The following is a 576,716-nucleotide window of genomic DNA, read 5'->3' as shown; positions in this document are numbered from 1 at the left end:
TTTTTCTTTTTAGAAATGCAGATGTAACCATTGTTTTAAAAGACTCCAAGCGGGTCAGCCTGATTTATCCTTTTAGGACGGTTCCATTATAAAATGAATCAGTTACTTCCTGGAATGGGTCCAATGCAAAGAACAACCCTAAACCCTAATTCATTGCAAACATTTCCCTGAATGCATGGCATTCACTGCTATTTGTTTAAACAAGGGCACCGCAGTTATACCCAGGAAGAGAACTAGTAATCAGGATGTGCAATGTCAACGCATCTTTCAAAAGGAGACCTGATAGATAATACATGATCCATAGTAATTAAATTTGAACTACACTACATTTCATTTTAGCTATTTATAAGGTGATACATCCATATTACGCAATTTTAAAGACTGTGTTTTGGGGCCTCATTTCTGGACGTAGCAGCCTCCATTCCCTCAGGACACCAGCTAAGCACAGTAGTAGCTATGCAGTGTGGGTCTGTGCAGGTGGGCTGTTGACATTATGAAGTTCTGTTCTTCTCCTTAGCTTTATTTCTAGGTTGAACACCACTAATCAGCTATCCACCCACACTGTTAAGTGGGTTGATGCAGCTGGGCTTAGTTGAGGGTATGTACTGGAATGACACCCAGCATCATCATTCACCAGGGAAATGTTCCTCAGTGAGGAAAGTGTATTTTGGGAACCGAACCTTCCTCATATAGAAACTTAGGCACCTAAAAGAATGTCTGTGAACCTCAGCTTCCTGATCTGTAAAATGGGAATGATAACACCTGTTTTCCAAGGCTGCTGTTGGGATTAAAAGAGATAACTATGTGAAGTGCTGGGGGATGATTCAAATCCAATAGATTACATTTGTTATTATTACTGCCTCAAATTATTCTTCTTTCAATTCTTGGTAATTTAAAATTGTTATCTTTTGTTTTTCTTTTCTAACCTCTTAACGTTAGTTTCTTCTCTGGATGCTACTCATTTACTACTCTAGAACTCTCCCCATCTCTGTCCACCCTTGACATATTGAAACTCTCTGTGCTTACTTTGTCTCCTTCCCTGTAAGTCTCATAAACCACTTATACCACTTCTCCAACAAGGAAACAGTAACACACTCCAGGAAATTCAGTTTCCATTTTGAATATATACCTGCTTTGCATTCTACCTGCAATAGCTAGAACCCATCCAGTAAGGTGTTTATCACTTTAACTTAATTTTGTTGGTACCTTGAAACAGAAGGATTCCTTTTCCCTCCCTCCCTTCCTCCCTCCCTTTTCTCTTCCTCCCTCTCCCTCCCTCTTCCCCTCTCTCTCTTCCTCCCTCCCTCCCTTCTTTCCTTCCTTCCTTCCTTCTTTACTTCCTTCCTTCCTTCCTTCCTTCCCTCCTTACTTCCTTCCCTCTTTCCCAATCTCTCTCTTTCTTTCCCTCTCTCACTCTTTCTTCTTCTCTCTTTCTGGCACTCTTTTTTTAAAACAAGCTTGTACACATAACGTTTCATATACTATTTCACAGTTGGAAAATGATAGAATAATTTTTAGGGAATGAGAGTTGCAGCAAACAAGTAATAACTAAGGAACTCTTGAACTTTTGTCATCTTTTTAAGCAAGGAATTTTTTTAAAAAAATTGATTGGACTCTAAGAATAGATAAACTTTTCTGTGAAAATATCCTAAATTCTGTAATTTAGAAAAGCAACCCCATTTGTTTTTTTCACTTCTATAAATTTTTTTTTTTTTCACTTCTAAAATTATGTGGAAGAAGACTGCCATCTTGAAATAGTAGTTTGGTTTTGGAACTATGCAATTGCAGCAGGCCAAGGAAAAAAGAGGAGGAACTGGATAAAATGTATGTCACATCTGGTTTTCTTATTAAAAATGCACCATTCACCATCAGCACTCTTATAAGCCTATACAAGTTAAATTATGCTTTTTGATTGCTTCTGGGTTTCTTTTATTAGTGTGTTGGCTGGTTCTTTGGATTTTTTTCTGTTTTCAGTTAATCAGTTTCTTATTTTTATCTTTTCAGAGAAATCAGTTTCTCAATATGGAAGACTTTTTTTTTTTTTTTTTTTTTTTCAATTGTAAAGGACTGTCATGGTCTAAATTGCACAATTCTATGCTCGGTTCTGTTTTCTCCATAAATGAAAATTCCCATAACCACTGGCCATCTGATTAGTATATCGAGTTCCAAGAAACAAGGATCTCATTTCTCGTCATGTCTGTTTTGAAAACTTTGCAACTGTATAAGCATGAAATAAATATTTCAAGGGTTCTGTATTGGTTGAGTTGAGAACATTGATTTAAAAGGAATCCAAAATGAGTCTAGATATAAGTTTCAGAATTAATAATTTTAACATATAAAAGTCATCTTCTTCTGTAGTCATACATTTTATATATATTAAATATATTACAATTTATTGGATTAAGAAAGATTGCTCTACCCATAGTGCTACTTAAGGAGGAGAAAAAGAAGAGAGAAAGAGGGACATTATTTTTACAGAAGAATACCAGCTTGTGAGTGTAGGAGGAATGACAATTGCAAAATGACCAAATTAATATAATAATTACCTGAGAGAAAGATCATCAATGGATGGTAAAACCACTGAGCACATTGTTGTTAAAGAACAATATTCATATGGTCTCATAGTATCACTCCACAGATTACTTACTAATTACAAAGAAAAAAATGCATCTTGTACAATGAAAAGATCTGCCAGACATTCATTGCCTCAACCAAGTGACTCAAATGAGCATCATCAGTAATAGCAAAACTGGTGTAGCATGTGCTTCCTATGACAACAAAATGAGAAGTACACAATGTTGCTTATGTTGTATCCATGGAAGAATATTAAACCTAGTACCAAGGAAACAAATGGACAAACACAGATTATAGATTGCTTTACCTGAAAGTTTGCTAAGATTCCTGAAAATGTTCCGTGTCATGAAACATAAGAGAAGATAAGTCAATTAAATGCAATTCATAATTCTTGAATGGATCCCAAATCAGAAAAAATGTGAGACGAGTTGGGGAAATCTGAATGTGGAATCCCTATGTTAAGTAATATTATTATGTCTATGTACAATTTTGGGGTAATAGGGTTATTTAGAAGAATGTTCTTTGATAATATATGAGAGAGATGTTTTTGGGTGAAGTTCATATTTGTAACTTGTACAAATAAATAAAAAATGTGGGCACATACATAGATTTACCATTGTTGGTGGTAAACCTACGTTATAGGTATATAGGTGCTCATAGGTATTGCTTTTTCTACTTTTCTGCAACTGGAATCAGCTAAAGGGACCGATTTTTTTTTTTTTTTTTTGATTGGGAAGATGATGCAAGAAATCTGTATTTCTGGCAAGAGGAAAGTCTCTGCACCTCCCTGGCCTCTTCTGTAAGGTGCGTGCAATGCTAATAACAGCAGCTCACATTCAGAATACTCATAGTAACCTCAGGTCTACACACAAGTGATCAGACTGCCAGTATTTCCTGCCCATTTCTCTTCTCCAGAGGTACTTGGAGAGGTCAGAAAGACAAAGGAATGAAGAAAATGTAGGTGGGGAGATAGAATTTTCTCCTACTTATTCCGTGAAGACCAGACAGGGAGAGCTTTAACTTACCTTCCTCCAATAGCTCATAAGCTACGACATAAAGGTTAGAGACACTCACTTTTGCTCCAACTTTCCATCTCAGAATCTTCAGGGCTTTTACAAACTGAAGGGCAAATTTAATTTGGTTTCAAATTGTGTACAATACTTTTTTTTTTGGGGGGGGGGGGAATTGCATAGCACCAGCAAAGGATTAAATAAGGCCGTTGATAGCATCTGTGCGTGTCCTATTAAGCATGCTGAGAAAACAGAGTCAGAGCAAATAACCTGGAGCAGGACTTTAAGGGCAAGCAGGAAGGCTGCAGAATTGTTGAGAATGCTATAATGTGAATTAGAGAAATAAGTCAGCAGGTGCTTTGGCCCCAAGTAAGTATTTAACCAGGGAGCCAAATAGGAAAGAAGTTTTCAAAGGCTTTGTTAGAAAAAGGTAGTAAACAGCATAGACTCCTCTTTCATCCCTTAGCTTCCTGGTTCAGCTCAAGCCGAAACTGAAGAGAAATCTCAGTTTTAACTCTTGCTTTCAAAGAAGAAAAGAGATTAGAAGTATTAATAGATAAATTCCAAATTGGGAGGCTGGTGCTAAAATTATTACATTTTCCACACGATTCGGTTCTACATAACAAGATTTTCATGTAACCCATAGTTGTATTGAGAAGGTTATAAACTCTCACCCTGAATTCCTCTAGCCTCTATAACTATGCTGACCGTGCTAATCTTTATGGTTGTCTCCCTGTTTGATAAACCTTTCATATGGTAAAGATAAGTCTTTTAACTAAGAAATCGTTGTGATTTAGAGATGAATGGGGAAATGTGGAAAAGAGTATGTGAAACCTAGTTTAATAAAGGAGCATGCCGTTTCTGTGTATTCTTACTTCGATAGAAGGGGAATATTTTCTCCAGCAGCTGCATGGGAATTTCCAAGAATATTTGTAAGAAGTTGTTTTACTCAGTGAATACAAAAAAGAAAACCATCATCCAAACCTCAAGTCTTCACAATATTTATAAAACAAGTTGCCTCTTACACTTTCCTGGGGTTAATAGTTTTAAAGCGGCTCATTTTTATCCTGATTTGAGATTTTGGTGGGATTCATTTATTCAGGGTAGTCTATAATAAATATTAAACACACCACGAAAGAATTTATTATAAGCCCAGAAAATAATTTATTTTATAGTTTTTATATTAGAAGGAATAGCAGCCATGGCAAAATATTAGACAGTAAAATAATCCTGATTTGGGTTTTTGGCTTTATTTTTTTAATATAAAATCTAACATTTTATCTACCTTGTTTCTTTTAGTATCCATTTCTGAATTCAAGCAGTTTTTAATTTTTTAAAAAAGGATATTTAATTCTCCCACACAATATTTCTTATATTTGAATTGTCCTCTTAGGGCTCATATATTGCTATTGGAATGCTGTTTTTCCATTTCCTTTCATGAGACTTTTTTCAAAAAAGCTAGGTTCAAATATTCTAGAAGAATCTAAGAGCAGTTTTATTCTTATTTATAAAATGGTTTCAGAGGAGGACATTTATATAAGACAGAGTGGAGGAGAACACATTTCAGTCACTTCACAGATGTCTGATCCTGTGTTTCTGTATTTCTTACTATAGGGAGGAGCCATCTTCACTTTGCACATTTTTCCAGTCAATATTTCAGCGACACCTTCAGCAGGGAGATCAACTGCCTGAATGAGGCAGAGATGGATTGTTAAACACGGAAATATCCTTCTGTCAGAATAACTTGTCACTCAGGGAGTATATTCTACATTTCTGCTCCTTTGATTGACTTTCATAACAAACAGTCATTACATTGTTAGACTGTTTTGTATCAATATTGATTGCTAGGAAATTGAAGTACACTAAAGTTCATTGCCACAAAGCAGTCACATGTGGAGTGATGAGAGGAAGCTATGAGCAGAGGACTCCTGTCATGTGTAATTGATATGGACCACTCCAGGTGTTTTGAACAACTTTTTTCATTCAGAGAGAGTGAGTTTTATTCATCAACAGGCTGGTTCCAGGCAACAGGGCTGAAGGATCTAGAGAACACGTTAAGAGACCAATGGTAGCTATTTCCCCAAAGCACAGGTCCAGTGAGTGGTCAATACATTTAATTAAATTAATGTTATGTGGTGCCCACAGGAGAGCTCTGGGGTTCAACAAGTTTAACATTCAGATCAAGAAATTTCAAATTATGCTGGGTGTGGTGGCTCATACATGCAATTCCAACAATTTGGGAAGCCAAGGTAGGGAGTGACTTGAGTCCAGGAGTTTGAGACCAGCCAGTGCAACATAGCAACACCCTCGGCTCTACAAAAAATTTTTAAAAATTAGCTGGGTGTGGTGGCATGTGCCTGTGGTCCCAGCTACTCTGGAGGCTGTGGCATGAAGATACCTTGAGCCCAGGAGGTCGGGGCTGCAGTGAGCCATGATCTTACTACTATACTTCAGCAATAAGCAAGGTCCCATCTCATCAAAAAGTTACAAATTCAATTTTTTTATATAGCCACTCAGGTTTTTTTTTTCAAAAAAGTACAGCAAATGTCTGATAATAATGATTGATAATAGAAATATTTCATATTTATTGAGTACTTACTATGTCTTAGGAGCATCTAAAATATTTTCATTTATTTACAAGAGTGAATATCTGGAATAAAACACAAATTATTGGAGGAAAGCAGGCCTTACTTTCATTCTTAGTTTTTAAAAATATACTTATATATGCATCCTCATATTCATCAAAATTTCAATACAGAATTACAAAGTAGTAGCCCATGTTATTTAATTAAATCATAGAGTCAGCCTCTTTTTCCCAGTTCATAAGAATTTGACAATGTCACAGAAGCCTACTGCTGTTATTGTCTTCACATTCCAACAAACTGGAAATGTCTTCAGTGCTAAGTGAATTAAAGTAAATCCTGAATTTTTCAATTATTTAAATATGTTCATGCTGCCAGAAAAAAATGCACTATAAATCAATAGAACACAATAATGCAGCATCTGTCCAGATTTTTCCTGCTCATCAGAAATGGAGCATTCTTAAGGGAGCAAACTAAAACTTTCAAACCATTGGCTCATCATTGGAATGAATTTGCATTAAATGTTATAATACAGGTAGGCTATTTCAACATGGCTCCCCCAAAAGACAAAATTTTAAAATCATGTGTTTATGGTTATTTAAATGCCAAGATGTTCAGTGTTTACTTAAATACAATTTTACTTACAACATCTTTTTGTTGTTGTTGTTGTTACTGCATTGTGAATTGAGGATTCAACTACCCTACAGCAGAAAGTTTTGGTTTTTTCCCCCCTCATCTTTTGGCTTGGAATATTCCTTGGATGATCGTTGCCTGGGTGTGCTATATGAACACTATGCCAGTGGTTTTTGAAAGTGTGCATGTTCCTTGGAAGTCTAGTTGTTGGAATGTTACTAGTTATTTGACAAAAAAGTAGACTCCTTGTCAATTGAGTTCAAGAAATAGCACTTGAACATAATTAAATACAATACTTTCATCTGAATGTCGTATTAGGTTATTATCTTTGTTTACTGCAGGACTTCTCTCAGGAGATATCCACGTAAATTCGACTGATTTACTAATTTAATTAAAACCTCCATTTTGATCAGTAAAAAAGGTCCCTGCCTCAGATGGTTGGAAATGTTTCATTAAAAAATGGAAAGGGCTTCTCCAAAGTCAATGACACTATAATCTGGAGCAGAGTTAGTGATTAGATCATAGATTATGGTGCTGTATCTGCATGTGTATTGCCTGCAGCCAAACTGAGCAAAAAATGTTTAGTTCTGATGAGATGGTATGATAACAAACAATTATATCTTCTGTACCATTGTGCACTGAGAGGCAAAGGACATCTTATGAGCCTCCAATTTCTAGCCATATTTAAATAGCAGTTTGGGAAATACTTAAATTCAGACATTTAGGAGCAAAAAATACAATGATATATTTTCCCAACAATCTGACAATTCACAAAATGTTCCAATGGCAACTTCATAATTGATTAATATGAAGAGAATTTTTTTAAGATAAAATTTGACTCCCACTTCCTTTCTGATAAAAGCTATACCTGTTAATAAATATTGACATTCATTGCTACCAAAATTTGTGTACATTTATTGGATGTAATTGGAGAGATCCCACCTATAGTAATGTAATAGAACAGAGTTTTTCCAACTTGTACCTATATAGGAGTTAAGAAACAACACCAAGGGCCAGGTGTGGTGGCTCAAGTCTGTAATCCCAGCACTTTGGGAGACTAAGGTGGGCAGATCACCTGAGGTCAGGAGTTAAAGACCAACCTATACAAACGGCGAAAACCTGTCTCTACAAAAGATATAAAAATTAGCCACGTATGGTGGCACGCACCTGCAATCCCAGTTACTCAGGAGACTGAGGTGGAAGAATCACTTGAATCTGAATGACAGAGGGTTCAATGAGCTGAGATCAAGCCACAGCATTCCAGTCTGGGTGATAGAGTGAGACTTTATCTCAAAAAAAAAAAAAAAAAAAAAAAAAAGAAAAGGAAAAAAAAAGAAAAAGAAACAACAAGAAGTACTTTTAAATATACTGTGAAAAATGACTATCCCCAAATTGTCTCCAAAATTGCCTACATTTTAGAGTAACTCTCCTCTGATCAGTTGTGGTGACAGTCAACGACTTTAACATTTAAATCAAAGATAGCGAAAGTCAAAACTAAAACACATGATTCCTTGGAGTTAATATGCAAATACTGGAACTTTCTTATAAGATGAAAAAGTATTTACTTATTTTCAAAGGTCATAATTGGTATCAACCAATCAACCCTGAGAGATTTGAGCACAGAATAGGTTTGGTTTGGATGAAATTAAGTTGAGCTAATCTCTAAAAAAGTGAACTCAGGTTTTAGTGACAGATGTGGGTACCAGATAGCACTAAAACACAAAAATGAAAGAGCATGGACCTGAACAGGCAAAAAGTAGGAAAAATTTGAATTTTGTATGTAGAACAACTAGTTACCTTCACTAATTATGCAGCAAGTGTTGTGATGTAACAAACTCTTACAACTATTAGTTTCACCAGTCAGTTCCCTCTCCATCTCTCAAGTTTCTGTGATTTTACATCAAAACACACAATTTTTTTTCCCATACCATCTTTAAACTTTATGATCAGAGATAATGTTGACCCTCTCAGTTTCTCGGTGGTATTATTTTTCTATAAATTGTGAAACATAGGCTTCCAAATGGAACAGGTGAGCATGAAAGGAGTGCAGATATTATACTATTGGTAGATTTTCTTCAATCACAAGGACCATCAAAAAAATGTATATATATAGTGTGTATATATATATATATATATGTATATAATTACACATATGTATAGATTTGTGTATATATACATATTTATGAGTATATATAATTACACATATGTAGATGTGTGTACACATGTGTAATTATGCACAGGTATATACACTACATCTACACATATGTGGTTGTGTATATGTATAGATATATATACACATGTATGTATGTATACACATATATATGCACACACAAACATCTACACATATGTATAACTTGATACATACATATTCATATGTGTGCATATATCTCCATAAATACATATATACATTATATATATAATTTTATATATGTTTATACATAATTTTGAAGTAGAGAGAAAAGACCAGACAGCAGCAAATATCAATCACCCTTAAAAAAAAATTGCTGCTTCTGTGAGGGGCATTGGGAAGTAAAATGACTCTATGTGATTCACCACAGCAGCTCATTCTTACTTGAATTGTTTTTATAAGATGAAGCTTCCAATCCTGCTAAGTTATCATAATTGTGCATAAGGAATGAAGTAAGATAAGAGCTTAAATCAACGGCTTTTAAACATATTTAGGAAAGGGATCTTTTTCCAAAGCAAAAATTTTATGGCCAAACTGCAATGTATAAAATCATGTTTTCTATCATGGAAGTTCATATTGATAACAATCAGGTATCACAAAGTCATTTAAAATAGTAAGTAAAATTTTGAAAATAAATGTCACAGATGACAAGCTTCAGCATTTAATGTATTTATACATTTTGTTTCTAAACAATTGAGAAAATTCTAATTGTAAGTTTTATTGTAAATGGCAAAAAGCTTTTAAACAGCTTGCAGTCTAGCAAAAGAAACATTCCTCTGAGGTTTTCACAAAGTTATCTGGCTGCACCAACCATTGGTGTGGCAGTACATATCATAAACATATTATTAAAATATGTATTTTGTTTTTAATGTATGTCTTAAGACAGTTAAAATATTCTTAATGAAGTTCAAACTAATGTATTTGGAACACTCCACAATACCTCTTGAGAGTCAATCATGAGGGTACAGTTAAAAAGGTAGTGGCTCGGAGGATCCAAAAAAGGTTATTCAGAAATGTTTCATTGAATGAAAGAAACAACAGAAGGGTATGATAGTCACTTATTGTAGAGTTTCCTTAAATATTTCTCTTTGCAACATTATCAATTTTCTCCTCAAATAATTCAGGCACAACCCAACCATTTCAATTGAGGCTTACGACCAATGGATACTAAAAAAAAAAAAAAACTCTGAAAATTATGAATATCATGGTGTCTTACAATACTTGTTGTTTATAGCCAAATAAAAATGGTGGATTTGCCTAAGAGAAAGTACAATTCTACGGGGATAAAGAGGAGAGAAGAGGAAGTACATTCAAAAAGAGAGGATGAGGTCATAGATATGATGATATAAGGAAAATAGGGATGGAGGCTCTGAACTAAGTCCTAATCTTCCTTTCGTGAGTCAGTTTATATCTTACTACCTACCTTTAAGAAGCCTGTGTCAATCCTCTACTATTAGGTTGATAATAGTAGAGTGAATGGAGGTTAATTGTAGAGTATTACATATTTTTTTTCAAATATCCTCTTTCTCAGGTCCATGTGTACATATTCTAGGACAGTTCCTGCCTCTTTTTTTTTTTCTCTCATATCTGCCTACACCTGACGCTGTGATATTTGTGAGGACAGAAATCATGTCCATCGTGTGCACCATTGTATTACCCAGCACCTAACTCAGTGCTAACTACATAGTTCTGGTGCCTAGCTAATGTCTGTGGGATGAATGAACAAATAAGGAAATGAGAGTAATTCATTACTACATAGAAAGAAAGAGGAGACATGAAAAAAACTAGGGTGAGCTACTTCGGATAGAGAAAAATGGAAAATAAAGCATGCAAATCTGCATTAGTCAAAGTTAATTTTTCTGTGTATCTTAATTTTATTTTCTCCCCTGAAGACAAATGCTGTGACAAGTTCAGATTTCCTCAGCCTAGCAAGGGTTGAGGCTAGATCCTTTCTAGGGTGATTCATCATCAGATATAGCTCTCAGTGGAGGAAGTGGTGATGTTGATGATTAAGCAGAAGGCATTTCCCCCCAAGGAGAGATGTTAGAAGGAGGGCCTTGTGTCCTGGAAGTGCTGTTTTTCATTGAGATGCAAAGTTGAGATCTTAATCTCTTGGAACATTGCTGGTTCCCTGGACTGCTCAGTAAGAGACAAGCAATATAAATAATAATATATGGTATCTTACTTTGTACAGCTTTTCTCAGCTCTTAGAGCACTGTAATATTCATCACCTTATGAGACTAGTTGTCCCAGTGCACTTATAAGGGAGACAGAATAGGGGATTTGACAACAGAAGCACTAAGGCTCAGAGATGAAATCCAAACTCATGTGGCCAAAAACTGGAACATTTGGGATGGGAACCTGGGGCTTTCTATCACAGGTTCTGTGTGACCGGAGTTTTTAAAATTCAGTGCTAAAATAATTGCTTGTGCACAAAATTCCCCAATATACCCTTCTGGATTTGTGCAGAGGAGAAAAATAAACAGTCTAACTATGGGGAGGAAATCTAGCCAAAGCAAAAACCAATCTTTCCGTTAAAACTATTCATATGTTCCTAAAGATGCATCAGGGGAAATGCATCATTCATTGTCTTAGTTAAGCTAGCATGGTCCTGAATGGGCAATTGTAGGGTTACATTCTTTTTTAAGTTGCAAGGTTGCATTTTAATGCCTGATGAAGTGTGTATATTGTGTTCAGCACCTTTACTCCAAAGCACTTAATAAATGGTTTCTCATTCGTTTATTCCCTTACCCTTGAGAAAAAAGAAGAAATATTTTTCTTAAATTCCTGTTTGCATAATGATAGATCTGGATTTCCTGAACTATCACCAGATATTTAAATGTTCTTTTAAAGGCTCAGAACTAGAAAGACACATCTGTCCACCATCAACCCTTATAATCAAAAAATCTTTCTAAATGACCTAAAATAGAAGTTGTGTGTTTCCAAGTTCCAGGCCTCATCCTCTTCTGTCAGTATCTCTGGCACTCTATTTTACCTCTCAGGGTATGCTGAAAATATGATCTTTTTTGATATGGGCACATTAAAGAATCAGATGTTTTCCCCCTGTGTTTTTGATGGAAGGAAGAAAGCAGGATTGGCCAGGATGCATTCTGCATCCAAGAACATGACAGAAATGAGACACAGAAAATCTGGAGTGATGGCAGCTGTTGTGAGAGGTGGCAATAAAATGGATTTCTCAGACACAGAGATGTGGTCTCCCACCAGGAGAGACATTTCTAACTCCTGCAGATGGGCCAAACAATGAAAACTTCTAGTCTGGGGTCCTGCAGGGGTAATCTGTGAATCTCAAAAAGGAGAACTTTGAATTCCTATTTCCATTTAGACTGTAAACTAAATAAGAACTTTTTTGTTGTTGTTGCATATTTTAATGTACTCCTTTTTTGACCCTCAAAGGCGTGAAGATACTTTTGGAATCAATGCAAAATAAATTAACCAAACAGAAAACTCATATTAGGTTTTAGTGATTATCAAATCTCTCAATTAATGATTGTAAAGAGTATTACTATTTTCATATGGAAGAATAATAATTTTTTTAGCTATTATCCCTTTATCCAGAAAGCTTGTGGACTATTGATGGAGGGAAAAACAGGGTCCATCAACTCACATGGCAAGTATAGAATAAATAGGAAAAGGACTCAAATCTCCTTATGAACAGTATTAGATTCCCTCGATGCCATCAGTGGTACTGAGTTGCTAAACTGCAGGAGTCATGAGAAAAGTCCAGTTTGCACATATCTATTGTAATATGTATTTAAACTTAATTTATACTTATTTTAAAGCTAAGAAAAAATGACTTACATTCTTAAAAGGTAGACTCAGCCATGATTTTCATACGATTTTTCAAACTGTGCTGGGAGCAGAGATAAAAAAGGAAAATAGGTATGATAAAATGAAGAAAAGAGAAACACTTGTCCTACCCCTCTTCTGCAATTAGAGCTGCTATGTTTTAATGAGGTAATCGATGGTAGGTTTACACCACAGTCCCCTTCCCCATATGGTCTTGACATGCAGTTGGCTAAAAGTGGAGCTTCTGAGATGTTTGGAAGTGATGCAGAAGTCCTTACTCTCGGAAGGTTGCGGGGTCAGATCTGGTGATGAGCAAATAGAGAGGGGCTTTTACAGGTTCCAACTTGTCCTCCCTGCCTTGCCTTGATCTAGCTCATTTTCCTGGCTGATGATTCTGCTGACACATAGTGCCTCAGTTGATGTCATTAGATAAGACCCCGGAAGCCTGGGGTTGTGTAGCAAGAACTGCTTCTCCAGAGACTGCAGTTTCCATAGTTCTTGCTATTTTCCTCTTCGTGCAGGTCCCATTCCTATGTATGGTTTCTTGGATTTCCCTGCCAGCTCCAAGCAGTGCTTCTAGTAAAGTGGTTAGTGGGTATTTCTCTGTTCTCTAATGCCTCCAACTGTGATTTAAATGTTTGTCCCCTAGCAAACCCATGTTAAAGTTTACTTTCCATTGTAACAGTGCTAAGAGGTAGACTCTTTAAGAGGTGATGGGACTATGAGAACTCGGCCTCATAATAAACTACATAATAAATTAATGCCATTATTTGGGATCCACTCTATCCCAAATAATGGCATTAATTTATTATGTAGTTTATGATTGTGGGATGGAGAGGATTCTCTTTCTCTCCCTTCTGTTTGTCTTTCCACCATGGAATGACACAGCAAGATGGCCCTCACAGATTGCCGGCCCTCAGTTTTAAACTTCCCAGCCTCCAGAGCTGTGGGCCAATACATTTCTGCTTATTATAAATTATCCAGATGGGCCAAATAATGAAAACTTCTAGTCTGGGGTCCCCCATAGGCGATCTATGAATCTTAAAAAGGAGAACTTTGTTTGTGTTATTCTGTTAACATTACACAAAAGAGAATAAGACACCTCAATTTCTGGCCTTTATAGAGGCTTTGTTTGCATAACTAAATACTAATAAGGTCCCTAAAACAAGATAAAAAACTAAACAGAAAATGAGTAAGATTAACAGCCTGCAAAAGTGATTCGCTGTGAGACGTGATTGTTAATGTGTTACCCAATGGGACCAAGTTAGCTCATTATCTACTTTCTATAGGGAGTTTATTTCTTGAACTCACAGCAAAAATAACATTGACTCCAGATACTTCATTTTATTGTGCATATCTTTATTACGGTTTGCAGATATTGAGTTTTTTACTGACTGCAGGTTTGTAACAACCCTATGTCAAACAAGTCTATTGGCACCATTTTCCAACAGCATGCACTCACTTTGTATCTCTGTGTCACATTTTGGTAATGCCCATAAAATGTTAACTTTTTCACCACTAGTATGTCTGTTATGGTGATTTGTAACCAGTGACCTTTAATGTACTATTGCAATTGTTTTGGGGTGCCACAACCACACAAATAAAAGATGGTGAACGTAATCAATAAATATTGTGTGTATTCTGACCACTCCAATGACCAGCTATTCCTCCATCTCTCTCCTTCTCAGGCACTTCTATTCTCTGAGACACAAACATACTGAAATTAGGTCAAATAACCTGTGAGTGTTCAAGTGAAAGGAAGAGTCACATGTCTCTCACTTTAAATCAAAGGCTAGAAATGATTAAGCTTAATGAGGAGGGCATGTTGAAAGCTAAGACAGGCTGAATGTTAAGCCTCTTGCACTAAATGGTTAGCCAGGTTATGAATGCAAAGGGAAACTTCTTCAGGAAAATTAAATTTACTACTCCAGAAACACACAAATGATAAGAAAGTGAAACAGCCTTATTGTTGATATGGAGAAACTTTTAGGGATAGAAGATCAAACTGACTGTATTCCCTTAAACCAAAACCCAGTCCAGAACCAGGCCATAACTCTTCAATTCTGTGAAGGCTGAGAGAAGTGAGGAAACTGCAGGAGAAAAGTTTTAAGCTAGTAGAGGTTGGTTAATTAACAAGGGAAGCCATCTCCATAACATAATTATGCAAGGTGAAGTAGCAAATTTTGATGGAGAAGCTGCAGCAAGTGATTTAGAAGATCTAGCTACGGTCATTGATTAGGGTGGCTACACTAAACAATACAGTCTGAATGCAGATGAAGCAGCCTCATATAAGAAGATGCTATTTGGAATTTCCCACGTAGGCAGAAGTTCATGCTTGGCTTTAGAGCTTCAAAGGATAGGCTGACACTTTTGCTAGGGGCTAATGCACCTGATGATTTTAAGTGGAAACCAATCAATGTTCATTTACCATTATGAAATTCTTAGATACCTTAAAAATTATTTTAAATCTACTCTGCCTGTGCTTTATAAATAGAACAAAAAGCCTGAATGATAACACATCTGTTTACACCATGGTTTAGTGAATAATTTAAGCCCACTGTTGAGACCTACTGCCAGAAAAAAATTCCTTTCAAAGTATTACTGCTGCTCCTTGACAATGCACCTAGTCACCTAAGAGCTCAGTTGGAGTGTACAAGGAGACTAATGTTGTGTTCATGTGCCTGCTAACACAACATCCATTCCGCATGAGTCGAGGAGTAATTTTGACTCTCAAATCTTATTATTTAAGATAAACATTTTGTAAGGCTATAGCTGTGATTTCCTCTATCAGATCTGAGTAAGGTAAATCAAAAACGTTTTGGAAAGGATTCACCATTTTAGATGCCATTGTGAATATTTGTTATTGGGAGGAGGTCAAAATAGAAACATTTTTAGGAATTTTGAAAAAGTTGATTCCGACTTTCATGGATGACTTTGAAGGGTTTAAGACTATAGCCAAATAACTGCAGATGTGAAAGAAATAGCAAGAGAACTAGAATTAGAAGTGGAGCCTTTTCAAGATTCAACTAAATTGCTGTAATCTCATGATTAAACTTGGATGAATGAGGAGTCTTCTTATGTATAAGCAAAGAAAATGGTTTCCTGGTTTCTTGAGATGGAATCTACTCCTGGTGAAGATGCTGTCAATATTGTTGAAATGAAAGGACTATTATATCAACTTGGTTGATAATGCAGTGGCAGGGTTTGAGGGTACTGATTCCAATTTTGAAAGAAGTTCTGCTGTGGGTAAAATGCTATCAAATAGCATCATAGGCTACAGAGATCCCTTTCATGAAAGGAAAAATCAATCCATGTGGCAAAACTCCATGGCTGTTTTAAGAAATTTCTACAACACTCCAATTTTCAGCAACCACCACCTTGATTAGTCATCAGCTATCAACATCAGAGGCAAAACCCTCTGTCAACAAAAACATTACCACTCACTGAAGGCCCATCTTATCATTAGCACTTTTTAGCAATAAAATATTTTTAATTAAGGTATATACATTGTTTTTTCAAACATAATGCTATTGCATTATGTTTGACTACAGTGTAGTATAAACATAACTTTCATATGGCCAGGGAAACCAAAATATTCATGTAATTTGCTTTATTGCAATATTCACTTTATTGTGGTGGCCTGGAACCAAACCCACAATATCTCCAAGGTGTTCCTATATTTAGTGCATATTTATTATAACTCAGGCATTGTGCATCACTTCTTTCTAATTATTTTAATAACCCCTCAGTGGAAGTACCACCAATTTACAGATGATAAATCTGAGGCTACAGGTTATTAAGGAACTGGCTTAAGAGTCAAACAGCTAGGGAGTGCTGGAGTAAGGATTCTACCTGAATCCATTTTTTCTTCCGTTCTACCGCACTGACATTGTAATGGTTAACATGTAGTACCAACAACTCAGCGTAGTGTGACTGGCTAAGGATGATGGCTTGAAAAGAACCTAAGTTCTTTTTGATTTTGGGAAGCCCTAGATTGCATTTCACTTATAACTGTCCTATTTAATGCCTTCCAGTTATCTGCAGTATTATGTTCTTATTGTTCAACACTGAGTATTTTTAGTTACTTCCAATCAGAGGCATATGAACCAATACTTCATGCAATAGATATTAAATCTGGAAAATATTGTAATTAGTAAAGATTCTCAACAGAGTAAATTAATTGGCCTTTTTCTTTTCTTGCGTTACAGATTGCTTAAGCCTAGCCAATTCCCTTTGATTTGATGGTTTCCAAACGAATTTCACTTTGATAATTTATTTTCTCAGCTACTTTGATAATGGGAGTCAATTGTCCTTTATATCAGTTTTATATAATCACTAATTCACAGGAATAATCCAAGTTACTTGAAATAAATCTTGATTCACAAATCCATAAATGACTTGAGATAACTACTTTTTCTTTCTTATGAAACATACAGCTATGAGTTGTACATTTGGTTGTGATCTGAAGAACCTATTCCTCCTAGAGTTATTTACATTGTACTAAGGGACCCTGAAAGATGAGAACAGATTTATACCTCAAAATGGGATTTTCCAATATAAGTATGAGTTTAAGTATTATCATGAGTAGTTGAAAATATATTTTCAATAATAATTTTGAAGACTTTGTCTTTTATTAATCACATCTACTGGTCATTGAGTAAAAACAGAGCCATGAAATAACAGGATCTATTAACCTGGAAATGCAGTATCAGTGACGACTTATACTCCTGGCCATGCTGACTCATAAAAATCTACAAGTCTTATAGAGCAGGTGTGTTTGTTTATTTTACTTTCGGATGTCACTCAAGAGCCCAGGACAGTTCTTGGAACACAGCAAGCACTTAGTAAGTGTTTGATAAATGAATAGATGGTTTTATGTATGTATTTATTTATTTATTGTGCATAAAGCCACAGACCAAGGAAAAGAGGCCTTTGAACTTCAAAACATTCTCTCTCTCTCTCTCTTTAAGATTTATGAAGTGATAGGAAATGTATGTTGACTCATGGAGTAACAATGAGGAAACAGGCATTGGCATTAGGACTCTGTTGACATCAGGACTTCAAGTAAATGAATAGGACCATAGATGCTTGATCTCTTACCCCATTTTTGCATTCTATTGTTAGCCCTGCAGCCAAGATCCATATCTCTTCCCACAATAACCCTAATTATGTTGATGATATTGGAAAGCTTTAGTTCTGATTGGTTAACATATTCCAGGGAATTTAGGTGGGTTGAACTGTATGATAAAGTCATAACCCTTTAATTTATCTGATCACTTAAACATACTATTGATAAGGTGTAAACTATGGACCTGTCATGAAAGTCATAAATGGAAACTGTAGCATTTTTACATGTGACACTATATACTACATTTGTCTTGAACTAATAAGAGCAAGGCATTCACCATTAAAGAAACCATAGACACCGATACACTGTAATGAGTGCTTATGTTTAGGAAAATAAATACAGATATTTTTTATTTTTCTGAGGAAAGGAAGGAAAGAAAGGAGGGGAGAAGGAAATAGCAAGGAGAAAAATGAGTGGAATAGAGACACGCTTATATAATTGTTCTCAAGGTCTAAAAGAATTTGCTCTAGAAGAATTATTATAATATGGAGCTTATGCTTTTCCTGCATTTCATATATCAGGGGCAGGCACTATTTCTAGGCCAAGGTGTCTTCCTCTTTTAAACTCCCAATGTCTGCATTTTTTAACAACTCTTGACCGTGTGTGTGAGTGTGTGTGTGTGTGTGTGTGTGTGTGTGTGTGTGTGGTTTTCCCTGAGTACTGGATGAAGTGCTCATTTATTTGCTATAGTATATTGTCCTAGATCTTAATCCAATAAACCTGCCAAATACATGGTCAAGAGTACTGTGGCCCCCTAACAAATGATAAAATGACTTTAGCCATACTGGACCTGGCAGCTGGTCAACATCAGTGACTCACAAATACAAATCAGTTGCTGTAAGACAGAGGCAGACAGTTACTAAGTCAGGCTTTTCAAGGAGACTGCTGAGGCCAGGTAGATAAGAGTAGTCAATGACAAATCAAACTCAGTGTTGAGAAATGACCACAGTTCCCTAAGCATACTACTTATCACCCTCATGGACTCCCTTCCTATAAGATTAACAAATATGCAAGAGACAAATAGTAATCTAAAGGGATTATTCTATCCAGAAGACAAATATGCTTTATAATGAGTGCCCAAAGGAATGGCTGCAATCATTCTAGTACCTTTGCATACACTGGGCATTGCATGTATAAATAAGTCATTATTTGCATAAAATATATTAGGAAGCCAAAGGAGACATGTGGAAGGAAAAGCAGAAGCTGTCCACAGAAAAAGCCACAACTACATTAAAAAAAAAATTCATTTATAAGGGATCCAATTTATTCAATCAACAAATATTTATTCATTCAACAAATGTTTGAGCTCCTACTATATTGCAAGGATGGAGTTATTGTTGAAGAAAATAGTGAACATGACAGTTGCTAATCTTAATGAGCATATAGTCTAGGGCACATTCATGATGAAAAGGCATTTGAGTTATTTACATCTAGGGTTTTGAGGGTAGTTGTACTTATTTACATATTTTTAATGTGAAAGATCAGGTTGCCTTAAAATGAAGGAAATATTGGAGGGTGTCCTAAAGATAATTTTTCACTGACAGCAGAACCGTGGCCTTGAGGACACATTGACATCAGTAGCAACTGTGAGGCTTGGGTATCTCATGAGGCCTTTTTCATTCAAATATTCAGTTTTTTAAAAAAGCTATTGTATTTCACAACATGAATTTCATACTCTTGAAATTCACCTCTACTATTTGGGGCAGCCTATCCCAGACTCTTGGGAATATATTATTCTGACAGATGATTTCATGCAGATTATAGATACTTTGTTAATGCCTTCTGTATAGCTTAACTGGTTATTAAATGTCTCTAAAAAGACACCCACCCATTTTTTTAGGACATGGTTCTATATTACTATTTACAACCCAGCCTGTAGGATTTGAATTGTATCACCCAAAGTCTAATATTACCCCAAAGGCCATGAGCTTTTATTAATCTATGTGTGTACCAACTTGCATGTTCTCAGAAATTATCCCCTCAAAATTCCTCTGTGCCCACAAAGAAGTTCCTCCTTTCACTCCATAGAACAACTCTGAACAAATATATTCTGTTAATCGTAAAATAGCCCTATTGTCTCTTCATCCAGTCATCAAGGCTTCATAACTATTGAAGTCCACTCTCAGAGGGTCATGGTTCATATAGACAATTTAAAAATATCAACACTATTTTCATTTTTTTAAAAATCTTTTTACCAGATAGAAATATAAATACCAGATCATCTGTTTAAAAAAAAAATGGGTGACTGACAACTTTAGTGCTCTATCATGGAATAACAAGTCCGTTTCAGCTTATGTGACACCTCACTCCATTGGTACTGGCTACTTGGAGTGCTGTGCTGAGAAGGCTGCTAAGTGCAGGTAAAAGTATGTTACTCCTGACGAGCGGAGTTTGTTGTGGACCCTGACAGTAAGAAGTAGCTGCAGTCCTGCCAATATTTACTGATCCAGAGCCCAGCTCTGACATTTGCTGTGTGAATTTAGGTAATTCACCTAACTTCTGAAAATATACTTTCTCATCTCTATAATGAGAGGGCCGACTAAATCGGTGTTTTCCAAATTATGGCCCTATGGATGGGAGGCAACAGATTTACAAATGGGCCAGGTTTGAAAAAAGATTCCTGTGGCTTCTCCTGAATTTCTTAATCATCATCTCTTCACAGCCTGAAAATCCTAATTTTTAAATAAAGACATTTGCAAGACATTCATGATCAACCATATTTGACAACCACTGGGTTAATTGAGCTCCGAAGTCTTTGTCAGCTATAGAATTATTTCCCAATTAGATTCTAGGAAATACAGCCAAAGCATCACGGAGTTGAGTAAGTACCCATTTGAAAGCTCACTGGTGGGAGAGATTCCTATGGAATTCTAAATGACTCAGCAAGAGTTAAACAAATCAGCACTAAGTCTCAGGAGATTCCCTTAACCTGGTCTTTGCAATGGCAGCACTAAATCTCAGCAGATTCCCTTAACTTGGTTTTTGCAGTGGCGGGAAAGCCTTCCAGGACTTTCTGCCAGCCCCACATTGCCTCTTCGGCAAGTCTCTTCCCCTCATGGAGTCAGAATATACCAATGATTTGCTGATGATCATTTAACCCATCTCATCTTTTATTTTTGAAGTTTAAGGGTGAACAAAGAACTGAAAACTATTATCCTTTGAATCCCTTTTATCCAGAAGAAATAACACAAGAAAGGGACATCTGGTAAAATGCCAGGGTAGTAACTTCTTTTAAAGAATTAGCAATGAGAATAAAAATAAAAATAAAAAAATTTGTAAGATTTAGTAGATGAGACTAATGAGTGTATAAAAAATGCTGAATCGAGCAGTTCCTATCCCATTTCATAATGGCAGTAGGATTCTGACAGAATCTCCATTAGCAATTCCTTTCTAAGGTAACTTAATTTCCTGATTAAACATGCATTTCTAAATCATATTGACATTTTAAGAGAGAAACAAATAGTGGTGCCAATTCTCTTGGGCACAGGGGAAAGAAAACCTCCTTCTTCTTTTCGCCCACAGTTGCACAGCCTATTTCAGTTCTTCCTATCTTAACCCAGAAAGAACCACATAGTTCAAAAACTGCCTGAATCTAGACATTGCAGTTTGACCAGCTTGGAGTGGAAACTAATTTTAGATAGCAAAAAAATTTCTGTGTTGACTAGCTCAGCTCACGTCTGCACGAATTTGAATATGTGTGTTTTCCCTAAGTATGTTTATATTTGTGTGGATGCTTGGGCAGAACATGATTTTCTTGAACTAAACTAGGGGTTGGTAAACTATGCCTCCAAATATGGCCTGACATTTGTTTTTTGTAAATAAAGTTTTATTGGAACACAGGCATGCTTCTTCATTTACATGGTATCTATGGCTGCTTCCACAGAGTTGGATAGTTGTGACAGAAACTATATGGCCTGCAAAGACAAAGTATTTACTATTTGGTCCTTTACAAAAGCAATGTGCCAACAATTGGGTTATAGATTTGATGATCTAGTCAGTACCCTCTGCAAAAAAGAAGAGGTCATTGATTGCAGCTGCCTGTGGACCAATGAATTGCTCTCCAAGCAAGGCTGGCTGGCAAAAGATTTCCACAGAGGTTGTACACAGATGTTTTGTGCATAGGTGAGTTCCATCAAAACCCTGGCTTCACTAAGAGCACTGAAGATCCTTCTCTGCTCAGAAAAACTTCTCTGGGGAAAGACCAGTTCCTCTACTTTTTTTTTTTTTTTTTTTTTTTTAAAGAGAAGCTTTAATTTTTTTGTAGCTTCAGTTGGCATTATGTTCTCTTCCTCCTCAGTAAATTTGCTATATAGGAAGGGATCATATACTAAAATCTTGAGAGATTAGCAGCCATTAGCAGGTTGGGACTTTGCTTTTCACTTCCCAAATCATCGCCTTTTATACATAATACCATAGGAATGCATCTGGGATATTTTCAATTAGAAAATTAAGAAAATTCATTTCAGAGGAAGGTTTGAAATCAAAAACATATTTCTTTTCTTTTAAAAATTGATTTGTATTCTAATTTTTCCTGTTTGCCTCAATTAAAATTATATTTTTCATTTATTAAAGCATGGCATTTAAAATCAGGACTTACATAGAATGAAATTACTGTTATGATTTAAAAAAAAGAAATAAAAAACAAAAAATAAAGGCACATACTATACTAAAGGATGGAACTGTGCTTTAAAGTCCAGCCATGTGGCTTCTTATGGAAATATAATGAGTTAAAGATGAAATTCCGTTTCTAGTTTGCATACATCTTGCAAAGATTTTGCTCAGTAAAATGGTAATTGGAGTCTTTTTTTACAATAAATATTGTACTTTTTAATCCTAATATTGTAAGCTATAAAATGTCTTCCATTTCCCTCACATATGCTTTTTGTCCTGTTTCTCAGTCCAAGAGACAGAAATAAAATAAACATCTTAATGAACACAATACCGTACCTTTTGAGACTGTGTCTATCTTATGGACATAACATTGACCAGGGATTTTGAAGATTCTCCCTAGAGAGCAAAAACTTGCCTCATTTCTCGACCCAATGTAGTCTGCAGAAGTATTCAGTCTGGTTTGTTGCTAAATTGCTGTAGCGTTCTAGTAAGTTGCGATTTGCAATTGTAAGTGAATTTGTGAAGTGTAAATGGGTTAATTTTCCCCTTTGGAACTGATAGTAAAGCACTCCAAGATGGCAGGGAAGTTAGGGTGGAGTCATTTCAGACACTGGGAAGTTGATCATGAAAATATGGCTTTCTGTTGGTCTTTTTGTTAATTGCAAAAACATGGAAGAACTCCTGTTGAGAAATCATACTAAAAACAAAATGTTTTGAATACTTCTCCCTAGTGATTACAGTCACATGATGAGAGGAAATGAGACTTTGAGGGAAAGGATTTTTAGGCACTGGATGCTCAAGTGCTTACTTGTCTCAACTTGACTAGTCAGTGTGGACTTATTCAATAACCACTTAGTTCTTTTATCAGTGCAAACATCCTGACTGTCATGCATTCCAGTGAGGGGGAAGTTCTGCAGAGATGTGCCTAAACTTATCACAGCGGCTCTACCGTCTGACAACCTGATGGTCATGGGGGACCTCAATGCACGTGTTGGCGGTGATGCCAAAATGTGGAAGAAAATTACTGGACCACAGAGGATTAGTCTCTTCCTGCATGGTGAACAGATCGAGCAAAAATCTGTAATCACAGACAATAGCGTCAATCACATAAGTTCGAAGAAAAATATCGTAGATATGCCACAGATCCAAAACAGTGACATCTCACCCATTCTGTCATTGTTTCACAGCAGAAAGCCAACAGGCTGACAATCTGAATGGGTCTGAGATCATTATCCAATATGCTTCAAATCAGAAGAGCATAAGGATGGGTGTTGTGCAGTATCTCTAAGAATGATATTTTAATAAATTCAAATCACAGCAAATAATCATACCAATAAATAAGTTTTCAAGGATAATAGAGGAACCATTATCATTTATATTACGATATAAATATCATTTATATTATTTGCCTATAAACACATCAAATTGCCAACAATATTGTGGTATTTTTCATTATACAATATTTCTTTTCATGGTTTTCCAACTCTGCAATATTGTAATTCTGGTTGCTCCATGACATTTCCACCTCCTTATCCACACTACATGCATCTGTTGAAATCTCGACCACTTTAAAAGCTCAGCCCAAGTTTCACTTTTTCTTTAAACTTACCCTTCCCATGCTAGATTGAAGTTATCTTTTTCTCCTCAGAAGACTGTAACGTATCTTTGGTAAATGCTAGGGACTTACGAATGTGTACTTTTATTACTGTTATGTATAGGTCTTAATTGACCTACAAAATGTTTTGCCTTCTTCAGTGCAGAAAACTTCATATGCCAAGTTTTGTTTTCCAAGAACAAATGTCTTTTACACAGAAAGTAATCATGTTAATTATTATAGTGTTTAATCAAAGCTCTGCTAGTTTGGGTCTGACACTGATTTGAGCACCGTATTTTGATTTCCAGTTTCCTCAAGGACTCTGTTTCCTGACCTCAGTTTGATTACATCCTTCAAATTGGTATTTAGAATGATGGCTTCTATTTTTCTTCTATAAATGTCTTAAGACCATACGGAGTATCTGGTCCTAGCAGAGTTTAAGGACAGTGATTTCACCTCTTATTTGTCAAAGAAAAAATTGGCCATATGCAATCTCCATGGTAAAAGCTAGCGGTAAGTTCACTTCATGCCTCCTTGCAAACTAGCTTTCTAAAATACCATGGATAAACCTTTACAATATCCATAAAGAAACAATTATTTTCAATGATGTGAAATTAATGTTTAACAGTATCTTTTTCCTGATTAGCCTGTTCTATTGTCCACTTTTCTCAATAGTGCTTTTTTCTTAGAGAAGGTTGTATCCACCATTTGAATTAAAATTCAAGTGTTTAATACTTTAAAATGATATGAGTGAAGTGTGGTAAGAAATTCATGATGGGTGAAATCGAAGTCTAAGTTTCTGAGAACACTAGTAAATGTAAGAAAAATAGCCTTGTATGAAATGAAGTGACTTCTGTGACATCACAACATGAGTTCTAGCCTGAGCTTAGTGTGTGAAAGTTTAAGAAACCCTTCTCCCTATTTCTTTCTCTCTGACAATACCCCGCCTCCCATGAAAGGTTCTGCATGAGTTCATATATAAAGGCCATGTTCCCAGAGATTACAATAAAATAAAATATTTTTAAAAGGCCATGTAAAGTGTTTTGATCTAACTAGCAATGTATTTTACATAAAAATATGGCTACTTTGAAAAACTGTCTGAACCAAGCTATCACTGGGACAGGATAACGTCAAGAGCTGAAAAAAATAAAACTTACTTTTATTAAGATCATTAAAATATGCTCCCCCCATTTGTTTTCTTTTTCTTCTTAGTACATTCGGGACAATAAGAGATTCATTTGCTTTTTAATATTCCATATGAGATTTAAGGGAACATAGTTTCCTCTCTCCCAAAGGTAGGCATGGCTTGGATCATTGCTAAAATAAGCAGTGCACAATATATGGCAAGATTGTGGCAATGTCTTTTTTCTAGGTGCCGAGATTTCAAAGGATAACATTGCTTTTGCTCCTAATGACTCTGGGATCTTACACTGTACAACCCTGAATATCAGATTTTGCTCTGTGAGGTCAGCACTATTAATGATCAGGCTAGGAATAAAAGGGCATGGCCACCTTTGGAAAATTCCAAAGTAACAAGACAATTTTTTCATCAGAGTATTAAAGTTTTTCCTTCTCCAGTGAAAGGTGGAAAGAATTGGAGAGTGGGTGTCATTCTGCAGAAAGAAAAGGGCAGCCCTTCTCCTGAGGCTCCATCCTCAAGCACAGCATCCCCATGCCACATCTTGCTCCCATTACTGCTCTTTTCAACTTTTGCTGACAGCTAAAGTTCAGAGGTTGCCTTGTTGCCCGTGTAGTTGATGTTAGTTCAACATGAGACTCTAAAGGTAGAGCAAGCGGAGGAAGTAGTGCAAAGGGATAGGAGAAGAACTTTGGCAGCCAAAAATAACATATGTTTTACACTTGGGGCAAGCGTATACATTGAAAATGGAAAAAGTGGACAAAAGTGAAATAATTGGTTAATATAAATACCTGTCAGATCTGACTTTTTCGCTGAGATTCTGAGTGGAGAAACAAATACGATTTCTCACCGCCACTCTCAAAATCTATTCTCTATGTCTTTAAGAAAACCTCAGGGTCCTTCTACCAGTTTTGGATCAAGGAATCTGACATGTTAGTGGGAAGGAGTTAAGAAACAATGTTTCCTTAGCTATTTTATGCCAAAAATGTGTGTCTAGGAAGAAATGAAAAATACATATCTCTACTGATTTGAAAATAACTGCAGGCAATTGATGAAAGTCTCAAAATTACCAATACATTTTTTTTTTTCCATTTTTTGAGGGCCGACAACTGAATCTGCTCCCTGGGCTTAATGGGTCAGTTTGAGTCTAAAACAGTAAATAATGATAAGGTTATAATTAGTTGAGGAGTTTAAGTTCATGTTATGAGTGATACTTAAGAATGAAACTGAAATAATTGAATGTGTCAAGCAGAGGTTTGATAAATCACAGTCTACTTTTATATTCAGGTGTTGAAAATGGGTCAAAAGGTTATATCAGGTTTTATCTCTCATCAGCATGTTTCTAAAGCTTTTTGTTCTAAATTTTTAAGTGTTAGCCTACTTGAACTGTACTTCATCTAGGTTATGTAATATACTCGAGATTAAGAGCTAAAATGCTTTTTTAATTAATCTTAGATTATAATCATAGAAAGTATATATTAGGGCTAAGAAAATTATTTCCTTTATAAATAGGCAAGAAACTGTCTTCTTTTCTTTGGAAATTTTTGTACTAGGTTATGTGAGTGGGAATACCCAAAGCGTTTTACATAAAAAGAGAAACTAAATTTAAGGGTGAAGGTAAACAGATTAAGTAGAAACAGATTAAATGCTACAGAGGGAAAAAGATGAACCCATTGAATGTGGTAACAATGGGCTCTGCAGAGACAGAGAGAGAGAGAGACAGAGAGAGACAGAGAGAGACAGAGAGAGAGAGAGACCAGTGTGTTCCCGGAAGGAATGGCCAAAACCCATTTAACAGAGATGCAACGTGTAACATTTTAACCTATTATAACAACTGGGACACATGCATGCCCCTACCAGAAATCCCTTATGTGAATGCAGAACTGATTAAAACATTTCAGTAGCAAAAGTTGAGATAAGCCTGAGACAAAGAGGCACAGGAAATACCACAGGTATAGGAAATAGGAACAGTGGCTCATATTAGTTCCCAGGGTTTAAAAGAATCCTTGGGAACATCATTGTATATTCCTATGAGGTATGAAATAGTAGTTTTAAATGAATTTTATATAAAGCTAAGATACTGGAGTGACTTCAGCTGATACTTAGGTTGTTTGATGTAGGATGCTTCTGTTTACCAATTAATCTTCTGAAAATTTGTAATTAACCACAGCTTGGCGTTAAGATAATTTTAACTTTAGATATTTTTTATATAATACACCATATCCCCCAAAACATGGATTCCTAAATGTTTTAATATTTTAAGCTAATCTTAAATGTCCTAAGAAATATTGTGCCATTAAAAAATAAATACATAAAATAAAATGGCAAAGTAAAGAGTGTGAGAAATTTTAGCAAACACTCAGGAATGTCTTTTTCTCCCCGGGGTGAAAAGATCTAAAACAATATGCCTGTGTATCCACCATGTAACTTCATAAGGATAGTTCCAAGATGAGACTACCTAGAAATACCTGGCTTTCTTCATGTTCCCTCTTTAGAAGTCTTTTCAAAGGAGTTCTAGGAAATATCTAATCCTAACAATGTGGTTGTTAGTAGCCCCAGTGACTCAAAGTGTCCCTTACAAGAAACTTGGCAAAAATTTGATCTGACTTAAACCAGCCAAAGAACAATATAAAACAGTCTGAAAATTAAGTCACATTCAGAGAATTGAAAAGTAACTGAGACATTTCTCAAAATTAATTCCTAATTTATTTTTCTCCCTATTTCCTCCAAATTAGCTTACATTCAATAACCACAACTGAGGGAAAGAATATTTTTAACCTAATGCAAACTAGCATATTTTACAATATTATGATTACACAGGTGAGATTATTTTCTTACAATGTGTGTGTATATAACTTTGAGCCAGAATTATAGAACTATGTGGAATATCATATTCTATTCTATTTTGGAATAGACCTTGTCTAAGAAATTATAATTACTACTACAAAAACTTTTTGAGGGAAAAATTCATGAAAATGATTTCACTTTTTATTTATCCAGAAAATGCAGTTTTTTTTTTTCCTATGTTTCAACTACTTGAAACTTTCACTGGTAGAGAAAGGTCTAATTTTTAGGAAATCTTATTGAGAAAGTGGCTGATTTCAAATATAGCTATATCTGTTTTGTTCTTAAGTTAGATTTAACCCTTAATTTTTATTTAAGGCAAAAGTTATTTGGAACAATACATAAGTAAAATTTGAAATATTCAATTAATTAGAAAGTCAGGAACATCTACATGTGAAAATCCCTAATAATTTGTCTTAATTATAGCAAAATGCTAAATTACTCTAAATTGATTCTCTTTAAATTCTTTCTAAAACAATGTAATCTGGCAATAAATAAATAAATCTCCTAATTGAATAAAAACAATTCTACCTTTAGATTTGTTTTTATCACATTAATTGTATTATTTAATAGAACAACACATACTCTGTGGGCGATGGCATGCATCAAAAACAAAAGTGTCTCATGGGCATTTAATTCTAAAATAATCTTGAATTATTTGAAGTCCAGATTAGGTTGAAATTTTGCTTGGAATTGGGGGATGATCTAAAGTTTTACTTGCCATGACCTTATGTGTTTATTATTCATTAATCACTCTCAAGGCACAATTTTTTTCATAACAATTATCACAATGACAATTAAATTTTTATATGGAATGTTTGCATAAATGATTGTCCTTATATTTTTAAGTTCTTAAAGAAAGAGATCAAACCCTTCAGTTTATTAGACATTGTTAGAAGATAGAACTTACATCATGAAGAAAGTAATTCAAATTCTAAAGATGAAGTTAAATTCAGTTTTTATTTAACTGCTTTATTCAAAATTCAAAAAGTTTTTGCTGGTTTATTTGATTTTTTTTACTGATCAAAGATAAAAAATACTTTCAGATCATTTGACTCCTTCGCCATTTGTGTTTTCTTGAATATTCCTGATCCCACACTGTTTTGAGCCTTTAGCTTTCAGTAACTAACATTATACATGAAATGGTTCTCACTTATTCCTATCAAATTACTTTAAAGTATTTTCCTTGCCATGGAAAGAAATCTTAGTGTGTATATTATGAAGTACTTTTCTTGTAAAACATGTAATTAATAATTAATTCCTATGAATTACTAATTATAAAGCAATTTCTTTACATGGTATTTGTTTTGCTAAATACAGCAATGACTTAGCATTCAACCACTGTATTTTACTATCAAATATTAAGCACTTTCGCAACTTGTGAAGGTACCACTTTTTTTGCAGCTGAAAAAAATAATTAGTAATATAAAAATATATTTTCTTTTACTTTTTTGAGTTTAAATTTCAGATGAAGCTAGTTTTAGGAGATATAGTTTATAGTTATAAAAATTTGAAGTATTGCAATTATTTTTTGAAGATTATCTTTGATCATGTATTTCTACTTTTTTCTAGAACATGCTAGCAAATTTTCCAGCACTTTGTTTTTGCTACAGAGACAAAATAAATTTTTATTAAAGATTTAATTTAATTTAAGATTTTTTAAATAAAGATTTTATTTTAAAATCTCTGTACATAGATTTTATAAATATGGCATTTAAAAAAAAAACTCATTATCTGGACATTTTCACATTCAATACTTTATCTGAGATGCAAATTGCGGAAATACTAAAGCCATTTTTTATTTTACCTTACTAAATATTACACAAGAACAACAAAATTAAAACTTTTGGAAGAAACTGTATGTGTGTGTGTGTGTGTGTGTGTGTGTGTGTGTGTGTGTACTTAACCTCAGTTTCATGACAGCTTATAGCAGATTTTATTTTTAAAATAATTACTTTAAAATTTATGTTTACATTGCTGTGATCAATTGTCTACTAAAATCAGTTGCAATAAAAAGTCAATACAGAATAACATTCTTTAAAACAAATTAGAACCTGTAATCACAAGAAAAACTTTTAAAAGTACATTTAAAATTAAAAGTGCACCAATAAAATACTTTAAAAATTAGATTAAACATTTCTCTAGGGAAATCAGAATAGGAATCTGAGTTCAAAGAGAATTAATAATAATGTAAAACTTTTGCTTAAAAAGAGCTCTTAAACGTGGCTTTTAAAAAAGCGTATCACATGGCTATGGTATTTGGATTCTTTCGGACACCTTTGAAAACATAATGTAGCAGTTTTATTGAAGGATACTAAGATTTTGAAATGCTGCAAACTGCAACTTTTGCAGCTATTTAAACTGAAGATGAATAATATCAGATGTCAATTTTAAATCATGTAAGTAGATTGTCGTCTAATCTATATAAATACTCCCCCATAGTAGGAGGAGCGAAATTCCCTCTGCCCCATAGAAAGTGAGAGGCACTCAGTACTTGTTTCAAAATAATAAAATAATAATTATGAAAAGGGAGAAATAACAATTATTCAGTGGAGAAACTTGTAATCACTATCCTAATCAAGCAAAGAAGGTTAACATTACCAGTGGTGTCATAGAGACCATGAACCTTTTGACTTGATATGATGATAAGGGCTTTTTTATCCTATCTTTGTGATATTCTTTCCTAAAACCCATACACCCAAACAAATCATGAGAAAAACATTAGACAAATCATACTGTTTTATAAGCACATCTAGCCAATATATCTCAATACCATGGAGGTGATGAAAAATAGAAAGACTGAGAAAATGTCACAGACCAGAAGAAGACAAGGAGACGTGACAACTAAAGACAATGTGGAAACCCGACACAAAAGGGGACATCAATGGAAAAATAGGTGAAATCCAAATAAATTCTAGAGTATAGTTTTAGAAAGTATGTAAGAGATTCAAAGGGATTAAAAATTCCTAGGGAGTCACAAAGGCAAAAAGTTTGAAGACAATAGATTTGATGAAAAATCTTACAGGTGCACAAATAGATATAAGCTCTTAATTAGAATGCGGCTTCAAGACACTTGGAAATAGTCAAAATGCCTACAAATGTTATAACGGATAAGTAAATGATGATATAATTGGCTGATAAGTGCTACACATCAGTTAACAAGTATGTACTGGAATTGAATCATCGACAGAGTTAAATACAAAATAATAATGTTTAGTAAATAAAGCAAGTTGTCAAATGATATGTTCAACGTAATTCTATTTATTTAAAGTGAAAACATCCTCAAAATAAGTACATGAGTTTTCTTATGAATACAACATATTTAGAAAAAAGTATACAAGGAAATGTTATGCATCTACTTCAACTTAGTGGTTCATTTTCAGTAGGTAAGGAAGATAAATTAGGAAAGAGTTCCAATTTATAACATTTTATTTATTTAAAAATAATCTTAATCAAATGTAAAATATTTAAAACACATTATGATTACATTATCACTTATTCTAATTATAGTTTTTCCTTTTTTTTTTTTTTTTTTCTTTTTTTGCGATGGAGTCTCACTCTGTGGCCCAGGCTGAAGTACATGAAGTAGCATGATCTTGGCTCACGACAACCTCAGCCTCCCGGGTTCAATCCCTTAGCCTCCTGAGTAGCTAGGATTACAGTTGCATGCCACCACGCCCAGCTAATTTTTGTATTTTTAGTGGAGACAGTGTTTCACCATGTTGATCAGGATGGTCTTGAATGCCTCACCTCGTGATGCACCTACCTCTGCCTCCCAAAGTGCTGGGATTACAGGTATGAGCCACCATGCCCAGTAGAGTTATAGTTTTAGTAATTAAAAATAACATAAATGAGATGAGAATTTAGGTATGCTGCCAAGATAGGAGTCTAACAGGAAGTGACCAATAGGAGGAAACAAGAAGCCCTCAGAAATAGATGGTGCTTGAAAGTCCAAGTGATGGGCTAAGATAACCAAACCAGTTTTCCATCAGGAACCTGGATTTCCACTGAGTCTAGAGTTCAGCAGTAGATACCAGTTTTTTGGATGAATCTGGTGGAAAGGCCCCAGGAGCAAACAGCATACTACAGATTTATACATAAGGACACAAACCTAAAGTCTAACTGTTAGAACTAAGGTTCAAGGTCAGGACAAGGTGGAAAGCAGAGATTAATATGGAGATCCATTAGGTTTGAGAAAATACCTTGACAGTGTTTGACAAAGTACTTCAACAGACATCACTGCTAGCAGGGCCACTGTGGTCTAGTTAATTACTCTTTCAGTGCCTTCGTTCACCCTTTATAAAATGGAGATGAAAACAAGACCTGCTTCATAGGATGATCATGAGTATTGAATGAATTGCTATGTGTAACATGGTTAGAACAATGTCTGGCACCTAAGTAAGAGTAATGTGAATACTTATAAAACAAAAACAAATAGCCCCATGTCTAGTAGAAGTACTTTTCTTTAGCCATGTTGATGCATTTTCCCTCAAATAAATTAATGGTTTTGTTTGGCAGGAGCAACATGGTCATCTGCCAAAGGATGAATTGACTACATGGCGTTTTCTCTAAAAACTCCAGAATATATCTCATTTGTGTATGTTGACAAGCATTGAAAAGTGAAAAGCTTTTCTTTTTCTTGTCTTTCATAGCAACACTCATTGACTTACATATTCTGGGTAAGATACAGAGAAAGGAACTGCAACAGAGAATGGTTAAAGTTTCAGACAGAGGCAAGTGTAAGTCATATAATATTTACCAAGGTACAAGATATCAAGATATTTGTTGAGTTTTAATGTAAAAACCTCAGTTTATGCATAAAACAAGGCCTTGGTTTGATATAATAAAGCATCTCATTTAAATATATATATATATATATATATATATATATATATATATATATATAATTTCACTAGTCACAGTTTGAAACAACTCATATTTAAAAAAATATTATGAATGCTAGGTGACATATGATCTGGTTAAAATACAAATGCTATTTCTTTTTGAAATTTAGAACTTTATTAGTTTCACTACTAGCATTATTGCCTAACATTTTATTAAAAGTATTATTTCTCTCCCCCATGTCAAACAGAAGTCTATATGAGCTCAGAAAATGTTATGGCTTATTAGGTAATGTATTGTTTCATAATTGAAGATTTATACATACCTTTATATATTAACATGCCTCTAGCCTTTAATGTACATAGCATGTCACTCAAAAGATATGTGAAACCTATCTCCTGAGAAATGTGTGGAATATTCAGTCAGCTTCATATGCTGTTGAGTAGTGGTAGGGGGCTTGAATTTACTAACATTATTGAAGGAAACTTAATGAAATAATGTATTATTTAAAATATATTATTGTTTTGTCTCTTTTTAAATCTCAATATCATGCAATGTGGGTGCATATGCCACTTGTCAGTTGCAACATTCACATCTGGCACAAAACTCATAGCTGAGAGCATTGGGGATGGGAATATTTGTTGCTGCCAAGTTATACTCAAAAAGCCTACCTTGGATGAGAGTAAATAGATGATATGTTACAGAAGTTACAGAAAACAGATCCGTCTAAAGTTTCAGAAAATCACTTGCTTTGCTTAATATAGTTGAACGTAACATAGAGTTGTTTAATTTTTATTATTGTAATAAAGTGCTGATTGATAAATTAAATTATTAAATGATTACACTCATCTTGCTCTTAGGGGAGAGACAGAAAGAACCCCCTGGTGCTAAATCCTATTTTGATTGTCTCCAACTGTCAAATAACAACAGTTCTTATTGAGCAGGTTTTTCTATTGCTCCTCATTTAATCTTCTCTAATCACTGAATTGATTAACAAGTGACTCATCATCAAACCAACAGTCACTTAAATCTGATTAATTTATTCCTTCCACAAAAAACTGTAGGAATTTAATGAATATAACCTATGGAGCATATAAAAATTATACCTATATATCTAAGTATATGGTAAATATATAAAGGCTGAACCATGTAAGACAAACACAGTCAAATGTCTGCAACTTCAGTTGCCTTAATTTAATATTTACAAATGTTAAGTAGAAATTACCAGTTTTGCCTTCCAAATATTTTAAAATATGTAGTCACATACTTGAAATTAAAAATTTAAGTTTTTATGAATAAAATAGAATTATTTATCAATAGCATAAGATAAAAGCACTATCTGACATTATCTCTCTAAACGAAAACCTAAAACCCAAATGGAAGGGAAGGCATATGGTACATCAAAACACTAACTTGTTCTCTTTTATTAAAAGTGACCTATCTTTGATTAAAAATTCATGTTCAATATATGATGCTATGAAGTAACAGAAAAACTAGACGAGGTTCCAAAAAATAAGAAAAATAAATTAAGAATATGCAAAATAGGACTACATTTTTGTTCCTTATGGTAACATTTAGTTCTTGTTTTAGAAATGGAAGTCTGTTTTTATTATAACATATATTCTGTATACTTCAGGTGACTTTAACACTACAGATTGTCCATTCCCTGCTGGGGAATGGCACCTAGGGCTGACCGACTGGAGTTCTCCAATTGCCTGACTGGTAGGTTAGGATTAGAGATAGACATGTTATAGGCATTGGGTTATTTGATATATAGACTCTTCTGAAGACAGTATCTCCTTTCTTCAGGGATAGTAGCTGCAGATATATTAGTCTGAAGCTTCTGGTGGTAAAATTTTCCACTTTAGAAACCCCTTGCCTAAGAGTACAGCCAACATGCAAAAGAGAGCTCAGAAAGTCACTGGTGTTGGAATGAGTTGAGGATAACATAACAGAGTACGTTCCTAAGAGTAAAGTTTCACACATGATGTATCAGGCGGAAGGAGAGCAAAGAGGAGGCTGTCTCAAGTGTCTTAAGCATTAAGCATCAGTCCTTGGGGTAGGAAGGAAGGAAATAGAACCTGAAATGGACCATGGACAATGGTGCTGAGAAAAAGGCTGGGTGGTGATCAAAGTTGAAGTTGACCTACTTCATAATTTTTCTCAAGCCAGCCCTGCTTATGCAGCTGACAGGTATTTAACTGAAAAAATATTTATAATCTGAGTTGGTGTGGTTTAGGCATGCCTCACAGGGAAGTAAATGAAGTAGACAGAACAACCTGGGTGTAGCTATAAGGAATGGACGGGTTATTCTTAACCGAAGGCTTTGTGTCTAAGGTTTCTGTGTCCTTGCAATTGAACTGTCAATGACATATCTATCTTCTCAGTATCTAGCTGACTTACATTTCAAATATGTAATGATGGTAGGATCAAAACTGTTAATTCAATGATAATGTCGTCGACAGGATTTGACATGACAATGGAAAAAAAATGAACTTTGTAAAAACCAAATGGAATTACAAATTGAACTTAAGTGTGGACACTGGAGACAAAAGATTATCAATTATAAAACACTTTTTCAAGACTACCTTTCAAAATTAGACCATGACAGGTTTCAATATGGAAGTCAATGTCCCAGTGACGGTACATGCTTAGTAGTTAAAAGTCTAATTTTGGGATCAGTCTGACTTGAAGGGAAACATTATTTCAAGTTTTGCCTTTTCCAGAAAAAAAAAGCTAGTTATCTTCTATATGACATATTTCTATATTGTTACATTTGCTCTCCTTTTTTTCTCTAGGTTAAGCATTTTGATTTTTTAAGAAAAATTTGATTAGTATGGATATGTAATAGTAATATGTATTTATGGAGTGCAAATGATGTTTTGATACAAGATACAATGTGTGATGATAAAATCAGGGTAATTGGGATATTCATCACCTCAAGCATTTATCATTTTTTTGTGTTAGCACTTCAATCCCTTTTTAGTTATTTTTAAATTTATAATAAATTATTGTTAACTATAGTTGCTGTATTGAGCACCTTTTTTTAAATGTCCTTGTAGCTGAAATTTCTTTTTGTTCTGTCATTGTTATTACACATCCTGTGCTCATGAATCAAATTATGATAATGTTTTTCTGTCCACCAATTCCCTGGACAGTTTGTCCACCACTTACTGGAGTTTAATAAAGTTGGGGAAATACATTCTAAAGGCATCTATAATGGTTTTGTTATTTCAATACAGTAGAAGTAGTAAATATGTACATTTACCCCCATTTTTCTTTTCTGTTCAGAGGAAGCAGCCTTCACTGTATCAGACTGATGAATCCAGCTCCAATCAATAATTGACTTTTGCACTGGAAGAAAGAATGTTTGGAAATTAAAGAAAATAAGCAGAGGGTATAGGATGGGGAAAACAGACGTTAAGATTAATTAAAAAAGAAATCTTTAAGCTTTCTCCAAAGGAACCACAATATCATAATCCTCAATTAAAAATTAAGCTAAGTAAACCCCTCATATTACCAATTCCTGATTCAGCATCACTGAAAAACTTATTGATGGCTGTTCTTGGCTTTGGTCCTTTTTTTCCTGCTATGGAGAGCCTATTAATGGAAATTGCACATAAGTTTTCTCGACTTTATTTCTACACATTTATTCCTATGTCAGCAGATAAGAATGGCAACTTTTTTTGAATCAAAAACTGTATTAAGAAAGTATCGTTTCCTGTTCCATAGAGTCTACCAGAATTAGTGTATTACTGCTTTGAAAACCAATGCCTAAGAAGTGTTGCAGTAATTTTTCTCTGCTGGGCTGTTAAGAATCATGATCCAGTCGTTTTATCTGTTACTACTGGCTAAACTTGACGGAAGGATGTATGTCTGGACATAAAAGTTTTCTTGGAAACTGTGGAGGAATGGTATACGATTCCTCTCTCTTTTGCCCTTCTGCTGATGGTAGCTAGGAGCACATCGAGCTGAATAATAGGAAAGAAACTATTTTCAGGCAGTGTTGGCAAAACCTGTCTTTAGCTCGTTGTTACCATAATTTTTCCATTTCAGAATCCTACAAGTACAGAGTAAATCCAATTTCGTCAACCCTAAGATATTCTCCTTCTATTCTAGGCCTAATCTCTTCAGTTCTCAAGATCTTGCTTAACAAGACCACATTAATTACAGCAGAATGAGACAGGCACAGAAAAGGAGGGACTTGGAACCTTACCTAAGTACAGAAGTGTCAAGCCTAGAAGGAAGTAAAATTTTGAGGAAAGTACATAGCATATATAAAAACAAAAAACAAAAAACAAAAAAACCAAAACCAACCCAACAACAGCTGACATCATGGAGTACTTAAATAAAAATAAAATTTAAGATTCATTTATAGCATGGTCTGTAAAGTAAAATAACTATCATTTACTGAATACATATTGGATAATATATGTATTTTGCATATATTAACGCAACAGCTTTATTAGATGGGCACATTTATTTTCACCTTCATTTTTAGACAAAGGCACTGAGTCAAAGAAAGGAAACTAACTTGCCCATATCACCTGCTTGAAAATGGTGGAGCTACAAGATCAGAGAAAGTAAATTTAAAACATATACTGTTACTCACAGACACTTGTGCAATGAGGGCAATAAGATAAGTACTGTCTGGAGGTTGGCAGAGGCATCCACAAGTGACTAGGTATATATCACTGGTCAGGCAGGTGCAGGCTCATAGTGCCTAATGGTATTTAAGAGCATAACTCTAGTATCAGAAAATTTAAAGGAATTCTTAGTTTTATAGATCTTCAGAAATTGGAAAGGTTACACAAGGTAAGACTCAGGCATAGAAAATACAGAGACTTAATCAACTGAATTGGGTGGCAATGTAGAAAGTGAAACTCAGAAACAAAGGAAAAACCTCTATCTCAAGGTCAAGGCTAAACTGGCGGTAAGAGAGACTTGATGCTAAGTCTGACCTGCCTAGGATGAAAATTAGCCCTAGGCACGGGCAGAGTGAGAGGTCTATTTAAGCCTGAAGATGGTGGTCAAACCACTCAATATCCAGGGTGAGTTTGTCAGTGCTTGGCAGTCCTGTCCTCAGCATTTCTGGAGAGGCAGATTATCATAGACAAGCCAGAATCTAAGCCAGGCTTAGAGTAAAGCCAAACCTAGATCTCAGGCTGCTTTGAGGTTTATTATCACATTTTCCACATCCAGCAATCAAAGTCTCACTGGGATGGCCCAGACCTGCTTATGAATCACTGAGATAAAATGACTCAGGATACTGTCTTTGACATTGATGGCTGGTTCAAAGCATACACCCACGTGTGAGAGCTTGGGTTCTTTAACCCTTGCATTTGATCTGGGGGCAGCTGTCATATTGGGGCTGTGTTTGATTTCCCAGATTTTATTTGCCTTCCTGATTGATTCCATCTATCTTCATTTCTACCATTTTATTCTTTGGCCTTTTTTAGAGCGCAGGTCACCATAGTCATTGATGGATTATAGTGCTTGGTAAATGATAAATATCTTCCAAACATTGAGGGATGCCCTTCCTGTAAATCAGTATGTCTTTCATCTTTCTTAGGCAAAGAGTTAGAAAAATAACTTGGTAATTTTTTTTGCATTTCTTCTTGCATTTGTGTTTGATGAGCAGAGTTATCAGTAAGAACGTATCAGGATTGTATCTCAAAAACATCTGATGCTATAAAAAAATGAGTCTACTTATCTGGACATTGCAGATTCAGTGGTGAGGCAAACAAAATTTTCTCATCCTTAACCAATGCTATAGTATGAGATCATAAATATCATTTATACTAAAACCAGTTCAGAACCAAGTGTATTACTGAAGTAGAAGAGATAATACTATCTTTCAGCTGTGCTGTGAAAAATGGTATTATGAACAGTACAAGGATAATAAATATTCATTATTCTTACAACCACTCTTCAGGAAAAGTAGTTTCTTCAGTAATTGGGGAAAACTTGGGAAACTTTGGGGAAAAGTTGCTGTGGTTATAAGAGATGTACAAAGAGAAGTATACTTTAAAGTTTCAGCATGACCTTCTGACACTGAAGGCTGGTGTGTGAAAATTGGAATTATCAAAGGAGGTTGTGAAACATTTTTTTCTTGCATAGTGTAAAGACTAGATTAGTTTTTCATGGATGTGGCATTTCAGGGGTCTCTCCTGCTTTACTAGTGTTATGTAATGGATAAGGGGGAACTGGCACCAGTTAGATTTTCATTGAAGTTTTTTTATGTTCTCTGGAACTTATCTTTTATCTCCTCCAAACGTCATGTGAAAAAAAAAATAGTGTAATTGAGTAATACTCTTTTATCTGAGAAACTGATACATTGAAAACTGATAAAAGGGACATGTAAGATTAACATGTCCCTTAACATGTAAAATTAAGAAATAATATGTGAAAAATTTTTGGTAGAATATCTGATACAATGTCTATGATTGGTAAATGGATCTGTTTATGTTTATGTCTTTGTGTGTGTTACGGCAATTTAGTACTATGTTCAAGAGAATGAAATTTGGAATCAGTCATGCTTTGACTCTATTTCTTGCCCCAACCCTTATCATTTACTTCTGAGCAAGCTACACAATGTCCTTTCTTTTTCTTTTTACCTTTTTCTTTCTTTTTGCTCTTTCTTCCCTTTTTCCTTCTTTCTTTTTCCATTTTTCTCTCTTTCTTCCTCCCTCTTTTCTCTTCTTTCTTTTTTTCTTTTTTTTTCTTTTTGCATGTGTGACAGGGTCTTGCTCTGTCACCCATGCTGAAGCACAGTGGCACAATCACCTCTCAGTGCACCCTTGACCTTCTGGGGCTCACAGGATCCTCCCACTTTAGCCTCCCAGTTATCTGGGACTGTAGGCTTGTGCCACCATGCCTGGCTAATTTTTGTGTCTTTTATAGAAATGCAGCCTCACTCTGTTGTCCAGACTGGTATCGAACTCCTAAGCTCAAGCGATCCTCCTCCATCTTGCCTCCCAACGTTCTGGGATAAGACACCTCACCTGGCCAATTATACAATTTCTTTAAGCCCAAATCACCACATATTCGAAATAGGAATAATAATTCTGGCCTGAAAAAATTGTGAGAAGATTCAATGAGAACATTTCTGTAAAGCACCTAGCCCACAACCTAACATGGTAAATACTCATTACATGGCGCCTACCCTATTGTTATCCTTTTCTTTTAAGATTTTTTTTTTTAGGATTATAAATGAGTTCTATTGATAGATTGCTGTGAGGGCACACTTATGCGGTTATTTTTGTAAGTTAGACAACAACAAGGATTAGTAGAGACAAATTCAGGTATTTGTGTTCTGTATCTTCAAAGCCACTTAAAAGATTATCCCCAAACAAGAAATATTCATGAGAGCATAGCATAAACATTAAATCACAAGTTAGAAAGTCCATGGTTTGCTTTCCAAACTTAGTTTATAGCTTCTCAGCCATGTGATTTGAGGCAAATTTCTCAGTCTTTAAGTACCTTATATTCCTCATAGGTAAAATGAGATAATAGTAGTAACGTCATAGGTTAATTGAAGGGATTACATGAGATTACCTTGGAAAGAGCTCAGCACAGACTCTGACACAGGTTGTGTCGGCTGTTCTAATTCTTGACTAACATGACTCCATTTTTGGAAGCTGCTATCCTGGAGACACTTTCGAAAAATGTAATTGTTAGAGTTTAAAAAAAGATGGTTAAAAATAGAGCATAGTTTTCTCCCAAACTGCTCTGTCATAAAGTACGTTCCATGTTTTTTTAGATTGTCACATTTTTAACTTTTATTTCGGTATCCTTTCTTCTTTTGCATGTCACTTTACAGTTGACTCTCAGCAACTTAAAACTGAAACTCAGTATCCATGTGAAGTTGATCCTACAATGAAAGTGCCAGTTTTCTTCAAAAAAATCCTTTGTGCCTGAGGTTTAGAATCACAAAAGACTGGAACCCATTCCACCTTTTAAGGCAGAAAGGGAGCATGCTACACAGAATATCCTTGAAAAGACAATATTGAGATTTACATTATCAAAGATCCAAAGATGTTCTTTTCAAAAGCTGAAACCACCAAGGCCCCAGGCAGATCTAGACTGAGTAACATGCAGCCAGCCAAACTGGCCAGTAGTGTTACTGTGGATGAGTTAAAGGAGGAATTGCCCCCAAGCCATGGTAGCTCTCAGTAGGGGGCCTGCCCTTCACAATTTAAGCTCTTTGAAGTCACATTTCCTTCAAGCAATGAGAAGTCTTTGTGGTGATGGGAAACATACATTTTTAATTATAGAAGAACATAGTGTACACTAGACATGGTAGGAAAGAATGCATGGATCTGAAGGGAAGTCCTAATATACACCCAGTCCTGCTCACACAGCCTCTCTCCCGAAATATTGGATATTTCAGTTTTACCTAATTGAAACGCCCAGGAGGCAACATTTTTCTCTTTTCAGCACCCCATTAGACACTGAACCAACCACGCCAGCCTAGTACCATGAGGTGCTCTCTGAAAATCCAGCTGTTGAAATTTGATGTATGAAAGTCATGAAATGATTTCAAAATGAAATGAAGAGATTCACATGAAGGGCATCAGGGAAAGTGGGTAAAGTGGAATTGAATGGTATCGAAAATATTTTTATCTCCTTTGAGCAAAGCTTGAGTTGATTAACCTATCCTACCTGATTCATTACATTTTTAGTATACAGGTGGAAACAATATCTCTTAATCATACATTCAGACATCCTAAGATTTGGAATAAGAGATATTCATGTTTGATGGATGAGAGAATAAATAAAGATTAGCAAGGGTATCAGAAGAAATGATACTAGTACATTATTAAAACTTCCAATTAGGTCCATATTTTTATAGTCATTTAGTAATGACTATAAAAATTTTATATTGTAATTTAAAGTCTCAATGGAGAATATACAAAATGAGAATCTAAATAATAAAATATGTAGGTAAAGCTTCCACAATGGTCTGTAAGCATAAAATAAATGGAAAATAATGAAATTTCCTTTTCGCCCAAAAGTGGGAAGGCTGAAGGTTAAAAAAAAAAAAGCTTCAAAAAATTCTCAGAGATTATTGTATTGAATGTCACATTGTAGATACACTACTAGAAATATAATGTAAATCATTTCTGAAGCCTTAGATTTTAATCTAATAGTCAATCCCAGCCTGTTGAATAACAACAACAAACTCCACCATTTTATCTCTGAATGGTTGCTAGTCAGTCATCATACAATATGGTATAAATGGGAAACCATAGATTTGGGGGCACAGTTAGACCTGAGGTTTGCATTCTGGATTATTATTCACTAGCTGCATGAATTTTAGCCACCATGTAGCCTTCCAAGCCTTGTAAGTTCCTATGTATAATTAACATAATAGCCACCACAAAGTTTGTTGAGAGACTGAAATACAATCATCCATGTAACAGGCTGGAAGCGATGGCTCATGCTTGTAATCCCAGCACTTTGGGAAGCTGAGGTGGACAGATCACGAGGTCAGGAGATCGAGGCCAACCTGGCCAACATGGTGAACCAACATCTCTACTAAAAATACAAAAATTAGCTGGGCATGGTGGTCTGCATCTGTGGTCCCAGCTATTGTGGAGGCTGAGGCAGGAGAATCGCTTGAACCTGAGAGACCGAGGTTGCAGTGAGCTGAGATCATGCCACTGCACTACGTCTTGGGTGACACAGCAAGACTCCATCTGTCTCTCTCTCTCTCTCTCTCTCTCTCTCTCTCTCTCTCTCTATATATATATATATATATATATATATATGCATATATATAAAACAAGCCTAGTTGAAGTACTATAGTTAGTACTTAATAAACTGCTTTTTTACTCTCCCAAGATATTTTTTCTTTTGGAATTTGAATATGCTCTGGAGAGAAAGAAGATTCTTTTTACCATAAAAAACAATTTGGGTCCTTTGAATGGCAGTGTTTTTTGCCATCTGCTCTTCTTCAACTTTATCTTCCATGTGTGCATGTACCTTTGTGCATGTGTGCACATGTGTGCATATATACAGCCACCTGTTTCTGTACGTGTCCTTGCTGGTCATGAGTAAAGTAAGTTTGAGATAAAACAGAGTCTAATTTATACATAAGTTATTCTAAAGTTCAGGGGGTGACTCATTATTTAGTCATGGCTTAATAGCCTACATAGGTCACGGGAGGTAGAATCACATAATGAAGCAAGTGATTCATTGAATTGACAACATTATTATATTCAGATATTTCAATTTCATTATGATGAAGTAGATGGCACATTTGACTAGAAATCTTCACTAGATTCTCTCCCTGACACCACTACTGATTTAGTATATGACTATAACTATGATGTGTTAATTTCTTATCTTCAAAATAGAAATCACAGAATAGTTGCCCTCTTCCCAGAAGCAATTTTTTTGTGTATAAATTTTATTATAATGTTAGTAATTTGGAGACTCTGCTATCAATTCAAAATAACATTCTGAGCATTTCAGATTTACCAGAAAAATCTCCAGTCTCTTGATTTGTATCTGCAGTGCCTTCTTTTAATATGTTATTTTGGGAATATGGTGAATATATCTCTTTTTGAAAAAATAATTTTAAAAAATGTGATGATATATAGCCAGGAACTTCTGGTGGGGTTGGGGGCATCTAAAAAAAAATAAGCGTTTTTGGAGTGGTAAGCTTTGATGTAGTCACTAGTGAGCTTGGTAGCAGAAACTACTGAAACTAAGTGGCAGTGTCACATGGCGTTTGGAAGAGTTGACAGCAAAAGTTGATATCACAATCTGCATTACAAAAGAGCCACGTCATTTTTTAGGTTATTAGGAAGTCTGCTGATGGATAATACAGACCAGATACAAGAAGCTCCCAATGGAAATTTAATGGTTCCATTTTATTTAACATTTGACAACATAAATACAGCCAGTGCCCAAATACCTATACATGACAAACATGTATTCTTTGGGAAATAAATAATTTTAAAGTAGTTATAGGAATCATGGAAGAGACCTCCCTGGAAATGAGTATCAGTCATAATGAAGGACCAAGAAAAGAGACTTAGTTGGAAGCTCCATGAGGACAGAAGATCATGCTTCTTTATATCATGGTGCTTGGCACAATGCCTTACCTGTAATAGGGAAGCAATGAATATTTGTTGAATGAATAAGCAACATTAAACAGGAGGTAAGGCTCAGACTCTTGATGTGAAGAAGCTGGTGTTCCCATATAAATTACTATATACAGAAATTAAAGAACATTAACTTGTAAGGCTCTGCTTCAGCACAGTCACCCCTAACTCATACAAGCAGAAGAGATAGCACTCAAGGTATAATTAATCAAGTTCAAGCACCTCCTTCCTCTCTGGCCCATCACCTTCTGGACACCACCCCATGGCAGTCTCGTCTTAGTTGATTTCAGCTGTGGCATGCTCACCAGAGCACTTACTTCAATTTACAACTACTTCTCTCTCTAGTCAAAGGGCAAGGACAAGGGCTTAAAGTATATCTCTACATTGCTTCACTAAAGAGATTAAAACTGACTTGGGGAAGCTTGCTCTTGTATACCTCTCTCAGAGAGGTTAATCAATAAAAACATCTAAGAAGCTACCATTTATTTAGCATTTATCACATGCCCCACACTCTCCTGAGGTTTGGGTCATTTTTAATCCTCAAAGTAACCCTACATGTTGGGTAGTACATTTGTCTCATTTTTAAAATGAGAAAATGGAAAGACAGAGGATGAGTAACTTGCCCAAAGTTGGTCAATTGTTAAAAGACAGAACCAGGATTTGAACAAAAGTCTGTCTGATACTAGATCGATTGCTCAATCTATTGTCAAATCGTTTGTCTTTTTTTTAAATACAAATCTGTGACAGGGACATTTCTAGTGACATCTGAAGTTCTCTTTATGTCAACAAATCACCGCTTATCTCTTACATCTAGTATTCTCTTGAACTGTCTCTGAATTCTTATTTTGCTCAGCACTGTTTCATGATAAAGAGAGCAGCCTTATTAAACTAATCATATTTTTAAAAAAGATTAATTTTTAAATGCCCCAAACTCTTTGCTTAGTCTCATTTTGAATTATTGCTGGCTCCCTCATGAGTGTCCCGTAACTCTCAATAGTCAAGTGTGGTATGGTTAGGATTCTACTCTCTGCCGCAGGCACTGTTAGAAGCAAGATCATAAATAGGAGCAAGACTCTTTCCACTTTTCTTTTCTGTGGATAGTTGAATCCATTCAGAGACTGGCTCCCTCTCTATTTCAAGAAACAAAGTACTGCAAGGGGGAGGCCTCCCTTCCTTTAGGCTCATCTGACAAGCATGGTGGAACCCTACCCATCTCTGCTCAGCCCTACATCTGGACCCATCACCTGTGTTCAGGGTAGCAGCTCTCATTAAAGCCACATGGAGCATACAGAAACAATACTTTAAGAAAAGGAGGAGGCTAAGTAAACAATAGATTTTCCTTACAGTCTTTTTAGGAAGTATTCTTAAGTCATACAATTTTTAGATACTTCTAAAAAGAAAAGAAAAAGGAAAGGGCTAAAAAACATTTTATTATAAAGTTAAACAAAAATACAGAATAAATCTGATATTGTTACCTGTAGTTCCCCTTTTACAGGGGAAAAAATAGATAGCTGGTGACATACTTCTTGGGATCAAAGAAGAGGTGTTATGATGCTCTCTTAAACTGCCTAGCAGAATGCTACATGTTCAGCCCTTACTATGTAAGGAAAATAAGAAAAAGGAAGAAAGAAAAAAAAGTTATAAAATAGAAGAAAAGACGAGAGAGAGGTAGAGTAAGAAAAGATAATTTAAAAAATTAGGAAGAAAATCCTATTGTTTTGTAATTCTAGTGAAATTTGACAGGAAGTCAAATTTCACTAGAATTATAAATAACAATTAAGTGATGTATAATGGATGGAAATTTTTAACTTATACCTGCCATTGTTGGTTAGATTTTATGTAGTCATACGTTTATTTTCTTAAGATTAAATTTCATGTCTTTTGATAGCATGTTGGGCTCTTCCAGAGTCAATAATGACTGTTAAATTGGATTACTCACATATATACCTTGCATTCTCTCTTTGTTCTAGCTCATTGCTGTCAAGCAATTGCAAAAGCTCAGCCAGGAACCCAGGATCTTAACAGGACTTGTCCTTATTTATACTCTATATTTACCCTGCTTATTCTTAACAGTACAAAGCAAGAAGTGTCACTTTGCAAAAATGATGTTTTCTAGAACTCCAAAGTTATCTGAACCTATACAATCCTAAAAAAAGTCTTGGGTTGGGCTTATGGTTTGAGGTTTGGATTAAAGCTTAGGTTATTCTTATTTTATCTGCACTAGTCTTCCATCAGTAATTATACTCTTTCTAGATCTCTGTCTTTCAAAAGAGGACATTATCCTGGGTTTGGATACAGTAAGAATAAACTAACCAAGTTTTCTGCCCATCTTTCAAAATGAACCTGGGCTAAACATGCCTAAGTTTCAAATCCTTGGTTCTCTTCGCTTGGTTTCCATTTCACAGCTTTTAGCAGGCTATATTTACATACCAGAAAAATATAAGATACCAGGATCTTTCAAATCCCAGTATTACACAAATAGCTAATTATAGGATAAGGCCACTGATACATTTACTTTAAGAGAAACTTCTGGATTCTTCCTAAGTCCATATGTCTGTTATAGCTCCTTCTATGTGAGATGTATCTGCCTGTAGTTTCTGCTAATGAAAAAAATTGACCATATTTTGCATTAGTAATTACATCAGTTCTACCTCTCTCATAGCATTAGGACAAGGCTAATACCTATGAAGCAGGTGTCCCCAAACTACGGCACGCTGGCTGCGTGCAGCCCCCTGAGGCCATTTATCCGGCCCCCCCACCGCACTTCAGGGAGGGGCACCTCTTTCATTGGTGGTCAGTGAGAGGAGCACAGTATGTGGCGGCCCTCCAACGGTCTGAGGGACAGTGAACTGGCCCCCTGTGTAAAAAGTTTGGGGATGCCTGCTATTCTGCTATGAAAGGTGATATAGTCAATAGATTACTTTTTTGAAAACTTCAGTTGGAAAATATGGAAATGATAAAGAAGTTAGTATGGAAGCCCAAGCTTCCAGGTAATGTTGTAAGTCAAGTCAGGACCATGATAATCCTTAGAAATAGTAATAAAATAATGGTCAACTGTATTGATAACTTGTAACATGGGAGGTATTTTACTAAGACTATCTCATTAAAATAAATTAGTTACTTTTATTTATCCGATATATCATAAAACTGAATATTTAATGAGATAAAGTATATTATCTATGCCTGACCAGTTAACTGTTTGTAAAGTTTGAATTGAAACTTAGATCTATGTCACTTCAAACAATGATAATTTTCACCATACTATATTGTAAACCAGAATTACAAGGAAGCAGAAACAATGAAGAAGAAGTTAAATAAAGCAAAGACACACAGCAGAGAAAATTTAAAAAAACTATGCCTATTGGTGTTGAAAGGAAAATGAAGCTACAGGGTAAAAAGTTATGTTAATTTAGTGGAGTTTAAAAGTTTTGATTTTAGTGCTTCTGTGATTCCTAAAATTAAAATCTATAGCCTATGTTTCTGAGGAAGCCTCCTTCTGTGGCTTCTATTTGGGGATGATGGTAAGATTCCTAACTCGCAGTTTTTCCTCTGAAGTATTTCTAAGACAAACTCTTCATTTTGAGCTACCTTGAATGACTGTCCAATTCTCCCAACTAAAAGAAGAAGTTAATTCAAACCAGGCACTGAACCTCAGTAAGTTCTACTTATCCATTTATTCATGAATAAGTTTGCTTATCCATGAGCAAACTGGTAACTGAGCATAGCACTTTCTAGTTATAATTATTTCTCTCTTGAAAAAATAGAGGTAAGATATTCTTCTTTTATGTAGAAAGAATTTGGAGATGCTCCAGTCTGTGCAATTTACTCTTTCAGTTGGAACTGCTTTGCTGTTTAGACATACAATGGAGGGTAATAGACTAACATCACTGAAGGGAATGTCTCTAAGCATATAAGGACATTTCAACATATATTTCAAAGTATATTAAATAGAAAACAATATGAAATTCACAAAGTAACTGCAAATATTATGTCATCATATAATGCAGAAGAGGAATTCTCTTATATCAGTACATGGATTGTACTAATTTATGAAAGAATAATAGAATGTGAAAAGTAAAGACAATGTAGTAGCAAGCTTTCCATAAAAGGTAGACTATTTATTTTTGGTATAAAAGTTTCTTTGTTTTATGAAAAAAAGTCATGACACTTGTTGTAGTTGTTTTCATAATACAAGATTTGGCAGAATGAAAGATTACCAATTGTATGTTGGTCTTCAATTTACATTTATTTGCTTACTAAAGTATTTTCTTATAAGTAGAATTCTAAATCACTGGTGTTGATGATGATCATTACAGCAAAGCTAATGGGAAGTTTTGGTGATTAGAAAGGAAATATGGGCCGGACACGGTGGCTCACACCTGTAATCCCAACACTTTGGGAGGCTAAGGCGGGTGGATCATCTGAGATCAGAAGTTCCAGACCAGCCTGGGCAACATGGTGAAACACCATCTCTCCTAAAAATACAAAAAATTAGCCAGGTGTGGTGGCAGTCACCTGTAATCTCAGCTACTCAATAGGCTGAGGCAGGAGAATCGCTTGAACCCAGGAGGTGGAGGTTGCAGTGAACCGAGGTTGCACCACTACACTCCAGCCTAGGCAACAAGAGTGAAACTCCATTTCAAAAAAAAAAAAAAAAAAAAAAAAAAAGATTTATTCTTTGGCAATAATTTTTTTTTAAGTTAAGAAGGAGAAGGGAGACCTTTGAAACATTAGAGGGTTTAAGAACATTGACATCCAAAAGCTAGTCTCTTTTTTAGTAGATACAAACATTGGGCTATGTATTTAAGAGTTGTGAGTTTTTTTGAGGTTTTCTTATGGTTGATTGTATTTATATTTATTTATTTTCCATGTGAAATAATAACTGAGTGATTGATAAGACAGTACTCATAAAGTAAACTTCTAGAGTCATTTTCATTAAAAAGGCAGAACTAATCTTACCACAGAATCTCATTGGCAGAATAGGAAACTATTTCAACTCACCACAATAAAGTAAATATTTCAACAAGATGAATATCCATTTAAAAATGAAAACTGCTGAACCGTGGCAAGTGGAAGCCACTAAACATTTTGCTCCATGTTTCCGTCAGGTTCTAGCCAAACCACGGAATCGTCCTGTCAAGTTATGGGCATTACATAGGAACTCAGAGAGGAAGAGAGACAGATCCTCCTAGAAGACAGGAGAGAATAGGAACAGGTTTAGATTTCAGATGTAGCACTCTAAGCTTTGTGATCATTTCCTGATGCAAAGGACACTTTTTTCCCAGTGCGAAAAGACATTTTCCCACCTGTTATAAGAGCTATTGGGTTTCAATTATTTTCAGGTAGCTTACTTTTATTTTGCTGTTTGCATGTTCTTGTTTTCTTGCCAGTTTTGAGTGGCATCCTTTGTCATGCCAGGTGCTTTCCCTCAGTTGTCTTTCCTCTGAAGTTTCCGTTCACACTTTCTATAACAGACAATAAAAGAAATGTCTCAATTACAATGAATCTCAAGAACATTATCATTATTGAGATACAAGGAATTATATATAGGAAAATGACAGAAGTGCATTGTAAAGGCTGACAATTGTAGTCGTGGAAATGGATACTTAATGTATAAAATTCAAATGACTTTTTCTCGATGCAGCTGAATAATTCAGACAGAACTAAATTTGAAATGGAAATAATTCAATCAGACTAGAACCAAGATTTATTGCCTACTATGCTTAAAGCAGGAGAATTCTACACAAGTGACAGTGAATCTGATTAAGAAGAAAAGAAGCAGAGAAATTATGTTTAATCTTCAGAGAGAACAAGTGTAAAAAACTAAAATTGTTTGTATACAAGTGAATGCCATTACCTCTTCTTTCAAGCAAATGGGAAAGACATCTTGTTTATTCATTATTTATGATGACCTGACCTCAATAAAATTGAATTTTATTTAAATATTCTCTAATTTTTAGGATAGTAAATAATTATCTAATTGGTACGTTAACATTCTCTTCAATAGTACCTAATCATGATGTTTTACTGGAGAAAACGGGACCCTTGTCCACCATTTAGTGGGAATGTAAATTAGTACAACCACTATGGAGAATAGTTTGGAGGTTTCTCAAAAAACTAAAAATTGAGCTACCGTGATCTAGCAGTCTCACTACTGGGTATATATCCAAAAGAAAGGAAATCTGTATGTTGAAAAGATATAGCAAAGCATTTAATTATCTTCTTCTTCTTTTTTTTTTTTTTTTTTTTTTTTGAGTCAGAGTCTCACTCTGTTGCCCAAGCTAGAGTGCAACGGTGCCATCTGAGCTTACTGCTACCTCCGCCTCTCAGGTTTACATGATTCTCCTGCCTCAGCCTCCCAAGTTGCTGGGATTACAGATGAGTGCCACCACACCCGGCTAATTTGTATGTATTTTTAGTAGAGATGGGGTTTCACTATGTTGGCCAGGCTGGTCTGGAACTCCTGACCTCATGATCCACCCACCTCAGCCTCCCAGAGTGCTGGAATTATGGGCGTGAGCCATTGAGCCTGGCAGCATTTAATTATCAATAATAATAATAATAATAATAATGGAATTGGTGTTGCTGTAGCGCACCATACATACAATGCTCATTTATGGAACTTTACATATTAAATGTTTAAAATAGATTTTTAAAATATCTATACATGTCTTTTAAAAACTTAACATCTTGCTTAAGTAATTTTACAACATGCCTGATCTTAACAAGGCTAGAGCATGAAGGTACAAGTTCTAGGTGAAGTAGTGTTCTTTCTTATTCTAAAGGTTGCATGTAAGAACTTCTCCTGTCCCTTTCTGACCTTAACGTCTTTTCGTTACAAAATTTTGGGGTCGTGGCTATTTGATCAATGTATTTTAAAAAAGTAGAGACGAAGTCACCTTACATGTAACAGGAAAGCTGAGAGGAGGTAGGCCAATTTACTGTTCTTCTGTTCATTTTATGGCTAGATTAATAAAGGGAGAAAACCCCTCTTTTGTGTCTCTGTCTCCCAAGGGAAAGGCAGAACATTTATTAAAATTCTTTAAAACAGATTTTTCAAAAAAGTTATGTGACTTAACTTTCAGCAGAGATATGCTAAGGTGAAAAGAACATTTTGTAAATCGGAAATGGCTAGCTTACAGGAAGACACTGAAAATCAGGTCTGGAGTTGGTGGACAGTTTGCTAAGGAAGGCATATTATAAAATTGGATGTTTTCTTTTTATTATAATGTCTGGAAAAATAGCCTGGGTAATGAGGGTCATAGTAAAAGGATTTTCATATTGGTCACTGAGACAGCATTTGAGCCTGGTCACTGTCTTTTCATGACTAAAAGAGAAGTCATAGCTCTGATCTGCCTCCTGATTGGATATAAGCACCATTGGAAAAAGGACCAGATGGTCTATAGTTGTGAATATTGCATTTGATCCTGCACTCAAGTTTCCTTTAGGAAACAATTTGTTTTTAGTCAGTTTAACAGTACATGAAACTAGTCAAGGGATGGTCTGGTGGAAAGTTAAGTATTACGAAGGCGTGTCATTGTCTTTCAAAAATAAGAGCTGAAAGAGGGAATACCAAAGAGAAAGTTGGCTTTGCAGGTGTTTAGGACAGGTAAATATGTTACCAGGAATATGTGAAGGTAAGTTTGTCTTACTATCAAATGTCACAAGAAGAATTATAAAATAGCAAAGAGATGAAAAAAATTATATGTATCTAATTTAGGTGGTTTATATGTATAAGTTTATCTATGTATCTATTCATAAGTCTCATGTAAATTTTAGCTCATGTAACAATTTGGCTGTGTACTCCACTTGGAGAATGAATGGAGACTTCATTGTTGTTGCTTTGGAAAGGAAACGAACGGTGAGTGAGTTTATGGAAAAGAACCAGGAGGGGATACCAGAAGATCGGTTCTCAGCTGCTTCTTATTCTAGCTAACTATACACCATGTTGTTTGCCCCACCTCCCAAGCATCCAATGGCATAGCGTTTCTCTGGAAAGTAGTTGCCTAGCAGGGTCTACATTTCTAACCTCCATTAATGAGGCCATGTGGATGAGAATAGAGTGAGGCAGCCTCTCAATTTCACTGGGTGGGCCTTCCTCACTCTCTCCTCTGCCTCTGGCCTGATGCCTGATGCAGAGGAATATGACAATCTTAGAAGCCTTCTATGGAAGATGGATGAGCCAAGTCAGAAAGGGCTTGGAGGAGAGCAACCTGCTGATTAGAAAAAGTAATTTGGACTATATATAAGCAATAAACTAACTTCGGTAATATTGTTTTCCTTGGAAGAGTAGCTTGCTCTACCCCAATCAATATCTGAAGCAGTTTTCATTTGAAATCAGATATTGCCTGGTTCTGGATTGAAAGGGAACATTCAAAATAAATTTTCTCTAAAATCAAAGAGTATTTTGCCACTGAAATCTTTGCAACAGTGACATTTCTTGCCATGTGTGGTCCTCATTTCCATTTCACTGAAGTTAACACCACTTAACAGGATAGTCTGTGTTCCACCCAACAAAACAAAAAGAGTTTTGTGCTGGTGACATGTCAAAAAATTGTTTACATTTTTACCAATATTATTGTCTCATGAGCAAAGAAAGCTGATGTTCATAGGGCCTTGTTAACACTTCCTTTTTATCTTTGAAGCTTTAACTTTTTTGTTTTCTGCACCTTTACTATGTCATTGGGTTCTCTTGCTCTTGTGACTCTATACCATTGTGAAAACCAAAACAAAAAAAAAAAAAAAAAAAAGAAAGAAAGAAAACTACTATACGCTAATAGTGCATGGCATCAGTTATGTCAAAATATCAGCACATTAATGATATAAAAGTTTATAGTTAAGCAGATAGTTTTCTGAATTGTACTTTTCATCAGCATGTTGTTTTATTTCCACAAAGACTATGATGATAATAACCTGGATGTAGCTAGCGAAGTAATACCCATCTTGTGACATGAGTACTGCCTATTAGCCTACATGATCATATAAATTCCTGGATTTAGTGATGACTATTGGATATATCATGCATTTTTAATTTAAACCAAAAGGTCTCACTCTTGAATGAAGTATCAAAGAAGATGAAATCAATTCAATTTGACAGTAACCCAATCCCCAATCACCTCTCCTTCCTTCCTGGCAATATGTCCTGTTTACCCTCAGTGTTATCAATTCCCTTACTCCTCATCTCTGATGAAGCAAATCCCAAATACAGCAATAGTCCATGGCTGTCATTCTATATCCCATGTTTATAATCACCACACATTACCTTTTCCCTCTTCTGAAACTCCTCTGCATAAAAACTTGTATTATCTCAAAGCCAGATATTACAAAGAAATTATATAATAAAAAAAATAATTAGAAAGGTGCTGTGTTTCAAAATCTGGGATGAGAACACAGATTTCCTCTATTAGCTGGCTGATATTTGGGTCTGTCACTGAGCCTCAATTTAATCATTCATAAAATGTGGATGTAACATCTAAATCACAGGGAAGTTGCATATAGTGACTCTCAATAAATGGTAGCTATTGTTATCATTTTCAGTAAGCCGTGTGATGTACGAGACCCTTTTCAAAGCCCAAATGAAACTCTACTTGGTTAATTTTGTGGGAAGGAAAGCAGTACGATAAAGAAGTAAATACTCTTAATTACAATTGGACAGATTTTACTGGGCAAGGGAATGGAAAGAGGGGAAATAGGTCACATAAATGATAACAAATCACGTGTTTAAAATCTGCCTTTTAAACACATGTTGCTGGAGGAGAAACTTCCTGGTGATCGGGTAAGTGTTTTATATTACTGCGTCTCCGTTGTCATCACTACATAATTGAGGAAACTGGTCAATCTGCCTGAGACACTCCCTGACCCTCCATGAGCAAGTTAATATCTATTCACACCTCAGCATTTAGCTTAAAGCCATTTCCTTCAACAGATCTCTTAAAACTAGGTTAGGTACTCCTCCTAAGTCCTGCCCTAGCATCCTTTTTTAATGCAACTGTGGCACAAATAATACTCTCTTGTCATTATTTTTACTGTTTCCCCAGACTGAATAGTATGATTTTGAGAACAGAAGACTTGCTTTGTTCCACATTGTATTCTTCATGCTTAGTGTAGTCCTTGGGTCACAGGTGACATTTAAAATATTGCTGAATGAGTGAATAAATAAATTAAAATCTTCCAAGTGAGAGAATGGAAAAGACAGACCACTTGGGGGATAAGTGTAAAGGAAAATAGGTTAAAATAAAAAGTAAAAGTAAATTTAAAATATATTTCCTCAGCGATGTGAACACTATGAAGGAACATCCTCTCTGTCTTTAAATTGTGGAAGTCTGCAAATTAATTGACTTATATTTAGTCAGTTATTAAATGAAAGCCAACTGCTTCTGAGGATACAAGAGTAGAGAAAGGTTTCTGACCTCCCGTAGCACAAAACATAGTGGAGGAAATCCAGATGTTAACAAACAGTAAAAATATGATCTGTCTGTTGCCACACGGTGCAGAGGATGTTCACCTAACTCAAGGTAAATAGATTCCAGAAAGTCTTTCCACACAGCGTAACGCTTGAGTTAAATCTGAAAGGTACACATGAAGGGAAGTAAAGAACTAGACAGAGATGCTCCCTGGTAATCATGCTCCAGTTTTATCATGGGTCTGTGAGCGTGACATAAATTGTCTGCATAGTGAACAGGAATGTATCGACTCACAGAATTGAGGCCTTCAGGAATGATTAAGTGAGGAGCACAAAAGTTGTCTTCAGACTCTCTCTCTCTTCCCTCTCTCTGTCTCTCTCTCTGTCTCTCTCTTTCTCTCTCTCTCTCTCTCTCTCTCTCTCTCTCTCTCTCTTTCCTTTTTTTCTCTCCTCTCTCTCAATCTCAATCTCCTGGCTTTGATTTTCACTTTGTTAACTCCTTGTTTTTAGATTTTTACTCATGGAGGCTAGACACCCACTAGTAGCTACAGATTACCTTTTCCAGATTACCAGATTACCATCTCACAAATTCTAGTAGAATGAGAATGATCTTCCTTACGAGTAGCTCCAGTAAAGCCAAATAATCAAGTCACATTAATCTGGCTTATTATATAATTGTCTATTTCTTAACAAGTCAACGTGGCCAGAGAGACACACTGCTCTGCCAGGATGTCTCATATCCTTTGTCTACCTCTAGAATCTAGGGTGAAGTCCAACCCAGAAATTCACATGCCCTGAAAATAAGAGAGTTATGTCAAAATTAGGGGAGGGGCTGATATCAAAAAAAAAAGGCAGCGGTGGACATCAGACAGCCGTAAGCTATAAGCATCACACACACACACACACACACACACACACACACACATACACACACACACACACGGAACTTAGATATGTCCTCTGCATGTCTCCTATAACCAGCTTATTATTAAATATTTCATTATTACTCTTGTATGCATATCCTTGTAGAATACCACACACTTAAACACACAAACACACATATATGCAGCAAATCACAAGTAAGAAAGCATAATAGAAAATTAACACTAACCGAAGTTATTTAAAGATGTATAATGTCATAAGTATGATTATACTTTTTGGTAGAATCTGTACTAGCTGAAGTTCTGCATGCTTGGATTATTCATTGCTTGCATTAGTGCAGGCTCCTTCACACATAGCCTACAATAATCATTAACAAGTATGATACTCTGCAAGACTGTGACCATTCATTAGATAGGGATCACTGTAGTTTTTTAAACTAGAAGAGGTCTTGAAGACCCTACTATTTACCCTCATATTTGATAAATAAGAAATTAGGTCCAGAGAGGTTCAATACCTTGCAGAATTTTCAGATCTGACAATGGTTTGCATAAAACACTGCAGAAAACTTCTTTAATAGAAATATAGTTTTGCACCAAGCCATTTCCTCTACCACTTTCTGCATATAAAAACCAGAGAAAGAAAAGAAGAACCAGGTGCCCTCCTTTCTGCCAGAATAAAAACTCTCCATGATAAAACACCTAAAAATGCTGTATAACAAGTGAAAAACTAGTTTCCGTTACCTTAAAGTAAGGGGATGCTTTATTTTCTAATTACATTATAAGTTAGAAAAGGTTGTGGTCATTCTGGGGAATCTAATGGAGAACTATTGTGGGGAAATTTGACCAAGCTGGGAAAACAGGGACCAGTGCCTAATCTTTCCCCTGCAAATACCTGAAGGAATGTGACAAGGTTTTTATATGACATATTTCTACCCCTGCCTTAAATACCAGAATAAAATGGGTGAATAGTTCAGAGGCAACACTGAGCTTCTGTACTCAGAAATCTAATCAGAATATTTCATATGCCCTACTCAGAAGAGGCTCTTCATAAAACTATTGCTATCCATGTTTTCTGCAATATGACAACAAATTGACATTTGTTCTAACATAAAGAGGAAAAATAAAGGGGAAAAAAGTGAAAATTATTGCCATATTATATAAAGGGAAACTAAGAATAGGGATATCAGTAAAAGAAATCAAAATAATAAGCCAAATATATGTTTTATTGCTTTGTCAATTTGTTATTTAACATGTATTATACTACCAATAATATTTACTATTAAAACATTTAATAATGTATATTATTTTTCTCCTTGATGTATTTTTGAGATCCAGAAACTATCAGCAAAAAAAATACGAGATAGACATCACCTACAGAAAATAATTCTAAAAATCAAAGGAATCTTAGATCTATTTTATTTCTCGTGAGAGCCTCAAATTCCTGAATCCTTAGATTATGGCCCATCCTGTGAATAGTCCTCCCTCTTTCTAGAAGTTGTTTTGATGTTCATGATTGACATGGATGATAGATGTAACTTGACATGTGGTAAATAATCTTATATTTTGATTTTGAGGATTACTTCACCCTTGTTCAGGAAGGCTCTGCTATATGGCTTTAAGAGATCTTACTCCTTCAGTTTTTTTTTTACTTGAGTTTACCTACAATATCAAAAGAAAAAAAAAAACCCTGTAGGCATTCACAGTTATATTTTACTCTAATTACAGAATTCTTCAGCAATAGACTCTGAAAGTTTAACTTTCTGAAATGGATGTTTTTGGGGTAGATTAAGGTGACAGCTATAACACTGGGTAGGACTTTGAAGTGTTTAAAAATTCCTCCCCACAAGATAAGCCTGAAGCTGAATTTCAGCCAAGAGTCTGTAATTGCCTCAAAGTGTGATGTTTTCCATTTGTTTCTTCAAAGTTTCTTCCATTTTATCCACAGAGGCAGCATTTTCCTATTCTGAGCCTCATTTTTTCCACAACATTTCCCTACCATTGGAGGTTTTAGAGGGCTTATCTCAGAGAAGGTTGATATGTTATGACTGGTAATCACCAGCCAATCAGTATTTAATTACCTTTTAGATGTATTTACAGTGCTTTTACAGAAATACGATTGTTCAGGTTGGCCATCCCTAAACAACATAAACCCCCATGAAATTACCAGGCAACAATATATTGTGTGCTTAAAAGCCAAACTGAAAGAAATGAAACAAAGAACCAAAATTGCAATAATGTCGAAAAGGTGGGGTGAGGGTCAGCTGTAGTTTAGAATAATGATTTTCAAAATAGTTCTATTGAGGTATATTTTACATATCATAAATATCACCTGTTTCAAGTGTGTCATTTTCGTAAGTTTACTGAGTGGTGCAGCCATTACCACGAATCAGTCTTAGATGGTTTCATCTCCCTCAAAGAAAATCTCTCAAACTTGTTTACAGTTAATCCCTATTCTCACCTGCTGGCAGCCGTTGACCTACTCTCTGTAGCTATAAACTTTTTTTCTGGACATGTCACATATAAGGAATCATATAATATGTGTTCTCTTGCGTCTGGCTTTTTTTACTGAGTAATGTTTTTGAGGTTCATTCATGATGCAGCAGGTGTCATTATTAGTTTTTCTTTATTACTCAATGGCATTCCATTATATGGGATGATTTTAAATGGCAGTATTGTAAAACTGTATTTTTCATGGTGCCATTGCAAGCTATAAATGTTGTTGAGTTAAATCCTGGTTCCACAATAATCAGTCAACACAAGGGGTCCTGTGACTAGAAAGAGCTTGCAAACCATTGACCTATGGAACACTGCACAGTTCATTCATGCAATAATTCAACAAATATTTATTGAGCCCCTACCATGAGCCAGGTACTAGGCTGTTCACTAAGAAGATAGAAGGCATAAAGGAGATGTAGTTTCCGTGCCTACCACCCATCCCCTCCCCCCTCCACCATTATGGTCCTTTATAAGAGATGGCATTTAAACAAATAATTAAACTGAAAATGTTTGGTTAAAATTAAGATGAGTGCTACTACAAAAAATGTACACTGTAAAAATGAGTAAGAGAGACTTCCAGCCTAGGCTGAAGCTCAAGAAAGATTTCCCTGCGGGAGTTATATTTAAGCTGAGATATGAAGGACAAAATATTTGGACAGGTTTACTAAAAATAAGGAAGAGAATGTTCTGCTGAAAGAACAGACTTGAGAAGGACTGATGCATCCAGGGAGCTGGGAGGACAGCAGAGCTGCAGAAGCACTGTGTTGGAGGGAATCAGGGATGAGCATGGTGTGGAAACGGGGCTGGGAAGTGGAAGAGGCTGGGTTGCTCAGGGCCGTGTGGCCATTGTAAGGATCTGAGATTTTTATCTTGAGGGCAAAGGATGCCATTAAAGTGTGTGAAGCAAGAAAGTGCTATGATTGCCTTAATTTTCTGAAAAAAAGAAAAATAAATAAAAGATTACTCTGGCTGTTGTATCCAGAATGAATATTTGAACAACCTCAATATTATAACAAATTGGTGGAATGAAATCGCATCTAAGGGAGTTATCATGTAATTTGTTCCCTGATAACTAATGTTTCCCTATTCTCTAGAACTGTTCCTATTATGCCACATAATAGGGTCTTTTCTGGGTATTTATCCGAAAGAATAGAAATCAGGAACTTGAAAAGATATTAACATTTCAATGTTCATTGCAGCAATATTTACAGTAGCCAAGATGTGAAAACAATCAAAATGTCCATCGATGGATGCATGGATGAAGAATGTGTGGTATATAAATACAATGTAATATTCTTCAAACATAAAAGAAGAAGAAAATTCTGCAATATATAACAACATGGATGAACCTTGAGGGTAATATCATTCCCAGTGAAATAAGCCAGTCACAGAAGAATAAAAACTGCATGATTCCACTTATACAAGGTATCTAAAATAATAAAACTCATAGGAACTGAGAGTAGAATGTAGCTGCCAGGGGGTGAAAGTTTGGGAAAATAGGGAGCTGCTATTCAATGGATATAAACTTTCAATTATGCAAGATGAATACATTCCAATAGTCAGCTCTATACCACTGTGCTTATAGTTAACAATACTGCACTGTACACAAAAAGTTGTTTAAAGGATGTATCTCATGTTAAATGTTCTTATCACAATAAAAAATAGTTGTTGGACAAATGAACAAATAATAAAGGCAACATTTCTGAATTTAACAATAGCAAACTTTTCTTATAAATTAGGAAAGTCTCTTCATTATTGCATAGTGAAGTGATTCCTGATCATTTGCTTGTTAATCTGTTTATTGGGTAGGAAAAAATGGGGTAAATGAGAGCTAGCATGCCAAAAATAATGAATAATTCTGAGTCTGGGCAGGAAATGCTTCCATCCTTCTTCCATCACAGCAAGCAAAATGCGGAGGAATCTGGGGTAACTCACTAGATTTACCTGACATAGGATAATGCTAACTTCTCTTCAACTAGAAATGCAAGCCTATTTTAACCACAAAACAAAACAACAAACCATTGATTATTTGAGGGAGAGTTACATAGAATCAAATAGACATTTCCCTGCATTAAAATGATTTTGGGCTTCTGAGTCTTGCTACTGGTAAAACTGTATGGGGAATATGATTACGTCACAGCTGCTCACCACTTGCTGAGTGATGTCTTTCTTCAGCAACCTTGAGATGGGTTCTTTCATCTCTAAACTCTGCAAAATATAAAAACGTTTCCCTCTCTTTTGCACTATTTGGTTGTTAGGAACAGATTCCAAATCCTCTGCTGACATGTTTACCAGGAACACTAGTTCTGCTCACTTCTTCCATGAAAAGTACCATCCCCCTTCTCAAAGCAAAGAACTAACATCTTGGGACAGCAAACCTGAAATGACCTTTACTGTTAGTGCCAGTATTTTTATTTTAATCTTTTAGAAGTCTCTACTTTTGAAATATCCATGGCTATTTTAGAATTTCTTCTGTGAAAAATCTTGGCTAACTACTTGCCTCCATTTGTCAAAATATTGGAATGGGTTTATACTAGGCATGAAATGTCCTTTTGTATTTTTACTAATGGATTAATGGTGCTAATAAACATTCAGGGCAAACGAAGAAAGCATGGTGAATGTTTATTATACTCACTTCTAAGAACCTGTTAAGAATAAATGGAATCATTTAATGATTAAATGTGCTTGTTTACATTTCAAAGCTGATTAACTTAAATTTAATCTTCGTTTTCTTTCATTAGATGCTGTGGAAGTTCTCTGTCATTACTTTAATTAGATGCATTAATAAGGTTTTAAGACATCTCTGCACAGAACTATGTGTAAATTCAAGAGGATGAACCCAAATCTGGTGATGTAAAAGTCTTATTTTCTATGTGTTAACTGAAAGCTGCTTACTCTTTTTAGTCTTTTAAAATTATTTATTTTAATGTATGTACATGAGTATTTATAGAATCAGTAAGAAATCATAATTCATTTTAGTTTCCATTTGGATCACTAGAATGTACTAAAGCTCTTAGGAGGAACTTGAGATTCTTGTCTGCCTTTCATATAATGAACCTAAATACTGTGGTGCTGAGGATAAGACAAAAAAATCAAGCATGGATTGGCTCCTACAGGAGAGAAAGAAGGCTACATACATACCCACAACATGAATTCCATTTCAAGTATATGTTCTTTTCTTATTTATGTCAAGGAACATAAAAGAGAACTTGAAGTCCATTTTGGAATTGGCTGTCTCTCTGGTACAGATGAGTATTAGGAGCTCTGGGATTATAAACCCTTATAAATCAGAAACCAAAGAATCCACCACCCTTCCAAATCTTAAGTGGGCTAACCCATTTAAGGTTGCGAATCTATAAATGTGGTTAACGCTTTTCAGATCTGGAAGCGTGGTGGATTCTTTGGTTTATAATCAAAGATAGGTGTGAAAACTTGGCACAGCTAGATTTGATGTCTCAGTTACGTTATATTTGACCAATCATTAATGGAGGCATTCATGTGTTTACATGTAGACATAATAGAGATATGTAGAAAGCATTTCAGTATTCAATGTTTTACAGTTTGCCTTAAGGCTTAGTTTCTAACTTTCTTGTTAGTGACAATTTTTGGTTTTCTTTTCTAATATCCTGTGATCAGTTGACAACTGTGACAATTTTATATGTATTGATGTCATTTTCTTTCATTTGGGAATTCTCTTTCTCTTACCTACATGCAGAACTTGAACACATAGGCTAAGATTTATAAATATGCAATTGGTAGCCTAGACCAGCATGAACTATAAGATTCTTTCTTAAGAAGCATTCGGTAATAAATGACTCCTATTAAAATGGTCTAATTAGTTTTAAGTATTTAACTAGAATTAACAGAGATTCAAAACCCAGCCTACCTAGACTGCATATTAGCTTATAATGGCTTAGGAGTAATCAGATTTCCCAGATGGCTTCACAAGGAAGAGAGAAAATAAAAATAAAACAGTTTTAAAACCAGGTAACTAATTATACACAGATTATTTGTAAACAGCTTCTCTCCTTTGAACAAAAGAAATAAGCTTAGCTGAACTGAACTGAAGCTCTCATTGCCAAACCCACAACAGAATCATTTTCCTAGAAGAATAGTCCTATATTACGAATGTATGAGTAATATCAAACTGGGCAGTGATCAAAAGTGAACTGATATTTGCTCTAGCTAATTTGAATGGTTGGTCTTTGGGGGCAGCTGAGTTGAAGTTTGTATCTTTTTCTTTTTCTTTCCTTCTTTCTTTCTTTCTTTCTTTCTTTCTTTCTTTCTTTCTTTTTTTTTTTTTTAACTTTCTTTAAACAGAGGCCTTTGTCTTAATTCTGAGTGAGATGCTGGATTGCAAATGACTGTATTCTTTGCCACCTCTTTTCTAGTAGCTACAGCTTTCCAAGGAGGTCTTTGCCTCTGTCTTTTCTACTTGGAAACAATGGATTCTTGGAACTCATAGGGGTTCTTGGAATCCATAGTAGATCAAATTGGAGACATTGGAAATTTTATTTCATGTTTCATGGCTTCCTTGGCAATAGTCTCAAGGTTTCAAACTTATTTTTAAGTAAATCAGATCTGTGTTTACTTTGAAACAAATGGTTATTCTCTGAGTACGTTTTGTTTCTCATTATCATTATATTAATTGAAGTTCAGTTGTAATAGTCAGCAGTGGCTTTTGTTTTTCAGGTACTGAGCTAGGGCTTGACCCTGGCTCTCATGTATTCATTGCAATACCCTATTATCCACATTTTAGAGATAAGAAGAATCAGAGTTACAGAGGTTAAGCACTTATCCAAGTTACATAGCCAGTGATTCAGAAGGCAGGAATGGATTCACCTCTGCCTCACTTCTGTTTTGCGCTCTTAATCATTATACGAGAGAAGAGAAAGTTTTTTCACAAGCCTCACTTCTTACACAAATGAAAAATTGGTTGCCCCAGATAACAAGGTTTCTAAATACTATGAGGAATAGTTTTATAAAGTCTAAATGCAGAAAGCTATAGCAAGGAGTTAAAATTGTTCTCCATCCACGTGTTGAGAATCTGCTCCATAATCAACAAGCATGTTTGTCTTTCTCAACAACGTTCATGTGGTTGCTTTGCAAAGATTATGGATTTGCTTATCCATATTCTGGGTCATAAGTAATGTGAATTTACTCTAAATTCCTTCACAAGGAAAACTTTTGAAATATTTACCCAGAGGTCATTTTTCATATAAAAAGTGAAGTATGGCAGAGTACGTTATAATGATCTAGAAAAATGGAAGACTTTTAGAACATACCCAATTTTACATTCCAGCTTGGCTATACTATTTCTATAACACTAGACAACACATTGAACTAGGAACCAGTTTATTCAGTATGGAAAAGTCTTTAGGAAAATTAAATGAGATAATGTAACATCATCAGGCATAGGGATATTTGTTTACTTACATCAACTTCATTTTTCTCTTTTGTTTTTTCCCCACACAATTTTTGCTTTTAATTTTTTCTTTCTTTCTTATATCTTCCATTCACATTTTTAATTTTACTTCTCATTTTTGATTTGTTTTGGAAGAAGGTAGATAAGGTGGTCTCTGAATTCTCTAGAAGTCATTCTGTTTTGCTACTATTCACTTACTGACTTAGGATGGTCTCATCACAAAACTGTTCTTAAAATTTTCATCTCCACAATTTTTGAAGATAATAGATATATGAACAGTAGCCACTAAGTCTGTTAAAAATGGATCCTGCTTTTCAGGGTAAATCTTGAGTTTTGTTGCTTACTTTGTCATTTTTTTCCAATAAAATTGCTTGATTTCAATTTTCACTTCATATGTGACTTTTATAGAATGATCCTTATAGAAAAATGAGGATTAATTTTGCTAAAATCTATGTCTTCAATAATTTTCCCAAGGCATTCATTAATTTCTTGTTGTATACGTTGTATTCTTTTAAACGACCTGGATTGTGACTATCCTTTTTTATTTTCTCTTTCTCAGTTGATAACTCGTAAGGATAGATCAAAGTTTGTGAGAGCCTCTATGTAGAAGCATGTAATATTATGGAGAAAATGGTTAAAGAACAAATAGTTATTTAGAATGAGCAAAGGAAGCAAAATAAAGTATAAAAATCTGACAAATATCTCAATTATAAAATCCAGAAAAATCACAAAATATTTGTGTGACTGGCTGCATATGTACATCCATGATAATTTTTACTACTTTGTTCAGCAGCATATGCTTTGATTGCCTCTTTATTTGATAATGATTTTATATATATTTTTTGTGAATACAAGTATATTTTAGATTTTACTCTAGCACAAATAATCAATTTTTTTCTATTACTAATAGTTTAGAAGATTTTATTACAGCTCTACTAGATACTGCCAATGTCATGTACCTTTTAACATATGTGTCAAATTTTGGAAAAACCTCTAATATCAGGGGTTTTTAGAGGTCCAAAAACCTATAAAATTGACATGTATATATATATTTTGGAAAAACCTCTAACAAGCTTATATATATATATATATATATATATATATATATATATACACACACACACACACACACATATATATGCAGTAAGTTTATATATATATGCATTAAGTTTACATATATATAGGAGATACATATATAAGAAGTTTGCATATATATACATATATATATGTATATATATATATATATATATATACACACACACAGAAACACACACATATATATGTATATATGCATGTGCAGTAATATTTGGAAGAATTTTTCATAGAATACTAGCTTCTGGCTCTAGCCAATTGTTTTGATTTGGGACTGCTTGCCCTGTGTTGGCAAATATTTTAAGAGAACCCTGAAATGCACATTTTGTATGAATTGTCTATATGATTTCTGACTTTTAAATGTTGATATTATTCAAGTTTTTAAGAAACACTGTGAATAAACAAAATTTGTTGTTCTACACAAAAGTAAATTAAGATACTACATTTTTATTATGTATTCATTTTATTCTTACTATTTAGGGTTTATATTAATGTTTCCTCATACCTTGATTTGACCATTTTTTATAAATGATACTGCTTTGAACCAATCTACAGTTTGCAATGCTAACATCATCATTTTATACATTTATAATGTTCCTATTTGGATGCCAAAATGCAAAAGGAGTGGGAATATAAAGAGGTAAAACATGAAGTTGGAATATGGCCGATGTATTCACCCACAGAATAGGGCACAACTGCAGAAGGCCAGAGTAAGCCCTGATACCTAGGGCATGAACTAGAGTCCTGTTTGCCTGTGTCAAAGAACAATGCTTGAATTCTATTTAGGAAAAAAAAAAAAAAATCTTAGCAAAGAAAGAATAAAATGAATTTCCTTAATGTGATGAAGAGTATCTAACAAAAACTCAAAACCAAATGTCATAATGGAAAATAAACTACTGAAAGCCTCTCCCTCAGATGAGGGAGCAGGTAAGTCTATTTAACAAAAATAGACTTTTCACCTTTTCTAAAATCAACATTATCGAATGGAATTTTAAGTGGGAGGCCCAATCAGTCCGATTTTCCTCATTCTTGCCCAGTTTCTCTTCTGTTTAATTCTTATTCTGAGGCTCCTCAAAAGATGTATAGGCTAACTCTGTAGCTCAGGAGCCCATAAAAGTGTTCATTAAAAAAAAAAGTCTTCGCCAACTCAAAACACAAAAATCGAAACATAAAAATTCTTAAAATGAGTGCTCCGTTATAATGCATGCCTTTTCCTTTGGGACTAATTTCAACAGCGGATTTAGTTCTTTTTGTCTGTCTTCTCCTCTTTTTCCACATTCTTCTTAAATTTTAGTAATTAACTGCTCCACTAAGATTCTAAATAATCCTGTAAGCAAACAAAACTCAAAATCTATTTTATTGCATTTTTAAACTACCTTTAAAATAATAATGTGTACTTTCTTATCTTATAGCTCACTGAAGTTTCCATCTATTTTGCAGGGGGCAGGGGTGTTAATAAACAATGGAGAATATATAAATGATAAATGACTTCAGTCCCTGCAGTACTTGTTATCTACTGCTGCATAATGAATAATCAAAAACAAGTGTCTAAAAACAACAAACAGTTATTAGCTCAGAGTTTCTATGGGTCAGGAATTCAGAAGCAGCTTAGTTGGATAACACTTGTGAGTTGGAGTCAGGGTGTTGTCCTGAACTGCAGTCCTCTGGAACTTGTGTCCACCCTCACTCATGTGGATGTTGGCAAGAGGTCTCAGTTGCTCATGGTTGTCAGTTGGAGGCCTTTCTTCAAGACATGGCAACTGACAGTCCCTAGAGCAAGTGATGAAAGAAAGAGAGCAAAAGAGAAAGCAAGCAGGAAGCTTTAGTCCCTTTTATGACCTAGTCTTAGAAGGGATATGCCATCATTGCTGCTGTCTTTATGTATGTATGTATGTATGTATGTATGTATGTATGTATGTATGTATTTGAGACAGAGTTTTGCTCTTGTTGCTCAGGCTGGAGTGCAATGGCGCAATCTTGGCTCACTGCAACCTCTGCTTTCCGGGTTCAAGCAATTCTCTTGCCTCAGCGTCCTGAGTAGCTGAGATTACAGGTGTCCACCACCAGCCCTGGCTAATTTCTTTGTGTTTTTAGTAGAGATGGGGTTTCACCTTGTTGGTCAGGCTTGTCTTGAGCTCCTGACCTCAGGTCCACCCGCCTCAACCTCCCAAAGTGCTGGGGTTACAGGTGTGAGCCACCAGGCCCAGTGGATGCTATCGTCTATCAGTCACATAGGCCAACTCTGGAAGGATGTGGCAGAGGACTACACAATAAAATGCATGCCCCAAGAACCATCCCAAAGACTGGCTACCGTCTATGACAAAGGGAATTTCCTTCATATTTCATCTTCAATGCTCATTTCATCTTGGAAATGGCTGGAGAAATTAGCTAAAATAGTGGAACCAAAAAAATCTGTTACAATTCATGTCATGGTCAGCTAGCCATTTTCATAAATTTTTAACAGTGATTTTCCAATTGGCAAAATAGGGCAATGCTTTAATTTAATTCAAATATATGTCTCAGTGTATCTAGCCAAATTTTCAAAGTCATTTTTAACATGGAGGGATTGGATATTAGATTCCAAGTAATATTTTACATTGAAGTTGGAAAAGAAATGGTTGAAAGTTTTACATTCTTTCAGAATAAGTGAAATCCATAGTGGATGCCGTGCAAAATTTTGTCTCTTTGCAATTGAAATGAAACAAACAAAACCCAGACTTACTTTGAATGAATTAACTCAATCTCAGCCTATGGCCCAGCTACTGACTTGGCCATAATTAAGTGCTAATCGCATGGGTGTGCTGTTTTGAGAGGCAGTAAACCAGTTTCCTGAGTGTATAAACAAGGAGGTTGAAAGCTGAGGATCTTAAGCTATCAAGAAACTGCAATTTTATTGTGGAAAATAAAGCAGGCCTACCTGTTTTTGCGATTAGAATGAGTGAAAATTCCAAATAAGTGAAAGAAAGGGTCATTTTAAAATTGGCTAAGGGCAGTGCTGAAGTAGAAAAGTGTTTCATATGCTCACAGTCTCTATGTTGAGTATCTCCTGTAGAATTCAACAATATGTTTGTTGCTCTCTATCTGTAAAACATCATTCTCTAGGGCGTTTAAACCCAGGAGGGTTAGAGCAGAAATGAGCTACAGATTTCATCTCATCTATCACCAGTTTTCCTTCCCACTTACATGAAACATTCATAGATTAGAAAAAGGGGATTCTAAACGATTAGGTAATTTGTCCAAAGCCACCTGTCTAATACAGAAAAGTTGTTAAAATACAGATTCATAATGCCAACTGGCTTTCAATTAAACCCCAGTTATGCGCAAACTACTTGACACTAGGAGATGAAGCTTTGCATGGTTCAATTTGTTCATCAGTAAATTGAGGAACCAGTCCTTACCACATTCATAAATTCTACAGATATGAGGCAGGCAATAGGGCTATACTGCCCTCAGAAAGCTCCTAGTCTATGAAGGAGATAAAGGAAAGCAAAATGTACTTTGACAACATGGACATTGCTATGGTCTGAAAGTTCATATCCCTTTGAAATTCATATGTTGACATCCTAAACTCAAGGTGATGACATTTAAGATGGGGCCTTTAGAGGGGAATGATTAGGTTATGGGGACAGAGCCGTCATGAATGGGATTAGTGTTCTTACAAAGGGGGCCTACGGGAGCTTGTTTGTCCCTTTACACCACCTGAGGACACAGCAAGAAGATGCTATCTGTGAGAAATCAGCTCTCACCAGACACCAAATCGACCAGTGCTTCCAGGTTGGACTTTCAGCCTCCAGAACTGTGAGAAATAAATTTCTGTTGTTTATAAGCTACCCAGTCTCAGGTATGTTTGTTATAGTAGCCCAGAGGGACTAAGGTTGACTCCAAATCCAGTTTCTCATAGGTGGTCACATATGAGCTTTGCATAGCAGTGGGAGGGCGAAGAGGGAGACAGTGGTCTTGGGGAGAACGCAGCATGTGCACAGGCCTGGAGACCATAGCTGGCATGGCATCGCAAGGAAAGCCACACTGAGGGTGGCTGGATAGAGATGACAAGCTAGGATGTTGAAAGGACTCAATGAGGACATGAACGAAAAGAGGTTAGCACATTTGGTAAATGATAGTTGCTGTAGTTAATTTTGTTATTGCTATTACTAAGCATTAAATCTTCAACTGGGAATCTAAATTCCTATTCGAACTTATTTCTGATTTCCAGTGTCTTTTTTTTTTTTTTTTTTATCTTTAATGTATCAGGGTGATGTACCGTAAAAGCTTACCAGCAACAAATATTTATTGCTTGGTTGCTCTTTTCCAAGCATTGCTCGATTCCAAACATAGGTAATTCAGCAAAAACAAACAGAAAGAAAGAAAAAGAAAGAGAGAGAGAGAGAGAGAGAGAGAGAGAGAAAGAGAAATCAGACAAAGCCCTGTTCTTTCCAGGAGAAATGGATTAAAAAAAAAAAAAAACTGGGAGACAAATACATAAATAAAATAATTTCAGTGGAAAAGTGCTCTGAAGAGAATAAGACTAAAGGAAATGAGAGTGGAACATAACAAAGTGCCGGAGAAATACGGGGAGACAATCATTGTTCCTCCAGCTCCTGGTAGTCAGGCAGATCTTCCGGAGTCCGTGGTCATGGAGGAGAAACCTGAAGGATGTGATGATGCCAGCCAGGCAAACAGCTAGGGGACGAGCACTCCAGGCAGAGGGCCTGGTGAAGACTCAGACAGACTTGAGAAAAGACTTTTTTGCTTAAAGTGAGGGAAGAGACTGGAGGGAGTTAAGAGTCAGGGAGACTGAGAGGGAAAGAGAGTAAATTCAGAGGACAGGGAGGGGTCATAGATGGTGAGGTGATTGGGTTTTATTTTACATGTATTAGAGAGATTCAACCTGAGGCCTGATGTGGCATGACGTGTACTTTCAGACCCTTGCTCAATGGTGGCACTCTTCACAGGTGGAATGAGGTATCTTTTTGTTATGGGGGCTGTCACATGGCAGTGTAGGATGTTTTATGGCATCCCTGGCCTCTTCCCACTAGATGCTGGTAGCAGCCTCCTAGTTATGACAATCCACAGCATCTCCAGACATTGTTAAGTATTGCAAGACCAGTTGAGAACCACTACTGTAAAAGTATATTTTTGGTTGCTATATAGAAAACTGGCTGGAGGGTTGGGGAAGTGGGGAGGGCCAGGGTGGAAGCTAAGAGGCTTCTGTGAGGCTATTGTAGCAATCCAGGGGGAAAAGTAACTTGATGGTGGAACAGCACACACTGTCAAAAGGGTTGGGAGGCAGGGTACCTTTTGGATATATTTTGAACACGTAGAAAGTGTTTTGGAAGTTAAAATGACACGACTTAAGTGACCTGTCAACCATATATGTCAGTTTATTTGACAAACAGCTAGTTTGCTCCTATTTTCACAGTATAATTATTTAGAGTGCCCCTTTCCATTTCAAAGGATTCCTCTTTGGACAATAAATTACAAAATTACATGCTTGCACTAGGGATAGCTGAGTGGCAGGGCCAGGGTGTCCAGTTTATTTCCCATATTACCTTTCTCTTTTAAGGGCCTCTCATTTTCAGTCTTTCTTATCAGATGAAAGAAAGAGAGCACAGCAGATATTTAGATAGAGTAAGAACTAGAGTAATTCAGAGGGGGATAGAAGCAAAATATTACATACACTAGACTACTCATTTGTAGTGTATTAAATATAGCTGTATAGTTTAAATTACCACTTATTTCTGGGCTTTTTATAGATGGCATCTGGGTGAAAGCGTGGTACGTATAATAGCAATGTACATATTTGTTCATTCCATTTAGCATATCTGAAAAGGATATCCTTGCCTCGGTTCCACAGGTCATGTAAATTACACATATAGTTAGACATTTTAACAAAGTGTACATTTGCAAACATTTTTAAACAAACTGTCAATTAAAATCATGCAATTTTCATATGTTTTCTGTACATGACTCATTAGTTGTTGGAGACCACCCTTTTAGTAAGGTTGAGCAGGGGTTAGTCCCCATGTGGACTGGGAAGGACACTTTGCCAGCAGTATTTTTTAAAATAACGTATTCTTTTTGTCACAAAAAAAAAAAAGAGAGACGAAGAGCAAGGAAGGTGAGGAGAAAGAAAATTAATATCTCAGCACAAATCCATCTCTATTGCTGGAGATAAATGAACAAATATACCAAAAAAACAGTTTGTGGGGATATGTTATATTTAAAACAGAATGGTACACCAATGTTCAGAGTCTCCTCAAGTCATTTGCTTTCTATGATTGTGGGATAAACTACTACATTTGAGAAAAGTTATCTAATTTAATCAACACTTTAGCCCTGTGAAGTTGTTACTATTGAAACAGGCGAGTACCCTGACCCCTTCTCGGGATATGTGATGGAGTGTGGCTCGTTTCTTTGCCTGCTGTATGTTCAAATCTTTTACAAGAGGGGAAGCACACAGATGGGCAGTTGAAGGGGCCACAGCAAGTGCCTTTGGGCTCCAACCCCATGGAAGCATCTAGGGGTGTATTACAATTAATGCCCTTTTGGCAGTTGCTGTCTCTGGGTGGCTAAGTGTTCAACAAGCTCAGTAGAGAGTTAGGGTGACAGCCTTTAATACCCTGCCTTCTTGGTACCTGGCTCCTTGTCCAGTATCCAGGAAGAATCAGGTCACTCAGAATTAAAGGATGGTGAAGGCAGGGATTTTATTGAGTGATGGAGGTGGCTTTCAGTGGGATGGATGGAGAACTGAAAGAATAGAGTGGGAAGATGATCTTCCCCTGGAGTTCAGCTATCCTGTGGCCAGTCTCCTCTCTTACCATCTCCAGATGAGCTCTTAACATTCAGGTACTCCTTTTCTCTCCTTCTCTGCCTCTCCACTGTGGTGCTCTGCTGCTCTGCCACTCTGCTGTTCCTCTGCTCATAGAGCCTGAAGTTTGGGGTTTGTATGGGTAGAAGATAGGGCTGCATGATGGGCTAAAAGGCAACATTTGGGCATAAAATCAAGAATGCCTGTTCCCATTTAGGGCTGCGAGTTTTCAGGCGTGAGGGTGGGTCCTTTGCGAGGACACCGCTCTCTTCTGCCCGGTATTTTCCTACTTACTGTCCGTATCACTATTATTATCACCATTACTCAAAGAACATGAAATTCAGAAACGTTTGAGTAACTTGTACAAGGTCACATGACTCCTCACAAAATTCCCATCTAGGCTCTTCTAGATCCAAAGTCCTTCTTTTTTTCTCTATTTTATCTCTTTAACATTGTAACATTAGTGAGAAAAGTCTTGTTCTGTAGTTGGGAAACTGATGTTTAGAGTAATGAGAAATTTGCTTGAGGTCCAGCTCACAATATGTAAAGAAAGGCCTTGAGTAGAAGTACCCTAATTCTTAGTCCAGTAGATATCATATATTTGAATGGTTGGAGTGTTCAAATCCAGTGAGTTACTCTAGCATTTTCACCAGATTCATTTTCTCAAATAGTCTCAGGAAATTAAAAAAAAAAAAAAGTATTTTCACATAGACCAAAGGAAGAGGAATAATATAAATAAGTCCATCAAAGAGACATCGAGTTTTAAATGTGACAGTGACAGTGTATATTCTGTGCCTTGAAGCACAAATTGAATGTGTCTTTACTATGCCATCTATAAATGGTGATCTAGAAGAGTACTTATAATTACATAGTGATTAGTGGAGTTTGAACAGTCTGAGACTAAATCCTAGTTTGCCTCTTAGAATTTTCTAAGTCTATAATGGTATCTCAGTAGGCTTATGTATAAAATGTGTATAAAACAGCATTTATCTCAAAGGATTGTATTCGACTAACTAAGATGTTCTACAAACTTTATTCAAATAGGGAATACTCACTAGATATTAGTAAATATTATTTATGGATGTTCCTACAAAAATTTGACTACTTGTCCTCTTTGTGGCTTTTAATAATAAAAAGTCTTTTTTGAAGATATCTTGACAATTTATAGCTGGATCTTCCCTTTTGTGCATATGTGAAACAATGACTTTGGATTCTTTTCCAATAATCAATGCACATAACTGTCCTCCTTCCTTTAGATTCATAGATATTTGTGAATCACTGAAAAACTTAAGAATAATCTGTTATCCTCTTATTTCTAGACATGTAGCCTATAGATTTCAAAGTCAGAAGTCAGACAGCTGTGAGAGCAGAGCTATGACAGGAATCTGGTTCTTAGCTCTTTGTTCTTCATTCTCTTGCCACAATACCATTTTATCTCTACATAATGTGTCCAGCTTATTTATTTCTGCAATCCACTTTTTTGTGTGTCAACAAAATGCAATAGAGCAGTAACATCTCTTTTTATTGCTGTAGTAGATGGAGTTCAAAGGGAACTCAAATTTTAAAATTATCTTTTTTTTTTTTTGGCTAGCCAGCCTTTCCCAGGTTAACTTTAAAGGTGTCTGGAAGCTAAATATGTATCAATAGTAGGTTTGCCTGGGGGAGATCTAGTTCAATCTAATTGACCAAACACTTTCAATTCATTTCTACTGAACAGGCCTTTGATATGAAGAGATTTATTGCTCCTCTTTTTTTTTTTTTCCATCTAGAAGATAAATACAGCCTAAGATCAGAAGAGACTTCTTGTAAACCCAAGAAGGTTTTCAGATTGATGGGCTTTTATTTGTTCTAACTTGTACTGGGTTTTAGCTCTGACTCATTTGGTGTTTTCAAATAAATTTTATTTTACTTTACTTTCACATCATTCTTCGATCACCTGGCCTATGTCTCTGCCTATTTACTAATTTGTGTTAACTGCATATTGTTTAAACCAATGGATTAAGCAGGGAGTCTGTATTGCTTAATAAATTTGCCAGAAACTGGGTAAGTCACTTTGCCATAGTTCAGGGAAAACATGAGTGTTTTACAGTTCATTCTGGGAAAACTTATGAACCCATATAAAAGAACAACTTGCTGTCTTGGACTCTGAACACCACAAAGAACTATTCAATTAGAGCGTCCATTCAGTCATAACTGAAAACAGTGTTGGGTGAGAATATGCTCACTTGCAAATGAGTAGTTGAGTAATTGTCTCTTGATAATTCCTTCTTGATCAGTTTTGTATGTGCCCATATTTTAATTTCTTTCTTTAGTATTTCATCTTATTCACAATGTCTAATTATAATTTAGTCCCAGGCTAACAGAGTTCTTTTGAAGACTCTTCTCCCCAAGGGTCTTGACTAACTGGCCTTCCATTGTCTTCCATACCCGTTTCATATCCAGTATTGCATCTCCACAGCTGTTTCTTCCCTACCTCTCCCATCTTCCGTTAAAATGATATGTCCCAGAAAGGACTCCAGATAAGAAATGTTATTCAAGTTTCCAGACCCCAAATATAATGAATGTGAATTAATATGAAATGACTTACATGAATTAATGTGCAGATAAACACAACCACCTACCCTCATCTCCACACCTCCACATCTACCCAGTATATATCAGGGTATTCTCTAACTGGGCCTAAGAAAAGTCTCGATAAAGGTGTCATCATCTATTTTAAAAACCAACCATTTGCATTGTACATAGCACCCTGGATGCAAAAATTAACGAAATGTGATCCACCTACTGAAGGGGACATGTAGCTTGCTAAGCATAGAGGTAGAGCTAGAGGAATTTGGAAGAACCACAGATAAACCTGAAATATAAAGTTGACTTGCATGTACCATGTACTTCTGTGCTAAATGTCATTTGTAGTCCCTTTTGAGTCTCTTCTGAGTGAAATGTAGAATGTTATCCCTGTTGTGGGGTGCTATTCCTTTTGTGATCTGACCAAAATTCCAACACATACCAGTTTGCTAAAGATTTCTACACTTGCCCTGGGCAAATCATATCATTAGAAATGTTTCTAAATTTGCCAACCATTTTGTAATGACCTTCTCTTTCTTTGTATGACATAGGCTCTGATCAATATAAAAACAGAGGCATGCATAAAGAACTATTAAAACATTAATGTGTAATCCCAGAACTTTAGGAGGCCAAGGCAAGGATTTTGCTTGAGCCCAGGAGTTCAAGAGCAGCCTGGGCAATATACTGAGACTTCATTTCTACCAAAAATAGAAAAATTAGCCAGGCGTGGTGGTGTGTGCCTGTAGTCTCAGCTACTTGGGAGGCTGAGATGGGAGGATTGCTGGAGCTTGGGAGGTGAAGGCTGCAGTGAGTGCAACTCTGCATTCCAGCCTGAGTGACAAACAAACTAACTAACTAACTAACTAGCTAACTAATGGATGAGCACTGAGCCTTCCATTTGGTGAGAACTATGAAATTGTGACCATGAGAAATGTAATGTATTCTTCTTCTTCTTTTTTTTTTTTTTTTTTTTTTTTTTTTTTTTTTTTCTTAGTTTCTTAACTAATATGAGTTTGCGTATACCAGGTAGGGCTGGAGAATCTGAGGTAGGGCTTTTTCAGCTGTTCCTGGAGGCTGCATAGGGCTTAATGGTTGACTAACAAATGAGCAAAGTTAACTGAATCTGTCTAGTTTTTTTTTTTTTTCACATTTTAAGTTTTACATAAGAATATGAATTATTATTTCTGAACTCAATTTCTTATTCTATTTATGGTTTATATTATTACTTCAACAAGTAAGAATGTACTTTTGCAAGTGAAATCCACAATCATGCTAGAAAATGAACAGTACAAATGCTGTTACTTTTAGACATAAATTGAATTAAATCTGAATAGCTAAGGTGATTTTTAAAGAGTGAACAATGTAGCTATCAACTTTCAATCTTTCATCCCTGCTCTTTTCTTTCCTAGTATTTACTATTTTAAAATTTTTAATTTACCATACATTTCAGATCCCAATTTGAGTATTTTAGCAAATTTAGACTTATTAAAGATTAGGTTGAGATAGAGATAATTTTTTTTTAACAGACTCTGTCTGACAAAGTTTTTCTCTCATTTTATTTCATCTAAACTGGTTCTCACCCAAAGAAAAATGACCATCTTTTTAAAATACAGGGTTTGGTTGATGAAGCAATCGGCTCTCTTTAGCTTTCTATAGCCCTTTTTCTGTACAAATGGTCTAGTCAGATGCTTCAACTTGTCAGAGGTCCAGTGACCACCAAAAGATCTGTCATATCACATTTTATATCAGTAATATTTATTTAAACAATGTATATCTTCACTGTCTTTCAGCATAGTAGTTTCTTAAAAGATGGTGTGGCTGGGCATGGTGTCTCATGTCTGGAATCCCAACACTTTGGGAGGCCAAGTTGGGAGTATTGCTTGACCCCAGGAGTTCAAGACAAACCTTGATGACATAGGGAGATCTCATCTCTACAAAAAACTTGTAAAAAAATTATCTGGGTGTGGTGGTGTGCACCTGTAGCCCCAGCTAGTCAGGAGGCTGAGTTGGGAGGATCACTTGAGCCCAATTAGCTGAGGCTGCAGTGAGTCATGACAGCACAACTGCACTCTGGCCTGGGTGACACAGTTGAACCCTGTCTCAAAACATTAAAAAGATGGCATGGCTTACTAGGGCTTATAAGAAAGAGAAAAATGAAACATGAATTAAGTCTTTTAAGTTACTTTCTGAGTTTATTTTTAATATGAAAAGGAAAACAGCAAATGACTTCTAAACTTTTTTGAATTCCTTAAACGTTGATGAGCAGTTTGGACTAATATAGTTGCACATTTTACCAAGCATGAATAAAAGTTTGAAAATTAATTTTAGTTTTGCTAATAAAATGACTGCAAAAACTGCTTTCTCAATGTGCTGGTAATGAGAACATTTATTCTTGACTGTCATTAGCAAAGGCTGGTAACCCAGCTTGAACGACCTTAGGCATATAAACTTATTGGCTTATCTGATCAGAAGATAAGTAGGCCCTATATTGGTGTTAGGAACAACTGGGTGCATGAGCAAAAATTGTCTCCAATTTTAGACTATTTCTTTCAGAAAGCAGGGCAGAAAATATTTAGCTTCCTTATAGCAGTGATGATTTTCCAGATGAATAGATATGTCAGAACAAATCATACACTTTATGTGCAATTATACTTCAATATATAGTTTCAAAAAGAAAAAATGAAAGAGAAAGGAAGGACAGGAAAGAAGGGAGAGGAAAGGAAAGATAAAGGAAAAGGGGAAGGGAAGGGAAGGGGAAAGTACGTAAGGAAAGAGAGAGATGGAAGAAAAGAAAGGAAAGAAGAAAAAAAGCGGGTGGAAAAGAGAGAAAGAGAGAAATAGGAAACTTCCCAACTGACGTTTCCCAAGTTTGCCTTAAAGGGACTGAGTCCTGCATGCTTTTGCCAAAATCCCAGGAGCTCTAACTGTTCTGGCTCTGGTCAAAAGCCATTCCTGGGTCATCACTACGGCCAGGGAGGTGGAGTCTCTGAGAAGATGGCCATTCCTGTCCTAGCCACATGGTTAGAAAAGCATTTCTCATGCTGACAAAAAAGGAAGGTGCTGCTATGATCAGATAAAAGAATATATGTGCCCTATGTTTGGATCTCTGAGATTCATGGGCAAAATATGCAAGTGAATCTTTTGTTAATAGCATTAAAGAAAAGTAGTGGTTAAAGAAAGACTAGTAAAAGTTAATCCAATCATTGTTCGTGTGTGTGTGTGTGTGTGTGTGTGTGTGTGTGTGTGTGTGTATGCGTGTGTGTTTAATATATAGGGATTAAAAACCCGTGGTCAGAATTGTTAAATATTAGGGAAGTTTCTTGAAAAATTGCCATCTATTTTCCCAGGGCAAAGCACCTTGTGAAGAGAAGTTGATTGGAATGAAAGGGAAGGCTGACATTAATTATGCAATTATATTCTTGTTCAGATTCAGATTTAAAGATTAACTAATGATTACTTCTTAAGGCCCTCAGTGACATTCACCAAATATTGTTATTTAAGAAATAGACAAGCTTTACTGCAAAATTGAGGGAAGCAATGTGATAGAACACATACACATATAGTATTTCTGTCTTTTCCTAATTTGAGAAATAGTGGTAAAATACAAAGAATGCTGTAATTTAGTGGGGGCAAGGGAATATCAATTTAATTAGTATAATACTTTCTGGTTTCTTTCCATTTTCTTTTTCTTGGGACAGCTCTGAATTATTAGCTGGTAAATGTAAAAGGAGAAAGGAAAAAATAAAAGAGAATAACTAATGTTTAATTTTTTAACTCTATTATGAGACAGACACTTGAAGACTATATGTTGTCATCTTTAATATGAACAACCTTCTTTTTTATCCTTATTTTTAAAATAGAAACTGAGGCTTAAGAGAAAATCCAATTACTTACATTTAATCGACATAGTAAATGCTAAATCTCTCAAACTCCAAAATTCATCATGTTCTTTATCTTACACTAGACTGTTTACCATTTACACTCTGGCTGAGTAAGGAAAAGAAAGAGCAGCATTGAGGATACTTATTTAATTCTACAACGTAGTATGGGTAAACCAATTCCAGAAGTCCTGTTCTCCTGCACTTTAGTCTAACCTGTCCCTTCTTCCCTCATTTCCTTTTTTCTTTCACATTTTCAGATAACCAGGAACTTTGGTGGGTAATTCATCTGTACCACCTATGACATAACTCCTATTTCATGTCAAAGACATTATTCTCATTTTATGTAAGAGAGATAAGTCCTCGATAATTTACATGCTCATTAATGGACAGATTCAAATTCAGATCTAACACCAAAGCTCAGATTCATTCTATCTGAAAAATTATTATTCTCTAATAATTATGTGTTCAATTTATGAAAGATTGTATTCTAAGAGGGTTTGATGTGTAACCTACTCTAAAAGACACAGTTTAACAAATATAGTTAAGTCTGTAACACAGACTTAACAAATATGCAGTTAGGTCTTAATTTATGCCTATCATTAAGTTACATTCTTGGATAAAAAGAGTACTAAGACATTCTTCATCCTTAAGGAATTCATAATCTTTCATAGGGGACAGAGCTCTCTTATATAAGAGAAGTACAAACAATACCTACATGTCTAATTTTGAGAAATTCTTTTCTTACTGTAAAATATACACACATACAAATACATACACATTCTACTTCTGTTTTAATTTTTAATCTCTTAATAAAAAGCCTACTTTCTTAATGATGAGGTCTCAGGTTTAGCAATTATGTTTGTAGAATTTGTCTCAAGATTGAAGAATTTCCTCATAACACTCATAAAATATTTTTAAATTTTTCTGATTCATTTTTTCCTAAAAATGTGCATCGTTTTCAAAGGCAACCTTGATTCTAAAGCACTAATCTTTCTTTAGTACCAATATAAAGTGACATATTCTTCTATAATTTTAAACAAAAGCTAAGTGTTCAATGAAAGAAAAAAAAAGTATAGATTTCAAACAATCTAACCAGAAAAGTTTCCTCTATTAGACTTGTAACAAATCTGGTTAAAATCTTATAAGAACTTTATAATTATTTTCAGAATGGAAACAACTTTCATTAACATAAACTGGCAAAAATATTTTTATGATATCCCTCTGTGCCAGCCTGAAAATTAACTTTAGGTGAGGCCAAGCTGGCTTTCCATGGTTCCCATGTAGTTTAGGTTTCCTTGACACTCAAAATATCTCCTTGGTAGTTTAATTTCACAATTAGATATTTAGCCCTATGGCCTAAGAGTTGTTAATACTTCTTAAAAATGTAAATAAGCCAGAGAAAATAACATATTAAACTTTGCCAGTCCAGTATCTATTAAACCTAAGCATACATCTATCCTTTGATACTATAATGGCTCAATTTGATGTGTAACCAGGAGAAATATATACATATGTTCACAGAACTATAACGTTTTGACAACACTCTTTTATACTAAATGAATTACCAATTTAGCACCACATGAAAAGTATTTAAATCATTATCAATAGAAGACTTGATACATAAACTGTGGTTTATTCCACAATAATAAAATATAGTAATGAGAATAAATGAACTGTAACTATTACAACAATTTATGTGAATCTTAACAAACATAATATTCAGTGAAAAAATTCATACACAAGAAAATAACATAGTCTATAGCTTCATAAACACAAAGTTAAAAAAAAAAAACCCTCAAAAGTAATCTGATGTTATAACTCTGCAAAGTAATTCCCTGAATCGGGGTGAGATAGTGACTGAAAGTGAGCAAAACAGGGTGTTTTGAGGGGGCTGGTAATGTTCTATGTTTTGACCTGAGTTCTCATTATACATACCTGTTCAAGTTGAGAAAAAACATTGATCTGTCCTTTTTGATTTGTGCATTTTGTGTATGTATGCTGTACCTCAATAAAAATATTTTAAAAAGGAACAACAGAAACAAGAAAACCCCAAAGCTTTGTCAGTCATTACAGTCATTATAATTCATATCAATGAGATGAATGTGTTTTGTTGTTGTTGTTGTTGTTGTTTTTACTAAGGTATGTCCCAGAATACTCAAATACAAGGTCAGAATCAGCACAAAACACAAGTGAACCAGAAAGAAAAGGTTATCGTATGTTGGCTGTATACACAGTTATACAGTTGAAAAGAGAAATGGGATCAGTGATTTGCCAAGAGTTCATATCATTTCACTCTAACTGGGCTTTGATCTCCAAGAGAAAGACAATTTATTTCCAAGTGAGCACTCTCATTAACACTCCAACATCCTTTATTCTCTCTCTCTGTCAATCTAGGTGGAAAGTTCTTTGCTTCCAAGTCATTGCATAGCAACCTCATATTCTTTAGGTACACAATGAATTAAGATTATCATTTGGCTGCTTCTTGGTGCAGGTCTGTCTTTCCAAACACAACTTTGTCAAGTATCATAAATGACATCTTGAGTTCCAACTTTTTACAAATCAGAAAGTACCTTTAAATAATTCTCATGTGATACACACACACACACACACAAGCTATGCAATCTCCATGCCATGGTGCTTCTGGTCTACTTTTAGTTCTTATTTTATTAGTTATCTATTTCCTTCTATGTGTTTATGTATGTAACATTTGTCCCAGTAGTAACTGATTCAGCTAGTTTGTAGGCAGGGGACATTTGGTAGCAGCAAGATGCCACGCTTAGCCATAGAATAATAAATACAGCTCTTTGATCTCCTAATAAAGATTTTTACTGCCTTTACCCAACACAGCTCTAGCTGAAGGAGAGCAAAGATCTAGCTGTTTGTTCACTTTATTGTTTTCCATGTCACTACATAGTAATGGAACAATGTATAATGGGAAAATTTTATTTCAAATTCCAGGTTTGCCTACTTCACTTGGTTGAACCTCTACTATTGAATATTGAAGCTGTTTTCATTTTTGTTTCTACAAAAAAAATCTACATAGGTATATTTTGCACACATTCAGTTATTACCTTTGGGAAAATTTTAGAAGGAGAGTTACTGAATTAAAAATTATGCATATTTTAAGGCGTTAAATTGATAGAATCATTTTCATCTTTCTTAAGTTTTCCAAGGGGATTAATTTGGCTTTAAAATAACATCATCAGTCATAACTGAATTCTCAAGTGCTTCTCTATATTGAATAGAAATAAGTTAGCACAAACTATTTTTTAAAGATTATAGACTGTGAGATGGAAACTTTTTAAAGTAAGAATTCTTAAAGACAAAATAGATAATCTTTCACCTGGGTGGATTCATAAATGATCGAACCACTTCATTCAATTTGTGCTGCTTAATAACAGTCACTACCAAACTGTAAGGTGGTCAATAGTGCTGTATGGGAGGCTATATTCATTCTGTCTTGTCCAATACTTTTATTAATCATTTTAATCAGAGCATTGACTTGGATTCTTGCATACTGATTATAGGTTTATTTGACATTGTTTAGGGAGAAAAATCTGAGCTTTTAGAAGATAGAATTCTAAACTAGACTATACAAACTGAAATGGTACATAAAATTTAATATGAGAAGAGTCAAGTATGATAAATCTGCTAATTATGAGGAAGAACAGAAATCAACAAGCATGAAAATAAGAAGTTTTATTTTACCAAAGTTGCATAAGAGGTTGATTGTGTTTTAGATAATAAAGTTATTATAATTTGAGATTTTATCACTAGATATATAGTCTTTGGAATGAGGGAGGTGATATCACAAATCTACTTTATGAATCTGATGCCAAGAACATTGACAGACTGGAAGTTATTCAGGGAAAAATAATTATCTTAGTGTGATTCCCTATCAAAGATGTTAATGTTACATTGAGCAATATAAGGCCTGTGCAACAAAAGTTATGAAAAATGGGAAGTGAGGAAGCGGAAAATGGAAAGGAAATATAAGGTGGTATATCACAGAGTAGTTCAGAGCCTCATTAAAAAAATGCCAATTGCTTAGTCTTTTGGGAGGTCTCCAGAGAGATACATAGAACAATCTGTAAGTGAAGATGAAGAGGGACTTACTTATGTGCTCTTTCCTGTATCTTGTCCCTACTGGGTTGAAAGTTGTCCTAAAAACTATTACATGTTCTCTATTTCCAGCCTGAATTTGCCAAGCCTTCTGGGTCGCCACTGGAGAGGCCAGAAACTTCATGGATCTGGTTGCTTTGGCATTGAGCCCTGGAGCTTTGTAGTAGCTTTGAGGAAAACCTCATTGAAGCCCATATATTTGACGAAAGGTGAGACAGTTGGAGATCCTATGAGACAAGGCAACAGAAAATGTGAGCAGGGCTCTCCTGAGAACAGATTACACCATGTGAAATTTAAAGACTCTACAAGAGATTACACCAAGTGAAACTTGAAAGGCCCATAAATTGCATCCAATATCGTCTACTACTTGAGCCCCTCAAATGTATTTTCACTCTTTACCATATCCATATTCCATGTAAGAGCTAGACAGTCTCACTCCAAGGTGAAAAGTGCAAGAACATTCCAGGAATATGGTGACAAGGCAGCCTCCTAAAAAGATTTAAAGAAGATTAGCCAGCCAAGCCACAGTCCCTCACTGAGGTAGCTGGACCTGGAACTCTAATGTATATCATCACCCTCCTTTACTGCTCTTCCTAGATTTCCTCAACTTTGGCCAATATTTTGGCTGGTCTGTGTTGCTTGATGGATGGAGTGGTACAACATCCATTTTTCAAGGGTCTTCGTTTGCCTGTTCACCATTATTCTTATCCCTGGAAACAGAGTTTCCCTAATGAATATTTTGAGTTCCAGACAAAATTTGCCTCTAATGTATAGTGGCAAATCTGTTTCTTGATGATAATCAGAGCCGATCATCCCAGTCATTACAGAATCTTCCTTCTTTGTCTACTGGCTCACTGGTATGAGGTGTAAAAAAAATGACAGGTAGATTTAACTTCTGCATCAGTAGAACTTTTTCTGTGTCCCCTTGTGGAAGTATGCTCCCTGGGAACTGGACTCCTAACTGTAGGGATGATAGGCACCAATTTTACAAGGGGATCTCTTAGAACGATAACAGGGGTAATGATCTTTTTTTTTTTTCCTAGAGCCATCTGCTTTGTTCATTTGGGACACAGCACCACAAAAAACATTGTCGGTTACTAGACGTTTAGGACATCCTGAGGGCAAGAGAGGCAGGAGGCCCTTTCTTCCCATTCTTGCCTTTTGTTTGTAAGCTTACCTCATCCCATCTTAAATCCTAGCACTTCTGGGTTCTATTATCAGGCCCTCTGGGAAGCCTGGGGAAACCAGAGCCTCTATAGGTCCAATAGGATTGGACCTGAGCACTGGAACTGTTATGAGGAAGGCTGAGAAAGCTGGTGCTATTAGGAGAACTAGTATATGTCATACGAGAACCTTTGGGAAGTATCAAGTTTATTAGACTCAAGGGACAGGATACTTAACTACCTTCATATCTCTTCAGTCAGAAACTTGACAACCACTTATCGAAGAATCTGATGAAAGAATTTGAATACTACCTTGATTCAAGCTCTGTCGATGAACTTTATCATTCTGTCCAAACTTGTGAGGCTGTGAGTCTTAGGACAGTAAAGCTTCACTTCCTAGTTAAATTTTTGAGTTTCAACCAACCTAGAAAACCTAAACAATGCACAGAAAACCTTTGGAAATCTCTGGTGTAGTAAAGTCCCAATTAAAACTTATTTCTGTTTAATGAGATTGTGTATCTGAGTTTTTCTTCCTGGGACATAAAAGAGACCAGATTATAAGCGGGAGCCTGACTGCAGCCACAGGTTGAAAGTGATAAGTTATGCTAGGTGACTTCAGCCTTAGCGGATGCTGATTTGCATTAGCTGATGTCCACCAGCAAGCTGGTGACACTCAATATGAAAGTATCCAGCCCCCATAAGCTGAAAAATATGATCCAAAAGAACCATTAAAAAAAACTACACTTACGGTTGGGTTTACTCTGCTTCCATGTGATAATGAATATTACAATATATCTTAGAAAAGTCTTTTTATCATATCTAGTTAAAGTAAAATTATTTTGTTGACAAGACTTCATTGTTTGTAGAACACTTACATAAGTGAGTCCTTGTTTTCATATACAGAATAGGAGATAGATAGAAAGATGCCTCAAGAGTACAATAAATATTTATTGATTGATCATGGATGCATTTAGTACAGGATCTACCCAATGGCAATATTTTTTTTTAAGTAAAGACTAACTTACCAGGCAAGAATAAATATTTCTGCCTTATGTGATTCTAAAAGTACTCCAAAGTTATAAGATATAATTTTAAAGGTATCATGCCCAAAATCACAGAATAACTTAGTGATTTAAAAGAACAACACTTATACTACTACCTCCTATTTTTTTTTTTATGGCTCCCAAATTTGGGCAGAGTGGTCCACTGGGCAGTTCTTGCTCAAGGCCTCTGACATGGTTGCAGTTGGATAGGAACGGCATAGACCTGGAGTATCTTGGGTTTGTCCTCTCATGTCTCTCTCTTCAAGCAACTTCAGGGTCTTTCCATGTGGTTCCTTTGCATGTGCTAGGTTGGGCTCCCTTACAGCATAGAGGCCTCAGAGTAAACGAATTGCTTATATTGCAGCTGAGGGCTTCCCTAATGAATTCATCTCAGAAGTCCTTGTTCAAAATGGCCACAGAACCCCACTGGTTTCAATAACAGAAAGCGTTGATCCCACCTCTTGAGGGGAAGAGTGTCAAAGTCACCTTGCAAAAACTGAATATCAGATGGGAGATATTGTTGCAGCCATATTTAGAAAATCCAGTCTACTACAACCATGTTCAAAATGTGAAAACTAAAATTTACTTGCTGCCATAGTGATAATAATGTATCCATAAGAGTGGGTTTATGCTGTTGTGTTCCATCGAAAGACACTAATATATTTTTTAAAACATTTAAACAGTGCCTTTAAACAATGTTCAGTGTAATCTGTATATTCTTTAGGTTTATATAACTCCACATGTTGGGGATCAAAAAGGCAAGGAGTAACTAAGACCAGATACCCTTTTGCTTCTGCTTTTCTGTTTTTGAGTAGAGAATAAAATAGAATTCTTTTGGAGGAAATGAAACTTAATTAATATTTTGCTCTTGATGAGTGAATCTGGAAATCAGTGAAGAACTCTTGGCAACTTCTCATACTGTGTAGTCTGAGTGATGACAAGTACCTCCAGAGTGGATGACCTAGTATATTATAAAATACGTTGTTCAGAAATGAAGAGTCTGCACAATGATGTATCCAAAGAGTCTATGGGATCCTCATAGATGCTGGATTACAAGTGTGCAAAAGTAGTCTCAGATTCTTCTGTGGACACTTATAAGAAAGAGAAGAAGAAGAAGGAGAGGGAAGGGGAAGGAGAGGGGGAAGGGAAGGAGAAAGAATGCAAATTTCCAGCTATTGGGAAGAAGAATATTTTGGCTTTATCTTTGCACACAGTTAACAGATCAAATCAATATCTTGTTTTTTATATGCTTATATTTCACTGTAACATGTTCAGATCTTAAGAAGTACCTTCTGTTTTCCTAAATTTGACCAACATTTAGATGTTTAGCTATTGTGGATTTTTATTGTTAGATAAGTAAAAATGAAAAAAATAGTTTTTCTTTCATTAAATTCTTTTTATGTATGTGTGTTTATAAGTTAACAGCTTTTTAGTGACTGAAAATGGGTTTTATTTTCTTTTTCACATGTAAATGAAGATTGTGGTCTTCACTTTGAGATCCTACCAAATTTTGTACTTTGGATCAAAATGGATTTAAAAAGCCATATTACTTGTTTTAAGGAAAGAGATATACATAACATAAAGCACAAAAAAATGGTATAAGATGGCATATTCATTTTAGACTGCTTATTTCTATAAGATAATGTTGACTATATGAAAATTTTTTCTGAAGGATGTTTTTAAAAGCATAAGCTGTTATTTGGGGTTCTCTCTACCTGTGATGTGGAATTTAGAGCACAGTTATTTTGAAAACTTGATTTTTGTTCCACTTCGGTAAGGAAATTTCAGCCTTAGTACAGACCAGTAAGTAAAAAGTAAATTCCTAATGCAGATTCCTTTTGAAAAGCCACTGAAAATCCAAGTGTCAGAGTGAGAGAATTATGACTTTGTAATGTAGCCATAGCATTAAGAAATGATTCCTAAGGCATTTTCAATCTGCAACACCTTTTTAAAAAATTAGTAAGGAAAATGACCTGGCTTCTAATTCGTTTTCCCCACACTGATGTATTCGAGTTAGCAGTGTCTGGATCTAAATTAAGATTAGTCTCTAAAGTACCTTTTGGTGAAGGAAAACTATAATGATTTTATTACTCTTTTACATGAACCAGGAAAGGAAATTTTACAAGCATGAAGATTTTCTTAAATAGAGTGGGTAATGGAGGAAAAAGAAAGAACAAAAAGAAAAAGTAAAATCAAAGTCTTTTTTCCATTGCATTGTTTAGATTCCCACATCACAGAAAGAAGTAAGGCTGTTTGCTCACTTAGTTAATCTCATTTTTCCATTATCAATCCACAGGGTGCGTTTCAACCAGTTTTAGTTGGAGCTGTAAAATGGACTCTAGAGTAAAGTGAGTGAGAACAAACAAAAGGGGCTATTCTCTTATCCCTGCCCGTGTGTCATTCCCATTAATGTCAGCAAGGATTATGTACTCACATGTAGGAAAATGTCTGTTTACAAATGGAATGGATGCATTACTCTCCCAGTTACCACCATTTTTTATTCATTGAAATTGGAATGGATTTGTATGGGGTGTCTTTGTGTTTACTTCAAAAAGGCATTCTTTTAGAATGAGCCGCTAATGTTGCAAACCTAATTATTTTCTTTTTTTTTTCTTATATACTAAAGTAACATAGCTGACTTTACTTATTCATTCTTCTCTTTTTGTGGCCTACAACCTAAACCTGAAAAAAGAAATACAGGCAAAGCAACTGTTCAACTTCTAGCTCATTTACATTATTTTTTTAAGGCGAGGAATATAGTTGAGTAACGTTAAACTCAACAGATTGTAAAGGGAACCCAAAGTACCTTGTTAAGACAAGATGTGTTTGCTGTCCACTTAAGCACTTCTTGTTGCTGGTAATTTTCCCAAAATATCTGGGTGTAAGTAATGTAGCTGGTGGTACTTACGCCATGGAAAGAGCTGTGACCTATATTTTCATGCTTTGAATTAATCCTTATTCTGCTTTGGGTACTGATATTCTCCACTTACTCTTGTCGGTACTCTCAGTATTTTAAAAGCACACACATGCTCTCTGCTAATACAGGAGCTGCAGATTTGTAAGCCTGCTGCAAAGAACTCTGACTTGTCTTTGAACAAAACACACTGGTGTGATTAACATAATGCTGTGTGTTAGACCTCTTGCTTTAGCTTCTATCAGTCAATAAGGCTAAAATTATACAGTCGGGGGTTGTTTACTTTAAAGCTGCTTGCAAAATATCAGGAGACTTTTCAAAGCATTAGCAACCAATTTAAGAGAAAATGAGTGGTAGAGAGGTCAGGGGGAAATATTTACTTTGGAAGGTCAATTGAATATTTGAAGAGAGTAACAGGTTTGGCTTCTAGGGTCATGTTAATGTATCTAGTTGTCTATTTGATCCTAAATAATTAAGCTGTAGAAGCAGGAGGTTGCAGAGTTTGAGATTTGGTCCCCAGCAGGGATCATGTTCAACGTGGTTTGAAAATAGAAAGGCTGTGTCTTCTATGTAAAGTATGGTTTGTTGCTAGGGCAGGTCATAGCCTGCTGTCCTGAATGCTTAGTCTAGACTCCTATACGGGAAATCAAGGCAGTCACGTCTTCCTCCTTAAAGCTATGTGGTCAACATTTGTCCTTTGATTTTAATTTTGTCTGTTACTGTCACAAATGCTACTGACTCTACCGATGACTGCTCAGGAAAAATGTATAACCTGGTGGCTTCTTGGAAGCAAAGTATCTCCAGTCTTTGAGTCTAACGCACATTCCAACACAGTTGGCTTTCTCGAAATTGAAACTTCAATTTCAATGGTTAATATGTTAATTGCAATTACTGCACTTGAATTATATCTATGGCAAACGAGCACTGGCATCTATCAAATTAACTTTTTTTAGTGGAAGAACTTGTGTCTTTTAAAGTGACTGTATTATCTGCAAGAACATTTATGCTATAAAAATAAAGGGGCGGGAAGTGGGAAAGGATTGGCCTTTTCCAGTAGTAATTGTACTGTGCTTGTGGCTGACATAATTCTCACAGATGGATGGCTGAGCTTTTCTTTTCACACATCACATTCATGAGTTAAGTGGTCACAAACTTAATAATGATGAAAATAAACAAAATGTTGTGTTTTCTATTTTAATATTAATTTAATTATGTTTTTAAATGTACCAGATCAAAAATCCTCTTTTCTTGCATTATTTAATTTAAATGTAAACTGTTTAATTGGAAATTGAATACTTTTTGAACCTCTATCCTCTGATTTAAGGAAACTAAAACCAAAGAATCAAATCAATTTTATTATTAAAAATTATATTTGCTCGGGGACATTTTCATTGTTATTTCTATGGCCTGTACTTTTACTGGTTCTGTTGGAAAAGTTCAGGAAGAAATCTAAGATTGTTTTCATATATAAATCTTGCTTGCACTCACCACGAATCTTGAAAAAAAAAAAGGATATTTTTTTTGCACGCTGATATTTATGCCTGAACTATATTATATATTATAGAATTTTAAATGAGGGCTGAATTAACTCACCAGGTTTTGAATACTTTTTGTTTAATAAAATCAAACTAAATGAAATTCAAATTTACATTAATGTGTATATCATGGTTAGATTAGGGTATTTTATGTAAAACAGAAAACAAAAACTCTATTGATCTCAATCGAATTCAGGTGAACAAAAGAAATTGTGTAGGGCTGAATGGAATGATTTTTACAAATTTCATTTTACCCCCTGGGGATTATTCTCAAAGGTGTTTCCGAGATGTTAATACTTCAGGTATCATCTGCCCTCAAAAATATTTTAGAATTTGTAATAGCAGTCATTGTCATCACATAATGCAGAAAAGAAGAAACATCAGCCAGCCTGGCTCTGGTATAATCATAATATAAAATATATTTTACATTTAATAAAAGTAAATTATGTGTTGAAAGGTAAAGCAACCTATAATTAATAGCAACTTGGCTTGCGATAGCAAAACACATCAAAGCAGTCTGTTTCTTATTGACTAATGTATGTGCTCTGGGCAATCGCTCCCCCTACCAGCACCCCCCCCCCCACCATAAGGTGGAATCTTTTAAGTTTAATGATATAAGATGTCAATTGAAAGGATTATTTTTAAAATACAATATCAGCTTGTTGTTATTTTCTGGGTGATGTAATTTCCTGGGTGATAAATGATTATTCTAATGGACTTTTAAATATTATGAGAGAGGCAGACAAAAGTGTACATGTGTGTGTTTGTGACACAGTTGCATATCCTTCACTTGCAAGATGAACAGGGCACACACAGATACCTTTTGTGATTAGAAATTGAGGAAGCACATATTTCTTCTTAAAGGAAAACTTGGTGTTTGTAAATGAAAATGATCCCCATGCACTCTGCATTTGACACTCCTCATGCCAAATAAAGAAAAAAAATAGATATATTAGAGAGAAATTAACATTTATGACTCCTGAGCATTCTTTCCTGTCAAATTGTCAAGATACATTTCCACTGTAGCCTAGATTATTTCTGTTTGTTTTTAAGGAACCTTAAGAAGGTTTGCGAAAGACATGGTATTGAAAACCTCAGACACTAAAAAAAAAAAAAAAAAAAAAAAAAAAAAAAAAAAAAAAAAAAAAAAAATCATTGTATCCCCCTTATAGGAAGTAATAAAAATCAAACAAAATTGTTTTAAAATGCTTTCTAAAAGAGATTGGAAAACTGGAATAGAATGTCTTACAACTGTATTTTTAGAAATTGAAGCTAAGCTGAAACTGCCCATTTTATTGTTTTTCTGGTTATAGCTGCTCCCATTGTTGTTTTGATCAAGTTGAATTTTTCTGTAACTGGGCCAGCCCATAGTCCATAGGAGAACTGCATTTGCTAAGTATCCTTGTCACCTTTCAAAGGCAATGATCTGATCCTGAGTTATGCTGCAAGCAGGAGTTTGGGAGGAGTTTCTCAGCTCTCATATATTCCTATTTTTAGCAACTCTGTGACTAAGGGTTTGCATAATTAAGAGTTATACCAGAAGTGTACACAGACCCCAGATTTTCCCTGCTTTCCTAAATGCCATTTGCTTCATATCTTCCCAAGTAGTTTATCTATTACAATTGTTCTTACTAAAATAAAAAAAAAAAAAACCTACACGTTTTCCCTAATTTCTCTGTGTCAGTCTCTCATAGATGCTGTTCCATCTCTTTTTTACTCTTATTTGGTGTAATGTCTTTCTTCAAAAACTTTGTTTTAAGTAACATTCAATAGAGATAGAATGAAGGTAATGTGTGTTGTATGTATTAAGATCATCTCTATAATCTTCAATAGAGTCGTGTTTGGTTACAGCCCTGTCTTATTTTATTTTTTTCTCAAATGCTCCTTTTTTTATTTTTTATTTTTTTTATTTTTTAACAGATGATAGCCTTTACTCATATCTGAAAAAAAGGCTTGCTGTTTATTGAAGAACTTCAAAAAGTACTGAGAGCAAGGCTTCATTTTCTATGCAGCATCACGGGGTAAGGGATTATTGTAATCCTCATTTTATAGACAAACCATTTGAGGTTTAAGTAACTTGGCCAATGCCTGTAAGTAGGTTAGACATGAAACCAGAGTAATATTTGAAGTCTATGATTTTGATCTCAAGCAAACTTCTCTGTCTTTCAGCAAATGAGCTTGTTTTCCAATTTTCTAACCTGCAAGACCAAGGTTATTTGGTGTGACTATCAGTAAAAATCAGAACTGAACTCATAATATTAGATCATGTCCTGACCCACTTTTCACTCTCTTATAGTCACTAAAATAGTTAAAAGCTTCTCTTTCCGTTTGCACTTTAGTTTTCTTATTAATCAGAAAAACAGCTTTTGTTAGACTTTTGCAAGGGCCAAATATACCATTGCCAGAAGTTCTATCAGTGAAAGAAGCGCTGAGTAAATTGTTTTTTTTTTTCTTGTTGTTGAATTAAATGCATGGATAATAATGTCTACATTACCATCCTCCCTTTAAGGTAGTATGTATAGTTTAGAATGCACTTAAGATTTTTCCTAAGTGATGACTTCAGGATTTCTAGAGTATATAAGGATTGCTAAGCTAAAATCTCACTCCATCATACTAGAAATATTTATTTTTAGAAACCAGCTTTGCTTGTTATATTGCAATACTGATAGCAGTTATAAGACTGTGAGACAAAATGTGATTTTCTTTATCATGAGAAAAAAAGTCCATGTAATTGAAAAAGTTGAGTTTGTTTAAGCTTTTCATTAAAAAAAAAAAAAAAAAAAAAAAAAGCTCTGAAATTTTATAGCCAATAGTCTGGGATTTCTGATGTCAGTTACAACAGTTTCCAGATCATAAAATGGTTTCTTAATCAAAAGACAAATAATTTTATAAAGTAAAATTAAGCTAGTTCTAGAAAAAAATAAAGCAGCTTTATTTTAACCTGCCTTGAGCATTCCAATTACAATGTAAAATATTAATAAAAGCCTTTTCTTCCATTTGAGACGTGGGATGTTTCATAGTTGACTTAAAGATTTTCATTTATAACTTTAATTGCTTGCAACATTCTGAATCATTTTCCTTTCAGTCTAAAAGTTTCCATAGTTAATCTCAGGCAATAGTAACTTTTTGTATTTTAAAAATATTTAAAGAAGAAATTAATAGAACTATTTTGGTGATTCTTATGTCCTTTTGCACTTAAAATATTACCCAAATAATTCAAAAATACACTCTAAAAATGTCAAACTTTCCTAAGGTCTTTAATTCAATACAGAATTACTGTTCTTTGAAACTTTAAACATATAACAGCAGTACATTTAGGTGTTAGAAATACTTTTAATAAATGAGTTATATAGCATTTCTACAAATCTCTAATGCATTGATTTTAGAAACATACATTCCATAATTTTATAGCACGGTAACAGAAAATGTTGCAAATCTAGAAGACGGCATTGCCTAAAGGTAGCATAATTGAAGAAATTTTAATTATATTTCACCAACTTGACTTTCTCTGATTAAAAAAAACTTTAAAGTTGAAATAGTAAATGTTAAAGGCAATTTTACATTGCTAGTTTCAAGTGAATAATACGTAAATCAAAGCTGAAAAAAATCGAGTAATTCAGGCACATGTAATATTCTTCTTAATATTATTGTAAGACAGCTAAATGAAAGACAGAAGGTAATAGTTGCTAATGTATTTGAGACTCAAATAAGTCACCTAGTTGTGGTATTCATATTCACATTTTATGCAAAACTAGTTTGAAACAATGCATACGTCTTACTTAAATAAAGCTCAGTCAAGCACCTTGATCACTACACAGAAATAAAGCTGAAAAAATAATTAGTAATTAAAATGCAAGTTTCCAAGGGGGAATACCTTTCAGAAGAAAGCCACAGAAACACCTGATTCTAAAAATGTCAGGCAGTTTTCATAACTGTGAGTACCATTTGTTAGCAGGTGGAGGTACAATTTTATAATAGCACTTGCCTGTCAATAACTTTATTACAAAGCTGGTAATTTAATGAAAGATTTAAAAGAAACCTATTAAAATAATCTCTTGCTCACCCTGTTAGCCACCATTTTAATCATTGAAGACAATATCCTTATTTAATGATTTCTGCTCTCTCAGTTCTTCAGTGTTTTTAAAAATTCGTGACTTCTAATTTGTTTCTGTGAAATACTGAAACTCATACTCAGATAGAAGTTATATATACTTTTTTACAATATAAACAAATACTTTACGTGAATGTGTATTACAGAGCAATATAACAGCATTTATAACAACAGTAATATAACCAAATAGTTCAGTTCTTACCAGAGCTACTATTTTCATCTAACCGCTTTATCTGGCAAACATTTAAGATCGCCATGTGAAGGTATTAAAAAGACAGAGAATAAATCCTTTTAATGTCATTTTAAACCATTAAAAACCTGAAATAAAAGGCTGATTTATTTCATTAGCATTTATCTGAAATATTTTCTAAACCAAAAGATAGTTTAAAATATATTTTTCTGTACCTGAAAATTCCTTTTATATTTCATCTTACTTCTGTAGGCTAATGATTTTATTATTGGTAATAGTCAATTCCATGTTAGTTTCTCTGAACCCAAAAGTAAATCTTGAGCTATGTCTGTTATCTTTCACAGCCCCTTGATTTGCTCTAGGAATCTTTGACTCAGACTTACCTAAGCAACTTTCCCAAAGCCTTCACTTTTCTCATGCACAAACAGGTATTTTTTAACTCTTCTATCTTAATCTTTCTAGTTCTCTTCATTTTTGCATTTTGGGAACTTCTATAAAATCTCATTAAGTACCAAATATAATTAGTGGTTGCCTAGTGTTGAAGGGTACCAAATGTGAATTTCTTCCCTCAAATTCTTTATTGAATTTTTACTATAAGTATTTAATGTATAAACTACTTTGCAATTTACATTCGTGATCCTGAATGGAACCTTATTATTGTATAGATCGAACTCATGGCTATTTTGGGGTGAAGAGGTAAGATGTACACATTGAAATGTATATAAGAATTTCCCTTTTTAGCATTCACCCTGTTCTAGGCATTATGTTTGATACTTTGTATGTGGGATCTCACATACTTCTCATGATAAGCAAAGACTTTGCAATATTCCTTGAACCCCCCTTTTTTTCCCATCTCCTTTCCAATCTTTCAGCAAATCCTTTGTTCTACTTTTAAAATGTGTCCAGAATGTGATTGTTTCTTACCACCTCCACTTCTATCAGCTTGGCCCAAATTTCCATAGTTTCTCACCTGGAATATGGTGACAGCTTTCCATGGGGTCTCCCTGCTTATAATCTCTACAACACAGTCTATTCTAAACACAGCAGCCAGCGTCATCTTTTCCAAACAAACCAGATATTAGTGATATAATCAACCAAGTCTGATTATATCACTAATTTGCTTACTGCCCTCCTTTGGCTGTCCATTTCACTCAGAAAACAAACAAACAAACAAAAACACAACTATTTCTTTGACTTCTTAAATCCTGTGTCTTACCTCTGACTCCGTCTCCAAATAGGCTCCTTCACTCATTCTACTCATACAACAGGCCTGCTCTCAACTCAGTCTGCCTCGAATCTTTTTGTTTGTTTGTTTCTTTTCCTTTTTCTTTCAGATCTTTTCTCTGATCTTCCCTCATCAGTGAAACCTATCCTGGACCCCACCCATCTAAAATGAAGCTATTTTCTCTATCCTGATTCTTCTCGCCACCCTTAATGTTTTAGTTTTTTTCTCCATTGCACTTAACACTATCTAAAATACTATATGTTTTACTTTTAACCTGTATTAATTTTAACATGTATTAATTTTTAACATGTATTAATTTTAACATGTATTAATCTTGTCTGAGCTCTGTCCGTCCAAATAAAACGTAAGCAACATGAAGGCAGACATTTTTGGCTGGGTGTGGTGGCTCATACCTGTAATCCTAGCCGTTTGGGAGGCTGTGATGGGTGGAATGCCTAAGCTCAGAAGTTCAAGACCAGCCTGGGCAACAAGGTGAAACCCCATCTCTACTAAAATACAAAAAATTAGCCAGGTATGCTGGCACACACTTGTAATCCCAATACTCAGGAAGCCGAGCCAGGAGAATCACTTGAACCAGAGGTGGAGGTTGCAGTGAGCTGAGCTTGTGCCACTGCACTCCAACCTAGGCAACAGAGCAAGACTCTGTCTCCCCTTTAAAAGTATTTTCATTTGTTTTCAGTTCCATTTTATAAACAAGAAAGGTACCTGGTACATGGGAAACAATTAACATTTGTTGAATCAATGAATGAGCATCAGAACTATGGTCGGTCTTAGACTGATCTGTCAAACGGAAATACTAATTCTTGAGTCTGATGCTTTTCCCTCTTCACCATGCAATCTCCTATGTACCACATCCTAAAAGACATGAAGCCTTGTAAACAAAAAGAATAGACAGCATTTCTAGCTGTGCAAGATACAATGGCTGACGTAGAGATGGCAGGAAGCACCTATTGGAGGACATGAGATAATCGAAGGATTGAAAATTTCCACATGAGTGTTAGCAATTTATTTGCAACTTAAGAGTTATCATGCTTGTCAGCCAATGTCTCCTTCTTACTAGCTGGTTGACTTTGGTGAAGTTTCTTTACTTCTATGTACTTGACTTTCCCATTTATAAAATGGAAATAGTGATAGGAAATAGATGAAGTTATCTGTGTTGCTTGAAGCATTGCCTAACACATAGTAAGCACCCAAAGTGTTCCCTTCCCTCTTCTTCTTATCTAATTGTGGTGTTACTATTATTTTAGGTTGACTATAATAAAAACTCCCTCCCGTGGCCTATCGCTCTACATGATCTGACTTTGCCAAACTGCAACTTCATTTTCTTCTCTTCTCTCCCCACGTGCTCACCTCCAACCACTAGGCCTCTCTCTTGCTTGAGCATGTCTTTTCCAGCTCAAAGCCTATAAACTGGCAGTTCCTCCAAGAAAGAAAATCACCATTGCCACCTTTTCACTTCTGAGTCTCTGCAAAGTATCTCCTGCTTCTGCGCGCGTGTGTGTGTCTGTGTGTGTGTGTGTGGCCACCTTTTTACTCCTGTGTCTCAGCAAAACATCCCCTGCTTCTGTATGTGTGACTTCTGTGCATGACCCAAGCTAAAGAAGCTCATGCCTCCTGTAACAGCCACTCTCTTCCAGTTTCCTTTTGTGATTTTTTTTTTTCCTTCTCTATTTGGAGTTATTTAGTTCTGTTTTTTTTCAGTTGTCTTCCCACCCTAAGGAATATAAAATACAAGAGGATGATGACCTTCCCTTATTCTTACCAAAGCTCTTCAGTGCCAAAATATTTTTTTGTAAGTGCTCAGTAGATACTGTGGAATGAATGAATGAGTGATTCTGCTGTCTGGTTCTGGTTAGGATGTTCAGGTGTAGTAGCAAATAAAAACACCTCAGATGAATAGTAGGATGAGAGTGGTACCTCTGATGACGTCTCTAAGATGGGGACAACACACAGACAAAGATTCACATTTTGTTACATTTCAGGTACAAATACTGTATACGTGCTTCAGATAACGGCCTTTACATATCTACATAGCATTCAAGTGTGGCTTTCAAAAATGGTACAATTTGGAGCATTCTGAGGGTTGGTTCCCATCTGTCTTGAAGGGTATGATTTTGGCACATGGCCCAATTTCACTGGGCTCTTTTCTCTAATGTACTCAGCATATCATTTGACCCCCTAATTACTGAAGAGAACCGGAAAGCCAGTGCTTTTGAAGTGCCTACAGGTAATGTGAATCATTAGAAGCATATGTCATAAAAACTGAAGACATTTTTCAAATCACTTAAATTATAATAATTAATTTAATACGCTTCATATGTTTAAACTATATTTACTTTCAAGCCATATGCTTTCCTACATGAAATGGAGTTCCAGATTTTTCTACTGCTTTTAAAATATGGTACTCAAACTGGAATTTGTCCAGCACACCAAGAGTTAACATGCCTACACTAGAGAAACATGGCTTTGTGTCTGTAATAAGTATTAAGAATTTTTTTAAATGACCTACTTTTGAGTAATGCCATATCCTAAGTCAGTTACTTCTGCATTGGTTAATGCTTACTGTATCCAAGTCAGAGCTTTCTGCTCGAAGACCTGAGCAGCCAACTCTGCTAAGAATACTGATGTCACAGCCTAAGATATGTTACTGTCACAGGTTCTTAGCTCTACTCTAAAGACGTTTTTATTCCTCCAAAGGATCCGATTTTTAAAAACTATTTTAGGAATTAAGCTCTATGCTTTGTCTTTAGATCTTTCTAGTTTCCATTCTTTCAGAGATGAGCTAGTTGTTTTAAAGTTTATCACAGTCTTGGATTTTTGTGTTTACCTTCATTAGTTTTTGTTGTTGAAAGTGAAAATTACGTATATTTAAGGTGCACAGAGTGATGTTTCGATCATTGCCTTTGTTAAATGTTTTTCTTAGTTTACTTTTCAACTCTTAGTATCACAAAGTCATGTAATAGCTAAATCATGCTATTGTGGTTTTAAAGATGAATCAAATAGGAGGGAAAGATTGCTGACAATTTACACAGTGCCAAATAAAAGATTTTATGAAATAAATATATCTTAAAGTAGAAATATTTATTAACCAGCACTGATTTCTCTTCTGAGACTTGAAATCATTTCTTTAAGAGGAGATTTAATTTGTGGCTTATCTGGCAAATGCTAAGAAGTAGGAGCACTTTAATTTGCTCTCTCTACTGCTTTCAACAATTGTTGGGTAGCTGAGCTGATGATAGCGTGAAATGAAGAAAGACTGCTGCCTATGACATAAGTCAAGACTGCAGGTATACTCATTGTTTGAACTCTACTGTGCCAGTGAATTTCATGGACTTATATGTATATAAATGATGATATCGTTTTAGGAAGCAATTCTTGATAGAAACGGAGGGACTTTTTTCCATTTTGACTCAGGATTTCCAATGATTCTCTAGTTTATTTAAGGAAAAAATAAAAGCCCTTGTTTTAATTTGCATACTTCGGGTTACTTCACTGATATATTAACACTCTGTCCCACTGTCTATTGTCAATTGTGAAGAATATTACCTTGATATCAATCTAAGGAGATTCTGGCAACCAGAATTTACCACCACCTACACAGCTAAATTTTGAAAGGTTCTTATTCCCAATACACGTTTATACTTGTTTTTGTTTTTTAAATGCAGACAAGTAGTTTTGCCCCATGTGTAAATCTTCAGGAATCTAGTTGACAGAACATGATATTCCCTATCCAATGTTTTAAAACTCAAATTAGCTACAGAAAAAGTGATTTCCAGGCCAGTGTGTAATGCTGCTAATGGGCTGCATGGACAGGACTGGCTATCTGCTTCTGGACTTGCTTTAGCTGATGTCCACTGGAACATGAGAAGAAACATAAATAATTTTTCTTTTTGCAAAGACAACTTCATTGTAGGCCAGATGTAACCTTAATGATCAACAGCTGTAAGTACCATCAGCCAAAAGCAGAGAAGAATTAAAGCATAATAGAGATTTAGAAAATAGATGCACTGAAAGGTGTTGATGTACTGATGCTTAAAGTGGTAGGTGATTTAAGGTAGAGTATTCTGGTAAAATGTTTATAGGAATACTGTTTCTACTATTAAAAAAATACTAGCAACTAATTTTTCAGCATTAAGAATTGATCCTTGGTCTTAGTGTTTATTCACACTTCTACCCTCATGCAGTATTTTTCACAAGTGCTATGCCAATTCAGTTGGAGGCCAACAGTGCACGAGCATAGATTTTTATTTTGTCATATGTACATTTTGGAAAAAAAAAAAGTGCACTTCTTATTACCTTGAATTGTCAAATATTTTTTGAAAAATAATTTTGACATATATTGTTAACATTTTATTTACCAATTATACATATTTTTGCTCAGAAAATCAAATTTAAATTAGAGCTGTAGCTTAAAAAGGTTGGATTTTTCTCAAATAAAAGCCAAATTAATAATTTGATGGTATCCCTCAGGATATTTAAAAGATCTGTTTCAGTAAATTTTGAATATGACTGAACACATTTAAAACTTTGCTGGACATTTTTTCTACTGTTGAATTATTTATTTAAAAGAATTGGGTCTAGAATATCAAGTAATAAAAACATTGTTTCCAATAATTAATTTCAATTATACAAATGATTCTTTCTGACTTTAAAAATGTCATCTACCCACAGGTTCTCTAATTCATTGGATCTTAAAAATGTAATTGTTTATGTGAACTTACAATATGCAAAGTTGTGCCCTCTCTGTATTGTTGCTAGTCATTAAGTATCACTGGGGAATTATTCAAATTTGCATAATAAACAAGTTGTGTAGTAAAATTTCAAATAGCTGTTTGAAACAGTTATTTAGGCAACCAATTTGAGTATAAAGGATTAACATTTGTGGACTATCAGGAGAGAGGATGGAGGGTAGCAGGGAAAGAGTTCCTTGCTGATCAACTCTTTGTTCATTTGTATTCTTGGAGCTGACAGGTGATGATTTATATTTATATCTTTTTGTATACCACAGTTTGCTGCCTTCCCTCAGAGTTGTAGCTCAGAAATTTAAGTTTCATTAAAATGTCAGCACCCTTTTGAACTTCCCTGTGTTCTTTGCTGGCCTTGTTCTCTTAATCTCTTTCTGCAGATGCCTTCTGGCACTCGGTGATGCTGTGCTACCATTTTACAGTGCGTTGTAAACACGGTGAACATACCAACCTCAAAATAAGCAATGTAAGGAGACTGCAGAAGTGCCTCTCTTTCCACTGGTGATGTCAGTTACAGCGTTCTGCAGAACTGCCCCCTCCAAAAAACATCATTCAAGTAGCACTCTTCTCCTCCTCATCAGAATGGTGTACCTCTTGTGTTGAAAACCTTTTCTCTTTCCGTATTTTTGCTAACCAATTTTTATAAGAAGATAAATGAAAGGAGACACACTGGATACAAATGAACATACATTCAAACATATCCATCTGCCTCTCTTCTCTTCCTTGTCTATATAACAAGGTTCATAATGTCCTACTTGTTCTTGCTATTAACGAAAAGTTTAAAATTTATACTGCGAAGTATCCTGGTAAAGCCACTGGCAAAAGCATACAGTAAATCAGCCCTGGCCTTGCCAAAGTTTTAATTTGCATGCCAGCGTCCCTGGAAACATTCTGGGGTCTTCTAAGAAAGCGTTCCAGTGTCTGCCTCTGTAAGAGCCCATATGGCAAATGCCTCTGAGATCACAGAACTTTTCTTATTTAAGGCCAAACATATCCTTTTATGTTTGGGGTTCTCAGTAGGAGCCTAACAGAGGTTCTGGAAATTATGGAGTGAATAAAGGCAAAGTGGAGTCAAGAGGATGAAGGGAAGTACACTGGAGGACAAAACCTGTACGTGCTGATCAGGCAGCACTCACATAATGCACCTCTTGGAACAAGGCACACTGCTCGTTCTTTGCTTCAGGAAATGAGAATGGAAATGACATGTATCAGTTGACGAAGTTGATTAGGTTAGCAGCTCAATTAAAAATTTTAAATGTCCTCTCTGATACATACTGGTTTTTCATTCATTTTACTCCGGGGATACCAACCATGAGTGTTATTTAAAATGAAAGAGGTAGGAATTTTAAGAGCATTCTATTTTTTTGAATGAGGCACTTTTAAATTTCACGAGTGCACAGACAGAACTTTCAAGTGTGTACTCACCCAGTCCATCCCTAAATGTAAAAGGCAGGCAGGCCTCTGGAAAGAAAAAAAAATCACTACATCAGTTCTGTCTACGAAACCCAAAATTATAACTTTGAAATTGCATTCAGGACCTTGTGCAAATGATAAAAGGGACATAAAGAGAATAATGAAAAGGAAAATATTTGTGAGTGAGTCTTTTCCCCAAAAGACTTTGGTGGTAACAGTTCATTTCTTAAGTATTCATTGAGAGCTTTCTCTGTGCTTGTGCAGTGAGGAAAAAGACAATTACACCATAGTTCATCTTTTTGAGAAACCCGCAGTCTAGTAAGGGAGACAGATGTGTAACCGTTTATTGCAAAACCACACAGGGAACACGTGACAGAGATAGCTATGGAGTTAAATTCCTCTCCCTACCACCACCTCTCACCTGATGGGGCTAAGGGCTTTGTAAAAAGTAATCACAGAACTGAATCAAGGATAGAGGCTAGCCAAATAAATCGGTCTTGGATTGGGATGGCTAAGAAAAGTGAGTATGAGCATGGATTGAGAGAAGTAAGAAAGAGCTACATTGCATGGATAAGCTTTAAAAGGTGAAGAATGAAGTGAAGGAGGGTGATGTTTCAGATGTGAGCAGGCGTAAACTAGGCAATGGAGGCTCTTTAATGCTTATAAAGATCTTCAATTTATTTATTGTAAAGTTAAGATTTCTCAGACTTCACTATTTTTGACATGGCTCTATATCTCATTAAATGTGTTCTTTACATTTACCTAATTTTTTGCTTCAATACATTTGTTTTAAAAACAAACTTGATATATGAATCTCAGGATCACTTAAAGGAAAGTATTTGGAAGTTTGTCAATGACAAGCAATGAGGAAGCAGGGAGATGGGATATAGCTGGATGATGAGCATCATGGGGAGGTGAATAAACTCTGGAGGTAGTGATAGGGACTCAGGAAAATGCTAAACTACACATCCTGGTTATGACGTCTGGTAGAAGGAGGAGTCTCAACTACATCAGCCACAGGAAAAATATGTCCAAGGGAGAGCTAGGTTCCAGTTCAGCCAAAGGAAAAAGACCCCTTCACTAACACTGGGAGGATATTTAGTAGAAAGAAAGAAATTAACTTCCAGTGACAAAGTACGAGTGAGTGTGGTCTATGGTGAGGGATTATAAGTAAGAACATGTATGTTAAGAACAGTATGAGGGTACCAGAGAGGCTGGGAGTCTTTCTGGGCAGTGAAGAAGTGACAGTGGGGAGGTTCATGTAGGTTCTGAGACTTGGACAGCGACTACACTCAAATGGTTTGATTTTTTGTCCAGTTGTTTCAGTGCCAGAACTGGTTAAGCCAGACTGGTATCAGAAGAGATGTGTGATGGTCATTTAATACTGAGCTTTATCAACTCTCATCCAGAGTCCAAGCTAGAAGGCAACTTAATTCTGTACGTTGGACTAATGTATTGAGTTGGCCTCTTACTCATTGTTTGACCTTGTGCTTCAGTTTCCTCTTCATAAAAATAGGTATAATCGTATCCACTTCATAAAGTCAATGCAATTGTTAAATGACACAATGTGTAGAAAGTGTTTATCAGAGAAAGTGCTTGAAAACTCTAGCTAGTGTTGTCGTTATACTGAATTTGAGTCACCTGGAATGTTTAAGCCTATTTTTAACGTTGCTTAACAAAGTTTCAGTGGAATATCTTTAAGGAGAAATACTTAAGACAAATGTTATTCTTGAGTCCTTTACAGAAAGCTCAAAACATTCTTGTAACACTCTTTTTCTTTGTTTCTAAGAGCTTAAAATTTCCTTTTTCAATGAAAGGTTAAAATCATTGGTACAGGCCATCTTTGTTGCAAGTATTCTAACCTGAAACACAAAGCCACAAGATAGGGCATATTATGGCTAATCTCAAACTCTTGACCTCAAGTGATCCACCGGCCTTGGCCTCCCAAAGTGCTGGGATTACAGGTGTGAGCCACCACTCCTGGCTACTTACGGCTAATCTATATACCCATGTGGGCTTGGCAAGAGTTCCTACTTGGTAGTCATATCCTTTTGCTACCACTACCATTTTACCTTTGGGGAAATATTTTTTTTTTTCCCTTCTTCTTGTGTGGCTTCTTATACCAAGTCTCACCCAAGATCAGTTCTCACATTTCTTACATATATGAAAAGAATGTTTTCTGTCACTGAGAAATACAGTAAAGCCTCAAATATTTTTCCATGAGCCAGCCTCTGAAGTCTTCTTAATGGGAACAGTCTATTGGGGAAAATGGATATTATGGATGTGCAGGCAAAATGAAACTAATGATGGCTGAGCCAAAGGATATTATTAGGGGAGTTATGGGACCAAAAACAGAAGGATAGATGCTCCAAGTTTCCCTGCCCTCACACCCTACACTTCGTTTCTTCTGTCTGTAAGTTTCTCTGTTATCATCATTCCCGTGATAAAATTATCTGGCCAAAGGTGGGTGGATGAATAAGATAGAAGCTATATTCTCAGAACCTAAGGAAGCAATGCCATTGGCTCCATGAACTGATCACCTTACTCTTGGCTACTGTCCTATGGATCAAGTCAAAGGAAAGTTACAGGAACTAGTGAACAGTGCACTCAAATCATCTGTATTTCAGCAGATGCTTCTAAGTAACCTAGATTTCCAGAAATTATTACTTCTATGTAGATTCTTGCTTTTCTCTGAACTGGCCCCTTAAAAAATGGTAGAAGTTACTGTCTTCATTTCCACCTTTTTCTTTTTAAACCTCTAATGTCAAATACTTTAAAGCCAATACATCTCAGGATTATTTTTTGCCAAAAAGAAAAGTGATCTGATCAATCAATTTACATTAAAATGATTATGATTAAAATGAGCTTGTTCTCTCTAAGGTGTATTTAGGGTGTTGTCTGAAGCAAAAAACAAATGAATCATAAATAATACACTTTTAGAGAAATTTTATTGAAATAAAAATTTTAGACACCTTTACATAGTCCTTCACTAATATGTAGATAATCCTACAGGCAATGTTTGGTTTATTTTTTCTCCTTGTGTACTACTTGATTTATTTAAAGATTGTACTTAGAAACATTTTGCCCTATAGTTATATCATGATAGTAGTTATGCCAGGCTGTGGGCAGAGTGTAATTATTCACTTCACCCTGATTCATCTTCATTTTTTCTTTCTCTTAAATGCATTTTCTCCAGTTTCCTCTTTGAAGTCTGACTACATTTCATCTTCCTAGGCAATGAAAGAAAAATAATAAAGAGAAAAAAGAGAATGGAAAATTTTATCTGGACTGACTTGTATCTAAAAAGTTAAATCACAAAGATGATTTCCCTTAATCTCAATATAAAAATGTGGATATTTGTTCATCATTTTAGAATTACTTGTTAATACTGCATATGGAAGTCATATCATGGAAAATGGTAGATTGGACTCTTCATGAAAAAAGAAAATGAATCATGGAATGGTTTCTTATTCATTCAGGTAGAGAATAACATTTCAGATTGGAAGATAGATGTGTCCATAATCTCTTGTTTGCTAAATGGTAGCTCCTATGCTTAAAACAAAACAAAACAAAACAAAAAAACTCTTGGCTTAAGCATCAGTTATGTGCCTTTTAGCTAAATTCCAGGGAATGTATAAATGCAATCTGAACAACAACAACAACAACAAAAAAAAAAAAACTAACAGAAAACAAAAACAAAAACTTCTGTCAAAGATTCACAGTGATATTAAAGAGGCATTTGGTGGGTCTCTACTTCCTCTAGTGATGACTGCACCGCTTGCATCACCAGCATTCGGTGTTCAGTTACAAATTTAATGTTAAACAAGTCACCAAACAAATGTATTGCACAGCTTTCAGAGGACTCAGGGCAAATATATGATGGGAAATGAGCTGGGCACAAGAATCAGAATTCTCATGGGAGAAAAAAAATGTAGATTTATCTGTACCATAATTGTTCTGCCAAATCATAATTTCTGTGAGTGGGTGTCTAGAACCTACATTGTAATAAGTATCCCTGGGTGGGTTATTTGCCTTTATCTTACTCCGGTATCAATCTAGAATCTACTGCTTCTCACAGTTTATGCCTTTTACTGGTGGACAGTGCTCTTTCTCTACCCGATGATCACAATGGTTTTTTGACTTGTGCTCTTGGCCTTTTTATTCTTAAAACAGCAGTCAGGTGACCCTGACGCAATGCAAACTAGAGCACATTACCCTCATTATCCTTCCACTCAATACATTTCAAAGACTTCCCATCTTGCTCAGAATACTATCTCAAAGTCCAGGAAGGGCTTGCAAGAGGTTCTACATACTCTGGCCCCTGATTGACTTTCTGTCTCCTATTTCTCTCTCCTACTTGCACTCAGCTACAGTCATACTGACTTCCATGTTGCTGCTTCTGCTGCCCTCCGTTTCAGAACCTGTGTATTGGCCATTTCTTCTGTTGGGAGCAGCACTGTCCATTACAACTTTTTGCAATGATGGAAAATTTTCACACCTGTGATGTGCAATGTGGTGTTTACATGAGAGTTGTGCCTAGTCTAGTGGACAACACTTGTCTGGAGTGATTGCCCTTTAGATAGCTATATCATTCATTCCCTTCCTTCTTCAGTTCTTTGCTCCAATTTCAGTATTCGTAAAATATTAGTACCTCCTTCTCAGCATTCTTAATCCCCTTCCCTGATTCACTTTTTTTCTTGATATTTCTATTATGCTATATATGTATTAATTATCTGATTATTGCCTGTTGCCCCACCAGCATGTAAGCTCCAATAAGGCAGGGAATTTTTATTTTGTTTTGTTTTCACTTAGTGAAGCACCCTCAAGAACCTAGAATAGTGCCTGGCACAGAATCAGTTACTCAAAAATATTTGCTAAATAAATAAGTAAATGACAATTAATAGTGTATAAAATAGCTATCACAGCATTTGTGTTGGTAACAAAACTTGATGGGGATTTTGGAAAGGAATAAAATATTTCAATGCCTATAAAAATTCCACATTTGCCAAAGTTCTGAAATACTCAAGCCCCAAAAAGGAACTACTGTAATTTCAAGTACTAACTATTCCTGATGCTGTAAGTTACTGCATTGATCTGTGTAATTCTTGTGTATAAATGTTGCTCTTCTTTTTTTTTTTCTGCAACCATTTATCAGTAAAAGACCAATTTTTAAGTTAGGTCAGAAAGAAATTTCCCAATACTAAAAACAAAGAGGTATTCAAACAAAATTATTTCACAATTGTTTACTGTCTTAAAATATCAAACCTACTGCTTTAGCTGCAGCCACCTGGACATTTGTTATCTAACAGTATCCTGCTCCCTTATGTTAAGCTACAAAAGAAGATAGAAATCTAATTATCAAAAGCATACTTCTCTTTAAGAAGTGCATATAATTTAGCTATATCCAATAATAGCTCCGAATAACTTCCAAAAAGACTGAAATAACATATACATAAAAATTTTCAAATAAATCCTTTGGCATTAACAGTTGTAGTGCTCAGATGGTGATTCTAAGACACATGGAAGAACACCAGTAACAAACTGCAAATTTCATCTGATGCTAGAAGTATCTTGCTAAAGAAATATTAGAGAACGAAGCTTAAATTTGATTTTATTTAACTGAATACTGAATGGCACCTTTCTTCTGGCTGATCTTGGGAGAAGGTGCTCAAAAGGTAATGAATAGACTGAGGATTCCAGCAGGATGAGTGAGCAATCATAAGTCTGCATTTTTAACCACTCCCATCCCAACCTGCCCCTACCCAGGAAAAATGAAAAGCCTGACAGATACACATCATTAAGCTATTTTACCGTGATTACCTGCAGGTTAAACACTAGTCTCTGAAGCAGATGGTCAATTGCCAGTCTAATAGAAGGAATTGCTATCCTTCTTCCCATTCACTGAATATGCTTTTGATACTCTTCATGCCAGCAAATTGCTACAGGTTCAAATAGTGCCCTGTGCATCATAGAGACACAGAATAATTGAAGCAGTCAGGCAGCCTCTCCTTTCCCATCCTTTTCCTTTGTATGGGAAAATTATTCTACTTTCATATAATTAACATTCAAGAACACAGCACAAGGGAATATCATGATGAGATCTTATGACCCCATTGAAATGAAAATAATAACAATATGTAAGATAAGTAAGTTTATCTTACATATTATTACATGTAAGCAAAACATTTACAGGTCTCAGTAAATAATATATATTTTCACCACTGGGGCATACACCGGCAAGAACCACAATCCTTATTATTAGCCAGAAAAAAAAAAGCTAAACTGAACTTAGATTTTTAATTGAAACTCCATCACAAATGTGTACCATCCACCACAGTTTCATCATAGTGCTATTCTGTGTGAAACTCTATTTTTTGGATATTTGTACCTACTCAGAGTGGAAAATTCTTATAGCTACAATGTCATTTATTTATGTTATTGAAGCTTAAATATTCTGAGATTAGATAGACAGGCATAGTGATATGAAATGAGTGTAGCAAAGCAAAATTGAGTTCAAGTTTAGCTACCACACTTATTATGCCCGCTTTGGCAAGTTTGAATCTCACTTTCTTTACCTTACTATTTTATGCAGTTAATTTATTGATTAAATGTAAAATAGGTAGCATATCTGGTACATTATAGGTACTGAATAAATTATAACTATTATTATTATCACTAATAAATTATGCAATCAGTAAAATTACAACTAAAATACCTTAAAGAATGAATCATTGTGCAAAAAGAATTGGAGGATATACATTAAAATGTTAACAGCAGTTATATGTATATGGTAGAGAAGACTTTTAAATTTTTTTCATGTTTTTATGAATTTTCTTTAATACACTTAATTTCTTTTTAATGAAAACATTTGTTTCAGTTTTCATACTAAAAATTCCTCCAATTCTTATCTATATGTTCTCCTATTAAAAAATAGTTCAAATAATACATTAGCTTATATAAACTACAGAAGTACTTTAAAAACATTTTATATTAGAGAAAAGTCCAAATTGGTTTGCTAATTAATTTCTCCCTTAATTAAATCCTTGGGAATCTCAAGGAAAACTTGTTACAACTTATCAAATAATTGTTATAAGAATTATTTTATAAAGAAATATTCTGAGATTTCAGTAAACACTTTTTTCTCTGAAATGAGAAGTTCCTATTTACCAAGACTGAACTACCTTCTATCCTAAAAACGACACAAGATTTGAATAGAAACTCTGGACAACCATTTTTTAGTTCTGTTTTCTACCCCAAATCATAGGAACTTTACCTTTCACAAATGACAACTGCTTCTTTATTGAAGCAGTGTAGACTCACACACGTGTAGGAATTTCAGCCCGAGTTTAAAATCACTTCATTTTTCTGCATTTAAGAACCAGAGTAATCTTTTTTTTTTTTTTTTTCTTAAACTTCCCATAGTGTATACATGTATTCCTAACTGCATACTCTCTCCTAACAATCATCCCAGGGAAATAACCTCACCAGATTTCTGTTGGTTTTTCCTGGTATATTTTTTTTCCTATTAATTTCTCAACCTAAACCTTTTCTCTGTAACCTGATTTACTTTTTGTTTTTCCTTTTGTAAGTTGTTAAAGAGTGTCTTTAAGTTTAAAGAAACCAAGTAAAAAAGAAGATAGGAAGAATAGAAGGAAGAAAAAAAGGAAAGAAAAAAAAAAAGAGAAAAAAGAAAAGGGAAGAAAGCAAACTAGGATGAAGTCTTCGTAATTCTTAATACCGATGATGAGCTCAGCCTCGATGGCTGGCCAGCAGTCACCTTCATACCAGGAAAACCTCAGCACAAAGATTAAACGAAAATCTGCCAGGACATGAGGAAAAATGATTAATTTTTTCTATCCACACTGTAAAAATGACAAGCAGGCCTTCTTCAAATGTAAATCTCCCCAATTCTACCATGACTATGAGGTAGCAGTTTTCTTTTAAAAGATGCTTTTCCTGTTCCAAGCATCATTCCTCTCTGTGGCTTTCAGCAAATGATGAAGGCTTGTTTTGCCAATTTTTCAACCTGTGCATCAAGCTAAGACACCACGTCAGCATTCTTATCCCATTTCCCTGAAGGTGGCAGGTCACTCATTAAGCTCACAGAGGGGGGTGTATTTTTCCTTTGCTGCTCTATTTATCATAGCTTTCCTTAGGAGGGAAATCTAAATGTCCCCGGTCACCTTGAGTCTTCTACAAAATGGAAGGAGCTTTGCTAATATCCTCCCCAGAACCCTCTGATTTCATTCACAACGTGACATAAGAGCCCAGAGTTGTACTTTATCTGTCATTAATCCTACCGCAACATGCTGCAGTCATTAAGGTGGTTACTTACCAGCTCTCTCACTGATGAATATACAGAAAGGAGTAGAGAGGAAAGTTGGCAGGGTCCCTGACAAACGATAGCAGAAACAGCAAATGAAGGCCCGGCTATGCCGACTATTGGGGAGCCATTTTTCCTGTGTCAACACACAGCCCACAGGGCAAGGTCGTTTTGCCATTTTATATCTACTGTACTCGGCATTTGTTCTGGCACTGGGGCCTGTGTCTATTTCGGGGATTCGCTGTATATTCCCAGATTGCCATTTTCCTCTGCCTTTCTCTCTGTTAAATATTCTACAGTATATTATCACTTCATTTTACTTCAGTTATTTCCTCTGACAGTGGTGCGGGGCAGTCTGGACTTAGAGTCACTTCCTCTCTCAAACTCAATCTGTCTAAATGTCAAAAAAAAAAAAAAAAAAAAAAAGTCGGGCTCTAAAATCCCAGCAATCTGGCATTTCTGAGGAACTATTTGATAGGTGTTGCGTTTCTGAAGCTCTGCTTGCTGGAGGAAGGGGGATAAGAGGGACACTTGGGTTGGAAAATACCGTTACATTCATGTCTAGCTTTTTCTAAAAAGTGATACTGTGTTCTTAAAAGCCCCAGTCCCAAAAGTAGAAGCCGTGTTGATCTGTTTGTTCGTTGAAATATACACATCTACTCTGTACCCACAAAATTAAAATTAAAACAGTTAATTTTTTTTTTTAAAGAGGCAGTGTGTTTATTAGGGATGATTCTCTCAACCTGTACTCACAGATTTCAGGTATCTAGTAACGAATTTGAGTAATGACCTGGTTAACAATTTGATGAAACTCGCAAAGCTGAGAGATTGTTATTTCTGCCTCTTGTCCTCCCTTCTCCTTCCTTCCTCTCCCAGGTTTTCTCCTAATCTACCCCCCCCCCCCCAATTCTCTCTCCATGCTGAAAGATTGTCAAATCCAGTGACATAAAAGAACAAATCTCAGAAAAGACCTTATTGAAGGTTTTGCTGCTTGCCTTCTGAGGCAAATGCTGGCACTGAATATTTTCAGGCTATTTCAGACCATCCTAATTATAGACTTTCAGGAATAAAATTAGAGATGGCTTAACTAGGTCAACAGAATTCAGTGATAACACTATGCTGTGGTGGAGTATCTGGAATTAATGAAGTGTTTTACTAAAAGCACTTCTATTGAATCACATTCAGAAATGCTCCTGTGCCTGGAAGCAGCAATGTGTCTACTAATAATACTGAATAACTCATGCTGCACAGAAACAGGATGTGTCTGTTGCACCACACATTTCATAACTTTTAGAAGTCAGGGAAACCTTTTTTATTCCTGTACTTGTTTCAGGGGGAAGGAGTAGGTCAGTAAGTTTGAAAGGAAGCGTGTGAAGAAGAAAAGTCAGGCATACAATCAGATGTTTAATATAATAAGTCATTTAATTGCCAGGACATCTCTATAATGGGGTCCCCCTCCCCTCCACTGCCATCATTTAAAACATTGAGGAATGGAGGCAAAGCCAAAAACAATTTTCTCAAAACCAGTAAATAGCAGAGTCAGGTTTATTTTTTTTTCTTTAAGTGTTTCTTTATTATTGAAGTCCATGTAATTTCCATAACCGTAAGCTGGTATCTCAAATCTTTTCTTCTTTCTCTGGGGACTTGCCTGCTTTCTAAGACTTGGAGCAGATTGTCAGCCTTCAAAATAATTGCCCACTCATCTGGCTAGAATGCATGCAAAACAAAAGGAAAATTTATTCTGGATTAGAAAAAAAAATCACTAATTTTATTTTCTAAATCCCACATACAAAAGTGTATTGGCAAAATAAAATGGGAAATCTGATAAATATTGTTAATTCATTTATAATATGGAAAAAGTATTTTGAAATTTTTCAAAATTTAATTATTTTGCATTTAGGGACATTATGATCACTAAAGTTGTTTATTTCTAAGCACTGAGGAAAAAAAGATATATGAAAAGATTAGCCAAATTTGGTATTAGGTTTTAGAACACTACAACCTTAGCTCTAAAACATAAAACATTTTAGAAAAAAAGATTTTAAAAATCCATTGCAATGAAATTACATAGGATCACCTTTGTTCAATTCACGACAAGTATGAACCTTGTTTTTAATGTCATCTTCATATATATTTTTAAATCAATAAAATTTCCAAAGCAGTGTTTCTTTTTTCCCAAGTTTGGCAGAGCTTTTATGAAAAATTCAGGGTCCCTTTTTATCCTTCCAAAGTGGGGTTATTTTCCAGAAGAACTGCCAATAATTCAGTTATCTTCTTGGAAGAAGCAGAGTTGTTAGAGGCACTGCTATTCTCCTGCTTCCTTATGAGTTACTCCTTAACTCGACAGGAATCGCCCTTCCCTGATACCTACATAGCAGAGGTTGTATATCTGAGCCTCTTCTTTGGCCCGTTCGCCCACGTTCTTTCTTTCTGACATTTCTGTACTCTTGATGGTTTCCCTCATTGCAGAGACATTCCCTGTCTACACATTCATGAGTCTATATCATAGCTGAGGAATGGTGGAGGCAAATGATCATGGGATACTGCTTGATCCTTCACAACTATACATACACCTTGTGACTAACAGAATCTCTGATAATAGAAACATGTGGTCTGGTCTGGCTCCAACTTGAGGGATGGGACAAGAGCAAATTACTCCATTTTATTTTTTCCTTTCACTTTGATTAAAGGTGCTCTCTAAAGACTCCGGAGGGGTAACAACTAACATAATGTCAAAACTTTTTCTTCTCTTTTTGGATTAACAGAAAGAAAATTCATGAAGAAACAAAAACTCTAGGACTTCTGACAAAAATTTTGAAAGGTAAATGACAGCTATAGACCCCAATCAGTTGCCTATAGAAACACTAAACAGAAAAAAAAAAAAAAAGGCAAAAAATCATGGAATGTTGAATTTGGCCTGACAGCATGTTGAAATCTTTACGAATAATCTTGGCAGCAGGTTTGGGTTATAGTCATGGAAACTCATACTAACATACACATTCATGCATATTGCTTTAGTCATTGCAAACACATACATGTACAGATAGTATATATGTGTGTATATATATTTTATCTATACAGTACACAACTGCTAGGTTGATTCTCTTTAGAAACAGTGTAGTGAGTTTATTTAGGAAATATATGTACTCTGAAGACACGTGGCTCTGTGTCAAATGTTAAGTAGGGATTGTGTTTTCCTTAAGTGAATGTTAAGAAAAATAAAATTGCTTTATCAAACCAGCATCAAACAAGGAAGCTGCCACCTTCATCTCTTTGTTACACAGACAACAAATTGGTACAGAATTTTCTGTTTCTAGTTGCATCTTAGGAGTTTGCAAGCAAAATAGAGGGTCAGGGCTACACCAACATTTCCATTTCCAACTTTTATTTTTTAATTTGCATGTTGAAATGAGAGAGTTGTATGAACAGAAATGTTTGTTCTTGATAAAAGTATGATTGATACCATTCCAGTGGTATTATATTTTATTTTCACCAATAGCTTAGAATTCACTTGTAAAGCTGCACTAAATTCATTAAATAGGGTCTAGCAAAAAGAAGAAAAAGGCCATGTTTTTCTATCAGATTCATAGAAGAGGGTTCCTTTCAGGAAAAAATGAACCCCAATGTATTTGCCAAGAATGTGAAACGTCTGGAGTATCTTGAGTTCAACTGTCCTCTTGGTGATTTTTGTGTTGAGGAATAATTTGAAGTAAAGAATAAAATATTTTTTTTAAATAATGTATATTCAAGGGGAACTGGGTGGAAAACCTGAACAGCTACAGTGATCTATGGAAAACAGTGCTGATGTGGAGATTGTAACTGACTTTAGGTGTTCCTCAAACCTTCATTAAACTGTTTGCAGTTGAAATCAAATTGAGTTCCTTCCACCTCATTAATTCACCAGTATCTGCTAGCTGCCTCAAATTGTGCTGCATGCTAAAGATACAAGAACACAATCCCTGCTTTTACAAAACTCATATTCTAGTAGATGGAAAAGAAATTGATTAGAAGAAAGAATATGAGAGGGTTTCTGCAAGAGCACTGAATCCAGTGAGGCTTGAGGAGAATAGCCAGAGAATGTTTTCTGCAAGGTGAATCAACACTGGTAAATGTCCAGGATTGAAATTCCAAGGGGAAGGGTATTCTAAGCCTGTCCAAGAGAAAAGGCCTGGAAACCACAAGTTTCCAGCATTGGAATATGGGGTCCATCCTGAGGGAAAAGTAAGAGTTGATTTTATACAGTAGAAGGGGCTTCCATCTAGTCCTTACATACTCCAGTGGTTGGAATTTATCCTCAAAGCTGTGGACCTTCTGAAGGATTTTAAGTAAGGACTTGGTATGGTCAGATTTCTTTTCTGCCTCCTATAACTGAAGCAGGGTGGTGTGATGATAGGAGATAACAGTTTGTAAGATGGCTCTAGTTCTTTATATGGGGCACATATTTATCTTCATATTGATTGTTCAGAGCAGAGTCACCAAAAACGTGGACATCCATACATGGAGATCCATGCCAGGAGCATTCGTGATCAGACAGGAAAAGACCCATATTGCCCAAGAATCATACATGCACGGCTGATGGGAATTCATTTTGATTCCAAACTCTTTCAACTTAGATTGCTGCTCAGCCTCATTGATTATATATCTTTGACTTTGTATACACAACAAACACCAGTTCCCTTGCATCTTGTATAACTTAGAACAAATATTTCATCTCTTATGTTATTATCTAGGTAAGTCCAAAAGTCAAAATGACTTTACACTAAAAGTAAACTTTTAATTTAAACTTCATTTCTAGTGAAATTTATTATTTTGTTAAGTGTGCTTGATGACTCATCTTTATCTTATTTTTTCCTGTTTTGGAAAGTGGAAGTGGGACATATCTTACTTAAAACAGCTTCAGGCAAAGATATTTTCACTTTTGGCAGTTGGTCTGCTATTCCTTCATTAGGGCACACCAATATTTCTTTATGTAACCACTGGCATTCCAGGCAAGCATTGGCGGCTAATATAAATTAATTAATATTTAAAGGTTTTTCATGTATAATTACTCTTCTAAATCTGTATAGTGTGCTGCACTGTTTCTTAGATGGAATCCTCAATAAAATCATCTGCCAAAATAAACCAATGTTCTTGTAGTTCACCAGAAAACTTAGCATCTTTTTAATTCTTTACATTAATCCATGAGGTTGGATTAAAGTGCTGACTTTTCACAGTGTCCCTTTACTTAGAGTAGCATTTCTTTGGTTATATTTACTGTTTTTCTAGAAAATATATTTTCTTTATTTTTAAGAAAACTCCGTAATATTTTGCTAATCAAGCCAGAACCTTCTGAAGGAATAATTATGAAAGTAATTGATGTTTAAAGGTAAAGATAGATCTTCCAAAATATTGGATATTCTCAGCAACCATTATTTTCATTAGTTTTGCAAACCATTATCATATACATTAGAATAAAAAATTTGGTTGTATGTTTGCTTCTTTTTCTAAGAACAGTTTTTTCTAAGTCTTGTTTTCTTTTTTCCTTAGACTGTGTTGGACATCCATGCTACCTCCATCTTATTTCAGGCCACTCTCTCCTTATTGCTTATCTCTTTCCCTTTTCAACCAGTTTGTAATATCATTGTCCAGGAAGAAAAAGTGAGTAGTATGTATAAAGCAATACAATACCAGATCCCTTGCTGGGAACTTGGTGCATATTATTTCAGTCAATGCTCTCAATAACCCTCCAAAGTGAATATTATATCCTGCTTTATTACGAAAAAAGCGTAGCTTAGAAATGTTCAGTAATTTGCCCATGGTCATACAATTTACAGGTTCATCGGAATCCAAAGACAATGGGCTCTCTGTTCTAGCAATCAGTCTTCCAAAGCATGATCATTTATTTATACCATAACATTTTCCTGATCAAGAAATCTCCATTAATTTATCACATCCTGTCTGAATATCTCTGCTTGACTTTGAAAAAAAAAAAATCTTTTCTAATCTGCTTCGGTTAAACTCAATAAATAGTTATTGAGTGTAGGTCATGTACCAAGCATGCAAAGAAGGATAATGTGTTTTAGCCTACACATGCAAGTTCATTTGCTATTAGTCCCGGTCTCTTCACCTCTATTTTTGTCAAATCAATATCCTTGTTCTTCCTTCATGCCGTGATCTCTCCTATTCTCATCATTCCCCCCCGCCCATATCCAGTCATGAGTTTTCTTTTTTGTTTTCAAATTATATTGTTCATTCAAGGCCTAATTTAAATTTCACCTTTTTATTGAGACTTCCCAGTCTTTGGTGAAATAGTTAGTGCTTCATGGCTTAACTTCTTAGTATCTTCTTGTTTTCTATCTGTTCTTTTGATCTTGCCAGCAAGATTGTAAAATATGTTGAACACAGAAACTAGAGGCACTCCCTTTTCACATAACACAAAGCCCACAGTAAGTGTGGAGTTAATCATTCTGTCTACCCATTCACAGTAGGGAGAGAAAGCATTAGGGTGGAATCTGACTCTGCCTAGAATTCCGGGAACTTTCGCTCTGCATTGCTGAAGACAGATCCTTGTCCAATATCATGAATCATGGAGCATCATCAAATAATTTCTTCCCTAATATGAGAAAATACAACTTTTAAAAATATTATAAATCATAAGAGTAGACACCATGAATTGTGGGCCTTGTTTCTAGCTGTAACATTTTCAGACATTGTATGTATCAGTTAACGCATCTTTACCTATAGAATAAAAAATAGTTATATATAGGTGGGGTGACAGTAGTGACTCACACCTGTCATCTCAGCACTTTGGGAGGCTAAGGCAAAAGGACTGCTTGAGCCCAAGAGTTTGAGACCAGCCCAGGCAACATGGTAAGACCTGGTCTCTGCTTAAAACAAACAAACAAAAAGTTATGTATAACTATTTAAGTTGATACATGCAAGGCAAGAATTAAAGTTCCTAAGTTACTTTATTTAAAGAAAACACTCTTAACCTCATTATAACACTGTTTCGAATCAGGCAGCTTTCTCTGAGAAACTCACTAAGAAGATGGCTTCTGAGATTAATAAAGAACTTTACAAGATTGCAGTTCAATAAGCAATGAATGAGTGTTCACTGTAGCAAAGGCACATGCAGGGTTTGTTAGGGGTGTCTGGGAATTGATAAAGCTAAACAAGACAGGTCTCGCAGCCTTACAGGAGTTATAGCTTCTAGGCCTCCACCTGACATTAGATATCTTGTTATGAGTTGCATATAGGTAAAAAGCATTGTGGCACTTTGGACAATTGCCTAGGGAGAGGAGTCTCCACATTTATTCCCATAAAGCAGAACTGAAATAGAGGAGTTGAGAAAAGTTTAGGAGTATTAAAATTTTATGAAACAGCTAACATAAAATTTTGAGATGGACAGCTTTGACATAGATACAATTATTTTTTTTCTTTTACTCTCTCTTTAAACTTATTGAAATTCTGGTGCTTTTAAAAAGTGAAAGAGGATGGGGGCAGTGGCTCAAGCCTGTAATCCCAGCACTTTGGAAGGCCGAGATGGGTAGATCACGAGGCCAAGAGATCAAGACCATCCTGGCCAACACAGTTAAACCTCATCTCTACTAAAATACTAAAAAAGAAAAAAAAAATAGCTGGGCATGGTGGCGCATCCTTGTAGTCCCATACTCGGGAGGCTGAGGCAGGAGAATTGCTTGAACCCCGGAGGTGGAGGTTGCAGTGAGCTGATATCATGCCACTGCACTCCAGCCTGGTGCCTGGTGACAGAGTGAGATTCTCAAAAAAAAAAAAAAAAAAGAAAGAAAAGAAAAGATTACTCCTAGATGTATTCCCTGGTTGGCAAAAGACCAAAATTTCCAGGTAGGTCAGGGAATATGGTTTTCAGATTTTCTGATAAAGCTATCAACTAAAATCATGGTTCTGAGTACAGAGTCAAACATCATTCCAATATGCTGCTATGGTTATCTTTCATAGAACAAGAGAGACAACAATCACATCAGTAAGCCTCAGGTTAGAGCTAGATCATTTTCACCTCCTGGAATTTCTGTGTAGGATATGAGAAGACTGTCAAGATGAGCCTTCCCTCTTTTGGAAAGAGAGTTCCTGATGTGCCTGTGAGGTTTCCCATGTCAAACGACCAATACTTTCCATTTTCCTTTCACTGCCACTAAAGACGCTCAAGACGTCTATTCCTTGATTCTTTGCACAGAACATTAAACACAGGAGATTTTCTTCTGGTTCTAGATAGTCAGGAGAAAGGAATTTAATTGATTCTAAAAGGGCCCAGAAATAAGCCTTTCTGTGATGGAGATTATATCTTTTATTGTGGCTGCAAAGTAGATTATGATGTTTGAAAAGTTTCAGTCATTTCAAAACTTGTCTTTTCTTTTCCAGTGACCCTTCTGCACTCTCCTGTTAAGATTCTGAAATAAGGAAGTTAACAGGCTCAGAGATCCCACTGTTTCCTATTTCTATTTCCAGTAACAACTCTCAGGACTACTTTGTCACCAAGATCCATAGAATTGAATGTGATTAAGCAAAAGGTACTATGAGTAGAAAATAAATTCCTTATGTTGAAAAGAGAAAAATGTGTGGGTGCTTCAGGAATAAGACTCTAGACAATGGTGTGCTTTTTTTCAACAACATATTACAAAGAGATGGCCAAAATGACAGATGATGAGATGATTGACATCATTTTTGAAAATAACAAAGCTGAATTTCTGATTTATTACGGCTTTCATGCATTTTCCTTTTAAACGTTATAACTGTCTGTTGGTTATAACGTTTACCAAAAATGTATATGCGCAATCTATTCCGATATGTTTTGTCAGCAAAAATTCATGAAGCAATATGAACTTATATAAAGTCTACTTACCTTGTAATTTTCTTCTAGGAAATAAAAGTATGGCTCAAGTCTTGGTCAATTATTGCTACATGGAAAAAAAAGACACTCCATTATTCATGGATCCTCAATCAAAATGGAAATGGAGGCATCATTTCAGATTTGGATGCTTAGTGATCTAATGAATTTAGAGAAGGCCTTTGGGAATTTAAACAATTACCTACTATAGTGTACACTATATTTTAGTTCTTAACATGCTCGCGCATGCACACGCGTGTGTGCATGAACACACACAAACACACACACACACACACACACACACACACACACACACACACAGTACTCTGTTTCACCTTTCTTCCATTTCTAATCTTTTCAAAATTTGAGGAGGAAAATTCAGTGGAGTTGCATCCTAAACAATGGTTAAGTTAAAAACTGAGCTTGTAAATTAATAATTACACATAGAAAATTGCATACACAAAATTACCATTTAAAACCTCTTAGTTACCCATGAAGTAAAATAAAGTACATATTGTTTATATGAACAACTTTATGTATGTACATATGAATGTATACCATAAAGCAAAGTATAATCATGAATGCACTTTTAAATTGTGGTAAAACATATATAACATAAAATTTACCATTTTAAGCATTTTCAGCATACAGTTTGGTGGCATCAAAACATTCACATTGTTGTAAAACTATCATTTCCACTCATTTCAGAAATTTTTTCTCATCTTCCTGAACCAATCCATTAAAAAATAACTCTTCCCCCATGCCCTCAACCCACTAGTCCCTGTCAACCATCATTCTACTTTCTGTCTCTATGAGATGACCTAAGTACCTCATAGTAGTGGAATCGTATCATATTTGTCCTTTTGTGACTGGTTTATTTTACCTAGCACAGTGCCTTGAAAATTTATTCACATTTTGAATTCCCTTCCTTTTCAAAACTGAATAATATCTGTTATATGAATTTTCCAAATTTGTTTTTTCATTCATCCACAGGTGTACACTTGGGTTGCCTCCACCTTTTGCCTATTGTAAATCATGCTGCAGTAAACTTGGTGTATTAGTCCGTTTTCACACTGCTGGTAAAGACACACTGGAGACTGGGTAATTTATAAAAGAAAGAGGTTTAACTGACTCACAGTCCCACACGCCTGGGGAGGTCTCACAATCATGGTGGAAATAATTGAAGGAAGAACAAAGGGATGTCTTACAAGGTGGCTGGCAAAGAGAGAGCTTGTGCAGGAGAACTCCCATTTATAAAACCATCAGATCTCATGAGACTTATTCACTACCACAATTCAGTATGGGGAAAGTCATTCCCATGATTCAATTATCTCTCACCAGGTCCCTCCTACAACACATAGGAATTATGAGAGCTAAAATTTAAGATGAAATTTGGGCGAGGACACAGCCGAACTATAACTCTTGGGTATACAAATATCTCAATCCCTGTTTTTAGTTCTTTTGGTTGTATGCTACTAGAGGTGAAATTGTTGGATCATATGGTAATCCTACTTCTAATTTTTTGAAAAACTGCCATTCCATTTTGCATAGTAGTTGCACCATTTTACATTGGCAACAGAAATGCACAAAGGTTGTAGTTTCTCAACATTCATGTCAACACTTGTTATTTTCTATTTGTTTGAGGATTTTTTTATAGTTGCCATCTTAATGGTAGTGAAGTATTTCGATGTGACTTTGATTTACATTTCCCTAATGATTGGTGATGTTGGACATCTTTTCAGGTGCTTATTATTTATTAGTATATCTTATTTAGAGACATGTCAGTTCATCCTTTGCCAATTTTTTAAAAATTAAATTGTTTTTGTGTCATTAAACTGTAGAAAAAAGGATGCATTTTTAATTACATCATATACATTTGAATAAGTTGAATGCAGGATGTAATTTCACCATAATGTATTCTGGGGAAATTCTGATTTGAGATGTAATGATTTATTATGAAACGGCCAATGTTTTGACAACATACTGGGTGCTATCAACAGTAGAGAACATATGATGGGGAAGAAGATATTTAATTAGAAGAAGAGGTAGGCAGAACCACTGGATTGCTCATTCAAGTAAATTTTGCCAATCATTGTGTTAGTTTTAATGGTTAAGATGTAAATTTAGGAAGTGAGTGACTCATTTTTCCATTCCTAATTGTTGTATTACAAAAGGTATTGCGTGCACTCACTTATGTATCAGCAGTGAGCACCCAAACATAATAGGTCAGTGTGGTGAGTGTGTTTCTAAGCAGTCAAGCAGGGCTGACTTCTCAGTTGCTAGGCTGTACAGAAACAGTCTTAGATATTCTTCACAGAGCAGGTCACTGTGACCTTAAGTGTTTTGGCTCCACCTCTAAAATCCCTCCTCTAGCTATGAAAGTTCTGCCAAACCCTCTTGACAGTAAAACTACAACAGATTCATCTACTACTTTTGCTGCTGCTGCTGCTGCTGCTGCTGCTGCTGCTGCTGCTACTACTGCTCCTACTTCTGGTCCTGCTGAGGTTTCCCAGTTGTGTCCTCCTTGCCTTTGTCCGGCTCCAACGTGTCCATTATCTGCCCACCCTGCTTTTCCCTTCCTCACTTCAGCACCCCCTAGAGTTGTGCTTTCACATCCCGCCAACATCCATCCTGGGCATGTGTCCAAAGTCATGGGGACTTGTTGCAGCAGGCATGGCTGAGGTCTTGGCTGAGGGCTTGGCTGTGTTCCAGTTACTGGTTGTAAGGGCTCCTTCCTACTGCTTAAGATTAAATGAGGCTCAGGGATGATGCTGATGAAATTGTTTAGAAAGCTGGATGTGGTGCCTCTTAGCAGGTCTGGGTCCTACCATCATTACAAAGATTAGAGTGACTTGCCTTTCAAGTTTGGGTGGATGCAAATTTTCAGGGTTGCCCTAAGGACTTTCTACTTAAAACATACGCAGGGCAAATCCCGTTTTGAAAACTCCAAGGGTTTGTTTATTTTGCCAACACTACGAAGGTTCTTTCCTGATGCACAGACAGATTTTTTTTTTAACCACATTGAGGTCATATAAGTTTTTTCATACTTCTACATATTCTTGAAGCACTCTCTATCACGCACTCCTTTCTTCAGTCAACATATAGTTCTTGAGTGCTTAGCAGGTTACCAAGCACTTCACTAGGGAATAGGATGCAGAGTATCCTGGTGGATAAAATTATGTTCTTTTGAGTCATGCACACTTATATTGCATACTTATATTGCATACTACTCACTGATCAAATCAAGGGCAAATGTCTTGGCCTCATTAATACTCACCTCAATTGTAAAATGGTGAAACTGATAGTACCCTTTATAATGTAGCATAACACAGCAAGGATTATGTGATGTAGATGTATGTATATTGTCTAGCACAATGTCTCACACAGGCTACAAATTTGATGTATGTTTGAAGTTATACTGTAGCTGATATTCTTGAATTGGAATGTAAGATGTAAGATTTTTAGCCACAAGTAATGCATCAGCTGATATGAAGACAAGCCTGTAATCAATCACAAGACAATCTAGTATTATAAGGAAGTTAGTGAGATAAAAGTCCTAAGGGGGAGCTAATTAATTCTCCCTGGGAGGTAGAGTATCAAAGTTTGTGCAGATACCACCTCTAAAGACATTTTTCTTATATTGAAACTTGACAAACAAAAATGATTTAGATACATGGTTTAATGCTACAAAATTTTGTTGTGTTTAATGTGCTTCTCAAAATGTCCCTTCAGTCTACATTATCCTTTGCCCTTTCCATTTAAGTCCAAAATTTACCAGACCTGTAATCCTTCCAGGCTCTGCTATCAAATGTCTAATATTCTTTGATTCCTTCCCTAATGAGTGAAAAATTAAAATGTTACTTGAAAGTATATTTATATGGTGAGGCCTGAAAATAATTTTCCTTATGCAGAAATTTATTTTGGCATGAGAAGTGCTGTAATAGAATATAACCTGTATTAACATGAGTGCCGTCAATCATTCTCAGAGATGAGTATGATAAACATTTCCATTTTTGATCCAATTAAAGCTAGTGGAGCTAGAAAAACCCATATGGGCTCTTTTCTTTTTTTATTTCATGGGATAACTACCCAACTGATTAAGACAATAATATGCCAGTAGAGTTTGGATATAATCTGCTGATATAACATAAAGGTCTTAGAACAATAAACAAGGCCCATCATACAGGGAACTGATGGCATCAGGATAATTAGTTCCATCAGTACACTTAGTAAAAACCAAATGAAAGAAAACCACAACCTAGCAAGCTGGAGGCACACTGCCTGTCTCCTTTTGCTAAATAGCTCCAACTAGATAAAATTCAGTGATAATGAAAATAATCAGTAAAATTTACTGCATAAATAACCAAGGCAAATTATACCTATAATAATTCCAGAATTACAAAACCCAGGAGGCAGTACACGACATGCAGCCAAATTTCTGTCTTTCATAAAGTATTGCCCAAATCCTAGTACTGAGAATCTAAATATTGGTGAGAGCAGAGACAGGGCCATCCTTCAGATATAAAATGGTAAATATATACCAAAAGGGTTCTAGCAAAATGCTAGAGAGAACCCAGCACTGGAGAATCTGCAGTATCTAATGTCCAACAGCAAATAGGGAGGTGTGAAAGGGGAGTGGAGAATGAGTCGTGCATGTTCAAGTAGACCTGAAAATGAAAATATTCATTTTTGCACTGAAAATTAGTAATAAGTGGGTTGAAATAGGTTGAATTTTATAGAAACCACAAACATATTATCTACTTTGTAAATGTGATCAATTGCTATGTCTTGTTTGTTGTTTTTGTTTTTTGTTTTTTTTGCCACCCATCCAGTGTTTACAGTAATTTTCTTCTTCAGAGACAGGGTCTTGCCCTGTCACATTGGGAATGGCGAGATTTTAACTCACTGCAGCCTCAAACTCCAGGGCTCAAGTGATCCTCCTACCTTAGTCTCCTGAGGAGCTAGGACTACAGGTGTGCACCACCTCATCTGGCTAATAAGATTATTTTTAAATTAGTTATAAGATTTCCTATGAAAATCCAGATTTCCCTCTTTGTTTCAAAATTAGAACCCTGGGGGTACTCCATGTGCAGCTATGTGTAACCTTATGTCCCTCACTTCCAAATCTTCATGCAGTGATCATCACATTTGTGATCTTCTCCTTATTACTCATCCAAATATTGCACCCAACATGCTCCTATCACCCTTCTCTGCCTTGATTTTCTTTTCAGCACTTATGGCCTTTAGTGTGGTACTTAATTTAGTTATTTTTGGAAGCACCAGATGGGCCTGAATTTTTGTTGATGTTATTCGTTGTCTACTTATTTTTCTCCATTTTGTTCAGTGTCTAAATATGTGACTATATTACACACTCAATAACTCTTTTTTTTTTTTTTTTGAGATGGAGTTTCACTCTTGTTGCCCAGGCTGGAGTGCAGTGGCGCGATCTGGGTTCACTGCGATCTCTGCCTTCCTGGTTCAAGCGATTCTCTGCCTCAGCCTCCTGAATAGCCGAGATTACAAGTGCCCACCACCATGGCAGGCTAATTTTTGTATTTTCAGTAGAGATGGGGTTTCGCCAGGTTGGCCAGGCTGGTCTCGAACTCCTGACCTCAGGTGATCCATCTGCCTTGGCCTCCCAAAGTGCGGGATTACAGCTGTGAGCCACTGTGCTCGGTCAGTAACTATTAAATAAATCAAACAACATTGGGTCTACATCTCTGCATGTAACAATTACTGCAAGCTCAAGAGAAGCTGTCTTTATTGGTCCCACAGTTTCCAACAAACCATTAATCCCCCTAATCTTCCCACCTTTGCCCTCTCTTCCTCAGTACACAGTTTTAAAACATGAACCTCATTCTAACCACCCAGAAATCCTACCAGAATAAATGGATATGCAAAATAATTTTTAAATTATAATTTGCAAGACCTTGTGTAAATGCTTTTAGAGACATCGATATCTATTTTACAGAAAAGAAATCTGAGATTCTGAAAGGTAAAGTTTGTAGCCTAAGCAAGGAGACTGAATTTAAACCCTGATTTATTTAAACTAAAACTGTGCTCTTAACCCTACGAGACCTTAAACTTAGTAAGACACAACATAAATATCATTATCTATGACAAAAGATACATAAAAATTCATTTATAAAACCAAGAGTATTTCAATAGATTACTCAAATATCCATTATTACAATAAGAAATAATATTTGAGCTGAAGGATAAAAGAAAGATCCTGAACTTCATCTTCGGGGGAATATGTAATCAGTAGAACAACTGCAGATTCTTCTGGTAAATAGTAAATCTTCTGACCAGTCCAAGTTCCATGCAGGGCAATTGCAGAGATCTGGTAGAATCAGTGTTTATAAACCCTTCCATGGAAAGAGATGAGAGCCATGTGATTTGACTGCCAGTCTTGATCTTACAGGTGCTCTCACCAGATAGATAAACAGAGAATACGGCACATTTTGCAACTCTATTTACTCTTCATGAGTTATGTGACTTCAGACACATCTCACTTTTTATTTCTTTTTGACATAAGCTCAGCTATGGGGAAATTGCGTTTCCCTCTGTACCTCATCAGTGGTGAAGAAAGACAGCAGCAATAACACTTCCAACAGTCTTCAACTATAAATCTACAGAGGACATCCCCCCTCACTCCACAAACCATAATAATACTTTCATCATCTGTTCATACTTGCTTTCCAAAACCCAACCCCAGGTAACATAGCTCTAATCGTCGAAAGGGAAATGTTGATCTGTCACTGCTTTCAATCAAGAATGGGCTTAAAGAGTATAGACCCAAAAAACAAAATAAGACCATGTATCCTAACATCATTTCGTTGTATTTATGCCATCTTTATAAAGCGTATGTTAATTGCAGCACTATTCGCAATAGCAAAGACATGGAATCAACCTAAATACCTGTCAATGGTAGACTGAATAAAGAAAATGTGGCACATATACGCTATCGCTTTATTTTTATTTTATTTTATTTATTTCGAGACAAGGTCTCACTTTGTCACCCAGGGTGGACTGCAGTGGCATAATCTCTGCTCACTGGAACCTCTGCCTCCTGGGTTCAAGCAATTCCTGACTCAGCCTCCCAAGTAGTTGGGATCACAGCTGTGTGCCAATACACCCCACCAATTTATATATTTTTAGTAGAGATGGGGTTTCGTCATGTTGGCCAGGCTGGTCTCAAACTCCTGATCTCAGGTGATCCACCTGTCTTGGTCTCCCAAAGTGCTGGGATCACAGGCGTGAGCCACTGTGTCTGGCCTAAACCATGGCATACTATGCAATGATTAAAAAAAAATAAGCCATGTTCTTGGCAGGAACATGGATGGAGCTGGAGGCCATCATCTCTAACAAACTAACACAAGAACAGAAAACCAGATACCACATGTTCTCACTTACAAGTGGGAGCTTAAAGGTGAGAATACATGAACACATAGAGGGGAACAATACACACTGATCTTCCATCCTACCAGAGGGATGTAAGGTAAGAAGAGGGAGAAGATCAGGAAAAATAACTAATAGGTAATAGCTTTAATACCTGGGTGACAAAATTATACAACAAACCCCCATGGCAGGAGTTTACCTACATAACAAGCCTGCACCTGTGCCCCTGAAGTTAAAATGAAAGTTAAAATAATAATAATAATAATAGATAATAAAAAATGAAGCTGGACTCAACTGCTTTCAAATATATTAAGTTGACACTCCAGGAAGGTGACCATCCTCAGGCTCCCCAGTTTTCTTCCTCTCTATTTTCTTCCTCAATGTGCACCAAGGTTAGAGCTGGTTTCTCTCTGTTGCCTGAGTTCCAGACCTCAAAATGATGTCTGTGTCATATTCCCCTCTTATATGATGGAAATATTCACATGTCTTTATCTCCTCTTACATGATTAATGTCTATGTAGAAAGAAAGAAAGAACTAGCCTCACTGGTTACCTCTATTCCTGTTTTTATTGGTTGGTTAATTGGCTGGAAGAAGCATTATGGGTTTTTTTTTTAATTTCTGTTTCTGATTTTTTGTTTGTTTGTTTGTTTTGCCTAATGTCTTTTAGATACCATGATGGAGTATGTTGGCGGTTTAGAGAGTTATACGAGTCTGGTGAGATACACAGATTTGGAGATGGTACCTTTGTTATTCGGCAGGTCCTGGCAGGAAACGTCCAGGGTCTCGACCAGAGGAAGCATGGCAGGACAGAACGTGTAAGTCTTGACAGTGCATATAGAAAGGATGTGCACAATATGATGCTTTGTGCAAACAAGTGGCACACTGTGATGGTATAAGAACACCAAGACACTTTAAAATGGCATTTTGGAACATTTGTACTTCTTTTTGTGACCACTCAAGTTTATAAATAACCCATTAAGTCCCAAGTAGCTTGATTTTAACATGAAAAATAAAAAAGCAGGGAAGGTGGTAGTTTTCTGTGATCTCTTGATCAGAAAGATCAGCTGTTTGGTTGGATCAAACAAAAGCTTGTCAAATTTAGGTCACATGCAAAATGCGGTAATCTTCCAAGAACACTAAACTGTGATACAAGTGATCCAGAGGCTAAATGAGACAAAATCACAAGTTGCTATCATAGCATTAATATAAGACATATTTAAAGTTGTTCTTCACTATTGATGGTATAGAAGCTTCATTATTTCATTAATTGATGGAGAGGATTGATTTTGACATGTATTTTTCTCACAATAAATTTTTAAAAAGATGGCTTTTCCAACAGAAATATTTTTATATGCAGTCTAAGTAGGTCTCCTCCTGAAAATTTTCCTACATTCTGAGGTCTCTATGTGCTTACTGTGTTTGAAGATGGCTGCCGAGCTCAGAATTTGTTTTTTGCCCCCTTCTCAGCTGCCCTGCATACTGAGATCATGAGGTGCACTCATTGGGAAGGAAAAGTAAATATTGGGTTGCACTAACTGAGGTCATAGTTTCTCCATGTCTAGACACTGCTAGTAACCGGTGCCTTCTGTACCTGCTGTGCTTTCCATGGATTCCTAAGTGTGTGAATTGCTTTGTATTAGAGTGCATAAAATGTACTGCACTTTCAGACAGGTTTTTACATTGTATTTTAGATCTTTCTGATAAGACTCTGCTCAAGCTATTTTTTTCTCCACCTAGAACAAATGACTCTGCATAATGAATTGGTAGACAATACAATGGCTATTTTCCATATTTTCAAATTCAACAGGCAAATGTTTTTAATGTTTTGTAAACTAGCTATATTTTTACTCCTGTGGTGGTGTGTCTTTCAACCACTCCAAGTTTCAATAAAAGAGAAGAAAAAGAAGTAGAAACTAAAAATAACATGAAAAAAACAATTGGTTTTTCTAGAACAAAATGAATAGCAATTATTTTTTCTTTTTACACTATTTTTCCTGCTTGCATGTGTATTTGCTTTGGTTGTTTTATTGCCTTACTATGTCACAATATATAAGAAAAGTGAAGTATGACAAAAGGCACATTCAAACACATATGTTTTTAAAGATAGTCCAGGGAAATAAGTCTTTATGAATAGGACTGGATGATGCTATAAATTACATGACTTTCAAATTTTTATATAGTTACCTTCTGAAATTCACCAAATAATCATGAATGGAGGTCTATATATGCACTTCTGAAAACAATAAATAATATATTACTTGTTATGCCAATGCCTAAATAACATTTGGGGTGTATGTGTGTGTGTGTGTGTGTGTGTGTGTGTGTGATAAAAATGTATAATACCAATAAATATCTTGAGGGCCTTGGTAAATATTTCAGATATAATGATTTTCTTTTATTTTTTATTCTAAGAATATTTAATAAATTCTGAGTTTTCCATGGATTCATATTATGTTATTTTAAGAAACACATTATAATGTATTTTTTGACCATGACTTCTAGTGATGTTTCAGTTATTTGCTTTTAAATTGAAGACAAGATACTAGAAGCCTATAACAAAACCTGAAAGTGAAATGAGAACTCTCTTTACAGTTGTTCTCAAAACTTTCAAAGTTGCACTGACTTGCTGTAAGCTAGCTGTTCTCTGTAGAAAGGTCTTACCAGTGATTCTGCTTTGTCAGTTTCACTTTGGAGAAAGGGAAAAGCTGTCTTCATGGCTACAGCATCATAATAATAGTAGTAGTAATAATAATAGTCATAGCAAACTTTAGTATTATTTTATTAACCAAACATTAATTCAGGAGATTACTACCCTTGCCTACGTTTCAGGAGAGCAAAACCCTAACAGTAAAAGTACTGCAATCTGGCTTTCTTCTAGATTTATACAGTGATTTTTGCTGCCTTGAAAGAGTGGAGAGATGTTGAAAATCCATGGGTTGTTTCTTTCACTCATTTCAAATGCTTTCCCTTCTTGCTAGAAGTCTATGCCTGCTTTCTCTCCTAGGCCTTTCTGTTTGTCTCCTTATGAAGCCTCCCATATCCAATTTCTGTTAAATAATCTCAGCGTTTCCTATAATATTTTGCACTTGTCTCTGTTGTATTACTGGTCACGTTTAATTACACTGAGTTACATCTATGTCTCTTTCCTTTTCTGTGAGTTTCCTAAAAGCAGAGACCTCCAGGGCCTTGTCCAAATAGTCAATAAACATGAATTAATTAACCAATTAATATTTATTTAATAAATGTTTGTTAAACTTGTTTGTATTTTGAAAGACAATTAACTTAGCTTCATAGTTTTACCAAAAAAAAAAAAAAAAAAAAGATTAAAGTTAAAGTAAAATGTGGAATTTTAACCATAATACTGGAATGAAAATATCAGTGTAAGAATTGGGGAAAAATTGTATCTGTCTCAGCAATTGATTTGTTCCTAAGAAGTGACCAGTTTTTGTTGGGCTAATACGATGATTAGCCGCATAAGGTAAGAGAATGAAATCTCAAAGAGCAAGCTTGAGCGATAGGAGAGCCATTTATTGAGGTTTAAATCATGAAGCTCAATTAAGTGCAGAGCTTTTTTGTCCTAACTTAGGTTAGGCATGCATACTTAGAGCGAGCACTGAGTTGTTTCAGGACAGAGGATTTCAGAGACTGTAAATTAAAACAAATGTGGAAAGACGATGGAAAAAGAAAATAAGACTTTGAGATAAAAAAGGGACTTTGAGGAGAACAGGGATGCTTACTGAAAATTCAGTAGTCATTAAGTATTCAGTATTTATTATTGCCAGGCAATGTGTCTTATAATCTACCTTTTCTTTTCCGTGAAGTCTTTGGCAAAATCTATATGACACATGAGTGTATCTTGAAGAATGCTATGAAATAATAAAGTTTCAAGATTGGTATCAGACAAAAATATATCATATCTGAGTTGATGCTGGTCAAATTAAGAAGCATGTTTAGGGATAACGTGACAGTACAGTGATGCTTTAAATCCTAACAAATAGGAAAAATAACAAAGAGTAACATTGGTAGGTTTAATTGTAACAAATTTTAATTTTTATACGACAGAGAAACATATAAAATAAAATCACAAAGAACATATCTGTAGAAAGGGTTAAGTCATGTGTAAGAGCTCATAAAAATTCATAAGAAAACATCAAGACACTAATATGGTGAAAAGATGAAGAGACAGTTGATAATTAGTAAATAAACATATGGGAAAATGCTTACACTCACTGGTTATTAAAAAAAAGGTAAATTTAAAAATGTTACCCTTGTATGTTATTAAATTAGTAAAGTTTTAAAGTAAAGTTATAACCCCATGTGAAAGTCGTTTTTGCAAAGTAGTATAAATTTATTCTTTGCTGTTGGCAGTTAAAATTGAATAAGTCTTTCAGGGAAAAAAAAATGTTACTTTATGTTTTAAAAGCCATAACTGTGTCCATATCCTTTAAGCTAGTATTTCTGGAATTTATGCCAAGGAAATAATCCAAACGGCAGAAAATATCATATCAATGAAGTTCATCAACAGGGTTTTTAAAACAAGACCCTTTATTTTTCTTCTATCAGAAAATAATCAAGCCATCATTTCTTTGTATTGTGCATAATTTTTCTAAAAAATAGAGCGAACAATTACTGTACTATTGCAAGGTAGTTTGTAACACTGCTTTGACTTCAGAGTTGTCAGAATGTTGAAAAATACGCTAATTGCTATTTCTTGAGCTTAATTTATATGTAGCATTATTTAACTTTTAAACCGAAACAAGATTGGATTTTTGGTATAATATTGGGGCTTATTTTGGATTTCTAAATAAAAGTTAGAAGAGACTTGTTTTTTAATAATCTCTTTTTTATTACCCAAGGATAGTATGTATTCATCGTAGTAAATTGAGAAAATAGAGAAGTGCATGAAGAAAAAAGTAAAATCTTGTTTCTTATCACCCAAAGATACCACTGTTAATATTTGACCTGTATTTATGTTGTTTTCATAAACAAAAATGGAACAATAATGTGCATACTGTTTTGTAAACCTCTTTTGCCTTTATATAGTATGATGCATTGTTGCATTTCATTAAATATTTTATCTCATCATAATTTGTAATCCTGTGTTGTATTTAAACCTGTCTTAATTAATAGATTGTTAAATCAGATTTGTTTCTCTAAAAAGAATGCCAAAAAAGAAAAGTCATACAAATACCTCATAAAGAAAGAGAAATAATAATACCAAAATGTTTTGAGAAATAATATTTCTTTCCACTGAATTTCCTGTCTGCTTTATAACAAATGTCAAATGTTTTTGTTTTATTTTTATTTTTAATGTAGTTCAAAAGTTAATATTCTGCCATCAAGAGTGGGCTTACATGTGAAGAATAAGCAAGGAACTTAACTAGGAAGCACTGAGCTTAGGGAATTGAATTTGCATCTAATTCACTAAGCATACATGTTTACATGACCTTTTGAAAAAAGAATTAAACCAGTTTTTCACTAGCTCTGGGCAATCCATGTTAAAGAGGTGATTGAATCAAGAATTTAAAATATATTTACAAGATAGCAGGGCTAACAGAAAACTACATTAATGCAAATAAATTTCACTATTAAATTCGTAGTAATGTTAGCCTGGGCATATTGACCCTAGTAAGAAACTAGCGGTGTGAATTTTAATTCTACCTGAGTTGTTACATGATCCATAGACTACTAAACACCAAAACAATTCTACCTTTCCCTGAAAATTCAAATGCAATATTTTACAGTTTTATTTCAGCACATGCAAAATTTCTTTTGGCAAAATCTGAAAAAAATTCAGATCTATGATTAATGATAATATCTATTACAAAATCGTTGCAAAGTCAGTAAGCAAGAGCTAGTGGCCAGCTCCATTATTAAATGTCTGCGATGATAAGCAAGTAACTTAAGCTTTCTAGGACATACTTTTATGGCCAGTAACTAAAATGATATTGCATTATGTCATCTCTGTGATCCCACGTGTCTCTAATGCCTTGGAATACTAGTCCCTATCACTCATCTTTTCTGGAAAAAAAAAAAATCAAAATATTACCAGTACCTTGCAAAGGGCCTGCTGTACATTGTGGCCACAGTAGTGGAATCTATTTTGTTCTCAGGCTTCTATATTCACCCTGAGGATCATATTGCTAAATATTTAGTGAATGAAATGAATAAATACTTTAGAAGACTGCTATCATCTCTACCTATCTATCTATCTATCTAGCAAGGAGAGGTTTGAATTATTTTGCCAATACAGTGTCATCTATTGCCAATTGTTAACCACAAGCTTGAATATACAAAAGATTCTAACTTTAAAGCAAAGGCAGCAAGAAAAGGAAAACTTGAAGACCAAACAGATTAGAAGGGAGTGAAATACACCAGTTGTTAAAAATTATTCGAAGATTTGTCTCTTTAAAAATTCTACCTTAATTTCCTAAGCATTTCTTTTCCTTGAGAACAGTAGGAAGAGTTAGGAGATACAATCGGTGGGAAGAGAAGAATCATGAATTTGGAAAAATTTCAGAGAAAAAAAAAGCAATTAACAAGCTCCAGGGATTTCAGAAAAATGATTAAAAGAATTTTATGTAGCCTAACTGAGCAGACACTGAAGAGCATAGCGGTACCCATCAAGCAGTATCTGAAGATTTAACGATGTTTTTGTTATATAAAGGTTCAATTCAGCACATTTAAGTAACAATCAGTGCTAGCCAGGGCTGAGCAAAAAGAGTGGAATAACTTATGGAAAACAAATTAAATATAAATAATAATTTCATGATTAAGAGTTAATTTATATGCTTACGGAAAAAAGTAAACTGAGAAAGAATAGGCTCTTTTTTGGACCCAAGGAAATACTTACATGAATGTTGAAGAAATTGAATAGAATATTCTTTCAGTTAACATTTCTTTGGAAGCAAGTTAGAGAAGCCAATTCTGACTAGATTTTTAATAAATGTTTCCAAACTATTTATTTACTACCAAATGCATGCAAGTATTACTCCAAAATTTGGGACTACAAAAGTAAATAAAGCTGAGTCTTGCTCTCACAGAGATTACACTCTAAGAGGGAGAGGGGAAGAGAGAGACAATAAGCCATAGTTTCCCCATATGTCAGAGGATGATCAGTGGATGAAGTTAAGCAGGGTAGGGAAGAGAGTGGCTGGAGTAGAGATTATTTTATGTAGAAGTTCAGGAAAATTATTTTTAATAAGATGACATTTCAAAAATTTTGATAAGAACATTTGAGCAGAGACCTAAATGAAATGAGTAAGCAAAATATAATGGATCTCTGTGGGAAGAGCATCCCAAGAAGAGAAAAAAGCAAGTGCAAAGATCTTGGGGTAGGAATATTTTGGACATATTCAAGGATGAACAAGATCAGTGCGGAAGCTGTAGAATGTGCCAGGGAGATCAAAGTAGAAGAGAAGTTCAGAAAGATAGCAGAAGGTAGATCATATCTGTCATGTAGGTCAAGATAAGACTTACGGATTTTGCTCTGAGCAAAGTGAAAAACTATTGAAGACTTTAAACAGAAAAGTAACATTTGTATCATATTTGAAAGGAATCTTTTTGATTGCTGTAGAGAGATGAAATTACAGAAGAGCAAGGGCCAAAGTAAGGAAATCAGCAGATTACTGAGTAGTGCACCCGGGAGACGATGGTAGCTTAAAGTACAATGGTAAGAATGGGGTAAAAGGAAGTGGTTTAAATATATGTAATGCTTGAAAGGAAATGCCAAAATGATTTGTTGATAGGTTTGGATGTGGATGTGGAGGCAAAAGGGAAGATAAATGTAACGCCTATGATAACTGCTAAAATGTAAGTACTGCAAAGGAAAACATTTTCATCTATCTTTAAGTGTTCCAAGCACCTAGAACAGTGCCTGAAACATAGCAAGCATTCAATACATATGTGTCAGATGGATAATTTTTGGTCTGAGATATTTGGAAAAATGAATTTGTCATTTACTGAAATGAAGAACGCTGTGGTAGGAGCAGGTTGGAGATGGGAATCAGGGCTTCAGTTTTGCATATATTAGTGATATTAATTAAACATCCAAATAAAAATATAGAATAGACAGTTGGATATATAAGTCAGGAATTCAGAGGACAGGCATGGCTAGAGAAATTAATTTTAATGTGTGAACATTTGAATCCAGAGAAATGAATAGGATGACCTGGTAACTGATGGTAGCTGGAGGAGAAGATAGACCTAAGAACTGAGTACTGAGCTATTCCAACATTTTGAGTTTGAAGACATAAAAATGATCCAGCCAATGGTCCAGGAAACAAAGGCCATGAAACAGAGAATGATGAAATCTGAAAATGCTAGAAGCCAAGTGAAAAAAATGTTTCAAGAAGGAAGAATTAACTAGCACTGTGGACTGTTGAAGATAGATACTTTTAGATAAAAACTGAGAACCATTGGGTTTATCATTATGAGCCTGAGAATTATTTGCACTGAGACAAAAGTCGGAGTAGATTCAATAAACCATGAAAAAAAAAAAAAAAAGCTTGTGAAGTGAAAGTGAGCTTAGTTAACCCTTTCAAGTAGTTTTACTTCTAAAATGGGCTAGACAAATACAGAGAGATGAAGAGTTAAGGGAGGTTTTTACAAGATGGGAAATATTGTAACATGTTTATATGTATATTGGTAACCTAGCAGAGAAGGAAAAAACAAGGCATTACATATAGGAAAATTGCAGGAACAGAATCTTTCAGAAGTCCCAAATTGATGAGATTCAAGGAATAAAGGGTGGGATTGGCACAGAGAGTTGAAAAGGGTGGCGTAAGTTACAGACATGGATGCAGACGTGGATGCAGATGTGGATGCAGACATATTTGGATTTTTTTCCTTAGAGAATCACATGGATGTTTTGAATAATTCCTTGTGAAATAAGAATTCATCAGCCTATTTATTAGCCAGTAATGGAAAGTCCCTCAGCTAATAATGAAAAGTAGAGAGAAGTTACTGTGAGTTGGAAGAAAGAGGAGTGAAATAGCCTTCTGTATGAATAAAAGAGTGATTGGCTTAGAGAAATGTAGACTAGAATTACAGGTAACACTGGGAAACAATATAGCAAGGCTCAAGAATTCTACAAGCTATGGTCATAACTTTAACGAGACAATTATAAGTGTAATTGTCTTGTTTTCCCAGCCAAGTTCTGCAGCTTGGGTTCAAGAAACAGGTAGGAGAATAGTTACCTTTAATCAGGGTTGGGAGATTTTCCTAGAAATTTTGACAGAGGGAAAAAAGGTCAAGTAGTTGAAGTTATGACAGCAGAGCCATTATAGTACTGAACCAGAAGATCTCAGACATGTAAGAAGGAATGTGAGATCATGGGGGAGGAATGAAAGACAATGAAAAAGTCTTAGAATCAATGGATCAGAAAGTTCCTGTGGAGTTGTGGGAATTAAAGTACAAGTGGGGTACACTAAATTTAAAAACGATGGTAGTTAGAGAATGGGATGCTTAGACTTGAGATGACAGGGTTCAGCTGCTCTAATCACCATGCAATTGGGCAGTTGACTTAGGATGGAGAAGAACGTTATATGATTCAAAAGGTCTGGTTGTCAAAGGATACCCAGATTGATTCTGAAATAACAATAACTATGACAGAAATAATACTGCACAGAGATTAAGATAGTAAAATATTCAAGGCATGAGGAAAATTAAAAGAGATTTAATGAAAGAACAATGTAGCTCATCCATTTAAGGAAGAGTTAAATAGCCAAGACCCGAGAAGGGCATTTTGAGAGCTTCTGGAATAACATCGCAAGACAAACATCTAATCATACTGTCAACTGCAGCCTTGCCACGGAAGACTGGTACTATTACTCTTGGAATATTTGAAAGGTTTCTTATGCATTTTATTTTTGAGACCATTGCATTCATTTGTCTGCAGCATTTATCTATAGAAGAAAAATTTTTAAAACCAAACAAATCAAATAAAGAAAATGACACTTGGAATTTTGAAAAACAAACAAATAAAAAACACACATTTATTGTTCTCCCTTTATGTTACTATTTAGGGGGAAGCCAGTTAGCTATTATCTCACCCCTCAAATGACCTTGGAGAACATGAAGGGCAACAACGGGTTCTGGCAGAAAATATACATATGAATACACTTATTGTGAACAAAACAAACACACACATTTATGGAATAAAAAGTAAAAAAAAAATTATTCATACCTCCAGATATTTAACATTTGAACCTTTTCATCACTTCCACTCTGCCAAATCCTTCATTCCTGTTATTTTATGCAATTCAAAAATGTTAGCCATTCAAATGTATCCTTTTTTTCCCCTGAAGCAGGACTATCTCACCTCAAGAATATAAAAATATCCTTTAATATATTCTTCTAAGCTTTCAGTTTTGTTTCATTATTATTATTATTTGTTTGGCTATTTAATTTATTGTTGTATATACTAAATAAGTATATAGTATATAAGTTGTATATACTATATACAAACTTATACAATATAAGTTTTTAGCTTTAACTCACTGTAAGCTAAAATAAAACTTAGCTTTAACTCACTGTGTAGCATATACAACAATAAATTAAATAGACAAACTGTTACAATAAATTAAATAGCCAAACTTAACTTTCTGTTTCTGAAAAAAAATCCAAATGTCCCAACAAAAGTTCCATCTTTTCTCCACTAACTTAAAATAGGGTCTTTAACATATATTAGACAACTGCTCTTATATCTGGCTAGCATCATATCAGCTATCTTCTACTAAATGTAGTTCCAACTTCTTTGAAAGGGAATTATGAATCCTTCCTTCCATGTATTTCTCATAGGACTGTCAATAAAATAGTCTGATCCACTGGGGAATGAGGAATGATCGAATCATCCAAGCAAGGTCAGTCTGATTATGTCTGTCTGAAATTTGAATCATAAGAACTGATACACCAAGACAAAGGAAAGTTAGAATTGAATCTCTCATTGGTAGCATCTAGAGTTAATCTATGAGCTGTTTTGTTTCTTTTTTTAGATACTGAAAACTCCAGAACTTCTCTAATTCTGGCCTTTATTGGGACCTATTTGTTTAGAACAGCCTCCATTTTGTGAGTTGCTCAGAAAATTTCTGAATTAATCAATGTTCATTGCTGTTGCTTACAGCCAGGAGCTCTAACTTACACAGTCATATGCTAATCTCTACCTACATGAGTCATATTTTGTATTCTTCAGTCTGTTCCTTGCATTCATTCATCCACTCCAAAATGGATTTTATGAAATGGTATTACTGTAGTAACAGCGAGTTTTCATAAAAGGAAAAGCAAATTCCCCTTTTCTTTTTTTATTTTCTTACAAAATTTTCTTTGCTCTTTTTGCCTTATCTTCTAGATAAAATTCTTTAAAAAATACAATGGGGAATTTCGTTATGATTTCAAATAATTTATAATTTTGGAAGAACCTATATATTTACACAATTAAGCCCCAACATTTATAAAAATGGATTGTTTGCCTTTTGATGTATTTAGATCTTTTATCATATTCTTTATTAACGTTTCTTTTTTTTTTCAGGTTGGACTTCCATCTTCCTTCTTAAGTTTAGTCCCTAATATTTTGAAGTTCTTGTTGCTATTGTAAATAGGATATTCTTCACTAGTTGGCACACAATCAGCATTGTGTGAAAAGTAGAGGAAAGCTGGCTGAGTCTCTGGAGACTCTTGGAAAGAAAAGAAAGTAAGCATGAAGAGGAGAACTGTCTTGGACGTGAGAAAGAGACCGAAAGCTGAATGGAGGAAGGATCTCATGAAGCTCTTGCCAGCATTTATTGTATTGCATAGTTTGTATTCTCTTCCTGTTGCCCATAAAATGAGTTATTAGGACCAAAAGTCCAAACTTCTAGATACATATATTGTCATATATTAAATGCTGAAATCTATAATAAAAATTTAGTGAAGACAAATTGTGCTGCCATTCGTGAATGTATTGCGATCCCGTTGCTATAATTTTGCTGATTTACTACTCAAAGGATGACTGAAGATGTTATCTTTGAGTAATGAAGTGTTATGTGACTTGGGTGTTTTTAGAAATGGTTTTTCTCCCACCCAGTTAGGTCATTTGGAGTATTCTAGCTAATGGCTGCCAAAATGGGGTCATGTGAGACCATAGTCATTAAACTTTACATCAGAGGCTTCCATCTATGGCTATGTTTCCAAATAATGCTTTTCTCTTCAAAATTGCCTTTTATCTTGGTGCAAAAGTTTTAAACTGTGTTGCTTTCAATATTAATCTCCTGGGCCCTCTTGTCCTTATTTTACTGAAAAGTTTCCCACCTTTTGCTTCTAAACCTGAATTGAAGTTTTACATAATGCCCAAGGCATCTCTCTTTGTGGTAGCCTTTCACCTGACCATCCGGTCTTTAAGGGTAGAGGCATCTTTTATAGCCCCACTGCCTAGCACAGTACCTGATGCTCAGAAGGCACACAGGGAGTATTTGTTGGAGTATTAGATGTATGCTTTAAAATTGAGTTTTTAGTAAGTTGTATTTTTTTTCAGGTATTCAGCAAACATTTTTTGATGACTCACCACACTTGAACACCATATTAGGTGCTACAAACAGCATAGTGAGCAAGACACACAAAGTCCTCCCTCCAACAAGTTACAACCTAGTGAAAGTAAGCAATAAGGCCATCAACGATTACACAAGATAATTTCATAAAGAGGAAATAAAGCAGGGATGAGGGCCAGGTTCAGAGCCCCAGGTAAAAGACAGAGAAATGTAAGAGGATGGGACTGAGAACAGAAGACTGAGAAAGGCTCCTAGCAAGGCAGGTAGCGATCTTCATGAATGCAGCACTATGAAACACTGCAGGAAAGGGCTGAGGTGAGAGTGTCAGCCACATCACATGCTACAGAGAGAAGCAAGAGAAGGAGAGGAATGGGCAGTGACTGGCAAAATGTGGGTCACCGGTGACCTTCACAAGGTCAGTGAAACAGTGAGGAAATACAAAACAAAACAGAAAACCTTCCACGTTGGTATTGGTTAAAGAGAAAACGGAAAGGGAAACAAAGAGAGCTAACAAATATACATCACTGTCTGCAGGAGTCCTGTTGTGAAGAGTTACAGAAAAAATGGGTACAGGCCAAAAGACACTTTAGATGAAGGGAAAGTTTGAGTTGTTTTTCTTCTTACGCTGTATAATCTAAAGACATGTTTGCAAGCTAATTAGAATGAGCCAGCTCAGAGAAAGAAATGAATAATGCAGGATAAAATGTGTGTTATTCCAGGAATTTCCCCCAAATTCTTTAGGAAAACATGATAGAAAATGAGATTTTTAATAAGAGAAGGGAAATTTATTTTAATAAGATTTATGCAGAAAATGGAAACTGGACTCCTTTTCTGCACCTTATACAAAGATTAACTCAAGATGTATTGAAGATTTAAATGTAAAACCCAAATCTATTAAAAAAAAAAAGAAAAGAAAAAAGAAAGAAAGAAAGAAACCCTAGAAGAAAATCTAGGCAATGCCATTCAGGACATAGGCACAGGCAAAGATTTCATGACAAAAATGTCAAAAACAATTGCAACAAAAGCAAAAATTGACAAATTGGATCTAATTAAACCAAAGAAGAGTGAACAGACATCCTACAGGATGGGAGAAAATTTTTGCAGTCTATTCATCTGACCAAGGTCTAATTTCCAGAGTCTACAAGGAAGTTAATTTACGCACACCAAAAAAACCCAAATGACTCTATTAAAAAAAGTGGGCAAAGGATAAGAACAGACACTTCTCAAAAAAAGACATACATATGGCCGATAAACATATGAAAAAAAGTTCAACATAACTGATCATTACAGAAATGCAAATCAAAACCACAATGAGATAGCATTTCACATCTGTCAGAATGGTTACTATTAAAGAGTCAAAAACAACAGGTGCAAGTGAAGTTGCAGAGAAAATGGAATGCTTATAAACTGTTGGTAGGAGTGTAAATTAGTTCAACCATGTGGAGGACAGTGTGGCAATTACTCCAAGACCTAGAGGCAAAAATACTATTTGATCCAGCAATCCCATTTCTGTTATATACCCAAAGGAATATAAATCATTCTATTATAAAGATACATAAATGTGTGTGCTCATTGTAGCACTATTCTCAATAGCAAACACATGAAATCAACCTAAATGCCCATAAATAGTAGACTGGATATAGAGAATATGGTACATATACACCATGGAATACTATGCAGCCATAAAATGGAACAAGAGCATGTCCTTGGCAGAGACCTGGATGAAGTTGGAAGCCATTATCTTCAGCAAACTAATGTAGGCCGGGCACGGTGGCTCACGCCTGTAATCCCAGCACTTTGGGAGGCCGAGGCGGGTGGATCACGAGGTCAAGAGATCGAGACCATCCTGGTCAACATGGTGAAACCCCGTCTCTACTAAAAATACTAAAAATTAGCTGGGCATGGTGGCGCGTGCCTGTAATCCCAGCTACTCGGGAGGCTGAGGCAGGAGAATTGCCTGAACCCAGGAGGTGGATGTTGCGGCGAGCTGAGATCGCGCCATTGCACTCCAGCTTGGGCAACAAGAGCGAAACGCCGTCTCAAAAAAAAAAAAAAGAAAACCAAACACTACCTGTTTTCATTTATAAGTGGTAACTGAATGATGAGAATACAAGGACACCTAGAGGGGAACAACACCCACTGGGGCCTGTCAGAGGGGTTGGCTGCGGGAGGGAGAGCATCAGGACGAATAGCTAATGGATACTGGGCTTAATACCTACGTGATGGGTTGATGTGTGCAGCAAACCACACTGGTACATGTTTGCCTGTGTAACAATCTTGTTCAACCTGCATATGTACCCCTGAACTTAAAGTTGAAGAAAAATAGAAGTAAATAAAGTATGTGGGTTCAGATGCAAAAAGAATGGTGGACACTGTAGTGGGAAGATAAGGTAGCTCCTGTCTGATTTCATCTATTCTCTTCTGTGAAATATACAATAAAGCCATTACTTAAGAGTGAATCAGAAATGGGGAATTGGGGATGTTGACAAAAAAGAGGAAGGACAAAATAGTCGCTTCAGATTGGAAATTTGAAACCAAGTAAAGGGAAGTGATGCAATAAGATCTCTGAACAGTAACATTATGTATGAGGTAAGCCCAGTCAGTACAGATACGCAATTTTTTCCCCTCAACATTTAGCTTCCCTGGTGAAGAAATGAGAACATGGCTAGTAAGATTTAGCCAGTTAGAATTGAAATTATTTTTCAGACAAGAGGAGAGTTTAAAAATCAAGCTTATTTGCAGTGAAATGCGATGTGCTGAATCACAGAATTTAGTCTGGGTAAAGAGGGGATTGAGGACTTCAGGAAAATGATGCAGAGTGAAAAAAAAAAATAGTACAGTCCATGCATTGGGAGTATCAGTGAGGTTCAAGACTTTCTGGAGGAGGAGGACTGGGACTAGGAGTGAGATGGAAATCATAGCGAAGGTCAGCAGTAAGATGCTTGACCTGGAGATTTTAGATTTGCTAACATTATTAATGTCATTAGGAAAAGGGTAGAGCAACTTGAGTGGGTGGCTGAGATCACTGGAACTAAAAGGTCGCCAACTAAGTAAAGAGGTCATAGAGATGAGTGGGTTAGAGTGTGTGAATGTTGATGTCACTAATTGTGGTTCCGGTGGCAGTAGTGCTGAGAGAATCAGTGAGCTAGATTCTGATGAAACTAATCAATGAATGAAGATGATACAGGAGGGGGAAAAGGTGACACATGCTTCAAAGAGGTCCTGAGAAAAGAGGAAGGAAGAAGAATATGGGGGCAGCAATATGGTGAATGAAGGACACGCAGGCACATTAGGCACTGAGGGATATAAGGTATGGGAGAAAAATCAAATCCTACTTAAAAGGCAGATGGGGAGAACAGCATCTTCAATGTACAGTGATGTTTAGTTAATGCAAATAGATGCAGGGAGTGTTTATAAAATAAATAATTAAAGCAGTTTGTTGATGATGGACCATGCATTCTGGAGAGGCAAGAGCAAGAGTTCTGGGAAGGGGAGAGAGATGCCAATTAGTGGCTATACAGAGAATTATAAAATGAGATATTTTCCTTTCATTTGCCTTTCAATTTTCACTAGAAATTAAGTTGAGGATCTTTAAATTCATATTGAGTGAATATACTATAAATAGCATCTATTAATGTACATTGAATTATCATTTTTTAGTTTTAAAATATTAATGCTTAAAAATTAAAATAGGATGAAAGATTATAAGTTAAAATGCAAGAACTCACCCACAAATATACTCTGTTGAAGAAACAATTGTTGACAATTTTTATGTATCATTCCAGAAAAATTAAGTCCAGAACCACAAACATGGTAATATGCACACTGTCCTATATGTACTTGCCTTTGTTTATTTTATTTAATGAGATTCTGGATAATTGATGTGGTTTGGTTGTGTCACCACCCAAATCTCACCTTGAATTGCAACTCCCACAATACCCACATGTCATAGGAAGAACCCAGTGGGAGGTAATGGAATCATGAGGGCAGGTCTTTCCTGTGCTGTTCTCTTGATAGTGAATAAGTCTCACAAAATCTGATGGTTTTAAAAACGGAAGTTTGCCTGCACAAGCTCTCTCTTTTTGTTTGCTGCCATCCACATAAGATGTGACTTCCTCCTTGCCTTCCTCCATGATTGTGAGGCCTCCCAGTTGCGTGAAACTCTAAGTCCAATAAACATTTTTTTTTTTTTTGTAAATTGTCTAGTCCCAGGTATATCTTTATCAGCAGTGCAAAAACAGACTAATGCAATAACTTTCTCTAAAATATGCACACATAAGAATAACTCATTCTTGTAAAGGTGCATAGTTTTCCTTTATGAGACATACCCTACAAAAGGATATATTTAATCTTATCATACTATCATTATTCTTGAAGAGTAAGAAACATCAGGGCTAATCCTGATTATGCATATCAATCAAGTATGCTAGTAAAGACTAATAAAGAACCAGCCCAGATAAAATAAATGGCCAGACTGAAGTATTGCCTTTCAGCAAGCATCTAACCTGTGTCAGTAATTTGCCAAGTTTCCCAGCTAAAGTCATATATTGAACAAGCAGAGAGTCAAGTCTTGACCAAGGCCAGTGGTGCTGCCATTCTGAAGAAAGTGGTTCACTTGCACTGATGTTAATGAAACGATTTTTTTTTTTTTTTTTTTTTTTTTTTTTTACTGAATTAACTGAGAATGGGAATGATGATTCATCTGAGAACTGTGATCCTTCACTGGTCTCATCATGCCCTAGGAAATGGAATGTTATTATCCTCTCTTTAGGGATAATTTCTATGTGTCTTATTTGGCTAAAATTATTTACATATTTAAGTATTCATTGCAGTGATAAGCAATAATAAAAATAAAAACAAACATTTCACAGTGAAAGGCTCAGCATCTGGCACGTTCTAGAACCAACATTTCTACAAACGAGTTTTTATAGAGGTACTGTTTAATAGATAGAAGAAATGAGTTCCTGAGAAACTGATATTAAGGTGAAATCTCTTTTCCCGCTGAATTTATCACAAAATGGAAAATATGTTACCTCATAAACACATCCACTAACTTTTTTTTAGTCTTAAAAGCAAACAACTAATTTTTTGGTAATGGTGCGAATTCTTTTGCTAACACTTAGCTGATCAGCTATTTCCCAGCTCTAGAGTGTCTGTCCTGTTACTCTTTGAGTTCTCTGGTCTTTTTATCATTTCTTAGGGAAATCTTCAAACTCCACATTTAGATTCTAGGGCTTGACTTTCCTACATCTTACAGCAGATTATCTTTATCATTCTCATTCATTTGTATAACAGAACATTTTCTTTTTCCATGTCAGAATATATATATATATGTTTTTTTTTTTTTTGCCTGCCTAGCATTCAGGTTTTGTTTTGTTTTGTTTTTATAAGATTCTTCAAAATCATCTTTGAACCCTGCACAAAATTTTAGTTCATGAGTTTGGGTAGGTCTCTCGTGCTGCTCTCAGTGGTGGAACATGAGAATCTGCTCTGGCCAATCAATGTTCCAATGTGCCCTAATGATATTGCCTGTGATGTGGGCAATTAAATGATTGGGTCAGTAATGAGTTCATCTTAGAAGCTGCATGAAATCTCTTGAGAAGAGACCTTTCTTTTTCTTTAGGCTTGTACTGTGAGGATACCAGTGTGAAACTGCTGGTGCCATTTGGCCACCACATGGAATCTGATAAGGGGGCCAACATGAAGTAAGAGAGATGCAAGAGGTAGAGAGTGACCAGGCTAGGACAACATTACTTGAATCCCTGAACTGCATCTTTCATGAAGACTGCATCAGTACTATTACTGTTATTATGCCATTATTGCTATTATGGTTTGTTTTAAGCCACTTTGAGGATTGTCTTCATCTCTTGTGACTGAAGTATTTATACCTAATGAAGGGACATGGGAAAATTCCATCTTTCTTAGCACACACCTCTAGCACCCAGTAGTGAAGGAAACATGGAGGAGACTGAAGCCAAGCTCATAGGGCCTCACAAGCCATACTAAGTATTTGGGGTTGATGCTGTGTGAATTTGCTAAGAGTTGGGAATTGGGAAATGATGTAATTGACACTGAAGGGAGAAGAGAGATGGATGTAGGGATGAGGTAGGAGACTCTAAATAATCCACTTGACAGATGGCAAAGTCTTGAACCAAGCTGTGGCAGTGAAGATGGGAAGAAATATGTGGATTTGAAATATTTTGTAGAAAGTTTCATACACCATCAATCATTGGCTTCTCCAGCTCTAACATTGTACCAATTACTTGACCTAGCAGCACAATTGTTAGAATGAATTCATTATGCTTTCTTGATCTCCTGTAGCTTTTCCCCTATTCACTTTTATGAGGCTCTGGATGTGTTCCTTGAATATCATGGATTAATGTCTTTTTCCATTCCAGGATCATTCCCTTGCTTTTTCCTCGTCCTTTCGTTTGCCAAAGGAATGGGACAGCAAATATAATGGATGGAATTTGAGCTTACTTTCCTAACAGCCAGTGTCTTGTCTTTTCTTTCTTCCTTCTTTTCTTTTCCTTTTTCCTTCCTTTCTTTTCTTTCTCTTTCTCTTTCTTTTTCTTTCCGTTTCTTCTTCCTTCCTTTTTCCCTCCCTCCCTCCTTCTTCTTCCTTCCTTCCTTTCTCTTTCTTTCTTTCTTTCTTTCTTTCTTTCTTTCTTTCTTTCTTCCCTCCCTCCCTCCCTCCCTTTCTTCATTGCTTCCTTCCCTCCTTCCTTCCCACTTTCTCTCTTTGTCTTTCTTTCTGTCTTTCCAGGATTTTGCTTTGTGACCCAGGCACAGAGGGTGCAGTGGCACTATCATACAATCATAGTTCACTGCAGCCTACAACTCTTGACCCTAAGTCATTCTCTTCTCTCAGCTTCCCAAGTCCCTGGGACTACAGGCATGCCCCACCTTGCCTGGCTAATTTTTATTTTTTGTAGAGACAGGATCTCTCTATGTTGCCCAGGCTGGTCTCGAATTCCTGACCTCAGGCAGTTCCCCTGCCTTGCATATCATTTCTTAATTGCTGCAATGGATCTTTTATTCAACACTGTGATTAGAGAGATAAGTTAATCCAGCTACCTGGATGACATGAAAAGAGACATAAAAGTTGTTGCTTTGGGTACTGCTTCAGGCAGCACTCTTTCATTTTTCCTTGCTGTCTCCCTATCTGTCAGAAAGAGAAAAAATATCTTTGCTGTTAGCTGATCTCTGACACCATCATACACAACTAACCAAGAAATTGTATTTCTCTAGGTAATGTACTTTCATGTTTGATTTGATGGGATGTCATGAAGGTTTGACATGGTTTGAAGTTCTCTTTAAAGATCTGGTGGCTTTTGCATTTACTGAAGTCTGCAAGTCTGCCTTACAAAAACGTATTCTTTCAATCCTCTGAGAAAATCTGCAACAGCATTTATCATTTTACTCCTTCTAAACCTAAATCGACCAACAGAGTAAACATGAGCAGCTTGATAAGTAGTAGTGTGGGAAGCTACAGCTTCACCTTGCTTTACAGAAGGATACATTCCTAAAAAGCTAATCGATTTTTAAATACATCCAATTATATTTTTAAAACTCTGGAAGGCAGACTATTTAAAGCAACTAATCTTGTCTTATGCGAAAATGTACCTTTTGTAATGCAAATATTCATGATTGAATTTATCTGATTTGTTATCTAAGAGATTTGTATTTGGTTTTTATGAATGGCACATTTATATTATTACTTTTTGATGACCAGTAATTATAATGACAAGACTCTCTTTTGCAGTAAGACACACAAACAGTACTAAAAGATAATACGTAGTTCCCCAAAATAGAACATTTCATATGCATTTCTATTGTTTCTGAAAAGAACATCTCTACATTAAATTGTCCAAGGTAGCTAAAAAGTTAATAATATTAACATTTATAAAAATAAACAGGTAATTGGCATCTTATTTACATGACTATTGCCAAGTATAATTTTTTTTACTCTTGTGTCTTGTGTTTTCTTCATTAAGCCACTACCATTACTTCTAAACAAATAAAATAATTATTTTAATTTAAAGGATTTTTAAATATTGTTTTTTAATTGCGCATGTCCTATATTTGAGAACAGGAATTAGACTCTTGACAACATATCCTTGTATGTAAACTCATAATCAAAGTATTCTGTCATTATTTAGATAACAAATGTCTAGAAAAGAAAGAAAACAGACTTAAGGAAAAAAATATCTTGTGCAGTTACATGTTACAGAAAATATGTTTGTCATATCAAGGGTTTTGAGGATCTCATATTGAACAGGTACCATGGGAGGGCTGCCTTTGGTTCACAGAAGCTCAAGAGAGAGCTTCTGTTTCACCTCGCACAAGAAGCTCCTTTACAACAAAGGATGAAGAAAATTCTTGATAGACCAGGGGAATGAAGACATGTGAGCAAAGGAACAATGATATAAGCACATAAATTTATAATTGCTTAGATAAAGAACAATGTACTAGCCGGGCGCGGTGGCTCACGCCTGTAATCCCAGCACTTTGGGAGGCTGAGGCGGGTGGATCACGAGGTTAAGAGATCGAGACCATCCTGGTCAACATGGTGAAACCCCGTCTCTACTAAAAATACAAAACATTAGCTGGGCATGGTGGCGCGTGCCTGTAATCCCAGCTCCTCAGGAGGCTGAGGCAGGAGAATTGCCTGAACCCAGGAGGCGGAGGTTGCGGTGAGCCGAGATCGCGCCATTGCACTCCAGCCTGGGTAACAAGAGCGAAACCCCATCTCAAAAAAAAAAAAAAAAAAAAAAAAAAAAGAAGAATGTACTGTGTAACATGGGTCAAAATAAGAGTAAGTGAAGGCCTAGAGAAGAACCAGATGAGCATGTTGCTCGTGCTATGATATGAGAGTGGAATGGGGTCCTAAATGGCTGAAACAAAACTTTGGAGCATTAAAGGGTTAATTTCTTAACACAATCCCTCTGCTATTTTTTAAGATAATATTTTCTTTCAGGAGGGAAGTTTTAGGGTCTTAGTCTAGAACTAAAATACTAAAAAGAAATTTAAGAGGTAATAAAATCATTCTAGTAGTTCTTATCTAGTGGTCTACAAATACTGGGTCTGATACTCAGCCATCATAAAATCATCACGTTTTCTTAACATAAACAATAAGAGTTTTCTTTCTAACAGTACTCCCACTCTGAATCTCCTCTATCTTCTGATACATAGGCGTCCTTTGCTTTGGTACAGTTGTCCCAGGAAAGAATTCCGTTCCCTCCACTAAACCCTGTAGCTCTTAGTTGGCTCCACCTCACTGAGTCTATGCAAGGCTTATGAAAAGTTCACATTTCCTAAATTGCGATTTAAAACAGGAATGTGTACTTGTTTAAAAAGTCATCTTTGATATATTTGCAATGCATTGTCCTGGTAAACTTAATGAATCCATTCCAACAATGCCAGATATCTATAAGGTAAATACCATGACCAAAATCTTTGCATCATGTAAGTCAGCATTTCAGAATTTCTCATATTTTTTAAGAGCTTAAATAGTCATTCAAAATCTGTTTCATCGGCAGATACTGCTAATATAGTTAGTAGGGACTGAGGTTCAAAGAGTATTCCAACATTGATCTTGCTCCAAGGAGCTATGGCTTAGAATAAAAATAAATAAGGGAAAATAAGCAAACAGCAACAATATAAACAATACAATGATGAAAATGCTATGATGGTTGTAAGTTGAGGCACAACTGGCCCTCACAAGGGGCTGTTCCTAGCTCTTTTTTTGTGGAAACTACTTTCAGACTTGAGAAAATTATTGTGTTCTTCTTTCCATGTTAAGTGTCAATGGTGTTCAACTTTAATTGGGTTTTTCATTTTTGTTTGTGGCAAAGAAAACTAAAACTGAAAAGAAAGGGGATGGTTAAATTTGGCAGGTAAACCTATTAGAAAATTTTGCCTTCATTAGTCTTTTTCTTGCCAGTTTCTTTAACACACAAGTAGAATTATTTGCAGAGATTTTGACACTCAATGACTTATAAAATGTAGTAAGTAAAATCTGGTATTGTTTCTAAAGAGATAACAGTGAGATAAGAAAACAAGTAATAAACTTGAATAGAAACAAAGGTCTTAACTTTCATATTTTATGAGAGAGAAAAGTTATAATGTTAACTAGTTGTAATGGAAACTAGGTATTATAGTTATTGCAAAAGTAATACTTAGTATACTCATTTTCTTACTTTTATGTATTTATACTATGGTTCCTTTTACAAATACTTCTGATAACTCTTGGAATTTCGTAAGCAGAGTGAAGAGTATTGCCAACATGATAAAATGTGGATGTGGTTTTAGATTAGATACATTTAAATAAATTCAATGTTTGTTCACGATAGGGAAAGTACCGATTATGAAATTATAGTAGACATAGAGCCAATCTTAATTATGCACATAGATTAATATAAGAATATTGGTTTAGTTGGTTTATACACATACAACAAACAACAGGAGATTATTTTCATATTACTGGTTGCTGTGACCTAAAATTCCAGGAAATTAAATTCAGTTAAGTATAGACTATGTATAAAATATTCACCCTGGGAGAAAAAAAAAAAAAAAAGGTTTTTTGTTCTTAACTAGTAATATAAACTTTAGTGATATTGAGAAACTTCATATTAGGAAAACACCAGGAACACTTTTTTTTTTTTTTTTTTTTTTTTTGAGACAGAGTTTTGCTCTTGTTACCCAGGCTGGAGTGCAATGGCGCGATCTTGGCTCACCGCAACCTCCGCCTCCTGGGTTCAGGCAATTCTCCTGCCTCAGCCTCCTGAGTAGCTGGGATTACAGGCACGTGCCACCATGCCCAGCTAATTTTTTGTATTTTAGTAGAGACGGGGTTTCACTATGTTGACCGGGATGGTCTCGATCTCTTGACCTCGTGATCCACCCGCCTCGGCCTCCCAAAGTGCTGGGATTACAGGCTTGAGCCACCGCGCCCGGCCACTTTTTAAAATAATTCTAGGAAAATAAAATGCTCGTAAACCAGATCATTATTTCTTTTTGCCGTTCCCTTTACTCTATCACAAGTTCCGCTGTGATAGAACATGTTTTGTTCATTGTTTTACTTCTACCTTTATCTTTACTACATACATTTTCTGGAATATTTAATATTTCTTCACGAGTGTGAACTGCCTTTTATGACAGCAAAATGAGCTGGTAAGTCCTTTGCACGCAGTTTAACTTGTTCCAGAATAATCCACTTACTTGGTTTGTTAAAGCCGTGGTACTACCATCCTTCCAGACTCAATTCTCAGATTTACCAGCCATATAAAAGCAATGCTGTTCCTTCAGTGGAAAGGTTACCCTAAAGGATGTCTGCAGCTTGGCACCCCTTCCCAAGGAATGCTGTAATGTTAACTCACACTTCCCTCAGAGGGAAAGCAATTCAAAAGTAAACAATCAGCTACCTCTCCCAGACATCTGACACATTATGTACAAAGTACCCTCAGTCCTGGAGGCTATTTTGTCAGCCTCGATCTTTAAAGTATATAGCATAACGATTTAAAAGAGCCACCCGACAGGGGCATGGACATGCCCCAACCTTCACTTGGCTGCATTTCAAAGAAACTGCACTGGCCATCTGAGCAGCTCTGCTTTATATTTTACAGAAAAGACAAACTTTCTCAACAAGAAAAAAGATCTACCAGACTAGAAAACGTTATGGCCAGCATGGTTGTGTAAAACAGCACACCCAAGCTATAATAAGCCTCATTCACACAATATGTAAGTTTTGTTTACTTGGTTGATTGCTTGCTTGATTTTTACCAGTTCTTTCCATCTATAGCAGTCTGGTTATGAATCTACTACTTGGAAGCCTATGACAATACACCATTAAGAAGTTTACTCTTTTGGACAGTTTTATGAAGACCTGGCCTTAATAGGCTGATATATCATCTTATTTTCTTACTTGGCAATACATGGTTTTGTATCTTAAAATCATCCTCGTTTGTGGCAATTGCATCACGAGTGTTTCAGTTTGTGCCAATTTGCATGATTCCAGAGAAACTGGCTAAAGATCTAAAAGCTGGTTTCTACAGGACTTTAAAAAAATTCTGAGGTGTCAATAGCATTTGCAGTTATGCCCATTATGTAATTACGAACAAATACTATGAGTTTTACTAAATTGAGTCAATTTTTTCACCCTGCAGTTTTTATTTCCATAGGCATTTGTGATTGCTCCTACAGGTTTTCGTCTATGAAGAAACGTTTTGGAATAAATTATGTTTGAAGAGGCACATTCAATGACACAAGAGTATGGTGTTCATCACTAGTTTTTCAACAGGTCTCTGACATTTACCCAGAATGACCAAGCATGTTTTGACTCCATGAGGGTCCTCCTCTACGTGACCTGTTTAGTTCCTGTTCCATGATGCTTAGTCTGTTATAATGACTGCTCTTGCTTCAAGGCCTTACATGAAAATTTCAGTTTTAACAATGAACTTGCTTGAAAAAAAAAAAAAAAAAGTAAATATGAAGTCTATACAAATTGATGTCAATGGAAAACTTAGCCATCATCAGAAATTTGTGAAGCATTTTGAAAGCAAATCATTGGATGAGTGTTTGCCTAACGTTCTTCTCTGCGGACTCAGAGATCCCCTCTTCCAGTCTCTATGCAACAATCCTCTGCAGAGTTGGCAATAGAACAGGAGCTTTAAAATTCTTTGCCCTAACATTTATTTCTTATTTAAAGTCTATGTTGAAAAGAACCTTTTTCCCTGCTATAGGCCCAACCCTCCACTCCAAGCCCACAAAATTAGAAGAAAAAACATCATTAAAACAATCAATAACACAACTTCTTCATGGGATACAAAGAGATACAGATGCTGGTGTTTGATGGCTTAATGACTTGTTCCAAATAGCAGTTCCTCATGATCTGTGGTATCTTTGACAATGCAGGGCTTTACATCTGGGATCCTATTTAATAATGATTATGAGATATAATGCATACCAAAGCAGTAACACATTAAATGTTATAATTCTGAAATATGTGGTATTTGCGGTAGTGACAATTATTGGAGAAGTGGCAATATGCAAACAAAATCTAACTACCCCAAAATGTAAAAGAAAGTGGAAATTCTGCTTAGGTTTGCTGCATAGCTAAGTTGGCTCACAGGAAAGCACGTGTCCTAGACAAGGGCTGTCACTCACTCAGAAGTGCTGGTCCTCAAATTCATAGCTTGGGCTGGGAGTCGCCATGATGCTTGATATGCAAGATTCCCTTCAGACATTGTGGTTCAGATGACACCTCCCATTGTTCTGCTTCCATTTATAATTGGGTAGGGTCTGGGGCTATAGGTTTAGAAAAACAACCAGAGAAACAGGTATACTTTATCTTTTATGCACCTCACACAACCACCCTTTTCCTTTGCCCATGCCCCTTGTCATATACCTCCACCCTTTTTATTGCATCTCCCTTTCTCATCTTTCCTCTTCAAGTACAGTTTTCTTTAGTTTCTTCATGTATCACTTATCATTTAAAAAATGCAAATGGAGAAGTATCAGTTGTAGTGTGTTAGTTCTTCCTCTCATTCCCAGCTCCCCCGCTGTTTCCTAGGACCATCCTTTCGTCCCGATTTTTTCTCCACTTTCAATTCCACTCGAAAACTTTTGTTGGGCAGGTTTATATGTCAGTTGCTAAAGCATATAAACCAAAATCAGACCAAATACAGTACCAGATTATTGAAATCCATTTATTTATTGATGTTATATTTCTTAATTTACAAATCGTGGTTTGAATCACTGTAGGTGTCCATTTTTCATTTTACCATTGATAAGCAAAATAAGCTCGTTTTTATCACGAATTTACAGTATAGTGTGTGAGGTAGAACATTAAGAAATTACGTAAATAATTATACAATGGCAAACTCTGATTAAGTGATTTAAAGAAGTAACAAATGTGATTAGAGAGATTGACAAGAAAAGAAAAGCTAGTTTTGCATATCTTGTGGTCTGTAAGGAATACCTTCAGGCAAATGTTCAATTACATTGAGAAAATAAGAGCCATGATGGGTAAATAGAATATGCTATAGGAGCATAAAAGCAGAGTTTCCATCCCAGATGGATTGGGGTCAGAAAAGACTTCCCAGAGAAAGTGAGATCTAAATTAAATGAAGAGTAGAAAACCTATGCAGGCATTATCTCATTTAATACCCACAAAATCTCTATATATTCTATTATAATACTTATTTTATAAGTAGGAAATTGAGGATCAAATATTTCATGAGTAAAGAGAATATTTTTGATACTTCTAGTACACAGTAGGCACTGAGTAAATACATGCAAAATGAACATGTATTTCATCTTCACAGTAGGCACAAACATGAAAGTCTGTGCAACTCATCACGAAATTACTTTGTCCCGAAGAGACATGATTAATTCGAATGGAGAGTTTGGGAACATTTCTTTTTAAAGTACTACTCCAACAATTTTTTAGTAAAAAGCTTTTGCTTCTTCCTCCAGCCCAAGGTATTTTCTTCTTCCTCCATTCAGAATCCCAAATTGTACAATATGAAATGAAGGAAGATGGCAAATTTGGAAAATGAAACTCTTTGGAAAAAGCAACTTTAAATGTACATCTTCCATTGGTTCTGTCGTTTTATTACGAATCCTGTGGGCAGCAGTCCTAGTTTCATTTATTCTGTGTGTACCTCTGTATTTGTGTTTCCTAGAAAAGTGCCTTTGATTTTTAAAATTATTCTTTTTGAAAAGGTTTCTATAGCCCAGGTACCTAGACATGTTTCTGTAAGAGTATCTTCATTAGTCTGAGAAAATATCATCTTTGCTTAAAATCTTTCAGAGGTTTTATATGTATTCACTTTTCTTAGATTTATGAAATTTTGAAAACTGTAAGATAAAAAAAAAAAGACAAATAATTATCCAAATCAGGGAAGGCTTCCTGAGAGAGGTGATGCTTGAGTGAAATTTTGAAGCATAAGTGAAGGTAAGCAACACAAAGAAGATGGGAAAAAGGAATACCAGGAAGTAAGAAAACCACAGCAAAAGCATAGAAGCATAAAAGAGCAAAATGTATTTGAGCAAATACAAGTAGTTCCAGATATCTAGAAGGAAAAATTCATGTTGGTAAATGGCAGGAGATTAGAACGGAGAATAAAACATTTGGTATATGTTTGCTGTACAGCAAATGTCAAAAGCCCAGATAGAGCAATTGATATGTATAAGAGACAAGGCATTCTAATTCATTTATAGATATTTCCCCCAAATTCTACCTCCCTCATTATGTTACATCATTGGAAAGCATATATCTAAACTAGCGTTGTCAACCCTGAACATGCATCAGAACTATTGGGAAAACTTTTTTAAAATATGAATTTCCTGAAGCTTGACTCTGTCTAAATGAAACAAAATGCTTTCTGATGAAGACATGTCTTAGACATTTCTCTATTATGAACATGTAAGTATAGCTATGTATTATCCTTTTATTCTGTCTATGTCTTTTATTGAATATTCACCATTCTACGTACAATTCCATTATAACACAGGCTTTTATGCCTTCCAAGGTGTGACAGATAATCTGATAAACAAATTTGTTCTACTATGCTAGAGATAGAAAGCAGTGTTGAATATACATTTGATTTACGAAAGCATTCTGAAAACAATGTCTCCACCTTTGTTGCCTAACTGGAAAAAGTGACTAATGTTGTAAATTTGGGTGAAATACAAAGGTTGATGTTATGACACTTCCTAGAGTAGATATCTGGGAACAGGTGGAGACCTTGAGTCACCTCTCAAGTCATTCCATGCAAGACGCTGCCTACTGTACTTTTTCACAAGGCAAGTTCTCTTTCAAATTTAGAACTTTCCCTAAAGGCAGTATGTCACCAAATGGGGCAACAGGTGGAGAAATCAGTAGTGCTGGAGACAAGTGCATGAAATGCCTTCCTCAACCCATTCTATACTGGATTACCCAGAATACCTCTCCACGTGGCTTAAGAATTTGTCTTCAACCACTCATTGAACATTCTCTTTAGAGGCTTTGTCTTAACTGTTATGGGCTCTCAGAAAATTCATGTTGGTAAATGCATGACAAAAATGCAAGAAATGTCCAAAGCCAGAATTAAGTTAGATTCCCCTTCAGCTGGACTATTTATATCAATATTTTATACCATTTTGTTTTAACAAGGATGGGGTTATGTTGTACTCAATTTCATATCTTTAAGGCCTATAACAGCACTCAATTTTGAAGGTATTCAATAGTTGTGAGTTCAATGACTTTTAATTATTATAGAAATTCAGAAAAAGGCTACACAAAAGTAAAAGGCAAAGGACTGTTCACATATGGGAAATGTTGTTCAACCTGATTTTCAAAGAGAGGGGATAATAGGATTATAGGAATACGTAATGTCTTTTTGCTTTTCCTCTTACACCGTGTAATGCAGTTTTATATCTAGTACTCTTTTTGTTCCTCAACAGGAAAACATGAGGAAACCTGTATAGGGCACAAATCTACTAGGTGGGGAAACTAAAATTGAGTGTAGGACTCAAGATTCTGACTGCAGTAAATTACAAAACACAAACTTTGCTGTTCCTCCCATTGAAAGGTAGAGTTTATTTCTTCTAGTGTGAGCTGGATTTGTGATTTATTTTGGCCAACATAATTCAATAGAAGTAAAGCTACATAATTTCCAAGGCTAGGATTAAAGTGGCCTTTGATTTTTCCATTTGGTCTCTTGAAATGGTTGTTCTTGGGACCCTGTCCTTGAACCTAGGTGTGATGCTATAAGAAGCTCAACACACTTTGGCAGCCCCAATTGAGTCATCATTGATCACAGCCAGCATTAATGTTCAGCCATGTGAAAAGCCATCAGGGACATGCAGATCCAACCTTCAGATGACTGGAGCTCTAGCCAAAATCTAATGACAAACACATAAAAGACCCTGGGAGAGTCATCCTTCTGTCCCCAGTTGACTCTTAGAATCATGGTGAGTAATATTAAGTTGCTGCTTTAAGCTAACAAGTTTGGGGTGGTAGGTTATGAAAAATAGGTAACATGAATGAAATTTGTTACCAGAAGAGAGGAGTTATTATAACAGTAGCATAAAACAGTTGGGACTGGCTTTGGGACCATGCAACATGAGACACCAGATAGTGCTGATCCAGTTGATATTGTGTGATAGGCTTGGAGGTTGGAGTTGGAAGAATACGAAATAAATTAGTAATGGGATCTGGTGAAAGGATAAACTTTGTTATGTAGTGGAAGAAAGTTTAGTGAAAGTGTAGCTAGCAGCAATGTGAAAAATAGAAAATGAACCTAATGAACTAAGAAACTCACTAAGGAGATTTTCAGGCAAAATATTGAGTGTACCAACTGATTTCCTTTAAGAATACATAATAAAGGATGAATAGGGAAAAATTTGTTAAAAGGAACAACAGTTTTCAGGCAGAATTTTGACGGAATATAAAGGCTATAGGACATCTTGTATTCAAAAATAAAACTGTTCCTAATCACCAGCCTCTCCAGATTGCAAAGCCTCTCGAAGTAAACAAAGAGACTCAAAGGAAAGATTATCTTAAAGATGAGAAGGTAAAACTCTTGGGTAAAAACTTCAGAGAAATTTAAGGGTATACTGGTAAAGCCTCTCAAGTTGACAAGATGTCTCCTAATAGTCTTGAGACTATAATTATATAGCACTCCCACTCCTAGCCGTAATTTTAAAAAAGAGGCTTGTCTTGAAGAAATATATAAATGTATTTTATGTCCAATGGAATGAATCTCAATAAATCTCATAAGAAACCCACAAAGTTTGAAAAGAATTAAATTGGCAAAAGCAAAATCGGCTTGGAAATTTTTTTAAAGGGAAAAGAGACAGTTAAAAATGAAGAGTCTTTAGGCATTTAAAAATATCTATAGGAAACAGACTGAAAGGTGTTCCATTGCAAATGTAGTTCCTTTTCCCTTTTCTACCAAAAAGGAAAGATGACAGAGTATAAGGTTGGATGTCCAGGGAGCTGAGTAAAAAGCCCAGTGGTGGAGCCAAGTGCCACAGAAAACAACTCTCAGGAGGCAAAACTGAGCATTTATGAAGGAACAGGTGACTTATGCAGAGTTGAATTTCAAAAATGCTTTAGATCAGTGACTGTCACATGATATCTGCTCCTTACCTCCCATATTAAGTGGTAGCATTAATGGCCATTAATGAACGTTTAGAGAGCAGATTACTTGTCTGTTTAGACCAAGATATTCAGATCAAGAGACACCACACTACATATGCTTCATGCAAGAAGTTTTATGCACAGTTGAATTTAAATTAGATGAAAAAATCCTGGGCTTGGTGCCTGAAACTAAACCTTTGTTATAATGCATACAAGTTTTAGGGCCTTTTGAAGGGTGACTGTACACAATTTGTAATCCCATGGCAGCTGCAATCGCAAATTCTTTGCTACTTTTCCAGTTGTGAAGTGAAATCTAATTTTTTCCTCTTCAATCTAAGCTGACCCTATGAATTGTTTTTGACCCAAAGAATGCAGTGAAAGTGATTTGAGGCTCACAGTCCTAAATATTTTCCCAAATATTTACTAGTGTCAATGAAGTTACTTAAAGAAAATGTTTCCATAATCAAAAGGTTTGGAAAATGCTACGAATTGCATGGTCATTTAGGAAATCTATGATGTACAGCAACTTTCAGAAAAGTCCTGCATCTATAACTCTCTTTAGCTTTATGTCATGTATTATTTCCCAAACATTTTTGGCCCCAGGACATTTTTCTTTATCCTGATTTCTATAGACCTTCCACACAATGTACTTTGAGAAAAGTGATCTAGGGAAGCTTTATGACATTCTGTAGTTCTTCATTAATGCATTCATCTTTTAAAGAAAGGCTTATTGAGTATAACTGAACATAATACTAGGCCTCAGGCTACAAAAGCTAAAAAAAATTAAAAAAAAACTTGCCTTTAATACTATCAGTAATTAGTAGAAGAGAAAAACATCCACTTAAACATATAAGTTAAATATTGTAAAAAAGTGTTATGATAAAGTGTCTAGGTAAGAAGCACATTAATATCAAGGAAAGGAAATTACACATTATTCTTCTCAGTAGAGTAAATCAACAAAGATATTTGACTAGGACAAGAATTTGACATGCATGTAAAAGAAGAAAGTGAACATGGAAAAACGTATTTCTTGAAGTCAGAGATGAAAAACTCAGAGACGAAAATAGCATGGCATAATTAAAAAGCACTTTAGATACTTTGGAAAATAAAATATTTAATGTAGAAAATGTGATGCTTATAAAAGTCTCAGTAAGGATGGAGGAAAAACAGACAGGAGAGGCTACCAGTTTTCAGGCATGTTACTGTAATAAACTGCTGATGATGACTGCTGCTATTTTGATTGATTCATTCCAAAGCACACAGAATCTACTGAAGAAATGTTACATCTACCAAAGTCCACACATGGGCCTCCATGGCATATCATAATCAACTTGCTGAAAAAAGAGATAAAGTGAAAAACCTTAAAGTAGCCAAACTAAAGGAGGCAAAGTTTAAGAATTAAAGCACTCATTTCATGAGAAACAATGTAAGCCGGTGAACAATGGGGGATTCATTACGTACTGATAAAAACAAAAAACATGTCAATGAAAAAGTCTGAACATTGAAGAAACACCTTTCAAAAACCACAGGTAAAATAAAGACATTTTCAGATATGAGAATTCAAAGGTAGCTCATTGTTAGCACATCAGCACTACAAGAAATATAAAAGGAAAATGTGAGAGGAAAATTTTTGTATACCAAAAATAGTCCCCTCTGATATGGCAAACAAGCACAAGACTAGAAAAATATTCATATAAAATATGTTTTTCTTGTGTTTTAGATTACTTTGTGATAATTTACTGTCTAAAAAAATTATACTAATATCTTACAGAGTTTATGACAAATACATGATATATGACAAGAATAGTACAAAGACCAACATTAAAAAAAACAACAACAACAATGAAATGCATTGTTGAGTGTTTCTCTTTTTTTTCTTTTGAGATGGAGTTTTGCTCCTGTTGCCCAGCCTGGAGTACAGTGGAATGATCTTGGCTCATTGCAACCTGACTACAGGTGTGCAGTACCACACCCAGCTAATTTTTTTTATTTTTAATAGAGACTTTAGTAGAGAGGGAGTTTCACCATATTGATCAGTCTGGTCTTGAACTTCTGACCTCAGTGATGAAGGCCCTGCCTCGACCTCCTAAAGCACCAGGATTACAGGCAAGAGCCATTACACTTGGCCAATTGAATGTTTCTTACACTGTATATTAAGTGGTATAATATCATTTGAAGGTAGACTTTAAACACATCATATAGGTAAGAAAAATAAACCAAAAAAAAAATAAAGTTATGGAAAAGTAATCCAAACTGCAGAAAAATTATAAGCCTAGGAAGAAAAATAGGAAAGATGTGTAGGCAAGATAAAAATAAAACAAATAAGCCAGATGTGGTGGCTCACGTCTGTAATCCCAGCACTTTGGGAGGTTGAAGAGGATGGATTACTTGAGGCAAGGAGTTCAAGACTAGCCTAGCCAACATGGTGAAACCCCATCTCTACTAAAGACACTAAAATTAACCAGGCATGATGGCACATACCTGTAATCCCAGCTACTTTGGAGGCTGAGGCATGAGAATCACTTAAACCAGGGAGGCAGAGATTGCACTGAGCTGAGTTCACATTGAAATGAGTTCACACCACTGCACTAAAGCCTGGGTGACAGAGCAAGACTTTGTTTCAAAAATAAATACAATGAAATATGTATGAAAATGTGGAATATAGATTCAGACTAATGAATAATTACAATAGATGTAAAGGATCTTAAAAGTCAATTCTGAAATTCAGAGACTGCAAGATTAGATGGAAAAGATTCAACTAAATGATACATAATTTTATAAAACCATATTAAAGAAGTAATAAGTAGAAAGTGAAAAACTGAAAAAGATGTATAATCTAACACTAAACAAAAAATAGTTTGAGTGGCTATCTTAACATCTGAAACAGTAAATTTCAGATGAAGAAGTATTACCATGAGAAAAGTTGATCATCAAGTGGACATAACCATACAAACTGTTTATATACCTATAAAAGATGTTCCAGTTAAATGAATCAAAACTGAAAAAATCATATATAAAATGAAGTAAAATCACTATTATAAGGAGAGATTTCAAAACTAATCTCTCAATAATTGACAGAAAATATAGACTGAAAATCATTTGAGATTATTGAAGACCTGAATAACACTACCAAACAAGTTAACATAATTGACAGTTATATAGCATTTCACCTGAATCCAAAGAATAAATATTCTTTTCAAGATCACAAAAACACATACACAAACATGTGCATGTGCATGAGCACACATACACACACATTTGCCAAGACAGGCCAAAATCTTTCCTTAATTTAAAATGATTTGAATAAATAAATATATGTTTTTAGATATATTGAAATTAAACCAGAAATGAATGATATAACTATAAAATCTCAAAATATTTAAAAATTAAAAGCTATAAACAGAAATAACCCATAGTACAAGAAAAACTAGGGCAAGGGAAGTCAGAAAATATCTTGAACTGAATGAAAATTGGAAATGGAAAACATAGCAATTTCTGAAGAATGCAATTAGTTAAAAAAGTGCTTCCATAAAAGTTACCCTTAAGGCCTACATTTAAAACAGTAAAAGTTTAAAACAATAAAGTAAATTTCTATTTGGAAATTCAAGTATAAGAGCAAATTAAAATTAAAAAGGAAAAAAAAAAAGAACAAAGACAGGAAATAAATGCAATAAAAACCAGAAACATAATGTAAAAAAATTAATGAAATATAAAGCTGAATCTTTAAAAACAATGCATGTCTAGCCAGACTCATTAAGATAGAAAGAGGCCGAGTGTGGTGGCTCATGCCTGTACTCCCAGCACCTTGGGTGGCTGAGGCTGGCAGATTACTTGAGCCTAGGAATCTGAGACCAGCCTGCACAATATGACAAAACTCCATCTCCCTAAAAACAAAACAAAAAAAAACCCAAAAACATAGCCAGACATGGTGGCATGTACCTGTAGTCCTAGCTACTCAGGAGGCTGAGGTATTGAGCAAGATTGCATAGAGCAAGATTGTACCACCGACCTGCAGCCTGGGTGACAGAGATCTTATCTCAAAAACTGAAACAAAACAAAACAAAACAGAGATTATATAAGTTACCAATATCAAGCATCAGAGATATAAAAGCATTAGAGATTGTACTGGAATTAAAATCATGTAAAATATTAATAACTATATGGCAATAAATTTAAAAAAACTTAAAGATAAAAACCCAATAATATTAAAGTTGACATTTCACCAGAAACAATAGAGGCCAAAAGGCAGTGAAATGTCATAGGCAAAGTACTGAAAGAAAGAAAAAAAAGCTGCTAACCAAGAATCTTATATCTAGAAAACCATCTTTCAAAAAATAAAATTGAAAAACAGACATTTGCAGATAAACAGAAACTGAGAAAATTTGTTCCTAGACAACCAACTGTGTAAGAAATACTACAGAAACTTCTTTAGGTGAAAGTAACTAAACACAGTAATTCAAATAGACAGACAGACAGATACACACACACACACACACACACATACACACACACGTGGCAAGGAGGGGAAGTAGTAAAGGTAATTATGTAGTTATAAAAGGCTATCAATGCATATTTCTTCTCCTTACTTGTATTAACTGATTTTAAAGGCTGTTTTTATAAAATAATACTTTTATATTTGAATTGTGGTTCCATAGCATATACAAGTGTAACATATTTGATAATAATAGAATGAAAGAAATGAAGAGAATTATATTGAAGAAAGTTATTAATAGCAAATGGTAACTTAAATCCAGAGGAACAAATGAAGAGAACTAAATTATAAATGAGTGCTCCCTATAACAAATTCTATGAATACGTATGCTTCCTCCTTTCTTCTCTCAGCTTTTTGAACAGACATACAATTATATGAAGTAATAATTACAACTTATAATTGGTTTTATGAATAACAATAGCACAAAAAGGCAGAAGAGAAAATTAGAGTAACATTTCTATATTTCTGGAATTAAGGTAGTATAAATCTGAAATAGATTCTCATAGGTTAAGACGTATGTGGAAAGCCCTAGAGCAATCACTGAGAAAATAACTTGAAAACGTGAAAATTATTAAGTAATTAAAATATAAAGTGTAAAATATTGAGTTAATGTAAAATAACTTGTTGTAGTCTACCTTTAAGTAATACTACACCATTTCATCAAAACTTTACTACAATATACTTACATTTCCCCATTGCGTCCATTGTGTTATTGTAGATTTTATATTTAAGTTATAAACCTCACAATGTACTCATATTATTTTGCTTTAAATAATCCACTACTTTTAAAATAAATTAGAAATTAAAATGAGGAAAGTATTTATATATTTACTATGTTTATTATTTTCACTCTCTGTTCCTTTTCATACTTTCAACTTATTATTTGATATTATTTTCCTTGAGATATTATTTTTCTTTAACTCTCTTTGTAATCCAGATCTATCAGTATTGAATCATATCAGTTCTTAAATCTGAAAAGTCTTTAATTCCCTTTTTTGATATGTTGTGCTTTTATTATCATTCAATCTGAATTTTTTTTTTCTTTGAGACTGAGTTTTACTCTTGTCACCCAGGCTGGAGTGCAATGACACTATCTCCACTCACTGCAACCTCTGCCTCATGGGTTCAAGGAATTCTCCTACCTCAGTCTCCCAAGAAGCTGGAATTACAGGCCCCCACCAACACACCCAGCTATTTTTTAGATTTTTACTAGAGACAAGGTTTCATTGTGTTGGCCAGGCTGGTCTCAAACTCCTGACCTTATGCTATCCAATCACCTCAGCCTCCCAAAATGCTGGGACTACAGTTGTGAGCCACCATGTCTGGCCCAATGTCAAATATTTTATAAATTAATGTCTTCTTTGACCCATGGGTCTTTTAGAAGTGTTATTTAATTTACAAATAAATGAAATATTTTAGGTATTTTTCCAGATTATTTTTTGGCTTTGATTTCTGAATTAATTCTCTTGTGATTAGAGAATATACTACATGTGCTATTATTCATCTTTAACTTACTGAGGTTACAGATTTCTGGTTTGATAGTACTTTTTCTTTCAACATTTAAAAAATGCTCATCCAGTGTCTTCTAGTTTAAGTAGTTTCAAAGGAGAGGTACTTCATCATTTGCCTGGTGTAATGTGGCTCACGCTTGTAATTCCAGCACTTTGGGAGCCTGAGGCAGGTAGATAATTTGAGGTCAGGAGTTTGAGACCAGCCTGGCCAACATGGTGAAAACCTGTCTCTACTAAAAACACAAAAATTAGCTGGGTGTGGTGGTACACACCTGTAATCCTAGCTACTCAAGAGGCTGAGACAGGAGGATTGTTTGGGCTTGGAAGATGGAGGTTGCAGTGAGCTGAGATCACGCCACTGCACTCCAGCCTGATTAACAGCCGAGACTCTGTCTCAAAAAAAAAAAAAAAAAAAAAAAAAAAGAAGTACTCAGTCATTTGAATCATGGTTCTTCTGTATGTATGCATGGTTTTTCCTGGATACTTTCAAGAATTTCTTTTTATTTTTAATTTTGATCAACTTAAGTGCAATGTGCTTAAATATGATTGCTTCCTATGAATCCTGTATGGGGTATGTTGAGTTTTTTGATACTGCAAACTTATTTCTGCCACCAGATGTGGGGAGCTTTTGACTAGTATATATTTAATTATTTTTTTTTACTGCTCACTACTTGCTCTTCTCTTTCTAGGACTCCAATTTTACTTGTTATAATGTTTGACATTTTTCTATTGTTCTATTGGTACTTGAAACTCTTTATATTTTTCAATATTTTTCTTCCTTTTACTTCAAATTATATACTTCTATTGATCGCTCATCAAGGTCATTGATTCTTTCCTTTGTCATTTCCACAATATTATTGAGGCCATCCTATAAATTTCTATTTAATATGGAATACATTTTATTTCTAAAATTTTCATTTGGTTCTTTTTCATGTTCTGTTTCTCTGCAGAAAGTTCCTAATTTTTCATTTGTTACCAACATATTTTCCTCTTCTAACTGACCATATTAACTGCTTTAAAGTTCTCATCTGATTATTCTAATACCTGATTCATCTTGCTTTCGGCTTCCATTGATTCTGCTTTAATTTCAGTATGCTTCACATTTCTTTCTCTTTTTTGCTTTTTTTTTGTATGTGGAATAATTTGACTGTTTCTGAAACGTTCTGAATATTATATGGTGGAGACTCAAAATTTGTATTTTGTTATATTACTCTGAACAGGTTTTTAGTTTTAGCAAACCATTTACTTGTTTACACTTAAACCGCAAACTGTCACTCTTGCCACCAATAAGACAACTCATATCGCAGTTACGTATTTTGTCCCACCTTGAGGTGTTTGAAGTCTGCGTTGCACATGTGTGGTTCAGGTTATAGGCAGAGACATGACTAGAGCTGACACACATTTTCTAGACTACCCTTTTAGGGATTTCTGTCTTCTAGAATTCTACCTCCGTGTTGTCTGATACTGTGACGGAATTGGGATTCTGTTTTCTGGTTTCTCATGAGTGGTACAGAGGATTTTCTATTGAATATTCAAACACACCTCACACACTGAGACTGCAGCTACCCTCAGACCAAAGCTGTCAATTTGTTGAATTCTCCCTGTGCCAGTCCTTTCTTGTAAGTTTTCAGTTCCCCTCCGAAACAGTGTGTTTTTTCTTCCTCTGACTGTTTTTTTGTTTTTTTTTTTTTGAAATGCAGTCTCACTACATTGACCAGGCCTAGTGCTGTGATGTGACCTTGGCTCACTGCAACCTCTGCCTCCTGGGTTCAAGGGATTCTCCTGCCTCAGCCTCCCGAGTAGCTGAGATTACAAGCACACGCCACAACACCTGGCTAATACTTGCATTTTTTGTAGAGATGGAGTTTCACTATGTTGGTCAGGCTAGTCTTGAACTCCTGATCTTGTGATCCACTGGCGTCGACCTCCCAAAGTGCTGGGTTACAGGCGTGAGCCACCATGCCTGGCCTTCCTCTGACTTCTTATACAGTTTCTCTTTATCACTGGTTTTCAGAAATTTGGTTATAATTTTGTTGGTGTTGTTTTCTTTATAGTTACGTGGTTCCGATTACTGAATTTATTGAATTTATGTGTTTACATTTTAATCAAATCTTGAATATATTTAGCCACTAATTTTTCAAATGTTTTTATTCCCTTCTTTTTTATGAGACTCTAATTATACATATGTTAGCCACTTTTATGTCATTGCCCAGCTAATATACTCAGTTGTGTTTTTTTTTCCAATCATTTTGTTTCTCTCTCCAATTCATTGTGGGTAGTTTTCATTCTTATGTAGTTAAGTTCATAAATCATTTCTTCTGCAGTGTCTGATCTACTCTTAAGCCTAATTAGTAAATCTCTCATTTGAGGTATTGTGATTTTCGTTCTTAAAATATTTGTTTATTTTTTTATCTTCCATCTCTCTATTCATTGTTTTCCTCTAAATAGCACAATATGATAATAGCTTCCTAATGCCTTTGTCTACTAATTCTTTCTCTTCTATTACTTTTATCTGTTTTTAATGACTTTCTTTCTTTCTTTTTTTTTTTTTTTACCTAGTTATGTGTCACATTTTTCTGCTTTTTAAAATTACTGATAATCTCGCATTGGATGTTGGGCATTGTGAATTTTTAATACTATCTTTCTAGATTCTGTTGTCTTCCTTCAATGGTTGTTGGCTTTGTTCTGGTAAACAGTTAAGCTCTCACAGTTTGGTTTCATCTTTTGAGGCTTATTTTCAATCTTTCTTTGTGTGTGTCTGAAGTGGTTTTTAACTTTTGGAATATTTTAGTCCCACTATGAGATCCGCCCCTGCTGTAGTTTTTTTGCAAATTGTCTAGGTGGTCATCAAGAAGTGCCCTTTCTGACTAGTGGGAAGTAAAAGTAATTCTCATTCCTGTGTGGGCTCTGAGAACAATTCATCTCACAGATTTCTAAATATTATGCTGCACAGTCTTAGAGATTTCTGCCCTACATGTATGCATCTTTGCAATTAAACACTTTGTAGAAGTTCTTAATCATTCTCTCCTAAACAAAAGAGTGCTGCACAAAATTCCACTCGTTCAGACTTGCTGACTTCCAACTTCAGAACTTCTCAACTCAGCAAGACCTCTACTTTCTACTTAGGATTCCCTGCTCGACAGCCTAGAGTGTGTCTCTAGGCAGAAGTCCAAAATGATCATAGATTTCATTTTGTCTGTTCTCTTCCTCTCAGGGGCCAAAGTTCTGCACAGTCTGCGTTTCAAAGTGTGAAAATAGTTATTTTGTATATCTTGTTCAAATTTCTAGTTATTCAAGATATAAGGTTAAATATGGTCTCTGTTACTTCATTGTCTCTCCAGTGTTTTTGCTATTATTTGTTGCAGAGAAAAAGAAAGATAACAAATATAATGACATACAAAGAAGAAATAATGTTGATTCTGCCATGCTAAATGTGTGCCAAACCCCACATTTTGTCATTAACATTCTATCACATTCAAATTGCAAAGCAGAAAGATAATAGATCAAATACAGTTTTCACTAACTTATTGGTTTTGCAACTTACAATATCATTAATAAAGTGAACAAACTCCAAGGGCCTTCAGTTTTCCTGTAAGATCAGTTTTACATCCATAAGATACTGGAAGAAGAAACCAAGAGATTAATTATTATATCTAATAAATAAGATAGATAACATTTAATAAGTATCCTTGATTGCCTGACAATGCCTAAGCTAAATAAACAATTTTACTTTTTTACTCTCTGCTTAGTAGCATATTGAAGCTACAGATATTAGACAATTTAATCAAGAATAAAAGATCAAATTTCTTTTTTTCTTTTTTCTTTTTCTTTTCCTTCTTTCTTTTTGTTTTGTTTTGTTTTGTTTTTGTTTTTTGGTTTTTTTTGTTTGTTGTTTTTTGTTTTTTGTTTTTTTTGTGTTTTTTTTTTGTTGTTGTTGTTGTTTTTTGAGACGGAGACTCATTCTGTCACCAGGCTGGAGTGCAGTTATGCAATTTTGACTCACTACAACCTCCGCCTCCCATATTCAAGCAGTTCTCCTGCCTCAGCCTCCTGAGAAGCTGGGACAACAGGTGCATGCCACCATACCCGGCTATTTTTTTTTTTTTTTTAATTTTAGTAGAGATGGAGTTTCATCGTGATGGCCAGGATGGTCTCAATCTCCTGACCTTGTGATCCACCAGCCTCGACCTCCCAAAGTGCTGGGATTACAGGTGTGGGCCATTGCACCTGGCCAAAAGACCAAACTTTTATCTGATATCCAGATAGAAGACCCCAGCTCCATCTGGATCCCACAGAAAATTTTCTTTTGATCTTTTTCAAGAGCCTTAACAAGTTTTGTAAGATGAATCTCTATAAATTTAAATAGCTTCAGTCACCTATACAATATAAAGGTAACACTAGCTAACATATTATGTGCTTTTACTTATTGTAAAAGATCATATCATAAATTTATTGTGGTTATTTGGTATGTGGTAACCATATACCAAAAAGAATTTACAACACATGACTTTAGAGTGTTATTAATATATTTTGATATTTTTATTTTTAATAAACTTTGGGATTATTGCTAAATATTTTTATTTTTCAAGATACATCTATATCAGGGGTTGGCAAACTATGGCTTAAGAGCCAAATATGTATTATTCCCTGTCTTTGTAAATAAAGTCTCACTGGAACATAGTCACTCATAATTTATGTGTGTCTTTTGATGCTTTTATGCTGCAACTGTTGAGCTGAGTAGTTGTGGCATACAAAATCTAAACTATCTACTATCTGTCTCTTAACAGAAAAATAATTAAATTGCCCAGCCCTGACTTACATGTGTGGTGGTAGAAGAAAGAGATTAGGAAATGAGAAGGAAATGATGAGGAATGAGCAGTTTAAGTGATCATTTTGGTCCCCATTGAAAGAAATAGAGGAGAAAGTATGGGGAGATTTGTGTCCACATGGTTCCCATACATATTATCCTTTGATCCAGTGCATCCCTTAAAATTACAGATTTAAGGATAATTTTTAGCATCTGGAAGAGAATCTAGAGATCATTTAGACTTTGAATAAATCCTTCAAATTTTATTAAGTTCTTATTTCACTCATGCTAAATAGATTTTTTGTTTTGTTTTGTTTTTGCTTTTTTACCAAATAAGGCCAAGATGAAACAAATAATGCATGTGAAAATGTTTTTTAAACCCCAGCAACTACCACTAGTAGGCTCTCAATATAAATTTGTTGCATGCATGTTAGTTGTCTAGACCACCTCATTTTACAGATAATGAAAGCAAGGTAAAGAAATTAGATAAATTATGTGACACCTCTCTAATTATTTGGTGGTGTACATATGAATTGATTCGCATTTTATATTTCCTCTTCAACACAATTTATACTGGAGTCTCTAGATCTTCTTCAAGTTCCCTTTTCCCATTGCTTAGCTTAGGACTGAAGATTTTATCAACCATAATCAACCTCCCATCCAAATTATAAGAATAAATGTATCATCATAGGCATTTGGCTTGAAACATGTTCATTTTTTTCTTTTTTCTTTTTTTAAAAATATTTTCTTTCTTACAGTTTTTTAAATCAGGTTTGGGGATGGTTCCTATTATTGTGTTTGATTTTGCTGCTTTAGATACTATGAAATGAAATGAGCTAGAATAGCACATCCTGTATTACCCATATATTATATAATAAGGTATTATAATTCAGTTGTAATTTATACAAAATTACAGCTTATTATAGCTGAAATATATATCTATATTATATATATGCTTCTATATGATATGTGTGTGTATGTATACATATATGTAATTGTGTGTATATATACATATATATACATAGGTAAACATATATATATGTTGAAAATAGATGTTTGAATTCTGTTTCACCAGCCCTTGGAGTGAGTATAGATGGACATTGCCCAAAAGTCAGTATCAAATCTAAATATAGCTTGTCTTGGCCTATAAAAGAAATACATAAGTACATTTTCTGTTAAACTGTAGAACGTATTTTCAGGTATACTTTTAACCCCTAGAACCATACAGGAAAGAGCAACTGAAATATAGGATAATCCCATTTCCATCCATACCAAGGGCACTTGAAATATTTCTTCTGGGAAAAATTATGATTTAGTCATATCTTCTAAATCTGTAATGCCTGTAGTGCCTTTGGATCATTGTGCACATTCATTTGTTTGTTGAATGGATGATATTTTTCTTCCTTGAATGCTTCCTTCACTTCAATCTCCTATGGAAAAATATATGAGTGAACAAAGGACTAAACATTACATTTCTCAAACAAACTCTTTAAAATCTTTTTGGAAGTTCAAAAACATTTTAAAGCATTTTAATTTGTTTTGTTCTTTCTGTAGTTTATGCCAAAGACATGATGTTGCCTGCCTCTGCTTGCTTACAGGGAGAAGTAACCTGAATCCCTCTAACGGAGGGTGCCAGGAGAGGTGAAAGCAAGCATGAGATGGAGATGTCATTTCCCGAACCAGATTACACTTCTTGTCCACAGTCCTCTTTAAGAATAGCATGGCAGTTTAGCTCCAACTTTCTACTTGCTACAGTAGCAATAATAAAAGAGAAGAATGCCCTGACAGTTTGTGGGTGGATGGACTCTGCCAGACCTGAAGAACCCACAGTGTTCTCTTCCACCTGAGCTCACTTGTGTTTGAACCACTTTTGTTCTCAAGAGCAGCTGTCTTTCTATTGGTAAAAGATACTCAACATATCAATACTTATTAAACCACAGAGGCTTGACAGTGACTTGGAAATCATTTGGATTCCTATTATTGGCACTAGTTGATAAGTATTTACCTATGCAAAATAGTCATCAGTGAACTATAAGCTATCCAGGGATTTGCATATATAGAACACTGATGAAAAGAAAATCTGCATGAAAGAAAATTCCATTATTTGGCAGGGTTATACATGACTTTATTCTTAAATGTTTTCATCCTCTGAAACTTAGGTCAAAAATAAAAGGCACAGTTAGAGTAGCAGCATGTGAGTAAGCCTTAAGAAATTTTAAAATGTAAATAAGAACAAAGGTAATACTGCGCTCATAAAATGGAATTTGTAGGCAAGAGCTATCTTTTCTTCAACAAAGTGAGTTTGTTCATTTCTCCTAACTTGAAAGTATTTCCTAAAGTTCATATAATAATTTAGTATTCAATTAATAATATACCCATTATATTTTAATCTTATTTACAAATAACATATGTTAAGAAATTTGGATTTGAAATATCAAGCACCAGCCATAATCTACCAACCAAATTTTATTTTTGCATATCACTTTATAGTCGTCGTCTACAAGTGCACATTTTCTTCTTAGCGACAGTTATTAAATGTATATGTACAGCTTAAATCTTCTGAAATTAATTCAGTTTGAATTTAACTGTGGAGTATTTTAATGAAAATAAACTTTTTGCATGACACTTTTTTAGGGTATTGAAATGTTGGTTGTATTTTTCAAAATTTCATTGACAATGGAGACTCCCTACCTTTTTACTAACATCAGAATGACACCAGACAGTCATCATTCATTTTGACTTATCAAATATCAGAGGAAAAATAAGTAAGTGTATTTCTTTAGGCCATCTCTTAGGTAGGTGTGGCTGCCATTCTCTGGCATGGCTTTTCTACTAGATGGCATGCCAAGATCTTAAGGCTAAAAGTAATTATGCCCAATGTAAGTTAGTTATTCTTTGCCAGTTAAAATTGTCTTTTCAAAGAAGGATTTGAATCTACATACGTATCAACTGCTTCAAGAACAGAGGTACAAGAAGTACAAGTTAAATAATTTATTCAACTTTCCAACACAAAGTGAAAGTAAGAAAATAATGAATGAGAGTAAGAGAAAAATACACTGGAGTTTTCATGGCGTTTCTAGGTAAGGACATTTACTTTGTTTACGTTGAAAGTAAATGTGCAAAGGATTAGTTACAGAGCGTTACATTTTCCTCTATTATTTTGCCCTCTTTCTCTATTGCATTCATTATATCCTAAGAAAAAACTGTTATTGAATTGTGATTGTGTGTTGCATTATATCTTTTGTATGAAATAATTTAGCTAAGTGGTGATGTTTTGTAAAATGGAACAAAACCTTTCTCAAATTTTGATGGTCAGGTTAGAACACCCCTTCAGTAGTACAATATTATGTGTTTGCAATTCAAGTATATGAAGTTGGGTAATATGAAAATATATTACTATATAGTAAGACACAAAAGTCTATTTATTTCAAATTAATATTACTTTAACAACACTAAGTTTCTTTGTAAGGATATCATGACTTTCTCAGGGGTTTTGGTTTACCAACTAAGATTTAATGACAACTCTGAGCTTTTATTTTTATTCATCTGCATTCCAAGTATTTTGTTTTAAATATATTGGTAAAATTCCTTAAATAGAAACAACTATAATGCAATTTCCGAAGTGTGCTACCTAGTAATAGTTCCTTCTCTGGGCCCTTATAATTTCTGTAAGTTACATTTATTATACCATTAATATGACACAATTATCACTTTAATTAGAGGCAGATGTGACTGACAATTATGTATGTAGTTTTTCTTTCTTTCATATCTAGTTTTAACTTGTCCCCAAATAATATGCACCTCCCTCTAAAAAAAATCTGTACTCTTTTTGGTTGAGAAATTCCTATCAAAATGATATAATCGCGTGTAAGATTCCCAGTGGCAATGGAATTAAAACAAATAATCGAGGCCAGCTGGACTCATGGATCTGGGTCTTCTCTTTGAGGCCACCAAATACCCCTCCCTTCTTTGTGTTCACACCCTTGGAAGATTTGCAGGCAGTTATCATGTTCCCACTTAGTCATTGCTTAGCCAAGCTATACATACTCTTTTAATCTTTTTATTTCATAAAGAAAGTCAAACCCTTCTTTCTGATTTTCTATGAACTCTCTCCAACACTTCTATATATTTTTAAAATAGCATTCTCCTGTTGACAATATGTCCTTTGTTTTCTATTTGAGAAAGCTTTTAATGGAGCCAGAGTCATGTACTGGGTTTTTTAGATGGAGTTTATTCTAGAAAGGATATGTGAATAATAGGATAATTATTACAAATTACCACTTGCCCAAATGACAATAGAGAAATGTAGGGAATTTTGATTTCACATATTTTTCTACCTTGTTTTTACATGGGTGGGTGATTTAGAAAGTCACATTTGTTCCTTAAATTCTTTTTTTTTCCTTCAAATGTATGTGAGGATAGGTTCTACAATATTTAATAATGCCTTCCAAATGTTCCTGAGCTACATTTGTTTTACCTCCAATTTTATAGATGAAAGTCTAGTTTCTAAATTGTATTCTCATATGCATGTATTTTACACAAACTTAATAATGTTGTGGTTTTATAATAAAAGGAAATCAACAAACTATACGTTTACCAATCAAGAGAATTTGAATTCCTTTATCTTGCCTTGTAGAGGAAAAGGGGATTTTAGTTTTACTGTACTTCACATTCTAAAAATGGGAAACACAAGTTTCTCTACTTTCTGCCTCCTTTCTTCCCCCAAAGAATACGAGTTTTGCCAGTAGTGAACACGCAACATACCATCTCTAGTACCATTTCAAAGTATGGAATACCGAGCTGTTGATCCAGTTTTCATTGAGTTTGTTAATCATCCTCAGTAATTTAGTGTGAAGAGAGATGAGTAGAATAACGCGGAAGCAGGAGTGGAATCTCTCATGTACCTATAATTTAGCGAGTGGGAGGCTGGAACTTTCCTCTTCCTATAGGGACTAATTTCATGGATATAAAAGACAGTGGCTCCGCGAGCACTCTGCCTGGAGATGTAGAATTATTTTTATCATCATTGCTATATTTGCTCAGAAAGAAGGCTGAACCAAAGAGATGAAATGACTTGACAAAATCTGTGTTGATGAAAACAGTTGCCACATGTCTCTGAAATAGGCGCAAACACATTAGAGACCTCATCTTACTCACTGTTGCTCAAACTGTTTAATACCATCAGAATAATATAACAGCTGCATCACTCATCAAAGAATTAAAATGGAAGAAAAGATAAATAAGCAAAATAGGATTAAATAGTGAAAAAAGAGCAAATAGAAATATGTAATTGGAAACACTGAGAAGGGAGTGTATAGCTGTTGTGTCTTTGTGTATGTGTTGGTGTGGTTGGAGGAGTTATTTAATGACAGTTTTTAGCAAATTCCTATAGGCAGATTTTGACACAAGAAAATTGGACATTCAATTTACTTAGAATCAGAAACATCCAGTTTTTATTAAAAGGTTTTGATTATATAGACATAGCCACAATCTTAATATTTTTCCATTATGAATATATTTTTAAAACCTCTAAAAATATTTTACAGAGGCCGGGCACAGTGGCTCATGCCTGTAATCCCAGCACTTTGGGAGGCCAAGGCAGGCAGATCACTTGGTCAGGAGTTCAAGACCAGTCTGACCAACATGGTGAAACCCTGTCTCTAATATATATATATATATATGTGTGTGTGTGTGTGTGTGTGTGTGTGTGTGTGTGTGTGTGTGTGTATAATAGAGCAAAAGCCCATTCCTTCAGTGAGTAAATGAACACAATTTATTAAAATGTCAGGGTAATTACCTGGGGTATCCTTTCACTAGTCAACTTAAAATCATATGAACACTTAGAAATTTGATTATGGAGTTACAAACATTTCCTTTGATTTTCTATTTTTTAAAAAAAATTTTGATAAGCAGAGTATTTGAGATAAGAGCTCATACTTTTTTTTTAGGGAGAAGTATTCTTGATACAATTATTTTCTTTCTCTGTCTTCTTTTTCTTCTCTTCCCCCTCTCTCCCTTCCTTCTTATTTTCCTTTCTTCCTTGCTTTCTCCCTCCCTCTTTCTCTTTCTTTCTTTCTTTCCTTCTCTCATTCTTCACTCCTTTTCTTTCTCTCATTCTTTCCCCTTCTTTCTTCCTCCTTCCCACTCTCCTTCCCTTCCTTCCTTCTCTCCCTTCTTCCTTCCTTCCTTCTCTTTCTGTATTTAAGATAGAAAAGCATAATTTTCTAAACCATTACAAACTTCAAGATATTTGATGCGTGATGTACCAAAACGTGATGAGAGTACAAAAGTTCCAAGTGTGGGATAAAAGTTGGGGTGGGAAGTTCTGACAAAATTGTCTCTCATCCTGCTGGGTTGGCTTTTGATGGACTACTTTTCCATAAAAACAAAACAAAACAAAACAAAACCATCAGAGCACTGTTCATGGCCAATTACAACCCAATTTGCCACTGTAACTGCATGTTAAAAAGTAAATTCAGTAGAGGTATGAAGGGTGGTTAGTTTTCAAACAAAACAAATAAATACAAGGAAATGTGAATGTTCACGTAACAGAGTGTAACTTTTTAAACCTACATGAACTAAACCATAATCTGACTTTGGCAAGAGTGGAAAAGATTGTTCTCAAAAGTAACCAATAATCCAACAATCATGTCTTTTCCTTACTGTGGATTAATATTTTTCTCCCTGAAAATAGACTTCTTGGTGTCATTTGTCTACAAAAGCTAAAGCATTTCTATTGAAATGGAAATAAACTTCAACCATGTTTTTGAACTGGGATGACATTTATACTTTGTGGGGGAGAAAATCGATGAGGGGGATGGATGCAGCAAACCACCATGGCACGTGTATACTTATGTAACAATCCTGCACGATCTGCACATGTGCCCCAGAACTTAAAGTAGAATAAAAAAATCATATTTTAAAAAAAGAAAATCTTCAGTAGCTTTGATTTTCTGCTTGCCTATTTCAGTGTGAACTTCTCTGTCCAATTCTTTTCTTCTTTACTCCAGCCCTGACTGGAGGAGAGTAGATGTCCTTCTGAGCCATGGAACAGAGAAGTGTTACCCTATACCAGCTCCTAGGCTCTCTAGAGTTCCCCAGGCAATGCCCCCTGAGAACTCTGTTGCTATTTCCCCTGAGATTGAGAGAACTCTTCCATGCCCTGGAGATGAGGAATGGGAAAGAATCTCAACATTTCAGGGAAGGTGGGCAGCTGAGTGAAAGGACTATCAAAGACAGACATTTTCAGTTTTTCTTATTGATCTTTCTCTCTAATAGTCACCAGTAATAAGAGTGAAAAACATTCTTTGAGCTTATAGTGGGGCTCAGAACTTGCCCTCACACACGTTTTACCTAGTGTATTAGCAGAAGGGGAGATTTGCGAAAAATTTTTTCCTTAAACGTTCCATCTTCAGAATTTCTTTTTATACTCTCACACTCACAGGAACAAATTAAAATCAATAATCTTTAATTTATAAAAATATTAGCATTGCATATGCTTGCCAACTACTTTAATAAATTGATTACTAGTTGTAAAAAAAATTAGAGAGCAATATATTAACTCTTGTCAAATGCAGCAAGCATCAACTATTTTTAAGAAGTCCTCTTTACTCAGGTTTGTAAAAAACCAAAGTATGTAAATCACTTTTGAGAGAACAATTTCTCTACTACCCAAGGAATCACGTCATATTAACATTGATTTTCATTCTGCTACTGCCTGATAATATATGTTAAATGGTTTTCAGGTTATTAGTTGAAAATATTTGAAGCCTCTTCTCCTCTTAATTCTCCATGCAGTATTTGACCTGTAAATCCACAATGAAAATGTTGCTTTCATTTGGTTTTCCTCCTGCAAAGGAAACTAACTTTAACACAGATTTTTTTTTTTTAACTCAAAGATTCACCAATGTAAACCATACTTACTAAATGTAAAATGTTACTGATTATAAAATGGTACATGTATCACAAAATGACAAAGTAGGGCTTTCTGATTTAAACGTGTGTATGTTCTTAGCTGTAGTGATTGCTCTTGGGGAGCTTGTCAGTTTTAGGAAAATCAATTTCATAGAATCATATGCTGGTAAATTACCTTTTAGTTCATGTCTATTTCTCAAAAAGATGCCTGTCTAATATATATGTAACAATTGGCAGAGTTTGGATTTCACACCCTTTCTTAGAAAGATAATTCATAAGCCTCTAATCAGCAACTTTTCTTAAGAGGCTTACCTAAAGTGAACACACTTAAACAATCACAGTCGATTTTTATTTGGATGTTTTGAGTAGAAACAATAAAATTGCTTAGCTTTGTTTCAATTAAGTATTTGAATGCTGTTAAATTTCAGCTACCAGTCTTTTTCAACATTCTTTATTTTGCTCACCTTTTCATTTGCACTTACTGAGACAATACAGAAAATATTAAAACATCCTTATAATGTAATACTGAATTTGAAAAGCAAAAATGCATTATGGAATTATATATTAGTGGAAATCTGACTGTTGCTGGGTGTATAGGATTTACTCATTTAGAAAACATGTACCAAGTGCATACTATGTACCAGGCACCTTGCAAGTGCCTAGGTATTCAAAGCCATAGACCATAGCTCTGTTATATGTACAGCTAATAATTACACCAGAATCTGATCAACACTTTAATAAGTGTGTATAATATGCTTATTACAAGAACATAAGGAGAGACTTGGTCCAGGAGAGTTGGGAATACTTTCACAAAATAAGTAACATTTGAAATTTAGTGGTTGATCTCTACCTAAAGAAATGAGCTTCATATGCAAAGGCATAGAGTTCTGAAATAGCAGTTAATGAGAGGTGGTCAATTACACTGAAATGTAAGGCATGTGTGTAGAAGTTTTGTGAGTTAAGACTAAGAGATTATAGGCTGGAGTTCAAGATTATATGCCTTGAAAAACATTTTAGCATTGTCTTGTTGGTTCAATAATATAGATATTCATTCCAAAAACATCTTTTAAAAGTATGTCTTGAGTACCTACTATGTTCCCAATAATATGCTAGACATCAGCGTCACAGCAATAAAGAAGACAAAAGTCTCTGGTCAAAGTATTTGCATATGGGGTTGGGTTAGGGGATAGAGTAACAAATCAAATAAACAATACAACAACAATAATGATAAATCATTTATAATATATAGTATGATTTTAGGTATTATAAATGTTATAAAGAAAACTAAAATACTGTAAGGGGTAAACAAGTAATGTGGGAAGGGAGACGGTTACACGAGTTTTTCAAAGATCATGTCTGAAAGAGAGATCCATTATCAATCTGGATGGTGGAAATGAGGCTTTTAAAACACCCAAGAAAAGATTATCCTGAGAAGAGGGAATAGAAAGCTCAGAGACTTTGAGGAATGAATTCCTTAGGTCTTAAGAAACCATCATTTAAATTTAAATAGGATGAGCCAGGAAAGATAGGCACTATTTTCACATCTTCAGAAAACCCTATCATTAATAAGAAGATAAATATATTATTCTTTACTTGGAAAAATAATCTTTACATAACAGAATTAGAGCCTTTTAAAATGTTAACTCTAGATTTCTTTTTTATTATTATTGTACCCCACCTAGAATGAAGACTCAGGAACCTGAGTGTTTTTGAAAAGACTACTTTAAATATTGAACATTTGTCTTCATGTTTAGATAAGTTTGCATTGGGAACTACTGAAATATCATCTTCTGTATGGTCATTTAAGTGCTAGTGAATGATAATATGAATAAATGCTACTAATTTTGACTTGGAAAAATCAGGCTTTCCTTGAAATGATTACTGAAAACAGCTGCAGCAAGAACTTTGATAGGATAAATAATGACAATTCAGAGTTTAACAGGTTTCTGGGTTTCACTGTCTCTTGTTTTTCTTATGAAAAAATGCTGCTGCTCTTACTGTTGTTCTAAGTATTTATCACTAAGTCTAGCTGCTAAAATATAAAATATTATTAGAAGATATGGGGGTTTGAAGGTTAATTTCTAGCAGCAGCTTAAAGCTCTCAGTTGCTGTTGTGCTTTCAAGTGGATTCAGCATCAATTTACGCTCATGCCCATGCATCTATGGAGACATGACAAAGACAAATAAATTGATTCACCGGGCATCAGGGGCCAAGATGAGTTACCAAAGGAAGCATCTTTTAATTCTCAGGCTCACCATAGATTTTCAATGCCAGAAGAGAGTTTTATTTGCCACCTTTTCAGAACTTTATTTCACAAGGACACTTCACTTTCTCCATCCTGAGAGATTCTTTGTTGCTTTGAAATTCATCTGGTGAGGACAATATTTACCATGTTAAACATCCTCAAATTTGCACTGCATTTGATTTTATGACTAACCTCTTCTGTCACATGACATTTACCCTTGAATCTCTAATCATAACTTAGGCTTTAGACAGAGACTTGACAGATTCTCCCCACAGCAGCACCCTATCCTAAATAAAACAAGTGATGTTTTCCCATATGTTTTACGAAGCAGCACACAAGCTGTCTAATTACAATATGTCTCAGTAGGAGAATTTCAAACTTAAAATACAGAACAAAATGCCCCCTTTTCTAGAATAGAGCAATTCCTCAGAATTTCTATGATCTCCTCATTCACTCAAAGTGGGCAAAGACATATTCCTGCTTCCCAGTAATATTCCAGAGAAGATAAAGCAAAGGAGTAGAGCTGATGTGTTAGAAACCAGTTCCTAATGAGTGAATAAAGCAGGAGCAGTGGCATGTCAACTCTTGTATGTCAATGTTTCATGTAAATTTATTTTGAGTTCAGCCAATTTTTTTTTTCCTCTGCTCTCACTCCAAGGGCAAGCTATAAATCTACTCTCAGCATCATAATTCTAGAAAATGCTGCAAGCACTTTATCAATAGGATGTAGACAAATCTATATTTGTGTTTTATGAGTTGGTTGGGTTTATGTTGTCATAAGAGAGTTATAGCAACTGGTAGTTTGAAATACTTGCTTTGGAAATTGCAGAGTTTGAAAAATTCCAGTATCACTGACACAGAGCGGAAGAGAACAAATAGTGTATGAGTCAAAGAGAGAAGGTTTCCTTAGCTCCACACTTGTCGCTAGTCTTTTACTTCCCATGGTCCCTTAGCCTGAAAGTCATATGTCTGACTGTTAGAGAGCTAGAACCTATGATTTAAGATAGAAAGTACCTCAGGAGCCACTTTGACACTCAGGGCCTAACTTAATTAGTCTTTAATGAATTTTTAATATATAAAGAAAGAAACCAACTTTCCCTTTCTTTGCCCAGCAAATAGCTTACTCAAAGGAAATAAATGTAGACCTCAGGTACCCGAACAGAAATTAATTTTTATATATTTTGCTATCAGTAAGAGGGACAATGATATTTAGAGTTGCATTACCAACACGGAAGGTCCTGGCCACATGTGGATACTATACATTTGAAATGTGGTTAGACTGAATTGAGATTTGCCATAAGTATAAAATACACACTGGATAAAAACACTTTATTATGTAAATATGGTTTGTATTTGTGTTTTGATTACATAGTATTGTACTGCATTGGTTTGCCAAGTTAGCTTGCCGAGTTCATACAACTTAAGAGAGGTAATCAGAACATTAATAATAAAAGTTAACATTCATGAAACACTTACCAAGGATCAAGCACTCTATCCTGTGCTTTAATCCTTTCAAAAACCCTATGAATAATGTATCATTATCTCCATTTTTCAGATGAAGAAACTGAGGCTAGAGGAGTTTTAAGTAAATTTACACAAGGTAACCAAAAGAAAGTTAACTATGTAACTTTCCTATTAACATTTTGCTAAAAATTCAGTTACATTGATTTTGTGTGTGTGTATAAACATGTATATTTTGTTTGGTTGTGTGTATCTTTAGTAATTTAATTTTAGTTTACAGTAAAATTTACTCTTTTTGGTGTACAATTAATGCATATAACCATATTCACAAACAAATGTCATCCTGCCAAATTCCCTTAAACTATTTCCTCACAGTTGACCTTTCCATTGACTCTTAACCCTAGCACCTGCTGATCTATTCTCTGACCCACAGTTTTGCCTTTTGCAGAATGTCGTATAAATGAAATCATATAGGATGGATCCTTTTGAGACTGGCTTATTTTAATTAGGCTTTTTTATTGGTGACTGATATTTCATCATAAAGATTAGCAAAATGTACTTTTCTGTTCATAACTTAAATGGCATTAGGGTCATTTTCAGGTTTTGATGATTATGAAAAAAAGCTGCTATAAATACTTGTGTACAAGTTCAGCATGCACACACATTTTCATTTACTTTTTTAAATGTATGTTTATTTTATTTATAAATACCTTGGAGATTAATTGCCAGGACTCATGGTAAGTTTAATTTTAACTATGTCAAAGAAACTGCCACGTGGTTCTCCTAAGGGGCTGGGCAATTTTGAATTCCCACCAGAAATGCGTGTGAGTTCTAGTTGCTTTGCACTTGGTATCTTGAAGCACTTTGTTGTCCTCGCTGCTTTGCTTTGGTTGGTTTGTTTACATGGATATCTCATTGTGGTTTAATTTACAAACCCCTAATAACTATAAATGTTGAGCATTATTTCTTATGCTGACTTGGTACTCATATATGTTCTTTGACGAACTTTCTGTCCAAATGTTTAGCACATTTTTCAAAGATTGTTGGCTTTTATTATTATTTTTTATTTCTTTTTATATATTCTTCATACAAGCTTCTTTTCCGATACATGATTTGCAAATATTTTCTCCTAGTCTGTGACTGGTCATTTCACTGCCTTTACTGTGTCCTTTTCTAAGCAAAAAAGAAAAAAAAATTAACTTTTATGTAGTTCAATTTATCAGTCTTTACCCTAGTATGTCATAATTTGGGTGTTCTAAGAATCATTTGCCAAAACCAAAGCCACAAACTGTAGCCTTTTTTCCTAAAAGTTTTATAGTTTCACTTTTTACCTTAAAATCTTCTCTCTTTTTATTTTGCATCTGAATGTTCAATTGATCTAATAACATTTGTTGAAAGACTATTTTTTTTTCTTTTTTGCACTATTGTGAAAAAAACACAATTGACGTTATTTCTGTGGGGCTGTTACTATGCCCTTCGTTCTATTCCATTGATCTGTGCATCCATCCTTTGCGAATACCACTCTGTCTTGGTTACTGTGACTTCACAGTAAATCTTGATATCAGGTAGTGTGAAACTTCCAGCTGATTTTCCACCAAAATTATTTTGACTATTATAGTTTTGTTGCTTTTCCATATACTTTTCAAAAAAATAATCTTCCCAGTACCAACAAAAAGCCCACTTAAGATACAGATCTGCGGATGCATTTGAGAAGGATTGATACTTAAAAACAATGATCCATTCAACCCACAAAAGCAGTATCTTTATATCTCTATGTAATTATAGGTCTTTTAAAATTTCTTTTCTCATAATTTTTAATATATAGATCTTACACATATTTTGTTATATTTATATGTAAATATTTTACTTTTTGATACTTTTGTAAACAACATTGTTTTAAATTTTTGTTTTCCAGCTTTTGATTGCTAGTATGTAGAAATATAGTTTTTGTGTATTTACCTTATATTCTGTGAATTCCTCATTTATTAGTTCTAAAACATTTTAGAATTTCTCTGAGACTTTCTACATGCACAATCCCGTTATGCCTAATTATCTCCTTTCAATTACACTTTATTTTTCTCTTTGTTGTCTTTTTTGACTAAATAGGCCTTCCAGTATTGTTGAGAATAGGAATGAATACCCTGCTATTGATTCTGATCCTAGGAAAGCATTCACTCTTTTATCATTAAGTATGGTTTTAGATGGAGGGTTTTTTGTAGATGCCCTTTGTAAGTTTAAGGAAGTTCCTTTATATTTTTAGTGTGCTGAAAATGTTTTTATCAAGAATAATAAATAAATTTTCAAATGGTCTTTCTGTACCTGCTGATATGATTGTGTATGATTTTTTTCTTTATTCAGTTTATGTAGCAAATTAATGATTAATTTCAAAATATTGAACTAGCCTTGAATACCTGGGATAAATTCCACTTGGCCATGATTTATTATCTTTTTTATATAACCCTGGTTTCAATTTGCTAATATTTTGTTGTGCATTTCTGTAGTGAGGTTTATGAGGGGCTATTTTTTCTTGTAATATCTTTGGTTTTGGTATCAAAGTGATGCAGGTCAAATATAATTTGAGAAATGTTCTCTCCTTTTCCATTTTCTGAAAGAGATTTTGAATGTGGTATTATGTCTTCTTTCAATGTCTGTTAGCATTTTTTTGTATTCAATCTGACAGTCTCCATTAACTGGAATGTTTGGATCATTTACATTTATTATATTTAGTATGATTGAACTAAGGTCTACAAATTTGCCTATTTGTCTTCTGTTTTTTCTCTCTAATTTTTGTTTTTCTGTCTCTCCTGACTTTACATCTACTTGATTTTATATGTAGGCTTTTAAACTATATTTCTTTCTTATTTTTCTAGTAGTTCAAATAATTAAAATATACATACCAAAAATATTCACAATTTACTTTAATATTTTACTTTAAGTAAAATGTAGAAAGCTTACAACCATGTGAGTCACTTAATCTTTGCCCTTTTATTTTAAAGTCATATTTTATCTGAACACAAGGAAACACTACCAGATGACGTCATAAATATTTTTTCAAAAGTAATATATTTTTTAGAATTAAGAGGATAAAGGTAGTCGATCACTGTTACTCAGATATTTATTATTCTACTGGCTTTTCTTTTCCCCCACAAAGTTTTGAGTTTTCCATGGGTGCCATTTGCTTTTAGCCTGACAAACTTACATAAATTTCTTTTAGAACAGATTTGCTCATGATGTATTTTTAGTTTCCCTTAAACTAAGAATGTCTTTATATCAACTTTATTTTTTGAAGACATTTTCATTGGATAGATGTGATTTGACAGGCTTTTTCTTTCAGCTATTAAAAGATGTTATCCCACTGTCCTCTGGCCTCCATAAACTCTGATGAGAAATCTATCACCAATAATATTTCTCCTTTTAACTCATGACTTTGCAAGACACAAAAAAGGAAAACCATGAACTAGGAAAGAAGAATATGTTTGTGTGGCAGCATTAAGCGTCCATGAAGAGCTTCATGATTGAGTTTAAACTAAGCTAGTCAGCCAGTTTAACTACACAGGTGTCAGGGTACAGAAGAGAAAAAGGTAGATTTAACAGGTGCTGTGATATTGTCCCACTTCTGTGACAAAATTATTTCATAAAAAGAACTGCTAACCTGCTTGGAAATAACAAAGAATAGAGCAAAACTTTTAAAAAATACTTTTTTTAAAACAACAGCTATTTAGTTGTTTAATATTAATAGCATTTAATGACTTAGGAAGACTGGTGCAGCTCCCTCTCAGTTAATGTATTTAAACCATACTACTTATCCATTAATTCAAAAAATATCAGCTGAGAATGTGTTATGCTATATGCCAACACTATATGAGGCTTGAGAATATAAAGGTGAACAAATATAAGCATTGTCCACATCCTCCTGTAGCTTACAAACAAGTGATTAATTACTTAAAATGATCCAAAACTCTCCTTTTAAGTCTGGAACAAAAAACTCCAAGGGAAAAAAAGAAAGTGCATGGGGCCAGGGAGAGTGGGATGACTTAAGGAAAAAAATCCTAGTATAAAGGAATATTTGAATAATAATTAAATATGTAATCATGACAAGTAGACCTGGAAAATAATAAAAATGGTTACAAACCATTGGCAAAACAAGGAGCTGTTAAAATAACTTTTTATTTTAAAGCATGATACCAGCTTGACTCTGAAGCAAATGATATTTATATGGTTATGAGTATGTAAATACTGCTTTACATGCTCAAAATGATTTACCTAAAATACCGCTTTAACTAAAATCAAATAGGAATAAGGGTAAGGGTGGCAGAAGTGATCTAAATTCTCCTCTATTAAAAAAGGCAAAAGATAATATCAAAATTTATACATTAAGAAATGATAACTACATTATTTGGAAATACAGAGATAAATTTTAGAAATGAGTATCTAAAGAGTTCAATTTTTTATTGTGTCTTAAGGACAGAATTAACTAGAAGAAGGTCAAGGAATATTATTTTTAATAATAACGCTTTGGGAACCAATCGACTTTTAAGGCATGCACACATATTATTTTGACCCAAATTTAAGCAATGTTAAAATCGTAGTCTTCCTTTGACCTCTTTCTTACCTTTTTCATTAAGACATCATTAACTCTGTAAATTTGTAAGTGTTCAGTATATACGTAAAGTCCAATCTATGAACTCTTTACCAGAAATTCCGAGTGGTATTTATCCTTTGCTATATGCAGTGTTCCTTATCAATTTAGTAATTTATAATAAATATAGGAGCAAGATTGTAAGACTTTGAGAGTTTTTTTAATCTAACAAGTGTTTCACAATTATAAATTAGCATTCCAGAAGGAGAGGTGACATGCAGATGTCATGAATATTAGAGATGATCTAACTTTGTATACATATTAACACTAGAGAGGAGACTTTCAGAAAGAAAACAGAATAGTTATTAGTTCTACGATTCTTCTTACATAAATTGCAAATCACTTCGCATTTCCTAGGAAAATATATTTGGAATCAAGGCAATAGCTCTGCTGTCTCTCAATATAACCTGAGTGACAACTCATGGTAATAAATGAATATTCAAAATTATTTTTAAAATTTAAGCAGATTTTTAAAGCTATTTTGCATTTTCCTATTTACCCAAATCCATGAGATTGCTTTCAACCTCAAAAGCTGGTAACCTGATGAAACAGAAAATGAAGAAACCTGGTTATATAAAAAAAGACATACCTAAGAACAGATGTCATCTGTGTCGTTTATTGGCAAAGAAATTTAAATACAAGGAGAAGCAATTCAATTTCAGAATTAGAGCTTGTTTCTCAGACTCTGAAAGCCAACAGATCTAAATTCAGACCCTGGCTCTGGTTTGAGAAAATTAACTTAGTGCTATTTTCCATATCTATAAAATGGGAAATAAAATGACAACATTATACTTTAGTGAGAGTTTTATAAAATAATGCCTATAAATTATGTGCCGACCAAACACAGCAAACCCTCTAAAAGTACTGGTTCTTTTATTTTCCATGAGGTCAATACTATGACCACATCACACTGTTGCATGCATAGTACTATCATCACTAATAAAGATAACTGCCACTCAATGAACTTCCTATTTACATTCAATATTTTTTCTCGTCCAAACATGCAAACTTTTTTAAATTTTAAATTTTCAACTTTTCTAGGTACATCATAGTTGTATATATTTACGGCATACTTGAGATATTTTGATTCAGGTATACAATGCATAATAATTACATCAGGGTAAATGGAATATCCATTACCTCAAGCATTAATTATTTGTGTTACAAAAAATCGAATTATGTTATTTTAGGTATTTTTAATGTATAATTAAATTATTAACTGTAATAACCCTGTTGTGGTATCAAATATTAGATCTTATTTATTTTTTCTAGTGTACCCATTAACCATTCACACTTTCCTCCATGCCCACCTCCCCACTACGCATCCCAGCTTCTGGTAACCATCCTTTTATTCTCTTTCTCCGTGAATTCAATTGTTTTAATTTTACCTCCCGCAAGTAAATTAGAATATGTGAAGTTTGTCATTTTGTGCTTGGCTTATTTCATTTAACATAATGACCTCCAGTTCCATCCACATTGTTGCAAATGACAGGATATTATTCTTTTTTATGGCTGAATAGTACTCCGTTGTGCATATGTGACACATTTCTTTATTCACTCATCTATTAATGGATACTTAGGTTTCCTGTCTCATTTGAACTTGGGTGAGATGATATCTCAGTGTATTTTGGTTTGCATTTCTCTGATGATCAATGATGAGCGCCTTTTCATATGCCCATTTGCCATTTGCATGCCTTTTTTTTGGAGAAATATCTTTTCAGATCTTTTGGCCATTTTAATTGGATTATTAGATTTTTTTTTCCTGTAGAGTTGTTTGAGCTCCTTATATATTCTGGTTATTAGTCTCTTGTCAGATGGACAGTTTGTAAATATTTCCTCCCATTCTGTAGGCAGCCATTTTACTTTCTTGACTGTTTCCTTTACTATGCAGAAGCTTTTTAACTTGAAGTGATCCCATTTGTCCATTTTTGCTTTGGTCGGCTACGGTTGTGGGGTGTTGTGGAGTGTTATTCAAGAAAACTTTGCACAGTCCAATGTCCACTTTCTTCAGTGTTTTCTTGTAGTAGTTTCATAGTTTAAGATCTTAGATTTAAATATTTAATCTATTTTGATTTCATTTTTTATATGGTGAGAGATAGGGGTTTAATTTCATTCTTCTGCATGTGGATGTACAGTTTTCCCAGCACCATTTACTGAAGAGACTGTCCTTTTCCCAGAATATATTCTTGGCACCTTTGTTGAAAATGAGTTCACTGTAGAAGCATAGATTTTTGGGGGGTTCTTTATTCTGTCTCATTGGTTTATGTGTCTGTTTATATGTACCTACTATGCCATTGTGATTATTATAGATCTGCAGTATAATTTAGAGTCAGTTAATGTGATTCTTCCAGTTTTGTTTTGTTTGCTCCGGGTAGCGTTAGCTATTCTGGGTCTTTGTGGTCCTATATACATTGTAGGATTGTTTTTCTATTTCTGTGAAGAATATCATTTTGATAAGTATTGCCTTGAATCTATAGATTGCTTTGTGTAGTATGAATATTTTAATAATCTTTATTCTTCCAGTTCATGAACATGAAATATCCTTCCATTTTTTGTGTGTTCTCTTCAATTTATTTCATGAGTGTTATATTGTTTTTTAATAGATATCTTTCTCTTCTTTGGTTAATTCTAGGTGTTTAATTTTATTTGTCATTATTGTAAATGAAATTGCTTCTTTATTTTTATTTTTATTTTTTTACAGATTATTCACTGTTGTCATACAGAGATGCTACTGTTTTTCTGTTGATTTTATATGCTACAACTTTACTGAATTTGTTTATTTGTTTGAATAATTTTTTGGTGGAGTCTTCAGCTTTTTCCACATGTAAGATTGTATCAGCTGCAAATAAAGAGAATTTGACTTATTTCTTTCCAATTTGTATGCCTCTTGTTTCTGTCACTTGTCTGATTGCTGTAGCTAAGACTTCCAGTACTATACTGAATAACAGTGGTGACAGCGGAAAACCTTGTCATGTTCCTCATCTTAGAGGAAAGGCTTTCAGTTTTTCCCTATTCAGTATAATAATAGCTGTGGGTCTGTTATATACGGCTTTTATTAGGTTGAGATACCCCTATTCAGTGTAATAATAGCTGTGGGTCTGTTATATACGGCTTTTACTAGGTTGAGATATATTCCTTCTATATGCAGTTTTTCAGGGTTTCTTTATCATGAAGGAATGTTGAATTTTATCAAATGGTTTTTCAGCATCAGATGATATGATCTGATGAAAGACAAGGTTTCTATCCTTTCTTTTGTTGATATGAGGTATCACATTTATTGACTGGCATATGTTGAACCATCCTTGCACCTCTGGGATAAATCCTACTTGGTCACAATGAATTATCTTTTTAATGTATTGTTGAATTCTGTTTGGTAGTATTTTGTTGAGGATCTTTGCATCAAAGTTCTTCAAGGATATTGACCTGTAGTTTTCTTTTTTTTGATTTGTCTTTGTCTGTTTTTTTCTTCTCTGTGTATTTTCAAATAGCTCATCTTCAAGCTCACTAGTTCTCCGATCAATTCTGCTATTAAGAGACGCTGAGGCATTCTTTACTAGGTAAATTGCATTATTATCTCCAAAATTTCTGCTAGATTCTTTTCTAAGTATTTTAATCTGTTTGTTAAGTTTATCTGATAGAATTCTGAATTCCTTCTCTGTGTTATCTTGAATTGCATTGAATTTCTTCAAAATGGCCATTTCCAGTTCTCTGTTTGAAAGGTCACATATCTCTGTCTTTCCAGGATTAGTTCCTGGTTTCTTATTTAGTTCCATTTGGTGAGACTATGTTTTTCTGCATAGTCTTGATGCCTGTGGATTCTTGTGGATGCTCATCAATCTCTGGGCAGTGAAGAGTTAGATATTTATTAGTCTTTGCAGTCTAGGCTTCTTTATACCCATTCTTCTTGGGAAGACTTTCCAGGCATTCAAACGGATTGGGGTGTTACAATCTGGTTTTGGTCACTGCAGCCATATCTGCATCGGAGTGCATGCCAAGCCTATAACATTGCGGCTCTTGTAGGCTTGTAAAGGCACTGCTTTAGTGGTCTTGGATAAGGTCCAGAAGAATTCTGAGGATTACCAGGCAGATTCTTGTTCTCTTCCCTTTTGTCTCCCAAACAAATGGAATCTCATTTTATGCTGAGCTTCCCGGAGCTGGAGAAGGAGGTAAGACAAGTACCCCCATGGCTGCCATCTCTAAGACTGTGCTGCATCAGAGCAGAAGCCAGCATAGCAGAAGGTCTTGCCCAAGGCTCACTCTAACCACTACCTGGCTATTGTTCGTTCAAGGCCCTATGGCTCTAAAATCAGCAGGTGATGAAGTCAGCCAGTCTTGTGTCCTTTTCAGGGCAGCAGCTTCCTGTGAGCCCCAGTGGGTCCAAAGATGCGATGTGGGATCCAGGACCTGGAGTTAAAACTTTAGGGATCCGCCTGGGCTCTATTCTACTATGGCTGAGCTGGCACCCAAGCCACAAGACAAAGTCTTTCTCATTCTTTCTGCCCCATTTCACAAGCTGAGAAGTCTCCTCCCATGGCCACCACTAACATAGGCCCGCAAGGAATATGGCCAGGCTACGGCTGATATTCACTCAAGCCCCAGGGGCTCTGCAGTCAGCTTGTGGTGATTCCTTCCAGGCCTGGGACTCTCACTTCAGGGAAGGGGGCTCCCCTCTGGCCCAGGAAGGTCCAGAAAAGCCATCCAAGAGCCACGGCCTGGAATTGAGGACTCCAAGCACCTAATCTATCCCATTGTGGCTGAGCTGGTACCTAAGCTGCAAGAAAGTCTCCTTTTCTCTTTTCTCTGCTTTTCTCAAGCAGAAGGAATCTCTCCAGAGTCACTATAGCTGGTAATACGTTAGATCACACCTGAAGCCAGCAAGTCTCAGAGTCTCACCCAAGGCCCATGGCAAGTACTGTCTGGATACCACTGCTGATTATTCAGGGCAGAAGGGCTATTTAGTCTTCAGGTAATGAATTCTTCCAGAACTGGGCCCTTTCCTTCAAGGCAGTGGATTTTCTTCCAGTCCAGGGTGTGTCTAGAAATGTCATCTGAGAGCTAGGCCTGGAATAAGGACCTCAGGACTTTGCCTGTTGCCCTGTCCTCCTGTGGCTGAGCTGTATGCAAGTTCCAAGACAAAGTCCACTTCACTCTCCTTCCTCCTCTCCTCAAGTGGAAGGAAGGAGTCTCTTTCTTTCTTTTCTTTCTTTCTTTCTTTCTTTTGTTGTTGTTGTTGTTGTTGTTGTTGTTGTTGTTGCCCAGGCTGGAGTGCAATGGCACAGTCTTGGCTCACTGCAACCTCCTGGATTCATGTGATTCTCCTGCCTCAGCCTTCCATGCAGCTGGGATTACAGTTATGTGCCACCACACCTGGCTAATTTTGTATTTTTAGTAGAGATGGGGTTTCTCCATGTTGGTCAGTGTGGTTAACTCCTGACCTCGTGATCCGCCCACCTTGGCCTCCCAAAAGTGCTGGGATTAGAGTGAGCCTCTGCACCCAGCCAGAAGGAGTCTCTTTCAAAGCTACAAGCTGTGCTGCCTGGGGTTGGGGGAACTGTGGCACAAGGAATCCTTTACCCATCCCAGTTGGCATTTGACTATGTTGCAATACCCCCAGTCTACTGGCTATGAGCATAGCACAGCACTTGGATTTGCCTAGAAATTGCAGTCCTTGTGGCCTAAATAGCCTTTCAAGTTTATTTAGACCCCCAGAGCATGTTAGCCCACAGTGGCAAGGCTTAACAGAACTCAGGTTCTGACCTCTGGGATGGACAATTCCTATCCTCTGAGATTGCCCTCTGGCCAGGGTTTATCTAGATGCTGCCTCCGTGGGTGTCAGCTGAACTCCACAGGGTTTATCTATCTAAATGCTCCCTCTGTGGGTGTCAGTGTTTCTTCCTGCTGGGATGGGGCCTCACTGAATTCCAATGCAAAGTCCCGCAGTCACTGTGCTGTCTCTCCTACAAGAGCACAGATTCTCTGCACTACAAAACAAATGCCTATGAATGGGGCAGGGATGGTGATGGTAATTCAAGACTCTTGAGTGCCTCTTTCAGTGACATGCAGTTAAAATCGGGTACTGTGATCACTCTCCTGCTTTTTGGTTCTTCTGAAGGTGCTTTTTTGCGTGTAAATGCCTGTTAATTTGCTGTTCCTGCAGAAAGGGTGACTGGTAGAGACTTCCATTCAGCTGCTTCCCACACTTTCTTCCTCTTTTCAATGTTTTATACAGAGATCGCTAATCTGGAAATACTACAGGGTTATCACCCATGTGACAAAGCGGGAACATAGGCCTGTAGGAAAAAGGGAACTTGTTCTAGGTAACACAGTTAATGTAAGGCAAATGCTGGGCCAGACATGTATGATTCCAATACCCAGGTGCTTTACAATAGTATATCACCAAGAATGATGTATTTCTTTTAGGAGATCAGATTTAGTGGATAAGAGTACTGCATTGAAAACAGCGATCCCAGTGAAATGCAGACCAAGCTTCTAACTCTATCAGATTTTCTTTTAACATTAAAATAACCACGTTTTCTCACAGGGAAAATTTTAATTCTGTGTCCATTCAACTTAGTTAAAGCAGCACCTGCATACTTTTAAGGAAAACTTAGGTCCAATACATTGAGCTGTATATGGGAATTACTTATTTTATCATTAAGATAAAATTTAAAGTCTACTGATATGAGGTTTTAGCAGTGCAATATATTACACAGGTATCCAGGGCTTCTGTCAGCAAAGTAATTTACATACATTATTTTAATAATCCTCATAATTTTTCTACTGGGAAGGTAACTAGCAATTATTTCTCAGATTTTTCAGATAGTGAACAAAAGTACAGGGAAGGAAAACCTTTTACATGTATCTCTCAACAGATCTCAAATTTTATTTTTAACTTTGGGACTATTTGCTAGATTTGAGGATAATTAGAATTAAAATATGTCTGTATTTTAGATGGAAAATGGTAATGACTAACTTTGGAGGGATACCCTGAGTTATAACAAAAATGGGAAAAATAAATCAATGTTTGTGTTCTTTCCATTACAGCAGAAAATATCGGGTGGGTCTCTGGCCACATTTCAGTAAAAATAGCAACAACTCTTTTCCAATAGGTCATGTTGTTAGCATCAACTAGTGAAATAAATGTGACGGAATCACCACATTAAAAGAAAAAAAACAATAAGCCACAAGATTTATCCATTCAATTTATAATGTTAGGCATAGCGTGAGAATATTCCTTAGGATTTTGTTTGTCGTACCAGCACTACAGCCCTAAAGTGAAAGCACAAACTATAGGGACCAAGAAGTCAGCATGGAACGATCACAAATTTTATTTGAAAATTCATCATATGGTTTTTATAAGTTCTCAAACAAACTAGAAAGATGAAAACAAAATGGAAGCAAGGAAATCTGATATCCCTCATGAGTCAGTTTCTGTTTGACTGATTGTGCCAAGTTGTGCTTTATTGCATCTGTGATGAGCAAATGGCAATTTCAGAGCCTTAATTCATTGCAGAATTCTCCTATAAGTAGTTTATTTAATATGACTTAAATTAGTTGTCTCTGAATATTGTTGCAATCTGACAGAACAGTTGTTCTTTTGTTAATCTTATTTTTGTGAGATATAGAAAATTGTAATATTATAACAAAAGAAGTAATTACTTATCAGTGCATTATATGTTAAAGAAAGCGTAGGAAATAATAAAACATTAAAAAAACAAATACAGAGGTAATCTTAATTTACCTATTTATCTCACTAATATTTAATGAGCACCTACTTTACACCAGGCACTTTGGATAAAATGGTAAGCAAAGCTCGACATAGCTCCAATGCTTATTACAGTCTAGAGAAGGAGGTATATAGGCATCCAACTGTTACACAAATAAGTGTGAAATGAAACATGTAATGTAATGAAGACACGTTACAAGAGTATACAACAGGGGATTCGACAATGTAAGGAAGTCACAGAAAACTTCCAGTGAAGAAGTGATGACTGAATTGTGATCTGAAGGATGAGCAGGAGTTAAGCAGACAATAAGAGGAAAAAAGTATTTTGACAAAAGAAAAGACTATCTACAAGGTCCCTTTGGCAGTTATCTTAGTGTATGTGAAAGACTGAATAAAGTTTGGTGTGCCTGAAGCAGATGCAGAGAGCAAAGTTATATTTTACAACCTTATCATATATAAATTATGTTGAAAATAGTAGTTGAAAATTCTGTTTTCAGCCATAATGGGGTAATGAGAACTAGAGTTAACCTCCTTCCTTAAGCAATGATAAAAAGAGTCAAAAACATATAAAACAACTGGTTTTCAACATTAATCAAAAATCAACGCAGCACAGGATCACTACAGGAAGGGAAGCAAACTAAGAGCGTTATGACTGCCCCAGCTTACTGCCCGCAAAGAGTTTCCAGGCTACAGTGCGGCGGGGTCAATACAAAACAGAGCCTGCAAGGCCACTGAGTTGAAGAGACAGAGACAAAAAATTGGAGAGGTTACAGTACTGAAAAAAGAGAGCTTCACAGAAAGGGAAAGTCACACAGAGATGTAATTGAAATTGACAGAAATCCAAAGAAACTACCTAAGGCCAAGAAAGAACCACCCAAACAGACCAGGCAGAACAATACTGAAAGAGCACCCAGAGCCAAGAATATGGCTTTAAATAGCACAAAAAATTGAAGAGGCACTTTCATATACATCTGAAGGAGTACAGTCAGAATCTCTATGTTGAAAACCACAAAAACAACACTGTTGAAATTTTTAAAAGATCTAAGTAGACATATATCTCTTTCCTCAATTGCAAGACTCAATATTAAGACACCAAATTGATCTAGAAATTCGACACAATCCCAACCAAAATCCCAGAAAAGTTATATGCACATAGCAATGAGATGGTTTTAAATTTTATATGGAAAATACAAGAAAACAGAAAAGTGAAAATCATTAGAAAAGGAAATTTAGAAAACTCATACTCCTTGATTTCACAGTATCTACAACAAGATACTATAATGTTGGTTAAAGGTTAGACATAAAAGTCAACGGAACAACATAGAGGGCCCAGAAACCAAAGTAATTTGCTACGTAGAAAGTCCTTTTTTTTTTTTTTGACAAAGTCTTGCTCTGTCATTCAACCTAGAGTACAGTGGCAGGATCTCAGCTCACTGTAACCTCCACCTGCCAGTTCAAGCAATTCTCCTGCCTCAGCCTCCCAAGTTGCTAGGATTACAGGCATGAGCCACCACACTGAGCCAATTTTCTTTTCTTTTTAGTAGAGATGGGGTTTTACCATGTTGGCCAGGCTGCTTTCGAACTCCTGACCTCAAGTGATCTGCCCCGTCGGTCTCCCAAAGTGCTGGGATTACAGGCATGAGCCACCACAGCTGGCCAAAAGGGTTTTTTAAAACAATAATAATAAAACAATTGAGCATCCATTTATGTAAAAAGAAACCTCAGTATGTGTTTCATACATTATATAAAAATTTACTCAAAATTTAGTATATATTTAAGTGTAAAACATAAAACCATAAAACTTTTTGGATATCATACCGTAAACACAAAGCATAAAAGGAGACATGACCTTTGGATCAAACAAAAAATCAAAAGGAAAATTAGCAAATATCTTAGACTGAATAAAAATCAAAATAAAAACATGACATAATGAGATTTGTGATCCATGCTTAAAAATTTACAGTACTAAACATTCATAATAGAAAAAATGCTAATCAATGACCTAAGATTCCACCTTTAAAAGCTACAATAATATGAGAAAGTTAATGTAAACTGAAAGGAAATGAGAGCAGAAAATACAATAAAGTCAGAGAAGGAAGAAAACAGAAAACCAATAGAAAAAAAATCAATGAAATCAAAAGCTGTTCTTTGAAAAGATTAATGAAAGTGAAAAAATGCTAGCCACTCGTGATAAACACTCTGAGCAAACTACAAATAAAAAGAAACTTCCTTAACCTAATAAAGGGTATCATCAAAACTCCTACAGTTAATATCATACTAAATGTGAAAGACTAAATGTTTTCCCCATGACATTAGGAAAAACATAGGGATGTCCAATCTTATTTCTGCTGTTCAACATTGTATCAGAGATTCTAGTCAGTGCCATAAGCAAGTAGAAAAGGACTCAAAGTGTTTTTGTCAGAATATGTGATTCTTTATATAAAAACTCCTAAGCAATGTACCAAAAAAGCTTACGAGAACTAGTGAATTTCAAAATTTTGTAGCATATACAGTTGATATACAAAATCAATCATATTTTTATACTAGCCCTAAAAAATGGAAAATGGAAATTAAAATATGGAAATATTATTTACAATAGAAGTAACATATGAAATACTTAGAATTACATTTGAAAAAACCATGCAAGGTCTGTATACTGAATACTCCAAAACATCTGTAAGAGAAATTAAAAGCCTAAATGAATTGAGAGATATTTCTTGCCCATGGATTAAGAAACTCAATTTTGTTATGAAGTTAATTTTCTCCAAATTATCCAAAGATTAAAATGCTATCCCAATAAAAATCTTAACAGATGTTTTATAAAACTTGGCAAGCGATTCTAAAATTTATATGAAAATTAAATGCCCTATGATTACCGAATCAAATTTGAAAAAGGAAAACAAAATTTTAGGGCTCATACTACTTGACTACAAAATGGATTAAAAGCCTAGAGTAATAAATGTAGTATATTGTTGGTTTAAAGAAAAGAATATAGATAAATGGACCAAAATAGAATTCAGAAATAAAGCATGAACATATGATCAAATGATTTTTAACAAAATTATTTTTAAATTTTAATTATGGTGGAAATATGAGACCATCATGCAAAGCCAATGAACACAGACCTCTACCTCACACTATGTATCATAGCCAGCAAAAAATCGATTGCAAATCTAACATTAGAGCTAAAGGTATGTAATTACTAGAAAAAAAACTAAAGAAAATAGTGACTGAACTTGGCAGAGATTTCTTAACCAGCACACAGTGATCTAACACTGTCAGTTAGGTGTTGTGAACTCTTATTTGTAGGCCTAAAATTGGTCAAAATTGGTGTTCAGGACTGTACTTAATTCCTTGGATCACATTGAGAAACACACTTTTATTAAATGTAAAGCACTTTCCACAAATTTTAAATATAAGGATAAATATTTGTTCCCATTATTACTAAAAACATATCAGCTGTGTCACTGTCTCAAAGAACAACCTTTTGTTTTTGTTTCGTTTTGTTTTTACTTCAATAAAACAAAATTTTGCTCTAAGAATGAAATAAGAATAATAAAAAATTAAAAATACATATAATGTAGCCATTCTACTCCTAGGTATTTACCCAATATAAATTAAAGCAATGTCCACACCGACTTGTAAGTGAATGTTCAGCACACAAATCATCATAGTAGCTTTATCTGTAATAGCCCAATTGGAAACAATGCAAATGTCTACCCACGGACTAATGAGTAAACAATTTGTCAGATAGCCATAAAATGGAATACTATTCAGCAAGAAAAATAAATCAACTACTGACACATGCAATGAATTTCAGAATGAATCTGAAAAATAGCTCTGTTGGGTGAAAGAGGCCAGGTAAAATAGAATCCACACTGCATGAGTCTAATCATATAAATTTCTAGAACATGCAAAATAATCTCTAGTGAGAGAAAATAGATCAGCTGTTCCACCTGATTATGGTATGAAACACTGATGAATGACAAAGGGACCCAAGGAAACTATTGGTGTGATGAATATGTTTATTATCTTGATTATCACAATAATAGTTTCACAGGTGTATCAAAACTTATTGAATAATATACTTTAAATATACTGTAAATATATCAATTATACTTCAATACTTTAAGAAATGTCTAATCCAGTAGGGACGACCAGAAAAAATCAATATAAGACCATCAGCAGACATCATGATAACCAAATGCCAGCTTATAATAGTTACAATAGTGCAGAGAAAAGTGGCACCAGTCAGGTCTAATCAAAATTAGGAGGCAATTTAATGACCTAGGGCCTCAGCCTTTGACAGTATGGGATTGGTCTGAGATAGGTAGATTTGGAGGAATGAGAAATCATGGACATGAAACATGAAGCACACACACACACACACACACACACACGCACACAAGCACAATGTTATTCATAAGTTAAAGAAGAGAAGACCCTGACTTCATTTCTTTCTTCAGGTGTATCTTTATTTTTATTTTATTTTACATTATTTTGAGACGGAGTTTTGCTCTTGTCGCCCAGGCTAGAGTGCAGCGTCGCAATCTCGGCTTACTGCCACCTCTGACTCCCAGGTTCAAATGATTCTCCCTCATCAGCCTCCCGAGTGGCTGCGATTACAGGCGTGAGCCACCTGGTCTGGCTAATTTTTTGTATTTTTAGTAGAGATAGGTTTTGCATCATGTTGGGCAGGGTGGTCTCAAACTCCTGACCTCAGGTGATCCACCCACCTCAGCCTCCCAAAGATAGGCGTGAGCCACCCCGCCCAGCCCTTCAGCTGCGTGTTTATGAGGGACGGCCAGTCTGTCCCCACTTGGAGTTGAGCTTTACCCCTTTACTGTGTAACTTTAGGGAAGTTCTTTAATTTTTTGATGACTTCAGTTTCCTCATCTACAAAATGGGGATAATACTATTTTTTTTTCCCCTGGCATTGTCAAGGGGATTAAATGAAATAATAGGTGTAAAAATCTTAGTACAATGTCAGGCAATTTTATCTATTATAATTGTTCATTCAACAAACATTTATTGAACATCTACCAACTACTGGAGTACTGGACATTGTGCAATGTTCTGAGAACCCACAAATGAATATGCACACATTAGTTCCTAACTTAGGTATCTCACTGTCTGATGGGTGAGACCTATAAGTCATAATAATTATATGCTATGTGAAAATATTTTAGTAGTGATACATGTACAGTTTTTGTGATAATAGTATAATAGACATACTCAGCACATATGTGTTTTGAAGGCTTTCGGAAGAGAAAATCTTGAACTTCTCTGAATTTATGTTTTCCTCAAAGGAAGCAGGCAAGATGCATAAGAACTTTGTGGGTTTTCTTTTTTCTCATAATGTTTAAAAGAAAAATTTAGATTTTATTTATGAGGGAAAAAATAGTTCAGAATTTTAAGTACAGGCTGATCATACATTCTAAAATATTTACACCTGTTTCACTGATGGATTATCCGGCTTTTAGCAGATCAATTATAATTTATTTTGTTTACTAAAAATGGCTTAACCAGGAATAAAAACATTTTAACATGTTGAGTGCAAGATGAACCTGCCCATTCACATTGCAGGTATGAACCTCTCGGAACAGCAATTACTAATAATTCCTCAGGGGCTCATCTCAAGTGTCACCTTTTGCTTTCCTAGTCATTGTCTTCTAAGGGAAATTTTTGGTTAACTTTGGCTTTCTTTGGCATTGACAGCTGAAGAAAACCATCCCTAGTTAAAAAGTCTGGCATTTAAGGTAAAATATCCTGTATTTCACTGAGCTTCTTTCATTGAAAAAAGAAACACAAATATTTTAGATGATGTGTTTCTTACTGTATGTTCAGGGTTCTTTAATTTGTGTATGAATATACCATGGTATTTGGAGTTATAAGTTTATATCAATGTCTCCAAGGAGCTACCAAAAGCAGCTGCTGCCCTCCTATTATTTTGTCTTTTTAAATTCTTCTACCACTCAGTGTTTGTGTGGAGGGTACAGCTGCAAAGACAAATTTGTTTCACTTTTTTTTTTTTTAACAAGCCACGTTGTGAATGTGCCACCAAGCTTCTTCATGATTTGAAATTTTCCATGTAGAATTAATTGCTTCCTCAGTTGGGTTTGTTTTGAGGCCAAAGAGTATATTAAAAAACACACACACACACACACACACACAAACACTTAATATTAATCTACAAATATTCTTCCAGCATCCTGCAGAAAGAATTCTCCATGGCTTAGATATCATCATCATTATATTTGGTTTACAAATTTGTAAAAGAAAAGTTTCTTAGAACAGGAATTAGATAGGGATCGATAATGTGGGGGAGGAGTGGGAAGAAGAACAAATAAGTCAAGCAGAGGGCTGTAGTGTCTACAGTCTGTAAAATACTCAGGCTTAAGACGGTTTTTGGAAGTTGGGAGCAGTCCAGTTCTACGTATCTGAAGGCCAAAAGATGGTGTTTTGAACGCTGGAAATCGGCATTGCTCCACCCGGTGAGGACATATATTCTGCTTACACAGGCCAGCATTTGTTTTCAGGAGAGAAAGTCATAGATTATTGCTCCTCGATTCCACATGTGCTCTTTCGTGCACAGGCACAATCCAGTTGACTGGAAAAAGAGAATGTGACCAGCACTCCTACTCCCTATTCACCCTCGGGCAGAGCCCAAGGCCTTTTGCCAAGGATCTGGCAGTTTTAAGACTATTTCTTGGCAGCCATTGGCTTGCAAAGGCCATCATCTTCGGCTTCTTTCTGTCTGGATTTTGTTCTGAATTTCTTCAGGATTTGCTTCTGAGCAGCATCTCCGGGGCAGCAGGAGCCCTGGGGCTCGGTGAAGCCATGTTATCCAGGAACTTTGGATCCCTGCGCTGTCCCTGGCTCCTTCTGCCTGGTGCTTGCTCAGGGCTTCAAAGAGGCGCTCGGCTGGAGTAGCCAGGATGCTTTTCAGTGGCTGCCACAGCCCTTCTTTTGAAGCACCATGGTAGCCAACAGAGAGGATTCTGTGTTACGTACAGTATGACCCTGGAGGTGCCAGCCAGCTGCTGTGACTCAGCTAAAAACAGGGAGCTCGCTGTAAGAGAGAGGGCATGAAGGGGAGAGATGACTGAGGGGGAGGGAAGAGAGGAAAAGCAGCAGGAGTTTATGATGCCCGAAGTTTGTCAAAGGGCTCAAAACACACTTCTGAAAGGGCTTTCTTGATGGGCCAGAGGAAACCCATCTCTGTGCCTCTAAAATCTGCTTGGGCTACATAATGTTTAATGGCCTTTCTATCGAATGAAAACAAGCAGCAGGAGGATTAGGAAAACCAAGAAAATAAATTTTCTCTTCTTGTACTTACTCCCAGGTGCCCTGAGGAAATGTGCACTAATTGGCCTTCCAGATACGGTTTAAGACCAAATACTGATGTAAAGAAACAGAATCGCTTGTTTGTGAACTTTTTCTTTCATTTTCTTTCTTCTTTTTGTCTTTTCCTGTAGAGAGGGGTCATATTGCCTGAATACACAAGGAACTGATAATCCCAGAAGCAACTCTGAATCCAAATTGTGAATAAAACAACACAATATAGGAGAAACGTACTTATGAAACACTCTATTATGCCACTGCCCTTGGCTCTGCACAGTTTTTTGAGGAAAAAAAAAATTGATGCTCAGCTAAAAGTAAGTCTTAAGCAAGCTAATCTTATTTTGTGAAACATTCGCTAGGGTACTTAGGTCAGTTCAAAGGTAGAAATTTACAGGCAGATAGAATATAAAGTGCAAAATGTACCTTGGCTAAAAAATTTAAAAAAAATAAAACCAGTGGTGGACTTAGGAAGAGTATTGGAGAGAGGAGATCACTGCAAAAGAGTAATAAGAAGCATTGATTAAATCAGCATTTTAAAGCAAGGACAAAGGTAATCGCCTTTTCATCTCTCATGTGAAGAATGTGTCTCTGAAATGACACAATGATCAGTCTGGTTAGACAGAGAAAAAATCAGGTTTGTGTCTTTTATCCTGCAGACTTTAAATACTGAGGGAGAAGGAGGCTTACATTTAAGATCACTAAAATGATCAAGTTTGCTCATGACAAACAAGAGGGCAAGTCCAGCCCATCAGCACCGACCTGGGTGTGTCCTCTCCTGGCAGAGTTTCTAAGGCGATAAAACCCTGAGCAAGTGGTGACAGCTACCCTCTGGGAGAAAACTCAGTCTCCAAAATAGTTCCAATGATTTCTTCTGGTTCTGCTCTCACGAAACAGGTCAAATTGATCAGCAAACGAGGAAAAGCTCAACATCAGCAGTTCACACCAAGCATAAGGTTTGATTTTGCTGTTTTATCTTTCTTTGGCCTGTCTATGGCTGCTGGGCAAATTAGCAGACATATTTCATTAAAGAAGAATCATTTTTCTTTCAGATTTAAGTCACACATTAGTGTACTCAAATCAGATTCTCTAAAGAAATTTACTGGGCTTTCTTAGCAACCTGATTTTTTATTGTGGGGTATACATTCTTGATAAGAAGCACGTACAAAGAAAAAGAAAAGAGAAGTTCTGTTTTATTTTCTAACAGGAGCTCTATTTTGAAATTCTGATTCCACATAAGAAGGAAATAGTATCTCCTTAACAGGCATGTTGGTGAGTTCTTAAAGCAAACTGAGTTTAAGGGTGAAGAGGTTAGAAATAAGAACATCATATATTGCTTAAATCTAAAAGATCATATGTAGCTTCAACGGGAAAAAAAAAGGCATGAAAAGAAAAAGTTTGTTCAGAATATCAGAGAAAGTTGTGACAGAGAAATATAAGCAGTGGAATTCAGAATTCCTCTGCTTCAAAGGATAAGACAAAACATCGGGTGATACCTACCCAAATGCCCACTACCATGCCACTGAAATAAGACAGTCAAGGGAAGAAACAAAAATGTGGATGAAAAAGGAGGATATTGCTAAAAATCTGGATTGGTTGTAGCCTCAGGTTAGAAGATGATCGGTTGGCTGGATTTCCATACTTATTCACAGGATTTATATGACTCATTCATTCCAAGTCCCATATGTCCTCACAATCATCCTTGGCTGATCCTAAATATTGGGTCTGTGGTTTGCTAGGCAACTGCCACTCCCAGTAATTCACTTGGAAACTTTAGGACCCTGTACTGGGCTGAATGGTGGCCCGTCAAAAGATATATCCAACCTGTGAATATGATCTTATTTGGAAAAAAGGACTTTGCAGATGTAAGTGCTGAAAAACTTCAAGTGAGATTGTGTTGACTTGGTGTGGGTTCTAAATCCAATGACAAGTATCTGTATGAGAGAAGAAAAGGGAAAAGACACACAGAAAAGAAGACCACGTAAAGACTGAGGCAGACTGATGCAACTATTGGCACTATAGGAACTATAGGAATGAAACTATAGGAACACTGAGGATTGCTGGCAGCTACCAGATACTAGGAGAGAAGTAGGGAAAAGATTTTTACCCAGAGACACTCGAGAAGGAAGCAAGGCTGCAGACATCTTGATTTGGGGCTACTGGCCACTGGAATTGTGAGAGAATAACTTCATGTTTTTGTGAGTCGCCGGGTTTGTGATAATTTGCTATGGCAGCCCTGGGAAACTGTGACAGACCCTCCTCAAATTGAGCACTAGCTGTGCTGAAGATGAAATGGAGCAAAAAGCAACATGGGTTTATTTTAGCTGAACTATATGGAGTACATGTCTATACTAATTCTTCCAGATATCACAAATGGATTGGGAAATCAACTCAAGTGTTGTGTCAGTTGAGCACTTACTATGTACCAAACACTATGCTAGCTGAACAGTTAATAAAAGACCTCCCCTGTCTTAGGAACTTTACAGTCCAGCTGTACACAGTTTTTACAGGTCACCAAAATTCCCTGGCAGGTGGAAACTCAACTTTGGGGACTAGTAGTACTTTGAGTGTTACCAGTTAAGTTCTATTTTGCAACACTGATGAGCAAAGGGATGGTGTCTATTGGTTCTATCTTAAAGCACAGTATAGGCTAGTTGGCATATTCTCAGGGAGAAAATTTTATTAATTAAATGAACAAATGGCTCTAATCCCTCTTGCCTAGGAGGTAAGGGACCCTGGAAAGATACCACTAACAGTTGATAACCAGTTGATAAATAGTAGGTGGGCTTTATTAATTCCACATTTGCAGAGGAAGTTTTACAGTGGCCATCAGAATCCCTTTTTACGGGTTCTTTCATTGGCATAGTTAAACCTATTTTGAAATTTGTGTCTCTTCACCTGTTCTAGCAACACTAACCCCCACTTATTTCTTTGACCCTCACTCAATTAACTATGTTCTGAATGAACATCTGCCTCAAGGTACCATGTAGTTTATAAGGTTCAATTTGGAAAGGACCCACAAGCCCAATGGGGGAGGCACCGCTGAAGTCTCCGCGTCTGCGAAGTCTGCTCTTTTCACAGCCAGCACTGCTGTTGGTTTTGCCTGCTGGCTTACATGAATTGGCTTTTACATTTCTTAATTTAGACACTAGCAGTATGGAGACTTATTTTATATATATGTTTTTTCTGTCTGAGGAGAGCAATGTTTTCCATTGCACAAATAGAGACTGCTGCCAGCAGCTATAAGCACACAGAGGGACACACAGAGCACAGATGCATCACTTTGCAGCATGAGGGCTGAGCACTAGGAGCTCAAGATCTTTCCTGTGACTCAGTTGAGATTGTTCCCCTCCCTGCCTTTAAAAAATCTAATTAGGAGTCAGGATGTTCAAGCAATAACTACTCTCATTCCAGAGCGGGGGAGCTAACCAGCCTTTCTGCTGGTGTTCCCGAATGTTTGAGAAGGTATCACTGTATCAGAAGCTCCAGTCCATATAGCTAATAGCATAGCAAATAACATGACGGATACTGTAAGTACTCTATGTGCCAGGTATTATGCTAAGCACCATGTGAACACTTAATACTTAGAACAAATTTGTAAGATCACTAATATCGATCCCAAGGGGTATAATCCCATTTTGACAAAGAAGAAACCTGAAGCAGAGAGAGACTGAGTTATTTCCCAAAGTCACCTAATGCCTCAGGTCAGTTTTTGTAGAAGCAGCCGAGAAGCAATCACTGACTTAGGGGAAGACTGGGGCCTCTGCTAAAATCTTCCTTCACCTTCATCCCATGAGAGTGCCAAAGCATAAAGTGTCCCAGAGCTTTGATTCCACCTTGCAGCAAGGAGACACATGTTTTGTGTCAGATGACAGTCATTCTATTGCTTCCAGGAGAAGTCTTTTCATTTTTGCTAAGGACAATTGTATGGAGGGATACACGGGGCAATTGTGACCATGGTGAGCAGCCAACATTCACAGCAGCTTGTTACAGATGCAAAGTCCAGGTCAGTGGAACCTTGGTAGGGCAAATACAGTATTAGCTACCAGCTCACAAGTGGCAAAACTTGGCTTCAAATCCTGTGACAACAAAGCCATGCTCTTAACACTGTACTACATTGTAAACTCAAAATCTCTTAAAGGGGTTAAGAGGTGCCATGTTTTTACCGGCCTCCAGATTCCAAGGAAAATGGAGTCTCCTGTTACTCCCAGAAAGGATTTCAGTAAAATCTCATACATGTTCTTTCACAGTTTCAAATATCTTGATCTTGAAGCTCCCCTAGGTGCTGCAGAATGTAGTGCCCACTCATAGCCTAGCACGTCCTGCCTCCCCTCTGGGTGACTCAGAGCTTGTGGCTTCCACTGTCCTTTGCTCCTAAAGTTCATGATGAAGAACACAGCCTGGGCGATGGCTGCATTTGGACATGTGTATCGCTGCTCCTTGCACCCAGCAACAAACAAGAAAGAGGAAAACTTGTTAACACCAAGCTGTATCTAAACAAGCAATCCCAGATGGCATCCTTTATGCCTTCTGCCTCTGATAAGAAAAGATTGAGCAGGGAAAATAAGCAACAGCTGACAAGCCATACCCAGCAGTAAGACCAACAGGGAGAACAGATACCAGCTCTGTGCTCTGTCCCAATTCTTGGCTCAGAATCCAACCCAGAGGCCCGCCTGGCTTTAAACACCTTCAGTGGTACACTCTTTTATAAAACCAGTGAATCATGGAAGGTTATAGGCCAAAGCATTTTTCTTTCTAATTCAATCCTTAGTTTGCTGATGAAGAACAAGACATAAAGCAGTAAGGTAGTTTATTTAAAGACATTTTGTCATTTAAAAGACAAGAAGTGAAAATCAAGAGCTCCTGACTCCTAGCCAGTGTTTTCCTAGAACCAAAGGCAGTTGACTTTTTTTTAAACATGCATTATATGTATTATCCGTGTGTGTGTGTGTGTGCGCGCGCGTGTGTGTGCACGCGCAACTGGTTCTAAGACTATGATAGCAACTTTGTCTTAAGTGAAACTCATTCTCTGGTATCTGCCTACCTAGGACTGCAATCTTGCTCCACTGCTTCAAAAACAATGTCTGTCTTTAGGCAACATGCCTTGTATCTCAGTTTTCCCATCTGCAAACTGAGGTTAATAACTGCTCCATGGATGTTTGGGAAGCATTCAATCAAATAGTTCATTTACAAAGCTTAGCATAAGACCTAACACTGAGGCCAGGTGTGGTGGCTCATGCCTGTAATCCCAGCACTTTGGGAGGCCAAGGCAGGTGGATCGCAAGGTCAGGTGTTCAAGACCAGCCTGGCCAACATGGTGAAAGCCCATCTCTACTAAAAATACAAAAATTAGCTGGGCGTGGTGGCAAGCACCAGTAAACTCAGCCAGTAAGGAGGCTGAGGCAGAGAATTACTTGAACTTGGAAGGCAGAGGCTGCAGTGAGCCAAGATCACAGCACTGCACTTCAGTCTGAGTGACAGAGCAAGACTTTGTCTCAAGGTAGGACGAAAAAAGACCTAACACCTAGTAAACATTCAATAAAGGTAACACTTGCTATCATTTGCTCATGGACTGGGGTTTAAAAAAAAAAAAAGAGAATGCCTTTTTGTTGCCACACGGAGATAATTCTGGAGATATAAACAATACAACATGATATCCTTCCTCAAGGAAACAGTCTAGTTTTTTAATTGTTTTAAAATAGTGGTTGGGAATAAAGTATTGTTTATGACACAAATGTTTCAACATGGACATTATTTATGTAGCATACAATAGGACACAAGTTTTAATAGGCCACTTATAAAGTCCACATCAGCAATATTGTAATCAGTAGAAATGCTATCAAATTATAGAGAAGCAATGCCCCCAGCGAGGCCGATAGGTAACCCGTTTAATATATGCTAATCAACTAAGCATCTAGGCTACTTTTTACTTTCACGATTTGATAAATGTGAAATGAGCTCAGAGACGGTGCTGAAATAATGAAAGCATTTTAATAAAACCTTGAAGGCAAAAGGTCAAAATCAAGTGTCTAACTTTTCAGACAGAAGAGAAACCCAACTGGATTTTACTTTCTCTCTCTAGTTCCAGAAGATAGCTGAGTGTTCCATCTCAGCTAAGAAGTTAGACAAAGGAAGAATTTTCTGATAGTCAAATTCCAGAAAGCAAAGGTTAGGAAGTCATAGATGACACAAATGCCTCCTTTGAAAATATAAAAATGTAGCAAGTATTTAAAAAGAGCTTATGATAATGGAATGGAAATGAGTCAGAAAATATGCAAATTGAATTCACTTGAAATATATATGTCTTTAAAAATTAGTGATAAATTGCTTTGTCAAATGCTTTTTGTGTGTGATTTACCACCCGCACCCCTCACCCCCTGTATTTAAATTCCTGTTCAAGATGCTCTTCTTAACCTCAAATGGGTTTTTAGGAGACTGGAATGGTCAAAGAGGAGGCACTCTTTAATACATGAGGAGTGACAGAGTTTTTAGTTCTGTATAAAAGATAAAGAAAAATGAGGGTATCAGTAGAGGTAAAGCAACACGGTATCACAAGAATTTAGTAAGTTGGACAGAGAGAAATAAAGTACTTACATACCATAATAAGCCTAACGTCAGATGTTACCCAAGAACAGAGGGTATTCCCTATCCAATGCACTATTCTTAGTAATTAATATAGGGCTTAGCACATTGTTCATTCAGAAAATACTTCATGAATAAGTAAGTGTGCACTTTCCTAAAATCCTAAGGCACATCTTCACATTAGGTTTTTCTTAGAACCTTAACTATTCCAAGTTACCAGGGGATGACAGTGCATTTTGAATTGAGACATTGTTCTCAGCCTTTAATGTAAAAGGTTAAAACCTTTACATTGATACCTATAATATCTGATCATTTCTAGGAAGAGCTGCAACCAGATTCTGCAGTGGATTAGGGAAACAAAGGTGTAAGGAAAGATGATAGAACTAAGGTTAAGACTGATAAGGGTTAGAAAGAAGCTGAAAGTCTAAGTTAAAAGTTAAGCTGCCACAAACTAGAGAAAACACAAAATCCCAGCTGAAAGAAAGCAGAAAATAAAAAATCAAGCACCCAGCCAGAGATGAGAAAGGGCTCCAAAGTTGAAAGTGAAGGGGACTTGCAGTGAATGAAAGCAAGGTGTCCAGTCAAGAAAACAGCTGCAGACTCATGGTTCCTGTAACATAGCAACCTTGAACTTGGCTAAGACCTGATTCAGACAGGAAGCTGTTTATGAGATTCCTGCTGCATCCGGCATCCATGACAACTAAAGGAAGAAACAATACAGAGCCCAGGGCCTCAAAGTCTGCTGAAATAATGGCAACTCCCTTCACTGGGCTGCTTTTGACCCAGAACATTCAAAGCTATTGTGGAACCACAATCAGCAGATCCTAACATGCTTCTTGCAAACTGATGCACATTTTTAAAACTATCTGTCAATCCCCTACCACTTATCCTAATTCAAAATGACTGATACAAAACTTCACAGAGTCTCTTTCCTCTTTTCTCTCTCACTTATTTCTTTCTCTGCACAATGAATTTTGGAATAAATGAGATGCATTTTTCTCTGCATAAGTTCTCTGTGTTTAACAGGCACCATACATCTTTGAATTTTGTCTCTGTACTTTCAGAGGTCTCTGCATACCATCGGTTCACAGTATCAGTCACAAGAAAATTTACCAATGTATTTCTTCACTCTTTTATAAACCACTTTGTTGAAATAATTTCTTTTTTTTAAAGTCATGAGTGTACAGTAGTTGCTCAGTAGATACTTCAAATGATGTAAAACAAGAAGTCTCTCGAGGCAGTCAAACCAATTACTTGTCCCATCCAAGGTTTATTTTCTTTTACAACATGTTGTAATTGTAATTTGGAGGAAATTCATGTACAGTTTTACCCAGAATTTCTTCAGAAAAATTGTAATTCATTGCACCTTATTCCATGTGCAGTTAGAAAGTTCTTATGATCACAGGAAATTTGACTTCCTGTTATCATCTTTGATACTAGTTCCACCTTCTATAAGTACCATGTTTTATATATGCAAATATTTCAAGGTTGTGAAGATCTTTACACAGTCAGATAAACACATATCCCCAATCTTGCATCATTACTTCCCTGTGTTATAAATTCCTACTTTTCTTATGTAATGATTTCAGTATCTGGCAACATTCTGGTTATTCTCTTTGAGTATACCTTAATTTGTTAGCATCCTTCTGAAAACATGCTGCCCAGAAATGAATTAAGTAGCCCAGACCAGATCTAAAGTGTGCAGGAAATTTGATGCACTTTCTTCAAGATACCATCGGTGACACAATCTGTGATTGCATTAATTCTTTAGGCTGTGCATTGCACTGTTGACTCATAGAGTTTCAATCAAGCCAAATCTTAAGATTTTTTTCTTTTCTTTTTTTTCAGTATGTGCTTCTTTGTTTCTATTGACTTGAACAAATGGATGAATACCTATGTAAAAATATGCAAATATTTGAAAATTATATCTGTCTTTCTTATCAATAGCAGCTTAGCTAGTAGATGAAATGCAAGCAGAAGTCAAATTGAGAGAGATCATTTTTGTAATTAATGCTGATTTTTAGAAAAGATAAGTCTAGGCTAATATTGAATTTCAAGTTTATTAAAGAAATTACCTGGTTCACATTTATTTGTTGTATACATAGTGGCTCTGACTTTTAATTTATACTTGGTCTCATTTAGATAATTATTTTAGACAAATCACTATGCTCAACTTGTAAGGTAATATTATTCAGGCCACAAAGGTCTTTACAAGCTAAATTCCCCATTTGCTGAATGATTTTAAGAGTTTTTGAACACCAGTGGGAATCCATAAGTAATTAGATATTTGGTTGTTAGTCCTGAGTACTTTAATAAAGTTTGAATCAAATTGGTATAAAACAAGTGGTTTAAGGTAATTTAGAATTTTCTGTTAGGCTTTTGCTTGAAAGCAGATTGCTTGTTTCACTTCAAAAAATCATTTTTTCATCTTGAACTTTGAAGTAAAAGTCCTGATAAATGATGCTTAGTCTTATATGGTTATTTTATATCATATTACTTTTCCTACTTTAATTCAAAAGAAGATTGAGTAGTTAAGATGTGGCCTACTTTATTGCTTGTAGGTTAAATGACTTATATCTAAATTAAAATGACTAAAATACCAAATGCAAGACTCACTTCTGTAATGAGTTAAGATAAAACTATAAAGTCCTGAACATGCAGAGAGTTGATATTTCCCTTTCTACATTTCATAGAATGCATATTTGGGTCCAGAGGCTGAAAAACAGACATACAGAGAAAAGAACATGAGATGAGTTCTCCTAATTGAATATTATAACCCTCTCTATATTGTTAACACCTTCATGAATAAAGATAAGATTTAAAACTATTCCTTTTGTTGAACTGGTAGGAGATATATGGAAAATCCGCCATGTCTCTCTTTTCCCAAGCAATAGAGCAACGTAACTCACCTCTATGATCTGAAGAAGAATAATTGTGTACATTTCCAACAGAAGCCACCACTTCATTCAAGCTCTGTTAGTCATATGGAGATGACCAGTGGGTTGGACCCTCAGTGGCACACTCCTACAATGGCTACAAGAAGCGTTTTGGAATGATATTATTGTAGAAACATGTGCTAATAAATACATGGCATCCTTATATATAAGTCAGTACACTCATATCTACACATGCAGATAATTATACACCTCTAAGTTTAATTTGACAAAATAAGTCTATTGTGTGAAAACAAGCCATCGGAAATCTGCCTGAGAGTTACAAGTATCAGGGAAGGCCTAGTGCTACATAATGAATCACTGTTGTTGAATAAAACAGCACAAAACAGCTATTATTTCCTAGATGAAGGTGAAGCTATTCTGGCTCTTTGGGTGATTGCAAATAAGTCTTTTGCAATGTCCTGGAACCAGATCAGCCAACAAGAGAAAGAACAGTTGTGAAGCTTCTAAGCTGTTTGACCACAGCCTGAGCTGAGGAGGGAAAATATTCTCCTTGAAAGTCTTCTTCCTCACGCCTTCCACAATTACAGGTCTTGGAACCAGAGTATAACACTGCCCCTATTCCCCATTTTTCCCCACTTATAAATGGAACTGAAATGTTCTTCTCTTTACTGGGAAAGCTCTCCAAAATGTTCAAGTTTTCCTTTCATTCTATTGCATGTAATAGCTTCATCTGGTGCCAACCTGCAGAAGCAGTGTGATCTGAGGCTTCAACAGGAAAAAGTTGGTGTGCCAAGTGGTACTGAGCCTCAGGGACAGAAGAGTGCTGCAGTAAATGTTGAAATAGTAGTATTTGATGAATGGGCAAGGTATGTGAAGAATGTAGCTGGGCCCAGCCGCAGAGGCACATTTGTCTCTGGTGGAGTCCTTTGTAGTAGAAGACAAGGTAGTTGCCAACTGTCCCTGGCTCAGGATTTGTATGGAAAGGTTTGAGTGTTGCTGTCATTACCTTTTGTGGATCAGAGTATCTGGGAAGAGAAGAAAAGAAGTAGGTAGGAACTAATGCCCATATTGGAACCTGCTATTAAAAAAGAAAGAGAGAGAGAGTGATAGAGAAAGATGAAAGGAGGGAAAGGGAGGAAAGGGAAGGGGAGGGGAGGGAAGGGGAGGGGAGGGGAGGGGAGGGGAGGGAAGTGAAGGGAAGGGAAGGGAAGGGAAGGGAAGGGAAGGGAAGGGAAGGGAAGGGAAGGGAGACCAGGCAACTTAGGGCAACATTAGATCAGAAAATAACTATTGTTTGAAAGTTAGAATTATCATGCCCACCTGAATTCAGAAACCCACCTTCCAGCCCACAGGTCACTGCACTCAGGAATGTATGAATGAGTGTGTGTGTTGCCAGCACCCCTCTGACATGTCATATTCTAGACCACATTGGCCATACAGTAGCTACTTACTGCATGTGGATATCAACATTTAAATTAATTGAAATAAGTACAATTTAAAATTCAGTTCCTCAGACACAGACCACATCCAAGTATTCAATGGCTACACGTGGCTATAGCGACTGTACTGGGAACCTAGAAAGCTTCCATCAGAATTTTCTATCAGACAATACTGTTGTAGAATATTCATGAGGCTTGTGGAATTTCTCAAAAATTTTTCATGGGTAGGTGATACAGGAGACGACATTCCAGTGTGGAACTACCTGAAACAGTGCTCTTCAGCTAATATTCCTCAGAAATCCTGATACTCTGTGAGAAAAATAGAAGATCAGTTTTAGAACACTACATTCTCCATTACCCCAAAGAAAATAGTAGTATGCATAGGAAAGTTTCTGAGGGTGGCCTTGTAAAGAACCGTGCTTGCAATTTGAAGACATAACTTCTGTTTACGAGAAATCCATTAACTTTCCACAGAACTCAGGTTCCATACAGTCTTTCTTAGAGGAATTTTACCACAGAAGGAGCTCAAGCCAAGTCTTCACAGTCACTGTCCACCTGCGGTCACAGCAGACAATTAGGACAGATTCAAACTAGAGTAAACGGACCAAGGTCTGCTTGGTTGGGACAAGTGCCACATGATTTTAGGAAAACCAAGTTTCCAGGTTTAAATCAGGGAAGCTCAGCAGTGAACTTGAATCAAGATGCTTCTCAAATGTTAGTCCTGAGGATACTGACCAGATATGCAGCGCTCTTTCTAGAACAAACTGCTGATCATGTACCTGATATTAAGACTATCAAATGATCGGTCCTGGCTTTATCTCCTGCAGTCCTGCGGCACGGAATTCTCTTCCTGCATAGAATTTGTTGAGCAAAGCTTACCAACTGGGAATCCTAGTTGGATTTCTCTGTAGACACTGGTGCCAACATTCTTGATGTACTCAGCTGGCAGAGATTTAACATTTCTTAAGAAAGATAGAAACATAGTTTCTAAGCAAGCCATATGTTCTCATACTGTGGACCTAGCATCACTGTAGAGGGAGAGGGAAGGGGGAGAACGCCTTGAATCTCCTGTGGGAGTAATGGTTTGTTTCGCTACCCGGAGCTGAACCAGGATCCTTCCTACTCCCCAGGTTTCTTTCCCTTTCTTCCCTTCCCATTTCTGGCCTCTCCGCCTCTTCCTTTCCCTTGTCTTCCCATCCCTTTGCTTTTCCTTTCCCTTCTCTTCCTTTCTTTTCCTTTCCCGTTCTTTCCTTTCCATTTCTCTTCCCTTTTTCTTTCTTCTCTTCTTTTCTTCCATCTCTCTTTTCTTCCTTTTCTTCTTCCAGCTCTGATGGAGGCATTGCATTCCAGGGACTATTATTATCCTTGCTAGTCTCTTTTAAAGATGTGTCCTTGAAGATAAATAGCTGCCTAATATCATATCTCTCCTGTAAAAAACATCAGCAGTTCCTGTTAGAGTTTTACACCTGGAATGTGTGCTGTGCCATCTGAATAAAGAACTACAAGGTGAAATTAACTCTATACAGGGTTTTATTCCTCTCTCTGTGATGTCTCCCAACCTGAGAAATTAGTTCTTGCTTGAGAATCAACTGTGATTAGTGCTAACACTAAAAACAAAAAGCAAAAAAGAGGAAAAAGAAACTTTGTTGCTTGCCCTAATGCCACCAACATGAGGATTTCTGCTTAAAACAGTGCTCTTCAAGCCCTAAAAGCTTGCTGAAGGTGTCAGAAGTATTCACATTAATAATATTTTGAGCACTTTAAAATATAGGACGGATTATGTCTTCAAAAGTAAGTAGTGTATAGCAAGCTGAGTTAGAATGCTTATGCTCATTGGTTAAGTTTGTCTGATATTTACATTTGCAATACAAATTGCAAAAGTAAAAGGGCAACTTCCCATAAAAAATTTTACTTTGTTTGAGATGGAGTCTTGCTCCATAACCCAGGCTAAATTGCAGTGGTGAGATCTTAACTCAATACAACCTCTGGCTCCTGGGTTCAAGCGTTTCTCCTACCTCAGCCTCCTGAGTAGCTGGAATTATAGGTACATGCCACCACATCCAGCTAATTTTTGTATTCTTAATAGAGATGGGGTTTCACTATGTTGGTCAGCCTGGTCTTGATCTCCTTACCTCATGACTTGTGCACCTGGGCCTCCCAAAGTGCTGAAATTACAGGCGTGAACCACCATCCCTGGCCCTCATAAAGAATTTTTACAACAATACAGATCATTTGCATGTTACTGATTGCTACAAATCAGCCAAGACTGGTTCCACATACACAAGTCTATAAACATAATCCACCACATGAACAGAACCAAAGACAAAAAACCACACGATTATCTCAATTGATGCAGAGAAGGCCTTTGACAAAATTCCACAGCCTTTTATGCTAAAAACTCTCAATAAACCAGGTATTGACAGAACCCATTTCAAAATAATAAAAGCTATTATTATACTGAATGGTCAAAAATTGGAAGCATTCCCTTTGAAATCTGGCACTAGACAAGAATGCCCTCTCTCACCACTCCTATTCAACACAGTATTGGAAGTTCTAGCCAGAGCAATCAGGCAAGGAAAAAAAATAAAGGGTATTCAATTAGGAAAGGAGGAAGTCAAATTGTCTCTATTTGCAGATGACATGGTTGTATATTTAGAAGACCCCATTGTCTCAGCCCAAAATCTCCTGAAACTGATAAGCAACTTTAGCAAAGTCTCAGGATACAAAATCAATGTGCAGAAATCACATGCATTCCTATCCAACAATAACAGACTTAAAGAAAGCCAAATCAAGAATGAACTGCCATTCACAATTGCTACAAAGAGAATAAAATATCTAGGAATACAACTAACAAAGGATATAAGGAACCTCTTCAAGGAGAACTACAAACCACTGCTCAAGGAAATAAGAGAGGACACAAACAGATGGAAAAATATTCCATATTCATGGTCAGGAAGAATCAATATTGTGAAAATGGCCATACTGCCCAAAGTAATTTATAGATTAAATGCTATCCCCATCAAGCGACCTATGACTCTCTTCACAGAACTGGAAAAAAAAAAAGCACCTTAAACTTCATATGGAACCAAAAGAGAGTGCACATACCCAAGACAATTCGAAGCAAAAAGAACAAAGCTGGAGGCATCAGGCTACCTGACTTCAAATTATACTACAAGTCTGCAGTAATCAAAACAGCATGGTACTGGTACCAAAACAGAGATATAGACCAATGGAACAGAACAGAGGCCTCAGAGGCAATGCCACACATCTACAACCATCTGATCTTTGATAAACCTGACAAAAACAAGCAATGGGGAAAGGATTCCCTGTTTAATAAATGGTGTCGAGAAAACTGGCTAGCCATGTGCAGAAAGCAGAAACTGAACCCCTTTCTGATACCTTACCCTAAAATTAGCTCCACATAGTTTAGAGACTTAAACGTAAGGCCTAACACCATAAAAACCCTAGAAGAAAACCTACATGTCAGGACATAGGCATAGGCAAGGACTTCATGACGAAAAACACCAATAGCATTGGCAACAAAAGCCAAAATACACAAATGGGACCTAATCAAACTCCACAGCTTCTGCACAGCAAAAGAAACAATCATTAAAATGAATCAGCAACCAGAATGGGAAAAAGTTTTTGCAATCTACACATCCAACAAAGGGCTAATATCCAGAATCTGCAAAGAACTAAAACAGATTTACAACAAACAAACAAACAAACCCATTCAAAAGTGGGTGAAGGACATGAACAGACACTTTTCAAAAGAAGACATATATGAGGCCAACAAACATAAGAAAAAATTCTCATCATCACTGGTCATTAAAGAAATGCAAATCAAAGCCACATTGAGATATCATCTCATGTCAGTTAGAATGGCGATCATTAAAAAATCTGGAGACAACAGATACTGGAGAGGATGTGGACAAATAAGAACACTTTTACACATTTGTGGGAGTGTAACTTAGTTCAACCATTGTGGAAGACAGTGTGGCAATTCCTCAAGGACCTAGAAATAGAAATTCCATTTTCCCAGCAATCCCATTACTGGGTATATATCCAAAATAATATAAATCATTCTATTATAAAGACACATGCACACGTATGTTCATTGAGGCACTGTTTACAATAGCAAAGACCAGGAACCAACCCAAATGCTCATCGATGTTAGACTGGACAAGAAAAATGTGGCACATATACACTGTGGAATACTATGCAGCCATAAAAAAACAATGAGTTCTTGTCCTTTGTAGGGAGATGGATGAATCTGGAAGCCATCATTCTCAGCAAACTGACACAAGAACAGAAAAACAAACACTGCATGTTCTCACTCATAGGCAAGTGTTGAACAATGAGAAGACATGGACACAGGGAGGGGAGCATCACACACTGGGGTCTGTTGAGGGGGAATAGGTGAGGGACAGTGGGGGGAGGTAAGGAGGCTGGGGAGGGATAACATGGGGAAAAATGCCAGATATAGGTGACAGGGGGATGGAGACAGAAAACCACCTTGTCACCTATGTACCTATATAACAATCCCGCATGTTTTGCACTTGTACCCCAGAACCTAAAGTGCAATAAAATATATATGTATTTTTAAAATGTCTGATTCAAGCACAGAAAGGAAGAAAAACACATTCTAGGAATGGCAATTTCATTTTGGACAGTATTTATCAAAGGCCATTTCCAATGAATTTTGTCAAAATTTAGACAAGTCTGGATGTATACTGACAGTATCTCTCCTGCATCAAATATTAGTGCTTTATTTTGTTGCCCTCATTCAATAAGGACTTTCTTCCACGATTCACAGATTTTTGCACTTTGGCAATTTGAAGAATACTACAGTATAACCAATTCACAAATCTTATTCATATGTTTTAAACATGACCTGGAAAGCTTTGAGTTAAAAGCAAGCATAACAAAACTGTTTTGTTGAGAAAATCTCCATGTGCCAGCAAAGAGAAAAGAAAAGCTGAAAAAGCGAATATGACATTGGTGCTAAACCGGAATTATGTGAGTAAATGTCATCTCAATGGGTATATTTTCTATTTTTGAGGCTCTCATGCATGACAATGAGTTGAAAGCTTTTTATTCACTTAGTAAGTAGCAGCTGAATAAAGTTGTTGGATTCCTTCATTAACTAGTTAAAAAATAGTCCTGACTTACAACAATGTTTTTGCTTCTAATACAGATTGCACCTGCCTTTGTTGTTCTGGTGACACTACACATAGCTTCCCAAAATACCAACCCCTGGAGAAGCATTCTAGTGAGAGCAGGTTTTCTGTGATTATAGTGTAGCTAGGAAATAGTCTTATATCTCATTCTTACCCTCACTTTCCATAAATCTTAGCTCCTGTAACTTGAAGCATTTTCACACAACCTTTACGTTCCAAGAGTGAAACAAAACTGAAAGGAAGTAGGAAATGAGCATTAGGCGTTATTTTTGCTTTCTAGGGTAAGAAGTACAATTTATTGAAAAGTTTTGCTACTTCAAGTACGTGTATCTCTATTTTTGTCAATACGTTTAAAAATCACACAAATTCACTTAAGTGATTCCTCCTGCAAAAGCTCTGTTTAGATCATAGAAGCTCCACTTCCCTCTCAGTCATTTCTGTTCCATATTTTCCTTGCTGTCCGCTGTTTTTTTTTTTTTTTTTTGACTGAGTTTCACTTGTTGCCCAGGCTGGAGTGCAATGGCATGATCTTGACTCACTGCAAACTTCATCTCCCGGATTCAAGCAGTTCTCATGCCTCAGCCTCCTGAGTAGCTGAGATTACAGGCACCCACCACCACATTCTGAAATTTTTTTTTGTTATTTTTAGTAGAGATAAGGTTTCACCATGTTGGCTGGGCTGGTCTTGAACTCCTGACCTCAGGTAGTACACTCACCTCAGCCTCCCAAAGTGTTGGGATTACAAGCATGAACCACCGCACATGGTCTTCACTGTTAATTAATGTTAGGAAGACACCAAAGTATTGAAATGCAGAAAATAATTAAAATAATGGAAACACATGTACCTGTACTAATAGCTAAACATAAATAAAACTAGGAGAAAACATGTATCTTCTATGCCTTGCTAATTTCTTTCAGCCAGTTTTCTACCTGTGGGGAATATTCACTGACAGAACTCTTCAAAATTATATCTCCTTGTCAGTTTCAGAATAGGAATTAAGATTGAGGATATCTAATTACTAAAATGTGCCTGCTTTATTGTCCCCAAAGAAGTATTTGTTGCTCACCTTCTATGTTTTTCATTGTACCTTGGTGACACCACTACAATTGCTTTCTTCATTTGCTTGTCTTTCTCTCGGTTTTGAATTTAATCTTTTTTTCTCCTGCTTCCGGAATAGTACTTGGTACATAGCAGACACTCTTAAGTAAAATAAACAGTTCATTAAATAAATATTAGTATGCATTTAATTTTTGCCAGTAGGTGTATGTGTGTATGTGTGTGTGACAGTAGCATCCAGCTGAATAGTAATAATAATATATTTTGAGCACATACATGCACACCCACATATCAATGACTCCTAATTATTTCTTGCTAGCATATATGAAAATATGGCAAAGGAAATGCGATGCTTTGAAACTACATATGCATGAAAATTGTACCCTGATTTCCAAGAACTAGGAGAAATTACATCATTTTCCTTCATTAATTCACATCACACTTTCATATACATTTTCCTCAGTCATGACATTGATTAGGTTCCTTATTTGCTTAGACATCTTCATTGACTCATTGCTTATACATTAAAATCCAGATACTTTGTCATTTTTTAGGCTTATATATTTTCCACTTCACTCCCTATTAGTTCTTTCCTTCACTGCTAAATTAATTCCCTGAACTTCTTTACCCACAGCTCCAACTCTGCACCTGTATTTCACCCATATGAGCAGCACAACCACCTGGAATCATTGTTTTCACATTTGCATGTCCAAATACTACCTATCCTGCATGGCTCGGGTCAAATACCATCATTACCTCAGGAAGACTCTTGGTCATCCAGATTAGAATTAAATATCATCCTCTCAACATTGATGGTATTTGCATCTCCTCAGGATTCCTGTAGCATGTATGTTTCTGGCTTATGTATTTTAATAAACTGGCATGTATTAAATATCTACCATAAACAAGAAGAGTGGTAGTGTCAGTGGTATGTTTGTCTAGTCAATTCACTCAGGGCTTTCTCTAAGAGAGAAATACCACATGTTGGTTGAATATACTCTAAAAGGCTGTTTTTGACTTACAGTTCTACATTACCAAATAATAATAATAATAATAATTAAGAAGAAAGTAAACATTACCTGTAACGTGTGAATTCTGTTTACCATCGGTTAACCCCATAGACACATAGAAAATGTACAGTGAATCATAAATAGCTTGCAGGCTCTGTGTGATTCTGATTTAAGTTGGGTACTGGTGAAGTTTTTAGCTAGAGGTCACTAGGTTACGATTATCTCTTCACTCATGTATCACCCTAATTTTTTATTGCTAACTTCCAATATCTACTGTGCATCTTACAGGACCAACAAACTCCCAGATACTTTTTTGTTTCAGTGGCAACATTAAAATTTCCAAAATGATCACTCTGATATTCTCCATTGCTTTGTCACATTTTAAAGTTGGATTGTTTTTATTGTGCTAACTAATCCAATTTCCTTAAGCGACTGCTACAGGAATAAGAGACAGGAAAATGGCAGGTGTCACATCTGGACCTCTGCACTTTGGCCTTTCAGCATGTCCCTGTCCTGGTCTTAGTGACTGTCCCCATGCCCAATGACTATGTTGAGGTAGCCCTGCTCCAAGGCACACAGGTTTTCAATGTTAAATTGAGATCTTGTCTCTAGGAAAGGGAATCTGAGTCAGCTGCCAGTGAATACCTCAAAGCTGATGTGGGATCCATGTTTCCCATATGATGCCCTTGGATGCTATGCTGGTGCTTAGCCGTGGCTTTAGAGCACAGCCAGAGTTGACGAGGAAGTGGCAATGGTTTGAAATGATTTCAGGCAGCCTCACAGGGGAAAGCAGGAGTTAACCTTACTAACGGGCACTGCTCAATCAATTCCACACTCTTGAATTCTATGCCACAGTGTAGTAAAGTTGCCCAGCATAGACTAGAGAGGGGAGATGATCAGCCTTTGGAAGGCTTTACAATACCTGAGCTGAAAGGAGGAGAAAAAGGATGAGATGAAAGAACACACCTAGCATATCCAAGCATCCATCCCCAAACTTGCAGGAAGATTTTATCTCCCTCTGAGGCTAACAAGGCACACTATTTTATTGATAATATTGGCCTGGTAACCCCAAACAAAATCAGGGCTCAAAAAACACTTGTTGACATGAATTGCTTCTTTCTCTCTATATCTTTATTGTGTCCACTCTGGGATGACATTTAATGAATGACTCTTGCTAAGGTCTCTCAACTTTGGCAGGACGGTCTTTAGCTGACATCCCTATACCTTTCCACAACAGCGGCTGCAGTCCAGGATATGCAGGAGAGGCGGGTTCCCACTGAGGATCCACTCAGAGTACAAAACTGACAGACTGGATTATCTGCTTTGACAGTGGGAGGGAGTCTTTTGGCACCTCCAATGGAATTAGAGAGAAGAATGATACATACCTGGCAAAAAGCTAACAGCATTTTTTTAAATCTATGGTTAGAACTATCTCCCATTACAAATGTCCCCAAGCACACCCTAATCATGTGATCAGTCTAGTTAGGATTTCCATGTTATATATTAACTAGCCTCATGTTAAGGATGACTTCATGCATTATTCATCCATCCGTATTACAAGCAACTTGAAAGGCATCTCTGCAGTCTTTATATCTCTGCATTATTAACCCTATACAGCAGAAACTTAGTGAATAGTTTTTTTAGTCACAATCATAACCATAGTCTAATTCATTAAAATTCTCCTGATTTTAGAATGTTTTATACCTGACATTTTAGTTTGAGCTGGTGCATGCGCTCTTGTGTGCCAACAGGAAAAAACAAATGCCATCCTGACAGTGTTTCTTTAAATAAACACTTCTTTCATTCACCTTTTTTGTGGTCACCTCATGGCAACTCATCATATCAAATGGTTATTTACAAATCCTGCAGCTGCTTTCAACACAGCCCAACCAGTAGCCCTGTATTAAGATAAATCTTGTTTTGCTCCAGTGGATTAGTTACACATCTCATTCCTAATTAATGATCTTTTACCATGATGGCTTGGAGGTGTCTGGATAGGAGGGGAAGAAGAAAGAAAAGAAGGAGGGAGGGAGGGAAGGAGGGGAGGAAGGAAAGAAGAAGGGAAGGAAGGAATGAAGAGGAAGAGGAGGAAGGGAGAAAGGGAAAATACTTTGTGATCAAATAGTCTAATTATATTTTATAATTAAATCTAATTACATACAGAAAGTCATAGCTGAAGAAACGGAGGGAAACTTAAAGTTCCTCAAAACCGAGTCAATTAATTTTCAGATTGTTTAACCAATTTGACCCAAAGGATGTTTATATGTTAGAGTGAGTGATTTGGTCATTGGTATTCAATCTACCGGTGCATGACTAAATCAGTAAAAGGTTTCTCTGAATTTTGACATTGATGTCAACTGGAAAATTAATAGTTAACAGAATTATGCCACTATCACTATGTTGTAACTTAAATCTTGTAGCATCTGAGTAATTAATATCTGTCTCTGGGGGGAAATAGTCATTATCATCCTTGCATATTTAAGTATTTTTAGTATTATCAAGAGTCATCTTTGTGATCCCACAACACGTTCTAGAATAACAACTCTAGCAAATACGTTTTCCGGCATAACGTGTTTTGTAAATAATACTTTTAGTCCTGTCTTTCCTTGATAGGGCTCACCTTCTAAATAGCAGGTACATAAAACTTTTCCTGATCACTTTCTAAGAATGTTGTTTTTCCTCCTTCTTAGGCTTTTTTAGCCTTTGGTTCTCCTTTTTCTATTTCAGTGAAGAGAAACATAACATGGTTTTTGGACTGATTAAAGATAGAAATTAACTGATGTTCATGTCATTTAATGTTTCCGCAAACATAGGAGGGACAGGAATTAAGACTCAGTCATCAAATATGTATCATCCATTCACCATGTTAATAGTTCTTAACACAATAATTAAGATGATGTCCAAATGCTCCTTTCCACTTATGGCTCAGTCAAGAGTCACCCCTTCGTGAAGCCTTCATGACTTACTTATTGCTTTCAGCCTTCTCTTCCATCATCATGATTTCCCATATAACTTCTTAATTATATTATACTATGTATGCTGGCCCTTGGCTTTCATTTTCCATGCATTGTTCCCTGATTGCTTTTTCATGTCTAAGATTACCTCCCTAATAACAATGTAAAGCCCCAGTGGGTAATTATAGATGATATTTGACCATAAAGTTATAGAGATAATTTGCCTCAAGAAACCTGTACTTAGGTCCAGTGAGAGCCTTCAGCTGACAAACAGCCAACATGCCCCAGTGCACATGTGTGGCAAGGCAGGTGCCACAGCTCAAAAATATCTGGGGGTCTGTCCTAAGAACCTACCCCTCAGCACAATCCTTAGAATATTCTTCATGCTTAATGACAAAGCTCTGAATTTTGAAGATAGATCTGGGTTTTAGAAGAGACTGGGAGTCATTTGGAGACTGGATTTAAGAATCATTTAGCGATTAGAAGGACATTTCAGTTTCTAGTGAAGAATAAAGTGAGAGTCTAAATAATGGGTGCTGATCTTCTTGTGTGATTTATAAATCAGCTATGGAAGCAATGCTGGGAAGAGTGATGCACATTATAAAGAGTGGCACTTTGTCATTCTTCCAGAGGTGACTAATTTGAAAGGATGGTTCTAAATTTTAATATAATTCCTCCTCATTTTGTTAAAAAATCTATCTTATTGCATCATACACGTACAACCTAGTTTTTTTTTTTAAATCTTTATCAAGCTCAGTGCTGAATACTAGGATATAAACGGAAAATATTGCATATTCTTGAGTCAGACTCCCTGGACTTGAAGTTTGCCTTTGCTGCTTTCCTGCTGGAGTGAACTTGGACAGGTAACCTAATCTCCCTGTGTGTCAATTTCCTCATCTCTAAACTAGTATGGGTTTTTGAGAAGATGAAGCAAGTTAATAAGTGTGAAGTACTTAGGAGAATGCCTGAGACATAATGTTAACTATTAGTATTACTGACTCAATTAGAATTAGTTAATCAGTATTCAATATTATAATTATTGTTCTTTTATAATTACTCAAAATCAAAATCACATTATAAAAGGTCCTTTTCTACAAATGTAATCTTTTGTAACTTACCTATTAGAAGACATTTAACTAAGCCTCTCTCTGTGAGACAATTACCTACTGCCTGTGCCACTTGGTCTGCCCTAGAGTTCTAAGTCATGAATGGCATCAGTATGAAGACACTATGAGTCATCGGGTCCTCACATCTGACAATGTCTGGTCTTGGGCATGAACAGCACACTATACAAGAATCAGGAGACAGTGGCTTGGAAAGAGACAAGAAAATATCTGGGTGCTGGATGAAGATGTCATATATATCAAATGGCTTTAAAATATCTGGTTGCCTCTTTAATATTTCCCTTAATACTCAGCTATTTAAGGCCATAGTCATGAAAGAAAGTGTAAAACATTTCTACTACACATCTATTCCATGGTTCACCCCAAGAATCAAAAATTAATTACAAGCCATGCCCTAATCTAAGGATAAGTGTTGCTTCCATTATGGAACATGTAACACCAAGGACAGGGACTCTATCTCTCTTTCATGGCCCAGGATATCTGTCTGTGTGAGCAGGAAATCTCTCTGACTCTCCAGAGTTGGGGCAGCTGCCCTTGCTTCCCGCCACCTGGAAGTGGCTGGCCTTGAACTGAGGACCCATTCATGTTGCAAACATGTATTGTGTTGAGTCCATCATCCTGTTTAACTTGGCATCACCTACAAGCACTCCAACATTTTGTGAATGAGATTACTGCCAAACTGGTATGTTTCTGATTCAGTTACACTTAAACCATTACCTCTAAGTGCTTTCATGATGCTTGTGCTGACAAGGTACCCTGTCTTCAATCTTTCTTGCTTGCTTCTTTTTTGAAGTAAGACTATCTAAGTTTTCTCTTTCTGTCAAGAAGATTGAAAACCATGAGAGTCATTCCAAAAACTTTTCAGGCTCTGCAGTGGCATTTTTAGTGGGAATTTTGCCAGGATGTATGTGTGAATGAAGACAAAGAAAGCCACTCAGCAGTTGAAGCCCTGCAGTTGAGCGTCTGCTTGTCCACATGTCAGAGAGGAAATGTGCAAATCTTCCTTCAACTCCTAACGGAGTATGTCTGCCTGAAACTCATGAGGTCTGATTCATTTTAGGAATTCAAACAGAGGAGGAAGAAAATAAAACACTAAAACATTAATGCAAGCTTACTTGGAAATATTATTCCGTTAACAACTGTGGATAGTCACACCCTTCTTCTGCTGCCTCCCAACTGTAAATGGAAGATATGACATAGGTTGTGTCTACATAGTGCCAAGCATCTGGGTTAAATTCAGTCTTGGTGTTTTGATCTCATATACACATAGGGTTATTTTTTTAAACACCATCTGCAAGGCTGACATAAGCTATGTCAGCTAGGATAGTATAATCACCAGCCTGCAGAGATTTTTACCAGATCATCAAATTTTCACCAGTCTTTCTCTCAGTGACTACTGTTTTATAATGATTTTTTAAATAAAATTAATTTATTCTTTATATATGAAGTAGCTAATGTTTCTAGTTGGGATGGTCATTTTAGAAGCAGGAGCTCCATAATCTTGATTAGAACAATCAATTTTTGATAATATTTAGATGGCTACACAGCAGATACTGGCGGAATTAGCCAAGTTTTCAATTATCAGTTCTGCTTTGGATTTCTAGAAAATATCTCAAAAACACACAAAAATATTAAAAGAGGCAGTGATGCATAATATAAAGAATATAGACTTTGGATTCAGATGAAGTTCTATCTCAATTCCAGCTCTGCTATGTGCCATTACACAAGTTATTTAATTTTCTGAGCCATAGTTTTCCCATCTGCAAAATGAGATTATAACAAAATTACATAATAAATTGGAGTTGTTATATGTTTATCAGATTATATGGTAGATGCTCATAAAGTCATAGTAGCCATTATTATTATTAAAATGATAATATGAGCAATATGAAAAATACAAATATTTTTAAATTCCTTGATCTACTATTAGAGGTGGCCTCAAGAAATGCAGATGAGATATAGAGGAAAGAGCACTGGACTAAGTGTGAATTTTAGTCAGTTCTGCCAGAACTATATGTGGTCACTTTAGACAAGGCAGTGGGCTTCATATTATCTATCCTTAATCAAGAACAGTTTAGATCTGTCTAAAATCATTTTAATCTTGTTATCAATGTTTCACTGATTTCAGTATAGCTAAAGCAAAACTTGACATACAAATACAATTCCTCTCATATCCAATTGTTCGGAATTTGATTGAGCTTCATCAATATTAGTTACTGAAACAGACAGGAACAAAGATCAGTCATGTCAAACCTTTCATATGGGTCCTCCTGACTAGTATATTTAAAAATGTATCACGTTGATATTTTCCTTCCAGTACTTTTGTTTTTCACCTCTATCATCATTTAAAATTCTTTATTTCTTGTCTTCAAACTGACGTTTACAATCTGATTTTCACTTCAAGTTGTTTACAATCTGATTTTGATTTGATTCCTTTTGCAAATGTCAGCACCCCCACTTTTCTTCAGTATCTTAGTTTGTGGACCCTTGAAAATTGCAGAATGGAATAGCAATTTGGTCTGAAGTTTAGGCAGATGGATATATGAGTTTCATGAAACTTGATTCTTTTCCTCCACATGCGTGTTTTTCCAATGCTTTGCCTTGTGTATGTTCAAAGAAGGAAGAAATGGTGAGCTTTCACAAATATGTTTACAAGGGGGAACACATCTAATGGGAATCTGTTCTATTCTTAAAGGCATATGAGTTACTATCTGAGTGCCAGGACTTAATGTCAGTTGTGTATATTCCCAATCAACTGCTTCCCTGGCTTCAGGTGCTAAGTAGTTGATTCTTGTGCTTTGGTACCTGTATCTCTATGTTGGGATTTCTCTTCCCTCTAGTGAATTAAGAGCTGTTTTTCACTCTATGTTTAGATATGTCCAAACATGTTTTCTCTAACTGATACTGTCATAATTCCCAAAAGAAATCCCACATTTTAGTCTTTTTATTTTAACATTTTACTTGTTTTGATCTATAATTAAAGAAATCACATTTCTTGCTTACTTCATCAGCTTTTAAACACATATTGAGTGAAGCGATGTGAAACATACCCCAAAAATCTGGTTAATATTAGTGACCCTGTTCTTAAAGATGAGTTATATGTTCATATGCATTATTAGGACTGAACTTTCTATGTGTCAGTTCAACACATCATTTACATGCATTAAGTAGAGAAGCTATGTTTGTAAAACCAAATAGTCACAATGAAATATAAAAATATCTAAAACAAAATATAAAGTTGAGAGGACTATTTCCAAAAGTATCTAAAGGTATTTATTGAATGTCTGTATTTAAATAACATCAGCCTACAAAAGCAAACCCTAAGCATGACATTTTAAAAAGGAGTTATTGAAAAATTGAAGGGCTATGAGGACACTGGATACAATTTAGGATTTCCTAGCTTGAAAGAAAAGGCAGTTTATTACCCTGGAGGGAGTGACAATAACAAAGTTAAGTCTTTCTCAATAGACTAGATGAAGATGTTCGTTAAATTGAAGATTAACTAATTCTTAGATTTAGTAAAATGTACCCTTTCTACGTTTCCCTTCCAAAATGTTGTTGTTGCCTTTTTGGCAATCACTGGCAGTTTCTAAGACACTAGCACGTTTATTTGACTATGTATATAAAATACAGCAGTCCAGAGAGTAGATCCAGAACATGTGTCATTATTGCACCATATATATATATATATATATATATATATATATATAACCATAATATATAAAAACATTGTGTGTGTGTGTGTGTGTGTGTATGTGTGTGTGTGTGTGTGTATTTTTTTTTGAGATAGAGTTTCACTCTTGTCACCCAGGTGGAGTGCAATGGCGCGATCTTGGGTCACCGCAACCTCTGCCTGCCAGATTCAAGTGATTTTCCTGCCTCAGCCTCCTGAGTAGCTGCAAAAAGGAGCCCACCACCACACCTGGCTAAATTTGTTTTTTGTATTTTCAGTAGAGATGGGTTTTCTCCATGTTGGCCAGGCTGGTCTCAAACTCCCCACCTCAGGTGATCTGCCCACCTTAGTCTCCCAAGGTGCTGGGATTACAGGAGGGAGCCAACATACCTGGCCCCACACTATATAATTTAATTCAAATGTATTAGTTTTTTTCTTCAAATATGACTAAAGCATTTAAACTCATTTAATATTTTTCTACATTCTGCATTTTATGATGAAGTATGTTTCCATATTCTGCCTTCTAATACTCTATCATTATCCCATGTGTTTTATGTTGATTTCTGCTGAATTAACAACATAAACTATACGTATCAGAGTAGGCTAAGCTGCAGACACCATTAAACTCCCCTAAATCAGTTATGTTATAAAGCAGAAGTTTCTTTTTCTTATGAAACAGGCCAAGACAGAGGCTTTTAGTTGGCAATGACTCTGCTCCATGAGGAATCATTCAGAAAACTAGGCTAAGGCAGACTCTGCCATTTTCAACTCATGCATTTCTTCCAAGATTGGCATGATCTTCTCCATTACAGTCCTCAGGATGGAGAAAGAACATGGTGGTGCTTGTAACTTCTGCCCAAATTTCACTGGCATGATTTCAGTCACATGGCCACATGTGGCTGCAAGGAAGGCTGGGAAACATGGACAAGCTCTGTGCCCAGGAAGAAGGATAATGTCTATTTTGGCTCTCTAGCTACCAGCATTTACCCATCATGTTATTCTCCCTCCAAACTTACCTTTTATAGCATAAGCGGTTATTCTTCTTAAGCTTTCTTTATTTTTATGTCATTTCTGTTTTTCTCACCTGTATCTTATTCTAGCTGCTCGGATCTCATGTAATTTGAAGAGCTAAAGACTGGGAAGAAAGTCAAGACAAAAATTAATAGGAAGCCAAACTTGAGGTCGTTTTCTGGCTTAATTGAACTTTTTATTTGTATCAATAAATGAAATCAAAATAACAAACATCTGGGTTAAGTCAGTATAGCTTGTATCTACAAAATACAATTGACAAAAAATTTTAAATGATTATAATAATAGTAATTTTAAATCTTGATAGCTAGTGAATTGATCACTCGATAAAAACAATAAGTAGCTATCAAATATTAACTTTCATTAATATTTTTAAAAACCTGAGTTATATGTTTTTTAATTTTATTTTTTAATCCTTTCAAACATATTCAAATTCAATAACATGTTTACATAATATTTCTTATATTTGTCAAGTGTTTTTCATAACTTCTCATGCTATTTAAGAACCTTGATGATAATACACCAAAACTGAGGTCCAGTGTAAAGTCCATGTAAACTTCAAAATATGTAGTAAGTGCTCAATAAACCTTGGTTATTATTACCATTTTATTGAGAATTTTTTCATTTTTTTTTCTGCCTCATATGATCTTCAGAATCATTTATTTTTAATTGACATGTAACAACTGTACATATTTCTGGGATATCTTGTGAATTTCTGATACATGTGTACAATATGTAATGATCAAATCAGAGTAACGAGGCTATCTAACCCTGCAAACATTTATTATCCCTTTGTGTTATAAATGTTTAATATTATCTTTTGGGGGGGAATGAAGTTTATTTTATTTTATTTTTTATATTTTATTGCATTTTAGGTTTGGGGGTACGTGTGAAGAACATGCAGGATTGTTGCATAGGTGCATACATGGCAATGTGGTTTGCTGCCTTCCTCCCCATCACCTATATCTGGCATTTCTCCCCATGTTATCCCTGCCCAACTCCCCATCCCCAGCTGTCCCTCACCTAGTTCTAGTTTTTGAAAAATATGTTAAATTTTTGTTAACTATATTCACCCTACAATGCTATAAAACTCTAGAACTTATTTCTCCTGTTTAACTTTAATTTCGTATCCATTAACCAACATCTTCTTGACCTCTCTTCCCCATCTTGACCATTCCCAGCTGCTAATAACATCCATTCTACTTTCTTTCTATGAGTTCAATTCTTTTACCTCCCACATATGAATGAGGACATGCAGTATTTTTTTTTCTGTGCTTAACTTATTTCATTTAACAGAATATCCTCCAGACGCATCCATGTTGCCACAAATAACAAGATTCCATTCTTTTTTATGACTAAATAGTATTCCATTCTGCATATATGTCACATTTTCTTTATTAATTCATCCGTTGATGGACATTTAGGTTTATTTAATACCTTTGCTATTGTGAAAAGAGCTGTAATAAACACGGGGGAGCCACATTTTTGTATCCTATGACTCACCTCTTTTATAAATGGTCACCAAATAGTTAAATTCAAATTAATATAGCAGGAGGTAAGTAGGCTTAAATCAAGATAGAAGCATTTGCTTTTTGGTTGGATGTAAAGCTTGGGGGCCATCTCTGAAACTTAGTTACCTCACTTATGAAATAGAAGAATGTTATTTTCCATTTTGAATGCCTTTTATACCTGCCTGGCAGGGATCTTTTGAAATGGAAGGAAGTTTTATAAATGAAAGAGTTCTGAAAACCCAAAGCTAGTAGCTTTTTGGCCTCCAATAATTCAGGTATTTGCAGCTGAACTCAGAGGTTCTTAAGATAAACATGTTTCTAATTCTGTTTATGCACACATTTGAATCCATATTATCCTTGGTGAAACAGATTACTAGGGCTGTTTTCTAAGAGTGCAGTTGTCATTTTGTATCATTTAGCCAAGATCTTCTCACCTCACCTTCCAACTGCCCCATTCTCTGGTAACCACCGTTGTAATCTGTACTTTCAGGAGATCCACTTTTATAGATTTAACATGACTGAGATCATGTGGTATTTGTCTTTCAGTGCCTGATATTTTATTTCACTTAGCATAATATCCTCTGAGTTCATCTATGTTGTTTCAAATGACAGGATTTCCTTCTTTTTTATGGCTGAATAGTATTTCACTATGTATCCATACCACATTTTTTTAATCCACTCATTCATTGATATTTAGGTTGATTCCATAGCTTGGCTTTGAGAATAGTGCTGCAATAAACATCGAAAGTACAGATGTCTCTTCAACATACTGATTTCATTTCCTTTGGATATATACCCAGTAGTGGAATTGCTACATCATAGGGTAATTCTATTTTTAATTTTTGGAGAAACCATCTGTTTTCCATAATGACCAGACTAATTTATGTTCCCACCAAAAGCGTGCAAGGGTTCCCTTTTACCCACATCTTTGCCAACATTTACTATCTTTTGTCTTTTTTTCTAAATTACAGTTAGATAGGACAAATAAGTTCAAGAGCTATTGCACAGCATGGTGACTATATTTAATGATGATATCTTGTATTTTGAAAAAAAAATGCTTAGAGAGTGGATGTTAAATGTTCTCACCACGTAAATAACTATGTGAGGTAATGCATATTTTAATTAGCTAAATTTAGATATTCTACAATGTATATATACTTCAAAATATGGTGTGGCTCACAATAAATACATAATTTTGTCTGTTCATTTAAAATAAATTCACACATATATTCATATATACATGCACACACACTATATATATCTATATATCTAGATATATAGATATATAGATAGATATATATAGATCTATATATATATATAGATAGATAGATAGATTTAAGATATATATAGATATTTAATTTAAGATATCTATATATATAGATATATAGATATATATAGATATATAGATATGTATAGATATATAGATATATATATTTAATTTAAGTGTACCTGGCTGCTCCCAACGTGGTGTGCCTAAACTGGTGCTGTTAAATTGCTATGTAGTGGGAGCAGGGGAAAGGGGAGAAAAAGGACCAACTAGCATGTGTCCCTCTTGCATTTCATATACACTCACAGATACTGATTTCCTTGCAGGGGTATAGTGATGAGAGACCCCTACAGGAACTGAGATCTCATGATTCTGAGTCAGTCCATGGTTAGACGATTAGAAAGATGCAGCATGGTGCTGAGTCAGTCGGGAGGACTGAAGGAAAAGGGAGAGAAGCCCTGGGTAAGGCATCAGGTGGCTGGTGACTGCCTTTCAGAACCACTCTCATCAACCCTGAAAGCATCACTTAAAATGATCACTTACTACCCTTTAAGAGGAAACTGCAGGATGGTGGGCACGTTTTGATTCAGAGACTTGAAGTCCCTCTGAAGAAATCTTTTGCAAATATTAAGGACAATATGGTCATCCTAAAGCTTTAATTGGACCAGCACTTCCCATATTCAGAGCAAACTTTAAAAGTAGTATAAAATAAGAAGCCATGCTGCCTGTTAAATACAAATCTTCAGGTCGTTTTTTTACATGCTGATTTCTTTGTAAAAATAAATTTCTCTTCCATTCCTGCAGCTGTATCTTTTTAAACTGTTCTACTGCATATCAAAAAGCATTGTCTCATAGCTGACTTCTTAGTAAGATAGGTTAGAAACTCACTAATTACATGGCGAAGACACTAAGACACTTATTGGATATTACCCAATGCACTCTTTGTTAGTAGATGTGCTTTAATCAGAGCTAGCTAATAGAGAGGGCCTTTGCTACTCTAACATTTGGTATACAAATGCTGGCAATAAAATAAGACTTAAAAGAAATACACAACAAGTTATGCTTAGTATGTAACAGTTAATACATAACTTAAAAATGTACAAGATACATTGATGGTCAAATTTTATAACTTTGATTCTCAGTTTCTTGTCTGGCTTCTCCAAGTTGGAAAACAATCAAGTTAATATCATCAGTAATTTTTCTTGAGAACTTGATTTCCAATGAATCTATATAAATTATAGTATAGCTGCAGAGGTTTTCCTCTGGCATTGTTAAATGTCTTTGTTTTCATCGTTTCTACTTTGTTTTGTATTATACACTTAGCTTGGAGGAACTTCGGGGATACTAAATTCAGGTCCCCTGGTTCTTTAAAACTATTTGCTCATGACAAGTAAATACAAAGTTAAAATGCAAGAGACATGACCTCCTGCTTATGAGATGGCTACACATAACATTAAAATAGTCGTGATACTGAAACCACTGCTCAGCTGGCCCTCAATGATATGCAAGAAGCTGGTAAAAATGGAAGTGGCTTGGAGGAATTATGTCAAGGACAGAAAGATAAATGAATTGATAGTAAAAGGAAATGTGCAAGGGCTTATGACCATCATGCTTGAGTTATTTTTTTCCAACTTAGTGAGGTCTTTTTTTTAAAAAAGTCATGATGCACTATGACAAAGCCCCACCTGCTACAGTGCTTTGCCTATCACTCCAAACTCATCACCTCATATTCAACCAAAGCCTTCTCTTGCCTGGTCATCTTGTGGTTTCTCCAACACACTAAACTGGAATGCCTTTGACCTTGACTTTCTGTTTCCTGGAAAGCCTTGCTTGTTCTTCTGGCTTGCTGGTCGTTTCATTCAGTTCTCTATTCACTTGTTTCAACTTTAAAAAGCCTTACCTTCACACTACCAGTAATAAATTCTTTCTGGTACCCATCATGCCCTTTTATTTATCTTGATGCTACTTACCTTGTCTGACATTAACTAATATTTTCAATTTGCTTATTGTTCATTTCCCCCACTAGCATCTGAATTCCATAAGGCAAAGAGTTGGTCATATTCCCCACAAAACTTTCATTATCTAAAGAAGTTTCTGCTATGGAAGAGGTATTCAATGGTATATGTTGAATTAATAAATGCATAGTATTTAAAGCCATAAAGTGCAAGTCTTTGCCTTTCATTCTGATGTTATTTCCTGGTCCTTAAAGTGAGGACAAGACTTACTCTGCTTCTACAATAAAGTGAGAATTAGATTGGAATACGTACACAGAATGGCTTATAGTGTGTGAAGCACTACATAAAAGTTAGTAAGAGTCACTACTCAGGCACTATAATATGATGCAAAATAAGCTGAACCTAAGCTGAAGATTAGGCTTTCAATGGAGTTCTTTTCATTAGGTTTGATGTATATCATTGACCAAGTCTGTAACCTCTATTGATCTCATTTTCTTCCCTTGATCTGTGAGAATAAAGTAAGATAATGTACACTGATACATTTATTGATCTCCAAGGTGATACAAGAATATATGATATTATCACATATTTGTATATAGAACTATTCCCCTCACTACCCTTATCGCCTGTCTTTTCATATATACATATATATATGTATATATATATATATGGGTTGGGGAAGGAACAAGTTATTCTATTGCTAGGCTGATAGTTTTCCAGAGATGAAAAGAAAATTGTTAAATGTATAAAGTCATCGTTCCTAAATAAGTAAGCTGATTATCAGATTAATTTATATGCTATTGGTGGTATCATAATACCAAAACTTTGCCATTTCCTTGATGACACTTTGTCTCTAAATTTATTTCTGGCTATGTTATGGAGTTAACCAATCCTTGCCAGAATTATTCAGCTCCACAGAGCCTGTGACAATCCTTGACCGCTTTGGTTCAAGTTTTAAGCCATGCATGAATTTAACCTTCTTCACATTATTTGCTCGTGCTCAAAGCACTGCATTAATCAGAGAAGGAGGCTTCAATCTTGGGCTTGTTCTCAGATCCTCTCCTGCATTGTGTTGCCTTTGATGAAAAGCTTAAAAGGCAGAGAACAGGAAATCCACTCTGATTTCATTGTTCCCTTTGAACAGTTCTTTCCTCATAGGGACAATGCCAGTTTGCCCAAAATGACTAATAATCACTACCATTTATTGAGTATTAATTCTGTGCCAGGCACTGTGCAAAGTACTTTCTATACATCATTATATTTCCTTCTCACATCAGTGCTCTCAAGTAAATTGTATTAATCCCGTTCTACAGAAGAAGAAACTGAGACTTGGAGAAGTCAAAGAGACTCTCCCTTAGTCACCTAGAAAGATGACCAATGCTGGGTGCAAACATATAGTTCTGGCTTGCAGACATTAAACTAGATGCTGAGGCCTGAGAGGAGGCTGAGAAAGAGTGAGGAGTCATTTCACATATTCTATGGTAATATTTGAAACCTTGCTAATTGTAGACAACCAACATCATCCATTGGCATTGAAAAACCAACACTTTCAGTTTCCATTTGGTATATTTGGGGTTCATTATTTATTTTGCTCTCTGAAACTTGGTTACCTGATTTTGCACAATGGAAATATGTTATCTTGAAATAATTGATTCAAACAGTTACAACATTTTGAAGTATTGACATAATACCCAGCATTGGTCTGTGTTTGGGACAATGAATGTCCTACACAGATGATTAGTGCTATCTGTATCTAAAGCTAGCATTGTGGTTCCAGCATGAAATTTGAAGTCAAGCTTGGCCTAGCCCCAAGTCTTTGATCTATGATTTTGAGCAGTTGCAAAATGTCTCTGAAGTTTAGTTTCTTCATCTGTTAGATGAGGATGATGATATCTTCTATCTGACAGATTTTTTTTTGAGAGTTAAGTAAGATACTGTGCTTTCATTGGATCGTTGTAAGGATGAACTAAAACAAAATAAGAGAATTATGTAATACAGAGCCCAGGAAATAGCACTTTTTGATACTGTTTTTTTAGAAAATAAGTATCAAAACAACATTTTAAAAATAAAATTGAAATGAGTTTTTGAAAAATCAGGGCTGTTGGATATATTTTCATGTATAAAAATGTATTTTTAAAAATTATTTTAGAGACCCACATGTTTCTAAACAGGATTTGAGTTGCCCAATATTTTACCCAATGGTTGGCTTCTAAGTAAATCACTGTCTTTTGTTATTTGGGAAGAAATACTAATCTCTGTATCTTGAAATCAACCTACAATTCCTCCTGGCTTGTTTTTTTTTCCTCTCAAACACCAAAATCAAAACTTCCACTCTAGATTAACTAATTACCCTCAATCTCTCAAATACAATGCCATTTTTGGGTCCTTCTCTTCTGCTGAAAATGCCCTCTGTCTCATCTATTAATTTTTTGAATCCTGAGCAGCCAGACCCAAATAATCTTCTCTCCTTTTCTCTCCTCAGAACTCAACCAACACTAACTGACCATAATACTCAGCAGGTATTTATCATTTTTCACCTGGTTGTATTAATTAGATTTTCATGTGTGTGTGTGTGTGTGTGTGTGTGTGAGGTTTTTTTTTTTTTATTATTGTCTTGTTTGCCTAGGGAGGCTGTAGGCAAACTGTCTTATGATTCCTTTATACCATCCATATTGCAGTATTTCAATTTTATAAATATTTATTCATTATTAAATCTTTCTATAAAGTAGTTCACAAGCAGTAGGTAAGGAATGAAGTCTCTCTTTCACATTGGCTTGTGTCAACACCTAGACACATGGATCATATCTCCATTTCAGGATCCTATCTTTCAAAAAGTAAAATTTTAGTCAAATTCCTCAGTTGCTTGTAATGCAATGCTATAGAAGGAATTATATCCTCATTTGCTTTACTATTTAGTTTATTTATTTCTGAGTGTTAGCAATTGACCTGACTCACCAAATTAGTCAATTCTTTGTGCTGTTGCAGACATAGTACTAAGAAGAATATAAAACACTGATGTGGCCTATTTAGGTGATGCTGTATTTAATCTCATATTTCATAGGAATATGCATATTTGTTGATAAAATAATAATTTGGCAACCAAAGCAAAATTTTATGCTTATTCTATTCAGAGAACATACCACTTTGTCTCAGACTGAGTATGCTTTTAATGAAGAAAAAAACAGGTTTCAGAATCTTGATAAACCTGTTTTTATCCACCCACAACTGATTCATAAAAAGCTTAAACCAATGGTCAGTCATGTGATCAACTGAGTTTCCAAGAATTATTTCAGTCATTTTGAGGTTTCCAGAAGTGACCACTCAGTTTGAATATTTTGGTAAATACTCAGCATACTATTTATGTTTTGGTCATGCTGTTTAACTTAACAAAATATATAATTTTAAAAAGAATTCTATATTTTCAAGTTAATCTACCCTTACTCTCACTTTTAAAAAGGGAAATGTGGGGCCTCGGGGATTTCCTGAGATCAGACATTTTGATGTGTACAAGTCAAGCAATTTAATAATGTGAGAAAATTCTACAGTTTTCATCAGTGAACAATGTTTGAGTCTAGACACTTTGAGGAAACTTCAGGAGAGCCGACACATTTCAGTCATTAAAAGAGTTGTTTACCTAACTCCAACCTTAGCCCCAACCTTCTGCAAAACACAAGAGCTTTTCAAAGGATCCCTACTCAAACCACTACTATGTGGATATAAAACCTGAACAGCCTATCATGGAACCAAAGAAGTTTTGAAAACCCATTAGATATTTTGTAATATGCTTCCATACTTCTGAAAATCCCCCTTTCATTGCACTCATTATAATTTGTGTTTCTACTTACTGTATTATCAGTCTCCCACACTAGGCTGCAAACTTTATGAAAAAAATAGTTGCCTTTATTTTGCTCCCCATTCTACCCCTTGCATCTCCAAGGGAGCTGACGTATGGCAAGTCCTAAATAAATGTTTGTTGGAGAAAGCATGCAGGAAAAGCGAGAAGGAAATAGTGATGTATTGAATTAGCAGAGCCTGTTTTAAGCAAAGATGTTAAAATTTGGTGCAGTGTTAGCCTCCACTGCTGCTGTGTTTGTCCTTTTTCAGATTCCTCCTCCACATTTATCAATCCTGCCTTCAACCCCCCTCTCATGGCAATCCAGTTGTGTGTACTCTGAACTCACACACAAAATAACCAGATAATTTTATTCACCAAGGTCGCTCAGTATTATACCATCACTGCAGCCTTTATTCTTAATTCTTAACCCCAATGTGTCAATCATTAACAATGGTGTAGAAGGTCAAGTACAGGTTTCCCAGCACCAGACAAAAGTCAGTTCTGCTTACTATAAAGCCATCTATGTGATGTGAGGAAAAATTCCACTTTCATTCATTCAATTAGTGAGTCATTTATTTAACTAATACTTATTTAACCCATATTTATGGAGCATCTGTTGTGTGCTAGTCAATGTGATCATAATCTAAAAAAAGAACTAGCTGAATTCTCCTTGGGGTCCTCTTTTATCTTCTTTGAACCAGCTTCCAAAAGGTGGTATTATAAGGGGTTCAGTCATTGATTCCAAACGTGGAAGCAAATCATAAACCATTTTGAAACTGTGGGGAAATAAGAACCACTTTAGGAAGTGAGCCAGTTTTCTAGGCAACTTTTGGAAATCTGTCTCTCCTTCACTGAGTCATCCAGCAAATCTGCACTAAACACTTTCTATGGAGCACTGTGCTAATCCCTGGGGACATACAGATGAAAGGGAGTCCCCTCCCTGAAGAAGGTCACAGTCTAGGTTCAGACAAGAACAGGCAAATTAACACTTATAATACAGTGATAAGTACAGGGTAGACATAAGCAGAGGTTACTATGGCAACCCAAAGGAGGGGCACCCAACTAAGCCTAAGGCAGTCGGTAAGGCTTCCCAGAGAAGATGACACCAGGTGAATTGGAGCAAGCCAGATGAGAGGGTGTGGCCGGGATGGGCTTTTTAACAAAGGAAACAGCAAATCCAAGAGCTTAGGGGTGAGGGAGAGCAAAACACTTGTGGGAATCTGCAAATTACTCAGTAAAGTAGGGACATATGCTGTGGGGAGTAAGATAGCCAAAATAAGGTAGCTTAACAAGAATAAATTGTGAAGGACCTATCTGGAGAGCCACCAAAGGTATAAGAAATTTTTATAATAGGATGGAAGTGGATTTTTAGAAAGTTGCTTCTGGTAAGGAAAATTATTAGCAAGAGAAAATTAAAGGACAGTGGGTAAAGATAAGGTGCTTTTTATTTATTTGTATGCTTCATGATTTATACTCAATGTTGCACTCAAAAATGATTTTAGACTCTTACCAAGACATATACAGCACAGTGGCAAAACAAATTATAAATAATACTAAAAATAAAGCAAAGGGAATTAATGGAACTCAAAATTAGATAGAACATAAAACAGGATACCATACACTTAAAATCAACAGTTAAAGTACACAAATTTGGCTGTAGGCTTCCTGGGAGCCAATAATTTATTACATCCAGAGGATAATCAAACTGATCAGGATGTACTCATTCCTGGAATCAAGATTTGAAAGAATATCTACCAAAGACTCTCATTTGAAGAAGCCAGGACCAATCTTATACTTCACTAAAACATGAGATCCAGGAGTTGAGGGAATTCTCCCCTGCTGTGTCTTCAATAACTTGAAATGTGACAAGTCCATATGGAAGGTTCAGTAAATATTTTCTCAATAAGTAAATGAATGGATGGATGAGAATAGATAGCCATTATGAACTCAAGTATTCTCCCCCAAGAATGAAATAAAAGCTGTGAAAAAGCAGACCAGTATAAAATAGACCTATAAATAAATAAATTTTGGATATGTCAAGTTCTAGTGAGTTATCAAAATGAAAATATCTAATAACTAATTGAATATATAGATCTTGCCTTTAAGATAAAAGCCTGAGTTCAAAATTGGTAATTTAGAAGTTATCATTTAGATTTAAATATATGGCAATTTCTTAGAAGGAAACATATCTCATTATTAAAGATAAAAGATAATTTTGGTATGTAGGGGATTATCAGGTTGTCTTTTTCACTGCTATTTAGCTTTAAATTACCATAAATATTTATTAAGGGCAGTTTGAACATTCTTATGTAAGAAACCTCAACTCTTGATATCATGCCAGACAAAATTTGAGGTGACATTTTTGAACCCTGGTTTGATCATCTACAGTCATGAAATAGAACAATTTAAAAGAAGAGAAAAACATTTTTGAGAATGAGTAACAGGTGAAATAAGATTTACACATTAAAGGAAGTCTCACTTACATGGATATTGAATTAACACCAAGTATAAGTGATGGAATGATGGAGGATGGTAAGCTGCTTATATCCTGCATACATTGAAAAGGCTGATAAGCTTCCTCGGAATACTGCAATTTGGGAATTTTGAGAGTCAGTGTTGGGTCAGGAGAGTTTGGCTTTTGTACGTTCTCCCACTAGCCCTTGGATACTTACCTTCCAGCACGTATCTTTCCTGAGTACTCAGTGGTTTTATTGCTGGTTTATGTGTGTCTAGTTCCAAAACAAAATGATCTGAAGACCTTGTTTATATCAATGAATTCATTCATGCATTCATTTATGCAACACATTTTGTTTGTTTGTTTGTTTTGAGACAAAGTCTTGCTCTGTCACCAGGCTGGAGGGCAGTGGCATGATCTTGGCTCATGGCAATCTCCGCCTCCCAGGTTCCAGTGATTCTTCTGCTTCAGCCTTCCTAGTAGCTGGGACTACCGGTGTGCACCACCATGCCTGGTTAATCTTTTGTATTTTAGTGAGCCCAGCTCAACACATTTTTATTAAGCATCTGCTCTGTCTGTTCCAGTCATTGTTCTGTGCCCCAGAATATGGTGGCAAACAAGACAACGTTCCTGCCATCATGGAACATACTTTTTTAAAATGGACTTTATTTTTTAGAGCAGTTTTAGGTTCACAGCAAAATTGAACAAGAGATGCAAATATTTCCCATTTCCCCTGATTCCCACACATGTGTAGCCTCCCCCATTACCACATCCCCCAGCAAAGTGGTATATTTGTTATCATTGAGTAATGTAATTTGACGCAAAATTATTACCCAAAATCCATAATTTGCATAAGGACTCACTCTTGATGTTGTACATCCTGCGGATTTGGGCAAATATATAATGACATGAGTTTACCATTATTGTATCCCAGAGTGTGGTTTTACTGCTCCAAAAATTTGCTTGGAGACTAATTCTATTGAGGTACAAAAACAGTAAAATTGGCAGAAGGGTAGTTTTGACAGAGAGATGGAAACATGGATATAGATAGATAAATCAATGATAGAAAGATGAGAAGACAGAAAGAGAGAGAGAGAGAGAGGAAGGAAGGAAGAAAGAAAGCAAGGAAGGGAGGGAGGGAGGGAGGGAGAAGAAAGGAGTAGAGTTGAGAGGGGAGAGAGAAAGTGATAAAGCAAGAAAGGGAAAGAAAGAAAATCAGGTAACATGAATAATATTGACAGGAAGATAAAGAAAGCTGTGAAAAAGAGAAGGGTACTATCGCAAACACAGTTGGCATAGGTAGGGATATTTGAACAAACACTGGAATGACATGAAGGAGCCAACAGTGTAAACACAGAAACAAAACCTATTTAGAAATAAAGAATAGTAAGTTCGTGGCAGCTTTTATTTTTGGAATCTGGCCAAAACAATATACCCCCTTCAATGTGCTTTACTTACAAAGTGACATTGACACTACTTTCTTGAATCTGGGAAGACTGTTCTGTGCTTTGACCAACAGGGTGTGGTGGAGGTGATGCTAAATGACTTTGGGGTTTAGGTCATGAAATTGCAACGCAATACCTTCCCAATTCTCTTGGGATGCCTGCTTTTACTATCCAGTTTCCACACTGTGAGGAACTCCAGACCACATGGAGAGGAAAGCAGGTGTCTTAGCTGAGAGTGCCAAATGAGTTCCCAGCCAATAGCCAGTATCAACTGCAGACGAATGCACAGAGATACCTCCTGATCATATCAATCCCCAGCTGTAGAGTCATTCCCAGCCTTTGAGTCTTTCCAGCTGTGTACCCAGACATAGTAGAGCACAAACAAGTGGTCCCTGTTGTGTCCTGTAGAAATCTGTGATCCATAGAGCTCATGAAAGTAATAAAACAGTTATGTGCCACAGACTTTGGAGGTGGCTTTAATAAAGGAATAGATAACTGGAAGTAAATGCTAAATTTTTACATGGAAATGAGCATTGTGTAGTCTATAAATACGTGATAGCTACTGTGACTGAGCAGTGTCAACTTGAAAAGAGTTTGAGGATGAGGACTGAGCGCCTGCTAGGACAGATTGTGTTGCACTTTATAAGCCATAAAAAGTTTAGTTACTTGGCTTTTCTGTTTTCTAAGCTTTATGGGGGCCTCATTGTCCTATTCCTAAAGGACCAAAACCTAAAAATATGGTACAGAAAGACACTTTGACACTGGAGCAAAATCATGTGGGCTCATGTGACATTTTCGTCATTTTTTATATATGTTTACTTGAAAAATCTGTGAATTTTTTTCATCCTCACTTTCAAGAAACGAATGCAACAGCTACTATTTCATAGGATGATTGCAATGTTCAAATGATCTAGTGTGTGTAATATTACTTAGGGAAGCAAAAATACATTCCAGATTTTACAAAGTTGGGAATAATATTACCTACATAAATAGTTCATATTTTAGACAGAGAAATTAAATGCGTCACATTTTCCTTTCAAACTTGACGTTTCATTAATTGATGATACCAAGGCATGGAATCACTATAAGACTTGTAAAATACATGGGGTGGCATACCTGGTGGATAAATGGAAAACAAAACTTGCAAATTTTATTAGGGAAAGGGGTGGTGGTTGTTCTATATAGAGAAGGAAGGGAAAAACCTGGTGAGCATTTTGAATACCTTCCTTTTGAAAGCCACCGTACCGCTCAGCCCCCCTCTCAGGTTCAGGGAAGTCAGGCTTCATTACTAGCTGAGGCTTTGGCCCCAAACCTCCATGAAGAATTTCAGTGATGTAGGTTGGATTACTAGCACTCTTTTTGTATGGATTAGATAGTCTTATGCATACTAGAACCAGAGCAGACTAAACAGCACTCTTTCCCCAAAAGCAATACCTGAGAAAGAAATTATGGGGTGATGGTTGTGGGATGAGAAAGAAATGCACCTGTTATTGGATTCCTCCCACAGAAAGAAGAACCAAGCCTAGACCATCTCTCCAGTTTCAGAAAGCAAATACAGAGAGTAATTGTGATAGAGATTATATCACAGGTGAGCAGCTTGGAATCCTCACCTCTCTCCCTATGTTTAGAAAAAACTAACACTGTTACTGATAATTGCAGTAATCATAGCATTTATTTATGCTAACTGCTTTAGGTTCATTAACACATTTAATACCACAACAAATCACAGACTCTCAATTAATCATTAATAATAGTATCACCATCATTTTACAGTTGAGACAACATCAGGCTTAAAGTAGTTAAATAATTATCCAAGTCAGTTCAACTAGTAGGTACTGGGGCTGTGATTTGAACTCCAGTTTACTCTGACACTAAAGCCCATGCTCTTAACATATAAGATGTACATTTTTTCTAGTTTCCAAAGAGACATCACACTCAATATACTCCAACCTTAGGTACAACACAAGATCATTCCCTTTGACATCATGAGTGTGGAGTAAAATCTCTAAAACTTGACCTATTCATGGTGGTAGCATTAGGAGTAGAGAAGGTGGAGAATAATACATTTTCAAAGATGGATAAGTGGCCTTCAAAGACGGATAAGTTAAATTTATCAAACGTTGTGCACATGAAACTATTTCAGCTTCAGCATCACCGATATAGATAAATTTGAAATTCCAAGAGAATAATCTAATTTTGGCAAAAATAAGTTATATTTGCATTATTTTATCTACATTTTTATTCAAGACAGGAGCAATACAGGCAGTTGTCTAAGGTGAGATCATCTCACACCCTACCTTAATACATCCTTCTGTACTTGATGCCTATTGCCTGAAATCCCATCATTAGAAGTTTATTCCTTGGGATTGAGCATTGTTCATATATTAGTCCATTTTCATACTGCTATGAAGAAATACCTGACACTGGGTAATTTATTTTAAAAAGAGAGATTTTATTGTTGTTGTTTGAGATGAAGTCTCGCTCTGTCACCCAGCCTGGAGTGCAGTGGCATAATCTTGGCTCACTGCAACATCTACCTCCCAGGTTCAAGCAATTCTCCTGTCTCAGCCTCCCGAGTAGAGAGTAGATGGAATTACAGATGCTTGCCACCATGCCGGGCTAATTTTTTCATTTTTAGTAGAAATGGGGTTTCACCATGTTGCACATACTAGTCTCAGACTTCTGACCTCAGGTGACCCAGCTGCCTCAGCATTCCAAAGTGCTGGGATTACATGCATGAGCCTCTGTTCCTGGCCAAGAAAAAGAGGTCTAATGGACTCACAATTCCACATGACTGGGGAGATCTCACAATCATGGAGAATGGTGAAGGAGGAGCAAAAGCAAATCTTACATGGTGGCAGAGAAGAGAGCATATGCAGGGCAACCACCCTTTATAAAACCTTCAGATCTCATGAGAACCCAGTATCATAAGAACAGCAGCACGGAGGTAACTGCCTCTACAATTCAGTTACCTCCCACTGGGTCCTATTCATGACATGTAGGGATTATGGGAACTATAATTGAAGATAAGATTTGGGTGAGGACACAGCCAAGCCATATCATTCCATCCCTGGCCACTACCAAATCTCATGTCCTCACATTTCAAAATGCAATCATACCTACCCAACAGTCCCCAAATTCTTAATCCAGTGTTAACCCAAAAGTCCAAGTCCAAAGTCTCATCTGAGACAAGGCAAGTCCCTTCTTCCTAACAGCCTGTAAAATCGAAAGAAAGTTAGTTACTTCCTAGATACAATGGAGATACAAGCATTGGATAAGTATACTCATTCCAAATGGGAAAAATTGACCAACACAAAGGGGCTACAGGCCCCATGCAAGTTTAAAATCTAGTGGCACAGCCATATCTTTACGCTCTGATATGATCTCCTTTGATGCTATGTCTCACATCCAGGTCATGCTGATGCAACGCGTGGGCTCCCATGGCCTCGAGAAGCTCCACTCCTGTGGCTTTGCAGGGTACAGCTCCAATTCTGGCTGCTTTCACAGGCTAGCACTGAGTGACTTCAGATTTTTCAGATGTGTGAGGCAAGCTGTAGGTAGATCTACCATTCTGGGGTCTGGAGGACTGTGGTCCTCTTCTCACAACTCCATTATGCAGTGCCCCAGTGGGAACTGTGTATGGGGGCTCCCACCCCATATTTCTCTTTTGCACCTCCCTAGCAGTGGACTCCATCCCTGCAGTACACCTCTGTATGTACTTCCAGGAGTTTCCATACATCCTCTGAAATCTAGGCCAAGGTTTCCCAACCTGGATTCTTGACTTTTGTACACCCACGGCCCAACACTATGTGGAAGATGCCAAGGCTTGGGGCTTGCACCCTTTTAAGCAATGACCTGAAGTATATGTTAGCCCCTTTTAGCCATGACTGAGACACAGGACACCAAGTCTCAAGACTGCACAAAAAAGTAATACCCTGGACCTGGCCAACACAACTATTTTTCTACCTAGGCCTCAGGTCCTGTGAGGGAAAAGGCTGCCTGCTGTGAAGACCTCAGAAGCACCCTGGAGACGTTTTTCCCATTGTCTTGGCAATTAACCTTTAGCTTCTTATTACTTACGCACATTTCTGCAGCAGGCTTGAATTTCTCCTCAGAAAATGAGTTTTTCTTTTCTATCACATCATCAGGCTGCACATTTTCTTAACTTTTATACTCTGCCTGTCTTTTAAACGGAAGTGCCAGTTCCAAACCATATCTTTGTGAATACATAAAACAGATGCTTTTAACAGCACCCAAGTAACTTCTTGGACACTTTGCTGCTTAGAAATTTCCTCAGCCAGATACCCTAAGTTATCTCCCTCAAGTTCAAAGTTCCACAAAGCTCTAGGGCAGTGGCAAAATGCCACCAGTATCTTTGTTTAAACATAGCAAGAATCACCTTTGCTCCAGTTTCCAATAAGTTCCTCATCTCCATCTGAAACCACCTCAGCCTGGACTTCATTGTCCATATTACTATCAGCATTTTGGTCAAAACCATTCTACAAGTCTCTAGAAAAGCTCCAAACTTTTCCACATCTTTCTGTGTTTTCCTGAACCCTTCAAACTGTTCCAACCACTGCCTGTTACCCAGTTCCAAAGTCACTTCCATATTTTTGGGTATCTTAATAGCAGTATCCTACTCTATTGGTACCAGTTTACTATAATAGTCCAGTTTTATACTGCTGTGAAAAAATACTATGAGACTGGGTAATTTATAAAGAAGAAGAGGCTTAATGGACTCACAGTTCCATATGACTGTGGAGGCCTCACAATCATGGCAGAAGGCAAAGGAGGAACAAAGGCATTTCTTACATGGTGGTAGGCAAGAGAGTGTGTGCAGGGGAACTGCCCTTTATAAAATCAGCAGATCTTGTGAGACTTATTCACTATTATGAGAACAGCATGGGAAAACCTGCGCCCATGATTCAATTACCTCCCACCAGTTCCCTCCCACAACATGTGGGGATTATGAGAGAATTTAATACAATTCAAGATGAGATTTGGGTGGGTACACAGTCTAACCATGTAATCCATATAACATCAGACATTCACATAGTGAAAATTTTTATTTTCTTCTGAAAGTCTGACTTTAAAAGACATAGGTTTCATGCATCATTTAATTCACTATTTGTAATAACAATGGACATTTTAACTAGTACGTGTTCTAACGCAGAACTGAGTGCAGAGATCAGATAAAATGCAAGCAGACAGACACAAAAGCACTTTCAAAGCTTATTTAATAATCAGTTTCTAAATATTTTATGGCTTCCAATATTTTATGATAGTGCCAATTTGGGCAGAAAAGAAGACGTTCCCAGACATTGCAGTAGAGAGCTTCGTCTTTTTACCTTTGAATGTTCCCATGAAGTGAATACTTCAAATGGTATCAATGAATTTTATTTTAAATAGGAGTGAATGGTCCTTCCTTCCTTCCTTCCTTCCTTCTTTCCTTCCTTCTTTCCCTCCCTCCCACCCCCTCCCTTCTTTCTTTTTCTTTCTTTCTTTTCCTTTTTCTTTTCTTTCTTTCTCACTTTCTTTCTCTTTCTCACTTTCTTCTCTTTCTTTCTACTCTTTCTTTTCTTTCTCCTTTCTTTGTTTTTCTTCCATTCCTTCCTTTCTTCCTAAATTTCTCTGTATTACATTCTGCTATTTTGGCACGTATGATATGACTCACTTTTGGTGTTCTCCCTACACTTCTCCAGGCACTTCTTTTCATTCTTTTGTCAACCCTTTCTTCTCTACCTGGCATTCCATTGGCCTCAGCCTTGGGTCCTCTTTACTCTCACTCTCCACATTCTTCCCAGGTGCTTTCCTCCACTCTCGTGGCTTTGAATGCTATCTTTAAGGGAGTAACTCCCACATTTCTATTTCCAGCTTGTTCAACTCTTTGAAACTTTGAATCTGTATAAACAAAAACCTCCTTGAAATATCTAGTTGCATATTTCAAACATAACATGTTTAAAATCAACTTATAATCTTCAATATTCCTTTCCCTCAAAGGATCTTTTTGGAGTTTTAACTTTCTCAGTAAATGACATTCCCATTCCCCGCAGTGCTCATGCCAGAGGACTCAAGTCTGCCTTGAAGCCTCCCTCTCCTATACCCTTGCAAATGATCATCCATTCCTTTTGTTTCTACACTTAAAATGTCTGTAATTCACCAACTTAAATCATCATCTCTGGTCCTAGATTACAGCTTCCTGATTAATCTATTCTGTGCCTAGTTCCTTCTAATCCATTTTCTAACATGACCCTTTTTATTAAATTTAGAATGAAATGAAAAGTCTAAAGAAGAAAAGGAAATGTCTATAAGGCAATGCATGATGTGGCCTTTAACTTTATTTCCAGTTTCTTCCTCTCCCACTTTTCTCTAGCCACACTCACATTTACCAGATTCATTAAGTGAGCAAGATTCTTTCCCATCTGAGAGATTTGACACCTGCACTTTCCTCTTCACAGAATAATATTATCCCATTCTTCACCTGAACATCTCTACATAGTAACTTAAATATGGCTTTAACAGAAAAGCACACCATAATCCTTCCATATATCAATAGTGCACACACACACACACACACACACACACACACACACACTTTCTTCTGTTGATAAATTCCTCCGTAAAACATTCTCTTCTTTTGGAGTTTATGATGTAATACACTTCTGATGTTCTCCCTGTACTTCTCTGGCCACCACTTATTTTTACTTCTTTTGTCAACTCTTTATTCTCTGCCTGGAGATACACATATATCCACCCTCAAACTATTAAATCTGAATCTATGGAAGTGGATCCCAGGCCTCAGAAAATTTTAATGTTCCACAGGTAGTATTTTTATGCTGCTATGTTTAATAACCATTAGTTAATAACCATTAGCCTGAACCACTGTGTTCAACCCTTTTGCTTGCCGTTAGTTGATTTGGAAAAGATGTGAAACTCTGCTGTGGTTTGAATATGATTCTCAGAAACCCATGTGTTGGAAACTCAATCTCCAATGCAACAGCATTGGGAGGTGGAGCATAATGGGAGGTGTTTAGGTCATGAGGGATCCACCCTCATGAATAGATTAATGTTGTTACAAAAGGACTAGCTTGCCCTCCTTTTTCCTCCTCACGCTTCTGCCTTTATCATATAAGAATACAGCAAGAAGGTCCTTGCCAGATACTGGCATCTTGATTTTGGGCTTCTCAGCCTCCAGAACTGTAAGAAAATAAATTTCTGTTCATTACATACTACCTAGTCTCAGATATCTTGTTATGGTAGCATAAGTCATACCTCAGTGAACTGAGAAAGATCCAGTACTAACATGAGAGACATGAGAACATGCTTTCTAGAGGTCTTCTCAGTAGTCTCCTCATTCCTAAAAAATAGACAAAGAGACTATTTTATTTATTTCTACAAACATTTTTTAGTTTAGATGTGACGTGTGGACCAATAAGCAGCAGTCCTGCAAATATGAAAGGAACAGGCACCAGAGTGAAGCTGAAATGCAAAGTTGGCAGAGTTGAGGAAGGAAAGAACCAGGATCCATGACAGTCACATTGAATTGGTTTCTGCTCTGATGAAACTCATTCTATCTCTGGAATTCTGCCCATGTGAGCAGATAAATATCCTTATTATTTAAGTTGATTTGAGTGAGGAATTTTGCTGCTCTGGTTGAAAACAGTCTTAAGTGACAGATAGAAGACAGATCAAGAAGTTCCTTTAGACCTATTGTAATTAATCTAAATGAGAGACCACTTGGAAAGGGAGAGAAGGATTACATGTTTAAAGGACTAAATCAATGAGACAGACATAGAGGATGGAGCTAGTATGGTGGAAAAGCATGAACACAAATAAGTGAGAAGGAAAATATAAGAATCACAGCAAAGGTGAAAATAGTATACTATGGGAATTCAAAGAGGAGAATTTATTTCTCAAAAATAGACATTAGAAAATGCTTTAGGAAATAGAGACCTATGAGATAGAATGTAACAGATCATGGTGACACCAAGGTGAAGAGGTAACTCTGAGAGTAGGAAAAAATCAAGGTTGGGGCCACTGAAAAAATAAATGTAACAAATTTATAGGCCAAAAAGTTGTTAAATATTGGAAAGGTACCCAGAAGTTTGTGTTTAAAATGATAGTCAATTACATCTATTGAGGATAGATAGTATTTACTGCTTTAAAAAAGTTTCCATTACATTTTTAAGAGTGTCTTTTAAAGTTGTTACATTTGGGTTTTATTTCGAATTCGATGACCTGCTAAAGCAGAAGTAATTAACAATACACTAATTTTTAAGTTAGTAGTGTACTTAATAGAGTCTCATTTCTGAGTTGATGAGATAAAGGCTTATTTAGAGTAATATTTTTAATGATTCAAAAGTTCCAGGTGACAACAAATACTATTAATTTTTTGAAAACACTCAGGTGTGAAAAATTGTCATACAAAAAGGTAAGGTTTTTTATAAAAGAAAAATATAATCCATAGGGCCAAAACCATACCCTTCAAAATGTGACGCCTTTCTGAATCTTTAAATTAATTAAAATTAAATAATAAAGTCAGCATGTTGAAGGCATCAATGAAGTATTCCAGTTATTAGGTTGATAACAATGGGTTTGATGCACATTGAAGCATAAGAGTTTATTAATATTTGATCTTTTTTGACCTACAAATAGGACATCTCATATGATTTAACTCAATATTCTATTTATTGTTTCATGTTTTTAAGATGGATGTTGCAATTATAGAAGATATTGGTAAATTTATCCTGCTGTGTAGTAAGTATTTACATTTAAGAGACTTGTATGTCCTAATATTTAAGAGCATGAGCTCCAAAGTTAGAGAATGTGAAATAAACCCTACCTCCAAACCTCATGCTTACTAGTTTTAAGTAAGTTCTTTAAGTTCTCTGTGCTTTTTGTAGCACATAGAAATGAGTAAAATTTAAAATTGGTAGATGTATTTTGTAAAATGGATATAAAAAATTGTACCTATTTCGTAAGATTGTTAGCAGGAGCAAATGTAGAATTAGACCTACAGTATGTGGAACAATGCCTAGAACACAGTAAATCCTCAGTAACTTTATTATTATTCTCAGTTTAATATTTCATCTAAATATTCAAAACTTCATATTTAATGAATTTGTGATATTGGATCCTGTCTACTGTGTCTTGTTCTTCGATATTCTTACCAGGATAACAAGATAAAAACAACATCTGTTGCTTATATTTTCTCTGTTAAATATTACTGAATTGGGATTTTTCCATCTCCTTCCTTAAAGGAGAGCATTAGTACTTCATTCCACCCAAAGTAATGGTTCACCAAGATTTATACTATCTTTCCTTCTTACCCAGTCTGTTTCCAACCTCTTCCAACAGTAATCAATGCTTCTGATAGACAAGTTTACTTATTTCATCTTCATTTGTTCCTCTCTGTGGTACATTGAAAAAATTATATTTCCTTTTTGCTTTTTGGGCTCCTTTCCCTTTGAAACGGTGAATAACGCTTTCAAATACAACTTTTTTTCCTAATGAGCCTGACCCAGGGGATACTTGCAATTCACTTACAAACATTTCATATTTCACATTTCACACCTGCCATAAAGTTTTATGGGAATAAATTAGCATGTGCTAGCATTTCCTGTAAGAAAAACTGAAATTTGGATTTGGAAAAGAATTTTTTTTTGTCAAGTATGTTTTTTCAGATTTAAAATAATATAGCCCATAGAAGCCCATAATAGTCATGTAATCTAATGCATCCAGTTAAAACTTTAAACAGGTGGATATCGTTCCATTCAGGTCTTCAATTGATAAGATGAGGTTTACCCACAGAATGGAAGGCAATCTACTGTACTCAAAGTTTTTCTATTTAAAGTTAAATCCTATTCAAAAATGCCCATGCAGAATCATCTAGAATAATGTGCAACCAAATAGATGTGCACCATGGCCCAGCCAAGTTGACATGTAAAATTAACCATCGTTTTCACCCAGAAAGGTAAATTTACCTGTGTAAGGCCAACCTGGTCAATTCTTTACAAAGTTACCTTTGCCCTGGTTAATTTACTTTGTCCAGGGCTTTGCCCATACTTTGTCCGACCAGAAACCTCTATTGATAGGCACAATGGAAATGGGTCTAACATCTTGACTCAGGTTCATATTAAACAAGTTCACAGATGGGTAAACATAGTTCATGTGTGTCATGGAATTCCTATGTGTACTTTGACAATGAAGGAAAAAATGTATGAAGCCAAAGAATATCAGTAAGTGAGTCCACAAATTTTATTGAAGGCTCCCATAGTCCTGACACTATATGAATGCTAAAGAAAGTAATGTTGAACACAACAGGCCCAACTGCTGCCCACAGGAAGGTTGCAGTCAAACTGGGTATATTGGAATCTGCCAGACCATTGTATTGGTATCTTTGGCCATTGTATTAGTTTTCTATTGCTATGCCACAATTTAATCACCACCTTCATGGATCAGAAGCATGGCATGGTATAGACGATTCTCTGCTCAAAGTGTTACAAAGCTGAAATCAAGAAGTCAGGCTGAATTCTTATCTGTAAGCCCTGGGGGAAAGGCTGCTCCAAGTTGTTTCATATTGTTGGCAGAATTTAGTTCCTTGAGACAGAAGGACTACAGTTCCTGCTTTCTTGCTGGCTATCAGCCAGGTGTCATTCTTCAGCTCCTGGTGAACTCCCACCAGGGACAACTGGACTTTAAAAGGTTAATGTATGCTCCCCTTTTACTCTCACTTACTCTCTTCCTCTGTTATTGTTTTGAGCAAAAATAGAGAGCCAGGTGTGGTGGCTTACACTTGCCATCCCAGCACTTGGGAGGCTGAGGTGGGTGGATCATGAGGTCAGGAGATCAATACCATCCTGGCTAACACAGTGAAACCCCATGTCTACTAAAAATACAAAAAATTAGCTGAGTGTGGTGGCAAATACTTGTAATCCCAGCTATTAGGAAGGCTGAGGCAGGAGAATCGTTTGATCCTGGGAGACAGAGGTTGCAATGAGCTGAGATCGTGCCATTGTACTCCAGCCTGGGTACCAGAGCAAAACTCTGTCTCAAAAATAAAAAAGAGAAGGATTTCTCAACTTGGGCACTACTGACATTTTAGGTTGCATCATAGTTTGGGGGGAGCTGTCCTGTACCCTATGGCATGTTGTGCAGCATTTCTGACCTCTTCCGAGTATGTGCCAGTAACAGTCCCACTCCCTCAGTTACGACACCCAAATTGTCCCTTACTACTGCCAAAAATTTCCGGAGAGACAAATCACCCTCCATCGAGAATAACTGCCCTCAAGCAAGCGTATGTTCAGGGGGTTGCTTGTAAAGCCTTGAAGCACTGAGAAAAGAAAGTTACGTGAATTTAAAAAGCATCTCTCAGCTAATTCTGGCTTTTAGTTTGCTTATCTTCTACCATAGGGATAGCACTGTCAAGGAAACTACAATCCTCAGGTCCTCACATTTTTCTTCCCTTAATAGTTCTGATGATGCCTCTTGCTCTTTCTAATCAACCTATTCCTTGATTATATTTCTGCTTATTAAATTACAATTTTGTCTTCCCTCTCTGGGATTGCTTTATAATCACCTTGACTGAACTTTAACTCTCTCTCTCCAATCACTTTAATCGTACCCTTAAAGACCCCATCTTGGTTTTTTTTTTTTTTTTTTTTTTGGTTTGCTTCTACTGATACACATCAAAGTCATTGCATGTGGATTTAATTTAATTCAAAGGGCAAACTTATTTCCAAATATTTTGCAACAGAGAGACAAAGTTTCTCATACCTTATATTTAGTATGTTTTTTAAATCAATTTATAATTATATTTTGAAATTTTATTTGTTTTTATTGAAGGTTTCAAGAGCCTATATAAATAAATATTGGCATCTTTTTAAAAATTATCCTCTACATGTGTATTATGTGATCGCCGCATAATAATGGCTTTCCATATTTCATTGTTAAATGATCATTAAAAGGCTTTACTCAAGGTATCTTATTTTCAGGTATGAAATCAGAGTAGAAAAATAAGTCATAAACTGATGTAAATGTATTCGCTACCTTTAAAAAACAGTATCATCAGGGACATCTCTCAGCACCGACAGTAGCAATTTCTTGTTAACATGACTTCTTCCTAAACAATAAATTGTTACTCAAAATAGAAATTGATAGATACAGGGCCAAGAGGGAAGAATTCAAGGGTTTATATAAATTAGTAATAGGCTCTTTAGTTTCTGTGAGAGACTGAAGAGTCATAGGAAAAGGACTTTGAAAGGTGTTTTGCACAGAGAGTCAATGAGCAAGGGTGATGGTAACTACTATAGTAAGAAGTGCAAGAGCAGGCACGTGAAGGTAGGATGCTCAGAATTATAAAGGGTAACCAAAGCAACGAGAGGTTCCAGTTGCAGAAAATGAGTTTGGATATGGGTAGAAGGTTTAGATATGAAAGTCTCTGATGTCAGATAGAGATTAGATTAAATGTGCTACTCCCTGTAGGATATGCTGTAGGTTTTGACATGATGAAAAAGAAAAAAGGACTCATCTAGCCATCATATACAGGATAGATTAAATTTGTGAAGTGATGGAAGAGAAACCAACGGCCAGGTGTTACAGTAATCCAGGTGTGGAATGATGGTGGCCTGGACTTTTTTTTTTTTTAATGTAAAATGCATGGCAACTACCATTTCTATGACGCCTTTCAAAAAATAACACGAAAACATGGGCTTGCCAACTTGGCGATTACGAGTTTAACTGGACAGAGTCCATGGACCAATGAGTCACTGGAGTCATTTTAAACAATGCATTCAGACAGTCTCACTGTGTATTCAGCTGCATATACCTGGAAGGTAGGGTAATGTTATCGTCAAAAACTGTGCTGAATAATTCTGTGATGCCACAGACCAGCCACACGACCTATAAAACTACGGACTGTGACCCAACCAGCAAATGGAATTATAAAGGTAATCTACTGTTATACGTTAATGTCAATAGAATCCACTAATTGAAGAATGGTTGAGTTTATCAAGATTTAGGGGAAACAACAGTTTCTGTGGTCACTCAAATTACAGGAAAATCCCTCCATTTGCTGTGATAGACAATGTCTTTAACTTCAGAAAATGGAAGAAAAAAAATTAATGTTGTTAGGCACCCCAAAGGTTTCTAGATTCACATTCTTTTTCTATTTGCTTTTTCAGAATGTTTCTGCCTGTGTGCTCTGTTTACTAATGTGGACAGTGTAATAAAGGCTTCCAGGATGAAGGTACCGCTTCCTATTTGTATTCTGCAGAGTAGTCAGAATCTACTTTGGAAGCCTGTATGGATAAGCACCTGAATTTATTTAGATGTGCCTGGCATTTCGAAGAACCTAGTGCTTCCCTCTGCTTTATCCCTTCAGATCTTATAGGAGTAGCAGAATTTACAAATGGCTAAAAAGCATGCACAGAGAAGCAAGATTAGTTCTAGCAGTGATGCCTCCTGAATCATCATCTCACCAGATACGACACTTGTGCAATGTTGTTAGGCTGTGCTCATTTTGTGAGAAAGGACTCTCAGCTCTGTGTGACATCTGAGGATAGCGATGGGGAGAGGTAGGGGGAAAAGCGGGGAGCCTAGGTACATTATCCACAGTGCTTATTCCTTGCAGACAAGCACTGTCCAGCAGACATGTAAGGAGGTCCATACATAGGAGTCACCTATGTCATTTTAAATTTCTTGTACTCACATTTTCAAAAGGAAAAATCAATATACAGGCAAAATAATTGTAATAACATTTTATATAATCTAATATATTCAAATTCTCATTTCACCAAGTAATCAATATAAAAATTATGCATGTATATTTTACATTCTATTTTGTACAAAATTCAGTGACTATTGTCCACCTATGGTGCATCTCAATTTGGACTAACCACATTTCAAGTGTATAATAACCACATGTGTCAGTGGCTAACCTCATGCACCCTAACTTTTCATAAAACTGCTATACCAGGAAAGGTGTTCTCATTTCAAAATAAGAATGTAATATCAAGAAGATATGCTTATCACAGCTGAAGAAGGAAAAAGAGAAGGAGGTAAAGAAAAATCAATTTTACAATTTTTTTTGAAAGAAAGAGAGAAAGAAAGAAAAAAAAGAATAATAATTATTTAAAAAAAGAATAAAGAAGAGGAAGAGAGAAAGAGGAAGAGGGAGAGAGAATGGGGGTGTTGCTTTATTGCCCGGGTTAGAATGCAGTCTAAAAATGGGTATGCCTATAATTGTGCTTAATAATGAAGACATGAAAAAAATGAGGGAAGAAAATAACAAACAAGCAGTCAAACAATATTTCATTTAAAACTGTAAGTAGATATGATGTGGTACTGATAAGAGTGTATATTTTGTGTATTTAAAGTGGAGAGTTCTATAAATGTTAATTAAGTTTACTTGTTCCAGATCTGAGTTCAAGTCCTGGATACCGTTGTTAATTTTCTGTCTCATTGATCTGTCTAATATTAATGTTGAAGTCTTCCACTATTATTGTGTGGGAGTCTAAGTCTCTTTATAAGACTTAAGTATCTGTGTATTCCTGTATTGGGTGCGTATGTATGTATTTAGGGTCTTTAGCTCTTCTTGTTGCTGCTTCGATCCCTTTATCATATAATGTCCTTCTTTGCTTCTTTTGATCTTTGTTGCTTTAAAGACTATTTTATCAGAAGCAAAAATTTTAACTTCTGCTTTTTGTTTATTTATTTATTTTTGCTCTCCATTTGGTTGGTAAATCTTTCTCCATCCCTTTGTTTTGAGTCTTTGTGTATCCTTGCATGTGAGATGGGTCTGGATGCAGCATACTGATGGGATTTGGTTTTTTATTACAATTCTTTTAACCTAGTGTTTAAGTTTATTCTCAGAAGACAATTCTCTTCTTGTGTGAAATAGGGAAAAGAGCTCCTAAATGAGGATGTAATAATAAGGGGTAAATACGGATCTATGAAGGAGTGATTACTGACCTACCACAACATGAGCAAAACAAAGACAATACAGTGAGATGTTTGTGAAGTCAAAAGTATTTAATCTAGAACACTCCTCTTTATTTTTATTGCATTTTTTTCTCCTTTTGTGTGTTAAAATGCTGACTTCTATGAAATAATAATAAGAATAATTGGTTGGTGGATGTATTTTTAATGTCTCCCACTGGCAAAATAAAATGTTGGCAAGCGTATATTGATTCTGAGCGTTAAAAATATGACTAGTCATGAAAACAAGTCTAGAAATAATTGTTAAAGGTGACAGAGGCCTATTCGGGGAGTGAGAAGCTGGGCATTCAAGTCCTGCTTCTGCTAATAAACACGTTAAATGGTCTGAATCCAATCACTGAGATATCTGGTCCTTATATAGTCATCTGTAAAATCAAATGTAAAATCAGGGATTTGGGCCAGTGGTAATCTGGCACATACGAAATTTAAAGTAGATCGCACATACGAAATTCACTGCTTTATGACTCAGCCAAGATCTTTCAGTAGGACAGTGACAAGGTAGAAAAGGGAGGCTGTGTCTCCTGACACAGAACTACTGTGTATTTCCACCAGATGCAAATTATGGGATCCCTGCTTTGCAAACCTCCTCCTTAAAAGCCTATGAAAAGAAATGTGCTACATAAATAAATGGTCATCAAAGGAAAGCTTTGAGGCTGAAATACAACTTGTACATACATGGTGATGTAGGCATCTAATACCTTCTGAGTCATGCCCACAAAGCTGCCCGTCTCCTGACATGACTAACACACCTTGATCCAATCCTTAAGTTCAGACACATTCGTTTTGGCAGTAAAACTGATTGATATTTGGCTTTATCATTATAATGCTTCTATAAAATACCCGTTCAACCTGCTCTAATCTGTTGGTAGGTAGGAGTTGAAATAGTTTCCAATAAGTAAACTGAAATGCTCCTTTTGATTTATTACCTTGGGTTGGAAGGAAGAGGAATTTGAGCTTAAGATATAATCATATCAGCAGGGACGTACTGTATAAAATGAGAACTGGATGTCATTCATTGTACAATAGTATCGATATTTCACTCAAGTTAGTTATTTTAAATATTAATTCCTTGTAAGACTTTGCATGGCTTTAAGTCTGAATTCTGCTGCCTTCCTCTTACTACTCATTGGCTGGCATTTTGTAGTACTGGAAATCATCAGTTTCCCGCAGTAAAGCCTCCAATTTCTCATACACAGAATTGGCTTTCTAATGAGTATGTGTAGAAGGATTACTGCCTTTTTGTTTAAAGTTTAAGTGTGGATAATATTTCCAACTAGCTTCTTTTTAAAATAACTCACCAAGGTCTAATCTACTCTTCATCTTTGCAGGAAAGAAAAACAAGTTTGTTTCTAAATATAATCAGAGGCCATGCCCAAAATCAAATTCTAAGTGCTACAAACTTTCTTTAAAGAAAATATAAATGAAAAATAAAAAAATTAAAGTGACATTTTAAAGCAAAATTATCCAAACCCCAAACTTTCTAATCTAATATTTACCTATTATAGAGTACACTTCCAAATGTAGACCTTTTGCTACCAAATACATAAATTTGGCTTGAGTATTTGCCTTGCATATATTTATACCTTAAATGAGCCAGACATAACAATTTTTAAACAAAAAGTTTCCATAAAATCAGAAAGTGTGAAAGTTCTGTGTGATTGTTGAAAAATGTAATATACTAAAAAACAGGCTGATCATATTATCTCTTTTGTCTTCTCATTGTAAAAATTAATGAGCCAGTCTGACCTTCCTTCAGAATAAGCATTCTATTATTTGGGAGTTATATATATGCTTGCTATCTGGGGAAAAGTAGCTAAATTTTAACTATTTAAAATAAAGGAGAAAATACACTACAAAATCAGTTCATGCAGCATAATTTTCCTCTGCCACATTAAATTTTTGGTTGATAAATGTAACAAATTATGTTTATGCATATGTGTATATGTACTATAGAATGTATTCTACTTCCTGAAGCTGTAATATTATAATGTTATGTTCCAATAAATACCAAGAAGTAAATGAATTTTTTTCTCTGAGTTACTTAGAGCAATTCTTCTTAATATATTTACAATAGAACTAAATGCATGTTTCTAATATACTTTTTTATCTGAACAGATGATTTCTTTCAGCTGAAAAGTCAAAGATAATGAAGTCATTTCTGCAAAAAATGAAACTCTTTTTTGCAAGTATTTGCCCACCAATAATGAGCAAGTTAGACTATCTTAAAAATTCCTTAAGCATACAAGTTCTGTTACTGAATCTGGAATTAATATTATTGAAGTAGTCACATTAAATCCTTCGTGAAAACAAGAATAAGAATGAAATATAACTGATTATTTTCTTGGGTTTTCCAAAACTATATTGTGTATACACTTAACTGAGTTCCTTAATACATAATTGGAAACATCACCGTTCATCCGATTAACATTTATTGAACTTCCGTTCATGTATTTGTTCCTTTATTTGTCCTAAAAATATTTTCGAGTACCTACTATGTATTAGTCATTGTGTTAGATACAAAGAATTCATCAATGTGAAAGACCACGTGATCTCTGCCTACACAGAGCTTACAGTCTAGCATGGAGAAGAGTCACATCGATTAGATAATTGTGTGATTAATGTTATAAAAGATAAGGGTGTGTGGTGAAGACTGCTAAAAATAAGGGAAAGTTGCAATGAGAATTTACAAAATTACAGGACCCCAGAGGGCAAAATCAAAAGATTTCCATGGGGAAGTGATGTGTAAGCTAAAAGGTGAAGGGTGAATAAGAGTGAATGTAAGGTTAGGAGAGGGAAAGAAGGAAACGATACACATTTCAGAAAAGATAAAAATAATGACTTGAAGGACCTGACTCCTGAGAGTTATTGGGAGCATTAGAAGAGTAAGAAGAGCAAAGTAACAATCAGCATAAAATGGGGTTTCCAAAAACTAGCCAAGAGATATAGTGCAGGATCTACGGGCAATGATATAATTTTAAGGTTCAGTCTCAAGTACAATGGGAAGCCAGAGAAGTGTGTTAAACAGGAGCTTCTCAGAAAATCAGTCTCAGGATGGAGCCTGAAGAACAATGTAAGGGCATGTGTGAGTAGAAGCAGAGAGACTGTGATGGAGTATTGCAGTAGTCCAAGCAGTGACTCAGACTAGGGACCTGGCTGGGAAGGTTGAGAAATTTGGAAGCATTCTAGATAGAATAATTAGAATGTAGACTCAGTATGACCTGGATATTAGTTTAGGTATTGGAATAGAAATAGACTCCTAGGTTTCTGTCTTGGGCACCTGGGTGAATAGGGTTGTTCTTTGAGGAATCTGGAGGAAGACAAATTCGTGGAAAGTCAGATGAGTTCACTTTGAGCATGTTGCTGCTGAGATGCCTATGAGACACTCAATTGTTGATGACAAGTAAGCATTTAAAAACACGGTCTGGTATTCAGAAAAGGGTCTGAGCTGGAGGTATAAATTTCAGATTTGCTTCTATGGATGGTAATTGAAGCCATGTGAATATAGGAGATTGCCTAAGGAGAATGTGCGTAGAGTGTGCAGGAGAGAAACCACAGGACCGAGCTCTGAGAAACTCCGGGATCTGAGGTCAGACAGAAGAGGAGCACCAAAAAAAAAAAAAAAAAAAAAAGAGAGAGAGAGAGAGAGACAGACTGAGCCACAGAAGGGAAACCACCAAAGGAGCCCACAGAAAAGAGAGTTTGGAGGAGAAAATTAATCAGAAGTGCTGAATTTGGCTAGGAGGGTAATTCAGGTATGTGCTTTATGGAAGAAATTGCACTGAGTATTCTGAGGGTTACCTTCACCTCAAAGAGCTAACCAGTGGGAGAAATGGGCAAGTTATGAACTTCCAAACAGAATAGAATGCATAAGTGCTTGTTAGTTTAAATGAAGGTGCTCAGAGAATAAGCAGAAAAATGATGCTCTTGTCCAAATGATTTTGTAAAATTAGTTTTAAGAATTTTAGACAAAATTCATGTTTCAATGAATTTTCAAGGTGTTCAGTTTAACAATGATGTTAAGAAAAATCTCTTTTCCTTCATGTATGTGTTGTTCAGCTAATACAGAACAACTATGTATGACAAAGAAGAAAGGAATAATTTCCTGTTCAGGAATCTGAGAGTTTTTGACCCTGGCCCAACAACTTAGCTACACACTAGCCTATTCAGGGAAGAATTTCAGAATCTGTTTTTTCTACAATTGGCTTTTCCCCATCCCGGCCACTTCATAGAGATGCAGGAATTTGGCCTTAAAGAAAATTGGACCTTAAGGCAAAGGAAGATATTGTTCTTTCCTCTTCAGGGTGACAAAATAGCCCATCTGTTAAAATGCTTAGCAATAGCTGGGACAAATGTCATAGCCACTTAGTAATTCAAAACTGAAGCTAATTTAGAAACATCATAATTCTGTTATTAGATTATAATTTATTATTTAAATATTGTTTCTAATTTTTATACATTCTATATGTGTATTTCTTACTTCAATAAAACATCACAGTTCATATTTGGACTGTCAAAAGAGATGAATTAAAAAGCTGTTTTGGTATTGTATTATCAATCTTCTCCAACTAATTATCTCTCTCATGAATTTGGCATTTGTTTTCGATTTCTGATAGCAAGCGTATTTCATGTGTTTGTTTTTGTTATTTTAGAAATACCTTTGCTGGAAGAATAAGGTATTTTTGCAATTTTTAATTAATACCTTTTAATTTAATATCTTATAGTAAAAAAAATACCTCATGCTTCAAAGCAATGATTGTATTTCCTTAAAACTATTATTTAAACTATTCACTAACTAGGATGTTTCCTTGTTCTTATGACAAACTGAAGCCCTTCTGACTACAATTAAAATTTCCAAAGTAATTTAAATACCTTGAGAGACTTTGCTTGAATATACTTTGATTACATCTTTCTATATAGAGTAGTAGGCGAAAGGCATTTTGATAAACCTGCTGTTATCAAGATGCTTTCCCAGTCCATACTCTACTTAAATTTCCTAAGCATAACACTATAAAGCTATTGTTGTAATCTGAAAACATTTAAAGTTTTAAAAGAAACATATAAGAAAATTGTATGTTTTCTTGGGCATAGTGGATTACTTCACATAAATTATTCAAATTTCACGCAAATTAGGCAAGATTTTGTATTTATTGATAAATACCCTGTACCAGAAGCTGCAGATCTATAAATTTTGATGAGAGTCTGCATGTTAGGTGGCACTCCAGGGTCTTTTGACATGAACAAACCGGGAATTAAAATTTATTTTCTTCCTAATATTCTGAGAATATCCTTTTTGTTTCTCTGAGAAATGTTTTATTGCCATTTCAGGGTATCTGTCATGAGAGTTTATATTTATCAGCTTGCTTCGTGCTTTTAAATTTAATCCCCAGCAATTTTGTCACCAGAAAAAAAGCCATATTCGTAACATCCCACTCTGAGTTTAACTCACATGTCAGGGATTCAACACATGCGGTTTCCTTTGGGCTCCACTGTTTTCGACTCAATCTATAAAGAGCTGAAGGAATGCAGGTGCCAGACGTTAAGCTCCACTCAGGAGAGGATGCTAGAGAGAGTCCGGAAGCGGGAAGCTGCACGAAACAGCATGCATGAGATGATCCAATTTTTGTTTTACGGGAAAAAAAAGCAAGGAATATTTCTATGTGTTTAAGCCTTCATGTGACTAAGATAACAAAGTTGGAGGTGATATTCTTCAACCTTCTCTTTATTTTTCTACAGTGCTCAAATAGATTTTATAAAAATGTAATCACGAACAAACTCATTTTTATTTTTGAGAAAATTATGTATTCAGCTTTTTTTTAGAAGAAAAGTTTCGTTCTATACTAAGCTTGAAGATTGAATTATAAGACAATTTTGAGGAAGAAGCAAGATCTGCTTTTTCTTCCTTGTGGTTTTAACCTTTTAAAATGGCACACATAAACCTGAGTTAAATGTGTGAGTTTTACAATAACAGATACCCAAGTTGACCCTGCCTATTGATTTTACAGATTTAGTTTTCAGTCAGATTTGAGAGCACATGCATTCCCTACAAATTTCAATAAAATTTCTGCAACATTAATTCATGTATTCAGAATACAGTCTCTTAAACTAAAATTTCCCTTCAACATAGATGCCTTAGAATATTCCTAAATTAATCTAATTTTCATCACTCTTGTAATACTTCTATATTTCTTCCCATTTATTTTTATTTTTCTCTTCTCAGTGTTACTGCTGAGTATTCTTAAGAAAACACCGGGATAGAATGAAAAGAAATTCAGGTTAGACAACTTAGACTTGAGTCATATCTCTGCACTTACCAACTGAATGACCTTGAATATCAATTAACCTCTCATGTAATTGTCTTAGCTTCCTCATTTGCAAAACAGGGATAATAGCAACTGCCTTAAATGCCTCATTGCGTGGTTGTGAGGATTAAATTACAGAATATATGTACACTATAAAGTAGCATGGAAGGATAATGTATTCCTATGATTATTAATATTATTTTTAGTCTGTTCAGAAAGGCGGAGATTATGTATCACACTTTTACTGCCTTTATCTCACACCATAGAAAATAAATCAATGAGGATTTTGGAAACCAAGGTTTTAGGAGCATAGGTAGACAGTCACAAGTGTCTGAATAATAAAGTAACAGGAAGTTGGAAAGAAATATAAAATACGTAAATAAAAATGCATGCGTGCACAGGTATAATAAGTTAAATTGCAATCAATGTATCTTGCCCCTTGGCTGTGACAATTCCAGACACAATTTTTTTTTTTTAGTTTAGCTCAAAAATTTCATGTTATGTAATTTATTTCTTTTTTTTTTTTTTTTTTTTTTTTTTTTTTTGAGACGGAGTTTCGCTCTTGTTACCCAGGCTGGAGTGCAATGGCGTGATCTCGGCTCACCGAAACCTCCGCCTCCTGGGTTCAGGCAATTCTCCTGCCTCAGCCTCCTGAGTAGCTGGGATTACAGGCACGCGCCACCATGCCCAGCTAATTTTTTTGTATTTTTAGTAGAGACGGGGTTTCACCATGTTGACCAGGATGGTCTCGATCTCTTGACCTTGTGATCCACCCGTCTCGGCCTCCCAAAGTGCTGGGATTACAGGCTTGAGCCACCGCGCCCGGCCTATTTCTCCGTTTCTTAATTTGTAAAATGGAGTTAATAATAACCTAACTAAAGAAATCATGTGGGTACTTCCCGTAGTATTAAATAACTTAGTCTTACTATCATTTCAAGGATTCAATTCAACAAACATCAATTGATTAGTGAATATGCAAAGGACATTGTGCTTGGCAGTTACAGAAGCCACCAGGTTGAATGAGATTTAATGGCTGGAAAATCACGCATTCTGAACAGCTGATGATACAAGGGCACAAATAAACATGATACAAGATGAAAAAGACAAGTATATGTAAGAGGGGTTACAAATAAAATGCCTTGGGATTCAAAGAAGGAGGAATCAAAATGAAATTTAATTGTGTCAAAGTTCAAAATCTTTGTAGAGTATAAGATATTGATTTGAGTAGCTTGGTTTAGCTTCAGTAAGGGTTATTATTGTGGCCTAGGACACGAACCTCAAAGTAATTTTATAAGGAGAAATAAAAGGAGAAAGTACTCATTTGAAGTCTATTGTGACTATATTGTTGGCCATGCATCACACAAGAAGCTGGGAATATAAAGGTGAACAAATCACACATGAGCTCTCTTTAGGGAGGAAGACCAGAGGGAATCGGGCATGAGCATCATGTTCAGTTTGGTAGGAGACAGACGAGAGAGGATAAGTTCAAGTGTCCTAGAGATCCTGATGGAAATGAGGACATGATGAAAAGGTCATGGAATGGACAGTAGAAGATTAAAAGACATTTTTGGACATAGGTATAAAATATCTAGAAATAGTTGCTGAAAGCTTAATCTGACAGCAGAGTCCAGGATGAATTGAGATTATTTAAAAAACTAAAGGGTATATTGAGGATTTTATATAAATGTAAAATATTTTATATAAGTGCCTTTTTAAAATTCTCACAACAGTACTTAAAGATAGGTGCTACAACTCTAACTTTACAGATGAGGAAGCTGAGGCTTTAAGAAGTAAAATGATTTATACAAAAGCTATTGCATTCAATAATTGGCAGTGCTGGGATTTTAATGCTAGTGTTGACTCCAAAGTCTGTAATACAGACCTCTGCCTTACATTGAATCCCATGGAGAATGGAAAAGAAGCAAGCAGAGAGAAGTGAATCTCAAATCTTTGACTGTCAGCACTGACCATGTATAGTTCACTCATTTTCACTACCTGGATTTGGTAAGAAACTATGCAATTTATGTATATGTTATTCTTTGGCTTGTTCCTGCAATAGATTTTTATTATGCCATGCAATGTGCTAGGTAGTTAGACATTAGATGAATAAGCAGAATCTTTGTCTTCAAAGAGCTTAAAATTCAGAAGAAGAGCCGGATGGGTAAGTAGGCTGGTTCAAGGCACCCAGGTAAATGCTACAGTAGGAACATTTAAATATGAGACCAAAAAAGGAGAGTCCCTGATTCAGTCTTGGAAAAAAAACAGGGACAGCATGCTAGCTGATCACATATACTATGTAATGAGAAAGATGAGGAGGTGCTAGCCCAAGGGAAATTGGTGGAGGCAAACATGACAGACATGGAGGCTGAGAGCATGTCAGGTACTGACAGACTTCAGTGTAGTTTGGTACAGCTGCTGGAAACTGAGAGAGGTATCCTTTGTCAGCTGCTCGTGGGGAGAGAGATGAATTCTAGAGAGATAGCCGAGACCTGGATCATAAAGAGTTGCTCACTCTTCTGCAACAAAAATAACAAAAATCTACACTTTACTGGTAAAAGTATAAATTTGGCCAGATCTTTAATATGTTGCAAATGTTTAAAAATTTTTCATACCCTTTGATTCAGATATAACACTTCCAGGAAATTCCATTAAAGAAAATAATTTGAAATGTAAGCATAGAATCCTATACAAAGTTATCCATTGAGGCCTTATTTATAATACCAAATTATATAAACAACCTAAATTTTCAACAATAGACATGCAGTTGAGCCAATTATGGTGCTTTAATATAGTTGTCACTATTATTATAACTTTTAATATAGTATATATATATTAGTTATATATGTATATAATTGTTATGATAGAGAGTTGATCTTCATTATTCAAGGAGTCTGTATTTGTAAATTGGCTTACTCCCTAAAATTTATTCATAACCTCCAATCAATTCTCATGGCATTTTCATAGCCATTTGAAGAAATATATGGAGCAGCAAAAAATTTCAGTCACCTGATGCACCCTTTATAGCTGAGGTAAAGCGAGGGCACAATCCACCTTCTCATTTCTGCTATCGTGAAGTAGAGAAGGGTCATTTAAATGCTATACTTATTTCCACATTTTTCACATTTTTGTGCTTTTTCTTGGTGATTTCACTGTTTAGAATGTTCCCCAAAGGAAGTGCTGAAGCACTAAGTGCAAGAAAGGTGGGATGTGCCTTATGGAGAAAATACATGTGTTGGATAAAATTAGTTCATGAATGAGGTACAATTCTGTTTGCTATGAGTTCAATGTTAATAACTCAAGAATACACGTTAAATAAATTATCTTTAAACAGAAACATACATGAGCAGAAATAAACAATACATAAGATTACATATTGACCAGTTTATGAAAATTCGGCTGGGGGATGCAGGAACCTGACCCTATATAGTGCTTCAAATTTGCTAGTTCCATGTTCATAACAAATTTAACAGAATGTAACTGTGATATTGTGATGTAATAAGAAACATGTATTTTGCCTTTGACCCTGGGTCCTGGTATAAACCCTTGGAATATTCTGCATAACATGGGCCAAAGGAGCTTCTTTTGTTTTTCATAAGCCCCTTTCAGCTGTACCTGAGTTTATGCTAACACAGTGACTCTTGGTGGACCTCCATATATCTTCAGAATGGGGGCAGTTGCCAGAGGAAGCAACCATGTAATTAGAGGGTTGGAACTTTCAGCTCCACCTTTGGACCTATAAAGAGGAGAGAGACACTGAAGATTGAATCAATCACCAATGGCCAGTGATTTAATCTATCACAGCTACAATTGGAACCTTCATAAAAACTCTAAAAGATCAGGCTCATAGAACATAGCCAAATGCCAGGAGGGTGGCACATCCCATCTCCAAGGGGACTGAAGCTCCTATGTTCAGGACTTTTCCAGACATCACCCTGTACATACTTATACACTGTACATACCTATACATCACCCTATGCACCCTACACATATCTATACATCACCTTATACAGTCTTCATTTCCCTGTTCATTTGTATGCTTTCTAATATCCTTTGTAGTAAGCTGGAAATAGTGAGTAAAGTGCTTGTCTGAGTTCTGTGAGCTCTTCTAGCAAATTATGAAACCTAAAGAGAGGACCATGGGAACAGCCAATTTATTGCCGGTCAGTAAGAAGTACAGATGGCCTGAAGATGTGATTGGTGTCAAGTTGAGGCAGTCTTGCGGGACTGAGCCCTTAACCTGTGGGGTCTTGTGCTAACTCTGGTTAGTGTTGAAGAAGTAAATTGTTGGACACCCAGTTGGTATCCAGAGAGTTGGAGAATGAATTATTAGTGTGAGAAAAAAAACCCACATATTTGGTATTAGAATATGAATAGAAGTTAGAAACAGATCTTAGTAGCAAAACCTAGCACAAATAACACCTGGATACATACACCCCAATATTAATTAATTTTATATTTTCGCATTATAGAATAGCAATTTTTAAATCATCTTTGACAATACTCCATATGTCCTATACTCCCAATTCAGAACAAAGCAAAATGGAAAGAAACTTTTAAATAAGGCATCTGTTTTGTTTTAAAGACATATTAATCTCAAAATGAATGAATAATGCAACTAAATAGCATTTAATTTCTATTTTAATCTGCTGTCAAGGAACAGGGAGATATAGCTAGAAAGCTCTTGTTTGATAGTCTGTTTAGGAGAAGCTGGGACTGGAGTCAAGATTCTCTTAACCTCCTTTCTCTGAAGAAAGCTGAGTCACAGGGTCACCTCAGAAGATCGTTTGCCTGTATCCTCACACTCCACTATAAATTATCTCAGCCTTTGCTGATGTCATGAAGCTTAGTTGATGACTATCTACAAAGTTGTTTGTAACTCTTTGGCAAAGACAATATGGAGAAGGGTGATTTGCTGAAGAGATAATTTGAATATTTTAAAGATAACTCAGAGAAAACCCAATTTTTTTTTGCTTTGATTAATGCAAATTTGTGAGAGATAGGCTGAAAATAAAATCAGCTGAATGGAATAAACTAGAGAAAACATACACGTATACAATTTACAATGGCTGTGCTTAAAATCGAAGCCATATCCCCATAGCAGTGGGATTAATCAAAAGGTTCCTTCAAGGTCCTACCACAGGGACACAAGCAGTAGATGCAGACTCAGTGAGTTCTTCTAACCATCTGCTGATGACTCTTTATTCTTGCTCATCTAAGCAGCAAATGTCAGGATGTCGGTTGTACAGCTAGGATCAGAATGGCCTGGTTTGGATTAACAATAGAGAATCCTGGCAAAGAAACCACAAGGTTCAGGAGGCGCCTGTAGCAGGTCTATGCACAAAACATAGCTCATAGGAATAAAATAAACTGACATCCTTTTTTTTTTCCCCACCCCCTTTTTTTTTTTGCAAGAGTGCACCAGTTTGGAGGCTGCACTGGTGGAAGCCTGCTACTGGGGCAGATATTGAAAGGGGGATTCCCTCTGTCATTTCCATTGAAAGTATTAGCATAATTCCTCAAGCACAGACTGTCTAAGATACCTTGAGTTATTTATTAATATTTAAAGAGGTTATTTGGCATGGAGCATGGGGTGTAATTTTTAAAGGAGCTGACAGCAGAATACATTTGTTAACTAGAAAGACGTGTCTAAACTTTGCCAAAAGAAATACTGTGTGCAACAAGCACATTTGGTGGGGAGGGTGTGTGCTTTTCTCCTGGCGTCTGTGTGTGTGTGTGTGTGTGTGTGTGTGTGTGTGTGTGTATGTGTCTGTGTCTGTGTGTGTAACTTTTTGTGTGTCTACTCTATTTCCACCAACACATTCCACCCCCAAGTCTTGGACCCATTTTTGAATGAAATACTAATGATAAAAGAAGGAAAGACTTTCAATGGCCATGAAAACGTATCCCCTGCCTGCTCCTGGGGCAATCTCTTCTAGTTTAGAATTAATAGAAGACCACCCCTAGTGTTCTCCCATCTACCTTGTTTATATTTTCTTCATTTTCTTCAATTTAATGAGGTGATGAATAAATGTGATTTTACAAGGTAAAAGGGACTGTCAGGGCTAGAGACTGGAGTTCTCTGTTCATTCATATACCAGGTAAGGTACAAACAGGCAAAATGCAAATCTGTCTGTCAGTAATCAAAAATTTGGCCTTAGGGTATAACCCAGTTAAAAGAAGGCAGTTAATTTTCCTCCCTGCTGCTTTATCCCCCAGCCTCTTAAGAAGAGAAGTTAGAGTACTAGTTACTGATTTGTGTCTTCTTCCAGACCACTGTCCAGCACACTTCAACTTATTTCTCTTGCAAGTTTCTTAATCCCAAGGTTTTCAGCACGCAGTGCCAATGTTAAAGTTTTGTCCATAGCAAGTAAACACAATTCGACATTCTATATATTTGTTTTTTGAAAATGCTCAGGAAACAGTAGGAGGTATTGAAATTAAATATAGTTTAAACTCTCATATATAGGAATTCATGTATGCATGACAAAAACAGAAAAAAGCAAGGAAATGATTGATGTAAAAGTCAGGAGGATGGTTACATTTGAAGAAAGCAAGTGTCTGTGATAAGGGTGGAGCACACGGAGTTTTTAAGTGGCTGAAAAAGTTCTATTTCTTGACCTGGATTGTGTGTGTAAAAGTGGGTGTTCGCTTTATAATTATTCACTAAGTTCTTTAAAGACGTTCAGTAAAAGTCAGGATAGTTGCTGCCATTGGTTGGGAGGGGGGAGCAGAAAGGATTGTGACGAGTACCTCTCAGATGCTGGCATTATTCTGTTTCTTGTCTAGTGTATTGGATGTATGAGTGTGCTCAGTTTGTAAAACTTCTCCAAGCTGACTACTTAGGTGCACTAGCCTGTATGTAAATTATAATTTCTGTCTAAGTGCAATATCAAAACTAGACTTATCAAAGACTTTAAAACATGGTTTAAGGTATCGCCCAACTATGTTTTTGCCTCCTATACATATCTTGATGACTAAAACTAAAAATTTCACTCCATTTTCCTCAACTTTTCAGTGGAAAAGTCTAACTATTAATAATACAAACTTTCCTGACGTTGGGGGCTAGGGGTGGAGAGAGGAATTTAGAAGGTGAACTTAGAGAAAAACAGTTTACCTAGGGAATGCCATAAAGACTTCCCAAGGCTATGGCTTTCCATAAATAGGAAACAACATAGAAAAAATCAAGGAAGTAGGTCAAAACAAATATATGGTAGCTTCTCAATCTTTGACCTTCTATGTGTTAGGATAACCAAACAACATTCAGTGAAAGTGTTTTGATTTGTTTTTCAGTTTGCTGATAGAATTTTTCTTTCTACAAGTCTGTAAGCTCCTGTTAGGACTGAAAAACCAACAGAGATATTTTATTAGCAGAATGAATATATGTATATTTTATTCATTGAGGATGCTCTACACCAAATGTCAGAGACCACTTAGGATGTAATCTAATCTTTTTAATAGCTGATAAATGGAAATGAATAGCTTCTTGGATGCAACAGAGGTGGAGCAGGTTTGAACAGCTGGCACTCTCTTTTTAGTACATGTCCATACAAAGATGAAAATATCTTCTAAAATGTGATATTGCCACAGAATCAAACACACAGATTAGAAGAAGCCATGTTCTGATTTTTACCCAGCATTTTGCATGATATGTTTGGAAAACAGGTTTGTCAAAAGCATAAGAATGGCTTTGAAAGCCTTACTTGAAAAAAGTGAAAGAGAGGGAGAGAATTAGCATGAATTAGAACTATGTGAAAGCAGTAGATGCAAAGACAATCAGAATGATAACAATGAAAGATGTGGGAAGATGTTCCCTTGCATCATGAAAATTCATGTGGGAAGCTTGCCTGTAATCATCACCTAAACTAACAAAAAGAAAGGGCAGGGATTTCTGAGTGACAAGAGGAAGGTGCTCTTTCTCTGAACTAGGATTACTATGTAGTTCCTCAAGAAAAGCCCGGGTGAAGGTAAAGGAAATACAGTTTAGTGTAACATCCCTTAATTATTTACAGATGTTTATGAAACTCCTAGTTGTCTCATCTGTTCAACAGGGGGAATAATATAAATGGAAAAGCAGGAATTGTATCCCTCTGTCTGCTATCAATTAAATCATCAAAACAAAATTATCATTCAAATTACAATGTATCATTTCACTTTTAGAATGTATGCGGGGAAAACCATCTATGAAACAGAAATCTGTAAATCATCAAAGCAACAAAGCAACATTAAAGTTCAATGAGCAGTTTGTTCATGCATGTTTTATTCTAGTTAAAAAATGGAAACCATGTTCACGTGGTCAAAATAACACTTGCGTCAAAGGAGTCTTTGAGGTTCAATCCAGTGAGACAGGCAAATGATTTTTGTGAAACCCCAAAATATTTTCAAGAGGGGAAAGGGCTCCCTAGAGATCTGAATACGGTGGCATTGGTGGAATTTTAATGTGGGAAAGTATCTAGCAATAAGGCAAGCTTGTTAGAGGGAGAAAATATCAAATGTTCAACTTCTAAATGTGTTCTCTTCAATTATTATGTAATTGAGAACTGTTTTCTATTTTCTATTAATATTTGGATTCTATTGTTTCCTATCATGCATATGCTAAGCTTACTTTGTATTAAGTTCTATGTTATTGTGTCTTGCCATGTTAAAGTAATTATCTGTCTCTACAAAAGAGATTTATTACCTTCATGAATCTGACCATACACACATCTTAAATAAATTAATGAACTGACAAACAAAGAGTGCCCCAACATTCTAAGTAGCTGACAACATTTTAAAAAGCAGTCACATCACAGTAGCAAACATTTTAAAACAATGGACACTTTTGGAAGAGCAAAGGGAAATATTTTATAAATACTCATTTCGGCAAGCATCCAAACTGGATTTAAAAGTTGATCAAAGATCCATGCTACTACTGCATTTTTCTAGAACACTGTTTTGTTAGTGTGCTTTCAGTTGCTTTTTACCAAAAGACCATGTAACTCTAGTGTTTCTCAGGCAGCAGTTCTCTGGATTGGCTTAGTAACTTTATCCAAAACATACAGAGCAGTTTGATTTAGTAATTTGAGATCAGGTATGTGGATTTTATTAGAGATGCAAAAAGAGTGTTTATTTATGGAAATGTGTAAAGTATTGGCAAAGAAAACAAACACTAGATAACCTTTAAACAAAAAGATTAATTCTGATACAATCTTTTTAAAAGATTGCATTTCTTTTTTTCAAATACTCTTTTGTCTTATTTTAAAATCTGAAATCTAAATGTTAACTAATACTTACGACTGCCAAATTGTCTCTCAGTCCCCTAAAGAATGGAATAGGATTAGTTCTCTTTGTTTATACAAATTGTTCATTTGAATTTTAAAAAATAATTGATAGAGAAAAACAGAACTGAACATTTATGATTAAAAGTTATTTTATCATAACTGAAATATAGACAGCAAATGGACTTCTCTATGAGCTAGATTACTGTTACAGGAAGTTTCTCTCACAGAGCTAGCAAAGTGCATTATTTGCTTACTAAATTTTAGGTCAGTAATATGGACATGTTAGAACATTTAGCAGATCACAGGATCACACTGTCTCATTTCAGCATTTCAAATCATCCTAGAAAGCAGGAATAACATTCATGTCTGGGCTTCACGTATCACAAGTTTTTAAAAAAATATTTGGACAAGTGTGCTCTGCTAAGTTTTATATGTGAGCAATTCCCAAACATTCATTTCTAAAGTTTGGCCATTATTATTATTATTATTATCATCATCATCATCATCATTATTTTCACTCTTAGGAAACAAGAATAAAACAAGGTTCTTGGGAAAGATTTTGAAACTCCATTCAAAGAGGACATCCAAAGAAAATGTCATTAAAAACAGTAATTCCTCTAGCACAGAAATATCGTCAATGTTTTGTGATTTCCTGACGATGTTAAGAGTGTTTGTAATTTGCCAGATAATTTCTGAGTGTTTTAAAATATATTTCATACAACTGTTTAATATGTCAGACACACATTTCAGAGACTAACTTCTTAAAGAAAACACTGACATCCCCCTAGTGAAATATACACAATACTTTTCCCTAAGCCACCTTATACAATTTTAAAGTTTTTGCTCAATGGATTGCTAAGGCATTTCTGATTTGTGAGGACTAGTGGATTCAAGCTGTACATTGAGTTTCTTTTCTTAAAGGACAAAGCTAAATACTTAACTATTGACTTGAATAAAAAAACGCGAATGTTTGTAAATTTAATTTTTAAATGGCATAATTTATCTAAAAATATTAACAATATTCACTGCTAGTGTGTATCTATTATATCTTTTCATGTGCTCATGACAAGATGCCTTGAAAAGGAAGTTTGTAATATTTTCTACACCTTAATATGTAAGTAAATTTTGCTTGCAATTAGATACACTATAGTAATTACTACCTGTACCACGTATATTTGTATTTTATCACTATCGTTATTCATTACCATCACCATCAACCTCATAACAAAAATGTCTCAAGTTCTTGCTGGGTGCAGGGCCCTGTGCTAAGTGCTTTGTAGGCACCATTCCACTTCTCTATTTGTCTCTATCTTTCAAGAAAATTTCATAAGATCCACACTTGATCGGCACTATCTTGAAGTGAAGTTGACTCTTGGTGGGGGAATTTCAACTAACAACATCGATCAACATACTTAATGTTGCTTTGAACCAATGGAGAAAATACCGTAGTAGTTTTATTTTATCATTCTTTCCAATATTGAATAGAAAAAGAAATACTGGTGGGAGGACAGAGTTGCAGGGAGGTTCAATGAAGATGATTGCATTTGGAGAAAACGGAAGAGTGCTCTCTATTGCAATAGATGAAATAGTATTTTTTTTAAATATTATATTCATTCCCATTACAACTTTCTTCTTAGATGTAGAAGAATGCAATTTATTGCGAATGTTATTTTGAATGAATATTTAACAGTCGTGTTACAATAATTTAAACATACACCAACTGGGTATTCTGAGGCCTGTTTTAAAATTGCCATATATTTTTCTTCCCAGTAACAGCTACTTCTTTAAAAATAAAATAATCCAATGTCAGCATATTTTCTTTAAACCATGGGCATTGCTATTTTGATTGTTGTGTAATCTTAAAAAAAAGACAGTGCCTAAAAAATTCAACCATCGGTTTATCTTACATATCATTTGATACTCTTCCTTAGTTCTATGAATTCATTTTTCTTATATTCCTCCACAAATGAAAAAAATTAAATTGAGTTTGGGCTTTATTTTAACCTTTCAGCAAAAAATAGAACCTTTCCAGACTCCCAATCCAGCTTTTTAAAAAATGTTGATTTAATATTTTTAAGGTAATTTGAAAGCAGCTACTATGGAAAAATTTCGTTACTAAGGATAGTTTTTCTGTTACTAAAATTTCCTGATATAAATCTCAGTACAAATAACTTTCTAAGAACACTGTTTTTCCTTCTTCCCTGTTTCATTTTTATCGACCATTTTGTGTCATAATGATACTCCATAAATATTCTTGGATAAAAGGTGTCAGCTAGATGCAGATATGCTTTAATTAAACTTTGCTTCCCCTAAGTGAGTTAGGTGAACATTACTAGGTTTACATGTCACAGAAGGGGATCATTTCTAGAAGTAAGTTTTTTGTGGTACGAGTGGGTGCAGACACTCTGACCTCTCTCATCCATTTACCATTTCAACAATCCACTAAGAATACTTTCCAATAAGTTCAGCTTTGCCAATGGCTCTTCAATAGGCAATTTTATGTTAATGTGTTTTGAATAGAGGACAGCGTTGTCTTCAACTTTCAAAGAGCCCAGAGTAAACGCAAATACTCTGCCAAGTAGCCTTTAAGATTATAATAATCCTGTCACGTATCAGAATGGAAACTCCACCTGAACAATCAATTTTAAAGAGACTGTCATTAGGAAATTGTTTTCCTTACAAAAGTTTACGTGCACCAGTCATCCTTATTTGAACTCTACAAAGTAGTAAGAATGATTCAAAGAAAACATGGTATCTGCAGAAGAGATGGAAAAGGGAACGAAGCTGTTTCTTTAAGCTAGTGATGCTCTTTGGGAGCAGTCCACACCCATTTGAAAGAATGTAAAGTGTAGAGAATTAAAGACCGTTTCACCTGTAAAATTAGAGGAATTCAATCCTTAAATTGTAAGAGCAAATTATATGACATATTTTTTTCCATTGCAAAAAAAGGAACTGCAAATATGAAAGTTTCACAAATGACCATTTCATAGAAACTGTTGTGGTTCATGTCATAACTCTGCCAAGAGTATCGCTTGTTTCTTTAAAGAACTTTCAAAAGTCCGTAACTGCACTACCTTAAAGGGAAAACTTGATATCTCAGTTATGTCATAAGGATCATTTGTCCATAAACCAAGTTATTTATCTTTATATTTTTCTCATGAAAAAAAAAAAAAAAGACATGAAAACCAACTGAGTTTGCCTACATGGAAACAACTTCGAGAATAAAATAGTTACTTTTGAAAAAAGGAAATTCAGTCTGCCTGTAGAGAAGCAAGTGTAGCATATTTTTTTCCTTCTTCTAATCTTTCCACAGATCGTCAGTCACAAATTTTCCCTGGTATGTTGCCGAAGCAGGGAGCGAAGTGTGCGGCCGCCAAACTACCAATAGGAGCATTTCTGTACCTGCACATTTTAATAAGTCATCCAGACAGAGTCAGAAAGAAATCCAAACTTTGTTTTTTACCTCATCTGTGTTGTAGCTGACATCAGCATGTTTTAGCTGAATGGATTATGCATTTCAAATAAGATGTCTGCATATTAAAAATGAAACAACATAGTTTAACATTAATACCACTTTTACAAGAGGAGATGTTATGACATATTCTGGAGATTGCAATAAGCTGCATTTTTAATCTTTTTTTTCCACATCTCATTACTATTGAATTAACTTTGTGGCTTTAACTAGCGTACTTTCCATGTGTCCTTATGTCTTCTCTTTTCATAACATTTGGCATTTATAATTACAAATTTGTTCATCAACATGCCATTACTTCCAGGTAATATGACATATTTTTCTATATTTTCAGATGATAAAAAATAGGATATTCATTTAAAATTCATGAGCAAAATGTACTACAAAGGAATAAAATTTCTAATTAATTTATTAAAACATTCTCTGCCACTGTTTCTGAAAGTGGTCCAATGTTCCAAGCTTATTCTGTAATTCTCCACTAAAATATGATGGCGTATTCATATTTTGCCTTCAAGAGGCTGATGTACTTTTGAAAGTGGAATGTAAAAATTTTGAATATATTCGGTTTAACTCAGCAAACAAGTACTGAACATAAAGTGTATAGAAGCACTATCCTAGGCACAGTGGATCACAAATATGACCAAGAACTTGTTTTTCATCTTAAAAAGCTTATTCTGCAGAAACAAGAAATAAACACATGGAAAGAAATTTCCAGGGACATGTGGGGAATAAAGAATGAAGATGCTGCAGATCCAAGAAGGCTTTCTGGAGGAAAGGACACCTAAAATGGGTCTTAAGGTATGAGTGCATTAAAATCTGTGAGATGTTGCAGGATGTCTAGACCTAGGAAGCCATAAATTTTGATTGAGAATGCTTGAGAGGGAAAGACTTTAAGCAGAAGATCTAGCCAATTTTGCAGCTCATTCTAGAATCAGAATTGGAGGCAAAAAGATGAGTAAAGAGAAGATTCCCAAGTGTGGTCTGCAGGCAGCAGCATGGGCATAACCCAGAAGCAGACTCTGAGGCTCACCCTTTAACCCTACAGAATCAGAACCTGTTGTATCAAGATTCTCTGCTTATTTGCATGCCCACTAAAATTCAAGGAACTCTTATCTGGACTGAATAGGGCTAAGTGATGCGTTTGATTTTCAGATTATTGAGAAGAGTGAATCTAGGCCTGGAGGGGTGAAAGGGTTGCAGGTTTGCCATTAGAGGCTAACACACTAATAAACAATAGGGATAAATGTAAATGATCTAGTTTGCTTTCAAAGACCGGAGAAGCTCAAATACTTTACAAAGCAAATGTGGAGTAAGAAACAGATGAGAAGAAATAAAGTTGGGGAGATGATAATTTTAATATTTGGATGGGAAAAATACGAGATCAACATTGGGAAATTCATCAGGTGTTTGGGCTTACATAACTGTAGATTCCAGAAAAGGTCTGGATAGAGATGAAGATGTGAGAGCCATCAATCTGTTTTTTGGTTGCTAAAATCAGGACAGAGGATATGATCATGCGGGGAGAACACATTGACTTAGAAGAGCAATGAGATGCAGAATTCTTGAGAGCAACAGGGACTGAACGAAGAAATGAAGAGCAGTGAAAGATGCCGGAGGACATCCAGGACATGTGGAGCAGAAGGAAGAGAGTGTTTCAGGAGAGTGTGGTAAACACATTCCAGTGCAGCAGGGTTCCAGGAAGATTTATGTCCACTGGATTTGGCACGTGTTTTAGTTTGAAAGCAGGAATATTAATTTCTTAAGGTGACTCAAATTCGTAGTCTTCTGCTAGATATCTCATATTACTTTTATAAGTGAAACAGAAATCATAGCTGAGTCTGAGTCAAAAAATACACTCTATATTGGTGGTTTTACTCAGCATTTAATTTTCTCTCTGGCATTGAAAATTTCATTAGGTTTCAATGGAATTCCCTAAGATGAGCACCTGATGAATCCAGGTGCAATGTAGCATGGTAGCCTGAAGATCCCTTGGAGAATAAGTCACACTGTAAAGGTTAATTTCCTGGCAGATTAGATTGCAGTGCGGGATCTGTTGCAGAAAGTGTGATCATGAGTGTGGGCTTTGAATTCAGGCAGATCTGAGGTCAAAATCCATTTATGGCAATAACTAGATATGCTTTTTTTCTCAATCTTATTTTAAGCATCTGTAAAATAGAATGAATAAGGCTTGTGGAGTTATTGAATTAAGTGATATACACATATAAACATATATACACACATATTTTATATGTTTACTTATATGCATAAATGTATGTAATTGAATTGAGATCATATGTATACACACACACACACACACACACACACACACACACACACACATAATTGCAGTTAAACTATACAGAGAGAAGTCCTGCCATGTAGTAGATCGAATAGTCCATCCTTTCCCACCTACGTTAATACACACTTAGTTTGCAACTATTACAGAGAGTTAAGAATAACTTAAAAGTTACTATCTCATCTCAAACTTATTTTAAAAATTATAGTTTGGGAATTATCAGAGAGGCAATGAAATGCTTCGGAAAAATTACAAATATTAGGAGTTCAGAGACCAGGATGAAAATTTCACCTTCATAATTAATAGAGTGAGCAATAGTTATGTATCTAATGTACAGTCATGCCCCACAGAATGACATTTTGGTCAGGAATGGACCACAAATACTATGGTGGTTTTATAAGATTATAATGGAGCAGAAAATTTCCTATCACCTAGTGGTGATCGTGACTCTGTGTGTGCCTAGGCTAATGTGTGTATTTGTGTCTTAGTTTTTAATTTTTAACAAAATGTTGAAAAAGTTTAAAAAAGGTTAAAATTTAAAAATATAAAACAGTAAGAATATAAATACATAAAATGTCTTTGAACAGCTCTACAATGCATTTGTGTTTTAAGTGAAGCATTGTTACAAACAAAAATCAAAAGTTTCAAAATTTAAGACTGTTAAGGAAAGAAGTTACAGTTAGCTAAGATTAACTTGGTGTTGAAGAAAGTAAAACATGTTTTTATAAATTTACTGTAGTCCAAGTGTACAGTGTTTAAAAAGTCTACAGGAGTGTAGACTAATGTCTTATGCCTTCACATTCACTCACCACTACTGACTCACCCAGAGGATCTTCCACTCCTGCAAGCTCTGTTCATGTTAAGTGATGTATACAGAGGTACTATGTTTTTATCTTTTATACCATACTTTTACTGTACCTTTTTTAGGTGTAAATACACAAATACGTACCATTGTGCTAGCGCTGCCTACAGAATTCAACACAACAATACACTGTACAGGTTTATAGCCTTGAAGTAACAGGCTATACCATTTAGTCAAAGTGTATCCAATCTAGGTTTATGTAAGTATACTCTATGAAGTCCACGCAAGGACTAAATCACCTAAGGATGCATTTCTCAGAACATATCTCCACCATTAAAGGATGCATGACTATATATATAGCACATCCATTATAGATTAAGTTCTTTGGTAGGAAAGACAGAATGTAAATTCTATGATGAAAAGAATGTTGTCAGTTTAATTTATTGCTATAGTCTAGCATACAGTAGTGATGCTCAAAATGTATATTTACTGGGTCTTTAAGAGTATTAAACTCTAGTTGTCGATTTGAATTATTGTAGACCTCAGTTTTCTCATCTATAAAATGGCATCTGGGGTCCTTTTCAATTTGATAACGCTGATTTTTTTTACAATCATAGACAGAACAAAAGAGACAGAAATTTGAATATGTACATCAGAACAGAAACAATTAAGTTGTTCATGTAGTTAATATAATTTTTATTAGGTTGATGGAACAGAAACACCATAGTAGTCCATGTAATAATTAAATCTTTAGTGACCAACTGACTTGCTATAACAGTCAGTATATATTCTGTGCACCTACTATGTGCTAAGCACTGACAAGGATGTAGTGATAAAGAAGGAGATGCAGGCTTTTCAATCACAGGCATATAGTTAACATTTTCTATTTTCATTGTGCCCAGTGCCATTGGATGTGAGACGGGCTGCAGTTTGTAATCTTGGTACAGAATGAATCCAACTAATCCACCCTAGGGTTAGTCCCATTTCCCTGATTTGTTACTAAAAGACAGTTTGCAAAAGTTGAATTAATACTAGAATTATTTATTCCTGACAACTATAATAGTCAGAGATAAACAAAGTAGATTAAAGTCTATTATTGTAGCATCAGCAACCTGACCAAGAAGGGAAAAAGTATGCGGGTAAGCAGAGAATTAAAAATAAAAGTGAATAAAGCTGCATAGAGGTAGATTCACAAGGGTGGGAAAAGAGCAAGGATGACATAAGTCATGTTGACAGCCTACTTGGACTGAGCCTGATCCAGAAGAATGTCTTTGCAAGCAACGGATTTAAATCCCACGGGCTGTTGGTGAATGTTTTGTTGTATTTCCTGGTGTCTGGTGATAACCCCTTACATACATCCCAGGAAGATATTCATCACTGTGTGCATAAATAAGCCTTTCTGTAACTTAACAGCCATCTTCCTTTCTTTTGTAGAAAGTATTTTATTATATGTTTAGACATATTATAACTATTCCTACTGGTTGTGCTACTATTTAACTCTGCCCCACTATGACAATTTTTAAAGTGTCCTTGTAAACTTTTGTCTATTTTTGAAATGCGACGCTATATTTCTATATGTTTCCATTTTTAGAGTTATCATTATCAAGTGTATTTAATTTATATAGATGTTTCCCTAAAAGATGTTAACAGAAATTCTTTAATATGAGAAATCAGTATTAATATTACCTTTCTTTTTGATATAGTGACATGTTGTGTGTATTATTAATTATATCTTTAAGAAGTTCAAATTTTGCAACTATTTTATCTGAAAATACACTGTTTTGGCAGATGTTTATATGTAAAAACAAAGTCTGAAGATGTTTATATGTAAAAACATTTCTCCGAAACATTAGCACTTTTATAGCACATCTCAAAATGTTTTTATATGGATGGTTAAAAAAGTGATGTAGTGAAAGTGCCTATTTGTATGCAGAGCTGCTAATTAATGTTTTCTTTAGACGGAGAGTCATATATAAATGTGTACATATTGACATGTATTTAGTGTAGGCAAACCTGTGTAAATAAACCTATTTAACCATATGTTAAGCAATCAATGCATATTATCTCTTAAACACTAAAAAGAAAATCCCAAATGTCCTATAACCTGTTTTCAAAAGTATTTTAAGGACCTTAAAACCCTGCTTGTTTTGTTAACTCCAGGATCACTAAACTTGAGGAATAAATCAGTCTCCTACAGGGTCGCATATCCATACTGTGTTCATAGAACTTCCATTAATCCGTTATAAAATCTACAAAAGATTTAAGAATACACTCTTTTCTATCTAGCAGAATAAACTGAAAAGGGAGCTTTTCAACAGGCAAAGTTTAAATCACATAAATGGGCATATTTGCTAATATATCTTAAAGACTTGATTTTGAATCATTTTATTCTTCAATTTGAAAACCAAACTGTCTCCTGATTTTACAGCAACTCATCAACTTTGAAGTAAATTAAAAGAAAAAATTTTTTAGAGATCCTCATTTCACTTAGATAGAATAGTATGAAATATAGGTTTCATCATGGGCTTGTCTATATGCTAGTTCTTTTAGTGATTTCCACTTTATAGAGTCCTCAGGGACCACAGTATAAGAATACCTAATTAATACCCTAATTTTTACTATTAGGACTTTTAATTATTAATGATCAAAATGGTAAAAATAAAAATAGTTTTTGTTTTTCTTGTTAATATTGCTATTTTGTTTTAGAACATGAGCAAGGAAGGGTTATATTCACTGCTAAGAAAAGATGTAATGTTAAAAGACAATAAAAAATAAGCATCATTATTCAACTTTTTTTCAACTTTTCTATCAAGAAGCATGATCTTCAAACTGGTGAGGTTAGAACAAACATCATTATGAGGGAATGGAATTCCAGAATAGATGAGGAGATAATAGAAAGTAGCTAGCACTTCAAATACATTCAGGTCTCTTTATAACATCCCATAGTGCTGAAAGAACTTGCAGAAGAGATGATGAAACCACTGCTGGTAATCTTTAAGAAATCATGGACAACAGGAGAGGTGCCAAAAGACTAGAGATATGAAAATTTCCCAATTCTCTAAAAGGGAAAAAAGCAAATTACATCAACTACATGCTAGCAAACTTGTCAACTCCCAGTCAAATTCAAGATTATGTTATCAAATAGATGATGTATAAGTAAATGGGAAAAAATGCAGTCATTGCTAGAAATTTTCCTGGGTAACCTAAAGACGAATATTGCCAAACTATCTCACTTCTGATTATCATTACAAATCACAACGTGAACACAAAGCAATATGATATTTTTTGGTGATAAACTGATTGCCAGTTCCAGATGAGTTAAAATGTGTACAACAAGAGCCCTGGGAAAAGGTCTTGAGGTTTTTAATTGACAAGATGCTCAATGTTAGCCAACTGAGTGACAAGTATTACAAAATGGGCCTATCACTTTCAGGTAAAGGAAAAAAGAAATTAACATTGCACCTACAACTGATCAGAGCTCATCTGGACACTTGTTTCCAATTTTTGTGGCACTAACATCTGGAGGATATTGTCAAACTGGAGCCTGTCCAAAGATGACCCAGGCTGATGAATGGTGCTTCAATCACAGTGGCAAATCACTGAGGGATTTAGAACAAAGAGATTGAAAGAATTATCTTTAGCGTTGTAAGGGAGAAGAACATGGCAGAGACTAGATTGTTTTGAGCAGGTTCAGAATCTGTAGCCAGGAACAATTGGTGGATGTTGCAGGAAACCAGGGAAGAGGTTTCTTTCGATTAGAAATACCAAAAAAATGAATCCGCCTATCTTATGAAGCAATCATTTTCCTGTCACTGGGAGTGTGCAGGCAGAAACTGAATAGAACAAAGGGATTTCTACATTGCTTGGGCAACTGGTCATGTTTTTAAGCTCCTTTCAATCTATGATTATTTGATTCTAAAGATTTCTAACAGCCATTTGTTATACTAGACACCAAAAAAAAAAAAAAAAAAAAAAAAAAAACAAACCAAGAACAAAATATCCCAAACAGTAGCTAAATATTTAGTAAAGGTTTATTGAATATAGTAGTTTTCATTGCCGTAGAAAACTACATTCAGGTGTCATCATACAAATTATACCTGAAAAAAAAAAACTTTATTTTAGCTTTCTTTTTTTTTTTGGTACAGGTACAACATTTACGTAATCTTAATGATGAATATATATATATATATATATACAGATAGATAGATATAGATACAGATATAGATAGATATTTATCTAATTTGTTGTTACAAAACAAACATGTTTAAATTGTATAATTATGCAAGCTTGGCATCATTTTCTCTTTACTGGTTTAGTTAAATAGAGATTCCTAGATTCAGAAATGAGCAATTGATTGAGGACTCTCAAAGCCTTTTCTGCTAAAAATTTCTTACCAAGAAAGCCGACTCCCAAAGAAAGTAAGACTCCTATATCCATGGTTCCTGACTATACCCATGGCTTTTATAATATAAAAAGTATAACTATGTCTTCTCTCAGTTTCTATAAGTTATTCAAATTCAGCCTATGTAGTAAGATATAGGTTAACAGGTTGTATAGCTATAAAATTTTTCAACTCCAAATTCAGGAAATTTATGTCAGTTGAAGATGAAACTTTTGAAATGTATATTCAAATCAGTAAACCATGTGCAAAAAAAAATGTCTCTAAAATAGAGGACACAGCCTTAAAAATGCTAGTACTTCAGTGCATATTTTATAGGAATGGTGAGTTTTAAGCTTTGGGGAAAAGTTTATTTACTGGTTTGAAAGATGTGAAGGTTTTCCTTCAAAATTAAAAAGAAAGCAGTTCTATCGTGTATTACAAATCTTGCTCACGACACCATAAGTATTTAATAAACTTGACTATGGACTGATAACATCAAGGAATATTTTGAACATATGCAAAATATAAGAGACTTAGCTAACATGACTTTACACATTCATTATATGTTTCAATGCTTGCTGAAGTTAGGGAGAGGTAATTTAATCACCATAAAGGAGTGCTCATAGGAGGATTACATTATAGGCAAAAGTTACTGTATGTAGTTGGATAGAAAAAAAAATGTAGTACAGCAAACCTCATGTATAATACATTTCATTACAACAAGAATTCAGACATGCCAAAGGGTAAATCATGGTCCACTCAGCCTTTCCAACTTCAAGACCTTCAAACTATATAAAAAAGAAAAAAAATTACTGTACTCCTTTGCTCTTTATTTTAGGTGTTACTCTCACTGTAACGAATTTCATCATTGTTCAAAAATGAAAAGGGTTACTGCAGATATAATTCTGTAACGAAACTAATCAAACTATAAATAGAAAAAATAATCTTAAGATGTAAAGACTTAGAAAATGGCATCATAACATGAAAGCAGATTAGTTCAAAGAAAACCAGCATTGTGCAAAAGAATTCCAAATGAAATAAAACATAAGGAAATACATTCATATTTCAGTGAAACATTAATTTTCTTTCCCAAATAACACTTGTTGAATTAGTTATCCAGCAAGAAAAATTACATGGGAGAGAGGCCAAAATACAAAGAAGATGCTAAGTGGCAGTCTATCTTGTTATATAAATGTATTTAAAGATTACAAGTATATTTTCCTTTTCCTTCTTAAAGCTCAGAGAAAGGTATCTATATTAATGGAGTTTAGATGCATGCCAACAGTTTATTAAATTGTCAACACTAAGAAACATGTTAAAATGTGAATACGCCTTAAGACTGGAAATGGTTACCAGAATAATGAGATAAATCAAACAAGTATAAAACACAATATCTGTGGAAATAAATGAAAATACAATATTTTGTTGTGAGCTAGAGAATTACTTAAGAATTGCCATAGATCATTGGTTCCCTTCCTTGGGTCATGACCCAGATTAAGGATGCTGAGGGTCTATAGAGGGGTCACGGAGGATCCTCAGGGGGATAATGTGTTCCTAACCTCCTAGATAAACACAGAATGGTACAGGGGAAGGAGGTATATTTTGATTCCTCACCCCCACCCACCAGTAAAAAGAAAATAGGAGAAAAATCAGGGTGCTTAGGCATCTTTCTCTGGGCCACAGCTGCAGGGCTGAAGAACAGGATTTACACATCAAGGTGACATAAGTATCTTTCACTATAGAGCTGGCTTACATCTACACTTCTCACTACCTACCTGGATTCAGGGGGAGTCAGTGGCCTATGAAATATTTTATTTCAATAATTCTTGTTATATATTAATTTCAGTAAAGCAAATGGGTGTAGCTTTTTTATAAACTCTTTTAGCCCAACCAGTAAAGACAATAATAACCAATTTATAGCTTCCCTGAGAGAAAATTGAGAAGCAGGGTAGTAGACGATAGAAAATGATGGTCAACAGTCAGTTCTGAAAGAAACATACTGAAGTCCAGGAAGGAAACAGAATGTTCTCTCTCTCTCTCTCTCTCTCTCTCTCTCTCTTTCTCTCTCTGTCTTTCTCTCTCCTCTCTCTCTTCTTCTTCTTCTTCTCTCTCTCTCTCTCTCTCTCTCTCTCTCTCTCTCTCTCTCTCTCCCCCGCCCCAAGATCCAGCTAAGGAAATGTGTGACAATTTTTATTTTTCAAAATGAGAGCCAAAAACAACAAAAATAATGAAGTTTCAAGAATACATTAGACCAAAAAAAATAAATGTGTCATTTAAGCTACAGCAAGTGGAGCCTGCAGAAAGATTAGTGTGCAGCAGAGTCCAGTGATTGGTAAGAATAACAGTGTAACTAAAATTTTAAATGTAGCTTGAATATGTAAAACTATTTCCAAAAGATGAGCATGTAAGAGAGCATACAGCTTTTGTAAATGAGCAGCAAAACATTCATTTGTTTAGAAGATGAAATTTAATGAAATACTTAGCTTAGACGGTGGCTTAGTACTACATTTCAGAAAATAATCACATTACCAGTTGATACTTCTCTAACGGCTAAGATTTTTATTCTATTTATACAAAAGGCAGAGGTAATTTTAACCTAATAATTTTCAGCTCCGAAGTTTTATTTTGTGTGCACACTGCCAACTTGCAGACCCTCTCAGGGTTCACACACTATAATCAGGGTTGCAGCATTCAACACCCTTTTCTTATAACAATAAAAAAACTCTCCATACCTTTTCAACTTGTCAAGTTTGTGGTGCATTATAGAATTTAAACAAGCTTTGAAGATGAAGAAGACTGTACACAATGCTTAAGTGTTACTATTATTATGATTATGATGATATGGTCCACAAGATGTACAAGGGCATTTTGGGATGAATGTATTATGAGTCACAAAGTTGCAACTGAAGACAGCTGTTTGATTGCTACTTGAGAGAGTAGAGTTGAACAAGCCTGAATATGGATGATCTCATTTGGTTTTGTAAAACTAAACAGAACACAGGCAGTTAGTTGGATAATATATCTCCAAGGGAAAGAAGAGTTAGTGTAATTTGTCTCTCTGTTGTAGCATATATCATGTTCTTGCTTATAAACTCCAGATATGATTTCTGTTTCCCAAGGACAGATTGTCTTTGGCATGGTAACCTCACTTTTTGGTCACAATATATACGTTTTCATTATTGTTTTATTTAAAAACTCTACTTATATTAATAGTTTTCTTATTTTACTTGTATATTCTTGCACTATATTATCATTTTGCATTACTGATATTTGCCTTTAGCATTTTCCACTCCCATGGGAATAAACAAAAATTACTTAGAACATTGACTTGTATTCATGAGCTCCCATGGTTCAGTAAAATATGGAGAAAATACATTAGCCAGAAACCTACAACCCATTTAATGATTCAAGACACAGAGAAATGAAAAGTTAAGTAATGATATAAGATTAAGTAGCAAGAAATGTCAAGGGTATCATGGTTAATTATCAAATAGGTCTCATACAGGACTATAGATTTAGGCATGGAGTCTATTACAGTGTGTTGGCCTGGACTATAAAGGATGTAACAAAGAAATGAAACTTTACTTTTCCAAAGTCATATTGATTGAAAGAAGTAGAGTGTAGCATTTTAGATGGGAGGAATGCTGTAAGAAGTCACAGGGGTGAAAAGGAAAAGACATTTTTGTGGACTGGTGTGGTTGAAATAAAGATCTCATGAGGGGTTTCTGGGAAAAGGGCTTGAAAGTTTGCTAAGAAAACTTCAAATGTGAGCAAATGTTGAGCCTGGGTCAATTGGATGAAACTTCATTCTGAAATCCTAGGAGAGCAAATATCACATGTCACATCTGATTTACTATTTGATTAACAGATAGATTGATTTATAGTGGATGTCCTGAAATTTGTGTTAACAAAGATTACGAATTGGCTGTGGATAGGATTTTCAAGGCAGAGCTGGAAAAAGTACTACGAATGTGGTGACCACATGGGTAGAATTCATGCTGTTTACCATCTTTGAATTAAATATTGAGGGTAACTGAAGATTTTGATACAGAGAAAAAACTGGAATACAAAATTTAAAATGTACTTTTTCATTGAATGGTTTTGTCAGCCTCGCAGTATCCAGATATCTGGAAGTTGGGTCAGTGAGCCAAATTGATAGTCCATCTTGAGTTAGTAACACAGCAAAATGGAATGGGAGGGAGATTGATGAAGATTTGGCTGGCAGACTTAAATAAAAGAAAATCTAGCGTTAAATGATACATTGTAATTCTGGATAGTATTTGACTAGTAATATTTTTGCAACTGGATATGAATGTGTCACATGGTCTTACCCAAAATATATTACGAAGGGCTGAACATGTAAATCCCTAAAAGACAGCTACCATTATGCTTTTGACAACAAACAATATAGTAGTGGAAGCTCTGTGAAAATTTCTAACTTAAGTTTCCACTAGAAAGAAAAGTATTCATTTGATTTTTGTCCAGAAGTGATCTGGCATACCATGTGAAAACAAAGTCTTTTCATTATCAAAGCACACAGATATTTAAAATGTAGCCTTTCAAGACTGTAAGGGTTTTTACTAGGGCGTGACACTTTGGGTGTCACTTAAGCTAAGTTAGGCACCAAAATATGGTATTGAGGAAGACTGTATCAGTGAGGACTTGGTAAAAAATATCCACCAAGCAGAACAGTGACACTAATACTCCTTCCTCAGAATTTATCATTGGATAAATGATAAATTTATATTCAGTATTTGGTCTCAAGTAAAAACTTCCAGAGTACAAATGGCCAAATTTACTCATCATATAATGTTATTTTGTCTAGAAATATTTATCAAAGGCTTAGTCACATGTTCCCATGATATGTTTAAATTTATTTGATTTGTAAGACTTTAGGAGGAATTGTCAGGAATGCTACTTGTGTGGGTTTTAATTTGCCAACTTTTTAAAGACAATTGTCAAAGGTTGAGGGAAGAGGTATGCTACGTGATATATGACTTAAAAGTCAAATTCTGAAAGAGAAAACTCACTTCTCCAAATGCCTAACATATCTAAGAATGGCTTGAATTGATATGATATAATCTAACATAGAAATGGATGAGAAAATAGCATAGGAGCTATAGCTTGGTTTTATTACTACTTTTCTTCAACAACTAGCTTTGTGCACTTGAGAAAGTTACAAAATATCTCTAGATTTCCTTTCCCTTAGCTGTGAAATGAAGAGACTAGACTGGATGCTCTTGCAAAAAACTAAATTTTATGAGACTTGTCACATGGAATATAGATGTCCAAGTAGACTCGAGAGAAACCGTGGAACTTTGGTTTAGAATCCCAGCACCGCAAGAAGTTTAGAGCTGACTGCTTTTCCTGTGCTACTACATTACCCCACTGACTGTAGCACATAGAGAGGAATAGCAAATGTCAACTTGATTATAGATCCCTAGCAACCCTGGAAGATCTAGGTTAGCTTCCTCAGATGATATGAAATTATATAGCCCTGCCCATTTCCTCCAAGTCTCTTCAAATTAGTCTAGTTCTCATGGGCACTTTCATGTCATGCTGGTAAAGATATAATGAGTACTTTTGTTCTAGAGACAATTTTGGCAATAGTTATCAGGATGTAAAATGTATATACTCTGTATCCCAGTAATCCCCTTTCTTGGAATTTGCCTAAGAAGGTAACACTTAGTGCAAAAAGCTCTGCATTCAAGAATATTCATGATAGTGTGGCTTACAATGGTGAAAAATTGAGAGTGATCTGAAATGTAAGGGGCGGATAACCAAAGCAGTCATTAAAAATAATGACATAAATGGAATGAAAAGATGCCCACAACATCTTATTAATTGTTAAAAGGAAATTAGAGGCCAGATACCTAGTATGCTATTTATGTAAAATTATATACATATATCTCAATGGTTATAAACGCACTGGTATGATTTAAGGTGGTTTTTACATTATTTGGGGAAACTTTTCTATAATGTTGAAATTATCAAAATTAATAGGCTTTAATTTTTTTTTTTGAAAGAAATAAAGAGAAAGAGAAAGGGGGAGAGAACAGGAGTCTTGCTCTATTGCTCAGGCTGGAATGTAATCTAAAAATAGATATTAAAAACCTCTTTTATGCCGATAATTGTGCTTAAGAGTGGAGATAGAAAGGAATAAGGGAAGAAAATAACAAACAGCCAACCAATATTTCATTTAAGTCTGTGAAATGCTATGCAAATGCTGAATAGTGATTTACTTCCAATTATGTGGTCACTTTCAAAATAGCTATAATATAATACTGAGAAAAATGTATGTTCCCCTGGGGTGAAGAATTCTATAAATATTCACTGAGTTCACTTGTTCTAGGTCTGAGTTCAAATCATAGATGTCCCTGTTAATTTTCTATTTCGTTGATCTGTCAAATATTAACAATGTGGTGTCAAAGTCTCCCGCTATTATTGTGCGGGAGTCCAAGTCTCTTTATAAGTCATTAAGAACTTGTCTTATGTATCTGGGTGCTCCTATATTGGGTGCATATATATTTATGATCATTGACTCTTGTTGTTGCATTGATCCTTTTACCATTATGTAATGTCCTTCTTTGTTTCTTTTAGTCTTTGTTACTATTAAAGTCCATTTTGTCAGAGACAAAAGTTACAACTCCTGTTTTCTTTCTTTTTTTTTTTCTTTTTCTTTTCTTTTCTTTTTTTTTTTTTGCTCTCCATTTGTTTGGTAAGTCTTCCACCAACCCTCTTTTGAGTCTTTGTGTGTCCTTGCTTACGTGATGAATCTGAATACAGCGAACCAATGGGTTTTGACATTTTATTCAATTTGCCTATCTGTGTCTTTGATTGGGGCATTTAATCCATTTAAATTTAAGATTAATATTGATATTTGTGAGTTTAATATTGTCATTTAATGCTAGCTGGCTATTTTGCCCATTAATTGATATAGATTCTTCATTATGGAGATAGTCTTTACCTTTTGGGAAGTTTTTGGGTTGACTGATACTGGTTGTTCCTTTCTGTGTATAGTGCTTCTTTCAGAAGCTTTTGTAAAGCAGGCCTGGTGGTGATGAAATCTCTGAGTGCTTGTTTGTTGGTGAAAATTTTTATTTTTCCTTCATTTATGAAGCTTAATTTGGCTGGATATGAGATTCTGGGTTGAACATTCTTTTCTTTGAGGATATTGAATATTGACCCCCACTCTCTTCTAGTTTGTAGGGTTTCAGCTGAGAGATCTGCTGTTAAGTCTGATAGGCTTCCCTTTATGGGTAACCTGACCTTTCTCTCTAGCTGCCCTTAGAATTTTCTCCTTTATTTCAACGCTGGTGAATCTAACAATTATGTGTCTTGGGGTTGCTCTACTTGAGGAATATCTGTGTGGTGTTCTCTGTATTACCTGAAGTTGAGTATTTTCCTGCCTTACTAGGTTAGGAAAGTTTTCCTGAATAATATCCTGAAGAATATTTTCCAGCTTGGATTTATTATCTTCATGACATTCAGGTACACCTATCAAACATAAATTAGGTCTTTTCACATAGTCCCATATTTCTTGGAGACTTTGCTCATTCCTTTTTACTCTTTCTTTTCTAATCTTGTCTTCTTGTTCCCTTTCATTAAGTTGGTCTTTGACCTCTGATATCTTTTCTTCTGCTTGATCAATTGTGCAAACTTCGCAGAGTTCTCATATTGTATTCTTCAGTTCCATTAATTCACTTATATTCCTCTCTAGATTGTCTATTCTCGTTAGGATTTCATCAAGCCTTTTTTCAAGGTTCTTCGTTTCTTTACATTGGGCTAGAACATGTTCTTTTAACTCACAAATGTTTCTTATTATCCACATTCTGAAGCCTAAATTTATTAATGGAACACACTTGTTCCCCATCAGGCCTTGTTCCATTGCTGATGAGGAACTGTGATCCCCTGTAGAGGGAGAGGCATTCTGATTTTGAGTATTCTCAGCCTTTTTACGCCGGTTTCTTCCCATCATTGTAAATTTATCCACCTGTTGTCTTTGTAATTACCAACTTTCAAATTAGGTCTCTGAGTGGATGTCCAACTTGTTGATTCCCAGCGCCGGAATCTGAGCAAACCACTGTGCCAGCTAAAACAGCCGCGTTAAGATTCGTGGTGCTTTTCTGCCTGGGAATCTCCGGTCTGGCTTCCTTCCTGAGTCCCTTTTTCAATCAGCTGAATAGGCGACTCTGCCTTCCCTGAGCTCCAAATGTTGACCAAAAGGGGACCCAGTCCCTGTTTACTCTGCACCAAGAACCACGAGGCCAGCCACAAGAGTCGCGCTGATGACCCGTGGGGCTCCTCTGCTGGGAATCTCCTGGTCCGTGAGCAACAAAAATTTGTTTGAAAGTGTGGCGTCCTCTAGTTCTCTGAACTTTCACTGGGAGCTACAATCCTGGGAGGCTAGTAATCAGCCATCTTGGATTGGCTTTAATATTTTTAAAACAATAAAATGGATTAAAGAATATTGTAGCCAATGAGACACCATCTCACACCAAAAAAAAAAAAAAAAAGAATATTGTAGCTTATGGTGAGCTAAAAGTGAATGGAGAACACCTGGTCAATAGCTGTGGCAGTTGTGAGCATTCTTTTTGTATCATGTTTAAAATTTGGAATTACTTTTTAAAATAGAAATTTATTTTTCATAGAAATATCAATGGATATCTATTAAATTAAAATATTTATTTTTAAAATAGAAATATATTTAGTATCCAGAATTACAATGTCTGCAAATGTGCATAAGTACTCATGTTTTATCCTTACGACATATTTTGTCCATCCTGGAACATCATTGTGGGATAGAGTTTTTTTATTTTTTTTTCTCACTTGTCCAACATTTTCACTTTATGATTTTTTTTCTTTTCTTCTTCTTCTTCTTCTTCTTCTTCTTCTTCTTCTTCTTCTTCTTCTTCTTCTTCTTCTTCTTCTTCTTCTTCTTCTTCTTCTTCTTCTTCTTCTTCTTCTTCTTCTTCTTCTTCTTCTTCTTCTTCTTCTTCTTCTTCTTCTTCTTCTTCTTCTTCTTCTTTTTTTTTGAGATGTAGTCTCCCTCTGTTACCCAGGGCTGGAGTGCAGTGGTGTGATCTCAGCTCATTGCAACCTCTGACCCCAGGGTTCTAGTAATTCTCCCACCTCAGACTCCTGAGTAGCTGGAATTATAGGCACCTGCCACCACACATCCAGCTAAATTTTTTGTATTTGTAGTAGAGATGGGGATTTGCCATGTTGGCCAGACTGGTCTTGAACTCCTGACCTCAAGTGATTAACCTACCTCAGCCTCCCAAAATGCTAGGATTATAGGTGTGAGCCACTGTCCCTGGACCACTGCATGAATCTTTATAAGGAATAAAGAAAAGCCTTCCTTTTATAGAAACTAATCATATGAGAGATTTACTCTTCTAGCATTCCTTAGGTTAAGTACATTAAGTACAGCCTCCACTATCAGATATTCCAGTACCAGACTTTAATAAGGAGTTATTACTACAAGAGAGAAGTGAAGAAGAATATTCTTTCTTGGTGGCAGCAACAGTGGTGGCAGCGGGATGGCCATGTTTCTGGAGGTAAAAGTGTACAACTGTCACACCTTGAGCTCAATGGTATTAGTGGTGGTTTCTTTATAGGTATAGCTCTGAAGATAGTTTGGGGTATTGTTTCCAGCAGGTAGGCTTTGTGTTGGTTCCTACTGATTGTTTCAGCTGCAGAGTATACTTATAATAAATTTATTTTATTTTTAATCATCTAGTCAGCTTGCAACCAAGGACTTTCCCTCCATCAAATGGACACTCATACTCTCATCTTTACCTTCTCTCTGACATCGTGAAGGAAATGAACCCTTCTCTATCCAAGGAGAATGTGCCATCTGTCACCTACTTAAGGACTTGGCTTTTCACATTATGTTGTTTTTCCACTGTTTCATCAACCTTTGTTTTTCCACAGGCTCTTTCCCCTCTGCAGACATGCTCATGCATCTGTCATCTATAAAAAAAAAAAAAAAAAAAAAAAAAAAAAAGATTCATGCCTTCACCCACACTTGCAAGGAATTCTAAGCCTCTGACTCTTTAATTGCCAAACATCCTACTATCTTTCACTTTCTCATCTCTGATTCATTCTCCAAATCTCTACATTATAATGTCTGCCCTCATCATTCCACTGGAACATATTATAACCCTCTGACAACCTAATGCCCTGAAACCTAACTCAAATAATTCGACCACTTAGCTTTCCCTTTATCTCAAAATACTTTTCTTTTCTTGGATTATTTGGCTACATCCTTTTCTGTGTTTCCTTCTTTTACACTGGTTGTTTCTTCTCAATCTCCCTTGCGAGTTGAGAAGAAATCTTTGTCTGTGTGTGACCTCTGAAGTCTCATTCCTAGGTGCTCATCTTTCTATAACCGTGACATAAATGATGTAACATATTATCATGGCTTGAAATGAAACACCATTTGTATGCTGATGACTTGTGTGTGTGTGTGTGTGTGTGTGTGTGTGTGTGTGTGTGTGTATCTTTCCTTCCCAGATCTGAATTCAAGACTTGGATTTGTGACATTGTATTTCTTGAATGTCACATTTGTCAGACTAAAGCCTGTTTCTTTCCTCAACTTTTTCATTCCATTAAATGGTATCACTGTTGTTAACTCTATTTCCTCAAATCGGTATGATGGAAGGCAACCTCGAGTCCCCATTTTCTCTTATTTCTTACATCCAGTCCTTCAAGAATGTTTACCAGTTATGCAAGCCATGTATCTCTCAAGTCTTCCCACTTTTTTCTATCTCATTAGGCATCACCATAATCTCAACCTAAGTACAAAACTGTAATAGCCCTGTAACTACTCATGCTTCAATTCTTGGTTCCAATCTTTCCTTGTAAGATTTTAAACTCTATGAGAGAAAAATTCCTGCTGGTCCTGAATTTCTTGCTCTTATCCTATGCCTTATACATAGTAGATGTTCAATAAATATTTGTTGAATGAAAAACTCAACAAATCAATCAGTAGATTAGATTCAACTGGCAGCAAGATGATCACGAATTTGTTCTGGAAAGCTGAAGAAAATCCAGCAGATGGTGATATAAATTGGATAGAGATGCTTTATAAATGAAAAGTTCTAGTATCACAGCTGCCAAGAAAGTACTTAAATGTTAAACTCAAATATTCAAAGTGGTGGACTGAAAGGTACATTCATGTTAATGATATTATAATTTATCTCATTTGTAATGTAAATCCCTTTTGCTTAAAATAATTCAGTACAAAAAACTACAATTAATTAACAGATTAATTTAACAAAAATGTATTGAGCACCTATTATATGCCAGGTACTATTATGAATGCAGAGAAGATAGCAGCAAACCAAATAGACAAAAATCCTGTATTTATGAAGCTTAAAATTTAGTTAGAGAGACAGACAAATCTGATAAGTAAGTAAAACTCAGAATACGACATAGAGTGATACACACCAAGGAGAAGGAATAAAGCAGGGAAGAAGGATAAAAGTGTAGCATTTTAAGTTGGGTAGCCAGGGCAGCCCTTAAGTTAACTTGAAGGGAAGAAGAGAGCCATGGGGATATTCATGGGAAGAACATTCCAAGCAGAGGGGACAGCAGGTGCAAAGGCTGAAAGGAGAAAACATGTTTCCATATTAAAGAATATCAAGGAGGCCAGTGGCTGGAGTGCAGTGAAAAAAGATGAGGGTAATGAGAAATTCATTTAGAAGCAAAGTGGAATTGTGAGTGGGATTTTTTTTCTGAGTTGCAGTGAAGGATTTGGGTTTTATGGAGAATGATGTGAAGAGCAATTAAAGGACTTTGAGTAGAGGTGTTTGACATAATGTGGTTCAAGTTTTAAGAGAATTATGAAATATATTTCACAGTTATTAGCCCAAAAGATATTTTGAGGCATGCCAATGTAAACCAGATTCAAAAATATAGAACTGGTACAAATATACATTACAGTCATGTGCTTTGGAACATGTTAGTTATGTGACCTCTGGTAGTTTGGTCAAAATATAAAAATTAAGGAAAATTGATCAAAGATAAAATAATGAAATAATGCTCAAGAGTACTTGCAATAATTATATTTCTGTATTTTAGAAAAATTTATTCTAAAGATTTAAAAAATGACATTAACACTGTATACAGTTGGCTAACTTTTAGTAGTTGAAAATGTAATTATTTTTAACTTAGCAATATATGATACTATCACCAAATATAAAGATAGTATAAAATATCTTATATTTTCCCAGGGAAACTCTGGGGCTCTACTGCTTGAATTTAAATCCCAGTCCTGCTACTCACCAGTCATGTAACCCTATGCAAGTAACCTACCTGTGACTCATTTTCCTCACCTTAAAATGGGAATAATAAGCTGGGCGCGGTGGCTCACGCCTGTAATCCCAGCACTTTGGGAGGCCAAGGTGGGTGGATCACGAGGTCAAGAGATCGAGACCATCCTGGTCGACATGGTGAAACCCCATCTCTACTAAAAATACAAAAAATTAGCTGGGCACGGTGGCACGTGCCTGTAATCCCAGCTACTCAGGAGGCTGAGGCAGGAGAATTGCCTGAACCCGGGAGGAGGAAGTTGCGGTGAGCCGAGATCGCGCCATTGCACTCCAGCCTGCATAACAAGAGCGAAACTCCACCTCAAAAAAAAAAAAAAAAAAAAAAAAAAAAAAAAAAAAGGCAATAATAACAGTAGCTGTCTCAAATAGTTGTTCTGAGAATAAAGGAGCCAATAAGCACAAAAAGCTTAACACAGTGCTTGACACAGGAGGTACATATTCTGTAATCATAATCAATTTTGCTATTTTTATTTCAGTTGCTGATTTTTAAGTTGTTGCATTTAAGAGGGAACAGTTGTATGAAAAAATATTTAAGGAACATTTCATTTCTAACATCCTATGGTTTTATTTCTTTTATTTTATTGATTTACTTTTTTTTTTTTTTTTTGAGAAAGAGTCTCACTTTTTTCACCCAGACTGGATTGCAATGGCGTGATCTCGGCTCACTGCAACCTTCGCCTCCTGGGCTCAAGCTATTCTCCTGTCTCAGCCTCCAGAGTAGCTGGGATTATAGGTGTCCACCACCACATCACCTAATTATTTTTGTACGTTTAGTAGAGAAGAGTTTTCAGGTTTTCATCATATTGGCCAGGCTGGTCTCCCACTCGTTACCTCAGGTGATCCACCCACCTCCGTCTTCCAAAGTGTTAGGATTACAGACATGAGCCACTGGGCCCCGCCACAGCTTGCGATTTTATTTGGACTACAGTAAGCTAATCTTTCTTTTTGCCTCTCTACACAGTTTTATTTGTATAAGCAAAATCCAATACGTAAATTGGAAATTACGTATTAGAAAGTGAAAAGAATGCAAATATCTTATTGATTTAACTGAATTTATAAATCGCACATCACATACAGTCTAGATATCCTTTGTTTTCGTGTCTCATCGATTTTTACACAATAACCTTGTTTTAATATGTGCAGTGTTTTTAGGTAAACATAAAATAGACACCGCAAGAGCCACATTGCAGAGTGTAGTGAGTCATAATGAAGTATGTTGTAAGTTGGTATTTAATCACTGTTAAAACTGATAACAGAAACATCAAAAAGATCACTTGAGATTATGTCTCCCTAGGTCTTCTCAGGTTAGTAATCTTTTAGACTTCAAAACTCACAACATGCCTGATGTGTGTAATCATCATTCACCTACTCAGGCTAACAAAAAATGTCTCAACTTTCACTGGAACAGATTTTAATCTGTGCTTTATCATTTGATGAACACTAACCACTTCCTATGAAATCTTCATTTCTATATAGATCTGAAATATTTGATCATCTTCATGTGGAGCCTTTCAAATACCAAGGATTTATCGACACGTTGTGATGCATGTTATGGCCAATTAGTCTATTATTTTATTCAGTTCATTTAAAAGGGTATTTACAAAACACCAGCCTTTAATTAATACAATAATAATAATTTGTGAAGTCAAAGACATATGCAATTTAAGATTATTAAATACAACTGCTGTTTAAAACACATTTCCTAGAGCTTGAGAGAATACAAGATATTCCAAAGATGCTGCTATTGTTCACAGCAGTTATTTGAATTTGTCTTTTGGGTATGTTCACTGTATTTCAAAATAATTTCTAATATCTTCATGTCTTTGTCATTTGAGGGTGAGTTTGATGCTGAATTATTGTCAAAAATTACCAGAGCCAAGTCTGGAAAATAAGATTGGTTATCAATCTGTGCAATGTTATTTTGAATAAAAAGAATAAAAATCTATTGTTTTAAATATAATTGAAAAGTATTTTTATATATTTTTTAAGTTTCATAATATTATAGTTCTACATATCTGTATATATATAGTAATACTAAATTAATATCTGGTATATTCATTTGAATTCTCTTTGATACCAATTCACACAGGTATAAGCCACAAAAAAAGAACATAAATGAAGAACTCTGGGGGTTATGGCTGACTTGAGGTATGGCATTTCTAAGGGGTCCAAAAAATGCTGCCCAACTCAGAATCTGTTTTTCTATGTCTAAGCTCTGCTTTCTCTGAATTAGCTCAAATTTTCTGCAGCAAGACAAACCCAAGAGCTCCAGCTTTACATCTTCATTGGTCAAAGTGTAATGCAATAAAAAAATCCAGGCTTTCTCTCTGGTTGTCTTCCAAAGCTTCCTTGCCCCAAACTGCGTAAAGATCCTGAATGTCATTCTCTGATAAACTTTCAGAGGGAAACCAATGGGTTATTGCCAAGGAAGCAAGAATGAAAGAATAAATGTTGGTGGCTAAAAAGTACAAAGTGTTCATATATATATATATATATATATATATATACACACCCACACACACATATATACATACACATACATACACACATATACAGACTCATAATTGCATGATTGTCAAGCCAAAACCATTGGTTCTAGTCCCAATTCTGCCACCATAATGAAAATAGAATACAGTGGGGTTTGACCCTTGGCCCAACTAGTTCTACACCTGCCTGGTAGCCCTTGGCTATGTTATTGCATATGACTCAATGCCTTTATCTGTTAAGATGAGGATAGTAGGGATATTTCATAAAGTGTTTGTTATGATTGACTAAATTAATATATGCAAAAAACTTGGAACCTGGCATATTGTAAGCACTGTGTAAGTGTTAAGCATTATTATTACTTAAGTGTGTTATTGATCATTCCAGTCTTTTACTGTCAAAGACTCAGTTCTTTTATTTGTAAAATCATTGTAATATTGTAAAGTCAGTGTTCCACAATTCTGTGCCTTCACAGACATTTGGATGATTCTTATTCTCTAGAATCATCTTTCATACAGAGACTTTGAAGATGGAGTCCTGAAGCCCAGCATGAAAAAACTAAATTTCACCATGACCTCAGTAGAAATTACATAACTTTTCTCTTTTGGTATTCTGAGTGAGAAAAGAAAACCATTGCCAAAAATGTGGCTAAGAAATAGGTAACTTGTTACAGAAGCTTATAGTTGAGGCATTAAAAAATCTTAATAAAGCAGAATGATCCTCAGATAAATTGTATCAATAGAGTATTATATTAGATATGTGAAGAACATTTTGAGTTTTGTCTAATGACATTATAAGGGAGCAGTGCATACTATATTGTATGTACTATGGGCAGACCGTGAAGTTTTTACCTGTGGCCAATATGTTCAACATCTTTACAATATATTCCATTTGCAATCTATAAAAATTGTTCAGATGCATTCCACAGAATTGATTATTTCTAGATGGCTGCTTCATATTCATTTTTGACTCTTGTGGTCAAAAGATAAAATTACCTTTATTCACCTAATATAACATATTGTCTTTTTAAATAAAATAAAATAAGATTTGGTTTGAAGTACCTTAAATTTGTGCCAGGACTCTGTTAGATTCTAATATACAGCAATTGGAAACTCATGACTTTGAGGTGGTAGTTGTAGTCTTCATGTGTCCTTGTGATTGGGAGAGATAACAGGAGACACGTTTCAATTACGTTTCCTTGTTTAAAGGGCCTCAATAAACATGTAAATATTTGTATGACTACATATGTATCATGTCATGTTATACTGCTTGACTAGTAAAGTAATTGGTATATGAGTAATACAAGGATCTTGCTCAGGACCCCTTTCAATAAGAGTTCAAGAATATTGAGAACAAATTAAATGGTATTATTTAAAAATGAAGTCTACAATTGTGAATAATTTTTAAAAGTAATAAATATTCTCATTTAATGAAAAGGTAATTAAATGATCATGTAGTGGCCGTCTGGCATGCCATTGGCATGCCGCTTATCTGAAAAGCTCAGGTGTCTTTGGGAGGGGTGAATAATATGGTTAGAAATCTCAGATATTACCAGTGTTCTCAGTCTCTAATTTGTGAATTTTTTGAGGCTCAAGAAATTCCCCTTATTCCCAGCACTCTTACCTTGTTTATCTTGCTAACTTAATTAACTTTGGACTACCAGTGTCCGTGCTTCTCTTTCGAGACAGAGCTGTCTCCAGAGTCTAGACTAGAGCAAATTGGAACAATTGCCCAGGGCTCTGCTCTGCTAGGGAAACCCAGCAGCTGGGACTGCTACAGTAGATTTGAGAATACTTGCTACAGAGGATGAAACAGGGATATGCGTATACACAATGGAGCCCAATTAGCACAGTATGTAGAGCATCTCCTACCCTCAACTTTTGCCCACTCCCTGAAAAGGTGGTACCCTAAGCATTGTAATCCACTATTAATGAACTCACTCTCCATATCTCAACCACCTTCTTCTCAACATTAATTCATGCCTCATATGTTAATTCAACTAACATTTATTAAGTCCTTACTTTGTATTTTTATATTTGTAACAGATTATTCAATACTTACCATGGTCAAAAGATTACTCTTTCTCTCATACTTTAATGAATACAATAATCACATGGTCTGCTTATTAAAATTAAATTCTCTGATCCCAGCTCTAGGGATGTACATTCAGTAAGTGAGGCCTCTCCATTTGTATTTTTAAAATACCCAAGATTGTTTATGAAGCACTTAATTAGATCATAAAATCCATACGGTAGGAACCATGTCAGCTCATTTACCACTGGGGTACCCAATATCTAAACAGTGTCTGGCACGCAGTAGTTACTCAACATGTAATTGTTTTACTGAATTATATTATAAAAATGATGTTAGACTCTAGGGTGCAAAGATGATTTTATCACAAGTCCTCTATGTAAATAAGAGTCCAGGCAGATAACACAAGGCACACTCACAGGAGTAATTAAAGAGAATTTAATGAAGGGTCATTTACAAAAAGGTATGAGTAGGATTAAGGAAGCCAAGAAGAGATGGCGAAACACTCAGGGCCTAGTAACAGCCAGAAGAAGCTTCAACTCTCAGGACTAAAACCACAGGGGAGGAACTTAGTACTAGAACCCTGTAAATATAGCCATCAAAATAAGGGCTGCCCAACATGAGAGAAAGGAGCCAGGGGGATAAGTACATTGTATGTATCTCTTCCTGTTCTCTGATCTAATGATACCACTGGCCAAAAGCCCCCAGAACCTAGATGGCAAGAGAGACCAGGTGATAAAGTGTTCCTCCTCTCATGGCACAGAGCAGAGAATGTGGAAAGTGGCTTCCTTCCAGAAGCTGACAGTTTACCGTCTTCTAATTAGTGTAGAGTTACAGATGAATAACATTTAGAGTGAAGATAATAACTATTACTTATCATGTGATCATTTAGCAATGCCTATGTGGCTCTTGATGGAGCAGTCCATTCAACTTGTCTGGATGTATTGAGGATAAGTTAATTGTGTGACTTCCAAGATGGAACATAAGCTAAACAGGGGTTTTCATTTGCCAGATGCTCATGCACTCCCAGACATATGTCCATGTATATACACACAAATATGCTCACACACACACTTTCGTAGGATTCATAGAACATTATGAAATGGGATCTCTGCTGGAACCTGGACATTTGGATGTATAAAATTAATTAAATATCACATAAACATTTGAGAGTTTAACATCTGCAAAACTTAATAACTATGAATATTTTGAACTATCCTAAAATGATTCAATATTTTAATGTTAAAAAACAGAGAGAAAAAAACAGCATTAATGTCTAAAGAGGTTGCTTATTCCTACCTTTCTTTTATAACTTTCCTAATTCACACTCCTGGCTTCTATAACTACAAATAATCCCTTTCCATCTAAAATTTCTCTGCTTTCAGCCTCATTTTCAATACTCCCATATTTTAATGCCTTGGATTTAAGAATCATTTAAGTCTCTATTTTTAGAGCAACATGGAATTATAAACCAAAACTTAATGGTAATGAGGACAATATTTCAGAAGAGGACAAACGTCTCCTCTGATACATTGCCAAAAATATGTAGCTGAGATGAAGACCACCCAGAAGCTTCAATTAGTACATGATGCATCAGCCCATATGTATGAAAGAAAGAAAGAGGGAGAAGGAGGGAGATGGAGGGAGAGAGGGAGGGAGGGAGAGACAGAGAGAGAAAAGAAGAAAGAAAGAGAAAGAAAGAAGGAAAGAAAGAGAAAAAAGAAAGAGGGAAGAGGGAGAGAAGGAAGGAGAGAAGGAAGGAGGGAGGTAGGGAGGAGGAGGAAGGAAGGAAGGGAGGGAGAGAGGGAGGGAGGGAGGGAAGGAAATGAAAGAAAGAGTGAGCCATACAGAACATTTGAAACCTGGGCTCAAAGGTGTGTTTCTAGGTAGAATTCAAAGAGGTTGATCCAATCTCCAGATTCAACAGATGTTACTGAGTAACTATGATTTCAGGGTTTTCTGCCCTCAGGAATCTTTCAGTTTAGCAGGGGAGGGAGGTAAGTCAAGGGAAAATATCATAGACGTTACTGTGATGAACTGCTACTTAGATATGGAAGCAAATCCTACAGCATCTTAGTTCTCACACTGCTGATGACAATTTGGAATTTGACGAAGGCTACGAGAAAGGCAGAATCTCAATTTGACTTTAGGAGAGGAGAGGATATGTACATGGAGATTTGGCATAAAAGGCCCGTTAAAGCCTTTCAAGTGAGTTCGCTGTGTAAGCATAAGCCAAGACATTCTGAAATGGTAGTTGTATCTGGGGAATGGCGAGTCAGTCAGTGGTTGAGGGTGGTCTGTGTGGAAGAATTGAGTGAAGAAAGCCATTTTGGCTTAGATCATGAAAGAACTTGAAGGCTCTAAGCTTTTTGGGGTTATTCTTCTGGCAGTGGAGAGTCATGAAATTTTTGTCGTAGGTCATGAGGAGTTAGAGTAGGGATGAGACATTCAATTGCCTGTCTTAAGAAAGATTTTAACTTTTGAATTTGAGAAGGATCTCTGTGGATGAAAAGAAAGGTGGTAACAGGAACAAACACCTTTTAAAAAGAAGCAATAGAGGACTAGTAAATGGATGTGGGGCCTATGGGAGAAGGTATTGCCAAAGATGTCAAAATCCTGAGGTTTCTGGTCTGGATGACTCACGCTTTGAACAGAGATAGGGTTTGCCTGTTTCCTTCCTGCTTCCATGTTGTCTGTCTTTATAGTCTCCTCTTTCTTAAATATGATATTGAACATATTAAATTTGAGTTTCTAGTAGACTATTTTAGTCTGAAATTCAGGCAAAATCAGTTGTTGAGTTTGGTTATGTACAACTGAGATTTTATTGCGTAAGTATGGAATGGTGGGTGGGACGAGAGTGTTAAGCAGCAGAGGATAACGAAGCAGGGGTTAGAAATAGGAAGAACATTGGAAAACACCTACTCTTCAATGTCAGAGGGAGAAGAGTTGAATCTGGGTTAATTCCGATGTAAATGTTCTCTCTTACTTGAGAGAAAGGAAATGAGTTCAGCTATTTCCCGTAGAGATTTGGTTTGAGTATACACCACTGAATGATCTCATTTAGTTCTTTCAATCCAGTGGATAGTATATGGTTGGAATTCATAAAACCTAATGAAAAAACAAGAATAGATATTTTTATTCTGGGATTGATCCCAGTCAGGAATTGTGTGTGTGTGTGTGTGTGTGTGTGTGTGTGTGTGTGTGTGTGTCTACACCTCTGAAATTTGTTTCCCTTTTTAATTAAATAATGCCCACGTTTGTTGGCTTTTAGGGTGGGCTGCAAGGCCCATCTGTTTAACTAGGCAATTGCCTGATATTGCAGGGGGAAGATTGGCAAGTGTAAGTGTGAATTTAAATACCAGATACAGGCTATTTAAAGCTGAAATTTTCTTTAATAAATTCGCCCAGAGGTGTTCAGCCATAGGTAGTTTGGAGAACGATAATAATTTGTGTGAACGAGTCTATTTTTAAAGGTTGATTGCCGAGCGATTGCGGGAAGAAATAGACTTAGGGTAGTTCCTCTCTGATAGTGCCTCTGTTCCTTCAGGTGTTACCATGAAGGAAGGCAGAGTATTTCAATAATTGCTTTTGATATGCTGGAAGGCAAATGGTCTTCCATTTCATATGAGGTAGGACTAACTAGAAAGTAAATAATACATAAATGTTTTCTTGATAGTATATGTTAGAGCAGTCGGCATTTAGGACCAAGGGTTGTCAATCTTTGAGGTTTCTAACAGGAATTGCAATTTATGACGTGTTAGGGTAAACAGTTGGATTACATTTCTGAAATACGTGTTCCATCAGGTATGATTACAGGCACTGGAACTGTAAGTAGTGCACTAAAAGGTTGAAAATGTAAAACAAGTATGCTTGTGCTCAACTACTAATCCCTCTTTGTATCTCTGCTGAATAAACTACAAGAAAAGGGGGAAAAAGAATATTTAAATAATAAAACAGAAAAAGTATATTACGTCATTTTGATGGATAATATGCATTAATAATACAGCTTGAGGAACTGTTTCATCAGTGCTACATCCAGGAGAGAAGATTCCATAATTCAAGAAATTATGAAAGATGACAAGGAAATTATTTTAATTAAAATTTGCTTCTTTTGTTCGCTTTTTTCTTTCTCTTAATAATGTCTTTATTTTCTGGTGTGTCCTGTAAAAGCACAGGTTGTCATTTTAACATCCAGTCCTCATTGTTCAGAAATGTGTTGCAAATAAGAGAATAGTTTTAAGAGTTTTGCATATGTTTGACAGCAGAAGGTATTAAATGTAAATAAATCTTTACTATTTCCCCTAATTCAGTTTCTGCCTTGCAAATGTCAGGCCTAGAAAAACAAATCAACAAACATTTCAAGGAAAACAATATACGTAACTTATTTTATATATTAAAAACAACTGTCAAACAATTATGACCTCATGTATTAGTTGGTTGTTTTGAAATATTCCTACTAGAATTAAAAAATGCTATGAGGGCCTTTGAGCTTAAACATATTGGGTCAATCAAGAGCACATGTAATATATCTAAAGCATAAGGTAAAAATCTTCTTCATAAATTATTTCATAAATAAATAATTTGCTTGAAAAGTTTACAAAAATATTTGTGCTTTTATTAACTTCTCTACAGATCCTTTGTGGTTAATGTAAATGAATTGATACAGACAGCAGATTGATCTGCTCTACTCTAACTTGAAATACAAAAAGTAACATGAAGAGATTCTACATTTCTCAGGAAAACTTCAGCAAGATTGAGTCCGTGAAACTTCATTCATTAAATTTTTAAGTGACCATGAATTTGTTGGCTTCAGTACCTGACGTGTAACTTTATCCTTTCAATTAAAAGACATAATTCACCCTGAGACCTTTGGCTTTAACTTTTCATATAATATGTAATTTTGGGTACACTTAATGGTCAAATTTTGTATTATTACAGGTGGAAAAACACCAGCCATCTCAAGGGCTTTGTGCTTGCAAAAGCATGTAATTTCATTTTTTTTTGAACCAATTTAATCAATGATTGTTTCGTGTGAATAAATTTACAGTCTTGATGATTGCCTTAGATTTGTGGGTGATGGAGAGGAAGATCACTTCCCCTTTTAAAATGTCATTTAAATCTTGGGGAGCAGAGGGAGATTAGGGGCCTAATCCTTGTGATAAATTGTACTATTTAACTTTGCTAAGATGCTATAGCCCCAGATTTTATCAATTAGATACCAGCTTCAGCAGCTTTAGGTGATATTAACCCTTTAAATATAGACAGTCTGACTATTTGAATATATATTTCAAAATTTATTTAATATTTTTAGTTAGTCATGGCTAAAGAATGTTTCACTCAGATCCTTATTTTTCTCCTTTAATAAAAATGCTTCTCACTGTGCCGTGCGTATTTCCATAAAAGTCGGCAAGTTAATTTATGGCTTAAAAAAAGAAAATAAAAGGTCTATATTTAATATATGAATACTTTTTACAGTGGAAATCGGTGGTGGACAGTATTAAATGACTCCAGTGTGGAAATATGCAGGTGGTCATTAGTAGCTGACTATGAGATTTACTGAAGATTTTGATAGTAATTTTCCCTGCATGCAGGACTATATATAAATCTAACTCTGTTCCCAAATTAATTTCAATGGATGATAACATATGAATAACTCCAAGCATATGAGGTTCATTGTCTTCTCTCTCCTTTAGGGAATATATTGTTTGCTTCATTGTGAAACTGTATTTTGACTACTTTTTCACCTGACTAGTTTCTCTATTGCAAAAGAATTATTGCTTTTCTACTCATAAAGAGTGTATGGGAAACGGTACCAAAATACTTCTGGAATAAATGTGCTACAAAAAAATCACGTATCTGCTTGACTAGGTATATTAAATAAAGACCATAGAGAAAAAAGAGTAAGGTTCTAAAAGCACCTGCTTCAGTTTTAATTTTTTAATGTGACTGGCTTTTTCACTTCTGATAATAGTATGTTTGGAAAATATACCCATCTTTTCTCTAAAAAGATGCAAGAATCATTAAGTGAAAAATATTTTGGAGGAAATTACTTCATCTTCGGCTCTCAGGTTCATGATTGTACCTCTCTAAAACTCTAATTTTAATCATTTTGTAGTTTAGAAAAGGAAAGATGTTTCTCCTTTTAGCACAAAATTACTTTAAACTGACTTTCAGCTGAGGAAAAACATGCCACTTAAAGTCACCCAACTGAAGAAAATGAAGTCCAAACGCCCAAGAAATGTTTACTTAGTTTTTAACACCTACTATACTTTGAATCCTGTCATGGTAATGTTTTATGCATTGTTGATCTTTAGAAGTCAAAAAAAAAAAAAAAAAAAAAAAAAAAAAAAAAAAAAAAGCTCAATCCAGTGAACTTTATGTTGAGGCAATTTCTCTTAACAATGAGAGTAGATGGAGATGTAAAGTAGGTAAAAAAGAATGTCACGCTTAATTCAGAGTTCCTTATCTGCTACTAAAACCCCAAACTGCACGTATTAATCTTGCGGCATCTGAAAAATGTTCCCATTTTGTCTATTTTGTGGTACCCCCTTAAAGCACCCATTGAGTTTCTGGCTTCTCTTTAGCTCAGAAAACCATAGCAACCCCAGTCCGCACTTCTCCAACTCAGGATAGAGTTCAAGTTGTTCTCCTCCAGCCTTCCTGCTTGAAGAGCATGGGAGACGCTGATCACCAGCTAGGTGTCCTGAGACTTCTGGCCACGGATAAAGGGCGGGGGAGGGGGCGCACACGCACAGACACACATCCTGCGTCCTTTAATTGGGAGAGGGAAGGGAAAGTAGCCGCGGAGAAGGTAAAAGGACTTTGGGAGTTCTTGTGATTGTTTCTGGGAGCATCCCCGCGCGCCTGGGGAACGTCGGCGGGGCGGTCGCGCGCGGCCCCCCACCTGCCCCCCAACTCCCCCAAGGTAAGTCCCCGTCTCGAGCACTGCCCTCCTAACGCGTTCGGACGTTCCTCCTTTTCCAGCCCGCACGTTCGCAGACGGGAGGTGGGGGAGGGAGGGGGGGGAGGCGGGGCGGGGAGGCAGCCGGGTCGCCGCACCGCGCCGCGCTCATTTGCGGCGCTCCGACTCGGGCGAAGTTCTCGCGCAGCCGGCTGGCCGCGGCCGGGGCCGGTCCCGGCGGGCGGCGGCGGCGGCGGGTGCTCGGGGCCGGGCGGGGCGGCGGCGGCGGCGCGGGGACGCGCGCTGTCTCTTTAAGGGAGAGCTCGGTCTGGGGTGGCGCTTTCCTCCGCGAAGGCTCCTTTGATATTAATAGTGTTGGTGTCTTGAAACTGACGTAATGCGCGGAGACTGAGGTCCTGACAAGCGATAACATTTCTGATAAAGACCCGATCTCGCTGCAATCTCCGGCGTCCTCTTTTTTGGTGCTGCTCGTTTCTCCAGACCTCGCGTCCTCTCGGTCGCTCTCTCGCCTTCCTATTTCTTTTCTTTTCTTTTTTTTTTAAACAAAAAACAACACCCCCTCCCCTCTCCCACCCGGCACCGGGCACATCCTTGCTCTATTTCCTTTCTCTTTCTCTCTCTCTTTCTCTCTCTCTCTCTCTCTCTTTTTTTTTAATAAGGGGGGGAGGGAGAGGAAGGGGGGGAGGCAGGAAAGACCTTTTTCTCTCCCCCCCAAAAAAATAATCCAAGATCAACTCTGCAAACAACAGAAGACGGTTCATGGCTTTGGCCGCCGCGCCACCATCTTTCGGGCTGCCGAGGGTGTTCTTGACGATTAATCAACAGGTAAGGAGGGGAGGCCCGGGCGGGCCGCGGGGCCGGGGGCCGCGGGGGGCGCAGGGGGCGCGGGCTCCCCTCCGCCGGGCCCGGAGCGCCGCGACGCGAGTGTAGCGCCCGCTCGTGTGTGCGCAAAATGTGGGCGATCGCGAGCGGGGAGCCCTGGGAATTAAAAGTGACTTTCTTTGAAAAAAAAAAAAAAAAAAAAAAAAAAAAAAAAAAAAAAAAAAGCCGAGGGAGAGTGTGCAGAAAGCCAAGCGCAGGCTTCTCGGGTTTCACATGCATTTTCTTTCTTCCTTTTTACGCGTGTGATTTCTTTCTTTCTTTCTTCTCTTCTGCTCCCTTTTCCCCGCTTCTTCTCCTCCTTTTTGTGGGTCTGAGGCATCAGAGCCTTGGAAACCAGTGACTTCAAACTGCAGTAGCCCCTGGAGTCAGCAGGGTCAAGTTCAGCCGCCGGGGAGGAGGAAAAACAAATCCCCATTTGCCAAAAAAAGAAGTTTCAGGCCGGTGCCCCCTCCCCCTCACGGCCCCACTCCCCCTCGCTGTCTCTCTCTGGCTGATTTTAATTCTCTCCTACCGGGCGCAGCCGAGGAGCTGGAGGTGGTTGGACCCGAGGGGCCGCCGCCGCCGCCGCCACTGCAAGTTTTCTGGGGGCTCCTGACAAGCGGGGCGCAAACTAGCCACCAGCATGCAGAGTAGTAAGTTGGGCGAACTCGAGAGGGTCGGGAGGGTCTCCGAGAGGGGCCTCCGTGTGGTCCCCAAAGTGGGTAAACAGCACAGGACTGCCTTTGGCTTTGAAGAGTTTGCAAAGGCAGGCTTCAAACTTTTTTCCCTTAAAGGCCCAGCTGGGCTGGAGAAGGCGGGTGTCGCACCCCTTGGTGCACCCGCCTCAGAGCGGCCCAGGACAGCTTGGCCGAGGGGTCTGTGCCCTGTCGGTAGCATGTGGCAGGGCCTTGCAGCCCGGGCGCTTCCGTAGGGGCTGAGGAAAGGGCAGACTTCCTCTGCGGTGCGGTTGATGCGCCATGTGTCCCGCGGGTCAGGGGACACTGGCCGGTGATTAAATGCCTGACAGCAGTGGGACAACCAGGCGGACAGACGCTTTTGCCTTCTGTCTAGTTCCTGTTTGGGATCTAGAGAAACGCATCTTTGAATGGCAAAGGCAAACACCCCTGTCCCTTCAGATAACTCCAGGATAATAGGACCCCATGAATAATTTGAGGGTGAGGCGGAGGTGGGAGCTGTTTGAAGTGCAGAGCTGTTTTTGTGGCTGGGAAAGCTTTTCTGTTAGTACCTGTCTGAGATGGTGGTGTTTTCTCCTTTCCGCAGGGAAGTCAGTAACTGTTTTATGGCCCTAGGACTCTAAAGCAATTTAAGTTAGAGGGTGAGAAGGACTGGTGGGTTTCAGAGGGAATCTTGGACTTTTTAAATTTTAGGACCTGCTTTACTTCCCTCTATCTTTTTAGGCCTCAGAACTGATGCTTTGAAAGTTCTTGAGTAAGCCATGGATCTTAATGATGACTCTAAATTATGATAGAATATTCATTCTTATCCCATTTTGGAAAATCACGGCTAGAGTTTAAGCGAGGTAAGTGAAGTGAGAAGCTCAGCGGAGAAGTTAAATCTGAGTCAAGTTAGGCCTATTCATTGAACTTTTGTAGCTTCATTGAACTTTTGTAAACGCACCAGGTGAACAGGAAGGGGTCTGGGAGAGATAATAAGTACAAAAGAAAAATACAGATAGGGCTTGAGACAAAATTACAAAGAAATGATAACTCTAGGCCTGCTTGTTGGCTAAAACTTGATTGTTCAAAGCAAAAATAAAATAGGAGCCTTCCAACAATTCTTCAAAGTCCTCCAGCTCTGAAGCTAAAACCTATGGATCTTGCTGGCATCATGTTACTTTCCTGCTGGTTTTAGAAAAAGTTGATCATTTAGAAAAGGCTGCCAGAGTTAAAAATGCAAGGGACAGCAAAGGAAAGTGATGCGGGCAGCCAGTTCTTGACGTGGACGAAATGAGAATGAAAGTTTCTGAACTCACTGTTGTGAAGTTTTACATGCTGCCCATTTGCTTAGAAGGCTCTCTCAGATATTCCACCAGTTAATGCAAAAAGGCAAACAGGATCTAAAATCGTGTGGGCTTTTTTTTTTTTTTTCTTTCCCCAAGTATGCCAGGGTTGTGAATAAATACAGGGTTTGTATGGGAAGATGAAGCGTTTCCTGTAAGTTATGATGCTGACAGGACAGTCTGGAAATGATACCAACATTTTGAGGATTTTTTTTTTTTTTTTTTTTTTACCTTTAAGTGAAAGTTTATTAATGATGTGCTTAATCTTAAGAAGTCAAATATATTCTTAGAGTTTCTCTCTCCTTGGATTTCGTAACTCCTTTTAAAGCTATACCTTTGGATAAAAACATCTCTGGATTCGTTTTAATATGCAAGGCTACTAACATCTAAAGTTTGACGATTATTTCTGGATGTTAATAACGTGAAAATAAAACTCCTGAGGGGGAAATAGAGTCTTAATGCCAATGTTATAACTTGATTTCTCGAAATGTGAGGCCTTCGGAAGCTTCATTAGTACTCTGTTGGCAAAGTATTATTTATACCGGCGAGCTGATGTTTATGGCTTCCTGATATGTATGTTAGATGTTAGGATATATATGTGTAGACTGCTTTTACACACATAATAGCTAAGTTTAACACTTTTTGAATAAGTGGTGGAACGTAGCAAGTTACTAACACAAAGTTTGCCACTCCTTTGAATTCTAGATGCTGTAAGGGTCTGTGCTACTATTTAGGTTTTGTCCTTTGTTTCTTAAAGGTAACATTTAAGGAAGGAGAAGAGTGTCGTGGTAGCTGTGAAGTCTGAGCTGAGTTTAGAGTTTAGGATTTCGATCACTAATATTTTAAATGATTTTATAAAGCTTTCTGCATACGTGTTGGAAAACCAGTTTAGGATCTGAATCGGTGTGCTAATCCTAAATGAGTTACACATACTACTACCATATTTTCAGTATTATTTAAGTCACCTAGCACTACCGAGTTTATTCTGATTTATGTCATATAGATCTTTCCTATAAGGAAATCTTCATTCATAAGGAAAACCTTTAGAACAGGGAAATGCATCTGTAGAAAAGCAGCTTTTACGATTCTAGTATTTCAGTGATAGTTCTATTATCACTACTATTATTAGATGTATATGTATATGTATGTACAGAGATACAAACCACAATAATTGATTTGTATCTGTACATTTTTATTAAGAAAGCAAACCAAAGAGTGTAGATTTTTAAAAACTCTTGTCTTGCCTTTTTTGTTGAAGTAAATAAACATTACTGAAAGTTTTCAGAGGACTTACAGCAAATTGTTTCTCAGCTAGAACTTCATTTCACATTTGAAATTGGAATAAATACTGATAACTGGACTTTAAATATTTTTCACAACACAAATGTTGTAAAATAATTATATTTTAACTTCAGTTCTTTGGAATAGCAGTGATAATGTACAACACTATGCTATTGTGTGTAAAACAAAGTAGACTTTAAGAAAGTTATGGGCAGGTGGCTATAATTGATTTAAAGGAAAATTTATTTTTGTAATAAGGGATGAACTTAAAATAAAATGACTGGCTTACATTAAAACATATTCTTATTAAGATTTCTCTGGTGTGTAAAATGAAGCCATTCATTCAACAGGCTGACAACTTTCCACTTGGTATTTGCCTTTCCTTAATTTAGTTTCCGCAGGACAGCTAGTGTGGTAGTCTGCATCTGTTTTTAGCAGGCATAGAAAACTATAAACTCAGACAGTTCTGTCCCAAATATTGAAGCTCACAAGTTACAATCAATTTGATAAAAAAAAAAAAAGGTGGGGGGAAGATTTGTGGGCTCGTTTTTGTTGTTCATCCTTGCTAGGTCAAGCTTTCAGGTAATAGGTTTCCTTTTTCTCCCTCTTTTGCTGATGATAACTACGAATACCATTGATAACTAATTCTGAGTCTTGTTTAGTCACTTATCATCCTTATTTTACTATTTGTTGAAGTTTTGAGAAATTAATGACAACATACGTAGACTTGTTTTTACTTTGATGGCTTATCTATGTGAAAATGACATTTATCTTTTGTTATTATACAGAAATAAGTGAATTCTTTGTTACTATAATAGTTATGATTTATGGAATTTTTTAGTTCCCCTTAGATATAAAGATGCTCTTCTCTAGCATTTGCCAAGTAGACATTTAATCTAATTATTTAAGAGTACTTGTCATGTATAGAAAATACTAACATACTTTGCAATTATTTACATTAAAAATTAACACAGAGGTTTGTTGTAGTGTAATTTTAAAAATAATTTGTTTCCTGAAAACTGTAACCAGTGGATTAAAGTAAATATGCTAAAATACCAAGTCTTGTTTTATACCATTGTCCAATAGCAAATAGTGCTGCAGAGGAAATAAACTATTTTTTAAAATTTATCCTCCAATGTAGGTAGGGCCAATGTCATTTGTTTGTATAAAATATTCTATTATTTATGACCTTTATAAATAATATTTTCAATTTTATTATTATGATCACTTTTTGAGCTGTTATAGTGCTCAGTGATTCTCCTATTCCTGAGAACGGAATTTGGCCTTAAGTTTGCTTTTTTGATGGACATAATAATGTAGCACTTGACTTTGGTTAGAAAGAGATCTTTGAGCTCAAGGAATCTCTGAAGTTGCAGTGGGATCTACAGGTGAAAACCATTTGAATTGTTAGCATTAGTTAGGTGAAGAAACTTGACTGGTCCCTGCATCATATAGTAGCTATTATCGTAGCGGTCACTTTTTGCTATACTACCTTTTTTTTTTTTTTTCCTTTTTCCAAGAGCACAAATCCAAATAGCAAAACTAAAGGTGAAATTATCTATGTACTTCAAATTTGTAGCATTGTTTGAAGTCATTTTCTGATTCCAAGCTATAACTGAAATACAAATAACATTAAGACACCCCAAAGAAGACATTAGGATACACTTGTCGTTCTAAAGTGTATTTCACTAAAAATAATAATAATAAACTTTTAATTTTTAAAATGTTTCTAGCTTTTAAAAAACCTGCAGTAAATACTTTACAAGTGGCTAGACACCTTCCCTGGTGGTTTAGTTTATACAAGCAGGAAACTTTCTCTCCTACTCTTTCTCTCTCTCTTTCTTGTTTTCTTTAAACCAACTGACGTAATGCCAAACTTTGCTTTAAAAGAACAGACAGAAGTAATTGGTAGCTTTTAACTTTTAATAATGTTCTGGATTGGTTTTAGTGGCCAAAATGCCATTAAAAAAAAAAAAAAAAAGTTCAAGTAAGAACGGGCTTGTGGCCTGAGGAAGAAAGACTCTGTTGATGCAGTTATTTTTATTCTTGTTTTTCAATCTGTTATTAAAAATCTTTCCTGCTGAGCACTGCTGGATTTCTCCAATTGCTCTTTGTGATGGCTGGTGCATTTCAGGTTACCGTAACTTAAACAGTTTTTGGGTTTTGGGGAGGGTGGGTATTTGCGTTGCATTATTTCTTTCTTATTTAGAAAAAACTCGGTTTTTGTTTCAATTGAGATTAATTAATTAAGGTTATCAATGACCACAGGTCAAAGAATGTGTTTATATAAAGAATGTGACACCTGTTAGAAAGTGCCTAAAATGTGGAAGTTTACTTGTGACGTTAATCATTTTTACGTGCACAGGTGAAACTTTACAAAAATACATTTTAAGATTGAAAACACTAATTTTAAGGGTCAGTGCATTTCTGCGGGCAGCTCTTTTTTTCTTACAATTTTAGATGATCTTTTACCCTAATTATCAAGCAATATTTTTAGTTTCTTTTCTGTCCTTTTTTAAAAAAATTATTAAATAGTAATTTCTTTCTTTCTGACTTTGCACAGGCAAGCAGAGCTTTCTTCAGTTAAGAGAGATCTTGATGATGTTGATTGACATCAGGGCAACTTCAGAAGCTGGCAAGTAGGAAAATCTTTTTAGGGGGCAAAGAGATTTGTGTTAGTATTCCCTTCCTTGAGGAAAGATACTCCACCCAGAAATGGAGCCCTCCACCCCATTTGTTGGGTCAGAACTAAGTACTGTCTGGACATTTCTTTTGTGAATTGTTCCTTAGGTTTAAATCTTATGGTTACTTGTCCTGGACTTTGCTTTTAACCCAAATTGTTCCTGATAGATTTTGTTTTCCTTCCTTACCTAGAGCTCATTTAAGGAATAATACATAGTGAAAATTAAGTGTCACACAGGGAGGAGTATAGTCTAAAGCATTTATAATGATCGTAAAAAGTATTCCGCATATTCGTGGCATTGAAGTGTTCTCTGCTTAGAAACTTGACAGTTTTGATTTACTTGATAGGTTTCTCAGTTTTTCTTGTGAGAGTTACAGACTCTAGCTCAAATAATAGACATTCCTGTTTTGCTCATGGCTTCTTTAGTTAAAGATTTGTTAAGAAAAACTTCAGGAACTTAATATATATGTTGTTCACAACAGCATAGTGAAAGTTTCTTGGAATAAGTCAAGATTAATTTCATTTATTACAAAGTTTTCAAACATCTATTTCATGTTATGGCTGCGTCTGTCAATAAGTTTTTATTTGATGAATGTTGTTTGTTACTTCAAAACTGAGGGAAAAGTAATAGTTTAGCAAGAAGGAAAGAAGGCAAAAGGAGGTGTTTAGAGCTGCAGTCCCTTAATATCAGCAGATTGTTTACTGGTAAGTGGTGGGGAGGGGTTGGTGGGAGGCTTTGTGGAAGATGATACCAAAAAAAAAAAAAAAAAAATCCATCAATTGCGCATATGCTCCCCTCCCCTTAAGCTTTACTTAAACAATATGTTTCGGTTTTGCTTCAAACCATTCTGAACCATCTCTGCTCCAAGAATCCACCTCTATCTCGGTTCCTGAGAGATTAAGGATAACATTTTCTGTTGTATCATGAACAGTAACATTATTTGAACAAAGGTAACACATTTTGATTTGTGTAATCTTTTAGTAGCTAGTCATAGGATACCTGTAATATGAGAGAAGTTCTAGCAGTGTAATTGCCTGGAAATGCTTGAAGTATCTACGATAGCTTTGCTATGTTTGAATTAATGCCAATACATGTGCATGCTATAATAGATGTATTTTATATATAGAATGTATGTAGACAGATATGACTTAGACACATCTTGATGGTGAAATTTGGAATGCTAAACTATTAACTCTGTGCTTGAAACGTGAATCTTTTAAGGAGTTACATGACCTACATTATGAAGTCTAAAAGTTTGAAATGAGTATGGAGTTTAAACATAATGAATCAATTGTTATCATAATACTTATATCTGCTTTGAATTTACTAAGGATTTTTTTAAAAGAAAAAAACTATAAATCAAAATGCCACCTTTCAGTGTATTTTAAGAAATGCATCTGAGGTCATTTTTTAAAAGTCGCATTTCTGTTGAGAGGAGCAGTTTAGGGACAGGACTGTTTGTGAGTATGTCACTTCATGGGATACCACTTGATAGCTTACAATTCTACCATCTCAAAACGTTATGTGGAAATAATATGGAACATGTAAAGACTCTGTACTATGACCCAATGCGTTTTTCCCTAGGGTGATGGATTCTGTGCGTCACCCAAATGTGATGCTATTTGCCAGGCTTGTAATACTGGTTTTGAGGATTGCTCTGTGTCCTATTTCATCAAGCAACACAATACAACAACTTTGGTATCTAGGGTAATTGACACAGTCAAATAGGTTCTGGAAAGTACTCCATATACTTTTAAGTAAGTCAGAAGTTAATGTACATATTAAATTTATTTAGCATGAATAAACAAATGATTTATCGTTAGCTATTTGTCTTCTATACTAGACAGTGTTAGAAGGAAATATACAAGTATCTACAGTTTATGTTCCATTTCTTTGTTTCTTTTTCAGGGGAGCATGGTTTTCTTGTTTGCATTAATAATAGTTTTATCTATTAATTACTTTGTATTCCTGATAGTGGGTAGGATAGTATCATAAAGAATACTAAACATATTTATATTATCTATTCTATATGTCCCACACTTGAAAAAAACATCAATATTATTAGTTATTAAATTGAGTGTTATAGTTAACCAGGAATGAATCCAGTACTGTATAAGACAATAGATAAGACCACAACTGCTGTTTAAACACTAAAAATATCTTAGCTGTAGAAAAAGAAAGATAAAAAGGATTTAAGAGCTGTTTTTACTTGTAGAATTTGGAAAGAATGTATAAAGCTTACAAATCAATAAACATTCATAATATAACATGTACTCCCTGATTGGATTCTACAATATGGCTTTTTGTGAATTCTTGTGAGTTGCTATTTCAATTTCTCTGTGTATCATATGGAACATCAGATACGTTTATAAATAGTGTAAAATATATGGGAGAAGTTGGTTTGTGGAATCTAATTTCTCTGTTACATGATACACTTCATGTGCACAGGCATCAAGCCTTACTGATCTAGTTTTAGCTTTTTTTCTCTGAACTATGCACAAGTGCAACATGTGAATTTGTGGCTTCATATTAACTAAGTACGTACATGGACGTGCAAGATATCTGTAGTCTCACTTGCATAGAATGTTTTTACATTACAGGCACTACATGGAATTTAAACATACTGCATATTTTTTGAAATGACTTTAGTCTTTGTAATGCCCATTTTAATTACTTAACGCCTCCTAACACCTATTTGAGGGTTAATTTAATTGTAATTTTGGTTCTGAATTGAGAGCATGATGGACAAAACAAATTAAAAAGCAAATTCTACTTGTATCTACTCTGTGATGCCATTATCTGCACATCATCTTTAGCTTTGCAAGATGAAGAATTAAATACACCAGCCTATTTTCTCTCAATACTGTCAAGTAGCTCTGAACATATAAAAATTCCTAAAAGAAAGTTTTGCATTTGTTTTTGTTTTGCTTTTTGATGCCAAGTTAAGACCGGTCATATATATATTAATTTTAATCAAGGCCCATATTACTAAACTTTTCAATATAAATTCATCTCCTTGTTGTATTATTAATAATTCTGTATCAATTATTTCTTGATAAACCTTTCAGGTCTTTTAAAATCATATGTTTCACCTGTATTTGGCTGCTGAATTTTTATGTTAGTAAATAGATTTAAATTGTAAATAGAAAAATAAGAATGATGTTAAGCTGTCTTTAACTTAACATTAGAAGTACATCTTTTTAAAAGATTATTGCAAAATTTGCTCCTCAGTTCTGCAAACTTAGGAAGATTCTAGAAAATAATTTATCTACAAGTGGCCACTGTAAGCAGTTACACATTCAAGGACTGAAAAATATGAAATACTATTTTCTGGAACTTATAAACAAACACTAAGAGATGTTTCTCCTTTGTATTTAGAATGCATTCGCATTACATTCTTTGGATGTATGATGTGGTAAATTACTGTAAGAAACTCACTGTCATCTAAATCTCAATTATAAGAAACTATTTTACTCTATCCCATTACTGTTTATTCTGTTTTTAAAGTCTGGTTTTTAAGACAACTTATGCTTTTGAAGGAATGCCCTAATTATTTATAACATATTTTACCTTTTCTTTTTACTTTGATAAGCTTTAAGAAAGCTGTCAGTAAGATTTTAGGTCATTAGTAAAAATCATAAGGTACACATTTTATGTATAAATATGTGTACATAATCTTGCACTGTGTCAAACATTTAACTCTTTAGTGTTACACATATTTGTATTGAGCGTGACATGTATTTGTGTACATTTATGTACATCGTGTACTCTACTCCCAGAATAATTCAGTATACCACCGTTAGCATGTAATTATGAACATCCATGTTCTTCTCACTTCCTGAACAAGGCAGTGTATCCTTGGCAATACTGACATTTTGAAAATGAGAGCAATAATGATTAGAGCTGGAGAACTGGGGGAAGATATTAGTGTTAGAATTTCCCTCGTTTTTATTTTTCCCATTTTCAGTTCCTTCTTTAAAAGAGAGATTGTATATATCTGAACAGAAGGGTGACTAGGATGCTGTATAATCCATGATAACATAAGGAACGGTTGCTGCATATGGCTTTATTTATATATCTCTGACATAGAAAACTTTGACCCCTTCGCCTGTTGTACTTGGGAATTTTCGATAAACCCCATTGGGGTCACACTCATCAGTTCCGGCTTTGCGTGACGAAAAGCATTCTCTAGCTTCTGGTGTGCTACTGTGCTGTTTCCCTTTAGGAGTGGAAGGTCTTGTATGTTAATTTGGCGTTTGGAAGCACAACTAAAATTCTTACATTTTGAAAATCCTCTAAATGGTTTTCAGAAGAGTAAGCAGAGGTCATGGGCTGCGTGATGTTGTTGATTTTAGGATGCTAAAGAAGATTGTGCTGAGACCAAGCATGCTTCCTTTGGCTTATTCTGCCCTGCTTTATCATCATTTTTTCTTTTTTATCGAAACTCTAGTCCCTCCATCACCCCCACTGTGTGGGGTCTAATATTTTGCTTTCTGGGGGAGTAAGAATTTACCTTCTCAGTGGAAAAGTGTGTAAGCTTCAGGATTTATAACTAATTTAGAACTAGCTTTATAACTTTTCTATTTTGGGGGCAGTGTCTAAGAAGAGGAAGAAGCTTACATACTTCATTTGATTTTATTTGATTGTTTGCTATTGAGTAGGAGTTTGCTATTCCATTTATATGAGAAAATGCACTGAATAGAATTAGATAAAGTTGTATAATTTTGAAACAATTATAAGCACTAACCAAGACATAGTTTTGGCTTAAAAAAAGTCAATTTTAGTTACGTAGTACTTCCACCAAACCCTCTATTCCAGGTTTATAAAGATAAATTTGACCATTCAATCATCTATGATGCTTGAAAGTCATGTTTTCTGCATTTAGGGCTGAAGAATACTTAAAAGATTCTCACCGTCAGTATGTTTTAAATTCCTAAGAAATAGAATGCCAAGTATCATGTTACCAACCCTTTGAGGTCTATAGTAAGGAGTTTACTTGCTTATGGTAGCTTATAAATTCAATAATACCAGTCAGAGGCTGCCTAACATATTTATGAGTTGAGTTAGTGTAGTTCAACAAATGATTGTATTTCCATCAAGTTTAGGGAGTAATGTAAACTAGAATAGTAGCCATCTAGTAGTTCTGAGGTTTAAAATTTGTAAGTGATTTTTAGGAGCAATGACACGAATATCATATCAGGTAGAAATCCTTGGAGTGATCACCTTTTTTATAGGCGTTAGTTCTATCTTTCATGTCTAGGAAAATATAACAGTGAATGTTTGCTTTTTGTATGTTTTGTCTCCAAGCAGAGGAAATTGACAGTTTTATGTTTTAAGTGCCGAAGTTGTTTTTGGCTAAGCAGTTCTAGAGTTAATCACTGGGATGTTAGCTTGAATTTTTGTCTTTAAAAAGTTTTAGATTTTTAAAACGAAATATACTTCCATTATTTCCAAATTGACACCTTGTGTGCTGGATTAGTTTTTAGAGAAATGTTTTCCAAATTCTCTTGGATTACTTGAAGCCCATTGATTTTGAAATACTTAGTTTAGTTTTTTTTCTTTTAAAGCTTTTCAGAAAGGAGAGAAAGTACTTCTTTTCAAGGTTTTCTTATTACAGAAACCTTGTTATTTCTTATAAAACACAAATGAATTTTGCAATTATTTTGTATTTTCTTCTCTTGTGTTGTCTTTTCCAGAAACTTTTTGATGCATCAGAAATTGATAGATCAGTGATTTCAGTTCTCCTGTCACACCTTTTTGTGATAAGATATTTTGGTCATTTCTAAGGAGTAGTTAGAGGGAACTCCTTTCATAAATCATTTTCACTTCCAAAAAGAGTGGTGTTGGAAAATCATATGGTGTTCTTCATTGTTAATTGAAAATTATGAATGATGTAAAATAATATGATGTTTAGTTGTTTCTTATTTAGACATGATGCATTTTATATCTGAAAATCTGATGGGAGGAAAAAGAAAGAGCAAACAAAAGACCTCGTAACTTTTACCAGGCTTGAAACTAGCTTAAGATAGTTCTGTGGAATTCTCTAAAAGTGGTAAGAAAATTTAAAGTACTGCCCAAACACAGGGTTAAATTTAAATCTGTATGTGGAGTGGAGACTTTAACCTGACATATTTTGATATAAAGACGTTTTAGAATAAAGAAAACTTACTCTGTTTTTGGGAGCTGTTTTTGTATTTTCAGCTGCTTTGCTTGTGATGATCAGCATTCTTAAATTATAATTATGTGTAAAAACAAATAAACTGCTACTATAAACTAACAGCTCTGCACATACATCTTGAATACTATTAGAAAACATTTTCATTAGGAATAAATGCATTAGGCCCTAAGTAAATTAAAGATACCAAACTGCAAACTTAGTATCTCTAATGCATTACCCATACTAGTCCCTGAAAAGTGGAATTGATTCTGAGACAGGTTATTATTTCCACTACTAGTGGAGTGTATCTAACAATATTTTGGTTGAAATTTGGGCATTTCAACCAGCTACCTCCTTGCTTGTTTCCTGTGATGTTAGGCAAATATTTTGCCAAAACGTTTGGTCCGACGTAATCACATCAGTGTTGTGTAATTAAGATAATATACTGACTTTGAATCATGTTAATGTGTTATTTTGAAAGTATAATTTTAACAGTTTGCCCATTTGGAATATAATAGAAGAGGCAGGATGATGTTTTTCTATTTAATTCAGAGCCTTTATATACAGATAAATTATGAAAAATTCAGTAGCTCCTTTTATCATTTCTTAATGTGGGAGAAAGTGGGGGTTTATTTTCATAAACACCATTGTAAAAATAATTGGTCAACTGTTTTTCTGACAAAAGAGCATGTAAATATATTAGCTGACTTTTGGAGCCTAATAGCATGTACATTTTGTTTGATTACGTTACATTAATAAAACCATGTACAAAAACAAATAAATGGAAGAATAAATTAAATCACCTATCTGAAGTCAGATGTAGGGTAAATAGTGTAGTCTCTGAGATTACTCCCTTAGTTCTGTGATATCACTGTAAGAGCTGACCATTATCTATTCTGCTATAGACACATTGTGCAAAAGTGCACAATATTCAGCTTCTCACAGAAGGAAAAAATACGGATTTGGACTTGAGATTCTTCTAACATTCTATTATGGAGAAATAGACACTGGCCAAGGAAACACTTCTTGTCTCAATGGCAGACCTGTCTTCAGCTGGTCAGTCTAAAATCTGCCGTTCAAGTTTGGTTTTATTTCTTTGTTTTTCTTTATTTCAGGTATATCAGAATAACCATTGAATCATCTTTTATTCTGAGTGATGGAAGGGACTTGAGCTACTATTCATTCTTACATAATCTTATTTTACAAGCAAGAAAACTGAAGATAAAAGTGACTTGCCCCTACTTGGTTAAAGGACTGAACTAGAACTCGGGTCTGTTCACCATCCTAATTGACACGTAAAACACTAGATGATTTCAATGTTTGCTGAGGAAATCTGTCTGATATTTAAGATTCATTGATCTTTATTTTTTCTTTTTTCGTATGGATATGAGAATAGAATTAAAATGTCATTTATTAGCATGCAGTGAGAAATTGATGATCATATAATGACTCAGTTGATATAGTCACATTATTTCTTTACCAGTATCTTTAGATATGGACAACGAATGTTTATAAGTTATCACAGAAAGTTAAAGATTTAGTACGAAAAAAATCTAAGCTTAATGCTTTTTTTCAAACACCTTAGTAATAGAAATGTTGGATTTATTTAGATAAAATCTAATTAGTACTGAAAAACTGGTTATGAAAATGGTCGTTAATAAGGAGCTAGTTTGTATTACTCTTTTCCAGTTAACATAAAGCAGCTTTAACATTTATCTACATAGAGACCAATATTTTAAAAAATAGTCCATTTGAATTAAGGATATTTTAAATCTTCCATGAAATGGACGTTTCTTTATTCATAACAGTCATAGTCCCCTTGGCAGGTTGAAAAACTGTAGACGGCATCTGTGAGATTAGGCTTGAAATGTGCAATTAGTTATTAAAATGTGGCTGGAAACCCGTAAGTGGTGTTTTACATAAACTCCTCTGCATTTATAAAAACTAATGAAAGAAAAATAAAAGAACCTCATTTATTTTAAATACTTTTCTTATGAATCCTGTCTTTCAAATGATAAATTTCAACTTCAAATGGAGTCAAAATATTTTAAAATATACATTTAATACCTCTATTTTTCTTTTAGAATTTATCAACTTTCCATTTTATTTGCCATGACTCCACCATATGACATGGATGCAGTTTATGTTTATTGATTATAGTTAAGCTAATTTTAATCATTTACTTTTTTGGAGTGGAAATACAGGAATAATTCCCAGTCTTCATAGACTTCTGAAGTATTTTGCTTAAATCCCTTGTTTCCTATCTTTCAGACCTAATTGGTACATTGTATAGTCTGAATGATGGATGATGCCCCTGCATAAGTGAAATTCACATTGCAACACCAATGCTATTGTCATTTCCACCTCTGGGTTTTAAAGAATTGTGGTAAATACTATGGAGAAAAATGTTGAACCTAAGACAATCCCCAAGCTCTTTCAGAGCATAGCTCCAGAAATGACTTTGAAATGCTGGAGGAGGTGTGTCAGGCCACGGAAATGGCTGGACCGGTCCAGGGTCTATGTTTGAACCCAGTTCATCCTCTAAGTTTAAGGGCGAAGAAGATACATTGTACTTTCATTTGCATGGGTTTTCCTCTCTGTATCTTAGCCAGAAGGCAGCCTTGCAGCCTTGTCTTTTTTTGTTTTTATTAAAAACATTTTTTTTTTCTTAACTTTGGTTGTTTTGTTTAATGTTTCTTTCAGGTGAAAAGCCTTTTATAAATAGCTTATAAATAGTTTTTCCTTTCAAATGAAAGTTTGCTGGTGGCAAATAATATTACTTATTCCATCAGATAAAATCAATTAGCAGAAAGTTATAGAAAGATCTTTAACACTAAAAAGCAATTTTAAAATGAGTTAAAGAACCATTTTGACTATTATGCTGATCATCCCACGTAAAATCTTTTTCTTAGTGTGGTGAGCATACTATATGAAGAAAGGCTGAAAACTTCCATTGTTATTACATAATCATCTAGTTTTTTTCCTTCTCGTCCCATGGGTATTACCTCTATTTAGCAAAGTTTATTTTTCACCCAGACTGTGAATTATAATTTATCATTCATTATATACCTGATAGAAGCAAAGGAAGCCCTATCAGTGTTTATCAGCCCTACTTTTTCTTAATGATTTTGTTAATGTTATTTATTGTTTACATGATTCTTCACCTGTATATAAATATCTTGTTTTTTTCTTTGACTTTGAGAGATTGGAACCTTTCCATATACTCTTAGCATTGCAGATCCAAATAAGGCAAAATAGCTCTTATTCTAGGCTTTGTTTATCAGAGAGCACTACTTTTTTGTTGGTTTTTATAACAGATGATATCCAGATAAGGTTTAAATAAGATGAGTTGCTGTATTTTAATGTTTATTTTCACCTGTAAAGGAATTTGCCTTCCTGATAAATCAGTATACACTTAACTGTATTTTAATTCCCCTGAATCACAATTGTGCTAATGTAGTCACCTATTTTGGAAAAGTCCTTTTTAGACATTCTTTAAACTATTTTATACTTGTTCTCATGAGGCATATTTGTGAGCAAAGACTGTTGTGGATATTTTATAGAAGATAGCTAAATAGTATTATTTTCTGCCCATTTGGATTACAATCCAGTTGTAGATTGATTATGGACCATTGTTGGAATCTAGGAAAAGTCAAAATGCAAATCTGTAGCTTATACACAGCAAATGAAGCTGAGAGATAGATTAGGATTTAAGCAGGGGATGGATTTTAGGTAACAACAAATATTGAATTAGCTCCTTTGAAAGTTTAGAACAAGACAAGGTAAAACAAAACAAAAGGCTACTTTTTATTCATTTGCAGAGGGATTTCAGCTTGCAAGTGGCATAGCATAAAGTTAAAACGTTGCTTGTTGAGATTTATTAATTAGAATGTTTTTAAGTCAGATAGGGAGTTTGTTCTGTTTCAGATAGAAGATAAACCTACGGGGACATAAAAATAAAAATAACCTCGGAGTGGAGAAAAGATTGAATGCCCGAATCTGGGTTTCATTTCATGTAAATCTCCATTTCTCAACTAAGCGGTATCTGCCAAGGCTCCTCTGTTTGTTGACATTGCTGTATTGAAGTCACCAGTAGCCTCATGGAAGCCAAGCCCCAATGGTCTTTCCATCTGACTGCATCTCTCAGATGAATTGGATGCTGCCAACCGTTCTCTTGAGTATCTCTTCTGGCTTGGCTTCCAGGCCCTGCATCTCTGCCACACTTGTTCTAGTCTGTCATTGAATTTTCTCTTAAGCGCTGCACTTTTCTTGGAGGGTTTTACGCTTTTAGCTCTTTATCCAAATGAAATAACTCCAGAGCCTTCACCTCTAGAGCTAAGTTGGTTCTGAGTTCCAGTATCACTGATCTTCAGCCTCCATAAGTACTTGCTAAGAAACTTGTTTACCATCATTAACTAGGCTTTCAGGACCCTTCAGTTTGCCCCCAGTTTACCAGTTCCATCTGTAGTAAATCATGGAGTCTATCCTTACTATAGTGCCTTCTAGTCCTAGAATATTCTTACACTGACCCTTGTTCATATTCTTCCTTCTTTATGAAATGCCTTCTCTGCAACCTTAGCTATAGGGATTCTACCTGCTTCACAGTATGTTACCTTCTATATTCTTCTTCCTGAAACTTTCTACCTACACTCATTTAGGTTCAAACATCCCTGCTCTGTGCTCCCATTTATGTGCGGCTTTAGCATTGCTCATACCAGAAGCTTCTGGGCATCATGAACTTGAGGAGAGTGAGAGCACACTTAATTCGTGTTTGTTCCCTTTACAAATGCCTTGGATGCAGTAGTTCTCAAAAGTGTTGCAATAAATAGGAACATAGGGGAAGAATACTTTTGGGCAGGAACATAGACTTCCAGGTACTGAGAAAATTGTGAAATTGGTTTGTCAGGATTCAGAGGAAAATAAAAAGATTATCTGGTATTGCATACATTATAGACGCATCTTGATGTTTGCCCTAACATAAGGTAGGATACTGCTGGTTGCAATGTAGCATGTTGTATTTTTGCAGTATGCTTTCAAATCCTACCTTTTATCAATTAATGTCATTTAGTGAAGTAGGACAGTGTCAGTGAAATTGAGGCAAAGGGGAAGCCTGTATTTATCTGAAAAGTATAGAAAAAGGAGAACATAGGCTGTCTTGTACTTTACTGGTATTATATGAGACACTACGAAGTAATCAGAGATGCAACGTGATAAATGATGTGTCCTTAACTGAGGATAACAGTGTTAGGCTGTAAGGTCATGAGTCAGAAATGTGCGTTTTTAGCTTACATGTGTTGAATATTCTCAGGCCCAAAGGTTGCGTTGTGATGTTTGATGACAATGGCTTATGTCTTGGCTTCAGGATGAAAGTTACTTGTAAGTGGGTCTAATGCTTGCATGCTGAGGGGGCAAGGATGATTTAGACTCAGGAGATCTAACATGATGAGTAGGGGTAGGAGCTGAGTACAACCATAAGTTGCTTTGAGATGCCCAGATTTATGGCAGTGAGAGGATAGTGGACTCCTCTTTGCTCAAACATTTTTAATATTCATGTTTCCCTGAGAGATAGCCAATCAAGTAATAACTGAAAATAGCTACTGAGACATTTTTCCTGTTGGAACAACAATGCCTCTGAGATATCTTTGAATGTTTGATTTTTACTAATCACTTTTAATTTCATCTTAAAAGCCTGGGAAGAATTTTGAAGTTTAAGACTTTTTTTTTAAACAACAAAAAATTATTTTATCTGAGAATTGGGAAGGCCCTTTGTTTTAACATTTAACTCTGTTAAGCACCTAAATATTACTTTAAAAAGCTCTGGAAAATTAAGCCTTGCTATTATTGTGCATTCCCAAATCTGTACGGATATGGAACCATGAAGGAGAAATCAAGGAGATCTATTTAATGAATTTCTTTGCTTCTAGGACAGTTCATTACTTGTAGGACTTGCACTTATCTATTCCTTCCTTCAAAACAAAACATTCCAAAGCTTCCTAGAAACCTTAACTAATTGCATTATACCAACATGCTTTTCTGATGTCACCTTATGTCTGTGAGCAACTTTACAAATCCTTTGAAAGAGATAGTTGGATTTTTAAAAGTAATATCTGCTTGGATTTTGCAAATTAAACAACAGTAGAAACAATTTCACTGTAGAGTACATGCTAGTTAATAAGTAGGGGTTTAAAAAATCCTCTGTACTTTTCCACAACTGAAAGTGTGCATACTTTTGGTTGAAAGAGAGTAGGCGAAATTTAGACCTGCTGTTCTGGTAGCCTTAGTGGCTTAGAAATCTCTTTATTGCCGTTTTATAATCCCTGATATGATTGTCCAGCTCTCCTGTCGGCTAACTGCAGAAATAGAGGAAGGAAATGGATGTTTTGGCTCCATTAAAATGTTCCTTATCAGACTGTATGTAGGAGGGGATGCTGTTGAAGATGCCTCTATTGCCAGCGGCACAGCATGTGTGCTGGGCTAGTTTCCGGTCTGCTAAAGCTGTGTGGTGCCCTTTAATGATGGGAAGGAGGACATTATTAAATGTGTTGGGCTTAGTGTTTTCACTTGTGAACATCAGGGAGCAGAGGGCATGCAAACTTTGCCCAAAGGCTGGACACGGTTTGCATAGAAATGAGCTACGTGTAGTAACAACTGACTTGGTAGATGTGCAGCTAAGCACTGATTACTAAACAAAAGTGAGAGCAACCACAGGCCATAGGTGAGCTAGGTTTACCAGGGAAAGGCTGCATTCTGTTCCAACAGGTGGCTGCCTTAAAATGCTGATCCTGGTTCACATTTGCTGAGCAGTCTGCGGCGTATTGTCTTCACTTGAGATAGAAACTGCTGTCATCTTCATTTTATAGAATGGAGAGAACTGGGTCTCAGGAAAGTATAATAAACTGCCTAGGCTACAACAGGTAGCAAGTAGCAGAGAGTTAGGATTTCAGTCCAGGCAGCCTGACCCTAAGAGCTGAGGCTCCCTCTACTTTGTTTCTTATCTGGCAGGTGAATAAGATTTGAGTTGCTGTATGTTCCAAGGTAGTATTATAATAATATTTCAAAGACTAGGTGACTTTTTATTATTAACACTGTTCCAATTTGCATTCTCTTTAGACCCTAATTCATTGTCAGAGAGATAAAACCCAACACCTTTATGTATGAGGCATTTAAACAAGTGTTTTTAGTAATAATTGAGGAAACATCCAACCTGTGTTCTTTCTGTAGTGATATCTACAGATATAAGTAGGGGTTTTAAAAATCCTCTGTACTTTTCCACGACTGAAAAAATGAAAAAAAAAAAAAAAAAGTCTATTAGTTTAAGTAACTGTCTCTTCTTGGCTCCATTACAGTTAAAAGTCTGTGATCAGCACCCTCTCGAAAGGGGAAGTTGTTGAATGACATGGATGTGGTAGTCTCCTGATAATCCTATGGCTTTGTATTTCTTAGTGTATTTATACTCCTGGGTAACTACCCCTGCTCCACATGGGGTCTTGACAGCCTTGAATTCTGAGATGGCTTGTGTGTGTTACAAAGACAAAAAAGGAAAGCGTGGTTTCGGTTAAACTTTAAAAAGTACTTTCATCAGTTATTATTCAGTGTGTCGGTTAGATTTTTTTAAAGTAAAGAGCTTTAAAGATATCGTGCAATAGTGAATAGTGTAGCCAGAGAAATTAAAAAAAAAAAAAAGTACATTTTATTTAAACAATTTTTCCCTTTATTTTTAAGAAGAAAACAGAAAATCAGAACTGCAGATCAGGAACAGAAATAGCATTCCATTTTCTTTTCTCGGGTTCTGGAGAAGCTACCGTGAGAGCGAGTTGGCTGTCTGGGAAGGAGGCTGCTGTCTGCAGCCCCGCCTGGGCGGGCCGCCGCGACACAGCAGGAGCCGCGTGTGTGTCGCTGGCGCTCGCTCCCACCGGAGCCCCGGGCCTGCGGCCGCCACCACGCGTGCTCCGCGCCCCGGCCGTGGGCGTGTTATCGCAGGAAGTCCTGCGGAAGCAGTTGTGCGCGCCCGCTGCCTCCGCTTACCTCGCTCGTCCTCGGCTGCTGCGCGCTGCTGCAGCCTCCTTCTCCTCCTCCCTCTCCCGGCGCTGCCTGCCCTGCCAGCTGCCTGGAGGCCGCCTCCTGCCCGCCTCTGCCCACTCCCTCTGCCCTGTCGCGTCGCATCCCCTGGCCAGCCTGCCCTTCTCCCCACTTCCCAGCTTGGCTTCCTCTCTCCATAAACTCTCTTCCTTCTTTTCTTCTCTTTTGCTTCCTTTTTGCTGCTGCCCCTCCTTGATTTGACGCTCTGATTTCCTCTTGACAGATCCCAAGTTGGGTTCATCAGCAGTTACTCATCTTTCAATCTTATTATTCACCTGCGATCATTGGGCAAACTGTAAGAGGCATGAGATTAATGCAGTCAAAAGAGTTCCTTACCATGGGAGGAAATCTCTGGCTATCAAAAAGTTATTTTTTTAAAAGTCACATATTAAAATTAAGCACTAATACAAATACAAAAAAATTAAAATGATGGCATAGGTTATTGATGAGGCAAAGGACAATCTGAAAAAATAACCCCAAATGAATATAACTAAATTACTCCTTTTTAAAATTGAGATAACTAAAATTGAGATAAAGTACTAGTATTTTTATTAATGAAAATATTAGTCCTTCAATCAGTCATATACTTTTTTATATATAGTTTTCAAGGATCTGTTTAACGTGTTTCTGATATTTTAAAAGTATATTTACTTACACAAACATTCTTGAGTAGATGGAAGAGTGTGTCTTATGAATTCTCAATCGGAAACTATAAATAAAGTCATATTCACTAAATCAAAATTTACCTGATAATATAATAGTTTTACAAGCACATGAAGCCTTTTGGAGTGGCTAAGGTTATTGCATTTTTAGCATTCTGGGAACTGAGGCCTTTGTATTTTTCTTAAATTGTGAACTTTAAGACAGTTGCTATACGTGGATCCCTATCAAGTTGTTGCCTTCTTTACATCATCAAGCATATTTTTAAATTAATTCTAGTTCAGGGCTTGCTTTTTACACCCTCTTTATTAATTTCCTTTTCTGGAAGTCCAAATTAGTAAGGCCGTGTTATAAAAATTACTATTTTTAATAGAGCTGCTCTGAATTTTTTTTCTTCAAGACATATTTTGCAATGACTGAGCTATATTGATTCATATAATTTGTATCCAACTGCTTCATTTTTGCCTTGAGATTTCGGGATGCCTAACGCTAAGTAAAGAAAATAGTTGATATGTAACTGGATGTGAGGTGGGCATTTTAACTTGTAGGTAACAGAGTTTATCTGTTGATTCCTTCATTAATTAAATAAATTTTAAAAAATAAGGAATTTGAGTTTCTTCTTATTAACTTGTAACACTTCAACTTCTAGTATTGCTTTCTGTAGGGGAGAATTTTTCAGTTGATAACCTGAGTTGATTTTATAAGTTATAGTATTTAAAACTTGAGATGTTTTCTTACAAAAATGTTGTCCCTTTAATAGATGATTTAGGATGGCAACTCTTTTTAAAGTAAAGTGTTTAAGAGCAAACCATGACCTTATGATAAAAATAATACTAAACCAATTATTAATACCTACAATTTGTCCTCAAACGTCTTAACTAAATAATTACCTTATTAGAAGAAAGGTACTGAAAGCATAGCACCAGAAACACTGGGTTTAATATACAAATAGTAAAGACTTTAGGTCCGTCATATCTTTTTCTCATGGCTGGAGGAGCCACTCCTGGAGTAAGGGGGGCATACTTACTACTTCAGTTGCCATAAATGTGGATCACAGTATTTTCCAAACTTTTTGTTTTACTTTGCTTTTTTCCATAATTTGAACACTTTGACCTCTTTCCAAGTTTATTCGTTCTACAGATATGGGTAATACAAATTAAAAGAAAGACAGTTCAATCATCACGGTGCCTTTTGGGACATGCCATTGTCTGGAATAGGCTTATGTCCAGGTTAGAAGTTACGTAGGTTTCAGCTGTGTTTTCTTTTTTGTGATGTGGCTCTGTTGGAATAAAACTAGCCTTAAAGTAATTCTGTAACTTCTCTAGAGTGACGTCTTCTCACCCATAGGCTGTGAGTAATAGTACCTGGGCACAGGTTTTGGGAGAAGAATCAGTTTAGATAAGACATGTAAAACAGGTTTGGTGAATGTCAAAGGACTGAGTATTTATTATTATAAATAATGATAATGATTGTTCTGTTTCTAATCTTGGTAATTTCTGTATACCATTAACTATGGGGGTGCTTATTAGACTATTGAAAATAGTATTTCTAAGGCCTTATTTTTAATTTTAACACTTATTTTTAGGATATTTATGGAGAGGAATAAACTGAGGATTCTAGCCATCAGCTGTTGTAGAAAAGAGTGGCATTATATTATCCCAAAGAGCTAGCTCAGCGTCATCCCCTTGGTAGAATATATGCCTTAAATTCAAAACCTCTGTTATATTTGAATTTCAGTTCTGTAAGCTTTAGTATTCAATAGTGCTGAGTTCAAGGACTAAATTGGAAACTTGCAAGAAGTATTTGTGTATTGTTTTTTCACATTGTACATCTTTGCCTTATTCTTTGGACCTTTAATGACCTATGCTATCATTAATTTTTAAAAATATTTGTGTTAGTACTTAATTTTTACATGTGACTTAAAAAATAAAACTTTTTGATAGCTAGGTATTAACTCTCATAGTAAGTTTTTTTTGCATTAATTTCATGAAATTTCTTTCTTTTCTCCAAAACGACCACAAAATTCCTCTTCAAAATTAATGACTATTTTTCAGTAGCTTGTTTTAATTTTGAATACATCAGAACCTTTCTGGAGGGGTAGTATTTTAGAGATAATATTTTATGCTTCTCTGTGGATATTTTAGAAATTTTATATTTTTGAGTACTTTGGATATATGCTACACGATCATAAGCACTTTGATACAAATGGTTTGTCATTACTGAGATCACCCAGTTTTTCTGCAGGAGAATAGTAAATAGAAGTTGTGTGATTCCATAGCCACTGTAGGGTGTATTCTACGGCAACGTGATTCTGAGATAAGTTTTATAACCACACATCCTAAATTTCAAGCTAAGTGTATGTATGTATGTATGTATGTGTGTGTATATATGCATATATATATATATATATATATATATATATATATACACACACACACACACACACATATATACAAGCGATCTCATTTTATTGCACTTTCATTTGTGGCACGTTCTGATGTTACCTTTTTTATAAATAAAGGTTTGTGGCATCAAGCAAATCTATCTGCACCATTTTTTCAAAAATATGTGTTTACCTTATGTCTCTGTAACATTTGGAAAACTCCTGCTATATTTCAGACCTTTTAATTGTTATTACATTATATCTGATATGTTGGTGTGTGATCTTTGATGTCACTATTGTAATTGTTTTGGGGACCCATATAAGATGGCAAACTTAACTGATAAATATGTTTGTTTTGAGTGTTCCGCTGTCTAGCTGTTTCCTTGTGTCTCTGGCGCTCCTTGGGCCTCCCTACTCCCTGAGACACAATGATTTTGAAATTCAACCAATTAATAACCTTACAGTGGCCTCTAAGTGCTCAAGTGAAAAGAAGAGTTTCATGTCTCTTCATTTAAGTTGAAATCTAGAAATGATTAAGCTTAATGAGGAAGGCATGCCGAAAGAAACAGAGACCAAAAGCTGGGCCTCTTGTGCAACATGGCCAGGTTGTGAATGCAAAGAAAACGTGCTTGAAGGAAATTAAAAATACCACTCTGTTGCAGACACACGATGACAAAGCAAAATCAGCGTTTTTGCTGATATGGAGAAAGTTTTAGTGGTTGAATGGAAGATCAAGCCAGCAACAACATTCCCTTACGGCACAGCCTAATCCAGAGCAAGACCCTCTCTTTGATTCTTTGAAAGCTGAGAGAGGTGAAGAAGCTGCCGAAGACAAGTTTGAAGCTAGGAGAGGCTGGTTCATGGGGTTTAAAGAGGTATGTCATATCCATAACATAAAAGTAAAAGGTGAAGCAGCAAGTGCTGATGGAGAAGCTGTATCAAATTATCCAGAAGATCTAGTTAAGATCAATGATGAAGGTGGCTACACTAAACAACAGATTTGCAGCAGAGATTTTCAGCTTTCTGTTGGAAGAAGATGCCATCTAGGGCTTTCATAGCTAGCGGGGAATAGTCAATGCCTGGATTGAAAACTTCAAAGGACAGGCTGATTAGTTAGGGGCTAATGCAGCTGATGACTTGAAGTCGGATCCATTGCTCATTTAGCGTTTCAAAGATTCTGGTGCCCTTAATAATTACGTTAAATCTACTCTACCAAGCTATGCTCTATAAAGGGAACAGCAAAGCCTGAAGGATAGCACATTTATTTACAGCATGGTTTATTGAATATTTGAGGTGCACTGTTGAGACCTACTACTTGGAAAAAGATTCTTTTAAAAATATTACTGCTCATTGACAATGCACGCAGTCACCCAGAAGCTCTGATGGAGATGTACAAAGAGATGAATGTTATGTTCATGCCTGCTAACATAACATCCATTCTGCAGTCCTTGGATCAAGGAGACATTTCAAATTTTAAGTCATTATTTAAGACATACATTTCATAAAGCTATAGCTGCCATAGTGTTTCTTCTGGTGGATCTGAATAAAGTAAATTGAAAACCTTCTGGAAAGGATTTATCATTCGAGATGTCAGTAAGAACATTTGTGATTCATGGGAGGATGTCAAAATATCAACATTAGCGTAAGTTTCGAAGAAGTTGATTGCGGCTCATGGATGACTTGGAAGTCTTTAAGACTTTAGTGGAGGAATTAAGTGCAGATGTGGTGGAAATAGCAAGAGAACCGGAGTAAGAAGTAGAGCCTAAAGGTATGACTGACTTGCTGCAATCTCCTGATAAAACTGGAATGCATGAGGTGTTGCTTTTTCTTAAAGTTGAGCAAAGAAAGTGGTTTCTTGAGACAAAAGCTACTCCGGGGGAGATGCTGTGAACATTGTTAAAATGACAAATGATTCAGAATATTCCATCTACTTAGTTGATAAAGCAGCAGCAGTGTTGGAGATGATTGACTCAAATTTTGAAAGAAGTTCTACTGTGGGTAAAATGCTAGCAAATGGCATTGCAAGCTACAAAGAAATACTTCATGAAAAGAAGAGTCAATTGATGTGGTAAGCTTCACTGTTGCCTTATTTTAAGAAATTGCCACAGACACCCTCACCTTCAGCCAAGACCTCCCCTGAACAGCCATGAACAATGAGGCAAGACCAGCAAAAAGATTACGAATTGCTCAAGACTCAGTTGATTGTTAGTATTTTTTAGTAATAAAGAATGTTTTTAAGTAAATACCTTTTTTAGTCATAATACTGTTGCTCACTTAATAGACCATTGTGTAACGTAAATGTGGCTTTTATATCTACTGGGAAACCAAAATATTTGTGTGGCTTGCTTTATTGCAATATTCAGTTTATTGTAGTGATCTGAAACTGAATCCATAGTATCTCCGAGGTGTGCCTGTGTGTATATATATATGTGTGTATATATATATATATATACACACATATATATATACATATATTTTTTTTTTCACAAAGTAAACATGTTTTTAATATCAGAGATGAAACATTAACCGAATGTGTCTTTTTAGGGAAGAATAAAATAATTAAAATTACTAATGTTTTTGCTGGGGTTGGGTTATCAAAGCATTTTTTTTAAACTGACACAGATGTCATTCATATTTTCTAGGAGAAATTACACATTTGGAGTTACTTTTTATTTGATAGAAAAGCTGTCCCTGACTGAGAGTACCAATTTTAAATTTTTGTTGCTAGGTGCTGCTATTGAATTGTATTTAGATTATAAAATTCACAAGTTTTGTAACTGGAGGCTCACAGAGTGTATTAAGGAGATGATTAGAATGACCCTTTTGGTTATGTAAGTTTTTAAATCATGGAAGAATTTTTAGAAATCATACAAAAATTTCCAAAATAAGACTTTCAGAGTCTGTGAATGATACTGATTTTCCATCATCTTAGTCATTTAAATGCAGTTTTCTATTTTTTTGCTCAGCAATGAATGAATCAGTAGGTCCATCTATATGTTTCTGTTTGTATTCCTATTTATATATACGACTATTATGTATGTATATAGTGTTTTTAATAAGTGTATGTGTGTGTGTGTGTGTATATATATATATATATATATATATATATATATATATATATATGTATCTTTTTCTTCTTTTTTGAGAGATAGGGTCTTGCTATGTTGCCCAGGCTGGCATGCTGTGCAGTGATTATAGCTCACTGTAGACTTGAATTCTTGGGCTCCAGGGATCTTCCAGCCTCAGCCTCCTAATAGTGGGGACTACAGGCACAAGCCACCATATCTGGCTAATTTTTTAATTTTTTGTAAAGATGGATTCTTGCTGTATTTTCCAGGCTGATCCTGAACTCCTGTCCTCTAGGAATTCTTCCTGCCTTAGCTCCCCCTAAGTGCTGGGATTATACATATATTTTAGACCTGGGAAATTAGGAAAACTGAAAATGGAGTTTTTTGCTTTGTTTTGTTTTGTTTGCTGTTTTGTTTTCCGAGACAGAGTCTCACTTCTGTTGTCAGACTGGAGTGCAGTGTCAAGATCTCGGCTCACTGCAACCTCCACCTCCCAGTTTCAAGCCATGCTTCTGCCTCAGCTTCCTGAGTAGCTGTGACTACAAGCGTGTGCAACCATGCTTGGCTAATTTTTTGTATTTTTAGTAAAGATGGGGGTTTCTCCATGTTGGCCAGGCTGGTCTTGAACTCCTGTCTTCAGGTGATCTGCCTGCCTTGGCCTCCCAACATTTCAATATCACAGTTGTTTTTCAGTACATATCTTCAATGACTGGAAGCCATTTCTATAGGCTGGTAATTTGATAACCCATTTTGAAATGCATTATTGAGCTCATTGTAATTCAGTGTGCCTCTGTGAAAGGCGTGGGATGGTATAGACTGAAAGAATAATCTGTGGTTGTTCCCTACAGAGACCTGGCTGCCCCTTTATGGGCAGTCATCTTTAACCTGGCACCAACTAGTGTATTTGCTAAAACAGTGTATTCCAAAATTTAAATGATGTCACATTTGAAAGCAATGCCAAGAAACAATGCGGCAGTTTCTAAATTTTGTGAAGCTAAAATTCCTGGTTACAAGAACGAGTACATGTCACAGATGAGTAGTTAGTAATGACTTCAGTTTAGCAGGAAAAGAGCAATTCCCATATGCTGATTCTAGTCTCATAACAAAGAATGTTATAGAAAGATTGCACGGTATTTAACAAGCTGTGAGTTAATGTGACAGTGTCGGTGTATCTAGTTCCAGAAGGATAATCACTTTACCATATTTCTTCAAAAATATTTTAAGTTATATTACAAAACAGAAAACTTGATACAGATGAATCCAGACTGTTTCCTGCAGTACCTCCCCACCCCCAAGTTCAGTAGCAAAATCAAGTTTAAACAATTGAATTGCTTCTGACATGGTGGCTCCTAAATACCTGAATGAATGTGGATGTTCCATTATCAGACTCTGAACCTCAGAGGCTTACGTGTTATATGAGGGAGAGTGGGTATAAATGAGAGTGTTATGTCTTGAACTGTAGTTATCCAAAACTTAATTCTCAATATATGAGTTTACCTCTAACTGAGAGCTCTCCAAATTTGAACATAGACGAAGTCCTTCAACACTTACAGAAACCTTAGGAGTCAAGAAAATGAGGTAAAGTTATACTGGTTTCAGTCCCTTGGAATACCTACTGGAGATAGGCATTGGTACTATAGGTGTGTTAGTTACCAACAATTCATTTCCAGCGTTTTCCCCAAAGACCTGCTCTTGTATGCATGTTCACTATTAGCACTATGATGTGCTTGCTCCTGTGAACATGAATAAAACTGACAGGTACAGTTTTGAATAGTAGACCTATGTCTTTTAAAAGCTTAAATCTCCATGCTCATCATTTTGTTGTTGCAAAGATTCCTAAAGGCGGGCCTGGGGAGGAATTGTGGAATGGGGAGAGAATATTATTTCCTTCAGTGATTTTAAAAAATGCATATTTTCCACCATGAAAGAAAAGATCATTCTCTAAGTCAGAGGATATTGTTTTTTAAAATCATTCCCATAGTGAACCTGTGTCTCTTTTTCCAATTAACATATAGATGGATATTAGGAGGAACTAGGTTCAGGTAGAAAGAGGTACATAAAATTAATAATCCATCTTGAGGAATTTCTGCAAAGTGCCTTTTATAGAGAATGTTTTTTTCTTGGAAAATTTTGAAATTATCAAGTGTAAAGTTGATGCTTAAATTATTTTTTAATCTTTCCTTAAGACTCTCTGGATACAGAGACCATACAACCAAGATGTTTTGATACTGTGAAAGTATATGTTGCTAATACTATAACATACTATACATTTACTATACTGTCAATAATACATGTAATTACTATTTACTACTTTAAGAAGTTAAGGTCTCTCAATTTGTCAAAAGAAACATTACTCTTATAATATATATGTGTTTTTGGAGATGTGATCTCACTCCGTTGCCCAAGCCAGAGTGTGGTGGTGTGATCTCGGCTCACTGCAACCTCTGCCCCCCCGGCTCAAGCAGTCCTCCTGCCTCAGTCTCTGGAGTACCTGGAACTGCATGCATGTGCCACCATGCCCAGATAGTTTTTTTTTTACTAGAGATGGGGTTTCACCATGTCACCCAGGCTGCTCTCCAACTCCTGGGCTCAAGTGATCTACTGACTTGGCCCTCCAAAAGTGCTGGGATTACAGGCATGAACCACCATGCCTGACACTGATTTATTCTGTATTTTTAATGTACAAGCTGTTTAAGAGAACATTGATTTTGAAGCATTAGGAGTGAAAGACTTTGAAATGTGAAAACAAGAGAAATCTGGTCAAATTTGCTTTTATCCTTTCACCCAAAATTGTTTGACTGCCTGCATTTTGTAATTATATGATGATTGACTGCTAGGCATTGTGACTCCTGCCTGTAATCCCAGCACTCTGGGAGGCCAAGGTGGCTGGATAGCTTGAGCCTAGGAGTTCGAGACCAGTCTAGGTACCAAAGGGAAACCACATCTCTACAAAAAAAAAAATATAAAATTCAATCAATCTGGAAGGGTAGCACATGCCTGTCATCCTAGATACTTGGGAGGCTGAAGCAGGAAAATTGCTTGAGTCTGGAAGATCAAGGCTGCAATGATCCATGATCATGCCACTGTACTCCAGCTGGGACAACAGAGCAAGACCCTGTTTCAAAAATTAATTAATTAATTAATTAAATTAAATCATATAGTGATTGAATTTACCTGTGCAGAATGTACCTCTTTCTCCCATTGGATGCTGGTATCTTCATTCAGTATACATAAAGTGGCCACTTTGTGTGCTACCTGTTAGCAGTTTATACTTTAATGGTGGAGGAACAGGAGGAATACAAGAAATTAGAGCACATTGCGTTTTGCAGTCTATTTCAGCATACATTATCTTATTCATTTAATTTTTACTCTTCTTTTCTATTTATTCCCTTAAAAAAACTTTTTAAAACAGGCCAGTTATGTGTATTATTGTAGGAATTAAGACAGTAAAGATGTGAGCAAGCTCAAAGAAGAGGGTAAAAATCTGGGCAAAACCACCATTCATTTTCGTTAATGTCCTTGTATAATCCTTCAAATCTGTGTGCTTCCTGAGTGTGTGTGTGAGAAACTGTGTGTGTAAGTGTGTGTATTTCTGTCTGTATCCTGCCCAAGTTTGGGATAGGGGTAGTTTCGCTGGGATTTGCTTTTGGAACTACAAAGAGATCTCTGCCCACACCTTTTTTGTGGGGTCTGTTACCTCTCACTTGAGAACAATGTCAATATTTTTGGCCTTAAAGGCAGTGTTGGCTTGTGCCTAAAGGTACCTTCATGACCTTAACACAAACTCACAAGCCAGTATATTCTATTAATTGCACTTGTGTCTTCGGGCTCTCCACTGCAGTGTCTTAAAGGAAGTGTTTTGGAATGGACACAAAGATTACTAACCTCTGTCTAAAAGTATCCTGACTTTATAGCGTTCCTACTTCAAAATCAAACTCCATCTGGATGGCGAGTCATTGGGAGACTTGAGTGATTTCCAGGGAGTTCCGGTATAAAATGGAATTTTAGATTAACCTTTACCACCTAAATCTGAGGTCTGTCAAGTCTCCCTTTTTGTAGATCTGACTTGAAATAAGAGGTGTTGTGTTGAAACCTTCCTGGCCATTATTTATATGCTGATTTATGTGGGATGTACTAGTGGAGATCAACATTGAGTTTTGACCAAGTTCTGGGAAAGATTCCAGTGGGACTGGGAAAATCTGGCTCGTTTTGGGAGACATAAATTTATGTTTTTAAATAATTTGGAAAACCTGATAAAATAATGCAGGTATAAGAACTTAAGAATTATAACAGATCAGGATAAACAGGATTAGAATGAAACACTAAGTACAGTCAGGCAATCAATGGAAACAAATAGATGGGTGTCAAGAGCTAAGTTAGTGAGTTGATTAACTGTATTTTCAGTAAGTTTCATGAAGCTTGTTCAGTAAACATGAATAACTTCAATAAGTTCATGCAGCAAATATTTACTAAACAGTACCTACTCACTTACGGGACACCGTACTATGTTGTGAGATTATCAACATGAATGTCAGCAAAAGAACACTCTCCAGGCATGAATACAAATAATGGAATAAATGCATAAAATATTGATAGTCATAACTCCAGTTTAGCTATATAAAGATGATTATAGCACAAAATGTTGAAAAAATCCAGCATCACTAATGTCTCACACAGATAGATCAGTCACTCCGTCTTTTCATCTGAACCTCTGCGATATTTCTGAGGTTTTAAATATTCGTCTTCCATTTATGATCAGAGTCAAAGATTTGTTTTGAAATCTGTAACTTTTTTCATTTCCACATTTTTCTTCTTCAGTCTACACATCACACCACATCTAGTTTAGTGTTCCTAATCTCTTCTTTTTAGAAACTTCAAGTGGCTTCCTGCTTTCTGCAAGTGGTCCAGCATCATCAACTGGGATTCAAGACTCTATCTTATTAACCTTGGCAACCATGTCTTCCATGTGAGCCATTTGTTTTAAACCTAGATTCTTCTCTGTTTCTTGGCATATGTTAAGATTGTTAAACAACTCTTACTCCTGTTTGCTAGAATCCCCTTTTCTGTCCCCTGTAGCTGTGCAATTCCCATTTCTCTCTCAGGATAATCTTCACTCTCATCTCTGTTGTCTCCTCTGCCATTGACCACGTTGATTATTTTATTATGAATGGAAGAAATAATAGAAATAGTAATACCCATAAAAGAATAGCAAGCATTTAGTACTTGCTGATTACTTTTTTTTTTTTTTTTTTTTTTAAGACAAAGTCTCTCTCTTTCCCATACTGGAGTGTGGTGGTGCAATCTTGGCTCACTGCAACCTCCACCTCCCAGGTTCAAGCAATTCTCCTGCCTCAGCCTCCAGAGTAGCTGAGATTACAGGCAACTGCCACCATGCCTAGCTAACTTTTGTATTTTTAGTAGAGACAGGGTTTCACCATGTTGGCCAGGCTGGTCTTGACCCCTGGCCTCAAGCGATCCACCTGCCTCCGGCTACCAAAGTGCTGGGATTGTAGGCATGAGGCTGGGATTACACGCCCAGCCGAGTACTTATTGATTATTTTCAAGGGAATTTACTGTTTGCACTGCTCATTTTGGTGCTAAATCATGTCTTGTACTGTATTATTAATTAAGGTAAGCCTTGTTTCTTTAACAAAGGTAGGTAGGTTCTTACAGAGCAATAATTTTCTCTTCGAATTTAAACGTATTATATGCCCAATAAACACATAGTGTATGAATAAATTAATTGATTGGAAATTCTAGAAGTCTGAAATGCCCTTGCCCATAAGTAGATGTGTGTATGACATTTGATGTTACATTGGCACTTTCTTTTCTAAGCTGTCAAACAAAAGTTACTTTTAAAGCCATCAATGCCTCTGCATCTGTGGCACAGTACACAGGAAGCTTATTGGAAATTAAATGTCTCATCTTGTGCTTCATAGCTATAATGTTAAGATTTTAGGAAGAGATCAATTTAAAATGAATTACGGCTAGGCGCGGTAGCTCAAGCCTGTAATCCCAGCACTTTGGGAGGCCGAGGCGGGTGGATCACGAGGTCAAGAGATCGAGACCATCTTGGTCAACATGGTGAAACCCCGTCTCTACTAAAAATACAAAAAATTAGCTGGGCATGGTGGCCTGTGCCTGTAATCCCAGCCACTCAGGAGGCTGAGGCGGGAGACTTGCCTGAACCCAGGAGGCGGAGGTTGCGGTGAGCCGAGATCGCGCCATTGCACTTCAGCCTGGGTAACTAGAGTGAAACTCTGCCTCAAAAAAAAAAAATGAATTATATGTATGTACATAAGCATTAATACGTAAATATATAGAACAATGATTATATTTACATGGTTATGTGTATTCCTGATGATTAAGAAAAACAGGATTATTGGCATCTTATCAGACAATGAAAAATTGCATCAAAATCAGAGGATATTTTAATAAACAATTTGTCATTTCATTAATGCTTTTTTACTTGACATAATTTTGTAGGAAAACTGTCCATCATCCAGTAGTAAGCATTTTGTATGAAAACTTGATGTAAACTTTTGTGAATACATATGATACATTATTTAATATTTTCAGGAATTTTCTACAAAATGTTAATGCTAATCTTTTAATTCATAGAGTTGAAAAATTTAACCAAATACCACGGAAATTGCTAATACCACTGAACTTCTCTCAGGCACATTCTTTCTTCATCTGGGCATTTCCGAAGTCTTCTGCCATTTCTTCTTTTGGAATCACTCAATCCTCTGTTTCCACCTAGCCAGTTTTTGCTATCCTCGTTTGTGTTCTTCGTTTTTACCCACAGAGCCCTTTGTTATTACACCAAACCAGGACCACGCACTGCTCTTTTTTGTTTATTTCTTTCTTTTCTCCAGCTAGACTCTAAGCTCACTCAGGGTAGTTTCTTCTCTGCCTTGTTCACGGTTGTATCCTCAACACCTGACTCAACACTTTACTCAATGCCTGACACATAATTGGCCCTCAAAAAATATGCTGAATAAATATTATGTCAGTTTTGACTTACGAACATCAGGTATTATATCATTTGGTCAGTTCGTAATATTTGCCCAAAAATAAGATTTGCTGCAAAATTAGTGTGGATGCCAGCAAATATATTTGACCTTGGTTTCTGGGAAAAAAATTCTTATATCAGCTTGTTTGGATAATTATTTGCAGAGTTTTCATGAGAGGGAAGTTATAGATGCACAAATGGATAAAGTATAGAACTTTTTTATGTGACTAACTTTATTCTAACTTACTGCATCAAAGACTATAGCAGTCATCTCTCAAGCAGTATTCTGGTGGTCAGAAAATATTCTTGAACAATGCTATCTTATAACTGATTAGCACTCTCTGAAGTATTTCATGTGAGTTTTTCACTGTTCATACCCTGGACTACATGTATTACTTGCCAGGGTTCATCTATTCTTTTAGCTCGTCTGGATTACATTGATGATACTTCATGAAGGAGAATTCCACTTTTATTTCAGTAAACCAGGGCAGGGTATTTTGGGCCTCACAACAACCTCTTTCTCTCTTTCATTCCTTCCTTCTTTTCTTTTCTTTTCTTTTCTTTTCTTTTCTTTTCTTTTCTTTTCTTTTCTTTTCTTCTTTTCTTTTTTCTTTTCTTTTCTTTTCTTCTTTTCTTTTCTTTTCTTTTCTTCTTTTCTTTTCTTTTCTTTTCTTTCTTTTTTTACCTAAGAAGATGGTAAACACTTAATAGGCTACAATTTTCTTTCTTAATCACTGCCAGTATGTCTCACATTTAACATAACTTGTTCTATTTCGATGTTAAAACAGGGCATTCTTAATGTTATAACAAGATTAAAAGTACTGTTTGGTAGTCTCATGATGTGTTAACTATTTTTACAAAGTCAGTTAAAAAATGGTATTGTATTTTCTGAATAGCACCCAGGTTTGCAGGCTCAATAAACCAGATATCATTAGCAGGTACAAAGGTGGTGATAATACCACCAGATATCAGTACTGTTTAGGTGAAATCTGTAGTAATTTGCTTTTGAAATAATCAGGTGACACTGTTACTATTTTACAAAAAGTTCAAAAGACTAATGAAAGGGGTTAATATTAAATAATACTACAGAGTGATACTTTTTCCTACATATTATGTTACTTCTTTCACAAACGCCCTTTTCTATCCATGTGTACGCTTACTTCCTGTAGATAGCCATAAAACATGTAAAACATTATTCATGCTTTGACTTCTAGAACATGTAAAGCATTCATAGATGGGAGATCAGTTGACTAGTTCTTATTTGCTTAAACCCAGATTTCTCAAGCTTGTCTAGGTGGCTGTAGTCTTGGACTTTGTGGTTCTGTTTGAGAAGCTCCATGGAATAGTGTTAAATTATCATGTCATACAAAGAAGGGGAAAATTAGTACAGTAAAATGTGATTGCGTTATATCTGTGTGTGTCCACAAAACAAAGACTAAATGCCACATGAAATAGTTTGGAAGAATAAGATTTTCAAGTTTTCCTGTTAACATTTCTGTACTGCCTTTTGTTCCTTCCTTCCTTTCATTTTCTTTTCTTTTCTTTTCTTTCTCTTTCTTTCTTTCTTTTCTTTTTCTTTCTTTTCTTTCTTTTTTCTTTCTTTCTTCTTTCTCTCTCTTTCTTTTTCTTTCTAGTACATATTAGAAGCCATTTGATATTAAAGTCAAAGTCTTAAGAAAATATTAACTAGGTATAAAGTTTAAAACTGATGGAATTTTACTTATTAACTTACCTTTTATGCAAAATAAAAAAGCACCCATTATTATTCTGTTTGTGAGGTGGGATGCCTTGGTCTACTGTATTACATAGATTTACAGCAATCACCTTAGATGAAGGTAAAATCTAGCACACACTTCATTTAAATACAGCATTTATTCAGCCTTATAAAAATATTCAGAACTTTAGATAAATGAATTCTCTGAAAAAGCCACAGTATTGTTTTTTTGCTCTCTTTCATCTGTTCCCTCTGGTCTTCTCAGTAAGCAGGCTACCTTAACCCCCTTTCAGTTACAGTTTCCTCATTTGTAAAATAGAACTACTAAATAACTAGGAGGCTTTTGGTGAAAACTAATGGGAAATTACATGAGCCAGTAAGCAAATGGCTGGTACATAATAAGTACTCAATAAATATTAGTTCTCTTCCACCTTTATGTAACTTGTCTTTATGGTGTAATCAAGGTAGTGCATCCTCATGGAACATTTAATACCTACAGATGTGTGTCTGTGCCCACCCTTCCACCACCACCACCAGCAGCAGAATCACAGACAGAGTTCTTCTTCTCTCTCTTGTTTCCTTGTCTCTGATTATCTTCTTCTCTGTTAGGCTGTCTGTTGCTTTCTGCTCTTGTTTTTGCCCTTCATCTCTTTTCAAACCCTTCCCTCTTTGAAATCCCTTTTGTTCAGAACACTTTCTTTTCTTCTCAATTTCTCTTCTCTTCTTTCTTTTACCACCTGTTTGCCTGCTAGGGCACATCCTGGCCCTTGCTCCCCTGCAATTCAGCCTGAGGCATCAAGGACCCTTTCCACTCCACTGGATTGCTTGATTTGCTCATCAAAATATAGCAGCTTAAAGGTTTCTCCTCAATGTATTCTTTCATGCTCTCTGCAGAGCAACTGCTGTTTCACTGAAAAATCACACACATACACTTATTTAGCTGAAAAGTGTGCAAATCTCAGCTCAATGAATTATTACAAAATGAATACACCTGTGTAATTATCACTCATATCAAGAAATACAATAGTGCCAGTACTCCAGAAGCTCTTTGTGCTCCTCCTATTCTCTCTCTTCTTCGTCCAGGAATCAGTCACCCCCCTGACTGCTAAACACTTTAGATAGTTCTCCTTGTTTTTGAAGTTTGCACATTTTCATATACATAGAAAGTATGCATTTGTTTGTGTCTGGCATGTCACACTCAGCACCAGGTTTGTAAAATTCATTCACGTTGTATGTAGTTTGTTTATTTATATTGTAGCATAATATTCTGTTGTATGAACAGGTAGTGTATTGTATAATCATATACCACAACTCTAAAAATCTATTCTACTGCTGATACATATTCCGGTTGTTTCCAGTTTGAGAAATTCGAAAATGGTACTGTGAGAATTGGTGTGTGTGTGTGTGTGTGTGTGTGTGTGTGCAAGTGCACATGCATTTTAAAATTAAACTTCTAGTTTTGTGTCCTTCTGAATGTTTTAAGCTTCTCAGAGTCTAATCCAGATGTTTGAAGCTTTTTCTGTATTCTTTTTATGTTTCAGGCTATTCTCTTAAAAAATAAACTATTTTTTATGTATTATGCTACTTGTACAGTATATTTTGAATTTTCAAATGTTGGGGAATGCAGAATGAAAATTTTTTAAATAAAACATAGATATATAAATGTATATAGTTATAGTAAATTTTCTATATTTAATAAACCTATTAAATACCATATGATATTCGTGTCTAAAACATACATAATCATGCAAATATACAATCCTATACAAACTCATTTTACTGATACAGTGCTCTTATTATAGAATTATCACTATATAGAGAGTGTGCCAATTTTTTAATGAACTTTCCTCTGTGTAATCTGTCTACAGATTTTTTTTTAAATTTTTAAATTTTAATTTTTTTATTGCATTTTAGGTTTTGGGGTACATGTGAAGAACATTCAAGATTGTTGCATAGGTACACACATGGCAGTGTGGTTTGCTGCCTTCCTTCCCCTCACCTATATCTATCATTTCTCCCCATGCTATCTCTCCCCACCTCCCCACCCACCCGTCCCTTCCCCATTTTTCCCCAATGGACCCTGGTGTGTAGTGCTCCCCTCCCTGTGTCCATGTGTTCTCATTGTTCAACACCCACCTATGAGTGAGAACATGCAGCGTTTGATTTTCTGCTCTTGTGTCAGTTTGCTGAGAATGATGGTTTCCAGGTTCATCCATGTCCCTCCAAAGGACACAAACTCATCGTTTTTGATGGCTGCATCGTATTCCATGGTGTATATGTACCACATTTTCCCAGTCCAGTCTATCATTGATAGGCATTTGGGTTGGTTCCAGGTCTTTGCTATTGTAAACAGTGCTGCAGTGAACATTCGTGTGCATGTGTCTTTATAGTAGAATGATTTACAATCCTTTGGATATATACCCAGTAATGGAATTGCTGGGTCAAATGGGATTTCTATTTTTAGGTCATTGAGGAATCACTACACTGTCTTCCACAATGGTTGAATTAATTTACACTCCCACCAACAGTGTAAAAGTGTTCCTATTTCTCCACATCCTCTCCAGCATCTGTTATCTCCAGATTTTTTAATGATTGCCATTCTAACTGGTGTGAGATTGTATCTCAATGTAGTTTTGATTTGCATTTCTCTAATGACCAGTGATAATGAGCATTTTTTTCATATGTTTGTTGGCCTCCTGTTTACAGATATTTTTGATGTGTAAGGTTATATAGACATTTATGGAACCCAAATCAAACCAACAAGATTATGATTTACCATTAAAAAAATAAATTCAATAGCTTTTATTTCTCACAACTTGTAGATTTTTTACTTTGTGCCCATGGATCTAGAGCTATGATATCTGATTCTTTTTTCAGCCAAAATAAGGAGAAAATTAATGCCTCGATTCTTTGCATGTCTTGATTTGGTTTGTCACTATGTTGTTGGGACAACTTTAGCATTTTGCTAGCTTTTAGTCTCCTGAGCCTATTTAATACCAAAAGATTCAGACTTTTCTTGCAGAGAAAAGCATTATATAGAGATTTCTATGTGTGTCAACATCTGTCCATCCAATAAGAACTCTTATGAGTGCCTGCTGTGTTGTAGACCTGCCACTGTGAGGAAGGTCATATTAGTATTGCTTGGCTTTTTAAAAACTTGCATGTCCCTTTTGCCAATATGCTATTATACTTTATTTCTCTGCAGTAATCACCATCATAGTCTGCCAGTGCTAATGATGGAAATGAGCCTCAGATGTGTTACACCTGAAAAAAGCTCAAGATCACTGATGAGATATAGCTATTTACATATATTGAATTATTATATGTCAATATTTTGATTAATATCAGATATGAACAGATATCTGTTAATATTTTGAATTAACAATGATAATATGCATCATAATATATTTTCTGATTTGAAGGGTTTCACAGTCTAGTAGGGTAGCCTAAAACATAACCACATAATTCCATGTGAAGTGCAAAGTACCTCAAGAAAAGACATGCATAAGGCCCACATGATGCGGGGGAAGATGAAGTTTTGCTTGTGAAAATTGTAGAGGGCTTTGTAGAAGTGAATCCATTTTAGAGACATGTAGTTTGGTAATGTTGGTGGTGTGTTAGGCATTATGAGACAGATTCAAAAGCTAGGATAATCTGGTAGTCTGAGAGACTGTTGGGAAGACAGCGTATTCATTCACTTGACATGACTATAGAGGCAGACAAATATGTTTGACAGCAGCCTTTGTAACCTGGCATCTTGTAGATTGTGTTCTTGTAAGTTTCTTAAAATGTTATCACTTTTTGCATTGTTTAACTGTTGTTAAAGTGTTTTAAAGAAATGCACTGGGAAACCCAATGGCCTTTAGATTCCTTCATATCCAACTTGTTCATGTGCTAGGTCTGTGATTAAACAAACAGTTTAACTTCTCCGTGTCTTAGCCGCATTATCTGTAAAATGTGAGTGAAAATAGTACTTAAAGGATTATTCATCCAAATTAAAATAAAATGAGATAATGCACTCTTGGCACGGTTCCTGGCTCATAGTAATAAGAGCATGAAATATTTTTGTTATTAGCTAAAACTTCAGCTTAGAATATGTATCAACATTGAAGTTTGTGGGCCTTAAAAAAGTCTACTTCTGACTTTCAGTTTCTTTCAACATTCAATTAAATTCTGATAGATGTATTGTAAAACACCTGATTCTGGAATTATATGTATATATTTCCCTTACTCTGTTAAAACAGGTGTCTACAACAAGATTGATAGAGAAATTAATAATTGGGGTGGAGATGGTGAAAATCTTTTCTAAAGGTGTGTGTGCGTATGTGTGTGTGTGTGTTTGTGTATAGCTCTGTGAATGTTTAGATAGAATCTTAAGTTTATATTGAATTTGAAGGTGAAGATTGACTAGATTGCCTATACAAAATACTTAACAAGTGAGCTAATTTCTGCATGAATTCTGTATTCCTACTCATGTATCTCACATCACTATTTTCCTCTTATATGTGAATGTGTAAAATAGAGGCTGTGTGGGTCCAGAGGGAACTTAGGTATGTGGTCATCCTCTCTGGCTTGAATCTCACCACTCTATCTGGCTTTGTGTTTAAAATTAATTTAAGATTAATTCTCTGTTTCAGATTTACTTTGACATCTACTCGACCTATTTTTTATTTTATTTATTTATTTCTGATCTTTTGTTTTAATCTTTGGATGCAAGACAACACAATAATGATAAAACAAAATCCAGGCCGGGCGCGGTGGCTCAAGCCTGTAATCCCAGCACTTTGGGAGGCCGAGGCCTGTGGATCACGAGGTCGAGAGATCGAGACCATCCTGGTCAACATGGTGAAACCCCGTCTCTACTAAAAATACAAAAAAACTAGCTGGGCATGGTGGCGCGTGCCTGTAATCCCAGCTACTCAGGAGGCTGAGGCAGGAGAATTGCCTGAGCCCAGGAGGCGGAGGTTGCGGTGAGCCAAGATCGCGCCATTGCACTCCAGCCTGGGTAACAAGAGCGAAACTCTGTCTCAAAAAAAAATCCAAAAGCCCATAAAGCTGTGGGATGTATTTGGGATTTTCAAGGGTGAGATAGGGTCTGTTTTAGACACGAGTTTACTGATTGCGATCCCAGGCATTGGTTTTCTGTCCTTCATTGTTAGTGCAGGTGAGTCTGGGGATACAGACTGAATGGCGTGAGGAAGAGAGGACTTGTTAATAACCAGGGCGGAGCACATGGGATAGATCTCAGGTATTTGCGAGCATTTGGGAACTACTGATTTTAACTATATGAACTGCGATGCCTCAGTGTTATCCTGGGTCTTTCCACATTCTATGTTTAATTGAAAGCCTTTGCCATATTTTGGTTCCTGACTCAATTTTAATCCGATAAAGTGTAAGTTATTATAAAATAATGACAAATTTAGCATACAAGGTTTTAAATGAATCACAGTAGTTGGACAGCATTAGAAACAACAGTTGAAAAAATACTTAGAGCTTCTTTATGCAGTGATATCTGTGTAATCTATTTAGCTCAAAGATAACATTGAGTTTCTATCCACATATGTTTGTGAATGTATAATCTGGACACCTGGGATTTTATTTTACCTAGATGTTTTATCCATTCCCTTTTTAAAATCCAATGTTCTATCTGTAATGCTCTGCCACTATACATTCTTTCAAAAAATTCTGATTCTAAATCTTTCATGATGATACACCTCAATCTTCTTTAAACATAGATAGCACTTATGGAAAAAAAACAAAAAAACAAAACAAATCCTTCAAAACAGGCCACTTCATAGCAAAACATCTTAGTTTTCTTGCCAAGTTAATGAAAGAATACTGCTTTGTTTTGTTTTGTTTTGTTTTTTTTCCTTAAATACACATGCTTTGAAATCTTGGTTAGATTTCTTTCTTGAACATTACTGGCTTAGAGTGGTTTTTCCCACTGTGTTCAGCAGCACGTTAGTTTTGTTGAGTAAATTATGTGACATAAAGCCAAATGAGATTGGGAAATTCCAGTCCAAATTGAACAGAAGTCACCCTCTCCAATCTATTTGTAAAACTGTAATTGCTAATGCACATTGTGGATCTCTGGGAGGGATATATATTATACAGTTTCCATTAAATTTAATTTGTCAAAGGAATCTCCCTTCATTTTCTTTTTTTTGAAGCTAATATCATGGGAAGCATGTAGAGACAAGCTTTTTTTTTTTTTTTTGCATTTGAATTTCTTGTCATCTATGCTTAAACAGTTACTGTATTAAAATCCCAGGCAGAACTTAGCTAAACTTGTGGTGAGCATAGGCAGAATGTTCTGAAATACCATAATGTTTTTTCAAAAAAGGTTCTTATAGTTGAAGATTTCTAAGCCTTTTACTTATCCAGCTCCAAATTATGAACAGATTCTATGTTTATCTTTTTTCCCCCGTACATAAAGCTTTTCATACCCTGGAAGTCAGGAAAAAGTGATTTAACTTATTATTAGAAGTGACTTTGAAGTATAGTTTTTAAAAAATCAGTTTTCTTTGGAAAATTTCTCTGTACTTAACAAAAGAGAGAAAATGACTCCTGTGTGTGCATGTAATTTCTTTTTGTCAGAAGGAAAAATGATGCTAATTAGGTTAAAATAAGTAGTTGGCACTAAATTGTGTGATTTCTAAACCAAATTTTATATCATAGTATGTGTTCATTATAATGTGAAAGACGTCTATCAGTACTGCTTATTAATTTAAGTGGACTTAAAAATACATACAAGATAAACATCTCTGGCCTTGTGGAACTTATATATATATATTGACACTCTGACCTTATTTCTAAATCACTTTTGTTGCATGAATGCATTAGCTGGTTCATTATAATGTTTTCATGTTATCTGTTGGATACTTCTATGGTTGTCCTTGGTCCATTGGTCTCAGATGGATGCAGGCCATTTAAATGGCTCCCTGTCGTACAGCAAAGTGGTTTGTGAGTTATTTCCTAGTTTCATGAGGAAGAACTGCGTATATGAAGACACAAACTTACTTCCCTTCATTTTAGAGATATACACCCATGCACATGCACACATACAGAGTACATTACAAGTTCTCAGTATGTCTTCTCAACATCTGTTTTAATCTTACATTAAATTTGGCACTTTTATTAATAATAATAATAATAATAATAATAAACCTTACCAAATATACTTGGCTTACTGGTGCTGTGAAGACAGCGAGCATTTTAATTGCACTATGTTATATTTATTTTAAGCATCTATTCACTATACTATATATGTGTGTCAGTTTACCAAATGGATTTGCAGTGTTTGACACAGATTTCTTAAGAGATAACTAAGAAAGTTGTTAGTTATATTGGTGTATTGAGTTAATAATTGGGATTCTCTTTTCTATTGAATAACAGATTGGAAAACAGAAAAAAGCCACATTAATACTTAAAAAAAAAACAAAAAACTACCTTTAGTATCCAAAGATAGTTTTCACCAAATGCTGGGAACATAGTCAAAGGCATTCCTACAAAGCACAGCCCTTGTTATTTTTGTTATGAGTGAAAATCTAATTTACATACAATAAAATGTCAATTCACATCATAACAATCAAGATAAATAGACACATTTATACTCTTCGATGAGCTACTCTTTTTGAACTTAAGTGCTGTGCTTGGCTCTTTGCCCAGAGAGCAGTTGAAATGTTCTAAGTTTAACAGAGAAGTAGGGATGAAGTTGAAATTGACTTGTGTGCGAATGCAAAGTCAGATTGATTGGCCTGTGTGAATCAACAGTTGTCATTGCAGATATTTTAATTGTTTATTTATTTATTTTTTGAGAGGAAAACGAAAGGAAAAACTACTTTTCTGCGGGGAAACAAATGGTAACATTTCTCAATTTGCACAGTGGAATGGTGATCTTATTCAAATCAGAGATTTTAATACATTTGCCTGTCACCTGTTAAGAAAGGAAAAATAATCAATTCGCCTTGCCTTTTGAGGCTTGGTGATGTGGTCTTGCTCTATTTTAGTTACCCTAGTTAGTGAAACTGGTGCATTTTTTTTTAAGATATTTTCTTATGAAAGTACAGTGGTTAATGAAATTTTTTCTTTAACATGCATTTGGCTATATGAAGACTCATTTTGGCAAACAGGACATTATTATTTACTTACCACACTATCTCTTTTTACCTAGACAAGTGAATTTGAAATGAGATGTATAAAATGTAAAGAACATAGCAAGATGAAATAAAAGCCTAATAAAATGTGTTTGGGCTAGCATCAAAACTCTTTGAAATAGGATAGCTAAACAGTATGCATTTTATCTCAGAGAGCTTTGGGTTAGTTCTAGTGTCCAGATGACTATTAATGGGCTTTTGTGTTGTGAAGCGTATGTTAATAGAAGTGATCATTTTGGATTAATTTGATGTGAATTAATAAGAGATTTATTTGATGGAAGTTGTTTGAAGGTGATGACATTTAAAACTCAACAAAATTTAAAATGTTCAAAAAGACCTTTAAAAAATTTGAGAACAGTCAATTAAGAGAGAGCAAATTAAATAGAAATGGATAGGAAGGAACAAGATCTGACATTGAGTTTATGAAGTTTGAAGCAGTTTACAAAAAAAGCGATCTACCATTGAAGTATTGCCCTGGAATCTGAAGAAATAGAAAACATCTAAACTCCTTCAGTGATTCTTGGGTTTGTGAATTGGATAAACAATGTTCTCTTGCATTTTATAGTTCACTTAAGCAATCTGATTTTGATCTGTATACATGGAGTAGACAGGATTCAAGTGTGTTTTTTTTTTTCTTCCCCCTAAGCCAATGAGCAAACACATATGTTCTTTCAAAACTGAACTGTATATGTTGTTCATATGGAAGCTATCTAGTTTGCTCTAGGCTCAAGATTTGACCTTTCTTTTATTTTGCTATCACTTGCTTAATTCTTTAAATTCTTTGTGGGGACTTTTGATCAAAAGAAACTTTTTTTCTCTCCGGTAAAAGTTTTTTTTTTTTTTTTTTTTAAATAAAAGCTACATGAAATGTGTCGTTAATAACTCAGTATTCTTATGCTGCTGATACAAGCAAGCATGGAAGGAAACATATTTATTAAGGCGACGACCATGATGACTTTTCTTTTTGTGCTAAGCTTTGATTTCAAACACTTGAAAGTTTTGTAATCTGGAAAAACAAAAAGAAAATGTCTGTCATTATATATTACGAAAATAAGACCTGCTACTTATAATTAAAAATTATATGCAACAAGATTTGAAACTGAGGTCCAAACAGGATCTTGCCCTCCTGATTTTTTAGAGTCTTATTCAGAATGTAGTGTGTGTGTACATATATATGCACATGCATATATGTATATGAAATGATATTTGGAAAGATATTCAAAAGTTTCAATTTTCCTTGAGAAAGAGGAGTTCCTTGTAGTCATTTTCCTTGCTTTTTAAACATATATTTCCTTCTTAAATTAATGACAAATAATAAAATTAAAGTCATCTTGCTTAACATGTTTCACACACAGCTGAGGTTGGATATATTTACTGAATGAATGAATATTGGGGGAAGTGAGTAATTGAGGGAAAGATAGGCTTCAGTGGTATTTAGACCACCCTTAATAGTAGGTGGCCCACTATTCTATAGTCTTTCAATACAATTGGACATACATTTTAAAGGTAAAACTGAAGTACCATTAACCAGAACCATTATAGAGTCACAGAGACGGGGAAATTTTGGAAATAATTTATTCAAATTCCCTTATTGTACAGGAAAAACAGAGGCTCAGAGAAGCAAATGGATTTGCCCTTGATCACACGAGCAGGTGATTTAAATCAGATACAGAAACTGGATATGCAATTTCTATGCCAGTCTTACTCATGTTTTTATTCTTTACTTTGCTTAGGGTAAAGATACTACAAAGAATATAGAATTTACATCTCTTACCTTCAAGGAGTTTCTCATCTAGTGGAAATAAATTTTAGTTCTTCTGCATTGAGCTGATGTGTGATCTAAGCTCTTGTTAAATTACTGTAATAGCTGATTTCTTTGGTTGAATAATTTATTTGATTATTGCAAGGTTAGTTGGAGTAAGAAAATGTCATAACTGTATGCATGTATATGTTTATATTATATATAATATATGAAATATAACTAAATCACTAGTGGCTAATTTACAATATCTACGTAATGATGAAAAATCTCGAATCCCTTTTGCTGTGAAGGTACTCTCTTGAGAACATGAATCAGTGTTCTACAGGAGATTTTTTTTTCTTATGTATTTAAGCACTTTAAATAGATAAAATAGTTATCAGAATTATTTTTGTAAGCTCTAATGCTGAGTATTTCTATTGCATAAATCTGTCTAAATTGTAATGTAACAGAAATAATGTACTTCCCTATTTTTATAAAAGTAAACACTTTAAGAAAGCAAAGAAAGCTTTTAGATTTGTTTTACTTAGAAGGAAATACAGTTAATTAAGAGTAGAAATTTATGATTTTTACAGATGGAATATCTTATAGCTCAACAATGAAAATGAATGCAAATAAGTATTTAGGGGAAGCTACATATATTTTTGACCTGCTTAAATATCGTGGCATGTATAATATGCTTTCTCACTATATGGGCTGTTTAGGTGGAGAATAACGTAAATGTAGGCCTGCTTACTGTTGTGTAGCTCCAGAGTTCAATTTTTAATCTCATAATTAGATAGGGGACTTAAAATAGCAATTTTGAGCTTTGCAGTTCTCCTTTAAATTCTTCACCTCCTCTTTGTCAACTTCACTTTTAGCCCATTATCTAAAATGCAGTTCACAGTGGATTTACTCTAATGGACATTTTAAACTTTTCTAGGGGTAAGGTAGTCTGCAGGAAGGATATTGCTATGTAACAAGGTGATAAAATTTAAAATAGAGTTGCCAAAACTAATGACAAAGTTCACTGATGTGATTATGTATTTTAATTGCTTTAAGATTTTCCCTATTAATGCCTTTGCTGGTGTTTACAAATTAAGGTCTTTTACCCACACCCCAGTGTAGGTAAGTATTATGGTCATTAGGGTTGAAGAGGTTTTAGAGGTTAAATAATTTCACCAACATTACAGTCCGTTATGAAAATAACTTATGTCTTGTAGCCTTTTATATCATGTTCCTCCTTCTCTTGTTGCTTTGTTAAAACCCAGGAGAGGGAGAGGATCTGCTCAAGATCTGCTCAGATTTTATGTCTTTCAGGCAGCCTATGATGCCGGCATATTAATGTATTTTAGGTGTGATACATTAAACTATGTTTACATCATTTAGGAAGGAAAATATTTTTTTGCTTTGTTTTGCAGATGTACAGATCAGCTCTCAAAATGTCTTCTGTGTCTTCCGAGCATCTTCTAAGACAATTGCATTAGCCTCCTGCTAGTTGACTAATAGAATTAATAATTGTAAAAAGCACTCTAAAGCCACATGCCTTATGAAGTCAATGCTGGGTATGATTTTACAAGTATGTGATCTATTTTTTCAAGTGAAAATGTTAACTGGAAAAGTTCTTGGCACATAGTAAAACATCGTGCAATCTGTTATTTGTCTTACAGATAATAACTTGAGGGTGGCTGTAGTCTTAATGGTATCTAACTTACAACTTGCTAGGAGAGTTTCTTCCACTTAGAAGTATGACAAATGTGCTTATATTTATATAATCTGTCACTCTGAAAAATTATGATATAATTCTGGTAAAAAATTATTTTTTCTATAGCTACTTCAAAGTATAGTCAACTAAATTAAGCACATAGATTTTTTAAACAGCAACTCAAAGAACATACTCCTGCCCCCACAACGCAAAATAAAACCCAAATGACTTTTCTGATATTTCTTTGAAGTTTTAGCAGTTTAATGATCTTTGCAATGTATATTATTAAGGACTCTTTCAGCATAAGGAGTCATGAGTCTTAAGGGTTCTAAGTATCTGTTCTTGGGTAGAAGAAGGGACTGAAATTTTAGAAAGATGATAATTTAATTAAGTTGTATTTTCTCTCAGTCACTAAAGATGCTGGTTGAGTAGATTTTAAACTAGTGACCCATTGTATCTCTTCAGTGTAACAATAAATCAACAAGATCTAAAGCTTCTTTGTGTTCTGAAAAATGTTAATTTTAAAAATATTAATGTATTTAGATCTATTCACTTTTAAGTATTTTATCTTGGTTCCCTTGCTATTTAAAATATTGTCATTTTCCCAATCACTCACACTGGCATTAACATATGGACATAAACCATTTTCTCTTCATTTTAAAGGAAAGATAACCTTAATGAATTAGATTATTTTTTTCTGACTTCTTCATGAGTCCTATATTTTGATATGGGATTTTTGTATTTTTTTTTGTGTTAACTTATTCATTTCATTTAGGTGGTATGTTGTTAGATTGCAGTCATCTTAAGAAGAAACAGTTAAAATACAAATGATATAGTTATTCAGTAAGGGAAGATTATATTGTAATAGTTACTGAAGACATTATATATACTGAAAAGTATTAATAATCAGGAAATTCTGGAGGGAAAGGTAAGAAAAGTTGTATCAAGCCTCCACATTTTTATGTGTAGGAATGTCTGATTACAACCTAAAATGTCCTTTCCTATAGGCCAAGTTAAAACCATGCATATTTTGCTCAAACTTATATTTTAAATGATAACTAATTTCTTCAGTTTGCCCATTTAGTCTTTTTTCTCCTTTTTCCCTTTATTGACTACTAATAAATCTGCCCCTCAGTCTTCTGTGTATTTTCATACATCCCCAGGGCTTCTTTAGTCACTTTTGACAAAAGAATAGAGAACTCCTCAAAGGTTGACATAACATGTAAGACATTGAAATGCAAATATTTAAAAAAAATTGGTTTACCAGTGTTTCCTTTTTTTAACAGCGGTTATCAAGCTTAGTTAATTTTAGGGCCTAATGGAATGACACAGAGGTAAGAAGCTCATATTCCTCTTCCTGCCTCCGGAAGTCAGGCAGATTTACATTGTTTCAGCACCATCACTTTCACTTGAAACTTTACGCTTTCATCCTGAATATGTATATTTTGTTCCAAGAGGGAGGAGCTTCTATAGATACTTGATGAATAACATTATTAATGTCTCAGAAGAACAGTGTACTTTCTTTCTCTCTCGTTCTCTCTGTCTTTTTTTTTTTTTTTTTTTTTTTTTTTTTTTGAGATGGAGTTTTGCTTTTGTCACTGAGGCTGGAATGCAATGGTGCGATCTCAGCTCACTGCAACCTCCGCCTCCTGGGTTTAAGTAATTCTCCTGCCTCAGCCTCCTGAGTAGCTGCGATTACAGGTGTGCACTAATTTTTGTATTTTTAGTAGAGACGGTGTGCTAAATTTTGTAATTTTAGTTTTGTCATGTTGGACAGGGCAGTCTCAAATGCCTGACCTCAGGCAATCTGCCTGCCCTGGCCTCCCAAAGTGCTGGGATTACAGGCGTGATCCTGGCCCAGTGTACTTTCTTAAGTATCATTATACCATTTTTGACATCATTCACTATGGTACATCTTTACTTTATAAATGATTCCTTATACTCTAATGCGCTATTCTTGTTCATTAATTTGTATTATAAAAATTTTGCGTGACTAGCTTTTAGGAAGCAAAGGTACACCTGTATAGTCAAAATCAGTGTGATTCTTCAGTACTTATGAGAAATTATAGATGAAAATGACTAAACCATGTTATTAATTTGGATTTTCTCAGCACGTTTTGGATAATTGTGGTATAACTAACTCTGTTAGTCCTTATGGTGGAGTCAGCTAACAAAGAAGGCTTGTTTTGTTAGATTATCACAGGTGGAATTTTCCAAGAGACCTTCGTGGTGATGACTTACACAGCACTTGATAGTTTTTTTAAGCTGCGTGATTAAGAAACAGCAGCCACGGAACCCAGACCTCATCCAGCCTTTGTTAATGCATTCTTTAATTGACACTACACAAATTGTTTCTTAGTTTTTTATATTCTTAGAGTTCTGACTCATTCTACTCCAGCAGAAGAATTTGCTCCAGTATTCTTCTTTTGACGCCACTGATGCCACTAACTTAACTTTGAGAGACATAGTTGAGCTAATGTGTAAAAGTGAACAATAGGAAGCTGCTAATATTTTGCTGTTTTGAGCTATACAAGGACAATGTCATATGGTTCAGCTCAGTATTCTTTCTTAGTCAGTTTCCAGGGTGCTCTTGATGGTGGAACAGGTACTGTTTTCATCAGGCTGTGTATGGATACCCAGAGCTTATTAGATTCCCCAACATGCTGGACAGAGTCCTAGGAAAACCTGATCTGACCCCTGTGATGCATACCAGGTCTTCCTTCTGACTTTCGGGCAAGCCCCAAATGTGGCTTAAAGAAATTTGTTGGTAGGTCAGAGCTGGAACATTTGTCATCCTCCAGTTCTTGAAAGTGATGGGGCAGTTTTCACTCTGTTTATAACATGGCTGTTTCTTTCTTTTTGACTATGAAGATATTTTGTTTGAAACTATATTTACATCCTGGTTGTATAGGGTAACAATATTGAATTCCAATTTTTGTTATTTTTGTATACATATATGTACCATATAAATAAACATATGATGACTTCTATAAAAATAAATGCATATCTATGTTTTATAAACATAACATGTATACATATTATATATAATATAGAACATGTATAAATATATAAGCATGTATATACATTATCAACTACAATTGAAAGAATAAATTGGACAGAAATATATTTTCAGGAAAGAGTAAGTAATAGGGAGGGTAGACTTAGTAATAAAAATAAATCCTTCATTATTCCTAAAGCAACTTTAAAATAATAAGTGAGCTAATCTTGGTTATAATAGTAATTCTAAATGTAAATTGTTAGTTTTAGTCTCAACTTTTTGCTGTTTTTAAAACTGACTTTTTTCCTAGAGGAAGCATTTGATTATGCACCTTAAAATACTTGCATAAGTAAAATATTCCAGATTCAGTTATATCTCTGTAACTTTCAAATAACATTGTATCTGCCTTTTCCCTGTATCCTTGCAGATATGGTCCGGAAAAAGAACCCCCCTCTGAGAAACGTTGTGAGTGAAGGCGAGGGCCAGATCCTGGAGCCTATAGGTACAGAAAGCAAGGTATCTGGAAAGAATAAAGAATTTTCTGCAGATCAGATGTCAGAAAATACGGATCAGAGTGATGCTGCAGAAGTAAATCATAAGGAGGAACATAGCTTGCATGTTCAAGATCCATCTTCTAGCAGTAAGAAGGACTTGAAAAGCGTAGTCTTGAGTGAGAAGGCTGGCTTCAATTATGAAAGCCCCAGTAAGGGAGGAAACCTTCCCTCCTTTCCGGATGATGAGGTGACAGACAGAAATATGTTGGCTTTCTCATCTCCAGCTGCTGGGGGAGTCTGTGAGCCCTTGAAGTCTCCTCAAAGACCAGAGGCAGATGACCCTCAAGATACAGCCTGCACCCCCTCAGGGGACTCATTGGAGACAAAGGAAGATCAGAAGATGTCACCAAAGGCTACGGAGGAAACAGGGCAAGCACACAGTGGTCAAGCCAATTGTCAAGGTTTGAGCCCAGTTTCAGTGGCCTCAAAAAACCCACAAGTGCCTTCAGATGGGGGTGTAAGACTGAATAAATCCAAAACTGACTTACTGGTGAATGATAACTCAGACCCGGCACCTCTGTCTCCAGAGCTTCAGGACTTTAAATGCAATATCTGTGGATATGGTTACTATGGCAACGACCCCACAGATCTGATTAAGCACTTCCGAAAGTATCACTTAGGACTGCATAACCGCACCAGGCAGGATGCTGAGCTGGACAGCAAAATCTTGGCCCTTCATAACATGGTGCAGTTCAGCCATTCCAAAGACTTCCAGAAGGTCAACCGTTCAGTGTTTTCTGGTGTGCTGCAGGACATCAATTCTTCAAGGCCTGTTTTACTAAATGGGACCTACGATGTGCAGGTTTGTACTTTGTTTTGTCTCTTTGGACAGAAAAAGTTATTAGAAATGAAATGTGAATTCTTAAATACATGTTAAAACCAAGGTCCTGATACCAGACAGGTAGCGTGCTAGATCTAGCAGAAGAGATGGACACACTCCATAGCTGCTTCATACAAGTATATCTGGAGTTGTCTAAAGACAACTCTTAGCCTCTTATTGTAGAAAACAATCCTAGGGTTTTTTTTTGTTGTTGTTTTAATTTTTTCGTTTGGGAAAAGTCTTTTCATGAAGTTAGCTAAGCATCACATTTCTGGACATATTTCATGGTAATTTGATGTTTCCACAGTCTTCCAGAAATGTTATTAATCTTTGTGGTTGTACATGATAATAATTCATGCCTTGTTCTAGTTTTAAGATTATAAGGTTTTTGCTATAATCTTCCCTTTAGTGAGGATCTTTCCTGTATCTTGGATTAGAATATGATTTTATATTCATCCTGACTAGATTTGGGCCATTTTGATGGTTGCAAAGACATACTTTTGGAAAGGCAAAATAATTGCAGATGAAAACTGGGAAATAACATTTTATATTGATTAAAAAGAAGTAAATGTGATTGTAAGTACTAGGGACACCAGAATGACCTTGGTACAGACCAATAAAGCATTCCTTTCTGCATTTAAGGAAAATGGCAATAATTTATGAAAGCATTTAGTAATAATTTAGATTTTTACTTTTATTAAAAACAGCATACCTCTTTGATCTATCTTTCCGTCTTCAGTTTATGGCATATTTGAAATGAAAAAAAAAAAGAAACTTACATTTTGAATAGAATGAAAGACGGAACTGAGTCTAAATAAATGTATACATTTAATTTTAGTAATTTTAGCGTAGTTAAAACTCATGGTAAGCTTGAGAATGTGTATTAGTTTCTGTTACAGTTTGTAGCTTTTTATTGTATTATAAGGCCAGGGGGATTTCAAAACATATTAGCTTTACTAGTAACCATTTTTAGGAATGATTAGAGGTACCAGAGAACTAATGAAAACATCCCTTAAAATATCAGTCATTTTTATCAACTCGATAGCTACAGCTCATTTGCCTCAAACCTCTCTGTTGACTTAATGCCAATTAAGAAAGGCAGGCAAAGAGATTCTAAATAACAGGTAGTGAACATATTTGCAATACTTGTAAGAAGAATCAGAAGAAAAATGTCTGAGTCCTTTAAATGTCAAAATGGCAATCTTATCACTTTAAGGGAGATATAAAGAAGTACTCTTAAAACACCAGTTTCATCTTGGTAAAGCACTCTAAAAATTCCATCTTAGTTTGTGAACTTCCACAAATAGAATTATTTCTGCAGAGCAGCAAATTAAGCCAACATCGTTATTATTCATGAAAGCTACATGCTTTGAACTGCTGTCTATTAAAGATCATTTTACTGTCTTATGTCAGATACACTATGCTGTCAAACTAGGATTGGAAAGCAAATACGTGTTTTAGATAAAAGGGTTGGAAATGAATAATGTCAGTATGTGAAATGGTGTTTTATAATTAGCAAGTAATATGATGTTAATACCTGGATTTCCGGCAGGAGTTTCAGTTTGTTCACTCTGGGGAGAACTTCTGAGGGAAGCTGATCTAGGCTGTCAGGAAGGCTCTAAAAAAGAAGATTACTAAGGCCTATAGTTTGAAGGAATTCAGATTTTTAAACACTCTTCCATTTCCCCCAAACAGTTATTTGTTAGGTTCTTAGTTATTTATAGTAAAGTTTATGTTTGGGTAGAAGGAGCTGGACACTTTTCCTGGGCAGTGATTTTAGAAGTAAAACAGATGTGTGAGCTATCTGAGTTTGAACTAATAGAACTAGAAATAAAACAGCTGATCCTAGACAATGCTGTCTACTAAATCCTTGCAGCACACAGCAAGGAAGACAAAAAGTGGTAGGAAAGAGCATGCAGGAACATAATCTTGTTAAGATCAAATTTTTTCCAAGATAAATAACATTGCTAAAAATGGAAAAAAGTAATCTGTGGAAACAGCACATGATTGTTTCAAACGACTGGATTTTGAAACTAGTCTAAAGGGTTAACTTCAGTTTCTGAGGATAACACTGAATATACTTGTAGGCCAAATGCTAGTCTTGAATGCTTTGCACATATGCCAGATACTGATGCAGAAAAATGTCTGAAGATAAGTAACTTATTAATATTTGTATGCTGAAATAAATATTGACTGGTTTTTCAATATGCATAAAATGAATAAAAACAGATCTGATTTTTTTTTTTCTCACCCACAAGTTTGTGTTGCTGAAATGCTATTTGAGAGATTCTTTCCTTGGCGGTTAAACTTTGTGGAGGCTAAAAGCTGTGGGAGATAAAATGCTGACTATAGAATTTCTTTGATGCAGTTTTGTCAGAAATATATCGTAAGTTAATGGCCTGTGTGTGTTCTGATATAAAAATGTTGGTAAATATTAGTATTACAGAAAAATAAGCATTCAATTTTAGAAATTATTTATATAAATCTATAATTTAAGCTAATTGAAGTAATAGATGAAGAATTCATTAATCTTTTTCAATTAAACTTGCTTTAAAAAAAAAAAAACATTCAGAACAGTTGGTGGTTAATGATAGATTTATGACATTTTAGGCCAAGACAAAAGGAGCCGAAGCCAAAAGCAAAAGGCTTAAAGGACTCTATGGCTTTGATCTATATTTTGGTTTGACATGGATGGTTTTAAATAATTTGAATGGACTTGAGTGCAAATATAAGATACAGTTGGGAAAACGAAGTACAGTAATTTAAATAAATTCTAAGATTTCCAGTTCTAAGTGCAAGTTATTTCAAATATACTTGGAGGAATAATTGAAATTTAGACATGCTTGTACTGATAATATCCACTTTTGTGCAAATTACATCACAAATGACTGAGTCAAAGAATTACAACTTTGTAAAAATACTGTCAAATAACAATGTTTCTTTGTGCTGCATAGTAGATAGAGCCCCAGCCGGATAATGGAGGTCACTATAAACAGCCATAAGAAAGCCAGGACTGTCCTTTCTAAGTCTGTGGCATTTATCAGATTCTCCCCTCAACACCTTAAGCTAACATGCCCAGCCTTGAAAGGAGATGACATGTCAATTCTTTACAAGAAAACAAGTTAAGTTTTAATGGCTAGTTTAGAGCTAACTGATTTGACCAGGATGTTAGTTTCCCAGTTTTTCATTTATCCTGTATGTTCTATCAATTGTCATGCTTAAATTTTTAAAAATAATAGATGCAGAGTAATTTGTTAGCTCTTCATGTAATATTTACTATCTGTATGGAGCCATTGAGGCTCACATGGAGACTGATCATAGAAGAGATCCAGTTCTTAAAAAAGTATTTACAGCTTCTGTCTGTCTGTCTGTCTATCTATCTATCGATCTATCTATCTATCCATCTCGAGATGGAGTCTCGCTCTGTTAGTTAGGCTGGAGTGCAGTGATGCAATCCTGGCTCACTGCAACCTCCACCTCCCAGGTTCAAGTGATTCTCCTGCTCCAGTCTCCTGAGTAGTTGAGATTACAGGTGCGCACCACCACGCCTAGCTAATTTTTTTTTTTTTTTTTTTTTTTTTACTTTTATAAAGACAGGGTTTCACCGTGTTGGCCAGGCTGGTCTTGAACTCCTGACATTGTGATACACCACCTCAGCCTCCCAAAGTGCTAGTTTTACAGACATGAACCACCTCACCTGGCCAGCTTCTTTCTTTTTAATCTGCTTTATTATGCTTATATTTAAACCATTGCTGAATGGAAGCCTGCATTAACAACATGGCCTTTGCTGTTTCATTAGGGCTTAATGTGCTGTGCATTAGGGCGTTGGCATCATCTTTATGGGGGAACTTTTAGCCCTCAGATCAGGTAATAAAAGTAGGAGTCTTGTCAAGTGCTTCCCACGGGAAAGTGTTTATGCTATCCCAAGTTCATAAGCTCATGATATATATGTTGCCTTTTCATATTAGTAAATTATTTTTATTACTGCATTATTCAGGACTCTAAGAAGGTAGCTACTGGTTTCCAGCTATTAAACTTATTTTGGGCCTTATTGAAATTCTAAGGTTAATAGAAGAATCATCTAATTAACTTACCAAGGACTGTCTTCTGTTTGAGCTAGGAGTGTTACATTTCTGTGTTTTAAATATTTTTATCAGAGTTGCACAATATGTCATGTTAGAAGCAGGAAGAACAGAGTTTAGAGAGAGGAAGTAATCCTTTGGATTTGTATTTTCAACATATTTAATCGTGTGAGTTTTATAGATCTTGAACATGTATCAGTACATTCATTTGTGCAGGGGATTACAGTTTGATTTGAAAAAAAATTAGAGACTATTAATCTCATTGTGGTTTATTTGACTTGTGTTGAATTTTACTTCTAAACATTTAGTATTTCCTTGGCATTTTCTTTGATCTGGAGTAGTAGGGAAGTTGTAGATCTTAGCAGGTTCTGTTTCTTTATTTTTCTGAGTTGAGGACAATTGCAGTTTAGAAAAACTGGTAAATGAGACTTTAATCAATTCAGACTGTAGAATACAGAATGCTTGGCATATGAACCCACACTTCTTTTTCAGGACTGTCTCTCTTTAACAAGTAATAAAGTGTGCAAAATAAAACATATGCTCACCCCAAGGCCATAAAGCAAGGGAAAGTTCTGGCATTTACCAGGTTATTTTCATCAGTGGAGATGGCAGAGCTGGATAATGTAGCCACCCTAGTAGAATAGTTCAGCTATCATTACTAATCCCTTTATCTGCATGATAGTTAAATCTTTTTTGACCTTGTTCATGAGACTTGGTATGATCTTTGATTTTTGGTTTATTTGTTATCATGTAAAAGAGCATGTATAATTTTGTTGAATATCAGTGTTTTTCTGTAGGCAGAATGTTTAGGAGAAGAAATTATGGTTATCAGTGGATCCAATCAAATTTAGCATTATTCAACTCCCAAGAAAAAGCTTTACCTCTCAAATGGTCTGCTCTGCTAACCTTATCAAGTCTGGACATTATTCAGTGTTTTTTATTTCTTGGATCATTTTAATTATAGCATACATGCAGCTGTTAGAAACACAGATATACAAGTAGTATGCCAATACAAGAAAAGTTTGGAGAGAGAAGTTGTTCCATTTCATTTTCTGATTTCCTTTGTGGAGTCTAATTCAGATAATCATTAGACCACAGATCTCTTGAATTCTTCATCATGTGATCCACATTCCGAAGCAAATGTTATACATTTTCAGAATATTATTTAAATCCTTGTTTAATTTTAGTTGAAAAACAAATGTAGAAATTTTTCTGTCTTAAAGTTGATTCATACTTCTTTCATCTTTTTTTTTTTTTTTTTTTTTTTTGAGACGGAGTTTTGCTCTTGTTACCCAGGCTGGAGTGCAATGGCGCGATCTCGGCTCACCGCAACCTCCGCCTCCTGGGTTCAGGCAATTCTCCTGCCTCAGCCTCCTGAGTAGCTGGGATTACAGGCACACGCCACCATGCCCAGCTGATTTTTTGTATTTTTAGTAGAGACGAGGTTTCACCATGTCGACCAGGATGGTCTTGAACTCTCGACCTCGTGATCCACCCGCCTCAGCCTCCCAAAGTGCTGGGATTACAGGATTGAGCCACCGTGCCCGGCTCATCTTTTGTTTTACATATTCAAAATTTGTACAGATCCCTTATTTTTCTTCAATTTTGGATTCACATCTAATTATAGCTAAAATTTACTAAGGATTTCTTATGTGCATTTGTGGAGCTGAGTTCTTTACATGTATTAATCAACTCATCTTCATCAAAGCCCTAGAAGTAAACACTATCCTTATGTCCATTTAAAAAAATATATAAGGAAACAGCATAGATTAGAGTTGCTCTGCCCAAGAGCACAGAGTTGCATAAGTAGAGAGAATGGGATAGTAAATCAGGATAGACAGGCCACGAAAGCTTGTCTTCACAACCACACTGATACATGGCCTTGCCAAACGTGAGTCTAAGTTTACTGCAAATAGAAAAGCAATGGAAGATAGGCCACTTGCATGTAAGGGAGGAGGTAGAAGACTGGTAAATCAGAGCTGTTTGATGCAGTCTCTTAATCAGGTTGATTTTGGGGACTGGTGTTATTTCTTTGAGACTATGTTATCTGCTCCGTGTAGTGTAATGCTACTTTATTTGAACTTACTAAGCTTCTATTTGAAATCAGTAAAATGAAAATTAAATTTGCTTACTTGTCTTTTTAAAATTACTGTGATTCATTTTTCCGTGGTACTTTTGCTGCAGAAACTAGTTCCAATAGAGTGAGTAAGGTGCAAATTTTGATGTAATCAATTAAGGATGTAATGTTCGATCCCCAAATTAAGGGATACTTCATCCATGTGTTTGACTTATTTTGTACTACTCCCCTATTTAGAGGGCTTTGTTTTAGGAATTTATGATTTGAATGATGGTCTGAAAGTTGTCTTATGCTCTTCTAGTTACCAGGCACAATTTAGTTTGTTTGTTTTTTTTTTTTTCCATGCAGATTATAGGTTAAGGAGATGCACTCCATTCTCATTTATGTGCTCCAAGGCTGTGTAATTAAGGTTTTATCCTCTGCCTACATTCAGTGCAGGAATGGGTGTGGAAGCAGAGAACAAATCGGAATACCTTTAGAGTGTCCAATTTGAGTGTGCTAGGTTCTGCAGACATACTTGAAGCCAGTGATTTCGCTGGATTCACAAAGTGTTAAAGGGGTGGGGCATAGTGAGGCGCTTGGGAATTCACAGAGTCTCCTGGTCTAGCATTTCTCCTTTCATATTTAGGTGAACTGTTGATATAAGATTAAAGAATGCCTGCATCCTTTCATGTGTCCAGGAACATATTTGGGAATCTTATTATAAACAATGGTTTGTTCTAAGACCTGTTTTTCCAGCTGGTGCGAAGCTCCTCCTTGATATTCATTGGCGCTTCGGAGTCAACTGTGTAGAAGTGAAGTTCCCCATAACAACTTTCTTTTTGCCTCCTTTCTTCTTTACTCCTGATTTCAACGACGTTGGGCTGGAAATTTTGGAGTTACCTTGGATTTCTTTTTGATATCACTCCTAAAACACTTGAGTAGCGTGCCCCATTGTTCCTTTCTTTATTCGTTTATTGTCTTTCAAGTAAATCCTTCTTTCAAGTAAAAAATTAACTTCTTTCAAGTAAATTCTTATTGGTTTCTTTTCTGTTTCTCTATCTTTATATTCCCTTCTTGTCTCTTTCTTTGCCTTCTTTTCTTACCTCCCATTCTTTCCTCTTCCTCTTCCTTCTCATCTTCCTCTCCTTTCCATTGATTTCTTTTTTCTGTTCTTTCTTGTTTCTTCTTCCTTCTGTTTTTATTTGCTTCCTCCTCCCCTCTTCTTCTTCCTTCTCTCCTTCTTTGCCTCTTTTTTCTTTTATTTTCTTTTTTCTCTCTTTTTCTCTTCTTCCTTCTCTTTTTTATCCTCCTTCCTTTCTCTTTTTCTCCCACCTTCCCCACTTCCTTCTTTCCTTTAATTTTTAAAAATTCGATTTATAGATCAATTGTCCTTCATTTTATAGCAAGTATGGGTCTACTTCTGTTAAAACATATCGTCTAATTATACTTGCATTTGTAAATATCAGCTATCCAATAAGACATTACCTATCCACATTAAATCTCACTATTCTTCTAGAAGGGATAATAGTAAGAATAAGGCTAGCACATTTATACAACTTGTTACATAGTAAGCACCGTTATGTAGCAGATTCCATTTAAAGATTCGATAATGTCTCTACCCTCCTCAATATTGCCCGAGAGCAGCTTGCATTGTCTTCCTCTCACTGATGCTCTTACTAGTTTTGTTTCCTTCACCTGAAATGCCTTTGCATGATCACTGACTTTGAGGCTAATGTTCAGGTATCAGCTCATCTGTTCACAGCGTTTGCTGACTCCTGAGTCTGGGTTAGGGGCTCTTCCTTTGTGTTGTCCTGGAACCTGTTATGTGTTTCAGGAGAAGCATGTATTCCACTGTTGTCATCTTTTTAGTTGTGAGCTTTTTGTACTAACCCATAGACATGTTAACATTTTGGACTATGTCATTCTTTTTGTATTTCCAATGCTTGGCACATAGTAGATGTGTTAACACAGCACCCTTTCCTGGAGAGAGGATATATTTTCAGAGATTAGATTTTTTCTTTTCCCATTAAGATACTCTTTAGAATACATGTATAATTCTGCCATATTTCTATTATGAGCCAGCAGCAGCTGCAGGTTGGATTCTGTAGAGGAGTGCTAGGGGAATTCACTTAGCTTTGTAATCCATTTGAACTTCATTTTCTTTTATTTATTTTTCCCATAAAAGATTATTATTAAGATGGACTTTTTTTTTTTTTTTTTTTTTTTTTTTTTCAGTCTTGCTCTGTTGCTGAGGCTGGAGTGCAGTGGCACAGTCTCAGCTCACTGCAACCTCTGCCTCCCAGTCTCAAGCAATTCTCCTGCCTCAGCCTCCCGAGTAGCTGGGATTACAGGCACCTGCTACCACACCCAGCTAATTTTTGTATTTTTATTAGAGATAGGGTATCACCATGTTGGCCAAGCTGGTCTCGAACTCCTGACGTTAGGTGATCCGCCTGCCTCAGGCTCCCAAAGTGCTGGGATTACTTACAGGCGTGAGCCACTGCCCCTGGCCTATTAAGATGAACTTTAAGATTTTTTGGTACTCTGTCATCCCAATACCAGATAACTATAGAAAAATTAATTCGGAGTTTTACTGAGTAAAATGAGAAAACCAACTGTTTATTGCTGTAATGCAAAAAGCCGGTAATAAAAATGTGCTTCATGAGGAATATGCAGTATTTTCTTCTTCAATGTGCCCTGTATAGGTGTTTATGTTTTGGTTTCCCCCCATACCTTCCCCTGCTAACTGGGCTCTTACATTATAAATCCAAATAAGGGAGTTGTCACTGATAGGAATAGACCTCAGAAATAAGCTATGCATGGCATGAGAGCAAGATGATTGTCATATAATTAGATTTGTTATTGAATTCTTAAGCATTTATTCTCCATCAAAAGTATATCATTGAAGCACACTCTATATTCTAGAATTTTTTTGAAGCACTGTACATGCAGAAACATTCCTGATGTATATAAGCAGATTAATTCTGACTGTAGTTATTTTCAGCCAAGATCTGCCCCTTCAGATTTTTTTCAAGATATTTGAAATATCAGTATTTGAACAGTAATTTTTTTAACAACTTAGCTTTTTATTTTTAAGGTTTTAACTCTTTGACTATAAGCCCATAACCTCAAGTTCTCTTAAATTAGTACCCTTATAATTGTCTCTGTTGCTATCAATTATAGTACTTGAAAATGAACCACATCTGAGAAAAGGTTTGTGTTTAGTTCAAACAACTCTTTCTTTGCTACATTGAAAATAAGTACATGTGCTAAAGTGTCATTTTAAGCGCTCTGAGGTTTTAAGAAATACTTTCCTTTGACAGATTATTTTAGATATTATTCTTGTTAGATTTTGCTCCATATTATTGGGAGAAAAGAAATAAATGGAGATTAATGACCTTGAAAAAAACCAATCCTTTTATATTTTTCACCTCTGCAGTAAAACATTTTTTTCCTGTGTGTGAAAAGATATATGTAAATAAATTATAAATGAAACCATGGAAAACACTTCATGGAAGGAATAATTTTTAAAACCGGGGCTAAAATCAGATATAAAAAGCTCTGCTAGTCCCTAGTCAGTGAAAAAGACTTTAAAATCTGTTCCTTTTTGTGCCTTAATTTTTTTTAGGTTTTTATGTATCACTTTAATTCACAATCAAATGACTCCATAGTCAGTCATTTGCTTGTGGGTGAAAGATGCATTTTGTAGTGTCTTGAAGAAACCCACGTATGTCAGGTCAATTCAGTAGTAAGGGTGCCATGAAATACTGTGATCAGCATATCTCAGGTAACTCAGGCTTTTTATGTGTTCATATCTCCCTTAATTTATTCATTCATTCAATCAAAATGCATTGAGTCCTGACTTTCTTCTAGATATGAATAAGACTGTTCCTGTAGCTCAAGAAGCAATATAAACAGAAACATTAGCTTAATAACAGCAGATTGAACCTTTGCATTTACAGCTAAGAATATTGATAGTGACAAGTGTGTGAATTTGTCACTGAATGAATTTATCACTTCTGTTCTATTTAATCTCTTTATCCCATTTGCAGGAAAAATTTACTTGAATGATTCATTTTATTAAATAATAATCCTATCTATGTACATGTTACTGTCGAGGGTGCTATCTAATGTGGTATTCCGTAGCAAAATGTGGTTATTTAAATTTTAGGCTGGGTGTGGTGGTGCATGCCTGTAATCCCAGCACTTTGAGAGGCCGAGGCAGAGCTTGAGACCAAAAGTTTGATACCAGTCTGGGCGACATGGTGAAACCCTGTCTCTACAAAAAAACCCACAAAAATTAGCTGGGTGTGGTTGCATGTGTCTATATTCCCAGCTACACTGGAGGCTGAGGGAAAGGATGACTTGCGCCCAGGAGGCAGAGGTTACAATGAGTGGGTACCACGCCACTGCACTCCAGCCTGGGTGACAGAGTGAGACCCTGTCTCTAAAAAAGAATTGTTTTAAATAAATAAACCCCAGTTAATTACAAATAAATTAATGAAACACTAAGAAAAGTACATGAACATAAATTTAAAAATTAGTTCTTCTAGTGGCTACCATATTGGACAAGGAAGATTATGGAACATTTTCATCATCTCAGAAAGTACTATTGGCACAAATCTATATAGTTCCTACTTGATCCTCACAATAATCCTATAAAATGGCAAGTTGTACTGCTATTATATCCATAGAGACCAGGAAACTGAGGTGCCAGGAGGTTAAAAAATGTATGTTTTCATAGAATTTGAGCTAAAGAACTTCCTCTAGAAGCAAATAAATACAGGCTGATATAAATACAAATGAATAAAGAGTTTTATTTACAATTTTCTTTGTCTTAAAATGTAAGTATCTTGAAGGCAGAGATGTTATTTGCCTTCTTCAGTATTATATCCCTAATATCTATCATGGAGTCTGATATAAGTGGAACACTTAGTTACACTAATTAGATGGATAAATACGTGTAGTTTTAGGCCCAAGCAGAATTTACAGTTTAATATAATTGTAAAAATTTGGACATCTCTACCAAGTGAACTGCTGGGTTTAATGGGTTATAATTGAAGTTCTGGTTAGCAAAAGAAGGAAGTTGGAAAGCTATACTCTTCATTCTGCTTGCTATCTCTTTTTAGTATAGTCATAGCTAAGAAGCAGTAAATTTTTCTACTCCATGTTGGATTCAGCCATTTGAAAAGTTTGCAATAATTCTGTAAATGTGTAGGCATTGTTTACAGACAATAAGTTGTAATAAATCATTGCTGCAAACACTTATTTTGCATAATTGTTCTCACTGTATGTTTGATTTTACTCTAGAAAAGAATAGATTTTAAATAGCATATATGGGGCATGCAAATAAAATGAATATGGTCAGTAGACACCAATAGTGTCTCCTAAAATAGTAAATTATGTTTTATTTTAGAATGGCATTTAAATGTTGTATATCAGTATGTTTCACTATGACTTCAGTGTATATCTACTAGTATAGAAAGTAGAAAAATTGCCACAAATATAGCTTTTAGATTTTGTTTTTGAAAGAAAAAAGAATAGAATCCTGTCACTATGCTTTTCAAAATTGCCTTTTAAAGTATATGATTCTAATATTATATTAGCTTTTAATAATATATAATACAAACCTTATTTACTGATATTAACCAAAGGCAAATACGTAACCTATAGAAGTGTCAGTATTGTTCTTGCCATTAAATGAGATCTGTGAGTTTCCATTTGCTTACTTGACTTTTGAAAGAGCAGTCAATTGTACGGAGGTATTTCTTCTTCAGCATAATTAAAATATATAGCCCTTAAAAGCCTCTTAAATAATGAAGTTGGCACATTTTCCCTGGGTTAAGAAAAAAAAAGAAATCATACCTACACACGTACTCCAACTTAAAAGACCTAACTCATTTTTTATAGCTCTGGTAATCCTAAACCAGAATGCTTTACTGATAATTTTTCACAAAATTGCCTTTCTTTTGTATTCCCTTCACCTGATAGTACTGATTCTTAGCCTGGGTTTTCTGACTTCTTAGGTTGTTTTTAAATAACAACAACCTGAAAAGGATGTTAGGATGGTTAGTAATAATTTAAATTCATTTCAAAATCATATGTTAGGGATTTCTTAAGTATATGTATGCTCTTTGTTCAGCCCTTTCACTGTGGTCATGGCACATGAGGCTTAAAGATTGCAAAATCAAAGAAATAGTGATGATGCCTGGTAGTTTCTTGGGAATCTCGGCTCAACAAGCAGAAGTTCAAAGCTTTTTATAATGGGGAAGCTTGACAACTCTGAAGCAATGTGAAAGCTTAAATAAGAAATTTTTTTACCTCTAGATTTTGCACACCTTCTTTCTTTGCTTATGTTAAAAGAGAGGGGACGACATCTGAATTTATCCCTTTTGAATCAAGTTTAAGTTCCGGAACAAATAATCTGATTGATGGCCATTTATTTAAATATTTTGTTCTTTGCAAATACACTTTCTCTTTACCTCTAGTGAATTGGGAAATATATAGAGAGATTTTTATAATAGATGAATTAAATTTCAGTGCAAGTTTTTGTTGCTTTAGTCACTTAAATGCTGAATTAGAGTGTTCTGTGCTGTGTCCTTGAGTGTATGGCTTTGACACCTCCGCTCGCACTATTGAATGATTGTCAGGTTGCTGCCCGGAAGGATGTCCCATTCTTAGCTTTCTGGTTAGTCGATGCTCTGTCATCGACAAACCAAATTCTGTGTGTTTGGGGTGGCAGCTATAGACATTGCCTAATGTGAAACATTACATCCTTTGATTAAAGGCTATGGGAAACTTTTCTAAGTTACTATCGTAATGTGCAGTAAATGTTGAGTTGTTTAAGTATTAATGTACATTTCCTTGAACTATAATACTGGACATAAATTTAGTGTTTGCCCCCATTGAATAAGCTATTGGCCAGAGATGTTAAGTAACTTGATTAAGGTCATGTATCATTTTAGGTAGCAAAAGGAAGACTTCAATTTTAGTCTTGTACTATAGAGGTACAAACATATCTCTCAATGTACAGCCAAAATATTATTTGCATTTCAAATAGAACCTTTACATGATTTTGAGATGCCTGAGACTTTTCTCATGGAGTGATTTGCATATGAGCAGTGATCACACGTGTCATTTTTGAACAGCTGTTGAAGAAGGCAGAACATGATTATGCCATTTGCTTAATATATTACATCTGGTTGCTGGGAAAATTTAAAACTTCCATGATGTTTGGAAGAGAAAATTTTTCCCTTTTTGGCATATTTCATTCAAAAACTCTATTTTAAACTCTGAATTTTGGCTACTCAGTGGTGGCTTAATTGTACTGCCTGTTGAGGTACACACTGAGAATGGAGGAAGGATTTTATGTAAAGTGCCCTTTGAAGGCTTTCATAGTCCTGATTACCATGTAATTTCATAATTTGGGAAAGAAAGCAGACATGTGGTGATTTTTTATGGTGGAATTATTTTATTTTAGCATTCAAACATCTCCATGACTTACTCATATGCGAAGTTGGGAGCCCTTTGCAATCATACAGAACCTTAAACAAATAAGGGCATAAGGCCACGGAAGATTTTTCTTCTTTTTATTTGTTCTAGATCGGGAAACATTCAAAATTCTTTACTAGTTCTCCTTCACTAGTATTTCCTGCATACTCAATTCATTTTTTTTTTTTTTTTGTAGTTTCACTGTGCTTTAATTATAAGCCATGTGGGGTGGTCATTTGAGCACCTTTATTTTACCCAAAACAGAGACCTCATCTTTGCCTGAAGCCTCATTGCCGTAGGAACTGAACAGAATATTTCCTTGGAGAACATCTGCATTGAGTAGTCTCTGAGCAACAGCTTCTAGTTTTGACAGTAACCCTTCACCTTTTGAAAAAACATCCCATGTGATTTGGATGCTTCTGAAGAAATGTGATTTGAAGGAGGCAGTAGTAAATCATACCCTGTTGAAAATTGTTTTCTTAGTTTAAAAAATGTATTATTCAGTCTTTCAAATTATAGTGCATTTATTACTTACCTTCACCTGTTACTTTGGCCTCCAGTGTTTAGCATAATGAGCCTCTCAAAGAGTAGCTGTCGAGAAATGAAGAGTGAATTTATTTGGCTCTGATTATTCAAGTGATTTCATAATAAGCAGGGGTACTATTGTATTTTTTGATGTGCAATACTTGGCAGTATCCTCCCCCTCCCCTGCAGAGAGCCCCTTGAATTAATGATACCTTGTAAGTTACGTCCATTTCTTCTATTTTCCAGGTGACTTCAGGTGGAACATTCATTGGCATTGGACGGAAAACACCAGATTGCCAAGGAAACACCAAGTATTTCCGCTGTAAATTCTGCAATTTTACATATATGGGCAACTCATCCACCGAATTAGAACAACATTTTCTTCAAACTCACCCAAACAAAATAAAAGCTTCTCTTCCCTCTTCTGAGGTTGCAAAACCTTCAGAGAAAAACTCTAACAAGTCCGTCTCTGCACTTCGATCCAGTGATTCTGGAGACTTGGGAAAATGGCAGGACAAGATAACAGTCAAAGCAGGAGATGACACTCCTGTGGGGTACTCAGTGCCCATCAAGCCCCTCGATTCCTCGAGACAAAATGGTACAGAGGCCACCAGTTACTACTGGTGTAAATTTTGTAGTTTCAGCTGTGAGTCATCTAGCTCACTTAAACTGCTAGAACATTATGGCAAACAGCATGGAGCAGTGCAGTCAGGCGGCCTTAATCCAGAGTTGAATGATAAGCTTTCCAGGGGCTCTGTCATTAATCAGAATGATCTAGCCAAAAGTTCAGAAGGAGAGACAATGACCAAGGCAGACAAGAGTTCGAGTGGGGCTAAAAAGAAGGACTTCTCCAGCAAGGGAGCCGAGGATAATATGGTAACGAGCTATAATTGTCAGTTCTGTGACTTCCGATATTCCAAAAGCCATGGCCCCGATGTAATTGTAGTGGGGCCACTTCTCCGTCATTATCAACAGCTCCATAACATTCACAAGTGTACTATTAAACACTGTCCATTCTGTCCCAGAGGACTTTGCAGCCCAGAAAAGCACCTTGGAGAAATTACTTATCCCTTTGCTTGTAGAAAAAGTAATTGTTCCCACTGTGCACTCTTGCTTCTGCACTTGTCTCCTGGGGCGGCCGGAAGCTCACGAGTCAAACACCAGTGCCACCAGTGTTCATTCACCACCCCTGATGTAGACGTCCTCCTCTTTCACTATGAGAGCGTGCATGAGTCCCAAGCGTCGGATGTCAAACAAGAAGCAAATCACCTGCAAGGACTGGATGGGCAGCAGGCTGTCAAGGAAAGCAAAGAACACTCATGTACCAAATGTGATTTTATTACCCAGGTGGAAGAAGAGATTTCCCGACACTACAGGTAAGTCATAGGAGGGTGGGAGGGATATAGAAACAAAATAATAGAAGAAATCCACAGGAAGAGGGCTGAACCAGGAATTATTGGGAGTGATTCTGATGACTTGGGGAAGTTATAAGACAAGACCACATAAAAGATCATCAGAGATTTGCAGGTGATATAGTTATAGCTGTGATCGCTGTAGGTTTTTATTTCGTTACTTCTTTAGGACCATGTGTTCGTGTTTCATACTTGTTTTATACCATTTACTGATTGTATTTTAAAATTCACAGTGATTCTAATAATGCTGATGAGTTTAATAATTTACCATAGTCCATTTATTTGTCCTTACTAAATGTGACTCCACATCCTATATTTTTTGACAGAGCAGCTCCCAAATTAGAGATACTATTATAAATATGTCCTATTCTCTATTCTGAGAAAATATTTTGAGAAAGCGTTGCTCATTTTTATTTTAAAATGAGATTATATATTCTTCTAGCTTTGAACAATTCTGCAGCATCCTTGTTTGGCATATAAACAGTAATCTAAAGGTGAGAATTTTTGTAATATGTATGATTTTGGATGCACACTTGCCCCTCCAAGCAGGTAAAACTGCTTAAGTTATTCCAGATTCTTGAATGGATGTGGGACATGTTTGTGTTTTCCTTCTGCTTTCACCCTGTTCTCTTTATAAACATTAACTTTCTCAGTTAATATTTTATAATTTCTAGGGATAGGTATAGGATATGTATCTTTATTTCATTTATGTACTCATTCCTTAATTAATTAATTTCAAAAATCCTATTGTACGAGGCGTTGACTATGCAAGAGAGAAAACATAGTCAGTGCCCTCATGGAACTTACAGTTTAATAGGGAAGATGAGACACTTAGATGATTACAAGAATAGTAAGTGTTATAAAAGATGAAGTACAAGCCTTGCGCAGTGGCAACATCATAGCCGATGAGGTTTATCCCAGGCACGATTATTGCTAATTGAAAACTTTTCCCAATATCCCACCATGACGACTTGCGATATAGTCGGGATTGACAATTTTTGACAGTTTCTATAAGGAGTGAATATTTTTTTCAAAAAAGATGAAGTACCAGGCAGTGTGTTTGAATATAATGATAACATAACTGAATAGGGTGGATTAGGAAATGCCTTCTTGAGCAACGAGCATTTAAACTGAGAGTTGGTTATAAATAGGAATTCATCAAAACGGTGGTGGTACCCTGCTTTCAGGTTTTATTTACTGCTCAGTAGGTACTTCCCATTATTATGCCTCTGGGCATCAAAGTAGAAAGCTTTACTTACTATGTCAATATTCCAGTCTAAAAAGTCTATTCACTTCAATTTTTACATCCCAAGATATTAAACAGTTTCTTCCATTCCTTTTAAAAGTTGTGTGTTAGGGCGAGTGTGTATGTTGTTTCAGTCACCAGTAATGGAGCAGTTCATGTCCAACAATAGGCTAATAACGTGGAATGTTAATTTGAAGGGCATCCCAATGTTCACAGTGAATCAAAATGTTCAGAAAACACTTACTTGAGATTTACACTGTTTAATTTATAAGGTCAGCCCTGGGAAAGACACAGTCCTGCAATCAAATATGTGTTCACACTTGCAATGAGTGTTTCTGGCTCCTCTGATGTTAGCTGCATGTTAATTTATTTCTGAGGCTCGCAGACATCAGCTGCTTTCTGAGCTTTACTAGTGTGGATATGTGCGCATGCGCACATTGTGCATGTACATTTATTGAGTGATATAAAAATCAGATAGTCAATTCCTTTTACAGCTTTTTTTTAGAGAAATCATCATAATTTTCTTTAATCATGAGGAAACCAGCCAGAACATACACACATAATGGACCTGCACACCCACACACATGCACACACACACTTATTCTGATAACATCTAGCTACCAGAACATTTGGACAAGTTATTTTTCTATTGATGCAGCTGAGGCATTTCTTGAGAATCTGTCTGGGAAAACAGGGTTTTCACATGCTTTAGGTAAACAAACTAATTATCCAAGAGGTAAAACTATGAATAAGACTATTACTGAATAATGTCAGAATTTAGTTAACATTCAGTGATGAAAGTAAGCTCCAGAGAAAAGAGAAGTATTCTTTTCTTGTTCATCACTGTATCTGCACGATTTAACACAGTGGCAGGATGCCTAATGGGAGCTCAGTGAATATCTTTATGTAAATGAGATCCCTGTGAGTTTTTGGCTTCACTGTAGTTATGAATAAGCTGAGATTTCCAAGGTGAGTTACATTTTAATCCTCCACTATTATATGATCTTGGAACCCTTCTGAGGACCTAGGCTTCTATATCAAATGACAGTTGTCTGTTCATTTTGAATTTAAGTCAACTTCTCAGCATTTTATTAGCTAGTTAGATAGCACTTGTCCCTAGAGCATTAAAATATTCTTGCACTTATGTTTAAATCCTGATGTAGTTGTCTGACCAGAGATCCTTTAAGGTGCTGAGTAGTTTATCTCTGATCTGCTTATGAGTTATTACAGAGATATTTGAAATTTGGAGCCTTAGAATTTCAGAAGACACAGCTTAGTAAAAAAGATAAAGACACTCCACTGAAAGCTGAACAGTAATGGTAGCCCCAGAGATGTGAAAGGACATAGTCACATGGATGTTTAGAACTTGGTCTGCTATCAAAGCATTTTTCAAAAATGCCCCATTTTTAAGATAGAATAAGAGGACAAGTTTACCTTATCACATATTATCTTTATAATTAAATTTGTTTACTCAGATTGTTCATATTGGGAAACTGCTGCCAGAGTTCTGTGTTATTGTGAAATAGTCTGTGCTTTTGAGTGCTTTATATAGAAGACTTAAGAGTATAGTAAAACTTAACATAAGCCATGAAATGTATAATATGTGAAATCATTTAGCTATAAAATGACTATAGCTGAGAAGCAGAAGAGTTGATCTAGAGCTCTGAGTGAAAATCTCAGTATCAATTCCATTGCAAGGGTGTTTTCTTTTTAAGAACTAAGTTAAACGTGGTGCAACTGCAAACATGATCTAGTCAGCAGTGGATTTGGTCCATTCTCTTAATGTTTAGTATTTACTTATAATACCCCAAACTCATATTATGACTAAGTTATTATATTCCACTAATGAGTGGTTTGCTCACTGCATTTCTTTTATTATGTATCATTTAATTCAACTGTGTACCTGTTCTCTATTGACTGTTATTTTTCTTATCAAAATTTTCAGTGTTACAACATTTTTGGTAGAAGTAGGAGGATTACTTCCCTACAAAACAGCTATACTAGATAAAACATATTTTGCAATGCATTTCCAGACTTCTACAAATTAAGGAAAAGTTTTGGAGCCTTTGTTCTCTCTTTCATCAAAACTGCACTAAATGTAGACTAAGGAGAAGTGAAGAGTAAGCTTGAAATAGGAGATTATACTGAGGGAAAATGGCAGTGTCAGTACTGCATTTGATCAGAAGACTAAGCCTGGAGTTACCATGGAGAGAAGGGGTTGAATCTGAATTTTGCTTTAAACTTAGATCTTGAAGGTGGCTAGGGTTTTTATGTTAGTGCCTTCCTCTGACTTCTGATGTAATTAAACACAAATTTATATATAGAAAAGTACTCCAATTTTTACCTCCAGATATTGATGGATACAGATAAATTTTGTATGAGCTCACTATTATGAAAGTTCATCATATGAACAGGAAAATAAACCACCATAGGTGAAATCAGAAGAAAACACAAATAATAGATATAGATACCCAGTTACTTTAGATAGAGGAGTTTTCAGTTATAAAATACTAGTAAGTATTCAAATATATGAAAGTTACAATTAATGATTAAACAACATGAGACTATATGAACAGGCACTTCTCAAAAGAAGACATTTTTGTGGCCAACAAACATGAAAAAAAGTTCATCATCACTGGTCATTAGAGAAATCCAGATCAAAACCACAATGAGAGACTGTCTCAGGCCAGTTAGGATGGCGATCATTAAAACATCAGGAAATAACAGATGCTGGCAAGGATGTGGAGAAATAGGAACACTTTTACACTGTTGGTGGGAAGGTAAATTAGTTCAACCACCATTGAAGACATGTGGCAATTCCTCAAGGATCTAAAACTAGAAATACCATTTGACCCAGCAATCACATTACTAGGTATATACCCAAAGGATTTAAATAATTCTGTAGTAAAGACGCATGCACACTTATGTTTATTGCAGTGCTATTCACAATAGCGAAGACTTGGAACCAACCCAAATACCCATCAATGATAGACTGGATAAAGAAAATGTGATAAATATACATCATGGAATACTATGCAGCCATAAAAAATGATGGGCTCATGTCCTTTTTAGGGACATGGATGAATCTGGAAACCATCATTCTCAGCAAACTGACACAGGAATGGAAAACCAAACATTGCATGTTCTCACTCATAAGTGGGAGTTGAAAAATGTGAACATATGGACACAAGGAGGTGAACATCACATATTAAGGCTTGTTGGGGAGTCAGGGGCAAGGGAAGTAAGAACATTAGGACAAATACCTAATGCATGTGGGGCTTAAAACCTAGATGAAAGCTTGCTAGGTGCAGCAATGGCACATGTATACTTATGTAACAAACCTGCACATTCTGCACATGCATCCCCCGAACTTAAAGTAAAATGAAAAACAAATTATCAAGATTCCCAAAAAATTAACAACTAACATTGTTTCAATTAAGAAATATAACTCTTGAAACTTAAAACATAGGGATTGATTAAACTACATATTAGACAATTAAAGAGAACAAATGAATTAATCGAATGAGACATTAGAATATTTAAGAGAGGTCAAGGAGATGCAAAATGTCAAGGGCATACAGTAAGTTATGGAATATAACGATCTGTTCTAACATAGATCTAATCAGAGTCTTAGAATCAAGAAAATATAGCGAGTAGGTAATCAGCATTTGAGAAGAAAATGGAAAAAAAGACTTTATAGAACTAATGAAAGACATAGATACTCAGATACAAAGAAGCATAGCATACACTAAGCAGGATGATGTATATACATAAATTCAGTTACACACACATTGTAGAAAAAGTGAAAATGCCAAGGCAGAGACATCCTTAAGAGCAGCTGGAGACTACCAAGAAATCAACTACTCACAAAGACGTTTAGGTTGACAGACTTTTTATTAGCAACAATGAAAACTGGAGGAAGGAGGAATACTATTATTCAGAGTTTTGAAAAAATATCAAATACTCAACCTTGTATTGTCTGCCCATCAAAGCTATCTCCCAAGAACAAGACCAAAGCAAAGACATTTTCTAATAAGTGAAGACTAGAGAAACATCTGAGCAAATCTAAACAAACATTGCCTGTCTTGTTTATGCAGTTAAAAAAGGAACAGACTAGATGGGGCACAGTGACTCACACCTGTAATCCCAGCAGTTTGGAGGCCAAGTCTTGAACCCAGGAGTTTGAGATCAGCCTGGGCCATGTACCAAGACCTCGTCTCTACCAAAAAAAAAAAAAAAAAAAAAAAAAAAAAAAAAAAAAAAAAAGATGATCTGATTATAGTTGTGAATGCCTGTGGTCCCAGCTACCAGCTACTCAGGCAGCTGACATGAGAGAATCACTTAAGCCCAGGAGGTTGAGGCTACAGTGAACCATGATCATGCCTCTGGCCTAGGTGACAAAGAGTAAGGTATTGGACAGTGCTACAATGAAGTTTAAAGGGAAAATGACTAGAATGAAGGTATTCTAAGGCCCCTGAATTGTTGGGAGTTACTGGGCTAGGACTTTGTTATACATACTGGGAAAAGTTTAATCATAGCTAATAAAAGAATAGGAAATGAATGCATAACTTCCCAAAGTATAGAAGAGAAAAATGGAATAATGAAATGAAGAACACCTGTGAGATTTAATCAACTATAAAAAAATGGTGAGAAAATACGTGGGAAAAGTTAGACATAGAGATGTTTTAAAGTAAAATCTACAAAAAATTGCAGATATCCAAAGTCTTGTTTAACATGTATGTATTAAACTTTTCCACTGAAAAGATATCAGATGATATTGAAAAAGAAAGTGTAACTGTATCCTGCCTACTAGGTATACGCCTGAAACATAGTCTCTGGATGTTCGAAGGAAAAGAATAGACTTAGTTATACCAGAGAATACAAGCTAAAGGAAAATTGTGGTCTCTTTATTAATCTCTTAGAATTTTAAGAATTTATTACAAACAGTATATGAAGGAAAGAAGGGATCATTGCATAATAAGAAGTTTAACTTCTTCGGAAGATACAATAGTTCTAAATACACAAAATGTAAATATAAATAAGTAAAGCAAAAATTGATAGAGGAACTACAGGGAAAATATGACATACCGTAATCATAGTGATAAAGTTTTAAGAAAATTCCCTATTAAAAACTAAGCACAAAAAAATTTTCAAAATTGAAAATATTTGAACAGCAAATTATCAAACCTGATTTAATAAAAATATATACATTATATACCAATTAGAGAATGTACATGCTTTTTAAACACATATAGAGTAGTTTTACAAATTGAGACATGTTAAGCCGAAAATAAATTAAATTTCTGAAAACAGTATCTCATAGAACATATCCTTTAACTCAGTGCAATCAAATTAGACCTCAATAACAAAAACATAAGGATAGATGAAATTATACAGGGCCAATCCTAACCAAACAAAAAAAGAGATCACTTTATTAATCTCAGAAAACATAGACTTTATGATCAAACACCTTGTAAGGCATAGACATGGTTGGAACATACAACTTTGGAAGGCAAATTTGGAAATATCAGATGTTCATATTCCCGGTGACTACATAATTTTACTTCTCAGAAGAAAACCTTTTACATGGGTTTGCTAGGAAACGTGTGAAAAAATGCTTGTAATTGTATTTTTAGAAAGAACAAAACAACCAAAACAAAATCAGTCTAAAATGAAAATAGGAAAAAACTCTGATTGTCTATCCAAAAAAGATTAATTTATTTGTAGAATTTTCAAGCAGTGGAATGTTTTACAGTAGTAAATTTGAATAAATGACAAGTGACTACAACATAGATGGATCTTATAAGAATAATTTTGACTGAATAAAAACAAGATAAAGACAAGTCACAGTGGGATAGTGTTTTATATAAATTAAAAAAATAACAAAATAAAATTATATACAAATATTCATATGTATATCACATGTACATATTTGTATACATATGATTATACATATATTTGTATACATATGATATACATATGAATATTTGTATTTGTATACATATATACATATGAATATTTGTATAAAGTTGATATATGTATATAATAAATATTCATATATCATTCATATGTATATGACATTCATGTTAGTCATATGAATGTGATAATCATATATATACATATCTTCATATGTATATGATATACATGTATTCTACTCTACCATAAATAGTACTTTATCATATATAATCATATCTCTATCTATCCATATAGAATCTGTTCCTGTCTACACACATGTATATCTCTATTTACTTATGTAAAATCACAGTTCATAATTCTGTAATTGCTTCAGTTTTTGTTTGTGAACTTAGATATAAATGAATATGTGTGTGTATTTTTTGTATGTCACTAGCATAAATTGTATAACTAAAATGAAAAAGGAGGCATCAATTCTCATCAGTGCCCATGTCCAGTAAAAATATGAATGAACGATCAATCTCACTTACTATTAAAGAACTCACTGGTAAAGAACTACCACAGACTCAGTAATATAATTATTGTCTAGTACAAATATTAAAATGTTCATTGTTGGCTAAAATGTGGAAAACTACATACATATTTTGGTATTATATGCAATGACAAGATTCTTTTAGGAGATTTATGAATGCGTTTTTAAATTTTAAACAGTGCTTGCAACTTTTAGACATAAAATAGGTAAACTCAGACTGAGAGAGTTGACATTGGTTGACTAATTGGTTAATATAGCTGCTGCTCAATCTGTCTCACAAAACCTCTGTGAAATAATATGGACTGTGTGCTCTGCTGATTCTGAAAAAGGGATTTTTATGATAAGCATTTAATTATCAACACATCTGACCATTCCAAGCATACAGTGTGTCAATACAGAGTTTCTAAAAGGGTGAGGACCTTCATGGTTACATCTAAATTTGTATATGTTATGTGTCATATTTAAAATAATAATACCTAAAAAATCAATTGCTTTTAATACCTTGAAATGGGCATGATAGTTCAATTAGAAAATACCTATTGTGAGACAAAAAGTTACCCAGGATATTACAGTTCATCAAAAAACAAAAGAAAACTTGCAAAGCCATTACCTTTACTTGTATATATTATTTATTAAAATTTTCAGAATTAATGCTTCTGAATACTGTGCAAAAACAGTTTTCAAGTCTTGGACTACAATATATTTTAGCCACAATTTCTATTCCTTTTCTGTTTGTATAATTTTCTATTCCTTCTTTACTTTCTATTTTGTAGGAAAACTTATCTTTATGAACATTTTGTAGGAATGATTACCTTTTGAAAGGGAATCCTAAGCTTGATTTTTTAAGATATGGAGTTAGTAGTATTTTTTCTACCACTTAAAGATGAAAGAACCTCATCCCATCTCCCTAAAAGCCAGTTACTATTGCTGAGTAAATTTAATCAGATTATTTCAACTTAAAAATGCAAGATGAGTAAACAATATAATTATTATCATTCAGGATTTTAATTTTTCTTAGATTTTGATCTGTAGACTGCTTCTCCACTTTTAACTATTTTACAGTTCTAAACGATTGACTGATAATCCATCTGTAATTCTGTTTTTGCCTTTGTTCCTGCCACTCTCTTCCCGTTTTTCATTTTATCATATTATAGTGGCAGTAATGCTACATGCTACTCATTGTAGACATTTATACCAACAATACATACATTACAAAAATGACTTCTTTACTAAATGTCAGACCTACTTGAACTACATTTAAATTTAAGTATTTGAATCACCTTCCTTTACGCCACTTTTGTGATAATTTATCTGTAGTTGTTTGAGTCTGTAATAACCAAAAACTACTTTTCAAAGTCTAATTAATTAGTATTTATGATTTATTCATTTACTTTGATGCTTCATTTAGTCATTGAAGAATAAAAACTGTGGTTAAAATTATTCATTGATTATACTTTAGATTTTAAAACATTGAAAGTAATATACAGTTATTTAGTAAAAGAAAGAACTCTTCAAGTGATGACACAAATCTCAAGAAGTTAACATTTAAAAGAAAAAAACAGTCATCCCTCAGAGCTGTACTTCACATACACTGTGGGTTGGTTTATTATAAAAATATAAATATTATCAGAGCTTAGTAATAGAGTAGCATCTTTTAGCTGATTTTTTCTAGAAGCATTCCTCAATGCTTTATGAATTATGAAAATAATGTATAATATTTTCCATTAAAGAATGAAATACTACTATTGTGAAAAAAAGGCCATTGTGCATTGAAACATGGAAGGATGAAGAAACAAATGCTTTTTTATAGCACATGAAAATTCTATAAAGTAGAATAAGGAATAACACATTTTTTTTCACAGAGATTCTAAGTCACTTGAACTGAATTCAAATTTGATCTTTTTGGGCAACTTGATGTCATCTGCCTGGAGAGAAAGCATGATTTAGTTCTTTAATCAAAGTTTCTTTGACTTGCCTCCACACTGTCAAATACTGTTTGGGACATAGTGAGATTTTATAAAAGTATGTCCCAAATATTTTATGGGGCATACACTAAAATGTTCATTTATTATCTGAAATTTAAATTGAACTGAGCATTCTGTGTTTTATGTGATGACTTTATGCTTATGCTATGGAGACCTATAAAATGACATCTTTTCTCCTCAGATAGCATGAAGAAAGTATTTGCTATCAGGGTGGCAGGAAGATAGAGAATTTAAATTAATACAAAGCATATATTTATAAGATCTTTTAAATTAGTTTGGTTTAATGTAGCCAGAAGTTTTAGAGTTTTTAAATAATGAAGGGTTTATTCAAAGGACCACTTAAAATATGCCATCTGCAAAATAGCTGTGTACATCTTAATATTTCTCTGCTGCTTTGTGACCGTATGTATTTAATCCAGTATCCCCAACATCCCGAGCTGTGATTGTCCATTTCTTTGTTCTTAAGCAGATACTTACTATGTATCTGGATGTTTTGTGATGAGGAGAATAAATAGATGTGTGAGCTTTGGTCTCGACCTTAGGGTAATTACATATACCTGTAAAGTGAGGCATGTATTTGATTTTAATCAAAAACCATCTGTGAAAAAAAAATTGAAGAGAAATACAAGGATTTAGAGTAATGGGGAAGACACTAGATTTATTCTTGGATTGAATCGTTTGGGAAGTCTTTATGGATGAGGGGGTGGTTAAGTTGGGTCTTGAGAAATAGAGGAAAAATTTCCTGAACGTCTTTGAAGTTTTCATGTTAATACTGATGAAAAGAGAATGCATTCAGTAGGTTGGAGGAGGTTCCAAACTAATGCACTTTCACAATGACTAAACTTATTCTTGAGAAAAGTTTCCTTTTGTGTGGTTTTTTATAATCTAGTCTTATTATTTGGAAGTGTGACATTATATTGAAGATCTTGTCAGTTACAACTGAGAGAATGATACATGTCAGAGAATATGCTCAAATCTTTTAGGAGCTAATTCATGAACCACCATTGCCTTAACTATCAAATAACATACGTGAAACAGTAACCATAGACAAGAGCAAAAATATTCTATTTTTTCTTAAATATTTTTATGTTAATTAGCACTTCTGTGCTTCTGCTTCCTTATCTACAATGTGGTGTGGAAATATATACTTTTTGTGATTGTTGTGAGCAATATATTTAAATGACCAAGCACTAAAGAATATTTAAAGACAATCCCCAAACACTAATAAATAAAAAATGAATTGGGATTATTCCTGACAGTTCTGTGCTTGTAATTTATTTTATAAAGCTGTGAATGTTGACTCAGAAGGTGTATGTGATTTAAGAAGGATAACAATGTTATCACATAAAAAAATCATCTTGGAGCTGAGAATGGTGATCCGTGGCTATAATCCCAGCTATTCAGAAGGCTGAGGAGGGAGGATCCCTTGAGCCTAGGAGTTCAAGGCCAGCCTGGGCAACATAGCAAGACCTCATCTCTTAAAAAATTTATTTGGGAATGTTCTAAAAGTGCTGAGTTTATGCAGGTACGTTAAGAGTCCACTCCAAGCCAACAGACTTGTCATGAGTTATTTCTGACCATGGCTGCATGATTCTTGCTACTCAAGGTGTGGTCTAGAGACCAACAGCATTGGCATCATCTAGGAGCTTGTAAGAAGTACAGAGTATTCTCATGATCTGGAAAAATTTGAAATAAAAGAGGAAACAGAGAATATTAGATCCTACCCTAGTCTTCCAGCATCAGAACCTGAATTTTAATTAAATCCCCAGGTGATTTTTACACATTAGTTTGAGAAGCACTGGTCTATATTTTAGTATAGGTATTGAAAAGTTTATAATGCTCCAGGCTTTTGACAGTAATGTTGTCTTTTTAATATGTTTTCTGTCATTCATTTAGGACTGATAATATAAGGAAAAAGGAGTTGTTCAAGTCTCAAGAGCACTTTGTAGCAAATTGCCTTTTCTGCTTCACCTAGTGGTGTTCAATAGCCTGAAAGATTGAGCAGTTTAGCAGTTCATTGCTTAAATGTCAAGCTTTACTCTGTTTTCATTAATAGTAGTTAGACACAGAATCTTAAGATTCTGAATAACAACAATAGTAAGGTCTGTGCCTGTGTTTTATTAAAGCCTTGGGAGGAAGGAGATGTCTTGTGAGTTCATTCATTAAGTTGCTTAGAGCCATGATATAGCTAGTAATATTGGTTTATGGGTATTGGTCCCTGCATTAGTATTGTTTGAGGACTTTGTTAAAGTTAAATATTTAGATTCTCAGGCTATACCCAGGATATTTTGGTTCAGTGGGACAAGGAAGACTTGGAATCTCTATTGCTGAGAAAGAAACTCTTCAGTTGCAATGCTGCCCAGCCTGTTTTGCAAACCATTGCTGTAGTCAGTTTCTCTTTTATCTGTTTGAAGACCTTTTCCATCCCCTGTGTTTCATTTGGCATATCGTCAGTAATTTACTTTTATATAAAATCAGAAAGGTAGGCAGTGGAAAACAGAAAAATAAAACTGTTCCAAGACTTAGAAGCCCTGTGTTCTTGACTTGATATAGGTGAAATGGGAAATGCATTATTTTTCCATTTTACTATCTGTAAAATGGGCCATATACCTCAGTGGAGCATGAAAACCTGTAGACATGAGTGCTCTGAACTTTCAAAAGAAAAGATGTGTGAATTGAGCTTGTTTTTACAACCTTGTTGTAATATCCTTCCTGTTAAAATGTGTTTTCTTTTTCGACATAAAACCTGGTTCTCATGGAAAACTTACCCCCTGTACTTTCTGTTTCCTTTGTGCTTTATACCTATCCCCACTCTGTGTTCCTACGGTTCTCCAGCACCTGTACCATCGGTGGTTTTGCCTTGGTCTGTTGGTTCATGAGGTCCTCTCTGGGCAGATCAGAGCAGCTCCTGCTGAGACCTGCTAGGAGTCAGGGAGTTGTCCTTTGCTACAGGAACTTCAAACTAGAAAGCCTAGAAGACTCAGACACTTTGTCTCAGGGTGTGATACCCTGTGATGAACTCATGTTTTAGGCAGGGCCCTAGGACCTTATATAATAGGGAAGAAGTACTAGTTAAATCATAGGCGAAGATTATGTAGCTGCAGTATCTACTTGTTCTGCAGTCTAGAAATATTCTTAAGCCACCCCATCCCTTCATCCTTATTCAGAATCAGTAGATATTGAAGTGACATAATCTTAATTATTTCAATATATTACTAGATATTCCATGTTTTAAACAACTTTAACATTCATACATTCATAAAACATCCTCACCTCCCAAGTTTTTAATAAAGCACAGGTAATGCCCTTACTGTCTTTGTTATTTAGAATCTGAAGATACTGGGTCTGACTGCTGTTAATGAAAAAAAGAGTAAAGCTTGTCAATTAAGCAGTAAAAGGCTAAACTGCTCATTCCTTCACGTCATTGAACACCACTAGATGAAGCAGAAAAGCATAGAATATATTCTACCTGGCCATGCCCTGAAGCAAAGGATCTTCTAGGACATAAACTTGGTTTTAAAAATGCTTTTTGTCATGGTTGAGGTGAATGGGGGAATGGCAAAGAATGATACCTAAACACTAGTTTGTAAGTTTAAATTCTTGCAGAAACAGTACAGAATACAGATTGACAAAGAACAGAGAGGCTTTATTTAATTTTAGGATTTATACTGGTTAACTCTCACTTAATATGCACAAGAATCCTATCAAGAGACAACTTTATTTTCATTTTGCAGATGAGAAAACTGAGACAGGTTCAGTAACTTACTCAAAGTTGCTTACATTGTAGAATACAGAGCCAAAGTTTAAAGCTTAAGTATTCTCCTTAAGAGTCTACACTCTTGGGCTGGGTGCAGTGGCTCACACCTGTAATTCCAGTGCTTTGGGAGGCCGGGGCGAATGAATCACGAGTTCAGGATTTCAAGACCAGCCTGGCCAAGGCCAGCATGGTAAAACGCATCTCTACTAAAAATACAAAAAATTTGCTGGGCATAGTGGCTGGTGCTTATAATCTCAGCCATTCGGGCTGAGACAGGAGAACTGCTTGAACTCGGGAGGCGGAGGTAGCAGTGAGCCAAGATCGTGCCACTCTACTCCAGCCATGGTGACAGAAAGAGACTCCATCTCAAAAAATAAGAAAAAAAAAATCTACACTCTTATGCGTGCTTGGTTGTTACATCAGTAAGAATTGTTAGTATACCATTTGAAAACAATTTTGTTGTGTGGTCCACAGGAATTTTGTATTTCTTTTTGTATTTGTTCATCCTTTCTCCTCCTTGTCACCCTGGTATTTACAGTCTTAATATCTTGAAATAGAATCACTGTAATCCCTTGGCATTTTATCACTGGAGTTACCAGTTTCGCTAGAAGTGTCAGCAGTAATTTATAGTATTAATTTATAGGCTGGGATCTCATTAGAGATTTCAAGCAGAGATCTCACCATGTCACAGAACCAAAACATGCCAAAGTGGGAAGTGAGTCCATTATAAACATCTTGGGGTGAAAATCAATCATAGCTCACTAAGTGCTTTCATAAGTTGTTGTTTTGATTTCCATGACTCAATACATTGTGTAGAATATATTCAGTAGGGTAATTTTGGATTTATGTGTTTATCTCTCATTAGTTAAACTAGAATATATGTGTGTGTGTGTGTGTGTGTATGTGTATGTTTTGCTTGTTTTTGGTTTTGGTTTAGAGACGGAGTCTCACTCTGTTGCCCAGGCTTGAGTGCAGTATCATGATCTTGGCTCACTTCAGACTCCTCCTCCCAGGTTCAAGCAATTCTCCTGCCTCAGCCTCCCGAGTAGTTGGGATTACAGGTGCCCCTCACCATACCCAGCTATTTTTTGTATTTTTTTAGAGACACGGTTTTGCGTGTTGTTCAGGCAGACCTTGAACTCCTGACCTCAGGTAATCTGCCTGCTTCTGCTTCCCAAAGTGTTGGGATTACAGGCGTGAGCCACCGGGCCCAACCTAGAATGTGATTTTGATAAGAAGCTTTTGTAGATGAGATCCACAAGGCTCTAGGTCCTAGATTTTAGGTATTGTCTATTGTGTTTTATATTCTTAATCCTGTTTTTGAATTTTCTGGCCTTGATATTGGTGGCAAGATTATTCCTCTTAGTCATAACCATCTTCACTTTAAAGATTAGGCTATTTCCAGTTGAGAAAATTACTTTTACTATTGTGCTTTTATGGTCAATTCATCCTCCCATTATTTGCCATTTGTTGTATTTATCTTTACTACTTAGACATGTCTATCAAATAAATGGGAGAAAACATTGGAAACAATCTTCTGTAAAAAGTAAATATCCGTATTTACTCAACAAAATGTAACCTCTTGTGTGCTACATTAAACACTCTCAACAAATAACTTGAGATTTTGTCACATGTTTTACACCTTTCAATTTTGCTTCTGTAAAATAGGAACATTCTTTTGGAATTTCAACCATCTGACATGTCTTACAAAGGAATGAAGTTATTGATAAACTATTACAGTCCCAGGGTAATTAAAACATGCATTTGAGCACCTACTCCCCATCTGATTGCTTTCCTTTACCTTCGAAGAGATCCCCTATCCCTACCATGATCTACAGAGCTCTAGATAACGCTTCAAGCTTGTCAATTGACACACATCCCTCATTTATTCCTTTAAAACCACAATGTCCTCTTTTCAGTGTCTCAGACTTGCTAGAATGTGGTTTCCTTTCCTCTTCCTCATCCTCCAGGGATATCTCCTTTTCACCCTTTGATTTCATATATCTCCCTCAGAAAGTCCTTCCTGATTACCTGTGAGGCCTTTTACTCCAATTGCCATCCATTTCATTCTTAGGTCATATCACTCTTCGTACTTACAGACTTATAGTCATGTGAAACTTCCTTTCTAGTCATTCCTGACTAGACTCTAAGCACCAGGTGGGCAGACTATATATCTTTTATTCACCAAAGTGTACCTAGTGCCTGGCAAATAAATATTTTGATGATTATCTAAAATTACATATATGAGTATGTATCTTATAGTATCTTATAGCTTTAAGTAATAACTCACAAAATTTATTTTGTTACTTTAAGTAGGTAACTCATAGCAAGTTATATCAGGATGTAGAAAGTGTTTTCCCGATATTTATTTAGAGAGCCATACACAGCTTTTATAGTTAAACAAAATACGCCTTATTTCATATCACTTGTGTATCTTTCAGGTATGCTTTTTACAATGCTAAACTTCTTCTTTATCAATCAAATATTTGTTCTAATGTAGCAGTTACTATTCTCTCTTTAACAGCAGAAGATGCTATGGAATTTGATAATAAAATTGTCTTGTCTTATGCCATTTAAAAAGAGAATACACCACACACACACACACACACACACACACACACACACACCCACCCTATAATGAATATATTTGTAAGGCATCTATCATAGTGTTTTACACTCAACAGACACTCAATTTGTTGAATGTCTATATGTTCTCATAGATGGTTAGAATTCGTTTAGAGAACAATCTTGGGTTATAAATGCACCTTATTTTCTAGATTTTACAGATCATTCAGCCATAGTTAATTCACTAAATGGATTTGAATTTGGTAATGCAAAAGAACACTTTATTTATTTTTAAAATTATTTATTAATTTGATAATTTATTTTATTTTTAAATTTAGCTCCTTTTAATATATGAAAAAGCTGTACAAAGTGCTTCAGCTTTATAAATGGAACTGCATATACAGGGGAAAATCCTCAATTTGCTTTATGTAACAGAAAGTGAAAGGGCATTTGAAATCAGGTGTGAAAAACGTAAGAATAGTGACTTAAATAATATAATTAATGATTATCCATCAGGGTAAAATGCATCTATCAAGGTAAAATGAACAGAGTGGGGCATTTGACAATAATGCAAACTAACCAGTTTTAATGCTAATCACCTGGAATGTATGTGCCCAAGCATGAGCAGAGTGCGTGCATGCCTGGTGTGTGTGTGTGTGTGTGTGTGTGTGTGCGCGCGCATGTGTGAGAGAGAGAGAGAGAGAGAGAGAGAGAGAGAGAGAGACCTATTACTGCTAATATAAGAAGGAAACTTTGCATTCTTTATGTAGACCTGAAAATGCCAGTTAATTACATTCCAGATTTGGGTGTTAAGAATATTGCATTTCTTTCTATCTACTACATTGCCTGAGTAGGTAGAAAATTCAGGTGCTGAAAGGCTATTAAAAATAAAACAACCCTTCAGAACGCTGTCTTTGCAATGACTGTTTTCTTCTCCTCCAGGAGAGCACACAGCTGCTACAAATGCCGTCAGTGCAGTTTTACAGCTGCCGATACTCAGTCACTACTGGAGCACTTCAACACTGTTCACTGCCAGGAACAGGACATCACTACAGCCAACGGCGAGGAGGACGGCCATGCCATATCCGCCATCAAGGAGGAGCCCAAAATTGACTTCAAAGTCTACAATCTGCTAACCCCAGACTCTAAAATGGGAGAGCCAGTTTCCGAGAGTGTGGTGAAGAGAGAGAAGCTAGAAGAGAAGGATGGGCTCAAAGAGAAAGTTTGGACCGAGAGTTCCAGTGATGACCTTCGCCACGTGACTTGGAGAGGGGCAGACATCCTGCGGGGGAGTCCGTCCTACACCCAGGCAAGCCTGGGGCTGCTGACGCCTGTGTCCAGCACCCAAGAGCAGACAAAGACTCTGAGGGATAGCCCCAACGTGGAAGCTGCCCACCTGGCGCGACCCATTTATGGCTTGGCCGTGGAGACGAAGGGATTCCTGCAGGGGGTGCCAGCTGGCGGAGAGAAGTCTGGGGGCCTCCCCCAGCAGTACCCTGCATCGGGAGAAAACAAGTCCAAGGATGAATCCCAGTCCCTGTTACGGGTAGGAAGGTTTCATTTTTAAATAATTCATTTGTTTTGAAGGGCAAAAGGAGGACCACACATTCTTTCTATATAGGATTGTGTTGTGTGTGAAGTGAACCTTAATGACCTGTCTCAATCTGGGGATTTATCCTCCTAAGGCCAAAGTGGCAGCAAGTAGCTCATGTGTGTTTGTGTGTGCAGCAAGTAGCTCATGTGTGTGTGTGCTGGTACTTACTTGGTACCGTGTTAGACAGTCACTTGTTTGTCTTTGCTCTTAGCTCAGATTGAATGTTGGTTAATCATTCCTGGTGATTATGCAAAACAACAAGGCCATATTTGGAGAAGGGAGGTTTAGAATCCCAGAAGGATGCACATCTGTTACATTGAAATAACTAAATGCCTTTTAAATTTTAAGCTGGTATGACAGTATATGGTTAATAAGGAAGTCAGCAGAGATTTAAATCACTAAGAATGTAATGTCCTTGATGAGCTGTTCATACAAAAATATAGTGTTTTTTGTTTTAAAAAAGCCACGGTATAATTGTGTGTACAAATGACAATGCTTGTTGTTGTCGAGTGGCCAAGAAGCGTGGAAAAAAATGAGAAAAGCCTAAACGTGAATAGTGTGAAAAGCAGCCAGAGTACCATGTATTTTACATGAACAGGATCTTTTAGGAGGAAAGACCTAGTTCCATGCGGAAAAAGAAAACCAAACCTCTGAGTAAGGTAAGATCCTCGATTACTCTCTTCATACAATGTAGACTCAGCATTGTTAAAAAAAAATCTGAGATTTTGAAAATTTATGAGCACCCAATAAGTGATTGTTGCTGGATGCCTGAGGCACCACATCTTGGACATTTTACCTCAACGCTGTGAAGGTTTTGAGCTTTCTGGATGATTTCGAAGCTTTGTTTGTGCATAGAAGGTAGGATCAGAAACTAGATACCTTTACAGAAGATCCAGTTAGGAAATAGAATTCTGTTAGCCCAGTGCTTTGACCTGTGAGTCAGAGACCAGTGAGTTCTCTCTGGATGTATACAGGGGAGAAAAATTGCTCTTCCCAATGTCTGCTTGGCTGCTCTGCTCTCATTTCCTGCAGATTCTCTGAAGCCTGTCTGTGCTTCTCAGTATTCTCTTGCAGAGTTGAAAAACGCCCCTTAGAGGTGCACAGTTAATTATAAAAGCTGTTACCTTTCCCATCTGTAGTCATGCCCTGGAGCTAAGAGAAGGGCTTGAATACAGAAGAGGAGATGCCCCCTGTACAGTGAGAAACAAAGAATCTTTCCTTCAGGGAAGAAGCAAGTTTATTATGAGTCACTTCTTAAAAAAGAGAAACAGTTTCTGTGTGCTTCAAGAGGGGGTTCAATTTAGGGAACTCCCTTCAAATAAATATACATGGAGCTGCAATTTTATAATTGTCAGTATTTGTTTTCTTAGCATGTCATTACTCTTCTGGCATCAAGTGACTTATGGCTTCTGGTTTTAAGGCAGGAATGAAATATCCTATGTTTTATTAAATTAATACTTTATCTTGAGAGTATGGTATCTTTGGGGGCTTTATATCTGTATCACTGGAACCCCCTTCCTTCCTTTTTCCACTTAAAATTGTTTTCATCCATGACATCTTCATTTGATGCCATATTGTTTGTTTCTAGAATGTTACCTTTTCTGCTATTGTTTATGTACTCTGACTTTGAAATGACAATTTATTAAGCAGTGGCATAAAAAAAAACGTGAGCATAGTGGTTACACTTTTTGAGCAAGATGGAGATGATAATACTTTTCTAAAAATTTGTTTTTCTCAATTCCTCCACTTCCTTAAATCCCTGATTTCAAGTTTCTGTTGCATCATTTTAACCGCCTTTTCAGTTCCTCCACATTAGTTGCTGAAGTAGGAAAACTTCAACAAGAGACTCTTTAGCTATTATCTACAATAATAGCCAAATTCCTCACCCTATTATTTATTATCTTCGAAGACTATAATTTACTAAATTTCAGAGATCAGATAAAGTTACATTAATGTATACATATATGTGCCTATACATATATAAAAGGAAGACCATTGACTCATTCTGTGATTGTAATAAAACTTAAATCTTTAAGATTCATATTTTATATTTGAATAGTGCTTTTGGAAATCACCAATTTTATTGGATATTTGGAATAGGAAGGGTAGCCAATTTAATTGATTGTATACCATTTAGGTTATCAGCTATATATGAAATTTTCAATGTGTACATGTCTTAGATGATGAGCTTTTTAAGACATCTAACAGAAAGAAATAGCCCATTCTGATTGTGAATTTGGCACAAATTCTAGTTTGGTGGCGTTAGTTGGTATTTATCACAGCAAATACATACCTCTAAAAAAGCAGAATTTTGAGGTCATGTTTACTAATGGCAAAAAAAAAAAAAATAAGTACTTTAAGTTTGTAGTTGTAGAGGCACAGTTATTAGTGAAGGTGTCCTGTAATAATTTACACCATAGAAATATACAAATATAATTTGTATGTTTTGAACAAAAATTACAGTGGTATATAAATATATGCCTACAGAATGCATAATTATATTTTAAACAATAAACTAGAACTTGAAATTAACTACCTTATTATTATTCAGAAATCGTAAGCAATTTAAGAATGTAAACAATCAGATTTTAGAAGTGCTTTTTTAATTAAGTAGTTTATTCAACATAACATTAAAAGAGCAAGTATATTAACATTTATACATACAGTTTTTAATGCTAAAAGTAAAACTTAGTCATTTTAAAATACCGTACAGAGTGATATCAAGAATTAAATATGGAAAACTTACCCAACAGAAAATGTTGATTTAGCATAGTTCAATACTATGCTGGTATGTAATGGAAACGTTTTAAAAGAAACGGCTGAAAGTAGTTAGGATTGTGTTACAAAGCACACAATTAAAATGTTGCTTTCAGCATATTAGTCTTTCTGATAACTTTTTTTTTTTAAACTGGTTTTAGCAATGAAAGTTTGCTGTACTACTCAAAGTGAGGAAGGAAATAAAAGAATCACAAGAAGAGCTAAAATTTCGAAATGTTCTCTTCATTAACATTAGTGGTTTTCTCCTTTTTTTTGGCATAGGTCAGGCTTTTAGTTTTGTGTTCAATATGATATCATTTATGTATTTTATATTTAGCAAATGTGTAATTTCCCCTTGTTATTAGTATGAAATTGATCTTACTGTAAAAATTAAGTTGTGCATGTCTCCTGTGTTCTGCTGTGCTTTGAGTGTGACAAAAGGCACACTGCCATAAACTTGATCTTATTAAACCTGATCTAAATTGCTCTAGGAAAACTAGACTTTTCATTGCATATTAATTGCACAATATTTCTACAAAATTATTGGGTATTTTCTTGTACTAGTAGGAAGAAATACTAAGGCCTTTAGAATCTTCGCTAGAAATAGTCCAAGCTTATATGACAACTTTATTATCTGAACATTTCCAAAACAGATCTTGTAAAACATGAATCACCTCCTGAAAATGATCACCAATGTTTATTAATATTATTTTGAAAACCCAGTGTTTTTATTTAGATTTAAGGTTTAGGTTTGAGAAGAGGTTAACATGTTTAAAATTACCTATGCTAAAAGTATAAGTAAATTATTTTATATATTCCAATAGATGTTTCTTAATCATTTTAAACTAAGTGGAGTAGTATAGTATAGTATAGGCAGGGTTTATGTAAAGGTGTGTCCTTTTCTGACAGGTTTTTTTATGATGTACATCTACACAAAGGTGTTTATTTTTTAGATAAACTCTTATGCAGATGCAACTGCATTAATCTCATTGTTTCCTGAATAAGAAATTCTGGATTTTATTTTTGTGGTGGAATTTTTAGATTGGATATTACATTGCAGAAAACTTGGCTTTTTATCTGATAACTATATGAATAAGGACCCAAAAATCGGTAATTAAATTTCACACACAAAAAAACCAACATCATATGGTTTTTCATTTGTCAATAAAAATGCAGAAGTACAGTTAATTTATTGGGTGAATCTTTAGGGGGAGCTCATGGCAAATCAACATTCAGGTAAACTCATCCATGTTATTTTTCAAAACAATGTTATAGCTAACTCATAGCCTCAGATTTTTCTGTAGGTTCAAATGCTGTAGTTATTAGAACACGTTTTTCTTACACCCACAGGAAAGATAAATCTCCCTGAGACTGATCTTGGTTTCCAGTTTAAACTTTTTTAGAAGAGTCTGTCAGTTTTAACACCTACCTACATTTGGTGCTGCTTGGCTTCAGCAAAGATGCTCAAGCATGGGCTTAGGGAGTTGAGTTCTAAGTTTGGAAGTTGAGTTACAAGTTGAGCCACTGACTTTCAAAGGAAGGGCCTCCCCGGATCTCCGTTCATCTGTCCCTTGGAGAGGATCATACTGCCTGCCACCCTCACAGGAGGGTTGTGCAGCTTAGTTAATTAACGTTTGTCAGGACATTTGAGATCCTCAGATGCAGAGTGCTAGATAAGTGGAAATAGTCTGATTATTTGTTCATTTTGTAAGTGTGATACCAGGACAGTACAATGCGAATGTTATTTCCCCTTTTCTTCAGCGGCGTTAAATTTATAGTTTAAAGATTGTTGATACCGGACAGACTATTGAGATGCAAAAATGTTCTTTTGGGGACAGTCCATTGGCAGCCAAACAGACATTTAAACAAGTGACAATGTTGGATGCCTTTACAACCACTGACAGAAGACTGCAGGAGCTTTTTTAAACTAAAGATGGTCTGAAGTGAAAAGCGATATTTGATATTTTGCTTTATATTTAATTAAAATTAAAACAAAATTCCAGTTACCATAGCGATAGCATTGACTTAACATAATGTTTATGTACATAACTGTTTTTCTCACCCAATTTGAACTTTTACATGTGCATATGTAAAATACCAAAGAGATCACACTATATCAGGAATAATGGGAAGTATATACCTCTGTTAACACTGGTTATGAAGCTGTGACTTTAGGCCCTGTTGATAGTTTCTCTTTAGGTAGCAGTTGATATATTTTTTTTGCCTGAGAATAAAATAAATGATTAAAAACTATTGACTATATGCAGAGATGAGCAATCCTTGTACATGTCTGTGCTTCTGTGCTGTATAGATATATTTCTGTTGACATCTATTTGAAAAATACATGATTTAAACTCAAATATGTTTGAGTTTAGATTTTAAAAATACAATCCATGTATCAAGTTCATTATGTGTAATAGTAAACATGAACATTCTGTTTTACCACATAAACTTTAAGTAGCTTTTTAAAATGTATTGATTATTCATCTTTTACATTTATATACCATTTTTGACAGTAGAAAACATCTAAAACCAATTTCATAGGTATAGAAGTTTGGTTTTATTAGTTTTATTAATGAGATTTTCTAATAATCTAATTTCTTTTCTATAAGTCTGCTTCATTAGCACACACATTTTTTAAAGCACTTTATTTTTATATACACGCTTTAATTGTACATATTGTGGGGAACATAGTATTGTTGTGATACATATAATGAGAGGTGCGCAGATTAGGGCAATGTGCATAGCCATCACTTCAACATTTGTAATTTCTTTGTATGCGGGACTTTTAATATTCCAGCTATTTGAAACTACATAATATATTACTGTTAACTGTAGTCATCCTACGGTGCTATAGAACACTAAAACTTATTCCTCCCATCTAGCTATAATTTCATATCCTTCAACAAATCTCTTTCTATTCTCTCTTACCCCACCCTTCCTATCCTCTAGTACCCTCTGTTCTGTTTTTTGTTTCTATGAGATTAACTTTATTTTATTTTTAGCTTCCACATATAAGTGAGAACATGCAGTGTGTAACTTTCTGTTCTGGGCTTATTTCACTTAAAATAATGTTCACCTGTTCTATTCATATTACTACAAATGACAGGATTTCATTCTTTGTTATGGCTGAATATATTCCATTGTGTATATTTACCTCATTTGGTTTATTCATTTATCTGTCATTTGACACGTGTCAAATGGCCGATTCCATATTGTGAATAGTGCTGCAATGAACATGGGGGTGCAGGTGTCTCTTTGATACACTAATTTCCTTTCCTTTGGAAAAATACACAGTAGTGGGATTGCTGGAACATGTATGTAGTTCTGTTTGCGGCTTTTGGAGGAGCCTCCATACTGTTCTCCATAGTGGCTGCCCTAGTTTACAATCCCACCAACATTAGAAGGACTTGAAAAACAACAACCTTCTTGTAACCTAGACTGTTGATGAGGTCTGGCATAGTTTTGCTGGCCCAGGTTTCTAAAGCAGGTGAAGCAGATGTATCTTAGTGAATTGGACTGTAGGTTTGCAGTCACTGTGAAATGTCATCCTTTAGCACAGTATCTGTTCATTATTTCCTGTATAACTATCTTTCGCTTGACTTCTCTTTTCCATGGACTGCATGAGCCAGGAGATAACAGGACCCCCAAAATAACCCATTGTTGAACATTTTTATTTGTTGGAAGTGAAAAGTATACAGAAGGTGGCCAAAGTTTCAGGAGCACAGGGCAGAATGTTTCAAAAATGAGATGTATAGTGTTGATGTGAATCTGGTAATTTTCTGGCAAAGCCTGGTCTGATGGGTCAGTTTTACACATGAATATCTAAAATGCCACAAAAATGTTTTATTTTTGATTTTTGTGGATTTTCTTATTCTCACCAAAAAAGTATTATCTCCATTGTCATATATATTTTATTCTCCCTTCTCTTAGATCCTGTTGAAAAACTTTCCTTAAATGTTTATAGGCAAAGACTATTAGACTGTTCTCCCAATTAACTCAAGGAAGCTTGGCAAGATGGGTATTGCTGTATCTAGTTATGTTTTTAGTTTAAGGACATGCAAATTGTTTTATTGATGTTTGAAGACCCTATTTTTTTTTTTTTTTTTGGAGAAGCAACAGCATTTACAGACTTTTATAATGAACTATAATTTACAAATACATTGAAGTCTGGAACATGACTTTGTATCAGTGGTTAGAACGGAAGCAAAGGGATCTTAGTTTGGTTTTGTTTTTCTGAGAACGGCACAGCGTGACAAATTCAGCATTTGGCATCATTATTCATGTCAGAATGATCAAATGCTTCCTCTCAATTGTAATTTTATATATTAACTTGCCTCTTTTAAAAAGGTAGTTTCTTAATTTTGAAGATTTACTTTAGACATATTAGGAAAAGGATAAACCATTTTCACCATGGAAATTTATATATGTGGAACATTATGAATAAACAGAAAATGCTAAGTATATACAGTATAGATATCTATTTTAAAGGTAAAATATACTTTATAATTTTGGTAACATTAAAAAAGTGATTATGAATCAAAATTTTATGAATTGAGCATTTATGAGAATTGAGGTATAAAATGGAAAAGGTTTTAAAAATAGATTTCTGGTTAAAACAATATTTTGTATGAAGGAAGTGATAAGATCCATGACAACATGATTTATTGAATTGCATTTGCCTGTAGTGTTACATTTAGTTTAAAATTTTGTATGCAAGACTGAGGCTCAATCATAAAAAGAGTCTTGGTAGACAAAGCACATAAAATCCCAGAGAATTAACTTTCTGAAGGTAGCTATATGCATTGGTAGCACAAGAATACCTGTTTGTAGGTATCAAATTTGAATTTTTAATGAGGAAAACAAAATCTGGTGAAACTTTTAAAGCAATTGTATAGGAAAGCATTACAAAATAAATTATTTGATTAAAATAGATGGATACTTATAACCAGTTGCCAAGTAATTTAACATACAGTTTGTAGGATTAAGTTTACTGCCTTTCCATTAGTTTATTACCAGATGGATACCCTTAATCCTCACCAGAACTCTTTGAGGTTGAAACTATTATTATCCCTATCATTTAAATGACTAAATTGAGGCTTGGATATTAAGTATTTTGTCCAGATCATACTGCTCATAATGGCAGATATTAAAGTCTAGCCCTGGCAGTTCTAGAGTCCCCATTCATAACCATTGCATAGCTCCCTTTGGCTCAGTATGGTTGCTAATAAATGCTAGGGGACTTTCTACAATTTCAGAATTAGTTTCATCTAAGCATACACGTGTTTATGTGTGTATATACAAAGAATTGGATAATACAATATACTGTAAAGAAGATGAAAACCACTCATAAATTCCAACCTATCAATACTTATCTGTTCATATTTTGCATCTAATGTATCCTTTATGTATGTTTAAATATCTATTTTATTAAAGTATAGGATCATGTACCTCATGTTTTATAATTTTCTTTTTAAATTTTCAATATATTGTGGACATTTTTCCTCTTCTACAAATATATCCCACAATATTTAATTTTGCACCTCATTAGACCATGGAATAGTGATAACCTGGTATGTTTACAATGTTCCTTATTAATGAACATTTAGGCTACTTCCAATTTTTATTTATAAAGAACACTTTGATGAACCTCCTTGTACGTATTGTTCTGTTGCTCTATCATCTTTCTGGGATAATTTCACATAGTTTAATTCCAGTTATTTAAATGAGAAAGTACATGATTGCTAACAAATGGTATTTAATATTCAAATCACTATTATCTAAACGGGTAATTTTTAAGATATAAAATAAGTTGGCTCATAAAAATGCATGGAGATAATATCCTAGAAATATTTAAAGATTAACTTCTAAATTGTAAATTGACTTATTTAATGATAGATGGAAAAGTTGGAGAAAAGCAAGTGGCATATCACATATGTGGAATACAGTACATGCCTAATACAAGGTAAATGGTATAATATGCTTACATTATATTGCATGTGCAGTGTAGTTTATTTTTTAGAGAAATTGCTTTGCAGGAATAACTCATTTTTTTAAGCAGAGTTGATTCAAGGGTTTTAACTGAAAGTCCACTCAGGCTATGCCTTTCTTGGGGGAACGATTTCTCTCTTTTCTCTGCTTTTGCTTTGCCTCCATGGATGATACTCCTACTACCCTTCACACTTTCTCAAGCCAGTTTAGAACTTTTTGCCTTCCCCAAATGTATGTTGGATGTGTGATTCATGGGGTGGGATTTGAGGGAGTACAACAGAAAAGAACTGATTTCTCTTTTCTTTAAAAGATGGCATTTGGTGATCTTTGTTTTAATTTGTTGCTGAAATACATTAAATGCATTGATTCTGTTACGTGTTTTTCTTTGATAAAGTTTTCAGAATGTCAGAATTTTCTTTTTCTCTGTTATTGTTGCATAATATTTCATACATTTGTGGGATATACACGGGAATTTTTTGCAAACATAGAATAATGGTCAAGTCAGGATATTTGGAGTATTCATTACCTTAAGTATTTATCATTTCAATGTGCTGGTAACATTTCAAGTCCTCTCTTCTAGATATTTGAAATATGCAGTATATTATTTCTAAGTCTAGAATATCCTTATTATTTCTTATGAAAAATTGAAGGAGCAGGGGCAAGAATACTTTCTGAGTTAACATTGCATTTGTGCTACCTATATGCTAAAAATAGAGATTCTTGGGCCACTCTTACCCATAGATTTACAAAAACATGTATGTTGTTATTTATGAATGTTTAAGACCAACAAGTTTAGCCAGCCTTCTATATAGAATCTAAAAATGTACAACACTACCTTTGAAAGAGATATTCACTTTACTTTAAAATAATTACTTGCTGTTTTTAAAAAAAGACTCAGTGTGGAATGTTTGAAACATCCTCTTTTGTTCATTGAACAATGAAAAAAACCCTGACTTGTTACATTTTAGAAGTATATATTTTTTGAAAGCATGATATAATTGAAGGCAATGCTGGCTATATTTTAGGAGATATACATATTTGACTTATCTAAATCTTAATGTCAGAAATTGGCTACCCAAAAGTTCCTTGACAGTACAGGAAAATCTGTCCTCTTTCCCTGACTTATAAACTAATTCTAGGAAGTTGGATATTTTTAAAGTGTAAATTATCTGTATGGGCAGTCTGTGGTCTACAAGTTTGTTATACATTGTCATAACTTTCTCTTGTGAGACTACTGGATGTTTTTGAGTTTTTAAAATCAGAGCTTTCCTCAAATTCCCATGTGATTTAAATATTTTTGAAGAGTCTAAAATATATACTAACCTTTGAGGTTCCAGTTGAGTTTGGAGGTAGGTATGTTCCACATTTAACTCTGGCTGTGGTTCAGGCTTGCCTGTATTTTATTTTCTGGTAAAATTAGATGTTATGTTTTCTTTTTGCTCTTCCCTTGTGATGTAGTGGAAAGTGCTCTGGATTGGAGGAAGGGAGGCTTTGTGTTCTAGACTCACTCTGTGACTAACTAGCCGTGTGACCCTGGGTGAGTCACTGAAGCCTCATACACTGTTTCCTGCTTTGGAAGATTATAGTTTGAAGTATGCAGTTTCTCAAATCTCTTGACAATTGCAGAGTCAAGCAAATCTAGAGTCAAGTAAATTTCCTATAAAACCTTAAACATTCAAATCTGTGAATTGATACTCAAGGCAACTTTAAGACAAAATTCTTATATTTTAAACGTAATGATGCTGATGTTCAAAGAGATATATATTTGAACTACAAATTATTAAGTATGATTTCCAACTGGTGGCTGAGAATCCAAGAGTTATAAGCAACTGTCATACATATAGTCTGAAAGCTTCAAAATTATATTCTTTGAACTTATCTTGTACAAGAAAGCTCATTCTTTGGAAACAACTTTGCTACAAAAGAATCATGTTAAGGGGCTGCTCATGAATGAAATTAAAGGGACAAAAGCACAATGAGGAAATAATTCTGTGAGAAAGTGACATGCCTAAAGTCTCCTTCCTCAGTTTCTTGGCATTGAGCGATGATGCCTGTTTTGTTCACAGTCAGATGTTCAAATCAGAATTTTGGAAGCAGAAACTAATTTTAGTAGGTGGGGTGCAAATTTCTTATGAGTCCATGAATAGACTCTAATCCCAGCTGTTTCATTACAATTATAAAAATAAAATTGGCTGTGAATCATTCAAACTCCATTTAATGGATGTGAATAATTCAGTTTCATTCCACTGAAATCTTAAAACTATAAACCTATCTTTGTTCTTTATGTTCCCTTGGAGTTCATATGTTATTACTCATATATGAATTATTTGAAGTACGGGTGGTCATGATGAAAGTGACCGCATTTCTACTTAGCTCCTGTGGGTTTCAGGAGAAGAGGTGGCCTCTAGGGTGAGGCTAGGGATTCAGCGGAGAAATAAGTTGGAAAAGTCCAGGGAAAGAGAAAAGCATGTTAAATTAGGATTTCTTGGCATTATCTTTCCTATTAAGATATATGTTCATTATATATGTTTTAGCAAATAACAAGCAAAAAGAATAAAGTTCTCAACATTTTTAATGTATTTGCTTCTGTACACACATGCACACTCACAAACATGCTCGGTCACACATGTAAACATGCACACTCAGACATGCTCAGCCACACACAGACATGCACAGACATGCTCACTCACACACATAGACATGCACAGGAAAACATACACTCTCAGACATGCACAAGCAAACATGCTCACTCACACAGACACACACATACAAACATGCTCACTCACACATAGACATGCACACACAGACATGCTCACTCACATGTACACACAGACATGCTCACTCACATGTACACACAGACATGCTCACTCACACAGAATGCACACACATGCTCACACACAGACATGCACACACAGACATGCGCACTCACACAGACATGAACACACAAACATTCTCATACACACACACAGACAATGCTCACTCACACACACAGACATATATACACAAACAGGCTCACTCACACATATAGACATGCACACACAAGCATGGATTTGTATGTTTATTATTAAATAAATTTTAGTTTTACTTTAGAATAAATTGTAAGCTTTTTTATAGTAGTGTATATTCTGCTACATCATATTTATTGATTTCACAGTATTTCACTATATGTTGTAGTAGTTATCCTATAAGAGTTATCTCATGATTTCTTATTGTTGGACGTTTATTTCTAATTTTTGCTATTATAAATAGTGCCTCTTTAAATATCTTTATAGCTGAATAATTGGAACTTGCTTGCAATTTTAAATTTCAAGAATTGGTGTCCCTACAATGGGACCACACAGTAGTAGAGTTTCTTGACAAACATAGGTCACATTACCAGGTCATTTATATATACACCTGAGAAACAAGAAAACAATATCGTTAACTGGGTTTCGTTAATTCAAATTTCCTTGCAGTGATAGTTAAGAAGTAGAACCCTTACTTTTTAAAAAAACATTATTATAGAAGAAAAGTTAATAACAATGATAATTTGAATAAGGTGTATTTCTTAAGCACCAGCAAAGAATCAGTCAGGTATAGATTTCACTTTCATAACTGAAAGATTTCTCAGTCACCTTGCCATTCAGAGAGTATTTCATAGGATAATATACTTACAAAGTTGTGCATATATGGGGATTTAACTGCCTCCAAAACATTTCGTAATGTGTCACATTTCTTAATGTGTTTTGGTGATCACATGAAATTGATGTCAATAACTATTCAGTGAAGTGTTTGGCGTACAAACTGAATTTTGAAATATTTAAATTTACTTTTATTTGCTTACAGCTATTTGTACAGTTTATTGTACGATAAGTATGAAAATCAGGTGTTAAAGGAAAGAGTATGATATTATTCTATATCCTATCTCTTTTCAGTTGCTTCTCCAAGCATTAGACTTCTCTAGGCAAAGTCCTTTCATAACACTGGAGTTTCATTATATTTTGTAGTTCATGAAATTTTAACAAAATACACTTTTGTTTGTGGGATTTGAATGCATGCTGGTGAGTATCCAAATTTAAAATATATTGATATTCATATGAATTCAGGATTTATTTTCTTCAATGAACTGACATTCACTAGACCAAACTAACTTATACTAAAACTTGAAAGAAATAGAAATTTAAAAAAAGAGGAAAATTTTGTAGAGTTATTCCCTGTTATACTGCTCTCTAAAGTTTCTTGTTGTCTGAGAAATACTAATTTAGCACCTGCTAGTTTTCAGGAAGAAGCTGGAAGAACTTATAAAGGGTATGAAAATGAGTAAATCAAGGTTTCTGTACTCAAGTGATATACAATTAGCTGTAGGTGATATGACAGGTATGCTGACAGTTAAAATACAATCAGATTTCTATAAAAGAGGTGAAGGGAGACGAGAATGAGTATGATTGTTTAAAGAGGAACAGGTCACTTTCTATCGAAAAAACTGACTTAGTTGTCCCGAAAGGTTTTCTGAGCTTGTTTTTGAAAGAAAGGCTGAACTTTTAGCAGGTGAATGTGACAGCAGGAAGGGTAAGCCATATAGAAGAAACCATGTGAGATTAGGAAGGAGTATTTTCAGGTTATAGAAAAGAGAAAAGCTTGATGGAATGATAGGTATAGTATAGTATGAGGAACTTAAGGCTTGATGTACAGGTTAGGATAATTTTCTAAAATGCTTATTTGAAAAATTTTGTCTTAGAAGGAAGTTAGGGAACCATTCCAGGGTTTGGGTGAAGGATAATTTGATTACACCTTAATAGGGTTAATATGACCATGTTACATAGGTTGGCATGGAAAGAAGGTGGACATGGTTGAGATGGTGAAGATTCATTAGTAGACCTGTCTCTTATCCTGAGTAATAACAGGGAGCCTACACTAGGATAGTGAAGGTAGGGAGTGATTTCTACAGATACGCTGGGCAGAGAATCTTCAAGAGTTAGTGAAGTTTATATGTGCGGTGACCAAAAGAAGGCTTTGAGTTTTGATAACTGGTAGGAGACAAATAATAGCTAACCTTTGAAAAAGACTAACTATGGGCAAGGCTTTCCTCTTTGTTTGCAGTAACTTATTTAATCCTCCTAATAACTCCTTGATATAGATGCTGTATTTTACAGAGAGGAAATAGAGCCTCAGAGATGTTACGTCACTTGCCAAAAGTCACCCAGCTAGAGAATGGCTGGATCAAACTGGCTCAGATCCAAGTAACCTGGCTCAAGGTTCACACACTTTACTATATTTATTTTCAATATATCATTAGCAGTATTCTAGAGTTAACTGTTTTGTGAGGGTAAAATAATGAAGCTGGTTTTGGAGTTAGGAAGTTTGTAAGGCATTCAGATGAAAGTATCTATGGATAGCTGGAAACGTAGTTTTTCATAGGGAACAGAGGAGTTGGAATGACTTCCAAATTAATTGACATTCATTTAATAATTGAATATAAACTGAAAGCCTAGTTTGTTCAGAATATTATAGGAGCAACATTAACATGACCAAGCTATAGACACTGATTCTTTAAGTCTTTTGCAAACCAGTAGCAAAAATAATGTTCAGTAAGATGATTACAGCACAAGAAAAAAGTGTGTCAGGTACCACATAGTTAAAAAAAAATGTTGTAAAAATTTAGAAATGAAAATGACCTCTTCTCAATTAATCTATCAAGGGCAGTTAGTCCAGAAGAGGTTGCTTATCAGTTGGCTCTTGAAAAGTAGTGTTTGGAATGCCTAAGAAACAAAGTACAAGACCTAAGGAGAATCTAAGTAGAAGTTGAGTTTTTACTCCAACAAAAAAAATCTATGTAAAAAAATTTAGTGAAGACCCCTCTGTAGTGACATTTTAACATTAGTGAGATTAAATTTTAAGATCCTTTGGTATATTGAAATCTTTTCCTAATTGATAGGATTCAGAAACACCACAAAGACATGCATGCTTTGTCTTATTATGACAGCAAAACTAAAAGAGAAGAGTAAGTTTTAGAGCAGAAGGTGGATATTTAAATCAAAGTCTAAAAAATGTAATTAATTATGTAAATAATTTCAAAAAGTTTATTTTCTTTTAAATATATAAATATGCATATGGAGAGTATGTATATCTGTAAATAACACTTATTCAAACACAATCAGAAAATAACCCTACTACTTGGGGTAATATATACATATTATCAAAGAAAAAATATGCATGAAAAAATTCTTGAATACCCATTTAAAAATGAATACCATATTTACTCTGCTTGTCTGATGGATTCATTATATAAGAACTATCAGATTTTAGCATTTTAGTTTTATGTGTTGGTGTTCTGATTTATTCACTAATCATTTCTCTTAGATTTAACCCAGTGGCTTGTTTTCAAGTCTTGTTTAATGTCTTATTTTACAATTGAGAAAAAAGAGAAATGCTTGTCTGTGATATATCACCTGTTGTTCAATGGCTAACACTGTTATATATCTTAATACTGTATCACATTAAGTCATTTTAAAAGCATTCTGCTTTCCCTTTTGTTTAAAATTCCTACAATCTCTGGGTTATTGGTAGGGGGTTAATGGAAGTCTTGATTAAAATCTTCCAAGCTTTAAAGCTTTCAGTTCTTGTAAACAATTTGGATCTGAGAGATAGGCCTATTTATGACTTTTTACTAGCCTATTTACCCATTTAATGTTAAAAATATATGCTTTTTAAAGTGTTGTTATAATAAGTACAAATTAAAATGCCTTTTAAAATATCAACCACACTTCACTGTGTGATGATCACAGAATTTATGGTAGTTCTTTTGAAAATTCTCTGAAGACATATTACAATTTTAAAAGTAAAGGAACTACCTTGAGTATATCAATTTTCCATTATTTTAAACCAACCTTTTAAGTTTTATATCTAGATTGCTTTTAGGTAGTTACTTCCAAACTTGAAGGACTATGAACTCTAATCATAGGGTAATCAATCTGTACTTGCATCATAATAGCTAACCTAACTGTAGGTGGATGATAGTCTTGGAAATGGGTAACAGCCACGATACCATTGGAGTTTACACTTGGGCTCACAGGCTCAATCTTGAGGACTAATCTGGAGGACCAGTCCAAGCAGGTCCGACCTTTCTTATGGCCGGCGACATTGACTGCACAATATTCAGGTTCAGTCAAAAGTTTTGTTTATTCTATTTTTAATGAACAAACATGATGAATTTCAAACATGGTGGTTTGGTTTACATGGGATTGAGTTGGCATGTGTGTAGTTTCCAGTTCTTATGATTTTAACATGTGAATTTCATGGCAATGTTGGAATTTATGTGATATGTCCTGGGCTTCAAATTGAAGTTCATTGAAGTGTGCATGTGAGTGTGTGTGTGTGTGTATGTGTCTGTGCATGTTTTTGAGATTTTTTCTCCAAAAGCAAGAAGCTTTTAGACAAGTATGGGACACAGTAGAACAAAGATATGAGACATAATGAAAATCCCAGGTCTTTTAATTTGTCCATTAGCACGTTGTGAGCTCCTGAGGGCAGTGCCGTTTTTATGTTTCTATTTCTTGTTGGGCCTGTTATACTGTTAATATTTTAGAAGGTCTAGAATCAATATATCTTTAATTGAATAGAATTACTTAAGGATATATGCATTTTTTAACATTTGGAAACCACATTTTAATTCCTGTATGATACTGCCTGTGTAAATTTTCTACCATTAATTAAGTTTGTAATTTTAAGTTGATTATTATTTGAATACTCTTTTTAGGACTGACAAATTAGTAAATTATTACTTTGTGCATTATTTCCAACAACCTTTAGGGTATAAGATTATCTAGTGAGTTACCTACTCTGGAAAAAAAACAATTACAGCCATTTAGGGTTCATATAAAAATAAAAAGCATTTGAGCTCTAATGGAACATTTTAACATTTGATCTATATCTATATCTATAGATACAGATCTTTTTTCTGAGTTCTCTGGTGAAGCAGAGATTTCTTAAGGTTCATGGAATTTTGTGATGTAGGAATCTAAACTTAATCTGCCAATGCATTTCTAGGCTTTAAAAAGTTTCAGTTCAAACCTAAAAAGTCTATCATTTTTTTTTTAAATCATGACTCCAAAATTTATTTTTTATAGACCTTTTTAAAAATAAAATTAACTCTAGATTCAATTTTGGTTGAACCTAATCAGTCTTCTGCACAGCTACATTATTAGTTTATAGTGCACAGTGCTGGCAAGTATTGAAACAAAAATGTGAAGAATGATTTAACATACTAATAATGTACTGCTTCCTTCTGAAGAAGGGAAATATTTTAGAATATTAGGTACTGAGCTCAAGATAACCGGAAATGTGTAATGAGACCATTTATCCAGATCATTTTATGACCAAATCAGAGACCCAAAGGCATATAGCCCAGAAAGTGTGATAAGAAGAAGAGAAAGATACTAGTAGATATTATTCCTTAAGCCTGCAGCATGATTTAACTAGAGGCAAACCTTGATAGGAGAGTTTGAAAGCTTTCGTGAACGCAGGGAATACATATGATGTTTGTACGACAAACCCTACCTCATCATCTTCATCTCTTTGCCTAGAAAAGATGAATAAAATTGCAGGTTATGTTTATGAAACTGAAATCTATAAAGGCACAGAACTCTTTTCCTCAAGCGGGCATTCTTGTCTGTTTTCTTGACCCTTTAGCAAATTAGTGGAGGGAAAGGAGGGAGAAAGGGTATAGCTGTATGGAAAGAAAGCTGGTGAAGTATTCTGCTCTTCTGTTCTTTGCCTTGATGTTGAACCATGTCTACACTATAGTATCCCTCTGGTACCAGATTTATTGCCTGCCAGGATTGGAATTCATGCAGAGAGGAAGGATTCATGAAAAAATAATCAAAGTCAGGAAAATCTTTTTCTGTAATCTTGTCTCATACCGTGAGTTATTTTTGTCTGAGTAGTTTACAAGGGTGTAACTCCTTCAGTCATCTAACCGTGATGTAGTAAAAGTCATTTGCAGGAAATGAAACTCCACTTTGTTGCTTTTTTTCACTTAAAGGCTAATCTGATCAGCATTAAAACATTTGTTCATCTTTTAATTCAGTATTTGTATGATGCCTATGAAAGACATATGGATTTAAACAGAACTTGGCTAACCATCTGCTGATAAGGGAAAGTGAGATGCTAAATCAGAGAGGCAGGAAAGTCTATTTCAGTAAAAGCTATTTTGATCTGAAATACTGTAGGCAGTCTTACAGAGTATTTTAATTGGGATGATATTGATGTATGCTAGTAAAAAAATGTATTTGCTGATATAGTTGAAGTTGCATCATCATTAAATTTATTTATCAGTTTAGAGATGTGGAACTATGTGAAATTTTGATCCTGTTAATTTTAACTTTTTTGTGGAGACATTTTTTCTGATGTATTTTTCAGAGCAGTCATGTCAGAAACTAGAACATAAAATACTGACTTTTCAAATAAATTAACTATAATTAAGAACAGTTTATTCAGTGCTAATTTGTTGATTATTTTTTATAGTAAACTATGTTTTACAAATTTACTTTAAATATGAGGAATTAGAAAGAAGAAAAAGAATATCTATTCTCATGATAGTAAAATGTGTATGTATAAAGCTAAAAAGTCTACAGTTATATCATATTTATGTCTTAATTTAATATTTTCAGAGTTTAGATACATCCAATGATTAGGAAATGTAGGATAAAATATCTGAATTGTATACATATATATTTGTATATATATGTTTATGTATGTAATATTCAACTTAACCTCCATATAAACCTTATTTTTGTTGTCCAAATTAAGTCTTCATTAATTCATAAAATGTGTCTGGTATGTAGTTTTTTCTGGGGGAGTACAAGAGTCAATAATACATGGTATTGGCCTTGAGGGAAGCAAAACAGTAATTTGTCCTCCTATATGTCAGGAATTATGCCAGTTACCATCACAGTCATCATCTCAGTTGATCCTCCAAATAACATTGTGATATTGGGCATTGTCAGCTCAATTGTAATGATGGCACTAAGGCATAGAAAAGTTAAATACATTGCCCCAAAATAACACAACCGGTTTAAAACTATCCGTATGAGAGGAATTACAACCATAGCCTCTTATAACTAGAAGATCACTGTATCCAATATTCTAATCCCTGATATATCATGAATGCCAAAAGAGGATTTAGACTATACCCAGATTATGTTGGTGTGATCTGCTGGGTGCCACCTTCTTGACAAGGATCCTTGCTTTAGGTATTGGAATATTTTATGTTATCAAGCTATTTAGAAATTGTAAATATCTGCAAAAGTGCTCATTCCAAAGTATATTTCTTGCATTTGCCTTAAATCCATGCCTGAATATTCAAGAATATTTGGTATTGGTATAGACAGGTATCAACTTTTATAATATTTTATATTCACAAATAAGCAACCTGTTACCATTTCCCCCAGTATTAAAAATAGTGTTTGTCAAAGATATCTTGTTTGTAGAACCTTCTTTGCCTAGAAATAGAATTGCTGTGTCAAGGACAATGTACCTGAAATTGTGGACAGGTAATGCCAGATTTATCCCCCCTTTCTAATAACAGTGAATAATTTGAGAAGTAATCGTGTCCATTTAGAATTTCATTAGGTTAGGATGGAAATGAAGGTAGAAATGAAGAATCAACTTGTGGAAAAAATATGTTTGTAACTCGGAATTGATGTACTGAGTTTTTGTGTCCATGTTGATGTATTATTCCCTTGATGGCAGTTTTGGGACCAATTATCTTCAGCATGTGGTGAATCTTTTTATTCACATGTCTCTCTGTATTTGGAACAAGTATGTCTTGGATATACCTGATGCCTACAATTTGGGGTTAACCAGAGTTTCCTTTCAATGGCATAAACTGTCATAGTTGGCAAGAAATATTCCAGGAAAAGAAATTTATATTTTCACAAATGAGAAAGATGTGTGAGTTTATTTAGGACAAAAAGCAGAGACATAAATGCTACAAACCTATATATATGGTTTTAGAGTGACTGTTACATGTATCTTATTAGGTTTTGAAGACCTATGATTGCCTTAGTTTCTTGCATCAGTTTTCCTCTTCATTTTTCCATCTTATCTCTTTCCTTTCACAGAATGGTTTGATGAATTTATAGGCACTAAACCACTTTTAATTACTAATCTCTTGAAAACATATAATCTGACTAAACTTGTAGACAAAATAAAAATGTGTGATTATCCCAGATTTAGTATAACTTTTGTAGCTGTCTTAAATTTTTAGCAATAGAGGATCAAGTTGCCATTACTTAGTGAAGAGTCATTGTCCATGTTTTGAAGAATGAGTGACAAATTGATGAAATTCTGTTTTATTTTTTCTGTTTTTTGATATCCGGAATATTGCTATTTTCCAAATCTTTTTTCTGACCTTAAGAATGCCAGCTGGCTATTAGGAAAAGAAGAAGAAAGAAGAAGGAAGAAAGAAGAAAAAAGAGGAAGGGGAAGGGGAAGGGGAAGGGGAAGGGGATGGGGAAGGGGAAGAGGAGGAGAAGGAAGAAGAAGGAGGAGAAGAACAAGAAGGAGGAGGAGGAGGCGGTGGAGGATGACAACAAAGGAAAGAAAGAAAAGAGAAAGGAATGAAAAAAGAAAAAGAGAAGGAAGGAAGGAGTGAAGGAAGGAAAGAGAAAGAGAAAGAAAAGAAAGATGCAAAAACAATAAAACCCAGAAATAATGGCTTACCTAAACCATGCCGTTGGTGCTGCCCCTCCCTTAGTGCCACATAGGCTGGAGCTCACTACCAAGGTTCTAAATCTGGAAGATGGCCATATAGGAACAGCTCAGGATTGCAGCTCCCAGTGAGCGTGTGGAGGGTGAGTGGACCCCGCATTTCCAGGCCGATTTTTATTGCCCACAGACCAGGAGATTCCCAGGTGGAGAGGGTTGCCAGCGTGACTGTTTTGGCCGGTGCGGCCGTTTTGGTCCCTGTGGCTGTTTTGGCTTGCACGGCTGTTTTGCGGTGCCCCGGCACAGCAGTTTTCCGTGCAAAATACACTGGTCCGGGTGCCCTTTTGGCTGGCGACTGGAGCCCTAGGAAGGCACAGTTGCTCATTCATCTGACTAAAGGGGGGTCTGAGGCAAGGAGCCAGGTCAGGAGATTCCCGGGCAAAAACAAACAAACAAACAAAAGATCCCATGAATCTCAGGCTGCTGGTGCAGTGAGTTGCTGCAGGGGAAATCACATAGACCCTGGCACCTTTTCAACAGGTGACTGGAACACCTGGGAGAAAGTCGAACATTCAACTGGAGAGCAAAATGCTCTGAGGCAGGGAGCCGGGTGATCAGGCTCAGCTGGTCCCACCCCCACAGAAGAACAGCAATCAGAAACTCTTTTTATTGAGAGTTTCACAGCAAGCACAGCTGAATCCGGGACGGTCCAGCTCTCTGGGGGAGAGGCATCCGCCATTGCCGAGGCAGCCCGCCATTGAGGAGGCATCTCGCTGTTGCCAAGACAACCTGCCATTACAGTGAGAGTCTGCCATTACAGAGGCAGGTCACCAATGCTGAGACAGTTCTAACCACACCCATATAAACAGGACTGCAGAGGAGTTCACACAGCAGCTCAGCAAAGCCTCTGCAGGCAGACAGGGACCAGGCTGCCTCATTGCTGTGCAGGGCAGCCCTGAAAAAAAAAAAAAAGGCAGCAGCACAATGGAAACTCATAAATAAAGCCCTGGGACAGAGCACCCGGGGAAAAAAAGGGTGTTTATGAGTTCTGCTGCAGCAGACCTAAATGTACATGCCCAGCAGCCCTGAATGAAAAATGGAGCTCACAGCTCAGCACTTGAGCTCATATAAAGGACAGACTGTCTCCTCAAGCAGCTCCCTGACCCTTGTATATCCAAAGAGTCACCTCATAAAGGAGAGATCAGACTGACATTTAGTGGGTATCCTTCTGGGACAAAGATAGCAGGAAAAAAAAAAAAAAAACCTGGTAGCAACCGTTACTGTTCTGCAGCTGCTGCAGGTGATCCCCAGGCAAGCAGGGCCTGGAGTAGACCTCAGCAGCCCTACAGCAGAGGGGCCAGACTGTTAGAAGGAAAACTAAGAAACAGAAATAACTTCATCATCCACAAATTGGACATCCACTCAGAGACTCAATCTGAAAGTCAGCAACTACAAAGATAACAGGTGGATAAATCCACAAAGATGGGAAGAAACCAGCACAAAAAGGATGAAAACACCTGAAATCAGAACACCTCTCCTCTTACAAGGGTTCACAACTCCTCACCAGCAAGGGAACAAGACTGGATGGAGAATGAGTGTGATGAAATGACAGAATCAGACTTCAGAAGGTGGGTAATAAGGAACTTCCATGAGCTAAAAGAACATGTTCTAACCCAATGCAAAGAAACTAAGAACATTGAAAAAAGATTTGACGAAATGCAAGGTTCTAGATCTGGATCACTTCCATTTTGTATTCTGTCAACTGGCCTTGAGCAACAGGTAAGTATTATCCTTGTTGCTCCAGCCTTGGAGGAACTGTAGGGTAGCTTCTCTGCACAGTTTTGACACTTGCCTTTCGGCAATCTGTTTAGTGACTTTAGACTCTTCTATCAAGGCCATCTTGTAGACTGGGGTTGTCTAGAATTCTATGTTACATGCAACTTTCTGATCACCTGCTAAGACTTAAATGAACAGACTAAATGTATTATTTTTTTGTCTCATACTTAACTTCTGCACATACACATTCGTATCAAAGATGGTATGGTAGGTATGTATATCTGTAATTCGCTATGTACAGTTTGCTTTAAAATAGGATACGGCCGTGGATTTGCTAAATCTAGGTCATAGTATGAGGATAACTTATAAGAAAATAATGGTACAAGATTAAATAGTGTTGTTCATATGAGAACTTAGAAATTCCCTTACCTTGAAATTTCAAGTTAATGTTTTTTGTCCTTTTAATTTGGTGTGATAAGAAATATTGCCTTTGGTGCAGTCAGAATTGTGTAGTATGATGCTTCTTCTTGGTGCTATTATTTTTACTGCAGTAAATATTTATTTTAGTTGGCATTGTTAAATTATCTCAATTTGACTGCAGCCAGTAAAGCTATGGTTAAATTTTACTGCTTTTACTCTTAGATTCACCTTTTCAACTAGTTTACCTTGGAGAGACAACTTCTACATTTTCCATCAAATTACAGAAACTGAGAAAATTGAGTGGAATTTTTTTCTTTTTTTTCTTTTTCTGTTTAAAACATGGTTACTTTGTAGCACTTTGGCCAGCTCACTAATATATGTATGAAAGCACAGCCTCATCAAGTGTAAAATAAAATCAAAACAGGAACTCCAGTATGTTTACTACTAAAGAAAACAACAACAACGAACTGTCATTTTTCCCAATGCAATTAAATAAAAAGAGACCACTAATACTATACTTATCTAATTCATGTCTTCTTGGCAATATGAACTATTGCAGATGTTCTTCCACCTCTTTTGAGAGGGATGTGTGCTGTCAGCCTTTACTGATGGAACGCATAGCTGGGATTTTGGAAATAATTTTGAATCTCCTAGCAGGATAGCCTGCTAACAGGCAGTGTTGTAAAACCACTTCTGAGAGCCTTCTAAACTTAAACAAGAAAAACACCTGTAGCTGTCAGCACTACTTTCAGCAAACAGTCCACATTGTGACGAGTCATCTAACTACTTTCTCTTTGTCAGCAGGAGTCTTTGTTTCACACGAAGAGTTGTCACATCAGAAATCAGAATAAAGGCCTAAAGTCTCTATCCCCACAGGGCAATAACATGTTATGCATTATTTTCCCCTAAGTATTCTCTATCTACTCAACTCTCTCCTACAAACCTACCAGTTTATTTGAAACTCCTATATATATAGAGAGAGTATGAAGAAAGAAAAAATGTTTAGCTTTTTAATGACAGTCTTTTCAAGTATATGTGCCATTATTTATAAACCTATGAATGTAACATTCAGTGGCGTTAATGTGTTCACAAGTATACCATGGGTATAGATGGTGGCCAGAAAAGTATTATTTCTGAAAGAACACAACTATGTAAGCGACTCCTGTATTTTGATTACTTGCTGTGGATAAACATGTTCTCCTCATCCAAGTCTGCTACAGGAATGGACAAAAATCTTGGAGTACCAATATTGTGAGGGGGTTGGTTGAATTCAGCATTTTGGCAACAAAAACTGGAAAGAAATAATTGGTGACCCATATGGTATGTGTAATGGGCACTATCAGCTCTTTAGACATAGACCAATTATTTTGAAGCTTTCCAAACCCATCTGTCACCATATTGTTTAGTCACATGAAATAGAATTGTCATTTCTCCTGGCATAAGCTGATATGGTTGCAATTGATTTTTGGTTCAAAGTTCTGCATAAGTAGACCTGTGTCATCAGAATATACTGTTTTTGTTTTGTTTTGTTTCTGCTTTTGTTTTTGCTATCAGTAGTCTATGGTAGAGTTTCTTATTTGAAAAACAAAAGCAGTTATAGCTAGAGGGCCACAGCATAAAAAATAAGATTAAGTATAAAAGGCACTTAAAGTAGGGTTAAAAAATACCCTGTGAAAGCTACACCTTATCTTTTCCAATGTGTACAATTGAGTCAAGAAAGCATAGTTGCATCTATTGTCAATTCAATAATGCACCTCCTAGTATTGTATTTAATCGCTGATATTTTTCTCTCCTATTCATCATTGTGTAATGTGTAATTTGACATAAATTCCTGGCCACTGACTCTTTCTGCAGTGTTGGCAGGCTCAGTTCATAACTGGGGGTAATTGGAGAGAGTTTTCAGCACTGTTCTCTGCAAGAACGGAACAACGTTGAGGATTCTTCTGGTTCTCCTGAGAATTTTATGGGGCATAAAGGAGAACACGAAACAATAGGAAAGTGCACATTTTTTTTTTCCAACAGTAGCGGAATCAGGAGATTCCTTGGTAACTAATTCACTGGTTCCTGAGTCTGTTTTACCTCTGGCAATGTTAAATAAACCCAAGACTGCATTGGTTTCCTTAAGAAGGTGTATACTCTAGCAGTACCCATTATCATTGCATGAGTTATCATAACACCTAATACCTCAGCTGGAGTTTAAGCATTATGACAGCTTGGGGACTTAAAGTGAGGACAGTAAAGACTTTAGGAGGGCCTGTGAATGCAAGTTAAACATCATGTGGTTGGCTCCCATGGAAGATTTAAGTTGTTAAAGTAAACTTGTATGGTCACTTTGAAGTCATAGATTTTCCATGTAAATTAATGAAGAAAAATAAATTCTCTAAGATAGTGTTTCTTTTTTTACATTTGCATAAGAGGAAATGAAACAGTATAAAGTTTTAATTTCCCTGCCTTCTGGCTAACTGTCAGTTTAGTGATTAGCAGAGGAGATTTTTATATGAGGTTTGGAGCTCAGTTTTCTGGCTGCAATTCATTCAACCTTGACATAAATCTGAAATAAGTACTTCGTAAGGGGTTCTCCTTTTGTGCAGGGTGTGTGAGAAATCCTGCCAGACCAGGTTGGTTACAGAAACTTGTGTCAAGTTGCGTGTGCCCTAGCTGGTGAATAAGAAAATACAGACAGTAGGAAAGTGGAAGAAAAAAAAAATTCTTAAGCACACCATCACCCGCCATTTCTGAAAGTCTTACTGTCTACCTTAAAAAGACTTATAATTTTTTTTTAGTAATGCATATTTTTTGGGTGGGACATTTTTTCCTTTTTGGAAATAATGCATTTCTAGTCATTGCTAGTGGGTAGAGTGTGTCAGTACAGAATGTGTCAGTACAGAAGACAAGTGTTTCATTCACACAGTCCACATATTGTATGGTGCTTGTTGAGGCTGGTTGCTTTGCATTTAATCTATTTGATCATGCTATTTGCCTTAGGTGATCAGCAACCTTTAATGCAAATCCTGGCCAATCTAATAGAACTAATGGAAAGAGAGGAACACACCACACACACACACACACACACACACACACACACACACACACACGCACAGTGGGTAGGACGTGTAGGCATGCATTTCTTCATAGTTTATGTCCACATTATCTTAGAAGGTAGAAAAGTTGGCCGGTGTGGTGGCTCACGCCTATTATCACAGCACTTGGGGAGGCTGAGCATCGTGGATCATGAGGTGAGGAGATGGAAGCCATCCTGGCCAACATGGTGAAACCCTGTCTCTAATAAAAATATAAAAATTAGCTGGGAGGCTGAAGCAGAAGAATCACTTGAATCTGGGAGGCAGAAGTTGCAGTAAGTCAAGATCGTGCCACTGCACTCCAGCCTGGCAACAGAGTGAGACTCTTGTCTCAAAAACAAACAAAAAAACAAAAATAATAATAATAAAAAAAACCAGAAAAGTTCTGTGACATCTCTTCTTTGATATGTCTGCTATACTGTTGTTTGGTAATAGAACTAGTAGATCATCCAATCACTGCAGTGTCATGGACTTAGAAACTTGAAAAAAATTCAAAATTCTTTTCAGTCTGACTACAGTCTATATTCAGTTAGCCTGAAAATTGTTTTAAAGTAAATTATGTTACTAAAGTTCAACAAAAAAATTATCCCCTTATAAAAACTGGAGTTCATTATTGTTTAAGCTTTTGGTTTGGGTGTTTCTTTTTTTCTTTCTTTCTTTCTTTCTTTCTTTTTTTTTTTTTTTTTTTTTTTTTTGGCAATCACAGTGACCAATTGCTTTGAGTTTGGGATTATTCTGGAAAAAGAGATGGGGGAATAATTCTTGGTAATTCCAATTATAGATCTGAATTAAATACTAAATCTTAAAACTATGTGTTTTATTTTAAATGAACAACTTTTTAAAAGTATTCAAAAAAGGAAAATTGATGAAAGTGAATAACCATTTCCTTTATCCATTGGAACAATCAGTAAAAAGAATATTGAAAGCTTCAAAATATAGGGAGTGGTCATTCTCTTTTATATAAGCACTTTTTAAACGACTCTACAGACTTGGAATTTTTATTTTCAATATTATTGGTCTTTTTTTTAAATTATAATGTTTGTTAAGAGTATGAAATTATTCTTGTCTACAAAAAATTACCTTCTCATACCTCCCGTCTTGTAGCTTTTTATTATTATATTTGTTTTCTTCTTACTGCTATAGTTTTTATGTATTATCACTGCTTATTACCCAAGGGACATTTATACAAGTACTGGGTAAATGTAATTCTTTGTCATGAAGTTTTAAAAAATATTTTTGGTTTTGTTGATCCTGATCTGCACATGATCAAGGTGGTTGGCTTTCCTTCCCTTGACAAGCTCAGTTTAGATTGGTAACTGCCAGGTTTTTGTTTTTTTTTCTAGCTATTGAGTTCTTTTTTGGATGGGCTTATACGTTTTTGGATACTCTAGTACATGCTTGGTAATTTTATTAATGGTGGTCAGAACAGGTTGGGTACCTTTTCTTGCATTTTTCTTGCTTGCTTTCGTAGCTGTGCATGATTGGAGCCAGTAACTTGCAGATGCACACTGCGTGTAGATACATCTTTAGACTTTATTCAGGTTATCATTCTTCCTGTAGCAGGTTTCATTCAATTCATCCTGCTGTAAAGGTCACTGAGGATAAAATACTATTTCCATTACTTAATAGTGTTAGGTATTTTGTTGTTGTTGTTTCTACATGCTGCCAAATTGCACCCCTTGTTGCTACTGGAGTTCTAAAATAAGAAGAAAAAAAAAGAAGATTAAGGAAGTTGAGAGAACAAAATATCACCTTTCATCTGAATCAGCTAGTGTTGAAGAATGTGGCTTGTCCTGTGTTCATGTCAGCTTTCTAAAATTGAATTTCACAGCCTTGTAGAAGTAGCTTATGCCTGCTTTGTGTGTGCCAGAGACCCCAGACTGCATGCACAAATGCCAAAATGCAAGCCTTGCCTTCACGGTGTTTTCAGTCTGTTAAAGAAGATAAGCCTTGCACACAGATGCCCAGAATATAGGTGAAGATTTGTAAGTGTTAAACGCAAGAACAAGCATTTCAAAAACAGGTGTAATATTCACACTTATCTTACTTTGTACCAAAGAGGTTTTGTTTGTAAAATATTTTGAAACAGTCAGATAGAAAGCGTTCTGTTTGGATAAAGTAATCATTGCACCAATCCATGATTAATGTTAATGTTCCTTTTGCCTTTATAAAATTAAAGCTGTGGTTTTAGTAGTTTGAGTTCTAGGAAGTAATGGGGTAGGGAAATGTTAGCGTTAAAATAATGGTAAGCAGAGTTCGATCTTTATTGTTTACCTCCTAAAACAAGTTTTCTGCCTTTGAGCTGAAGTTTTACTTGGTGTTACCAACTCAGTAGGGACTTTTTACGCTAAACTGATGGTGCTTGATACTTCAGCAGTAAAAAGAGGAGTGAAAAATAGTTACTTGTTTCCTTACCATGCTGTCTGCCAGGTAGCATTGTAAAAATCTACATGTGCATTGGGTATCATCACTTCAGGTCATTCATCCAGTCCAGTTTCTGAAAGGACACTACATTATTTGCAGAGTTGATAAAAGTAAACTTTATAACTTAAGGGGCATAAGCAGTTTACACCAATGTACAAATTATTTTACTCACTTACAGTTTCTTAAGTTAAAAGTTTCTTTTAACTTTTCTCACAGTGCAGTTTATTTTGCATTTGGGACTCCCTAAAATGGATTCAGCAGCATTTCCCTGGAATGTTCAAAATAGTTCAAGGCACAAAGTAACCTAGATATTTAAATGGCCCCTTACACCTTAGCAACATGGTTGTTATGATTTTATGAAAACAGCCTTTGTTTCTTTTCTCTGCTAACTTCTGGCTTTAGTCAGCAGAGATTTCTCTGCCTCATTAATGTTGTAAGGACTCTAAATAAAATTTTTCTTCATGGATTGCTTTTTGGGCAGGCCTGATATTGATCGCTGATTTAATGCTTGTAGTTTCCTGACCTGTTTTATAATTTGGGGGAGTAGCCTTTTTAGATTTTGAATGCCCACAGTAATCCTTTTTCTATCTTTGGGAAATGATTTAAGAAATGAAGTAATGTTGACTTTACTTTTACTCTACTTTGAAAACAAACAAACAGATTAATCAGATTAATAAACAGAAACATGAAAGTGGATGTAGCTGAGCAGAGTCATCTTTAAATTCTCTTAAAGTATAAGCAACTCATTCTTGTGCTTTGGGAGCCTAGTGCCTCCCAAGAAAGTCAAGATAAAGGTTTGATATGTATACATTTATAATTCAAGGTACTTCTATAAGTTTACAGTGTTACTAAGGGAATTGTATAAAAAGACTTAAAAGGCCAGTTAATCTATTCATTGTTTATTATTGAAGTCAACAACGTGATTTGGTTCTATATGAAGGATGTACACAGCGTTTCAAGGGCAACTGTCAGCTTTTACAGGAATTTGAAATTGTTTAAAAATAAAATCTTTGGAAATTTGATTTCAAATTTTAATTCACTTATAAACTGTGTATTGCCCTACAAATAATGTTTTCATATGGCATCAAATGTGATGAAGCTGGATAATGCATTCACACATTCAACAAACTCATATCAGTGTCTGCTAAGAGCAGGGCTTTATGCTGGGTACAGAGTATTCAGTAGTGAACCATACAGAAATATCTCTTATGGAAGTTACTTCTTTTGTGTATATCTGAACATTCAAGGGTAATAAATATAAAACGTTTGTGATACGTGAGACCTAGGAATAAATTGAATGAGCTCACACCTACTTAGTTCTTATTATAGCACTAAGATTGACACTTCATGAATTTAGTGCTATCGAAATAATGATACAGTATCAAAGATGAATACCTAGATTAAAAATGCTAAAAGCTTGTTTTAGAAAGCCAGTGAATAACGTACTCTCACTTTTGTATCAATATTTCAAGTGCTGCTGGGTAACATATTGAAATGCTCACACCAGCCATGGATGATAATAAATATGGCATTTTTATTAATGTTAATAAACTGGCTAGAATAAATGGAGAAAACATCTTCACAGGATTTTGTAATGTATTTTGTTATTCATAAATATTAATATTCTTTGTAATGCTGATGGAGTAACATTAAAGAGTAAAAGACAGAGATTGTATCTTGAAATTTTATAGTGTTTAGTACATTTTGAAATGTGGATACATTAAAAATAAAGTTCAAGAGCCTTTAAAGCTGAAGACCACAGGTATTCTGATAGCAATGTTATCCTTAAGAAATGAAATTTTTTAGGTGCAGCGTTTTTGTAAAAGTGGTCATAAATTTCACCTCCTTATTCTTTAAAAGAAACCACATTAGCATTCCAAAGATTCTTTATCATTTCTAGTTATAACAGTTGTTTTATCCTTAGCACAGTGCTTTCATATATCTAGCAGGTTTGATTCTAGATAATTTGATAACCCTAAAAGCATATGCAATCTGTCATAAGACTATGTTACAGAAATATAATTACAGATTTGAAAAATCTTAATTGTATAGAACCCCACTGAGTAGATGATAAAAAAAAAAGCAGTGATTAAGTACAGGCCAATAATGGGAGAATATAAATCTACAAAATGAATTTTGTGCTTCCAGGAGTAAGTGTTTTTCAAACCTAATTGCTAAAATGCTTTACAGGACTGAGAAATATTGAGAAGCAAGATTAGTTGTGCCAAACTTTAACCTTGGATTCTATGGAAAACCAGTGTCTGGATGCCTGAGTGGGTCAGCCTCTTTATCTAGGGGAGGTAGAGCAGCTAGGCTTAAGGCTTGACTTGCCATTCTTTCCCCACTGGCTTGTCTTCTGATTTTCATTTATAATCATCTGAAAATTGAAGAGCTTTGATTGAATGCCAGTGGGAGATTTTATCTTTATTTCATCAACCTTTGCCAGTATTAGCAGTAAATTATGACTCTCTTTATTACTACTAGATTAAGTTAAATTATCGTAAGATGGTTTACCATCAGGTGTCCTTTATTCCTGGCCTTAGACTAGAGTTTAAAGAGTATCTCAGAAATTTGAAGACTAAAATACAACGTTTTATCTGTTGGGAAGAAATGCAAAGCCTTTCTATTCTATCTGTTTTGTGAATTGAGCTTAGGACTGTCCCCATAATTAGGAATCTGATTACTTGGGTTCTAAGTTTAGCATTTCTTAGTGTTAAGAAAACGTCACCTCACAATTGTACCATAACTATGAATGTGACAAGTAGTAGTGGTTTTTGTATATCTTAGTGTCAGTGACAAGCAAAAAAAATCCCTAGAATATGTAATTCTTCCCTGACTCTGAGCTGGAAGACAGATAATAGTCATGGTGCTTGAAATTATAATAACATTTGACATGCAAGGGTCATATTTTGACCTCTTCTTGGATCCAGTGCAGATGTATTAGTTCATTCTCATACTGCATTGAAGAAGGACCTGAGATTGGGTGATTTGTAAAAGAAAGAGGTATAATTGACTTACAGTTCTGTATGGCTTTGAAGGCCTCAGGAAACTTACAATCATGGTTGAATGGGAAGCAAACACATCCTTCACAAGGAGGCAGGAGAGATAAGAATGAAAATTGAGTGAAGGGGAAAACCCCTTCTAAAACCATCAGATCTCATGAGAACTCACTATCACAAGGACAGCATGAGGGTAACTGCTCCCATGATTCAGTTACCTCCCACTGGTCCACTTCCATGACATGTGGGGATTATGGGACCTACAATAAAAGATGAGATTTGGGTAGAGACATAGCCAGACCATATTAGGAGGCTTTCAGATTTTGGGGGAAAAAAGAGAAAGTTTCATTATAGTTATGGCTCCTCATCTTTTGAATCTGAGACACATGAGGATGAGAAATAGGGTTGTAAATAACCAATGATAAGGTTTGGCTGTGTCCCCACCCAAATCTAGTCTTGAATCCCCATGTGTTGTGGGAGGGACCTGGTGGGAGGTAATTGAATCATGGGGGCAAGTCTTTCCCATGCTGTTCTCATGATGGTCAGTAAGTTTCATGAGATCTGATGGTTTTAAAAAGAGGAGTTCCCCTGCACAAGCTCTCTCTCTTTGCCTAATGCCGTCCATGTAAGATGTGACTTGTTTTTCCTTGCCTTCCACTGGGATTGTGATGCCTCTCCAGCCATGTGGAACTGTAAGTCTATTAAACCTCTTTCTTTTATAAATTCCCCAGTCTTGGGTATGTCTTTATCAGCAGCATGAAAACAGACTAATACAACCAGTAAACTCCAGCACTAAGTCTGTTCTTTGCACGGGCTGATGTCTAAATTGTGAAGGTTAAAAATGCTGGGGATGAGATAATAGGCAGCTTAGGAATATGGCATATAGGTATGCTTAGCATCATAAAAATAGGAAATGCCTCTAGACATGATGAATTTCTGGAGATCTTAGACAAAAGGTTCCCAACTTCATTAAGTTACCAGATTTGCTGCATTTTTTTGTGTGTGTAAAGGACCTAAATATTAGGAATATATAATAACGGGATATGCTGCTTGGCTTAAGAAACATGTCCATTTTCTAAAGCAGAACACAGGCACATGAATTGGCACAGAAATGGTATTTGCCATTCTTTTAGACAGATATGGTAGCAGTATACCATATGAATATCAAAAGAGCACAGAATAAATAAAGGACCATGGTTTTCAACAAAAGGACATTGATTTTCAAGACCTGTACAGTTGACTCAGAGAGATTTAAAGCTAAGGTCAGTCTTTACTGGATATGGAGGCATTGCAGGTGTGTTGACAGGCAATTTAAATATGCTACTTATCAGTCAGTAAAAAGAAGTTTGGAATTTAGAATATCATGATTTTTTAAAGCAGCCATTCAGGCATATTACATTTGCTATCAGTTTCTCTGTTTAAAAAAAGTTTTGTTATTCTGTAGTTTTTTATAAGACAATATCCAAACTTTTGGGGAGAAGTAATAATTGCCAACAGAAACATTGACACCTAGAGGTTTCCAATGTGATCAGCCTTTTGAACGATTATTTTACCATCCCTGTTTGAGATCCATATGTAGAGTAGATGGGATATATTGAAATCATACTTAGTATCTTAGTCTTGAAAGTTCTTTTTATTTTTATTTTATTTTGTTTTTAGACAAAGTCTCTGTTGTCTAGGCTGGAATGCAGTGGTGCTATCATGGCTCACTGCAACCTCTCTCCTCTGGGGCTCAGGTGATCCTCCCATCTCAGTCTCCTGAGTGACTGGGGCTAGGATTGCAGGCGTGAGCCACTGCTCCCTGCTAGTGTTTAAAATTCTGTGATAGGTTTAGCATTGTCTTAGCAGAAAGTATTATTTGAGTGCTAGTGACTGGTTTGCATACTGGAAATATACTGGTCTGATCTCTGCCTACCTGACCACATACTGACGTCATTACCCTGTCTTCATCAGCCCCTCTCTGCTTCACATCTTCTGAAGGGAATGGGTCAGCTGGAAGAAAAAAAAAAAAAAAAAAGAAGTACTTTCCACAGAAATTTGACTTCTAAAATCCACGGCAAAGGTCATTAATGCTTGGTAACATATTGGAAGTGTTGGAAAAAACTGTTAGGTTTTATTTCTTGTTTTTAATAATTTAAAAGGAACTCTTGAAGTAAGAAGCAGATGTTGAAATAATCAGTTTAATTTACCTTCCACATTCCTATATTTAGGACATGTAATCTTTAGAGTCTCATTGAAATTCTACCTGATATCTTACTAAAAGTTATAAGAGCAAAGTTACCAGGTTAAAAAAAAAAAACCTGGTATATTTTTAAACTGGATTATAGTTTAGGAACTATCCATTCAGAAGACTGTGAAAACTGTGATTGTTAAGTGTCTGTTAAACTGTGTTTGCCTTTGACAGTTAATAGAGTCTAGGGTTTGGGGAATGAAACTCCCACAGATACTTTGGAAAGAGATAGGGAGGTATCGGTAACTAGGAAGTAGAAGGAGAGTCCCTCAGTGTTTGAGGTAGAACCACTCATTTTCGCCCTCTTGCCCTGTCCCATTCATGCTCATTGTCAAACTTGTCTCAGTCACCCTGTTCTTTCCTTTGTGCTTCTCCTCACCTACCCCCGGCCTCTCCTCTCCCTCTTCACACTGGCACGCCTTTCAAAGGGCCTTCTCCTCTGAACCTGCGCCATCTAGCGCAGCTGCCCTTATCTCAGGACTCCATTGACTTGCCCCCTTTTCTAATCTGTTTGGAAGCCTTATCTCTTCATTTTGGCCTCTGCACTGTAATTTATTTTTGCTTCTATTATTACACTGATAAATCTCACATTTAACCAGACTTTGAGGGATGTGCTATTGAACTGATATAAATCTTGAATCTAAAACTGTGGTGCAATCCTCATTGGTCATAATGTGTGGGCTATTTTGCACATAATAACTGATAGAGGAATCTTAGTTTGAAAGTTTGAAAATGAAGGATGGTTCAGTTTTGTCACCCTGAATCAATCATTTTATTTTGTGCATTGTTTTGTCATGATGTTTTTGGAATAAAGAGTGGTTCTAGGAAAGGGGTGGGTCATTTAATTTGGTGATAACAGAAATGCTGTTCTATTTTTCAGGTGTCTTTGGTCTGAGGTGGGGCCCCAGGTAGGGCCTGGATGTCTGACTGTTCTGTCATTTTGAAAAACTCCCTTTTAGGACAAGAGGGACTCTGTGCTTTGGTTATCTCTGAGGACTTCAAAGAAAGAGAGAAAAAAATCCTCTCCTATTATTCATTAATGCCTAGAAATGCTGAGTGAGATTTACACATTTTCTTCTCTTGTTTGCTTTTCTATTAATGTTAAGAATGCTTTTTGAGGTACTAGTTTAAAGGATGAGAAAGCAACACACACTCTTGTAAAAATGTTTATTAATAGTTCACACTTTTAAACATTCCACACTCTTAAAACAGTTGCTTTAAAATTAAAAATGTTTTTCAAAATGTAGTATGCAAATAAACTTTAAGGGTTTTAGGAAAAAGTAAGTGTTTAATAAAGACTATAAATTTGGAATTCAAGTTTAGCAAGTGCTCACCTATCAGAGCCTGATAATAAACTCATTAAAGTATTAATTGTATGAGGAATATAATGAACTCCACATGTTCTCTATTTATAATCAGATCACAAAGTTAGATAGTTTTCCAAATTTCAGCTATCACTTGCTAAAGGAGTCAACATTTCTACTAATATAAATTTATTAATTCTATGTTATTGTGAAAAAGAGGAAAAGCAATGGAATTTCCTAATACCTATCATCAGAGTATCTTAGCCTAGAAAACTAAATGGAATTGAAAATTAAGGTGCTTATATAGGTTGTAGTGACATTTACACTCTCCTAAATAGTTTATTGTCTGTTTACATATTACTACTTACTTACCAAAGTTACCTTCATATTAAAGAGAAAAAGAGAATTTTTTAAATGACATGTATTATCACAAATGATAAGCAGCACTAATGGTGTGCTATTCTAGAAAGTTTTTTAACAGTGTGATTAGCCTAAACTTCATGTTAGTATATTAGTGTGTTAGTTAAGAAACTACTTTTTGAAGGATTGGCATTTACCTATATACTTATAATGAGTTAAACATTCAGAATATGGATAATTCATTTGTTGATTCAGGCATTATTTATTTTGCAAACATTTGTAGATTACTTACTCTAAATGAGCAAGATACTGATCTGGGCATTGCAATTACAAAATTAAAAGATACAAGGTCCCTGCTCAAGTAAAAGTTACATCTCAATAATCTTTGTAAAAGACAATTAAAAAGACTACTTACTCAACATAATAATAAAAATGTAATACATTATGACTTATATAATTTTATATCATGAATAAAAACATACAATTTTGGTACTGTTTAAAAACCTAGGTTTTATGTAAACTTAAAATTGGCCCACTATCATTAGGACACATGCTTTGAGTTTCTTTAGTAGCAGATGAAATAGTTTTGTGAAGATCCATTCTCTTGAACACCTTATCTGCCTATTAGGTAGTGATGAATTTTTACATCTCAGCATTCTAGAAGTGTGTAGTCTGTGACCATTGTACTAGGTCAAATTTAATTAGTCATTTCTTGGATGAACATTTCACTGTGGATACTGCCAGGATTAAAGTTTGAAGGTAAGAGGGGTTTAGGGGGGAATTGCTGACAGAGTGTCTTCAACTGGTTGTATAAATTGTAGATTTAGGTTTTGTAGGAGCTAATGGGATCACTTATTATAACAACCATGTGGTTACAAAAATTACAAGAAAAGTGTTGTTGTTATAGCTCAGTATGGTGCAGTTTGCAGTTTGCTGGTTGTATTTTGTTAACTTACCAAGGAAGTTACTATGTTATGGTTTTTAATTAAAAATACTGTCCAGGCGCGGTGGCTCACGCCTGTAATCCCAGCACTTTAGAAGGCCGAGGCGGGTGGATCACGAGGTCAAGAGATCGAGACCATCCTGGTCAACATGGTGAAACCCCGTCTCTACTAAAAATACACAAAAAAAATTAGCTTGGCATGGTGGCACGTGCCTGTAATCCCAGCCACTCAGGAGGCTGAGGCAGGAGAATTGCCTGAACCCAGGAGGCGGAGGTTGCGGTGAGCCGAGATCGCGCCATTGCACTCCAGCCTGGGTAACGAGTGAAACTCTGTCTCAAAAAATAAAAATAAAAATAAAATAAAATACTAATTTATTTATATTCTGTAACAAAGGGATATACTACTATAAACCACAGTCATTTGCTGTGTGGTATATTTCTGTTGAACAAATATGCCCAAAATTTTTCGTTTAATATGCATTTGCTTTTCCACTCACGATTACTAATCTTTTCATTAAAGTAACAGGATTATTGCTTTCTCCTGATGTGAAAGGATAAAGTAGCAGGAGGAAACAACAGATCAGAAGATATTTTCATTTTTTAAAGAGGTGAAATGACTCCCTTAACAAATTCCAGCGTTTTTATATTTTAAAGTACATTATGTAACTTAATTCATCATATAGACCTCAGACATATACTAATTTTTTTTTTTTGAAAAGGTCTTGTAGCATACTTAATCTGCAGATCTTTTCTGGGAGGAAGGAAAAACACATATCCTGTTAGATTTGGTGACATAAAGGTCAAAAGATAAACTGTAAGTGATACCTATGTTTATTTTTTTGACAGTGTTAAATTAGCAACCCCTCAGACCTCTCTTGGAGAAGTACAACCTGAGTAATTGAACATGTCACTGGGGAGTATGCTTGGTTAAGCTGATTCCTATTATGTTGACTTGTCAGGGGCCAATAATTAAAGCTGAAGAGCGATGCTCATTAGTGTCTGCAAGATGATTCAAAGAATAAGAAGGAGAAGTCCTTAAGGCACACCTGCAAAAGGCAGGCATTGCATGGAGGTGAGAGCAGACTGACTGGCTTGCTTTTCTGCTCTGTTAGCAAGCCAGCAATAAAGGGGATATACTAAATTAAGTGTTGCAAATGTATTCTCCACAATTTAAATTACAAAATGCATTTTACTTCTGCCTTTGAATATAATTTTATTCCATGTAATCATATTTTGCTCAATTATGTTTTTAATGCTATATAAGATGTTTTAGAAACTAGATACAAGTCTATTCAAAAGCACTTTGACAAACTTTATACTATGAATCATTTCATTCATTTTCCTGGAAGCATCATAATAATCAAAATCTGCTTTGCTTCTTTGAACTCTCAATACTCTGCACATAAAACATGTGAGTTATCCAGCTTTCGTGATAAAGACTTAAGTGGCATACATTTTTGTCACATTTACTTTGGAAAAATGTAATTCTAAATGTATATTTAACATGCACTAAACATACAGTACACAAACACTAGCTCTCCAGAATAAGACTACATCATAAGTATAGAATTATATTTATCATAACTTGAGCAAAACTGTGGACTTTTGGGAGCAATTTAAACTTTTTAGCACCAGAATGGTATGGAAACTTGATCCTAAAACTCTGAGAAGCATTTTTCTTCTTTTGAAATTTGCTTTAGGATATTTGTATATCCTAATATTTTTAGAATATTAAGAAAAATGATTTATTAGATCTATTTTTCTATAATCTGGTTTTGGAAAAAGTGTTTTATAGTGGTGAAGTGGCCTTTTTACTTCCACTGTTGTCTCTGTTAATTTATCCTTTGTACTTTGACTGGGGGATACATGTGCCTTTTGTAAGTTTCCAGAGTTAAATTAAGACTGCAGTCTGTAGTTTACACAGAAGTCGTCCATGTTGTGTCTTCAGGATTCAGTTTGAGATTATCTATTTGAGGAGGCCTTCTTGAAACCAAATTTTGCGGAACTTGTGTTACTGATATTCCATGTTAGCATGAAACTGTCCATTTTTCTTTCTCCCCAATTGTAGCAAGTTCTCCAAGGGAAGGGACTGATCCCGGTTAATGTTTGCATGAACAGTGGTTGGAGCTCAATAGAGGTTGGTTAAACTTAACATAGTCAAGGTGCAGAAGAGACCTGCAGGGTAGTTACAGATTTCCAAGAATACCAAGTGCTTTAGAAGTCAACAACCTCAGACTCAATGCCAAGAATTCCTTACATGATGTTCTTTAACAGATAGATCCTCTCCTGGCTTGGTAAAAGATTTCCAGTACCAGAGAGATTACTACTTTGAAAAGTAACTGTTTCTAGATTGGACAACTCAAATTTACAGTAATGACAAATAGCAATTAAAAGAGTTACACTTTATATGAATATACATTAATTATCAGTTAGTCTTCACAATATCCTTAAGATTTAGGCACTAAATATTATTATCTTTATTTTACAGATAAGGAGGCTGAATTTCAGAGAGGTTGAGTGACTTACCCAAAACCCCACAGCTAATTAGTGGCTGAGCCAGCATAAGAGTCCACCAGTATCTGACTTAAGAGCTGGAATGATTTGGCTTCATAGCTCACAACTTCCCCCCTTTTGTTATTGTTACAGAGCTATTTCTAATTACTTTCCTTTAAAAGCCCTATAAATCATTGGTTGCCATTAGAAATCTTTTTTTTTCTTTTTTCTTTTTTTGAGACAGAGTCTCGCTCTGTCACCCAGGCTGGCGTGCAATAGAATGATCTTGGCTCACTGCAGCCTCCGCCCCTGGTTCAAGCAATTCTTCTGTCTCAGCCTCTAAAGTACTTGGGATTACAGGCCACCACACCTGGCTCATTTTTTAATATTTTTTGTAGAGATGGGGTTTCGCCATGTTGGTCAAGCTGATGTCAAACTCCTGACCTCAGGTGATCCTCCCGCCAGGGCCTCCCGAAGTGCTGGGATTACAGGCATGAGCCACCAGACCTGGCCTAGAAATTATTCTTGTTTTGTTCGTTTTCTTTCATATAGTGAGGAGAGACTCTGCAATATGTGCTGCCTATCCAGCCTTATGGGAACGTCTTTGTCTACCATACTGTTGCTGCACAGTAGTGGCATGAAAAGCACTCCCCAAAACAAATAGATTCTTAAGTTTATCCAGTAAAACTCTAATTTACATTTAACACTTCGTCTGTCTTAAATCTGATCTCCAAAGGGCTGCTTTTTGGTTTTTTGACAGAGTATTATAGTAGAGAAACTACTTGACCGAGGCTCCTAAGTCTGTCTGAGTAGCTGGAAACATCTGGGTGAACTACACAACTCCAGGAATATAACCCTTTCAGCTGTCAAAAGGGGTAGGGGAATCTATTTTCTACTAATCATCTTGGTTGACATTGGAGTACAATGGACTGTATATGAGAACTTTATTACCAATTGATGTATTAAAACTTACGACTTTTGCTTAGAAGAATTTATGGTATTGATGTTATCATCTGATACAATATGATTTTTTTCTGAGGATCTGTCATATTGGAAACATAATTGATATTGACTCTCATCACAATGACATAATGCTGAATACGTATTCATTTGCATGAAGGAGATTGACAGTATTTGAATTTAGCAGGATCTGTCACAGACTTGAGCATTCTTTTCTTAGAGGTTTCTGATAGCGGAGGGTTAGGGAGCGATGTTTAGACATTTCCATTTTAAAATGAATTTATTGATTTATGGTAGGTACAGTTTGGCCTTCCCTGTAATTCATACATTTCAAAGATTTTTCTTTGTGATAGAATGATGTGAAGCTATTATATATTCTGCCCAGAATGTCTCTCATCTGTGTCTTTAAAAAACGTTAAAGCACCATTGAACCAATTTTTACGGTACTATTAATCAGTGTAATCAGTATTAATACACTACTTTACCAGCTCAGTGCCACTTGTCAGTAATATGACAGGGCGAATTTTACATCTTCTTCACAAAGGCTTTCATCTATTAGAAAAAGGAGATCAGGATTTTAATTGTTAGCAATCAGAAGCCTATGTGATTAAGACTGGCATTCTGAATAAGACACGGCACAGATTATGCTGAGAATATTTTTTATCCTTTACTAATTCTTTTATGAATTTGAATGTAGTCTTATTTACCTGAAACTTTAATTATAGACTCAAAGGAGAGTAATATGTTATTAGAAATATAAGAATTTAATATTAGAGTTAAAGGTTTTAGTGTAGTTCTGGCTGGCTTCTTTCTCTTTTCACATCTTGGCTTGCATGGTTCCAAAATCCTCAGCCTTCCTCAGTCCTCCAAATGGATGTTGTTGGCCAGTGTGGTGGCTCACACCTGTAATCTCTGCACTCTGGGAGGCTGAGGTAGGTGGATCACTTGAGATCAGGAGTTCACGATCAGCATGGCCAACATGGTGAAACCCCGTTTCTACTAAAAATACAAAAATTAGCCAGATGTGGTGGTGGACACCAGTAATCCCAGCTACTCAGGAGGCTGAGGCAGGAGAATCACTTGAACCTGGGAAGCAGAGGTTGCAGTGAGCTGGAATCATGCCACTGAACTTCAGCCTGGGCAACAGAGTGAGACTCTGTCTCGAAAGAAACAAAGCAAACAAACAAAATGAATGAATGTTGTTGATTTGGTTTCTAAAATTCCCACCATTAAAACTTGATTTCCTTAGGTTTAGGATTATTACTTTTTTTTTTTTTTTTTTTTTTTGCATCTTGCTCTGTCACCGAGGCTGGAATACAGTGCTGCAATCATGGCTCACTGCAGCCTCAACCTCCTTGGTTCCAGTGATCCTCCTGCCTTAACCTCCTGAGTAATGGGGACTACAGGCATGCGCCAACAACACCAGACTAATTTTTTTTTTTTTCTTGTAGAGATGGAGGTTTCACTATGTTGCTCAGGCTGGACTTGAACTCCTGACCCCAAGCAGTGTTTCTGCTTTAACTCTCAAAGTGTTGGTATTACACATGTGAGCCAGTGCCTTGCCATGTTTAGGATTATGATGAGCAAAGGTTTTCTCTTAAAATAGAAGTGATCCTTAGAGTAGCCACAAGTTAATTTATTTCTGGTGTTTACAATCCAGCACAGTTTAGTTCTCACATGATTAATTCACTATTCAAAGTAGAGAACAGGACACAAAAGGAAGTCTAATAAGTGTAGCATAGAAGGAGTGGTGGAGAGATGGCTAAAATAAAGGCCACTACTCTTCAGGAGTGAAAGGAGTGAAGCATTTCCTGGGATGAGAGTACCTAAAGGGGCTAGGGAATATGGCAAGATTGTTAAGAGTCTCTCTAGAGGGAGGCAGGCTGGGAGAAAACAGAGAAGACCAGAAAGAAGTTCTGATTGCCCTGAAGATAATTTTGGAGACTGCCTTCTGTTGGAAACACTAACCTGTGTGTGATGCTTTTAATGACCAGAGGACCAAATAACTTGCTTAAAATCCTAGCTCTAGGGGCAGGTATTCACACTCAGATCACTCTACATACAGCCATAAGCTTAAACTCCATGCTTCACTGGTCTCGCTAAAGCTAAAGACTCAATGGATTATTTCAGTTTAGTGCAGAGATAAAAGATAGACAGAGGGAGAGAGGAATATGGAAGGGAAGAGAGACAGGAAGAAAGGGAAGCGGAGGGTGGGGATGAAAGAGAAACAGAGAGAGAATTGAGTCATTCTTTGTTCCCTTTCCCGATTAAAAAAAAACAAACAATGCTTAGAAAGTCAGTTTAACAAAGTATGGGTAATGAAAACATCTTTTAATCATTTGCTATTTGATATGGCATTTTTATGATTTTATCAGGGTGTACCATTTGATATATTTCTTAATATAATTAAAAAGTAAAATTAAGTAAACATCCCGTAATTTGGATGCTAGATTAAAACACTAATTTCTAGGAAATTACAAAGTATGTGATGAGCTTCAAATGTAGTTGACAAAGATAATGGCAGTTTTACTGTTTAAACATTTGAACTGGGCTTTGTGGGAAAAGTTAATATAAAAGATCGGGACGTTTTTCTCTGAATTATTTAATAACCGCCTCGTTTGTACTTGTGACAACTCTGTCCTTCTGTTTTACCAACCTGGATCTTGACTGAACCTCTGCTCTGTGTTAAAAAGTAAGCAAATTTTAATCAAGGTTGCTTATTCAGCTCACCGTAATGAAGAGTTATGCAAACTATTTTGCCCACGTTTACAGATGTCTGCTTATATTAGGTACTTATAATAGTAGATATTTTGAAAAGATTTTTAAAATGTAATTTATGGAAATGTTACATTACTTAAACACTAAAAACTCTGTGGCTGTGTGTTTGTGTCACATTTTTATGTGCCAGAGAGGTACATTTATATTTTTCCCTACTTTATCCATTGAAAGAATATTATTTCTTGAAACACTAAGGAAATTGATATGCCAAATTCAGAGTTACTTACAAAAGCAAATGTTATTATGTTATAACTGTTATGTCTTTGAAATTACAAACAAATAGTATACCAGGTATCACTTAAGTGTATTAGAATATGGATATGACTGTTAGAGAAAGTCACCTATTAGTATGATGTTTTTACATTTTTTATTTTGCATATTTTAGCTAGCATTGGGAATCTTGTTAAAACATTATTGCAAATGCTTTTTAAATATGTATGTGTGTATGTATGCAGTATATACATATGTGTTTATTTAATTAAACAGATTTAATTTTTATATATTGTATAAATATATTCATATTATTTATTGTTTTCATTTTAATTTGTTGCACATTATTTATTTTGAAAGTTGCTTACTGCCTACCATTAACATTTTCTACATATGTTCTTATATGTAAATAATGCTAGATCAAGTTCACAATTTGGACAATTTGAAAAGACATTCTTTTTCTTTAGGTGAGGGATGATAATAATTAAAGACAGTATAATGTCATTGTTATGTACTTTTTTCAGATTATAAACTGTTTTAGGTTATCTATAAGTTTTATTGTGCTCTGTGATACCTTACATAAAAGAAGCAAAATTGGTGAAATAAGTTGCAAGATGTGCACTTCACTCAGATGACTTTCTACTTCTTTGAATCTGTTCTTTAAATGAAATAGTGAAGTCATTTGTCCTAAAGATAATGTTAAAAATTGATTTATCAAGTATAACTAAAAGATAGTATGAATTTGACTCATAAGATCGTTAAATGTGTTGGAGTTTTTCATAAATCTGAATTGGATCTTCATCTAAAATATGAATAATGAAATGTCTGCCTAATTTAAAAATTATCTTTTTAAAGTAAGTACAGTAAATAGTATAGGTCTATTTATTCATTTTTAGTTTGGCCTTAATTTCAGATGGTTTCAAGAGTAGAATAATTGACACCATTGAATGTTTTGTGCTATCTTAATGACTTTCTGCTCTTTAAGATGATTACATTGTAGCAACCAATAATGTCCAAGGCTCTTAGGCATGGTGAAGAAGGAATATGAATGAACTAGATAGGAGAGAATATTTAAGAAAACATATTATTGACTATTAAACTTGAAGTCTTTCACCATCCAGTGAAAAATGCTACTGAATAGAGGAAGGAAAAGTATAATTCATGCAGTTTAATTAGATAGATTACCACACTGACTTTAGTGGAAGAAACTCCGATGAGAATTCATAGACCGCAGCACCTTATTTCAGCATACGTGGTCATCATTGTATTCTTTCTTCTTGTGCTTGACTGCATTTAATAGTCGTTCCCGATAGAGGAGAAGAGTGTGAAAGCTTTGTCAAGGACTATACTTTCTAACCATGAGCATGCATCTACTTTGGAAACTACCTAGAAAAGCTGCAAATGATAATGAGATTGCTAAAGAGGATTTTGTGTGGAAGATACTAAAAATACAACTGTTACAAATGAGCAAATAAAATTCTCTGACTTAGTCGAAGGACCAGTTTATATGCAATTTTAGATACCTGCAGTTTTAAATGACTATATTTATTAGTATGAATTTTAGAAAAAATATTAAAAGATGGGAACCAAAAAGTTACATTTTGTTGTTTTTCTTAGAGACTCTTGTCCTCCTCCTGGAGTTAGGCTCAATTACTTGTAAAGTCTGAAGTTTATCAACAATAGAGTTTCACGAAAGCAAAAACTGGGAATTCTACAGAGGTTACCCTGGAGAATGATTTTATAAATTAATGAAAGGGTGTTAACTAATACAAATGTTACAGTATTGGTGTATGTAAGTGCCTCTGGGTCAGGCAAAAATGATTGTGTTTGAATTCTTGATGATAGAAGTAACATTCAGTTAGTATAAATATTGTACATGAAACGGATTTTCTTAGGCTGCTGGATGCCTATTAATTTTATTGAGTGAATCAATAAAATACAGCTTTTCAGTTAGTATTTTTAGGTGTAATTGTAAGAACTGCTTAGCACACTGTGGTGTTACGTATACCCTAGTAACATCCTCAACTGATGCCCAGGAAGCACAGGACTTCGCTTTCAGTGGCTGCTTGGCCCTTCCACCTGCATCCGGTCCAGCATTTTACAGGTCACATTCATGACATTCCTCAGGGTCAGTAAGTAAAATATTTTTATACATTAATTTATTAAATTCCCACAGTAATGCTATGAGATAGATACTATAACTTCCATTTCTTGGTATGAGGATTTTATGTTTGAATTTTTTTGTTCACTTTTTTCTTGATGAATTACAAGTGACAGTTTTTAAAATCCATGTCTTAATGCTTAGGATATTTGCATTTTTATGTTTTATTATTAAGGACACTGTCAATACTATGTTAAACAGACATGAGCATTGAGCACACATGTTGTTAGAACAATTTCAGAGAAATCACTTCTTAAATTATTTTTTTCAGGACAAGCCTAAGAATTGTATAAGATAAGTAATTCATCTATAAACTGATGAAGGGGTTATTTTTAAATCCAAGCTAATTTAAGTTAGACTTTTACTTGACTTACAGTATTTCATGTTGCTTTGGGTTCATTTTTTTCACCTTCTCCTCATACATAAAAGCATAAAAATTTTTGGCTTAAACAAGTTATTAAAGGTAATCATGTATGAAGAAAAAATAAGGACATTATTTTTCAATTTGCTAAAGAGTTAGCCTTAATTTTAAAACTTTTATTTTGGGGGGTGTTTGTGTGTGCGTGTGTGTGTGCATTGGTCCTAGATATGCAAGTGAGCATTTATACACACACACACACACACACACACACACACACACACCTCTATACATATATACACAGACTATATACATATATATACATGTATACACATATATATGTGTATATGTATATATGTGTGTATATATGTATATATGTGTGTATTTAAATTTATATAACCTGTGTATATATGTATATATACATGTATATGTGTGTATATATGTATATATTTTTATAACCTGTATATATGTATATATGTATATATATACACATGCACATATATATACCTATATATACATGTATTAATATATTAATGCTCACTTGCATATTCTAGAACCAAAAGCCTAGTATTCTACAAAAAATAAACACTTAGTTCTTTCAGAAGCAAAATCACAGATGGCTAAACAATAAAAAAGAAAATTTACAGGATCTTTTGAAAGTCAATTACTTGACAATTTTTATGTCATTCCTAATCTTGAAAGAGACAATAGATAAAACTCCATATTAAAGGTGGATATATAATACATAACCCCATAGCAATAGCAACAGAGCTGACATTGCCACAATTTAGTTTAATCCTTATCACCTCGGTGTGGTACACTGAGATCCTTGAAGCTGTGTCTTTTTTGTGAGACCATGCCTGCGTTCCTATAACAGTTGATAGTGAGAATAACAACAGCAATCCCACTTGCTTATTTTCCCTTTGTGTTTCAAGTGGTGTTGAAAATATCCTCAGTCCTTTATTTTTTTTCCCTCTGTCCTTTGGGCCTCCACATCCCTTTGTACACCAACCTGCTTCAAAACTGCCATAGTGACTTGCTGTAATTGTTTATGTCAACGTTAAGGGGAGTGTGAATTCTCTGCTTGCTGCAAGTATAAAAAAAGAAAATTTGAGTCTTCTTCCTCTTTTAGTTCAATAAATAGAAAGGAGAAAGCTCAAGCTTGTGCTTTTCCCTCATGGAACTATGATTATTTTTGAGTAGGTCATACTGTGGGGCTTAAAACTCTGTAATTATAGCACTGGGCAGTTCTCTCATAGTAATAATAGTGGGCATTTATATAACCTGTTTCATCTTCAAAGCATTTCAGAAACACTAATTAATCCTCACAACATGTCTGTGAGATAAGTATCATCATACCCATTTTACAGATGTGGAAATTGATGCATATAAGCTAAGAGTCTTGCCATGGGCCATAGTGGGAAATCAGAATCTAAAAGCAGGATGTGAACTTGGGAGTGGCCGACGCCTAAATCCTTCTCCATAGCCCTAAATTAGACTTCCTCCTTTTTCCGCCACATCTCCCCATCTTGTTTTCTTTTTCTTTTTTTTTTTTTCTACGTCCTGGAAAGGACTCTGGCATTTTTCCTGTCTGTCTTCCTTTTAGAGAATAGTTTTTTTAACACTGCCCCCAGAAAATAAATCATCTTAGTATAATAACTTTAAAGACCTAATATGTCTAATCAGGATATAAATATTTCGGAAAGTCAGGAAATGAATTAGGTTTGGGTGCAAGAAAGGATTCCAAATTACATTTTGCCTAATAAATACTGCATCCGTAAACAGTAAAAGTAATGATAGTGATTAGTTAGCAGTACCAAATAAAACGTACATTTAAAATGAACCTGACCGGGCGTTTTTGTGTCATACTGACTGATGTGTACACAGTTCATTCTTTGAAAAATCAAGGCGCTCATTTGAATTGTAAATTGCCAACATCGCAAGTAGTAAATTGCAGTAGTCTTATTGTGCTGTGATGTGACAAATTACAAATGGAATATTGGCCAGGCTTCCATATCTTGCATTTCTCTTCCACTTGCTGCTGCTATCACCATTAATCTCCTTTGCAGAAGCTGTATGGCAAATTGTTCTGGACGTGGAAAGGACATTAAGTTGCATTGTTGACAATTGCAGGACTCTGTGTGTCTTCTCTGACCTCTGACTTTTCTTATTCGTGTAATTGAGTACAGTGCTACTCATTTTGGGTCCTGCTGTGTGTGGATATAAGGGTTCTGGCACAGTTTATGCCTGACATTTCACTTAAATATTGTATTACGGTCAAGAATTTTGGCTAAAATGTGTCAAGTATATCTTAAAGTGGAACGTGGTCATTTAAAATACATCCGTATTAGAGTCATAAAATATATTAAGGATGAGTAGCTCCTTGGTTCAGCCTTTCATCTTAAAAATGAGGAACCTGAGATCGAATGCTGTTAATAAAGATTAGTTTTTGGATATAAGGCAGGCTATGTAAATGTCAGATCTGAAAAACAAGTGATTTCAAGTGGAATGCTTGACCTCTAAATCTAATTTTTTAATTAATGAGTTTTCATTTTAAAACACAAATAAATTATGGATATAATTTTGGAAGTACGTCTACATAGAGAGGTTACTTTTTAAGGGTGAAAGTATTCTATTGCATTGGCATAACCAGTAAAAATTGGTTACAATAGAATAAGGAACAGTTATAGTTTCCTGTTCTTTATCGTTCATGGTGAAAGCATTAATGTGTGGAGGGTGGAGCTGAAAATTTTGCACTATGATGAAAAAGGAAGACAGATATTAAAAGATACAGTAAGAAAATCTCCTAAGCCAACCCCATGTAACCAGTTCTCTCTGGACATTCTTGGTAAAATCACCATCTGATGTCCACAGCATGCTGAGTACCTTCAGATAATAGGCTTTGTTCTCTAGTGTCACCCATATTCACTTCTGCTACTATTAGTTGACTTGTACATTCACCAAGAGTTGTTAGAAATTGTTCCAAACCTGTTATGGCATGTGAACTTATTAATACACTTATGTAAATAAATTAAATATTATTTAAGTGTATAAAATCTGAGAATGAAAAGAAAATTCTTCAATGACATGAAAATGAATGCTTCAGAAAGAAAGATTTAATAAAAATGTATCACTTGAACTATCAAATGTAGTGTGGGTGAGATAATTGTAACAGATTGGGGAAGATCATAATTATTTGAAAATTTTATTTTTAATTTTCATGGGCACATATGAGGTGTATATATTTATGAGGGACATAAGGTGTTTTGATATAGGCATGCAATGGAGAAATTTTAGAGAATCTATCAAGTGCACAGGTTTATGTAAAAAAGATAACTGGTATGTAATTCAAAGTTGAGCCAAAATATGTATTTTATGTGTTTTGACATGTAATTCATGATTGAACAAAATAATTAATTTAAATAATATAACTGGTCATTAAAATGGTGATTGTGGCATTTTTTATGATTCCCCACTTTGACTTTTTCAGTTAACTGACTACTGATCAGTCAACTGATAAGATGAATTCTGCAGTAATAGAAGATCAAGAAATGCTATTCTCAAGATGTTTATTCACCTCTTCAAGAATCCTTTTTATGTTTTTGAGAATAGAAAGTTCTAACTAAATTCTTTGTTGCTGGCCTTATTCCATTTTATTGTGGTTTATTTATAGGAGGCACACAGAACCACCAATTATCAATTGGCTGTTTTGAGTATATTTTCTGTTAAAATATTGCTGATCTTTAATATATTTCTTAATATTTATCAATGTTGTACTATGTTTTCTTACTTATACTTACCCACTAGTTTTCTGATTTCAGTATAACATTTGTGAATTCTCAGGGATTTTTGTTAAATGTGCCCATTGTGCTGTTTTTCTATTTTGTACTAATGCATGTTAAGTTTTCTTCCATTATGAAATTTATAACCCAAGAGAAATAAAATCAGATTATGAATTCTAAATTCTAAGGAATGAGAAAATAACACGGAATAGAAGAGACGTTGTGGTCAAGAGGTGGTGTGTGAAGTTTGAAGGTTCTGTTGCCAAACCATATGCAACTCTCATTCAAGAGAAAAACAATCTGCAAAGACTTTGAAAAATGAGAGAAACATGATTTTTAGGAGCAGGCTTTCAGATTCTTGATGACGGATCATGTAGACAGCAGAAATTATCCAGCAAAATCAGGATAATTCTTGAATCAGAGGCTGCACTCCAGCCTCCATCTTGCAGGCTGGAGCAGCGGCACGATCTCAGCTCAAGGCAACCTCTGCCTCCTAGGCTTAAGCAATCCTACTACCTCAGCCTTCCAAGTAGCTGAGCCTGCAGGTGTGTGCCAGCATACCTGGCTAATGTGGGGGAATTATTTGTTTTTATTTTATTTTTTTGTAGAGATGAGATTTTTGCCATGTTGTCCAAGCTGGTCTCAAACCGATGGGCTCAAAGCAATCTGCCCTTCTCAGCCTCTCAAAGTGTTGGTTATGCATGCATGAGCCATTATTCCTGGCTACATTTCATTATCACTGTTTATCTACATTCAAGTTTGCTGATTCTTGCTTCTACCAATCCAAATTCGATTGATTTACTCTTCAACTACAGAATTTCCATTTGGTTCTTTTTGAATAATAAATAATAAAATCAGGAACTGGGTAGAGGATGGAACTAGACATAAAATATTTAGAAATGGTGCAAAAATTAGATAGATAAATAGATTGAGTTAGAGTCCAGAAATTTTTTTTAAATCATTGAAAATTAGAATGAAATTGATCCTGAACCACTAACCATTCTTTGAAACCCTTGTTGCTACCTATAACCAATGAATCTATCATGCTGTGTTAGAGTCATCTCTTTGCTGATAAGTCTCCTGCACTAGCCTAGGGAAGGGTTCTTTGTTTCTTATTGCTTATATTTCTAGGATCTGAGCCATTATAGGCTCTCAATAAATTAGCTGAATGCAGTAACAAATCGGAAAGTAGAGAATTGTTTTTACAGCCTTACTTTTAGTTGACTCAGTTTTAATATGATGTGACATTTTTAAACATCTTGGACTTACTGCATGTGCATCTGTATTTTCCTTTCCCTGTGGCTTTCTTTGATATAGATATGCAAGATAAGTAAATAATTTACTTTTTTGATATTACGTTGGCAATGTTGTTTTAAAAGGCACAACTATAGATTTAGAAGAACTGAGTTCAAACTATACATCTATAACTCTTACTGGCTCAGTAGCCATTAGCAGGTTATTTGCATTTTCTGAATTTCAGGTTAATCATCCGTGAAATAGGAATTATCTTGTCTCTCAGTTTTTTTAAATATTACAATAGAAAATACTAAATTAGAATATTAGAAAACATACAGTATCTGGCAAATAGTATGTTTTCAGTAATTTTTTATTCTAAATATTGGTCACAGAAAAGTAATGCATCTCAGAAGATACATTTGGAAGCTCATTTTTTATTTTCTGAGATTGAGGATTTGACACTGTCCACTTTCAGAAATCACTCATAATCATTTGGGTAGTTGGATTGCCTTTTCATGGCTTTCATATAGAAGGCAAAAAATGTCCCAAAATACTGAGAAGTACAAAATGGTGCTAGTAATGCAATTCATGAACATTTTCCAAATTTGTTACCAAGACAGTCAGTAAAATGTGCCATTTTCACATCTTGTTCATAAAGCAAACAAAATAATACTTAACTATCTAATAACATACAGTATTAAATCCCCCTGGGAAAAGAGTTGGTTTTAAATACTTTGAAAAGAAACCTTCAAGTTAGTGATTTACACAGTTAATTATAAACAACAAGACTTGTAATTAAGTGTTGCCATTTTGGGTGGAATTGGTTTCACCCATCACTAATCCGTCTGTCCTTGTCTTTGGCCTTTGAGAGATTACGGGAAAATGCACACGATGAAAAGTTTAACTTGTCAAGTATAAATTTAGATGCAAAGTCCAGAATATCAAACACCACAAGTGATAATTATCACCACCTGGAAATAATTTGTACCACTGAAGAATTCTCTCTCTCTGCTGATAGGGAGATTTTAACCTCATGATCACTCAGGCACTCCCTGCAGTTTACAGTGATGTATCTTGTGGTTCATTCCCAGTAGTCAGTATAGCACCAAGCAATTAGTAGAACACTAGAGGATAAGTGTTAGCTCTGTACAATGTGACTAAGATTAAACTGGGAGCAAATTAGAAGCAAGTATGATTGTCCAGCTTTTAAGTTGCTCGAAGTCCAGCTCAGTTACCTATTACATTCAGGTTTCTGCAAAGTCTGGATCTTTTGTTTTATAAAAAATAAATAGAATTTTTAAACAGTTGAATTTCCTGGATTATAGTTTAGTATCTTAACATATGTATTTTCTCCTAAGGAAAAAAATTTGTTTTGGAGTCTTCAGACATGCCTTTTTTCTTTTTAATAAGAGACTAATTTGGGGCCCCCAAAGCATTATCAGAAGACAAGTTATTATAATAAATAACATGGAATTTAAATACATTTTGCATAGGCATCGACTTAATGGGTTTTGTGTCAAAAATTGTTTGGATTTTCTGATGGCTTTTTATATGTAATTTTTTTAGCTTTATTAAATTTCTGTGGTTGTTTATGAGATTTCTTTATAGTCCTATGTAGGTAAGAGTTGGTTTTGAAATTTTGGCTGCTTCTGTTTAAGATTTGATTCTCGTTCTAAAACATTTACATGTATAATTTTGAGAACACATTTTATTTAACACAATATAGTAAACAGAATGAATCATAACTATGAACGTTTTCCAAAAGCATTCCTTAGATAAGTTTTTATAAAAAGAAAACAAAACAACATGTAAGATTTAGAGTGGAAGAATATATTTGTAGTTAAGTTCCTTGTTGATTTAAAAATTATATTTGGATTTATTTTGGCAGGATGGGGGAAATCATCTAATAGAATAATTTTATCTAACCAGAGGGAAGAGACAGGGAGAGACTCAAATATGTGTGAGCTCCCTCTGTTGCTCTGTAATAGCATTTTATTCATGAGACATGAGGTGATAGGAAAATTTTGTTAATCTGTTAAAACAAATGTAATTTTCTCTGAAGGCACTTTATAACTTTATTGAAATAGCTTATAATGAAAGAATCCCCTACATGTAAAATTCTGACCTTCAAATTTATGTTAATATTTTTTAAATTATTAAAACATTAAAGATATGTATATTTCTCACCACTAAGGGGGAAAAAATCTTTAGCTATATTTAATAAGTACTCACTGAAGTCTCAAACATTAGGATAAAATGCAGGGCCTAATTGAGTAAAGTATCAATTGGTATGAAGACAGTGAACAGGTTGGCAAATTAGCCAATTGGATTTATAGTAACTTTTATGTTTATTAGAGTAAAATGAGAATATACAAAAGTAGTATTGGCAAAAATGAGAAAGAGTTTTAAAATTATATAAATGGCATTTTAGAATGCTGTGAAATACTACTTATGTGGTAATCTAGAATTTTAAAACAATTCCTTTTAAGTTTAGGATTAAATGAATTATATTATGTAAAAATAAATCTTTTATTATGTACCTGTATACAGTTGAATAATTTTGGTAACACATACCTTAGTACTTTACACTGATTGGTTCATTAATTTTATATTTTGAGTAATAATCATCTAATTTTATTATTATACAATTCAGTCATAACAAATTATGTTATGTGAAAATGGTAGAGCTCTTGAGCGTATTTATTTTTGTAGTAGTGGTCAATGTAATCATCACTCATAAAATGAAATGTGGGATTTTTGAGTCTGAAATATTATTCATATTATAATGCTCTTCAGTTTTATTAATAGCAATGAGAGCTGAAGCACTAACTTTAACTGGTTTCCAACGTAGGCGAATCAAAAGGCTTGACTCTCACATAGGCTAAGTTTTTTATTTTAGATAACTTTTTAAAAGAACTTTTATTTTTCACCTTCTCTAACCTAAAGTATTCGTTTTATAGAAGGCAGTAAAGGACGTTCCTAGCGTATTTGAAACTAGTATTTATATTTTACCCAAATAATTGGTAAACTGGTAGTTGAAAAGGAAAGGATTATGTAATGCAATTTCTTTCTTCATATCCTTCTGCTGCTTGAGTCTCATACAAAAACAGTTTAGTGTCATGTATTATTACCACTTTCTGAATATCACTGTTTTTGATATGCTCAATATACCTTGATCTTCAAAAAGGAAAAACAGCAAGAAAGAGAATGAGTTTTGAGGAGTTGTCTTTTTTGTCTTTACATGACACAAGGCATGTGTGAAACATGTTTTATTTCTCACCAGTCCTTTGCTATGTGTTATGACCGATCCTTACTCCCCAAATAACCATCACACTGGGGTGATTAGGGTATTGGAGTTAGAGCTTCAATCCCCAGTGTGATGGTATTTTAGGATGGAGCTTTGGGAGATAATTAGGGTTTAAGGTCATAAGGGTCCTGGTCTGATGGGGATTAGTGGGCTTATATGAAGAGACACCAGAGAGCTTGCTCTGTCTCTCACTCCCTGGCACACGAAGTAGAGGTCGTGTTAGCATATGAGGAGAAGGTGGCCATCTGCAAGTCAGGAAGAACATCCTCACTAGAAACCCGGACTCCCAGCCTTCAGAACTCTGAGAAAATTTAGTTCTGTTGTTTAAGCCAACCAGTCTATGGTATTTGGTCCTGGCAGCCCAAGCAGACTAAGACACCATGTTCAGAGAGAATTTAAAGTGAAAACTACTTTTAAGTTTGCACAGAATGTAACTACATTTGATATTTAAGGGGCAAAAGCAGGTGTAGAGATTGTAGGAAACTTTTATGTTATTTAATCTGTGTAAACATTGTACCCTCTTGAGATTCTTAAAATATTTAATTATTACTCACTCATGATTTTTTTTTTTTTTGAAATAAACAAATTAGATGTGGAAAGCAGGCCCCTTAAAATTTGGTCTTGTTCAGAATCAGAGTGTTCACATATGTAGTCCCTGTGTGGCATCACATACAGATTTTACCATAACTGACAATATTAGAAATATTAGGACTAGTTTTCCTACTGACCTTGATTCACTAGAGAGTGGTGGGAGAGTATCTGGGAGGTATTCTCATACAGTGTGGTGAGCAACCTAGTCGATAGCCTCACAGCTAACACTGAATCTTCTGTTTTCGAGCCATTGAAAGTTTCTTCAAGATTGAATTTACTCTCATATTCCAGCATTCACCAGTATTGCTCCAGTATGAAATTCAGGCTCATATCTCATCAATCACTAATTTATCTTCTGTTTTACTTCTTTGGTTTAGACCCTGTTCTCTTTTCTAAACTATCACAGTAGCTGCTGAACTTCTCTTCTTTCCTGTGGGTTTGTTGTCTCTAATCTATCCTCCACTCTGTCAACAGAGTAACCTTTATGAAATCTGATAATGGTCCTCTTTGGCTCTTGAATAAAACCCTTCTCTGCCTTCTTATCCCCGTGGCACCCAAATCCCTTCATGTATTCACAACTCTTGGGATGCAGCCTCATCCCCTGATATTCCCCTCTCATGTGTAGACCAGTCAGATTTATTCATTTACTACTTAAAGATATTGAGCACTTTTTATGTCCAGGAATACAAAGATAATTAACATACAGTACCTGAGTTATGAATGGTTTCAGTATGAATCATATTCATGCTTCAGAACTCAGCTCAACCCTTCAAGTCCAAAGGGAAGTCTTCTGTCATTGGTCCTACTATTAGGGAATAGCTCTGTCCTGTATACTTAACTGATCTTTCTAAAATTGCACATTATGATTAGTTGTTTATATCTTTATCTCCCTTCTGAGCTTGCAAGACAGGGACTATGTCCGATCCGCATATTCCAGATGCCAAGCTTAGTGCCTGATTGAAGTAGTCCCTCAGTCAATATTTGTAGATTTGAATTTACTGCAATATGCCTGAAAAGTCTTTGGGTTGTAGATTCTTCATCTGTTCTCTGACTTAAAGTTTTCATCAGTCAAATATTTGCTATACTATTTATCATGCTATTTGCCATGTATGGTAAAAATTACACTCTGATTTAATTACGTTTCTTGCTTAGATTAGGTAGACTTATTTGAGAAGTGTTGGACCAATTATAGGTATTTTGAAAGGAAAATCATAGTGCAAATATGTATTTTCCAGGGTCTGATAATCTAATCTGTAGATCGTTTTGTACGTTCAGCGACTCTCCCAATATATCTCTCTAAAAACATCATGGCATCTTGAGTGTCAGTAGCCCTTCGACTTCTTTTTCTTCAGATATTCACAGGCATGCAGTCCCTCAGATTTCATGGTTCCTCACAACAACAGCCTCATACGACCAGCAACTCAGAAACCCTGATCTGTCACCACAGCCTCCCATTCTTTCCTGTACCTTCTCCATTTCCTCCGCCTTTCTGAAACAAGTTTCCATCAGTTGTCTTCATGCTCTGGATTCCCTGTTATGCTTCCACCTGTGCTAGTGATCCCTTTCTAGCTTTCTGGTCTTTATTTGACTGCCTATGTTATTCCTCCTGATCAAGGCTCTTCACCTTTTTTTTTTTTTTTTTTTTTTTTTTGTAACCCTTCTCGGCTATGTATTCTAAACCCTTGCTCTTTGTAAGTAACATATTTTATTTTGCCGCAAGGGCTTCCTCAGCTTCCTCCCATTCCTAACAGGGAAACTCTACCTTCTTTCCTAACCTGGTCTTCTCTAATCCGTTTCATCTGTCCTTTTGACCTCCACACTAGTCTTTGATTTTCAGTCTTCCTTTCTACCAATCTACTTATTTCTGCACAAAAGTATATTAAATTATCCCCTACCTTCCTAACATTTTCCTCTGAAGGTTTTTCCCTTCTTTCAGCTCATAGCCTAGAAACTGAAAGGTTCCTGCCAGGTTAGGGTCATAGTTAATGGATTCAGCAGTCAGTAATCAACAAGTTACTTGAATTTGCTAGTCTGTCTAGCGGCCTGATTTGCAAACATTTTTGATTACAAGAATACTTTGACTATTTAATATTAATAGAAACTTCAGAACTAGCCAGTTTAATATTTTCAGGAAGCCTTTCACGAATACTTCAGTCTGCCTGATCTTTCCTTCTTAAAATTTCTTAACACCTATATCATTCATTTTTGCAGCTATCTTGTTAATTCACAAAATTAACAAACCAAAAGTTCTTTAGAGATCTATTTGTTCTGACATGAAAATCACTTTACCTATTCTTTACTGCAATTGACAACCCTGACAAATGATTATGTTTCTCCTGTAGTTGCCCCATTTACCTTAGTATTACTCCACATTTTCACACTGGTTTGCACACGTATCTAAGTTCAATCAGAGTGGACTATTTTTGTCTGGCCTTACCCAAGATTATACACCTAACTTGTTTCCTCATACTGATTAAGTGCTCTTTCTCGACCAGATCCCTAAGTTACTTGCCTGTTTTTTCCCAAGAAGACTGCACATTCTACCATGGCTGGAACTTGTCTTCAACCAAGCCTCTAATTGTCTCTAAATTTCCCAGATTACTGCTGAATCTGGGGTCAACATTTACTAATTCATGTCATGATATTTATAAAATATCTAAAAACAAAGTCTGTTAAAATAAATGTTTGTATATTCTTTATGGTGAAATATTATTATGACATTGAAAGTCAGGCCTTCAAAGAATAATTAATGACACAAAATAGTGTATGGGAGTTATTAGAAGTCCTAAAGTACTAATAACATGAAAGTTGGTTTGTTTGTTTGTTTTTTCTAAAATAATTAAGTTCTTCAGATTGGGAAGAAAATATAGGAACCCGTAAGCAGTCTCAGCATTTGGTTATCCTATCTTTACCCCTTTCTCTCTGATGAACTTGTTCATTTAATACATCTCTGCCCCTTTAATTTTTTAAAGATCTCCTCTACACAAAGCACCTTTATATTTCGCTTATAGTTACCATTAGATGTCTGTTTTTATGTGATTAGTATCCTGTGAATGTTAAGAAACTATGCTTCTACATGCTGGTTTACCGGAAACTGAAAACTAGAGTTATCAAGTAACTATCTGGCATTGCCCTCTCGTTTCTATTTTTCTATTTTTATATAATTTTTTTCTATTTTTCTATAAATTTTTATATTTTTCTGGTCAACGCTGTGGAAATTGTTGGCACAAAGTAAATAAATACACTGGAGACTTTCTGTAATGTAATACAGATTTTATGCTGTCGAAGCATCTTGTTTTGTGACACTAAATGCTCAGTACATATTAGTTGTTATTATAACTAATTTCCTATTATAAAGGGATGCACAATAATCTTATAGTGAGAAATGTATTAACTTTTTTCACCTGAATTGCTCAGCTTGCAATTTATTATAGAGTTTAGTAAATAGCTTTGAGTTTTGCTTTCTTAGAAAGGTAGTATCCGTGTTTTGTGGTGCCTCTTTAAGTTACTTTGTTCTGCAGTGATTGCTTCTTAATGCTAAAATCAGAGATAACGTAAGTATCAAGTGTCGGGGACCGTCCAGGACGGGTAGGCATGTCTGCCGGGGGTCTCTCAACCTGCAAGAGGGTCCCAATACCTGGAAGAGAGAGTGCGCTTGAGCGGGGAACTAGAGGGCTGATAGGCCGTGCCTAAACAGCAAATTTTATTTTTCAAAGGCCAGGAATAAATACACTTTCTTCTGCTCTGGTTTACGTCATAGCAAGAGGAAATGCAAATGTATACCTTACATGGCCTATACAATAGAGAAGTCAGATACCCAATCAGTGGTTGTAAAAAGTAACAGAATTTCCTGTGATCACAAAGCTTGTTTACATCCAGACATTATTCCTCCTGGCTGCAGGTATCTCTGGTTTGATCTTGTTTTAGAACTGAGATGTGAAAAGGTTTTCTGGTTTTGCTCATCAGAATACCTTTTAACCGGATTCTCCTTTGTCTACTCCTGACTCAACTTATCTCAACTTCCCCATTCAGGAGTCTCTGAGTCAGAAATCAAAGCCATCCCTTATGGTGGCATTTGCTTTGCAAATATCCCGACAGTTAAACCATTATCTAGGGTACAAGGCAGTCAGGTAAGTAAAGAAAAGGTTAAAACTTATTCTTAAAGAGTCATTAAAAAGTTAAAAGCAGGAACCAGGGGTCACTGGGTCTAGCAGTACCACATAGTTTTAGGCCCAAACGATATTGTGGTTGATATTAGAAACTGATCATTCATCTTTAAGTTCCTTTTTCCGGATAGCTCGACTGCCTCCAGTAGGAAACTGTGTTTGGGATCAAACTCACCGTATAGTGAGAGTCATGCCTTTTGGGGGCCTCACACGGGAATGTTCCCCACAGTAAGCAAGTAGGAGAGCAGGCTAATTTAAAATCCTCTATTTGGGTTATATGAGCAAGTAATTGATTATGCTTTGATCTTTCTGGTTTTACCTGTCCGTTGAAATCTAAGGTGGCTGGAAACAAAATTATCTTTATTTCCTGGTAATGGATTAGAAAGGTTCTAATTTAGGGTGCCTTACACAGATTCTGACACTTGGAGAATGGGTAACAGTGACTGCTTGATTTTTATTTAGAGGGAACCGTTAACTCAACCCTACTAGCTGAAAGGAGATAATGTCAACTGAAGTAAAATACCAGAATGGCTTCTTTTTACTACTGCTCAATTTTCCTGAGCATTCGGGGAGGTAAATATCTCTTCATCTATTAACTGTACTTTCTGTACTTTTTAAAAGTTGACTTTTCTCCTCAGGACCATTTTCAAGTGAAGGTAGAATTGGCTGGTGAAAGAGACCTTTACCTCACAGTTTCAGTTTTATTATAAATTGCCCATTAGTGCATTAGAAATGAAGTGAAGGAGTGAGTAGAATCATAACTATTCTTTTATTCTTTTTGTTCTAATCCTGCCACTGAATTTTTCTTTTTCTTTTTTTAATATATGAACTTGTATGAAAGATGTTGAAGAAATTGAATACATTATTGGTTAAGTTGTCAGGAATAGGATGATCTTCAAATATTCATGTTTCTGATATCAAAACTGAACAAAGCCTCACACACATTTGGAGTTAAACTGTTTCACCTTGTACATTGAATATAATCTTGCACATCTAAAAAATAGCGAGTAATGTACTCATCTAAACGATGTCATCCTTTTGTGAAGCACATATCTTCTTGGGAGATTAGCACTTAGAGAATAAAGATTAAGTGACTACTAAAACTTAATAGGAAGGCAGAGTCAGAATGAAAAAAATGGCTGAGGGCTGAAGTCTTTGTTTATATCAACTTATATAATCAACACCTTCTCTTTATCAAATTATTGAACATTTGAGTAATAAAAATTTTATTTTATGATGAAATGTGATATCTTCTGGAAAGCTTGTATATAAATTACACAGTCTTATGTTCCCAAAGGATGCTGGACCCTTGAAAGAAACACAGGATTATACACATTTTAGAGAGTAGATAAGTAGCTGGAAAAATTTATAAAAGGAAGCTCTCATCAGTGTATCCCTCCTAGAAATTAAACCATTTGGATGCTCGTTACTAAAAATTCTTTGGTAGGAGACCAAGCTTGAGTTATTGTTCAAAATTGGGCTACTGGCAGTGTTTCAAGGGTCAATTCTGTAATTAATCCTTATGTGACTATCTAATTTATTGCTAGTAGAAACAAATAGTCTGGTTCTTTGACACATAATTTAAGGCAGAACAGTCTGGGGCTTCCTTTTCTAATGTACTAGAACTAATGTTTTGTCTTTAGCACATAGTTTATTGCCACTTCCTATGTAAGGCATGAATTTGTGACTTTTAACTGTGATTTTGTTATTTTAAAATTTCCAGTACTTAGGCATTCTCTCTCTCTCTTCTCTTGCTGTCTCAGAATTAAGTCCCTTTCTAACATTTTTATTTTTGTCCAAATTATAGATGTATTATATTGTTGGAAAATCAAAGAAAGATTGGGGATGCTAAAAGATAATAATAATACTTGTGATTTTTTTAAATGTGTTACCTACTGGTTCAAATACGTTCAGGTTTTAGAAAACTAGACCCAAGTTGAGTCAATTGTAGTATTACCAGCATTACTATAGTTTGAGTAGATGACCCAGATCATTCTTTTCTTTTTTATTTTACCTTTTTTGAGATGGAGTCCCTCTCTGTCACCTGGAGTGCAGTGGAGTGATTTTAGCTCACTGCAACCTCTACCTCCTGGGTTCAAGAGATTCTCCTGCCTCAGACTCTCTAGTTGCTGGGATTACAGGCGTGCACTGCCATGCCTGAATAATCTTTGTATTTTTAGTAGAAATGGGTTTTACCATGTTAGCCAGGCTGGCCTTGAGACCCAGAACATTCTTAAGCATTTTGCATGTTTTCATATTAGCCTAATTTATCTTTATATTGCATTCTTCCCTTCTTCTCACAGTCTAAAATCTTTGCAAATAATTTATTGTTCAACATTATTTTTTAGCCTGTACTCTGCCAGTGGTATCACTACCATCTTAGGTGAAAGATTTGCTTAACACACCATCATTGTTGTTTTTAAAATTATTTTTATTGGTCATACCAAACAAGTGAAATCCTGTATAGATTTCTACTACTTTAAACTCCTCCACATTTCAGCACTCTTTGTTAGAAATTTTTGTGATGTTGGAAATTTTCTATAATATGTACTGTCCAAGTATGGCATCAAAATCCAGAGAATATGTGCTTTGCATCAGAGTTTTAGAAACAGCTTTGAAGACAATATAAAAAACTGAGTATTGCTGTTCCATTATCTTTTTGCATTCAGAAGTTTTGATTCTAACCACTCTCCCACACTACTAAGGTGTTAATGAAAATGAATACTATTGTTTTCAGGAATCTGTTAAATAATCAGATTGAGAATAGTTATCATTTTACATATTAACCCATAAAATATTAAACATATTTCTGTTGCTTTTTTCTGCTGCCTGTTTTACCACCACCATTTTTTTTAGGATGAAATATACGCTGGCATACATGGTGTTTATGCATGTAATCTCCACAACAACATGTGGAACACTGAGTGAGCCTGTTATAGATAGAATACAGCTTCTTTCCCGGCTTCTCTATACTATAGACAAATTCTTACTTTATCTGAATTTGGAAGTACTTGAAATTGCATTCAAATTCAATTTGTAGGGCATTGAATTAGTGACATTTTTCTCTCATAGGTTTTCTGTATCTTATGAGAAATTTTACTATACAGTCCCTGTATGTACATAGGGAGAACTAATCTGCGTTCACTAAAGCCAGAGTATGCCAGAAGATCTAACCATAAGATACTTTATTTCCGGTAAAATTGAAAGTTTGTTTGCTTTCTGGAGCTACCTCTTATTCGGCCATCTTGGGATCCTCCCCCCTTGAAATCTTTTAAGCCTTTTGCCTTTCCCTTTCCTTTACAATTCTTATATATTTCTGTTAAGAGCAAAGCTTGCACTTAATGGTATATTTGGGAATATGTTGGGATTCTCTGAGAACAATTTTTCTTTCTCCCCTAAATTTAGGATCTGCTCTTGGAAAAACAAAATCAAAAGGTTTATCACAGGGGATTTGCGTGATTCAAATAGGATCAAAGTGCCTAGAAACAATAGCTTGGCTAATTGTTCATCGGAAGGACAATGCAGATTTTTAAATAAACATGGAAGTAACATGATTCCAATGAACTGTAGATGTTTCAGAATTAAGAACACAACAAAGACAACAAAAAACCAAAAACTCAAAGCATAGAAACTGATGGTGGTAAACCAAACTTGTTATCTGAATTCATTATGGAAGATAAAAAATAACCTTTTACTAATCTTTGCTGAGAACAGACTAAATGCTCTAAGACAATGTATTATTTTAACAGTTATTAAAAATATGTCTAATTTACATTAACATAACATGTAGTAGCAAATAATTTACAAGCTCTTTTTTCTGTGATATTATTTTATGAGTAAGTCTATCAACTTGCCAAAATTTCACACATGCCATTATTTCTTTTCAGGCTCATTATTTTCTGGTGTTATCAAACTAAGTTAGCTGTCAACTCTTACACAACTTGTACACACTCTAGTCTTATCTTTCACTATAACGTTTCATATTATAAAGCAGCCAGACACTACTTTGAAAACTTCTTTTATAAAAAAAATTCCACTTGACAAACGAAGAACATATTCCATAGCTTGGTTACATAGTTGAACTTTTCTACCCCATTGCTTGTATACAGTATGAAGCACCCGTGTGAGTTATAACAGAGAGAGCTAAAAGGTAGATATTTGAGATTTGTCTGTCATTTGCAGTCATTTTCACAGATATGCAAAGCTCATAAATGCCATCGCACAGTCTCCTACAGTCATACTCATTGATACTATACTTTCTTAATGTGGGAAAAGTTACTTATATTATAAGGACTCAAAGATACAGCCATGCTATAATTCTAATAGGTTGGTGATTAATTTGTCAATACACTATTTTACTTAGAAATTCACCAGTTGACTAAAAATGATCCATTAAGTTGATTATATTATGTTTAACCTGATAAACTACAGCACATAATTATTGTTGATATAAAAAATTTTGGTTGAATTCATAGTTTTATGTCATTCTCAATGCTTTACATTGTTAGATAAATGCTAGAAGTAAACTTTTATGATAAGTTTATAAGTTTAGATTAATTAGTGTCTATGAGGACATTAAACCAAATTTTATTTAAAAAATAATAATCTTGGATTATACTTAATATTGGTAAAATCAGGGAAAGATATGTAATGTTTGCAAACAAAAATTTTCAAAATTGTCATAGTAATTTAAATATTTACCTCAATTACATAAACCTGGTTTATATCCTTCTATAAAAATGCTCTGAGGTTGCATCTTCTATAAAGATTGTTATTTTTAAAATAAAGTATTAGGACATTTAAATTTTGAAAGTTCAGTTTTTTATTTTTTATTTTTGGAATTCTGAGAACATTAGATGAATGTGGTTATTAATCTTCCTAAACAATCATAACAGAACTAATTATTAGAGATATTATTGTATAATTTATTAACACATTGTGGATATAGGACAACATCTGAAATTACAGTGAGAGACGAAGTCCTTTCTAAATTAAATAAACACAGAAACACAGAGAGCTTTCAGCTTCTACAACCCCAGCCTTGGTTCAAGAGTAAACAAACACAAAAACTCACTGGTTCAAATGTGAATTTTTTTCTTCTTTTTTTTTTCATGGCTATGAAATATGTTCTTGCACACACAAATCAATGCAAGAAACTGACAAAATACAATCTCTGCTGCCTCTCAGCCAATGGATACTAGAGAATCATAGTTAGAGATCACCAAATGGTCAGCAGTAGGATTCACTATCATTGCGGTCATCAACTAGGAATAACTTATTTGCTGTGTGCACACCAGAAGAAGAACCAAACAAGTAGGCCAGGAACCAGAAATAGTAACGCAAACACAGTTAGGGTAAGAAAGAGAAATAGAGGACTCTTATGGAAGGTAAAGTTCTCATATTGTTATGTTCTGTTGTTTTGGATTGACTCATGCGACCAAAGAAAAGTGTGTCTTTGCTTGAATATTTCTAGTAGGTGAGTCACTTCTGGGAGAGGCATAAGAGTAAAACCTCCAAAACTGTCAAAGAATAGTTATGGAAAAGTTTGAAACATCACACATGTACAAATATAGAATAAACATATGTTAAATTTTTAACTCATTAACAAGGAAAATAGTGAGATAGAAAAACTGCTTTAAAGGAAAATCAGAGGAACGTGACATTCTGACGTTAATAGTGTCCAATAAGGTAATGGAACATTAACCTTTATCATTACTTTTTGAGAGAAAATTACCATGTAACTTCACAGAGTCTAAAACTTTAATTAATAGTAAATAGCAAAGCAAACACAAGCACATTCCCTTAGATAATTAAATAATCGTTTTGTGAGCCTGTCATATAGTCCCTAGTGTATATTAAAAGAACATGCCATCTACTTTTTATTTTTTGCCTCGTTTCCAAGTTTTGCATAATTTTTTGTAGCGGTGCTAACAGAAAAATGTTAGATGTCAACTTAAAAATATTCATGTTAAAATTGGTTTTTCAAAGCCTACATAAATACTAAGTTTGACTACTAAGTAGATTATACCTGTGATTTAGTTCATCTCCCAGTAGGTTAAATGGCTTTACCAAGAATCCATAGCTAGTTATAGGGAGAAGAGCGGAAAGATAAATGAGGTGAGATGAGCCTAGAAAATACCCAGTTTTATGTTCTCTCTTTTTTTCTGTATTTTCATTGCTCTTTAGCCTATTTCTTCTGATCTGTTAGGGCACAAAGTGTATGTGTGTATGTATGTACAGAGCATTCCTGGAACTTAGACCTAAGGATAATTGTCTTGAAACTGCTGACAGGATAAAAACCTCATGTAATTAAGGCTGCCAATCACAATCAGGACATATATTAATGCTGTTTTTTTAAGGTGTTTCCATCTCGTCTGTTGATGAATTTGCAAAACAATTATCATTACATTGACAGCGAAGAAGTATGTATGTGAATGAGTGCCTAGAATCTAGATGCGTATTTCCCTCTTTGCTGAGTTGAATATTTTAGATGGAATTAAATGGGAACTAGAAATGTCGTGAGTTACTGCCAAAATATAGTTACGAATTTTACAAAAAGCATTTCTTGAAAAGCATATTTTAGATTTCTTTTGTTTAGTAATTTATATTTTAGAATTTTGGAAAAACATTATATTCAATATAATTGAGCTTTCTTTTCTTTTGAACTGTCGTAGAACTTTACTCTGTAATCTTATGTTTTCAGTAAATATAGACTTATACAAGAACTTTTTATTTATTTTGCTTAGTTTTTATTTATTTTCATATTGTTATCAATGCTGTCTTCACAATGTAGGACAAAACCTTTTGAATTTGAGGTTACAGTACAGAAAATATTTTTATGTATTCTGAATTTTCTGGCCAAATAATTTAGTACTTTTTTTGTTGGCACCACATCTATTGTGTATTAAATATGTGGGAAATAAAACAAAATATACATAATTTAAAATTCCAGCTCTTAATTTTTTAATCCAATGATCATCTATTGAAATGGATTTAGAGCCACTAAATCAATAATTTTGAAAGAGGATCTTTTTATTAGATTTTTATTTATTCCAACCCCTTAACTGGGACATGATGATTTCTAAAGGAAACATATTTCAAATTGACATAGTGGATTTCAAAATTAATTAAGAATTTAAGTTTAAAGGATTACTGCATTAAGCACTTATGCTGGCAAATCCTTCCTGGTAATTTTGTTAAGAAGTTATGCTCATCTGAAGGATGTGTTTTTACTTAGTTTTGCACAATATATGCCTTTGTAACTAAAATTTCATTTTTTTAATGACGCATTTGCTTTTTCATTTTTTTCTCTTGTCCCATTTACTGTCCATGAAAATACTACTTAGAGTTAATAAGAACAATAAAAATAGCAGGCAAAACAGTTCTAAAATATTACCTTTAAAAATAATACATTAAAGAAATTTTAATGGAATTTTCATCACAGGATTTTGCTGGACATGGGTAACTACTGCACATATATTAAAGTGATCCTTTAGGAAAATGCATTGGAAGGTGTTGCATAATAGCACGTAAGATGGATAACCTTGACAATTGTAAACAGCAAGTGATGTTTATGACCAATGTACTTTACACATGACTGTATATGAACATTTGATTTGTTGATGTGCGAGAAGAAGTTTAAATTTCTGACAGTTTAGTTTGATGTTGGCAAAAAGCACTGCAGGGAAAGTAACACCTTTACTCTTCTAACCTCTTTTTTTAAGATGATCGAAGCTATGCTTTCAGAGTTTCTTTAACTTTAATAAATATATCCACTGTTCCTAATAATTTTCTCCATTTATGCTAACATCTATAATGGTTGATCCAGGTTTTGTGTAGCTGAAAGCTTGTCAAATTTGGAAGCCCCACTCTAGAAAAAATAATTCATAATTTTGGATATACCATTTGGCCAAAAAATAAAATTTGTATAGAATGAGAAAATAAGTCACAGTAAATTACGGAATTTAAAAATTTAACAAATACCATCATGAAAATCCAGAAAAATAGCATAATATTTTTGTTCATTATCTTTCTGATATCCCTATAATCTTTTTCTCTCAGATTTTTATATTTTTGTTCTTCTATCACCTGATCATATGTCGAGACTTTTGTAATAGTTTCTGGAAGGAGAATAGTTTTTGTTTTAGCCTGCAATAACAAAAATGTATTTTTAATTTTTGATATTACAGGATAATTTCTTTTAGCTTTACAACTCATTATTGGTGTATGATTTCAATTTATAGTATTGCCATTCAATTTGGAAGCACTTCCCATCAGATTTCTTTCATATATAACTATAAGGTTTGATATGTTTTCTATAAGCTAACTTATGGATCTTTGCATTTTAAACCTTGTTGCTCTTCTATTACCAAGAATTGTGCGGTGCTGGGCACTGCTGGAAAGTTTCTTCTTGGGATATGACCTCTGGCCATTCATTTTCCTGTCCTCACACCTGGTGGATGTTTGGAAGCCTTTCCTACACCAGAGCGGCTTGCTGAATGATTCTGTTGGATCCAGTTTTAGTGTGGGTTCTTAAAAGATTTACTACGTAGTTAGGTAATAATCAAAATGAACACAAATGCATTTATCAAACAAACCCAGTCAACCAGGAGTGAAAGTTTCAAACAGTGCAACAATCAAGGCCATTATTTGTCATGATCAAGAGCATAGAGTCTGGAGTCAAACTGACAAAGGTTTGAGATTGATGAAAGATTATCCGGTGACTTTTTGGTCCCTGCTTGTAGTCTCAAAATCAGAATTTGGATCTTTAAACTTTAACGTGGGCAGGATACCAACCATGCTTTCAAGTTATTTTCTTTCAATGCAGAAAGACATAATTTTTAATATAACAATTCATATCATTAATCTGACTTTTTTCCTCTGCATATTAAATCATAGAAGCTTCTTTTCACAACAATTTTTGTTGTTATAATGTTATCCTAATGTTGCTAATCCACAGAACTCTTATGACAGCCTTTGGCATCATCCCTCTCTTTCATTTCAATAATAACTGTTGTATAAAAATTCCAGGAGGAAAGTTATCAACTACCATGATCTTCTTATAATAATCGTACTTCCTTCATAGAGTCATAGGAGACATGTCTAATTAAAGTACCTTCTTGAGAAGGTGTGTCTTCATGCAAAGCTTTTCAGGGGCTTTTTTAAAGTGAAGCTTTTGCATGATTTGTATAAGGAAGTAATTAGGATATCTATCTAAATGGTAATAAGAACTCAATGAGAACAGATTGGCAATTCCACTTTGAAGATTATGGAAAGATAGAGATTTTATGTTTTAAAACAATTTCTTAGGAATATCAAAGCAGAAATGTTCTAGATTTAGATGAACAATGATATATTTTGTTTAAAAAGCATGAAAATGCCCCAGATTACTTCTTCCATTAGCAATGTATGTATCAAAAATGGTGGAAAATGATTTTTTTTTTTACCACTTATCTCTCCTTGCAAAAATAAGGATGCATTAGGACTTTCCTCCCTACCCTTTATTTTTGTAGTTCTACTGACTGTTCACATAATTATTAAATATGTATAAGATTGTATTAGTATGTTTTTATGTATTTGTTCAGTGACATGGTGTTATGTAAAAAGAACACTGGTTTGGGATCAAGCTTAACTGTGTTTTAGTTTGAGCCTCAGTGACCTTATTCATACTCTTTTAACCTCTGTGAACTTCTGCTCCCTGCACTCCAAATGGGACTAACTATACTACCTTGCCTACTTTTAAGTTTGCTATGAGGATCAAATGACAAAATGCATCTGAAAATGACAAGCCAATGTGTCATTCTTGCAATTACCATCATTGGTTAGAAAGATACTGAGCAACAGTTAAACTTTTAAATCCTGTTTTCCTTGTATTTATTATTGATAGAGTTCTTTCTTCATAGATTATGGCAGAGTTCTCAACAGCAGCGTTATTGACATTTTGGGCCAGATAATTCTTGGCTGTGAGGATATCCTCTATGTTGTAGGATGCTTAGCATTACCCCTGGCCTCTGCTCAACAGAGGCCAATAGCAACCCCCACCGTCCCCGCCACCCAATATCCCTTGGCGGAGGCAGAATCACCCTTGATTAGGAACTAGATTACCATACTGTTGAAAGTCTGAATCAGTTGATTCTAAACAAGCAGAAAAACAACAACAACAACAACAAAACATTGGTTAAAGCAGGAAGCCATTTAAAAAGTGAATACACTAAGCATTTTCTTGTGGTTGCATCATACAGAATATGTGAAAGTACTTTTCCTGAAGTGGAAACTTTTTCTTTGAGTCAAGTCTTCTGACTGGAGTCTCACCTTCTTTTTTCCTAAAACAGTACTTTAATGTGTCTTTTTATACTTCATATTTCAGATTTTAACAGTTGAATGAAAACAAAAAGGCAAGTATGAAGTAATCTCATGGTGGAAGTCATTCAGATTTTATAATGTTTCTCAATTTGTTGTATGTATCATCCGTATACCAACTATTATTAATGTTGTGGCAACTCGTGCTTTTTGAGTGTTTCCAAAAATTTCAACATGATTTTCATTAAAAATGCCAATTTTTTTCGCTTACATTGTGTGACATCAGGTTAAAAAGTTACTGACTTAAATTTCTTAGAAATATTGACTAGAAGAATATCTAACAATATAAAATTTAGAGACAAGTATGAAATATATTTAAAAGTCATTAATGAGTACTTCAGGTTCATTTGCTCATTTGTACAAAGGAAGCTCAGGTAATTGCAGTATCTATGGAAAGATTTATACGTTCTGTAATTAGATATTTTTAAATGCCTACTGTGATAATTTTCTTAAAAATCTGTCTTAATGTAACAATGTTAACACACTGGTAATAAGAAGTACTTATTGACTTTGTCTTCCTTTCTCCCCGTTTTATACACAATTTGGTTAATGACTATCGATTCAGACAACAGTGGTGTATGTGGTAGTTCATGCTGTGCAGTGGTATGCTCAGTTTCATGATAGATTTTTTAAAAAGGATAATTGCCGAGTTTATTTGTCCTGCACAACATCATTGGAAATACTTTGCAAAGTTTTCAGGGAAACAGAGAAAACCGAACTAAAGATAATGGCCTCAGAATCCAAATAGATTTTTACTGTCATGGATTTTGTTAACAAAATCAAAATAATGAGTAACTGACAAGGACTCTTTAATGTCTACCCAGCTAAAATTAGCAGTCTGTATTTTACATGATATTTCACATGATAACTCATCTATCATATTTTACATGATAACTTAAGACCCTGTGGGTGCAGGTATGCATATTCTCTTTTATTACTTTAATAAATATTATAAAACCACAACATGATTTAATTTTAGCTCATTACTAAACTGAGTATTATGAGAGCATTTAGAATATAACTTCTTACAACTACAAAATATTTTAAAATGTATTATTAGTATGAAATACTTAGTCATCTATTTAGAAAATATAGGTTTATTAATGAATTTACTCTGTCCCAGTTTAGGTCAGTTACCTTAAAAATATGTTCATTTTTCTGTTTTTGTTAATGCTACATGCCAAACTAATGACATTTAAAGTCATGGGGAAAAGAGATTTGGCATTTGATTTAATTTATGTTTCATTGCAAAATGCACAGATTCGGGTAATCTCAGTTTCGTAAATTCTTTCCACATTAATTAAACAGTGAACTAATTCTAACTTTTTAACTATACTTGTTAATGTTACTGCATTAAGTTTTTGAATCTGTTTGGATGACTCCCAAAGAGAAGTTTAGTCTTTGAGAAAACCAAATCTCCTTTGCTTCCATGAAGATCTTAGTAATATTTAGGCAATAGAGAGTAATGAAAAGAGTTTGGACAATGAATATTTCTTTGTCTTCAAGCTATCATTCTCCCCAAATATTCTGTGTGCCTGAAAAACTTACTTCATTTCTCATGAGTCCTCAACAAATTTTTCTTATACGGTATATGCCATCTTAATTATCTTAAGCATGTATGTGATCACCTCCAGAGGTTCCTTTCTAGTCTTAGGCTGTAATAGTCTTTGTCATACAGGAAAAATGTTTTTAAAAACCATCAAAATGTATCCATTTTTCTACATTGGAATTGATATATGGCACTATAGAGATCTTGTGATGGTAGAAGTCATGCATTTGAACATGAGAATATTAATAACAGCTTGTAACCACCGTCATTCCTTATTGTATCTTAAGAAGTAAGTTTAGTTATTAAACTGTTTTTTTGTTTTTTTGCTATGTCTTGAGTTTATTTGAAGGGTTGAAGTATTTGGAATTATGTCACGTCATAGTTCACTGCAAAATTAAATTAATTTATATGAATGAGAAATGGCATCAGTATGGTAAATTCATTTCATTGTTCAAAATACCTTTTGTGTATAAGACTTAGTTCTATTAATAATTCAAGAAAATTTTAAATATGATTCATTATACATAAAAAAGCTACTAAAAATGCTAACATCTTGGGATAGACCATGGAGTAAGAAAGAAAGGAGAATGTGTATTCTACACTTAATTATATGCTCTTATCTAATAAAATAAACATGCATTTAGCTAATAAAAGAGGTATAGTGATATTATTCCCATTTTTCAGTTAACGAAATGGAGACATAGAGTAATTAAGAAACATGACACAGCTGATAAGTGACAGAGCCATGATTCAACTCAGTGTAGCTTAGAAATCCCCTCATTACTGTGTTACACTGACTCTCAACTAAAACTAGGTTCAGGGAATAGGCTTATAGGTTGTTTAAAATAGTCCGTTTTTGAACATAGGGCCATGTCTTTGTTATTCTTTCCATCCAAAGTGAATATTATTCTTAGAAATCAAAGAAGAGAATATCTTAGAGAAGGGAGTCAATTCTCTCAGTCATTGGGAGAATAGACTCAAATATGCCCTGCAGTAGGTGTTGTTGGATAAAATGACTCAGGTTGTGTATCACACTTGATCTACTATGATGCAATGACATTCTTTAACTTAGACATTGTGTGACTACTCCTTGTGTTCACTAAGAAGACGTATAGGCTTTTGTTACCTAGATCATAACAGAGAAGCCTTTGTGTACCATAATCTGACTCTCTAGCTACAATTACATATCACTTTTATTTCTTTCACCCAGCTCTTTATACATACAACTTAAAAATATATCTGTCTATCTATCTATCACAGGACACTCTCATCAGAAGTCACCAATAATACAGGAGTATGCCATTGAGAGGATTAGGAGACTTCAATTTCTGATTTAAAAGGTGAACTATGAGAAAACCAGAAATAGTTTTCTTGCCCAAGAGTTCACAAACCTTTTCTGTAGTAAATGCTTTAGTTTTTGAATCACATGGTGTCTCTGAACTCAACTGTGACATTGTAGTGTGAATGTAGCCATACATAATAAGTAAATTAATGGGTATTACTGGTATTCAATAAAACTTTTCTTACAATATTGACATTAGCTGTATATGATCTAGCAATCATAATTTACCAACCTTTGCTCTGTTAAGTAAAGGCCTTTAGAATGGATAGAAATAAGATGGATGTAGCTCACACAACAAAGCACTTCTTGTCTATTTCTTTTCTTCACAAGAAGTCTAAGATATGAGCACCTAATTGCAAACTACACCAAGTTCACAAAGGAGATCATAATGTAAATAATGGAAGAACAAAATATGGTACTTAAAAATGGTTCCCGGAAATATAGGTTTATGGGAATATGGTGCAAGAAGAAAACACCAATCATTCTCCCTTATGCTGCAATTTGGGATTTTGTTGACATTGGCATTTCATGTTTATTACATGGATTTAAGACAACTGAATTCATGTTAGTTACATGATATTTACAAAAGTTTAATTTCTATTCAAATACTTAATATTATGAGTTCCTGCCTACATTTCAAATATTCCCAAAAGTATGGAAGTAAGATAACAGGCAAACTGAAACAATCTTTTTTGAAAATATTTTTGTAGCAGGTTTCTGTAAGAAAGTGTGAGTACAAGTGTTTACATTTTATGTTGTTAGATGCACCACTAGATTATGACTATCTTAAGAACAGGTCCCATGCCTTATTCATTTTTTTAATTTTTTTGTCATTGCCATTCCCCATAATAATACTTGGGACAAAATAGTTAAAAGTTTTTGGAGATGAAATAGTAAGTACAGTTCTCCTGTATATTGATATGTTTTTTCTGCAATAGTAAACCAGTCCCATTAAGACATACATTTAAGACATATTTTTGTAGGCAAGTATACAGTAGTCTTACTTGACTGTGTATTTATGGAATTCAGTATTTGGACACACAAACTTTGATGAAGTAAGTTTTGACCAAAATCTAGGGGCATAATAGATAATGCAAAATAAATAAAATGTTCATATATATAGTAGTTAGTTGGTGGTGGAGACAGATAAAATATATAGTCTTTTCTGGCCAAAAATATTATGTGATTCATTGAACTTTTTCACTCATGAACATGACTTTTTTAGCTCAAAAAAAAAAAAAAAAGAAACATAGTTTTCTATTTTTCACATTCATTTTAGAGGGAAGAATGATATAGTTATTTCTAGAAATATTGTCTTAAGAACAATGAATCTCTTCTCTTTATGATAGGGTCCATTTTAGATTATGTTCATTTATGTCAAATTCATGAAGAGACAAGGCGAAGCTTTGAATTTAGTGTCTGCAGATTTTCATTTTTCAAAACAAACTATTTCCTAAGGAATGCAGATTTTTTTTAAAGGCAACTAAAACCTAAAAAAAATTTTCTCCTTTTTTGTCCTCTTATTGCTTAAAAAAGTACGTGAACATACTGTTTTTAAATTTAGGCTTTTAAAAAATTGTTCTCATGCTGAGTTCTTGTTTGCCAAGTTTCAGCTTGGAGAGAATCTTTATAGCTTTTATAAAACCCTGAAAATAGAAAATTTTAAATGGAAATCCTTACACACCCTTAGTGACGGCCACAAATCTTGCCACTTTTTGAGAATGAAGGTAATTTTTTAGTATTTAGGGATGGTAGCAACAAGTTGATGTGATAGTTTCTAAAGGGTGGAGCTTTTGTTTAGTTGTATGTTAGATATGTTACGCTGGTTTATCATATTAAGATTTAGCTGTATGTTCATACATTTTGTATGTGCTATAACAATTTTAAATTTTAGAGTGCATTCGTCCTCTACCAAATATAGTTTATATGTAGAAGCATGTTTTGTCCATCTTTTTGACACGTCACCTGTTACTTTACTTGACTAGTGATTTAACTGGCAAGTGATTCACCTTGGAAGTTAGATTTGCTGAAGTTGAATAAGCTGTTGTCCTCTCATTTTTATCAAGGGTCAGTTGTCCTTTGGGGAAACCCAGAATATGTCAGATCTTTGACAACTGTAAAGGGCAAACAAACAAACAAACAAAAGACTATAAGACTAATAGTCCTTGAGACAAGCACATGAATGAGTGATGAAATATTGCTTTACTACATCCTGAAAATTCTTTACATTTATTTCTTCAGTTGAATGAAGCTTTCTAACATCTGTGTCTGGAACTAATTCTGATAACCTTGACATTCAAAATGGAGATAAAGGATAGATAGCTTCCCACAAAATGCTTCAGTATGGCAAGAGGAATTATCTAATATTGATAAATAAAGCAACGTGACATCTATGTTGAATTCCAGATTGACTTGTTGAGCTGTGTAAAAAGGTAAAAGAAGGTGCTTAAAGATGTGAAATACATCGGGAAAAGCCAAGGTCAAAGATGAAGCATAACTCAATGCCAAAGAGTTTCAATCTTAATGAAAATCTCTTTCAATAAGAAATTGACAATTGAGAAACAGTGTCATTGTTAGAAGTTCAACATTCTTTTGGGGATCTAACAGACAAATCCCCAGAGAACTGACTTGTATTAATAGATGGCTTAAAATTTATAGTTTAGGAAGAACAGATTAATAGTTTTTGGAGTAAAGACTGAATTATAGAGGGATGACCTGAGCCCTGGCGTGAGTGATCAATCAGTTCAGTGTCTGCAACTGCACAATTTTAAGAACTCTTAAAAGGTTCTTTGACCACTGAAAATGCATTATAAAGAATACGTCCATGACCAGCCAGGCCTGGAATATATGTTTGTATTGCTATACAGATCCACTGTTTATTTAAAAAGTAAATTAAAAGATATGACACAGGTTGCTTTGCTGTTACTTAGGATATGGATGATTGAATTGAACTTTGGAGGATAAGTGGGATGTCCTGGGTAAAATGTGGATGCTGGAGGAGGATACACAGAGGCTAATTTGAATCGAGGAGATTTTTCCATTAAGGAAATAAAGTTGGAGTCAAAGAGGTAAATATCTTGAATGCCAAGCTAAGAATTTGAATTTAACTTGTTATTCAGGGTGCAGCCATTGATGTTTTCAAATGAGAAAAATGCTTCATGCAGATTAGTCCTACTGCAATATTGGCATGAAAGGTAGAGATCAATGGGAAAAGACCTCTGGAAACCTATCGAACAGTGAGTACTTCCAGGGTAAAGCTACAGCAGGCAAGACAGCAGAGTGGTGGCCTAGGCATTGTATATAAAGGCAAAGATGAGACACAGATGGAAGGAAAATTCCTAAGGTCCCGTGAGACACTGGATATTGAGTGAGAGATAATTCGAAGAACGAAGAGTCACTGATGCCTCGAGCTCAACTTACTAGGACATCCACAGGTTCCTTATTTGTTTTCTGTAACTCTCTTCTCAAAGTGAATCAACTTCTTTCAAACTTCTCTAGTGGAAATTATGTTTTGGTTGCTTTTCATCTCTAAAATTGATAAGAACAGTAATTAGCCTTGAAGGAAGCATTTACTGCCTTGCAGATGATTAGACCATTGACAATACTAACAGAAATTGAACTGGATTCTTTAGGTTTAATATTTAGCCTAAACTAACATATTTCACCTGCTCTGTGCCACGCTCACTGCTGATTCCTGAGGTATTCACTGCACCCTTCCCCACACTTGGCAGTGAGTTCCTTGATGACAGGTATTTATTTTTTATCTGTCGTCATAACCTCAGCTCTTAATTCCACTCGTAGCACTTAACAGATGTTGTATAAATGATAATTAAATGATAGAAGCCTAGTGTGATTTTCCAGCTTTGCCTGGAGTAGGTCCTGCTCCAATAGGAACTCCTCTACCTCTTTACAGAGATAAAATAAGGAGTTCGGCTTCAGGGAAAACACCTTGTAGACTCCATTTATCATTGCTTTTCTAGGTTGTTGTCATACAGAAAAAAACAAACAAACAAACAAACAAAAAACTGACACATTTCTTTCCAGCCTTACACACTAAACACACTAACACAGTATAAGGAGCCATAGAGAGGAATTTTAAGGTAGCAGGGGAGTATTTGATTGGCCAATATTTTTGTTTACTTCAGGAGAAGGAAGCCCCAATGCTACCTAAACATAAACTCACAATTCAAAACATTTTAGAAATTTATCTGGCAACTTTACATAGAGTCCAAGTATTTCCAGGTTATGCTGAAAGATGCCTCGAAGTTTAAGTACCCCAGGGAAAGCATATCAAAGGTTAGAGACCATTTAGACTCACTTCCAAAAGGATCTGGCCTCAGAGTTTTGCAGCAGTGAGCAAAAATTCTAGAAAGGTCTAGGTTCAAAAACCATAGCAAAGTTACAAGAAAAAGGTTTCCTAGCTTCTGTTTCTTACGCCATTCAATAAGATTTAGAAGGAAATGCAGCCAAATTTAATGGTCGTTACCTGATGAAAAACAGACATCCTTTGGATTATCCTCAAGCAGAACTGAACAGAACTAAATGCAATTAGAAGATTCCACAGAGGCCAGGTTGGTTGAGGAAAGCAAATGGATACAAAATATGAGCTCACCATGTTAGGTAACTCAAGTGTTTTTAACATGGTGTTATAAGAGAGGTATTAGAGAAATTTACTTTACTGAGCTGAGGACAGTGCTATGGCAATATTTGACAGGAGGTGTAGAGAATTTCTATTTCAGTCAGCTCTAGAAAGAATGGTGAAATTCTTGAAGCTGTGTTTGATGATTCTCTATTAATATTCTTTGTTCAGTCTTTAAAATGGCATTGATTTCTCAAAGGAAAATTTATGAAATCGCTATTGATTCCATTGCATTTGTGAGATACCTCTGATTTTATCTTTGAAGTGAAAAATTCTTTGTATGTCTTTATACTAAATACAGATTTAGTTCTCATTGTGAACCATGCAGTAATTTCTACATGCACTGGGCATATTGGCTTAATTTAAATAAATAAGTTAAGGTGGTCATTACTATTCAAGAGAAACCAATGTTCTGCTTTTTTAAATTTTAGACAGGGAAGTCGTTAGTATTTTTTTCAAGGAACAAAGAACAAAAAATATCTTGATAAGAACTTGTTTCTGAAAAGCTAGATTAGCTCTTCTCTGCACACCAATCATGGGATGACAGTACAATTTAGTGACTTAAGCAGTACGTTAGGGTTCTCAGTGTAGGCAGGAGCTTCACCCTCAGGCCAGACCTATATAGTAGTTGTAAGAAGATGATTTATGTGTTGTAATAAATGTTACTTCTCAATCTGTTTGCTTGTTCAGTGATTGAGGTCCCAAAAGAAAAGGTCTATCTCAAATTAGGACTGGCATGTATTATCTGTCAACTTTATATAGTACTGTAAAAGTCATTCAGCTGACAGTAATATTAGGGGAATGTTTTATAGATTTTTGTACTGTGTGAAGCTTTGTATGGGTGACAAGAGCCTTTGGGTCTGTGGTGCTCTGTGGTCCGGGATAAAGTTGCGTGTAGATGAGTTGTTTCTGTGCTTCTCTGTAAATGAACATCTGGCTCACATATTGATTCCATGTGTGAAAATGAGATCAGCCCTTATAATGACCAGAGTCAATCAGGCTTCAGCCGAGGACTAATGTACACTGGTCTTGATTTGTTAGACAACCAGAATTGGCAGCACCTTGCATAATTTGGCACCAATTGACAAAGATTAGGCTGTTTGGGGGCCTGGATGGTTATTAATTTGAAACCCCCCTTAAATATTTTGCAGAGTAAAATCAGCTGTAACTTATTTGTTGCAGCCCCCTTCTTCTCATATGAACCCTAATTGTTTTAGACAAACGAGCGAGCTTGCAGCCTGTTCACTTTATGCAGGAAGACATGAATTCTTTGATCCATACAATATTCTTTAGCTCAACCTCGGAGCTATTTACTGAGGAGATTTATTTGCAGACAGACAGTAGAACAGTTCTTTGTGAATAGAAATGAGTACCGCTTCTATGTGTTTTCAGCTCAAGTTTCTGCTACTTACTGTAAGGGAGATGAAACTGAGCCATCTTTATTTTTAACCCAAATCATTCTATTTTAAATATAGTTTTGAAAACTGGAATGAATTAGACTCTTAACCTTTTTGTTTTTTCCTCATAGGTTATATTTAATAGAGCAGAGATTGAACTCAGAGAATACAAAATACAATTTCTTATTTTGTGATTTGTGTAACCATGAAGAAAACCTTGCGAGATTTTAAAATGGGACAGGCGTTGATTCTAGACATTTTACAAATGTTTCTCACTCCTTAATTCCAGACAGAAATAAAACTACCTGTGTTGTATGAACACTGGTTAGTTCAAGAAAAGCAATAGCTATAATCATCAAAAGGTACTTTTAAAAATTATTACTGCCAAGTAGTTTTAAAGATACAGACTCATTTACTTTGAATTTAACTAGTAATATGTAGGTACATATCTAAACCAATATTTAATTTTTTTCTCCAATTAAATGAGAGTTATTTGAACAGTCTAAATGCTTCATATATATGCACCAAGCAATGTAATAGTAACAATAACAAAACAGTTCTATAACTATGCTTTTTTAAATAATGCCATAAGACATGAATTCCATTAAGTCTATTTGATTTCTACTTACCACAGAAGAGGAAAAATGAGTTTGATCAACAGAATCAGTTCTAAACGTGGTTTTCAATTCTCAATTAAATTTGACAATGAATTACTCAAATATAGTCATCTCAGAACATAATTTGCTGGACCTCTTGATAACCAGTATATGAAAAGTCACTCCCCTATTTTTATTTTTTCCTGCATGTTTTTTACCCCATTTTTCCCCTACAGATTTGTAACTTGTACTCAAAAATGTGTTTCTTTAGGAAAAAAAATTTCAGAATCTTCTGATTGTATGCCCTGGTCCCTTAGGTCATTAACATTATTTATAGAATTATTTCCTATATATTTCTTCTAATTTAATTTTTCCACTAACTTTTAGAAACCTTTGAGTAGCATCATATAAATCTTTGTAGTTCATTAACAAGATAATTTTCATTGCAAATAAATATATTTTTACTCCAAAAGAAATAATGGTAATTAAATGTTTTATTTTCCAAAATACATTTTTAAGTTGTAGATTAATATTGACTTTCAAAGCCATTATAGTTTTGAAGTTTTTCCCCTTCTACCCATATACAACTTTCCAAATTAGGAGATATAACTTTTAAAGGAAAGCATTTCAAACACTTAAACACACACACATTAAAAAAAGAAAATTGTAAGCTTTTAAGTCTAAACTTGCATTCTATCTACACATCCTGCATTTTCAGTCTTTCAAATTGCCACCAGAAGTCTTAGGACCTGATTTCTTTAAACAAAAATCTCATGAGCTTGTGCCAAATGCTTTACAAGATCATTTTGCAAAAATTGTGAGTAAATACATTGGAACCAAATGCATTCCTCTAGTAGTTAGGTTGTTTGTTATTTGTAAAAATTAAAAGGGTTAGAAGAAAGTTTTAGAGAAAGAATGCTATATATAAGTAGAAATTGGTAAACCAGAAGGCTTTATAATTTCTGATCATTCAATGACAAAGTCACCCATAACACTATTATATAAGGTATACTAACTATAAAGGTGTCATGTGACAGTTTAAAAACTAGTGAAGTGTGTGGTTGTCTCAAACATGAAAAAAATTTAGCACATAGGGTTTTGCATCTCATTATTAGCCACAGGGAATAATTCTTGTATATTAAAAATATTACCACTGTGATTTCAAAAGTAAGATCAAGTACTCTTATTGGAAGGTGTGATAATTTACTGTTTTGTCTAAACTGTAAGTAAAACCATGTTAACATACCCAGTACTTAACCATGGATTTTGTTATATTTCAAACATGGTGTAGACAGCTTTATATTTCACAAGATACTTCTTTAGTTGTCTTTTCTGTACATTTGTTAATTTGGTATAATTCTTTCATTGAAATCATCAATAAATGCTGATTGATAATGACAAAATTCAGAGAATTCTACCAAATTCTACAAAGAGCTAGGAAAGGACTGTCTTTATTTATTTCACTCTTATTTATACAAGTGTTTGTTTGATGTGATGTTTTTAACCAGAATGGCAGATGATGTGGTTTTCTATATGAATATGAAGATATATACGCTGTGCCCGATAAAAATGCCAACCAAAGTCCTTCCCATGGATGCTACACATTAAAATAAAATGTTAACCTGTGATGATGGTGTTACAATGAGATACTTTCTTACAGCTAAACAAGAGTTTTCATTTTATTTTCTTTATGACATAATCTTAATATATTTTAACTAGCAAGTTACAGAATGAATCCTTCTTGTAAAAGGTCATATATTTTCAAAAGCAACAACCTTTGCGGATTTCAGAGTAAATACACCTAACATTATAATTTCATGGAAAGTGACTCAAAGCTATCAATGTAACTCATAATCACATGGCCTGACTTATAACTGTTTATTTTAACAAGATTATTGAACCTGCCTATTCTACCACTAACAAAAACAAACAAAAAAAAAGTAAACACACATACACAAGTGTGGTTAAAGGTAGGGTAGGGCAAGGGCCAGTTCCCAGTTGGGTACATTAGGTTGCATGCATGAGGGCAATTAATGATATAAATTAAAACAAATAGTTCATGTTTTAATTTCAGGGGAGTTGTGAATACTCTGAAATAATCTGAACTTTATTTTTTGGGCAGCAAGAATCACAGCTCCCAATCTTTGTTCCAGGCATGTACCATTCTATAATTGATTTACAAAAACTTTTGTGGACAGTGAGTGCTGTTAAACTAGTCCCTCAGACACTCTAGAGTTTCTGTATTCATCGTGCCTAGTTCTCATTCCCCTTGTCCTTGGACATCTATGCCCTGTAATCCTTCTTCCTACAAGCCAGGCTAAAAACAGACTAAATAATATGTATTTTAAATAGTCTAAGTAAGATGTAATACAGTTCTGAAGTTGGAGCATTGTAGTGGAATCGAAGCCTCAGCACTTGGTAACGAATTGGATGCCAGCGGGAAATGAGACGTGTTTGGGGAATAAAACAAGAATACAGGGAAATTAACCTGCTTTTACAAGACTGTAAGCAAGTTGCATGGGAAGTATGTAGAACACAGTTGAGCAATCTAATGAAACGCACATTTGGAGATTTTACACATGCCCTTCGAAAAATATGTAAGTTATTGTCTATAATAATAAAAGTGCATAATTTTCATTCACAGTCATAGTGATACCATATAAGGGGATAGCATGGTTTTCAATGCAGTAACAATTTGCTGTTTGAATTATACCATTACTATATTAAGAAAGGAATGTTCATTCTATTGTATCAACTCAGAAATAATTCCGAGATCAATCAAGATGATGACAAAATGTGTATTACACATGGGTTTGCATCTTTGTTAATACATGAATACTTGTTGCTCTCCTTCAAAGTTATTTTTAAGCTCTTAATTTTGTGAATGTTAAGTTATAATTTTTCTAAAGCCAGGGGAACTTGGAGAAATCTGGCCTAGCTTTCTAATTTTTAAATAAAACAGAATTTTGTCGTACATTCAGTTTGAAGGTTTAGGCTGTAACACACCCTATATTTTGCTGTATTTGAGGTTATTTAAATTTGTTTTATTGTGCTTTTGTTTCTGCATTTTTAGTAATTCTGGCATTTTTCTTAAAATGTAGAGAATAAATCAAGAGATCCTTACCCAATTTATGCCTAGTCTTAAACTTTTTCTTTTTACTATTAGGGGTGTGTGTATGTGTGTATGTTTGTGTGTGTGTGTGTGTGTGTGTGTGTGTGTGTGTGTGTTTTATGAGTTTTTGGCAGCTAGCACTAAACAGTGGTTCAATTGTACAGTAATTTGCATACATTGGTGTGGCATCTTTAAGTGTCATTCTTAAGAGTATTTTGCCTACAGAGAGTGAAACACCATCAAGTAAGGCTTATCATTAGGTTGTATGGCAGTTTGTTCTGGGTCTTTATATTGAACATTTATTATAAAAATAATTCATCAAAAAATTTCCACTGTGCCTGGTAATGAATATATCCTTTATTAAATATTAAATAAATGAGATGCCCTTTCAAAACAATGTGTATGCATGTATGGATGTATGTGTGTGTATAAATGGTCCAAACTTAATGAATTGGCCAGCTATTTTTAACAGTTTCACTGCCACCACTTCTTGCTTGTTCCTAGCTGGCTCTTTGGTACTCACACAGTTCAGATAATGCTTATTAAGTACCCACTGTGAGCCAAATACCATGTATCATTTCTAGATAATTTTATTTCAGTTTTGGATTTTGGTATTTCCATGGATACTTTATAAGCTGTCTTATCAGATAGGCTTTAGGTGTTTTGACACCTACAGTCTTGTAAATGCCCACATTTCTGTACTGGTAGCTTCTCTTTTCACAACCCTGTGTTTTCCTGGATCCTGCCTCAAAGAGATAAGGGAAAGAAATTGATAATTGGAGGTAATAAGTCTTTCAGTATTCTAGTGTTTGAAATTCAGTCTTATTAGGACTCAAGTATTCAAGGTTTTCTCATCTGTTTTAAGCAATTGGATTCTATTATTTGTTAGCCTCCTCTATCTTTGATGCCTGTACTTAAGAAAACCAAACTGTAACTCAGAAAAGAGTGTCATGACTTAATTAATTTTTCCCTGATCTTGTGACTGTATTTTGTTCTGTTAAGAAAAAAAGGGGGTTCAGATCTGCAGCATATCAAGGTTGTGTCTGTAATCCTGATGATTCACTTTTAGCTCACTTTTAAACCATATAGGATGATGTCTTTCCCACATAGTTAAGTATGTGTCTGTTGACTGTATGATGCTAAGAAGGTAGACTTGATAAACTTTGTTGATGGTAAATTGTGGAACATGTCAAGCAGGAAGACAAGGTCAGATGTACATTTTAGGAGGTTCATCCTGCTGGCAATGCAGATGTACTGGAATGGGCAGCAATCAGTGTCCAGATATGAGGAGGTAAGTTATAAATCAATTAAAGACCTTAATAAAAGCAATATACTAGATTTAGAGAAGTAGGATGGCAGTGGTGTTTCATAGACATTTAGGACCTCAAGTTACCCAGAGTCAGGGAAGATAAGGTACCACATGTGACAAACAAAAATCAGTTTCTATTTTGACTCTGGCTGACAATATGAAAAGCCATACTATTTACAAAGATAGAGAAATAAGAAGTAACAGAGGATTTTTTGTTTGGTTTTAGTTAGAGGACTCAGTATGGTGATAATAATTTTATTTTTTATTAACACTTTGAAATTTCACATATTTGGGATCCAGGCTTTAATACTGTAAGCTGGTGAGAATATGGGTCTATGAGATATTTTTGTATGATCATAAACATTTGGAAATTGAGAGTTTTTAAATATTAGTTGAAAACTGGGCATACTTGAGATTTCTTAGGTTTCAAACTTACCACTAGTTGGTAGATATCTGGATTATTGTCATTATACTATACCATCATTTTAACTTGCATGCTTATCTCCCTACTAGCTGGTATACACCTTTAGGACAGAATTGTCTATATTCTTTTTAGATTCTCTACCACCTAACATAGTACCTGGAACATGGGTACTGGGCCTCCTTAACTATGTGTTCAGTGAATGAATAAATAAGTGAATATATAGTAAACCAAACAAGCATGTAAAATGAGAAGGAAGAAACTCTGGTGAAAATATGATTTAAGATTCTAGTATTATTTCTGAGGAGTAGTCAGACAACTTTGATGATGGACCACTGAAGTCAAGGGAGGAGAGAGTCGCAGAATCAGGAGTTACTGCTCATGATGTTCATTTAGCTCTCTCCACCTAAACCCACAATGAAATAAATTACCCTATAGAAAGACCTACATATACATGGGAAGTATGTCTGGTTAATTTAGGGTGAAATTTGGGATTCTTTATCATTGTTAAGAATATATGCCGTCACTAGACTATCTTGTCATTAAAACCAAGTTTAATCTAATATTCAATTCAGATAAATGACTAAAAACCTATTCCATATTCTTCTACACATCAAGTGATAAACTGGCAGTAATGTTTAACAATATTGTTCTAGGTCTTTAGAATGTTTTTGAATGTACAGTTGTTCAGTGTGAAGATTTACAGAATTCAGTAAGGATGGATTATAGTTTGCTGAACATTTACTTAGTTGCTTTTGTAATAATAGAGGTGGAAGCTGAGACAAATCTAGACAATATCTTACACTGACTGTTTGGTAATGACTAAGAATGACACTGAACTTTTTAAGTAACTTAAACGCCTAAGCATTGTGGCTCATACTTGTAATCTCAGCACTTTGGGAGGCCAAGGTGGGCAGGTCATGAGGTCAGGACGTTGAGACTAGCCTGGCCAACATGGTGAAACCTTGTCGCTCTTAAAAATACAAAAATTAGCCAGACATGGTGGCTTGCACCTGTAATCCCAGATAAGTTGGGAAGCTGAGGCAGAATTGCTTGAACCTGGGAGGCAAAGGTTGTGGTGAGCTAAGATTGTGCTACTGCCTGGGTGACAGAGCAAGACTGAATCTCAGACAAAAATCCAGCCGGGGTGACAGAGCAAGACTGAATCTCAGAAAAAAAAAAAAAAAAAAAAAAAAAAAAAAAAAAAAAAAGAAAAGAAAAAAAAAATTCAGCACTTTTCCAGATATCATCATGCCTTAACCTAGTATTACAAATCAATTCACATTGTATCTTAGCTCCCTGTATTCCTTTAGTTGTATGAAAATATTTTTTTACTCTTTAAGAAATTACATTGCTCAGACACAGCAAATAAATCCAGTAATTCCTCTTAATTTGTGTTCATTAATTTTTTAATCCTACATGAACACTAAAGCAGCATTTCTTCTGCCCCAAGGAAATAGAATAGAAACACTTCAGACAGACCGATTCCATTACTAAAAAAAAACTGTATGTTTCAGTAGACAACCCCTAACTTGTGGTTCTGATTAGGGCTTTTATATTCTTGTTGATTTTAACTTTTTTTCTTGTTGTTTAGAGATAAACTTAATTAGTATTTTAAGATAAAAACTAATTAAGATTTTCAAATTGGGATCTGATCTGTAAAAGATCCCAACTTGAAAATCTTAATTAGTTTTTTAAAAATGGAAAATTTTGTTTTCACCAGCTAAATCAAGGGTCCTCTTGATGGTAGGATGTTCATAAGAAAGAAGGAAGGAAAGAGGAGCCCAGTATTAACACACAAGAAAGATATTGGCCACTGACAGTATTATTTATATGTATTATGGTGAAAACAACCAAAATTGTTTTATTTTCTAAAGAAGTACAATATATTGGTTTATCCATAATGTGCATATATTATTAACATAGTACTATACACTCGCTAAGAATTTTTCCTCAGGAATCTTAAAATACTCTATAAGCAGACAAGAATAATTGTAACAGGAAGTTTAGAAAATAACCAAGAAGCCTATGCTCTCTGCACCTACATAATCATTATGTCAAAGTAGCTCTTCATCTGTTCTTTAGTTTATTCTTTTATTAAATAAAAATGGAGATAATAGTTTTAAATTTTGCTTGAGACCTAAAAACATTGTTAAAGTCAAAAATAGTATATAATTTCTGAGAAACTTTGTATTTTTTATTTAAAAGTACTTAATTTTCCAAAAGATGTAATAAGCAAATTAAAAGGATCAATGAACCTTTCCATTTAGGAAGTCTATTCTGAAGGCTACCATGCATCACAGGAGGTAACTGCCCATGATAGAAACAGGTTGCATTATCACAACTTCAGTAAACACCCAGGATTAACTCACTTCTGTCTGGGGTTTTATTTTATTTTATTTTTAGTGACAAGAAGTATATTTATAATACATCATCTTTCCATCAACCAGGGCATTTCCTCAAAGAAATATGTAGCATGAAGTTCCTTTACTGTTTTCAGGCAAAGTTCTTCTGGCTTATTAGTTTCCATATAAGTACATTTTACAAATTCTGAAGTTGCTCTCCAAGATTAAAACTGAAAACAATAATAACAAAAATGTGTGGTGGTGTTGGAAGTGTTCCCATAATTGAAGTCAGTGAATCAACTGCAATTTTTTTTAGACAGGCTCTCATTTTGTCGTCCAGGTTGGAATGCAGTGGCATGATCTCAGCTCACTGCAGCACAGACTTTAGAAGCTCAGGTGATGCTCCCTCCTCAGCCTCCCAGTAGCTGGGACTACAGGTGCATGCCACTATGCTCAGCTAATTATTTGTATATTTTTGTACAGACGGGGAGTTTGTCATGTTGCCCAGGCTGATCTCAAATTTCTGGGCTCAAGTGATCCGCCAGCTTTGGCCTCCCAAAGGGCTGGGATGACAGATGTGAGCCATCACGTCCAGCCTATAAATTCTTTTGTAACTTTAATGGTATGATAAGGCAGTAGTGCCCATTGTTCTATCTATATTACACTTGTCCATTAAGTTTTTTGAGTTCTTTTGTCAGCCTCTCACAGATTTTTAATCTTCCTCAGCATCTGACTAATATTTCTCCATTCCTGGTGTTGTTAAAGGACCTTTTCTTCTATCTCCTTCTTTTCGGATGCTTCTAATCTGCTGAGGACTTCAAAACCAGAAATTTTATTATCAGAAGAATGCACCTCTATTGGTTTACGCCCACACTCCAAACCCAGACATAACGACGGATGCCATTTACAAAGGCTTATTGATGTGACATAATTTTAATCTCTGATTTTTTTGGTCATATATAATGAGAAAAATTGGGCATAGAGAGTCTGCTCTTTGAAATTGAGCAACATGAATCAGAAAAGCTACTCAGGTCACAAGGTTGTCCCCTAAACAGAACTGGTAGAATTATCCCTTTCCACCTTCAATCATGTCTCTATTTTTCTTTTGTGTAATATCCTCTCTTTTTCAGAAGAATTAGAACTTGAGCACCTGGAGCCCATTTCCGGACTTGATATAAACCCCAAATATGATAAGTGAGTAGAGGAAATAGATGTTTCCCAAGGCAGGGGTCCCCAACCCCCAAGCCATGGGCCAGTAACAGTCTGTGGCCTGTTAGGTACGGGGCTTCACAGCAGGAGGTGAGTGGCTATTGAGCAGCATTATGGCCTGAGTTCTGCATCCTGTCAGATCAGCAGCTGCTTTAGATTCTCATAGTAGGGTCAACCCTGTTATGAACTTCTTATGAGAGGGATATACGTTGCATGCTCCTCATTAGAATCTAACTACTAATGCCCGATGATCTGAGGTGGAAGAGTTTCATCCCCAAACCATAACCCCCCCGCCCATCTGTAGAAAAATTGTCTTCCACAAAACCCATCCCTGGTGGCAAAAAGGACGGAGACCGCTGTCCTGAGGCACATATGAGAACGAATAAGGGCACTGTGTTTACTCACAGGAATGTTCCCATGAGCAAAGTGAACATATTTAATGCTCATTTTTTTTTAACCTTCACTTTCTAGTTTTATTTTATTTTCTTGTTTTGGACATATGAAAACACTACTTAAAGGGTACATTTGAGTTTTAAATTTGGTAATTTTTAGCATAAGAACTTTAAACTGCAAAACTTGGGTTAAGATGTATATATAAGAGTAAAAATAGTTTTAAGTATACATATAACTATATATTAAAATTTTATCTAAAATGGAGATACAAAAGTAGGAAACTGCTAACTGTCTTAACAAATATTAATCAGGAAGTCACAGTATAGACTACTTGTTATTTTGAAAAAGTCAGAATTAAATGAGGTTTTTTTTGTCATGAACTTGGCATCATCCTTTCTTCATAACATTTAAAAATTCATGCTACCTTATGTTTTTCAAAAGAATTTAAATAACCAGTAAAATTGCTGATAGAAGAGTTTAATTTACTAAATTTTTTTCCCCTGGCTCTTTATAGTAAATGACAGACTTTATGTCTCAGAATGAAAACACAATGGATTTTTATCTTATTTAAATAGACAAGGATTGTTATAGGATATTAATCACATTTGCCTTCTTTCTGCCTAGAATTATTTATTTTTCTGTCTTTTTATATTGCTATAGCAAAACAATTACCTGTTTGCAAAGGAAACCTTGTCCAGATGTAGGCTCTGGTTTTTGTTGTTTTTGTTTTGTATTTAACAATTGATTGTTACAGTTAAAGACTGTATTGCTTATTTCCATAATACAGTGGTCTTTAGTTTGAAAGGCAACCCATTGGTTGAAAAGAGCTTAGGCTTTGGACTCCAAAGAGATGGGTTCAAATTGTGTTTCTGCCAGTTAGTACCTGGGTTCTGTTGATAGTTTCCTCAACTTTGTAAGTTGCAATTCTATTTTCAACCTAGTATAAATAACACCTATTATTGCATAATTATTGTAAGGATTAAATCTAATGAATTTTTAGAAACAACACAGTATTTGGTAAGTTGTAGTTAGTTGCCCAACTAGATGTAGCTACTCATTTATCTTCTGAGCCATGAGAAGCAGTAGGGGAGTTTAGGGGGTTCTAGTGGTAGAAAGAAGACTCAAATCATTGATTTTACTATAAAGCGACAATTGAAAATGATCATCCAGAAGGGGACTAAGGGACTCCAAATATACCCTTTTTGAGGGTGTCTAATAATTCAGGAAACACCATGCTCAATTGAACTAAAAATTTGGATTGTGCAGAATTTCATTTGAACAGTAGAATTTTGTTTGAACAGTATGATAAGCTCATTATAATCTATCACTTGTGTTTAACCTGATCCTCCGGTTAATTCCATTTGTTTTCCTATGGCCCTTTAGTTCTACAAAAGACTGGGCTGGTAAAGACTTTGATTTCATTTTTTGTACAGATAATGGCAAAAGATACATAGTAGCTGGAAAGGTAAACTAATCCTATTTTTCGTGTGCAGTCACCTTCTCGTGTAAATAAGTAGTTTTCAGTCTTCAAATGGAAAACATTTTAATGTCAAATTCTTTAGGAATAGGAAAAAGAGTTCCGATGCAGTGAGTGGCTAATTTGGATGTGTGTGTGTGTTTGCGTGCCATGTGTGTATGCATAAAACTTTATACATATATATATATATATATATATATATATATATATATACACACACATATATATGTGAAATACCTTTTCATTCCACTATTTATATATATATTTTCCCTCCAGTTTCTGCCATAATTTGGCTTCTATTTTCTGACATAAGACCTATCGGATTATAATACAGGTTTCATCACAGAAGTAAATAGCAGCATGTTTCCTTGGGAGCAATTGAACAACAGAATGAAACAGTGCTTACTGTTTTTTGAAAGTTGTGTCAGATTGTCATGGTAATACAGAGTTGCATCATGTTGTCATAGTAACCAGAATTATAAAATGAATTTAAAGAGGATCAAGAGATACCCTGTAATTCCATTAACTTTAAAGATTTTATTCTACTGCTTCTTCTGTTTATTTTGCTTCCTTTTTTTTGTAAAATGTGCCACACTTTTACTTTTTGTATAAGTAGCCATGCTACATCCTCTGCATGGCTAGAGGAAATGATGGAAATCTTTACTACTTCCCAAATGAACAGTAAAAGCATCAAAGCTTAAATCGTCCTATTCTCTTTGAGCCAGGTAAAATTCAGGGTCTGGAGCACATCAGATACATTGCTGTGTCAAACATGCCAACTCTGTGCCCAGAGGAAGTTCCACTCCGAGTGGGATGAAAAGGTATTTTACCTTTCTTGATGATTATTCATAGCTTTTCTTTTAAGCAAAAACATCCTAATCTTGCTCGAAGCAGTATTAAGCTTTGGGAGCTGATTCATCAACCTGTATCAGAATTGGGGTACGATTGTTTTTTTCTTTCATTAGAATTATTTAGGTAATTATAATTGCTCAAGAGGTTAAAATGTGACCCTTGAGGTAAAAAAGACTAAACCATTTCTGTTATTCCACAAGAGAGAGAGAAAAAAAATAAAAATAGGCTTACAAGTAAGTTGAGATTTTTGTTGCTGGAGTGTATCCAATGACTGATTCTACAAATAGTAATGATTGAAGAAAAATAAATTTGTCAACTTTGAAGGCTTGCTAACATCAATGCTTTTAATGTTCTTTTTCGTGGCTCTTACCCTCTTGGTGTAGCAATTTGCTTTTGTTCTTTTTGTTGCTACATTGCCTCCTTTCGACTTGCTTTTTAGCACACTCTTTAAGAGCTGTGCAAGTTGCAGCAAGTTTTAGGCATTAATACTGGCCAGGTAGTATAATGCTATTTTTAATGAATGTCTGTTTTCTATTCTTTACTGTGCTTTCTTTGGAAAGAGGCCCACGAAACAAAGTATTAAGAAAACACACTGCTGCCCTGGAATGTGTGTATTAGCTGCAGATTATTTCCTATTAGCAGATTAGCTGCAAGGCTATTGGCTCAGAAAGGTCTTTGAGAGTATTTTGTTTTGTAACTGATTCAAGCCATGGGAGAAAATTGCCACCATGATTGGAAAGAAGAATTAGCTACTGTTGCCATGGACACTGGAGTTCACAGTCCCATTGTTAAATCTAGTGCTTCAGAATGAGATGTCCCAGCAGGAGTTCAAGATTTGTTAATGAAATGATCGAATATTTTTTTTTTCAGAGCTGTGACAGAACCTTGTGAAAGATAGGTGGAATATATTTTTATGGAATTTAGAATTTCCTTTATAAATCAGTGCTTTCTTTCCAGTAAAATAAAATAATTCCATTCCATAGCCCTCTATAAAAACTAATGCATGCATCTATTTAACTATTTAATGACCTTTCTATTACATTCACATTTATAGCATATCTTTTAAAATTCTATGTCGTTTACATAAAAACTAATATAAAATTTCAAATGTTCAAGTCAAATTGTTATAATATCCATGCCAGTATGCTATCTAAACAATATAAATTGATGATAGTATCGCATGCTGGATGTACCTTTTAAAAACTGCTTTATAGGCCGGGTGTGGTTGCTCACATCTGTAATCCTAGCATTTTGGGCGGCTGAGACTAGTGGATCACTTGAGGTCAGGAGTTTGAGAACAGCCTGACCAACATGATAAAATGCCCTCTCTACTAAAAATACAAAATTAGCTCTGTGTCGTGGCATATGCCTATAATCCCAGCTACTTGGGAGGTGGAGGCAGGAGAAACACTTGAACCCGGGAGGTGGAGGTTGCAGTGAGCCAAGATCATGTCATTGCACTTCAGCCTAGGCAACAAGAGCAAAACTCTGTCTCAAAATAAATAAAGAAAAATAAAAAAATGTTTTCTAGAATAGAAACAGGGTAGAATAGTATATCAACGCTACCTGTATATTTTAAAGGCTATATGCCATGTGACATACAGTAGATTCCAGTCTTTAAAAGTAGAAAGAATTCATGGAAGTTAAAAACTAGTGGCTTATTATGGTGATAGACTAAAAACCTGTTAGTTTGAAGGTGGGTCACAAAGTGTTTTCACTACCAGTCTCTTGCTAATAGTCCAGGTGACAGATATTCAGGTGCAGGCTAGAAGTCAGGCCTAATGTTGTGCACTTCGAGAAGAACTTATAGACTTGACCGGTCTTTTAAAAGAATATCTTACAACTCCTATTCATCAAAAATGCCTTTGTCTGGGCCAGACATGGTGGCTCACACCTGTAATCCCAGCACTTTGGGAGGCCAAGGTGAGCAAATCACTGGAGGTCAAGAATTCAAAACCAGCCCAACCAACATAGCGAAACCCCATCTCTAAAATAAAATGCAAAATTTAGCTGGAAGTGGTGGCACTCTCCAGTAGTCCCAGCTACTGAGGTGGCTGAGGCATGAGAATTGCTTGAACCTGGGAGGTGGAGGTTGCTGTGAGCCAAGATGTTGCCACTGCACTCCAGCCTGGATGACAGAAGTGAGACCCTGTCTCAAACAAAAACAAAACAAAACAAAAAACCACTTTGCCTCATTATCCTAATAACAATATAGTTTTGTTCCCTTACTTTTCAGAGAGATGTAGAATCCAATCATATTTTTGCCACTAACTGATCCTGTGGCTTTGGGTCATTTAATTATCTATTGCCTCTGTTTCCTTATCTATAAACCAGAATGACAATAGCACCCACCTCATAGAGGTATTTTTGTTGATTGAATAAAACTTACACACACACACACACACACACACACAGAGAGAGAGAGAGAGAGAGAGAGAGAGAGAGAGAGAGAGAAAGAGTGAGTGCTTGGCGCCCAATAAATAGCAATTGTTATATTCAATAACTTTTAGTGGTTCCCTATTTCTGACAAAATATTTAGGTATTCTAACACTGGATCCTGTCTATTATTGCAAAATGATCTGCCTCTCTAACTAACTCCTGAAAACTCATCTAGTTATTGCCTGGACACATGCCAACCATACTTCCTGAACATACATCCTTTCTTACTTCTGAGTTCTTGTTTAGCAAGGTCTCCAACCAATAGCATTCTTGCCCCTCTAATTCTGCCTAAAGTCAGTATTTTCTTTAAGACCCACACTCTTTGAAGTATTTCCTGACTAACCAAACCTCACCCCTCCAGACTTTTTGTTTCTCATCTGAGTAGTTTTTTTTCTTTTTTTTTTTTTTTTTTTTTTTAATTTTAAACATGTATTTGAAGCTACATAGTTTTTTTTAAGATTGGGATGCAGTCCCAGTCTTTGTTTTGGTTTTGTATAATGGGAGCAACTGGACAATGTGGCCGTACAAAAATAAAATGAGACAGTATGTTCCCATATGCAGTGATAAAACAAGCTGCATGTTTCTAAGTAAAGTGTATATCAGTTTATATGTAAAGTAAAAACTGACATCTCCACTGAGAAAATTTGTTTGAAATTAAAAGACCCTTAACCTTTCATAATCATCAAGTCCTCCTGGGTATATCTCATTTATGAAAAAGTTATTATGGAAAGAAAACCTATATCCTTAGGATATTTGCTTTCCACAAATTTCATTTATCATAAAAATTGAATGAATCTGAATCTGTCATTAGTTTGGTTAACTTGTTATCCAGATATTTATCATTGTATAATGATTCCAGTGGCCTTATTGCTAATGGGTTCTCAGCAACAGGGAGTTGAAAGTAGGCAGCAGTATCATGCATGCTTTTTTTTTTTTTTTTTGAGAGACCCTGTCTCGCCTGCTCATGGCTCACTGTAGCCTGGAACTCCTGGGATCAAGCAATCTTAAACAATCCTGCCACTTCAACCCCTGAGTAGCAGGGACTGCAGGCATGCGCCAGCACACTCCACTAGGTTTACCATGATCCCATCTAGTAGTACTGATGGAAAGACTCTCAGGTTCAAGCCAAAGCTAAAAAGACAAAAGTAAGCCAATTGTACTTCAGGATGGAATGGGTAATAATCTAATGTGCCTGTATATATTGCCACTTCTCTTTCCATTGGAATATCTTGGAATTTAAGCCCCATGTAAATAAATGTAAAAACTTCCTTATTTGGAAATGAAGGCTGGCAACATCAGCTACCTGTGATATCCTGAACGAAGAAAAGAGAGAGACAAAGGTCTCCTCAAACATAACAGTGAACAACAAAGCTGCAAAAGAGGGAAATTGGAACCATCTCTGGCAAAATCGAATTATTACAGGATAAAGGGTTTCATGTCTCCTTTGTTTATCTCCTAGTTAGCATCTCCGAAGGGGAGTAGAGAATTGTTACCGTAAACTGACATCCTGAGTAAAACATTGAAGAATTTTCTGAAAAATCAGAATTTAGAATATACGTTCCAGTATTTTGTTGGTGGTGGTGTTTGGTCCTTCATCCTGTGTGTTTTGAAAATTGTAGAAATAGAATATTACAAGTGCAGAGAATCCTTTGAGTTGTATAATCAAAGAGCTGTAATCTTTCCTGGATTTGATCTGAATAAAGGAGTAATGACTTACAAATTTATAAAATAATAAGCCAATCTCCAAAATTCTGGGAAAACATTTTTCTCGTCCTTGATATTAACATAAAGGTAAGATTCTTGAGATAATAACAGTTTCGAATTTCAAGAATTGAATTCTGTGGTCTAAGACAATCTAATTATTTGAGCAGATCTACCTGTGAATATTAACAACAGCAATAACAGACAAAAGAAATGACGGCAGAAAGGTAGATAATTGACTCAGTATAAAAGATCAAAATGTATTGGTTATTGCACTAAATTTATAGCTTCTTCTAGTGTAAGAATGAATTGATAATATGGAATTCCAAATTATTAGAATACTATTCATTATTACTATTGAGAAAAAGTTATTTTTGCATGAATACAAAATTACATGTATTACAGCCATATATGTGTATATAGTAGATTTTGTATGAATTTTAGGATGTGATTTATAGTTTTTGAAGAATTGTAATACATATAATGGCATAATTAACTATATATCTTTATCCTGTTATAATAAAGGTATTTTAAATTGTCTGCACATGAAAGAAAAATTGCAGTGCAAAGAGTTATTTCACAGTTTTACTTCCTTGCTTATGATAATTTCTGGATTTTATGAGCATTGAAACATTTAAGAATTCCCTGAAAAACTTGGTCTTGCCCCAGTAAAATTTCCTTGTCTTGGTAAGATAAAAAGTTTGTTTGACAGAACTCTTGGATGTCTCTTGCGCTGATAACTATGATAAAAATACAACTGTAAAACAAAATGGAATAAAATACAGAGATAACCACCAGCCAGATATCACAGACATTATTTCATTTGTGTTTTCTTCTACTCTTACATTTAGCTAAAAAAGGGACACTGAGGATCAGTAACTTTTAAAGGAAACAAAAAACATAATACATTTTTATGTGTAGCATCAGAAATGGTATATTAAAAATAAGTTTAAGATAAATCAAGAAACCTATATTTGAATATTGACATTTTACCATTTAACAATGGTAAGATATTACTTACCTGTTTTTTAAATTGTTTTTTATAAAAATGATTTGAACGTCTTTCAGAAGGCCTTAGCTTTAAAGTTCTTTTAAAAAGCCACACTCATGCTAATAGGTACTCTAATAAAGTATATTTCTAATAACATTTACCATCCTCTCCAAAATGTTATGTGTACATTTTTTTCATCCTGCCAAAGCCACTCTTTGCTTTGAAATTAGAACATAATGTGGACTCAGAGCATTATAATTCATGATCTTTTGATACAAATAAATGAAAACAAAATGTACACTCTTTAATTAATGTTTAAAAATCCAACTCTTTTAGTAGTAAACCAAGAAATCTGTGATTACTGAACCAAATTCTACCAGACAATGGAATGCTATAAAATTTTTAATTGGAAACAATTTCATACTGCCGGAAAAAATTCTGTTTGTTTGTTTGTTTTTCTATAAAGCAGAGTAAAAAAAAAAAGAAAACAGTAACAACACTATTTTTCCTTAAGAGCTTGTTGTTTTTTAAGATTGGGATACAGTCCCAGTTTTTGTTTTTGTTTTGTATAATGGGAGCAACTGGACAATGTGGCCATACACAAATAAAATGAGACAGTATGTTCCCATATGCAGTGATAAAACAAGTTGACATTTTATTAGTATCTCATAGATTGCATGTTTCTAGGTAAAATATATATACCATGTAATTAGGTTGAGATCAGGTATGTAGTCCAGTTTGCATAAGAATGGGGGCAGGATATGGAAGATGAGAAGGCCAAAGTAAGTCATATAGATTATTTTTCAGTAGAAAAAAGGTGTTATTATGATGGGGTGGGAGTTTAAAAGTCATAAGAACTATACTACTTATTAGAAAAAAATTTTTTTTAATGGAGGTAACTGACCTGCTGAAATGTTCCATACTTTTTTATGAGAACATTTTGAAAAGTATGGATATATATTAATACATAAACTAACCTCATTTATAATGTCACTGACTATATGAGCTGATTATTTTAACTCTAAATTATCAAAGTATCTATTTTATTCTTATATATCTGTTTTCTGCCTTTTAGTATGAATTCTCCAATGTCATCTTGAGTAAGAAGGGAAAATGTGGTCTCTAAAATATTCTAGAGAAGCTCGTTGAAAAATGTCTGAGTTACTGGTAGTCTTATTTATAACACACAGGCATTACCTTGGAGGTAAATGTGGTCTTGGTTCCAGACCACTGTAATAAAATAAGCATCAAAATAAAACAAAGCACATGAATATTTTGGCTTCCCAGCACATATAAAAGTCATGTTTACATTATACGGTAGTTTATTAGGTGTGCAATAGCATTATATCTTAAGAAACAGTGTGCCTACCTTAACTTAAAAATACCTTATTGCTAAAAAGTGTTTAAAGGTTATCTAAGCCTCTAAGAACTCATAGTCATTTGTCTGGTAGAGGATTTTGCTTCGATGTTGATGCCTGCTGACTGATCAGGGTGGCGTCTGCTGAAGGTTAGGGTGGTGTCTGCTGAAGGTTAGGGTGGCTGTGGCAGTTTCTTAAAATAACACAACAACAAAGTTCATGCATCAGTTGACTCTTTTTTTATGAAATATTTCCTGCAGTATACAGTGCTATTTAATAGTGTTTTTCTCGCAGTAGAACTTCTTTCAAAATTGAAGTCAACTGTCTAAAACCCTACCTCTTCTTTATCAACTGTGTTGATGTAATATTCTAAATCCTTTGTTCATTTCAACATTCACAGCATATTCACTAGGACTAGATTTCTTCTTAAGAAACTACTTTCTTTGCTCATCCATAAGAAGCAACTCCTTTTTGGTTCAAATTTCATCATGAGATTGCAGCAATCAGTTACATCTTCAGGCTCAACTTCTAATTCTAGTTATCTTGCTGTTTCCACCAAATCTATAGTTACTTCCTCCACCTGAAGTCTTAAAACCCTCTAAGTCATTCTTAAGGGTTGGAATCACCTGCTTACAACTGCTGTTAGTGTTAATATTTTTACCTCCTCCCATGAATTATGAATGTTCTTAAAGCCATGCAGAGTGGTAAATCCTTTCCAGAAGGCTTTCAGTTGACTTTGCTCGGATCCATCAGAGAAATCACTATCTTTGGCAGCTATAGTCTTATAAAATGTATTTCTTGAATAATAAGACTTGAAAGCCCTAATTACTCTTGGGTCCACAGGCTGCAGAATAAATCGTATCTTTGCAGGCATTAAAAAAAAAAAAACCCTCTAATCTTGTTGTACGTCTCCATCAGAGCTGTTGGGTAACCAGGTGCATTGTCAATAAGCAGTGATGTTTTGAAAGGAATCTTTTATTTTCTGAGCAGTAGGTCTCAACAATGGGCTTCAAATATTCAATAAACCATGTTATAACAGATGTGCTGTCATCCAGGCTTTACTGTCCCATTTATAGAAGACAGGCAGAGTACATTTAGCATAATTCTTGAGGGCTCCAGGAATTTTAGAATAGTAACTGAGCACTAGCTTCAATTTCAAGTCAACAGCGGTATTAGCCCTTAAAAAGAGAGTTAGCTTGTCCTTTGAAGCGTTAAGTCCAGGCATTGAATTTTCTTCTCTAGCTATGAAAGCCCTAGATGCCATCTTTTGCCAATAGAAAACTGTCTCATCTCCGTTGAAAATCTATTGTTTATTGCAGCTATCTTCATCAATTACCTTACCTAAAGATTCAGGACAACTTGCTAGAGTTTCTTCTTCAGCACTTGCTTCTTAACCTTGCACTTTTATATGGAGATGGCTTCATTCCTTCAACCTCCTGAACCAGCCTCTGCTGGGTTTAGATTTTTCTTCTGCAGTTTCCTCACTTCTCTCAGTCTTCATGGAATTGAAGAGAGTTAGAGCCTTGCTTTGGATTAGACTTTGGCTTAGGGAATATTGTGGCTGGTTTGAATTTCAATCCAGACCATTAAAACTTGCTTTATATTAGCAATGAGGTCATTTTGCTATTTTATCGTTTGTATATTCACTTGACTAGCACTTTTAATTTCTTTCAAGAACTTTGCCTTTGCATTCATAATTTGACGTCGAGCTCAAGAGGCCTGTTTAAGTTTTTTCGTTTGCTTTCCTCACTCAGCTTAATCATTTCTAGTTTTTGCTTTAAAGTGAGAAACATGCAGCTCTTCCTTTCACTTGAACATTGTAGGGATATTGGTTGGCTTAAGTTCAGTATTGTCAACTCTCAGGGAACAGGGAGACCCAGAGAGAGGGAAAGAGATGAGGGAATGATTGGTCAGTGGAGCAGTCAGGACACACGCAACATTTATTGATGAAGTTCACTATGGGTGTGGTTTGTAGCACACTGCAATGATTACAATAGTAACATCAAAGGTTACAGATTACACATCACCATAAAAGATATTATAATATTAATGAAAAAGTTTGAAATGTGAGGATTACCAAAATGTGACGCTGTGGCATGAAGTGAGCACATGCTGTTGGGAAAATGGCTCCTTTAGACTTGTAGGATGCAGGCTTGTTACAAACTGTCATTTTGTTAAAAATGCAGTACTTGTGATGCACAATAAAGCAAAGCCTACTAAAACAAAGTATGTCTGTCACTGTGTAATGAAGGAGGATAATTTTATGGCGTTTTCGTAGAAATGTGACATGGCTAATTTCTTCTTATTTCCACTGCTCATCAGAAGCCTCTTTTTTCTCTCCTGATTTATTACCTATGACCTGGTCTTCCTCTTTTCTGAATTTCCTCTCTCCTGTCCATCCTGCAGTTCCTGCTAAGATCAGCTTCCCAAATCATATCATCTCTTGGTTCAAAATCATCTGATGACTCAGGCTGTAACTTGAGTTTTCAAAGAAATGTTTCCTATATCTCTGCTTTTCCCCCTCAGCTTCACAGTAAACTCTGGCATAGATAGTGGTGAATTTTTTTTTTTCAACATTCTCTCATGGAGTGACTATATATAGTATTGATGATATATATAGACAACATATATAGTAACTACATTGTCTGGATTTGGTATGACTCATCGAGCATGGGTACCTTGTAAAACTAAAGAAGCATATGCTCTATTGCTGTGTGTAACAAATTACTAGAAATGTAGCAGTTTAAAATACGGCAAATTAATTATCTCAGTTTTTTTTTGTAGGGCAGGAGACTGGTCATAGCATGACTGGATGTTCTGTTCAGGGTTTCACTAGGCTGAAATTGACATGTCAGCTGGGCTGTGGTTCTCATCTGGGCTCAGAGTACTTTTACAAGCTCACTGGTTGTTGGCAGAATTTATCTCCTTACATCTATCAGACTGAGGTCCTCATTTTCCTTTTAGCTGTTGGCCAGAGACCACTGTCAGCCCCTATGGGCAGTTCCCATGTGGCCCTCACAGATGCGTGCTGTCTTTCAGGTGAGGCACATCTTTCGGGTGAGGCAGATCTCTCTGACTTCCTTTTCTGAGCCCAGCCAGACAAAACTCAGGGCTTGTGTGTTTAGATCAAGCCCCACTGGATAACCTCCTGTTATAAGGTCAACTATTTGGGACTTAAATTTGATCTGTTAAAGCCCTTCAGAACAGTTCCTAGATCAGTGTTATTGAATAACTAAGAGAAGGTGTGTGTACAGGAGGAGCCAGGAATCTAGGAGGCTGTCTTACAGTTCTGCCCACTATAAGGAGTTCCAGTATCCATAACTGCAAAAAGAAATGTCATTTTAGAGCTAATGCCTTAGGACAACTGATTCATTAAGACTAGTGGTAGAAGAACATTGTGTTCTTTCTTCAAGAACTACTTCTGGAAGATTTCCTAAAGTGCATTAAACACTATTGTGGCAGTTTTTACATGATCTATCAATGAGATAAAATTGGAAAATTAATATATCATCTTATACCTATTGTCAAATTTTGAAGATAGCATTGTAGGATGTTACATTAATTGGTGTTATTTCCAGGAAAAAAAAAAGTAGTTTTTGAAGCTCTTTTAGATGAAGCTGATTTTCTCAGAAAGAATACTTTCACAATTCATTACTAAACAGATAACAAACACTAAATGTCAAAGCAAGAAACTAAAGAACTGAAAGGAAGCAGGACAAAGGACAACTGACTTCATGCCCTTATTTGCATTTTGTAGGATGTGTTAGAGAAGTAGGTATTCCTTCTATCATGGAGTCATGATATTTGACTTGCCTCTCCCAAATAAAATCTGAAAATATGAAATATTGAATATTTAAACTTTTTTGAATCTTTAATATTTGATACTTACATTGAATATATTAGTCATACTATGATACTGCGTTTACCTGTATTTTGTCTAACAGAACTTTTTAGGCTTATGCTAATGAAGACACAAGGAATAGTTAATAGTGGTAAAGATGGGAAGAATGCTATAGATTTTCTACTTTGAACTTAGTATGCCTTATTTTGAGATACCTTGTTGTTGGTTTATTTTAATGGCAAAAGTGCTTTTGTTATTCCAAACTATGGTATTTGATTTATGATGATCTCATTTCGTTCTGTAACAAAAATAAGATTGTCATATTTTTTACCAGAATTATAACATTACAATGATTAATGAGAGAAATCATATATTTTACAAAGCAATTATGAGTCAAATACACATTTTTCCATCAAAGCATTTTTTGGAGCTGGGAAATAGCCTTTCTTTCTCTCTGTAGTATCCTGTCTGGAGAAAATACAGTTTGTCTCCTTTATGTGCCTTTCAAAAATCACTCATCTTTAGTGGCTACTGGGAGCTGATTGTGGTGTAATTTCTTTGCTATGTTCAGTTCTGTGGATCAAATTTGCAATCTGATGTGCATATGTGCCTCTAGCCGGCTTATAGTTTTAGAATAGATGTAGGTAGTAGTGCCTTTTCATACATGCCTGCAGTGTCAATGTCTATCTACAAATGTTTGGGAATTAGACAGACCGGAATGTTAATATTGACCTTGCCACTTACTTGCCGTGTGAGCTGTGGCAAGTTACTTAACCATTTGGAGCTTAAATCTCATCTGTAAAATGGAGATGATTATTTTTTATAGGATATACTTATGATTAATTTTTTTTAATTTTAATTTTATTTTTAAAAATTATTATTTTTATTTTTATTTTATTTTTTAAGACAGGGTCTCACCCTGTCACCCAGTCTGGAGTGCAGTGGCATGATCAGAGCTCACTGAAGCCTTGACTTCCCAGGCTCAGGTGATCTTCCCATGTCAGCATCCCAAGTAAACTGGAGACACAGGTGCATGCCACCATGCCTGGTTAATTTTTGTATTTTTTTTAGAGATGAGATCTCACCATGTTGCCCAGGCTGGTCTTATACTCCTGGGCTCAAGAGATCCACCTGCCCCAGCCTTCCAAAGTGCTGGGATTGTAGGCATGAGATACCATGCTCAGCCTAGAATTAAATTAAAAAGCCATCAGCAAAAGATCTAACATGATGCCTACAACATTCTAATCACCAATAATTATAGTTTCTTACCTCCTTTCTCACTATCCATTCAGCAGAATGTGACTGAGTGTTTATTCTGTGCAAGTATCTGTTCAAGTAGGTGCTAGAAACATAAGGATGAATAAGATACGATGTCCACTCCTCAAAAGACCTACTTATATGGAATGACAATGTGCATGCATTTACAATGCAAGGCAGTTAAATAAAACTCATATGGAAATGGAAAATTGCTACTGCTTTTTACTAAAGGTAGTAAGTTATACAACCAGTTATATTGATCACATGGAAATAATTATATTAATTTTCTTTCTGGGTTTTCCCATGTCTTTCTGTGCATTTCAGTTTTAGTTAAGGTGGGGTTCTTTTATCTAAAATGCCCACAGGATGTGGATCCTCGTTATTGAAGTTATATTCTTGTTTCTTTTGTTGCTGTAACCATGTTGATGGTCAACTGAAGCTATTTTCATACTCTCTCTAGGTTTGATCTTTGATGAAAAGAACCAACAAGAAATCAAAAGAGTTACCTTGCCTTAGGGACTTCCTTCTTCTATTAAATTGATGTATCCCTTCTTTGTTGGGGTTTAAGGAACACTAAAAGCCCCATGTTTATTCAGTTTAACTTGAAAATATGGGGAAAGAGTGTGCTCTCCTGGTATTGTGATGTTTGCCAGAGAAGATGCAGCCGTTCCTAATGATTATAATGAATAGTTGATTTTTTATTTAAGTATTTTAGATATTTGCAGTAATTGAAATAAGGAAAACTACTTTGTAATATAAAAAATTCACTTATTTATAACCATAAGATTTTTCACAGCCAAAATTTACCTACATGTTAAGTTATGATTCAGTGAAATCATTTACATGTGTAGGTTAGATTTCGCTTTATACATCACCAAACTGAAGCAAGCTGGACTTTAAATGACTAAACATACCTATATTAATTCTCATTTGACATCATTTGATTTTACCCTTATTGAATGTTTAGCTGTTATTAACAGGTTTTATTCAAAGAGCAAAGCTAATCACCTGATTTTGAGAATGGCTCACCAAAACAGATCAGCTGGGGTCCTGACTGAGTCCCCAGTTTCTTCTCAATCTGGGATCACTTCCCCAACATCCATGTTATCTCAAGGATTCTTTTCCTCCCCTGTACTTCCTTAGCATTTTGAGAGGGACAGATGGAAGCCTCGTCCTGTTCTTCCCTGTATTCTGTTCATTTGTGCCATTATATTGTCTTCCTAATCATACTGAAACTTAATTTTCCAAGAGCTGTCTTCTGTCACTATATTCTTTACTGTGCCTTTGCAGTACCTTATCTCACAGGGTACTCAGTAGAATTTTTCATAATCGAAAGCTGAAGCCAAAAGTTTGGTATTTGAATTATACCAAGATATTTTAGAAAATCTCAGAGGGTAAAAAAAAAAAAAAAAAGATCACTGTCTCAGCAGATATACTTATCCAGGTTTCCACTGTGTTCCTGAAAGCAGTTCTAAACATAGTCAATCTCTGTTCCTCAAATAGTTATCCTCTTTATTTGAGATGAGCAGACAGGAGCTTCTTCAAACATTGAAAGTAGTTGCTCAGATTTTAGAATGAATAGAGTTCTCATAATAGTTTTTATGCCCTAGTTTTTTTGATGATCTGGTACAATTTTATCAGGCTCTCTAGTGTTTGAATTATGAAACAATATCACTTCACTTCTATCGTATTCTAAGCCCTTGTGATATTTAAGGACAAGTAAGTAATATAATTATTCTGTATGGGTGTTGTTGTAGGAGAGTGGTGGGGTTGATTTTTATACTGAAGTGAGGGATCTGTAAGCCAAGTTATAAGCTCTATTTGTTAGCACCACAAAAATTTTGAGACAAATTGAAATTTAAACTGAGTGCATTTGATGAATAGTACTTGGCTGTGTCACAGTTTACTTCTTAGTTTCATTAATTTTTGGTGGCAACCATCCTTTGCAAGAGCGATTTATAAAACTGAAATTTCTGATCTGTAAACAGGCAAACAAGTCAAATTTGTGCATATCTTATTTGCCAAACCATTACCTTTTTCTCCATGTTTCATCACTCGTACTTAAAAATGGGCTTGTAGAAAGATAAACAGCATATTTACAGGAAGAAAAGACAAATAACAAATTGTAAAAATATAAATGTAATCTAATACTTTCTTTTTATAATGATAAAAAGAGGGGCATTTCATATTTTGTCCTAAAGTATATCTAAATGTTTGCTCATCAACCTACTTTCTAACCAATGCTAATAATTCTGTTGACTTATTTTAATGGCTGACATGCACATAAATTTAGAGTTCATATTGAATCAAATCATTAGCATGAAAAATTACACAACAGCAAGTCCTGTTAACTAATTATGCTAGATTGGCACTTCAGAAGAGGTTCATCAATTCAAGTATTATCATTTATAGAAAGAAATCTTTTAAAATAAGCCTTCTATTTTAAAACTTGTTAATGAAAGGGATTAAAAATAGAGATGTATGTATGCCAAAAAATGGCCCTGAGTATAATATATGCATTCTTTATGTATGCATCTTTCAGTAAGAGGTTTTACAGTACAAGAGACTATTTCTCAATTTGATATAGCCTTTCAGATATACTTCTGACCTATGGTAGCTTAGAATGAGGACAATAAAAATCAATCTTTTCCCAGGTAAAAATTCCACATACTGAAGAAGGCATCAGGTTCTCATGTCTTATTAATATTTATCCTTCTGTGAATAAATTAGCCCATTTCACACATGAATTATAACTGACATTATCTCCTATAAACTCTATTATAAAAGAGTATAGACACTCTACCAGACAGCCATTTTAATGTTGATTTCTTTCCTCATGTTTAGACTTCTAAATATTAACAACTACCATTACTAGGTGCTTCCTTTATGTTAGACACTCTGCTAAGTGTTTTGTATGGTATTTCATTTCATCTCCCTGTTAAAAGCTATAGCTTAGGCAGAGAAGCTCAGAGAGGTAAACTGAATTTCCTGAGATCACGAACTTCTAAATGGAATTGGGATTCGTGTTCAATTTTAGTCTGTCTGTCTTCCACAGTCATCTTCAGTATGAACAGAAGAAAATGCCTGAATACATTTGAACTGCATCATATATAAAGCAAATAAAGTAAATGCTATGTCATTTGAGTATATACACATGAATATAATTCTATCCCTGTGAACTCTGCTGTCTTCTCCCACCTCTAATGTGTCCCACCTCTGCTTCATTGGGAAGTAAAAAACCATTTTACTACCTGGGAGTTGTAAAGCTATCTGGTCCTTTTTAAAAATATAACACTCTTCTAAAGACTTTCTGATGCTGTGATCAGGTGATGCGGCGAGAATCTTCTAAGATATATGTTTGGGGCTTATGTCATATTGTCATTGATTATTCTTCTGGCTTTGCTTTCATTACTTATTAAAAGCAAAATCTTTTACAAGTTTATTGCTTTCTGTTTAAGAACTTTTGTTTGCTACTTATTTATTCTGTTGATGTATTATTAATATACTAGCTATCTATAATTTGTAATGTCATTAAATATAGACATATTCATATGAAAAGGGGAATATTTAGGTACAAGATTTTATTTAAAAAATCCACATGCTTTAAGAAATTAACAGACAAATCTTAGGTTTTTTGTTTGAGTATTTTTTTTTTTTTTGAGGAGTGAGTGGGGAACTTGTTTTTTCCCACTGATCAGCTCCATTCTTGGGATGAAGTTATATGGAAAATAAGTTTTATTTTGTTTCACCTGTTTTTTCACTGTGCCAAACACTATATATTGCTTCTATTTATCAACTTCAGATCAGATACATTTTCTCTGTGGAAGCTTTCCAATTCAAAGTAATCTTTAACCCACTTAGTATTATTTCACTTGAATTATAGTTAGTATCTGTTCTGTTGTTGCCTCCTGTGCTAGACTACAAGTTACATAAGAGCATGATCAATGTTTAATTCAATCATAGTTTTGCATAAGTTTTCAATTAATATTTGTTTAACTCATAATTATTATTTTAATAATAAATTTATTGACTGTGTAAAGTGTTGTACTTATTGTTTAATCCTTTTTAAGATAATTGGAAAACATAAAGCCATGCCAGGAAATTATGCCTGATTTATTATTTTATCACCCCAAAATACTGGTGGCTTACACATAGTATATGTTCAAAATTGTTTATTAAGTTAGCTGAATAGTATATACATACATATATGTGTATATACCTATATGTACACATACATATACATACTTTTTTTTTAGATCAAGTCTCACTCTGTTGCCCAAGCTGGAGTGCAGTGGTGTGATCTTGGCTCCCTGCAACCTTCTCCTCCCAGGTTGAGGTAATTCTCCTGCCCCAGCTTCCTGAGTAGATGAGATTACAGGCAACTGCTACCACACCTGGCTAATATTTGTATTTTTAGTATAGAGGGTCTTTCATCATGGTGGCCAGGCTGGTCTCAAACTCCTGACTTCGAGTAATCCACCCACCTCGGCCTCCCAAAGTGCTGGGATTACAAGCATGTGCTGCCAATCCCGGCTTTGATTAACATTTTTAAAGTAGAATTATTTAACATACCCTTTGTGCTTATGTTGAAAATTTAACTGCTCCACCTGCAAGCAAGCATGGGGAAATCAAACAATGTTAAAAGGCTAGTAATATTTTTAGTTTTTATGATTCAGTTTACTACGTTGAAAATTGTTTCTTGAAAAATGGAGAAATGGCACTAAAACTGAGTCAATATAATTAAAAAATGAAGAAATATATATGTCCAATAAGCATATTATGTGAGTTTCAGCATCACTGTTGAGAAAAGGAATGTACATTGGAATGAAAATGAAATTCTGTCTTTCTATATCACATTGCATAGATGTGGGCTAGTGAGTACTTTGATGTAAATTTCTGTATCTTTTGAGGGCTGTATTTGACAATGTAGATCAGAATTTTAAATCGGCATACTTTGCCAGAAACCTATCAGGACCACTTGTAGTAATTTTGTGAAAAGAAATATCAAACAGGTGTATGTTATTACAGTATATTAATTGTGTTAGAGGAAAGAAAGGAGAAAAGGAGGAGGATTGGAAAGAGAAAGGGAGAAAAGAAGATTGGAAGCAGTTGAGACATGTCGTAGCGTGAGATTTGCTGAATACACTGTAATATACCATGACGTGGAAAACCATATACACATAAAAAGAGGGCAATGTAGATGGATCTATCTATTGACATGAGATGGTGTTAAATGAAAAAAAGAATGTAACTTGAAGAAATAGTCTGTACTGTAAGATCCTGTTGTCTTTTTTGAGTATTTTTCTCTGTGATGTAGCAGACTAAAGATACAGAGATGAACGCAAGAACCTGTGTACTAATGGAACGTAGTACTATGTAACCGTGAGACTAAGGAGCTGATACAAGTTATTTTATATCTCAAAGACATGACTTGGTTCCAAGATTATGGCTGTAAGCTGTAGAAGGATTAGTTTATTTACCATACTGAACTGTGTTGGAGATTGGAAATTTATCTCTGTGCTGGAGTTTACAATTCGGTCTTCAATTGGAGTTTATAATCAGCTCTGAAGAAATCATGGTATAATAGTTTAGAAATTCCTACAAAATGCTAGGTTGCAGATAAAGACACAGGAGCACTTCTAGATACTTTTGGGCCTCCACCAGTTATGGAGGAACCGTACTAGCTCAGAGCTAATGGCGCATATATCCTTTACATATGACAATAGGATATTGGTACCTAGTGGCATACCTACTATTTTATGCTAAAAAATACATTTCTTATGCTCTTGTCACTTTCTGTCTATGACATATTTGTTTATTATAAATGTATTATTCATCCAAGTGTCATGCTGTCTCACGTTAATTACTTTTTTCCCAATTTCATATCTAGAAGTGATGACCCACAAGTATTTCTGTGCCACATTTCTTGTTTAATTCATTGAAATCTGTTTTTTACCCACTTTATTAAATGATAAGATATGGATGCATTCTATCTAACTAACCTTGTGTTATTAACTGTGTTTCCATAATGAAGGCTATAAATTGAAGCATAATTTATGATGTGATTTTTAGATGACTATTGTTGTTTTTGAGAAATGCAGATATATGAAGGATTACCATATTTGCAATATGTTTATCAACTAGAGAACAAGTAATTATATTTGAATGTTAACTGCATTTTCAGAATTGGAGAGTGATATTCTTTATTCCTTGTTAAGCCTTTGGTAATCAAAGGCATGGTTGAATCTGTTGTAGTACCAGATATTTTTATGGTTCTGTCTTTTGCTTGATCATGTTGGTCCTTTTGAGACTCAAACATTTATAAAAATTTATAATTTTGTGCAAATATTGAGGACCTAAAATTGCAAAGTCTATATAAACCAAGAACTGCTTGCTGGTTAGGCAGAAACCAAATTTCCGTCTAGCTCTGCCTTGCATTTTCAATCAGAATTGCTTGTTTGTTACAATATGATTTTCTTCAAAAATAGATGCTCTGAGGCAAAAGGGGAGCCACAGGCTGTATGTTGAATAGAAGGTTGATTAGTTGGCCAAACTTCAGGAGTGGGAGCCCACCATGCTTCCTAGGGAAATAATTCCTTCTCTGATAGTTTGTTGTGCTAATTACTAGTCCCAATTTGAGTTCAATATTGCCAACAATTGCTTTACAGTTACTTATGAACCAGGTTCAACATTTTATGCAGAATTTCCTTGCACTTAAACAATAGAAAGTATATTTTCTGAACACCTCTTTGTGGTAAAGCATGTTGTATGTTTGATAATTTACCGTTTTCTTTGTTGTTTTGTTCTTTGTTTTGATTTTGTTCTTTACTTTCTGTGCTTCAAGTTTATTGAACTTAAAGTTTATTGAGCTAGACCTTTTCACAGATGCTAAATCTGGAAAACACGATAGATATAGACCTCTTCCCACATAGAAGTGAAATAAGAGCCTACTTTTGTTTAGCAATTGATAATGTAAAGCCCTAAATGGACTATCTTCAATATGCATTCATTATAAGATACAGTCCTGGTATTATTGTAATCTCTGAGATAGCACTGCTAATGTTTATGTCTGTGGTTTACTATTTAGTATAATTATTCTCAGATTAATAATATTCCTGTATTATTAAGTGAAATATCAGAATCTCAGAATGTTTCCTTAAAAAAATTGTATTCAGAGTATTACCATGCATTTACTGAGACTGAACTGCTTTCTTTTCGATTTCCCTGAACCATAAATGCCTTTCATTTTTCAGTGCAGTAAATTAAAGTTGCTTACACCATTATGATAGTTTCCAGGAAGAATTTCAAATTGGCATCAGCTAATTTCAATAGTAAGTGATCTGGGTTCTATAAGGAAGGAAAATGTAAAAGAAGCATGACTGAGTGTAATTTTGTTCATGATAAGGAATATATATATATATATATATATATATATATATATATGTCAAAAATATATAGTAAAATTACCTTGCATTATCCCTAGAAGTTATTATCCTTCATTATAACCTTATAACAAGTACATAACTAAATTTGTATTTTATGGTAAGAAAAGTTAATAAAATAATGACTTTTGTTATGGCATTCTTTTAAAATAACACTAATGCATTTTATGAACCTGGTTTTTCACTTAATCCTCTGTTTTATGCACTTAGAGCTTTAAAAGTTCTGCAGTAAATATTATCATCCTTAACTTTCCATATTTTGGTTTAGAAAGAATGCATGTTCATTCTACACTTAATTTTAGTGTCTTCTTGATTCTGGGAAGCCGTAATATTTTTTCTCTTTTCCTATTGACAGAAGCCTGCACCATCATCACTGTTTGCTACTTTTATAACTCGTGGACAAACAGAATATTTATCTCTAATCTTTTAAGGAAAATATTATATCTAATTGCACAGCTTTTAAAACACTCCCACCTGCCCTGTTCAATTCATTTTATTTCTTTACCCTTTTTTGCAGTTGACATTGAAATTTGCCTTATATTCAATATGTAAGTAACAGAAATACTTTTTTCTTAATATTTTAATAAATGTAATTCAATTGGTTTGCAATACCATTGAACATAATATTACTCATTTCTGCCTGCTTTTAAATGCAGACCTATTACTCTTATAAGACAGTAATCTGTTCTCTCATCTCACTGACAGTGGAACAAGAAAAAAAAATTAAGCTACAATATGAGAAGTAAAGTACGCAACCTAGTTCTATAACAGTATCATTTGCTGGAAAGAGCTTGCACAGCACTGTGATTTTTTTTTCTTTAGAAAGTTTTTCACTTATCCTTTTCTTTTATTCATCCATCTATCCATCCATCCTAGAATATTTTCTCGTGGTCTCAGTGGATTTTTTTTTATAGTCCTAAATAAAGTTAAGTAACAAAACTTCTGAGGTATGATCTTGACAATTCAGAGTGAACAATTATCAGCAAATATTACAGAAAACTCTGTTATTTACAGCACTTCACATTACCAAATCATTAAAATAATTTAAAATTATTTATGTGAATGCTAGCAGGGGAAATAAATGACTCAAATTCCCTGCATTACTCACAAATACTACAAAAAGGAATATTCCCTGCTTTCTATCATTAGAAAATTTATAGAACAGAGTATTTCATCTAAACCTAGAGTCTTCTTTTATTATTTGGGTTTTCTACTTACAACATGAATGATTTTGAAAATCTCATAGCAGAAAGCTTTGCGTCACTGTCTCACTCAGAAGGACTTGATTCTAGTGCTAAAAACTGAAGAATTCCTTAGGGCATGAAACCAGAGAACAGTAGCATATTCCAGACCATTCCTCTAAATATTAATGCAACTTACATGAATCATACATAACATATACTGTCCCTTTGTGCTGGAAAATGCCATGTTTTTATGGTTGTGGTTGTATAGCTAGGGTAATAGAAACCAAAGACATAAAACAGTAATTAATATATTTCAGAAGTGAAGTGTTTTGTTGGATAGATGCTAATTAAGATTGATAGATGGCAGTGATTGAAGTAAGCATAAGCCATTTGGTCAAGACAAGTGAAAGGTCAGCTATCATCTTGAATGCTTTAATTAAGGATGCTTTGATTTTTGTTTCTTCACCCCTACTCTTCTGAATATATATAAAAAAGATGGAGAAAAAATAATAATAATTGCTTTTCGACAGGGAAACTGATGAGTTATACATGCTTGATATGGTTTGGCTGTGTCCCCACCCACATCTCATCTAAGTTGTAGTCTCCATAGCACCCACATGAGAGGGACTTGGTAGGAGGTAATTGAATCAGGGAAGCAGTTACCCCTGTGCTCCCACAAAGAGTCCCCAAATGGGGCTGCCTAGTAGATCGATGAGAAAAGGGCCACTGTCCTCACTGTCCTCTAAACTATCCATGATCTGGTAGGTCATGGATAGTTTGTGCCAGTCACCTAGAAAAGCTGCAGAACTCAGTGCCAGACCATGAAGGCTGCCAGGAGAGGGGCTGTACCCTGCAAAAACACGGAAGTGGAGCTGACTAAGGCCATGGGAGCCCACCTCTTGCATCAGCATGACCCAGTTATGAGACATGGAGTTGAAGGAGATAATTTCAGAGCTTTGAGTTTGGCCACCCCAGTGGATTTCAGACTTGCATGGGGCCTGTAACCCCTTTGTTTTGGCCAATTTCTCCCAGTTGGAATAGGTGTATATACTCAATGCCTGTAATCCCATTGTATCCAGGAAATAACTAGCTTGCTGTTTTTTTTTTTTTTTTTTTTTTTTTTTTTTTGATGGAGTCTTGCTCTGTTGCCAGATTGGAGTGCAGTGGCATGTGATCTCAGCTCACTGCAACCTCTGCCTCCCAGGTTCAAGCGATACTCCTGCCTCAACCTCCTGAATAGCTAGGATTACAAGTGTGTGCCACCATGCCCGGCTAATTGTTGTATTTTTAGTAAAGACAGGATTTAACCATTTTGGCCAGAATTGTCTCAATCTCTTGACCTCATGATCTGCCCGCTTTGGCCTCCCAAAGTGCTGGGATTACAGGTGTAAACCACCACTAGCTTGCTTTTGATTTTACAGGCTTATAGGCAGAAGGAACTTGCCTTGTTTCAGATTAAACTTTGGGCTTGGACATTTGGGTTAATGCAGGATAAGACATTGGAGGACTGTTGGGAAGTCATGATTGTGTCTTGAAATGTGAGAACATGAGATTTGGGAGGGGCCAGGGACAGAATAATATGGTTTGGCTATGTCCCTATCCAAATCTCATTTCAAATTATACTTTCCATAATTCTCATATGTCCTGGATGGACACGGTGAGAGATAATTAAATGATGGGGGTGGTTACTTCCATGCTGCTGTTCTCATGATAAGTGAGTGAGTCCTAACAAGATCTGATAGTTTTATAAGGAGCTTTTACCTCTATGCTCAGCACTTCTTTCTGCCATCATGTGAAGAAGGATATGTTTTCTTCCTCTTCCACCTCAATTGTAAGTTTCTTGAGGCCTCCCCAGCCCTGTGAAACTTTGAGTCAACTAAATCTCTTATCTTTATAAATAAACTAATCTCAAGCAGTTCTTTATAGCAGCGTGAGAATAGACTAATACAGGTGTCCCCAAACTACGGCCCACGGGCTGCATGCGGCCCCCTGAGGCCATTTATCTGGCCCCTCGCTTCACTTCAGGAAGGAGCACCTCTTTCATTGGTGGTCAGTGAGAGGAGCACAGTATGTGGCGGCCCTCCAACGGTCTGAGGGACAGTGAACTGGCCCCCTGTGTAAAAAGTTTGGGGACGCCTGGACTAATACAATAGCCTACAGCGTGAGGAGGAGGTAGATTTGTGCTGAAAAATTGGATTGACCTGATTCCCCATGAAATTTCATCACACTCTACAAACAAATACACTAGTGCCTTCGGAGGCTCTAGACCCTGGCTCAAATCAGCTCCATCTTTATGTGATATTTGCATTAATCACAGAAGCAAAACACTGTGTTGTAGAGATAACTGCTACCCACAGTTAAAGCAAAGACTCTGTGCCTAGAAATAGACTCTGAAAAATTAGAAACTGAAGATCCATTCATCTAAAGGAATGCTTAATATCTCTAAAATCATCTTAAATGCCACCTGAAATGAATATCCCAAGAATACAGAATAGTAAAGCCTGATGTCTTGTGGTATGGAGAATGTGAATATTGGTGTGTTAGATCCTAACTTTAATTTGACAGCCACCTAGTACCAATTTAGACATTTGTTTATTTTTTGTTGTTCTTAAATATTATATACTGCTACAGTTGTATTTAATAGAAAGATTCTTCCATTTCAGTGGCAAAGGTTAAAATACCTTAAATTATTAGCCTTTGACAAAACTATATTGGCCACATGAAACAAAGGGACTTATTTTTTAAGCCAAACTAATGTCTGATTCTAACGACACACAGTTACTTGCTATTCCTATCGTGTTATATATATAACACTCAAAAATGAGGAAACAGTAAGATAAGATAGGCGAAGATCTCCTTTGAAAGCGTATGCTAATATATGTAATTATATTCTTAATATGTAAAAACATGCACCCAAATGTTTTAAATAAATGGAATACAAGGATAAGCAACCAATTTTATATTTTCAAATCTGATAGCTATCAGACCTTGCATAGAATTATTTTGATTGTGCATTGCATTATTTCTTGTTTCAATGTCTTAGTCAAAGACTGGAAAGGACATTGAGTATAAAGCCAATATAATGGAAGCCCTCCGATTCATGGAATGTTCTTCCCTGAGAGTAGAAAGCCTAGTAATGCTGCCAAAACAATAAAAAAGGCAAATGCATCAATGGGAAGTGCTTAGAAAATTCTTGAGTTAGTATTCCTTGTGGCTAGAAAGCAAAGAGTAAAATGACATTGTCCTTTAAAATTCTTGTTGCCCAATCATAGAGATAGTCAAACTGTCAAAGACCAAAGCATGTGCAAGGCTGGACATGGAAATACTCACTCTGATTTCAGTAATAGCCTTTTATGAAATTAATTGACAGATTTACTTTTCCAGAAACTTGCAAACAAACTGAACTATAGTCAATTGGGAGCATTGATGTGGTATAGAGGTAGGTTTTAAAAAACAAACCAGGTCAGGCACTGTGGTTTAGGCCTATAATCCCAGCACATTGCAAGGCCCAGGCAGGCAGATCACCTGAGTCCAGGAGTTCAAGACTAGCCTCACCAACATACTGAAATCCCATCTCTACTAAAAATACAAAAATGAGTCAGGCATGGTGGCAGGCGCCTGCAGTCTCAGCTACTCGGGAGGCTGAGGCAGGAGAAACATTTGAACCAGGGAATTGGAAGTTGCAGTGAGCCGAGATCATGCCACCGCACTCCAGCCTGGGCAACGGAGTGAGACTCTGTCTCAAAAAAAAGAAAAAAAAAAAAAAATTCTGACAAACCTGACTATAGCCCATTGAGTATTCTTTGAGGAGAAGTGGTAATATGATTGTGGCCCATTCCTTGTGGTATTATGGCAAAGCCATAGCTTTAAATTTTTTTCTTATTTAGCCAGTTTACTGAAGATAACACCAGGCTCTGTCTTCTCAGCATGAGTTAATGATGTTCTAGTTAATCTATGACTTGCACAATATCTGTTCATCCTATTGCTGCCAAGCATATTGCAGATCAAGGAGCCTGTTATGCAACTGTGAATAAGAATCTTGGGCCACTTCACACTGTTTCATCTTGTCAATTGGAAGTTTTGTTTGGTTCAGCATGTGAGTGTGTGTGTGCATATGCGTGTGTGGTTTTTTGTTTTTTTTGAAACAGGGTCTCACTGTGTCACCAGGCTGGAACGCAGTGACAAGATAATGGCTCACTGCAGCCTCATCCTTCGTGATTCAAGCAGTCCTCTGGTTTCAGCCTCCCAGTAGCTGGTACCACAAGTGTACACCACCATGCCTGGCTATTTTTAATTTGGTTTGTAGAGACAGGCGTTTATCTGTTTCCCAGGCTGTTCTCAAACTCTTGGCCTCATGTGATCCATGTACCTCAGCTCCGCCAAAGTGCTGGGATTACAGACATGAGCCACTGTGCCCGGCCTTAAATTCCAATGGCTTTTAGGCAGACAAGTAATGTACTATGTATGTCCCTTTTTCAAAATGTATTATGAGTTATATTGTTTATAATTGCTTCCTGTGTGCATATATGCTTTATGGGGGTTTGGGAGAAACATCAGTATAACAAGCAGTTTACTTGTTTTTCAGAGTGGTGTGCTGGTAAATTAGTCAATCTATTTTCTCCAGGTTTTTTTTTGTGTGTCTGCTATTGGTGGGGGTATAAAACTTTTTCAAAGTCATTTATATTTGGCTTTGGCAGGAATTTTAATTGTTCATAGGATATATCTGTAACCTCAAAATTCTCCACAACTGAGGCACAGCAACCACAGAGTTAATACACGACTCCCAAAAGGCTGGAAACTGTCTACTTTTTCCACCCTGTCCCTCTAATCAGTTTTACTTCCACTTTATTCTGGGAGTTAATTATTATCAACCTTCATGCAAAAGTACTATTTGTTCATATATGCAAGGGGAATTATTTTTATTCCTAAAACATTTCTCCCTCTTAAAATCCTGGATTTGATTAAGCAAATATCCCATTTATGTAAATAAACCATTTAATTAAGCAGAGTAGGTAAGGATGTCAGAAATAATAAAACTGATGATTTGTCAGAAACAAACTGTAGGGCGTCTGATACTTTGAAGATAATGGAAAATTCACTATTGAAAAATATGAATTAAAAATATATGGAACTCTAATTTCAGTTACATACATTACTAAGCTATTAGTATTTTGGAAATTTAAACTCAGAAACAAAAGCAGTGCTCTAGTTTGTCATTCCTCATCAGTGAAGTGTGGAATAGTAGAATCTTTATAGAGAATTTCTGTAGGCACAAAAAATCTAGAAAACCCCAGCTATGGAGGAGGCTGCCTCAGTCATTCTAACTGATGTCATACAGTAGGACTACTCTTGGATAACATCTTTGTTGCTCGCAAGACTATGGAGATTTTCTGGCAGTCATAGAAAGAAGCTCAAAGTATGATCAGCCTGGGGAAAAATGATTATACTCCTTCCTTAGATAGAAGAGAAGTTTTAGGTGTACTAGAAGTGTGTGGTTATTTACACAGTGAGCTAAGGGTAGTGATAAGAAATTTTATGTTCAAGGCTGGTTTCTTATCCTATTGAAAGTCAGTCTCATTTCCCTTAATGACTTTATAGTTGCTAGCTACCAATTCCATTTTATCCCTTCATATCTGTTAACATCATTTCCAGTGCTACACCTCTAGCTTGTCCCTTTTAAAAAAGTGTCTCTTATTCGCCGTCCTGGCTCCTGGACACACGTATCTCAATATAGGAAAGCCTAATAGGTAGAAATTAACATCATAGAAAAGTTCAGAATAAATGAGCTTTATTTGGATACAAAAGGCAAAATAGAGATACTGACTTTTTTTTTTTTTTTTAACAAAAGGCCAAATTCCTTCCTTTAAGGAGCATCCTCCATTCACACCTCAGTGCCACTGATTTCTTTCCAACACAGTGTTCCTGGAACATTTTTAAATCATTGAGTGGGTTTTGCCATAAAGCTTACATTTGCCACTTGCCTTCCACAGGCCAGAGCTGCTTTTTTAAACAGGAAAGGGAAAGGACTCTGCCACTTCATACGACAGAATCAAGTAACTTGAAAATTGGAATGCATTTTTTTTTTGCTTCATAATTTCCCCAAATTTTAAATAAATCAGTTCTGCTCCTTCCTTTTACATAAATGGTTTTTGTGAGCAACAAGAACCTGTTCTGGGAATATCATTCAAAATTTCTTTAAGAAAATTCAAACATTGCTTCCAATACAGGTCTATGGTGAGATCGTACCAGCCATTACAGGATAAAATTACAATGAGAAAATTATTTTTATTCCATTCTGAGAGGATGTCTATTAAAGTAGCGCATAATTTCCAGAGCAGTTCTCTTGAGATTAACTTTTTTTTTTTTTAATGGCAAAATGAAGCAATGTAACATAATGCAAATCGCACTACCATTACAAAAAGGAAATTAAAGTTGGGGGAATCTGTCAAAATATTATGAAAGTTGAGGAGTTAAAGTTTATTGCTTTATTTTTAGAATTTGCAAAGATGTTCCATTGCAGAAATGCCTCTGGGCATTTGTAAAATCGGAGGGAAAGGAAGAGCAGTCACTACTCAATTAACGCCAGTGCGTTAATTGAGCCCTTTGCCCCACCCCCCCTTCTCTTTTATCCTGCTCCCTCCTTACTCTGAGTGTTTTATCCATAGTATTTCTAGATCCATAGCCAGTATGTGTCTTAAAGAGCTTTGTGATTTCAGAAGTTTCCTTTGACATAAGCTCTTCAGCATACTAATTGTTTCTCATGTGGAAACTATACTGGGTGTCATTCCAAGCCCTTCTTCACTTTACTGTAGAGTCTGCATTAAGGTTTCAGAAATACTCTCAAGCTCTCTGTACATTTAGGGAAAAGAAAGCACTTGCCTCAATTACATTTGTCAACAATTTTTTTTTTCTGAACATGCTGAGAGTCTATGATATTATAGAATTATGTTTCCCCTTTAACCTTTCAAACTATTTATACCAGTTTCTTTAAAAAATATAATATCAGTGCTATCATCCAGTTTTTTGTTTCCTTTGAAAAAAAAAAGTTTTAAGTTAAGCTGAAGTTTTCTTAGCCACCACTTTCCCTCACTCCCATGTTGATTACTGAAGCCAGATTATAATAGATACATTAAATATAAAATATTGAAGAGATCATATATACAACGTTTATGGTTTTAGGAGTTGGAGGTTTCTGGATTGAATTTGAATACACAAGCAGAGTTTGTGCTACTGTGAGCTTCTTATTACCTGCATTTGTACAGGAAGCCTTCGTGATCTAGAGTGACAGGCAGTGAATCTCTACTTTCAAGTTCAATAAGGTTTTAATAATATATTGTGTTGTAAGACACATATTTAATTTTAAATTTTCTTATAGCTAACAAAGACTCCAATAAGTTTTGTAAGTTATTGCTGTTTTCTAAGACTATATTAGATATGAGATGTTATAAGCTAAGAGGAGCCCTCATATTTAAGTAGATTTTATAAATGAGCCCAAAGTTTCTATGTCATATTCAGTTCTTAGATATGAAATGAAAGATCATACTTTTGCACAGAAGTTAGGTCTGCTCTAGGAAGATATGGCAGTGATTCAGTTTCTTCTCAAGTGTTCAGACTTAATAATATTATCTAGGAAAGTATATGTATCTTTTCAATGGAAAGATCAATGGGTGTATTTAAGAGAATTTTATAGATCAATGAACATACATAAGAGACTACAACAGACTTACTTATTTTTTTATATACATTTAAAGCTTGAGAACTTCAAGTACTTAAAATTCAAAGCTCTGTCCCTAGTGTTTTGGAATTTCTCTTTGGTACCTAAAATGTTGCTTTTGATGTTTCCTGTTGGCCAAGGCAGAGAGTTAAATGTAATATAAAGCTTTATATTGAAAAACTGTAATAATATGTTTAAGGACACATTTTTGATGCTAGAACTATGTGGAATTGATTTCTAAAAGCATTGGGAATTTCTTCTTAAAACTCAGAGTAATGTTTTTTGAAATATTACCCTGATTCACCAACAAAGCATAGCAATTATAATAGGACACATTGTAAAGATTTTTAATTTTCCATTTGTGTTCTTATATCCTTTGGTGGTTAAGTATTTAAAATCCCAACTCTGAAGTGAAATTGAAATGTCTTAAGAAATCTGTTGTTGCAAAGTCTAGGGTGGGAGAGAATAATTACACATAGCTTTTTGATAAACAGTCTAAATTGTGCTTCAAAGGACAGATGTGGCTTTAATAATCTGAAGCATTTGCATTTTCAGATTAAACTTTGCTTGATTGCATTGTACTTGATATGTATACTTAAATCTATATGTTAAATGTTATACTTTGATATGGCACATCTTGTTTGACTTTGTTCCTATGATCTGACAAGCTTCATTATATAATAAACTAGTTTAAATAAATCTTAAAGACATAAAAGTGTTCCTGACAGTAAGAAAAAATTTAAAGCACACAAATGATATATCGGTTAGATGTTCCAGAGAGAGTCAAAGTTTTTTCATTCAAATCTTTGAACATGTGTTTTGAATAAAGCTGTAAGGCATTTTCCAGTAACCAGTGTTGTATTACAAAAATGAGTAAAGTAAAACAAAAGGAAAACATGTTTCAACATTTTATTCAGGATTGTCACATATTGTTGCACATTTCCTGCTGGAAGTAAATGTGACATTTGTAATGCTAAGTTTTCAAACCTAACCTTTTGTATTATATAAAAAATTACATGGAGTATTGTGCCCTTGTGAGACAAGCACAAATAATGAACTATATTATCAGGGCTCAAATGGCTTCCTAATAGTTTGAGTGTAATAGTTTGATGTAAATCCATCATTATAGTTTCTGAATTTTCTCTAATGAATTCTATCCAGGTATAAGCAACGATAAACAGGTTACAGAGCACTTGATCCAGTGGCCTAGCATTATATAAAGTCAAATCTAGGAATTAATATCACTCCACTTATATTGATTGCCAGGGTAGACAAAGCAGTTGGATAAAATGTCAATACAACAAAAAGCAAGAAATTTACATAAAAGTAGGAAAATGTGTGCTCTGTTAGTAGGCTTTTACTGTTTTATTATTGAAAATTAATTAGCTGATGTTGAAATATAAAAAAAATTGGGACTGCTATTCGATTATTTTATTTTCATTATAAACAGCGAAGCAGTAACTACTAAGAGTTAAGAATGTGAAGCACTGAGCATGTGCAAGCAGTTTCAATATTCAAAGTGGAAATTGGGTAGAGCGATATTTCATATTAAGCTTTAAAATAGTTTATAGGAAGGTGATATAATTTATTTCAGTGTTATATTAGTTATTTTATATTATGTATTTTATTAAAATACTAGCTTTGAAACAAATCTAGCACATGTACTTTATAAGCTGTAGTTAACACCACATTTCTACTAAAGGAAGGTGTGTCCTCTGAAATAAGGAAAACTGAAATTTCATATGCAAGCTGGGAACATTTTCTTTTAAAATATTAGTTTATTAAATTATCTTTAAATTTAAATTTGTTTTAAAATTAAAAATTTTTTGAATATTTGAGAGCTGAAATCAATGAAATACTTGAAATAACCTGCTCCTTTAGCAAAGCAGTTGTTTCTTCAATAAGAGATTCCATGTTGACTGGTCGTGGATGGATATTTGGTTTCCTACACTGACTGAGTGTGATCAGCAGCTGGGCAGACTCCCTTGCACCACTCCATGAGGTCCCGAATCTGACCTCTCGGGTTAGGCATATTTACATGAATTCTGTCATTGTTGTGTCTAGGAATTTAGACAGACAATTTATGGGGAGAGTGGCAGAAGACGTTCGTTTTATTTCACTCTTTCTCAGAGGATAAAATAAATATCTCAGAAAAGGGTGAACTTTTTTTTCTTCAGTTTTCAAATTGCTTATATTTGGTAAATTTAATTTTTATGTACAGGCTTTGTTTTTAGGAGAGCTTATGTTCAGTATACCTAGGAGAAATTGTAGTCATGGAATAGGTTTCCAAGTAAGCTCTGTGACACGTGGCTTTCATGATCCATTCCCTGCCTTGGTAGATTTATGACTATTTCTAAGTGAACCTATCTCAGCGGCAAAATGGAAGTATTAATATCATGAGTGCATTTATTTAAATTTTTTTCAGCTTTCACAAAGCTTTGTCATAAAGACGATTTTATTTCCTCTCACAACAACATGAAGAAGAAGGAGCAGGTATTACTGCCCTTAGTTTGCAGATGAGAAAGTTGAGACTCAAAGCCATTAAGAATTTCGTGGTAGCAAAGAAGGATCTTATATTTGGTAAATTTTGGTACAATTATGAATTTGATATCTATATGCCTTTTGGGCAGTATCCTTTCTGGCTTCATCATGCTATGTCCCTAGTGTACACTACATTGACTGGTGCTTAGTAAGGTGCTCAAGGATGCAGCAAATGAATGAGCAAAGACTAGAGACAGAGTTGCCTGGCCTTATTCTGTTAATACCCACGCTATAGGACTGCAGCAAAATACAGAGCCGCAGTGATTAGAAGACTTCAAAAGTGTGTTTTCTTTTTCCAGGTGCATGCTTCTGATTGATTTCTTGAGATGATAAAACAAAAAAAAGTGGGAGAGCGAAAATAACAAAAATCTTTCTTTTGTAAAATTTTGTTTTATTCAACCTTAGAATTGAATAAAAGCAAACATTTATTGTGCACTCATGTATCAGATGTCTTCTGAGCATCTTACATTCATGAATTTGCTTAATCTGGTAGATACGATTGTCATCTCCATTTTATAGTTTTAGAAGGCTAAAATATGGCAGAGGTTAACTAGATTGCCCAAGGTCACAAAACAGGAACAGTGGATCCAAGCCCCAGCTAGTAACTACAGCATTAGACTGCCCTTTGCTACACTATAAATTCTCAGTCTGTTGGTTTAAGCTATCGTATGAAGAGGTGGTGACTGGTCACAATGAGTTTTCTGCCCCAGTGACTGATAGATCGTCTGCAAAGATCCCCTCACCCTCTTTTCTGGACGCTGGAGTTGCTGGGGAACTATCTTGTTCCTTGAGAGCCAGTTGTTATCACCCAGGGCATTGTTGAGACTTTGAGAGCAAGATCATATTTCCCCAGAATATTCTTGTTATAAATTTCATTCATTTCTGGCCATAGGCTTTGCTCTTTTGAGACAGGAAAGTTACATGTTAAATTTTGGTTAGTAGCTACCTGTTGGAAAATAGAAAGAAGAAAGGTGTTGAAGATAGGTAAACAGGAAGCTTCCACTCTTTGGTTCTGGGTTTGGTTTGTTTGTTTGTACTTGTGTTGTTTATTTGTATTTTAAAGTTAGAATTTGTTAGATTTTACTTTCATTCTATTATTTTTATTTGTGTTCAAAATAATTCCTAATTTTAAAAATTTAAGGAAAGTAAAAATAGAATTGGGCCTATGGGCAATCAAAAAGCAGTTTGTGACCCTGAAACTGATGGGCTCAGGAATAAAGAATGTGCAGACAACCTTTCATCTTAGCTTGAAACAAAAATATTCTGATTTTTACTACTACCTGAGGTTTTTAGAAAGTAGTTACTCACTATAGAACTTAGAAAGAAAATTTTATAATATGTTTCAACTTAAAAGGCCCTTACAGACCAACTAGATTGAAAAGATCTGAGGCACAGAAATAATAATTGACTTTAGAGATGGCACAAAGATAGTTGGTTCAGGTGTTCATTAGTTCAAGAAACCTTTATGGAATGCCTGCCATGGGGAAGGAAATTTAGTTGTTGCTGGGGACACATGAATCAATAAGACAGTTTCCACAAGGGATTCAGTGTCTTTAGAGGGAAGGCATCTGAGTAAACAAACAATTATAAGGCAAACTATTGATTGCTTCAACAAAAGAGGTAATTGATGGTCTATCAATCATTTGCCTATTACCTCTATCAGATATCTACCTGTGTATGTGTATATGTATGTATGTATTATCTCTGTCTATTTGTCTTTCCATCTCTCATCAGTCTATCCTTAAGACATATAAAGCAATTAGTACAGTGCCTGGTACACAGAGAATTCTTAATAAACAGTATTTGTATGATAACTATTATTACCAATAATTCCCAGATTTTTCATTATATTGTATGACATGAAGAGGGGATTCTGCTAGAGTACCTGGTAACCTTGTTACTCTTATGTTTGTGAATCTGTGATACCTTCCTTGAAGCTCTCAGTCTAAACTATTAGTCACTATGCTATTGTAGGGCCTTGTAAATACTTCTGTAGCTATAGTTACTTGGCTGTATTTTAATTTGTAACATAATTTAGCTTAAACTGTGAGATAAACTCATTCTAATATCAAGGATTGTTTCTTATTCATATGAGTATACCCAGAGCTTAGAATATAGTAGGCGATCAATATATGGTTGACTGTTACTTGAATGAATGCACGCTAAAAAGGTTTTGGCAAGGAGGAAAGTTTGGTTAGTTGTGCAAACTGCTTCTTAGACCTTTGATTAAAGAAAAGCAGTTCTGAGTCTTGATTGAGTAGCATGGTCTTGGTTATAAAGCTTCACCCTAAGAAAAAAACCCTTAAGTTTCTAGATCATGTCAGTGACTACTTTTATGATTTTATTTCTGATCTGATGCTACTGTAATCTAGTTGCAAAATTTTATCATAAAATAATTTCATTGTTATTATGAATATAGTCTCTAATACTTTTATTATCTGAAAATAAAAATATCTATTATTCAGAGTTTTTATAAATCGCAAGATTAAACAGGGAAAAAAAAAACCCTGATTTTTTTTTGTTTTAACTATAGAGAAACTTGATCTTAGAATTCAAATATCAACCTTAATCTGTTATATGGGCTTTTCACTAAACTGTAAATAAGCTATGAGATTTTTAATGTGGGGTGTGTGTGTGTGTGTGTGTGTGTGTGTGTGTGTGTGTGTGACTTTAGGTACTGGGTAAACTAATATACTAACATTTCAGAAAAGGAAAATTCTTTCAATCTACAATCTGGCTAGTAATAAATTTAACTGAGCAGGTGATTATGTTACAGGATAGGTTATTTGAAATTCATTTATTAATATATTGAACATTTATTGAATACCACATATAAGTCACTATTTTTGGCACTTGAGATATATCAGTAAGAAAAAGATAGAGATTCTGACTGGGCACGGTGGCTCACGCCTGCAATCCCAGCACTTTGGAAGGCCGAGGCAGGCGGATCATGAGGTCAAGAGATCGAGACCATCCTGGCCAACATGGTGAAACCCCATCTCTACCAAAAATACAAAAATTAGCCAGGCATGGTGGCACGTGCCTGTGGTCCTAGCTAATTGGGAGGCTGAAGCAGAAGAATCGCTTGAACCCAGGAGGTGGAGGTTGCAGTGAGCCAAGATTGCGCCACTTGCACTCCAGCCTGGTGACAGAGCAAGACTCCATATCAAAAAAAAAAAAAAAAAAAAAAAGATAGAGATTCCTTTCTAAGCAATATGTTTCTAGTAATTTAGATTCCTTCCTAAGCAATATCTCTCTAGTAATTTAATAGTAAGCCTGAAAAGAAAACTTTAATAGGCAGTTATTGTCTTTGACAAGAACTCACTAGTGTGTTATTGAAGTATATTATTATATATGTATTATCTACATAATTTCTTATTACAGATGTATCATTTTAAACGATGTTATAATGTGATGGGCCAGCTTTTTCAATGGTTTTCCTTTACTCCATTGTAAAAGGAAAAAAATACCAATATCCATTTGTATAACTCAACATGCTGGCAACATCCTGAGAGACATGTGGATAACTTCAGTGGTCTGAATTTGATTATGGTCTGTATGTGGGAAACAATCAAAGTAATGTATAGGGATTTCATAGTGTAACTACATTAAAAGAAATGAGAACTCTGCACACCTAAGCACCTATTCACAATTTTAAAATTCAGGCAGGGAGTTGCACTTAAAAGATCACTAAATCAGCAGTCTAACAGTCTTTGGGGATCATAGTTTTACTTTCTCACTAACTTTCTCATTTAACTTTGTCACTCTATGAACCCCAAAATTACTCGATTCTCAGCCTCTTCTGAAGATATCCTTCCTGTTTGAGGAGTGGCTCAAAACCTCGATAAATGAGGAAATGAGGAGCCGTCTTAGAAATATCAGCATTTGGAACTTCAGAAAATATAAGATAGTGCACTATAAGCTATCTTTTTTTTTTTTTTTTTTTTTTTTGAGACGGAGTTTCGCCCTTGTTACCCAGGCTGGAGTGCAATGGCACAATCTCGGCTCACCGCAACCTCCACCTCCTGGGCTCAGGCAATGCTCCTGCCTCAGCCTCCTAAGTAACTGGGATTACAGGCATGCGCCACCATGCCCAGCTAATTTTTTGTATGTTTAGTAGAGACGGGGTTTCACCATGTTGACCAGGATGGTCTCGATCCCTTGACCTCGTGATCCACCTGCCTTGGCCTCCCAAAGTGCTGGGATTACAGGCTTGAGCCACTGCGCCCGGCACTATAAGCTATCTTTAAATATGACTTGGTTAAAAAATAAAAGGTAACCTTTACAACCTCCAAGATATGAACAAAATTCTTTTTTTTTTAGTTAAAAGTTATTGTGGATACTTATTTCGGAAAGACAAACTAGCTATTTAATCATATATACAATGAATTATTTTTTGAAGGTTTGATATTAAGAATTTCAAAATATACTGCGGAATATTAACTTGGATCCAAAGAAAGGAAATCTAATTACAACAAATATTTTCAGTTTTGTTTTCCTTTTGAAGCAGAAAGACAAAGAAGAACACAATTCTGAATCTTCCGCATGAACACAGCATGCCACAGCAGTTCATTCATGGAATACAGTAGTTACAGTGGTTCCTTCATGGAATACAGTAGCCTGCCATGCTGATTCTATGTTCTATGTTAATACGTTTCCCTGATGCCGGACACCATACTAGCAGGCTGCCTACATGTTTGGTAAATAAGTCGTTACTCTTGTTCTCAGTCACATCTGCTTGTTTTTTTTACAAGGAGATTGTTAAAATTTAATTTAAAGCATAGCAAAATTATTCACAGAATTATAGTCCACTAAGACGAAAAGGGCCAATAGTAGGATGCATCCAAACCTGTCTTTTTACAAATGAGACCCACAGAATTTTGTCCATTTGGTTGGTCTGGTCACTTCAAATTTTATTAGTGATATGATTAGGTATCTTTATGTCTATTTAGATGACTACATGGATGGCATATCCTTTAAACTTGACTAAGTACTCACTTAAGAGACATTTAGATTCAAATGTACCATATGCCATTTACAAAACAGTTTTTCTGAGCAATCCCATAGTGCCTCCATTTTGGGAACACCATAAACCATCTAAGAACACAACCTCCTGTGAGTTATTCTGTTATCTACCAAATCATATCCCTCGGGAATTCCATCTTTGACTGCCCACTTCCATTTCCTCACACACGGTTGTTAGACATCAGGAATGAAAAGGAACTTAAAAGTCATATGCCCTCGTTTAGTATCAAAATTTCTCTTGCATTTGGCCCCGTCCCTCATTTTGGCCTTTCCATTGTCCCTGCTTAGTCATCAGAACCTCATAGACTTCTTAAAGGGGCTGCAATTTTTACTTCTCCAGCTTATATTCCACGCTTCCTGTAGATGTCTGCACCTAACACACAGAAGATCCAACTTAAAACTCATTAATTTCTCTCCTCATTTAAAGCAGTTAATGCCAGTCTTCTCACTGCGCCAGTCAGCACACACTCCTGCACCCCTACTATACCCTAGAGGGGCCATCTACTGTCCTACCAGCTCTGCCAATCACTAGATTCGTCTTCTGTCACCACTTCCACTTTTGTAAATGTTGAATTGGGTCCAGCCTTAATGGTCTTTTGGGATTTTGTTTTTGTTTTGCTTTTTTAACCTTTAAAGCTACTACATATTTTTGAATTTTATTATTTTTTATTGTGTTAAAATACACACCACATAAAATTTACCATTTTAAATTTGAAGTGTACAACTCAATGGTATGAAATGCATTCTTAATGTTGTGTAACCATCACCAACACTCATCTCCCAAACTCTTTGATCTTTTAAAAGTGAAACTCTGAACCCATTAAACAATAACTCCCCATTCTCTCCTCCCTTCAGCACCTGAAAACCAGCATTCTTCACTATCCCTATGATTTTGACTACTCTAACTACCTCATATAAGTGGAGTCCTGTAGTACTTGTCTTTTTGTGACTGACTTATTTCACTTAACATAATGTCCTCAAGATTCATCTGTGTTGTAGCATATGTCAGATATTTTTCATTTTTAAGGCTATATAATATTCTATTGTATGTATATACCATATTTTGCTTCTCCATTCATCTTTGGATGCTATACTTTATCTAATCAGTCTAAGTTAACCACTTTTTTTTTTTTTTTTTTTTTTTTTTGAGACAGAATCTTGCTCTGTGACCCAGGCTGAAGTGCAGTGGTGTGATCTTTGCTCATTGCAACCTCCGCCTCCCGGGTTCAAGTGATTCTCATGCCTCAGCCTCTCAAGTAGCTAGGACTACAGGTGCATGCCACCATGCCCGGCTAAATTTTTTGTATTTTTGGTAGAGATGGGGTTTCACCATATTAGCCAGGTTGGTTTTGATGTCTTGACCTCAGGTGATCCACGGTCTCAGCCTCCCAAAGTGCTGGGATTACAGACATGAGTCTCGGAGTCTGGCGTTAACCACTTCTTTTTTTCTGCAACTGTTTTTGGTGCATGTCACACCTTTCTATCGTTGTGGCTCAGATAGGATAATTACATTTTATGCACTCCTTTTTCTCCACATCATTTGAGTGGAGCATTCTGTCCCTCACTAGAATATAAACAAAAAAGGTTATCTTAATGTGTTCCCTGCTCTGTCCCTAACTCATAGACCCTCAGTAAACAGTTATTAAATGAGAAATTAGTTTTCTCATTAGTGGAAGCTGGATTGCACAGATTTGAACCACACAATTCTTAAAAATATGTATTTTTATATTTTATAATTAAGATTTTGCTAAGTCATTCTCTTAGCAAATTTCTTAATAAATGAGATGCAAGTGGTCCAAAATGGTGAGGATTTCATCATATCAAAAAGAGGAAAATTGTGCCCATTCATGTTGCTTTGTGTTTTCTTGGGGGAGTAAAATAGAAAAGCCATGTATTTTCTTAAAAATTTCTTTATGTATTTTGGCCAGGTGCAGTGGCTCATGCCTGTAATCCCAGCACTTTGGGAGGCTGAGGCAGGCAGATCACGAGGTCAGGAGATTGAGACCATCCTGGCCAACGTGGTGAAACCCCGTCTCTACTATAAATACCAAAAAATTAACTGGGTATAGTGGCGCATGCCTGTAATCCCAGCTACTTAGGAGGCTGAGGCAGGAGAACTGCTTAAACCCAGGAGGCAGAGATTACAGTGAGCCGATATCACACCACTACACTACAGCCTGGGCAACAGTGCAAGACTCCATCTAAAAAAAAAAAAAAAAAAAAAAATCTTTATGTATTTCTTTATGGTTTTCTTGTACATAAATGTGTTGAGAAGTATTCCAGAAAATTTCCAATGTATGAATCTTAAGGTGACCTTTGCCAAAATGAGTAATTTGGACAAGAAGTTTAATTCACTTAATTGCTAAAAGATTTTTATTCTGTTCTTTAGTCTGTGAGTCCTGTTATAGTAATATTATGTCTTGTAATATCAATATTATTTATAGAAGATATATCTTAAAAATTAGCAATATTTTGTATGTTAATTATTTAGTGTACAATTCAAGTTGCAGGTCAGAGTAAGAATTGAGGGGAAAAAAAGCAATGTTAAATCTGAATCATCAAGAAACAAAGGGGCTAAAAATTTTAAAGCAGTAGGGAACACTCAGAGAGGTTAATAGCATATAATTCAAGGTCAAATAGCATAAAATAGGATGTATACAAAGGTTCATGATATGTTGCCTAATTTACCTACTTTTTACTTCTTCACATTATATTCCATAGTTCCTTGCATAGGTTACCTAATAAAAAGCTGCAATTATTTATAAAAATACTTTATATATATATATATATATATATATGTGTGTGTGTGTGTGTGTGTGTGTGTGTGTGTGTGTGTATTGTATGTTGTAAAATAAAGTATTTTCTTCTTTTAGAAAGAAGCCATAGGCGTAGAAAAAGAATTCCGTATTTAGAGGAAAAATGAAAAAAGACCCAGATTTGAAGCCAGTCTTGGCCTCTTACTAGGTATATTATTTAGTCTCTCAGCTCTGTTTCAAAGTCTGGAAAATGAGTTTAGTATTACCTATTTAGGTTTGTGAATAATAAATTGATGTACAGCCCGATTACCTAAAACCACCTTAATTGCATGAGTCCAGTGATATCCTCAGACTTCCATAGGACCTTCTCCCCTAGCAGTTTCATTTGCTCTTTTAAATATAAACATTGGACACTCATGCAAAGTTTGAAAAAAATGATTTTTCTGATATAAAAAGTGTGAGAACCACAGAAAACTAGAAATTACTGTTCACTCACAAATTATGTCTTCCATTATTAGGTAATACATGGTAAACCCTAGAGAACAACAAATACATGAACCTCCTATAGTAAACTGGACAAAATGTCTTACAGAGGTACACATCTCGTGTGAAATTAAATCATGATGCAGGCAGTGCTACAACCTGAGGTTTTACACAGTTATATACATTTCTTTTGCCTTTGTGGCAATATGTGCCTACTGAAAATAGGTTATTATAGAACTGCGCAATGCGAACACTATACAAAATATATGCCCTAAAGTACAAGGAAGGTAATGTGACAATACCAGCAGATATTTTGCATTATTTAAGTTAGTAATGAATTCTCAAACTCTGAAAACACGAAGGAACTTGGACAGCAAGTGAGGGTGTTTAATTTAATCAGAATATCATAGAAGTTCATAAAAAGAAAAACAAAATCCACATGCTATCTGGAAGCCTAAGGCTTACAGAGAACTCACGTATATTTCTGTCAACAATCTAGTAATGAATTATTATGAAAAACTTGAGAAATGGGAATACATTTTAAAAGCATACAGAGTTTTAAAATGAAATATTTCTACCATGAACTATTTATATTTCATGCATTATAACAATTTTTGGAAAGCAGGATCTTTTAATGTACTTATACTCTGTTATGTAGAGCTCTTTGTTGAAAGAACTCTATATTTCAAGATAATTCTATGAATTTCATGAAAATGACATAATAAAATTTAACTCAGCAAGCTTCCAACCAATAGAGGGTTATAGGATTTACAAATAATTCAATCCATCAAATATAACAATAATGATATCACTGTTGACTGCATCAGATTGAGATTAATCAAGCATCAGTATCTTGGGCTCAGAGGAAAAAAAATTGAGTAATAGAGTTTTCTATCATTGCAGTAGTGTGAATGCTGATGAAAGAAATAGTGATTCAAATTCTCTTGTGGAATTAAATATGTCAAAACAACTTACACATAATGGAGCTTATTTTGCTTAAAAGCCAAAAAACTTGAAAAACTTATAAGACAAACAATCATAGCATGGAAGTACAGTAGTACAAGTAGGATAATTCAAAACATTACTAGAAAACTATTTGAATTTTCTTAGGCTAGCCAGTTTGAATGGCTGTATCTAGGGTGATATTCAAAATACGGTATTGAATAGCCAGTGTGGAGGATACTGATGGTCCCAACAATAAGGTGAGTTATGTCTCAGGTTCGCAAAGATGCACACACACTGCAAAATTGTGGAGTGCAGGGAGGTTAAAAAGTAGATAAGTAGGCCCCGCATCCCTATAATCTCCAGGGTACCATCATAGAGTTGCTGACTTGGGGTTGAAACTCAGGCATTTATCTACTTTTTAAAAGCAGCCAAGTGAAGACTAATAAATAGGGGTGTGGATACCACTAGATTAAACAGCCTATTTCAGCTTCACTGAAGTTGAATGACCACGTGAATTAATTTCTTTACAAGTAAAGATTTCTTTCATCCAAAGGCTTCAAGTGTGTCACCGTGGGCAAGACCAAATGTATACACCACAACAAAATTTTCTCTGTGTAAACAGAAATTTGTACATTTTATCTACTCTAATTCATCCAAATCAATTGCCTGATTACAGTTTGGGTACTTGAGAAGTGGCAGTCTCTTCAAACTGACGCTGCAGTAGATGCATGACTCTGAAGTTATTTCGGAAACCATGTTCATTTTCATGAGTTTCTGGTAGTTATTGTTGATAGATTTAAGTGGCTTTCCTGGGATTTCAAGACAATGATATGTTTCACATTCGGAGCTAGGTTTCATCTTTATCTGAGACATGTGATGAATTGTCTGAAGGCAGGTGAAAAACAGGTACACTGAAATAACTACACATACACATGCATGCGAACACACACATGCTCATATAGACACACTCGTGCAAATGCAGATACTTCTATTAGCACATTGAGACATGGATTCACTATTGTGGACAGAATTTTTATTTGTATGATTGTGTATGTGTGTTTTGCCAGTAAACACTGAGCTGACTGTATCCAACTTTAAGTTTAAAAATATTGGAGGTAGATGACAAGTAAAATTATTTTATTACTATACTATTTCACAAATGCTCACTGAGCTTTTTTGATGTGCTCTGTTTGATGTTAGCCTAGGTTCGTTAAAAATTTGTTTCCACACTGATATATCTAGAGCATTATTAATGGTGATGCGACATTTTATATGTCAGGCTCTTGAAATGATTTAGGTAAAAGAGACATTAGTTTCTCAGTTTCAACTAAAATGATAAATTCTTATGTTACATCTGTGCTCAAGGAAACACAGCTAATGTCATCTCATTTATATAAATACTTGTCTGGTGACTGCCTAATTTTACAGGCATCTGAGTCTTATCCAAGCATCCCAAGGCTACGGTACTTGGAAGTTCCTTTGTATTTCAGTCTATGGCATCAAACAAGGTTTTGCCCCCCTCTACAACAAAGCAGTTATCACATCAAAGAGAAAGATGCCATTGTCTGCAAACTGTCTTAGATCTGTCAGAAAAAAATCAATTATGGGGCAGAATTAATTTGACATACCATTTCTTTCAAACAAGAGACCCCCCCCATTTCCTTCTCAGAAATGTAAATATGTAATATATAATATGTATTTTTTTTGTTTGGTGAAAAGATACCAGTAAAATGATAACATCTGGCTGTAGCAAAACGCTGCCAGCTAAGGAATGGTTTCCTCTCTGCGGGTCTGACCAGAGTCTGATGTTGTGCAGATGTGCAGCCAGGCTTGACTGTAAAAGTTATAAACATTGTCATAACATTGTTCGACTTCTCTAGTATTTCCTGTCTTCTGCTTAGCACTTTATTACTAAGTCTGGCCAGCCGCCAAGTGAAATGCAGGGAGTTAGGGCCTCTGGCTTGAAATTTAAAACAAGTCCAGAATTCATTGGGTTTAATTTGATATGCGAACTCTGATAACTCACACTTGTTAAAATAAAGCCGCTTACCATTCAAGTTAGATTTACACAGCTTTGAGAGAACATAGGAGAAGAAGGGGAAAACACATTTTTCAAAACTTTAATATTGGCTTTTAGTGCTTGAGTTCTAGAAGTGGGGGTGGGGGAGGGAGTAGGAGTCGGAGTGGGGAACAGCTGATTCAGAAGCTGGACAGCTTACAGCAAACTTGTGTTCATTTCCTGTATTAGATGCAATTCCCTGGGCAGAGAATGGGCCTTTCTTTCAACACTTCTGAGCACGTTCTTTCTCTTGGCTCATTTTCAGATTAGGAAGGCCACATGAGGCTCATTGCCTATACATCATAACAAAATGGTGAGGTGAAAACAAACGAATGATACACCACCAGGCTGATTTTTCTGCAAAGGGTATCTTGTGCCAGGGTCGAACAGAACGTCATTGAAGCACCAGCATAAAGACATGTTAACCCAATTTTTCCTGTAATGTATACATGATTGATTGGCAATTTTTGGACCACAGGCTGTGGTTAGGATTACATCAATCAGGAAGCAGTAACTCTTGAGGGATTTCCCTTAAATGATCTAGTGTTTATTGGCGAAAGTGGTCGCGTTTTTTGCTGTCTTTCTTTCATGTGTTCATCAGTTACATTCCTGTTTGAAATTTGGTATCAGTGTATGCGTTAAGTCACTTTTCTTCCTTTGATATCCTCCTTTGTCATTTAAAATGCAAGATGATGCACATAGCACAATGTCTGGTACATAGAATGTACTCATTCAAAAATAGAGAATGAATGAGGAATGAGTAGTGAATGAGAATACATTTGTGTGTATGTAACCAAATTTGGATTTTCTGATACTCAGAAGTGGTAGGAACACAGCATGCCACACATTTATCTATAAAGCACCATTCTTTTAAGTAGAGTACTGCAATCTAATGTATCAATAAATATGAATATACAGATTTTAGCTTCTTTGCATAATTATATCATATCATATCATGTAATCTTTGTAAATAAAATTAAAAGTAAAAATGTGAAAAAGAATAGGCAAGGAGAAGAATTTGCTGAATGCTAGGAGTCCTTTTTCACTCCTACCACCCTTTTGTACACTTTTGGGGTAACAGGAAAAATTTTATCAGTAATGTGTCATCAGAATTGTAATGGCTATCTTTGTTGTTTTGTGGGTTTTCATAATGGTCTCAAACATATATAACTTATTTTCCCAAAAGGATGTGTTATGGATCTATGAAATTTTTGCAAGGTGTGAACACTAAAAAGCTGTCCCAAGGCTCTGCTGTTAATTTGTTTTTATTGAAGAAGAGGCAAGAATGAGGCACATGTGTGTGCAACAACTTTTCACTGCTCAGGTTTTTTCATGTATGTGATATTCAGGGATGCATGGGTGTCATACGAGTTATATTTCCTAACTCTGGGAAAGAAAGAAGTTCCTGACGCAGACCTTCCCAGGACGCCAGATTCTAAAGTTGTAACAAGGAGAGGTAGAAAAGAAAATCATGTGGACTGTTACTCCCAATTCAGAGGTGAAAGTTATTATTATTATTTTTTTAAGAGTCAGAGCATTAGCTAGTGATTTTGTTTAAGTGGGCCTCACAAAATCATAGGCACTTAATTGTATTATCTAATTTTTGGAAATGGAATGTAAGGCATTTGAAAGTTAAACAGCGTGAAGAATGAAAAGCATGTTCAAAGTATTTAAGATGGTCGGTGGGGCCTGTGCCATTCAGAGCAGCTCCTGCAGACACAGGACTCTGAGTACTGATCGTCTAATCTCATTGGGTTTGGAATTCACTTTCTGGCTCCATATCATGACCAGATCAGATGTTTCCCAGGCTACATAGGTGGGTGCAAAACAAAACTTTCAGAATTAACCTCACTAAATTTATAATCAGATTTTTGTAAGAAAACTTTGGAATTTTACTTCTCCTAATTCTCCATTACGCACAGCCTCATGGCTCTGCACAGATATGCCTGTTGCATCATGTTCTGATATACTAAATTTGTTCATGCAAGAAATTCCCTCACTTTTTTCTTCTTCCAAGTATTTGCCTGTGTGTGTGTGTGTGTGTGTGTGTGTGTGTGTGTGTGTGTGTGTGTATGTTAATAACATATTACTTTGGCATCTCCAATAGAAGGCAACATGCATTTTAAAGTGTTATGTGTGAAGCTCAAAGTATTTCCTGTTATTTGGGAATGCTTCTGACCATTATTTCTCTTCCAGCAGTCTGATGGGAACCCAGTGTTAATTATGTATGCCATTATTGGGCTGATCAATTTAAATAGCTGGTTGGTGTTTAACAATGTCATCTGAATATTAAATAGGCAGTAAGAAAACCTCACCTTAATATTATGCTCTTTATCTCTGTAGACAGTTACAAAAGGAGTATGTTCCAAAGAATATGGAGAAGAAATCACGAAATCTCGGTGTGGGGCCAACAGACCTCTAGCTAGCTGCTGGATTAGTAAGAAAGCAGCTTTCTGCTGTCAGAATCAACATTACTCAGACAGTTGCAGAAGCTCTGAAGCCTTTGGATTTGTTTGCAATGAGAGATTTGTTGTGGATTTTTAACAAGGCTCCTGTGTGTGTGCCATGCTTAGTAAATATTGGCCTTCAGGGTATTTTTCAGTCACGCTGAATGGACTGTTAGTTTCCCCAAACTGCAAAGTGCAGAAAATCCATTTCCCTGATTTTGTTGCCATTGAGATTGCATCATAGGTTTTGCACAGCAAAAGCAAAACAAAATCTAGCAAAAATCTTTTTTTAGAGAACTGGAAAAGTGATCAGGAAAAAGAAAGATACCTGTGATTGCATACACAAATGGGCATAGAAAGTACTTAGAGAAGTCCTTAATGGTTAAGTTGTAACTTAAAATTATTTCAGCTAAAGTAACTGAAATATTTCCCTTTCTTTGTGACAGAGGAAATTAGTCATATCACAATAATTGCGACTAAGGTAATTATGGCCTTTTAAAATATTATAATAGATTGGATCTTTCTTTTAAATCGTCAAATATTATTTTTAAAAAGTTAATTAATCAGAAAGCAGAATAAATGTGGTTCCAAGTGTTTTTCCTACAGCAAAGAAGTCTGTATTGACAGTTATGTTGTAAACAAGGATTGCATGACATTTTTAACAATTAATATTTAAAACTCACTTTCAAAAGATGATCAATGATGTTTTTTATTTGGCCTCTAAGAAGGACTTTCAGGAGACATTATGATTATGTCAAGGGCAAACTAATAACATGAAATATCCAAGAGTCAGAGTTTCGTTGTAGTTGTTTAATGGTGAAGAAGTCCGAAAAATAAAGTTGTCTAGTGGAATTAGTATGCTTATACTTTTTAAATTCTTTTAGAAAATGGTCAATTCTTATAGAATATAATTGAAATGCATGACCTAACCTCTCCCAAGTTGTGATAAAGTGAGAGATGAATGCATTTATAGTGCATTGTGTATCTCTGATTTAGAGACACCTAAGAGGAATCTTTCTCTGGCCTGTGTTTTCTACCAAAGGCCTAAAGCATGAAAGAATAGCCGGAAAGAGAGCGCTTTTCCATATGTTGTCCATTTGGCTGTCAGCACTTGTTCTGACAGAAAAGAACAGGGTCTTGAGTGACTGCTAGTCTCTCTTAAAGTATGGTAATGAGGCTAATTAGGAGAGATGAGAGCCAAACTACATTTGTGAAGGCAATTATCCATATAGCTCTTGTGCCATGCTGTATCTTTATAAGATTTCTCTTCTCTAATTTTGTCATTTCTCAAACATCACAAGAATAATGAAAATGTCTAAAACAATATGAGCAACATGGTCAGCAGGAAAGTATAAAATACTATTGAAATTCTGTGAACCTGATGTCTGTTTGCATTCTTCCTAAACAAAGATTTGGAGCATGGCTAAGATAGTACTTACAAGTGGTGGTGGTGTTTAGTTTACATAAGCAAAAATTAATTGCAGTTTATTATATTGAATCTATATATCTTCTTTGGTATGTGAACAGTATTTCGCCTGGTCCTTTTATGTTAGTCTTCATGGCAAGTCAGTAATTTAGTATAATTGAAAGGAAAAGACATCAGAGGCTTACAAAGCAAGCGTAAAATGTATTCTCTTTTATGTGATTTAGAAAGTTGAGACATTTTAGTTTCTATTTTCAAAGGTTTAATGCACTTTAACTTTGACAACAGTTATGAAAGTAAACTAATGAACTTAGATCTCTATACAGTGATTTCATAGTAGTTGACATTGAACATAAGTTTTGGGTGGTTTTTTAAAGTATTTAATCACAAAAGGTAACAGTTAAAATACTTGTATTTTTTCATCTGCTGAATTATTTTTGAATGGTATTGCTGACATTTTGTATGATATACATAAAAATATGACATTCTAAAAACATCAAACTTTTCTAAAATATAACTGAAGTTTGTTCCTCCAAAAAGAATTAGGCTGATTTAAGTCAATAGGAATACCACCTGGATTTGATTGATAACTGTGTTCACGTTTACACCTTTGTGTAATGCTTTATTGTTTTTAAGTCTATTATAATTTTTCTTTCTTATATCCTTCACTCAAAAGCTCATTAGCCTATAAGCTTCTAAAAGACATAAATACTTTTTTTTATTTTTGTTTTGTAGGATTAAATAAAAAATCAAATTAAGTGACATATAGGTGGAAAATCTGTCTAAATTGTTTAACAGTGTTTTTACATGTGAAATTTCATTATTTGTAAGTATATTCAATAGCAAATTTGAGCAACTCCACTTTGTCTCATGTGTCAATCACATGACTAAGCATCTTTGGAACAAGGATAGGCCAAAGGTATAGTCAGTAGCTTTGATAAAGAACGTGTAGCAGAACCCAGAAGGCCATACTACAGCTGAAGCTGAAAGACTAGCTGTGACTTTCAAATTTGAGCATGCCTGAGACTCACTATGGGAGACCTTACTAAAAATACAGATTCCTGGACTTTTAACTATAATCATTCTGATTCATTGGGTCTTGGGGTAGGGCAAAAGAAGCCATGTTTGTAAACAAGTACTCCTGGGTGATTCCGACGAGGGTAGAATATGGGTCACACTTTGAAAAACAGTATTACAGACCAAGAAATTTGTCATCACAGATAACACTGTATTAGAACAAGGCTAAGCATTGAAAGCTGCTAAGGAGACTCAACTTGAAACATAAAAAAAGACGTCAGAATAGAGCAGAAGGGAAGCCTGAATTGGTGACTCCAGTTGAATGATGCCTAATGTATAAGTCAGTCTTTGTCAGAATAAGATTTTGTAATCCCCATAACTTTTCTGGGTTTATGATTGTTATCCATAAATTCTTTAATTCTAACATTCGAGGATTCTAGAATAGCCATGAATAGAGCAAGAATTCATGGTAGGATTGAAATCAGGAACATGTGCCTATCGGGGATGGAAAAATACAAGTGATCAGAAACCAGGCCAAGAGTGGGGAACTAAGAATTTTAGAGGAACAACAAGCAGGAAACTAAATTGATGCAAGACTCTTGCTCCTAACTGAAGCAGCCTTCTGCCCCAGGCCCAGGTCACTTTGGTGGTTGTTTTGAAACAGGAACCAATCTCAAAACAACTAGACGAGGTCCTGCAGGTGGAAGCAGGTAATTGGAAGCAGCTGGTGCAGGTGAAAAGTGTGAGATCAGGGGAAACAACTGTTTTTTTTTTTCTTTTTTTTTTTTTTGGTCTAATAGGAAAGAAAATATTTTTTGATGGATGGTGGAAGCAAAGAGTAATAAATATATAGAAGTAATATATACATCACACATTCCTTTTTATGTAGATGTTTCAAAAAGCTTGAAAACACTTATTTAAGGATTTTAAATGTTTCTGCTAAAAACATCCTTACATTTTGAATGAACTCTACAAATAAACACTTTACAAAGTCAAAACAAACAGCAGCCCATATACCCATACCTGCCTTATCATGAAATCAAAATGTGTGCAAACCAAAATGGTGCATTTCACAGTCCTTTTATCCAATCTCAGACTTTAAAAGTGATTAGCGTTTGAAAAGGGGAAAAAGAGTTCTACAGGAAAGAGTTGAATTTACTTACTGGAAAAAAAAAAAACTTCAAAATAAATATATTAATCATATATTTAACAATACTTTTAAAATGTGTCCTGCAGAAATTTTGGCTCTTTCCATTTTATATTAAAACCCTTATGCATTGATATTTATAGTTAAGTTTTCTTTATGTTTGTTGTAACAGTACAGCAATAAGGTATTATCTTAGTAATTTTCCTTTGCTTACTCTGTCTCACCTTCGACAATTTTAGGGTCTTATTAAAGCAATGTCTTGAAAGAAAATTGTCTTTAAGTTAGTGTGCCTCTTTTCCTTAAATTTATGTATTACGTCATTTAATTCTTCTCATTTTGTTAGTGAACAAAGTTTTGTTAGAAAATTAAAAGTCATAGTTTTCTGCCTCTCAGAATTCAGTCTCATACAGTAATAAACACTTGTTTTTCCTCATTGACTCTTTTGTTTCCTCAAGTGAAAGAGGAATTTGGGTATAATGTAGTTTCAACATCTCTGGACCAACTTAAAAAGGAATGTAACTCAAGATGTATGTTAAGAATAGTGAGATTAACAGAACTCACTGCAGAAAATGATAAGTAGGAAGAAAGCATAAAATGTTTAGCTGATGAAGTAGGCTTGGAAAGCATAGTAGACATACAGCAAGTTACCTGAAGCTTCTTAAGAAGCAGCCCTGGAAACCCAATTTTAGCATATAGTTTCATGAAATGTGGAATCTTGAGCTGAGCTCTGAAGGTTGCACAAGTTTCTGACAGTTGGGAGCAGAGGAAGAACAATGTATGAAGTTCACTGAGCTGGGAGTGTATGAGGTCTGTTTGAGGGAACTTAGAATAAACTAGTTTGACTGGGAGGGTTCAGAGAAGGGTGATGGGTAATTGAGGAATCTAGGTTATGAAGAGCCTTATGAATGTGGCACAAAGGATTTTGGAATTTATCCACTGGATTGTGAAAAGATGAAAGTTATAAACGAAGAAGTGATATAATTAAGATTGTCTTCAGAAATTTAACCTAGAAATGGTATCATTGGTGGATTGGAAAACAAAGACACAAGTGCAGGGAGCTATCCCTCACAGAAGGAAAATATCAATACTAAAAATAATCTACAAGGCTTGGTGACGAATTGGATATGGTGGAGGAAGTTGGTGCCCATTTCAAGACAGTGGAGTCACACTGAATAATAAAAAGGGGAAGAAAATCATCTTTGTTGGAAAATATTTTTTAAATAAACAAGTTTTGAGTTTTGAGATGATGAAACACCATTCATTTTATAAATTGAGCATTGATGATTTGAAAGATGTATTGAGAAATGTCCCTCCCCCGCCAAAAAAAAAGGGTACTCTCTAGAAGCTCATAGGTCAGTGGAAGATAGCCATGTTCACAAACCCTGTAGAAAAAGGTATACTGTGAAAATGTTAGAACTATCAATAAAATGAAATTAACAAATTGAAGACAGATAGAGATATCTTGGAAGAGGAGCTAAAAGAACTAGTTTGGCCTTGACCTAAAAAGATGGATAGGAAGAACTTAAATCAGTTGGATTCACTCTTCATTTATTTGTGCATTTAACAAAAATGAGCTGAGCACCTGTTCTACTGTATGTACTGTGTTGGACACCAGACATGATGGTAAGAAATCACATTCCCTATCAGAGAATATAAAAACTAGGAAGTACGGAGTCTATGTAGATGGCATGTGATTCCTTGTGGAGGGAGCAGAGGGGTACGGATGGGGGACCTTAGTGGAAGATAAGATGCTAATAACAAACTACATCAAATAGGGGAGAAATGAGAACCCTAGGTGGTTTTTCTCTAAATAATGTGGATCTTTAAATATTTGAGGAAAGGGGAGATCATTATTTTAGATCTATATTGAAGGCACTGTAAATCTATATGTTTAGAGAGGTAACAAAATACCTAAGTTGAAGTATCTATTTACAGATATCATAGACACAGAGATACAGTTTATATGCTCATCCAGATGATGTTGTCAGCCAGTCACAGGAGGTGTTGGATTGCTGAGTTTGAGTTTGAGGAAAGGATGGATGTCTGAAATGGAACTATCATAAACAATATTTATGGAGTATTTAATGTTATCCAATCGCTAAATTAACTCCTTTAGTCCTCACCCCAACCTGCCAGGTGGGTGGCATTATTATATCCTTATACAGATGAAGAAATTACATTGAGGAGAGTCTAAGCAACTTGCCTAAGGTCACACAGCTAGTGTCATAAGCAGGATTTGACCCCAGGCCAGCAGGCTCCACGACCTCCAGATTACCAAGGCAGTACAGACAGAATGGCCTAGGATCATTACTATCAAAGGACTTGAAGGTTATTGTATCAAAATTAAATGCTGATGATAGCCAAGCAGGTTGTGCAAATGTCAAGGCTGGGAGGTTTGCGGAATGAGAAGGAATACACCTTCAAAGGAGGCAGCCACAGCCACCTCAGCTACATCTTGCTATGTGAGAAAACGAACCTAGTAATATGAAATGTCAATAAAACCTAGAAAAGTCTAGATTGTTATGTCAAATCACTCATTGTTTTTTTATGAGACGGCATTTCGCTCGGTCATCCAGGCTGGAATGCAGTGGTACAATGTCAGCTCACTGCAGCCTTTGCCACTAAGGTTCAAGTAATACTCCTGTGTCAGCCTCCTGAGTAGCTGGGACAACGGGCATGCACCATCTCACCTGGCTAATTTTTCTTTTTGTATTTTTAGTAGAGATGGGGTTTCACAATGTTGGTGAGGCCAGTCTTGAACTCCTGACTTCAAATGATCTGCCCACCTCGGCATCCCAAAGTGCTGGGATTACAGGCATGAGCAGTGTGCCCAGCCAAATCACCCAGTTTTTGAATGCTGATAATTAAGTTCTTCTTTTGTACTATGTGTGTAACCCCTTCCTTCCCCCAAACACACACACACACACATACGCACATGAACATGGACACTTGCTACCCAGATATGGTCCTAAGTCACCAGGAAGATAATTCTGATTTACAAGAAGAAAACATGTATATACATTATATACATATATATATATATATATATATATGTGCATTTTATATATATATATGTGTGTGTGCATTTTATATATATATGTGCATTATATACATATATATATTAGTGCAGCCTAATTCTTGCCATAGACAGAATTAGAGAATTTTCCAATGTGATATCTACTTCACTACAGTTTCAAATTTTAGGTGACACTTCATGCTTACTTTTCTTCCATATTTCTGCAAGCAAAAATAGAAAATTAGATGTATTTTTTCCTTCAGAAAATCAATGGGTAAAAGTGTTTGTTGTGGCCCACACTGTGTCATGTACTTGGAGGAGTTGGCTGTTTCTGTAATACCAGTGAATCTAAATACGACATTTGAAGTCCATTCTCCAAGTACTCCTAAATATCTACATGCACTGGATCATGTAGACTAAATAATGAACTTTACTACAATTATTTTTACTCAGTTTTACCCAGAAAAGCTAAAATGTCAGTGATCCTATATTCTTAAGCTTTGTGAACCACGGTGAGAAACCTCTGTATTTGTGAAGAAGTTTTGTAATAATAAAAAACTATAAAGTTGTGCTAGTGCTTCAAAGGGAATAACATCAAAAACTTGTGGAGAAAAGCCACAGGCTACCATCCCACCTCAAACACACACACACACACACACACACACACACACACACACACACACACACACTCTCAATTGGGAGACCTATCTTGGTAGAATAAAGACTGGTTCACCAAAAAAGAGGGATAATGAGGCCATTTTTCATTATTTTCCCAGTGGATTTTAAAATAGTTACCTCATAAAATAAATAGTTTAAGTTTCCACATTACTTTTTGCCTTTAATCTGTGCCTGCGATGCAAGTAAATGAGTGGAGATTTTTATACTCCCAAAAGTTTATATAGAGGCAAATATATTACAAAATGAACACCTAAAATAAGCATAATTTCTTACTAATACAGCATCTAACAGAATCTATGGTTGAAGGCAGGGAGATTCTTTATGAAAAGGAATCTGCAAATAGATTTAATTTTTACACCGATTGTTCAACTATATGCTACTCTTCCTGATCTTGTCTTCTGTAAATTCAGCTTAAATGGAAAACTTTCAGAACTGAACTGAGCTTGGCCAAGTATAGAAATGTGTATTTCGTATGTGAGCTACTCTAAGAAAAGGTTGCACCAAAACTATTTTTGATATGAGTAGTATAAGGTGTTAAGAGCAGCCATAAGTTTTATAAAATTAAAAACCCATGTGCTAAAATTAGAAATAGTTTATTATCCTTGTTTAAAAGGCAACTGAATTAACCTAGCTATCTGGCTAATAAACAAAAATAGTCCACCTTAGCGAAGCTCTAATTACAGCCTCTGAACCTCTCAGTAAGTTTACAGCTTTAAACATCTGAGTGATTCTGCCTTTTGAAAGCCATGTGAAGCTAGAAAGGCGGGCTAATTAAAACAAATCTTGGATAAACCACTTCATGGAGATAGAAGTTTGATGGTTGGATATATCAAAAATTGTTACCAGATGTTGTTCAGAGGCCTTAACAGTTTAAAGATCATGAGGGTTTTTTTTTTTTTTAACAAAGAAAAAATATTCTAATTGAAGTTGTCAGCAGGAGTGAGACTAATATGCCTGTATTTGATTAAATAATAGTTTATTTAACATTCAATGTGGCCCAAAATTGGCCAAGACAAAAGTCAGAAAACATTTTAGCCAGAGGACTTAAAAAGAAAAACGTAACAAAATAACAGTACTATCTAGGTAACTTTCAGGCACTGTGGTTTGATAATGTCAGTTTTCATCCTGCTTCCCATTCTTCATATGTCTTATTGTATGTACTCCACAAATTCCTTGGAGTCTTTATTCTCTAACGTATTTTGTATTTTATAAAAAGAAAGGAGAGCAACACAAATTTATTGTAAGACTTATTGCTGAAACCTTGGCAAGGAAAAACACCAGGACATTTTCCATTATAGGAACGTAAACATCTATATTTTTAGGAGTTAGATATTTTACGGAGGCTGCTGTCTTTTCACTGGGATCTGAGGATTTTACCTGTATAAAAAAGAAGAAAGCAAGACTCACATGGTCCTGTTACGACTTACAGGCACCTTTTCCTGATTACATGATGGGAGCACATAACTACTTCCTTCCCATTCAGTGTACAGCTGTGTGCTGCTCTCAGATGAAATGCAAGAATTCCTTTTGAAGAACACGAAGGCTTGTCTCAGCCAGTCAGTCTTCCTGTTGGTGTGAAGAATAGGAAGAAATTCCTCTCCTTACATTTTCTGCTTTTCAGGCATGCACCTAGCTGTTAAGTCACAAATGTGGCAATATCTTGGTTCTTCCAGAATACGTTTTTCAGGCTTTTCTTTGACTTGGTGTACATAAAAATTTAACAGATCACCCACATAGATGACTAGGAAATAAATGCATTTTAAAAAATGAATTTTCGACATTGTGACCAATTCCCAAGCTAGCGTTTGCTTTTCCACAGTACACAGAGCTCTGGATTTTTAAAGTAAATTGCAGCATACTCTGTGGCAATTATGAGAGGACAACTGCACTAGAGGGTCATTAATCATTTAAGCATTCAAATAAAACTAAATGTTTCTTTTTAGATCTAAAGTGCAGCCCATAACACAATTGAAATAACGTTAATAGGAGAAGGGAATGAAAAGACAGAAAACAGCTGTTGCTCTCTCCACAATGTGCCATGGGCTCTAATCAGAGAGTGAGACACTGTATACAGTAAGGGAGAGGATTCTTGTTGATTCAATTCCTTTTCTACCATCCTGAGCTTTCTCAGTTTAAAGGAAGTTAGGGTGATGTTCTTGCATGTCAAACACTGCATTTCTGGATATTCAGCAGAAGGGACAAACGGCTGGAAGGTTTAGTTTTACAGCTGTTACAGAACAGTATTCAAAAGTTGCTTGTTAGCTGCAAAGTGCTAATAATAACGTAAACAGGGTACAAAATGTCCCCTGTGGCTAATGAGGAAAAACTGTGCTCTTTAAATATAACTTTTTCACTATTAAAATAAATTTTAGTTTTACCAGTGATTTACTTTAAAAATAAACTTTGTAAAAGCCTGAAGAACATTACATAGTTAACCACATTTGTCCTAAAGGGTAGTATGGAAAATAACTTACAGGCCAGTTGAAAAACAATTGACTCCGTAATGACTTTGCTGTGTTTGTCTTTGTCATGTCAACTAGCTTAGTGTCTGGCCATGTAATCATTTAAATCCCTTGACTTTGTAACATGATTTTTACTTTCATGTCTATTTCACAAGTTCTAATTGTTATCTTTATAGCATCACTGTATATGGCAGTACAGAGATCATACCACCCCTTTTCTAAAGCAGGTATAAATTACGAAAGAAAGAATCAATTAACTTGTTCTAGTCAATAAATAGTCCGAGGTATGACCACACTAGAGTGTGGATCTAAAAACTCTCAGCCCTGTGCACTTCTCACTATGCTGTGCCATGAAATGAAAAATCACTATCCTGTAAGAATTACTGCCTCTGTCCCATGTCCTAGGGATAGAACAGGTGAATAGCCTCCATGCTGATTTATAGAAAAATGCATGACTGAAGTCAGCAAGGTCCTCATCATCTGTGCGCCTCACATGCTTTATTTTTGAAGCCTAGCAAAAGAAGTAAATCTAATGCTTGCTTTACTGTGAATTTACAATTTTCCTTAGAATTTCAGCACATGATGACTGGAACGTGAGGAGTCTGTAAATGATAAATTGAAAATGAATGAAATAAAGCAGAAAAGAGGAATGGAAGAAGGAAAGGAGAGAGAGAAGGAAGGCAGGAGGGGCAGGGACAGGGAGGGAGGGAGGCAGAAAATGTGAATCTCAAAGCCAGTGAGGTTACTCTAGCCCATCTGGAGAAAGATCTAAATCCTAGAGCTGGAAGGGACATCAGAGATCATTTGTTGTTTATACTCTCTGATTCCCACCTCCCTGTATATAAATATATAAAGTAAGAAGGAGTAAACTAGGTTACTGAGTACACCCATGTGAGTGACAGGGTTGAAGGCATTCTATGTGCATCATGTTCATGACCCTTCATCAGCTTGCTCTTCTTCTATTTTCCCCTGGAGCAGAACCTAGAAAATGACTTCATTAGAGCACCTATCAGGTCTTTGCTTATGTGGCTTCCCTGATCATTGCTGAACAACTTGAGACCTTGTGTCATGTTTTTTACTGTTATGTGTCTAGTTATGCCTTTTACATGTAGAGCATCCAACATGGTGCTGGGCACAGGGCAGATACTCAATGAATAGCATTCGAAATGAATGAATGAATAAATGAATATATTACAGATAGATATCACAGGATTGTATCATTTAGTGTGCCATGGCCTCGGTGCTTATGCAGCCCTGTGCCTATAAAACTATATAGTACTAAATTTGTATGCTTTAGGGAGTAAGTGAACCTTGCAGTTTCCTTTTTTTTTTTTTTTTAAATTTGACTCTTGTGCATATTTGATGATACTGACTTGCTTTCATTTAGATGTAGAAAAAATGCCATGTTTTGGTATTTTAGCCTTAATAACCTCATAAAACACCTATGAAATTCACTGCTAGATTATAAGATGCCTTTGGCTCATAGAAGACAATGAAACTCATGGCTTTTCTTTTCTGGAGAAAGAAAATGGAAAGTAGTCTCATGTTCTCCATGACTCTGACCTGTACGCCAGAAAAACCAAAACAGGAGCATACCAACTCCTTAAGGATGTGAAGACAGCAAAAGTTGAAATTAATAGTAAATTTAATATTTATAATAATATGAGATAGGGCTAGACATAGTACTGGAAAGAAGACATTCTCCCCTCCTTCCAATCCTATTTAGCTACTTCATGTAAAGGATTGCAAAACTTCCTTCTTGTTCATGTAGACAGTCAGCCTTTCTGAAAGATAAGGATGAGACTTTTGTCAATTACTTATTTTTTGACTTATGACCAATGGGAACAATTATTAGCCCATTAAATGCTTTTTGATATTTGACCCAGGATAGTAAATAAATGCATTCAGAAGAGAATCTGATGCTACCTTTGTCATCATTGTGACAACTGAAAAGCTCTAGTAGCCTTTCAAGTACAGATAAACTTTCAGGAGAATTCTCATGTGAGCGGGCCACAAGGGTTTTTATTGTGAACCTTCCAACGTATCCTCTATGTTCATTGTGAACTAAGGAAATGGCATTGATGGCATCTCAAATAGTGGACCATGGCACCTGTCATAGGGGTATCCCTGCTTTTTGTGCACATAAAGGTTTGCCAAGTTCTTCTAAACAGATTCTTCAGCAGTATAGTGACCACTATGCTACTTCCTCATGGTGTGGCTTTTGGAAAAAAATAAAAGAGAATATCATGGATCCATTTTGTGAAAACAGTTACATGAGAAGTGTAGATAATGATGGACTCTTTCAAGGGTTGTTCAAACCAAAGTAAATACTAGATGGCACGGATGGACCACTCAAGTGTGATCAGCAGTACTATCAGATGCTCTGCTTATAAAAGCCTCCTCTTTTGGACAGATAACATGTAGAAGATTAAAAAATATGTATACATTTGTGTCTATGAAATGTATTGATTTTATTATTATTTTTTTTATTTTTTACTGCTTCACTTCTGGTACCATTCCTTTATTTTCTCTTAAGAACCGACCACTCTTTCATTTTTATTTCATCTAGTTCAAATAAAGCTGATTTTGCCCTAGATTCAGAACCAAATTGTGTGCCTTACATCCTTGTCACTCAAACTGGGAGCTTACTAGAAATGCCATATCTCAGATCCTGTCCCAGAGCTATTAAACAAAATCTGCATTTTGACAAATCCCAGGATAATTTGTAACACAGATAGGGTTTGAGAAACTTAGCCAAGTGAAGTGGTACACACCATAGTCTTGCTACTTGGGAAGCTGAGGCAGGAGGATCTTTTGAGAGCAGAAGTTTAAGGCTAGCCTGGGCAGCATGGCAATACTCCTGTCTCTAAGATAATAACAATAGTTAAGTTTTAGAACTGCTATACACCAGAGCCAATGTGGGAATTCTATTCACCTGGCCACGGTGGGACAGAGACATGACCCAAGTTTTCCCAACAAACCAATGAAAACACTGGTTTGACCTCTCAAGAAAGTGCACTTAATATTTTCCATCTGACTTGTTCAGAAGAGCATAAGACACTAGAAATGTGGCCATTTTACCATTCAGTCCTGTCTAAGAGAGAATGGGGTCTGTGTGGAGGAAGCATATTCTAGAGGAAAAAAATGGTGCTCTCAAGGTATCACTTGAATCCTGGCCAAAATATGCCTAACATCAGAGTTTTTCCCAGATTTTCAGTTGCATGAGTCAGAAAATGTCCTTCATATTCATACAATTTGAATGTATTTTCTGCCACAAACAACTGAAGAAAACTAAAAGATACAGTTATGAGTAATGATTAAAGGCTTATTTAAGTCTCACCACTTGCATGGGCTCCTTAGCTGAGTGTGTGTCTGTGCGTGCGTGTGTGTGTGTGTGTCTCATTTCTGGTGCGTTGTAGCATTTAGAAGTATAAGAATTGTAAAAATCCTAGGATTGAGATATGTCTGCTTTCTTGCACTGTTCTCTTCATTGCTTCATGCTTACTTCCCCTCAAAATTATAAACACTTCAAAGGCACTGGACTTTTCTTACATGAGGCGATAATTTAAAGTAATAAGACGTTTATAAATAAACATACCAGAACTTATACCAAGTGAGTGTAGACTTTCAAACCCACCACCTGAGGAAGCTGCTAATTTATTCTGGTTTTGCTGACTTTGGAAAGAATATTGTAGTAACTCTCTAGAGTAATGATCAGCACTAGTTTCTTTTTTGTTTGTTTTGTGTTTTGAGACAGAGTTTCACTCTTCTTGCCCAGGCTGGAGTGCAATGGTGCGATCTTGGCTCATTGCAACCTCTGCCTCCCCGGTTCAAGCAATTCTCCTGCCTCAGCCTCCCAAGAAGCTGGGATTACAGGCATGCGCCACCACACCCAGCTAATTTTGTATTTTTAGTAGAGACAGGGTTTCTCCATGTTGGTCAGGCTGGTCTCTAACTAGTTTCTAAGCCATGAGATCACACCATTGCTTTGTTAATTACTCTGATTTTTACTTAAAGTGAGTCTACAGGAGATCATATTGAACCCAGTCAGTTCACTTCAATTCCTATGAACTAGCCCACCCTGAGTCCCCTTGCATCCTGCAAGCCCAGAGAACCCCATCTCTTCCCTGAGGACCTTGTGGGAACTGCTGCCATCCAGCAGTAAAGGGATAGCATGTGTCTAATGGAGAGCCTTTAGAATTCTCTTCCTACACTGCAGCCAGCGCTGGTTCTGATTTTGATCAGTCAGTGCCCATGCCATATTGATGGTTATATATTTCAATATCACCCTTGGTTTCTACCAAGGTTGTTCTGCTGCCTTATTCATCAACATTACTCTAATTAAGTTTGCCTCTTTCCTGAAATCAGATTGATGTCCAGGAAAGTAGATCTTCTGTTACTGTGAGAACTTCAGTAGCTAGCTAGCTAGATAAGTCAATAAATTGATTGATGGAGAATATAATAAATATTCTGAATATAAACCACTGAGAAGCTTTAGAAGTAGAAATATAAGTATAAACTCAGAGGCTTTGTCATCTTTGTTTAATATAAACTAGTTAGTGCTTGTGTTAAAAGGTGTTAATAGATCAGTAATTTGTAATAAATAAGAAAATAAGAGCATGTTTCTTATGTTCTTTGATGTGTTATAGTGATGAAAGGTTTTGGATTTTGTGGGAAGCAGTCTCTTTTCCTAAAAGAGAAGAGGAGGCAGAGTGTATAAGGTAGTAAATTCCTAAAGGATAAAACTCTTCCTTATTGATTAAATATGAGGCATTTGGGTTATAAGTTTATTACTTTCCTGTCTGCTCCCTCTACAAGCCAAGAAAATTTCAACAGGTTATAAGCATTCAAAGAAATAAAGGGGCAGAGAATACTGTGCATTCGTTGCTATGGAAAATCTAAATCAACTTAGAAGGCAGCTAAAAGAAACCAATGTTTATGGCTAGAGCCAACATGCATTTTAACTGTAAGTCCAAGGGCAAATTACACCAATATTGCCAAGTTAAAAATTACTATTTCTCTAATAAAAGAAGGAATTCCAATAATTTAAGCCAGGAACTCAAAAAAATATTTTCTGAATATTGATTTTAATCAATTTTATGAATGTTAAGTGATAAGGGTAACTTTATACAAAATGTAGGGATATTGTTGTTGTTACAGTCATTTGATGTAAATGATTTTCTTAGAATATTAAAGTAAAACCTCTTCACTAATATTCAGGAATTATATTACAATAACATATTGCATAGCAAAATAAAGTTAATAGCATGGATCAACTTCCAGAAGTCTCTCTGTTTTAAATGAATATTGTTTTCAGAATGTATTTGTTTTGAAATATAATTTTCAGATCTATAAACATAAGGCCAAGTATTTTAATAACTGTTATTATACCTCAGACTACCAACAGATGTTACAATCTACGTAAAAGATTTGTCTAATTTTTTGTATTAAGTCAAACCATTTGTAATCACTTGTGTAAAATACATGTTTATGTATATACATACCCAGAAAGGTGAGTCTGAATATATGTCCCCTGGCTTAATTATCATGCTGTGTATGAACATTTTCCATGCTCACTTATTAACAGCCATAGAAAGCTTAGTTTGATACAAACATCATTTTTAAATAATCTTAAATCTACTCAGGGTGAAAAGATTCTGACAGCAGGTGCTTTAAACAGATGCTCTGAGCAAAATAGACACTGCTTTCTTCTAAAGTTGAAAAGGAGAAAGGTAACAATTATCCCAGAGACACTGGAAATAAAGTTGTCTGATTTTTTCCTGGGCAAATGCCTCCACCTCTTGTAAAAAGAACAGTATGTTTGGGATGTTGGAAAATGGTGGACCTATCAGAAGCAGTAATCAGATAAATGTAATTAAAGCATTAAGAGTGTAATTGAAACTAACAATAACTTTCATATGTACGTTTAGTACTGTGCTACAATTTATTACTTGTCTGAAGTGCTTTCTTACATTATAAGTCAAGAAGCCTTGTGGAGCCAACGTAGAATAATAACACTTAAACACAACTACCTCTACAAGATTAAACTTGATATGGAATTGAGTAGGGGTAGAAATCATGACTTAAACATTTGTTTTCTCCCTTTGTCCTTCATTTATAAATACAGTACTGCTTTTGTCGTTAAGAGAATTCTGAATAAAACCAGAATTCAGATTAAATCAAACTAAATCTCATTTAGTTGCAGTACTAAATATTATTTATTTATCTAGAGATATTGTTAGGATATATTAAAATTTCCAATATGCCTGCAAGTTCTTGTGTTCTGTAAGAAACTTAGAGAATTTTTCCCTTGAAATTGACTGTCTTAATCCTGATTTATATATATATTTTTTTTCAAAAGTAAAAACCTGGAGAGGGACTTGCTAATCAGACCAAACATTTTGGAGTTTCCAGTGGGTGTAAAATGGCATCCACTCTGTGACTGGAAGTTTAAAAATCAGAATATTCAAATGCTCTGATCCCCATTGCTTTCCCATTTTAACAATCATACCTCTTTATATTAACAAACTTTATGGTGATATTTTCAAATTCTTTCTATATCATTTATTTAACTGTCCACAAATGTTTGTAATACTTGAGTGTCTTCTCTGAGTTTCAGAATGACTTGCTGAGATAGGAACTGACATTATTTTTCCATTTCTGATTCTTTGTTTCCTCCACTGTTACCACAGAATACATGTGTTAGTAAATTCAGTCTATTTTCATCATTAAAAAAAAAATCTCAAGTTCAAGAAAGAATAGCACAGCTGTTCACAATGTCATATCTTATAAAACAAATCTATTAGGAAGGTCAAATCCTGAAAGGGGTCAAGTTAATGAGATAAGTGGAATAATTTGGTCATTTTCCGAAATTTGTAAACTTACACACATAAAAATCCTGCACTAGATTGACTAATTAACTAAACCTCTGCTAATGATGATTTTCTACTTCTTTAAAAGTTATTGCTTTTATATATAAGGCACACTTTTCTGTACCTAAATTTTTTTTAATGTGAATTGAGCTCAATGTTAGTTTGATATTAATCAGTCCATTCTGTTTATTTTTGAATTACTGCTTCCGTTTGGAATGCATTTAAAAAATAAATGTTTAAAAATATAAATAAAAATTACGTACATCTGTATTCACAAACACATTTAGTGTATGTGTGTATATGTACACAGGTTATTTAAATAAAATTGTAGACTTTTAAATAAAATCATAGATCAAATAACTAATATACAGTTGGTGGAAAGAGGATGACCTAAGTCAGATCTAGCCACTTAATATTTCCTTCAGAGAGTGTAAAAATTTTGGAGCATGTAGTATCTGCCTGTGTTTAAAATTATGTATAAATTAAATCTTCATTAAATGCTACCTGCTTGTTCCTTAAGTTTCATTAACTTACCAATTCTGCCATTATATTTTAATATATATTTTAGTAATAAAATATATATCTTTTAAGTCAGTTATAGTTTCTTATCTTGGGAGAGAAGTATGACTTCCATTTTTTCAAGTTGATATTTTTAAAAGATAAGAGCATTAACCCCTGAATTTTTAAAATATATTAAACTAGAGGACCTTGAAGGCACTTTTTTTTAAAGGTAATGAATATATGTGCATATGCATATGCATATTATAAATGTATGTTTATGTGTGTGTATTTAACTATATATGCACACATATATAGTTATAAAATTGCCAGTGTTAGATTCCAAATGGAATAAAATTTGTGGATATAAATATGCAGCTATCACCCAGAATTTATTCAAAATTAGCAATGTTTCAATGTCTGGGTCTGTATAAACCCAAGTGAATCAACTTTATTTATAATCGAGGAATCAAATGTCTATTTTTGCATTTTGTATATGTAATATATCTGGCTACACTATAGGGAAGAAGAAAACTAACTGCAGCTAGAAATGTGTAATAGAACATGCATGAGAGGATGTGGTCTACAAAGCATTTGTTTGTGTTCTAGAAAGTTTTAAAGGACGCAGATTCCTTCCCCAAATTTCAACTTAGCTTTTGTGTGAGAAGCATCTTTAAAATGGAGGAAGTCACCACCAAACAGAGTTATGTAATGTAATTCTTAAATGTCTTTAGGAATGTAGTCAAAAACAGAGAATAGGAAAAAGAGGAGAGATGTATTCATGTATTTTTAAATGGGCAATTGATGTAATAAACTTTTTAAAAGACAGTTTCTTATATAAGGGAGTTTTAGGATCACCATTCATATGTTTGCTCATGTTGTAAAAATAAATATGAAGCCCTTTGTAGAAGTTTTGTGTATATGCACGATAACATACATGTCGACTTACATACTTGTATATAAGTGCCAAAAGTATGTTCAGTTTTCAGTGTCTTCCAAAATCTAATATCTGTTGAATTATTCAATCTCTTCTAAAATTAAGAGACAAAGGAGAAATTTAATGATCTCTGAATACCTCATATATATCAAGCATGGCATTCTGTAGTCTCACATAGATAATTGTGTTTGTTAATTGAGTATGTATGTGAATTGAGAGAACTCTAACATAGTAATAAAAATAAATTGGCAATAAAAATTAATTGTAAGTTATCAATGTCTTATTTTCCTCCTATTAAAGTAAATAATTATTAGGAGTACATTTACAGCACTCTCCTAGGTATTCTATTCCTTCATTCTTTTTCAGTTTTTTAAATATGAAATTAACATATAACCAATTATATTTATTCTCAATTATGTAAGAAACTCATGGAATTTCTTAACAACTTTGTTGGTGTTTTAGTGACACTTATAAAATATATTGCATTAATGAAAATAAAAGCAACTGGTGACATCTCACTACATGGTAGTGCTGAAAATGTTTCCATTTATTCATTTATGTTAGTGTATGTATGTATATATATGTTTGTATGTACATATATATACATACACCAACATATGCCATTTCTACAAATTTTGCAAATTGCTCAGAAGCCCAAACAGGGACTGCTCCTTTTCTCTCCTCTCCTAGAATATATAGTTTAAACATGACCCAGAATTTATTAATTTTCTTCGCATTTCACAAAAGTGAAACTGTTTTCAATCTAAGTTCTAGTTTCTGTAACAAAGGTTGTCTTTTATATTTCATGAATAAAGGTATGCTTAAAGCATTATCTTTGAATCACAGAATGCTTGTATGTATACACACACACACACACACACACACACACACACACGTATTTTAAAAGACTAGCGTTTATCCAAAGTGGCAGTAGCATCTTTTCTGTTAGAGGTCAATTCAATTAAGCTATCACTAATTAAATGCTTAATATATGCAATGCACTGATGATATAAAGATTAAAGGAAAAAGTAGGTCCTTCAAGAGCCTCCATTCCCTGTGTGACTTGCACATGTAAATAATTGCAATCCAGTTGTCTGTCTCCTATACCTATGTTGAGAAAGTAGAACCATTTTGTGATTTAAGACAATTCAATATATGAAAGCCAAGGCAAAACTGACATTCTAATGCTTCAAAAGTTCAGTTTGTACATTGTCACAAAGTTCCTCTTATGATCAAGAGTAGTTTTGTTAGATTGGGGGTAAATCTGTAAATGTGAAATAGCAAAGGGGAAGTCACAGCTAAGCATTTTTGTTTTCTTTTCATTTTTTATATGTTTTAAATTTCAGCTACACTATGAATTCTTTTTCAAAATATTTTCACGAGCTTGATATTTTTTTCTTTTCTTTTAAAAAATCTATATTACTTCACAATAGGCAGAAATGACGTTTCTTTAACAAAAATCACTTTAAAAATAATTGTGGGGAATTTCTTGCTATAATTTATTTACATCTTTTGCTGAGATCATGTGACCAATTTAATGTGTTCATCAAGAAGAAAAAGAATACCAAGAGAAAAAGAATATAAACATGAGTCAGGGGAAAATAAAGTTGTTGAAAAGTTACAGTGTTATATTTTCAGAGCCCTTTTCATGAAATAAAATCTCACTCACCAGGAGTTTTGTGTCTCAAGTTGGGCTGCCAGCTCTCAGTTTTGGTTTCCCGATACTCTGCTCGATGTACAAAATGTCAAAGTGAGAAACAGCTTAACTGTTCCTTTTGGTACGGATGACTGAGGGGGCAGTCTCCAGAATGCTTGATGCAATGAGGTAGTTCTTTCTTTGGTATGCGATATAGTGTGATTAATAAACTCCAGATCACAGAGAGAGCGGGGTGCAAGTAAGGCTAATATGAGTGCAGTTTCCTACCCAAGACAATATATTACCTTGAGCTAATCTGGTGGTACTGAAGAGGGAATATATACATGTATATAACAAAGACAATCACTGCTTTCTTCTTGAGCAGCTGCAGCCAGTCCCACTAATGGACGTGCAAAAGCAAAAACTGGCAGCATAAGGTATGTGTTCGTTTTTACAGATGGTACTGCAGACAAGTTGGTAATTGAAAAGGAAGTCATGTACGTGAGCTATTTGACGGGGCAGGGAGTGGGGACAGCCTATTACAGGACTTGCCTGTGTAACTGGGTGAGTTATTGAAGGAGTAGTTTTCCCGTGAAAGATTTCAGTTATTACAAAATTACATCATTATTGTTAAGGAAATTAATAATTCCATGTAGTCTTCTAAAAATCATGTTATTAAAACTTTAGAAATCAGCCCAGTTTTCCCTGTCTGCACAAGTACCTCTATCATGAAATTATCTGCTCACATTCAGTTTCACAGATAGTGGATACAGAGCTCTTATTTAAAGACACATCTTTCATTTAAAGACACGTCTTTCATTTGAATAATGACATAGCAATAGGTGCTTATTTTAGTCATTGCAAAGGTGTCCGTAAATACCTATGATTTTACATGTCCTGAGGACATACAAAATTGAATAACATGAGAGATTATATGTTTAACAATTTATAGATGCAAAAATAAATGAAATTCGGGTTCATTTCCTTTAGATTTCCACTGCCCCACTCCCCATATTTCTAAAAGTCAGAGAGAATGACGTGGTCCCAGAGGTATTCCCAAGATAGTCTGTGAAGTATTTAGTCCAAATTGCGTATTTGGTATCAGGGTCTCTTTGTAGACGCATTCATAGTTTATTATTAACTCTTTTAACTGTTTTGAACCTCTATATAGTTAACTCATGTGTTCCCACACGTTTTTGTTGTTTACATGGAAATAAGTCACGGTTGCCATTTTTCTGCTGAGCGGATTAAAGGCTGCATTTTCACATCTGACTTGTACTGAATCCTCAATTTGATAGCCTGTAAAAAATGTTCAGAGTTAGGAGTATTTTTATCTTTACCATTCTATGATGAAATGTACCAGTATAACACATATGAAAAGTATATACTAAACATCATAGATAGATGAAGAAAATAAGGTTTTCTGTATAATAGTGGGGAAGTTTTTAAGCAAACGTTATTTAAAATATTTTTATGTTATCTGATTCTTGCAGAATTTGGTCAAATAACCTCATCTTTCATAATTGGCAGTAATTAATCTTGAATTAAAGTGATACCAAATATCACTAAAGGTTTCTGCCTTGGAACATACACATATATAAAAGAAATCTGGTAAACTACTACCTGAACATGTGTGTTTACAGAGCATGTCAAAACCCCAGCACCATTTTTTCCTGCACTGACTCTAGCCAAGTCTTCTGCAAAAGCAAACAGAGACTCTCATTTGCAGCTAACCTCCCATGTAGCAGGCACTGTGAGAGGCTAAGTCAGTGGTGTCACCAACTTCTGCTTTTAAGCAGCGACCTGTTTCACATACGTTTTTTAAATTTTTTTGACCCAGCAGTATCAAAACACATGTACGGCACCCATCCCCTTCCCTAACACTGCCTCTCCATCAGCCAAGAGCTCTGTTCCTCTGGCTATGACTGTGTCTGTCGACCTCAAAACAGCTCGTTGCCATATCTGATCAAGGATGACTCATTTCTTTCTGGTGTCTCAAAACTTGCATAATTTCAATCAGCTGTTATTGGTTGGTTTGAAGAGATAAGGGTTCTTTAAGGCCAGCATACAGTAAAATATTTTTGGTAAAAAAAAATTCCCCAATCTCCTCTTTAGTACTAAGGCCTGACACATGGTTAACTGTGACTTTGAAGTCGGGTCAACCTGGGTTTGTATTTTAGCCCTACTATTCAGCCACTGGAAATTGCTTCTAAGCCTCAGTTTTCTCATCTATAAAGTGAAGGGAATAATAATAAATAATAATAATACTTGCCTGTTAGGATCATTTTGAGGATACCAGATAATGAGATTAGGTCTAGTATCCTGCAAACATATGTGCGATGATGATTATTTTAAAAGGGACAAAAGTAGTCAAACAAGAGGATTCTATTAGATAATTGATTCAAAATGCTTTTTATTTAATTACTTTTCTATTTATCTATTTCAGAGACAGCATCTTGCTGTGTTGCCTAGGCTGGGGTACAGTAGCCTGATTATACTTGACTACAGTCCCCAACCCCTGGGCTCAAGCCATCCTCCCACCTCAGCCTCCAGAGTAACTCAGACTATAGATGCATGCCACCACCACACCCAACTAATTTTTTTTTTTTAATTTTTTGTAGAGACAGGTTCTTGCTGTGTTGTCTGGGTTTATCTCAAGCTTCTGGCCTCAAACAGTCCTCCACCCTTGGCCTCCCAAAGCACTGGGATTACAGGCATGAGCTATCACGCCTGGCCACAAATGCTTTTCAGAATGTGATCCTGTCTTATTGTCTCAACCTAGAGACCAGAATGTCTTTTTTGATGCTAGATAAGTCAGAGAACTATTGTCAGTTTCATACTTCATCAATAAAAGTAGAGTAAGTACCTAGTAATTCACTGTAAATCTAAACTGGGATAATATGTGTGAGGAATTCTTAACCTTTGGCTCTGGATCCATGGTCACTGAAATCCACAGGAAATCTTTGCATACATTTTGTGAGGGACATGCTTTTGAACATAATAAAGTTATTTGTAAAATATTTTACACTTTATTTTTTCTGAGCAGTGTCATAAATTTCACCAAAAGATGTTATGATTCCCAAGAGTGTGAGGGACCACCAAGGAACCACTGAAGTGTATATAACTGACTTGAAGGTGGTAACACTTCATAAACCAAGTATTAAGTTAGGTAATATGAAAAGAATTATTGATTATTTTTTTTCTGTTTCTTTCAAAATAGCCATTATATATTATAAATTATAATTTATATCATTACATATTCATTAGTTATAATATATATTATATATTATAAAGGCAGCCCTAGAGAGGTATAATACATGAAATCTTAGTAACTGTATTTCACTCTCTAATTAAATGCCTAGAAGCTGAGACTTTTGGACTTCAGGACTTTCTAGAAAAGTCTTCATCACTGATATTTTTAATTTTAGAATGTGAACCTATCCCAGAATAAATGTGCTTATTAAATATATAAATAAAATATGCAGTAAATTTATTAAAAGAATCAATTCTTGTTCTGTCACACTGAAGTTTAAAAGGTGCTAAAATTGTTTCACTGTGCCTCCAAAAGGCCTTTTAGTACGTATTTTTTTTTTTGCCTTCCAGTGTCAGATTTTGGCACTGGCATAGTAGAAAGTCTCTGTAGAGCTACTTTCCAACTATTGTTGTAGCTGAAGAAGGGTGAAAACAGATACATGATGGCAAAAATAGAAGCACTGAGAGACTTGAGTAGTTCTTTTGACAATAATGACTTTCACATGGAATGAAAAAAAGACAGTGCAGACATAAATTTTCAACCATATTTTTAGCTATCTAAATGTGTACTTGCTGTAAAGGCAGAGCATTCTTACAGAAACAGCATGCTTAGAACTCCAAAAATCTGGGTTTTTCCTATTCTGATTCTATTATGTAATTTCATTATGACAGGGGATGTTTGCTTTTCTCCTTTACCAAATACGGGGTTAGTGAGAGAAGGGAGATGGTGTCCCCAGACCTGTGTAATAGGTTTTATATCTGTGTGATAAATTTTTAGAATCCTGAGATGGAAATAATCTGTATGAATAAAGAGTTGGATATACATGGGGAAATAGTGATTTTCTGCTATTTCACTCTGAGAATCACCAGTTACATCTCAGAAGAGATGGAGCTAATGTGTTTAGCACAGTAGCATTGCATGATATATCGGACAGCTTCCGATGTGGCGACGTTGTCAGTTGGGTAAGTCTTAGGTGCATTCCTATCTCAGTGCAAGGTATGATTACTAGAGTACGTACTGCCTCATGTCCTGGAACAAAAACTGTTCTATTTCTCTTAGCCAGAGATGTCGGTTTAGTTTACACTGGTTTCCATTATCATTGCTGATGTGTTGAGGAAGTGAATTTAATAAGCAGGGTAAACAGGTTTTGTTTCCAAGCTCTTAGGTGATTATAAGAGGGGTGCTTGGCTGAACCTGATAGAGTCCCTTCCGTTTTCTGGCAAGAAATCTGAGGGCAAAAAGGGCTGTTTTAAAGCAGGCATAGACATGCTGTACAGCCCATTTCAAGGGATTCTTCACAATTTTATTTAAAACAAAAGTTGGCCAGGATATTTGTAAACTATTGCTTTCTGTTGGCAGAATGCTTCCCCTACTCTTGTTCAATTGTTGGCCAGCCTGTACTCCTGGTAAGATTCTGCTTATTAATCTAAAGGTGTTTGTTACAAATTACCATCTATTTAGCTCCTGTATTCAGTATATTCCATAGGGTCTACTGGTGTGTAGTCAATAGCTGGTTACTTTGGAGGGCAAGAGGGCAGGAACACAGCCTTTGATGTCTCTTAGTGGTGAATGATAGAAGAACTAAAATAATAGTCAACATTTATTGAATTATTGAATATCAATTATTGAATATCAACTATATATCTGACAGTCATGAATACATTAACTCATGCCAACTCTACTGGTAGTTAATAGAACAATGTGATTGATAGAATGTTATTACTAATGAGAAAATAAGAAAGTATTAATTTGTCTCTGAAATGACTAAAACTATTACACATTTTTACAAAGGAGCACAGAAAGTAAGCCCTCTTGTTAGGCAACTTTTAGCCTTTAAATGAGATTTATAAATGGGAAACACTTTGGTATCTTCAGAAAAGTGTCCATGTAATTCACATGATTTCAATGGTCAATGTTTATGAACAATTTCTGTTTGTGTTACTTTAACTCCACACTTGGTAAGTTTTAGCAGATTCCACTGGAAAATCTGCACGATTACAGACCATGTTTGTCTTATGGTGTGACCCTGGCTTATAGCACAGAGCCAGGCACATGGTGGACACTCATTAATTACTCTCAGAACTTCATCGAATTAATTTACCACTGAAACTGTATTACTGTGAAATCGTACCAGAAGTTTCTCTCATAAACATCTATGCATTTGCTAAAATGAACATTGCAAATAATTTTTGATATAATAAACACAGAAAATATTTAAAGAGTTAAAAATATTTGAGGTATATTCAGACTAATATTACGTAAATCAAATTTCAGATTGATTCAATTTAAAATGGCTAAGATATAAAACCATAAAAAATATGAGTAAATATTCTGCCTATCAAGGCTTGTTATGTAATTACATGGTTTCAGTATGGTTCTTATTCATTGAAAATTATTATAAAAGATCATTTCTTCACAAATTTCTTCACCAATGGAAACTTTTAACATCTTAGAGATGAATATCCATGTCTGTACATGTTAAGCCACTTGAATAAATCATTCAATCAGATTTACTTTATATTAATCAGATGAAATTCTTTCTTAAAATTTGGAGATATGGAAACCTTAAATATTTCTATATTTGGTTGATCTTCAAATAATAAAATAAAAGAAGGAATAAAACAGCTGAACCAATTTAAAATTTCAAAAAAATATTCTTAAGTCATATTTGTGTTTCCTAACACATATGCCAAGGCTCAGCTATTTGTCAATAGTATATAGTTGACTGAGGATTTCAGTCTCCCAAAAAGCAAAACTTGAAAGCTTAGAAAAAATTTCAACTATTGTGACCCTCATGTTGGTGTTAGCCGTAAACCTAAAGATGAAAGATGTTGTGTTTTGTTCTATTTTAAATACTTAGTCATTATACTTCTTGGCTTATGCTAAAGGGGAAGAAAAAATTACATTGGATTTAAAGTGTATTTATATTAAAAGATAGGTACGTCATTCTCTATTTCAAATCCAGGCATAGATAATTGTTCAAATCTATCACCTACATTGCTGTTACGAAAATCAGTATTGTGGCTATAATGTTTGAAATATCGAAAGAGAACAAGTGCTCAAAACACATCCCCATTAGCACTGAAAAGCACTTGCCAGGCCAGTCACTGGCTTCAAAACTTGCAGTTAACTGCTGGTACCATTATTTATCCGTTTTTGCATCGGAAATTATCAGCCAATGGAAATGGCCTGGAGACAACACAAATGCAGCCTAAATTTTACTAGTCAAAGCATTAAAAGAGAAGCAAACAATCATTTTCTTGAACTGTTGATTCCAGAGTTTTGTCTGTAGAAATTTTTGTTGAGTTGATTTATGTAGATTTGGGTTTTCGGGCAATTCCCCTTCACTCTTGCCCTCTGTTGAAGCCACATAGATGTGGAAGGTGAACTTAGAGAAGTTTCGGGACTGAGACTGCCACTACTCTTTGTGGCTTTACATGTGTGAGTCTTCCCTCAGTCTTGGAGGAGAGTAAGATTTGTGCTATATTTCCCCTCAGGAATGCCAGTTGGCGTTATCTGCTAGCCACTTATTCCTATCCTTTTTCTCTCCTAGCACTGATCTTATCCATATAACCCATAATTTTCCCCTTTCTTGCACAAGGTGATGGAGGTACAAATTATTCTCTCTTAAGACAGCTTGTGGAAAAAGGAGAAATTTGTTATTTAAACATACACAGACACATTTAGAACCACCAGCAATTTGTGACTATAATAATATAGATAAAAGAGAGCTTGAGCCTTGTTTTACCTTACCTAGTACCCCCAGCACCTAGCAAGTACTTGGGATCAGCTCCTTCTCAAAAATACATGTGGGACTGGGTGTGGTGGCTCACACCTGTCATCCAAGCATTTTGGGAGGCCGAGGCAGGTGGATCAGGAGTTGGATCCTGTGTATGTTTAAATAATAAATTTCTCATTTTTCCACAAGCTATCTTAAGAGATAATAATTTGTACCTCCATCGCCTTGTGCGGGAAAGGGGAAAATTATGGGTTATATGAATAAGATCAGTGCTGGGAGAGAAAAGGGATAGGAATAAGTGGCTAGCAGATAACGCCACCTGGCATTCCTGAGGGGAAATATAGCACAAATCTTACTCTCCTCCCAGACTGAGGGAAGATTCACATATGTAAAGCATGGTGGCTGGTGCCTGTAATCCCGGCTACTCAGGAGGCTGAGGCAGGAGAGTCACTTGAACCTGGGAGGTGGAAGTTGCAGTGAGCCAAGATCATGCCACTACCCTCCAGCCTAGGCAACAGAGCAACACTCCTTCTCAAAAAAACAAAACAAAACAAAACAAACAAACAAAAAACAATAACAACAACAAAAATGTGGAATGTAGGCGTGGACAATGAATTTTCTTGATTGTGTTTCTACAACATCATCAGCCACCTCTGTCCAACTCCAGATTAATTTGTCAGCCTGAATGGAACACATTTAAAAGGGATTTTTTTTTTAAAAAAGAAACACTGCTTTTCTTCCTAAAATATTTTTTTCTAAAAATAATGATAGAAATAATAGCAGGCAGGCTTATTTTCTACTTTCTTAATGTTTAGCCTAACAGAGCACTGTCCTAGGTGCTTATTCCTTAGACTATTCAATGACAGTTAGGAAATAGGATTTCTGTCCTTAATAAGCTAACTGCAAAGGAGAGTGACAAAGTATTTTAAAACTGCCATGCAAGAGAAAGTATGAATGAAATAAGGTCATTAGTGCTTTTCTTTTTCTTTAAGTTAAATCCAAGCTTTTCTTTGAAAATAGGGCGGGGGAGTCTTCACCTACGCATTCCTTTGGTAACAGGCCCCTTCCCTGGCCTTGATTGGGCTAAGGATGTTGATGATTTCAAAGGATATCTCTTATTGTGTTCTGCCAGGTTACACTGTACACAGTGTGACCAGGTCAGGGCTCGCATCCGTATGGTGTTTTAGAAAGATGTAGTTCTGTAGTGACATAGCTCAGGACACTATCCACTTCTCCCACCTTCTCTGATGCTTCTAGAAATTTCAATTGCACCAAAATAAGTCTCCACAAGGCTTATGAAAGTACTGAATTTGTTTAGATGGGAGGTAACTTCATATGTGAAAAATTTCTCACCTGCCTCTGCCTCTCCACCCCCATGCAAGCATGCTCCTATTGAATTCTAGGTGTGAACACCTAGATATTTCACTCTGACTCAACTTTCCATTCTCATATTTGATAAGATTGGTATGAAAGAAATATATTTAACAATGCCCAACCATATGTTTTTAAGCATCTCTCAAATGTTCAATAACAAGATTCAAGGGCTGAAAAGAAAAGTAACAAAATGTTTTTCTCATACAAAAGAAATCACAATTGAATCCTCTTGACAAACAGGATTTGAGCACTTACTACATCCCTGGCACTGTTTTAATTGCATCTATTAATCCACCTAAGAATCGCAGTAGCTGTAAAGATTGGAGAACTTTAAGCATTGAAAGGTTAAGTGCGATCGCTTCTCGGCCTTTTGGCTAAGATCAAGCATAGAAAGGTTAAGTGCCTTGCCCAGTGTTGTACCTGGCAAATGGCAAAGACAGGTTTTGAATACAAGTGTTCTGCCACCTAAATCTGATTATTAACCTCCATGCTCTGCTGACTCTGAACAAGTGTATTCAAAGTACTCCTGATATATTTAAAATGTGATATGGTTTACCTAAAATATAGCAAACTATATTGTAGTCTAAGTGCTGCTTTTAAAGCAAACTATGCTTTTGGAAACTAGTGCTGTAATTGCAGGATTTTCCCTTTAACTAATGAAAGGCATTTTCTTTGCAAGAGAATTAAGCATCAAATTGTGCAAGGGTTGAAACACTCACTGAAATCAGGATTACACCCACTTTGGCATGGTGTATCAAGCACCCAGGGCATAAGGAAAGAAAAGCAGGCTGGAGTGAATGGTTACACATTCACATTTGAGTCTCAGCCATATATGTGGGTTAGTTTCCAAATGGGCATTTGCATTGCCCTTGCGTGGATCAAGTTGGTGTTTATTTGCAAACATGTTATTTAGATCTAGGAAAATGACAGGATAGCCTCAGGAAAGTTTCACAATTATAACCTAACTAGGCTCCCCAGCTTACTTTGGATAAAGGGAGTCCCCAAATTGTTTGATAAACACAACTTCTAATATTGTATTGATTTACGTGGAAGCAGCAGTCTGCTTTTTCAGTAGGCCCTCATTGAGACTTGCAGACTGACACCCAACATTTGTTATTGCTGTTACTGAGACTTAGAAACTCAAAATACATTCCTGGTTCAGAGTTGGGTGGGGTAGAGGGAGAGATAAAGGGGAGGCAGAGATTATCTTTGAAAATCTAGTTTTTATTACATCACCTAAAGTAGCACAACCTGCTACACTAATGAAATCGTGTTCTTGGTTTAAAAGGGTAATTGTTAGCCTGACTTTGTGCTCACTGAAAACATTCCCCCAATCTTGTTAAGTTATTGCTCTCATTTCAGATTTTTATGGCTGTGCAGCTTACCAGCCCTCATTTCTTTACGTTTCATTCATTTTCCTTGTATTGATGATTAATGGTGGATGTCGAATGTTAGAGTGAGCAGGCATCAGCAATTGCAAGATCATAATTAGTTTAGCTGACGAGAGCCTCTGATAGCACTTGCATCTGGATGGAAAAATTACCCTATAGGGAACTGGCTGCTCACCAGGTCTTTTTAGTGATACATTGTGAAACACCCGATGAATCAAATGCCCTTTCAATGCCAAGAAAGTGTTCCAGTCTTGAAGCCAAAATTATGTCTGCAGAAAGCTTTCCATTTGAAATGTATCAGAGTACAATTATAACCATTGTATTTTCTTGGCAGGGATACCACGCTTCTACAGTATGGATTTGAGTTAAATAAATTGCCTAAATTTTATGAATCCCTGAAATTTTGACTTACAGCATTTGTAATATTTAATTTATAATAAAATTAGGTTCCAGCAAGACTTTTTCCACTCCTTATCTAACATGCATATTTTATCATTAAAGGCTTTGCTTCGTAGAGAAAGGAGAGCTGAACTGCAATTCAGGATTTTTTTTTTTTTTTTTTTTTTTGTCAGCAAGAGAATTCCATTTCCTGCCTGTTAGTATTTGTGCCTACAAACACAGCCTGACTTTTGTTTAAATGAGAAGTTTAATGGAATCATTACTTGATAGCAAGAATGGAACAAGCAATACCAATTATCTAGTTTTAAATATTCTTAGGTTATTTTTGAATTTGTTGATTACAGAACTCAGGCCACTAGAATCAATTTGCATTCAGAAACCCTTGTGATTTCCAAGTCGAAGTCAGATAAAATAAATAGCCATTGAAGAGTCTATGTTGCCTAACTTAAGTAGGTATCTCATAAGAGTTCTCATTAGTAATACTGTACTTTTAGTTGACTGAAGTTTCTAAAACCCTCTCAGGTTTGAGGAACAGAGGAATCTTTCAGGTTTTACAATTTGCAAATGAAAGACCAGAATTGAGTGTCTTATATTCTCTTAATACTTACCTTACATGAATGACATACAAAAACACACAAATCAAGTTTGATTTTAAATGGTTTACATTTGTCCCAAACTTGACTGCATTTTAAAGCTCAGTTAGCATGTGCTCCTCCTTTCCAAAGTGTATTAAACATATTGCCATATTCTGTCTTTTTTACTTTTGTTTTGACACTTTAAAAAGGTATATTTTAGGGTTCAGCATTTAGGAGCCATCATTAAAGTCATAAAACCCAAAGTTCAAAAAGTTAAAGCTGTTTCTGTGAAAAGCCTTTGGTGTTCCACACACCTCATCCATCACTGTAGGGTTAATTATAATGAAAATCAGTGGTGCCTATTAAACACAATTGAACCTGACCTCATTATGGGCAGTGTGGTTTTATACTGTCATTGTTGCTAGTCTAAAGACAAAACTCCTGGGTTGATTTGGTCTAACTCCACTGATCATGTGACTCACCTCTGACCTTGGTTTTTCCCCCTGTTTCAGAGGCGTAGAGGCTCGGGTGTTTTTTGTGCCAATTGCCTGACCACAAAGACCTCTCTCTGGCGAAAGAATGCAAATGGCGGATATGTATGCAACGCATGTGGGCTCTACCAGAAGCTTCACTCGGTAAGAACTTGTTCCACTCTTTCAGGAAAAGCTTTATAAAGCAGTGTTGGCCTGGTCTGTGGTGTGATAAGTCCCATTCCCTGGCTTGCAGTGCCTGCCCCCGCAGGGTTGTTTAATACAGTCACTTTGAGTGCACATGTGATTTATGGTGAAAGGGGCTTAGATGTTATGGGGAGATACGTTTGAGGTCATTAGTAATGCACTATGCTTCTTTTGATATAAAAGAGGAAGATGATTGATTTCTGGGAACTTCACAGCAGATAGTTGCACTAATGGTTATCAGAATTCAATGAAATTATTTTAGGAAAAAAGAAACTTTTTAGAAGTTTTGGCAATATGCAAAAAGTTTAAAAAATTAAAAAGGACTTTCACATTCAGTATAAAATATAAGGCAGGGAAAGAATTAGTATTTTCTAGTTTACCTTCAGAATTCACGAGTGTTATCTGGACTGCTTTACGAGCTGGAGGGGCACATTTGGAAGGATGGTACTGAACTGAACTAGGATCAGGGAATATCACATGAATTGCCGCAGTGCCTGCAATGGGTATTTCAATGAGGTATCTGAAGTTCTGAAAAGCACACTCACCAGGGTAGAGTAAGGTGCAAAGATACTTTGTCTTTTAAGCTCTCCAGCTGGCTTTGGCTCATGGAGGTCCTTTGAATTACTTTTCCTCAAATTTTAGTTGTTAGAATTCTGTAAGAAAATTAAAACTCACAAATCCTCCATCTGAATATGGATTTAACTTCCTGAAAGATTTTTTTTTTAAGTTTAGAAAGTTCATCTGCTGACAAGAGCTGACTTTAAAATAGGAATCTCCCATTTAGTAAACAGAAATTTATTTCCCTGTGCCTTTTTCATTTTGTTTGGCATTTTACCATAGCTCTTAGCACAAGCCAGTGAATACATTACGGCTACAGGGAATACAATTTTAGACAAAACGTTCTCATAAATGGACTATTGGAAGCACTCTTTAAAAATGCATGCTGCTAACAATACTAATTGGCAGTAAACTGTAAAAACCTTAGTTATTAGCACATCGCTAGTAGAAAGATTCCACCCCCCACCGCATACCACCTTATTTTTTTTAACCTTCACCATTTAAGCATAGCAATAAGCTTCCATTTAATGAGAACTGACATTAATGATTTTAATTGAACTCTGGCCAATCATAGGCCAAGAATTAATTAAACTATTGCTCTGCCAGATTATGGTAATTTAACCACTATGATACAAACTGTTTTCTAAAAATTATTTTAATATTCGTCTGTCCAGAGGTAAGATGTTTTTAGTTTTGAGGGTTTTAAAAACCATCCACTGAAATGCATAAAGGTTATGTTCACATTTCATGTCAAAAACTGACACAAAAGTTGTGACAGTTTAAAAAAGGAATTTATGCAAATATCAGGTTTCTTTATACTATATAAATTAAATAGTCCATATGTTTATAAAGCTAATATGAACTCTTTGTAAACCTGGATCTTCTGAGCAAAATAAATGCACATGGCATAACCAAGCTATGTTGCATTTTCTTTCTTAAACTAATCATGAATTGTCAATAACAAATGTGTTATCTTTCTTTACTTCAAAGTACGTTTGTAACAACAGAAATGTTCCAAAAAGGATTTACAGGTGAACTTGATTAAAATATAAGAGGTACTGACTGCCTTGAATTGAAGTGCATCCCTTCTAGGAATAATTTATAAATTATATTTATATTTATTTTTATTTTTAAATTTATATTTATATTATAACATTTATATTTGTTTATAATTTTATAAAGTTTATATTTATAAATTATATTTTTATTTGTAGTCATGTTTTATATATAAATTATTTTCTGATTTCAGTAATCTTTTAGAAAAATCAGACTTTAACCCATTCAAAGAGAAGCCTAAATTTGTAACCTATAAATATGCATTAATTTATCAAATTTATTCTTTTGATTTTATACATCAAAGAGTTCTAACCGAAAGTGAAGTTTTTCTTTTAGTCTTATCCATGGATTTAAGTCATATTGTATAAATACCTGTTAAACATGTCCATAAATACAAACCATGTAATGTTTAAGCTAAACAAAATACTTAAGGTGAATGAAAGTTAGCACTTACTTTAAGTAAAGAGTCGAGTGGCAGATCAGATATTTAAACCAAAGCTACACATGAATTTAGATTTCAACACACAACTAATGCTTCACCTATTAATAAGTAAAATCTTACATTGCAAATATAAAATATTATTAAAGGGAGAGAAGTAGAAGAAGAAAAAAATCCCTCTATATTGCTTGATGACCTGATATTTTTTCTCACAATTCTGTCAGTTTATCTTTGATTATTTGTGCTCTGATATTAATATTTTTTATTTATATTTGCTATTATTTAGGAGCATGCATGTATTAGTTGCTTAGGTTGCCATAACAAAATACATAAACTGAGTGGCTTTAAACAATTGAAATTTATGTTTTCACTTTCTGAAGGCTAGAAATCTGGATCGGGTTCCAGCACACTTGGATTCTGAAGAGCGCTCTCTTCTTGACTAAGCCATCTTCTATCTGTGCCCTCACATAGTGGAGACAGATCTCTCTCTCTTCCCCTTCTCATAAGGCCACAGTCGTATTGGATTAGGGCCCCACCCTTACAACCTCATTTAACTTTAATTTCCTACTAAGGACCGCTGTCTCCAGATACAGTCCCACTGTGGTTTAGGGCTTCAGTGTATAAACGTATTCGGCCTATAGCAATGTGTAAGTTGTCCACTCTTATCATCAATCAGTATCTCTTATGTTACTATTCTATGTTGGCATTTTAGTGCACAACTCAAAAACTGAAAAAAAAAAATTCAGAAAAATCACATCTCTTCAAGTAACTTTCTACACAGTTTCATAACTAAATGATGCAATCTCAAAATCTGTTGCATTTGGAAAGGCTGTTTTCAAATAGATTAAAGTTTTCAGTCCCCCCTGCAAAGATGGACATGATTTAATGAGGCTGAAATAGTGCATTTGGTTACTTCCTTGGATCCTGCTTAGGGCAAAAGGAGATTGAGTGAACCTACGACATAAAGCCTATCCCCGCTTTGAACTTAAGCATGGTTTATATTTGTGAGGAATTTTTAACGCATTTTAATGTATTTTTTAATGTTTTCCTTTTATGTATTGTGTGTGTTCTCTGCAGACTCCCAGGCCTTTAAACATCATTAAACAAAACAACGGTGAGCAGATTATTAGGAGAAGAACAAGAAAGCGCCTTAACCCAGAGGCACTTCAGGCTGAGCAGCTCAACAAACAGCAGAGGGGCAGCAGTGAGGAGCAAGTCAATGGAAGCCCGTTAGAGAGGAGGTCAGAAGATCATCTAACTGAAAGTCACCAGAGAGAAATTCCGCTCCCAAGTCTAAGTAAATACGAAGCCCAGGGTTCATTGACTAAAAGCCATTCTGCTCAACAGCCAGTCCTGGTCGGCCAAACTCTGGATATTCACAAAAGGATGCAACCTTTGCACATTCAGATAAAAAGTCCTCAGGAAAGTACTGGAGATCCAGGAAATAGTTCATCTGTATCTGAAGGGAAAGGAAGTTCTGAGAGAGGCAGTCCTATAGAAAAGTACATGAGACCTGCGAAACACCCAAATTATTCACCACCAGGCAGTCCTATTGAAAAGTACCAGTACCCACTTTTTGGACTTCCCTTTGTACATAATGACTTCCAGAGTGAAGCTGATTGGCTGCGGTTCTGGAGTAAATATAAGCTCTCCGTTCCTGGGAATCCGCACTACTTGAGTCACGTGCCTGGCCTACCAAATCCTTGCCAAAACTATGTGCCTTATCCCACCTTCAATCTGCCTCCTCATTTTTCAGCTGTTGGATCAGACAATGACATTCCTCTAGATTTGGCGATCAAGCATTCCAGACCTGGGCCAACTGCAAATGGTGCCTCCAAGGAGAAAACGAAGGCACCACCAAATGTAAAAAATGAAGGTCCCTTGAATGTAGTAAAAACGGAGAAAGTTGACAGAAGTACTCAAGATGAACTTTCAACAAAATGTGTGCACTGTGGCATTGTCTTTCTGGATGAAGTGATGTATGCTTTGCATATGAGTTGCCATGGTGACAGTGGACCTTTCCAGTGCAGCATATGCCAGCATCTTTGCACGGACAAATATGACTTCACAACACATATCCAGAGGGGCCTGCATAGGAACAATGCACAAGTGGAAAAAAATGGAAAACCTAAAGAGTAAAACCTTAGCACTTAGCACAATTAAATAGAAATAGGTTTTCTTGATGGAAATTCAATAGCTTGTAATGTCTTATGAAGACCTATTAAAAAAAAATACTTCATAGAGCCTGCCTTATCCAACATGAAATTCCCTTCTTTTATTATTCTTTCTTTTGATGAGTAGGTTACCAAGATGAAAAAGTGAGAAAGAATGGAAGATGGTAAACAATCACGTTTTAAAGCCTATTCAGTCAAAACCATCTTGGCCAATATGTACTGGGGAAATAATCCATAAGAGATATCACCAGACTAGAATTAATATGTTTGTAAAGAAAGAGACCAAAACTGTCTAGAATGTGAAAGGGTTTACATTATGATACTAAAGCAGTATTGGGCTGGCCATTGGACCATTTGTTCCAAAACCCATAAATTGTTTTTCCTAAATTTATAAGTCTCATGAAACCCTAGGCAGAGGAGGAGAAATTGAAGGTCCAGGGCAATGAAAGAAAAATGGTGCCCTCTCAATTTCGTCTCCTCTCATTGGCTGTATTTCAGATTTTGACCTAGAAACGCGAGCTGTGGTTAGGCTTGGTTAGAGTACAGCAAGAAACGTGATAGATGGTGGCACGCTGTTTTTAGCCAGCCCTGCCTGTACATACACATGCACACCCTCTCTGATATTTTTGTCCTTTAGATGTTCAAATACTCAGTAGTCCTTTTGTTAGCAGTTCAGGTTCATTTTGTCCACACATATATCCACTTTAAAAAACAATGTCCTTGATGCTTCTGTAGTGATTTCATTTTAGCCAGGTATTTCTTTCTTGTGTGTAATGAACCAGTATGGATTTGCTTTTCTAAGCTTCCTGTTGGTTTGCTAATCTCACTTGGCACATTATAACTAAAGGAATCCCCTGAATTCAAAACCATAGATGGATACAAATGTCAGACCATGGGTTTAATTTGTTTAGGACACATGGCATTTCTTCACAAGGTAACCTGCTGTATTTATTTATTTTCTTTTGGTTAAATATAATTTCCAAACTTTGTGGTCAGGCAGTGTCTAAGGTTACGTTACCACAGACTGACAGTTGGTTTATGTACCAGTCAATCCCTTCATTAAATGTATACAGGTTTAGTTAAGTAGCATTAAATAGGATTCTTAGAAGTATGTCCTCATAGTACTTTTAATACTTAAGGCTTTGTAAAAACTATCCATGAAGGGAAAGCTCCTCAGCATAACTGCTCAGGGAAATAGGGCTAAATAACTGAACATTAAATAATTGGTTAAAGGTGCTGTTAGTCGAGCCTCAATGCTTGCTACAAGGATGTATGTACAAGGACTGACTTTAATAATTTGCATTATATTGTCCCAACCAGTAGTTTATTTTTTGCCACGGAGATGTAGAAGATATTACAAGCTACTGGATGCACTGTCAGATTAACTTATTTCATTAAAGAAGTTGGGAGAACAAATAGGAAAAAAAACTTATTTTTCTAGTAAATATTAATGTATTACATTTCAAATAATGGTGCCTGACATATTGAATAATTATTTTCTACAGTGTACGTATGCAACAAAGATATTCCATCATGCATTAGAGTCAGTTCTGGCTCTGCCTAGCTGTTTACATTTGCAAATGTAGCAAACAAGGTAATGAAGCAACTATTTCTATTGCAGTAGATATCCTTTTGTGTGTGTGTGTGTGTGTGTGTGTGTGTGCATTAAAGTTGTAAACGGTAACATGAAACAAATGAAAGTTCTTGCTATAATGGTATGGAAAACAAGAAGGAAATGAAAATATTTTTATGCCTACTTAGGAAAAAAAGGGTAGCACTATTCATTCCAAGTACTTTTTTTTTTTTTAATTTTTAAGCTCTTAACTCACATTGTTATGCTTAAGATGATAAACATATATCCTCTTTTTATTGCTTTGTCTATGTTTCATATGAAACATTTCAGAAATTATTTTGATAAGTGTTGCTGGAATCTGCAACGCTGATGTTTTTATTGCATTCTGTAGTTGCATTTGCACTCCGTTTTTACATTAATTCGCAGTTGCTTTGTATCGTTTTGTTTTGTTTGGGTTTTGTTTCTTTTTCACAGTGCCGGGTCTTCATTTCTTAAAGTTGGATGGCAGGTAGAATTCAACCAGTTCGTGACTGTTGTAGCGAATGAAGTTAAAAAATGTCTTTCTGATGTTGTGTTGTCATTTTCATTCTTGCATTTTTTGTTTGCATATTAAAAAAAGAGAAATGAGAAAGCAAGAGACAGAAATCAGGACTAAGTCCTCTGCTTCAGTTTCATTGTTAATGGGCCTTATTCTGATCTCACCTGTTGCATAGCTCTAATATTCACATGAACTGAAATAAAGAAGTGGAATGAGGAGCTTTGATATTCAAATTATGTGATGTAATTTATCTTCCTTAGGAATGTTGATGGATGCATCTCAAAATATATAGCCAGACTTGAGAGGTGACAATTAAAGATCTAAAAAAGAGAGGAGATTCCCCAAACCACAATATTTAATTTTCTTAGTAAAAAGAATAACAAAATGCATCATGGCAATCCTCAAGCAACCTTATCTATGTGAACTGCTTAAATCAGCAAAACACCAGAAGTTTGGTTAACTTGGGCAATATGACAAGTATTAATTTTGGGGCAAAATTACTCATTAAGCAATTTCTCTAGCGTGTGGGACGCAAATAGGGTTTTGTTTTTTTTTTAATTTTTGGCATGTATGCCTTTTTATTTTCATTCGATTTTTTTTTTTTCCTCAGACAGACATAGTAGTAATGACTAGCATTGGAAAATACCTATCACTATTCTTGGAATATTTATGGTCAGTCTACTTTTTAGTAGAATATTTTTGGATAGCATTGACACAATAGATCTTATTCCATACTTCTTTATTATTGATAATTTTATTCATTTTTGCTTTCATTATTATACATATTTTGGTGGAGAAGAGGTTGGGCTTTTTAAAAAAGAGACAAAATTTATTATAACACTAAATACTCCTTATTTTTTGACTTATTAAAGCCTTTATTCCGTCTCTCAAAATATATTATTAAATTTATTTTTTTAATTTAAGATTTCTGAATTATTTTATCTTAAATTGTAATTTTAAATGAGCTATGGTACGGAACCTTTTATTAATGAGGATTTTCATGATGATTTAGGAATTTTCTCTCTTGGAAAAGGCTTCTCCTGTGATGAAAACGATGTGACAGTTAAAATTATATGCCATTTAAAAACTGAAAATCTTTTAAAATTATTTCTCTATATTTTAAATAGAACTTTGGATCAAACTTCAGGCCAGGGCCAGCTCATGCAGTCTCACTCTTCCTTTTCTCATTCTTTTTCTCATCACTCACCTCTGTATTCATTCTGTTGTTTGGGATAGAAAAATCATAAAGCGCCAACCCACCTCAGAACGTTGTGGATAGAGAGACACTACATGAATCCAAGTATATGAGAAAAGGATGGAGCTCTAATAGATAACTCTCTAGTTCAAAAGGAAAAGAGTGTGCCCAATTCTCTCTACATGACATGTTGAGATTTTTTTTTTTAATCAACTTTTAAGATAGTAATGTTCTGTTCTAAACTGTTCTGTTTTAGTAAAGGTAGATTTTTAGAAAACAAGCATGGGGATTCTTTTCTAAGGTAATATTAATGAGAAGGGAAAAAAGTATCTTTAACAGCTCTTTGTTGAAGCCTGTGGTAGCACATTATGTTTATAATTGCACATGTGCACATAATCTATTATGATCCAATGCAAATACAGCTCCAAAAATATTAAATGTATATATATTTTTAAATGCCTGAGGAAATACATTTTTCTTAATAAACTGAACAGTCTCAGTATGGCTATTAAAATAATTATTAGCCTCCTGCTGTGTGGCTGTAAAACATCACAAAGTGACCAGTCCTGAGACCTGTGAACTGCTGCCTGTTTAGTAAATAAAATTAATGCATTTCTAGAGGGGGAATATCTGCCATCCAGTGGTGGAAATGTGGAGTAAAGATGCTGGTGGTCTGCTTCTGTGCTGTATGCCAGCCTTTTGCCTAAAGTTGAGAGGAGCTCAACTTTAGTTACTGTTTCTGGGTTGGGCAAAAAACAAACAACAGCAACAACAACAACAAACAAACACTTAAGTCATCTTTGGTGAGCCAGCAAGGTGAAAGCTTGCTGACTCTCCAATATACAGGAGAAAATTGAGGAATTGAAATGCAACCTGAGTATAAAACTAAATATTCTAACCAAAGGTAGGTACTGTTAGGTGGAATTCTATCAGCAGGCAAATGAGGAGAAGAAGATAGAAGGACACCCATCGGGACTTTTAGGGCAGCGTTATTTTCCCAAAGAAAGACTTGGCCAAGGGCAGAGGCATGGCTTCTTCACAGAGCACTTCCTTTTGATTTTTCAATACTGTTTCATAGACAGTGGACTCACATGTTCCTGAAAGTGGCACAGTTGCTTAGAAAGCATCCCAGTTAATTGCAGTAATTAGAACTTCTGGAATATGCTAGGGCAGAAGTTATGTCAGGTCAGGGATGAAGAAAATGTGAAATTCAAGAGTAATCCACACATGGAAACTAGATAATGTACGTTCATGTGTTCTCTTGAAAGGGAGAGCTGTCAGCTTCACTCTGTCCTGCACCAGAGAAAAACAAGAATAACTTTACCATGGAAATAATGTTTAGCCTTTATCAGAGAAAATCGTCCTTCTAGTCCGTAGAGTCCCAACACTCAATTCTGGTTTTCCCCTTGTTGTTTTCCTCACATATGGACTGCAGCATATCACTTTTTCTTTTTGTGCCTCAGGTTCCTCAGCTGTAAAATGGAAAAAAAATATATTAATAATAATAATATTAATAATAATAATGGTAATGTAGTATTTGTTTGTAAAGCACTTTGAGATCCTTGGTTGAAAGGCACCATACTAGTGCCAAGTATTATTATGTGGCCAAGGGGATTATATAAACTGTCAGTTCCCATGGGCCAAGAAAGGTTGGTGTCATTTTTCTTAAAGATGAGCTGTAAATATCAACTAGGCAGCCAATAGTGTTGACTATGAAGATGCAAAACTATTACTAGGCTGATAAAACCATAGTTTCTTAATGGCTACCAATAAGGCAAATATCACAATAATAAATGCCAAATTCCTTAGGGTGGACTATTTGACAACCACATGGAAAATTTTGGGGGAGGCATGCGGGGTGGGGGGAACATCTCAAAATGCCAATGTAAAATTAACTTACAGCAATATTCACCAGCAGAAAATGTCTTTCATGTGGAATGATTTCATGTTGCTAAGAAAAAGAATTCAATTTGTAGTCCTGATTTGAATATTAGAATGTTGGCTATAATAGTTCTGTTCTTACAACACATGAAATTTTTTTGTTTTATTTTATTTTGTTTTCATAGTGCATGTTCATTTCTACTCACAAACATGTTCTTGGTGTATTTCTTATGCAAACAATCTTCAGGCAGCAAAGATGTCTGTTACATCTAAACTTGAATAATAAAGTTTTACCACCAGTTACACATAATGGCGTTGGTATGGTTTATATGGATTCACTTTCATCCATCTAGCAATAGGAAATACAGATCATTGTAATAAATATATATGAGCTCTGCTGAATTGAGATGGTGAAATCAAATCACCATTCTAAAAAATTATTACTCATATTGATAAAGCCTGGATTCTCTCAACTTATTTTGTTTAGCTTTGCTTTTTTTCTTTAACCAATCCATCTCTTATTGATAGATTTTGTGTAAAAAGATATATACTAGTTTCTTCAGAAAGATTAACAATAAAAATTGTGTTTATTTCAAAAATATTTATCGAGTACCAAATATTGAGTGTTGAGTATTGGGTAATAATTGTGTTGCAATATGTAAAAACTCCTGCTTATGAAGTTTAACTTTGAATTCAGTATACCTATGTGAATATGATGCAAAGATCCTAATTGATCATCTCAAAAAGTTTAGTATATCTAATATATTGTTTGTTTGGTTAAAATCGAATTAATCAGAGCAAGTTCCCTGAAAGATGACTTTGAAAGAAAAATGAGGCAGAAAAGAGAGATTCAGATAGGAAAGGACATTGAGAAGAATCACCTGCATCTTTTTCACCAGAAGGAAGAACACTTTGACAGAACACAAACTATGTAAATAATTGATTGTTTCAGAAGATTTGTTTGGAAATTTTCAAAATCATTAGTCTCTCCCCTCATTACACAATCTTCATTTCTTATTTTTGGGAGCCCAAATTAAGGAACAGATCCTTCTAATTAGCTTTTTTTTTTCCTTCTTTTTCTCCCTTTTTCTTTCCCTGTTTTGAAAATGGCAGAGTCTTTGAGAGGCTTTCATAATGGGAATGCCCTTGCTTTGCAGCTGGAAGTAATGTTCTCTAGATAAGACTGTAATAATAACATTTAATGTGATTCCTCCTCCTATGTAGAACTTGATTCTTGCATCAAGGACCACCCTTCAGATAAATAATTTACATGTTCTCACCCAGGACTGTCAGAATCCCATTAGAAGAGGGATATGTTGCCATCAGCTGTTTACCCTTATTTGAGGAGAGAAAAGTGAGTTAATCAGCATTGTCACCCTGCTGTCACCTCTGGGTCTCCCATCTCTGTGCAGACAAAGCAGGAGTCCAGAAAAAGAATATACAAGGACACAAAGGAATAGGCAAGTAGTTTTCATGGATGCAGCCAGCTGGGAAGAGACTCTGGGAACTAGAGAGCTCATTCCACAAGCAGAAAGGTAGTCTTTCTCCGTTGTTTCAGTTGTCCTGTCATATTTTAACCAAAGCCAAACTGCTATCTTCTTCTGATAATTCCCATTAATTTTCTTTTTCTTTTCTTTCTTTCTTTTTTTTTTTTTTTGATACGGAGTCTTGCTCTGTTGCCAGGTTGGAGTGCAGTGGCTCGATCTCGGCTCACTGCAACTTCTGCCTCCCCGGTTCAAGTGATTCCCCTGCCTCAGCCTCCCAAGTAGCTGGGGATACATGTGTAAATCATGCAGGACTGTTACATAGGTATACACATGCCATGGTAGTTTGCTGCATCCTCAGTTTGTGTATATTTTAAATCTGGTTTCTAAATGAGAATGTGGCAATTACTTGTCAAATAAATGCCAGGTAATTCCAATTGTACAAAATAAAATAAGTAGTATTTCTTCAACCCTAAGCATATTGCCAAGGGAGAATGCTTATTTTGGTTTGCCAGATTCTCAGTTTTTAATAAAAACTGGACAAAGGGAATTTTATATAAAATTTCCTAAGTTTTAAATGTTAGTTGCTTACTTTTTTTTTTTCAATACTGCAAGCCAAACAAAACACTTATTGAGAATAAATTCCACTGGTAGATTGCCATAGTCTGACCCCTGGAGCTTGAACAATAGTGAACTCTGATAACTGGCAGGGAGGAAATTGGGCAAGGGCTGAGGTTAGTTGCTTTTCCTCTGGGTTTTGTCTTGGGTCCCAGTCTATCTTGAACTCTACTAGGAAGCCCAGCAGAATCACGGCTGTTGCACCTGTCTGATTCCTTCTGAGCCAAATTGCTCAAGACTAAGAACACTGGCACAGAAGAGAAATAAACCCTATTTTTCAGCATATTGTAAATTACTTTGTACTTTTATTCTTCATCTTTGTAACCCCAAGTCCAGTTGTGTTGTTTTTAAAATATACTGCTATGAAGAAATTTACCCTTTCATGAACAAAGAAATGTCAAAACTATTAAAAGTAGCTGGAGTTCATGTTTGACAATGTCCAAGATGACCTTATAGTCCTCTCCATGTCATATTTTAAAGTGAAAATGCTAGGAGTAGAAAATAAAATAGAACAATAGATGGAAGAAAGGAGCTTTTTCATGTCACAGTTGATCATACTAATGAATTAAAAAACAATTTGTATACAAAAGAAATTTTATAATGAAATCTTATTTCTAGTTTTATAATACTGTTACCTAATAGATACAGGATGTCAGTAGTCCTAAGACCATCTTTCATAAATGTAGTATTTATATAAAATACTTACATGAACCAACAGCTGGTTCTTCTCCCAACTTACTACTTAATAAAAACAAACAGAAAATGTTAACAAATATAATAGAAATCGCTTGAGTTATTTCCATAACTAGAAAGCCAATTTCCAAGTTAAAACTACACAAGCACTAAACTGTAAGCAGTTTCTCAGGAGTATTTATGATCCCAAACCCATGAATACACCACAGACTTTTTCTCAGAATGTGTACCACCTCTGACGTGAAAGCAGTGTCTGCCACCACCATGATTACACACTAGTTTTTAAAGCTAATATAATATGGAACTGATGGTATTTTCTTCAGCACTTACACATTTTCTTTCTACATAGTAGTTACTACTCAATGTAATTGATGTATGCTTAAAATAATATATATTCACGTATATATATATATATATATATATATATATATATATATCAGTGATATTGTAAAGCATGAGTTTAGTTATCATGATGGTACATTTTCTATAATTATATGTTTTTACAATTACCTTGATGATTTTTTCTCTAGTGAAATCAGCATTGCTGTTGTTTTGTTATTCATTGGTAATATTTATATAGTACAAACCCAGGTTTCATTAAACAATATCAATTTAGTAAAAAAATTTTAATTGAGTATTTACTATGTACTGGGCTCTAGTCCAGACATTTGAGATAGATCAATGAAAGAAAACACTCCCACACCCCTGTCTATATGGAAGAAAGTCAGACAATAAACATACAAAATAAGCAAATATATTAATAACAGTACATGTTAGAGAGCAATAAGTGTTCTGGATTAGCATTAAGGCAAAGTGGGCTGGATGGAACCATATTCAATAGGCTAAGTAGTAGGTTTCATTTGAGCTAAAATTTAAAAGAGGGAACAAAGAAGATAGACCCTAAGGTGAAAGAGTGTATCTAGTAAATTAGAAGAATATCAAGAAGGCCAATAAAGGAAAGAAAAAGTATTTTTAAATGCACACAGAGACAAGGTGGGAAGAAGTCAGACCATTTAGAACACTGCAGGCCACCTTAGAGACTACAGATTTTATTCTGTGGGAAATAGGGAAGTAATTTAGTGTTTGAGCACAAGGGTGCTATGTGATTTGTTTTAATGGGACCATTCCCTACCGTGTTTAAAGTAATCATGAAACGTAAGGAGACAAGGATAGAAGCCAGGAGACCAGGGAGGAGGCCAATTCAGTAATCTCTGTAAGAGGTAAGAAGTACAGGAAGTAATTTAAATTTCAGATAACATTTTGAAGGTAGAACAAACTAGATTGCTTGGATGTGGGATATGAAAGAAAGAGAAGGGTCAAGTATTATTCCAAGATGACTAGCCTGAGCAACTGGAAGAATATCTGCCATAGACACTGGGGAAGATGATTGGTAGATCAGATTTGGTGTAGGAAAGAAAAGCAGTTACATTTTGGGCATGCTACATTTAAGATCCAAATAGAAAGGTCAAGTAGACTGTTGGAGCTGAGGAGGGAGTTGGGAGTTAGATGATCATTAGCATATAGATGGTATTTAGAACTGTGAGATTGGCTGAGCTCATCTAGCAAAGGGAATAGAAGAAAAAATTGGGTCCAAATTTGTAAATCTGAGAAACCAGGAGATGCAAAAAACCAAAAGGGAGTCTCTGAGATAGAAAAAGGAGTAAAGTATATTAGAAGCCAAGTAAACAGAAATATATCAAAAAGGAGGGAGTAATTGACCTTATAATATGCTATTGATAAGTCAAGTTTGATGTTGTTTTAGTCTGTTTTGTGTTGCTATGAAAGATTATCTGAGACTGAATAATTTATAAAGTGAAGAGGTTTATTTAGCTCACAGTTCTGCAAGATGTACAAGAAGCATGGTGCTGGCATCTGCTCAGCTTCTGGTGAGGGCCTAAGCCTGCTTCCACTCATGGCAGATGGCAAAGGGGAGCCCAATGTGTACAGATATCACATGCCAGAAGAGCAAGCAAGAGAGAGAGGGGGTAGGTACCAGGCTCATTCTAACAATGTCCTCTTGCAGGAATTAATGAAGTAAGAACTCATTCACCCTCAAAGGAGGGCATTAATCTGTTCATGAGGGAGACACCCCCATAATTCAAACATTTCCCATCAGGCCTACCACAGTGTTTGGGGATCAAATTTCAACCTGAAGTTTGAAGGGGACAAATATACAAACCACAGCAAATACATGTAGTGGATTGACCATTGGCTTTAGCAACATGAAAGTCACTGATATGAAAAGGGAGCTATATAATTTGTGGGGCCCATAGCAAAAAGAAAACTCGAAGCTTCCTTGTTCAAGGAATAAGAATATCAAGATGGTGAGAGAATATTCAACAAAACTCAGAGCCTTTGTAAGGAATGGCCCCTGTGCAACTACAGAGGGTAGAGTAAACTAGGGAGAGAGTATTGCATGACCATGAAGCTTGCCCTGGTCAGTAGTGATATTGATGAGAGTAGTTTTGGTGAAGAAATGGGCGTGAGCGCCTGATAGAATAAATTTAAGAAAGAATAGGAAGAAATAATTGGAGAACTGTGTATGAAAACATTTGGGGGAGCTTTGCTATAAAGGGGACCAGAAAAAAAAAAGATAATTACTGGCAAAAGATGTTGAATTAATAGAAAGCCCTTGTTTTTGTTTTCATTTAGTATGGGTGAAAGTGCATGTTTCTTTGCTAAGGAGGATGATGCAGTAGGGAGGACTATATTAATCTAACAGAAGAGAAAGGTTGAAATAGCTGGAAATAGTTCTTTAATAGGTGAACAGGTAAAAGAAGATAGGATCTAATACCCAAGTGCAGAAGATGACTTTAGAAAATAAATGAATAATTCACGTTCGTATTCAAAATTGCCAAAACAGACTGCATGGACAGGGAGGTTGGTACATGCATAAATGTAATGGTGGGATCTCCAAAAGTTGTTTTTGTGATAATTTTTTTTTTATTGTGCCACTACTGTTTTGTTTATTACTCTGTTAAAAAACCCCAAATATTCCATTAGGAACTTAGGCATTTTACACAATAAATAAGTCAATACTGTTTCTTTATATCCACTGGCATCTGAATATTTGGATAAAGTTGAAAAACTTCCACTTGACTGAAGCTGGTATTGGAATATCACTTTAAAACTTGCTTCTAGGCCGGGTACAGTGGCTCATGCCTATAATCCCAGCACTTTGGGAGGCTGAGGCAAGTGGATCACCTGAGGTCAGGAGTTCAAACCAGCCTGATCAACATGGATAAACCCCATCTCTACTAAAAATACAAAATTAGGTGGGCATGGCAGCACATACCTGTAATCCCAGCTACTTGGGAGGCTGAGGCAGGAGAATCGCTTGAACCCAGGAGGCAGAGGTTGCGGTGAACCGAGATTGCACCATTATACTCCAGACTGGGCAACAAGAGTGGAAAGTCCATCTAAAAAAAAAAATTGCCTCTATAAAAATCTGCCCCAACTATTCATTTTGTTTAGTTAATTCAACATGTTAATTATGATTTTCTTATATTTTTAAAAAGACAGCATGAACTTTTGTTGTGCTAATAAAGACCACCACAGGAAGTACAGTATTCCCAGTTGCTCTTAATATCATCTTATAAATTGCTGAAGATGCACCTGACAAAATGCAGGTTTTTACTGTATGTTCCTTGTGGTTGGTTTTTTGAGTGAGTTTATTCATGTCTGTTGAGTACTGATTCTGGACTCAGAACTGGGCAAGAGCAATAGAAGACACAAAAGAAAGTTAAATTTTTGGTACCTACTCTTGATGTTTTCACAGATGTACAGTCAATGAAGTTACAAGTTTGCTTTATTATAAATGTTTTCTTATTTGGAGGTATTTTCTGAACCTTTAGTTGTCACATTAAAGTTCATTATATATTTTAGACCTCTTGACAGAAAATCTTCCCATTTTCTTAATATAATTCTACTGGAATTATTGGAGAAATACATCTGTTATTACCAGTGATACATTCAAAAATGAGATAATATATTTAGTGGAAAGGCTTTGTTATGTTATGAGTTGTAGTGACTTCAAAAAAGGTGCTAAAAATATCTAATAAAGTTAAAATCAAAACTTGAAAGCCTAATGCAAGTGAACCTCAATGACTCACAGAATTTTTAGAGAATGAAATTCCTGTAGTTTTTCCTGTCATGTATTAATCCTTAAGTTGTAACCCACCAATCATACTTTCTACATGCATTCAAACATGAAGTTAAGGTAAGTGACTTCATTATCAATGACAAATGTTTATCATAACTGAAGAACACAATTAGAGTACATTGTCTGTTATTCTTACATCACTGGCCCATGACAGCAATTGGTACTTTAGTATTTTCAAAAGCAGAGAAAAAAAATCTGTTTTTTAGAACTGCTGCCAGCTGGTGATGATTTTCTTGACAGTTTCATATCTAAAGACAATAGTGAAGCTTTAACTTTGGTGTTATGTTGTCCCCAAGCAAAAGCGCAGGGAAGCTTTTCTCGATGCCTTTGTGGCCTGAGTCATCTAACTTCTTTCAAGCACTGTTATCTCACTAGAAGTTTAGAGTCCAAGAAGAAATGGGTTGTCATTTGCTTTTGAAGACATTGGATTCTTGATGATGTACCATTTTTGGGGACATTTTAAATGTTACCTCATTAAACTAAAGTTTGGTACAAACACAACTTTCAGGAGCATATCCTTTAATTCAAATAAATGTCCTCACCCTAATAAACTAAAGGTAGATAAATTATCCCTTCCATAATTGATTAGAAAGATGAGCATGTGTTTTACACTAGGCCCCTCCTTAATGTCTGCTTCCCACGCTATGCCCACTGACCTGTACTCAAATATAAAGGCACTAAAACTTCCCCCATTTGTTTTTCCTCTTCCAACCAATTGAACCTCGAAAACAAACTCTAAAATGTTTTATAGTCAACAAAAACTTTTTTTTTTCAAGACAAGGACCGAAATGAAGCTCTGTTGCTATTTAAACTCATAGGATATGATGTCATACAGAAATATATTGTAATACTTCTTAAATGTATAAACACCCAGAGAAAAGAGTACTGCTTATTGGCACACACCACCCTTCATAATAATTTTAAATAATTGATTATTTTAAGATGGGCTAATAATACAAATCAATAAAATTATAAGCATTTACTTTGGATTATGTTTTAAATGTCTTTTGTCTGGAAGGAAGACATCAAAAATAACAACACAAGCCACAATCCTATAAGTTGTTTTAACATGATGACTTCTGTTCAGGAGGAAATTGTAACAGAAATCTTGGGAAAGTTTTATCAACATGTTTCATAACATCAAAATTTTGAGTACCAGTAATGAACATCTAGGATTCAATCAACCATCAAAGACATTCTTTATTTTCCTTTTGTACAGTATGCTTTTCCCTGCTAAAGATGTTTGTTTACCTACTTGCTAGTGATAGAAATAAATACATGGTGTTACTTTGCATTGTGCCAGATAAGTTTTCATATAATCAGCAGCTATTTGCAAATAAATATACAGAGCTTATAAAAGCAGACAATCAGAACAATCTATGATATATTACTGTAAATTCAAGAGCCAATGCTGGCTCTTCAGGAGTCCTGTGCAGAATATTCTGTACAACGAATTGAGTACTGCATCTTCTAGGCATCTGTTCACCTATTTCCTAAGATGACTAAATCAACTTGGCCTTATCCGTAAACATTTCTAAAAATTAACTTACTTAGGGATTACATCTTTATGTATGATATCCTTATGTATAGTATACCATCATAATGGTTTGGGTAGTAAATAAAATAACTAGATTATTTAATTTTTAAATTGTCAAAACATAACTCTCAGATGAAAGAAATATAATTCTCACACAAAACAACATAAATGCAACAATATAATTCTTACAGGGATAATGAGTTCATGGAAAAGTTGTGATTAACTTACTAATGAGGAAACGAGCAATATAGTGAAGCTGGTTCAAAAAAAAGAGGAAAGATTTAAAAAGAAAGAATATAGAAATTAAATTGCTAAGCTAAACAACATAGTTTATATCTTACTGGGAAATAATGATTCTAATCTTTTGAATTATCTTTACTGATAGAAATTGTTTATATCTACTCTGGACATAAGATCATTTGTGTCTGGTAAGTTTTCTGTAAGATAACTTTATGGAGATATAAAATACAATAGGAATATTCTTATAGAGAATATAATAATCCTTAAGATAAAAACTGTTTTAGATGATGCTTAATGTGACATTGAAAGGTCAAGCAGTCATCATTTTGTCTTATTTCCAAATTTGGTGATTTTTCTCTTAGTAATATATAGAAGAATCTGAAAAAGTATTAAACTTTTTGCAACTGTTCATAGCTTTCACTTCTAAATATGAAAGTTACTCCTTCCTGTAAAGTGTTAAGTGTCATGAATGACAGTTATATAAAACAACATGAATGTACTATTTTGAAGAAAATAATAAATGCATTTTATTTGCCAGACTTAACTGAAATAAAATTCACCACAATAAAATTACCAGATTATTCAAAAATTATCACTACTTCTTGCATATGCTCAGCGATAAGAAATGCCATAATGAGGAAAAAAATGAAGATGTAAAAACTAGAATATTCAAAGTACATTTAAGGGGAAACATAAATGTCTTTTTTCCATTTTGAAGTGAGTGGTGTCATATGGAAATCTCACAGGAGACTCCAAAATAAGACAAAAACTTTTCTGCTCTCATCCAAGATTTATGAATCACTATAGCTTCCTTCTTTTTCAAAACATCGTGAAATGTACCAAAAATTTACCTTTGGGCAGAGGATACTTACTATATTTATTTTTAGGAAACCACAACAAAAAATCTCCCCTACCCATTATCTATTTCTATAATTAAGTCATTATTTTAAAAATAAGATACTGATGATACAGATACTATTTGGATGAATTTCTTCTCCAACTACTTGCCTTTGGTCTATTTCAGAAAACATTTTTACATCTAACAGAAGAGGGCAGGAAAGGGAAGAGGAGGTAAACATATATTAGAATGACTGGGACTCCATGTTTGGATCCCCTTCCATGAACACTCTTGTGGAAGCCATCTTTCTCTCTCCGGGATTTTCCCTTTGGGGTCCCCTTCCACACTCTCTCTTGGAAGCCTGTCTTCCCCTCCTAAACTCCATCTCTCTCTATTCTCCCACTCAGTGTGGAAGCTGTTTTCCTCTCCTGGATTCTACCTTCTGGATTCTCTCACTCAGTGTGAGAGTTAGCTGTTTCCTTCTTACTCCCTCTCCTGTTCCTCTTTCTTTAAAGAAATCACTTTCCATAAACAACAACAACAACAACAACAAAGAATGACTTTATTGCTTAAGATCAATAAGGACAGGGTTAATTTCTTCTTTGTTAATTTCTAACACTGTATCTAGTAATAGTGGATATTCAGTAAACATTTCTTTAGATTCAATGGAATCATTTGTTAATAGCTCTGAAAATGTTTACTATGAAAAGAGGTTTTAACAAAAGAATAACAATTGGGAATTATTTTGAGACTGAAACTCTAGGAGTAGCTTTCTGTTTTTAAAACTTAGTATTTACTGAAACTATTTAAAACATATTAGCCGCTGAATAAATACTTACTGATTAAATCATGAAGGATCAAGGACTGGCTATATTTAACCAAGAGCTGGAAATACAGGTGAACAATTTATATCACTAAAATGTGCACATGAGAAAATGCCAAATCCAAGTCTTTTCTTTACTTATTTATTTTGGGGTTGTTAAAGTCCAAAAATTCCCCTTCACAATTCAGATGCTGAAATTCTAACCCCCAAGGAGATAGTACTAGATGGTAGGGTACCTGGAGGTGATTAGGTCATAAGGGCAGGGCCCCTATGAATGGGAAAAATGATCATATAAAAGAGAACCAAGAGAGATGCCTCAACCCTTCCACCATGGGAAGACCCAAAGAAGATGGTTATTGATGAACTAGGAAGTAGGCCCTCACCAGACACTATATCTGCCAGTGTCTTAATGTCAGACTTTCTGCCTATCAGAATGATGAGAAATAGATGTCTATCATAACCACCTAGTCTATAGTATTTTGTTATAGCAGCACAGATGGAGTGAGACATGGGCCTTAGATGTTAGCTACTTCAGAATCAACACAAATCCTGTAACACGCCTCTTCCTGCTGAAATGATACAAATATGTTTTAAAGAAAAGGTACTTCTGAAGTTCCTCTACAATCTGGATATGGCAACAAAAAAGGTGTGACTTACAGACAATCCTTAACTTTTATTCATTGGGGAAAATTTGCTATTTGTCACTTTGTATACATAATTTCTATTTCTTTCATCAAAAATTGTGTTTATTTGATTACCTGTATCATGGGAACTATGTGTCTTCTCCTATAACAAATTATGTCACTAGGTAACACTAGTGCATCATAAAAACCAGGGAAACATTCTAGCTGTCTCCCTTTTTCTCACCCCTGTGTCCAATCTTGGAACAAGCCCCATTCTTTTTACTTTCTAGCAGTTTTCTAATCTGCCACCTACTCTCTGCATCCCTTAGCTCTGCCCCATATGAGGCATCTTTCTTCAGGGCATGGCCATCCCATTGTTGTGGCAGACCCGGAAATAAATAGCTTCTACATCACTGCCACGTGAACTTCATAAAATGCAAATCTGACCTTGCTATTCACCTACATCAAGACCTTCATGCTTCCTGTTTAGTTTACAGAATGAAACACAAGTGGTTTTGCATAGGAAAGACTTCAATGACTGGCCCCGTTGACCTTGACAGCTTCATCACTCATTACCCCCAGGCAAAACCAAGCTGGTTCTAATTTCACAAACACATCAAGGATTTCTCAAGTCTGTATCATTACTTACACTGTTTCCTCTGATTTGAATGTCCTTCCCACATTTATTTGCCTATCTTTCTCATTACTGAACTGTTGAGGCTAAGATCAGAAATTACTTCTTAACATGATTTCCCTGAACAAGGTACTGAAAATTCCCCTCTTCTGGACTTCCTGGCAAACACCAATCTTTTCACTCACGTAGTATTAAAATAGCCTGCCTTCCTATGTGAGAGCCACACTTAAATTGTGGCTAATGTGACTGAGCAACTGGGTTTTTTTTTTTGTTTTTTTTAAATTTTATTTACATTAAATAAGGTCATGTAGCTAACGGCTACTGCATTGAACTGTACAACCCTAGGCTCTCCCTGAAGGTTTACAGGCTATGTTGCTCTACTGCAGGGAAAGTAAGGATACTGGCAGCTTAATGTCCTTTCTTGCCATTTGTTTCTATGATAAAAAGCTTAGTATTTAATTATAAACACTTTATGTGAATTAATGTTACAAGCATCAAAAAGAGTCATTTAAAATATTAAGGTTTTTTTCTAATTTATTGAATAATTTACTTTGGTAAATATACTAAAGTCACTTTATATCATAATAATATGTCTGTGAATCTAGTCAGCTGAAACATGCTTTTCTCTGTGGGCCTTTTTAACCACTGTGAAAAACTGATTATACTTAATTTGATCTCAGGTTTACAGTATCAGAGTTTTCATGTATTTCTAGATATTATTGGTGGTTCTATAAAACAAGGAGAAAGCAAAAGCTGTGAATAATTTTCCAACTTCAACCTTAATTTCAATATTTTTAAATTTAACTGACAAGGTAATTATCCCAGAAATTGTCTTAACTAAATGATTTGTGAAACTATGATTGTCCCATTAAAATGACAGAGTACTCAATCAGGAGAGAAAAATGGTTCTCTGAGGTTTGGCCCTATTAAACAGGTTCTTTATATTATTATCCACTTCTCATTTTGAATGCATGCAGCTGTGTGTTTCTGTGTGCCTGAGGAAAAGTGCTGCTGCCAGAAGATGGCTAATGTCAATGTAGAAGAGTGCAGTCGAGGGGTGAGAGCACAGATTCTGGGGGCAGATCACTTGATTGGAGTTCCACTTCTACTGCTTACTGGTAACATGGCAGAAGCAAAATCAGTTGCCTACTATCTACCTCAGCTTCCTCATCTCTAAATGGAGGTGATAATTTGATCTGTCATGAGGATCTGGATTCTCCTACAATAAAAACCATCACATATTAACTTTATTAAAAACAAAGGATGTTTCTTGCTAAAACTACATGCTTATCTCAGATCAGCTGAGGGATCAGCTTCATTTCAGTCTTGCTCAAGGACCTACATGGACACAGTAGTCACTATCTGGATGTTGCCAGTTGCTATGCTGGAGAAGATATAACCCAGGAAGGTCTCATTTGAGCAAGTATATTCACCTAGAAGTGACTCACATCACTTATATTCAAATTCATTGGCCACATGGGTTCTAAGGCCAAGAAGTGTAGTCTTAAGCCATGCTCAAAAGAGAGACTAATCAGAAATATTCAAGGTGGCAATGACAGTAATTATACTTATATCATACAATCAAAAGTTATCTTAGACAAATATCTTAGAACAGGACATGAAGTAAGTTATAATCCTTATCTATGTGAAGAATAAATGCATGATGTGAAATTAGATTATTCCAGTTTCAGGTCAAACTAAATGATTTTGAAAATTCAACTCTTCTGAGGCCAACTAATCTGTGCAGGAAAATCTGATAAGGTATTGGTTAATATTTTACTTCCTTCAAGTATGACATATTTTAATAGGACATTTTGATTAGAATGTTTCATTAGTAGGTCGTTTGATCATTTGTACATTCGACAAGTATTTATGGAGGGTTTCTTATATAAAGACACTGTGCTAAGATACAAAAAACTATCTCCTTCATGAGAGATTTGATGTTAAGTATATTACACACAAATAGACACTTAGGATTGTGGTAAATGCCACAGAGAATTTTCACGGAGGGAATGAAATTGATGATATATATATGGGGGCTTTATAAATCTTGAAAATATACTATATAATCATTCATCTATTACATACTAATACATTCAGGTAGTAAACATCAACACATTTTATCCACATATAAAAATCATCTTAATTTGGCACAATAAGTATTATGATTCAAATGAACTGACAAGTACTTAGGACAGGGATTTAGTCTATATTGGGGGAATGAATGTCAGAAATAGCTTGTGGGAGGAGCATACACCTAAAACCAGATTTGACACATCACTAATAGTTACCTGGACAGAGATGGTCAAAACAACTGTAGGTGGAAATGTACAGAGGTATGAACATGGAAGCAAACTCTGTGTAGATGAAGAATTCCAAGTAGATCATAATGTTTGGAGGGTGGAAGCAGTGAGTCATCAGGCTGGAGATCCTGGTAGGTAATATCAAGGAACAGCCAATGGCTTGCTGAGTTTGGGATTTTATCAAAGGCAATAAAGAAAAATGAAAGAAGCTGAAGCAAAGAATGTGACTAGCTCATAGTTTCACTTCGCAAAGATACCTCTAACAGTAGGATAGCCAGATGGAGTTCAAGATAGGAGAAAGTCAGACCAGTTAAGAATCTCTTGCAATTATGATCAAGGGAGGATTTATTTCAGAAATGCAGTGATAGATCAAAATATAGAAATAAATCAACGTAATATACTCAATGTATTTGATTATGTATTAGTCTGTTTTCACATTGCTAATAAAGACAGACCCAAGACTGGGCAATTTAAAAAAGAAAGAGGTTTAATGAACTTACAGTTCCACGTGACTGAGGAGCCTTCACAGTCATGGTGGAAAGCAAAGGAGGAGCAAGTCATGTCTTACATGGATGGCAGCAGGCAAAGAGAGGGCTTGTGCAGAGAAACTTCCCTTTCTAAAACCATCAAATCTCATGAGACTTATTTACTATTGTGAGAACAGCACAGGAAAGACCTGCCCCCATGATTCACTTACTTCTTACCAGGTCCCTCCCACAACATGTGAAAATTCAAGATGAGATCTGGGTGGGGACAGAGCCAAACCATATCAGAATAAAGGGCATCAACAGAATAAAGGGCAAAATTCATGTGATTATCTCGATCGATTCACACAAAGCATTTGACAATATTCATCACTTCTTCACGACCCAAAACACTCCAAAACCTAGAAAGAGAAGGCAGCTTCAACAACCTTATGAAAACCCTTATGAAAACTATTATCATAATTAAAGGTAAAATAAGACTCAAGTCTTTCCCCAGTAAGATCAGCAAAAGAAGGCTATTTGCTCTTGCTACTCCTCTTCAACATTGTACTGGAGTGCACACCACTTTATCCATTGAATATTTAACTATCAGTCTCTTCATTTAAAAATTCATCATGGTAGAAGAGAAGTCACTAAAGAACAATTAAGAAAATAGAAGATAACAAAATACTATGAACTTAAAATTGAATTACCCCAAATATTTTAAATCAGAATGCTACTGTTATATTGCATAATCAGATACATATTATAATAGATACAGCATTATGTACATTTAATATATCTAGCATTATACTCAAGTAAGCTTGAGAAATAGTAAAACAGCTTTCTTTTATGCAGAAGAACTCCTCAGAAGTGTTGGGACTCCTTTAAGGAAAGGAGGTTGACTTTTATGGAGTTGATAAAAAGCTCCTTGAAAAACTGTCCTGACACGCTAAATACATGGTTCACATAATTGCCTTACAGGTGGGTAAAGAATGACACTTCTTGGCAGGCCCAAGAAGCTCAAGACATTTTGGGGACCTCAAGAAGATGGGTGTTCACCAAACTCATACAGGTATTAGACAGGCTGATGACAGTCTTGGCCTGGCTTCTTAACCTTGACAGGCTGTTTTAAAAAGTCTAATTTTGGATTCCTTGTGAAAAATTTCAGCTAAACTAACTTAAAAAAAAAAAAAGAAAAATGCCTTATGAGCAATTACTACTCTTGAAGCACTTTATGCAAATAATCAGGTGAATTATAATAAGATTAAAACTTATTTTGCAAGTAAATTGATCTTTAGTAGAAATGGAGGACTGGAAAAAGAATAGTCATGTTTCACAAGCAAACTTATTGTACACCTCTTATTAGCTTCCAGCTCATTGTTTTTGAGATTTTA

The 576,716-nt window shown here is 35.3% G+C and overlaps 1 protein-coding gene and 1 non-coding gene across 13 annotated transcripts; both read left to right on the top strand.

Annotated features, from left to right (window-relative positions):
• The first annotated feature begins 301,923 nt into the window (after nucleotides 1-301,923).
• TRPS1 (transcriptional repressor GATA binding 1) lies at nucleotides 301,924-561,210 on the top strand. 12 transcript variants are annotated; one of them, XM_074387073.1, is made up of 7 exons: nucleotides 302,418-302,969; nucleotides 349,382-349,525; nucleotides 353,091-354,019; nucleotides 368,441-369,570; nucleotides 386,547-387,150; nucleotides 551,322-551,444; nucleotides 554,617-561,210. In XM_074387073.1, the coding sequence occupies exons 2-7, from the start codon at nucleotides 349,510-349,512 to the stop codon at nucleotides 555,676-555,678; spliced, it is 3,864 nt and encodes a 1,287-aa protein (XP_074243174.1). In that variant the 5' UTR covers nucleotides 302,418-302,969; nucleotides 349,382-349,509; the 3' UTR covers nucleotides 555,679-561,210. The 12 variants fall into 12 exon arrangements, with proteins under 12 accessions (XP_074243177.1, XP_074243174.1, XP_074243170.1 ...); XM_074387069.1 differs by having other exon boundaries at nucleotides 349,382-349,539; XM_074387066.1 differs by lacking the exon at nucleotides 349,382-349,525 and adding an exon at nucleotides 304,424-304,545.
• LOC120362361 (U4 spliceosomal RNA) lies at nucleotides 370,483-370,624 on the top strand. The gene has a single exon (XR_005578282.1). It is a non-coding gene; the product is annotated as a U4 spliceosomal RNA (small nuclear RNA).
• Nucleotides 561,211-576,716: the final 15,506 nt, after the last annotated feature.

Source organism: Saimiri boliviensis, chromosome 15 (assembly GCF_048565385.1).
Source record: "Saimiri boliviensis isolate mSaiBol1 chromosome 15, mSaiBol1.pri, whole genome shotgun sequence".
Classification (NCBI taxonomy): Eukaryota; Metazoa; Chordata; class Mammalia; order Primates; family Cebidae; genus Saimiri; species Saimiri boliviensis.
The sequence above is the reverse complement of the archived record's forward strand: the minus strand, read 5'-3'. Positions and strand labels throughout refer to the sequence as shown.

What these genes read in the sequence shown, in the direction of transcription:
- TRPS1 (XM_074387066.1), top strand. Translation starts at nt 304,488, where the DNA reads ATGATAGAATATTCATTCTTATCCCATTTTGGAAAATCACGGCTAGAG. An exon ending in AATCCCAGTCCCTGTTACGG is followed by an intron (nt 387,151 to 551,321) that starts GTAGGAAGGTTT and finishes CCCCTGTTTCAG; the next exon opens with AGGCGTAGAGGCTCGGGTGT. An exon ending in TCTACCAGAAGCTTCACTCG is followed by an intron (nt 551,445 to 554,616) that starts GTAAGAACTTGT and finishes TGTTCTCTGCAG; the next exon opens with ACTCCCAGGCCTTTAAACAT.